At 37.9% G+C, this 408,924-nt stretch overlaps 6 protein-coding genes and 4 long non-coding RNA genes across 12 annotated transcripts; 7 read left to right on the top strand and 3 right to left on the bottom strand.

Annotated features, from left to right (window-relative positions):
* Positions 1–1,304: 1,304 nt before the first annotated feature.
* LOC105388078 lies at positions 1,305–12,302 on the bottom strand. The gene is made up of 10 exons (XM_048632202.1): positions 11,968–12,302; positions 11,515–11,662; positions 8,483–9,588; positions 8,056–8,224; positions 7,333–7,508; positions 6,745–6,947; positions 6,230–6,394; positions 5,654–5,780; positions 4,487–4,570; positions 1,305–2,626 (listed from the first exon to the last, which is right to left on the bottom strand). Exons 1-10 carry the CDS (start codon positions 12,043–12,045, stop codon positions 2,093–2,095), a joined length of 2,790 nt encoding a protein of 929 aa, XP_048488159.1. The 5' UTR covers positions 12,046–12,302; the 3' UTR covers positions 1,305–2,092.
* Positions 12,303–20,111: 7,809 nt separating this feature from the next.
* On the top strand, positions 20,112–22,694 carry LOC105388064. Its single transcript, XM_048632201.1, has 3 exons — positions 20,112–20,375; positions 21,253–21,357; positions 22,129–22,694. Exons 1-3 carry the CDS (start codon positions 20,208–20,210, stop codon positions 22,546–22,548), a joined length of 693 nt encoding a protein of 230 aa, XP_048488158.1. The 5' UTR covers positions 20,112–20,207; the 3' UTR covers positions 22,549–22,694.
* Positions 22,695–33,411: 10,717 nt separating this feature from the next.
* LOC105388062 (proton-coupled amino acid transporter-like protein pathetic) lies at positions 33,412–52,095 on the top strand. Of its 2 annotated transcripts, XM_011558902.3 has the most exons (12): positions 33,413–33,565; positions 34,134–34,187; positions 34,610–34,710; positions 35,028–35,172; positions 35,495–35,625; positions 36,109–36,215; positions 38,225–38,341; positions 38,868–38,985; positions 40,112–40,191; positions 41,103–41,208; positions 50,994–51,219; positions 51,774–52,095. In XM_011558902.3, the coding sequence occupies exons 1-12, from the start codon at positions 33,563–33,565 to the stop codon at positions 52,014–52,016; spliced, it is 1,431 nt and encodes a 476-aa protein (XP_011557204.3). In that variant the 5' UTR covers positions 33,413–33,562; the 3' UTR covers positions 52,017–52,095. The 2 variants fall into 2 exon arrangements, with proteins under 2 accessions (XP_037970564.2, XP_011557204.3); XM_038114636.2 differs by lacking the exons at positions 41,103–41,208; positions 50,994–51,219 and having other exon boundaries at positions 33,412–33,565; positions 51,774–51,964.
* Positions 52,096–67,001: 14,906 nt separating this feature from the next.
* On the top strand, positions 67,002–352,369 carry LOC105385572 (irregular chiasm C-roughest protein). The gene is made up of 23 exons (XM_048632241.1): positions 67,002–67,401; positions 112,617–113,082; positions 146,676–146,826; positions 185,106–185,186; positions 230,455–230,606; positions 245,950–246,041; positions 249,678–249,786; positions 282,058–282,142; positions 283,477–283,565; positions 287,482–287,584; positions 292,342–292,475; positions 306,695–306,818; positions 320,712–320,857; positions 321,831–321,984; positions 326,118–326,356; positions 326,795–326,962; positions 328,030–328,142; positions 331,321–331,478; positions 333,822–333,914; positions 334,290–334,379; positions 335,781–335,884; positions 351,699–351,813; positions 352,335–352,369. Exons 2-23 carry the CDS (start codon positions 112,918–112,920, stop codon positions 352,367–352,369), a joined length of 2,700 nt encoding a protein of 899 aa, XP_048488198.1. The 5' UTR covers positions 67,002–67,401; positions 112,617–112,917.
* On the bottom strand, positions 138,203–139,615 carry LOC125491108. The gene is made up of 2 exons (XR_007268118.1): positions 139,559–139,615; positions 138,203–139,523 (listed from the first exon to the last, which is right to left on the bottom strand). It is a non-coding gene; the product is annotated as an uncharacterized LOC125491108 (long non-coding RNA).
* LOC125491107 lies at positions 162,479–162,756 on the bottom strand. The gene is made up of 2 exons (XR_007268117.1): positions 162,694–162,756; positions 162,479–162,546 (listed from the first exon to the last, which is right to left on the bottom strand). It is a non-coding gene; the product is annotated as an uncharacterized LOC125491107 (long non-coding RNA).
* LOC125491106 lies at positions 293,270–302,013 on the top strand. The gene is made up of 2 exons (XR_007268116.1): positions 293,270–293,394; positions 301,973–302,013. It is a non-coding gene; the product is annotated as an uncharacterized LOC125491106 (long non-coding RNA).
* LOC125491105 lies at positions 341,836–347,579 on the top strand. The gene is made up of 3 exons (XR_007268115.1): positions 341,836–342,179; positions 345,121–345,122; positions 347,237–347,579. It is a non-coding gene; the product is annotated as an uncharacterized LOC125491105 (long non-coding RNA).
* Positions 352,370–355,129: 2,760 nt separating the features above from the next.
* LOC105385541 lies at positions 355,130–362,196 on the top strand. Of its 2 annotated transcripts, none has more exons than XM_048632322.1 (3): positions 355,130–355,497; positions 359,998–360,887; positions 361,447–362,196. In XM_048632322.1, exons 2-3 carry the CDS (start codon positions 359,998–360,000, stop codon positions 361,730–361,732), a joined length of 1,176 nt encoding a protein of 391 aa, XP_048488279.1. In that variant the 5' UTR covers positions 355,130–355,497; the 3' UTR covers positions 361,733–362,196. The 2 variants fall into 2 exon arrangements, with proteins under 2 accessions (XP_048488279.1, XP_011554234.3); XM_011555932.3 differs by lacking the exon at positions 355,130–355,497 and adding an exon at positions 359,096–359,257.
* Positions 362,197–386,082: 23,886 nt separating this feature from the next.
* LOC105385571 lies at positions 386,083–408,492 on the top strand. The gene is made up of 3 exons (XM_038114526.2): positions 386,083–386,237; positions 386,683–386,790; positions 408,007–408,492. Exons 2-3 carry the CDS (start codon positions 386,689–386,691, stop codon positions 408,196–408,198), a joined length of 294 nt encoding a protein of 97 aa, XP_037970454.2. The 5' UTR covers positions 386,083–386,237; positions 386,683–386,688; the 3' UTR covers positions 408,199–408,492.
* Positions 408,493–408,924: the final 432 nt, after the last annotated feature.

Below are 408,924 nucleotides of genomic sequence, written 5' to 3'. Positions count from 1 at the left end.
AAAATGCTCCCTATAGCTATAGGAATAAAGGCGGCGACATTACAACAGGTGTTTAAATGTCAAACATTCGCGTATATGAAATATATTATCGTATGACTGAAGTTTTTTGCAGTCTCAATCACTTCAGTTACCATTCAGTAATATAATTTTATGTGAATATAGTTTTGTAATAGAGAATCACCAATAGTTCGAGTTTTGAACAGCAGATTTGAAAATTAAACGAACTTTATTTATAGGTAAACTCAGTTTATTTTATTATCTAAAAACAAGTACCTATAAATAGGGAAAGTTAAAAGTTATAAGCCTAGTCCCTTCGGGCATCAAGTGAACATCTGACAGTCGGGTTGCCCACTTACTCGACAACTCTCCCAGCATAAGCTTGCTTGTGTTGGGGTCCACCAACCCGCACTAGGCCAGCGTGGTGGACTAGGCTTGAACCCTTCCTTCATTGGAAGTAGACCCGTGCCCCAGCAGTGGGGATGTGATGGGTCGTGATGATGAAAGATTAGGAAATGAATTTCGCTAATGATGTCCTCTATCACCCTGTTTCATATGCACCATGGCTTACAGGATCACACTGTGTATGTACCTAGACCTAGAGGATGAAATTCAGTCAGTCAGCTCGGTTTTTTTAACAGGTTATACTATGAAAAAGTATAAGCGCCTGAAATATTTATGTAGGCACAAAAAATAGATTACCCGCAATACTGAACAACTTTCATAATGTAAGTAAAATCTTAACCGTCTCGCGATTAAAGCAGCTACTCCATAAATGTTGATGGTATTTTAACTTTCGCTTGATAAATTATGAAACAGGTGGTTGGTCTTTCGCGAAAGTTGTTTTCGGGAAGATCACTTGATGAAATACTTATGAATGTAACTGTAGTCTATACGGTATGTTGTTTTTTGGACCCGACAAACTTTAAGAGTGGATTCTACGAGTAATTTCATCGAGAAAAAACCCCCATATGTAAACCCACAACAAACTGTATAGATAGAGGAATCAATTGCGTCTCTTTTTTACATGCAGCACTTCTCCCTTTAATCTCTACGATTAAAGAAAGAAAGAAAATACATTTATTTTTTAGATAAGTAGCTAAGCCGGTTGTTCTTAGCATCGAAGTATATAATTATTGATGTAACAAGTATTGTGTAGTAGGTCAATGATTTTGACCGATAATAGCAGAGTTTTTCTTTTCTATTCAGCTTGTTGTTGTTTTTTAGCCACTATTTACTGCATTCTTCTAACGAGCTGCTTTATATAATATTATGTATTTTTTAGAAATAGAATTAAAAGGCACATAAAAGCCAAAACATATTTATTGTATCATAAACATTATTATAAGTAGTAGAAACAAAATTGAATTACATCAAGTAACCATTATAACCTTGATTAAACCATAATTTACTTATTTGATTATTTACACAATCTTAATGTCATTTTGACGAGTAGCTAAATAAATATCGTTGTTTTAATTAACTACTAATTAATTACGAATTTTACAAAATAAATTACTTGTCTCACTAAACTTGTGACCCGAATTTCTTAATTTATTTTATACATTACAAATAATATACTATACATTTAAAGTATTTATATTTAGAATATTAACCCCATATTTATAAATATAATTTACAAACAGATATCGCAGCATCTTAAATTATCTAAAAAAAACAGTTTGACATCTGTCAAAAAGGTGTTGCGTGATTGGTCAATGAAACTTCATCAGTTTTTTCATGGCCAATCAGATATATTTTTAGATCGCAATGGCTTCAGAATCAACCAATCATAACAGAGCTTTGAGATACTTGCGCTGGTGGTGCCATCTACATTCCCATCCGTTTCAAACTGATGTAGTACCCATTTTATCAGAGTAAGCAGAGGTGTATTAATGCACTCACTTACCAGTAGCTATTATTATACTTACTTAAAATGCAATAGAGGGAAGGCCTATATCATTGTATGTTGTTCATGAATATTCGACAACAACGACCAAACATAAATATCTTCGCTAGGAATCGAACCAAGAACCTCCGATTACACCAATATACCTCTGCAAAATCCATCTCCCTCAAACGTTTCACTTGCGAATCAATTCTGACCCCTATCACCTTCACTTAAAGCATATTCCGGACTTAACACCGCCTCTGCACTCGGTATAACGATCAATTCCTCTACAGCATTTTTGGCACACATCTCATCCTCACACAAATCTGTATCATTCTCCTCACACGCATCACACATTTTAACATTTTCTTCCAAACTATTGCTCCTACTCTCCATATATTTCACTATATCTATATGCTCTTCTATAGGAATATCTTTAGGATCTCCCAAACTGGTACAATAGTTTTCTATCTCTGAGCATATAATTTTGACATTGTCATCAAGACATTTCGTATCCCCATCATCATTATTGGACGATATCCTGACAAGTTTGCTTTCAGCATCTGTGTCGTCGCCCAAAGTGAAAATGACTTTATCACCGAAGCCCGAGAGTTCGTTTTCGGAGTTTTGTTTCGTTGTAGGCGTGTGGTTTGAGCTAGGAGGTGTCATTTTGACGTTGTAAATGTTGGGTTCACTGCCCATTATCGATGTTGAAGAGGCGGCGAACACTGATAAATCCTGAAACAAAAGTAATTTTATGGAATGTTATTGAATCTGTTATCCAATAAATTGAGTGAGTTTCAGCTGCAATAATGTTTTAATTGGATGAGATTACGTTATCATAATAATTATTAGCTCGTAATTTGACTCTGCTAGACAAAGGCCTCTCCCAAGGAGAAACTATTTTTGTCGCATTTCAGTGCATCAATTCCAGGATAAAAAGGCACATCTGCCTATCTTGAAGTTGAAAATTCATAATTATAAGTCAATCGCTTTAAGGCAAAATTAAGTTAGTTAGAAACAAACACACTTTTACATTTATGTGTAGGCTAATAACGATGATAATAATTATGGATAAGGATTCATGAGTTCGTCAGTGTTGCAATTGTAGATGGTTATGTTATGATAGAAAGAAAAACACACAAAAAAACATGCACAAAATTAGCAAGCACGCATGCATTGTTAGATCAAATTCAAGCAAAAGCAAGCTTTCATAGTATTCAAATTAAGTGTTATGTTAGAAAATACTTACCACCTGCTTAAAATCACGTGCGTATTGTTATGCATAAATAATGTAATGTTAGTAATGTATGGTGCGATGAAAACGTGCGAAATTAAGCAAATCGACACAAAATATACGCAACTCTTACAGAAAACATGGTTCTACCTTTTTCGGCCTAAGATTTATTTGCCTAATCTCGTATTGCATAGTAACGTTTAGTCAATGTCTCGTTTCGCCGAAAACCGTATGGCATAAATCTCGTTTAGTCAAAATTTATTTCGCATAATCTTGTTTTGCCTGGTATGGCCAAATCTTGAGTAGTCTAATAATGCTATGGCATAGGTTATAAAGTTATTATATTCGTTTGGCTTTAACTTTGACGGAGCGTCTCCCTAAATAGCGCATCTTCAGTTTGCATGTATTGTTTCCGCTATGTGGGAAACGCTCCGCTCCGCTTCGCTGCGCTCCGCTTTGCTTTAGACGAACATGTGCACCTAACACGCTCCTCCTCGCTTTGCTCGTCGTCGCACCTATCTTTAGGTTTCGATCCCATGGGGTTTAATGGCGTTTGTCATAATTATAATGGTCATTCAATTTCGATATTTTGATCATTCAATATCGTGATTTTCGGGATGTAGAAGAAAAATATCTCAATTTGTACATTTACTACATACCTACTTAATATATTATTTATTAACATAATATATTACGAAAAACAAGATTATATCTATACGGACATAAATTTGAGCAAACGCGACTTAGGTGTTTCAAGATTGTGCCAAAAGAGTTTTATGCAAAACGAGACTTATGCCACATAAGTCTTGGCAAAGCGATGATTCGACCAAAAAAGTTTAGACCATACGAGTTATGCCAAACGAGTTTTGGGCAATAAATATTAGGCCAGATGAGGGGAACCCAGAAAACATACATAGACAACGAAAATTTGGTGAACGAAAAGTTCATGAAACCTTTTTCTCAGCGCAATTTTGAAGATTAGCACGCAATAGAATAAGGCAGTGAAGAGAACTATTAAACGTAATAATATAAACACTCAAAACAAAACACACACACCAAGCTTTTGAAACAAAACGATGCAACCAATAACAAGTAAATTTCAAGGTGCAATGTTAGTTAACTTTTCCAAAAAACAGTGCTATAAGATTTTACATTGCAAGCGATTCCTGCCAAGTAAGTCAATTTACCAACGATACATAGGTTCGAGTGCTGTGATACGTGATAATATATCTTTTATGGGTATATAGTATAGTTTTTAGTATATAGAGCTTTCGTAGTAGGTAGATAGGTACCCAGATATCCCCTTGCGTAACCTACCGAAACCAACACTCAACTCACATGAAATAAAGAAAAACACTCACATTATCGTCTTGATAACTGCCGACACTTCTAGAATGCTTCCGAAGAGATGAGAGCGCCTGTGGAGACGTGGCATCGCCTCCGTGCTGCAATAATTATAAGTATTATAATTTACTCAATTTTGCTCCTTCACTAACTTTGTAAGTGATGTGACTTTTAACTTTGGCAGATTTTATATAATTTATATCAGTGACTACTGTTATCTAGCGATCATTTTTTGAACTAAATGTAAAGTCCAAACGCTTTTCTTGTGCCAACACACGTCACTACTACTGCCATCTAGCGGCATTACCTTGAACCGGTTGAACTGCCTCCCTTGCCTCTCTCAGGCGCGAAGGGAATCTAAAAAGTGTCTTGTTGGCCTTGGTTTCGTGGTTTGGTTAGTGTACCATACTTTAGCATGTTTTAGCTACAACCTGCAGCATTATCTCTAGATACCGCTATCTATCGGACAATCTAGATATCTCCTTGCATAACAACTAGTGCCACCTAGCGGCATTACCTTGAACCGGTTGAACTGCCTGCCCTGCTTCCCTCTCTCGGACGCGACGGGTATCTAATAAGTGTCTTCTTGATCTTGGTTATGTGTACCGTATTTTCGTCACTTTGTAGTAATATATATATATTGATGAATACCGCCATCTACCGGACAATCTACATATCTCCTAATGTCACAACTAGTGCCATATAGCGATATTACGTGTACCAAACTTTCTTCACTTTAGCTACAAACTCTATCTCTATCTAATTCTATAGATACCGCCATCTAGCGGACAATCTACAGGGTGAATGCCCCCTGCTTCTGTAGATATTATAACAACTACTGACATCTAGCGGCATTACCTTGAACCTGTTGAACTGCCTGCCCTGCTTTCCTCTCTCGGAGGCGACGGGAATTTAAAAAGTGTCTTATTTCTTTATTGGCCTTGATACCGTACTTCCTACACTTTAGCTACAAAATCTATCTTTATCTCTAGATACCGCCATCTAGCGGCATTACCTTGAACCTGTTGAACTGCCTGCCCTGCTTGCCTCTCTCGGACGCGACGGGGATCTAATAAGTGTCTTCTTACGTGGTGCTTTAGTTAGTGTACCGTGTAAAGTTTGTCTAGTTACTTTATCTAGAACCTTCTAGTATATCTCTGAATACTGCCATCTAGCGGTATTACCTTGAACCGGTTGAACTGCCGGCCCTGCTTGCCCCTCTCTGACGCGACGAGGCTGCGCAGACTCTGCGTCCTGCAGCAGTCGTCGTCTAGGTGCTTGTGTGAGCCGAACAGCTTTGCGCTTTCGGAACTGGGGATGAGGGGGGTTTGGTTAGTTTTAGGTTAAGCGAGTGAAAATATAATGATACGTCATGAGTTGAAGGATGGAGATTAAAATATTTGGGGATTTATCAATATAAGATTTACATTGCGTTTTGTATTGTATTATTATACCTGAAAAGCGTGTATATGGCGGTCTGTAAAGGCGCAAATTAAAGTGGTAAAAATACAAGGAGGCATTTTATCAGTGACATTCTCGTTGCCATGTCGAGTTGTCGACGTATCCAACGCACAGAACTAATTTAATTATGAAACCAACACTGAATACATTAAAAAATACCCTCGGTTACATAGAGCAATAACTACTCAACAGAAACCAAAGGACCAGCAGATATTTCTCCTAACCATATCCAATAATAACCAAACTTTCTTCCTCCCACAGATATATCACTGATAAAACCCCACCCCACACACACTCACACATCGCTCGGCGTGATCAACAGCCTCTTCAGATTGGCCAGTGTAGGCCGCATGTCCGTCACTGGTATTCCTCTAGCGAACATCAGTTGAGCTATGCACTTGTTCAGCAGAAACATTGCGTAGCGGAATAGGGTCACGTCGCCTCCCTTCACGTGTAGGGGTATTCTGCAAGGAGATTTTTTCAGTATCAATAAAAGTAAAAAAGATAATGTATTTTTATGAAAGTAGGGGCATTACGAAGACTTTTTCATAGTCACACGACATAAATATGCCCTTATTACAGGCTCTGCCTAGTGTGTCTTAGCTGTGCGTATGTTTGTTACCTCTTCACGTCAAAACGGCTGAACCGATCTTAATTAAATTTAGTATGGAGTTAGCTGACACCCTGGATTAACACATTAGCTACTTGTTATCGCGGAAATCCCACGGGATTTTTTAAGACGAAGCGTTTTAACAATACAACGTTTTGGTGACCCCGACATGATAAATCATTAAAAAACTATTGCAAAACTTACATGGCGGAACTGACGTCCACAATATACCGATGCGGCGCGGTACTGTATCTCAGCGGCTGCTGCAGTACACCCGCCGCCACGGCCGCCGCCTGCGACACCAGGCACAGCGAGGTACACTCGTGGGGTCTTAGTGCAGTTCGTGAGTCGTCCCCGCTGACAGGAAGAGGTATGGAGCAGATTGTCCAGTCGGATGACGGGGTTTTCTGGTTGGGGAGAGTGAAATTGTTTGTTTATAGAACAGTTTTATAAGGGAACAGGGTATTAAACAAATTGTATGGTAAGCGGTAGGAGTTCAGCTATTTATATTTAAGAAAATGACTTGATTATATTGCCTCACTCACTTTTGCATTCTCAATTAAATCTACAGGTTGTTGCAAAAGTGGCCGAAAAGAAGTAAGTCAGGGAGGCATTCGGAATGACTTTTGATAAATTCCTTATAGGATTGCAGAGAAAACCCTTTTTTGTAACCAACCACATTCTTCATACAAATACAACTTATTAGAATCTAATTACATTTAAAAGCATTCAATTATTGATGTTCAGTAACCAATAGAAAACTTATATAAAAGTTAAAAGCATGTATATTACCTGTTCAATAGGAAAAATCCACGTCTCCAATTGCTCCAAAAGCTGAGACCGTTTAGCCAACAGCTCAGCGTGAGATCTAGCCGCTAGACCCTTCAGTGCTGACGCGGACTGCCTAGACTCACGTAGTAACTCAGTCTGGCGCGAGAGGGCGTGGTAGTCGCGCATTAACTCCGTGCCTGGAATTTGAGCTGTGTTATTAAGGGGTTAAGGGTGGGTTTTGAATGGTAAGTTTGTTTTAGTGTTGGGATATACATAGATGGTCGTAAAGTTGTTTTAGTAGTGGAATATAGGTTGTAGAATGTAGATAAATAGGTTTTATCTTCCTCTACAGAGGCATAAATAAATACAAGTGATAGTTATTGTTAACTAAGTATTATTATTATTGTGCCTCTATGTAGCTCTAAGGTTTTTCTTTTTAACTGTAATGCTATGTAGTGTGATGATAAATAGATAAATAAATAATTGTTCTAAAAAAACTACGATGGTGGCGTAATTTTATTATTCTCATCCTTTCTCATTTAGGTAAGTACTCTAAATTTTATAGCTGTCGATAGCATTGTATTGTGAATATTTTGATGTCGTAGTGATTTTATAAGCATGTTAGGCTTGGTCACCGTGGTAAAAGGATTAGCCAGTCTGATTAGCGTCAGTAAACGGAAATTAAAGTGCGGAAAAAGTTTATAATTATGATAAATCAAAGTTTAGATTATTTGAAAAACTTACCAACATCCTGATTCTCTTCTAAAATCTTATTGTATATCTCTTTCAGTCTTCTTATGTTCGCCAGCTTTCTATCTCTCTCGTCCGCTAGAATTATCCTCTTGAACCTGAGTATTTCCAGCTGTTTCGTCAACCTTATGTGTTCGGACCGTTGGAACGGCGACGGTTTTGACTGAAATGTATATAGTTCACTGATAAAATTTCACCCTTTATGCCAAATTGGGGAAAAATACATTGTATAATGAATTATAGAAGTACTGTTTGTGAAGAAACTATTATAATGTTCCAAGTTAGCATAATTTAAGGCGGTAACTAGGGCTAACTAGCGGCGCCAATTAAGGGTTATGATGTTTTTTTAATTGGCGCTTGCAAGTATAACTTACAAAAAAGCCTTAAGAAAAAAAAATATGAAAAATATACATTAAATTACCTTAAAAGATAGGAGATCATTCAATTTCAACGTAAGTCTAGGTCCATTATTTACAGGTACTTTCTCTTCAGCTTTTATCCTTCCATTCTTGCTCAGATCCGTTTGAGAGGCAGACTTATCACTTAAAGCATCTTCCTCATCATCTTCTAGCGAGAACAAATTCCTTTGCGATTTACTTTTAAACTTCACTCTATCACATTTTTCGTTCAACTGATCAAGGTTGGACAACGCAGACTTTTTGTAAATTCTCTCTTTTATCTCTTGCACCGCTTCCTGTCTTTTCTTTATCGAGTATTGGAGTAAATGCAGCTTTTGCAGCTTAGTTACGTTGTAAGCTGGCCGTATTTCTGACTTCAAGAAGTTTATAGCTAAATACCGATATTTTGGAACCCAATCGGATTCGTTCCGTAAATCGTAGTTCTCTGCTGTCTCACTCAAGTCTACTTTACTCCCTGACAGGTCTTCTTTAGACGAGTTCTTCGATCTATCACAGTGTTTATCAGTCATCGTGAATTCTTTGACATGCAAATTATCAGGTGAGTGCACGTATATTTGGCTCGAATCGCTTGTTCTACATTCACGGTCCTCTTTTCTTCTGTCTCGAGTATTTTGAGTGGCACTCAAATTGTTGAGGGATCTCATTTTGGGCAACATTTGTTGGAATCCTCTATCGCTCGGACTTTGGCTTTTAGAATACTCATCTTTCCTTGAATACTTGCTAGGTGATACCGATCTAGACTGCATCCGTTGACTCTGAATAAACTTTGACTCTATCGTAATTTTGTTAGATTTATTTGTCTCATTTGAGGAGTTTGATGAGAACGAGCCGTGTTCCAGCTCGTTCTCCGGTGGAATGATATCTAGTTTCAGACTTTTGTATGAACAAAAATAGCCTCCGTGCATTTGGAATACCAAAGTGTTAGATTTAAAGCAGTCTGAAGTGAAATTCAGGGCTAGGTTTGGACCGATGTAGCGTAGACCACTGAAATAGGTCCCCCATGTCTCAATGATGGTGTCTTGGGGTTTGTCTTTCACTTCTGAAGGTTGCAGAATGTGGCACCAGATTCGAATGACCACATTTGATGATGACATGCATTGGGTTATTTCTGTAAAAAAGAAATGAGTTCTAATAAAATTAAGAATTACCTTTTGTGCACAGCTTTTATTCTTTGACTTTTGGAAACTATAATTATATGATATAATTCTGCCGAGTTAAGTCATCAAACCCAGGTACAACTCAAAAGAAGTTATGGGAGATTCTTCTACTCTGCCAAACTGGATTTTTATATTTCTGTAGGCCCAACCTACATTTTCAAGAGATTATATTTATCAAGCCATTACCATTCCAGTCTTAAACTAGAACTGAATGAGTCAGTAAAAGGATGAAATCATCTAAGTAATAATATCTATTATCATTCATTTCTCACCACTGTGACCTATATTCAGTTTTCAATGACATATAGGTATTATATTAAGTAACTAAAGTAGGTACTATAACTATGAATCATAAAATTTATAAGTATCTATTCATATTACAGTGAAAATTCTCAATCCTCAGCCTTCCTCATCCAACTATGGCCAAGGCCTAAACCATTTGAAGCATGGTTCATAGATAGTATCTTTATTCTTATTTAATGCAACTGCAACCACTCTCTGCCCTAATATAACTTATTTTTAGTTTGGTACAAAAAAACACTTTCTTAAGTCATCTATGAATTAAGTTGGTATCTGATTAACAGCACTAAATTGTTAACATTAGTAAGTACTTTTTTCTTTTTTGGACACAATCTTTCAACACAACATCCATCATCATCATCAGGTCCTGGGATCCCTAATTAGGGACATAGGGCTCGAAGTGTAGATTTCCACTCTGACCGGTCCTGTGCCATGCCTACGACTTCGTGCCAGCTCATGCCGAGGGCGGCTGCCTCCTGCACGACAGTGCGACGCCACGTGGTTTTTGGCCGTCCCCTCTTTCGCTTGCCAGATGCAGCCCACTTTGTCAGGGCGATTTTGGGTGGATGGTCTTCGGATCTCCGCAGCGTATGGCCAATCCAGCTCCACTTCTTAAGCCGGATTTCCGAGTCAATTCTCCTCTGGTTGGTCAGTCTCCATAACTCCGTATTCGAGATGGTTCGTGGCCAGAATACCTTTAGTATCTGTCTAAGGCATTTGTTGACAAATACTTGTAGCCTTCTTGTTAGGTCATCTCTTACGAACCACGTTTCGCAACCATATAAGAGTACTGACTTGACGTTTGACTCGAAAATCCGAACTTTAGTGCGGCGAGCGATGACGGAGGAGTCCCAGACGGGCTTGAGTTGCGCAAAGGCTGACCGGGCCTTGTTGATGCGGGCGTCGATGTCGGCCTCGGTTCCGCCGTGAGGGTCCACGACGCTGCCGAGGTACGTGAATTTGTTCACTCTCTCCACAGCCTCCCCGTTTACATGCACGGCGCCATCATCCGACGTGTTGAGACGCATCTCTTTAGTTTTGGAGCAGTTTATGCGTAGTCCATCCTTTTCTGCTTCTCTGGCGAGGTCGTCAATTTTGGACTGCAGGTGTTGGCGTTTAGTTGACAGCAGACAAAGATCGTCTGCAAAGTCGATGTCCTCTAATTGCTGTTCCTGTGTCCATGGCAGACCTCTCTGCGATTCGCATGTGGCTCTACGCATTACGTCGTCTAGAACCGTTATAAAGAGGAGGGGTGATAGTAAACAGCCTTGTTTGACGCCCGCGGTAACATGTATAGGTTCAGTGAGCTCGCCACAGTGCAGAACTCTGCATGAGGAACCTGTGTATAGGCATCGTATCATCGATATGATTTTCTCCGGGATACCTTTCTTCCTTAAGATTTTCCAGATGCTAGACCACTTCACTCTGTCGAACGCTTTTTCGAAGTCTACAAAGAGAGTAAACACTTCGCACTGCATTTCGCTGCACTGTTCCAGAACTGTGCGTAACAGGTTTATTTGGTCAGTACACGATCGACCCGACACAACATCCACACCACTTAAATAAACAATAAGTACCAGAATCAATTTCCTTCCACTTGGGGTGTGGTGATGAGATCTTCTCGCTGGTGAAGAACGGTGCCGACATGGTGGTGTGATGCAGCGTCAGATAGAAGCTGCATGGCGAGGAACACTGCTCCGGCGGACGGATGTTGTAGCCCACAATCTGGAAGTAGACAATATACACCATTAGGTAACTTAAACAGACTGAATTAAAGTTTTTGGTGATAGTAAAAGTTAAGTTAAATTGAAATTGTGCAATCTAACTTTTAGCAATACTATCTATAAAGTATGTTAAGTTTTGTATTGTATTGGTGGTGCTAGTTAGACATTGTTTACTAAACACTAGACATAAGCTCGAGCCAAATTATGCAGACTTACGTCTATTGAGATAAGTAATCCTTTGTTAGAATAGAGAACCTCCCCCAAATAAGATAAACAGTTTATGAATCAGCATTTTTTTATGTTTACCTGGATCAAACTCCTCAACCGCAGCTGCTGTGTCGCCAAAGGGGTCCATTCACGGCATCTAGGCCTTCCAAACATCATTATTAAGTAATTATTTAGAATGTAATTGATATCGGATTTGCTCTTGTCCAGAGGTTTTTTATTCGTCAGAATAAAAGTATTCCACAATGCTGGTAGTTAGCACTGGAATTATACATGCGTTTACATCACAATTGTTCTCCAATCAATCTAATTAGCACATCAGATGCCCTATTTTGTGAAATAACTGCAAAATTCCAAATATTTTGCATTTTTCCAAATTTTTTGACAATCTTTCATGAATGACTGACATTACAAATGTCAGTTGAATGTGACAGTGACGTTTGGTACAGATTATCAAAGAAAGATCACAGATTAAATTTGGTGACATTAATCCTCGAAACACGGTTTTTCTGAAGCCTATGAGGCCCAAGAGCAAGAGGCCTTTAAGGTCTCCGTCGTTTATGTGAGTGGGGAGAGGGTTAGTGCTACTACAGATAAATAGTTTTTAGTTGCTTTGGGCATACCATACCTACACTAGTTACCGCCGGGTTTATGCCGCAGTGACGGCAAGTGCCCGGACGGTCTCACTTTGATTCCGTGGGAGCGGGGCCGGTCCGTGCTATGGGATACGACGTGCGTTTGCAAATTTGCCCCATCCCATCTAGGCCTAACCGCAGTAACCGCTGGTTCCGCTGTAGAGGCGGCTGCAAGGCAGAGATGCAATAATAACGTCGCAGTCGTAGAACAATGACGGATCTGCAAAACAGCAACTTTACAGGAGAGCCAGTTAAAGTTTTTAAACAACGTTTTGTTCGATAAAATGAAAACGGCTGAAGCAATTCATTTGAAATTTGGTCACATTATTATACAAATGGACTTTTGCAATATAGCCTGTATAATTAGTCTGTAAATGTAAAAGTAATAAGTCTAGGTTTCCTGAAAAATCAGATAGGTCATTGTTCTATGTATCCTACTATGACGCATTATATGATACGTCGTTATTTTACGGACTTTTATTGCGTATCTAATGGCGTATTATACTTTTTGTCGTTGTTTTAGGGAATATATGGAAAAATTCAAAGACGGATCTTTAAATAACCTATTTAGGAGGGTGCTGATTGCGCTATATTATTTTTTGTTTAGGTCCTAATTTTTTTTTTACAAAATACAATTATTTTATAAAATGTTTTTTGAAGACCCCATTGTGTCCAAGCATCAGTCAATAATCATCCAATGCTAAACATAGGCCTCTCCCAAGGAGCTCCATAAAACTCGGTCCTTGGGCTTCCTCATCCAGCCACTACTGGCTACCAGCCTACGGTTGTCCTTATTTGTGACTCGAGAATTCGTCGACCCCAACGGTTATCGATTCTTCGGCAGATATAGCCGGCCCACTGTCACTTCAGCTTGCACATTTTGACAGCTATATCGGTAACCTTAGTCCTCTGACGGATACCCTCATTTCTGATACGATCCATCAGAGAAACCCCAAGCATAGCACGCTGAGCGACTTTAAATCGGTGGACCAGTACTACCGTCAGTGCCCACCTATCTGCCCCATTACGTCATCACTAGCAAGATGCCCTGGTTGAAGAAGACTTTTGTCTTCAGGCTCTAATGATTAAAGTCTTCTTCTCTGATCAGGGATGGCCGAGGAGAATATGTGACGGAGTTTCCCAACTCAATTGTGACATTTGTGACCCTTTGCTGGGCAAAGGTCTCTTCCTGGATCTTCCAGCTATCCCTGTTTATGGCCTCCTCATTCCAGTTCCTTCTAAACACGTCTAGGTCATCCCGTTATCTTCTTCTGGGTCTGCCCCTGTGCCGGCGGCCGTTATCGGCTACCCATTTGGTAGCATTTTTACCCTTCCTATCCGGCTGCATACGACAGACGTGCGCCGCCCAGTCTCACTTCAGTTTGGCGGTCTTAGCACCCACGACGAAGGACGCTATCTCGCCCAAATAAATTACTCATTGACATATTGTATTTCCTGCCTATCTACCTCAACCCTACGTTTCGTGCTATTGGTCATGTCTGTTGTCTTCGAACGGTTCACCTTTAGTCCAACTTCAAGGCTTTCCGTGGATAGCTCTCGCAACATTTGTTGGAGCTCGGGCGTTGAGTGGGAGAATAGGGCAATATCGTCCGCAAAACCGAGGTTTGACTATTTTTTACTTCCGAAATTGATGTCCTTGTCCTCCCAGGACTGTGTCAACTTCTTGAAGACCTCTTTGAGGAAAATGGTAAAGCGTGTACAGCGAGGGTCGCCTTGTTTGACACCCTTTTTAATCGGAAACGTTGGACCAGTACCAGGTTTTTCCAATTTCGCGTTGGCTGAGCTGTTTATGTAGATAGTACCAACGAGTTCGATGTAGGTTGGATGAATTTTGTGGTGTTAAGGGCGGAAAGTATTGCTTGATGGTAGATACTGTCGAAACCTTTTGTATAGTCAATAAATACATGGTAAAGTGGTGTGTTAAGCTCTATGAACTTTTCAATAATCTGATTGAGCGTGTATAGAGGGTTCGCGGTAGAATAACTAGGTCGGAAACCGGCTTGTTCTGATGGTTGATGTTAGTTCAGCAGAAAACGGATGCGATTGTGAATTATTTATACATGTGTGATGTCAAGCTAACGGGTCTATAGTTTCCGAGGTCGGATTTCTCACCATTTTTATGGAGAAGTAAGTATAATGTGAGAATTACAAAATTTACGGGGAATTTTTACTGAAATTAATACGTGAAAAAAGTGGGCTCACCTATTTTTAAGAGGAAAAGCCCCAGTATCAATCGAATGCTGGTGATTGTGAAACAGCTGAGGAAAATTATCATCCCCAAGCAGTTCAAGATGATCCTTACATAGCTACGGATAAGATGATACCGATTTCCTTAATTATTTACTGCCCGCAAACAGTAAATTCACTGCTGTCCGATCACGTTGACTCCCCCGCGATGCCATTCACCCCCAGAACTAGAGAATTTACTGATTGTGGTCAGTCAATGAAGGAAATTGCTGACATCTTATCCGCAGCCATGTAAGAATCCTCTCAAACTGCTTCAGCTGCTTGCTCAGCTGTTTGACAATCACCAGCATTCGGTTGATGCTAAGACTTTCCCTTTGCAGTTGATGTAACGGTAGCTGTTAATACAGAAATTTAATGTTTGATGTGGATTCTACGGCTGACTTGGTTTGTATGTTTGGTAACTCATGCAAATGGCTGGAAAAACATAATTCCAAACCTACCCGCATGGTACCGTGCTCCCATCGTCACCTGCCTCTGGCAGTAGAGTTGATCAACAAAAAAAGTACTTAAGTACATAATTTTACATTGTTTTTAGCACATTGTTTTAAAAACATAATAAATTAGCAAAAATATACTGAAAAATCATAAATTTATTTATTTTCCATTGAAAATACGTAATATTATGAAAGAACAACGACGTATCCTAAAATAATTCCAAAGAATAACGACGGTTATCTACACACGTCTACCACTTATCCATAGAACAATGACGGTATATACAAAACACCAATAGTTAGGACAAAGAACATAGTCGCATTTGAAATACCGTCACTAAATTTAACAAACAAACAATATTGTTTTTTTAATAACCCGTACCTAATTATAACTAACTTCTCAATGATTTTAGCGAAAACTAGGGCTTTTATTTTTTTGAAACAAAGTTCCAAGAATAACGACGGATTTAAGAGACCGTCTTTGTTCTATGGGAGAAGTAGGTATTAAAAAAATATTTACTTGGAAAACAGAACTTTTTAAATAATAATTATGGCAATAAATCATTTTAAGTACTCATTACGTGTTCCATGTGCTCCTACAGAGAACACTGACAGAACAAACAAACCGTCGCGCGGGAGCGGGTCGCGGGGGGCGAGGGTCACCGCGGAACATGGACGGGACGGCACAATCACCCATGTTCTACGCGAAAATATTAAAACCGTCAGTGTTCGACTCTGTATTTCGCTTATTATAAAAGATTTAAAAAAAAAAACTTTTGTTGTATAGGTAAATAATGAAATTTTAAAGAAGAATGTGCAATAATCCGAAAATCGAAAAAAATCAGATCCGTCACTGTTCTACGACTGCGACGATAAGTAATTGTACGGGCAGTTGATGCCCACCTACATCTTTGTCCCGTTGGCGTTGTAAACTTCGGGGGTCTGGGGTGAACAAGGAACGGACTTCGTTAGAGCGATCGGTCGTCGCTTGAGGAGTCGAGGCTATGACAACCGCTCTGGGGCATAGGTATGTACCTGATGCAGAGAATCTCCCTGGCTGTGCAGCGATGTAATGCCGCTTTTACTTAGTAGGTAAGTATCTAAGCTTAGTAAGTTTTATTTTGTCTGTTAGTTTTGGTTTTGTTATGTATTTATTAATTGCAACTCCGCTAGTTTCATACCTACTAAAGTAAATGATAAGTACCTGCATCCTACACTACATACCACATCTACTTACCTACCTACTTTCTGGGCTTCATAGTAGTAAACAGTGCGGCTGTCCCATTTTAAAACACAGTAACAGCCATGAGACAAAATGTTCAGGAGAGCCAAAAAACATTTTTGTCCCTTCATTTCAATGCCCTGGTAAAACTATGACAGAGATATCTGAACAAATGTAAGCTTAAAAGAAGCGGCAGAACCTAGGCTTTACATACAATACTATTTCATTTAAATATAACTAAAATTGTTGCTGTAATGCACAAAAGAAAACACTTACTAGGTTTTATATGGTTTTCTCACCCTAAAACCGCCCTCACTGACCATTTCAAAACCTAGTAAGAGCCATTATTGTGTAATTTAAGACAAGTTAAGTATATTGAAATTGCAATAATTACGTAATAATTTCATTTTTTATATGTTTGGGATCCTTCACATATTATAAATCCAATTTTGCAGCACTTTTACACGACGGCACTATAAGTAATAGCTGAAATACGGGCATATTTTTAAGTTTTTTTTTTGTTTTATGTAAATGAATTAAATAGCCATATTAAGAAGGCTCTAACATGAAAATTATTTATGGCTGCCTTCAATTAGACAATTACACAAGTAAAGTATATTGAAATTGCAATAATAACGTAATAATTTATATGTTTTTTATTTTTTTATATGTTTTGGATCCTTCACATAATATAAATCAAATTTTTCAGCACTTTTACACGACCGCACTAAGTAATAGCTGAAATACCGGCATATTTTTAAGTTTTATCTAAATGAACCAAATCGCCATATTAAGAAGGCATGTCTGACACGAACATTATTTATGGCTGCCTTAAATTAGACAATATTTCCTAAATTTTGAGCTAAAATTAGTTTACAATGTCTGAGTTTTTTTTGGTTTATGCAAAATAGGGCTAGTAGAAAGGTTCTGACGAGAAAGGTCCCTATGGCTTTTATAAAGAAGACAAAATTTACTTATGTTCTACTTTTAATTCAACTCTCTAGGTCTCATTGGTGCAAAGATACAGGTTCTGAAATGTCTGATATTTTGTTCGAAAAAAGTGTTAGTAATAATGTATGCCATTTGTGACTTACTAAAATTAACGGACGAAAATTGTCCTTTGCTGATCATTTCAAAACCTAGTAAGCGCCATTGACCATTTTAAAACCTAGTAAGTCATTTTCACTTACTGTGTTTTAAAATGGTTGGTGGCTCTTACTATGTTTTGAAATGGTTTTCGTGGCATTTTTGATTTCGCAGGGTGGAGTTACTAGGTTTTTAGAAATTTTATTTTCGTTTCTAAGCGGTTTTTTGATATTCTGACAATGCAGTTTTGTGCGGAATCGCCTAAAATAATATATAAATCAAAGACCCGTTTTTTTTAAATGGGACAGCCGAGTGGTTGCCTAGAGGGACCCTAGAGGGCTTGGTCTTGGCACCTACAGTTCGTTTTCTTCTTCTTTCTCCTGCCCTCTTCCCAGTTCAGCTGGGGTCTGGCCTCCTCGTACTTCGCTGCCAGGATATTCTAACCCGGGTTGTCGATGTGGTCAGGTTTTGGGCTTTCATCTCCTTCTCTATATTGGACCACCATGTTTCTGGTGGTCATCCTCTTCCTCTCGATTGTCTTGGGATGTGCATGGCTTTCTTTACCGCGTAGTCATCTTCTCGCCTCCCCGAGGAAACCCGACTGAGGTGGTTTGGGCATGTTATGACATGCCCAAACCACCTCAGTCGGGTTTCCTTTAGCTTCTCTGCGATTGGTGCGACTTAGAAGAACCCTCTGATGTGCTAATTTTGCACTTTATCACCAGCTCAGCGCAGCATCTTCATTTCGGCATCTACAATTCGTTTAATTATCATAATTTAATAATGTTGGTCTAAGTCCAGCATTGGTTGACGATGATAGAGACCGGAGAAAGAGTCGTTACTATGCTTAAGAATATAAATAAGTACCTACTTACTTAAATACTTAGTCGTTAGTTTACTTAGGGTATTAGGGTATAGGCTTTAGGCAGGTAGGTAGGTATAGGATAGGATAAAAGAACCAGAGGGGCAGGGCACCTAAGTGCATTGGATGTGGATGAGATACCTACTGATGTTGCAGAAGTTGTTCAGAATGACGAGTTATGAGGCCAATATGTTCGGTTGATGACGAATGATGATGATGATGATAAGATGATGAAAAATTTTGATTAAGGATATATCTTGTACCTATGAATAACTAGGTAGGTATACATAGTTATAGGTAGGTATGATGACTGAATGTACCTAACTTAAATTTCAATTAATATTTTTATGTTCATTTGAAAGTCAAAGCATTAAAAAACTCTAGGTAGGCATAGGTACTAACGTAACTACCTATTTTTATTATGAATTTGCTTTGGCGGCTTTAGTGAGCAGTTATATTGTGTTCCATATTATTATGAAATTGATTCAACTATGCTCTCTTGTAAATATTGTTTTTTTATTGGAGGTAAGGAAGAGTTTTCAAGGATTTTCATGAGTTTCAATAATATCAAGAATATTAGGCGAGGTTTTTTGTTTGGGTAGAGTAATGAGGTATAATTAATAGGCTATCAGTACCTAATCAAAAATCTAGAATCGCATTTGACTATACATGGTGCTCAATCATTAGTGATCATCCCGTTGGCAGGTGCTTCTAGTCGTCATACTGTATAACTTAATTATGGGACCTACTCTGAAATCGGGAAAAATAAAACAGCTGTTCCATACATTCTGACTGAGTAGGTACTGCCAACAAGATGATAACTAATAAATAAGCACCCTGTATACATAACTACTTATCAGCCATATATATCATGCTCAAATACGTAGTAATAATACCAGTCTAAGTGCCAATTTCTCCATTGTCGGTTATCTAACCGACAGGGATTGATTTATAAATTAAACGTCATTTCGCCGTGAAGCCTGCCTCAACCGTGAGATGGTTAAGATCCTGGGAAACCCTACCCTGCCAATCGACGAGGATCTTGAGCCCTTAAAAAAGACACGGCTAAGTCACGTGACCCTCCTGCCAAAAGCTTCCACGCATACAACCCTTCGTGGAAAGCTGGCGATGCGTGGAGAAGTGAATGGAGCGAAAACCCACCATCTCGCAAACTATTTGTACCAACCACAACCCAACGCCCAGCTGGCTTCTGTGAACCGCGGAGTGTCTGGTGCCGACTTAACCGCCTGCGAACAGGAGTAGGCAACTGTGCATACCTCTGGCATAAGTGGGGGCGGAGCGAGTCAGCAGCTTGCGAATGCGGACACCCACAGCAGACCATAGACCACATCGTCTTCGAGTGTCCTATCACAAAATATGCCGGACCTGCCGATGACTTCATCAACCTCACCAGCAGCGCTACTGCATATTTTAATAATTGTAGTTTTTAGTGACCTGTATAAATTCTTATTTTAATATTATTTTATGTAACCAGTAAAGCCATACGATAAATAAATAACGTCATCTCCATATAAAATTCATGACTGATGTGTCAAAAGTTAACCACTACCTCCTGGTTATGCTCGAACCGAGAATGGAGAAATTGGCACTAAAGAATCCTTAAAAAATAATAATCAAACTACAATAGGCTAAGTAAAACGAACCGATATGCCGATACCGATTTCAATAGGTACAGTACTTATACTTTTTACACCCGGATACTTACTAAATATTCACAATTTCAGCTAGTTAATGCAGAACATCCTAAATCAGATGAATTAATTGTCACGGTGAATGTACCACAAAATGATCCAATGTTTGAACCCAAAGAAGAGATTCCAGAGTATAAACACCCACACTATGACAAAGAAGTTTTAGCTGGAAACATGGCTGACTTGTTCACTTCCAACCGACATTACGAATATCCCAATAAATATGACGATTTGAGCAGAAGAGCTGATAATATAATTGTACCAATAGAGGTTGGTAAAGATGAATTTAATAAATATAAGTAGGTACTTACAGACAACAAAAATGGAATAGTAAGCTGTAACGGGATGACTCAGGAGGACATCCTAAACAATTCTATTTTACTTATTCTCTGTAGGGTTGTCAGTTCCTACATCTTGATCTATCGAATGGAAATTTTGTGCATATAGAATAAAATATAATAGAATGTTGCTTTATTGAACACCACATGACGACCGAATGGCTTAGTGGTTAGTGACCCTGACTACTGAGCCGATGGTCCCAGGTTCGATTCCCGGCTGGGGTAGATATTTGTTTAAACACAGATATTTGTTCTCGGGTCTTGGATGTGCCCGTAAAATGGCAATAGCCCGCCCCCTATTACATTGGGACTAACATAACACTCTGGTGAAAAGTGGGTGGGTGTTGGCAGCAATGCACCTCTGCCTACCCCGCAAGGGAGTACATTAGTACAAGGCGTGAGTGCGTGTTTTTTTTTTGTTTTTTTTTGAACACCACATAAATATCAGACATACAAATAACATACGTATAGACTAGAACTAATGTACAATAGGCGGCCTTATCGCATATCCCCTAGATCTAAACTGCCTTCCTAAGCTTGGACCACTTCCCACCACGCTGGTCCACTGCGGGTTGGTGGGTTCACGTGATATCTAGATGTGCTAAATGTTGATGTGCAGGTTTCCCCAAGAGGTTTTCCTTCACTGTATGAGTGATGGCACATTTAGGTACTTAAATTCAGAAAAACTGATGGTAAGTACATGTCAGCACCGGGATTCGAACCCGCATCTGTGGCGTGAGAAGCGGACACTTACCCTACTGAGCTACCACCGCTCCTGCTCCGAACAATTAAAATCGGTTTGTTTTCAGGCTCCTTTGGACGTAGTTCTTCAAGTGGCTGAGCAGGCAGCATTAATGCCACCAGCTGTCAATCCCGATGAGTTTGTGGTCGATAAGAAAGCTCTTAGAAGCGGTGTAAGTATCATAATATATTAGTAAACATTGTAGATACCTTCATCATCTCCCGCTAAACGAGGCCGAGGCTTATGCTTAGCCTGTCTTTATGAACTTGCTCTGGGTTATTTCTACTTGGTCTAAGATCCGAAGACCGGTGGGGTATGGACGAGATCTCTAGCATGAACAGAAGGCCTAGCAAAGTCGCAAGACAGTCAACGTCAAGTCGTAACAAAAGTTTTGCAACGCGCTCAGTCAAGAGCGAACGCGGCGCAAAACTTTTGTGTGCGTCCGACTTTGCGTGTGCGTCCTGCACTCTGTGCTAGGCCTTCAGACCAGTGTAGCATGTCCCGCCGTCGTGCTGGACCGACGACCTTAGACCAGTAGCCGGTAGAGGCTGGATGAGGAATGACGAGGACAGAGTTATGTCCTTGAGAGAGGCTTATGTCCAGCAACGGATGATTACCGGCTGATATCAATGATAGCTGGTAGACTTTTGGTAGGTATTAATGTACTTACCTATAGAAAGATAACACTCTAATTCGTTGCTCAACTTTTTTTCAAATATCCTCGTGCCTATTTTATTACTGCTGTGCTAACTACAGTCTGTTTTTTTTATCTCAGATACATAATTTGATAGATAATAAGTCCTGCGATTAAGTGACGTATCGTTATATTTTCGGGACAATCGACTGTTGATGAACTGTTCAGAATCTGTCAATTTAGTATCTGAGATAAAAAAAAACGGACTTTAGGTATTCAGAGATGTTTGTGAGTGTATATTGTTTATAGAATTACTGGGACAGTTACTACAAGGAAGACGGAATTATTGATGTTCTAAATCCCGCTTCGTATCCTTCACGTTCAGGAATTAAACGAAACGTCGATGAAAATAGTGAAGATTCTGGTTCTGATACTGTATATGAAGATTTGAGTGATAATCATAATCCTCATGTGCTGGCAAGTACCAAAAAAAGCAAAGTATATAAATTAGTAGCTAGTATTTTATTTAACCATTATTTACACTATTCGGCTGACTATTCGGCTAGGCAGAAGCAACTTCGACAAGGAGGCTGCAAGGCGCATCCAACTGGGTTGGGCTGCATTCGGGAAAATTCGTCGATGTTCTCCTCGGCCATTCCTCAGAGCCTGAAGACAAAAGTCTTCAACCAGTACGTCTTGCCAGTGATGAAGTATGATGCAGAGACGTAGACACTGACGGTAGGACTGGTCCGCCGATTTAAAGTCGCTCAGCGTGCTATGGAGAGAGCTATGCTTGGGGTTTCTCTGATGGATCGTATCAGAAATGAGGTTTTCCGTCAGAGTTCCGGCAGTCGATAGGCTTTCATTTACTAACCAAATAGTAGGTACATGTGTTCCGGTATTCCCTTACTTCTAACGTTTCCTGAAACACAATAATACACCCCAAAACTCGTAGTAGTACCTACTACCTATAGGTAGGTAGGTATATAGCGAATTTCATTGTAGCACTATTTTGAAGAACTATTTGTTCTCACACACCACACCGATATCATCCTAATCCTAACTATATTTATACTATTTATATTTATTAATATTATAAATGCGAAAGTAACTGTGTCTGTCTGTCTGTTACTCTTTCAAGCCAAAACTACTGAACGGATTTGAATGAAATTTGGTATACATACGGTCTAGACACTGTGAAAGAACATAGGCTACTTTTTATCCCGGAATTCCCACGGGAAAACATTTTAAGGCGAAGCGCAGCGCGCGGGAACAGCTAGTAAACAATAACTCTTAACTCTTACCTTTTTCAGGAAGCGTCCCAAGCCAAAAATAGAGTTGGGTCAAAACTTCACAGCTTGCTGAATACTTTGCTTAAACGCTCTAAAACCCTGTTGTTTGTCGTACTATAATATTATTTAAATAATATTTCGTGGCAATAATAAACAATTAAACAGACTCTTCCACGTTATAAACAGTGTTTTAATTTGATTTCAATCTTCGACAGTTTTAATGAACTTGTGTACTTCTCATTATGTTTATTATTTAAACCTATGCTTACCTACATAGTACATTATACACACCACGTAATATACATACATAAAAAATAGGTATATAATATATTTAAGACCGTCTACATACACTTCCACTCAACTAAACTGTACTATGAGATTAAAAAAAGAAGGGTACCTACTTACAGGAACAGAAAGAGCAGAGCTGATTGTTATAGGTATATGTATATTGTATATTACAAGTTTTAAGTATAATTAAATTACCAGTAGTGATTAATGTAAAGTGCCGTAATGTATTCCCAAAGTTTTGTGTACCGGAATGTAATTTTGAAATTCTGATTTCAGTTTCGGGCTTAGATATAACATGCTGCACATGTAGGTTTCGGCTTAGTATACCTAGTAATGTACTCCCAAAGTTTTGTGTACCTATCGCGAACTTGTCAACGATTTTCGGATTCAAAATGTGTTGAATTTGACACTAATTACTTCGTTTTGACTTCGCGATAGGGCCCCCGTTTCCGACCGATAGTAGACCTACACTAAAAAACAAGCTCGTCAGATTTCGTTTGAAACTATTTGTAACAGGTTTCGTAAGACATCTCTTTTTATAGGATACGGCAAGTTTTGAAGAAACGGTAATTTACTTTGCGTCTGGTAAAGAGTATCTCCAATGCTTTGATATGGCATTTGAGCATTTGGCTGATATGGCATTGCATTGGGAAGATAATTAGGTGCTCTAACTGACTGCATGTTAGCAGGCTGTAATGTGGGTGGACCAAAATTGGGATGGATTGGACGATAATAATTGTTGACCCCGTTCCTTGAAAAAGACGGAAATCTGTTGTTACCAAATGGCAAACTTTTGATTACAGGAATGTTAACGTTAGGTGGTTTTTGACTTGTTAGATTTTGAAGAAAGCCCGGGACATAGTTCAGTGGTAGCTGGGAAAGCCCTGGGCCTATCGCTGATGTTTTATTGGTTTGGGCTGATGGATCTTCAAAAGTAGGATATAATTCAACATTAGGTTTTGTTTCCACCGACTTGTTTCCTTTGATGGTTGTTTCCGGAAATAGATCCAACGATGGTTGTTGCTTGTTTCTTCTTGCACAACCATGTGTAATGTTTGAAACTGGTCGCGGGCTGGTTGTATTATTTTTCTTTTTATTCTCTGAAATCAGGAGTTGTATAAAATTAAAGTCGCTGGACACTACCGACTTAACCTTATGCGCGCTATAAGGCAAACACTACAAAAAATAGGCAAGCACATCTTATTATTAAGTAAAGGAATAGCATTCGCTTATACACTTAAGTGTAAATCAAAACTATTTATGTAAATCGACTAATCTAAAATTAATGAATAATAAACTAAATTATACCTATAAGTAACTACTTATTTAAGTGAGTACTTCAATCTTTTAACACGGATCACGATTGCACAAAAGCCCTCGACACACATAAAAAGAGAGCATTTCATCTATGCCCACCTTATACCATCCCATTTTTTCTGTGCGCATGTTTAAAAATTGATGTAGGTAAGTAGATACAAAACCAGGCCTTTTTACATTCTAGATTTGATTAACTACAATCCCTAAATGGACTTCAAACGCCGTAAGTTCTAACGCTATTACTCCATCCGTCTTCCCGCGAACTCGTAATTTCAGATTCGCCACTCCCAACGACAGTTTCGGTTAAGTTGGGGCATTAGTCCGAAACCGCAGGACTCAAAAGTTAACCATTTAGCCCGCGCTGGTGACAAGTTTACGTACTGTAATTGTGTCTGCTAGTGGTTTCAGGGCATTTTCTGTGAGCGTTTTCAGCGAACGCAAAGATGTGGAACTTCTGGTCTGAACATACGTTTACAGAAGTCTTTAAAAATAAGCGTCTAGCTATCGGTATCGTACGTATAGGATCAAACAGATTTTCATAAATTTATGGAGAAACGGGGTAGGCAATGCCAATGAAGTGGACGCGTTTGTGTGAATTTCAATACTGAATACAAATAATACTGAATGCGATGCGTCCACTGCGAACGATGTCGAAAGGTGGACGCTTACCTTAACGGTATTTTAATTTCTTAAACTTAATCCTAATCTAAATCCTAACCTATTTACGTACGAATTTACAGGTCGCCGTGTAAATCATGATGCAATCGGGATGATTCAGCATACTATTGCAGCAATTAACTTTTATGCTATCTATCTTACTTAAAGGTAAACAAATTGGGAAACCTTATAGTTCGCTGGAAAATTTATGTAATCCTTGTATGTGTAAATTATTTACCTTTAATATTAACTGGGGGGCTTTCCTGAGGTTGCTTTGGGTTCTTTTCAAGTATTTTCAGATCCAATAGTTTTTCCAATTCCAAAAGTTTTTTCAAACCCAGAAACGTTCTCCTGCTTTGAGGAAAGTCATCCAGTACCTTGTTAATTTTAAAATCTTTACTAAATGCATCGGAACTATTTATATTTTCATTTGTTGAGGCCGAGACTTCTTGTTCAATATTATTGGACTCATCGTTTGGCTTTGCTATCGTTTGTAATAGATCTTTTTTTACAGTACTTGACTTTTCTTCTTCAATAATACTTTTATTCTTTAAATTGTCATCATCTTTTATTTTGAAGATCCTTATCAATTTTGTTTCTTTTTCATGACTTGGTTCATCAGTCAGAATTTTTGAAGTATTTTTTGGTACATTAATGATACTTGAATTTTTCAGATTAGGTATAGATTCAGTACTCACTTTTTTTTCGACTGTGTTGTTTGTCAATAATTCTAGGTCGTTCGAAATACTTCTTCTTCTCTCATTTTTTGTCTTTAAACTCGTTATTCTGTATATTTTACCAGTTTTGTTAACGTTGTCATATTCATGGTTATTTTTAAAGGTCCTTTTGTTTTTATCAGTGCTTGTATAATAACTTAGATGTTTATTCTTCTTTTTAAATACACTTTGCTCAGAATTTAGTCTGAATTGACCATTTCTATATATTAAAAAGTTATGGTCTTGAGTTTTTGAGGGCTGTAGAAAGTTTAAAGTCGAGTCTTTAATTCATTACCTAGATGTTACCGGTTTGACTCCCGAGTGGGTCCATCCAGGTGCGACATAATTAAATGCTGAGCTAATCGTTCGTGAGCTTATGTTCAAAATAAATAGTAAAATGATCCTTGATTTTATCAACTAACTCAATGAATGTAACTCAATAAACATTGGGGTCCACCAACCCGAACTAGGCCAGTGTGGTGGACTAGGCCTAAAACACTTCCTTCATTGGAAGGAGACCCGTGCCCCAGCAGTAAGGATGTGATGGGTCGTGATGATGATGAACTCAATAAATTTGCCTACTAAAGAAAAAAAAATATGGTGGCTTATGGGATAATTGACCCCTGCGACTCTTGGGTTGATATCACTGATATTAGAAGCTTATTTTCTTTTAGCAGGAAATTTACGATATATTTATGAAATATTTTGGAGTGGAGACTAGGCAAACGTAGTGTAGGAGGCCGTCTGGCTAGATGGAGTGACGATTTGTGAAAGTTAATCATTGGATGCGGAATGCTATAGAACGCACCCAGTGGCGTGGCATGCTTTGGGAGATGCCCACGTCCAGCAGTGGACTGCTATATGTATGCTGATGATAATAATGAACTATTCTAGAAATTGTATCCTAAATTGTATCCACACCTTTACACTAAAAAGCAAACCAGATGTTGAAGACGGTTTTTCAAATAAGTTAAAAAATAACAGTATGCTTACCGATTCATCATCCAAAGATAATCCTGAGATTAAAGTTAAACATGAAAATAAATATAAACCGAAGCTCAGGGCCCTCATACTCGCCATAAATACTGAATTAATGCAACATTTATATAATGTAAGTAGGTATATGAAATAAGTAGAATGCATACATAAAAACAAAGATTGACTGACTGGCTGATTTTAATATTCATTTTATTCAATACGAACAAGACGACCTTTGAATTGTAGCTAGTAGTTATGTAAGTTACAGTTTTAATAAAATATTATACAGTTACCAATGATTTCAAAAGGAAGGATAGGCCCTTCAGAACATTTTACTCAAACCTTCTTCATACAAGCAAAATAACTGTTATCTGTCATAATTTGTTTGAACTATGTCAGTGCCTAGCAACTATCTTGACGACGTAACCTTGTACGTGCGTTAATAATTTACCATCCCGGACATTGTTTTATTATTTGCAGGCGCCATATCAATAATTTAAGACAAATCCAACTACTAAAATTAAAACTGTAGACCTGTAGAGCGTCCCGTACAAATGGACTAAAAATCACGCTCCAAAAAGTAAGTGTGTGCAACAAGAAAATGTTCTCGGAGGATAGTCAACAAAAAATGACGTCCGCATAAGGTTATAGCGCGCGGCCATTGTTGACTTTGGTAGTAAAATAATTATCACTTTATAATGTGTTTATTACTTAATTTAATGGTAATTACCGACGATACGATATTCGATGTTTCTTTTTGACCTTCGTATAATGGTTTTTGCAGCCTTTCACAACACAACTACATATTTATCACAAGATTCACAAGACCATCTCTCGGCCACAGACAACTGTCGACTGAGGAGCGTTGGCCCTAAAATTACGATTTTAGGGCCAACGCGCGGGTGCCATTTTTTTGAGTGGGAGGCCCTGTCCTTACGCTAGTAATATATATGTCAATGACAGTTACACAAATGAGCTTTAAGCTTATGTCGACCTTAAATGTATTGCTGCCTTGCTTTGACAGTATATAGACAGAAAGAGACAGGCATAGATTTACCCCCGAATTCATAGAGCTTTTTGACACTTTACAATAGGTTTAAAACTGACGTTGTGATATACGAATTTAAAGTTTTTGACTGACGTAAAGAGTCGAAACTCGTATGTTTCGAAGTTATTTTTGATCTATATGAATTTGAGGTTTAGTTTAAAGTTCCTTGCAACACTCTACAACATTTTTTAATAAACTCACATGCGAAGTTCGCGGGAAAAGCTAGTTTAAAACATGTTACACTACACAGGAGTGTTAATACACCGGAGCCAATTAATTCTTACGCTAAAATGGGAGAACTGCCTTAATTGGATAAGATTGGTCAAGTGAGAACTGGAACGCATTACCGATACTTAGGCATTAGTTAATAATACGTGTAGGTATATTAATTAATCAGTTATGGCTACCTACGCAGAGTATGGATATGCAGAGGTGTAAGTATATGGCTCCTTTTCTGTTTTTTTTATTGAAAATACTATGGAAACTTCTCATTAGGGCAGAACAGTTAGGCAGAATAGTAATACTAAAGTCTGCAAACCGAGGCAAAAGCACTGTCTTGCCAGTAATCAAGGTCTGTTCGTTAGACAGCTCATGGCATAACTGTTCTGGCCTTCTCGTTAGAGAAATATACTCTATTCTATTCTATTCTCTGTGGGGGTGTAGGTACCTGCACCTGGCTCTCTCGAATGGAATCTTTGTGATATCCCCAAGGTCTAAACTGCCTTCCTATGTTTGGACCATTCCCCACCACGCTGGTCCACTGCGGGTTGGTGGGTTCACATATCTAGACGTGCTAAACCTATATATGTAGGTTTCCTGAGCTTCCTGAGCTTGAAAAATTAACACTAGAGTTGAATGTTGCAAATAACGAAATCGATAATCTCAACAGCGAAAACGTTGCTCTTAAACAGAAACTAATAGATTGTGAAACTACTATAAAAAGGTATAAAACAGTGTGCCATTCTCCAGGACCATCCTCTAAATGCTCCACACCTTTAAAGTTTTGCTCCCCGCAATTTAGGAAACAAATTGCAACTACCACAAAAATGGGAATACCAAAAACATCACCAAATCAACTTAGTAACAATGCACTTATGGAATTGTATCGCAAAAGTACAGAATCCCAACTACCAGCTTTCATCAACGAGAACAAAAAATCTCGAACATACCATTGCAGCAAAAAGTATCCAGACGTCGCTAGTATCGTAGACATAACGAGCCCAAACACATCGGAGCATATCCCGGCAAATATTTTACAAAACCAAACATATCACAGTGGTGACAAGACAAAACAGTCTCCCAATTCGCTAGATAAGCGAAAAATATTTTTGTTCGCTGACGAAAAAGGGAGACATATGCGACAAATCTTACAACAGCTAGTAGGGAATAATTATATAGTATGTTCTATGATAAAACAAAATGCTAACATGGAACAGGTTTTGATGTCTTGTGTATCACAATGTAAAAATTTAACTAAATCTGACTATGTAATTATTCTAGCAGGATCACACGACTCCAACATCAGATCCCTAGAGTCAAATCTAAAGCATTCATTATCCTTACTTACACATACTAACGTGATAGTGGGTAATGTATGCAGGAATATGTGCATAGATGAATACAGTCTCAATACAGTACTTCACCAAATATGTTGTCTGTTTGATAATGTTATGTATGCTGATCTGATTGATTATCACAGCGAAAACCCAAAAATGTTTCACCGTATTCACGCATGTAGGCTTCTCCTTCGACAAACGTTAAAAATAGAATATATGAACAAATTTATAATGTATAAGAAAAAACAGGAGAGTTTATATTCTAGCAGTGTATGTACACAAACAAATATTGTAAACTATCATTCGGCCAGTACTCAAACAAGTGAAGAATTTTTTCGCTGTTGAAAATAATGTAAAGCCTAACATAAAAAATGTTCACATATTTTATCAAAATGTCTGTAGTATTAATAATAAAAAGGATGAATTTGAATTATATATTAACTGTCTGAAGGACCAACCTATGTACGTTTGCATGACAGAGCACTTTCTAAATAAATTTTCAGCTCCACTTTTTAATATTAACAATTACCATATGGCCTCATATAATCACAGAGTGATTAAGTCTAGAGGTGGTTCTCTTATATTAGGTCACCAAAGTTGTAAATTTGAAGAACTCGAAATTTGAAAAAAGTTTTATAAAATGGATTGCTTTGAAATCTGTGGCATAAAGGATAATGATACGAACTTACATATCCTATGCTTGTACCGTACACCTTCTGACAAGAACTTCGACTGTTTTATGAATAAGTTGGAATCACTAATGGAACACTTTTTCAACAAGAGGGTCATCCTCGTGGGCGATTTTAACGTAGATCTTTTAGCGGATAGTAACCATAAGAATGACTTTTTGAATCTCTTGACTTGTTTTAATTTTAGACCGCTCATTGATGATGTAACTTTTATTCGTAACAACTCACAATCGTGCATTGACAACGTATTGACAAACCTTCCTAATGATGACATACTGAATATTAAAATTGACCATAACAATATGGCAGATGGCCACGCAGGTATCACAGCCACATACAAGACTTCAGCTTCTTCCGCCAGCCGCAATGGTAACAGTCAATATATTTACAAAGAGCAAAGAGTTTTCAGTACTAAAAATAATAATACTTTCAGGAGTAAAATTCAGAACCAAAACTGGAATTCGCTTGGCATAAACGGATTTTTACACAGATTCTCAGAAATATTCAATTGCAGCTTTGTTAAGCGGACGAAGAAAATTCACCTGAATAAGGAAAACAAGATTCAGTGGATATCAAAAGGTTTAAGGGTTTCCAGCAAAATGAAGCGTTTCTTAGGTTCCGGAAACCGAACCAATGATGAATCGGTATTACAATACAAGCACAGATACATTTCACTTTATCGTAAGGTTATACGGGCACTAAAAAAGAACACTGTCACGAAAGAACTTTCCAAATCAGAATTTTCATCAAAATCAATATGGAAAGTAATCAACAAACATCGGAACAAAGAAATACAAAAAGCAAAAGAAAAAATAATACTTAAAGAAGAAAATAGGATTATAGATGACCCTAAAATAATTGTAGACTTATTTAGTAAAGTTTTTGACAATAGTGAACAAGTAGTTACAGAAAATTTTAATACATCACATTCCATACTTATAGACAGCACAGATAGAGTAGAACAAAACATGCATCTTAAAACTGTCACGTCAGAGGAGCTTATAAAATTAGTAGCCAAAATGAAAAACAAGTGGTCATGTGGTTACGATGATATACCTATAAGCGTCATAAAGGAAAATATCGATATCTTGGCTGAACCATTGGCTATCTTCTTTAACAACTGTATGGAACATATTATATTTCCAGAACAGTTAAAAATTGCTAAAATACTACCGATTTTTAAAAAAGGCTCTAGAACTGACCCAAAAAAGTATAGACCGATCTCATTGCTACCAACCTTATCCAAACTGTATGAAAAACTACTCAAACACAGACTGATAGTACACTTAAATACCAACAAGGTATTAAACTATAGACAGTTTGGCTATCAGAAGGGAGTTGGTACAATAGATGCCATTGAGTCTCTTGTCGACGACACTATAAAAAAGCTGAACGATCGTAAGAAGGTGCTTGGTTTATTTCTAGATTTAAGTGCAGCTTTTGACACAGTCGACCACTCAATATTACTAACTAAATTAGAACACTACGGAGTAAGAGGACAAGCGTTTGACATATTTAAAAATTATTTACAAAATAGACATCAATTTGTTGAATTAAAATGTGACGACAACGGCACAGAAAGGGTTGTTAAGTCTAAAATGGTTAAGGTGACGAGAGGTGTTCCTCAGGGATCAATTCTGGGCCCAATCTTCTTCATCACCTTCACAAATGATCTCATCAGCTATATGTACCGAAATATCCCAAATATTGAATTAGTTTTATACGCAGATGATACAAACGCGGTACTGTATGCTGACGACCTTAACACACTGAATCAAAACGTTAGAGCAGCTCTCAGAGCTTTCGATACATGGTTCAGTAGCAACAATCTCCACTTGAACCCAAATAAAACTAGTGCTATTATCTTCAGAAACACAGCCAGAAATCATGATACGCTGGATATTGAGTTCAATGGAGATAAGATCGGTTTGGTTGAAGAAGTCAAGTTCTTAGGTGTTACCATTGACACATTCCTGAACTGGAAGCAGGAGCTTATATCAATAGAGGGTTCAATTAGTTCAGCATGCTTTGCTATCAGAAGCTTAAGAGATGAGCTTAGCCTCGAACGTCTCAAAATGGTATACTTTGCATTAGTGGAGTCGAGGTTAAGATACAGCATACTGTTCTGGGGTCAAAGTCATTACTACAATATGAGGAAAGCGTTCGTAAGTCAAAAACGGGCCATACGAACAATGGTACGAATTGCACCCTGGGTCTCCTGTAGAGAATTTTTTGTTAGGTTGGGCATCTTAACCGTCCCTTCCTTATACATTTTAGTACTTTTAACTAACCTCGCTAAAAACTTGCCTAGGTATGAGTCAGCTAACGAGAGAACGACAAGAAACAAGTCGAGACGGAAAGAAATTCGTATTGAAATGTTGACGGCTAGACTGAAAATTGCGAAACACTGTGCGCGATACCAGGCAGTTTTCCTATATAACAAGCTTCCAATCGACTTAAAACAAATTGACAATGTCACAAGGTTTGAAAACGGTTTGCGTGCCTTCTTGTTGGAAAAGTGCTTCTACACATTAGATGAATATATCAATATGCATGATTGATTTTGACATTTTAATTGTATTAACTTCATAATTATTATAATTTTTTTTTTATTTATTATTAATTTACTCTAATTTATAACTACAATTTATTTATTCAATACTATTAAGTGTAAATATGTACTGCATGCAACAATTTATATTTTAATTTTTCTTGATTTAGTTTTTAGTTGTAAGTATTTTTAAGTGACATTCAGATACAATTTATTATTGTGAATTGAATAAATGATTGATTGATTGATTGATTGATTCCTCACGATGTTTTTCTTCACCGTAATAGCGATGGTATACATTGTACTTAAGTTTAAAGAACTCATTGGTACATGGTCAGCGCCGGGATTCGAACCCGCATCTCTAGCGTGAGAAGTGGGCGCTTACCCGACTGAGCTACCACCGCTCTTGCACCGATTATAGCTAACCGTACCGTCCCGCTTTTATCCTCTTTCTTTGCTGGCTGATAGATAATTTGTGGTTTATTATGACAACTTTATTTTCAAAGACAGCTGTTAACCTTCTTGACTCTTGTTCAATCAATAATATTCTGTTTCTGTCAAGGCTTTTTTCAAAATAGAAAATAAAGTTTAAAATGATCATAGTAGGTATTTTAGTTTTTGATTCGGATATTTAACTTTTACGAGTCGGCCATGGTAAGTCACCCCTGTTTATTGGTCTTAATCTACTGCAGGTTGACTGGAAGATAATCTTTCTTCGTTTGCTTTAAATGTTTGTAGTTTTCTGATAGGTTAATAAGTTTTCAGTCCTGATATGCCACCAAGCGCAGGGGCTGTACATGCAGCTGCAATAAATACATGTTGTATGATTATCTATTAATATGTTGTATAATAAGCTGTTTTGATACTTTGCGTAGATTTTGTGTACAGTCAGGAAAATAAATATATGTGCTTACCCCAGCGAAATGATATTTTGTGGATGAGTACCTACCTACATACAAATAATTCCTCCTTATAAGTTTAAGAATAGTTCATGTCACGTATTTCCCTCAGTGGATCTTAAAGTTAAAGTGTTTGCGCTGGGGTGGCCCACACTTTTGCTGATTGTACAATTTCTTGACTACTAGTACTTGAAAGTCCATACTAAACAGAGTTGCAAGATAGTGTGTTGTACCTAAGGTAGGCTTTAATATAAGTAAGTACTGAAATAACATTATTATAACTAATTATGATTATGATATTATTAAATTTAATTTATTTGCAGGATTACTTCTACCAATTTTATAACTGGCTGTTCAAGAGGGAACATACGGGAAAGGTAATTTTATTTTTATTTTAAGGTTTACCCATAACTGTATATTATACACTCACGGGCAATGAAAAACGACTCCAATTTTTAAAACTTTTAATTTACCTAAATAAAAAAAAACTAGGTATTTTGTTTGGTAATATCCTGATGCTCTGTTACAGGCACTTTAATGTTGTAGAAGGCGTCTTAAAGCTATCCATTTCCGTTTTGGAGTAATTTAGTGCTTTTTTCAGTGGAATCTTTTCAATGTCCGTGAGTGTATTATGAACTCTGCGACTATAAGACAGTGTAAATGGGTCGCCTTACAGCCAGGCATTCAAAGAACTCATTGGTACATATCAGCGCCGGCTTTCCAACCCGCATCTCTAGCGTGTGAACCGGGCGCTATTAGCCCGACTTAGCTACCACCGCTCTTTTTTTTCTTTTTTTAGTCCACTGCTGAAGCCAGGCAGTACAGAGTGGTCGCCACAACTCAGGCTCAGGAGGATGCCTTCGATATAGTCGCTGCCAAGGGACCAGGGAAGTACTCAGGGTATGTCATTTCATTTTATAGACCCCAGAAGGCCTTGAAAGGGGTTGACGTGACAAATGTTTTACGTCGCGCTCACTCACATCGCGCGCCTTCACAGAAAACTTTTGTCATGTGCTAGCGAACCCGTGCTAGGCCAGTAGTGCATAAGTCGCATGAGCTACAGTCACCCCATCGGCTTACCACTTTTCCAACACCCTGTATTCTATGCCCCAGGTTCGTGGGCACAATAGCCCACCTAGTAAAGGTGCTCTGTATGACCTACACCCTACCCACCTACTACATACCACTTTCCCAACACTCTGTGTCCTCTCCCCCAGGTTCCTCGGCACAATAGCTCATCTGGTAAAGGGAGCTCTAGGCGCGGGCATCATGAGCGGACATGTGGGCTTCATGAAGGGCGGCCTGTACCCCTCACTCGTCACCTCCTTCATAGCCGGCTCCTACATCGGGTACTGTCTTTATGTGAGCACCTGGTTTGTTTATTTTCGTTTGTTTTGTATTACACTACAGAGGAGTTACCCGGATTACGCCGTGCCAACCAGGAAACACATATTTTTTGAGGGAGCGGAATACACGCTTAAGGATAGGATGGGAAAGTGAGTACAATCGACATAAATATGTTGTACTTACTGGGGTCTTGGGTGTAAATATTTATCTATCTACATATATATCTGTGTAGATATATCAGCTGTCCTGCATCACAGATTCTGCAGAGCTTGGAGTCGGAGGGCCGTGTGTGAGATGTCCCCACATATTATTATCATGTTACCTATTTCACTTTCAGAAACTGATGTCTTCCGCCCAGATTATCTACAAGAGGACAAACATACCGGAAATGAACTATCCCGACATAGCCGAAGCGGCCACGGCAATCTTTCCTAATCCTAAGGTTCAGAGGTTTTCAGTGTTTTTTAGGTAAGACATTTATGGTTTTTGTTATTTATCTGTATTATATTCATTTATTATACCTAGGTACCAATATTTTCTTTTCTTCTTTTCTTTTTTCTTTCTTCCGAAAAGAAAATAATGGGTACCATATAATAATATTATGATTTTGTCAAACTCAAAAACTGCCAAGCATACTGTTTAACACATAGGCTAGTAGTCCAGTCAATGAATGACCCAAAATACCTGCTCACGCACTCTACACCTCATTCCTTGACTGGACTATAGATACTTTTTATCCTGAAAGCCTAGCACGGGGCTCAAGACGCGCCGAAAAGACGTGACAAAAGTTTTGCGTCGCGCTAACTCACATCGCCTGGCTTTAAGAGCAAGCGCCACTGAAAACTTTTGACACTTTTTCCTTGACTTATCGTCCTTTGCTAGGCCGTCTGATTTTTAAATTTTTTCTTAAGCCTTGAATATATGATTAAAAGTGAATGTATCCCACACCAGGCATTATCTGGACGTGATAATTTGCATGGAGCTGTTTGGAGCATGTGCGTGCTACCAACTCATCATCGCCAGGACCATGAAACAGTTGATAGAGGACACTGCTTCTTGTTAGTGTTTTCAATCGTTTTTATGTAGATTTACTGTAAAAAAACACACGTTTGGGAAGCTAGAATAATCAAAATTTTATGTAAATCGGAACTGTGTAAACTGCAAAACGACGGACGACGGTTGCATAAACCTAGGTACAGTAAGGTGCAGAGAAACCTGACCCCCCTCAGGGGAAAACTTTGTTACTATGAGAGGGGGGTCAGGTTTTTCTGCACCTGACCGTACCTGGTGTTGCAAAAGTGGTATACTAAGCCGAAAGGGGTGACTCGTGAAGTTGATCACAAAAGTTCTCCGTCGCGCTCGCTACTTTTGTCATATTATCTTTATTGCGCCCTGTGCTAGCCCTTCAGAATGAGATCCAGGGTCACCACTTTTCGGCTAAGGACAACAGCACCTTTACCGTCCGCATTTTGCAACTAACCTCAAGTAATTTTCAATAACTCGTAAATTACCCTACTGGGGCAGGAGCACGGGGCTCATTTAAGACGTGACATAAGTTTTGCATCGCGCTCAGTCACGTCACGCAGCCTCAAGAGCGAGCGCGATGGAGAACTTTTGTCACGTCTTAAATGAGCCCCGTACTAGCCCTTCTGATTCGTGTACAGTACCCGTATCACGAAAATTCGAGTTAACGAACGAATAGAATCGAATGCGAGTGCGACTATTGTCAACTTGACAGCACTTTCGAACACTTTTTACCTTTCGAATGAGTTTCGAAAAGAATGACCACAGAGTACATAGGTAATATTATTCTGACAATGACCTATGGAATGATAGCTGTCAAACTTTCGCAAATCTATATGTCGCAGGCAACTGGTTTAATCTCCTGTTTGATTGAACCACTAGCCCGTTCATTGGATGGCGCTATTCAGTTGTATGACTAAAGGACAACTCGTCAAGTCGTTGATTGTAACGTTCGACGTCTTGACTGAACGTCATTCAGCGAAGTCGTTGAATGGGATATAGTATAGCAACTTTGTAATGTCTGGTTAGGGTGAACATCACCAGACAAGAGTCAACAAAAAGACTATGTTACAAAGCTCTTATCTCACAAATTAACCAAACAATAACAATAAACGTTCCTTCATATTGTTGTTCATAATTATCCAGTTTCGCCACTTTTTTTCTTTGAAACTATCCGCCCGCGGCGTAATAGTAGGTAAATCCATGTTGTCACACTATTTTAACACAAATAACGCACTTTAAAGCTAATTTATTTGCAAAAAACTAACAATATAGGTAGGTACTTTTTGTGTCAGCTGTTAGCTGTTAGACGCCATATTTGTTTTATTCACCACCTGACTGATTTTAAGTCAGCTAACTAGTTGGACGTTTTGTGACGCTTGTACAATCAACGTTCGGCCTAGTCATACAACTGAACAGCGCCATCCAATGAACGGGCTAGTGGTTCAATCAAACAGGAGATTAAACCAGTTGCCTGCGACATATACACCGCCATTTTGTTGTTGACAGGTTGACAGCACTTTCGAATAGACTATCGAATAGAATGTGCTGCGTTTTTTCCGGATCGCTCAACAGTGCTCCAAAATTGATAATGCGCATAGAAATCTTTGACAGATCGGTTGTTTTCGATTATGTGACACATGATATTGACCCCTATTCATTTCGAACAAGGTGCAAAATGCAAGTGTTTTTTTTAAGGCTCTTACGATTTTATGATTCGGGTGTGAAGTTCTGCATGTGCATTATTAATTTTGGACAAGTGTACTTATATACCTATTGCATTGCGAACATGGGTCATGATATCCGTCAATAGTGGACGAGAAAGGCTGATGATCAAAAAGACTTTCACTAAGGGTCACTTATACCAAACGCTAAACGTATTTTAATCTAATTTTAAATACATTTTAAAAACAAAAAAAAACTTTATTTCAGGCAATAAACCCATAGTTACATTTATAATACATTTGAACTGACAGACGTTGGACAGGCTACTAAATACGTTGAGCGTTTTGTGAAATTTCACTAAAAAAGATTTTCGTTTCAGTTACGATGGATATACGGCTATATTTGGTGATTATAATTATACCGATCTTGCTCATTTGCATGGTGACAAATTTGAAGTCTCTGGCGCCGCTGTCGATTGTTGGGAACCTTTTCGTATGTAAGTAAAAAAAGTTATTATTAAGTATACTTTAATCAAAATATCCTTCCACCCCAAGGTTGTCTTGAAGCAATCGCTTTAAGCGATAAGACCGCCATTTTTGTACATATTTGTTAGTATTTAAGTTATGTAAGTTTCTTTTATGTGTGTGTACAAATATAATATTCTAAATATAATATATTCTATCTATCCATCTATCTATATGTATAGGTTGACGTATGATATGTATTTGACGGCAGGCCAGTGTAGTGGTTAGTGACCCTGACTGCTATGCCAAAGGTCCCGGGTTAGATTCCCGGCTGGGGCAGATATTTGTTTAAAGTCTATTTGTACTCGGGTCTTGGGTGTTGATATTTATATTTAATATGTATCTATCTACAGTATTCGTGTAGATATATCAGCTGTCCGATATCTATATTACATACAGGCTCTGCCTAGTTTTGTATCGGATGGCCGTGTGTGAGGTGTTCCCACATATTTTTATATGTGCTGTGATCTCTAACACCTTCCATTTACCCCCTTCCAGTGGCCTGCCTAGCGCTGACCATCCGCTACGCGGTCCAGCTCAACCCCTCGTTTACCGGGATGCGGGCTACAACGAGCCTGTGGAGCTACCTGGAGTTCCTCGGCATGAGTATCTTCAGGTATGTATATACAATTATACAGGGTGTTGCAAAAAGGGTAACCTAAGCCGAAACCTGCATTTGTAGCATGTTATATCTAAGCTCGAAAATGAAGTCAGAATTTTAAAATTCGCAAAATAATATTATCATTTTCCATAGAAACTTCGTTGGTCACCTGACTTTTTTCTATAGAGAATGACTTTTTTTTCTCGAATTTTGAAATTATGATGTCATTTTCGGGCTTAGATATAACATGCTGCACATGTAGGTTTCGGCTTAGTATACCCTTTTTGCAACACCTGTAGACTACAACATTTACTTATAAAGATGGGTACTGACCAACGTTACGGACTGTAATGTAACATTCCCAGCGAGCATGTTACGCAACGCTGTGTTCTAAAATCGGCTCGTAGCTCGCTGGTTTCCCCGTAACACTACGTACTGACAGCACGAATGCTCGCAGTGTAACATGCTACATTACACCTCTTAACGTTGGTCAGTAACCACCTTTACAGAACAGCGAGCCAGCTTGTGATATTATTATGTTCTAGTGTATCACTCAGATTACGAACTTTTTATCATGCTTTTGCCTGTATTGACCATTCGTAAGAACGTTTCATTACACAGAAATGATCGACGAAATGTTGTAATGTATACTATCCTAACTAATATTATAAATGTGAAAGTAACTGTGTCTGTCTGTTACTCGTTCACGCCAAAACTACTGAACGGATTTGAATGAAATTTGGTATACATACGATCTAGACCCTGAGAAAGAACATAGACTACTTTTTATGCCGGAATTCCCACGGAAAAAAACATTTTAAGGCGAAGCGAAGCACGCGGGAACAGCTAGTATTGTATATAATTATGTCGGCACCGTAGCTCAGGTGGTAGTGAAGCTGCTTCCGACGCTTGGGGCCGCGGATTCGAATCCCGCCCAGGGCAAACATTCGTGTGATGAGCACTTGTGTTTGCCTTGTGTCAGGTTGTCGTTTATCTATTTAATAAGTTTCTGTGTAGATATATCAGCTGTCCGACACCCACAGACATAACACAGGTTCTGCCTAGCTTGGGGTTGGATGGCCGTGTGTGAGATGTCCCCACATATATTTATTTATTTTATTTATGTATACTCAATTTTCAGTATGTCCTGTGCCGGCGTCGTGGTCCCCGTCAGTAATAATATGAAACAGCCTGAGAAGTTCGGCTTTGTCATGGTTATTGGTGAGAGAGAGTTGTTTTGTATCATTGTCATAGGGTGCTTACATAGAAAAACGGGTTCCCTGTATCTACTTGTACCGGTAACCTGATTATGCGAAAGCGCTCACTCACGGAGCATTTCCCGGATTTTTTAATGTCATGTGCGCTTTCGCTTAATCAGGTAACCGGGTACAGGTAGATACAGGGAACCCGATTCTCTATGTAAGCACCCATAATCACGATTCGACCCATGACGTCCCCAATGATGGGGCACAGGTATCTTTACAATAAAGGACGGTTTTTAGGCCTAGTCCACCACGCTGACCTAGTGCGGGTTGGTGGACCCCAACACAAGCTTACTTTGTATGGTTAGCGGAGTTTTACTGAAATTACAGAGCATTTATAACACTCGTGAAATAACGCTTCAACTCGCTTGCGAGTCACCTCTGACCACCCCTTCGGGGATTACAGTCGTGAGCATATGTATGTATGTATGTATGAAATAACGAATGCGAAACCTAAGCATACACCTATCGTTATCGTGCGTATGGCATCAAACGGATTGTCATAAATGCATGGAGAGACGGCGTCTGAAATCTGATGGAAGTGGACGCACTTGTACGAATTTCTATACAAAGAATACTGAATGCGATGCGTCCGTTGCGTACGATGCCAATAGATGGACGCTTATATGTATACATTTAGGGCAGATTTTTCAATGGTCAAATAAACGCTATTTGAGCAATAGAATTGTCTAATACAAACATTCAGGGCTGATTTTTCAATGTTCTGATTTATAAACGTTATCTGAGGAATAATTCTGATGCTGCCACATCTGTATTAGACAGTGACAGCAACAATTTTATTCCTTAGATAACGTTTATCTGACCATTCAAAAATCAGCCCTAAAACATACAGTTTACGTTTTTTTTCAGGAATGGGAACTATAACGGCTCTTTACATATTGATATCGTTTTTCGGCTACGCGGCCTACAAGGATGGCTGCGTGACGCCTATTACATTGAACTTCCCTTTGGAAATGTGAGTTTAATGCTTAGATTAACAATATACGAACAAGACGGAGTGCAACATACGAAAATAAATAAAAAAAACTGTTGGCATTTTGTATACTGTCAAACCGTTTGGTTGAACCTATAGAGCTTCCACTATGTTATTGTATTCTTGACGTTTCCTTATGTCTGGTAAGTAAAGTTGGTTTTCCGTTGAAGTCATCAAATATGTATGGGATTTCGACTGTCAAGAAACCAATAATATAATGGACAGAGTATAATGACAACCATTGTTTGCAGTTGCACCAAAGAATAAGGTTATAAAATAATCTAACTGCAATTATTAAATATAAGAGCTCAGTGGTATAAGTGGGGTGTAATTCTTCGAGATGTTTCTTTTGCATTGACATTCCATCTAGTTCGTATTACAATATCGTTTGTTAGGTTTTAGGCTATTTCACACTTTGTTTTTCATTTAAGCATCTGTATTTGTTCACAAAATAAAGTTTTTACCGGTAACACCAATATCGCACGGCGAAGAGTTTGCTATATAAAGGCTGAAAGATTGGCCGGCAGCTCACTTTGTTTGGAGCACGCAACGAGAACAGACGTCTGAGTTCTGGTAAAAGTATTTGAATAATAACGGATTACCTATACTTGTGCGTTTTACTGGTTTCACGGTAGCAGTGTCCTGGGATTTCCCAATACTTCAGAAGTGGTAAGTACACACGTTTATTTTATGATGTTTTTACACTTTTTACAAAATACAGTTCTATTAGTTTTGACAATTCAATATACCGAAATTAAACACGTGGTTGAGCAAAGCTGAGAAAGGTCCATTCTTTGAAGTTAATAGACAGTTTATTTGACATTTGACAGTTTTTATGACATATTATATGGTTTATGACGAAAGGGATTGTAAAAGGTGGACAAAAATTTCATTATTTTTTAGCTACGACGCACCATTTTCGAGATACCCGCACTTTTGTTAAATATTTGACATTTGACAGTTTTTATGACAGATTCTATGGTAACGATTGCTATATGGGGGGTTACAAAAGGGGGGCAAAAATTTGATTATTTTTGAGCTACGACGCACCGTTTTCGAGATACCCACACTTTTGCTAATTTGCGTGATTAACCTATTTTTTTTACTCAATATCGTTTGTTTTTCTTTGTTTCGAGTGCCGAATACGATGCCTGAAGGCGACGAAGCTTCGCGGAGGCGCCTAACAACGCCCGACCGAAGAGAAGCGGGTCCCAGCCGGGAGTCCCAGAGGCGCAGTCGCAGCCGCACCCGTCGGAGAAGCCAAGACTACCGAAGTCGCAGCCGGCTGCGTACCCCTGAGCTAAGGCGACTGCAAGAGCTGGAGTTGCAGCGCGAACGAGTACGCACACTCGAGGATGAGCTGCGTCGAGAGCGCAGTTACCGCCGGGAAAGCGTGACGCAAAGAGAGTCACGCAGCCGTCACCGATGTGAAGAAGTGCTTCATCGTGAGCGTGATGCAGGGCATGTCAACAGCGTCCGCGAGAGAAGCAACCTCCGCGAGCGTGAACCGGAAGATCAGCGCGACGAGCATCGCACACCAAGACTGAAGGGCTGCGGCAGGTCAGATAGTCCAACGTTTACCTCCAAGGACCTTATGTCCATTATTAATTCATTCAGGCAGTCCCAGCCATTGACCGTGCCGACTTCATCACATTCAAATAATATCAATCACCAAAATATCCTTCCTGATTTTGACCCTTCGTCAAAGGGTCAAAGAATCGATATTTGGATTAAAAAAGTAAATGAGTGTGCCACTGTCTATGGCTGGGATGAGAAAACGACCATACATTTCTCTATGCAGAAGCTCCAAGGATTGGCTAAGTTGTGGTATGAAAGCCTCAATTCTATACTATTCAGCTGGGCCGAATGGCAACAAAAATTACTTAACGCTTTCCCGTTTGAGCAGAATTATGGCCAATCCTTGGAGGACATGCTTAAGAGAAGAAGTAAATTCAATGAACCCCTAGAGATTTATTACTACGAAAAGTTGGCCTTGTTAAATCGGTGTGATATTGAAGGCAAGCGCGCTGTGGAATGTATTATCCACGGGTTAAACGATAAAACTATGCGATCTAGTGCTAACGCTCTATGTTGTACTCAACCTGATCAACTTCTTCACTTTCTGATGACAAACAAGGAGACTCCTGCGCCACAAAATTTTGATCGTTCTAATTTTAAATCCAAAAATGTCGAATCGTTCACTAATAACCAAACAAATCAAAGACATATAGGAGCGCACCTTATTCAAATCGAGAACTCTTCTGCTTTAATTGTAAAGAAAAAGGGCACCCATATTTAAAGTGTCCAAAACCCTTGAATATGTGCACCAAGTGCCGCCGGATTGGCCATAACGTAGATACTTGTACATACAAGCAGGAGAGTGACGGTAAAGGTAATGCTCCTAAAACCATGCGTATAATGACATCCGAATCTAATTCCAAATTTGTTAAGGAGAGCCTGATTAATGAAGTAGGGTAACGTAACGTACCTAGGGACATTTTCGACTACCCCAACTTTGAATGAAGCTATCGCAGCGTACAACTAAGATATTAATGTGAAATTTTCTTTATTCGGTAGGATATATAATCTACTATCACTAGTATGTGTGCTAAAGCTTTAGTGTGGCCAGATTTTATTAAATTAAGATAAAAGTAAAAATGCTTGTTTTGACCCAAGGTACGTTACACGTTTGTACCTTGGGACACTGTTTCCTATAGCTTTGTACTATGGAAAATGCAAACTTCTAAATAACGCCTTATACTCTGTTCTTATTGATTTACTGCATCTCTCTTCTGTCTAGTTTCACTCTGGCACTAATAAGAACAGAGATATAAGGCGTTATTTAGATGTTTGCATTTTCCATAGCACAAAGCCATAGGAAACAGTGTCCCAAGGTACAAATTTAATCGTGTCCCAAGGTACAAAAAAGCAATATTTAACCAAAATTTAAATATCTTTATTTTTAATTAATAGGAATCCTTCAGATAATTGCAATGTCATAAAATTAAATAACTGAAAAGTTATACGTGACATCCATGTCTTTATTTTGAGCATGCCTCAATGAGATAAAGCAACACAAAAAAACTATACAAAAGCTACTTTTGACTCCAAAAAACTTCATATTGTCTTCACCACACACTCGATGCTGGTATGATCAGGAAACTCACTAGTTTTGCCAAGCGAGTAAAATACTATGCCTAGGGTAGAATTTTAATGTGTTTATTTAGCCGGTTTTTAAAATACAATCAATGTCCCGAGGTACAAGCGTCCCAAGGTACGTTACGTTACCCTACCGACAAAAGCCTTCGTAGATTTTGGAAGTGAGGTTTCACTTATCCAGAATACTACCGCTAAGTCTCTAGGGCTTGTCTGTGATCAACCGCCAACTCCATTAAAGGGTTTTGGCAATACCGTTGTCAGCTCTTTTGGCGGTGTAAAAGTGACTGTGGGCGTTGATGGCGTAAATGCGGATATAATATGTCACGTTGTGGAAGATAAATTTCTGGACTGTCCCTTACTAATTGGACAAACGTTCACCGAGCAACCCCATATACTTGTCATAAAGAACGCCGACAATCTTAAATTCTATTGCGTTAACAATGACTTACCATTTGCACGGTGTGAAGATTTAGATAGCCCTGACGTGAGCATTTCAAGTATATCAACAACCAAGATATACGGACCCGCTATGGTTAAAGCATCTGCCAGCACCACCATTGACGGACACATACTGTTAAGTGGCAGGGTAGTGGGAAAACCCAATCATGAGTTCGCCCTTACTGGTGGAGTATACCAGGTTAAGCTAGGGCAGTTGTATGTTCATCTCACTCCCTTAACTGAGTCCTGTGTCATTGGCGAAGGCGATGTATTGAGTAGAGGAACGAGAATTCAAGTTGTTAAACGAATTTGCTCGGATCCTACAGATTTAACGGGGCATGAAGGGTCTACCATAGACTCCAGTAAGGTACATGTAGGTGACGGGGTTGATGGTAACCAAAAGCAACGGCTTCTTGAGTTGTTGTCGAAATACAAGCATTGTTTTGCAGAGTCCCTGAAAGATTTGGGCTGTACAAGTCTAACCGAAATGAATATAGAGTTAAATAGCAAGCGCCCCGTTGTCTACCGCCCATATAGGCTATCGCACCAGGAGCGAGATCAAGTTAGGACAATGGTGGCCGACATGCTTGACGCGGGGATAGTCCGAGAGTCAGTCTCAGAGTACGCCAGTCCTATAATTTTGGTACGTAAAAAGGACGGAAAACAGAGACTTTGTGTAGACTACCGGCTTTTGAATTCTGTAACCGTTAAAGAACGTTACCCTATGCCAGTGATCGAGGATGAGCTTGCACGCCTCTCAGGACAAGCCTACTTTATAACTCTTGATCTGGCATCGGGATATTACCAAGTCCCTATTGCTGAAGAATCAAAGCCTCTTACATCGTTCGTCACTCCGGACGGTCAATATGAGTTCAACCGTATGCCGTTCGGATTGGCAAACGCACCGGCCGTGTTCCAGCGGTTAATGAACAAAGTGCTCGGATCTTCCAGGTTCACCGAGGCGACTGCGTACATAGACGATGTCCTCATATACGGGAAAAGCGTTGAGGAGTGCCTGGAAAGATCGGAGAATGTCTTGAAATTAATAGAGCGGGCAAATCTCACTCTAAATCTAGCCAAGTGCGATTTTCTCCAAAGCCAAATAAATTATTTAGGCTATGAAATTAGTGTCGCTGGTGTTCGCCCTGGAGACAAAAAGATTGAGTCCGTTGTGAATTTCCCTCGCCCAACTAACCCACATTCAGTGCGTCAATTTTTAGGATTGGTCGGATATTTTAGAAAATTTATTAGAAATTTTGCTGCATTGTCTTTTCCACTAAACAAACTTTTAAAGAAAGATGTTGATTGGTCATGGACGGATGAGCAAGAGACATCGTTCATGACACTGAAGGACCAGCTAGTTGGTCGGCCAATATTGGCAATATATGATCCCGAAGCCGAGACTGAGTTGCACACCGACGCCAGCAAAGTTGGCGTTGGTGGTATACTGATGCAACGACGTAATGGTGACGATACGTTTCGACCCGTCGCCTATTACAGCCGACAAACATCGCCTGAAGAAAATAACTTCCACGCGTATGAACTTGAGACTCTCGCCGTGGTGAGTTCTCTGAAGAAATTCAGAGTGTATCTCCTCGGCAAGAGTTTCAAAGTTGTAACGGACTGTAGCGCGCTGCGCTCAACGTTTTCCAAACGTGACCTGATACCACGGATTGCACGATGGTGGTTACTCCTCCAGGAATATCAGTGCACGATAGAATATCGGGCGGGTGCCAAAATGTCCCATGTGGACGCTCTGTCACGAAATCCTGCTGTTGACGATTCCACCACTGATGCGGTTAGCGACACGTACCCCAGCGTAATGACCATTAGTGGCGATGACTGGCTACAAACATTACAATTGGGAGATTCGGAACTGAGCCGAATCCGTGACATTCTAAGCCATGATATGGATGCAGAAGGTCTCAAGTATATAAGGGACAATTATCTTATTAAAGATGATAAATTATACAGATACTTGGATGGTGACAAAAATAATATACGCTGGGTTGTACCAAAGGGTGCAAGGTGGCAGATTTGTCGCATGAATCATGACGAAATTGGACATTTTAGCGTGGAGAAAACCCTAGAACGCATAAAAAAGACATACTGGTTTGCAAAAATGTCCAAGTTCGTCAAAAAGTACGTTCAAGCTTGTCTTGAGTGCGCTTACTCTAAAAAGTGTAGTACTAACGAAGGTCTTTTGCACTCAATTAACAAAGTGGAAGTACCATTCAATACTTTACATATCGACCACCTTGGGCCCTTCGTACGCTCAAAGAGAGGAAACTGTTATTTGTTGGTCATAGTAGACTCGTTTACAAAGTTCACCTTCATTAAGCCAGTCCGAAATACGAAAAGCCAAACGACAATAAGAGTACTGGATGACATACTTTATACTTTCCGGAATCCTGATAGAATTATCAGTGACCGCGGTACAAGTTTCACTTCGTACACCTTCAAGCACTTTTGCTCGGAGAAGGGTATACGACATGTCCTAAACGCGGTCGCCTGTCCACGGGCTAACGGACAGGTGGAGAGATATAACCGTACAATTTTAAGCTCTTTAACGGCGCAAAACCTAAATTTTGATGAAAAAGACTGGGATGATAAAGTAGGCAGGGTGCAATGGGGTATTAATAATACTTGCCACAAAGCTACGGGAAGGACGCCGGCTGAAGTCATGTTTGGGCCACAAATGAATTCAGAAATAAGACCGATACTTAATGAAGTTGTTCGTGAGGCTCAGGAAGACGAAAAATTAACAACTATTCGTGAAAACGTTAAGGATAAAATTGACGATGACCAACACAAACAAAAACAAAGGTATGACAAAAACCGGCGCCCTGCTCGCGTTTACAGCGAAGGAGAGCTCGTGAAGATTACTAGAACTTCGTTCAGTAACGATGGAAAGAGCAAAAAGCTCATTCCATCATACATAGGGCCGTATAGGGTAGTGTCAGCGTTAGGTAACGACCGGTATAGGGTTGCTGCTATACCCGGCTTAAACAGCACCAAAAACAAGCGCAAGACTACAGTAGCCTCCGATCGAATGATGCCCTGGGTACATGTGGCTGCTTTGAATGTCAATGAGAGTGGCGAGGAAAGTGATCAGGATGATAACTTAAGTGATAAGTAAATGATTTTTATATGTAGTAACCTAGTAAAAATAACCACGATAAGATAGGAGAAATAAGATTGATTGTAAATGTAATAGGTATGTAACAGATGATTTACTTATTATTTATACTAATGTACTGATGTTTGTATTAGACTAATCTATATATACTTAACTCAGATTACCTACTTACAATAACTTAAACGATAATTTGTGATTTTGATTCTTGGCTAAATATTGATTATTGTAGGCAAGTGAGAAGGAGGGTTCACTGCCTGCAGTCGTTGATATGTGTGAAATCTTGTGAGAAGGAGGGTTCACAAGATTGTTTTGTTGTTACCCGTGAGAAGGAGGGTTCATGGGTGTCAGCAGGACGATTTTTAGTAGTTCGGTTGATTCATCATGAGTATTGTGTAGTAATCCTGTGAGAAGGAGGGTTCACAGGATATGTTTTGACTGTTACCTGTGAGAAGGAAGGTTCATGGGTATCAGCAAAGCAGGCTCACTGACTGTGGTGAATCAATTGATTTATTATATTATGATAATTTTAATCTTGTGAGAAGGAGGGTTCACAAGATTGTTTCGTTGTTGCCTGTGAGAAGGAGGGTTCGCAGGCATCAGCGGAGCAAATGATTGAATTGTGATATACCTATATTGTATCTAATGTATTAATGGTGTTATAATCTTGTAAGAATGAAGTTTTTATAATGTAGAGGAGTTAGAGAGGTTTAATAGAGGTTGTTCTATATTTTGTTAGTAATTTAAAGAATCAATTTATTTTTATTTGTTTTACTCTCTTCTATTATTTTATTGAGATTGGAAGTTACCATAAGTTTGTGATTATTTTTTTTACATACAATTTTGTTAGTCTTGTTGCGTGCATCCAACTAATTGAGTGACCGAATGTTAGGTTGACAAGGCCTGTCAGCATGCTTGGGGACAAGCATGTCGTCAGGATGGTCGAATGTTAGGTTTTAGGCTATTTCACACTTTGTTTTTCATTTAAGCATCTGTATTTGTTCACAAAATAAAGTTTTTACCGGTAACACCAATATCGCACGGCGAAGAGTTTGCTATACAGGGTGTTAACTTGATTGCGTTGGAGAGGGAAATGGTAGATACAGCTGATGATACTGAACACGATAAGACATTAAAAAACGTATTTTATTTGCTTTAAGCTGACCAACATAAAACAGTTTTATTTAGTACATTTTAAAATTTCATAGTCACCCTATTCATGTTTAGGTACGTTTGACAGAATGACCATGAACTTGAAAGCCAAGGTCAAGGCCAAAAAAATCAAAGCCAAGGTCAATAAAAAAGTATGCGTGCATCAGCACCACACTTGGAGCCACATCGTCAAGGTACCTACCGAGATTTTGGGTACTCAAAGTACCCAATCCATTGTAGACATTTCATTTTACTCCATAAGTATCACTTTATTGATACACAATTATCTTTTATGAATACAGTACAGTTTCATTTTATGCTTCATAACATAGGTCACACGTATTCACAGCCCAGCACAACATAAAACGAGATGAGGAACAAGGCTTGGTAATCAAAAGATAGAATTGTAGGTACCTTTTCCCTTTTAGGTAATAATTGTAAAAAATGATTGTAAACAAGTAAACAACAATGACTGACTGACAGACTAGATCCACAGAGAAGGTAATGACTATCATAAATACTCGATGGTTATGATACGCGAGATTGTTATTATTCTACTGGTATTCAAAGTGAGGCCATACTTATTACGAGGATTTCCGTACTATTCGTCATCAAAGACGTCTCAATCGCAAGTACACAACACAAATCGAGATGAGCGAGTGTAAGTAAACCAATTCGTCATTGAAGTAGACCCTGTTATCATCCTTTTATGCATTGTGGTCTTTTATCTTTAGCTGCGTACAGACCGGCCAAACGAACGCCAACGAACGGGTTTTGTTGACCTTCGTTGCTCAATCTGCCCCTGTATTATGTATGATAAATGTCCATTGGTGGGCGTTCGTTGGGCCGGTCTGTACGCATCTTTAGGTAATAAAAGAAAAATAAAACGTGGTGAGTATCAAGGGTGAATACTAAACGCTTACCTTATTCTCAGTAAAAAGGTTTAATTGTTCTGAGCTCCTAGAAAGTCATAAATTATATTCTGTACGATCTATGAAACTTTATGCACATCAGCTGTTTAATTGTTGATTAGTATGTCATTAATCACCATGAATAATTTCAATTTTATTTAATAATTGTTATTACCTACTGTGTAATTAATTACAATCATAGTTACATCAAATAAATTATGAAAAGTGAAGTTGATAACAAATTTACAGTGTGTGTTCTTTTGCAATCGAATGTCTCATTGGTTATGTGTTTGTGTAGGGTGACTATGTTTTTGATTAAGGTAAAACTTTCCACTTTACTTTAGACTTTAAACATAAATATTCCAGATTCTGATGTTTTTTTTCTTAGAAACGTGCTTGGTTAGACTAATACTAACCCCCATTTCCCGCTCAAACGCATTCTAGTTAACACCCTGTATAAAGGCTGAAAGATTGGCCGGCAGCTCACTTTGTTTGGAGCACGCAACGAGAACAGACGTCTGAGTTCTGGTCAAAGTATTTGAATAATAACGGATTACCTATACTTGTGCGTTTTACTGGTTTCACGGTAGCAGTGTCCTGGGATTTCCCAATACGTTGGTGGAATTATATAGTTACTCCTTTTATTGACACATAGCTGTTCCCGCGTGCTTCGCTTCGCCTTAAAAAGTTTTCCCGTGGGAATTCCGGGATAAAAAGTAGCCTATGTTCTTTCCCAGGGTCTAGACCGTATGTATACCAAATTTCATTCAAATCCGTTCAGTAGTTTTGGCGTGAAAGAGTAACAGACAGACAGACAGACAGACACAGTTATGTACTTTCGCATTTATAATATTAGTAAGGATAGTAAGGATAAGGATATAAACAGGGTGAGATGCCATAGTCCCAACCCCCATTTTCATAATAATCCTGTAACTACGGAGGTTACGTTATGTTTTTTATGTTTTTTTCAGCGGTCCAAATATTCTGAAAGGTTTAATAGCTGTAATGGTCTACATAACCCACGGGCTGAATTTCTATCAACCATTCCACATTGTCTGGTTCTACATAAAGCCAAGAGTTGCGAACAAGTGTAAACTGTCTATTTATAAGTGGGAGTTGATATTCAGATGTGTGTTTGCACTGCTGGTGTCCGTCATTGCTATAGTTTTTCCGCAAATCAACAATTTGATGGGTTTTGTGAGTATTTTTTATAATTATAGTAGTATTGCAATTGTGTATATTTAAGCGTTCACCTTTCGGTATGATATGCAAGTACGCAACGGTTGCATCGCATTCAGTATTCGTTGTATAGAAATATCGTTTGGTGCGATACGTACGATACCTATATAGGCGGACGCTTAATTTTAATGTATCCCTTAGGACGAGGCCCCGTTGCTACAGTGCCTTGCCGCGCTGCGTTGTTTTTCATATATTTTTCAACGCCATGTCTGTCAAAATGTATGGAAAGCACTGCGTTGCACCTCATCATCATTAGCCAATAATCATCCACTGCTGGACATAGGCCTCTCCAAAGGAGCGCCACAACACTCGGTCCTCGGCCTTCCTCATCCAGCCACTACCGGCTACCCGCCTAAGGTCGTCAGTCCAGCGGGCAGGAGGGCGTCCCACGCTGCGTTTGCCTGTTCGTGGTCTCCACTCTAGAACTCGTCACAACGTCGTTGCACCTCAGCACAGCAATAATTCCCTCACGGTAATAATGATGACTTCCTAAACGCATTCCTTCATTGCAGTTGGGTGCGTTTTGCCTGTCAAACATGGCGCTGATATGTCCTTCCATCATTGAACTGCTCGTCATCTGGCATCGGCCAGGCTTGGGCCGGTTTAAGTGGAGACTTTGGAAGTGCGCCACCCTAATAGTGGTGGGCTTCGCGGTCTTGTTTGTGTCTTCCGGTGTCAATTTATACTCGCTGGTCGTACCAGCGAAAGCGAAAGAGACTGCGACCACTGCCGCCCCGCCGCCACCTGCTAGTTAAATAATATCTAAATAGTAAATATTCTTGCTTAGAATGTTTTACGTTTGTTACGAGAAAATTAAACGATCTGGAAGTATAATTTTGTTTTATTAGATTTTACGCTGAAACGCCTCTGAAGGGCCTCGCCACAAAAAATAGACAGTGTTTAACAGTTGTTTAGTGCTGTCAAACACCTACAAAGTCTGTCAAATTTTGTTTTAAACACTTGTTTAACAATGTTTAAAGTTTTTTGTGGTAGCACAGATAATTTTAGCCTGACTAGCGGATCCACATTTTATTTTATTTGATAACTCTACCATACTCTGTCCATCTTATTATTGGTTTTTTGACATTCGAAATCCCATACATATTAATTGATTACTGCAAACAGAAACCAACTTTACTTAGAGTGCCACAAACTTATCTGTTCCGGTGAGAGCTCACGTAAACGTCTAATATTTCTTAATTCTTTAAGATGTTAAGTTTTCCCGTAATGGTAATTAATTAACCCTTGCGGTTAGAATAAACCCATCTAATATATATCAATATATAATTTATTAGTAAATAATGAGATATGGACCAATTTAGTTAACTCTCACCGGAACAGATAAGTTTGTCGCACTGTACCACTTACATAAGCAAACGTCAAAAAACCATTAATAAGATGGACAGAGTACAATTACTATACTTTGTAAAAAATATAGCATGAGATTTAAACACTATGGGATTTTGTTAATTTTCAAGGGAAAAAACACATTTTGTTTACCAGGCATATACGCATCTATCGATCGTCATAGGACTAATGCTATATTTTACTAAGGGCGTCTTGCACAACAAAGTTAAATAAAATTAAATAGTAGGTATAATTAATAATGTCAGAGCAAGAGGTCATAGATTTAATTTTATTAACTTTGTTGTGCCGGCCGAATGGCGTAGTGGTTAGTGACCCTGACTACTGAGCCGATGGTCCCGGGTTCGATTCCCGGCTGGGGCAGATATTTGTTTAAACACAGATACTTGTTCTCGGGTCTTGGATGTGCCCGTAAAATGGCAATAGGCCCGCCCCCTATTACATTGGGACTAACATAACGCTCTGGCGAAATGTGGGTGCAGCAATGCACCTCTGCCTACCCCGCAAGGGAGTACATTAGTTAGTACAAGGCGTGAGTGTGTGTGTTTGTTTTTTGTTGTGCAAGACGCCCTTAGTATTGAATCATCAATATATTTGGCTATAATCTTTACATAATTATATACAGAATGATTCTGAGTTTTCTTGGGGACGAACCACAACATCGAAGAGAACTAATACCTAAAGCTAGAGTAATAAATCTACACATGTTTGTCTTCCTATATCCTTTTTGTTTTCAAACACCCTCAGGGCTGATTTTTCAATAGCCAGATAAAAGTTATCTGGGTAATAATTCTGATACTGTCGCCTCTGAATGTTTGTATTAGACAGTGACAGCAACAATTTTATTCTAAAATTACATTTAGGTATCTATTGAAACTATTGAAAAATCAGCCCCAAGGATCATTATTCGGTCACAGAAACACGCATAATGCGCCATTCTAAAAAAAAACAACGATAAGGTTCTTGGGAGGGGACATTACTCTTGCCATCCCACGGGATGCATTGCACGATATAATCGTACGTTACCTCGTACAATATTTAAAATTACACCATTAAGTGCCAAGGTTTTGTCCAACTTGGAATCTTTTCAGTGTGTTTTTTTGCAATCAAGGTGGCTATTCAGGGTGGCTATTGTGGTGAAATAAGTTTTGCGTCAATGGGATTATGGCGCATGTGGCGAAACGACACCGTAGTTACATAGCTCCTGTTGCTGCTACACGGGTTCGTTATCGACGTATATAAACGTCACGTGTGATTGGTGGAAGGCGCAGGAAGTGTTTATCGACGTCGATAAGAGACATGTGCTGCGGCCGCATGGTGGTTACTCCAGTAAGACCTGGAAACCTGTAATGTAATTGGTACGTTTATTATAACGAGACAGACATGATTTTTACTTTACTTTAATCATAAACAATATCTATTGAAATACATTTATAAAAGCACACGTTAAACTATTTAGAGTGGATTCGTCCAAACATCACGTTACACGAGAATAACTATACCGGAATTAAAATTATACGCGAGTAAATATCTAGGATAAGTACATTTGCATTCTACCAAGTTATACCATGATTAAATTGAATGAACGAGGAACGAAACTGTAATGCAACTAAAATAAAAATAGCTGCGTTTCAAAGCATGCAATAGAAATGACATGCCAACTTAGTTTGAATGGATTATAAAAGTATGAAATTGTTTATGTTTTAATATTTTATTCGCTGTTGTTATTCTGAGACTTTGCCTTTTAACGTACTTTTGTTTATGTTTTGACAGATGTGTTTATATGTCATTATGACGGTTTTCTAATCAGCTGATGTGCTGCCGCCATTACAAAATTACTCTCGGATAAGCTCGTTACACGGTCAATTTTGGCGGTATAACATTTTATTCTTGGGATAAGCTAGTTATCTTGGTTTCAGGTTTGGTAGAATGCAAAATCCTGCTTACTCGCGAGTAACTGGTACTTTACTCGAGAGTAAAATTTACTCGACGTTGGCCGAATCCGCCCTTAGAGTGAATTCGTCCAAACATCACGTTACACGAGAATAACTATACCGGGATTAAAATTATACGCGAGTAAATATCTAGGATAAGTACATTTGCATTCCACCAAGTTATACCATGATTAAATTGAATGAACGAGGAACGAAACTGTAATGCAACTAAAATAAAAATAGCTGCGTTTCAAAGCATGCAATAGAAATGACATGCCAACTTAGTTTGAATGGATTATAAAAGTATGAAATTGTTTATGTTTTAAAATTTTATTCGCTGTTGTTATTCTGAGACTTTGCCTTTTAACGTACTTTTGTTTATGTTTTGACAGATGTGTTTATATGTCATTATGACGGTTTTCTAATCAGCTGATGTGCTGCCGCCATTACAAAATTACTCTCGGATAAGCTCGTTACACGGTCAATTTTGGCGGTATAACATTTTATTCTTGGGATAAGCTAGTTATCTTGGTTTCAGGTTTGGTAGAATGCAAAATCTGCTTACTCGCGAGTAACTGGTACTTTACTCGTGAGTAAATAGTTACTCGACGTTGGCCGAATCCGCCCTTAGGGTGAATTCGTCCAAACATCATCTTACACGAGAATAACTATACCGGAATAAAATTTATACGCGAGTAAATATCTAGGATAAGTACATTTGCATTCTACCAAGTTATACCATGATTAATTGAATGAACGAGGAACGAAACTGTAATGCAACTAAAATAAAAATAGTTGCGTTTCAAAGCATGCAATAGAAATGACATGCCAACTTAGTTTGAATGGATTATAATATTATGAAATTGTTTATGTTTTAATATTTTATTCGCTGTTGTTATTTTGAGAATTTGCCTATTAACTTACTTTTGTTTATGTTTTGACAGATGTGCTTATATGTCATTATGACGGTTTTCTAATCAGCTGATGTGCCGCCGCCATTACAAAATTACTCTCGGATAAGCTCGTTACACGGTCAATTTTGGCGGTATAACATTTTATTCTTGGGATAAGCTACTTATCTTGGTTTCAGGTTTGGTAGAATGCAAAATTGGCTTACTCGCGAGTAACTGGCAGTTTACTCGTGAGTAAAAAGTTACTCGACGTTGGTCGAATCCGCCCTTAGAAATGAAACTATTTATACGTGTACGTTTTTGGTGACAGGTACATAAATAGGCCCATAGGATACCGCCGACTCCTTTTACCGTTTTAGTACCTATGACGTCAGTATAACTACTGAGTACGGTGTACTCACAATACCCCGCAACCCCTGTAGTTGCTAGAACGTGTCTCAAGAGCGTAATAAGAGACATATTTCCCTTCTAAATGTCACCAAATGTGGGGAGAGGCGGACGAATACTGAACTAAAATTATTATTGTTACTCAAGGCACGTATAAAGGTGGATACACACTGCTGTAACGTAATATAAGTAGGTATTATGTAACACGCAATGAAATAAATTCCCGAATTTAAAAAATCTCTGCTAATTACTAATTATATGGGAATTCTTTCATTGCATGTTACATTCCATGATGCGTTAAAGCAGTGTGTATCCGCCTTAAGAAATGACTTCTAAGGCTTGTATCCCAAAAGATATAACACATTTCCACGGTCCAAAGATAGCATTAAGAAATATGATTAAAGACTATTTGTTAAGCAACGAAATTATTATTTAAGTTCGTTTATTTGTAAATTAGATACTTTTTAAATAATAGTAAACTCATGATGGTCCTGCCGACCAAACGTACATCAAGTTGTGCGCGCGAGTGCGACCGGTCTCGGGCCGTATTCGCCGCGCTAGCGAACTAGTTTTTATTATGTACCCACCATTTTGTTAAAATTTTCATTATGTTAGTTTAATGTTTGTCACTATCCTAAGTACCTATATTTAAGTATGAGAGCATGGTCTGCCACTAAACTGTTATAACAGTTTGGCAGAATATTTATATTTCTTGTAATAGAATAAGTTTTAGAGAAATAAATGTTTTAAAAACAAACAAACAAAGGCTAGATAGACTAGACGATGAATTAGGCGCACCCTAGACGATCAATTTATATTGCGCAATATTGACAATTGTGCAATATAATTCATCGTCTAGGAGTCTAGGGTTAATATTGAACATTGCGCAAACGTCATTCGGATTAAAAACTGATCAAATTCAAATTCAAATGGTTTAATCCACGTAAAATTTTACAATTATTTGTCGATAGTCATCTACCACCATTTCACAAAGGCCCCGTCATTGAGAAGGAAAGAAATGGCGAATGAAACTCCTCGAGCATCTTTTCAACTTTTTCCTTATATATCTATTACAATTTTTACTTATATCTAGTACCTACAATTTTACTTAAGTACCTATATCCATTTCATTTTTTCAATAGCCTTAGCTGAGGTGGACAAGACCACGCGTTTTTGTCGTTTAAATAATCATTTATACTATAGTAAGCTTTACTACATAATGTAGCTTTAACATAATTCTTAAATTTTTGCTCAGTAAGGTTTATTGCTTCATTTGATAATTTATTATAAAAACGTATACAGTTCCCCATGAATGATGTGTTTGTTTTCGAAAGTCTGAGTGTGGGGAAAAGCAACTTATTTTTGTTTCTGGTCTCAATACCGTGAGTGGCTCCTACTTTACTAAATGAATTTAAGTTTTTACGAACATACATAATATTTTCATAGATATATTGGCATGGAACAGTTAGTTTACCTATTTCCTTAAACGTATCTCTTAATGAAATTCTAGACCCTAATACATATATGGCTCGAATTGCTCGTTTTTGCAGAACAAAGATTTGATTAATGTCAGCCGCTCGTCCCCACAATAGAATTCCGTAAGACATAACACTATGAAAATAACTAAAATACACAAGCCTGGCTGTATCTACATCTGTTAACTGTCTAATGGTTCTAACCGCATAAGCTGCAGAACTCAATCTACCGGCTATCCTCTCAATATGGGGTCCCCATTGCAACTTTGAGTCAATTGTAATACCCAGGAATACCGTTTCATTTACTAACTCTAGCTTATCGTTATTCAATGTCAAATATGTCTCTACTTGTCTTACATTAGGCAAAGTGAATTTAATACATTTTGTTTTCTTGGAGTTAAGAGCTAAATTATTTACAGTGAACCAATTAGCAACTATGGAAAGAGTACTGTTTGCATTGTCAAAATTGACTTCTTGTCGCTTCAACTTAAATATAAGTGAAGTATCATCAGCAAACAGTACTATCTCACATAATTTATCTACCAAAAACGGTAAATCGTTAACATATACAAGAAACAAGAATGGTCCTAAAATCGAGCCTTGGGGAACACCCATACTGACAGGACAGCCAGCCGAACGCACTCCATTTATGTCAACTAGCTGAGTTCTGTTGCTCAAGTATGATTCCAATAATGTAAAAGCTTTGCCAGTTAGCCCATAATATTTAAGTTTCATAAGTAGAGTGGCATGATCCACACAATCAAATGCTTTCGATAGATCGCAAAATACACCCACAGCATCAAGACGTTCCTCCCAAGCACTAAATATGTGTTTGACCAACGCGACACCAGCGTCAGTTGTAGATCGACCTTTGGTGAAACCGAACTGTTGGTTATGGAGAAGGCCGTGAATACTAAAGTGCGAAAGCATTTGATGCAGCATAATTTTTTCAAATATTTTATTCAGTACTGGCAAAACTGATACAGGCCAAAAATTATTGGGATCATTTTTCTCACCAGATTTAAAATTGATTGCACAATAAATATATTGAACAATATTATTGTAGGTATAGGATCCGCCTAAGGATTTTTTTGGTAATGGCAGGATTCAAACCACGGCCTCACGAATGGAAGCCGATATCTTATCCTTTATGCCACCACGAGTCATAGCACATAAATATATTATAAAGGCATAAGATGCTACGGCGCGTTCTGCGTAGCAGTTTCGTAGCAACCGTAGCATTGCTACGACAGCTCGTAGCGCCGTAGCAGACCTTGCTACGGCCGCGCCGTAGCATAGGCAGGTAAGAATGATAACTTTTCTTTAACCCTTAATAAGGCATGGCATTACAATTTTTTTCATTGGTTTTTGCCCGTTACTAATTTCTTTAATGCACGGTGGCCTGCGCCTAAACGTATACAGGCGGAGTTTTTAAAATAGCGATCTCAAGCTTACATAAACACCACTGCTACACATATCACACACAACACGTCCCCGGATTTATAACAGATGTAGCTGGTCCCTTCATCATCAGGGATCGCTATTTTAAAAACTCCGCCTGTATACTTTTAGGCGCAGGCCACCGTACTAGAGTTCAAAATAAGGTAAGAATTATTTTCCCTTTGCCTTATTAGGGGTTAAATATGAAATAGGCAGCAAAGTGGAGTCCGCGCCACCACTGAAGTATAACGACAAAATCTGAAACTAAAGTACTTATTCATACGATCTGACACTGACACTCTTTTAGTCCTATGAGAGCAGCGTCGCATCTATCGGACTTCAGTGAAAACTCAGTAATAATAATAACAACGCCATCTATTCACAAATTACTTTTCTTAGTCAACCTGTAATCGTATAGTTCCCCTAACTACATGGAGAGTATGAACCAAGTATGAACTAGTTAAAGCATACTTGAGTCTAGTGCACTTTGTATATAGCCTACAATACAATGGATAAGTAGGGACCATAGCCCCTTTACCTAATATGATTGGGAGCGAGTCAACGCAAAAATAATTGGAATATGTTGGTACGAGTATTTGGAATCGAGTTTTTAGTGCCGATACAAATTTATGCCGTGAATATAGAGTACAATTTTATCAGTGAGCTTGTCTAATGGAGGTTAATACAGGGTGTAGATTTTATCGCATGGTCCACACATTAAACTGAACTCTTTCCCAAAGAAACATCCCTGCAAAGTTTATTTTTAACCCCCGGCAAAAGAGGGGTGTTATAAGTGTATCGTATATGTATTTCTGTCTGTGGTAGCATAGCTCCCAAATGGCTGAACCGATATTCGTTTTGTATTCTTTGGGTCAGAGTTAAATGTTACTCCGAGTGTACTTAGCCATATTAAGTAAAAAAATAAATAAAAAAAACTTTTATTCGAAAAACCAACAAATTAAGACACATAAAATTAGTTAAAACCTTGGTCCTCAAACTAGGATTCCCTGTGCTATGAGAACCAGGACCCGTCGTTGGTCAGTATCTAATTTAAAAGTGCCTATTAGAAGCAGATAATTTTACAAAAGTTGAATGCTTACTTGCTAATTACATATTTAAGTATGTAATAAACTCAGCTTAAAGGAATGAGTGTCCAGTGTATCAGTCTATGCCAATGTCGAGGTTTTTTAACATGGGTTAGGTGAGGTTATGTACTTACGTAAGTAAATATAAGCATTTACTTACATGACTGTACTATCTACTAGAGAAGTTCAGTAAATAATGCTCCCGCTAGTCGCACAATTCCTATTTCACGGCAGTGACTTCCGAAGATTAGTTTTTTTATTGGATATTTTTTTTGTGCGTGAGTGTTTGTTTTTCCCTGTGACATAAATATATGAGCTGTGTAGAAATATAGATTTATTATTTATTTATAAACACGTTATTGTATACTTAGAGAACACAGTAAAAAAAATGGGACTTAAAAGTGGTGTATACAAAGGCGGGCTTATTGCCAAAAAGCAATAGATTGATTGTAATAATATTCGAAATGGATTCTCAATCTTAAACTTTATGACAGTCTTAAGCGTGGGTCGCCCTCCGGCCCGTTGGACAATCCTGTAGTAGCTGACAGAGGCTGTATGAGGAAAGCCGAGGAAGGTGTGATGTGGTATTTTTAGAGGGGCCTATGTCCAGCAGTGGAAAAACACGGGCTGTTAATGATGTTGAAGTTTTTCAGCCGTAGTTCGTTATATGCCTGTTATGCCTACGGTGGATCTTAAGTCTTTTTTAAATCTCAGATACGAAACTGTCAGATTCTGAACGGTTCATCAACCTTGTCCTGCGATTAAGTGACTTATCGTTCTACAATCGACTGTTGATGAACGGTTCAGAAACTGACAATTTAGTATCTTTTTTTTATTAAACGTTTATTACGGATCAACGATCCGAAAAAGTATTAGTATTACATTACATGTATCTTAACTTATTTATTTATTTATTTAATACTTTATTGCACAAACATAACATAAGTGTACAAAAGGTGGACTTAATGCTAAAAGCATTTTCTACCAGCCAACTTATGTTAGTTATAAGTACACAAAAAAATACAGTATACATACACTCTATTTTAAATTTGGTAGGAGTGACAACTGCACCCAGTGGTTAAGGAAACAGTTGTCCCACCTATCCACAGCCGTGCTCAGGACGGTGTTAGTGCTGCCGCCGACGCGGTGAGTTCTGAGATTAAAAAAACAGACTTTAGGTCGGCTACGACTGCTACGCGCAGGTCTTGCTACGGTTGCTACGCGTCGTAGCATCAGCTCCTTTCTATACCATTGTTACTTGGCATAAAAAAGGTAAACATTGATGTGGATTCTGAAGGCAGATATTCTAATTTTAGACCTGTCAAAACCTTAACTTCTTTGTTTAAAATTCGACTCTATGAGTGTCCCGTAAATGTCATTTTATGCTAGCAAATTTTATAGTTTGACAGCGTTAAAATTAGAATTTCTGCCTTCAGAATCGACATCATTGTGTATTTCTATATTTTTTTTAAAGTAGGCATTAAAATTTTCTGGGCAAGAGAATCCTGTTTTCTCCCAGGTAGCATTGTTAGCTCCAATTTCTCCATATTCGGTTATCTAACCGACCGGGATTAGTTAATCAATTATACGCCATCTCCATATAAAATTCTTGACAGATGTGTCAAAAGTCAACCGTAACCTAAACCTAATACCTGGTTATGCTCTAACCGACTATGGAGAAATTGGCACTTACTTTGGTAGAGGTCCGGTGACTTTGAACCAGACTATACTAATATGCTTGATATAATGTTAATTGTAAACAGCATTAGGTATGTAGTAGTAGATATTAATCTCTTCAAGCACGATAACTAGATATGCGTAAACTAATATGCGGTTAGTTAGTGTCTGCCTAGCAATGTACTTATGTGCCTATATGTGTCTAGTATACTTACTGTACAGATATAACCTCCTGATCCCGAGAGGTATAAATGTATACATAGTTAATACATTTTTAAAAAATTAAAAAAAAATACTACTGAACTGTTTTGTCACTTTGTCAAAGAACAAATTGTTTAAGGGATAGGTACTATATAAAACTTTAAAGGAATAACAGGGATACTCCATAAAACTTTTAATATAGGTATTTTTAAACTATATATTTTTATTTTTTTCAATGTCCCACTCATAGCACGCCAGGTGTCAGGAGGATAATATATGAAAGCAAGAAATAGTACTCTATAATCTATAAAATTCACTACATTACATAAGACAAGATGTTTCAAAAGTGGTGTAGTAAACCAAAACAGGTTAAAAATTTGTAGTAAAATATACTTCGTGATAAACAAAATTTAGATAATGTTTTTTTGTGCATTTTAAAGTCATAGAACTAAGTTTATTTAGTACCAATTTTTCCATTCTCGGTTAGAGCATAACCAGGGAATAGTGGTTAACTTTTGACACATCTGTCATGAATTTTACATGGAGATGACGTTTAATTTATAAAACAATCCCTGTCGGTTAGATAACCGATAATGGAGAAATTGGCACTTAGAATGACACTTCCATTCAGCTTACCTTTTTAACATCCTGTATAGCTAAAAAGCAGCTTCTAAAAGTACGAAAAGAGATGAACCAGACTAACTCTTCACTAGTTCACGTGTGGCCTACGCTAAGTTGGTGCATTTACTAAATTCACCATGTCAAAGTTTAAGCTTGTTAGCAGGAGTTGTGCCAACCACGACGTTCTCTGCTTGTGGCTGAAATTAGCTTCTTGATCGTGATCACTATGTTTATTTCATTGACACTGAAGGGTTATAAAAAAAGTCTTCTTCAGTAAATATACCTATAGGTAAGCTTTCGATATCGTACGCAACGGATGCATCGCATTCAGTATTCTTTTTATAGTAAAAATTCAGTATGTACAGTCAGCTGCATAAGTAGCTGTACATTTTTTGACCTTGTCAAACTCACAAACTGCCAATTCAAACATTGACGGTTCGTTATGTAGTCAGTGTGACAAGGTACAAAAGTGCATAGCTACTATGCAGCTGACCGTACACTTCATCGGCATTGCCGACGCCGTTTCTCTATACATTTATGACAATCCGTTTGGTACAATGTAAAACTTACATAGTTGCAATAAACATATTACTATTACTATTATGATATGTATGATATAGATAGGTGGACGCTAAGCACCCTGTAGATAACGTTAGTACATACGTAGCTTGAAGCATGCATATTTTATGAACATATGTCTGTTTTGTTATTAATGAAACTATTCATTTCAAACAATTAACCCACTTATTTTAGTGACTATCATAAATAATAAACCACCTTTTATAGTGTAAGTTAATTATTAAACACGACCTTGAAAAGTAATAGAGTAAAATTTCAGGTAACTATTGGATACGTTTTTCAGTCATGTTTACAATCTGTTATTTCTGAAAATAGCTTACCTTGATTGCAGTTTATTTGCTTTTACATTTTTTCCTCACTGCATTTGATACACAGGTACGTTTAACTTATAACATCCCTCTTTTCGTCGGGGGGGTAAAATTAGAACCTACTTATATAAGTTAATTATGTTAAAATTGTCTCTTCCATCCAAAGGTTGTCTGGTAGAGATTGCTTTAAGCAATAAGGCCGCCTTTTTTGTGCTATTTTATATATATATAAGTTGTGAATTGTAATATTGTCTTTAATGGTGCAAAATAAAGAGTATTCTATTCTATTCTATAAGTAAGTCACTTGGCTAGCTACAAAACTTTTTTGTCACCGACACGGTAAGAAGGTGAAATCTAAAGTTTAAGAACAATCTGTCCTCATCCTTCCTCATCCATTCACTACCGGATCCCCGTCCAAGGTAAAGAAACATTATACGAACACCCTTTAACGAAGCCAATTAACCAAGATGCTCAACGCGATTTCTGAACACCCTATGTTTTACATATAGTCATAGGAGGCAAGTAAGTTTGTCCTTTCTCGTAAAAAAATATAGATATCTGTAGTTATGTTGTATTAGAAAAAAACCCTATTATATACACTTATGAGCACCGATAAAGTTCTTCTCACAAAATTCGCGTTTCATTTAAAATTTGAACATAATATTTACGTTTTTTGTTGGTAATATTCTGATGCCTTGCACTTCAATATTGCAGACGGCCTCATTAAGCTAGCATTTTCCGTTTTTGGGTAATTTGGTGCTACTGTCACTGGAACTTTCTCATTTCTCATTAGTATATAAGGGCAAAGACACCTGCCTGGCCCCTCTGTAAACATTGCGTCGACTGTACCTACTTATTGAAGACGAAGCCGAGCCCGCGAGCAACAGCTTGCGAACTATACGATAATTGATGGCAGTGTGCGCCACCAGAACGTTGATTCTCATGCCACAGACACAGGTTTGCGACCATTACACAACCGTTAAACTGCATTCATTCCTTCGAAGGACTCAGTCAGGAACGTTTTTAGAAAGCGATGCTCACGCCATTTTGTCGCAAATATAATGGTTTAGTTCTCAACATCGGAAATTTCACAAAGATTATTAAAAAGGAGTATTGTATTGTATTAAACATGGAGCCGAAACATGGACGCTCACTAAAGCCAACATGCACAAAATAAAAGTCGCACAAAGGGCTATGGAGCGCGCCATGCTCGGCATCTCTCTTGTGGATCGTGTGCCCAATGTCGAAATTCGACGTAAAACTCGTGTGGATGACGTGGGTAGCCGAATCACAAGATTAAAGTGGAGATGGGCAGGACACTTGGTTAGGAGGGACGACGGCAGGTGGACTGGGGCAGTCACAGAGTGGTGGCCAAGAACTGGCAAACGAGGAATAGGCAGACCGCCGGCCCGATGGTCTGATGACATTGTTAAGGTGGCCGGTAGACACTGGACTAGACTCGCACAGGACCGGAAGAGGTGGCGTGATAGGGAAGAGGCTTATACCCAGCAGTGGGCAGATACGGGCTGATAATGATGATGATGATGATTGTATTAATAGCGTTTACTTTCGAACATCAACTATGGAACTAGCGAAAAACGGGACTTCGGGGCTCACAGTCGTGAGCATATGTTTTTTACGGACACTGGATAACATGGCGTAGGTTTGAGGTCTAAATGGAAAATGACAATTTGCGATTGTCTTTTCAGGAGGAAAATAGAATTTCAGGCTGTGCAAGTTTCAATTGATAGCGGTGTTATGAACAGCCTACATTAATATGCCGGAGGAGTAACCTTATGCCTGAATTTTGATTAAGTGTCTAAACAGGCTTATTCCTAATTGGTATCTCATGTTTTACGTTAAATACTCAGCTAGAGAGAAGCAGAAAGCTTTAGCTCTTCCATCCAAAGGTTATCTGGTAGAGATTGCTATGAGCAATCCGCTTTTATACCTACCTACTGTTTTTGTAAGTACTATATTTATGTTAGTTTTATATCTGGCGAAAAGTGGGTGCAGCAATGCACCTCTGCCTACCCCGCAAGGGAGTAGGTACATTAGTACAAGGTGTAATTGTTTGTTGTTGTGTTGTTTTTATGTTTTGGTGCCAATAAAGAGGATTTTAATTGTCATTGTACGTCTACCTATCGGTATCGTAAGTATCGCACCAGACGGATTGTCATCATAAATAAAGAGGACGCACTTGTGTTAATTTCTATTACAAAGAATGCGATGCGTCCGTTGCGTACGATGCTGAAAAATGGACGCATACCTTTATGCTCCTAAATATAAGGATCACGGGGCCACTTAGTTAATTGCTACTAAGTTTTACATGTCATGAGCTAGAGCTACGCACATTTGGAACATCGCATTTAAATCAGCCCATCCGTAGTGCTACATAAATACACGAGGTACAGTCTGAGGCACTGAAAACTGACCCCTCAGTGTCAATGCTACCTGAGAAAGGTCAGGTTTGTTGGCACTGTACTGTACATACATGAAGACAGATGGAAAAGCATTTCCAAATAAATAGCCTCTTTTGAGTTCACGTAACGTGCAAATGTACAGTGGCGATAATTTTTTACATTGTATAATTATAATTGAGTCAGGTACAAAATTTTAAAAGAATATAAAATACCAAATGATCAAACAGGAACCGCCTACTAATGTTACCGAATCAGCAAGAAATCGTTACAAAATTCGGCCTCGACCACTTGTGATCAGAACGCATGATCAAAACGGACGCATACCCGGTGTGTGATCATTTGGGAATATTTTGTACATATTAAAGGAAGTGTGATCAATCGCGAATGATTCACTGGAACCAGCCCGCTCTGCAGTGGTGAGGGAAAGAGATAGACGCATACGAACATCGTGGGCTGAAGCGAGAGGGAGCTACTATTGCACTGGTAGTTAGAGTGAAAGAGATCTAATGAGAGGCGAGACGAGTTGAAAAGGTCGTTTTCGATGCAAAGAGTAAGAGAAGGGGAAATTTCAGAAGAGACATTTTCCCGAACACCTGTGTTTTGTATTGTGCAGTTAATAAGGTTTAAAAACGCAGTGTGGATAATGAAGTTTTATGTTGCGTTTGTCTTTGTTGGGTTTAGATGATTTGAATAAATGTAGTCTCGTAGTGATAATTTGTTGGTGTAAGTTGGTGTAGCAGGAATACAATTTCTTGTAAGAAATGAGTAAAATTGTGCAATGGTGAAAAATCTCTTATATACATATTTTTAATTTACATATTTATGTCAAGTATTAATTTATGTACTAATTCATATATTATATGAATTCCATTTGTTGTTTGAAGTTTTGAAATTAATTGGTGAATGGTGAAGTGTTCTTAGTTATTTAAATTAGTTGCCTACATTATTTTACAAGACTGCAGTATGTCGCGAGTTCCATTGCACTCGTATGGCGATATGCCTCTACATAATTTAAGGAAAACTATCATCCATCATAATTATATTCATATACCAAATCGTATAAAGTACCTATGTGTAATGTTTTTGTAAATTTTAATATTAAGTATTTCCAATTGAATACAATAATCAATGCAACACTCTGGGCACCCGCACTCAGATCAATTATAAAAAGCTGTTAAACCTGCTTATCGTTGTTTGTTACTCAATTAAATATTTAATAAACAAAGGTTAAATACAACCTCGCAGCTAGAGTCGAAAACAAATAGGCATAGATATAAAAATTGTCTCTTCTACAGCCGATACTCTTTGACTTCGAGCCCGGCCGGGTCCGCAAAGGCTAGCCCTCGACAGTCACTCGCTAACAGCCAATCAGAGCTGGCGTATCTCGCGCCAAAACGGCCATCTTTCCGCGGTATTTTCCAAAAATAATTCAAAAATCGAACACCGAAACCGTAAACCGACCGCCCCGCCGCCACCACCGCATTAAAAAACATAAAATCGTATGCGAACTTTTTAGTGCAGACGTAAAGTGTGTGGGATGTAAACACAGGTGAAATAGGGTAGCGAGCGGTTGCATGTCCGTAAATTTTGTAGTGCCTGCTTTGTTCCTTTTTCAAAGTGGAAATTAAAAAACGTCTAGGCGTTTGTTAATCTGTGTTTTTTTTTCTAATGTGACGGATAACTGACACGACAAAGGATTCAGTGTAAGGGTTGCGACCTCCTTACAGTTTTCAGGTAAGTGGAAATCTTATCAAGATCTTTTTGTTGAGTGCCGTCGTCGTGACGAAATGATTGGTCGGATAGATTTGTTAACTGACTGTTATTAATGAATTGTACTGGCACTGTGAATAGTTTCATTTATAATCAAACCAAAGCCTAGAGGCTGAAAAAAACAAATAAAGTTCTATGTTTACCTACATTATTGTATGGCTTTCGAGGTCTATTACTAGAAAAATCTTTCAGTTTATTTAATACATTATTACAGTGTGTCCTAGACACCAATGTTTACGATAGTAGAGTGAGGGTCTGTTTCACAATGTCTGGATAATGGCTACCTGTGCTGTGGGCTACATACATGCTATCTTTCTATGTAATTATGTTTTAGTTACTATTCAGACATTGTGAAACAGGCCTCTAACATAACAAAATATCTATAGGTAAGTATACAATTAGTATACATTATATTTTGTAATAATTCAAAGGAACAAACTTCAAGAATTTTCTGTAAGAGCTTCCACTATGTTATTGTAATTTTGACGTTTCCTTTGCAGTCGTCTAATATGTATGGGATTTAGAATGTCTAAAAACCAATAATATAATGGACAGAGTTATAGATTGTAGGTATAAATTCTATGATTTTTTTGAAAGATTCTATACCTAAGTTCCAAAGATCTGCTAAAGACCGAGGTCGAACTTGTTTTCAGTTGCAAAGTCAGCTTTGTCTGACTCTATCCCTTTTATTTATAAATGAGGCCTAAAGATAGTTCTGGTTTAAACTCGGTTTTAGACTACTGATTTTTATGAAAGCTCTGGGCCTTAACCGGTTTTAAACCAGTACTACCTTTAGTCTTTGTTTTATAATGGGGTATGAGGTATGAGTGATGTTGATGTGGTAACAAGGCATATACTCGTCGTTTGACGACTATAATATTTTATTTTTATAAAGAAAGAAGAAAGAAAGAAAGAAAGAAAACATTTATTTCACACATTGAACCACAAAAACAGAAAAAAAAGAATACAAAAAAAAATTACAATACAGAAAATAATACAAGTAATCAAACAAACTAACAATTTCATACGAGTATCTCAAGGGTTTCTTTCTTTATTTATTATAATAAAGTACAAAAACTAAATGCGTCAGGCCAGTAAGTATCAATATCCGTCAAAGGCCACAAAGAACAACATTTATAGGTTGTCTTGAAAAAATCGCTTTTAGTAATAAGACCGCCTTTTTGTATATAAGCTTTATGAAATCTGTTCTTGTGTACAAATAAAGAATATTCTATCTATCTATATATTATTATAGAAAAAAAAAACAAATCCATGTATTTTTCTAGCCAACAAGTTAGAAAGTTATTAATCAAAGAAATAGGAATAGATTCTCCTACCCTCATCACCTACAATCCAATATGCCGGATGAGGATGTTAGCCCTATTCTTTAGAAATAGCATGTATGTATATACAGGGTGTTAGAAAAGAGTATGCTGAAAGAGCGTATAACCACTTATGCTCTACTTATGAATTGTTAATTGTTTCTGAATAAAGGCAATAAGTCTACCTTCCGGTATCGTACGCAACGGACGCATAGCATTCAGTGTTCTTTGTATAGAAATTCACACAAACGCGTCCACTTCATGGGCATCGCCGACGCCGTTTCTTCATACATCAAAGGCAATCGGTTTGGTCCGATACTGATACCGATAAGTGGATGCTTAAAGATAGATAGATATAAATATAATATTCTTTATTTGTACACATAAAATAAACTTAACTACCTACTTAAATTAATACTAACACATATGTGTGTAAAATGACGGTCCTATCGCTTAAAGCGATTTTTTCAAGACAACCTTAGCAGCTGTAACATATACGGACAGACTGTCAGATGTCATTATCACTATTTATTATCCATTTTTGATGGAAAAATAAATGGTGCTACTTTACGTGTAAACACTAAAATTATAAAATATGTACGTTAATTAGTGAAAGCAGTGAAATGACTGGAAAATCTCATAATTGAATCATGCTATAATTAAAAATAGGCCAACCAAACCTTTTTTAATAAAGAAATAATTATAGGTAGTCTGCAAACAGCACGTCTACTGGCCAATAAAAAAACAGACTTGACTTGATAAAAAACCCTGCTAATTTTACGCCACCCTGTATAAAAACCAATTTCTTATTGACGATTGCATTTCCTCCCTCCCCAGTGTTGTCTGCGTACTTCCTTTACTCCCCCTTGTGAAATATAAGAATAATTTATCACCCTGTATATGAGAGCTTGTATAAGACGGTATAGGAAGGGTGATGTGAGGAGAAAGCGAATGATGAAAATTGTACACAGGGGCGCATCGTGCTAATTTAATTTGAGAAGAATGAACTAGGAAATCACCCTGTATGTAAATACAAACGCGATTTGGTGACTTATCTCAACTCTATCCCCGATCCCCGATACACAGGATTTTAAACAAGCTAACCAACCTTAACACTAAATGTAGCTTTGAACGGCTACGTAAATTTTCATAAAATATTTTTAAAGAACAAACGGGATAAGATTACCTTTTAAAGAAAAAAAAAACAAATCTTAAACTTCCAAAAACAGATATACACAGAGATACACACACATTGTAACATAACAGGTACACAAAACCCAAATCGTTACAATAATAATTTAACATATTATAGCACTCACTTTCATACTTCTTTCTAACATTCCCTAACGTTAAACTTATAACACACTTCTTTTTCGTCGGGGGTTAAAAAAACACTATAATATAGTTAGTAATCTACCTATTGTAAGTTTTGCTTCACCACTTCCGTCCATTTCAATTTGCTTACGACTCCAACTGACACACACGTGTGGCAGTGACGGATAAGCAAATTGTTTTAAAAGTTACTTCAATTTAAAATACAATACAATACAATACACTTTATTTGCACAAAGAACAAAAAAAAACAGTACGAAAAGGCGGCCTTATTGCTTATAGCAATCTCTACCAGAAAACCTTTGGATGGAAGAAAATACTTTATTGCATTTTCTGTTGAATCCGTGAAGTTGACAATCCTATATTTTTTCGAATCTTAAATAACTGAATCTTTTGAATGTGTACCCGAAAGAAACCTGACAGCCTCAGTATTACTGTTTATGTTGTTGTTTTTGTGTCGAATAAAGTTTTTCTTTTCTATTCTATTGTCACTATCAGAGGGGTCAGATTTCTATGACTCAGACTGTAAATATTGAGGATTGCCTATAAATTTTTTATTATTGGTATGTGAAAAAATGACAAGGTACCATAATTTATTTATTGAATACTTTATTGCACAAATATGAGATACTAGCTGTGCCCGCGCGCTTCGCTTCGCCTTAAAAGTTTTCCCGTGGGAATTCCGGGTCAAAAAGTAGCCTATGTTCTTTCCCAGGGTCTAGACCGTATGTATACCAAAATTCATTCAAATCCGTTCAGTAGTTTTGGCGTGAAAGAGTAACAGACAGACAGACAGACAGACAGACAGACACAGTTACTTTCGCATTTATAATATTAGTAAGGATAAGTGTACAAAAGGTGGATTACAGGAGGTAGGTACAAGAAAAAAAGTAGAAAGGAAAGTAGGTATAGGTACTAAATATAGTATAGGTATTCTATCAAAGTTAGTTTTTTAATATCTCACAAAGGAAAAGCTTCAGTGAAAAACCGTTGTTTTGCCAACTTGTTATAATGTTCTCTGGAAACTTCTGTTAAACTACTACGTAAAGCCATGTTCTTTAAGAATTTAGAATTAATTGCTTTATGATGGAAAAAAAAAAACTGTAATACGTATATAATGTGGCTATGAGCTCGAGCCTTTACCCAAGGGTTGACTGGTTGAAATAAGCCAGCATTGTATGTAATTTTCACTGTATACATATACGATATTGCTGTTTTATGTATTGTTCAATGTTCAATAAATAAATTAATGTGCTATTCTAAAAAAGTCATCAATTTTACTATGTTTGCACAATATTTATATATTATTTACCTTTGGTGAATAATATAAATATTGTGCAAACATAGTAAAATTTAAGGTGGTTAATGTCACTTTTGGAACTAACTTTGCCTTACATTTTGACAGTGACAGTTGACGATACGCAACACGCAACGTTAACGGAGGATCGAAACTTGTGCTCACGACTCTGGTCTCTCATGTCACGGCGGGTTTCAACTTTCAAGTGAAAGAAAAGAGATGTTCTCGAAATTTTTAAATTTATATTTTAAACGTTTAATGATTTTATTTTGTATTCTTTCAATATTATATATGTGATTTTGGTATTGAGGGTTCCATACCGTCGATGCATATTCAAGTTAGCTTTATAGAATCGCAATGCAGGTTGCCTGAAATTTATCAGTATGGAAAATTAAACCAAGTCTATAATTTTATTATGTTTTACTTGTGTTATAGCTAATTAAGTAAGTTTGAATTTCATGTTTATTAGAAAATCACAATTTACTGGAAACAGGAACATCATTACAGAGCGGGAACGCAAAATTGAAATACTTATTTGGAATGAATCTATTTTTAAATTGGAAAACAATACCGGTACGGCAAACGTTATTATTATGAGGAATACCTAACAAAAATACTTCCGTCCGTCCGTTTTTATATTAAATAAAACTCTTGGAATATGAAATTTCATCAGATTGCTAACGGAAATTTTAGGTTGAGTGGAATTTAATAAAGGCTCGTATATACATAGAAGGTAGGTCAATGTATAAACTGAACAATATATTATATAGGGTTTTAAAAAGGGTATACAGGGTGTTGCAAAAAGGGTATACTAAGCCGAAACCTACATGTGCAGCATGTTATATCCAAGCCCAAAACTGAAGTCAGAATTAAAAAATTCGCGAAATATTATTAATTTTCCATAGAAACTTTGTTGGTCACGTTATTTTTTACTATGAAAAATGATTTTTTTCTTTCGCGAACTTCCAAATTCTGATTTCAGTTTCGGGCTTAGATATACCATGCTGCACATGTAGATTTCGGCTTAGTATACCCTTTTTGCAACACCCTGTATATAGTAAGGTGGTAAGTGAAGGGATCATGATCTCTACGACTGGTATACAACTATTATTAATCGATAAAAATATTTTTGGTCACGCACGATGCAGTATGCAGGATGCTCACGTAACAATCGACTAGATAAGTCCTGAGAAATATTGCAACTTTTAATGTAAATAGTAAAAATACACCTGTGCCAGTGCATATTCTAATAAATTGGTCCTACAGGTTTGAAAACCTTTCCACTTCCACACAAGGCTGAAACGTAAACTGCTGTAATATAAAACTAATGATCCTACCCCTTTAGATAGTTTGAATTTTGCAGAGTACAGGATTAGGGGGCCGTTCTAGGGATTACTTACCCTACCCGCGCCTATTTATGTTACATGTCTGATTAGGATTGCGCCGGTTTTAATGGAACCCCTTTTAAATGGATTTTGAGTGCGGACGAGGATAGATTGAGTATGGAAATAAGATTTCAAAATCTTATCAGAGATGTGGATGGCTAAAACTTTATGACGTCACGAGTTAATTTATCCAGCTACCCCAGCACAAACACTTTATTTTATGATACCCACTGACTGAAATTCAGTATCTATTCTATTCTATTCTCTGTGGGGGTGTAAGTACCTGCACCTTTGTGCATATCCCCAAGGTCTAAACTGCCTTCCTAAGCTTGGACCATTTCCCACCACGCTGGTCCACTGCGGGTTGGTGGGTTCACATAATCTAGATGTGCTAAATAGATCTGCAGGTTTCCTCACGATGTTTTCCTTCACCGTAAGAGCGATGGTATAAATTGTACACTTGTCCAAAATTAATAATGCAGATGCAGATCTTCACACCCGAATCATTAAATCGTAAGAGCCTTAAAAAAAACACTTGCATTTTGCACCTTGTTCGAAAGAAATAGGAGTCAATATCATGTGTCACATAATCGAAAACAACCGATCTGTCAAGGATTTCTATGCGCATTATCAATTTTGGAGCACTGTACTTAAGTTAAAAGAACTCATTGGTACATGTCAGCGCCGGGATTCGAATCCGCATCTCTTGCGTGAGAAGCGGGCGCTTACCCGACTGAGCTACCACCGCTCTATTCAGTATCTTTGTTGCTATAGTTACATAGGTACCGCTATCACTCGGCAGCCATTATAGTGAGTAGATATATTTACATATAGTGTTTATATCAAGCAATTAGTATAATTTCATTCCATTTTCCAAATGAGGAATAATCATTGCAACCAATTTTATTTTATGTAAAATAAAGTTAAGTAATTAATTACTTAAAAAGCCCGTGAGTTGGTGAAACGTGCGTTCGTTCGCTTATTAATGATATTACCCCCTAGCCAGGGATTTCCAATCTTTTCAGTTCGTGGCCCGGTTATAAGTTTATGTTTTTACAGACTTTTTACTTCCGTGCTTCGGACGGCGCGTTTTTTAAGCCGTGCGTCACGGTTGCTGTTTCGGCAGCAGTCTTAAAGCTTCTTTAGAGGCCTTCGGGCAGATTGTAATCATCTGACAGTCGGGTTGCCCACTTACACGATAACTCTCTCAGCACAAGCAGGCTTGTGTTGGGGTCCACCAACCCGCACTAGGCCAGCGTGGTGGACTAGGCCTGAAAACTCTTTCTTCATGGGATGAATATCCGTGCCCCAGCAGATGAGACGTGATGGGTTGTGGTGATTTTTACTGGCCTCATTACACTTTAGCTCCACCACTTTTGAAAATTCGCGAAAAAAAGGTTAAGTCTCCATAAAAACTTTATTTGTCACGCGATTTTTTACTTTGATTTTGCTATGGAGAATGACATTTTTTTTATGAGTTTTAAATAGTTGTAAAGAAAGGATGACGCGACGCACTGAATTACCTTTTTACTCTTTTTGCAACAACGTGTTCCGAATGTACCTAAGTATCCGATAGTTTTTTGAAGCTACTATGACTGTAATATACCATTAATTGCCTAACCGAGGTCTAGCAATAAAAAGGGCATAACTCAATATCCTGAAACGCTTGAAAATATTCGCCAACGAGAAATATCTTCGGCAAAGTTGGAGAAAAAAGCGCTTTCATTAAATCTTGTTTTATGTCGACAAGGAAATAGACTAGCTGGCAACATTCAACAGGAAATAGGAGGATGTAAAGTAGTGATGTACCTATAGTGAAACAAACTTTCAGGACGTTTTAGAAAATTTTACTATTAAAATACACTCACAAGCAATGAAAAAGTTCCACTTACAAAATGTTGATAAAAGAGCAAAGAAAGAAAGAAAGAAAATGGTTTTTATTGCCAAACACAATAAGTACTTAATCCTAATCATTTTACACATAGAAACCATAAATTTTTAAACAATAATATTATTATAGTTATATAAAACAACATCAAAAATTACTTACTTACTACTTATTCATAGGTGTACACTGGTTTGTTCCGGCAATTGGAAATACGCTCAGCAAATGCTGCCGGATTCACATATATATATATATATATATATATTTGTGCCTTATATATATATAAATAAGAAACAGTTCCACTTAGAAAATTCACTCACTAAATGGCCTCAATTTTTAAATAATTTAATAGGAACTTTGAACTTTGTTTACGTTTTTAGTTGGTAGTATTCGGGTGCGCTTTTAAATGTAGGTTAATATTGCAGAAGGCTTCATTAAACGAGTCTTTTCCGTTAAGGAGTAATTTGGTACTTTCTTTCATTGGAATATTTTCATTGCCCGTGTCTATTTGGGAAGCACGAAATTGATGTCATTCTTTCAATAATAATACAATACAATACAATACAATACACTTTATTTACACCAAGAACAAAAATTACAAAAAACAAAACTTAAAAATAAAATAGTAGGTACAAAGATGCGGCCTTATTGCTTATAGCAATCTCTACCAGACAACCTTTGACTTCAATATAGCAGACACGACGCCGTCATTAAGTGACGTGTGCCATGACCTTAGGGTGGAGGGATGTTTTTTTAAACTTAGTACCTACTCAGTCAAATAAAACTATCCGTTATGGATGGGCATTTGGCAGTTAATCTCTAAGCTTTAATCTCACGGAATTCTGACAGTTATCAATTTTTGACATGTCAGAGATCACAAACCTTTTTTGGCTGGGTACTTTTTTCAATACGAGTCTGAACATCAGTTGTATCCGGACAATTTTCTATATTATATTTTTAAATATTCAGAATGATGGTCTTTACGTTAGGCGCAAAAGAACCACGAGGACGCTTCTTTCTGGGAGAGAGAAAGTCTGACTCTTGTGCTCTGTAAGATGGGGCCGCTTCCTGGGAAGGGCCAGGTTGTGGCTCCATAACGTTTATAAAAATCAACAAACAATCACAACGCTAAAGGTCAACAATAAAAAAACCGGCCAAGTGCCAGTTGGACTCGCGCACTGAGGGTTCCGTACAAGTTTACTTACCTGAGATATTTTTCCTTTTAATTTCATCATTATGTACATCTATATGAAATATTAGCTTGATATCTTTAACCGTTTCTGAGAAAAAGGGTGGTGACAGGCATACGGACAACAATAAGGGTTCTTTTTTTCCTTTTCAGGTACGGAACTCTAAAAAAGAATAGTAACAATCGGATCAATCGTTTCCGAGATATTCGTGGACAAACATACATACCAACAAACATATAAACATACTTATACAATAAAAAATGACATATTTGTTTATTAGGCTTAATGGATTGTCATATGTTAATATGGTGCAGTTCCAATAATCTTACATAGGTACCTACCGAACATATTATGTACCTACTTACCGAATTGAGAATCTTTTATTTAAAATCGATTAAAAAGGTTTGTTATCCCTGAATTTAGTAGCAAGTGATGCCATGCTAAAGAATAAAATAAAGTAATTAAAATTAATTCGATACAATGGTCGTGAGTCGTGATTTTACTTAATATTATAAATGCGAAAGTTTGTGAGTATGTGTGTATGTATGTATGTGTGTACATTGTTACTTCTTCACGTCAAAACAACTGAGCCGATTTTAATGAAATTTGGAATGGAGTTGGCTGACACCCTGGATTAACACAACATAATAGCTTATGTGTTAATCCAGAGAATTCCGCGATAAAAAGTAGCCTTTTTTTATCGCGGAATTCGGGGGCAGTGGTAGCTCAGTCGGGTAAGCGCCCGCTTCTCACGCAAGAGATGCGGGTTCGAATCCCGGCGCTGACATCTACCAATGAGTTCTTTTAACTTAAGTACAATGTATACCATCGCTCTTACGGTGAAGGAAAACATCGTGAGGAAACCTGCATATCTAGATTTAGTACATCTAGATATGTGAACCCACCAACCCGCAGTGGACCAGCGTGGTGGGAAATGGTCCAAGCTTAGGAAGGCCTTGAAGATGAATAGTTTAGACCTTGGGGTTATGCACAAAGGTTCCACTCGAGAGAGCCAGGTGCAGGTACTTACACTACCACAGATAATAGAATAGAATAGAATCGCGGAATTCCCACGGGAAAACTAATTAAGGTGAAGCGAAGCTCGTGGCAACAGCTAGTATTGAAATATTTGATATTTTTGTATTACCTACTTCACTTTACCACTAAAATATTTAGATTTATGTTTTTCTATGAAAACATAAAAAAAATATTGCCCTTAAATGGATCCAAATTTTACCTTTTTTCGGTGAAGAGCTTTTTTAGTGGTATCACTAATGAAATGTCAGAATTCCGCGGAATTAAAAATTAGAGTATAGATATATCTATAAGAAATAATAATAGAACAACATAATTTACGTGCATGTATTCGTAACATCCCTATTTCGGAACTCGACACTCTGTGCCTCTTGTACCTCTAGTCAGTTCATTCGATATTCGACACAAACGATGTTGCCAGGTTATTGTTCGCAATTTCGCTGAGCGATACATAGATAGGTACAAAACTTACGCAGACACTTTAACAATATAAAAATATTGTAAGTAAGTAGTACTTTGTAGTGTATGGTGTACTATGTATACTATACCTATACCGTATACCCTGTAACCCTACTATACGTAAGTATTATTAGGGTAAATTTATACTAGTACAGAGTCGAAGCGCATCGAAGCGTCTATTCAATACTGAACATTACAAATACAACATTAACTCCACATCATAACGCACACATTGCTACTGAGATTTTAAAAAGTCGCGTGCATTCTTCGCGATTCGCGCGTCTACGCGTGACCAACGCAACCAACCATTCGTGCGGCTTTGCTTTAGTTGTGAAGAATTTGAGGCTTCGCTGCGCTTCGACTCTGCCCCAGTATAAACTCTCCTGTCCCCTGTGCCCTTCCACCTGCACTCGGCAAAACTTACTCCAGGCCAACCAGAATGCTCAAAGTTGCTTCTTTTTGGTCTGGACTAAAAATTCGCATGTTCACTGACACGAAAGAAGAATTATTAGCAACTAGCTGTCCCCGCGCGCTTCGCTTCGCCTTTAAAAGTTTTCCCGTGGGAATTCTGGGATAAAAAGTAGCCTATGTTCTTTCTCAGGGTCTAGACCATATGTATACCAAATTTCATTCAAATCCGTTCAGTAGTTTTGGCGTGAAAGAGTAACAGACAGACAGACAGACAGACAGACAGACAGACAGACACAGTTACTTTCGCATTTATAATATTAGTTAGGATTTCCTTTTCGTGCAAATAAACAGTATTGTATTTTATTGTTATTGATATTGTAAACGCGAAAATATTGATGGATGGATGTTTGTTGGAAGTGTTGAAACTAAATGCGTTCACTCACTACTTAGTTGATGTTTGCAAATAAATGTACGCCCTTTTGTTAAGCTTTATCAAATTATCGATATTCATAATTAGACAATCTGAGCCTCTAGTACCTACAGGTAAAAACGTTTTGGTTTTGTTCTCTCATTTGCACCTGTCAAAAGTTTCATGATAGTGACTGCCAGAAGCGCCACATTGTATGCTAGAAAACGTAAACTTTTATAGTTTTCGACAAACTATCAAACCTGTACTGAGCGATAAACATATTATTTTTCCTTATATACTCGTACCTAACATGTAATGTTTCGATTAATTTCTTGCTTATGAATGCAAAATGGGCGCGTAAAACTTAGTTGTTGTCTTCACCGCAGGTATAAAAGAGGGTGGGTCATCGCCCAAGTCGGCTATAAACAGTCCATCCAGCCAATACGGTTAATATTTAATAGTATTTCCACCAATCAATACGCTATAGCTACACAACACGTGTATTGGTTAGCTGAAACACAAGTTCAAACGTCTGCGGGTGTTTAGTAAAATCGTAAGCAATTGACAACATTTCAAATAAAATGCTCACCGATTTTATTTTATTTTCGACGAGATATCACAAATTTAGATGACCCGTATTTTTTTATTTCTTAATATTTCTATGTTTTAATATATTTTTAAAATTTCAAAGTTCAAAATATTTTTAATATGAGTGACGTCACGTCGAGGCTTGGGATAAAAATATTTTCGTGGCCTGTCTAACCTAAAAAAAAAGTTGGATGACATTATTGACATTAACTTGACATGAACAAGGACCAATCAACTTCAACTTCAACTTTATTTTGTGGCAAGAACCAATCACGAACTTTGTCATTGACAAGGACACATAAAAGTGACAGACATTTGAGTGATGTTTGTCATTGTCATTGTCAAAGTGACATAACATGTTTTTTTGTTGTTCATGTTTTAGAAGTAAAAGCGCGTTTAATTATTATGCCACATCGTGATGTGACGAATGATAATTTAGATTTTTATGTTTTTCTCTGAAATAAATCAATAGAAAAATCGGAAACATTTTTTTTTGTGAATATTAGAGCCATATCTCATAAAATTTTGAAATGTTGTCAATTGTTGTGTGGAATTTATCTTCCGAAACTATTTTCCGCCGGGGAATAAACAGGGTGTTGTAAAAAGAGTATACTAAAAAACTACACCGTATGCAGTACTTATGTTATATCTAAGCCCGGAAATGAAAATAAAATCAAAATGACAAATTTCGCGAAAAATAACATTTTCCATAGAAATTTTATATTGTATGAACTAACCCATAATATTTTGTCTTGTAACATTGCAAATAGATGATAAATTAAATGTTAAAATTACCACTTTTAAAACACAGAAATACTTTTTTTAAGCCGCCACGAGAAGTATTAACGGAGAAGCTAAAATCTCAGGAAATTTTCATACTTAACTAAGTATCTATATAGTAAAAAAAACCCACATGCGTTGATAATTTACCACAAAGCAAATAAAAGTAAAAACTTTTCCCTCATTTAATAAATATTTATTTACTATTACGCGTTACCCATAAAACATGGCGCTAAGAAACTTTGCCAGTAAAACCAAAGCGCGGCTCATAAATAAATGCCAGGTACGTAAGTATTAAGTTTTTTTATTTTATTATTTATTAAAAGGGCTCGTTCCTTACTCCCGTTTTGCAACTACACTCACGGGCAATGAAAAGGTTCCACTTACAAAAGCACCAAATTATTTCCAAACGGAAAAGGCTAGCTTATTTATGACTTAAGTATGTAACATTCAAGTACACCCACGTGCACAGGCCCTGTAGCACGGGGCGCTATTAAGACGTGACAAAAGTTCTCCGTCGCGCTCGCTCTTGAGGCTGCGCGATGTGAGTGAGCGCGATGCAAAACTTTTGTCACGTCTTAAATACGCCCTGTGCTAGCCCTACAGAAACTGTTCCACTTGCAAAATGCAGACTCCAAATGGCCCTAGTTTTTACAAACTTTTTAATATGAAATTTGTACAAAATATTTACGTTTTTAGTTTGTAATATTTCGGTGCACCGTAAAATGTAGGTGCGTTTATATTGCAGAAGGCATCAGTAACTTTTTTTCCGTTTAGAAGTAATTTGGTGATTTTCTCAATGGAACTTTTTCATCGCCCGTGAGTGTGTACATGTAACAGAGCATTAGGATATTACCAACTATAGATAGTAATATTTTGTTCCAATTTTAAATTAAAACTATTGAAAAATTTGCGGTCGTTTGGTGTCGGCATTTTATGATTGGAACTTTTTCATTGCCCGGAAGTGTAATATAAGGACACGAATGAAGGATGGTTCACTATCAACCTTATTGCGAATCAATAGAGATATTATTGGATTAGCAGCGTGGTCTTTAGAACTTTTAGAAGAGGTTAAAAACCATAGGTACTGAAAAAATATTCCATCTTTCTACATAGGTACATAGAAATATGTATGTTTGTATGAGTGTACTTCGCAAAAAATATATTATGTTTATTTGTGCACTTTAATAATTTAATGGGGATATATTATTTTTCATATCTAGAGCGGTATATTTTGATATCAGCTCACGGCGTATTATTATACCTAAATGTTATCTATTCAAAGGTTTTTTTTTTAATCATCGCAATTCATCCTTTCTTATTGAATGGTTATAAGTTACACGTTATGCCTATCTGTAGTTAGTTAAAATTTAGTATCGTTAATTCACACAATAGTTAACACTTTGAATACCATTGGAAAAAAAATCAAACAGAGCTTTACAATATTTCATTTTCTTATAATATTATTCGCAAAGTCAAAGTGACCCGTCTTTTCGTACACGGGCGGTCGGGCATGCAAAATGACCGTTCGTATATCCACGAAGAAGGTCAGACGGGTCACTTTAGCTTACAATAGCCTGACCAACGGCAACGTTAAAAACCCGCGATTTCAACACTTAGTGCCAATTTCTCCATAGTCGGTTAGAGCATAACCAAGTATTAGTGGTTGACTTTTGACACATCTGTCAAGAATTTTATATGGAGATGACGTATAATTGATCAAACTATCCCTGGTTACAATCTAACCGACTATGGAGAAATTGGAGCTTAAAGTCGCATAATTTTTGAACTGCTGATACTGAACCAATTTTCAAGAAACATGGCTAAGACGACTCGAGGTAACATTAGGTACATTAAAAACACGAAACGAAAATCGGTTCATCCGTTTGAGAGATACGTTTCCACAGACAGATATATTTATTTATTTAATACTTTATTGCACAAATATGAGATATAAGTGTACAAAAGGTGGACTTAAGATATACGGATATGTTAAACTTATAACACCCCTCTTTTGCCATCGGAAGTAAAAACCTTAAGTTTCGGAGCGCTGCTGAGCTAAACCGTTATGGGTAATATATATATCCTAATCCTAACTAATATTATAAATGTGAAAGTAACTGTGTCTGTCTGTCTGTCTGTCTGTCTGTTACTCTTTCACGCCAAAACTACTGAACGGATTTGAATGAAATTTGGTATACATATAGTATAGATTCTGGGAAAGAACATAGGCTACTTTTTATCCCGGAATTCCCACGGGAAAACATTTTAAGGCGAAGCGAAGCTCGCGGGAACAGCTAGTAATATTATAAATGCGAAAGTAACTGTGTCTGTCTGTCTGTCTGTTACTCTTTCACGCCAAAACTACTGAACGGATTTCAATGAAATTTGGTATATATATGATCTAGACCCTGAGAAAGAACATAGGCTACTTTTTATCCCGGAATTCCCGCGGGAAAACTTTTTAAGGCGAAGCAAAGCTGGCAAGAACAGATAGTAACTTATAACGTAGCGTATTAGGTACTTGTGTGACAGCTCCTGTTCGTTAGTTTTTTTGTTTATCTGGAGTAACCCTCGAGATAGGAGTACAGTGCTCCAAAATTGATAATGCGCATAGAAATCTTTGACAGATCGGTTGTTTTCGATTATGTGACACATGATATTGACTCCTATTTCTTTCGAACAAGGTGCAAAATGCAAGTGTTTTTTTAAGGCTCTTACGATTTAATGATTCGGGTGTGAAGATCTGCATGTGCATTATTAATTTTGGACAAGTGTACCCTTTTTAGAGTGCTATATGTGAACTAAATAAGTGAATTGATATCAACCCTATGCGGTGTTATATTAATGAATTCCCAGTTTTGATTAAATAGGTTTGGGTTACTGACCGCATGTTGCATTGTAAATTACGAGGGTCCTTGTAAAGTCAGACCCACCAAATAATTATTAAAATTTACTTTTATAGGCTGAGCTTGAGCGGTGGTAGCTCAGTCGGGTCTCATTCTTCGAATCCCGGCGCTAACATGCACCAATGAGTTCTTTTAACTTAAGTACAATGTATACCATCGCTCTTACGGTGAAGGAAAACATCGTGAGGAAACCTGCATATCTAGATTTAGCACATCTAGATATGTGAACCCACCAATTCGCAGTGGAGGGGAAATGGTCCAAGCTTAGGAAGGCAGTTTAGACCTTGGGGATATGCACAAAGGTTCCACTCGAGAGAGCCGGTGCAGGTTCTTACACCCCCACAAGGAATAGAATAGAATATATCGAGTCATCTTTAGACTTTAATTTTAGCCTAGCAACAGCTGAATAAAATCAAAATATCCGATCATTATTTTCCACTATATTTAATACTTAGGAATCACATTATTCCTGGAACAGAAATTGGCAAAAAGTAAAAGAAACTTCGTGGTTAAATATATTATTAGCTTATCCTTAGATAATTTAATGTACTGGACATTTTCTATTCACAGTCCTCAATACCTGGTCTTTATTATCTGAAGAATAATGTGAGGAATTTAATTAAGTATAAAAACGGGTAGGCCGTTTTTAATCAACTTGTCCTGAAAGGATTGTATGTCTTTTATTCCTGAAATACGATTTTTGTACCGTAAAATGAAACATGCCATCCTACTTTTTGATTTGGATATGCGTATAAACGGCAATGTTTAATATTTTGCTGATATGGGTACCGACCTACACAAAAGAAACGAGTTCAATTATACCTACCTTGTTAGGGTTCCGTAGCCAAAATGGCAAAAACGGAACCCTTATAGTTTCGTCATGTCCGTCTGTCCGTCTGTCCGTCTGTCACAGCCGATTTACTCGGAAACTATAAGTACTACAGTGATGAAATTTGATGGGAATATGTGTTGTATGAACCGCTACAAAAATATGACACTAAATAGTAAAAAAAAGAATTGGGGGTGGGGCCCCCCATACATGTAACTGAGGGATGAAATTTTTTTTTTCGATGTACATACCCGTGTGGGGTATCAATGGAAAGGTCTTTTAAAATGATATAAAGTTTTCTAAAAAACATTTTTCTTAAAGTGAACGGTTTTTGAGATATCAGCTCTCAAAGTCGTAAAAAGTATGTCCCCCCCCTCTATTTTTATAACTACGGGGTATAAAATTCTAAAAAAAATAGAGGTGATGCATGCTAATTAACTCTTTCAACGATTTTTGGTTTGATCAAAGTATCTCTTATAGTTTTTGAGATAGGTTGATTTAACTGTAATTTTGCTGCTACGGAACCCTTTGTGCGCGAGCCCGACTCGCACTTGGCCGGTTTTTTTTGTTTAAATTCACAATTTATTTGAATCTTTTCTCAGAAAAATAATTTATTTATACCTTAAATAAATAACAATATACTTAATTATAATGTATATGTAACTCACTTGTCTCACAACACTCTTAACTGCTTTACTTTAGAGGTAAAAATTTGCCGGTGAACCACGCTAAAAAAAATTATTTGTAAAATATAGTTTTCCTTCGAAAACCAACAAAAGACAAATACAGTGCTCCAAAATTGATAATGCGCATAGAAATCTTTGACAGATCGGTTGTTTTCGATTATTTGACATGATATTGACTCCTATTTCTTTCGTACAAGGTGCAAAATGCAAGTGTTTTTTTAAGGCTCTTACGATTTAATGATTCGGATGTGCATTATTAATTTTGGACAAGTGTAAATTGTATGGAATTGCAACTGTCATAAGACTCATGTCACTATATTTTTACAAACTATCGAGTGATTAAGGGCTTGTACACATAACGTAGGACAGTAAGCAAGCATTTGCCCTGAAAAAATGACAAAACAGTCGCAGTCTTGTGTACACTGTACACTGAACAAGCCCTAAGACACCAATACTTATATATTTTTTTTTTCTCATTATTAGATTTATATACTTATATATATTTAGATTGATTAGATTAAGTACCTATATTTATATTTCATTCCATCTTTCTTTGTAAATTAATATTGCTGTCTAAGCCAAATAAAGTTTTTCTTTCTTTCTTTCTTTCTTTCTTTCTAAGACATAGTATTTTTTAGCAACAACGGCACAAAACCACCGCACAAAACTCTACCACTAGTGCGCAGTTTTCCGTGTCCTAATGACGTCTAAAACGGATACGCGACCGTTATACAGGGTGGAATTAAGACTACAGTCCGGATGCCCTTTGTTTGGACAGTGGCAGTTGCAGACAAAATTAAAGTTACAATGTTATATTGCTGTATTGCTTTCTACGTGTTGGCTTTGTAGAGGCCATGCGTTTACATTAGGTAGTTAGGTATTTTGCTAGTCTTGTTTGTTTCTTGAGCTTTGAAATCTCTCATTTATGAAAGAAAGGGCTGTTATAAGTTTTTGATTGCATATGAAAAACTGGTTAACTTACAAATAAATTCGGATGAATTGTTATTTGTTAATTTATTATCCTAATTGTAAAATATTATTAGTACCTACTTACTATGAAATTTATAAAGTTAATTTTAATATAATTTACTAAAACTTTTTTCATTCAACACTCACCTGCAAAAAAAAACTTTATATCGTCTACTCGTATGTCATAAAATATTTGATTTCCATGGTGAAATGTTTATATTGCCGGGCGATAAAAGAGCTGTATAAATGCAACGATTGTCCACTTCTAGGTATTGCTTGGTTAAGTGCTAACAATAAAATGCCAACGAACCAACTTATTAAAAACGTGTATAAAGCATAAACCTTACGTTTGCAGTGTGGGCAGCTATTAAATAAAAGTAAATTGATTTTATTATGAAAAAAAAAAGAAATATGTATTTAACGCAAACAATTTAATAACCAATAAGACATTTATTTAACGTTGATGTTTGAATAAAAAACTTGGTGTGTTTTTTTTATAGTTTCGGATAACTTTTTTGTGAGTAGAGTTAGCTTGGATGCAATTTTTTACGATTTTCATGTTTAATCTTTTATTTATTTATACTTTATTGCACAATTTACTACAGTAATAATGTACAATCAGGTGGACTTCATGGTAAAAGCATTATATGCCTGTCAACCTGCAGGATGTACAATGAGTAAAAAGTATGGGTGTGCAAATAAAAAAAAATATTTTTAATCAAAACATAATTATGATTGTAATAATAATACCTAAACACTAAAACTATGTAAATACATATTTTTTGAATATTGAATTAAATTTACGTTACGTTACGGAACTAGCACTCTATCACCGTGGTTCACTGATTGGAAACCGTTGCGCATTGTAAAATACTGGTGCATGGTATTCCAGTCGAATCATCGAAAATCACATCACTACAAAGTGTATATTTTGTGTATATGCAAGGGAGCGGTGGTAGCTCAGTCGTGTAAGCGCCCGCTTCTCACGCAAGATGCGGGTTCGAATCCCGGCGCTGACCACATCCCGACATGTACGGTGGCCTGCGCCTAAAAGTATACAGGCGGAGTTTTTAAAATAGCGATCTTAAGCTCACATGGTGTTCAAGCACATCCACATAAACACCACCGCTACACACATCACACACAACACGTCCCCGAATTTATAACAGATGTAGCTGTTCCCTTCATCATCAGGGATCGATTTTAAAAACCCCGCCTGTATACTTTTAGGCGCAGGCCACCGTACCAATGAGTTCTTTGAATTTAAGTACAAGCTATACCATCGCTCTTACGGTGAAGGAAAACATCGTGACCTGCATATCTAGATTTAGCACATCTAGATATGTGAACCCACCAACCCGCAGTGGATCATCGTGGTGGGTAATGGTCCAAGCTTAGGAAGGCAGTTTAGACCTTGGGGATGTGCACAAAGGTTCCACTCGAAAGAGCCAGGTGCAGGTACTGAAACCCTGACAGAGAATAGAATAGAAGGTATGTGTGTGTGTGTATGTGTCGACGGTTGCATAATGGTTGCACAACTATGTTGGTGACATGAGAATCTAAGCTCGTTCTAAGTAAATACAGTAGTCGACTGAGATCTCTAGAATCATACATTCAAAGCGCTTTTACAAATAGGAGGCCATACGAGGAAGCTTCGGCTAATCGTATATGAACCAAATCGATACAGGTTACTTTAGCTTGAAAAAAAAATAATATTGGGAGCTGTCATACAATCGGCCTGTTTAAAGTTTTAAAAATAAAACATAAGAACCAATTAAATACTTACTAGCAAAAATGGTTAAGATAGGTAGTTTACTTAATAATATATTATTTTGATACACCAGGACGTCCCACACTACGTTTCCAGTGTACGGCCTATTAGAACAAATTCAGGTATAGTTTTGAAATCCTGTGCAAAAACAACAACTTTGTATTTAATCCGTAACAATTTATCGGTTCACTCTAAGCTGATATAGGGACTAACGTTACATCGAGGGTACAGAAGTAAGGCTCTGCTGGACAAAGCAATCTACAGTGCGACAAACTTATCTGTTCCGGTGAGAGCGAACTAAATTGATCCATATCCCATTACTCACTAATGAATTTAATATACAATACAAATCATTTATTCATTATTTATTATTTATTTTATTTATTTAATTACAAAAGTTAACAATATATTTTACGCTTTACCTAGTGATTCTGAAACTTGTTACAGTTTGTACGACCACTAGTCATTCCTCTAGATTACAATTAATAGAAAAAATAACTTATTATTAGCAGGGGCGTATTTACCCTAGGGCTAAAAGGGCTACAGCCCGGGGCGGCAGGCGGCGAAGGGCGGCCCAGGGGCGGCCGGTAGGCCGCCCTTGGACTTTAGGTTGGAGGATTAAAAATGTACAGAACAATATTTTAGGACGTAAGCCTAGAACAGCCCTGAGCCATCTTTCCAAATGTTGATTTCATGTCTTAAGAAATATGATTTAAAGTATGATAGCCGCCTTCGTTCTTTTCTGAACCGGTGGAATAGTCTAATTTTTTTCCGCCTTAATAGGTATTTTTTTTAAGGAAATCTAAAGTTTTTTTTTTCCTAACTCAGTCGCCCGCCCTGCACAAGTTTATTACTAAACGTTCTAAAATGTACTCGTCTCACACAGAAAAATATTTTTTTTCTTCGGAAGATATCATTATGTATGCAAATCTATAACCACAATGTTCCTATACATATGTAGGTCGGTAGGTACTCTACACTTCTTCTTCTTTCGACTTCGTGTCAGTGAACATGCGAATTTTTAAATTTGTCCAGACCAAAACGAAGCAACTTGGATAGCATTCTGGTTGGCCTGGAGTAAGTCTTCTCGAGTGCAGGTGGAAGGGCACAGGGGGCAGGAGAGTACATGCTCCATGGTCAGGGGGGCGGTACCACAGTCGCATGGGTAGGTTGGTACCAACCCACTTGCAAAGATTATCCTTGCAGCAGCCTACCTCTGCTCGCAACCGATTTAGAGTCTTCCAAATGTGCCAGGGGAGACTGATACCGGGAGCAAGTTTTTCCTCAAGAGGTAGGAAAGGATCATGGGGCTGCTTTTCCTACCAGAGCCTTAGCCTTGCGTTTTGTGGGTTTTCATCCGTTAAGGACACCTCACTATTTAGAAACGCTTTCCTGCTCTTAAGGCGGGAAAGTGCGGCAGTATGTGAGTAAAGTGTATGTCTGGAGTCGCATTCTTGTTTGCCTTTCTCAACAGAACATGCCACTTTTCGCCGTATGCTAAGGGGTGCTATCCCAGCCAGAGAGTAGACCTTGTAGAGCGGTGTCGGTTTGAGGCATCCCGTTACTATACGAACTGTGTCGTTAAGAGCAAAATCTACTTCTCTAGCATGCGTGGACCTTGCCCATATCATCATCAGCCAATAATCATCCACTGCTGGACATAGGCCTCAAAGCAAGGAGCGCCACAACACTCGGTCCTCGGCCTTCCTCATCCAACCACTACCGGCTCTACCCGCCTAAGGTCGTCAGTCCAGCGGGCAGGAGGGCGTCCCACGCTGCGTTTGCCTGTTCGTGGTCTCCACTCGAGAACTCGTCTACCCCAACGGTCATCGGCAGATATGACCAGCCCACTACCACTTCAGCTTGCATATTTTGACAGCTATGTCGGTAACCTTAGTCTTCTGACAGATAACCTCATTTCTGATATGATCCATCAGAGAAACCCCAAGCATAGCTCTCTCCATAGCACGCTGAGCGACTTTAAATCGGTGGACCAGTCCTACCGTCATTGTCGACGTCTCTGCACCATACGTCATCACTGGCAGGATACACTGGTTGAAGACTTTTGTCTTCTGGCTCTGAGGAATGGGAATCTTTCCCATATGGGGCAGGCAATTTCGGCTGAGAAGCAGAGTGCTAATTAAGCTGGTAGAAGAAAACCGTCGCAGAAGTTTGTTTCGGGACCTGACTTTCTTCTTAGTGTTTTGGCAGTGGGTTTTGTACGTGAGGGATCTATCCAGGGTCACTCCGAGGTATTTCGGTGACGAGCAGTGCTGGATTTTTTAATGATGAAAGCCGGCCTATGTTCTTTTTTGAACCGGTGGAGTAGTCTATTTTTTTCCGCCCCTGAATTTTTTTAAAGAAATCTAAAAAAAAAAAAACCGGCCAAGTGCGAGTCGGGCTCGCGCACAAAGGGTTCCGTAGCAGCAAATCAAAATTACAGTTAAATCAACCTATCTCAAAAACTATAAGAGATACTTTGATCAAACCAAAAATCGTTGAAAGAGTTAATTAGCATGCATCACCTCTATTTTTTTTAGAATTTTATACCCCGTAGTTATAAAAATAGAGGGGGGGGGACATACTTTTTACGACTTTGAGAGCTGATATCTCAAAAACCGTTCACTTTAAGAAAAATGTTTTTTAGAAAACTTTATATCATTTTAAAAGACCTTTCCATTGATACCCCACACGGGTATGTACATCGAAAAAAAAATTTCATCCCTCAGTTACATGTATGGGGGGCCCCACCCCCAATTCTTTTTTTTACTATTTAGTGTCATATTTTTGTAGCGGTTCATACAACACATATTCCCATCAAATTTCATCACTGTAGTACTTATAGTTTCCGAGTAAATCGGCTGTGACAGACGGACAGACGGACAGACGGACAGACGGACATGACGAAACTATAAGGGTTCCGTTTTTGCCATTTTGGCTACGGAACCCTAAAAATTGCCTCACTCAGTCGCCAAGTTTATTTCTAAAAGTTCTAAAATGTACTCGTCTATCCAGATTTAGGTCGGAAGATATCATTATCTATGCAAATCTATCACCACAATGTTCTTATACATACATATGTAGGTCGATAGGCTGACTGCTCTTTTTGTTCTCTTTCATTCCTTGATGGGGCGGAAAACTACAGGAGCCCAGGGCGCACAATCTTTAAATACGCCCCTGATTATTAGGTAGGTATAGGTATACAAATCAATTCATAACGACATAAGGTACAGTCAGCTGATTCAGCAGCCATACACTTCTGCACCCTGTAAAAACACCTACTAAACAAAACGTAAATGTTTGAATGAATGAATAGGCAGTTAGTGAGTTTGACAAGGTTATTTATAAGTTTAGGAATGATATATTGTGTAGTTTGTTTCCCATAGAAGGTTGATATTTTAGGTATTTTCAGCATACCTCTTGTTTGTTTTCTTGTTTTGACAGGATGTGATACAATGTGTTGTAATTCTTCGTTAAAGAAGTTATCTTTAAGTAGTGTGTATTTTACATTGAGATGGACTGGTAAAACACCACAGTATTTGAAAATTCCATACTGGTCATTTTTGTAGGTCTCTAAAATTTTTTGTGGAATAAGCATTTTTAAAATACGTAGCTGTAACGAATATATTCTATCAAGATAGGTATTAAAAGTTCGGCCGTAGCTAGATAGACCGTACGATATAATAGATTCTACAAGTGACTTATACAGGTTAATCCTTATTGTGAACGGGATCCTATGCCTTATCACTCCCAGCTTACCCATCACACATCGTAGTTTATCGCAGACTGAATCTATGTGGTAACGCCAGGTTAGTCGGTCATCAATGACTACACCAAGGTAAGTTTGCCTATCCTTTTTACCTATCTGTGGACATGTGCAGTAATTGGGTTTTTTATGTAGGCAGTCGTGGCTATGGGCTATAAGTTTAACTTCAACTGCTGGATCCGGGACGTTGTGACTAGAGCGTATATGAAGCAAAACAGTTTTTTCAGCATTAAGCACAAGCCCTGCATCATGAGACCATTCACATAGGGTAAACTACCCTATTGTTGACACCCCTCCATTTATTGACACAGCGCGGAATAATTAAAGAAAACAAGACAACGCTTCGTTCTATTTAGTTATATTTATCTTTGAATGCAGCAGTAATAGTTATTCTGTAATGGTAACACTCGGCAGTCATTTTTACAGCAATGGCTGACCAATAAAACATAGACAATTCGTGCCTCTCCGTTGCTTCTTTAAATTCCGCCATCTTGGATCGCTTTTTGCAAAGGACAGTGGCTACTTTAGGAATAAATTTGCTAGTATTTCTTAAAAAAAATTGTTAAATTTGTTATTTGGACTGAAAAGGGAACAAAATTCCTTTTCCATTTCTTACCTCAAAAACCACTTATTTTCGGTTTTAACTTCGAATTTAGGTGGTGTCAATTATAGGTAGCACTTTTGGTATATTTTCCTAATATTGACATATTGGGTCAATAATTGGAAGGAATGTTTTTTGATTTCATGCTAATATTTTAGCTTTTTCCGGTAGTATATCCTATAATGATCACGTTGACACTATTTAATCATTTATCCCACACGAATTTCCAATTCATGACACAGTGTCAATACAGTGAAATCCAATTATCGACATAGTGTCAGTAATCTATTTCCCTATTATTGACATGTCTATATATAGGCAAAGTGTCAATAATTACGCTCATAAACGATAAATATTTTTATGGGAGCTTATTTATTTTATTTATTTATTTATTCTTCATTGCACAAGGAGCTTACCATTTTTATGGTGAAAAAATTTTTTCTGCTTCACTTCTCATTGCCTTTCTGCAACCTATATGAAGTCGTCTGACTATCAGGTGGCCTGCCAACTGCTCTACGTCCACCTGTCATCATTTTGCCTGGCCAAAAGTGTCCTGCACACTTCCCACCCAGCTGAATCCACCTCGTAATCTGTTTAAACTGGGATTCTGACCCGGCGGGTAAACAATTATCAAGATAGGTGTTAAGATTCACAAAATTTAATGATATCCAGCTGTATCGTTCGTTTCGATTGGGACACTGGACATTACCTTAGTTTTGAACATGTTTATCTACAGGCCAACCCTCAAGGATGCTACGTGTAGTTCTGCGAGCATAAACTGGAGATATCAGAGGCATATTCATGATTCTTCATCAAAATAAAGATGCGACACAGCTACACCACACTTTTTCTTTGGCCTTTCTCTTTCAGCAAGTACTTACCAGGTCTAAGATCAGCCTCGGTCCTGACGGCCAAAAAGCATGCTATGTCACGCTTGCCTGTTCGTTACCTCCACTCGAGAACTCGATTACTCCAACTGTCTTTCTTCTTGGGTGGCAGGCCTATTGGCATCTCACATTGGATCTCTGATGGATTGATTACACCAGTTCAGTCCGCATTATGACTTTATATCGGTGGACCTGTTAGCCCAGCTGTGACCACGTTTCTGAACCATATGGCACCAGCAGCAGGACGCACTAGCTGGAACCTTTGAGAAATGCCCAGGAGATCATGAGGCGAAGCAGCCTAACTCAGTGGGACTAGTCTGCTAGCATAAGCATTAGATGCAGTATATATGGTATGTCAGATAACTAGCTGATGACTTATGGTATGTGACACTTATGGTGTTTCAATATATCACCGTGATATACCAAATAGAGAACCGGACCCATGGTACCCTCCCAAAGGTTTAATTCCTGTTTAAAACGGTTTTTATTACCTAATATCAAGCATGTCAATAATTGGTACAGGAGGTGTCATAAATTGGAAAACCCGTGTCAATAATTGGGAAATAGGGGTTCTTTCAAATTTATAGCTGATAATAAAAAACTAAGACTATAGGGTCTTTGTTTTGTCAAAAATATTATAAATGAATATACACCTGAGACCGCTACGGAAAAAATACCACAATACTAATATTTTATGCGTATTTATGGCCAGTTTTGCAGACGACTCGTCTTAAAGTGTCAATAATTGGGTAGTTTACCCTATGTTGGTGAAGTCAGCCTGGAGATTTTGTTCTGCGGTATTAATGTCGTTATGAGCGGATATAAGGCAGGTATCGTCGGCAAATTGAAATATGGTGCACTTCTTTACTACATTAGGAGCATCATTTACGTACGTCAGGTAATGAAGAGGTCCAAGTACTGATCCTTGGGCGGTGCCTACAGTTACTTTATGTTTGCTACTGTAAGTATCAGCTATCTTGACATAGTACGCTCTGTCGTGCAGGTATTCCTTACACCAATTCAGTACAGGACCGCGAATACCACAGTTGTCCAGCTTCTTTAGTAAGGTTTCGTGCTTAAGGGTGTCGAAGGCCTTGCTGTAGTCTATGAACACAACCAGTACGTGACGTTTGTTATCCAGATGTGAATTTACAAGGTCAGTGAATTGGGAGAGTAAGCTCGACGTGCTTTTATTGGCTAGGAACCCAAACTGTGATTGTGTGATTATATTGTTACAGCTGAAAAAGACATGCATTTCGTCGCTGATAATTCTTTCTACTATTTTGTCAACTGTAGGTAATAGTGTTATGGGTCTATATTTGTCATAATCATTCATCTTTCCTTTTTTATGTACAGGTCTTACTACACCGGTTTTTAGTTGGGGTGGATATACAGATTTCTCAATACATTTGTTTATTAGGTTGGCTATCACCTCCGAAACTTTATCACATACCAGTTTTATATCTATAGTTCGAATGTTGTCAATACCGGGGGCTTTATTATTTTTAAGTTTTAGAATGACCTTCTTTACGTCCTTAGGAGTGACTTTTTTCAGGCGCATTGATAGGTTTACAAGAGTTTCATAGTCCCTAGAATCAAGTAGTCGGTTGTCACAATTTGGTAGCACATTCTCGATATTTTTCTCAAAGTTTTTTGCAAAATTATTAGCTATATCCAGGCTGGTGTCATTATTAAACGCTTTAATTACGACGTTATCTAATGACGTTTTTATTTTTCCGGAGATATTGTTCAGCACCTGCCACATTTTTCTGGGATTATTGCGTGATTTATCAATTTCTTTCATGTAGTATAAGTTTTTGGCCCTTTGTATTAGTTTATTTGTATAGTTTCTAACTTTATTGTATTCTTGTCTCAATGTTTTATTTGTAAAATCGTTTTTCCAATCTGTAAATAATTTGTCCCGTTTTAAGCATGCATTAATTATGTAATTATTTATCCAGCCTTCCTGTTTTCTATCTCGTTTTAATAATTTAATTGTTTTTGTGCACTTTTCGTAGCATTTTTTAAAATTACTATCTATGAAATTTAATATTTTACTAGGGCATGTTAAAGTTTTTGCTTCTTCCCATTTTATTGACTGTAGAAAATTATAAACTTGCTTATTATCCAAAACTGTTCTAGTGACCGCTGGCGGCGGAGCATCCTGTATCTGAGACGGGCCGATCATGGAGCACACTACCATGCGGTGGTCGGCCAGTACAGTCCCAAGCACAGCCGAGTACGGATCATGACTGCGGGTTCTTATAAATATGTGATCTATACAGCTTCGAGTGATAATATTCTCTCGTTTTTCAATCCTAGTATAATCAGAAATACCGCACTCAAGACCGCACTCGGATAACATGTTTAAATATTTGTTTTTTAGCTCACAATCGGATTTTAGATCGATGTTTATATCTCCCAGCATCAAGAAGTCAGTGTTATATCTAGTACTTTGTATTATAGTCTTTAATTCGGAAATAAACAAGTGTGGGCTATTCTTTGGAGGTCGATACAGTGCACACAAGTTATAGTGGTGTTTGGTTTTTGTTGTTATGTTAAGTAAAAGGCATTCACAGTGGTATTTAGTATTTAGAATAATGTCTGACGTGTGTATGTTTTTAATGTATACTATAATACCGCCACCCTTACGGTTCTTCCTTAGGCTTGTGTGCATTGTATACCCCTCCAGATGGTACAGGGAGCATAGGCTTTCAGGTATATTAGCTTCAGTTAGTATTATTGCGTCTAGGTATTTTGTACAATTATGTATAGACTCTTCAAGTTTATGGAAGTTTTTTATGGTGGACCTAATGTTAATATGAATACAGGTAAATTGGTTATTACTTATGGGGATACATTTTAAATAGTTGTTCAGGTTTAAGCAATCAAATAATTCACTTATATCTATTTTAATATTATTAAAGTTAGCCATTGTTAGTTAACTAAATAAAAAATAAATTATAGGTAGGTATATCTTGACTTTGAAGGTTAGGTTTTATAGGAAGTTATGTTTGTAGTTTTTTTATGTCTTCGGCAGATCTTATTGAAAATAAGAACATAATTCATAAAAACATATAAGTCACAAACATGCATTATATCCACTAGAAGTTTCGTCAAAAAATTAATAATAATTATAATATACCTACAAATATACTTACTACTTACTTATAACTAACTAATCAAAAATACCCCTCCGAGCCACACCCGACCCAAAGGTACCCATGACACTGGCAGCGTTACCACGCTGCACAGCCAGGGATAGCCTCTGCATCAGGTGTGCCCCGGAAGAAGATCCCAGACCACGACTCCTCAAGCGTCTGCTGATTTCCCTTAAGAAGGCCCTGCCCTCATCTCCCCACACCCCCATCGTCTCCACAGCCAAGGGCACAAACAGATACCGCTGCATTAGCTGGCTATATTTAAGTTTTTTAAGCCGAGCCGCGGCTTCAGCAGCGGCACCCGCATTGGCCGCTGTAGACTGCACGTGAGACGGCGCGAGGGTGCAGACGCACGTCGCGTCCCAGAGTAAACTGCGGCCCTTCTCCCACGGCACCATGGTGAGTCCATCCGGACGCTTGCCATCAGCCCGGGACAACCCTGGTGGCTCCAGGACCGCCGGGACATCCGCAGAAACCAGAGCTCTCCGGACGATGTCATTGATAGCATGGTGCCGTGAGAACCTACCCGCACTACGCACACAGTGTAACCCGTGACGTCCCGATTGATCCACCCGCGCGCCGCAGACACAAACATGGGGTTCCACCACAGTGCAGCCGAGACGCAGAGCCACCGCCACCCGCAAGGAATCGTTGTCTAACAACGTTCCCAACTGCGGCGATGGCAAAGCATGCAGCCACAACCCTGACTATGGCTGAGAGACCGCCCGCAAACGCGCCAACTCAGGCCCGGCATTGCGCAGCATCAGCATGTTCAACTGCAAGCGACACTGCTCCTCGTCCCAAACACGCTGACGCTCAGGCTGCACCGGCACAGCACTCTCAGGACACACAGACTGCCATAACTCCAGGGCCTCTGCCGCGTGGGGAATACTGAACTCATCACCATTAACATGTACTGTTGATGTGCCTTATATAAATAAATAAATAAATAAAAATAAATAAATAAACATGTAAAATGCGAGTGACAAGCCGCAGCACCCCACACGACGACGCCAGAAAAGCCGGCAGTTGAGTGTCCTCCAAGCGCCTTAAACCCAGCCCACCATACCTCACAGGAAGCGCCGCTTGAGACCACTGCTCATTGGACATGCTGATGTTGACAATAGCCTCCAGGAGGTCCTTCAACACCGCATCGTACTGCTTGGACTCCTCTCTATGCAGCCAAACTGGGGCTGTACGCAGCGAATATGTCAGCCTCGGTATGGACAAACAGCCCCGCAAGATGGAAAGCGCCACGTGTGCTGAAAGCTGGCAGAGGTGCGACTTGGTTTCAAACAACGTACGCATCTTGGACAGAACCAGAGCTGGCACTCCTTCGGGAAAAATTGGCGCACCCAAAAGCATGAATGTTGTCCTGTCCAAAAACTTAGCACCTGGCACCAACACGTCCAGCCGTTCCTGATGGGTAGCTGGCGACAACTGACCAGCACACGCAAACACCTCTGACTTCCGTGGATTAATTCGCAAGCCCAATGCAGCCAAGCCCTGAACCAGAGATTCAATGTCGCTCAAAACCTCATCTGCGTCACCCCCCACGGTGCCATCGTCTAAGTACCATAGGTTCAACGGCGACCGGAGGGAAGACACCACGTCATGTATGGCCAGGCTAAAAATTAGGGGGCCTAAAGGGTCACCCTGCTGCGCCCCTACTTGAGACTCGACAGGGATAGTTCCAAAGAATAAGTTTGAGGGCCTTGCGTAACATTGGTGGAGAAACGGGAAGAGAGACGGAACGCGCTCTAAAACCCTTTTTAAAAATACGTCCCGCTCCACCATGTTAAACGCATTTTCTAAATCAACCTTGAAAATGATGCTATCCGATCCATCCCTTAAATAGGCAAAAGACCGAGCGGCGTGAATGGCCGCCTCGCACCCTAAAGGCACACCAAACCCCAACTGCAAAGGCTGCAGGTATTCAGACATTTCTTCTCTGACAGCGCTGCAGCCGAGCTTGGCCACGAGACGGCGAAACACACTACCTACGGCGATGGGTCGGATACCACCATCCTTTTTATTTAAGGCGCATAGCGAGGCTCCATATAAAAAAGGGCATACCTCTCTATTGACCATTCCCTTCAGCATAAAATTCGCCAATGAGCATAACGAGCGTAAAAGAGTCGCACCAGCATCACCAGCCGCAGATGAAGTCAATTCCTTGGGATGACCGGGGCGAATACCGTCCAAGCCGCCTGCCGAACCACTATTGAACGATTCAATCGCCTGCGCAACGTCCTTCACCTCCACAGTCAGAAATACACTAGAAAGGTTCGGTTCAGGTGGAAACTGTAAGTCCCTACTCGGTATCGGGTGCTTAAGCCGAAGTGCCTCTACCGTAGCATCGCTATCATCCGCCAAAGAAGAGTCAGACAGTAAAATACGTACCGCACCACTAACATCACCATCGAAAACTTTGGTCTCAACTAGCTTATACAGAGCCCTTCCGCTCGCCGATACACACCGCGATGTGACGTCAGTGGGCAAAGGCACACCCAAGCCACCAGCCGTGAGGTTTTCTTTTACCTTGGACGTCAGAGACCTGCCCCTGTCTGCGGAAGAGGGGACTCTCAGGCATGTGTAAGCAAATGACTGCAATTCAAACCAATCCTGGGTGGTGTTTGACTGAATACACTTCTCAATAGCCTGAGACAACTTTTCTGCAGCCAAACATCTCGCGCCTTTCGGGATATGTTTAAGGATACGGAAACTTTTTTCCACATAGGCAAATCCTCAAACAAGGAACGCGAATTACTGGCATCATCACCCTGAACATCCACTGAAGGCTGGGAAGCAACATCCCTATGCACTCGGCTTATATGAACATTCAACCCTCTGGGAATCACAAACTGTCTTGAGGAGCCGGGGCAGTGGGGACAAACCGCCCTAGAAACATTCATAATATTCGATAAATAACAAAAAAGTATATTTGTACTATTTGTTTTTAACAAAAATGTCACATTAATTAATTGTCAAACTTGACCGAACACAAACATAAAAAAAATAAATAAAAAAATAAATAAAAATAATAATAATAATATATACTTATATGAATTTCAGTACCTTTTGCTCAAACCAAAAAAGTCTGAATACAGATTACTAATATAATTATTATTCATTCATCATTATAAAAAGTCAAAATATACTATTTAGAACTTAAGGCATATTAAAGTCTTTAAGTAAATACATAAAAATTCATTAAATTAAACAATAAAATTCTAAAATAATATTTAAATGTCAATTCACAATGGAAAACAAAAGCATAGCCATTTAAGCAAGAGGCGGTACAATATAGATTAATAAATAAAACCAAAAATCAGAGTCTAACTAAGATCAAAGCATTGTCCATGAAGCAAACAAGCATTGACCGCATAAGAAAGCATTGTCTATGCATAGCAACGGAAAGCACTGGTAACCCACCGGCACTGGGTGAATTCGCCGCGAGACATCTCTGGGTATCACATCACACGGACCGAGGCACCAACAGAATGTATATTTGACTGCGTGGAATGGAGCGTCATCCGTCACAAACGTCAATTTTGACAAGTGACAAGTGACACTGACAGTGCGCGAAGAGATTTGATTGGCCGCTTGGTTTGACAGCGTCACTCAACAAGGCCGTCGGTGAGATGCAAATATCGCTGTCCCTTTCTGGTTCTTGACCGTTACTGTCTTAGCTCACTCTCACAGTGTTCAATAAATGAGCTGTTTACTCACTAAAACGTACTGCTTCTTCCCATCTTCCAATTGATTGGCAACAAATATACATGTCACTGTATTTTTAATTGCTTTCCCGTAACATCACAGCGGTAATTACTTGTATATCAGTAATAAATCTCGGACGAACAAACAAGGTAATGTTTTCAATAACACGGCACGTTCCGTTCCGTATTGTATATTGTAAAAGATTAGATGGGTTTATTAACACCGCAAGAGCGAATTAACAATACGAGCAAACATAAAATAAAATCGTATAGAATTAAGAAATATTAGACATTTATGTGAGCTTTCACCGGTACAGATAAGTTTGTGGCACTCTACTGCAAATTCTATTCTAATAAGATTAATATACTTTTATAATAGTTATAGAGCGGAAACTTGTTCATCTGAAAAATCTCTGTAAAATGTAACTGCTCTTCGCCGTAGGTATAGCAACGATTATAATATTATCAAGTCAAAATATTATAGTTTAAATTTTAGTTCTTTCTTAAATCCTAAAATCCTGTACATTCTATAGGTTGGCTGGTAGAAAATGCTTTAAGGGCTACGTCCAATTTGTGGAGTATAAAATAAGTAAATATTGGAAGCTTTACTTCTGTAAAGTGGCTGTGTGTCTCAGCCGCTCTCTGTTTCACTGTAAGCTTGTAATACCGTTGGCTTCTATTCCCTGATATATACGGAATTCAACTGAATTTCTATGAATTCCTACATAACTACTAAAGAATGTCTATATTAATATAAACACTAACACATAGTGTATACAGGATGTTGCAAAAAGGGCATACTAATCCGAAACCTACATGTGCAACATGGCATAGGTATCCAAGCCCGAAACTGAAATCAGAATTTCAAAATTCGCGAAAAAAAAATTCATTTTCCATAGAAACTTTGTTGGTTACGTGACTTTTTACTATTATTATTTTTATTAATTCATTTATTTCGAGTAACCACGGACTCATAATATAAAACATCAAAATTACATTTACACATTAAAAATACAATTTACACATAGAACACAAACAAAAACGGAGGAACAAATTAACAGAAAAATTACTATGGATAATGTTTTATTTTTTTCGCCAATTTTGAAATTCTGATTTCAGTTTCGGGCTTAGATATACCATGCTGCACATGTAGATTTCGGCTTAGTATACCCTTTTTGCAACACTCTGTATATTACGCCGTCTACAATATTGAAGTACATTTAACAGCACATCATAATTATGTACCTATTACCAACTAAAATCGAAAAAAACTTAATTAAATTTTATATTACCTAAGTATTATAAGTATTTGCCCTATGTACCTAATTATTTAGTTAGTGGTTGCTATTTCGGTAACTTATAATTATAATACCTTGTTAAAGTACCGGAAGCAAGAAAAAACCGGAAACAAATTAATTCGTTATTGGAAAATGGCGCCCATTGTTTCAAATTCGATAGGAAACCGCTCATTAATCAGCATTACAAAGCCTTAAGTCAAAGTAAAAAAAAGTGTGTTACGGTCGGGTCAAACCGGTAGGGTCCGACCGCGCCAACTTTGCAACCGAAACAAGTGCCAACGACAAAAAAAGTTTATTAGGGTTGCCCTATAATTATTGTTCTACGTTATTTCTGACACTGATTTAGGGCCAGTAGTTAGAAAATAACTGCCTCTGTTAACCCTCTGTAATCTTTTACCCGTTGTCAAGTTAGTGTTGTAGGATTCTAGTAGGTTACAAGAAAGAAAGATACATTTATTTGACACACTGAGACAGAATAATAAGACAAAAAAAAGAAAAAGAAACAACAACAAAATAAAGATAATACTTAATACAGAACAAACAAAACAAATAAAGGTTGCTGTCCAGAGTGTCAAAACGGCACCAGCTCAGCATATGCTATGGATAGTAAGGCCACAGCGCTACAAGGGGAATTATAAGCCACAAAAAGGGAGGAAATAAAACTGTTGGGCCTCATCATAGACCGCAGGTTAACTTTCAAAGCTCACATAACCGCTCAGTGTAAAAAGGCAGCAGACATTCACAAACAGCTAGCGCGCGCAGCGAAGGTAACCTGGGGACTAAACGGTGAAATTGTGAGGACAATCTACATCGCAGTAGTGGAGCCCATCATGACATACGCCGCAAGCGTCTGGTCACAAGCCGTTGAACTGGAAAGTAACAAAAAACAACTTTTCTCGCTACAAAGAGGTTTCGCACAAAAAATATGTAAAGCCTACCGAACAGTGTCGCTCACATCTGCACTGGCACTGTCGGGCTTGCTGCCTCTCGATCTCAGAATACAGGAGGCAGCAAATCTGTACAAATCAAAAAAACTCTTGTCAGCTGACTACCTCCCACCTGGCAAAGATCTCGAACGGAATGTAGGGTACTTGGACTTACCACATCCGTCCACACTTACCTCTACCAAGTACGAGATCCTTGAAAACACCACCCTGCTGGACACCGGCTCCCAAATCTTCACGGATGGAAGCAAGATAGAGGGAAAAGTCGGCGCCGCCCTAAGTTGGTGGGAGGATGGCAAAGAAAAACTGTCCGAGACTTTTGGTCTCCACCCATCGTGCACGGTCTTCCAATCGGAACTTTATGCACTTCACAGGGCAACAAAACTGGTGAGCTCTAGCACGGATAAAAAAGTGAACATCTTGAGCGACTCGAGATCATCACTCGATCTGCTCCAAAATCCGAAACTCAGCCACCCCCTGGCAAGAAGCATAAAGGAAAACATTGCGAGGGCTGTGAGCGATGGCGGAGAGATACAAATGTTCTGGTTGAGGGCGCACGTAGGAACTGCCGGGAACGAAAGAGCTGATGAGCTCGCCAAAACAGCAGCACTACACAGCACCTCCCACGACTATGACAAAGTCCCCCTGTCCTATGTCAGAAAAAAGATCAGAGAGGAATCGGTCCGAAAATGGCAAGATCGATACGCGACCTCGAGTACAGGAGCAGTCACGCGTAAATTTCTACCGGATGTCAACCAAGCATACCGAATTACGCGAACTTCTAAATTGACCCCCGCTCACGTACAAATGCTGACCGGACACGGGGGGATAGGAGAATATTTGTACAGATTCAAACTTAAAGGAAGCCCTGGATGTGATTGCGACCCCAACATCAGTGAATCGGTATGGCACATCATTCTGGACTGCCCGCGTTTTCTTGCTGCAAGACATGATCTGGAGACACTGATAGACAGGAACTTGGTGGAGTCGGAATTAAAAGATATTCTGGCAGACACCAATCACAGACCTCATTTCCTATCATACGCAGATCGAATCTTCCGAGTAGCAGCAAGGAGAAACAGCACAATTTCTCGCCCTGAAGCCCAATCAACATCAACAATATCAACATCAGTAGTCCAATCATCAAACCCGACCATCTCAGCACCACAACAAGTGACTCCAAAAGCAACAGCGACAAACCAGCTGTTGTCTTGTGGCGAAAAAGGAGAAGCCGGACTAAGACGCCGAAGTGTGGCTCTGTTCATGGACAGTAGCAGCGAAAGACTCGGCATCAGCTTCTGCGTCTCGGGGGTGCGAAAGCGTGTAGCCATATCACCCGGCCTAGCCTCTCTCCTAAATGGAAGCACATCCAAAGCTACCATGAAACGTAAAGCCTATGACGCACTGCCGGTAACACTAGTGGGAGATCAGTCCTGCAGACTAGTACGATGCCGTAACAAGACCATCGCACTATTAGAATGGGCCGATGACACCCCGTTTGTCCAGGCATGCTCATGGCTCACTATGCTTGGAGAGAGAGCACAAGATAGTAACGTCCCCAAGATAATAAGCGTAGACGCAATGGTGATCGAGCACAAGAAAGGTGAAATTGTTGACCAGCTGGGCTGTCTAAAAGCCTCAAAACAACACGAAATAGTTGTGTATGAGGACAGAGGTGAAGACCTAAGCTTTCTCAGTGGACACATACCCGTGAGGAACAACAACCACCAACAAACTGAAGCGGTCACCGGATCAGAACGCCTACAGGAGAGGATGGCTTCCGAGTCCGCCGCTGCTGCTGAACAGCAGGAAATAAATATGAGGATGCAGAGCAGAATCTCGCAGGGGCGCGCACAAGGGTTCCTTCAGGCATTCAAATCAGCTGCCCAAAGCCTTATGGGGAAACCACAGAGGACACCTGAGTGGCGCCAAATCCCCAAAGGCCCCATCCGAAAAAGAACGGCCCAAAGAACCATAACAAGAGCCGACATGGGTCAGGTGGTCCCACCGAAGCTAAAAACAGCAACCTCCCCTAAAGAGCATTTGGAGAATGCCGTCATAGAATTTGTGGCAATAACAACCGCCACAAAGCAGGTAAACCTCTTGTCATGCAAAACCATCATGCAGACCTACAGGCAAGAAAACGAAGGCCGGCTAAAAATTCTACTCGAGGAGGCCGAAGCCTGCATATACGATAACAGTAGTTGCCAAGTCCTCAGAGGCAAAATGACTGGAGCGTATATGGCGGCTTACAGCGAGGAAAGCGGATTTGTACCCTGGGAATGCAACTCCTCAAAATTTACTGTCCCACACAACAACCAAATAGTGGTCGTCGCCCAGTGCACCAGGATTATGCTAGAGGATAAAATCCTAGCAAAAGTGGAAACCATCAACGCCAACTGGAATCACTGGACGATGCCCACTATCACTTGGGTGAACGGGGTACCTGGATGTGGGAAGACAACCTGGGTGATAAATAACTTCGATGTGAGCAAAGACACCATTATCACAACAACAACTGAGGCGGCCATCGACATAAGAAACAGGCTAGCGCATCGTATTGGTGACATGGTCAGAACTAGGGTGCGTACGATGGCATCAGTCCTGGTAAACGGCTTTAGAGAACATGTCGGATGCCAACGCCTGATAATTGACGAAGCCCTGATGAACCATTTCGGGGCAATCGTAATGGCCGCCCACCTGTCTCGTGCCTGTGATATTGCTCTGATCGGAGACATCAATCAGCTACCATATATCGACAGAGAGAACCTATTCGAGCTTAGGTACAATCGCCCAACACTGGTAGCAAACATCACCCAGGAGCTGTTGTGCTCATACAGAAACCCCATGGATGTTGCATACGCCCTAAAGGAAGTATACTCAGGCATATACGCAGCCACAGCGCGCATCCAATCCCTGCAGCTGAAAAGGTTAACAGACGCAGTAATTCCCAAATCCCAAACCAACACTCTGTTCCTGGTGCATACACAGGAAGAAAAAGAGACCTTGACCAGCCAAGGGTATGGTGAAGGAATGGGCTCACGCGTCCTAACCATACACGAAGCACAGGGATTGACGTACGAATCCGTTATTATCATTAGAACCAAAGATAAAATAAAGCTGCATGATAGCGTACCTCACGCAGTAGTGGCGCTGTCGAGGCACACCACCACCTGCACCTACTATGCGGATGACACCGAGGACGCTATCGGCAACCTCGCTAAAACGGCAATAACAGCGCCAAAGAAACGCATCCTCGAGTACAATCTAAAAATGGCAGTTAAGAATCGAGACGAAGAGGTCATTGTACTTTCTGGGGAAATGTTAAGAAGGCATAACGGGGCGGAATAAAACATAAAATATAATTTTCGTTAAGAGCGCAAAATATAGGCCAAATTGATTATTATATAATTATTATAAAAACTAACAATTAAAATAAGTTATCTTTAAGAACAGAGTCACACACTAACATCAGGCAAAACATGACCTATAACGACTGAGGGGCCGAGCCATTGCCAGGTGTCTACTAAGTTCTCCGAAGAAAGCTGGCATTGGCCCTGTCCTTCTTAAGTTTGTTGCCATTACTAATGTAAGTGTGACTCTGAAAACCATTAATAAAAAAAAAAGGAAAAAAAAAAAAAAGAAAAAAAAAAAAAAAAAAGACATTTCTTGTATAATGAGATACACGGCTGGGGGTTTTTAGTCGGTTAACGCCCGACACTACCTGGGTCCTCTTCCCAGGTGTCCATGTGGATTTTCCCCCAGCAGTGGAAAAAAAAAAAGAGAAAAAGAACAATATATATATAAAAGAAAGAATATATAAACTAAAGACAAAATAAATATATATAAAAGATAATATATATAAACTAAACTTCCTTACCGAGTAGAAAGTAGATAAAAGAATTAAAAACTATCTCATAAAAATTACCACTCTTCAAAAGGCACGGACATAAAGTCTGTGGAGTGATAATCATTTATTAAAAAAAAAAAAAAAAAAAAAAAAAAAAAAAAAAAAAAAAAAAAAGCCACAAAAAGGGTCATAAGTTTAAATATTATATGATTTTCATACATACTCGTAAAAAGATGTGAAACATATTATAAGGGCCACTTGCACAAACATATTAAATCTAGATTTAGTGCTAAGAAACGTCAATCCATAAAAAATTACGGCTTAAATCGATATTTAACACTAAATCACTTAATATGTTTGTGCAAGTCGCCCTAAGTATTGTTCCGAACTTCAAATACCGTTCAATAATATGACATGTAATATTGACCTGCGTTTGAACATATTACAGATAAAGTGCCACCCTATACAGCCCAATACATCACGCAAAATTCCCAATGACAAAGGAATAAAGAGAGGACCTGGCATAAAAACCGGTACTTAAAAATATATCGTCGTCTCTTTTTAACTTATTGGTGTTATCCTACGTAAAAAAGGACAACAGTAGTTTTGTCTTTGCGTAAAATTACAACATTGCGACCGGTCGCCATGTTGATTGACATCCAAACACAAGGTACTTCAGCTGTCAAACAATTTGTTTACATTTTTCAAGAAAAAAGCCGCCATTTTAATTGAAACCAAAGTTTAGGTAGGCGCATTTTTTTCGTGGATATGCCATGTCCTCTCTTTATTCCTTTGTCAATGAAAATTCCGCACAGCCACTTTATTAACCTAAAAGTCACGGTTACACAGGATGTTTCAACAAAAGAGCGAACCGTTTAGAGGGGAGTCACAGGTGAGAATGCACTGTCATTATTGGCGCAAAGTCGCGTCATTTCGCACATAAAGAAGCGTTCCGCAAGCTTTACAAAAATGAACGAACGAGAGCTTTAAAAGTTATCTGATTTAAAAAAAACGAAAGTTTTTTAAGTTTTTTTTTACTTTTGAAAGCATATTATTATTATCTTGAAAACTATAGTAGTTATCGACAAATGTACTGCATATAAGTTGTAGATAAGTAAATCAGCTTTCGATTTATAGAAAGCTCTCATTTCGCTTAAACGCATGGTTCCAGTGATACCTATATGCAAACAACCAAATAATTGGATCTTCAAACCCCATCTGTCATTGGTGAGAATTTCATATTATCTTTTTATTTGAATTCAAACTTTTTAACACCTGACCCAGTAAAAGAGATTTTTCAATTCAAAACATCCATGGGGAAAATTCTTACACGCTTTTAAATCAGTCGACATTTAAAAAAAAAATTCTCCAACTCAAAATGAAGAAAAAAAGCTCTCTAACTTCCTCTATTTCCCCAAAGCTCGGATAACTTTTGCTACCTCATTAGCCCGGAGTTGTGCCTTATTGCGAATTAAAAATGTGGTCGACTAACGGTATAAATCATTAAAAACAAGACCTTATCTCCATGGCATAGAGCACTAACATGGAGGCTGAGCTTTCGCTATTCGTTTTCTAATAAGCTGTGTGAAGCTTTCGACGAAAGTAGATTTTCGTATTAGGGGAGGCGAATGCTTCGTGTTTTTAAATTTTCAGTTGATTTTCAGTCTTGTGCCGACGTAAATAAACTGCCAAAAGTATTGCAGAGGGAAAACACTTACATGTAATGTTTTTATTGCAGTTTTGAAGTATTCACGGCAAATTTGACTATTAATGTGAAGATAAAGATAAAGATAAAAATTCTTTATTCGGTGTCCAGCACCAGCACACACCAAAAATACACAAGAAAAAAAAATACACAAAAACAAAAAAAAAGAAAGTAAAATAACAAATAGCTAAAACAAAGCAAACAGAAAAAAAATGAAAACCCTTATATAGGTAATATAAACTTATTAGTAATGTGATTAATCGGAATTCACAATCATTTAGAAATGTAAGTTCGTAAGTTCACTACTTACTCTAAATCATAATGAAACATAGTTTATTTGTTTCAAAACTATTTCCCATAGACATACTTTAACTGATAACCTTTTTTTTGCTATATATGAAAAATTATTAACAAATAATGTATAAATTTATTAAATAAAACAGAATAAAATGTGATCTAGGACTAATAAACCTAAACTAAAATAGTACCTATAAATATTAATATATTATAAAACTACCTACCTAACTACCTACCTTAATAGATAAAAAATATTGTCTAGATAGTAACAAAATAATTATAATTATCTCTACAAATTAAATAAAAAATATCGCGGTGACAATAACGATAAAACAGTCGATACAAAAGCTACAACACATGTTTTTATTTTGTGTTGGAACTTGAAAAAAGAGTCACGTATACCGTTCCACTGACAATATTGGTAACATCTGCTGAAAGCGTCCCACAAGAAAAACAAATCCGTTTATTGAAAATAAAGCTTATTTGTGACATATTAAGAACCATTTCTCATGTCACTGTGTCGCAAGGAACGAGAGGCGATAGATGTTCATAAGTTCACAGGTATTACCACGGTATTACTAACCTATAACTTGAGTTTGGCAGTCGACACTTTTTTATTTTTGGGAATCCCCTGTGAAAATTATACCGAATCATCTAACCAACGTTAAAAAAACCCGATATTTATCACTAATAGTCGCATTATTTTTGAACGGCTAAGCGTTTTTAATAAGAGCTAGGAACATACGGGACAAAATTACCTTAGACTCAAAAGAAAAAAATCGAATATAGGTTCAGCCTTTTGGAAGCTATGCTACCACAGACAGATACATAGACACGTTAAACTTATTACACCCCTCTTTTTAGCCTGGAGGTTAAAAACAAAGAGGAACTAAAGTTCCGTCTGTCTAAAGCGAATCCGCTAGAATTGTATTAACGGGGTATTGTGTAAATCCAGTAAATATATCTCGAGTGGGATACAAGTGACAGACAGGGAGACAGCACGGGAACTAGCAATAAATCCGTTCCGCAGAATATACCGAAAGCCAGGTAAAGTGCTATGGGGGACTCGTTCAAAGTCTTAGATTAACAATATACGAACAAGATGGAGTTTGAGTGAAAAAAGAAATGTCTCGACAAAGTATCAAATACTTATTACTCAAGATTTAGTGTAGCTGAATGTACATAGGTTCGTACATATTTCCGAAATGACGAATTTTATTTTTTTGCTTAAACACTTTATTGTATGTATATACAATTACAAAGACAGACTTCCACAACTCCCATAACACACAGCAAACTTATAAAGTTTAAAACTTTCCGACCAAGGGTGGATAGTGGAACGCGTTTTTCCAAAATCAAAACTCACGCTTGTCGCGTTCAGATTGATAAATAGCCTTCCTGTCAGCGTCCCCAGCCGGCAATCCAGGCATTGTTACAGCCCCCTAACGATGTGTTTCAGCTGAAAGACTCATGAACTACCATGTTTTACGTCCTCTTTCACTTATTTTAGCACTGGTTTCTCCCCGCGATTTATGACGGAAGTACATAGGTAGCTTTTCCCGCAAGCCTTAATAGGTTTTTCCGTGGGAATCTAGGGATATAACCTAAAATCCTACACTATCTGTGAATAAGCCTTAATAAATAAATTAAATAAATGAAAACCTAACCAACGTTAAAACCCTCCGACGTAAAATTACACATAATTGTAAAGTTTAACGTCGAATAAAATGATATTCTATTCTAGCACCGCTCTACCAGCCTTAAAATACTTGTAAAATACATACCCTGGCAGTTTCCTATTTATCGACATTCTTTACCCGTAGAGCTTCGCCCATAAAGCCCTGGGGGGTCTTAAAAACTAATTATCTACTTAAATATTCTACAGTAAACCAGCTTATTGTAGCCCGCACTTTAGTTAGGGAGTTAAGTCGAGTTTATTGGATAGTTTTTGTTCGCTATTATTGTTAGTGAAGTCAACTTAATAGAGTTTATAGCCATAATTACCAGTACTACAATTATGGTTAATTTTACTTTGTACAAATGTGCGTGTTATTCTAGATATTGGTTGCTTTCTAGTCTACCTAAATGACACAATCGTACAGCTGTATTGTATATTGAATAAATAATAATATCAGCCAGAATAGCTTTAATTTTCTATCCGTTAGCTAAACTAAAATTATTTTAAAAAACTACCTGTTTCCCAAAACATCGTACCTACACGTAGATTTTAATAAAAAATAAATATATTTAACACAAAACTTTATGCCTATTTTAGGTGAATTTTCAATAATACCCTTCTCATAGAAACACTATGAAAACCTCATTAAGTAATTATATCCAGAAACCCACACCAAGAACTAAAAATCACACAAACCGGCAATTAAATTAAAAATGCACACAAGACGCAAAAGCCATTAACTGCCGATGCGAACCAATCGCAACGCTGGCTGAGCAAAGTTTCGCAGAGAGAGCTTTAAAATCATATCGCGAAAGCTCTGAAGCGCTTAAATTCACTGAAACGCTTAATTAAGCGAGTACGTATCCTCGATTTGTGGGAAGTGAACTCGTCAGCGAGTTGCCAAGAATTCGAGTGAGCTTTTGACTTCTCGACACGTGAAATGTAATGTACTGTGCGTCCAGTAAGGGTTTTGCAATTTATTTATTTATTTATTTGATACTTTATTGCACAAATATGAAATATAAGTGTACAAAAGGTGGACTTAATGCTAAAAGCATTTTCTACCAGCCAACCTACAGGAGGTATAGAAAAACTAGTAGAAAGGTGCAACAAAAAAAAAGTAGTTACTAAATTGAAAAAGCAAAAACAAAATAAAGTCACTTGATAATTAACTTAATAGATATACATAAAATTATTTACGTTAACTTAAAAAGGTTGCTTTTTTTCTGTCATTCTTACGTCTATAGTACAGATTTGATAGTTTGAAGATAACTATAAGTTTTCGTTTTCTCGCATACAAAGTGGCGCCTCTAGCGGAAACTATCATGAAACTTTTGACGGATAATTGGCGTAAGTGGCAGGAGAAAACGTAAACTTTTTTAGATTTCGTAACTTGCAAAACGCGTAGGTAGATACTGTAAATTTAGTATAGTGTTAGGCGTTTTTGTCTGGCAGAAAATTATTTTAGAATTAAGTCGATGTTTTGTAGGTACTTTTAGGTATTTTATTTATGTATGCAATAAAGTATTAAATAAATAAATAATCACTAAAGTCTTCACTTGTACCAACTTCGTGCTAGACGCATGTAAGAATGAATTGCTTACGTTGAATTTTCACATTTGATACGAAACCTAAGTGACACTGCAGAATAAGCTGAAATAAAAGATTATCTTGTGTAAGATAACAGTGATATTAAGAAAGAAAGAAAGAAACATTTTTTGACACACTGAGACAGACAAATGAATACAGAAAAAGAAACAACAACAAAATAAAGACAATAACACATATTTTATATAGAATATTTATGGTAAAAGCTGAGTCCACATTTGTGTAATTTCCCCGTTTCAGACCCCTTAGCATGAATTTTCATCGTGAACGTGAAGTAGAGTTCATCGAGTAATTTTGTATGAAAATATGAACAGCGCCCCTGGCGGTCGGTAGCAGATCTCAAATTTCCCTACATAATTCATCGAGTAATTTCGCGTCACGTTCACGATGAAAATTTATGCTAAATTTTCATCGTGTAAACTCAATTGCATACATTATTTTACTGTGACGACTTTATCGTATAGATAATTAGATAGATGAGATCTGACCCCTAAATGAATTTTCATCGTGAACGTGACGTGAAATTACTCGATGAATTTTGTAGGGAAATTTGAGTTCTGCTACCGACCGCCAGGGGCGCTGTTCATATTTTAATACAAAATTACTCGATGAATTATACTTCACGTTCACGATGAAAATTCATGCTAAGGGGTCAGATCTCATCTATCTACTTAGACATTGATACGATAAAGTCGTCACAGTAAAATAATGTATGCAATTGAGTACAAATACATTATTATCTTAACTACGAGCAAACTTCCGGGCTATGAAAAAACTTTTTAGTAATAAAAATATACTTAACTTACTATTTATTTTCATGATTCATTAAATAATAATGCCAGAGTACATGTGTGAATTTATGTATTTTCTATTTTCTTTCATCGTCGTCTACACGTCTATAGTAATCTATACCTCAGAATAATAACGGTATCTATAATCAACATCTACATCGATGACATAGCCAACAAAAACTAGGCTATAAGTTAACCTACCCTATCTACCTACCCGCCGATAGCTTTGTGAGGTTTTGAACAAAAGGCAAGCTTCAAGCATCCGCTTCACAACAAAGGTACTCAACTCTGAGTGTGCTCAGAACCGTCCGCGGATATACAGGGTGCACTTTTGACAGTGATCCACCCGAAGTTAGTTGCTCTAGCTTGACGGATTGCGAAGTAAGAAGTTCCTCCAGGTGCTTAAAATGCAGAATACATAAGCTAATATAAAATTATTTATCGAACACTTTGTGATTTAAAAAAAACTAAACAGTGAAGCAACCAAAGTAAGTCAGTTTCATTGTTACGACGAGCCCGCCCCTCACACATTCACACTCAAAGTAAGTCAGTTTGCCGCCGCGCGCCAATCACGTAGCACCTTCGCACCCACACACTCTCATGTCGCCGCCATTGCTGTGCGTCATTTTTTAGTTAACGAGATTTTTTTTTCTTCTTCCATGATTAAACAATAATTTTCCTGACATTGTTTACCTTTGGCACGAGCACTGATAAAATCCATCCCAGTAAACTGCGTAGAACGTAACCTCAACGTTACGTTAAACGTAATGAAGGTTGAATTTATTACGCATTGGTCCGCCATTACGGCGACTACCATTTCCGTTTAAAAAGCGACTACCTACCATGGGTAGGCTACCCGTCTAAAATGATCTACAGGGTGTTGCAAAATTGGTATACTAAGCCGAAACCAGCATGTGCAGTATGTTATATCTTAGCCCGAAACTGAAATCAGAATTTCAAAATTCGCGAAAAAAAATCTTAATTTTTCATAGAAACTTAGTTGGTCACGTGACATTTTACTATGGAGAATGAATATTTTTTTTCACGAATTTTGAAATTCTGATTTCAGTTTCGGGCTTAGATATACCATGCTGCACATGCTGGTTTCGGCTTAGTATACCCTTTTTGCAACACCCTGTATAGGTCTTTTGAAACACCCTGTATAATGCAGGGTGTTGCAAAAGACGTAGACTAAGCCGAAAGGGCAGATGACTCAGCTTAATTTACCCAACATTATTTTAATCATACTTAATTATATTATTTTGTCGGTACTTGATTATCGTGTGATACTGTAAATAAATAAATACAATTATATTTATCTTCAGACCACGTCCAATTAAAAAACCTATGTGTTTGTAAAAATATGGAAAGCTCAAGCTTTTACTGAAGTACGAAAAAATATTGAAAAGTCAAACACAAAAAAGACTTACAACTGCTAAACTATAATGAAACTCTGTTAAAACCCTTAAATTAACCGTTTTTCAAACCACTGTAAACAAAGAGATACCAACTACCCACTCAAAAGTTACTTTGACATTTATAAAGTATTTTAACATTTATACAGCTTTGCAGTTGAGCCTACAGATGGAAATTAACAAATTTTTCCTTTTGTTTCAGATACCAGCGCTCTCAAAACCGAAGCAGAGGCCATTTAAATACTAAAACCAGTAAATAAATCACCGATCGGCGGCCATTAGCATTACAAAATAGAACATCCCGAAAACAATGGCGTCCAAATCCGAATGTTTAAATTTAGAACGCTCCAAAACCGGAGGGAAGTCACACTTCCGCTTTTAACATGTGAATTCGGAATTCAAAAATAGTTCGGTCACAATTTTAAGGGTGCGTTCGAGATATGCTCGTTATGTGATTATGTCGCGTTCACGATAATCGATACCGGGTTTTTTCGCAGTGTAAAATGTGCAGTGATAAAAATAGATTCGTGTGCGCTAGTAATGTGTTTAAAAAGCCGTTGTTTTTGTTGCTGCGGACTAAAATGTTAGTGGTTTTAGTGCTAGTTTCTCTGTGCGGCTGCTCGAGTGGACATCAGGAGCAGAAGTTTGCGATGGAACCTCAAGATCAGGTGGGTTTTACTTTTAAAGTTCAGCTTTGTTGTTGGATGGGCGGTTTCAAAAGAAAACCGCTATAAGTTTAGACATAAAATCGAACGGAGTAGCTAAGTAAAAGTATCTGGTATCTGCCAATACTTAGTTGGATCAAGTATCGGGGTAATATAGAAAGGTATAGACGACCGAATGGCGTAGTGGTTAGTGACCCTGACTACTGAGCCGATGGTCCCGGGTTCGATTCCCGGCTGGGGCAGATATTTGTTTAAACACAGATATTTGTTGTCAGGTCTTGGATGTGTCCGTAAAATGGCAATAGGCCCGCCCCCTATTACATTGGGACTAACATAACACTCTGGCGAAAAGTGGGTGCAGCAATGCACCTCTGCCTACCCCGCAAGGGAGTACATTAGTACAAGGCTTGAGTGCGTGTTTTTTTTTTAGAAAGGTATTTAATAAATGTACGTACCTATTCCATGATAATACCTAAATGAAGTCCTATTTGTAATAACACAAATCAAGTAGGTACCTACCTACGACAGGATTAGGTAGATGATAGATAGCACCTACATAGCTATTTAGTTTAGTTTAACAATGTATTTACATTATATAGTATTATGTTGCACAAATTTCAATGGTAGGTAGGTATAGTTAGTCGAGGTTAGAGGCTGATCCAGGGGGTCATTCTGCATATATTAAGTACATATTATACATACAGGTGAGTCTTTCATAGGTGCATATCCGGAATTATGTTACAGAGCTCTTCATTCTGAACAACTTTTGTTATAATGACCTTGGGATATAACAAAAAAAAAGATGCTTCCCCATACAAAAATTGGTTGTTTACGTGACACTGTGAATGGGGAGTAGATATTTTTTTTCGGGAATATCTCAAAGTCATCATAACAAAAGTTGTTCAGAATGAAAAGCTCTGTGACATACTTCTGGATGTGAACCTATGGAACTCACCCTGTATCCTGTATTATGATTACGACTGTATAATTATAGTCACCGCCGGTGGGTCGCGAGATAGGTCGCGACCCGTATCGCCGTTTTCATTTTGACTGAATAAAAAATCAACTTAATCGACTCACTCATGATTTTATTAATGTTGGGTAAAACCCTGCATAAAATCACAGTCCATTATTTTATACCTGAAAGTCTATAGTTGGTCCCCTCTTCTCGTGATATTAAAGTATGTCTTTTTATAGACAAACAAAATCCCGCACAACCCCAGCTTTTAACTACTATCCAACAATAAACATCGTCCCCACACCCTAAATAAGGGCCGCAATACACGGCAGGGATCCAGATCCGATTAAAATAGTTCAAGAAAACAGATGGGTGGATTTCAACAAGTCCTAAAAAATCTTCATTTCCGTGGACTTTTTTAATTTAAGGTTTTTTATATTAGAAAAACGCTTTTATTAAAGTTTTTGTTAATGTTAGTGTTCTTACTAAATGGGTAGCAGATAAGTTTAAAACTTAACGAGATACGGGTGATTAAAAATTTCGTGCCACGGCGATGAAACATGCGTTCACGGCAATGAAACAAGCGTCCACGGCAATGAAACAAAGGCCCACGGCAATGAAACAAACTTCCACGGCAATGAAAGAACTGTATACAATGTAAATAAAAGAATCAATCCACTGCAATTTTTTAAAAAGACTGTGAGGGAAACGCAAACTTAGACAGGTATGTATCGCAGAAATATTTGGATAGATATTGGAACGAAAGAAAGAACGACAGTATGTATAAAAAATAAGAATATAGTATGGAATTCTCTAAGTAGCATTGTGGGGTCCGTATTGCGACGTATAAAACAAAATGTTTCATTTCACACTAATAACGTTCACAAACCTTGATCATAAACCTTACCTATAACATCTATATTTTCATAAGATATAATATCAAATTTGTATACTGTTAATTTTATGTAAAATTCACAAAATATACTATAATATGACATAATCTGTGCAGAATAACACAACACCGGCTAAACACCTAGCACCAAAATATAAAGATAGGTGCGGTTAGGTGCACATGTTGGTCAGCTAAGCGTCCCCCTACATAGCGCCAATAATAATAACGCAGTTAAAACTCCTTGCACGAAAACCTAAACATAGAGCGTCTGTAATGAACATGTATATGTAGCCCCGCTTCGCTTTTGATGAACATGTGCACTTAACCGCTCCTCCTCGCTTTTCTCGTCATCGCACCTATCTTTAGGTTGTGGTGCTAGAAGTTTTGATGGTGTTGTGTAATTTAACACAGATTATGTGATATGATAGAATATTTTATCAACTTTATGCTAAATCATAGTTACTTAATCATACCTATATTTTAATTGGTATAGTAATATGAAATGTACATGTTATCATCATCAGCCTATAATCATCCAATGCTGGACATAGGCCTCTCCCAAGGAGCGCCACAACACTCGGTCCTCGGTCTTCCGAATCCAGCCACTACCGGCTACCTGCCTAAGCTTGCATATTTTGACAGCTATGTTGGTAACCTTGGTCCTCTGACGTATAACCTCTTTTCTGATAGGTACCATCTATTAGAGAAACCCCAAGCATAGCTCTCTTCATAGCACGCTGACTGACTTTAAATCGGTGGACCAGTCCCACCATCATTGTCCACGTCTCTGCACCATATTTCATAACTGGCAGGGCGCAATGGTTGAAGACTGTTGGATGCGCCTTTCAGCCTCCTTGTCGAAGTTGCTTCTGCCATAGAATAACAGATACCTACAAGTGCTAGTCTCGTTATTCTATGCTTCTGCCTAGCCGAATAGTCTGCCTCCGGTAGTCATATTATTGCACAACTTCGATAGTTGTTTCACGAACGATCACCGGCTTCGGTTTTATGTGAACATTCTACATGACTTTTATCTTGCCAAAGTTCATACGGAGGCCTACACGTTACAAAGAGCATTAAGGCCACTTAGCATCCAGCTGAGTTCCTGCAGAGATGTATGTTCTATTATATTCTATTCTACTATCTGTGGGAGGTGTAAGTACCTGCACCTGGCTCTCTCGAATGGGACCTTTGTGCAATGTGAATATTCTATTCCAAGGTCTAAGCTGCCTCTCTAAGCTTGGACCATTTCCCACCACGCTGGTCCACAGGGGTTTGGTGGGTTCACATATTATCTAGATGTGCTAAATCAATAGGTAGATATGCAGGATTCAACACGATGTTTTCCTTCACCGTAAGAGCGATGGTATACATTGTATTTAAATTCCAAGGAACACATTGGTACCTACATGTCAGCGCCGGAATTCGCACCCGCATCACTGGCGTGGGAAGCGGGCGCTTACCCGACTGAGCTACCACCGATCTTATTTATACATAACGTTCATTATAATTTATGTTGTGATTGTTATTATTAATGTAATATTATATATTTCGTTTTTATACATCGCGATACGCACCCGTTTTAACGCACTGCAAAAATAGGTAATTTGACTAGTCTTGTAGGTAATATGTCAGTGATCGGTATTACCTGTATTACAGGTAAAAGATGGTAAAGATATGTTACTTTGCCTAATCATCCATACCACGGCGATGAAAACATAAGTCACGGAAATGAATAACCTGGCCACGGAAATGAATAACCTAACCACGGCAATGAATACAAATTATTTTACAAGACATGGCAATGAAATTTTTTTCATTGCCGTGGCTTTTTTTTCATTTTCATAGCAAATATTGGCCACGGAAGCCACGGAAATGAAAGCATGGCGATGAAAACCAAGGCATTAAATATAAATAACTAAAAAAGTATTAACTATTCGAAGAAATAAACACTTTATAAGGTAAATATTTTCAAAATGCTTTCTTTTGAATGCTTACTCTAGAAGACAAACTTAATTTTAGAGAAGTTATATCTATCCACGGCAATGAAAGAAAAAATGTCCAGTCCCCAAAATTTTTACTGATTTTCCCTATAGCGCAAAAACGCGGGCACCGATATACCTCCTTCCACGTCGAGCAGTTAGGCGACACTTGTAAGAAACGATTAGCGCACTGAGGGGGGCACCCAAGTTCATAGGTAAAACAATATCCTTGATCATGTTTAGGACACGGCGATGAACAGAAGTTCTGGGACACATGAATTTTCACTTACCGTTCGTTATATTCTTTATATATTTCAATAAATGTATTCCGTGACAATACTTTATCTATTAATGTATCAAATGAAACTAAGTTTAACTATCAATACTCAATATTTTTTCATCAATGAAGATTAATACAAAACGTGCTGACGTGGGGACAGACACGGCAATGAAAGATTTGGAGGTTTAATATTTTTTTTTAAATATCAATTAATCCTTTTAATACAATATTTAGTGCTACACATAGATAACTATTTCACGTAACCGGAAAAAAATATTAGAAAATTATAACTTGGTTTTTTAGTACCGATTTCATTGATGCCACGCAATTTTTGGCTGCGGGAAATTCACCCTTTGGGCCTTACATCAAAACTTAGACTAATGCACTGTCAGTTGGACGTTAGTGCCTTATAAATGTGTTTAGGTACATGATGATTTAAACACCTATCAAACAAGGTTATATTTTTGATAGTAACACAGTTTATATCGTTACTTTTAGACAAACTTTCTAAATATTGTAGTGTATATACAATTATAAACGTTTTTCTTTCTTTCTTTCTTGAAATAAGAAATTTAAAAAATGATCCCTTGTAACTAATTGAATCGTATACATATTTACTATCTTAAATCACTTCGACAACAGTAACTGCTGTTTGGTGTTCCGATTAGAAAAACACTCAGGTCGATCGTATTTTTTTCTGACCTGAAAATCAAATCGGATCCCTAGACATGTACGGTCAGCTCCATAAGTAGCTATACACTTTTGTACCTTGTCAAACTACCTACATAACCAACTGTTAATGTTTGGATGGACAGTCTGTGAGTTTAACAAGGCACAAATGTATACAGCTACTTATGCAGCTGACTGTACGCACGTGTATGGGGGCCCTAAAGCACAGTCCTATCCTAACATTCTCCATCTCTATATTTAGATGATATTCAGTCGGGGACATTGCATTTCTGCTTCGAAACGACACCATGTTTATATTTAGATTCAAAGTTGGTTTAGTAATACTGGAATACGTCAGTATACGCTTTTTTTTCTCGAGTGAAGACTACGAACAGGCAAACGCAGCGTGGGATGCCCTCCTGCTCGCTGGACTGACGACCTTAGGCGGGTAGCCGGTAGTGGTTGGATGAGGAAGGCCGAGGACCGAGTGTTGTGGCGCTCCTTGGGAGAGGCCTATGTCCAGCAGTGGATGATTATTGGCTGATGATGAGTCTTTTTTTAAACAAACAAGTACTTACTGAATGTGTCAGTCGCACATTTCCGATATTGATTTACGTCGATTAAGGGGACCAACAGGAACGCTCGTTCTTAAAAAAATAGACTCGGTACCTATACTAGCTTGACGCCTTCTGCAACAATGATGCACATTCAACAGAGCATCAGGATATTACCAACTAAAAACGGTAATAATATGTAATAATAATAATAAATTTGTGAGTGGAACTTTTTCATTGCCCGTGAGTGTAATATGAACGCAGCGTAGATTTTTTTCACGAATTACCAAAAGTCATTGAAAAAAAGTTGTTCAGAATGACTCTATGCGACACCTCTTTCCAGCTTACTTCCTTTTAACACCCTGTATAATACATGGGTACACGATGTTTATTTGTCTAGTAAGATCTAAAACCCCGAGTAGAGAGGAGTAAAATTAACTGATAGAATTGCATAAGCCCGCGCTTCCCTTAAGCCGCGGGCACGCTCGGTTCAAACGGGGTGGGGCCAGGAAATTGGCGATACTTTTAATAATAATAATATGTGGGGACATCTCACACACGGTCATCCCACCCCAAACTATGCAGAGCCTGTAGGTAATATGGGTATCGGAGAGCTTCTTTATCTAGGTACACATATACATAGATGGATACCTACATTATTATACATAAATTTATACATATTACACATCCAATACCAGAGACCGAATAATGTGTGTCTAAACAAATATTATCTGCCCGGCTGGGAATCAAACCCGGGACCTTCGGCATAGCAGTAAGGGACACTGCACACTACACCAATGGCCAGTGGTCACAGGAGCCTTTAAAAGAAAGAAATATATATAGATAGACTATTATTTATTAGAACACACGCAAGAAAAATACTGTTACAAAGCGTATATAAACACAGAGGTATAAAAATGGCGGTCTTAACACTAAAATCGATTTTTTAAGACTACCATTACCACTCTAGAAACACCTAGTATATCCATCAATATACTTTCCAATCTCCAAAATTGTAACTCTCCGCTCACCTCGTGGCCCCAACCGCACCCCCGTAAGACCCGCATTTGGCTACGTTGCAAATTACATTCTTAGAAAATCTGAAACGTACACTTAAATGCACCGAATTATTCATACTGAGGAATGAATTGAGTAATAAAACGTAATCTCTCGTCTTCCAAACGGTTGGGATTCATTTATTTTGCGCTTATAATCCGCACGCTCTGTTAGGGATGGCGAGCAGACAATCATTTAGGACTGAAAAATAGGGTGGTGCTGATGACAGACGAAAAAGAAGAGTGAGTATATTTATTTATAATATATATTATTAATTGTGTAAATATATATTTATTATAGATAATATGTATATATGATTCTAAAATATGTACCTACTTTATGTGTAAATATTAGAAAATAGGTTTTGTTAGGTACTTTTGTATACAACAATAAATTTAGTTATTAAGAGTTTAGCCACTTGTGTCCTTACCTCCAGGGTTGACTGGAAGAGATCGCGTTGAGGCGATAAGTCCGCCCTTGTATACTAGTCTAGTTTAATTCTCTCCATTTTTTTACTGTTATACCTATGTATATTGTATACAATAAAGTGTTTAAATAAATAAATAAATTACTAGGTGTTCCCGTGGGTTCGCTTCGCCTTAAAAAGTTTTCCCCTGGGAATTCCGGAATAAAAAGTAGCCTATGTTCTTTCTCAGGATCTAGACCATATGTATATCAAATTTTATTGAAATCCGTTCAGTAGTTTTGGCGTGAAAGAGTAACAGACAGACAGACAGACACACTTTAGAATTTATAATATTAGTTAGGATGTTTAACGTGACTGTGTATCTGTCTGTGGTAGCTAAGCTACCGAACGGCTGAACCAATCTTCGATTTCTTTTTTTTTGTCATAGTTAGTATTTTGGCTTAGCCGTTCAAAAGTTATGCCCCTCCCGTTTATCCCTTTTGTTAACATTTCGAAACATATCAATCTACAATGCATTATATTTATATAGGTATGTAGGTATATAATTTGTATATATAATAATATATTATGTATAAGTAAGTATATCTCTGTGTCTCGATTTAAGTAGATAAACTTCTCTCCTCTCAGCTTATCGCACTACCAACCACTTTCTCGACATCACCAAAGGTTAACTGGTAGAGAATGCTACTAGCATTAAGTTCGCCTTTGTACACTATTTTTTTATGTGCAATAAAGAATTTATAATAATAATTATTATAATATAATTCTCCTCTTACCACTTACCACGGTAAATGGGCGTTTTTAATAATATTTAACGATATTAGCCGTGTGGCTAATGGACCATTTATTGTTCGTATAAATCGCGTTGCGAAAAGTATTTCCCACGAATTTTTGTGGATAATTTTCAAGTTTTATTGCAGTTAATGGAGATGAATGATGTAGTGGTTAGTGACCCTGACTGCTGTGCCGAAGGTCCAGGGTTCGATCCCCGGCTGAGTTAGATATTTGTTTAAATAAACACTTAGGTTTTGTTTATTAAAAGTATATTTTATCTTACCAAATTTAGTAAGCGGTGGCGGGTACTACACCAACAAGACCAAGGTTAAGAACCTTATGAAGAAGACCTACTCTTTTAACTTAAAAGTTTATTTATTTATTTATTTATTTATTTCCCACTTATAACTATCATTACAGGCTTAACCTAATGCAATAGAAAAGCATACTTAACCAATTAACTTACATACCTATTTAGACTTTGACATATTATCACTGCTTACATAACATACCGTGTACAATGCTGTTCTTGTGAATTCACTGAGAGAACAGGAAAACAGGTCAATGTGTTCCGCTATAATGTTGAGCGTGTGCAGAGCGCGCGTGAGGGGCGCCCGGCCCAGCAGGTGGGTGCGCGCGGCCGGCGCCGCCAGCAGCCGCGGCCGCCGCCGTCGCTCCACGTACCTGTCCGGTACATTCATACCTATCCTGCTTAACACTTCAGAATTACTCAATTTGCCATTCATAATTTTAAAAATGTAACAAAGTAACGTTACTTCCCTTCTAACTCTCAATTCGTTATACCCCACCATACCCAGTATGAATTGAGTCGGATACATTAATGGGTAGAATGGATATACCCCATATTGCCTCAAGTATAAAAATCTAATGAATTTATTTTGAATGCGCTCCAGCATGAGATGATATTTCATTTCATGTGGAGCCCAGATGACTGCATTAAATTCTAAATTACTCCTCACCAAAGCGTTGTACAAGGCTACTATCGCGTTAATATTTATAAATCCTTGGACTTGGCGAAGCACAAAACCTAGGTTCCTAAAAGCTTTTTTACAAATATTTGTGATGTGATCACGAAACGTAAGCTCTGCTGTAAGGTGTACTCCTAGGTCCCTTACCTCCGTAACTCTCTTCATCGGTACATTCTCCACGGCGTACCCATGATGGAGCGGCGGGCGAGCTCGGCTGAACGTAATGATCAGGCACTTGGCCGTGTTGAACTGAAGCTTATTTTCTAAACTCCACTCTACCACTCGATCTATGTCCTGCTGTAATCTTATGCAGTCGGTTGCGTCTCGAATCGGAAGGAACAGTTTAAGGTCATCGGCAAACAGTAGACAGCTCGCATTCCTGACAACACTGGGTAAGTCATTTATCATTAAAATGAACTCCAGGGGACCGAGATTACTTCCCTGACTCACTCCAGACCGGGTAAAATATGGTTCAGACTGGTGACTTCCGTACTCCACATATTGCCGCCTGTTCCGCATATAGCTGGCAAAAAACTGTAGTAAGTGCGGAGTGCAGCCGACACTCGCCAACTTGCTCAGCAGAACATCATTATCTACCAAGTCAAACGCTTTCCGGAAGTCAAAATAGGCAGCGTCAACCTGACCTCCGCCGTCGACTTCCGGTAACACCTGACACATGTAGTTGAGCAGGTTGCTGGTGGTGCTGTGGCCTGGCCGGAATCCGTGTTGCACGTCCGATAGCTGTGACTGAACTTGAACTAACAAGCTCTTCTGCACAGCTGATTCGAAGACTTTAGCAGGAGTCGAAAGTACCGCCACGGGCCTGTAGCCATCTACACTTGAGCTGGCAGCCCCCTTTGGCACCGGGATCACCCTAGATAGTTTCCATTTTTCAGGATACTCCATCCTCTGCAAACAAACATTGTAAATGTGAAGGAGCGGATCTGAAAGCGCGTATCTACAATCCTTGAAGAGAAAAGCTGGTATCCCGTCGGGCCCAGCGGAGCGCTTGGGCGGCAGGCGCGCGAGTACGGCGCACACGTCGCGCCGCTGCAGGCGCTGCAGCTGCACCCGCGCCGCCGCGTTGCCGCCGCCCGATGCTGCTACCGCCGCCTCCACGTCTAGATTAGGATTCTCCGTTTTATATACCGAGTGAAAGTATCTAGCAAACTCATCAGCACATTGTTCCTCCGCCAATACGATACCATCCTTAACTATTTTTGTCCGATTTCGTGACCCTCTTTTAGATTTCACATAGTTCCAAAAAGCTTTAGGATCCTCGGTGAGGTGTTTTTCTACCCTATGTCGGTATTCATTGTATGCAGACTCGATCATTTCCTTAACCTTTGCCCTACACCGAGCGAACGCCTCGTAATCACATGTCGACTTACTAGTCTTATAACGCTTATGAAGCTTCGCCTTCAATTTAATGTCGCGGATAATGTCCGGCGTGTACCACTCGGGATAACTGTATCTCGAGTTTACAAGCGGCCGCTTTTTTCTTGGTACACAGTCATCTAAAATATTATTAATGGTCTCGTAAAAGCAATCTAACAATAAATCTACGCTTCCCAACTCATACAGTGTAGTCCAATCGATGGATGCAATAGACGAGTATAATAATGGATAATTGGCTTTTCTGAAGTTCCACTGGTCGGTCGAATGACACCCAGGTCGCTGGGTTAGCTGTAACCAATGAAATTGGTATCGATGAAGAAACATTAGGTTATGACCTATGGGGCTGAAACGTGGACACTTACAGTGGGACTGGTTCACAAACTGAAGATCACTCAGCGAGCTATGGAAAGAGCTATGCTTGGAGTCTCTCTGAAAGATCGCATCCGGAACGAAGTAATCCGACAGAGAACTAAACTCACCGACATAGCTCACCGAGTTAGTAAGCTTCAGTGGCAGTGGGCTGGTCATATCTGTCGAAGAACCGATGACCGATGGGGTAAACGTGTTCTGGAGTGGAGGCCGCGACTAGGCAAACGTTGTGTGGGACGCCCTCCGGCTAGATGGGGTGACGACTTGCGAAAGATGGCTGGTTATGATTGGATGCGGAAAGCTAAAGATCGCATCCAGTGGCGTGCTTTGGGAGAGGCCTACGTCCAGCAGTGGACTGCTATAGGCTGATGATGATGATGATGATGAAGAAACATTTACTAAAGTATCAGTCCCCTCGTTTTATAATAACATACTGTAGAATACAAACATCAATTTATCAAATAACACACCTTGTAGGTACGATATCATTTATGTAAGCTGATTGACATCCGATTCGATCTATGCCCTAACTATTCACTTTCCCCCGGATCTGGGTTATCCGTTCATCTAGTCTAGCTAGCAGCTAGTGCCCAACTTGAGCACCAAAGTCAATGTCAACAACACATCTTAGTCAAGAACTAGTTAGAAACTACATATTACGCCCTCCTAACTAGGTTTCGATCTGGGGGTTGATTCTGGCGTTTCCAGAGATGTAAAAAAGTTTAGTGGGGCTACCACCACTGAACATAGGCAATTAACATAAAATCTTAAACGGCGTCGCTGGCTTGTCAAATCTGACGTAACTTGTATAGATCTGACAGATGTTTGATAGGCGAGCAACGCAGCTTATGGACTGTTAAATTGAAAATTAATTAATTTTAATTTATTTATATAACAGACAACTAGCGGTCTAGGTATATTATACTCGTCGAAATATAATAGGCCTGTTTGGACAGCTCCAAAATGTATGGGATGACAGCTGGTCTCAAACCTAAATCATAAAAAATCTAAACAATAAGTAACTTTTGGTGCTTTAAAAGTTCTTTTTTTCTATCGGCCGTTAAATAATAAATTAAGCCAGATTATGTGTCTTTTTATGTATTTCATCAAGTAAATAATGAGTAAATAGCAAATTTGTGTAGCTGTCCATACGGGCCTATTATATTTCGACGAGTATAGTAACAATGTCCTTAGCCTATGTTAGTATCTATATTCTAAACAAAAACACACAGTAAACAATTAAAACATACAAGAGCTACCTTACATTTGTGAGATGTACCTGCCTGTAGTCCACTAAAATCCCAGCCAGATGACACATGATGGGCGAGTCGTACCTCCCACCTATTGTCCTCCACGTAATGTTTCGGTGGTGGTACGGATCAGCTTCGCCAGAATAAGGGCCCTAAAGCTCTTAGGATATTAGGTTAAAACTTTATCTTGTAGTTTCGGACAAACCTCCACATAGATTGATCATCATCAGTCAAATCCAGAACCCATTTATTTATTTATACACTTTATTGTAAGTATACACAATGGTTTTCTTCTTGGTCTTGAAGACCAAGGTTTTCAACCAGTGTGAGCTGCCTACCCTCACTTATAGTGCGGAAACATGGACGCTCACAAAGACATGCATGCATAAAATTAAAGTAGCACAACGAGCCATGGAGCGCACCATGCTAGGCATCTCGCTAGTGGACCGTATCCCGAACGTAGAAATTCGACGCAGGACAAAGGTTGAAGACGTTGAGAGACGGATCACGAAGCTGAAGTGGAGATGGGCAGGGCATCTGGCAAGGCGGGAACACGGCACATGGACCAAGGCAGTGTCGGAGTGGTGGCCAAGGGAGGGACGGCGATCAGTCGGTAGACCGCCGACCCGTTGGTCCGATGACATTAGGAGAGTGACTGGACCAAACTGGATGAGAGTAGGGTAAACATTGGTGAAATTGGCCACCCCCAATAACTGGCCACACAGCTTTTTATTCGCCTAAAATAAGAAACACGATGACAGCACGCCATCTGTTACAGCTTGACACTAACCATTAGTAAGTTGTCGTTCATTTTAGTTCACACTCATTCCGCTTGAAGGATTGGTCTTCAAAATACCCGCAATTTTCTGACAGTCGGCGACAGTGCATCTGATAAAATGGTTGTGCGCTAAGAAAACGTTAAGCGAAGACATTATTTCGAGAGGCGATATTTTTTGTCCCCAGCTTCTGTGAGTGACTTTAAATAGTGACAACGATAGATTTTGAGCTAAGCAATCATAATTTGTACTGATTTAATCCTTAATTTGATTTTTTATTGCATTTTTCGACTTGGCCAGTTACTGGTTCCAGTTTTATAGTATTTTTAGTAACTGGCCAGTTACCCCAATTTGCTACTTGCAAGTGAATTAACTTAAAATACAGCTTATTACCTTGGTTTTAAATAGCATTTTCTGTGGTATAAATTTTGTAAAAATCGTTCAATATTTAGTAGTAACTGGCATAGGTATTCTAGTGGCCAGTTACTACATGGCCAGTTACTGAGAACTATTTTATGTTTCAGGATATATGCTAAAATCTCTTCAAGATAATGGTGGCCCAGCCCACAAACAGTCTTCACTATTTGGACTGTATCCTCGTCAATATCCGTAGTGGTTAGCAGCGATTCGAATCGGCTCTGTTGTTCTCTTTGGAAGCTGGTGTTGCCATGCCAACTTCAATTTGGTGCAGCGTGGGACGAAGGGCCTGCTTCATCAGTCGTCTTCTCTCCAGAAGTTGATATTCAGAGTGCCTCCAAAAAGTCGGTGATCACTCCCAGTTTAAAATCTATTGATCACTGAGGCATCTCTGAATATGTGCCGCTTGTCAGTCATAATTAAGTCGATTTCATTTTTCGTCCTACACCATCGGGGCTTGACCATGTTCACTTCCTCCGGGGATGTTTGTCATAGAAAGAATTCATCAAGTATAGCCCATTCTGGTCTGTCTCATTCGAGGAAGTCAACAAGAATTTGTCCTCTCCGATTTCTGCTACTAAAACCATGGGGTCCTACCCTCAATTCTTTGCATTCTTGTACTCCCACTTTGGCGTTGAAGTCCCCCATCACAATGGTGTATTGGGTCTTTGCAGTACACTTGATAGCCCTAGAGATATCTTCGTAACTATACTGCTTCGACTTCTGTGTCAGAGTGTGTCGAGGTTGGTGCATATACCTGTACGACCTTCAAGGAATCCCTCTCGGTTAGTTTAAGTACAAGGTACGCTACCAGATTCGACACACTACTGATCTCCACTACGTTGCTGACAAGGGTCTTGTTGACAAGAAATCCTACGCCATCTTGGGACAGTTGGTTACCCTCCCGATGGTAGAGCATGTGGTCAGACTTCAGGGTTATCGTGTCCCTCTCTAAGGATTTCCGATAGCCCTATTCTATTCTATTCTGTGTGGGGGTGTCAGTGCCTGCACCTGGCTCCCTCGAATGGAACCTTTGTGCATATCCCCAAGGTCTAAACTGCCTTTCTAAGCTTGGACCATTTCCCACCATGCTGGCATTTCACTGCAGGTTGGTGGGATCACATATCTAGATGTGCAAAATCTAGACATGCAGGTTTCCTCACGATGTTTTCCTTCACCGTAAGAGTGATGGTATACATTGTACTTAAGTCAAAAGAACTAATTGGTACATGTTAGCACCGGGATTCGAACCCGCATCTCTGGCGTGAGAAGCGGGCGCTTACCCGACTGAGCTACCATCGCTCTCCGATAGCTTTAAGATGTCCTTATTTTTTTGCCCAGCTCTACCTCGTGCTACACCATATTCTCGTCCTCTCTCAGTGTCCGTGCGTTGTATGTAGCAAGTTGTATTTTATACTATCTTAAAATTAGTTCAAGAAGAAGCTAAGATTTAAGGATTTGACTTAATATAAACTTGAAATAATTCAATTTGATTGTTAATAAAGATTTGCGATGATTTAAAGATAAGAAACTTATTTTTGTCATAATAATATGTGAATTGTGACGTTGTTACACTAATTACATTGAAAGGGTATTGAATTGTAGAAGTTTTTTTGTTTTTATATTAAATTTTGTTAGAAAATCCTTCCTTCATTGGAAGGAAACCCGTGCCCCGGCAGGTGGGGACGTAATGATGACGATGAACTGTTTATTTCTTAAGAAATATAAGGTATTTCTCATTATTAAGTGTTAACACATACACTACGTCATAACACATTAATTATAATAGGTTTTTTATAATGTTTGCAGTAGTTATAAGGTTAAAACTTGTCATTTTAGTTAATTATATTAGGTGGCCAGTTACTGCAAAATAAGGGTGCCAGTTACTAAAATTTGTGGCCAGTTACTACACAAAAGTGATAGTTTTCATTTAAATAAAGATATTTAAATAAATTTATAGTTCTTATTGATTATTAAATTGATCATAAAAACAATCAACAGGATCTAGTGAATCATTAGATATATAAATTACCTAAATCAGATCATGCATTTAGACGGAGCACACACGTAAAGTGGCCAAGGTGCTTAAGTGGCCAGTTACTACCCCTTTTCCCCTAGCACAGGACCGTGGGACTTGGCATAACATGGAGGAGGCCTATACCCTGCAGTGGGTTGACATAGGCTGATTATGATGATTATGATACACAATATACGAAAACAATAAAAATTTACAAATTGTGTTGGCCGGGTGATTTTTTAGTTTGCATGGCACGAATGAGTCGCCACCTAGCGGTACACGCGCTGTACTAGGTCATTTTGCGTTAGGTTTCACTGCTCGATCGTTAAGGCTCGGTCAGTCGGCTAAGTGTAGGTTATGAAAAACCTACACTTAGCCCTCAGAATAAGTACGGTTCCACTGTACGACTAGCCGAGTATAAAACGTACTAGCACCAAGAAAAAAACATAATAACTTCCGTTTGAAAGCGTATAATATGTAGAATTAAGAAGTAGAAGTTAATGTAAAAAAACGCTGAAAACTGGAGTTTCTGGTGGAAACGATATTAGCTTCTTCATTCTAGGTATTGGAATCTGGTACTAGGTATTGGGAGATAAGTTCTAAAAATATGAATTAGCAGTAAGAGGGCGTGAAACGTGGCAGTTCTTATTTTTATTTTGGCTATCAAACGTAATTTGTTTCTTTTATTCAATATGGCGACACTTCACCTTAAGTAATCAATTTACTATTCACCCAGCACATCCATCCCTCCTAACGTTGACCTACCAAATGGAAACCCATTCATAAGCGAGTAGATTAAGGCCCTAACCATAAAAACCATTCACAAACACAAACTATGTCCTCCATTTTGCTAAATTCCTTTCAAAACACCATTTCTATGCGAGCCAGCCCTGTAGAGGCCATTGGACCTCTTTTGGCACCACCCGGAAACGGAAATAAAAAGTTATTGTACATTTTAGCGTCGCGTTTGGCGGGAACGCTGTGGATTGGCGGCGAATGAAACAATTGTCTATGGAAGCGGACATGAGGCTGGCCGGTTGGAGAATCGAGACGATTTATTTTACGTCAAGTTCTAATTTTAAAATACATAATGTTTACAGTCTAACGACCATATTCGACTCACATGTAATAATACAACTCGCAAACTATCAGATCCCTTAGCGTGAATTTTCATCGTGAACGTGAAGTAGAATTCATCGAATAATTTTGTATGAAAATATGAACAGCGCCCCTGGAGGTCAGTAGCAGAACTAAAATTTTCCTACAAAATCCAGTAATTTTACTTCACGTTCACGATTAAAATTCATACTAAGGGGTCTGATGAGTACAAAAAAGCGGGTGACTCGCTTGCCACTCTTGTGAGTCACCTCTGACTACCCCTTCGGGGTTAACAGTCGTGAGCGTTATGTATCTATGTAAACCGTATTATTACATTGTTTTAGATTCACAATGCAAATTTTCGTTGATTCTCACGACTCAAACGGATAAGAAAAACCTACACATAGGCCCTCTGAATATTATATCGTATTGTCAACTATCAAAAACCTGTTTGAGGGTAGAATATGACCGTACTATGGTTGCTAATTTAGATTACCTTCGTACAAATAGTTGTCATAGTTTGATATAATTATTATAGAGGTAAAGTCGTAGTAGCCATCTTAATTTAATCGTTATGTAGGTGAGGTATATTGGATTCCAAAATTTACTGTCTAATGAAAATCACCCTGTGTATACGTGGGGATCCTTAATATTATGTACCTCAATTACAATCCCTCGACCCAATTTACGTTGAAGTCGAAAGTTTCAGTAGTTGGGTTCGCCCAGGCCCATTTCTACTAATTATATTGTTCTCGCATTATTTCGTACATAAAACGTAGGCAATTTTCTACCGTGGGGATAATCCGAGTATAAAAACTTAATTAGGCTTATCCTATTTTATCTCGGGGCTGCGCAGAGGTAAATAAAACTATTTTGTTAGCAATGTAGGTGTATATTTGGGAATTATGTCCTTTTTAACTTCGTATAATGACGTCCTCTATGTGAAGGTTTTACCAATGTTTACTGATATAAATTAAAGAAACTAAAAATCATAATTACCTATGACAAAACTGGAGAACACGGGTTCTTCAAATCAATAATTCAAATACTGGCATGTACCAATACCAATGTATTCTCTAAATTTATACCACGTGCTCTTACGGTGCAGGAAAACATCGTGAGGAAACCTTCACTAAGTATACACTAACTGCAATAGCTTCTTACTCATTCCGGGGATTACAGTGTGTTCAAAATATGTGAATAATCCATTTATTTACTTTTTACGCTAAGTACCTACTACTAAACTTAAAATAAACTATTTACCTTATTTCTACCAGAACCTAGTATCTATGCATCAAATTGCGAATGCATTTTACTGGCCCCACGTCCATTGGACTATACAATGCAATGTAGCAATCTGATTGGCTAATTCAGGTCACCGAATCGCCACCGCACGCAAACAGTGAATGCCCATTGGTGGAATAAATTTTCATTACGGACTATTTCGGCTAGGGACGTTTTGTTTCAGAATTAGATAGGTATTTATTTAGGTTTCATCATTATTTAATATTCCATTTTCTTTGAGGGTATTAGGTACTTTGGTATTACCTAATCTCATCACAAATAATAAGTACAATGTTAAACATAATTTTACGGAAGGGGCCGTCCATTAATCACGTGAGGTCGTTTTTCTCATTTTTTGACCCCCCCCTCCCCCCTGGTGATATTTGGTGAGGTTTGGGATCAACCCCCCCTCCCCCCCTGGATCACGTGTATTTTTTTGCAAGTCTATGTAAAGGCTATTTTTATTATTTGACTACAAAAAATATAACTAAAATTGCGTTTTGAATTGAAAAACATTTCTGTATTTGCAATAAATCCTATCTACCGTTCAAATTTTTGCGCCGTTCAAAATTTCGGTTCAGAAATTAGGTATTTCTTTAGTTTTGCGCTTTTTGACAAAAAATTAATACACGTGATGTCTAACGAGACCCCCCCCTCCCCCCTCGTGATGTTTCGTGAGGTTTTCCGTACCCCCTCCCCCCCCCCCTTTGAGCCTCACGTGATTAATGGACGGCCCCGAACCACATTCTTAAAGGTCCTTTTTAGTCCCATTTCACTCCATAGTAATAATTATAGATATACAATAATACATACCTAGCTAATTAAAAGATCCATAGAATAATATTATTACCTATTATGAGAAGCCCGCGGAATGTCTTGTATAACTAATAATATGGGGTGACATAAGGTTGAATTAATAGACCTGTTTTGCATTACAACAAAACAGATATTATGTGTATGAAGAAACACACAGCGTTGAGTGAAGAAGCAATTATTTGATTTCTTAGTATAAATAGGAAAAAATGGGTTTTTACATACCAATCTGCTGTATTTTCCTCTCTTTCACTTTAGCCAGTGGACAGTGCAGTCTAGAATCTGGATTCTACTCTGTGACGCGCTGTCAAATTTCTGACATAGTAGTCTTCAAAACTCACCTGCAAGCCGTTGCTGCAACGCTGTGTGTTTCTTCATACACATAATATCTGTTTTGTTGTAATGCAAAACAGGTCTATTATGTGTTCTTTCGAAACACACAGCGTTGAGTGAAGACTTGTTTGTTATCTGCTGGTGAAAGAGATTAGAAAATCTAAACGCTATGTGATCTCCTTTTTAGGTAAAATATACCTAAAATATAATAAAGATTCCTGTTAGACAACATCATAGTTGTAAAGGAAACATACTTAAAATGTACCTTCATCATAAAGGTACTTGCACCTAAAAGAAAGAAAATTAATTAAAAACAAAATTTATAAGTACATAGGTACTCTAGTTAATGATCAATAGGTGTGTATCCACTACATACCTAGTGTGATACACAACATGTCACATACTTACCTACACTTATGATCTGTAAGTATGTTGCTAATGGGATCATAAATCATACCATTATTAATTTAAGTAAGTATAACATAAATAAGCCAATTTCTTATCAAATTAAAGTTAGAACTAGTAAAGGACCAATCCAGGTGTGAGGAATACCTAATAGCATAGAAACAGACAATAGAAAATATAAAATTTTACATCATTGTCTTTATATAAGTACCTATCAATTTGTATTACATAGGCCCTCTAGGTAATACATAACCATAGGTAATTTGTACATATTAGGTAGTCAAACATATTATTAGGTAGTATTCCTTTTTAGTTGAAGTAAAATTGATCTTTATAAAGCACAGAAATATGGATTGTATTAGACTTATGTCACTGCACCACCCTTGCTAGGTAGTTGAATAGCCTACTGCAATAGGATTACATGACAGCTGTCTATGTGTACACTATCATCATTTTCCTTTTGAGATATACATGGGTGATGACTAGTCTCTAGGTACACGAAAAAATTTATAGATGTAACTACCAATTTCAATCAAACATGACTAATTTTACCAAGATTTTACAGGACCAACAGTCTTTAAAAAGTCAAGCCTGCATGTAGGTAGCAACCTACTTAAGTAAAGGGCCAGTTAGAATAGAAACAGCTTTTGTACAGCTATTAGGCTTACACCCTTCTCTCAGGTTGAAATATAAAGTTTCAGAACCGCACATGATCTCTATCTATACTTGATAAACAATTTACTACTGTAATATAATCCACCATAAATGCAAGTAAACACTTTATAGGGACTATTCAATAGCCTAACCAATATGGATAATTGGATAGGTATTTTCACAGCCATCAGTCATAGGCTCCACATGATGTAGGTATATGGTATACATATAAAAATCAATATAATATAGGCACCTTACCAGATAGATCCTTAGAAAGGCTCATAAAGGCCAAATATTAACACAACTTGGTGAACAAAAGTCCAGGACAATAATAGGCACTTAGACTTGTAGCTATCTCATGTTTGTACTCTCCAGAGACTACAAACTTGTGCAATGTGGGTATTAGAAAGATACCTGGGCAAAATCATTTGACAACCACCTGCCATGTGGGTACACTAGGTCAGGAGTACTCAAATTCGGGCTCAAACAATATCAGCCAACATAGTGGTAAAATATGTGCTGTGGCATACACCTTGTATAGGTGATATTAATGCCAATGTCTACTGAATAAACATTCATTCTGAAGTCAACTTTACTGTTGTAATCACTGAGCTCTTCCTTATGGCAAGCCTGTGTTAGCTATTAAGACCAAATTAAATTCAGAAAAAATATGTATTGTATGCAATATTAAGTATAGGCACAATACAAGAGCTCACCTGTAAGATAGAAGATATGAGATCTCAGGTTATGTCTTTCAAGAAAAGATCCCTGAAAAAGTAAGCAAGTTACAACACAATATATTAGATTGAAAATGTGTAACTCTAGCTGCCAAGGTGCAGACGCTTCAACATCAACCATCACGTCCCTACTGCTGGGGAACGGGTCTCCTTCCAATGAAGGTAGGGCTTGGGCCTAGAAAGCTGCTTTATCAGCTTTCATTATGTTTGGCCACTGCATATCAATAATCATATGTCCCAATAGCACATGGCCTCCGCGGCAACAATCTTGTCATTATGGGTTTAGCCAGAAACCGTTAAGTGGTGTTATTTGTAAAAATTAATAGGGATGTGATGGTGGTCCCATGCTATCCCCACTGGAAAGGGAGGATCTCCCAACCTGTTTGGACTGTGCTTTGTTCTGGCGGGCAGCTGCTTTGGTAAACAGGAGAAAAAATTGGCAATTCACCTTTTTATGAGTGGATTATGCCTATTATCAGTTTTAAACTGTAAGACTTATGGATGCAATCATTGATTGAGTATTAAGTATTGAAACTCCCATAAATTCTTGCTTAAAAACCCCAAATAGCTACAAAGTCAAGGGTATGACATGAACAACTTTGAAAAAGTTATAATCATGAAAAAATATTACAGATAGAAAGTAAACAGTTAATTATCTTTATGTAATAATAAAATAAGTACAGTTAAGTTCACCAGAGCCCATGGCTTTTCGACTGGTTAAAAGCTATACAAATGGTTGTTAAACATCATAATATTTGCATATATAATTGCAAAAACTTGGTGGCAATGCATTTTAGTTTACCAGAGCCCATGGCTTTTCGACTGGTTAAATGCTATATAAAGCGGTTGTGAACCATCATAAACTTCGCATATATAGGTATCCCATGAACAATGTGTGTGAATAATTGCAGATACCATATAAGATTTTACCTCTCCGCGAGGAAGGTTCCAGCAATTATGCAAATATAATATAATACATTTTACTTCACCAGTGCCATAAACAGCATTTCGACTGGTCAATGTATTACAATGAACTTATAAGTTCAAACCTTCATAAACTTTGCATAAAATCCCCAATAATTAGGTACTTGAAGATGGGTCCGACACCACCAATGTGTGTGTCATCAATAATATTGCAGTTAGTAACTGCTACATTTAACTTTCCGAAAGTTTAATGAAATTATGCAAAGTTAAAATACATTATGAGATGATCCATGAGTTCATCATAGCCAGTGCCTATCAGCATTTAGACTGGCAATGTATTTTGTTGCTCCGTCCATTACACCCGCATGTAAAAGGACATAATATGTATACCTAGGTAATAGGTAAATAGGAATAAAAAGGCCACGAGCCAGTTTAAATCCTGTGGGTGAGCAAAAAACAACATATTTATATGTATACATACATGTTGTAAGAAGTTATTATGGTTAATAACTAAGTCAATATGGTAAATAGGGGCCCCGAGCCAGTTTTAAATGCTATGTGAGCATAAAACAACATGTATACATATAAGTTGTAAGAAGGTATTATGGTAAAAAACCTATAAGACAACAAAAGTTGTAAATATAGGGATAAATATTAGCCAAGAGATTTTATAAATTATAATCTCATCAACCCATCCGCTAGGTCAAACTATGCTACTGGCTTAAGCCATTGGTTGCAAGTCAATATTGTCAACCACAGCACTGCATGTCATATTTAATTTATTTTAAGATGACAGTCTCAATAGTGAAACTGCTAATATAAGTGTAAAGTTCTCTGTATAATATACACACGACTGCAAATCCCCGAAGGGGTAGTCAGAGGTGACCCACATAAGGGCATAAATAGTGACTTATTTTCATTGTGTCACCCTTCATAAACACTTGGTAAATAAATAATGTAATCAACAAATTACAAATATTTTGCGACAACACATCTATGCATGCAGCAATCAAAAGGTTGGTATATTATATAGATAGGTAGGTACATGTTAACTAATTAATACCAGATATGAAACTATTTTCAAACTTTTGAAACCAAGTATCAATACCATGTTTACAATTGAAACATTTAAATTCAAAGTAAGCAGTGTAAAGGTTATAAACCCAACAACCAAAGGTCTAACAAGCATCTGTAGCCCATCTGGGAGGCTTCCTAATGCTAGATAACATGGCATTAAATGAATAGGAACAAACTTAAATGTTCTCATATAAGTAAGCATTCTCTTATGAGAATTTTTAGCTTTACCAAATGGAGTTAAACTATGTAAATACAGTATGTAACAACGTAAATACTATTTGAATAAAGAAACACCATTGAACAGAGCTGGTTTCTGGTTTAAAGGTATAAGCACAAAGATAAAATATCATTTGTAAATTGCAATGTTTTTGTACCGAAAGATTCATGCGTGAAATAGTTTTCTGACTTACTCAGTTCAGACTTCGAAGGTAGGTATGAATCCAATTTGCTGGAGAGCATATTTCACACTATCACAGAGATTTATCATAATATCTTCATGTAATCTTGTGATCTTCTCGGTTTTCTGAAAAAAATATTAATACCGGCCCGCGGGCGGGGCGTCGGTAGCGGCGCGAAACTATTTTTTGTACATTGACGAAAAGTACGATGTCTCATACAGAAATTTTAATACATTAAGTGAATTAACACTTTTATTGATTGTTTTATTCCACAAACACGAATATTATCATGGATTATTAGTAAAAAATCCATTTTCAAAAATATATAAACGCGTTTGATTCAAGAAATCAAAAAGCTATGTCAGAAATTTGACAGCGCGTCACAGAGTAGAATCCAGATTCTAGACTGCACTGTCCACTGGCTAAAGTGAAAGAGAGGAAAATACAGCAGATTGGTATGTAAAAACCCATTTTTTCCTATTTATACTAAGAAATCAAATAATTGCTTCTTCACTCAACGCTGTGTGTTTCGAAAGAACACATAATACTTACTATGGTTTCAACAAAGGGTAAAAAATTATGAGGGGAATTCACAAAACTGCGTTTAGTTCTGAAAAATAATTACAGATGGCGCTGCTGAACCATTTCTACATCGCGGTATGGTTGTGTTTACGGACGTACTACATATCGACGGTGGAAAGGCAAAATGTATTATCCGCCACTTTTGGCGAATATGAGTTATATATACCGTTGGAATCGCCTGATTTTTCTCTTTCGAATGGTGCGGGTCTCGTTTCGATCTGAGCACTTTTTGGCGCTTAAGACAACGGTGATTTTGGAAATCTTAATACTTTTTTCTTGTATTAAGAGCCACTTTTTTAGTCATTTGTATGTTCAAACATACTTGATCAAAACTAAAGTTATATAAAACATTGTACCCTCACTAAAACAGTAAAACATTGTGACTTAATTCATTTTGAACTAATGTGAATTTGTATCATTAGTTACTTAAGCGACCTACCTGATTGCGTAATTGATATAAAACAAAATGCCTTCTGGTCAAAAATAACATAAAATCACTTAATACATTTTACAATTTTGTAATTTGAAGCCATACTGGCACTTAAACCATTTTACCAGTCAGCCTTACTCGCGGCGTTTGGCGGTTAATACAACTTTACCTAAATCTGTTTAGTGGTACAATTGGCACTTAAACAGCTTTTTGCGATTTGTAGATAATTGATATAAGTGATATAAAACAATTCAAAAGAATCGCAATGAAGCGGTCTATGGTGTTTAAGCTGTTATATCCAGAAGGATATTGTGTGAAAACGCCAATAATATAAATAGGACCGGTTGGAAAGGTGTCGCTTCAGCACCCCGCCGGGACGTTCATTGGGAGAGGACGTGCGTCTATGCGACAGTTGGCGCCGCGTGCGCAGCGTAATTACGTAGGTACAAACTCAGATTCGTTCGCCAGTATAAAACTGTAAATATTTTTTGATTATATCACCGATAACTACATTAAATTATGATATCTATTATATTACTCTTTACACAGGTTCTAAATAATAGTGTTGCTATAATTAATATTTATTGAGTTATAAATATGCACTTGGATCCTTTCGCCTAAATTGCTGTCTCTATGCAAGTAGGGAATTTTAACGTTTCTCTAAAATGATCCAACCAAATATTTATTTTTTATAAAATATTTTTTCTATGACAATATGGGTCTTAATGTAAAATATTTGTATTGTATTAACATGACATTACTTTTTATACAAAATAATAATTATATATCATAAATAAACTTATTCATAAATAATTTATATCGAAATCTAGTCAGAAACAGGATTTCTTATCTATATAGAAATCTAACCGAAAATGTGTTCCCAAGCGCAAATCTCTGGATCAACTTAACCGATTTTGATAATTGTTAGGTAATTATACGAAATAGAAGACCAGTGACCACGAGTACCACGACCTGTTTGTATCCCATAATTTTCAGAATAAAGTATTTCAACGAAAAGCAAACCTTATAGGAAAAAGTTGGACATGAATTAAATTAACTTTTCTCTAACTTCACTTCATCATCCTCCATCGCTGAAGAGTGCAATATCTGGTATATTCCATCTATCCTGCTTTTTATGCCACCGTAGGAAATCCATCGTTCCCTGGTACTTTGCCACTCTTCAGCGATCGTATGGTCCGTATCAATATCAATTCGTCTTATTCGGGGGTTGGATATTTAAATTTCTGTCAAGATGCAGGATAGTCATAAATCTCATCACGAACCATTACGTCCCCACTCCTGGGGCACGGGTCTCCTTCCAATGAAGGAATGGTTTAGGCCTAGTCTACCACGTTGGCCTAGCGCGGGTTATTGGGCCCCAACACAAGCAATCTTGTGCTGAGAGAGTTTTCGGGTAAGTGGGCTACCCAACTGTCAGACGTTTTCCAGCCACCCGAAGGCCTCTGACTAGCCTGTAAGACCTGCCGATTTTATTAATCATAATGATTACGATTATGCATCAAGATACAAGATGCTCCTGGTATATTTGCATCTGCATCCAACTCCCCAGGTGGTGGTTAGGATCATTAAAAACTTCGGCAATGTGGCCATACCATCTTGAAAGTCAATCTTTCATAGTAACAAGGAGATATCCTGGGTTTTGTTGCAATGTTCTTCAAGATGCTTTGTATAGATCCTTCATGTTTCCTATGGCAGCCGATGAGACCATCGCTGGATATAGGGTTACCCCTAGCAGCGTTTGTCCTTTTATAAATTTCGTTTGATATTAAGTTCACAAAGAAAATACTCGTACGCAAGTGCTTCTTTAGAATGGTCGTCTAGTTCGACGTTAAGTCTTCCTTGATGGTTAATCATATCCCATGTTTCTTTAGACATCCATTCATTCTTTAAGTGTTCCTTGTGCCTTATTATTTCTTCGCAAATTTTTAACAACACGTCTTTGATGCCAGTTGTTGCCGATCTGGATACTAAGTTTTCTTCTAACTTGTGGGTCCTGCAGCTTATTTACACGACACCTTTGGCAGATCTTGTGGCCTGCTCCTAAACTCCCGCTATCTTCAAGCACATTTTTCCATCGACTAAGTGGTGATCACTATTGACATCAGCAACCCTCTTATTCCTAACATCCAGAAGTGTCTCCATTTTCGACTAATCGTCGGTCGATTTGGTTCTCGGTCCGGCTGTCGGGTGAGACCCAACTCACATTGTGATAGTCCTTTGGGGTTACCACCACTAAAACTTAGCCATTAACAATCCTAAAGCATCGTCGCTTGCTTATCAAATCTAGCGTATCTTGTATGAATCTGACAGATAGTTTAAAGCGAGCGACGCTGCTTATGGATTGATAATTGCTTATGTGTCTTGCCCACACTAACATACGGTGCCGATACATGGACGCTGACCAAGGAAACTGTGCACCGAATCAGAGTTGCACAGAGAGCTATGGAGCGATCCATGTTAAGAATTTCGCTTACAGACCGTATTCCCAGCGTGGTAAATCACCAAAAGACAAAAGTCTTCGACGTCGGTATGCAGGTCACGGAACTGAAATGGGAGTCGGCAGGAAACTTGGCTCGAAGGCAGGACGGAAGGTGGATAAAGGCGGTGACAGAATGGTGGCATAGAGACGGACGAAGAAATGTCGGTTGGATTATGATTATTAATTAATGAATAAGTAAACCTGCTGATCACTTGGATCTCAATCTCAAAGTGATTTCGCGGTGAACAATATGTTAATAAAGTTTATAATAAAATAATGCTTCGAGAAAAGGTACGGCCATGCCGCTTCTTTGCTCGACTTGGTGAGATATTATGAATTTTTTGTTTTCAATCTAGCTGGCCCGCAGGTACCGCTTCTTACCCTACCCTACCCTACCCTACCTTACCCTACCCTACCCTACCCTACCCTACCCTACCCTACCCTACCCTTCTTACCTTTTATACCTTCCCTGGACTTCCACAAATGTTTCTAGACCAAAATCAGTTCAACCGTTCTCGAGTTCTGAGGTCCAATTATAAGTTCATTTATTCTTTAAGTCATTCATCTTAGATATAAATTGCCTTAGTCTGGCGGTTAATTCATTCTTATGGAATGTTTAAAGTAACATAAATTATTATAAAACATTATCCTGGTGTGATGGTTAAATCTCCTTGGTGTTTAAATTGTTTTTACTTGTATTTAATTAAAATGTTAATGTCGTTTAAGCCAATTTTACCTGACTGAGATTTCAGATGCCTATGTCTTATGTCCCTTATTTCAGTAAATAGAATATGTACATTCATTTTATATACAGAATAACATAGAAAACTATTTCAATTTAACGTATTTTAATTTTCAAAGCCATAGCTAGAATAATTACAGAGATATAATTTTTTTTCGAAAATTTCAAACTTTAAATCGCTCTGGTGAACATTTTATGTCATGGCGCTTAAACCATTTTGCCTTTCCACCGTCGATATTCTGCTTCCACAACTTTTTAACTTTATCATCCAGCCATATCCACTGCAAAATGGACATAGGCCTCTCCTATAAAATATTTTTGAAGGTGACTTTATCCGTAGGATAAATAGCCTTGACAAACAAATTTCGAACTTCTTATTCTTAATAATAATCCTAACTTATAAATATAAGCCTGTACATATTATGACTCTTTCAATTTCAAACTGGTCGAAAAGTTTTAAAATAAGGTTTATTAAGTTCTTTCCAGTATATTATTATATCCAACTTTGACTTATCTAAGGGCAAATTTTTCAATGGTCAGATAAATGTTATCTGAGGAAAAAAATTGTTGTTGTCACTGTCCAATACTAACATGCAGTCGCGACAGCATCTGAATTATTCGTCAGATAACTTTTATCTGACTTGAAAAATCGGCCCTAAGGGCGGAGATTTTGCAATAGCCAGATAAAAGTTATCTGGGCAATAATTGTAATAAAAAAGAACAGCTCTAATAATAATACTTATCTACTGTAATGTAAGTGACTAAGGGCTGATCAATGGTCAGATAAATGTTATCTGAGGAATAAAAATGTTGTCACTGATACAAACAAGAAGGTGGTAAGTGGTAAGTACCTATTATGGGCCGAAAGGGCGGGGGGGTCTAGTTATTCTGAATAACTTTTGTACAATGAAATCAATAAATGAATGAAACCTTAATGTCTGTGAAAAAAAAACTATGAAATTCCCGTATTGAACTTTTTACGGAAATGTAAATGTTTGAATATGGTTATTTTGTAAGAAAGAAGTTCTCCTTTATTTTGTTCCTTAACTTTTTATGAGCAGTGTAATTTTACCAATATCTTTAATATACCTACATGGTTGGTCGGATGGATAGATCACTACAAGACGTAGGTATTTTTTTACAATGCTCCTAAAATTTGTCTCACTGGATCTATTAGTAAAATAAAATATTTTTAAAAATTCTATCTCCCTGTCTGTATTGCGTATAACTACTTATTTATTTCTTTAAATAATGTATTGGATATATACACAAATTACACAGTTTAAAGAAGAAGTTACAAAAAAAACAATACAAGTATGTATATACAGGGTGTTGCAAAATTGGTATATTAAGCCGAAAAGGGTCCACACAACTTATCCCGGAGATAACGTTTTCGATGTTGGAATCGGGCGCACGACATTTTTATCGTCCCATACAAAATTTAATCCATATTTTAGTCTGTATCGTTTTTGGCAACCCTACGTTCTAATATCATTACGTCAAAAGCTGACGTGTTTATTGTAAACAAAAACATAACCTCAAAAGCATATGATAAATCGGAGGCCGCAAATTAGAAATATTACTGATTAGAAACACAAGAGTATGTTTGGAATTTGTACGTTATACCTCCCTAGTTTTGAAACATTGCAACAAGAACATTCTTGGGATACAATCAAAGAAAAACATACCTAGTTAATTCCAAAGTTCAATCCATTTTCCCAACAATCCTTTTCCACAACAAACACAACACTACATCTTCACAGACATCTGATGAACCACCGCAGCCTCAAATAATCACATTAATCACATTCCACTTTCACAATACTAACTGTTTTGAAGTAATACTTAACACGAAAAACAACAAAACACTTGAACCACGAGAAAAAGGTTAAATCGGTCAGACTTGTGTAAGTTCCAAGTGTTTCTGTTTAATTATGCTAAAGTTTAAATCCGCACTGAATCTCGATTATAATTATTCCTATGATCTTCCAAATTAGTTACTAGTAATATTATTTAGTAAACATAAAAAAGCAGAAAGCAATTTTTCCACCCGTTGCCATATTGTTGCCTTGTTGCCAATAGAGAAAATAAACTACGATGTTGCCATTGCCAGTAAGTCGAAGACCCGTTCCCGTTTCCGGCATTTTTATTTCGTCGGATTTCATAACCCAATTAAATAAACAGAAAAAATAGTTTTACTAAGTCTTTTTTTTCACTGTCTATTATTTACGTAAAATTAGAGACAAGTAAAAATAAATACCGGCGTGAACTCGCATTTTACGCTTTCGCAGCGCGAGTGTAGCGCGGGCTTAAAGAATAAAATATTTAAAAATGAACGGATCGGTTTCCATAGGTACGTGATTTTATAAGGTCGTTGACACTCGTTGATATGTAGGTCACTGTGTCACGATAGGGTTGTTGGTACCCAGTTTTCGAGTAAAACTTTGGACGTTAATTACTCAAAAACGGTAACGTATTTTGAGATTCTGACTTCTTTCCCGGGCTTAGATATAACATGCTGCACATGCTGGTTTCGGCTTGATATACCCTTTTTGCAACACCCTGTATATATACAAATGCGGACTTATCTTACTTGCCTAAACGCAATTTCTTCCAGTCAACCTTTACTACTGTTAGGTACTTACCTACTACTATTATTTTAATAATAGTACATAAGGTAGTCCTCTAGGGTTAAGTTGAGTAAAGTTATTATACACAGTTCCCGCCACAAATCCCTAGGTATTCATTAAGCGCTTTTAGTAAAACTGAATAAATTAGTGCTTACAATTACTTACTTACTACTCAACTCACACTAATCTCTTTTATACTTAGGTAGGTACGGTCAGCTGCATTTATAAGTAACTATACACTTTTGTACCTAGTCAAACTGCCTACATTATCAAACCGTCAATGTCTGAATGAATGGATAGGCAGAGTATGATGTTGACAAGGTACAAAAGTGTATAGCTACTTATGCAACTGACTGTACCTACTGTTATTTTAAATGCCGCGACTAATTTATTCTCCATACGAAGTGTGAGTTTTAACACCGTTCGAGTAGCGGCGAGTAAACGTGAATTTGTATGGAAAGGAAGAAAGAAATAAAGAAAAAATTATTTGACACACTGAACAATAAACTCTGATGTTGAATAGTGATGCTATCTCATTTGTCCAATTATGATTAACTTGTTTTAGCTTAGAAGTTATGAGGGATCATTATACAGGCTGTTTCAAAAAAGGTATACTAAGCTGAAACCTATATCGTCGCAGTCGTAGAACAACGACGGATCTGCAAAACAGCAACTTTACAGGAGAGCCAGTTAAAGTTTTTAAACAACGTTTTGTTCGATAAAATGAAAACGGCTGAAGCAATTCATTTGAAATTTGGTCAGATTATTATACGAATGGACTTTTGCAATATAGCCTGTATAATTAATCTGTAATAAGTCTAAGTTTCCTGAAAAATCAGATAGGTCATTGTTCTATGCATCCTACTATGTCGCATTATATGATACGTCGTTTTTTTACGGACTTTTATTGCGTATCTAATGGCGTATTACACTTTTCGTCGTTGTTTTAGGGAATTCATGGAAATTTGAAAGACGGATCTTTAAAGAACCTATTTAGAAAGGTGCTGATTGCGCTATATTATTTTTTGTTTAGGTCCTAATTTTTTTAAAAAATTACAATTATTTTATAAAATATTTTTTGAAGACCCCATTGTGTCCCAGCATCAGTCAATAATCATCCAATGCTAAAACATAGGCCTCTCCCAAGGAGCGCCACAACACTCGGTCCTCGGCCTTCCTCATCCAGCCACTACTGGCTACCAGCCTACGGTTGTCCCTGTTTGTGACTCGAGAATTCGTCGACCCCAACGGTTATCGGTTCTTCGGCAGATATAGCCAGCCCACTGCCACTTCAGCTTGCATATTTTGACAGCTAAGTCGGTAACCTAAGTCCTCTGACGGATATCGTCATTTCTGATACGATCCATCAGAGAAACCCCAAGCATAGCACGCTGAGCGACTTTACATCGGTGGACCAGTACTACCGTCAGTGCCCACCTATCTGCCCCATACGTCATCACTAGCAAGATGCACTGGTTGAAGAAGACTTTTGTCTTCAGGCTCTGGTGATAAAAGTCTTCTTCTGTGATCAGGGATGGCCGAGGAGAATATGTGACGGAGTTTCCCAACTCAATTGTGACCCATTGCTGGGCAAAGGTCTCTTCCTGGGTCTTCCAGCTATCCCTGTCCATGGCCTCCTCATTCCAGTTCCTACTTAACAGTCTAGGTTATCCCGTCATCTTCTTCTGGGTCTGCCCCTGTGCCGGCGGCCATTATCGACTACCCATTTGGTGGCATTTTTACCCTACCTATCCGGCTGCATACGACAGACGTGCGCCGCCCAGTCTCACTTCAGTTTGGCGGTCTTAGCACCCACGACGAAGGACGCTATCTCGCCCAAATAAATTACTCATTGACATATTGTATTTCCTGCCTATCTACCTCAACCCTACGTTTCGTGCTGTTGGTCATGTCTGTTGTCGTCGAACGGTTCATCTTTAGTCCAACTTCAAGGCTTGCCGTGGATAGCTCTCGCAACATTTGTTGTAGCTCGGGCGTTGAGTGGGAGAATAGGGCAATATCGTCCGCAAAACCGAGTTTGACTATTTTTTACTTCCGACAATGATGTCCTTGTCCTCCGAGGACTGTGTCAACTTCTTGAAGACCTCTTTGAGGAAAATTGTAAAGCGTGTACAGCGTGGGTCGCCTTGCATGACACCCTTTTCAATCGGAAACGTTGGACCAGTACCAGGTTTTTCCAATTTCACGTTGGCTGAGCTGTTTATGTAGATAGTACCAACGAGTTTGACTATGTAGTTTGGATGAATTTTGTGGTTTTAAGGGTGGAAAGTATTGCTTGGTGGTAGTTACTGTCGAAACCTTTGGTATAATCAATAAATGCAAGGTTAACTGGTGTGTTAAGCTCAATGAACTTTTCAATAATCTGAATGAGCGTGTGTAGATGGTTCGCGGTAGAATAACTAGGTCGGAAACTGGCTTGTTCTGGTGGTTGATGTTAGTTCAGCAGAGAACGGATGCGATTGTGAATTATTTATACATGTGTGATGTCAAGCTAACGGGTCTATAGTTTCCGAGGTCGGATTTCTCACCCTTTTTATGGAGAAGTAAGTATAATGCGAGAATTACAGAATTTACGGGGAATTTTTCCTGAAATTAATACATGCATAAAGTGGGCTCACCTATTTTTAAGAGGGAAAGCCCCAGTATCAATCGAATGCTGGTGATTGTGAAACAGCTGAGGAAAATGATCATCGCCAAGAAGTTCGAGATGATCCATAAATAGCTACGGACAAGATGATACCAATTTTCTTAATTATTTACTGCCCGCAATCAGTAAATTCACTGCTGCCCGATCACGTTGACTCCCCGGCGATGCCATTCACCCCTAGAAACAGAGAGTTTACTGATTGTAAGCAGTCAATGAAGGAAATTGCTGTCATCTTAACAGGTAGGGATCCTCTAAAACTGCTTCGCGATGGTCATTATTCTCAGCTGTTTGACAATCACCAGCATTCGGTTGATGCTAGGCCTTTCCCTTTGCAGTTGATGTAACGGTAGCTGTTAATACAGAAATTTCATGTTTGATGTGGATTCTGCGACTGACTTGGTTTGTATGTTTGGTAACTCATGCGAATGGCTGGAAAAACATAATTCCAAACCTACCCGCATGGTACCGTGCTCCCATCGTCACTGCCTCTGGCGGTAGAGGTGATGAAAAAAAAAAAACTTACATAATTTTACATTGTTTTTTAGCACATAGTTTTAAAAACATAATAAATTAGCAAAAACATACTTAAAAATCATAAATTTATTTATTTTCCATTGAAAATACGTAATATTATGAAAGAACAACGACGTATCCTAAAATAATCCCGAAGAATAACGACGGTTATCTACACACGTCTACCACTTATCCATAGAACAATGACGGTTTATACAAAACACCAATAGTTAGGTCATAGAACATAGTCGCATTTGAAATACTGTCACTAAATTTAACAAACAAACAAAATTGCTTTTTTAAAACACCATACCTAATTAAAACTAACTTCTCAATGATTTTAGCGAAAACTAGGGCTTTTATTTTTTTAAACAAAGTCCCAAGAATAACGACGGATTTAAGAGTCCTTCTTTGTTCTATGAGAGAAGTATAAAAATAATATTTACTTGGAAAACAGAACTTTTTAAATAATAATTATAGGAAACAAACATTTTAAGTACTCATTACGTGTTCCATGTGCTCCTACATAGAACACTGACAGAACAAACAAACCGTCGCGCGGGAGCGGGTCGCGGGGGGTGAGGTTCACCGCAGAACATCGACGGGACGTCACAAGCGCCCATGTTCTACGCGAAAAAATCAAAACCGCCAGTGTTCGACTCTGTATTTCACTTATTATAAACAATTTTTAATTTTTTTTTTGCTGTATTGGTAAATTATGAAATTTTAAAGACGAATCTGCAATAATCCGAAAATCGAAAAAAATCAGATCCGTCACTGTTCTACGACTGCGACGATATGTATATTATACATTATTATAGGTACATACATACATACATACCTGTCAAAACCATAACCCTCCTTTTTGCTTCGTCCAGTTCGCCGTAATCGGGTATAACATTCCACCGACGGATAAACCAAACCACACCGCGATGTAGAACACCGACGCCAGCGCCATCTAGTTACCCCACATACAACTAAACCTTCTCCCTTCTTCCAGACGGCAGTGGTGGGATCCCGAGTCACTCTACCCTGTAGGGTCGAACACAAGTCTGGACAGCTGCAGTGGACGAAGGATGACTTCGGGCTGGGGCTCCAACGGGACCTGAGCGGCTACGAGCGGTATCGCATGATCGGGAGCGATGAGGAGGGTGAGTTATGAGATTAGATTAGAAATGTATGGAGTACATGGAGTGTTGGTGCGAAATAAATGTTTTGATAAAAATAACCACTTCTACAGTCCATCTATGAAAACATGAAAATATACGTGAAAAGCGAGTGCAGCCATTGCTCCTTAGCACAACATACGAACTAGATGGAGTGTCAGTGCAAACGAAACGTCTTGATAAATAACACCCCACTTGTACCACTGAGCTTTTGTTTTGAATTAGTTCGGTTAAAAGATGTGTGACTTTATTCATTGATACAATGGATGTCATTAGGTTGAACTTAACACGTTTGACAGTGAGCAAAATGCAGACAGTTTTTAGTTTTTGTATGTGATACTACTGATGCTGTATCTAGTTCGTACGTCGTTAATCTAACGTTGAGTAAGATAAGATACCTACTGATGTCGATTCTGAAGGCACAATTTTGCAACGGAAAATAAGATTTACGTAAACTCATGCAGAGTTGATTTTCAAACAAAAAATGTAGGGTTTCGTTAGCACAAATTTTTTAATTTTGTGTCTTCAGAATCGACATCAGATACCAATAAACCTATAAGCTATAAGTAGTAATAAGTACCATTTAGAAGGACAAAAGGCGTCCCACGCTAACCTTCTAAATCTTAGATTAATTCTAATTATAACATAAAGCCTAATTTTAATATTATCATGCGTTTATTACCGTTTATAACCCGCTACTTAATCCGAATTTCTTTCACACAAAGCTAGGGTTGCCCCAGAGAAATTAACTTTTTAAAATTGTCCCTCTCTGCTAGCCAGGGGTGTACAAAGTTAACCTAACATGTCAAATGCAGAAAGGCACAAACAGGCGAGCCTTTGAATATGTAATACCCCTGTGCCTTCTTTGTTTTTACGGAACCCTCTAACGTGAACGGGGAAATAAAGAGTTTTCTTTTGTATCTTCTTATTTATACGGTTTTTTTTAAAGTGCAATTGCAATTGCTGAAGTGATGTAAACGTTTAAAGAACCACTGAAAGTGATACCTCTTAAATTATTGCAAAAAAAATCTATTTAGTTAACAAGTAAACTTTAATAACCTAACTATGATACACAATGTTTTTATATAAATGAAATAAAATAAATAAGTACTTTTTCAGAATGCATAAGTAGGTGCTTATGTGTACAATTATACAGTGTGTTGCTAAATTGGTAGGTATAAGTAGTAAGGGGCTGACTCAGGGGGTCATTCGAAACTTAACTTACAAATTTATGTGTCATTTTAAAATTGGCTCATAGTAGAAGAATGAAGCACTTCTCCTTTACATAATATTATAAATTATGTAGGTACCTATATAGGCTTTATATTTATATTTATTTCGAGGCGTTTAACACTCAGAGAATATCACATCTGAAGTGAGATTAACTGAGACATATTCTGCCTTTGAGGGTTCCTTTCGCTTTGAAGTCACAAATGCGTATCATTTGATAAAAGGAAAAAACCTCGGATAAATTTCATTTCCTAAAGTATAAATAATAAATATTTATTGGTGTTTCATTTCAATACAGAGACGGATTGACTGTACAGGATGTCCCATAAGTTAACGTGTACACATCGTCATTCTAAGCAACTGAAAAAAAAAACGAAATTTGCAAAGAAAATATTGCACTTTTTAAACTTATTAAAAAGGAACACAACCAACTCAATTTGTAAGGTAAACCGAAAAATAATCGCAAATATCGCTTTTTTTTAATAAAACTTGTTCAGAATGACGATTTATATCCACCCTAACGTATACTTATGGGACATCCTGTATATAACAGTTTAAATACGGACCAGTTTATGTACGGAGAATCCCGTGCATGCATTTTGATCAACGATATTTAATACGAACTAGATGGAGTGTCAGTGCAAAAGAAACGTCTCGACAAAACACCCCACTTCTACCACTGAGCTCTTATTTTGAATCAGTTCGGTTATAAGATTAGTGACCTTTATTCATTGACGACAAATGGTGTAATGGTTAGTGACCCTGACTGCTATGCCGAAGGTCCCGGGTTCGATTCCCGGCTGGGGCAGATATTTATTTATATTAAGTATGTATCTATCTATGTATTTGTGTAGATATATCAGCTGTCCGACACCCATAACACAGTTTCTGCCTAGCTTGGGGTCGGATGGCCGTGTGTGAGATTTCCCCACATATTTATTTATTTCATTTTATTCATAAGGTTGAATTTAAAACGCGGACAGTCTTTACTTTGTATTGGTATGTGAGTTAAGTGACGCTCCATCTAGTTCGTAAATTATTAATCTAAGATTTCGGTAGACAGTCGGTTGTTTGTTCACAGAATTACTAAGTTGGTTGGGTCTCGGCCATGATATAGATCTGCTCTGTGCCCTCGGAGGCACGTAACGATCAATAGAATCCAATTGGCTAGAGTATTAATACGCATAAATGTTGGACGACCGAATGGCGTAGTGGTTAGTGACCCTGACTACTGAGCTGAAGGTCCCGGGTTCTATTCCCGGCTGGGGCATATATTTGTTTAAACACAGATATTTGTTATCGGGTCTTGGATGTGCCCGTAAAATGGCAATATGCCCGCCCCCTATTACATTGGGACTAACATAACACTGGCGGAAAATGGGTGCAGCAATGCACCTCTGCCTACCCCGCAAGGGACTACATTAGTACAAAGTGTGAGTGTTTGTTATGTATTATTATCATTATTATAAATGTTGGGTTGTGTTGTGTTGCTCAAATAATCTGACCAACGTTAAAAAACCCCCGACATTCAACTCTTAAAGTCGCATAACTTTTGAACGGCTAAACCGATTTTGATAACATATAGCTTAGAACACTCAAGGTAAAATTAGATACCTATGACACAAAAAAGATCACAAATCAGTTTAACCGTTTGTGAGCTACGCTTACGCTACTGCAGACCGAGATACATAGACGCGTTAAACTTATAACCCTCCCTATTTTCTGTGGAGGGCTAAAACCTTAGTATTGCAAAAGCTTTTTGATTTAAAAACATAAACACAATCATAATTTATTAGCTTTGAATCAAACTTTTCCAGTAAATTAACGCGCTATTTCGATTCCCCACTTTAGTCTTCATCCAAAGTGATTCTGAACTGCAATACACGTCTCGTTTCCTACTGCATCTGCCGCCACTCGAATGTCCTTAGAATAACAATATACGAATTAGATGGATTGTCAGTGCTTACTGCTTAACAAACGTCTCGAAAAGTAACACCCGACTGCTACCACCGAGCTCCTATTTTGAATCAGATCCGATAGAACATTTGAATTCAAATTAATTTAATTTATTCACACTAAATCACAACATACACGTTCTACTTAAGAAATTCTACAAGACATTAATTAAATTAGTACTGAACTAAACTACATAACATAAACACAGTTGATAAATCGATGATGAAACATCGTTAAAATTATAATATAAAGAAATAATAAAAGAATTTATTACTTTATTCATTGGTACAATGTTTATCATTGGATTCAACTTAAAATGGTTTGACAGTAAAAAAAATGCGGACAGTTTTTTTGTTTTGTTATTGTGTGTGAGATACCATAATTATTGATTGTATATTGATAATCTGAGCTTTAAGGCCAAGCGCGCAGGCGAAGCTACTTCTATCATACATTGCGGGATTCATCATCTGGTTCGCATATTGTTAATCTAACCGAGTATCCGAGAACATTCTCCATGAATACTCGCAGTATTCTCGAATATTCTCGTCCGTACACACAAGTTGCAGGATGCTATTATGAGATGCGCGATGTCGCTGTGCCTATTCTCGGTGTGTGAATAACGATCGACACTAAAAGTTATATGCAAATGGGATAGCGCTATAAAGGTGTTATTATTATACAGGGTGTTGCAAAAAGGGTATACTAAGCCGAAACCTACATGTGCAGCATGTTATATCTAAGCCCGAAACTGAAAAACTTTGAAAATTCGCGAAAAAAAAATATTTTTCCATAGTAAACCGACGTGACCAACAAAGTTCCTATGGAAAATGAATTTTTTTTTTCGCGAATTTTCAAATTCTGATTTTAGTTTCAGGCTTAGATAGGTATACCATGCTGCACATGTAGGTTTCGGCTTAGTATACCCTTTTTGCAACACCCTGTATAAGGCCGCAAGTCTTTTAAATGAAATACACTCACGGGCAAAGACACAGTTCCATTTTTAAAATGCAGACACCAAATTGGCGCATTTTGTAAAAACATTGAAAAGGAATCTGAACAAATTATTTACGTTTTAAGTTGGTAATATTCTTATGCACCGTTAAATATACTTAAATATTGCAGAATGCTTCATTAAGTTACTTTTTTCTGTTTAGGAGTAATTTGATTTTCTCAGTGGAACTTTTTCATTGCCCGTGAGTGTATATTACTTATGTCATAGCAATATACAAAAGCGGTTTAAGAAAGAGAATGCTTTGGGCTCATCATCTCATCAAATAAATATAAATAGAAAATATATAAAAAAAAAACGGATTGTACAGGGTATTGAAAAGTGGTATAATACGTAAACCAAAAATCTCTCAGGAAGTCATTCTGACTTTTGTAGGTTTATAATTTTGTTAATTAAAGTATAAAGTTAACAAAAGTCGTAGAAATGAAATAGGTAGGTAATAATAAGTCATTTTTGCAACAGCCTGCAGAATGCCTTCATCACTGAAAGCATCCAAATTATTCCAAATATAAATTTAGAGCTGTAAATATTCCGTCTTTCTTTCTTTAAAAAAACTGAAAATGAAACAGTTAAATTTCATTATTCAGTAAATAAAATTATGTTTTTAACATCATCAATCATAGGTCGTCCACTATAAATAGCGTTCCGTACTAAATACTGAACTCCATCGTTTATTGCATCCATAAAATATATTATTTTACCTGTTGCCAAGTTAGCGTTGTCGGTAGCTACAGCCTGAAAATCTGAAGTTTTCATATTCTTTTTCTTCAAATAATATGACAATACATTTCCTTTATGCTTCAGAGAGGACTTTGAACATATTGAAGTTTCTTACAGTATGACAAATACACGATGCATTGGAAAATATTCCCTAAGTCTTTGTAGCTGAGATGGAATTTATTAGTGATCAAGGCAAGCCAGGTTAATGTATCCAACGACGTATCTTCTATGCATTTATAAACATGTATTTACCTAATACTAACTTATATAGATACATTTTCAAATAGAGTTGGTAATACATTTAGTTAGACTAACGGTTATTCCAAGTATCATTTAACTCGTACACTGAAAAAATATTACCCCATTTATGTAGGTATAAAAAGCCCTGAAGAAAGCCCAGATATTAAGAAATGTGTGTAATTTGTAATTTCAGATCATGTACAAAAGGAATTTTTAATAAAACCCTTCATCGCCATTTTTTACTCGTGGATTTTTTTTTAGTAAAACGGCTAGCATAATCCGAATTTCTTTCCTGTTAGTTTTTAAGCCGTTCTTTTTTACTTTATGAAAAGAAAACGGTTCTACCTTTTTTGGCATAAGATTTTTTTGCCTAATCTCGTATTGCATAGTAACGTTTGGTCAAAGTCTCGTTACGCCGAAAATCGTATGGCATAAATCTCGTTTAGTAAAAAGTTATTTCGCATAACATTGTTTAGCCTAATAATGGTATGGCCAAATCTTGAATTGCCTAATAATGCTATGGCATAGGTTTATACAAAGTAATAATATTCGTTTGGCTTTAACTTTGACGGAGCGTCTCCCTACATAGCGCAAACTGGTGCCTTGTATTGTTTCCGCTGTTTGGAAAACGCTCCGCTCCGCTTCGCTGCACTCCGCTTTGGTTTTGATGAAAATGTGCACCTAACACGCTCCTCCTCGCTTTGTTCGTCGTCGCACCTATTTTTAGGTTTCGATCTCATGGGGTCTCATGTCTCTATATTGGTCGTTAACTTTCGATTTTTTGATCATACAATATCGTGATTTTCGGGATGTAGGAGAAAAATACCACAATTTGTACATTTACTACATACTTAATATATTATTTATTAAGATAACATTAGGAGAAACAAGATTATACATAGGTATAGACGAACATAAATTTGAGCAAACGAAACTTAGGTGTTTAAAGATTGTGCCTAAAGAGTTTTAGACGAAACGAGCCTTATGCCACATTAGTCTTGGCAAAGTGATGGTTCGGCCAAAAAAGTTTAGACCATACGAGTTATGCGAAATGAGTTTTGGTCAATAAAGATTATGCCAGATGAGCGGAACCCAAAGAAAACGGATTAACTTTCCCACGGAAAATTGTTATCTATTGTATAATTGAAAGTAAACATCCTCCGCTTATCGACTGAGGGCCGACGTAGCGTGGGACGCCCTACACACAAATCTTTCCTATTCATTAGCTTAAGAAGATTAGGAAATAGGGTGAAATTTTTTAAGTGATGCTCCCGTTGCATACATCCGTTGCGTCCGGTATATTAGTACCCGATTTACTGAGCAATGTTCATTAAAAAACAACATTTAAATTATGAAAAATAAATAAATAGGTGTTTTATACATTGTGGTGGAATCGCCATTTATTTATGTATGTTTATTGAGTACGGAATAGTTGGCTTTAAACCGCGATTATATTAGGATGTACAGACAAGGCAGCAACATCACATCATTTCGCCGCATCATCGTTTTATCATTTATCAACAATCTATCATCATCGGCTAGTACCCGAACATAGGTAAATTGACCTTTCTGTATTCAAAGCTTATTAAATTCTACCCTGTAGATAAATTTGTAACAATCTTACAAACGTATTTACATCCCGCGGTGCTGTTGGAATGCGCATTAAGCAAGTTTATATAAAAAAAAACGCACTCACGCCTAGTACTAATGTACTCCCTTGCGGGGTAGGCAGAGGTGCATTGCTGCACCCACTTTTCGCCAGAGTGTTGTGTTAGTCCCAATGTAATAGGGGGCGGGCCTATTGCCATTTTACGGGCACATCCAAGACCCGAGAACAAATATCTGTGTTTAAACAAATATCTGCCCCAGCCGGGAATCGAACCCGGGACCATCGGCTCAGTAGTCAGTCACTAACCACTACGCCATTCGGTCGTCTAAGCGAGTTTATCTACATCGATAACGAAGCCGTGTAGCGGCAGCTAGCTGTAACAGTCTACTGCAAGACATTGTCCTCCTCCAAAACTGGAGGTTTATTGCCGTAATCTCCACGCTTGGCAGGCCGGGTAGATACTAGAGATATAGTACACAAAATAACCTAACCAACGTAAAAAAACCCCGACATTCATCACTAAAAGAGGCATTACTTTTAAATAGTAAAACCGATTTTGATAAAATATGGCTAAAACACTCGGAGTAACATTACCAATCACCCTAAAAAACTACTCGGAAATCAGTTCAGCCTTTTTGGAGCTACGCTATCACAGATAGATACACAAACACGTTAAACTTATAACACGCCTCTTTATCCGTTAGGGTATCAAATACCTTTGCCATTTTACCCCAAAGGTATTCAAATAATCATTTATGTACTTCGGCCATGTAATATCATACATGGGACCAGTTTTCATTTCCGTTGCATATAAATCATGCTACGGTTGGTCGGTGGGTACACATACTGATTTCTAGCCAATCCGGTTGGAGCTTTTGGTGACACTTCGGATAATTGAATTCGTAATAGCAATGATAGAATTGGCGTAGAATAATCTACACTAGGTATATACACATTACATATCGACGCATCGACGGTCGAATGGCGTAGTGGTTAGTGGCCCTTACTGCTATGCCGAAGGTCCCGGGTTCGATTCCAGGCTGGGACAGATATTTGTTTAAAGACAAATATTTGTACTCGGGTCTTGGTTGTTGATATTTATATTTAATATGTATCTATCTATCTATATATTTGTGTAGATAATATATCAGCTGTCCGATACCCATAACAAATGCTCTGCCTAGCTTGGGGTCGGATGGCCGTGTGTGAGATGTCCCCACATATATTATATTATTATAATAATTATATTAGTAATATTCCAGAAAGAAGTTTCTCTCATTTTGTTTTGTTTGTTCTGTATTAAGTATTCTCTTTATTTTGTTGTTGTTGTTTCTTTTTCTTTTTCTGTCTTATTATTCTGTCTCAGTGTGTCAAATAAATGTATGTTTCTTTCTTTCTTTCTTTCTTTCATTCGAAATATGTCCAGAAAATGTTCCTAACACCTCACGCATTATAAGAGTGACACTAATTATTACCAACCAGAGTTAAGTAGATACACGAGTCGGTTTATACAGGGTGTTAATAAAAGGGTAAGCTGAAATGGGTAACTCAATAAGGGGTCTATCTGAATAACTTTTGTTTAACGTCTTTTGAAAATGCATGAAACAAAAATTTGCTTCATAGATCATAAACTTTGATGGTTACGTTTTTAGGGTAGTCAAGCAATACACTTGTGTATTTGTTTTGCTAATTAAATTATTTATTTAAAATTGTTTATCTACTATATTTATCACATAAATAACAATTTGCAGTATACTTACTTGTAAGTGTACCCAAGTACATAAGAAATCTGCATATATGAGCTAGTTTAAAAATAACACAAATCATCCACTGCCACCACTTCACCAAACACACTCAAGATGAAGAAAAGGACCAGCAGCAAGCCCACACTGTCTTCACCTGACCCCGTGGCTGCCATCAACAAGCTGGAAGCCAAGTTGAGCCAGGGTCTAGCCACCTTTGATGCTCGCTTAGCAGCCGCCAACACTTCTACACCAACCTTGGAACAGCTGGCAGCTGACTTCAGGACCTTCAAGGAGTGCATACTGCAGACACTGAACCTCCTGAAGACACAGATAGCTGCGGTCACCCAGGTGTCGGATGACCTGGACAACCAGGGGCGGCGCAAGTTCCTGCTATTCCGTGGTGTCTGTGAGTCCACTGATGAAGATGTCTCCAAGGTCGTATCATCAATGTGTGTGCAGAAACTTGGTCTTAGTGACTTCACAGCAAGTGACATTAAAAAGTGTTTCCGGTTGAACTCTGCTTCATCGGCCTCTAAGACTGACCGACCACGTCCCATTCTGGTTAGGTTCAGAGATGCATCAACAAGGGCACAAGTGTGGGGAAAGAAGAAGTCTCTGAAAGCCACACCGGTTTCCATCTGTGAGTTTCTGACTGCTAGACGGCGAGATATGTTCCTGGAAGCTCGCCGCCGGTTCGGGATGAAGAATTGCTGGACGCAGGATGGCAATGTCTTTGTCAAGCCCCCGGACGGTGGCAACAAGATCCGCATAAACTCCAGGCAGGACCTCGATGCGATACCGGCGCCCATGCAGGCCCCAGCAGACATGGCATCTCGGCCTACTCTGGACCGGGCTGCAAAAAAGAACAAACTGGTTAAGTAAAAGTGCCTGAAATAACCTAGGATATTCTTAGGTATTGCCTTTAGACTACTTACCATATTTGTTTCCCAGTTCTCAGTGCCCAATTGATTGCCATGATGCTCATTGGCCCAATTCATAGCAACTTTTGTAGTAATATAAGTACAGTAGCAAACAAGTATCACTCATCAGTAATTTCATTGTTTAAATCTTTGCCACAGCACTCTAGTTCCTATTCACATTGTTAAATCTAATGTTTTCTATTCGCCTATCACTTCATTTTCGTTTGGCTAATTAGATTTTTGTCTAATGCTTTACTTTTTTCCTACATTTTACATTAGTCTCACGTTACCCTCATTTGAAATTATTTGAATTTGTTGGAATTCGAATTCCGCTTAACAGCTGACAGGTGACTTTGACATATTTTTTTAATGTTGCCATTTTACAAAATATTATTATTGGTCTGGTCATGTAACGTTCCGTTCTATGCAATTTAATTTCGATGAATGTTCTGAGTGATAAATGTGTAACCATTTTGTGAATTTAGGTACTTTTCTATTTATTTAATATAGTTTTTTTTTTTTTTTTTATTTATTTTTACAGTGGGCCGGCAGTGGATGTAGATAAATTGATTGGATTTTTACTTGATTAATACAGAACAAAATTAACTAGTGTATTAGTCTATTAGATTGTATTAGTTCATATTTATTTTCTTATTATATAATATATTATATTTAATATTTATTTTATTTATTATCTATACTATTATCATCATACCGTCAATTTATTTACATAGGTGTTGTAATTTATGGATCTGTCGATAAATTCTGACTTGTTTTACTCGTTAGACTCTCTCTCTGATGTATCTAGTGATGATTGTGTTCATCTAAGTGATCTGCTTCACAACGCTTTCTCACCATTCCCCAAGAATCTGAATCTCTGTCACATTAACGCTCAAAGCATTCCTTCACATTATTCTGAACTTCTTTCAACATTTACCAGCAATTGCATTCACGCGTGTCTAGTGTCCGAATCCTTCCTCAAGCCCTCTCTACCAACAACTTCTTTCTCTCTGCCTGGGTATATTCTCATCAGAAATGACCGACTTGAGAAGGGTTGTGGTGGGGTCGCCATATATCTTCGTGCCGATATTAAGTACCGAATATTGGCCACCTCTCCCCCGAAGTACCACAAAGGCATGGAGTTTATTCTTCTGGAACTTGACTTCAATACGGTGAAGTTTATGTTGGGTGTTGTGTATGCTCCTCCCAACTCCGACTACTTTGACGCGCTTGAACAATTGCTGGACACACATCTGCCTGAATACGAACATGCAGTGCTGATGGGTGATTTTAACACCTGCCTTCTGCAACATAATGTCCGTTCCCGTAAGCTCCTCTCATTGACTACTTCTTTCAATCTCCATATCCCTAAATTAGATCCCACTCACCATGTCAATGACTCCCATACCCTCATAGATCACATAATCACCACAAACAAGGAACGAATTGCATCCCACGGTCAGTTTACTGCCTCTGGATTTTCTCACCATGATCTGATCTTTGCTTCATATAAGCTTAAAGTCCCCAAACCCAAACCTAAAATTATATTTCAGCGTAGCTTTGCGAGAATGGACCAGGATAAGTTGGCTATCGACGCTGCTAATACGGACTGGTCACAAATAGAGGGCATGGATAGTATCGATGATATGGTCAAGTGCTTTAATAGCCTCGTCACCGACCTACTCGATCGTCATGCGCCTCTCCATCCAGTCCGCATGAAGCGGCCTCCAGCCCCTTGGCTGACAGCTGATATACGCAGACAGATGGCACATCGAGATGCTCTGCGCCGCAAACATAAAAAAGATCCATCGGAGACTAACTGGAACCACTTCAAACGTGCACGTAACCGATGCAATCAAATGATACGCAATGCAAAGCGTCGTCATATACACTCGTGTGTCGAAAATTGTTCTTCTAAAAACCTTTGGCAATTTCTCCATTCTTTGGGTTTCGGTAAGTGCAGGAGTGACGTACCACTATCTGTAGACAAGGATGGCCTAAATCACCATTTCTCATCCCCTCCCCATACCCTTGATCCTAGCACCAAAGCCCTGACGATAAACCGCATTCAAGCTCTTCCTATAGCAGCATCAAGTGCATTCTACTTCTCACCGGCTACTGAATCAGATATAAAAAGGATTATTCTCTCCATCCCAAGCAAGGCGGTAGGTAATGACGGCATTGGTCGTGATATGCTGCTCCCCATTCTCCAATCCATCCTATCTCCTATTACCTACATCATTAACTTCTCCTTATCCTCAGGCACGTTTCCTGTCCTTTGGAAATATGCCTTCATGGTTCCCGTTCCCAAAATCTCAAAACCTGTAGAGTTCAAGCACTACCGGCCTATTTCCATCCTACCATTTCTTTCTAAGGTCCTTGAACGGGTGGTGATGAGACAGTTCTCAAATTTCCTTTCACGTAATAATCTCCTAAATCCTTATCAGTCGGGATTTCGTCCATCCCATAGTACCTGCTCTGCCCTAATTAAAATAACAGACGACTTTCGTAAGGCCCTGGACGAACGCCAATTAACTCTCCTGACACTCCTTGATTTTAGCAACGCGTTCAACTGCGTGGATCATGACATCCTCTTGTCCATACTCCGATCTCTCAATATATCTGGTTTAGTAGCCGAGTGGTTCACTTCGTATCTGTGTGGTCGCCGACAACGCATCCGCACGGATAACGTTGAATCGGATTGGTGTGATGTAACAGCCGGCGTTCCGCAGGGTGGTGTCCTTTCCCCTATCCTATTTTCTGTATTCATCAACACCCTTGTATCCGTCCTTAAATATAGCTCTTACCACCTGTACGCTGACGACCTTCAGTTATATGTTTCATGTGGTCCCGATGATGTCCTAGAGGCTATTAACAAGATGAGTGCCGATCTCGAAGCAGTCAAAACTTGGACAGCTCATTATGGTCTACTTGTTAATCCCTCAAAGACGCAAGTTATGTTTGTGGGCAGCAGGTTTCACCTGGCCAGACTTGGTCCATTACCACCTGTCGTGTTCGACGGAATTAGCTTGTCATATTGTGACAATGTGAAAAATCTTGGTCTCCACATACAGAGCAATTTGTCTTGGGAGCTGCAGGTTTCTGAGGTCAGCCGTAAGATCTATGCATCCATGCATGGACTTAAACGCCTACAGAACTTCCTGCCGTACTCGACCAAAGTTACGCTAGTCAACTCATTGTTGCTCCCAATTATTGATTATGCAGATGTGTGCTACCCTGATCTCACCGAAGAGCTACTTGATAAACTCGACCGTCTGCTCAACTTATGCATTCGCTATATTTTTGGCCTGCGTAAGTATGATCATGTCTCTGATTTTCGTAACAAACTCAAGTGGCTCAATATCCGTCACCGAAGGAATGCTCATATTTTATCCCTCGTTCATAGTATAGTCTATAATTCTTGTGCCCCATCCTACCTAACAGAACGCTTCACGTTCTTCGACTTTTCTGACCGTCCTCAACGGTCAAGTCGCAATCTTCTCTTTCGTACCCCAGAGCATAATGCGGCAGGGTATTCTGATTCTTTCACTGTGACAGCGGTTCGCTTGTGGAACAAGTTACCACTGGATATAAGGCAAACTAAGTCTATAGATCTTTTTAAATCTAAAGTTCGTCTCCACTACCTCCAAGAGCAGAACATTCAGCTTAACTGATCCCTATCTATATGATGATGATGATAGTAATTTTAAGTTTATGTATGTATATGTGTATGTATGTAATATATGTATGTATGTATCATGTATATAATTATTTACTTATATTGTATTGGTATAGTTATATTAATATTTTGGTTCGGCATTCAATTTAGACCATCTTCTATCGTAAGCACTACCAATCACTTTTTCAACATCACCAAAGGTTAACTGGTAGAAAATGCTGCTAGCATTAAGTTCGCCTTTGTAACAATTTATTTTGTTCAATAAAGAGTTTAATAATAATAATAATACGTTTATACAATGGTACTTGAATTTTGACTTTTCACGAATTTCCAAAAGTCGAAGTACAAAAGTTGTTAGGCCTGGGTCTCCTATTTACGCCGTAGGTTGCTTCCAGCGTCACGCCGTAGGCCGCGTCATGATGCTCACTATAGAAATGTACTGATGCGGTCTCCCTCACACGCCGACGTTGGCGCGTAGACGTAGTGAGCATCGTGATGCGGCCTACGGCGGTGACACTTGACGCGACCTACGGAGTAAATAGGAGACCCGGGCCTTAGTTGATGATCCCCTGAATCACCACCTTTCGGCTTAGTATACCACTTTTAAAACATCCTGTAAATTCAGAAAACTGCTCGTTCAATATTTACTTTTCTTGCTGACAGTAGCTGAAAGGTAATGTTCTCCAGACTTGAAGGCTTAAATTCTTCAGCTGACTTTTCAATTATAAACCTTATCCCGATTTCATTAAAACTTGAAAACGTTTACAACACAAGTTAATTAACGCCCTAATTAAATGAAAGAGTTTCGATTAAGCATGATGAATGGCTGTTAACCCCTTTTCCTGAATTTCAGCATATTATTAAAGATTTCGTTGTACTTCGTCGAAGACCGGATGGCGTAGTGGTTAGTGACCCTGACTACTGAGCCGAAGGTCCCGGGTTCGATTCCCGGCTGGGGCAGATATTTTGTTTGATATTTTTGGCCCACCCCCTATTAAATTGGTACTAACATAAACACTGGCGAAAAGTGGGTGCGACAATGCACCTCTGCCTACCCCGCAAGGGAGTAAATTAGTACAAGGTGTGAGTGTTTATATTTATATTATATATACTCGTATCGTTGTACTTATAATTAATTGCGATTTTAATATTTTATTTATTTAATTACTTACGGGTTGGGCTCGCCCACACATGACAAAACAGTCCACTATTGGTAGGTATGAAGGTAGGCATCGGTAGACGCAACGCACGCATCGCATTCAGTATTCTTTGTATAGAAATTCACGCAAGTGCGTCCACTTCATCGGCATTGCCGACGCCGTTTTTTCATGCATTTTTTAAAATCCGTTTATTCTGATATCTACCTTACCGATAGGTGGCGTTTACCTAATGCGCGCAGACTTGTAAGTCTGAATACTACCATGTGCCTGTCTACGATTGTCTCGCGAGCGAGTTGGAGGGTGTCCCACGCTCAAAGAGACCAGAAACTGGCCAGCAATAAATATTATTTATTCATTGAAGTTAAAACGTAGTTTTGTTGCTCTTGCAGTTTACTCACAACAACAAACTTTAGCTATATTTTCTCATTTTCGTTACAAGAACGAACATATACTTCGTAACTAAGAAAAATAACCTATATCCGCTCTGCAAATAGACGGTACATGTGTGTGTCTGAAATATTGTATCGAGTAATACATAAATATATCCCGTACGATATTCCCTTTACAAGTACACACGGTGAAATTTGTATCAGTGATCTAGCTACGGAGATTAATTTGTAATCATTGACTACGCTGAGTATAGCTAAGGCACCACCACCGTATAGTGCCACAATCTTATCTGTTCCGGTGGCGACGTCGCTGTGATTGAAGCCAGTGATGCCATCGATTAAATTTTGCCTATTTCTGGTTTAAACGACAATGCATTTCTGCTATTACCTACTACCTACATTCATAAGTATAGATAAATCAAAATATAGGGTCGATACTAAATGAAAGAGGATATAATATATCAAACGACATTTGTTGTATAAAAAATTTGTCCACGGCGAACAGAAACAAAATTAGTTCTGATTATGTTCTGATACACTTAAGACATTAAATCTAGATTTTACAATGATATAGGTAATATCTGTGGGTAGTGGGAATAACGAGATAGATAGACTTAAAAGAAACTATTAAGTACTTAATTATTATTTATTCATTTATGAACACTTTATTATTTTCATTTTCTAAAGTAACAAGAAACAAGAGCATAAAATTAAAATAAATTCAGACAATGTACCTAAAATAGCGATCCTTGATTATGAAGGGACCAGCTACATCTGTTATAAATCCGGGGACGTGATGTGTGTGATTTGTGTAGCAGTGGTGTTTATGTGGATGTGCTTGAGCAGCATGTGAGCTTGAGATCGCTATTTATCGCAGGCCACCGTACAAAGGCTAATTGCCAAAAATCAATTTCTTCCAGCCAACCCTTGATACTCGTAGTGGAAGAAGAAGATGATAATCATCATTATTTCGTCTAAAATCACTGCAGGTGCGAGAAATTATTCTTGGTATACTGCCTAAGGTATAGGTTCGCAGCTTCACTCACACCTGTAATCAAAGAAAAATAAAGATTATATACTTTCATCACGACCCATCCCGTCTCCACTGCTGGGGTACGGGTCTCTCGGGAAAATATTAATAAAATTATATGTGAGTATATGGGTAAAATTATTCGTCATATTTGGCAACACTAACCTGTAACCGCTGCAACTCGTTCTTCCAATTTTTCAAACGGAATTAAAGGCGCCTGAATACGTTATTCTTCTTGCATACAAGCCAATATATCTAGTATTACTTTTCTTGCATCACTTTTCAGCGCTTTTGGCATTATTACACCCAGAAAATCACAAAACAAATTAAATAACAAATTGACAACTCAAATAACGCACAGAGTATGAAATGACGTTTGACAATGACGTCTCGTTAGTACACATTTTGACCACCGGAACAGATAAGATTGTGGCACTATACATTTGCAAGCAATAATCATACTTCATCACGACCTTGACGGTCGAATGGCGTAGTGGTTAGTGGCCCTGACTGCTATGCCGAAGGTCCCGGGTTCGATTCCCGGCTGGGGCAGATATTTGTTTAAAGACAGATATTTGTACTCGGGTCTTGGGTGTTGATATTTATATTTAATATCTATCTATCTATGTATTTGTGTAGATATATCAGCTGTCCGATACCCATAACACAGACTCTGCCTAGCTTGGGGTCGGACGGCCATGTGTGAGATGTTCCCACATATTACCTATCAGGTCACCACTGCTGGGGCACGGGTCTCCTTCCAATGAGGAAGGGTTTAGGCCTAGTCCACCACGCTGGCCTAGTGCGGGTTGGTGGACCCCAACACAAGCAAGCTTGTACTGAGAGAGCTGTCGGGTAAGTGTGCAACCCGACTGTCAGATGTTTTCAAGCTGCCTAAACTGAAGGCCTCTGACTAAGGTTACTGACTGCTTTCAATTATGCTTATTTACGTTTGTAAATCTTGTTAAAAACGGGATTCTATTCTATTCTATCCTATTCTATTCTCTGTGGGGGTGTAAGTACCTGCACCTGGCTCTCTCGAATGGAACCTTTGTGCATATCCCCAAGGTCTAAACTGCCTTCCTAAGCTTGGACCATTTCCCACCACGCTGGTCCAATGCGGGTTGGTGGGTTCACATATCTAGATTGATGTGCTAAATCTAGATATGCAGGTTTCCTCACGATGTTTTCCTTCACCGTAAGAGCGATGGTATACATTGTACTTAAATTCAGAAAAGAACTCATTGGTACATGTCAGCGCCGGGATTCGAACCCGCATCTCTTGATTGAGAAGCGGGCGCTCACCCGACTGAGCTACCACCGCTCAAAAACGGGATTATAAGTATACTAAGTTTGGATGAATGGCGTAGTGGTTAGTGACCCTGACTACTGAGCCGATGGTCCCGGGTTCGATTCCCGGCTGGGGCAGATATTTGTTTAAACACAGATATTTGTTCTCAGGTCTTGTATGTGCCCGTAAAATGGCAATAGGCCCGCCCCCTATTACATTGGGACTAACATAACACTCTGGCGAAAAGTGGGTGCAGCAATGCACCTCTGCCTACCCCGCAAGGGAGTACATTAGTACAAGGCGTGAGTGCGTGTTATTATATATATATATATATAATATAAGTTTGGATAATTTTGCACTACATTTGAAAATTACATGAAATTAGCTCTGTTCATCGGTTACAATGACCTGCCTTCGAGACGTTAACTGAAAAAACATCACCCTGTATAAGAAATACATATTTCTGCGAAGCTCTCATAATCTACAATGGGTCGTCACGCAGGCAGTGCGTGTTTCCGGTTCGCATGACGAGCACTTCCGGTTTCTGCAAACTATGTGTTCTGAGAGCTTTCATAAGCTCTGTGTAAAGAGCTTTGTTATCTCCTCACGCCTAAGGTTGACTGGAAGAAAGCATGTTTGAGAGATTCTGATAAGGTCCGAAGTTATACTCTACAGATTGATGCAAAAAGGTTACCTATATGGTTGTGAGTTGGTGAATCCATGGATTTTATTACTATTTTTGGATATTCTGAAAAAAAAAGTTCTTGTCCATATAAAAAATATTGGTCACGTGACTTTACTACGGAGTACATTATTTATAGTGTTGCAAAAGTAGTAAGAATAGTAAGTTGAAAGTAGTAAGAATAGTAATTTGAAACGGGTACTGCCTTGAACAAATTTAGTTTGGTATACATATAATATAAATGTATGACTCGAAATTAAATGTTGTCAAAAAAACGTCGTCAAATCGTCAAAAATTATGAATTAAACCTGTGCCTATACCTGTCTCTGGTACAGAAAGCAGGTCATTGGTATTTTTTTTATTCAATCAAACCTATTGTCCGTCCATGAACTGAAAAACCTGTATATTATTATTATTCCGCACAATAAAGTGTTAAAGTGAATTTATAAGCTTCGTATAAATGTGGCTCACCACAAAATAAAGCCTTGTTTACATTCAGCACGCATACACACATACACACATACACCATGCAACGGGGAAGTGGATTGGGACCTTTTTATTATATGTTTGTTTGAGTTTTCCTGGTTAAAATGTGTGTTAGTATTTTAATATTGTAGGTAACTTGAGAGTATAACGTAGGTAAAACTTTCAACAACAAAACATCAATCACAAATTAATATAATAATAACAGTACTCGTAACAATAGAAATGGATAATAAGCTCCAATTTCACAAAAGTCGGTTAAATCGTAACCAGGGAAAGGTTGGTCAATTATACGTCAAATCTCCATATTAAATTCTTGACAGATGTGTCAAAAGTCAAGCAATAATCCCAGGTTATGCTCTAACCCACTATGCAGAAATTGGCACTTAATATAATAAACAAAACAATGCCTAAAATTAACGGTTAAACTTGGAGAGGGAAATAAAACAACAAAGTAAGTAGTAACATAACTATTTCAGGAAACAAAGTACCTACTTACATAACTATTTCGTGAAAGTCGTGCTTACAAACAACGGTTAACTCAGTACGTGAGCGCTGGCTAATCGTGAAAATATTCACATGAAATTCTCTCACTTGTACTGTATACAGGGTGTTAAAAAAGGTAGTATAAGTCATAAGCTGAAAGGGGTCATTTAGGGGGTCAATCTGATAAACTGTTTTCTATAGTTAAAAACGCGTGACTAACGAAGTCTCTGTGGAGAAAGTACATATGTCATTGTTATGTCAAATTTAGTGCCAATTTCTCCATAGTCGGTTAGAGCATAATGAGGGAGTAGTGGTTGACTTTCGACACATCTGTCATGAATTTTATATGGAGATGACGTTTAATTTATAAATCAATCCCTGTCGGTTAGATAACTGAGTATGGAAAAATTGGCACTTAACCTAGTTAATGTCTATTACAAAACATATACCTATATTTTTTTTTAAAGTAGGAAGAATCCGTATAACGCAATAAATTTTCACATAAAAACATTTTTCAGAGAAAATATAACTAGGGTACTTACAAAATTACAAACTTAGTTTTCTTAGTTAATGTTATTTTGTATAATCTGTATTATTTTAGTCGACAAATGCGCGATAACCTCAATGAACCCGACATTGTATGTCCTCTTGATGTAGGTTTAAATTGTGTGTATTCTAATAATGAGAAATCCATGTATATACTTTGACAAAGTACCCCTTTGCCGATGTAATGTACAACAGCCTTATTCTGCGACACAGTAGCGGTTTTGAAGAGATTGTGCTTATTTCATTGTATTCTTTGAGGTGGGTGATGTTAGTACCTGCAACTGGCTCTCTCGGATGGAACCTTTGTACATATAGTCAAGGTAACTGCCTGTCCACTGCGGATTGGTGGGTTCACATGGTCACATGTACCAATAAACAAATTTAGCAATTAAAAATCCATGAGCAGCGTCGCTCGCCTGTCAAACATTTTTGTCAGTACCAAACAAGTTACATTAGATTTGGCAAACAAGCGACGCTGCTTAAGGATTTTTAATGTTCCGTGGTGGTTACCCCACAGCTCGCCAGAATATTGGAAGAGAAAGAAAGAGAATAATATCGCGGGCTTCATGGCAAAGGGGCGTATGCGCATCGACCCTACTTTTCAGGAGAGCAAAAAAACATCATAACTTTTTAAATAAGTAATCTAGCTTGCTATAATTTTGCATATACCTTAGTTAATTATTTTTTGTTTTAATTAAAACTAAATTTTTATAATATCTATGCTTTAAGTACACTTTATGGCGTATACGTCTATCTGCCTTGACGGAAATTATTGTATTGCTATCCTTTTTTTATCATATTATGTATAGGAATAATGGGCGTATAAACAAACTTTTTTATTTGTTATTCAATAATATTATATATATTTTATTTGTTTTACACTTAAATCATTTAATATACTGATAGCAAAATATAACCAAAAATGTAACTGCTTCTATTTTTTTCGAATTTCATACGCCCCTTTGCCATGGCGTAATTTAACGGATGTTCTCAATTTAAGAGAGATGATACGCCTATAAAAAAATAACAATCTATTTAAGTAACTATTATGTAGTCTGAGCCTATCTGAAACCTAGTTAAACATTGTGAGATATGGCGTTTCGACTTTCTCCGTGTTCGGCATCATAAGGGTCACAGTGACAGTTAAATAAAGTCAATTTTTCTCTCCACCTTTAATTTGCAAGGCGCGGGTGCCTATATAAATAGAGTGAGTCGCCCGCGCGCCTCAGTTGGTTTTTGATTTTTGAAGTGAACACTTCGGCAAAATGGCTTAATGTAGCCACGGTTCTCGTCGGCTTCGCTCCGACGGGGAAAAATATAATATTGAATTTGCGGAGTCCTCGCTGCCGGGAGCTGTAGCGTGATGCGGACCAGGCGGCGCGGGGCCTGCCGGCTGCTGCGCACGCAGCCATTGCTGAGGATTTCGCAACGAAGGTTTGAGTTGATAAGCCGTGAGTAAAATGCTATTATTTACTGCTTTTAAAAGCTCAGCCACTGGTCATAATGCTCCGGCGCTTGGGGTTTTTATCCCACGCAGTAGGGTCCGATTCAATAGTCGTGGTGATGATTGATCACATATTCCGGTCCTACTAGTGGCGCTTGAGCTAGATACTTACATTAATGACCGCTTTAAGTAAAGCATATGTTAATTTTATACAGGAAAAAATATATTTTTCTACCCTCAATTTCTAATATTTTTAGAAAACAGTTGATAAAAACTTTGCTATTACAATAATGCACTTGATTATAGCTTATGTAGGGCTTTACAAACAGGAGCTTTCCAGGACCGTCATAGGATTTTTTACAGGAAGCACGTGGCTCCGAGTTTCAGTATGTTGGGACATTGTGGCATGTGCGGCGAGTAATGTGATCCGCCGGTACCTACCCGCTGAGGGTAGGCAGGCCGATTCGGTGAAATTGAAGTTCGTGTAACCTGCACCCGGCCCTGTGCTCCCGCGCTGGCCGCCGTCTCGTGGCACCTGCATCGCAGTGTGCACCCGGCCCTGCGCTCCTGCCCTGGCCACCGGTTCGTGCCACCTACATCGCAGCGTACTCCCGGTCCTGGCCCTGGCCACCGGTTTGTGGTACCTGCATCGCTGCATAGACCCAGCCATGCACTCCTGCCCTGGCGGCTGTACACCCGGTCCTGGCCCTGGCCACCGTTTTGTGCCACCTGCATCGCAGCGTACACCCGGTCTTGGCCCTGGCCACCGGTTTGTGCTACCTGCATCGTTGCATAGACCCAGCCATGCACTCCTGCCCTGGCGGCTGTGTTGTCCCACCTGCATCGCTGCGCACACCTGGCACTCCTGTTCTGGTTGCCAGATCCAAACGCCCCTTGTCTGGGAAGAGATTTTATGCTCAGCGGAACCGCCTGCACTATTGCTAGCACGGTCATCATCATCATCAGCCATCATTATGAGTGACTTATTTAGAAGGTATCGAGTAACGTGCGCTATTCATCAGTGATTTTGGCATATGCAGACGAACGTTTACTGCCAAGGTTGGTCATGTTAGCCATACAAGGGCACACCAACGAAGCCTGAGTAACCACCTGCAGTCGCCGTAGCCGCATCGGCATGGATGACGACAAATCGGGTAACGTGCACCGCTTCTAAAAGTGTTATAGCACTTCAATTTGATGCCTCCGCTGAGGTAGGGTATTCTATTAAAGCAGCTTTCTTCTGAACTGCCCAAAGTGACCTGTAGACTGCTCCTGGGGATAGTTGTGCAATCAATTTTTTATTTCGATGTCTCTACTGAAGAAACTGTCTAATGCAGCTTTTGTTCTAAACTGCCTAAAGATCATTGGACTGCTCATGGGAATGGTGACGCACGGTAAGTACAGGAGCGTTACTCTATACTGATGAGAAACGAACGAACGAGAGCTGTCGTGCAATCGGCACGTTTAATACATACAAACAGATAGCTCGCGCTGCAGTGCACTGAAAGTTCGTTTTTCGTCATATAAAGTGACCCCCCAGACACTATCTTAAGGGTCATGACACATCGGCAGATTCCAGCTTTGAGTCTTTTCTTTTCTCGGCTGTGAGCAAAGTGAATCCCACCGGCGAGTGTTCAACCTAAAAGCACTGAGCTAATTCCTGATTTCGTGAAAGTCGCTGTTGCTATACCATACCGCTTCACAAGTTACCGAATTTATTATGATCCTACTGTCGGGTGATCATGATCGGTGTGTCCTCGTGGTTTCTGAGTGGCACCATATTAGCTGTCTTCCTTATGTCCCAGTGGATTCTGAGTGTGTATCCGAGCTCTTTGTTGAAAAATGCGTGAACCTCCTACGTAGCAGCTGTCTACTAGTTGTGTATCGAATAAATCAAGTAACGGTGCTCTTGCACGAGACGACTACCTTTTGGTAAAATTATAACTTCCACTATTCTGGGAACATGCATATACCTACTGTGTATCACATCACGTGTAGCCGCAGCCCTACTCAATGTACGGGGCTAGATAATAAACAATGGCAGTCGTCATTAAATTTCTATGAATTTCGAAGGTCATCATTTGGAGCACAATCCAAAAGGTGAAAGTACCTATTCATGCCTAAACGGCTTCTCTAATGAAGATGTATTTTTAATTCGATTCTGGCGCAAACGTTTCATAACTATTTTTCAACACTGTATCTGCTGAAACTACTTAGACTGACTGGTTAAGATGCAGACGTGCCGTTTTCACAATTCCATTTTGAGTAATCCTCAACTGTTTTATGGATCTTTCAGTTAGTTACGTCACTAGTTACCAAGTAAAAAATTACTTGTGTCATGCTCGTACTCGCATCTCATTTAGGAGCTCTCTGGCCTCTAGCTGAAGGCTAGAACTGGTATATATATATATATATATATATATATATATATATAGATATATATATATATATATATGTACTAGTTTAGTAGAGATATATATATATATATATATATATATATATATCTCTACTAAACTAGTACAGAGTTATAACCGGGCAGCGGTGACGTGGTAGCTGCTTGATTTTTTAGAGTTTGCTGAAAACTTTCTAAATAAGTAATAATTATTAGTCATAATATTAACTCTTCGCAGTTCTTTCAAAATGCAATACCAGGTCGCTGAAGTAGGTAACCTTCCTTAGCTGGACAACAACAACAACAAGCCTTTTTGTTTTAAAGAATGTCACAGTTATTCGCCGTTCTACTGTCATATCGATGTCCAAGGACTTTTTCTTGGGTATAGCTAACTACCTAAGTTTACCTATAGATAGCCGCAAGCTATCTGCTGTTGGCGAACTGTCAATTAATAGTCTGATTGATAAGTCAGGCTCGAGGTGGCTCGTCCAACTGTCCATGTTCCCGCCACCATGATTGTTGCTTCCACAGATTAGAGAGTCTATGTTGGCTGTCGTTGCATCAGGTCTGATCAGGTACAACTAACATCTTTACGTACCATCTTTATTTAATCGAGCTATTTTATTTTGTTTTATTTAGGTTGACTTAATGGTTTCAGAATCGAACCTACAACAATGTAAGTAGGTACCTACCTACGTACCTTTGAAGTTGCAACAAGGCGAAGCCTTAAGGTTTTGGCCGAGACCTGCCCTTAGTGTTGACGAACATACCTAAAGATGACCTTGTTAATGTTTTTCATATGAAGTACTGAACATTTTACTTATCCTGGTGGCATGACTGATCATTTACTTACCCAGTTAAAACATGTTAGCCGGGTTTCATTTATCAACTATTATAAATGTTATTGTTGTGTTAATCAATCTTTATTAATTGATGTCATCTACCAAGGAATGCTGCCAGAGCTCATAATATTCACACATGATGATACAGAATGATAGTAGCCCACAAAATCGGTGCAAAGGCTTATAAAATAACTTTCCTTCCTAGTAGGACTGCACAGGAACTCGTTAACCACCGAGTTAGTTAGAATACAAAATTAGACTGTGTGTTACTTGTCAATCTAGAATATGAATATAGTGACCTGCATCATGTTTTGAAAAACTGAATACTTAGTTATCCGCCAGTGTCACAGCCTTCATCTAATCTTTTCCAGTAGCTGATGAGGCTGAGATATTTAGTAAAATTATCTTCCCTTCAAGCACCACTCCTCGTTCCAAGGACTAGATGCCGCGCCAGGTGTTGCAGGCCGTGTCGTCGTACAGGGCTGACTGAGCAGGTCCTCGAGGCTCCAGGGTCGGCTGCTGCATTTCTGAGGTCAGTCCAGAATTACATACCCTAGTCAGCATGTGCTGACCTGAGGCCCAGCGGCCTGGATCGATATTCTACATTTTACAGCTTTTAAATATTGTTGCAAAGTATTTCACTGGTTCCATCCATTCGGCTAGTGTATGTTAAAAATATTGCCTTGACAATAACAAGATTTTGATCAATAATTACTTATAAGTATTGCTTTCGAAGAGGCACTGTGTGTATCCATATGTATAAATACCTACCTATATGTATAGGTACATACCTTCCATAACTTTCTGACAAGTCAGGAATAATAAGGAAGTACTTAAGTCTTATGTATACTTATACCTTTCTTTTTAGTATATCTATTACCTAGAAATCTATGCATTATAAATTTATAGATTCAAATATTTATCTGCTGATATACTCATCAGTAGCTTATGGGTCACAGTTGGTTTTCTCTCCACCATGCGATAATAAACACATCTCACAATGTTTAACTAGGTTTCAGATAGGCTCAGACTACATAATAGACGCATTTTTCCTGAAATAAAAATGACATATTATGTATCTAGCCTATCTGAAACCTAGTCATTTCTGCATGGTGATATTACAACTGAGGCGCGCGGGCGACTCACTCTATTTATATAGGCACCCGCACCTTGCAAATTAAAGGTGGAGAGAAAAATGGACTTTATTTAACTGTCACTGTGACCCTTATGATGCCGAACACGGAGAAAGTCGAAACGCCATATCTCCCACAATGTTTAACTAGGTTTCAGATAGGCTAGATACATAATATGTCATTTTTATTTCAGGAAAAATGCGTCTATTTAAAAATCATTTATTAAATAAAATACAAAATTCATTAAACATAAAATCCACCCTAGCTTCGTCAAAAATAAAATACAAAAAAAAAAACAAACAAACAAACAAAACACAACTTACTTAGCTAAATAAACCACCCCAGGACGCACCCGACCCAAAAGTCCCCATAACGCTAGCTGCGTTGCCGCGCTGCACGGCAAGGGAGATCCTCTGTGCCAGGTACGCCCCAGAGCGGTAGTCAAAACCGCGGCTCCTCAAGCGTCGCCCAATCTCCCTGACGAACTGCCTCCCCTGTTCCCCCCAAACCCCAGTGGTCTCAATGGCAAGAGGCACAAAAATATAGCCACCCGCAATCAACTGGCCGTATTTGACGCACTTCTGTCGTGCAGCCGTCTCGGCAGCCGCACCCACCGTGCCAGCAGTGGACCCCACGTGGGACGGGGCAAATGTGCAGACGCATGTGGCGTCCCAGAGCAGGCACCGACCTTTCTCCCACGGTATCAAGGTGAGACCGTCCGGACGCCTCCCACCACTGCGACTCAACCCCGGCGGCTCAAGAACCACCGGAATGTCAGCAGAAATGAGAGCCCTCCGAACGATATCATTTATTGCGTGATGCCGTGAGATTCTGCCTGCACTTCGGACACAATGAAGCCCATGGCGCCCCTGCACGTCAACGTTTGCACCACAAACACAGCGATGCGGCTGACATACGTCACAGCCCAGACGAAGTGCCACCGCCACACGCAAGGAATTGTCATCTAACAAAGTCCCTAAGTGCGGCGATGGCAAAGCGTGAAGCCACAGCCCGGACTCAGGGCGGGATACAGCCAGCAGACGCGCACGCTCAGCCCCCGAGCTATGCCCTAGGAGGCCATCGAGGGATACTCGGCAGATCTCCTCATCCCAAGCGCGCTGTCGCTCGGGAAAGTCGGGATCATCACAGGCAGGACAACGAGCACGCCAGAGACTCAAGGCCTCTTCAGCGAACGGAATGCTAAAGTCATCACCATTGACTTGTAAGATACGAGTGACTAACTCCAACACCCCGCTCGCCGAGGCCAGAAAAGCCGGCAGCTCGATGTCCTGAAGGCGACGAATGCCCAAACCCCCATGCCTGATGGGTAGTGCCGCCTGAGACCACTGGAGGTCTGACATCCCCACGTTGAGAACACTCTCAAGCAACTCTCTGAGCATGTTATCATACCTCAAGGACTCCTCTCCGCACAGCCAGACCGGCGCAGTACGAAGAGTATATGTCAGCCTTGGGATGGACAAACAGCTGCGCAAAATGGTTAGAGCCACATGCGCAGAGAGCTGCTTGAGGTGGGGCTTAGTGTCTGTCAAATTCCTGAGTTTGGAAATGATGACCCCAGGAACACCCTCAGCAAAGATGGGAGCACCCAGAAGAGTGAAGTCCGATTTGACTAACAAATTCACCCCCGGGACCGCGGCTTCCACTCACATGCGGGTATCGCTAGGCAGCTGCCCCGAACATGGAAACAGCTCGCATTTCTGTGTGTTCAAGCACAGTCCCAAGTTACTGAGACCCTGTTTCAGGGTCTCAATTCAATTCAATTCAATTTATTTATTTCAGATTAACAAGATCCATAGTTGTTAGTATGTACAATTTATTCTTAAGAGCTAGTGTTAGTATACATGGCGAATATAATAATAATATTGGAATAATTAAATTTGTACTACTTTAATAATAATACCTTTATCAGATAGGGCCAACCTCTGTATGGAGTTTCATCCACCTCTGCATCAGTCAATGTCAGCCAAAACTACCTCTGGGCTGCCCCCCAAGGTACCATCATCTAGATACCACACGTTGAGAGGAGAGCGCAAGTGAGCCACCACATCTTGGGTGGCCAGGCTAAAGATCAAAGGGCCTAAAGGATCGCCCTGTTGAACACCCACCCTTGACTCCACCAGGCTATCACCATAGAATAAATTACTTGGTTTCGAATAGCACTGATGGAGAAAAGGGTACAGCGCTGGGGTATGATCTCTAACCCGCGCCAAAATTATGTCCCTCTCAACCGTGTTAAAGGCGTTCCTGAGGTCGACCTTGATGATCACGTCATCCGAACCATCGCGGGAAAACGCGAAAGACCGCGTCGCGTGTATAGCAGCCTCACAGCCCAAGGGTACGCCAAAACCCAACTGATGAGGCTGCAAACGCTGGGACATAACGTCTCTCACTGCGGCACACCCCAGCTTGGCGACTAAACGCCGGAGTACACTGCCCACCGCGATGGGTCGGATGCCGCCGTCCTTCTTTTTTAAAGCACACAGGGAAGCGCCATATAAAAACGGGCAAACTTCCCTGTTGACCAAACCTCTGAGCAGGAAATTTGACAGATTGCAAATAGATTGCAGCAGAGTGGCACCGTTGTCTCCAGCGCCTGACGACGTCAACTCCTTCAGCAGTTCGGGCCGAATACCGTCTAGCCCCGCCGCAGAGCCATTATTAAATGAGCCAATAGCACGCGCAACATCACCCACCTCCACAACCAGGTATTCATCAGACGAGGCAGGCTCAGGCGGGAAATTCAAAGGACGTCCAGGCGCCGGGTGCTTGAGGCGTAAAGCCTCTAATGTCTCCTCGTTGTTCTCCGCAATGGAGCAGTCAGACAAGAGGATTCTTACCGCGCCGCTTAGATCCCCATCATGGACCTTGGTTTCCACAGCTCTGTAAAGTGCGCGGCGGCCAACCACTACATTCGACGGTGCCACATTTTGTGAAAGCGAGTCGCCCAAATCGCTAGCCAAAATATTGGCCTTTACTTTTGAGGTCAGGGATCGACTTTTATCGCCAGGGCATGGGACTCTCAAGCAGGTATAAGAGAAACTAAGCAGGGCGTACCAATCACCGGTATCATTCGACTGCACACATCTCTCAATTAATTGAGATAATTTACTCGCCGCCAAACTTCTCGCACCTTTCGGGACATGTTTCAACACGCGAACATTTCTGCGTAATTGAGAAAGATTGCCCAGCGCTGATTGTGGACTTTGTGGCAAGGACTAGGCATCAATATCAACAGTGAAAGCATATTGTCATTTTATTTTGATAAAAAAATGCACATACGTCTATATGACATGGCGATAATTATTTGAATGCGCCCCACTGATTCTTATACGCCGTCTATACGCCTCTCTGACATGGCGAAATTATTGAAATGCGTCCTACTGATGTTTATACGCCGTCTATACGCCTTTTTGACACGACACAAAATTATTGATACATCGTATACGCCTTTATGTTATTTATGAATATCTCAAAATCTAGTTTACTGAAAATTTCAAAAAAATTACAGAACGTGTATTACTAGTATAGGAATCGATTGGCATGAAAAACGCAAAATCGATTTTTTGCGCTTACGCGCCCCTTTGCCATGAAGCCCGCGATATATAGAATTATACCTACATTGACTCCTACTAGGAATCGTTCTCATTACTAATGACAAACCTATCTGGTTTAATGGCATTTTCATAGCTAACCAATAAAAGTATAGTATTATAAATAAATATGAAAAAATGTCCACCAACCCGCACTAGGCCAGCGTGGTGGACTAGGCCTAAACCCTTCCTTGGAAGGAGACCCGTGCCCCAGCAGTGGGGACGTGATGGGTCGTGATGATAAATAACTATAATTAAACAAATCGCAACAGCAATCCAGAATACGTCGGTGGCGCCGCGCGGTCTCCGAAACCGAATCAATTATCGTCTCGTGTTGGTAAACAACCAGCACGAGTCACGTGGCATGTGCGGGGCTGAGGGCTACACCAGCTTGACAAGAAACAAATGAAATAAAACCGGGAAATACACTCCCGGGCAATGAAAAAGTTCCATTCAGAAAATAAACAAAATGCGGAAAAATCTAACTAAATGACGCCTTCTGCAATGTTTAAGTACATGTAATGGGGCATCAGAATATTAGCAATTAAAAACGTAAGCATTTTGTTCAAATATCCGATTAAATGTTTTAAAAAAATTTGGCTATTTCGTGTCTGCATTTTGTAAGTGGAACTGTTTCTTTGCTCGTGAGTGTAATTAGCCCTTCTCCCACTACGCGACTCTCAAGCGACGCAACTGCGACGTTTGTTTATTCGAAACCAACATCTCCTCTCCTCTCCGCTTTGGTGGAAACCGGGCCTTAAGTTAACCACTCTGAGGTCATTTCGTAATCACTCCGCATCCGTCTCGACCAATCAACTTTAGACCCGACAGGTACCAAAAATTACAAAGAATCAAAATTATCCAAGTTTTAAAATGTGACCTGGACCGTAGCAGAGGAAGAATGGGAAAAGTCTTGTAGAGAGTCACATTAATTTTAATTGTGCTTTATATTCTTATTCTGTAACATCCTATACTTAACTTGAAAAATGTTTTAAACCCCCTGTATATAGGTTGTGTGTTTTCAGTGAATGTGTCCGCGCAGACTCGACGCCCGCGGCGAGGGTAGCTAGTTCGATTCCCAACGGAGGCATCTATTACTCACTGAGAATTTTCACTAAGAAATATGACCATGGGTTGTTTACTTGTAATTCCTTATAGAGTATGGCAGTAGGGAAGCCTATACAGAAAACTATTGTTGATATTTTTGTTGTTCTTCTTGATACTTCCCTATAAAATAACTTGTTTCTGACTCATGAACTTCAAATCCAAGATAAACAGTTTTTTCATATCTTGAAGTGCGCGTCTTGCGCCCCGTGCTAGCCCTGCAGGACGGCTGAATATAGATTGACTGACTTTATTTTGAGTACCTACTTCTTAAAATATTTTCCATGGGCAGGACCGAAGTTCATGCTTATAGGTGCCTTAACTCAAGTAGGAAAATTGGCGTAACATTGTACTTTTTTCTCCCCAACCTTACAGAGTTCCTTAGCGACTACACAACCATAACCTAACCAAAATATGTACCGAGAGCTGTCAGAGCAAGCCTGCTCTGACCAGGAGCTGGCATTTCCTACAAAACCTCCCCAGTTTGTAGCAAGTTGCCCAGTAAATCAGTTTTATTTACAGTACGCTTGGGACGCGTCTGAATGGCGGGGGCGGTTCCGCTAATAGATTTCTGGCTGTTTTGTGCCGTTGGGTAATGAACAGGGTGTCAGGGTGGTATTGTAATCCGCAAAGTATTCGGAAAAACTTTTGTAAATCGCAATAAAATATAAAAGTTTTCAATAGAACACTGTGTCAATGTTGCAATAGGTAAGTATAAACGAATAGCGAATCATCATCAACCCTTATTGATCAGCTTTTACCACTTCCACTCAGTCATGAATCAGGACACATTCATCATCGCATCACCTCACATTCCCAGTAGGTAACGTCTAAAAATAGCCTTTGAACAGTGGTCCTGGTCAACTTAATAAAATGGAACTGTACGCATAAGTTACTTGGAAAGTCACTTACCAATGTCAATCAATACTCGACTTCCGCATTCTATTCAGCCATCCGACTCTCTAGAAATCAAGATACCTACCTAATTAATCTATAATCGAATCCCGATCCCCAATATCAATCCACCTAGATCAACGACAGACACTGAACCCCTCATAATGCTCTGACTCATTCCCCATTTACCCACATTTACCCTTTCAAATGTTACCCATTTACCCGGGGTAAAACGATTAGCGGAATTGTCCCTTCGGTGTTTGCTATAAATTAAGTCCCCTGACAGTTTTATCTGGTATTGCGGGGAGACAGGGGCTTTTGATCGCAATCTTTTTCATCTGTCCAAATAGTCATCAGGCGTCGCCGGACCGCGCTTAACGGTTACCGGTTTCCGACGACTACCGGAAAAATTAAAAAACAAACTTGGTTATAAAAAACAAATAACGAGAGAAATTAAAAAGCTAAATATCCTTGCAGCCGAAGGTTGTAATAAAAAAAAAACGCTTTACCGGATAAGGCCGCCAATTTTGTACCTATGTGTTTATTCATAAGTTAGATAGGTACATAACTAACTTATTTTCTTGTTAACAAGTGGAAAATGCATAACTTGATGTAAATTCTTACTTTTTTATTATTTTTTGCGAGTTGGTGATACTAAACAGCTCAAGAAACATGCTATACTTCTGGCTGGAGTATATAATAAATATTATATACCTATCTAGTCCCTTTACCTATCTACCTAAAACGATACGATAACATCATCAGAAAACTCCCCATTGAAATAAAGTGAAACACATTTATTGCAATATACCTAATTGTTTCTGTGTGTGTGTGTGTGTGTAATAAATTTATTTTCTATAATACAAACCTTAAATACCAAAAAAAACATAACCAGTTTTGTGTGCAATTAAAATGGAATCTATCTATATTACATCTATCTTTACCAATACCTTACTATGTATTTTCAAAAAAACGCGCAAAAACAACAACGTTAATTAAAGCAAGCATCTCAAAGAAACAAATAAATCTTGAAAACCGAAATCGGAAACCGTAATCCGAGTAACCCATTGTGAGAAACGTTGGACTCGCCACAACGGCTTTTAAACCGTTAAAATGCCTTCTCATTTCAAACTGTCCGGCAAGATCTGATAGCTCACAACTTTGAAATTGGAACCATTTAAGATCATTCAGAGATATTGAAATGAAATACCGGCCGCTTTTCAACCGAAATAATTCGAATTTAGAAACGGTTTCGTTTTAGCGGTAATGGTGGCTCTTTCTTTTGAGTCTTTTAGGGTACGGTGTTTAGGTTATCTCTGGGAATCTCAAAATTGAAAGTTTACAAGATTATTTCTGCGTAATGAAAGTTTAATTTCAGGGGATGGCTGCCAAAGAATCACCGGTCAAATTTTGATGAAACACACAAAAAATTCTACATTTACCTGTCCAATACAATACAATACTCTTTATTTACACTAAAAAACATAGAAAATATGCACAGTACAAAAAATAAAAACAGTACAAAAAGGAGGCCTTATAGCTTACATCAATCTCTACCAGACTACCTTTGGATGGAAGAGAGAGTTTAAAAATAGTTAGGAGGTTATAAACAAAAAAATGATAACCCTCCTTTTCGCTTCGCCGTAGTCGGGTAATTAAACACTGTGTTTCAGGATCACACATTCAAAACAAAACCATTAACTCTGAAACGTACAACCCATGCTTCATTTTCATTTGTTTTTCAATCGGCGGAATCCGAAACAATATTCTCCAACCTCTCTTGACGGAATTCTTTAATATTCCACGTTGGTCTCAGTGATTTTTCAGCATCTGTTCCGTAGATGCAGTTTTTCAGTCTCGGCACGTACCTCCTGGCTGCATGCCGGATCCGTTACTTCCGTTTCCGTAAGGTGTAGGCAGTTATAGTAAAACCAACGATAACGACCTAACGATGTAAGAGAGTCGAGATGCGCGTAGGTCGTTAGGCTTTGAAGCGTATCTTGTGTCTGTTTCTTGTATTCTTTTTGGCTGCTGAAAAGGTTTAGGGGTGTTATTGTGAACAGATTAGCAAATCATGGTAACTTGCTGGTTTTACGCACACTAATATGTATTGTGTCAGGAATTTAAAATATACAAAAAGGAAATAACGAGAAAATTTACTTCAGTCATATGAATAACTAGCTTTTCCCATGAGCTTCTTCGCTTCGCCTTAAAAAGTTTTCCCGGAGGAATACCGGGATAAAAAGTAGCCTATGTTCTTTCTCAGGTCAATCAATCATTTATTCAATTCACAATAATAAATTGTATCTGAATGTCACTTAAAAATACTTACAACTAAAAACTAAATCAAGAAAAATTAAAATATAAATTGTTGCATGCAGTACATATTTACACTTAATAGTATTGAATAAATAAATTGTAGTTATAAATTAGAGTAAATTAATAATAAATAAAAAAAAAAATTATAATAATTATGAAGTTAATACAATTAAAATGTCAAAATCAATCATGCATATTGATATATTCATCTAATGTGTAGAAGCACTTTTCCAACAAGAAGGCACGCAAACCGTTTTCAAACCTTGTGACATTGTCAATTTGTTTTAAGTCGATTGGAAGCTTGTTATATATCTAGAACATTTATGTACCTATACCAAATTTCATTCAAATCCGTTCAGTAGTTTTGGCGTGAAAGAGTAACAAACAGACACAGTTACTTTCGCATTTATAATATTTGTTAGGATTAGGATGCCATAAGGCTCAAGGTCATGTAGCTATCTTATATACCTCGTTTCAGTTTAGACGAATCCTGTGACGTTATGGACACGTTTTGAGTACCTATTTCATTTTTTCTATCACGATACATACCTACTACTTTTTGAAATATTTGTTTTCGAAATAAATACATATGTGGGGACATCTCACACACGGCCATCCGACCCCAAGCTAGGTAGAACCTGTGTTATGGCTGTAGGACAGCTGATATATCTACACAAATACATAGATAGATACATATTTAATAATATAAACGACAAGCAGACACAAGGCAACACACACATGCTCATCTCACAAATGTTTGCCCTGGGCGGGATTCGAACCCGCGGCCCTCAGCTTCGGAAGCAGCTTCACTACCGCCTTAGCAACGGTGCCGTCCGAAAATTACTGACTTATCTCGTTCCAGCTAGGATAATTCCTGTGAGAGTTCACAATTATTATTTTCCGAATGACGCACAAATAATATTGCGAAATCTGTGTGAATTGCTTTTTATTGAATACGACTCATACAATCTGGATTCTGGATATCTCTAAAACAGCAAAACTCAAACGTCTCCATAACGTCACAAGAATCATCTTAACTGAATCGAGGTATAGGAGTGTGAGTCTGAGTACCCTATAGTATATATCGCACCTAACTCAAAATTTTGGGATTTTGACTTTTTGAGCTGGACCGACTTAAAACTCACTGCTCAACAAAATGGCTGTCTATCAGCCAAATTCCATAAACATGAATTATAAAAGTTAGACACCAGATGCAAAAAAGTGAAAAATCACTCACCCATTTTAGTTTCCCCATAAAGTCGGTTTTTTAAGTTACGTCATTATTGCACTAAAGGTGCGATATATACTATAGTAACATGTAAAACCTAACCCTAGAGAGTGTAACTCCACACAAAACAAATTCACGTTTATTTACTAACAGAAACTAGTCGACAGATTGCAAGTTGCTTAGACTCGCTCCGTGCTGGACGGAGCAAGCCCTAGCTTAGATTGGATTAGCACTAGATTCCGCACAGACGTCTAGGTCTTGTACTCGGGACTGTTCGACATGGTATGTACTCTGTGTACCTACCTAGGAAGTCTTGGTGATTGAGATGTTATAAATGAATTCCTTCTTTATGATTAAGAAGGAATAAAAAAAAATAGTCGTAAAAAATCTTAAATAATAGACCCATAAGTTTAAACCAGTATCAAATATCTGCCCGAGCCGGGGATCGAACCCGGGACCTTCAGTATAGGAGTCAGGGGCACTAATCAATACACCATACGGTGTCATAAGGTAGGCAGTAGGTATATGTATTAAACCCCAAATGAGGGCTCTCGGGCTTAGAGTTCAGAAAGTAAAAGGTCAAACTTTCTTATGTCGCCCCGGGAGACCTACTCTCAATCTACGGTTATTGAAGTCACACAAAAGTTTGGTATCTTAGTAAAGATATTGTATTGAAATATTGATTGAAATTTTATACATTATTGTAGTTGATTCCGGCTCCGCCAGTTTAAATTTAGGCAACAATGATGTCGATTCTGAAGGTAGAAATTCTAAATTTAGAGCTGTCAAAACCTTAATTTCTTTGTTTAAAATTCGACTCTATGATTGTTTTCGTAAATGTCATTTTATGCTAGCAAATTTTTTAGTTTGACAGCGTTAAAATTAGAATTTCTGCCCTCAGAATCGACATAATTATTTGATTATTTAAATTTTTAAAGGAGAATGGCCATTTCTCTAAGGCTCCATGACCTGCCAGAGCAGCCATTGATGAAACATAATATACTGATGTGTAGCCCATGACTACAGTATATTCTGGTGTAAATTTTATTATTATGAGGCATGGAAGAACGAAGATATAGGTGCTGAAAGATCAAGTCCTTGTAGTGACTAAATGTTTCCCTATACTAAGTTTTTTTAAACGTGGTTTAGATTTTTTAAATATTTTTCCCTCATTTCGTCATTTGAATAAAAATAGGTGTGGTTCGTGGCTGCAAAGCGGGTCAGATTTGGCCATTCTCATTTATCGAACATCTTACTCTTTTCGAGTTAGGTATTTTTGTGATTACAGTACCTGGTCCTTACATGTTAATGTCGTAATCTTAATTAAAAAGTATACACAATTAAATTTAATATTAAAAACCTAAACATTTCGAGAAAACTACGAATACAAAATTAAATGTTAAAGGTATTCATGGTTATTTTAAGCTTATTAGCCAAAAATATATTTATGTGGGTAAACTAAGATAAATAATAAAACCTGATTTAAATTTAATTTAAATGTGGGCGTCGAATCACGAATTCTAAATTAATTAATTATAACTTTTATAACACTCGCCTACGCTACGCAAAACAAAACAAAATGTGTTTGACATTTAACTGCTAATTTGTTTGGTTTTTAGAGTCTAGATTAAGGAGGAGTTCAACGGAAAATTACTTATTGGCATATATACATATGCACTCACGACTGTAATCCCCGAAGGGGTAGTCAGAGGTGGCTCACAATCGAGCCACCCACTTTTCGCAGCACATTTGTACTCACGTGATAGGTTGCGAACCATATCTCCGTTTTGGGACAAGTACAATGCACTTAGGATACACATCTAGAATCTAGATGTGCAGGTTTCCTCACGATGTTTTCCATTCAATTTCAATTCAATTCAAAAATATTTTATTCATGTGAAGCTTACGACTAAGGTACATACATGCTTATGAGCCCCAAGCTAGAATGTAGCTTATGTGGGCAAACGCTCATATCAAGTTTCAATGTTATAGGTAATTTTAACAGTTAAATTATGTTATGTAGGTTTTAACTAAGATGTAGTTTAACACAGGTAAGTATGCATATGCCATGATATACAATCACATAGGTACTCTAAAAATAACACGGTATTCAGAAAAGTAATAAATTATAACGACTGAACAAAAAAATGTTTAAGTACTTTTTTTTTCTTATTGTTATTGAAAGGTTTAACATTTGAGACATCTGTTGGTAATTGGTTAAATAATTTAGGCACAAGATAATTTTTGGTTCTAGACCCATACACATTGTTGACGCGGGGTACCGAGAGCCGTCCCGCACGTCTTGCACTACGCTTACAGGTGAATTTTATTTTATATTTGTCCGACCAATATTCTTCTTTAATTATCTCTAAGTTAGCTTTTTTATCTGCTGGTATTATTTTAAATTTTCTATATAGGTGATCGTACTGTCCGTTACATTGTTTTCGTGTATTTTTATCCAATAATAGTTTTAAGAATCTAGTTTGTAAGTTAGTTAATACCATCACCTGGTATTACTGAGCACGTGGTATTATTGTACTTAAACTCCTAAATTGAAAACACAATTCACAATTCATTGGTACAGTCCAGGATTTGAACCCAAGATTGAGAGCACGAGGCCTTAGCCATTACGCCACCACCACTCTTCTTATTTAGTAAAGTAATTTACTTTGCTAATTGTACCAACTTATAAAAAGTTATACTTAGATGGTTTTTTTTAAAGACCGTACATTACCGACAAGCTTTGAAAGACTGATTCACTTAAGCGCCTCTATTCTTCCCTACAACAAAGGAGTTTTTATTGTATTCTACTTTACGCCCGTTTTTCAGGCGAGTGGCCTGAAATAATATTGAGGTCGCATTTATTTGCTAGTGTGTGAAAAGACTGAAAAGTAAGTTATAAAGTTACTTAACATTAGTTTTACACGGTGATGGAGTTTCTGAAACTGGGAACAGTTTTATGTTACTTTTCGGATTAGAACTGAATTTTGCAATACTTTTACATAGAATTTTGAAATTCAAATTACATTTCGGAATTTTCCACTTTATATGTTTCATCTATGGAGTATAAAGAGTGGTATAGTAAGCCAAAATAAATAAATAAATAAAGTAAGCGACTTGTTTCTTGTGAAAAAAAAATGAGGACAGAAATTGCGTATTTATAGTGACGTTTATTTACGTCGATAACGAACACGGAAGACGTAAGACAGCAGTGTCAGAAAGTTCATATACATCTTCAGTTTTTTTACTTTGCCATCACACTAGTTACTATTGCAAAGTTAGCTTTGTTCGACTCTGTATTAGAAGTGAACACCCTGTATTTCAGATTGTGGTAGGTCACACTAAAACATTGACTGCCTATCATTAAGATTTCAGCGATTGTCTACAATCGACTGAGCTCATAAATTATTCTTGTGCAATCGCCGACTGATGTATTATGAAAATGGTTAGTTTGACTGCTAACCAGCTAGGTTTATAGCCATTCAGTAATTTATGGTGAAAATAATTTAATTCGTATCGTGATAAAAAGCATAGGTGAGCATGCTTTTAGCATTAAGTCCACCTAATTGTACATAATTACTTTTGTATATTGTGCAATGAAGAATAAATAAATAAAAATAAATAAATAAATAGGGACTTTGAATGGTAACCCCATTAAAAGTCAAAAGCGGGTCGCTTGCAAGTCACCTCTGAGAGTATTACAGCAGGTCTAGTACAGGTTTGATAGTATGTCGAAAACTATAAAAGTTTACGTTTTCTCACATACTAAGTGTCGCCTCTAATGGAAACTATCATGAAACTTTTGACAGGTACTGTATGCAGATGACAGGAAAAAACGTAAACTTTTTTTCATTTTCATAAATAGCAAGCCCGTACTAGAGGGTCAGTAGTCGTGAGCATTATAAAAAAAGTTTCGTCATCATCATCATCAGCCAATAAAATCATCCACTGCTGGACATAGGCCTCTTCCAAGGAGCGCCACAACACTCAGTCCTCGGCCTTCCTCACCCAACCACCGGCTACCCGCCAAGGTCGTCAGTCTAGCGGGCAGGAGGGCGTCCCACGCTGCGTTTGCCTGTTCGTTAAAAAAAAGTTTACTTACAATTTTTTCTTTTGTTTCAGGCGATTACTCGTTGGACATCAGAGATGTGACTCTGGACGATGATGCCAAGTATCAGTGCCAAGTCAGCTCCGGACCAAGAGGTAAGCATTTGCCACTCTGAGTGTGTTTCATGCAAATCGGTTCAGCCGTTTGAAAAATATTAGCAAGTTTTTATACTTGAAAACTTCCACTCGGTTCCTCTTTTTGCAATTAATGTGAAGAAGAAGAGAAGTGTATAAGCGTTGTAATATAAATATATTACACTCACGAGAAATGGAAAGGTTCCAGTGATTATAGGACCAAAATACTCCTAAACTGAAAAGCCAGCTTAATGACGCCGTCTACAACATTCATCATCATCATCATCACGACCTATCAGGTCCTTACTGCTAAGGCACGGGTCTCCTTACAATGATGGAAGGTTTTTAGGCCTAGTCACCCATACTGGCCTAGTGAACCCGACACTTGTGCTGAAAGTGTTGGCATTTTGAAAGGTGGAATTTTGTCATTGCTAGCGAGTGTATCTGTCGCAGGCATCTGGTTAAATCTCCTTTTTGGTTGAATCACTAGCGCGTTCATTGGATGGCGCTACTCAATTGTATGACTAGGCCGAACGTTGATTGTACAAGCGTCACAAAACGTCCAACTAGTTGGCGGACTTAAAATCAGTCAGGTGGTGAATAAAACAAATGCTCCACCAGATATGGCGTCTAAAAGGTAACAGCTGACACAAAAAGCACCTGTATTGTTATTTTTTGCAAATAAGTTAGCTTTAAAGTGCGTTATTTGTGTTAAAATAATGTGACAACATGGATTTACCTATTATAGTATTATTACGCCGCCGGCGGATAGTTTCAAAGAAAAAATCGTGGCGAAACTGGACAATTATGAACAACAATATCAAGGTACGTTTATTGTTATTGTTTACTTAATTTGTGAGATCAGAGCTTTACATTCAACGACATGACGTGTTGTCCTTTAGCCATACAATTGAGTAGCGCCACCCAATGAACACGCTAGTGATTCAACCAAAAAGGAGATTCAACCAGGTGTCTGCGACATATCTATAATATCTCTAAATGTCCTTTTCATTTCGCCCACATCTGGTAAAATAACGTTTAAATTAAAACCCAAGACGGCGGTTTCCTTCCAAAAACCAATTATGAATTAAACATATCTGTAACTTTTCTTTCGGTTAAAATAAACAACAAAAATCTGGGCTTGAATAAAACATAAAATGTTTCATTTGAGGTTAATTCTATTGTAATGAGAGACGACGTCAAAGTCAATGTCGAATATGTTATTTTGCTAAAACGAACGTTCGGAAGAATGAATGCCACTGAATATACACTCACGAGCAATGAAAAAGAGTAATAGTTATAATTTCTAGTTTATACAGTGCGAGCTAGCGTACGAGTCAGCCTTCCGAGTAGCTGCACTGCAGTAACTCGCACTGTTTGGACGTAACTTACGAGTAACTCGTTCGTACGAGTTGGTCAGTAGCTCGCATCCGAGTTACTTCAACATTTTTTGTTTTTACTCGCCTGCTCGCCCGGCAGCAACTCGCCCATGACAGCGGCCGTCGCTCGCATCGTTTGGACGCGTTCGGCAGTAGCTCGCCAGAGCCAGCTGGACAGTTGTGAGTGGAACCCGTGTTTTTTGTGTACTACGCCGCGACTCGACTCAGCCTGGGACTGGGTGTCGTGTAGACAGCAAAGGCGAGCCGAGCTACTGGCGTACGAGTACAAAAACCGAGTAGCTGTCTACTGGCCAGGCAGCAGCTCGCACTGTGTAAACGAGCCTTAAGAAATGTCGTGTCGACACCAAATAAACCCAAAAATTTGAACAGAATATTTAGGTGTTGTATTGTACTGTATTTATTTATTTAACCAAAATAATGCTTAAAAACTAATATTTACAATATCAGCCAAACAACTGAGCTGTTTATCGGCTGGTAATAGTTGATAATATATTATTCAGATGCGCTGTTAAACAGTACTTCAGTATTGCAGACAGCGTCATGAAGCTAGCCTTTTCCATATAGATAATTAGGTGCTATTGGTGCACTGGACAAATAATTGTAAAATTTTACGTCGATTAAACCATTTGAATTTGAATTTGAATCTGGAACTTTTTCATTGCTCGTGAGTGTTAACATAAGATAAGATATTCTTTATTTGTACACAAAAATATGGACAACATTACAAAACTTAATCTAACACATATGTATCTTATCGCCTAAAGTGATTTCTTCGATTAAAGTGTTTTTTTTTATTTCACAACAAACATGTTGATGAGAAAATTGTGTTGTTATTTTTTACCGCCAGGAGGTAAAAAATTACTCTACATTGGAAGCGGTGGTAGCTCAGTGGAGCGGTGGTAGCTCAGTCGGGTAAGCGCCCGCTTCTCACGCCAGAGGTGCGGGTTCGAATCCTTGCGCTGACATTGTACCAATGGATTCTTTGAATTTAAGTACAATGTATAGCATCGCTCTTACGGTGAAGGAAAACATCGTGTGGAAACCGGCATACCTAGATTTAGCACATCTAGGTATGTGAACATACCAACCCGCAGTGGACCAGCGTGGTGGGAAATGGTCCAAGCTTAGGAAGGCAGTTTAGGCCTTGGGGATATGCACAAAGGTTCCACTCGAGAGAGCCAGGTGCAGGTACTTATACCACCACATAGAATAGAATAGACTCTACATTGGAATTGCCCTAAATAGTTTATATAGCTTGGCAGCTTAGCTTAAATGGAAGCGAACGGGCAAGAAATAGCTAAAATTCCACCTTCACATACATATATGTTTGAGCTCGTTAAAAATTTCGGATAATCTGCTTTACGGGTTCTGGGAATAAGCTGGTTTTTCTTTTAGTTCGTTTGCCGTTCGAACGAAATCCAATTTTGAGACGTACCACGCTGTCTATTTGAAAATGTTTCTGCTAGACTTTAGTTTTTGTGTGTTTTTTGTCCTAAACGCAAGCTAAATATGGTTTAGATAATGTGCTTAATGAAAATTGGATTAAGGGCCACTTGTACAAACATATACTGTGATACCACAAAATACTTTAACACTGTTTAACTAGTGTTTAAAATGAAATTTGCCAGATTTTGTAGGCGTTTGACAGCGCTAAACACCTGTTAAATATTGTCTTAGTTTTTGTGGTAAGGCCCATTAAATCTAGATTTAGGGCCACTTGCAGAAACATATTAAATCTAGATTTAGTGTCAAATGTCGATTTAAGAAACGACAGTCCATATAAAATTTGACACTAAATCAAGATTTTACACTAAATCTAGATTTTATATGTTTCTGCAAGTGGCCCTTAGTGTCAATTCTCGATTTAAGAAACGTCAATCCATACAAATTTATCGCTTAAATCGATTTAATATGTTTGTGCAAGTTGCCCTAAAACATGAGAAAAGTACATATTGCCTACCAAATAACTGTCGAATATGACAGAAATATAATGCAGTGTTTCATGTATACGACACGATATCTCCAAAGTCGGTTAGAGCATAACCAGGGAGTAGTGGTTGACTTTTGACACATCTGTCATGAATTTTATATGGAGATGACGTTTAATTTATAAATCAATCCCTGTCGGTTAGATAACCGACTATGGAGAAATTGAAACTAAGGCCTTGTTTCACAATGTCTGGTTAGTGGCTACCTGTGAGATAAAATACATGCTGTCACTGTCAAAAAAATAATAACAGAAAGTGACAGCATGTACTTTATCTCACAGGTAGCCACTAACCAGACATTGTGGAACAGGGCCTAAGAATAAGATCATATTTTCAAAGTAGGCAATAAATACTATTCCAAAATTTAAAATTACGAAACCGGCACATCGCTATACGCCCAACAATAAAGTAGGTACGAAGCTAAAATTCCGCGAATGTCCTTTGTGAATAAGCCACGTAGAAACGATGGGATTCTGGAGTTAAATAGTATTTTCTTAAATATCACAAATACACGGACAAAAGGCGTTTGGATAGCCATCTGCTAAAAAGCTAATTTAATTTAATATTAGCGAGGCATTATGGAAAGTTTGGTGCGCTGTGCTACTCGACCAGACGAAATTGTGTCTCTCGTGTTTTTGATTATGAATTTGCATATGACCAAAATAATTAACTATAACAATATATTTAGTTAATCTTTATGCGCATGAACGCATCAAGTACGACGTCCAGCAGTGAACTGCTATAGGCTGATGATGATGATGATGATGTGAATGATTTGAAACCGTGGCATCTCCAATGAAATTACGCCAACTTACATACGTTACACTACCACAGCTGAAAAAAAATATTTTGAATGATGAAGTGTATTTCTAGTTTGGTCGAGTAACACTTTTGTGTTTTGATACAGGGTGCTTTGAAAAGGTGAAATGGAGTGAAAATTATTTGCGTAACAGATCAAATATAAAAAGGTTCTTAAGATTAAGTGGCTGTAGTTGAGATAATGTTTAAGCCAACCTGGCTTATGGCGGGTTGGGAGATATTTTTTATTCATAAAAATACAAAGACGAAGAAGAAATCTTTGTCTATGGAAACGGATCCTATCCCTTATTAACATGTAGGCACCTTATTATGCACCAAAACATAACATAGGTATTTAATATCATGTAAGTACCTAAGTATTTACCTAATACATACTTGATACATTAAATATGTAACTAAACTATATAAAGTGACTTACATGCGGTCAGTGAGATATTTTTGCATGCTTATTTTAAATACAAGTTGCAAAATTTAATTATTTAGGTAGTCTAGTAACTTTGAGAACGCACGTATACTTAATCAAAATTCACAGAAGACCACAAAAAAGTTGTCGCCACAAAAAATCTCCAATAATTTGTAGACGCCACACACTCATTACAAATTCATAGCCACGCCACACATGGATCATCTTACCCACTTGCTTTTTTACTTTTTCTTTCGCAAACAGAAGTTCCCGCCGCAGATTATCATAGACTTCATTATGGTTTTTTTCTCCGCTCGCAGAATCCGATCGTGTGTATCCAGGCTCGACAAATATGGCGATATCGCTGCGCCAATTTATTAAAATGCAAATTGCGATGTTCGTCGTAAATTGACCTGTTAGCGCGGGAACGCCTTACGCGGCCGCCATTTTGTTTCGCCTTGCTCATTATTTCTGCCCTGTCACCCTGTGACGTCATCGACGTTCCGTTCCACTCTACGATTGAGATGCAAATTACTGCCGAAGCGTTCTGTTGTAAAACACGACTCAGTGTTGCCACTTTAGTTTTAGTAAAGCGGGCAGTTGAAGAACTTTAAAGGGCTAGATTCGCCTTCTTCTTCTTCAATCCCGCTACTCCTTCAAGGAGTCTGGGGCTGAAACCAGGCGCTTCCATCCTTCTCTGTCGGTGGCCAGCAAGTTGAGCTCTGGCCACAACTTCCCTTTCTCTTGGGCCTCGCTGAATATGGACCGCTTCCAGGTATGAGCTGGTCGACCAGGTCGCCTTGAACCGCCCTGGGGTTTCTAGATTGGTCCAAGAAAAAAAAAATGGTTACGTGAAGCAACAACTACCAAGAGAAGACTCGCTGTGAAATAATACATTATTTATTGATTTTAATTTCGATGTAGGTGATTTTTAGTTTGAATTGCAATCGAATAATTAACGATATAAATCAAAATCTTTAGGACACAACACTTGAAAGTTTTAGCATGGCGCAAATTAAACAACGATTTCATCTACAGTAAAAAGGGCTAGCTCTAGCCTCAATAAGGCTAAGCTGGCAACACTACCGAAGCGTTCGGATTTAAAACGCGACTTTCTATGCCATAGACTCGGCAGAGTTTGTGTTTTCTGAGCGCGCTAAAAAGTAAAACTTCGTTGTCTATGAACGCGCAAGAAGTTGAGCGGAAACGGAAAGAGTCTAGTGCAAAGGGGGTACTTCTAGAATTTAAAGCAACCAAAGTTTGTTGCTGGGTGCAAATTGTTTTGTTGTGCTTTTGGAAGTGCAAAGCTTATTAACGCTGCAACATTTTACAACTACATGATAAGGTCTTCTTCTTTTTAGGGCCTGTTTCACAATAGTAATGTAACCTGTTGGGTAAAATTTATGCTGTCACCGTCTGTAATTATTATTATTATCTCTGTTTTAGACAATGAAAGCATGCCTTTTATCCCACAGGTGGCCATTATCCAGATCTTTTAAAACAGGTTCTTAGGCTTTTCCTTATTCATAAACATAACATAAACATAAACATATCTTTATTGTAATAAGTAAAAACATACAAAGTGGGGTAGCCCTGGTTCCTAAACTAGGGTGACCTGTGTGTCAGGAACCAGTTCCTTCCAAACAGTGAACAATTCTAGTTAAGTATTACAATTATTGACATACAAAATTAATGTGTTTTGGCAGAGTTTAAGTGGGTTAGTAATTTTATAAGTAAAATATCTAAGTATGTATATTAATTAAAGTTAATGTAGATAATGTGTACTGAGTAAAGTTACAAATGATTCAATACGAGCACTGGTAATGTTAGCTAATATGGTAGTGGTAGGTATAAAGCATACTTACGCTTCGTGCAGATTATAGGTACTTAAGTATATAATACGCACTTTTTAAAAACAAGTATTTAGTTACATTCGTAGTTAAATAATATTTAACTAAATTTGAGGGTAGAAATGCCTTTATTTATTTTATTTGTTGAAGAAGTCGTTCGGTACTGTCGTAGTCAAAAGTGTTCAACCAATCAATTATTTTGTTTTTAATTAGATAGTTATTTATTTTTTTTGTTTTGTATTTTAAATTTAGTTTATTGTATATATGAGGAGCAGTATAGTTGTAATGTCGCCTTGCGAAGACACTCTTGAAGTTAGGCACTGGGCATTTGTCAATTCTTTTATTGTTTAGAGGTAGTGTCGGTACGCTGACTCGATGGTATCTCCTTAAGGCTTGATAGATAAATAGTTTGCGCACGCTGAGTACTTTGCTGTCTTAGTACACCTTGGTGGTGGGATACCTGTATGGAAGGTATAATAAGACCTTCAGGACTGCTCTCTGAGCTCTTTCCACTTCCAATATATGGGTCTTGCACGCCCCCCCCCAAGAACAGATACAGTAAGTTATAATAGACTGTCCTAATGCCTTATATGTCTCAAGAAGAAGTGTTTTTGAGGCAACAAATCGTAGAGTTTTAAAGACGAAAATGAGTTTACGCAATCTTTTAGCCACTGATTTTATGTGAGGGACCCATTGAAGTCTATCATCTATCAATACGCCTAGATATCTGACTACATTGACACGGTCAAGCACAGAACAGTGGCACTCATCGGGATTATGAGAGTTAGAAGCGTTACAGGGGTACGAGTGTATTGTTATGCTGAAGTCGTTGGTTGGCTTAGATGCATTCGTTTTGCTAAAGCATAGGTACTTAGTCTTAGCAGTATTTAACGAAAGGAGACTGTCTTCCAACCACGCTGTGACCCTGCGCAATCCATTTTCAGTTGTTAGTTGGAGCTTTTCCCAGGAAACGTCATTAAATAACAGCACTGTATCATCTGCGAACATTGTCATTTCCGCATCGGGAATATCTAGTTCAGCTAGCTGGTTAATATATGTTAAAAAGAGAGTTGGTCCTAACGTGCTACCTTGAGGTACACCGTAGGTACAGATCGCTTCATCACTGGAAAACCCTCCCAATTGAACAAACTGTCTACGATGACTGAGATAACTCTCAAACCAGTCAAGTACTGAGCCCCTTATACCTAGGATTTCTAAGCGTTTGAGCAGAATAGGTATTGATACAGTGTCAAATGCTTTTTGAAGATCAAGAAATACACCGACGCATTTCTTCCCATCATCTAGGTGCTTTATTTATTCAGAGGCAGGGTTGGCTTATAATGTTTTTTCTCCGTTACCAAATACAAATTACACATAGGTATCAACTCCGAATTGAATAACTATCCACCATATATCCAATAAAATTGCTACGGAACCATTTTAAACATGAAAGTAACATAATTTCTGCTTCTTTTCCCTAGTATGCATTATTTCCATTGTTCGGACAAACATCGGAGTAACGGCTTTATAGACATGACAGCGCGTTCAGAACTCTTTGTTAGGAAAAAAACCTTTTACATTACAAACGCCAGTTTCATCATAGTCGGTTAGAGCATAACCAGGTAATAGTGGTTGACTTTTACACTTCTGTCAAGAGTTTTATATGGATATGACGTATAATTGATGAACCATACCTTGTCAGTTAGATAATCGACTATGGAGAAATTGGCACTTAGTCTGGGATGTTAATCGGTAAAAATGCGAAAGTATTCAAGTAATTTTGAATTAAACGTAAAATGCTTACAATGTACAATGCTTAGTGCCAATTTCTCCATAGTCGGTAAGAGCATAAACAGGTATTAATTGTTGACTTTTGACACATCTGATTCTGTAACGAGTTTTATAGGGAGATGACGTATAAAAAAAAAGGTAAAAATGCGAAAGTTTCCAAGTAAGTAATTTTAAATAATTAAACGTAAAATGCTTAAACCTTCTATGGTGCAATGCAATGCTTAGAATTAGATTATATGTGTGACATAAAAAAAAGCTAAAAACTGAAACTGTTTTAATTTCAACCTAATGACAACCATTGTACCAACGAATAAGTCAAAAATCTTCTAACCGAAAAAAAAAACAAAATAATAGCTCAGTGATTAAGAGTCAAGACGTTACTTTGGCACTGATGTTGATTCTGAAGGCAGAAATTCTAATTTTAACGCTGTCAAACTAAAAAAAATGCTAGCATAAAATGACATTTACGGAAACAATCATAGAGTCGAATTTTAAACAAAGAAATTAACGTTTTGACGTCTCTAAATTTAAAATTTCCGCCTTCAGAATCGATATCAATGACTCACCATCTTGTTCGTATATTGTAAACCTAAGGAGCTGCACTCGCCAGGGTTGCACATATTTCCATGACTTCACAGGTCATCCTACTTAGGCCCGGGTCTCCTATTTACGCCGCAGGTCACGTCCAGCATCACGCCGTAGGCCGCGTCACGATGCTCACTATAGAAATATACTGATGCGGTCTCCCTCACAGCCGACGTTTGGCGCGTAGATGTAGTGAGCATCGTGACGCGGCCTACGGCGTGACGCTGGACGCGACCTACGGCGTAAATAGGAGACCCGGGCCTTACATATATACCTACCTACATACATACAGGCTTAGGTAAACTACTCTCGCAATTCTGCGAGCTAACATAGATAAATGCTCCCCCATAATCCACATACAGACAGACAGTATCTCCGGCTATTGCATATTAATCGTGTTGCTAAACATTGCTCGAACTGCGCACAGTTTCAATCAAACCTGTTAAGGCGAAGCTTGATTAGACTATACAGGGTGGGATGTAATCAAACGCATACAGGGTATGGTTAAAGAAGAGAGAAAGAGTGTCATAGATAAAAAGTTGTACAAGATTGAATCCCTAAGCCGAGTCGCTAGTCGCCACCTTTATGTTCCTCCACTTTTTTACACTCTGTATACAACGTGAAAACGCTAATTTCCACATCCTAACTAATTTTATAAATGCGAAAGTAACTGTGTCTGTCTGTCTGTCTGTCTGTCTGTTACCCTTTACGCCAAACCTACAGAACCAATTTGTATGAAATTTGGTATAGATATGGTCTAGACCCTGAGAAAGAACATAGGCTACTTTTTATCCCGGAATTCCCACTAAAAAACTTTTTGCGGCGAAGTGAAGGTCGCGGGAACATTTAGTATTACGTAATTATGTAACCATGTTTTATTTGGGCAACAGTTTTGGCACGCTTCGCTTTAACAAAACATGATCTGATAAAATATTGAGGCCTGATTTTAGATTTGTATGATATATGGGGCTGTTTCGAAGCTAGATACATAGCTAGTTTGTCAATATCGGTTTACTAATATTACATACATACATATGCACTCACGACTATAATCCCCGAAAGGGTAGTCAGAGGTGGCTCACAAGCGAGCCACCCACTTTTCGCAGCACATTTGTACTCACGTGATAGGAAATGTATCATGTAGAAAAGATTCGCAAGATAAAATAAGTACTTATAAATTCCTTACGGCTATGGTAGTACCTAAGGACTATTTTTTTCAGGAAATCGACAGTTTAATGAAGTTTCTCTCTGATTGCAACAACATAAGAATAGTATTTCTCAAAAAACAATTGAGTATAATTGAGTACATAACGGAATTACTTCACGATAACAGAAACGACCGAGGTTGCGTGAATTCAATTAATTTCCACTTAACATAGATAGAGGGCGACATCGTGCTTATGTACAGGGTGTACAGAACAGGTATTCTAAAAAAAATATGAAAATAAGTTTGATTTACACCAAAACAGCATAAAAAACACCTTTACCTATAATAGAATTTTGGTTTAGCTTCATAGTGCCGAAAAATATATACCTAGGTAGGTACTTACTTAAATAGCAAAAAGTGTTAAACAGAATGATCCAAAAATAAATATCGTTAATTGTATACCTAATTAATGCGTTACGTTACATTGACTTTGTAAACTACGGATAATTTCTATATTTTATTGCTAATGGTTCCTTTTATGATAGAAATTCTATTAATTAGCTCTTTGTCCTCGGCCTTCCTCACCAATCCACTATACTTAAGGTAGGTAGATAGATACATAGAATATTCTTTATTTGTTTTATTACAACACACATATGAAATAAAGTAACATAGCTTAAATACTAACACATATGTACAAAAATGGCGGCCTTATCTCTTAAAGCGATTTTTTCAAAACAACCTTAGGGTGGAAGGATATTTTTGATCAAAGAGGGGTCAAGTGTACTAAAGAATTCTAAAGGAATAATTAAAAGCTTTCCTCCTATACCTTTATTTACTACTAGCTGTTCCCGCGCGCTTCGCTTCGCCTTAAAAAGCTTTCCCGTGGGAATTCCGGGATAAAAAGTAGCCTATGTTCTTTCCCAGGGTCTAGACCGTATGTATACCAAATTTCATTCAAATCTGTTCAGTACTTCTGGCGATGGCGTGAAAGTGTAACAGACAGACAGACAGACACAGTTACTTTCGCATTTATAATATTAGTAAGGATATTATTATTAACCTGAAGCAGTACCGTAGAGGATTACTGTAATCACGTTCGTACTCAACATCGTTTTATTTCATGTTTCAAAGTACGTGTTACGTGTGACGTGAAGAAATAATTTTATTATTTAATATTCATGCCTCGAGGTTTGGAGTTGAGGATTCGGGGATGGTATTAGTTAGCTTACATACACGTGGTGTGGGACGCCCTTCGGCTAGATGGGGTGACGACTTGCGAAAGGTTGGATATGATTGAATGCGGAAAGCTAAAGATTGCATCCAGTGACGTGCTTTGGGAGAGGCCTACGTCCAGCAGTGGACTGCTATAGGCTGATGACTATGATTATTAGTTAGGTACCCATATGTATGTACAGTCATCGCTATAAACATAGCGAGCACAAACATTTACACTCGTAAATTTTATTACTTATGATAAAAAAACTACAGCAGGTATTAAAATTGTCTTGCCACGAAAACTAGATTTATTTTTGTGTCTGAGTCAGTTTTTTTAAATTTATTTATTAATAATGCTTATGCATATTGCTTTTCTGAAATATAAACTGTATATTTTGGGGGTAAACTCCTAACCTAATCCTCTTTCATGTTCACGAGTTAAAACGCAAATAAAAATATCAGCTACCTACAGCGTTGAAAAATCCAATTAGAAAAAAAACTGTGACGAAAAACACAAAGGAAAATAAGGTGAGGAAAATGGCTATTTATCATTGCACACCATTAAACGTAGACGGGGATTTCTTCACTTGATTGGAAAAAAACAGGTAAACAAAACATTGCTTTCAAGATTTATTTTGTAGCGACCGGCGTTGGCCATTTTGTAATTGGAAAATAAAAACACATACGTTTACCTACGTATGCCTGTCAAAACCCTTATTACACTGGAGTAAGGTTAGGTTTTGTTTGTTTTACCTAGATGTTTTATTTCATGAAACGTGAAATCTTTAAATAAGGTATGTTTTTTAGGGTGACTTGCATAACAAAGTTAAATAAAAATAAATAGTTTGTCTCTTGCTCTGACAGTATAATGTCAGAGCAAGAGGTCAAAGATTTAATTTTGATTAACTTTGTTATGCAAGACGCCCTTAATCTCAGATAGGTAAGTACTATCTATCTATCTATCAATTTATATAGTATTTGAGATTAAAAAACAGACTGTATACGATTACGGACTGTTTCACATAGTAGCTGTAAGTACATTTTTGTAAGTAGGCACTCAAACTAACAAATCTTAATATTTTCAATGAGACACAAAAGTTTAAAGCTAATAATTATGAGGCTGACTGTACTTACCATGTATCAGCTTATGAAAGCGCTAAGGGGTTACCCAAGTACCTTATTATTATTTATAATAAGTCTAGCACACCCTGGGTTACACACCAGTGGCATTTTCAAATCAAATCTAAATATATTTATTGTGACACATAGGTTTAGGAAGTTATTAACAAAGTCCTCTTACTTTTATTGCTACTATGGCCTGCTCTTGGGCGTACAAAGTTTTATAATTATAAAATACCTAAATCATGCATTCTAATAATTAATAATGATTATGTCAATCGATTCTTGCTGAATTATAACGTCATAGTACGAATGAGAGCTTTCATGCTATATTTACAAACATTTATAATATCGAGAGGGACTCGTAATTAGCGCTCTAAACTTGGGTTTTCGTTGAATTTCTCTCAGACATCATCACCAATGAACCCAATGAAGCTACTTCAGTGAATTCGAAACGTAAACACATTTTGAAACGCCGAGAGATATCAAATTGACAGCCGCCAAATGCTGACGTAGCCACAGGTTGTAAAGTTTCTTGGAAATCGTTGGTTGAGGGAGCATTGAATAAGAGAGCGGTCGGTGGTAGCTCAGTCGGGTAAGCGCCCGCTTCTCACGCCAGAGATGCGGGTTCGAATCCTGGCGCTGACATGTATCAATGAGTTCTTTTAACTTAAGTACAATGTATACCATCGCTCTTACGGTGACGGAAAACATCGTGAGGAAACCTACATTATCTAGATCTAGGACATCTAGATAATGTGAACCCACCAACCCGCAGTGGACCAGCGTGGTGGGAAATGGTCATGCACAAAGGTTCCACTCGAGAGAGCCAGGTGCAAGTACTTACACCCCCACAGAGAATAGAATAGAATAGACATACTGTAAATAAAAGAAGCACAGAAGTACTGAATAAGCCACCACGACTCATTCAATTATACTAATTCTACTAATACTTTAAAGGCGAAAGTTAGTGAGTTTGTGTGTGTGTGTGTATGTTTGTTACTTCTTCACGTCCAAACCACTGATAAAAATTTAATGAAACTTGGTTTGGAGTTAGCTGACACCTTAGATTAACACATCGCGTACTTTTTATCGCGGTATTGTCACGGAGAAACTTGTTTATGGTGAAGCAAAGCTCGCAGGAATAACTAAATAAAAATGCATACTAAAATGGCCGACAACTCTATCTTTACCATCCTGTACCACTTATAGTTAGGTACCTACACTTCACATAGTTGCCATATCATGTACACAATATCTGGGATGCCTTCATAGCGCAAACAGTACAGGGGGTCATTCTACTAACGAGAATTGTCACGCAATCGGCACGATTAATACAACGAGATACACACATTTGGAACATTTGGAAGACTCTAAATCGGTTGCGAGCAGAGGTAGAATGCTGCAAGGAAAATCTCTGCAAGTGGGGCTATACCGTCGGTACCAACCTATGCGACTGTGGTATCGCCACCCAGTCTATGGAGCATTTACCCTCCTGTCCCCTGCACTCTGGAAGACTTAGGCCTTACTCCAGGCCAACCAGAATGCTATCAACGGTGCTTCTTTTTGGTCCGGACAAATTTTAAAATTTGCATGTTCTCTGACACGAAAGAAGAAAAATACACGAGATAGAGCCGTGGTTCACACAGCGCTCCGAACAAAACTGCAGCACTAAGCACGATTCAATCTCGTTGTATTAAGCGTGCCGATTGCGTGACAATTCTCGTTCGTTCGTTCGTCAATTTAGAGAGTGACGCCATGCAACACATTTCCAAATCATACCTATGAAGTGGATGAAATTTTATCAGTGTGCGAGGACAAATAAGCAATGAACGAGAGAGCCGAACATTTATTACGCTTATTATACAGGGGGTTGCAAAAGTTTTGTCATCTAGAATAGAATACTCTTTATTTTACACCATTAGAGAAAACATTTCACATAGTAGCTGTAAGTAAAAACTAACCAATCTTTATATTTTCAATGAGACACAAAAGTTTAAAGCTAATAATTATGAGGCTGATTGTACTTACCATGTATCAGCTTATGAAAGCGCTAAAAAGGGGTTACCCAAGTACCTTATTATTGATGATGATGATGATGATTGGTCCGACCGATTTCGGCCATGGCGACCACTTTGACCCCTAGTTCTGTTGGCGCGCGTGCGCCCTAAGATGGCTTATATAGCGTGAAGCTCTGTGGATAGTGCTTGAGAAACTGGGATGTACGGAGAAGTTTGTAAGACTTCTAAGACTCTTGCATGACGATATGCAGTGCTGTGTCGCAGTAGATGGTGAGCAATCAGATTTCTTCCCCGTTACCTGTGGGGTGAAACAAGGGTGTGTCCTTGCACCAACATTGTTCGCCTTATACTTTGCAGTAGTAGTCAAAGAAGTCTTACAAACGGTCTCCGAGGGAGTCCGGATCCGCTTTCGCACAGGCAACCTTTTCAACTTAGACAGACTTAAAGCACGTACTAAAGTGTCGCACGCATTGATCACAGAGATCATGTATGCAGACGACTTGTGCTTTTTAGCAGAATCCCCAGATGGGTTACAACAGCTAATGTCCTCATTCCATCAAGCTTGCTGCAAGTTCGGCCTAAAGATTAGTGTCAAAAAGACTGAGGTCATGACCTTAGACACACACGGTCACGAGACACTATCGATAAAGCTTGGGGAAGATGAGCTGAAGCAGGTGCACCTTATTATTATTTATAATAAGTCTAGCACACCCTGGGTTACAATCCAGTGGCATTTTCAAATCAAATCTAAATATATTTATTGTGACACATAGATTTAGGAAGTTATTAACAAAGTCCTCTTAATTTTATTGCTACTATGGCCTGCCCTTGGGCGTACAAAGTTATATAATTACAAAATACCTAAATCATGCATTCTAATAATTAATAATGATTATGTCAATCGATTCTTGCTGAATTATAACTTCATAGTACGAATGAGAGCTTTCATGCTACGAGTATATTTACAAACATTTATAATATCGAGAGGGACTCGTAATTAGCGCTCTAAACTTGGGTTTTCGTTGAATTTCTCTCAGACATCATCACCAATGAACCCAATGAAGCTACTTCAGTGAATTCGAAACGTAAACACATTTTGAAACGCCGAGAGATATGAAATTGACAGCCGCCAAATGCTGACGTAGCCACAGGTTGTAAAGTTTCTTGGAAATCGTTGGTTGAGGGAGCATTGAATAAGAGAGCGGTCGGTGGTAGCTCAGTCGGGTAAGCGCCCGCTTCTCACGCCAGAGATGCGGGTTCGAATCCCGGCGCTGACATGTATCAATGAGTTCTTTTAACTTAAGTACAATGTACTCGTATACCATCGCTCTTACGGTGACGGAAAACATCGTGAGGAAACCTACATATCTAGATCTAGCACATCTAGATAATGTGAACCCACCAACCCGCAGTGGACCAGCGTGGTGGGAAATGGTCATGCACAAAGGTTCCACTCGAGAGAGCAAGTACTTATACCCCCACAGAGAATAGAATAGAATAGAATAGACATACTGTAAATAAAAGAAGCACAGAAGTACTGAATAAGCCACCACGACTCATTCAATTATACTAATACTTTAAAGGCGAAAGTTAGTGAGTGTGTGTGTGTATGTTTGTTACTTTTTCACGTCCAAACCACTGATAAAAAATTAATGAAACTTGGTTTGGAGTTAGCTGACACCTTAGATTAACACATAGCGTACTTTTTATAGCGGTATTGTCACGGAGAAACTTTTTTATGGTGAAGCAAAGCTCGCAGGAATAACTAAATAAAAATGCATACTAAAATGGCCGACAACTCTATCTTTACCATCCTGTACCATAGGTATACACTGATAGTTATGTACCTACACTTCACATAGTTGCCATATCATGTACACAATATCTGGGATGCCTTCATAGCGCAAACAGTACAGGGGGTCATTCTACGAACGAGAATTGTCACGCAATCGGCACGATTAATACAACGATACTCGTAGATACACACATTTGGAACATTTGGAAGACTCTAAATCGGTTGCGAGCAGAGGTAGAATGCTGCAAGGAAAATCTCTGCAAGTGGGGCTACACCGTTGGTACCAACCTATGCGACTGTGGTATCGCCACCCAGTCTATGGAGCATTTACCCTCCTGTCCCCTGCACTCTGGAAGACTTAGGCCTTACTCCAGGCCAACCAGAATGCTATCAACGGTGCTTCTTTTTGGTTCGGACAAATTTTAAAATTTGCATGTTCACTGACACGAAAGAAGAAAAATACACGAGATAGAGCCGTGGTTCACACAGCGCTCCGAACAAAACTGCATCACTCAGCACGATTCAATCTCGTTGTATTATAGTGCCACAAACTTATCTGTTCCGGTGACAGCTCACGTAAATGTGTAATATTTCTTCATTCTATAAGATTTTAAGTTTGCCAGTAGTGGTAATTCGCTCTTGTGGTTTTAATTAACCCATCTAATCTATATTAATATACAATTCATTAGTAAATAATGAGATATGGATCAATTTAGTTCGCTCTCACCGGAACAGATAAGTTTGTGGCACTGTAAGCGTGCCGATTGCGTGACAATTCTCGTTCGTTCGTTCGTCAATTCAGAGAGTGACCCCATGCAACACATTTCCAAATCTGACACACATACCTATGAAGTGGGGTGTGGACGGGATGAAATTTTATCAGTGTGCGAGGACAAATAAGCAATGAACGAGAGAGCCGAACATTTATTACGCTTATTATACAGGAGGTTGCAAAAGTTTTGTCATCTAGAATAGAATACTCTTTATTTTGCACCATTAGAGAAAACATTACAATTTCACAACGTAGGTATATATAAAATAGTACAAAAAAGGCGGTCTTATTGCTTAAAGCAATCTCTACCAGACAACCTTTACTATATATAAAGAAATCAATCTAAAAAAATAGCAGACATGCGGCCCTGACTTTTTAGTCTACACTACAACCCCTTATACCATTTTTGTAACATTCTGCGTACTCATATTTTTAGCGTGTCGACGACAACTCCACAATGTCGCTAAATAGTATGTTCCTAGAATGCCACGTTGATTATACGATTATAATATTATTATACTCGTATATTAAAGAGTACAGTATTCTTATTTATTTATTTATTTATTTATTTATTTATTAAGGAACACCAACAGCATACATATAGAACAATACAAAGGTATTTCTTATTATAAAATACTGATATGTATGCCTCATTATAGGTATCCACATCATTCTTAAACGATACTACAACACGATAAGTTAAGTACTTAATTTAAACTAAAGACTAACCTAAACTAAAGATTAACCTAAAAATGTGAAAGGTAACAGTAAAACATTAATATTAATACATTAATCTAACATAACAATGTGGGCAAAAAAGTAGAACAGAGATGTAGGTATGAACCCAATAAATAAGATTTAACTTTTATTTTTATTTTGAAAAGAATTGTAGTAGTTTGGTTTTGAAACAGTTAAGGCTGTCGTGGAAGATGTCGAGACCATTCACTTGTGTATTCAAGCTGTTGTACTCTCTACACATTCTACAAACAGGAGAGGTCATACCCATATTCGTTTTACAAAAAGGAAGGTCCAATATTTTAGTTATAGGATACCTAGGGTAACGCGAGGGTACATTTAACGATATGGGTGTAAGATTCGAGACCGAGTCTATGTTATGGTTAAGAATTTTGTGCAATAGGCAGACATCCTGAATTATTCTTCGATCCCGCAGGGTACACATTTTAAAAAACTGCAAGCGAACATTGTACGGACTCCTATGTGATATATTTGGGGCAGAGAACGCTAATGACCGGGTGAACGCCCTTTGAATACCTTCAATCCTTTGGGATTGATTACTATAAAAGGGGCTCCAAGCAGTAGACGCATATTCGAGTTGACTGCGTACCAAAGAGTTGTAGAGTAAGATCTTACACGTAGGCGATTTGAATTTTTTCGTGTTTCTCCTGATAAAGCCAAGCATTTTTGCCGCTTTATTAACCACCGCATTGATATGCGAATCGAACTTCAGACTACTATCAATAAGCACGCCCAAATCTCGGATTTCGCTTACTTCCTCCAGCTGTCTGCCATTAAGGGTATATGTGGACGGTATGACATTTTTCTTTTTCGTGTATTTGATATGATAACATTTATCAGCATTCAAAACCATTGCATTGTCATTGCACCAACGTTTTATTCTATCCAAATCATGTTGGATGAGCATAACATCATTGTTGGAATTAACTTGGGCATATATTTTAAGGTCGTCAGCAAACAAAGAGAATTTACAATGACGAATTTCATTACAGATATCATTGATAAAGATTAAAAATAGTATAGGGCCCAGATGGGACCCCTGGGGCACACCAGACGTTGCAATGTATATCTGGCTTTCGTAACCATTGACTGACACAGTTTGGAGTCTTTCATCGAGATATGACCTAAACCAATCCAACAGAGTCCCATGTATCGAGTAGTGTTCCAATTTTTTTATTAGTAGCTTATGACTGACTTTATCAAAGGCGCTACTGAAGTCAGTATAGACTGCATCAACTTGTGCACCTTTATCAATACAAGAGGATAAGTCAGTCACAAAAGAGACCAAGTTGGTGTGCACAGATCTTCCCTTTATAAAACCATGTTGATAAATCGACAGTGAGTGGTGAACATAGCGTGATAGAATCGGGCATACAAGTGATTCAAAAATCTTAGAAAAGCATGATAGAATAGACACTGGACGATAGTTTGAAACCTTAGTTACATCATTTTTTTTGTATATTGGTATTATTCTAGCCCTTTTGAATTCGTTTGGATATAATCCATCACTCAAAGATTTGTTAAAAATCATCATCAAGGGAAAAGCCAAAACCGTAGCACATCTTTTAATAAACAATGGTGGAATTCCATCTGGCCCACTTCCTTTATATATGTCAAGTTGTTTAATTTTTTTTAATACCTCTAATTCAGTAAAAGCCAAACTACTGAGACCCGTACAGCTTGTCTTTCCTGAAAGGCTCTGAGCAGAATCCAACACAGTGTCTGAGCTGTACACCTTTGAAAAATTTTCAGCAAATAGGTTCGCTATAGCTGAACCTGTATTGGCTGCTTTATCATTCAACGTCATTTCAGCAGGTATAGAGGAACGATGATCTTTTGTATTTTTTATGTACTGCCAGAATTTTTTTGGATTACGACATATTTCGGATTCAATACCTAGTATATATTTGGAGTGAAGGTCGTTACTCATTTTATCACAACGATCTCTTACCAACTCGAACTCAAATCTATCCCTAGGGTTATTATATTTTTTAAGTTTCTTGCGTATCTTTCTCTTTTCTCGTAACAATCTGACCAAGGATTTGTTAAACCACGGCGGAAAATTCTGTTTTTTTGGTACCCTTTTAGGCGTGAACTTATGAATTGTATTGTTTACTTCAGTGTAGAAAATTTTCGTGATATCATCTATGTTATCATGACCTGAAAAAGTTTTAATCCAGTCGACTTGCTTCAACTCTGTAATTATCGCATTATAATCTGCTTTATAAAAGTTGAGTTGAGGTATTGAGTTTGGGGTTAAATAATCAACTGATGAAGATGTTAGTTTAAAAAATAACGCAGGATGTCTACGATCTAGCTTACTTATTGGGTCCAATGACCTAAATACTTCGATATTTTGTTGCGTTGAGATAACAAGATCCAGTATTCTATCATCGTCATTGGGAATATTGTTGTATTGATAAAGGTTATTTAGAGAGATAAAATCAACCAGACTTAAACCAAGATTATTGCTGTAGTTAGATGGCACACAGAAAATACTGTCAACAGGTTTTGTCCATTTAATGAACGGCAGATTAAAGTCACCTACTATTATAACGTTCTCCACATGGTTCATTACATCATTAACATTATCTAAAAAGCAATTAAGTGTATCTAGTTTGACTGGGGGAGGCAAGTATACTACGCATATAGCGGTTTTAATTATAATATTATTATTGAGTCGCAATTGCAGTGATACCCACATATCTTCACATTTGCTTTCCCAAATTTGAACACGATGTGATACTATTTTGCGAAGAACAGCTATAAGCACACCGCCCCCGTCTCTCTTGGATTCACTTGAGCATAACCTGTCTCTACGATATACAATGTAGCGAGAGTCTATAAATTCGCCATTGTAGACACCAACATTCAACCAAGTCTCCGTCAAAACGATGACATCATAATCATTTTGTAGAATTTTCTGATAAATTATGTTAGTTTTAGTTCTCATGCCACACATATTCTGGTAGTATAACAAGAGCATTGCAAAATATAAACTAGGGGTAACATTCACAGGTTATTGAAAAAATATTATACTATTAATTTGAGACTATCTAAACTACGAATCTGGATAGCTTGGCTGGATTCCGTTTTTCTTGCAAGAATTCTGCCTCCGCGGACCCATACAAATTTATAACCCATCTCTTTAGCTTTGTGCCGTGCTGCCGCATGTAGTGATTTATTGGCTGGGCTCAAATGTTCTGAGACATAGATGGGTACACGATTCCCGCCAATACCAAGATGTTGTGAGCCGAGTTTATCTGTAGGGTTCTTCCTATTGAATGTCTGAACTGCAGCCAGGAGAGCGTCACGTACACCAGTGTCACGCAACTTGACGACCACAGAACGAGGCCTGTCTGCATTCTTATTCATCTTAGGTACGCGTGTGGCGGTCACGACGTCGCCGTCTTTTAGTTGGACGTTCACAGATTTCGCCAGCTGTAGAACCATATTCGGTAGTATTTCAGCGTTGTTCTCTGGTAGTCCATTCACTTCGACGTTGTCCTCCCTCATGTGCTGTTCCATTGAGTTTAATCGGTCAGACAGGTCCTTTACAGTGATTTGCAAGTCTGAGTTGTCTTTCTGTAGGTTTTTGATCTGTGTACATTTTTCATCAAGGCTTGACTTCATTTCCTCGTACATACTGTTATAGAAGGCAAGAGAGGCTTCAAAATGTGATACCTTTTCGCTGATGTGGTCCACTTTATTTACTAATGAAGCTCCTTCCCCTAGGGTAGATTTCAAAGCGCTTCGTATCTCTTCGCGTATGACCTCACGCAGATCCTTAGTAGACAGACTAGATGATGGGTTCACCGCACCTCCAGATGTAGGAGCAACAGCGGTAGGACGCGCGCGTTGAGTTACATTATTCACATCCTGTGAGACCGTAGTAGGCGGGCGAAGAGGGGTATTTGAGTTGTCGGTTTTTGGTTGTGAGGAGCGGCATTGATCACACTTCCAATTAGCCTTGTGTTCGCGGGTCATTATACGGTAACGCTGGATCGATACATTGGCACAGGTTAGGTCGTATGCTAGTTTGCAAGTGCTGCACTTTATGTGCTCACTTTTACCGATGCTCGCGCGACATCCCGCACAAGGATCCTCCACGGGTGCCATAGTTAATTAGTAATCACTCACCCTTTCACAACCTTCGCACAGTACTCTTTAATTTGGTCGGATTATTCGCCGCTATCACACAGTGGCCGCGATCAGTCAATGACCTACGCACGGCGATGTATGATTCACCCGCTAACAGCTACCGCTTGCACTGAGTTTAATTTAGCCGTTACGGCTTATTATAAAACTGTTTTTACTTATTGTGAGATAACGCGGCACTCAATTCCAAAACGAGTTTCAGTACTGTGTAGTCTTTACAATAGACTTGAAAACAAGTATAGTCGCAATTATGATTATAAACTATTTACACCACTTTTCAATAAACTAACGTGACGCAAAAAAATACGTGTTGTTGTAGCAATGACCAGTTGGAGATTTTTTTTTTTTTTTTTTTTTCTTATTATTATACGAGTTTCGTAATTATCATTAAAGAACATGATACTCAAAATAAATATAATAATTAACTAAGAACCTGTATACGTTATTAATTTTATCTGTGTTAGATAAAAATAAAAATATCGTATCTGTTCATTTGTCATAATTCGTCGTATTTTTTTCTCTAAAAGGCAATTTTTTATTATTCTGATTAACAATATCATAGCAGTTAGTTGTAGTCTTATGTAAGCTGTAAGTAATTAAAACACATCTTTCGAAGAACCGATAACCGATGGATTAAACGTGTTCTGGAGTGGAGGCCGCGACTAGGCAAACGTAGTGTGGGACGCCCTCCGGCTAGATGGGGTGACGACTTGCGAAAGGTGGCTGGTTATGATTGGATGCGGAAAGCCAAAGATCGCATCCAGTGGCGTGCTTTGGGAGAGGCCTACATCCAGCAGTGGACTGCTATCGGCTAATGATGAATGATGAAGTAATTAAAATAACTAATGTAAGTACACTTGTCCAAAATTAATAATGCACATGCAGATCTTCACACCCGAATCATTAAATCGTAAGAGCCTTAAAAAACACTTGCATTTTGCACCTTGTTTGAAAGAAATAAGAGTCAATATCATGTGTCACATAATCGAAAACAACCGATCTGTCAAAGATTTCTATGCGCATTATAAATTTTGGAGCACTGTACCTACATTTATTCTTTTCACCTTTTCTAATGTACCTATCTGCAATCGAAGACCTTGAAAAACATTAATCAGGGAGCCAAGTACAAAAAACGTATAAATCACTCCAATATTTTACCGTCACTTTGAAATATACGTCATTTTGAGTCGACAAAGGGCGAAGGTAAATTAATTCCTTCGCTCCTATTCGTTAGCATTTGAATAGGGTTTTATCGAAGCAAAAGTTGTGGCCTTATTAATTCCCATAAATATCTGACGCTGTGGACTTAGGCTGAAATTAATAGGTCACAATTTATGATTATTACGAATAAACTTAAGCTTAAACTTCGGTAATGTAAGGATTTGTTGTAAGAGGTTATTTCAATTTAAGGGTTGGGCCACTACCTCCTGTATAAACATTTACTTAAGTATATAATAAGATTTTTTAAATCTTTTGAATGACAGTCTAGGCCTCTGAAATTATACTGTAATTTCAGTATAATTTCACATTACATATTAATATGTCGTTATCTCCCATCTTTTTCGTTGCAAATGTTATATTCTGACTCCTTTAGTTTCCCGTGCCAGCAACATTTTGCAGGAATAAAGTCTCTCCAATTTTTTGATTTCAAAATCCCAATAATTGGCCAGGCCAGGCACCAAGACAGGTATTGGCTTTGACAGTGGACTTGTGACGAGTGGGATGTCTAAAAGTGGAAAAACGAAATAGCGCACAAAATTTTTAGACAACTTTTCTGATAGTTGGGAAAGATGCGACTTTTGGTATTATGGTTAACGTTGTTTTCGGTTTTTTGGTTACAATCTTTGTAGATTAGAAACTTCTATTTGGTCGCATCACTTTTTGTGCGCTGCGGCAAAAAAAAAACAATTTACCCAAATTCTAACACAGATTCGTTGCTACGTCCTTCAAAAAGGTTGCGACTTTCACAAATAAATATATATAATATTTTAACAAGTCAAAAACACATTAATTTGAAGGAAAATATTACGGAACTTTTGATGAAGTTTCGCAATCTCGAGTTTCAATATTTGAGTTTACAAGCTCGGACTTTCAAAGAAATGTTTTGATTAAGAACCCATCTACCATAGAAATTTAATGCCGAGGTAATAATAATGTCGCAGAAATTATTTTTTTTGCCTGCAAAAACAGCGGAGTGCTATAATATATTTGTAGTATGTTTTTAGTCTATATTTTTTGTATCGGTGACCCACTACAATTATATAAGTAGAGAGGAAACTTGTACGGTCATGTGCAGAGAAACCTGACCCCCCCTCATAGTAACAATGCTTCTGAGAGGGGTCATATTTATCTGCCTTATACTGTATATCTTTATTCTAGATGTTTGCCCTAAGTGAATTGAACTCATTCAATAGCGGCGATATGGCTCGTGACCTAACACGTGAGTAAAGAATAGATGTAAAGCGAACAGCGGGTGGCTCGCTTGCGAGTCATCTCTAATTACCCCTTCGGGTATTACAATCGGCTGTAGTGTAGGCATAATTTCGTATGTATGAACAAATCTTATGAATAACCAATGGCGTTGACTAAATTTCTCTTCCTCTCTATAAAGACTGGCTTATGTAAAAAAAACCCAGACAGTCTCTTGAAAAGGAGAAGATCATGATCGCATAACACCCTTCTTTTTTGCTTAATGGCTAACACAGCTAAGAGATTACAGCGTCTACTTTTTTTTGCTTACTTAAGGCTACGTTTGCGAAAGCGGCAAGCAAGGCGTTAAGGCGCCGACATCCTTGAGTCAGCTTTAATGATATTTTTACGAGCCCCCTTGACTTAATGTCCTAGTCTTCCTTTTCAATTTTGCCTTATCGCTGCAAGCGATTTCATCCGAGTAAATTAATGGCCGGTTTATAACCAACTGGCTGGTTAACTTATAATCCCTGATTAAGAAGGATTTAGTTAAGGATCTAGCTTGTGGTGACAAACATTTCCAAATAGAGCAGCAACAAGGGTTTGTTACCATGGTGTCTTCTTCATGGTGACAAGAACTATAGAGCTGTGTTCCTATCGCAAACTTGTTTTGATTCAAAATGTATTGAATTTTGACACATAATTACTTCGTCATTTCGTTATGGTCAGCATGCGTATTATATATTATTTATAATTAACGGATATACACGTTTAAAGAAAACATGAGAAAACCTTCACAGTTAAACCATATAACATGTATTTGATAACAATAGTAAACTTAATTCTTGAAATGTACAGCGAAAAGCGAGTCACCTCTGACTACCCTTTCGGGGATTACAGTCGTGAGCATAGGTATGTATGTATGAAGAAAGCTTCATTCTAAACAACAACAAAAAAACTATTACTTAAACCAAAAACACGGTATGGGTACACGAAAACTGTTTTATAACAGACATTAAAGTACATTGACTTGGGAACGGAAATATATTATTAGTTTCGTAATAATGGTTTTTTTATGGTAAATCAATGTTTACAATGAAACCCATCTATCTAGGTGGGTAGTGGACACACCCCATGCTACACCTTCCCGGTTTTACCCAAATTACTTTTAGAGTTTTATTTTGAAATTACTTAATTCACTTTGGTTCAGTTGACTCATTCCATACGAAGGGTCATCACGAAGTCCAACGAAGTCAAAACGAAATAACATAATTTACGAAGTAATTGGTGTCAAATTTAAATATTTTGAATCGAAAAATCTTTGTCAAAACTAGTTCGCCATAGGTTTGCTAGTTCCTAATAAAGAGTTATACAATTTAGTCCGAATTCTTAGACAAATTAAAAACCAAAGCAAAGTTAAAAACCATCAAAAACAGCTGTCAAACTTTGAGCAAACGATATACATTTTTAAACCAACCGCAGCTATGCAAAAAATATTCATCCATTTTACTCACATAAAATATAATTATAACAGGCAGGACGTTTAGCAAACGTTTGCGTTGCAGCTAAAAAAATAAAAAACTGCACTGACTAAGGTCTACGTACCTATATTTGTCATAGCTACATTGACACCTCAACAAAACAAAACTTTTCCCTTACCACCCTATTACCCTCTCAGGTTCAGCGTTGTTGAAATAATGCGACCCTATTTAGAGGCTAAGCTGGGGTTTAAAAAAAATGACGAGTGAAAAAAGGCCACGGTCAACATTTGTGGACCTTTCGGAAGTGACAAACTGGAAATAATGAGCTGGACGGAACTGATTCTATGGGAAAAATTAGGTCACGTTTTTTTCCACGTACAGTGTGTTAATAAAACGCTTCCGAATAACATTCCATCGATATTTTTTTTGTTTTGTTTTGTTATTTTATAAAATGTTGCTGTAATTAAAGTTTGCTAGATAATGACAAAGATAATACTTTATGGATGCAGATGGTGGGTGACCGTTTGGGGTGGCGATCGTTAGGAGAGGCCTATGTCCAACAGTGGACTACAGAAGGCTGAGAGAGAGAGAGAGAGAGATACTTTATTGCACACAAACACAGACATTTTCAAAAGAAAACCCACAATACAGACGGTACAATACGGCGGCCTTATTATTATGGGTAATTTCTTCCAGTCCTACCCCAAAGGAGAGATCCGATAAAACAATTGACAACATTTCCAATAAAATGCTCACCGATTTTATTTTATTTTCGACGAGATATCACAAATTTAGATGACCCGTATTTTTTTATTTCTTAATATTTCTATGTTTTAATATATTTTTTTGATTTCAAAGTTCAAAATATTTTTAGTATGAGTGACGTCACGTCGAGGCTTGGGATAAAAATATTTTCGTTGCCTGCCTAACCTAAAAAAAAAAAGTTGGATGACATTAACTTGACATGAACAAGGACCAATCAGCTTCAACTTCAACTTTATTTTGTGGCAAGGACCAATCACGTACTTCCGTCATTGACAAGGACACATAAAAGTGACAGACATTTGAGTGATGTTTGTCATTGTCATTGTCAAAGTGACATAACATGTTTTTTTGTTGTTTATGTTTTAGAGGTAAAAGCCCGTTTAATTATTATGCCACATCGTGGTGTCACGAATGATAATTTAGATTTTTATGTTTTTCTCTGAAATAAATCAAAAGAAAAATCGGAAACATTTTTTTTTGTGAATATTAGAGCCATATCTCTAAAAATGGTTTTCGAATTTCAACTGTATAAAATTTTGAAATGTTGTCAATTATTTGTGACGGTATGTTTACTATAGTTGTTCATTTAGTAGCCAAACGCTAACCGTAAACTGAAATACGAGAATCAACAAGGCTTTTATGCTACTTGGGCCTTATAATTTTATTATTAGTATGGCGATATAAATAGCTGGCTTGGCGCCTTGGGCTCAGGGAGCAATTGGCAATTTGGAAAATTGGTTCCCCATTGAAAATAGGTTTTAAGATGCAAAGTCAAATTGGAATTTGCAATAGCTTGCGTTATCGTTCTTGCACAGAAGTGGGATCAACGGATCACGGTGGGCTGTTGTTTAGGGCTTACGGTGTGGGATGGTCTGCTGGTTTTGAAAGGTGGCGTGGGACGCCCCCGGCTACGGAGCTTAGCTCAGGTGCTCTGTCTAGGTGATGAAAGCCCAGGATGTAAATAGTGAGAATGTGTTTATAAGATATTTGAGGAGCAAAGTTTTACGTAATAACTGATAATGATTTTATGTTAAAATCGTTTTTTAAGTAGTACTTTATAATATTTAAGCAGCGTTTTTTTTTTCAATTTCGTAACTTGTACTTAAATAACATAAATATATATGTATAACAATGTTATTCTATTATCGTGTTATTATATTAATGTAACCAAATTATAACTATCAACCTACGAACCAATGTTGTTCGTATCTATCAACTTATAATAACAATTATTATTATTATTATCGAAAAACATGTCCCTGCCATCAATTAATTTGACATTAATGGTAACTTTGACTGCGACATGTTAAAATAACCATTACTGTCTACTTAATTATTATGATAACCATAAAAGTCTTTACAGTAGGTACTAGATATTATATATTTAATGGGTACCTACAAGGTATAGAGTATACGTCATTTTAATTTTAACCTAAACCTTTTCGCAAAAAGGGTATACGAACTAGTATGGCGAAAATCTAACCAAACCAACGGTTAAACTGTTTTTAAAACCCCGACAATCAACACTAAGAGTAAAAACATTACCCTATGACCCTAAAAAAACGAAGATATACGATGCTACTCTACCATATACCACTTACTTAAGGAAATTTAAATTATAGTAGTGTTGTTTATAGTTTATAATAAGAAACTAATGAAGTGATGCAGTTCGGCAGAATGCCGCTAATTATGTGATTTACTATTTTATTATGGATAATAATATTAATAATAACATGTAATACAGAACCTACCTCTTTTTACGCCGAGGATTAAAAACGTCTTGTCGTGTGCATCTTGCGCCCCGTGCTAGGTATACTGGTCATGATTAGAACTCGTAACCCGGATCTATAAACATAAGCCGCCTCCCCACTGAGCCAGCTTATTTCTATTAGGGAAAACTTTAAAGTACGCAATATCTGTTTCTCTAGAAGAAAAACCGTAACTTTTATTATACAAAAGTTTTAAAATAAAAAAAAACAAAACACCAAGTGATAAAAACGAAATGTCTTAGCTTGATTTTTAACGTTAGATCCTCTTTTACGACTGACTGTGTAATTGTGTATACAGGTGTTGCAAAAAGAGTATATACTAAGCCGAAAGCGGGTGACTCAGGGGGTCATTCTGAACAACTTTTGTTCTACGAGTTTTGGAAATTCGCGAAAAAAAAATCGTTATCCATAGTAAAACGTCACGTAACCAACAAAGTTTCTATGAAAAAGGATTTTTTCCCTGAATTTTCAAAACTCGTACAATACCTTACAACCAACCTTACCCTACCCAATACTCTTTTTGCAACATCCTGTATACGTAAAATACTCGTGGACCCAGGTATTTCAGGTTTTTATTTGGACTGGAAATGAGTTTCCTTTACCGGTTTTTTTTAAGTCCAGGTAGGTTGATAGTTAGATAGATAGATAGATAATTCTTTATTACACACAAACACAGAAATTACAATAGAATATGCACAACATAGACAGTACAAATGGCGGCCTTATTACTAAGAGTAATTTCTTCCAGACTACCTCGTAGTTAGGTATTTATTTAATTTGGTACATGTTCAATTTGCAAATTAATTTAGATAAGTATTTTATTCCTTTCTGATGTCAAACGGGTGGAACAAATCTTTAATTAGGTAGTTACCTATCTTGTTAACTCGACAAAGCTTGCATTTTCACTTGAGTGGGTAAGTTAAAGAAGAAGATAAAAGGAAACTTGTTTATATAAAAAAACAGTTTTTTTTTAATTAAAAAAAATAAATAATTATGTGGGGACATCTCACACACGGCCACCCGACCCCAAGCTAGGCAGAACCTGTGTTATGGGTGTCGGACAGCTGATATATCTACACAAATACATAGATAAATAGATACTAAATATAAATATCAACACCCAAGGCCCGAGTACAAATATCTGTCTTTAAACAAATATCTGCCCCAGCCGGGAATCGAACCCGGGACCTTCGGCATAGCAGTCAGGGCCACTAATCACTACGCCATTCGACCGTCCTACACAAATACATAGATAAATTAAATTCCTATTGAGTGAAACATTACAACAACAATTATTTTGTACATTTCGGTATTTGTTAGGGTTGTACTAGACTGAACAGATTTTGGATGGAAGGAAATAATTAAAGTGGAACAGGGCATTAGGTAGGTATTTGAAATCACATAAATATTATTATTGATATCCTTAGTATTAAGTTTATGATTATCCTACAGGCCATCGGTCATACGATAAAAATACGATTATTATACATAATATGTAGGTATTTACAATATTTACATATTGTTTATAATAATAATTTATTTATTTATTTATTTATTATGTATTTTATAACTAAGTATCTCTTGTTTTCACACTTACCCTTTTTCATACTTTCGATTTCCTTTCTATGTGGTTGTCTGGAAGAGATTACTTTTAGTAATAAGGCCGCTGATTGTGCTGATCATTTTCATTTTTATGTTTTTGAAAGTGTTTCTGTTTGTGTGCATTAAATAGTATAATATAATATATAATAATTTATTTAATGAATTAAAAAACACAGATTTTAAGCCTAGTTACAGTCACTTAAAACTAAGTTTTAATATCTAGGTAATTAAAGTAATTATCTTACTTATACAAGTTATCATTTGTATGTTAACAGGACTTAAAATTTATAATAATAACTACTCACCCCTGATACCTGAACTAGGTGTTAACCTGTATCCCAGGCACCAGGTTTCTTCCAACAGGTGCATAAACAGAAGCTACCAATTGCAAATTTATAAATGATAATATGTTTTTGTAATTAAGTTGACAAGGAAAAGGACAGCAAGTAATCATAAAAGCATAGTAGGTGCAAATTATAGTATAGGTATAAGTATAATTATCTTATCTTATCCTATACACCTTGTATACAGGTCGTTTCAAAAACGGTTTAGTAAGCCGAAAGGGGGTCGCTGATTGACTGGTTTCAGTCCGAACTACGTTTGCTTTACGACTTTTGTAAATTTTCGAAAAATCATTTTTTATCTCTTTAAAAGTTTATCATAAGTTACTTGTTACTATGGCTAGTATATATTACACACTATGGCTAGTGGTTTTTTACCATTTTGGCTTATTTTTTGCAACACCCTGTACAAACACAGTGTTCGGATGAGTATTAGTGGACCTTCCCATAAAATTTCCTCCATCTCCGTTTCAATACGTCCTTGGAGAGTCTGAGAAAAACGATATTTGGCACCAAATAGTAAAGGCATTTTTTGTGAAAAGTCGACTCGAATCGTATCATATTACTTACTTTTATTTGCCAAAGAAATGTAGACGATCTGTGTTTGCAAACATTCCAGTTTTGAACAAATATTTTACCTGTTTACGTTGCCAGTTTGTTTATGCTTTCGAATTTAAATGAAAATAATGTTTTTTAGAATAAATGTTGACTAAAACGTACAATGGGCTGCAAAGAAACCTGGCGCCCTATCCATTGCAATATCACTCTAATGCCAAATTGTAGAAAAGAACATTAAGCTAATGACGCCATTTTTTTTTTAACTTTGTTTATTTAATAAATATAAATAATTACTTACATAATATTAAACACAGTACCATTAAATTCATGTGTTTCTCTTTCTATCCGTATACTGTCAAAGCTAGGCAGCAATGGATTTAATATCAACATTAGCTAAAGTTCCTTTGTGCGACTCAGTGTAAGAGGGGTCAAACACTTCTGGCAGACAAACTAAACACACAAACAAACGTATAACCCTCCTTATTTTCTCTCAACCACCGTTAAGAGGCGGAAGCACAGATTGTGTGGCATGACTTGACATATTTCATTTTTCCTCGCATCATAGTTTTACGAGGACTCTGCTGAACATATTTTAATGGGGTTCTTCCAAATTTATAGCATATTCTCTGGGGGACGGCTTGGACATAAAACATTTCCTGGGTAACAATATATGACGGGTAGGTAGTGTTACGTACAAGGGATGTGTTTGCCCAATATTGGGGCATTTTTGGCAATATTGGTAGCAATGTTGTGGCAAAGGCGGTAGTGAAGCTGCTTCCGAAGCTGGGGGCCGCGGGTTGAATCCGCCCAGGGCAAACATTCGTGTGATGAGCACTTGTGTTTGCCTTGTGTCTGGTTATCGTTTATCTATTTAATAAGTATCTATCTATGTAAGTATCTGTGTAGATATATCAGCTGTAAGACACCCATAACACAGGTTCTGCCTAGCTTGGGGTCGGATGGCCGTGTGTGAGATGTCGCCACATATTTATTTAGTATCCACCGCTTTATAGATGAATATTTTTCCGAGCTTCCGAAGCTGGGGGCCGCGGGTTCGAATCCGCCCAGGGCAAACATTCGTGTGATGAGCACTTGTGTTTGCCTTGTGTCTGGTTATCGTTTATCTATTTAATAAGTATCTATCTATGTAAGTATCTGTGTAGATATATCAGCTGTAAGACACCCATAACACAGGTTCTGCCTAGCTTGGGGTCGGATGGCCGTGTGTGAGATGTCGCCACATATTTATTTAGTATCCACCGCTTTATAGATGAATATTTTTCCGAGCTTCCGAAGCTGGGGGCCGCGGGTTCGAATCCGCCCAGGGCAAACATTCGTGTGATGAGCACTTGTGTTTGCCTTGTGTCTGGTTATCGTTTATCTATTTAATAAGTATCTATCTATGTAAGTATCTGTGTAGATATATCAGCTGTGAGACACCCATAACACAGGTTCTGCCTAGCTTGGGGTCGAATGGCCGTGAGTGAGATGTCCCCACATATTTATTTAGTATCCACCGCTTCATAGATGAATATTTTTCAACTATACTTAAACCTTCCTTTCTCTTCTATCTGTGGAGTTGTTACTACCTGCACCTGGCTCTCGAACAGACTGTGTGCGTATTGCAAGGCTTAAACTGTATTCATACATACATATGCACTCACGACTGTAATCCCCGAAGGCGTAGTCAGAGGTGGCTCACAAGCGAGCCCCCCACTTTTCGCAGCACATTTGTACTCACGTGATATACCTATTGCGAACCATATCGCCGTTTTGGCATAAGTACTATACACTTAGGATGCACATCTAGGATCTAATCGTTTCCTCTCGATGTTTTCCATCACCGTAAGAGCACGTGGTAGTATTGTACTTAAACTTCTTTATTGAAAACCACAGGATTTGAACCCACGGCCTCTCGATTGAGAGGACGAGGCCTTATCCATCACGCCACCACTGCTCTAAACTGTATTCCTAAGGTTATATTTCTCACCACTGCAGGATGCAGGTCCACTATTTATAAACTTACTTATAAATAAGTAAGTAGCACTATTATCTATGTTAGGGTTAGTGTCGTTTCGTTAAGGATTAAAACAAAATCAAAATATTTAAGCTGACTATGCAAACACAACATCTTTACATAACTACAGCAATCGTTTGATCAAACATTTGTATCACATATCTACACTTATGTATTTAACCTATACACATAGATTTGGGGTAAGGAGGGGTAACCGTTAAAGATTCCCCTTAAACGTCGTAAAAACCTTAATAGATGAGTTATATCGGCCACAAAGCATTTATTGTGAGGACGTCGGTGTTCACTGCCCAATTTATGATATTATGTTGTAGATATTTTGTACGAAGATTAAATATTGTGAGGTATAACTTACCTCTAGAAGAATTTATTTTTAAAAAGGTTTTTGGTATGATTTAAGCGAACACTTTTACAGAGGTATTTTTGTAAGTATTACACTGAAATATGTAAGCATGTGCATATGAGTAAACGGCTGAACAAAATATGATAAAATTAGGTATGCTGGAAGCATATATACCCTGGGTAAGCACGTGCTTTATTTACTCCTTAATTCCCACGGGAATTCGAAGCGAATGGAAATAAACCTAGTAGTAGTCATATCCATTATAACTACATGTACTTAAACATACCTTTAGATAAAATCATTACCTATTAAAACAAATGAATATACTTGATTGGAAATTAATGCAATTATCAGTAATATGTATTTTCTATTCCTGAAACACTGAAAATGTATTGCCTCTCGAAAACCATTCTACAGACTCAATTGCTCACCTGTGGTAACAGTTAAATCCTCAGATTAATATAATTATCCGACAATGAATTCAAATTTGTGCAATTTCCAGTCTAAAATCCAATAATTACAGTTGAAATTCCATTAAGTCCGGTCCGGCACACTGGCTCTTAACCTGAATCCAGGGGATAGTGGAGGAAGTAAGAAATATTACATCCTACATACATATGCTCGAAGAATACATAATTATATAATATACACATAGAATACATATTATAGAAGAAGAAGAAGAAGAAGAAGAAGACATTTGTACTCACGTGATAGGTCGCGAGCCGTATCGCCGTTTTTAGAATCTAGATGTGCAGGTTTCCTCACGATGTTTTCCTTCACTGTAAGCAGAAAGTGCGATGGTATAATTGGACCTACTTAAATTATTCGAATTCGAACCCGCATCTCTGGCGTGAGAAGCAGGCGCTTACCTGACTGAGCTACCACCGCTCCAAGAAACATTATGTTATAGAAAAGGGGAGGGCAACCAGTGCCCATTCGCCACTGCGACCTAAAAGATCTATTGTGACTCCTCTTGCCGAGTCAAATCCCACTCTCCATAAACCAGAAGGGCTAGCATGGGGCACATTGAAGAACTGACAAAAGTTCTCCGTCGCACTCGTTCTTGAGGCTGCGTGATGTGAGTGAGCGCGATGAAAAACTTTTGTTACTTCTTAATTGCGACCCGTGCTAACCGATCTTACGACCTTACCGAGAGGGAGATACGTGACACCTATGGGGGCTAATTTGAATAAAAATACATAGGTACCTACATACTGTTAGAAGGAATTATTCACAACAGCTTTGTGGCCGCACTCTTATCTCGAGGAATAACACAGAATAGAAGAAAGTTGTCTATGACATGTCTTGTCTATGGACTGAGCGTTTTCTGACGTTTCCGGCACTTGATTCGCGAGCGAGCATGAGTTACGCATGGTTCATTAAAAACTAATCCTATTGAATACCATAAATAAAAGTAATGTGAGTTAATATTTCTATCTTTATTAGATTCAGAAGTGAGATTGGGCCTTCCGCCACTTAAATTTTCAAGTTTAAAAGTAAAGTTCATCATTTTCCATATTTCTGTTAAAACCGCAAAATAATTTATTGTTTTGGTAAAATAAAGACTAATTTCAGTAATAAAACGCTTACATTGTGCATTTTGGTGTGTAATACGAATTTAAAAACCAATCCTGTGTGCGGGAATAGACGCTTTGTTGTTTTATAAAAATAAAATATCTTACGATCACGACGAACTAACCTCTAAAGTTACTAACCTATTTTGTGTTGTGCATTGTGAATTGTGCTTTTAACCTGCTGGTGGTGAAACAGTAAGACTGTTGGATTGTTGCTATTATTGCATTGGGTTGCCCATGCAAGTTTGGTGAGCTGTAAATAACCTATTAACTATTCTACTGTGAATCCCTACTGTCTCCTGAAAGGCTGGCTATTTTATTATCATTGATAATTATTTCGTGTGCTTATTTTAAATACTGATTGACCGTGTTCTTATTTTGTGTGTGCCTAATTGCAAATACTGTGCATTAGCTATTTTTAAATAACTACTGGGTGTGTGCATATTAATTATAATTGCTATACTTGATAAACTTAATAAGTGCTTATAACTGGTACACTTGAAGTAAAGTTTTATGTTATTGTGCTTAACATAAGTTTAATTAACATTACTGAGTGAGAATATCTAATAATAATAATGGGACGGCATAAAAATAAGAAAAGATCTCATAGTAGTAGTTCAAGTGCATCCTCTTCAAGCAATAATAATAAGAAGAGATATAAATCTAAGTTAAGGGAGAAAGACAGACGTATTGATGCATTGGAAGATGTAATCAAGGTGCTAAGGAATAGTGACCATATTAGAAATGATAATAATGACCGTGACACTGAGTCTATATCATTTGTGCCACCTGTACCTGGACCTAGTAGTGGTGGTATTGCTAGTAGTGGTGGTAATGCTAATCTACCAATAGTGAGATATGTTGGACGGAACGATTTCATCCCTGAATTTGATCCTCAAACCACAAATGTCCCTGTCGAACACTGGATCAGGAATTTAGAAAGCACTGCTAGGATGCATGGCTGGGATGAGCGTACCCTTATTTGCAACTGCACTTGTAAACTACGTGGATATGCAAAGGGATGGTATGAACGGCAGGCATCATTTGAAATGAGCTGGGATGAGTGGAAAGATAAAATTATAAAAGCTTTTCCATTTACTAAGAATAAATTATCTCAGATCCGGGAGCTAGTAAATAGGATGCGTCTACCTAATGAAGATCCAATAGAATTCTATTACATTAAATTGGGAATTGGCATGTCATGCCAGATGAGTGATGAAGTTATTACTGAAGCAATCATAGGAACACTTGGAAATCAGCTGCTAGAAGTAGGTGCAAAGTCTGCTGGCTGTCAAAACACAACTACATTACTGAAGTACTTAGCCAGCATGAATACATCGAACTTTGGCGACATTAAGTATTCTGTGAGTAATAGTGAAGGAAAGACAAATACACCTTTGATATGTTTTAAATGTGAGAAAGTCGGACACAAGGCTGCCAGGTGTCGGCAGAATAAAGAGAATACAAAAGAAAATATAAATAAAGAAAACAATAAATGTGGCTTTTGTGGTAGATTGGGCCATGCAGAGATTAATTGTTTTAAGAAGAAGAAGCGCTGTTCATTCTGTAACATGAATGGTCACACTTTAGAAGAATGCAGAAAATCAAAGTCAACATAAAATTTAATACCTAATATAATTAACTGTCAGTTCTGGATATACATAACTGTGCCTACCCATTTGTCACAGCTATATTAATGGTGGATGAGATTTAATTGATGACTGACTTTTTGAAGTATACCAGGCAGTGGCCCAGTACCTTGATGTGTTGGTTGGTGACCATTTTGAGGTCACAGTACAACATAATAATATATTGGTGGGTAAAATAGTTGAGTTTCTCCACAATAGAAATGGCACTTAAATTGGCAAAGTTATAGTGAGGCTATTGGATAAGTGTAGTATACCAAGAAGTAAGTTAGAAAATTGGTTAATCTGTCACATTGAATTTGATTGGGAATTAAACTAAGAAAAGACAGTCATAAAGTACAAGCAATATTGTATGTTATTTTATGAAGCAGAAGTTTTAATTAATACTAATGTTTATATTAAATATTGTTACCAAATTGGTAAAGTCTCCAACGTCCAGTAATTTAAGTCAAGTAATAATAATAATGGAAATAAAATAGCTTAAATTAAGTTATGATTGATATGATAAATACACAACAGAACTGCTGAGGTAACTTATTGAACAGTAATGCCTGAGGGAAGCTTTTCATCAGAGGAATACTTGACTGAGCAATGAGTCCTATACAGAATACTTAATTAAGTGTGCTTGCCTTCAGGGCCTCATCACACCAAAATCATATCATTATTATTGTGCTTGCCTTCGGGGCCTACATAGCATAAGTGTGCTTGCCTTCGGGGCCTACATAGCATAAGTGTGCTTGCCTTCGGGGCCTACATAGCATAAGTGTGCTTGCCTTCGGGGCCTACATAGCATAAGTGTGCTTGCCTTCGGGGCCTACATAGCATAAGTGTGCTTGCCTTCGGGGCCTACATAGCATAAGTGTGCTTGCCTTCGGGGCCTACACAGCATAAGCGTGCTTGCCTTCGGGGCCTACACAGCATAAGTGTGCTTGCCTTTGGGGCCTACATAGCATAATCGTGCTTGCCTTCGGGGCCTACACAGCATAAGTGTGCTTGCCTTTGGGGCCTACATAGCATAATCGTGCTTGCCTTCGGGGCCTACACAGCATAAGTGTGCTTGCCTTTGGGGCCTACACAGCACAAATGTGTTGCCTACGGGGCCTAGACACTATGCCTATGGGGCCTGAACATGTTGCCTGTGGGGCCTAGACATAATGCCTATGGGGCCTGGACATAATGCCTACGGGGCCTACACATAATGCCTTCGGGGCCTAGACATAATGCCTACGGGGCCCATACAATGCCTGCGGGGCCTAGACATAATGCCTACGGGGCCTAGACATAATGCCTTCGGGGCCTAGACTCAATGCCTACGGGGCCTATGCTCATTACCTTCGGCGCCTACTAACATTTCTTCTGGTTGCCTGCAGAACTTTTCAGAGCTATGAAGAATCTCATTGTAAGCATGAGCATCAACTACTCCTACGAGGACGCAGGAGAATCAGGATGGCCGAACTGTTAGAAGGAATTATTCACAACAGCTTTGTGGCCGCACTCTTATCTCGAGGAATAACACAGAATAGAAGAAAGTTGTCTATGACATGTCTTGTCTATGGACTGAGCGTTTTCTGACGTTTCCGGCACTTGATTCGCGAGCATGAGTTACGCATGGTTCATTAAAAACTAATCTTATTGAATACCATAAATAAAAGAAATGTGAGTTAATATTTCTATCTTTATTAATACCTACCTGATATATGCTTACGATTGTTATCCCTGAATTCAGAGGTGACTCGCAAGTGAGCCACCCGCTTTTCGCTGTGCATTTGTACCCAAGTGATAGGTCGCGTGCCGTATCACCGTTTTTTTATAGACAATTATTTATTAGATTAAAATATATGTAATCGTTTATACTTTACAGGGTAGTAATTTGTGAGGCGAAGAAATTCAATATTCATTTCAACAATGTTTGTTTCAAAGTGATATTCCATACCAGATAGTTATATGAATTTGACAGCAGCATTGTAAGTTTGACGTGCCATAAGAATGCTCTAGGTCAAATCATATTAAGGCTGTCACTAAAGCTGGAAGAAAATCAGAATCTGTCAAATCTAGTGAGGGGGGGTTGAGGTTTGCGGGGCGTTCTACGGACAATGACATGAAATTTTAACATAGTACTCGAAAACATAAAAGTGAAGACATGCCACTTTGTTAAAAATATACTAAGTAAGTAATATTGTTTTGTGATACGAAAATATTTATTTTTATTTGAAAGTATTTTTAATATTTAATAATTAATTATATATAAAGTCGTACTCGTGCCGATATTTATACAGGTTGTTGCAAAAAGGGTTTAATACTATGCCGAAACCTACGTGTGCAGCATGTTATTGATGTTATTTCTAAGCCAGGAAATGAAATCAGAATGTAAAAAAATCGCGAAAATATTATCAGAGTTTAATAGTTCAGGGTGTTGTATTAAACTCTGCCCCAGTGTAATAAAAAAAGTATAGTTAGCCGAAAGGGCGTTACTCAGGCGTCACTCTGAAAAACTTTTATCCTACGTAATTTTTTATATTCATGAAAAAAACGCTTCTTCATATAATTTTTTTTGGTCACGTGACCTTTTAGTTTGACGACCTGTTTTTTTTTGGTGTTTCAAAAGCAGAACAGTAGTTTGCAGAACTCTGCATATACAGGGTGTCACAAAAGGTTACGTAGCTGGCAAAGGGATATGGGGAGGTCACCAGAAAAATAATAACATGTAAGTACCCCCGCAAGGGAGTACATTAGTACAAGGCGAGAGTGTGTATTTTTTTTTTAAGTACTTATGTGTATTTGGGATATGAGAGAAATAATATTTTTGTTTCTTAAAAACCAAAAAATTTACACCTTGCTGCGCTCTTTTGCTCACTGTAAGTACACCTACAAATATTGCTGTATTAAAAAAAACGGTTTTGTTATAACGATTATAAAAAAAAAGTTATTTTCATGTCAAGGAGTCATTTACCTAATTACGATTTCACTCAACAGCAGGTGAACTGAAAAAATAAGTTCTAGTTCTATCATCACTTTAGATCGCAAACATTGTAACTCCACTTTTCTCGGCGAAAAGTACTCTTTGGTGTCAATAGAAACGTTTTTTGAATTCACATGTTTTCCTCTTTATTCGAAAAAAAAAACTGTATTCCGCATTTTACCATTTGTTTTCCTCTAAACCCCAAACCGTGATTTTTAAACAAGAAAACTTAGTAATTATACCCTTTATTCTCATATACAACGTGCGATGTAGGCGAACGTGAACGAAAACTATGCAATAAGCCTTTGTTTTTATTACTACTTTGGTAAATTACAATAACATACTCAACAATGTTATTTTTTTTTTGCAATGTTATGTTGTTAAATTAAGATCTAATATTTTATTAACATGAAGTTACTTTCAACTTTTTTTGCATCTATGCGTCGAATCACAGCATGACAGCTGCTGCAGCTTCCTGCTGTCCTGTCCTCCAACCAATCCCACCAGTACTGCAGGTTGCGTCGAATACGAGCCATTCTCTTCGACTTGACAAGACAGGTGCTCCCGGAAGGATCATAGATCGCACGGAACCCGTACCGTATAGAGGCAACGGACTCCTTTGCAACAGCCCCCCAGATTCGGAAGTAGCCCATGCACTGCATGGCGAGCACAGCTGCAGCAATTTTTTCGTAATGAATCATTGGGATGTCATCCCCGAAGGAGGCTCTCAGCCTACCTCACGACCTGTGTGACATTAGAAAAATGCACTGTGCTAACGCCGTTTGCGAGCTTGATTTGCAGGACCGCGTTGTATGCCAAGTTCCACAGCAGAGGGGTCCAAGACCTACCGCTGTGGAACTCCGCAACTGAACTTCTTCAGTGAAAACAAACCCTCTCTTTTCGCATCCTTAATGTACTTGTTAGACACGTATGACCTCTGTCAATTTTCTGCAGATAAGAAGACAAGTGATGGTATACAAGAGCCGCCCTAAAGGTTCGCCCTCTAGGGGATAGAGTTGAACGCGGTTACTATTTTTAAGCAAACAGCCAGCGCAACAACTCGCCCGTGGTTCTTATCCTGCTCCGACAGTGAACGAACGCAAAGTATTGTACCCACTATTCGAATCCGCATTTCGGGTGCCAAACTGACTGTCCGAAAGGTCGAAACCGTACCACCACAGAGGTATGACTCGTTCGAAGAGCTTATCAGGCTCTTACAGCAATCAGATGTGTCGGTTCACTGAAAGATAATCTACAGGCCTGCTTTATTTATTTAGGAGCACTAATGGCCTCCTTTCAGTCATTGAGTCACTGGCACTCAGGCTGCGGTTGAACAGGAAGATAGACTGTCTAAACAAATCATTTTTAGGCTAGTTAAAAAAAACTTTAGGTGGGTAGTATGCCAACTAGAACTACAAATAAAACAGTATTTTTGTCTCCTCTAAAATTTGGTCACGAGGAGTTACGATGATTACGATCTAAGGTGACGCTGACGATATTTTATACAAGGTATTGAAAAAAGGGTATAAAGCTTAGCCAAAAGTGGATTTAGGTGCCATTCTGATCCACTTTTCTTCTACAATTTTGAAAATTCACGTAACAAAACCTTTTACATAGAAACTTATTCGATCACGTGACTTTTTACTATAGAGACCGAATTTATTTTTCGAGAATTTCCAAAACTTGGAGAACAAAAGTTGTTCAGAATAACCCCTGAGTCAAACCCTTTCGGCACAGTATACCCTTTTTGCAACATCATGTATAGGTAATATCAGGTTTATAAAAGACCTGGGCCTGTAGAGTGAGACTCGGCATGGGGAGTCATAATTTATAGATCTTTTAGGTTGCAGTGGCGAATGGGCACTGGTAGCCCTGCCCTTTTCTATAACTATAACTATAGGTAATTTTATGGCAATTTAAAAATGGTATAACATTTATCTATTTGAAAAAATCATTAAAAATATACATTACCTATCACCCTAATTTAAAAAAAAAATTCAGCCCTTACTTTAAACTTATAACACCCCTCTATTTCCTTCAGGGGTTAAAAAACCTGTGTATTTAATATTTTCTTATGAGTTTTTTTTTTAAAAACTACGCTCTTACATAGTTGTACATAATATTATGCGGTATTTTATTCAACTTGTAACGCATAAAATTCATAGCTACAGTAAACATTTCATTTTTTTCATGGCGAGATACAGTCGCACTTAACCGCTTTTTTGCAAAGCTTGTTAAATAGATTTAAAAAATTATGTAAATTTTAGATCTTCAATTTTTTAAAATACTTACTTATTTTTAACAACCTGTAGTGTACAGACTACCACATCTTAAAATATATATATTTTTAATTAACTACGGTTTTTGGTTTCAAATAAAACAAATTATGAACTTACTTTTCAACACCCTGTATATTGTGTAGCTTACCTACCATACACAACCGTTAAAATAAAATAAATTACCCCTCAGAATATAAACAGGCTCGCGCTTTGGCATACTGCATTGACCGTATAGTTCTTATTCGGAGAATCTAATAAGTGTCATTATGTGCAATGTTTACCTTTATCTATGCATCTGTAACTCTATAGTAAAAAATGTAAACAAATCGAAAAGGCGAAATGTTTTCTAAGAATTTTCGGCTTTTCTGCATCTAAAATGATTAGAAAATTAACTTTCCATAGCAAATGCATATGTATTATAATACTTGTAGTCATAATTTGTTGATTTAATCAGTTTTTGTGAAATATTTGATAAAAAATAAAATGGCGTGGGTATCGCTCCTAACAGGCCGCCACCAGGGCGACGACTGAAGAAATCTGAAATCTGTCACGGTGTCATCATTTTTAAACCGGAATTTATTAGTTTTTTGCAAAAAAAGTTGACTTCTGGTCCATTAAATCCAACTCTTTAAGGTAACTTTGTTAAGAATTTAATTACCTACACATACATATAAGATTCCATGAAAATGGGCCCTCTGATTTCGAGGGTTTTTTCATAATAAGTCAAAAAATGGCAAAAGACATGGTGTGTTTGCAATTTTTTTTAACATACTTATTATAATCCTGCACCAATTTATAAGCAACTAACATGTTCAGTATACCCTCTGCTACAAAATATATTTTTATCAATGTGATAGAAGCCACCGTTTTTCCAATCTAATCAAGTATATCAAGCCGACTTTAGCATTTTAGCTTTAGGGATCCCCTTAATATCGATAAATAGTAAATATTCACACATAAAAACATATAGTTGAACCTACTTTGGGAAAAGTTATTTTTGCACCTCTCCTCGACAGTACAGTTCAGATTGCAAGCTTGTTTACCGTCCGAATAAGTTGCCGGATCTAGATTCTAGAATCTAGACTGAAACTGTAATCTGCGCTGGTCTTGTCGGTTAGGCCACGAGCATAGTTCTAGACACGGAACTTACTTAGTAAAATGTTAGATAAACCTTTTAGTGATTAACACTGAGCACAATGGAACTTAAGCGAATGTCTATGTATTGCTGTCTTGCTTTAACAGTTTAGGGGCAGAAGAGACAGACATATATTTAATGTTAAATTTAGCTTTAAGTTCTTTTATGCGTTTTTATCGGCGTAAAGCTGGTTTGCACCTAAAAAAAACCGGTGTTATTATAAATTACTAGCTGTGCCCGCGAGCTTCGCTTCGCCTTAAAAAGTTTTCCCGTGGGAATTCCGGGATAAAAAGTAGCCTATGTTCTTTCTCAGGGTTTAGACCATATGTATACCAAATTTCATTCAAATCCGTTCAGTAGTTTTGGCGTGAAAGAGTAACAGACAGACAGACAGACAGACAGACAGAAAGACAGACAGACACAGTTACTTTCACATTTATAATATTAGTTAGGATAATACTTATAAGATATTATATCCTAATTCCCAACCAACATTAAAACCCCCGACATTCAACACTATCATACATAACAGTAAGTATATCTCTGTGTCTCGTTTTAAGTAGATCTGGGGGCACGGCAGTGCCCCTACCAAGTCGAGCAAAAAAGCAGCACAGCCATACCATCCTTTTCTCGAAGCAATTCAGGCCATTTTCAATAAACTTAATTCCTCTCATCCTATCGCACTACCAACCACTTTCTCGACATCACCAAAGGTTAACTGGTAGAGAATGCTACTAGTATTAAGTTCGCCTATGTACAATGTTTTTATGTGCAATAAAGCATTTATAATAATAATAATAACACTAAAAGTAATATAACGCATAATTTTTGAATACAATAATGTGCTGAGTTTGGCCCCATACAAACACGTAATAATCCATCTATTTTTTATTTATTTATTTATTCTTCATTGCACAATATACAAAAGTAATTATGTATCTATCTTATCTGTATAACATCAAACTATGCGTAGGTACCTAGATAGTATTCTAGCTTAACTCGAAGCTACAATCCTAATCCAATCATTGCATCCAGAACACAAATCTGGCATCTCACTCACATGGCAGCGCACTAAAATTTAATTAGATCATCCTGTATATGCAACTGCAATGAGGTCAGTATACCTCCTGACGATAACGCTCTATGCACAGGGTGTTTCTGTTTAGATACGTCATTGTCGAACTATGTAAACGTTTATACAGGTAGGAAAATTTAGGGAAATAGGGTACTGTGTACAGGGTGATGTTTTATTAGCAGAGTTTTCGTGGCCAGTTCAACGTACAAGCCATAGTGAGCAATATTTATTAGGGATTAATCTGAAATTGAGAAAATAAATTATGCGATAAATTATTAAACTGCTGATTATTTTTCTACGATTCGTAGTTAGCCCTATGAAATATATTTTTCGCAGTCTGTCAGGTCATTGACCTGGCAACGGTATGTTCGCTGATAAAAGCCCACCCTGTACATAACGGCTGTAATATAAACGGTGGGTCTGAATTTATGAATATTCTAATTTGTTATTCCGTTAATGGAGGATTGTTGTTTTGGGGACACTTTGAATAAAATGTTGATCAAGAATTTGATTGTATCAATATGCTTACAAAGTGTCGGAAAACATTGCTATTATATTAATAAATTATAATAAGGGCCTGTTTCACAATGTCTGGATAATGGCTACCTGTGGGATAAAAGACATTCTATAAATAAAAGGCTCGCTGTATTAGACAGTAGCATTTATTTTCATTTAGCCACTATCCAGACATTGTTAAACAGACCCTAACAATAATTATAATTAGTGACAATTTCTCCATAGTAGGTTAGAGGATAACCAAGTATTAGTGGTTGACATTTGACACATCTGTCAAGAATTTTATATGGAGATGACGTATAATTGACAAACTAATCCTGGTTGGTTAGATAACCGGCTATGGAGAAATTGACACTTAGACTGTCAATTTTTCCTACCGGTTATACTTAACTGTTTTTTTAACTAGTCCGCCGATTTAAGCGTCCATCTATCGGCATCCTAAGTATCGCACCAAATGAAGGTATTGTCATAAATGTATGGAGAAACGGCGTCGGCAATGCCGATGAAGTAGACGCACTTGTGTGAATTTCTACACAAAGAATACTTACTGAAAGCGATTCATCCGTTGCATACGATGCCGAAAAGTAGAAGCTTACCTTTAAACGACCGAATGGCGTAGTGGTTAGTGACCCTGACTACTGAGCCGATGGTCCCGGTTCGATTCCCGGCTGGGGCAGATATTTGTTTAAACACAGATATTTGTTCTCAGGTCTTGGATGTGCCCGTAAAATGGCAATAGGCCCGCCCCCTATTACATTGGGACTAACATAACACTCTGGCGAAAAGTGGGTGCAGCAATGCACCTCTGCCTACCCCGCAAGGGAGTACATTAGTACAAGGCTTGAGTGCGTGTGTTTTTTACCTTTAAAGTCGCTCAACGCAGAGTAAAGACACAAAAAACCCCCAATAACTAACCCTACCCAATAACCCGTAAATTCCTAACCTCAAAATTGAATTAAAAACATTCTGTTTGGTTCCAGGCGACACTGCCATCAGGTCAAGATACGCCCGACTCACCGTGCTAGTACCGCCGGAACCTCCTCGCATCCTGCAGGGGAAATACCACTCTACGACTGAGGACAGTGAGGTGAAATTGGAGTGCGTCGCTGTTGGGGGAAAACCGCCCGCTGAGGTAAGAATTTTAAGGTTAAGGTGAGGGTAGACTTGTGCGGTAACTTTTTTTTTCGACTGCCTATCGATTATTATTAGTAACAAAAAAAGATTTGCCAGATTTTTATGGAATTAATTACTTAAGTATTAGAACCAGTTTTACAGCAAAATAGATTTGATGATCTGTACATCTATCTATTTTATTACTTAGTGTTATTTTAATTAGTAATTTACTGTGTAAAATTTTATTTTTATTTTGTTTCGTGTCGCCCTTATGTTTTGATTTTTATCGGAAAATTTTTGGGTGATTCGGTACGTTTTTATTTGGTTTATTTGACATAGATATTGGGTGTTAATTTGCCTGTTTTGTTATTTTGGCAATTGTTGATACTTAATAGGTAAATAAATTCTATACACTATTATAAACACTATGTTAGTATAATTTAATAAAACACAAAAAGTATAAGGACTAAGTACTTAGATGTACTTCGGTATTAAAATTTTAATTTAATTCAGCAAATTACAAAGACTTAAACTTAAATTTCATTTTCACTAATGATCTGTCAGCGTAATTGTTAAAATATTACTCCATTTCAATCTCTCCCTTTTAAATTATCTAATTAGGTTACCTGAGTCAGTTTATTTAAAAAAATTGTACCCAATTTAAAAGGCCGAGACGACACCCATCTTCGCTTTGATGACATTTTTGCCGTTGAGATTTTGGTGTTCCACGGTTGTGGCTCCGAAGGAAAATGCCAAGATTATGAGGTGAAATTTAATCAGTGTTCAACTTGCATACCTTCTATTCTTTTCTATTCTAATCTCTGTGGGGGTTCCAGTACCTGCACCTGGCTCTCTCGAGTGGAACCTTTGTGCATATCCCCAAGGTCTAAACTGCCGGTTTCCTAACGATGTTTTCCTTCAACGAGCGATGGTATACATTGTACTTAAGTTAAAAGAACTCATTGGTACATGTCAGCGCCGGGATTCGAACCCGCATCTCTGGCGTGAGAAGCGGGCGCTTACCCGACTGAGCTACCACCGCTCCCTGCATACCTTTCTTTGAGCGCAAGACGGGACGTGAGTGAGTGCGACGCAAAGCTTTTGACACGTGTTTTCATGCGTCATGCGCGTCTATAGACCCATGCTAGGTATGCTGAAAGCAGCTGTTTATATACACGGCATATATATTTTCCTACCGTAAGCTCACTGAAAAATGACTACCCTATGTAAGAGAAAAGCAAAGAAAAATGAGCCCTTACACCGTCAACCACATACACCGTTTTACTTCAGCGCCCAAAACCCTGCCAAAGCAAAAAGCCACAACTGACCCAAGTCCCTAAAACCTACTTTCCCTTGCGCAGGCAAAGAATACTCCCTAGATTTATACAGTCTTTGTACGCTTGGAGGAAAAAGGCATTTTCATTCTTGTAGACATATTGTGCGGTAATTGCGTTTCCCTGTTCGCCTTATTATAAACTGCGCCCAATTCCGTGGGATTCGCGCATTAAGAAGTTAGGCGTTGCGAATTTGAGGCCCAATTTAGGACATGTCACCTTGTTGGCAACAAGAGGTCGTTTGTACCTAAAGTTTTTGTTTTTTTTATGTCAGACACTAAATTGACAGATTCTGAACGGTTCATCAACAGTCGATTGTCCCGCCAGTAGAATGATATGAGATTAAAAAACAAACTGAATAGGGCGTACGTGGGTCACTATTACACTCACGAGAAATGACAATAGCACCAAATTACTTACTCCTAAACGGAAAAAGTAACTTAACGACGACGTCTTCTACAATATTGAAATACATTTAACAGCGTTGCAGAGTACTGCTAAATAAATAAGCAATATTTTTTTTCAAAATTAAATGTTCGAAAAAAATGGGTCGTATGCAAAAAATTTGTGATTGGAACTTTTTCATGCGAGTGTATTTCTATTCTATTCTATGCGGGGTGTTAGTGGCTTAGAGCCTGAATCTAGCTCTTTAGAATGGAATCTTGGCACATAATCTCTTGCTGTACTACCACAAAAACTTTAAACACTGTTTAACAAGTGTTTAAAACGAAAATTGTCAGATTTTGTAGGCGTTTGACAGCGCTAAACACCCGTTAAATACTGTCTAAGTTTTTGTGGTAAGACCCTTGATGTCTAAACTGCATTTTTTAAGCTTGGAACTAAGTACTCAAACAACTTGCTGACAAGCTACGTTTTTTTGGTATGATGATTAATTCGATCATTTGTAATGTTTTTGTATCAATAAATAAATCAAAGTTATACCAGAAAAGTTGTCAGCTATCAAAAGAATCATATTTTTATACCCTACTTAAATGTAAATATTTATTATAATGAACCCGTAAAAAGTAATAATTTAAGAGTCTTCATTATAAACTTGAAATGTGTCACTTAAAGTAAAAAGCTTCAGGTAAGTATAAATTTTTTCGTTTGTTTTGTCTAACGAACGTTTTTTTGTGACAAAAAGCACATTTCAATGTCGCTTAATTGTCTTTTTTATTTTTCCAAATGTTTAATCTTTGTAATGGACTGGCTGGGATGAATTTATTCTAAATTCATTTTTGTTCCCTCTCTTAATGGGAATTTAGTTTTGGGCGACGTAAAAGAGTGGTCTTATAAGTTTGCCAATAATGGACAACATTTCATTTTCTTTACCCTATATTTTTATTAATTATTCGGAAAGTTTATACAAAATTAGTGGACCCGTATTTTTTTATTTTGTATATACATAAATTTTTGCATGTTATTTTTAACTTTAAAGTTAATTATTTTAAAACCGGAAGTGACGTCACATATTAGGCTCAATTTTTATTTTTGTCTATTGCCTGAGTCTCGAAAAAAAACATAAATGACACTGACAAGTGACATTTAAACTTTGTTTACATGCCAACCAACAAATGGGTCATTTTCAAATGACCTTGATATTTCTGATGATGGAAAGTAGATACTTATCATGTAAAAAAATAAGCAGAAGCATTTTTTCAGCTGTGTAGGCGGTGGCATGCTCTGGGACATATTAAATAGAGGTCATCTCTTAATAATAAATAAAAAAAAATAGTCAGAAAGTGTCAGAACAGAATTAATGAAAATGACCCAAATAAACAACAACGTCACGATAAAACGTCAACGTCAATCAAAAATGAAAGTGACAGTTACTTTGTTTTTAAATCTATAGGCTATGATCATCAAAATGCATCGCACCTGATGCATGACGTCATCAGCACTTTTTTACTATTTTATGATTTTCTCGAAAATGATACATCCAAAAAATACAAAAACATTTTTTTTTGTGGCCTTTAGAGCTAAATCTCGAAATGGTTTTCGATTTATAGCAGCTTTAGTTTTTTGAAATGTTGTCCATTGTTGGTCATGTGATTTAAAATTTAAAAACGTAACTTGTATGGATGTGACAGATGTTTGACAGGTGAGCGACGCTACATAAGGATTGTTAATTGCTAATGTGTCGGTGGTGGTTCGGTAGCTTTTATCCTTATTTATACGTATCACTGAAGCTAATCTGTCTTTCACCAGCTAAGAAATCCAATAGTTACAACACTACACTAGTTATCGTCGGAAGTTTTTAACTACGATTAGTTTCCCAGCATAACTAGCTGTAATTGTATAAAGGGTGTTGCAAAAAGGGTATACTAAGCCGAAACCTACATGTGCAGCATGGTATATCTAAGCCTGAATCAGAAATCAGAATTTGAAAATTCGCGAAAAAATATTTTCATTTTCCATAGAAACTTTGTTGGTCACGTGACTTTTTACTATGGAAAAATAATTATTTTTTTCGCGAATTTCCAAATTCTGATTTCAGATTCGGGCTTAGATATACCATGCTGCACATGTAGGTTTCGGCTTAGTATACCCTATTTGACCTGTTTTTCATTGAAATATGGGGGTCACTCTCTAAATCAACGAACGAAGGAACAAAAATTGTCATGCAATCGGGACGCTCAATATTTGTTTACGTAACTCTGCTTTTTCTTCTATTTAAAACTAGCTGTTCCCGCGAGCTTCGCTTCGCCTTAAAAAGTTTTCCCGTGGGAATTCCGCGATAAAAAGTAGTCTATGTTCTTTCTCAGGGTCTAGACCATATGTATACCAAATTTCATTCAAATCCGTTTAGTAGTTTTGGCGTGAAAGAGTAACAGACAGACAGACAGACAGACAGACAGACAGGCAGACAGACACAGTTACTTTCGCATTTATAATATTAGTTAGGATTAGTTAGGATTAGGATTAGTTAGGATTGTACAAATATTACAAATAAAAGTACAAAGGGTAGACTTAATGCTAAAAGCATTTGGTGCTAGTCAACCCGCAATACAACGAGATAGAGCCGTGGTTAGCTCAGCGCTCTGAAGCTTCGGAAAAACAAAACTGCAGCTCTACCCACGACTCTATCCCGTTGTATTAAGCGTGCCGATTGCGTGACAATTCTCGTTCGTTCATCGATGTAGAGTGACCCCATGGACTTCTCCCGAGCGATATTAACGTAAGTCCAGATCACTTGACCCACAATACAACAATGGGAAGTTTTCCAGGACGCAATATTGGTCCCGGTAGGCCACCAGCTACACTACAATTGATATTAGTGATGCCGGGAAATCGATAGGTTTACAGTCTAATAACTAATATTATAAATGCGAAAGCAACTGTGTCTGTCTGTCTGTCTGATACTCTTTCACGCCAAAACTACTGAACAGATTTGAATGAAATCCTAATCCTAACTAATATTATAAATGCGAAAGTAACTGTGTCTGTCTGTCTGTCTGTCTGTCTGTCTGTTACTCTTTCACGCCAAAACTACTGAACGGATTTGAATTAAATTTGGTATATATACGGTGTAGACCCTAGGAAAGAACATAGGCTACTTTTTATCCCGGAATTCCCGCGGGAAAACTTTTTAAGGCGAAGCGAAGCGCGCGGGAACAGCTAGTTTGGTATAATATTGTCTACAACCTGAGAAAGAACATAGGCTACTTTTTAACCCCGGAATTCCCACGGGAAACTTTTAAGGCGAAGCGAAGCGCGCGGGAACAGCTAGTATAAAATAAAGATATGGATACTACGCAATAAAAAAGTTCCACTGAGAAAATACCGACACCAAATGGCCTCATTTACTAATAGATAGATAGATAGATAGAATATTCTTTATTTGTACACATAAAAGAAACTTACAAAAACTTAAATACTAACAAATATGTACAAAAATGGCGGTCTTATCGCTTAAAGCGATTTTTTCAAGACAACCTTAGGGTGGAAAGGATATTTTGTTTAAAGAGGGGTCAAGTGTACTAAAGAAATGTAAAGGAAAAATTAAAATAATGATTTAGTTATTATATTATAAGTCTAATAAATTTTTTTAAACTTGGTATATTTTTTACTTTTAAATTCGTAATTATTCTGATGCGGTTTTAAATTGTACTTCAATATTGCAGACGGTGTAAGTTATTAAGCTAGCCTTTTCCGTTAAGGAGTAATTCGGTGCTATTGTCACTGGAACTTTTTCATAGCTCCCGAATAAATTATCCACACCCACTTTTCGCCAGAGTGTTATGTTAGTCCCAATGTAATAGGGGGCGGGCCTATTGCCATTTTACGGGCACATCCAAGACCCGAGAACAAATATCTGTGTTTAAACATATATCTGCCCCAGCCGGGAATCGAACCCGAGACCATCGGCTCAGTAGTCAGGTCACTAACCACTACGCCATTCGGTCGTCACTACGCTATTAAATACGCTATTAGTATAACATTGAGCAGCACTTTTTGCGTGCACTATAATTTATATTTATCTTTCTTTCTTTCTTTATTTTTGCAAACTCCCAGCAGCACAGAATAGGCGGCCAATAAAGGGCAGTTTATTTCAGTTAGCCGGCTCTCCCCGTGAATTTCATGTAATTGGTTTAGTAACACCCTGTAGGTGCGAGCTTATGTACAGGATGCTCACTGAGCTAACAGGAAAGTAGAGCAAAAAGCATTTGTTAGCAAATTTTTAACAGGAATTTTGTGCGTGCATTTTTGAACTTTGTAATGTTACTTACGTATATATGGATTTCTCGATTTATAGTATTTTGTATGCCTCTGTAAAGAGTGTTTGAGATATTATATTGTTATAATGTTATCCTTATAAGTTTTTTATGGGTAACATTAAATCATGTTATCTTAATGCCTCGAATTCACTAGGGCACAAGTTCTGAGACTGTTACAGAACATCTGTTATCACAGAGGTTGTCGTGGCAGTTAGTGCTGCGTGCTAGAAGTCGCGCACGCGTCCACACTCTGCAACAGCGGTCGCTAGACAGATGTCGCAGGAAGTTCTGTCTCGCGAGCCAAAACACGGAACCTGTTCTGCGACACGTAGATGTCGCTGTATAGTCGCGTGCGACGTCGCAGAACAGAGCGCGACGTCGCGGCGACACGTAGACGACATGTGCCTAGACAGGTTCTGCGACAATTTGTCGCATAGTGAATACGAGGCTTAACTCTCTACGACTGAAGTGCCTTAATTCTCATAAACACTACGTGGTGGTGTACCAGACAGCATTACAATGTATTTTTGTGTTATACGTTAGTAACTATTCTACTTCTTCTTCTACAACTTCTGTAACTAGTCACAGTATGGTGTTAATAATGGACATAATAGGACCGTTAAAATCATAATTATTTCAAACTAGCTGTTCCCGCGAGCTTCCGGGAATTCCGGGATAAAAAGTAGCCTATGTTCTTTCTCAGGGTCTAAACCATATATATAGCAAATTTTATTTAAATCAGTTCAGTAGTTTTGGCGTGATAGAGTAACAGACAGACAGACACAGTTACTTTCGCATTTATAATATTAGTTAGGAATTAGGAATTAGGAATAATATTAGTTAGGATGAAACCTTTGTGCATTTCCCCAAACAGCCTTCCGGAGCTAGGACAATTTCAAGTTGGTGCACCGTAAGAGCGATGGTATACATTGTATACTTAAATTCCAAAGAACTCGTTGGTGCATGTCAGCGCCGGGATTCAAACCCGCATCGCTGGCGTGGGAAGCGGGCGCTTACCCGACTGAGTTAGAGTTAATTTTTATGGCACAGTCACACAACTCATGAAGACATTGTACTTAAATTCCAAAGAACTCATTGGTACATGTTAGCGCCGGGATTCGAACCCGCATCTCTGGTGTACATAATAGCGGGCGCTTACCGACTGAGTTAGAGGCATGGAAATAATAAGTCCTTAGTACTTATTACTTCCATGGTTAGAGGTTAATTTTTATGACATTGGTACGTGGCCAATAATTTGTCTCGGATCAGATAATACCGGTATATAATAATACTTCCATTCCATTTGCCCACTGTAAATAACTTTGAGAGCATCTCACACAGTTATTGTTCATGGGGACCCTTTGTAGCGGTTATCATCATTATCTTAAACGGTTTTGAGTTTAGCGCCTGAGGGCTTTAGGGGTCACCCTAGCATACGAAAAAAATAGATGAAGATAAGGGTACATTTATTTGACACACGGATAAAAACATAAAATACAGGAAATAGAAATACAGACATAACAAAGAATAACATAGAAGGTCGCTGTACAGAGCGTAAAATAGGCACCAGCACAGCATGTGCTTTAGACAATAAGGCGCTGCTTATCAGCTGGCCCTTAGGTGTTTTCATTAAGTTTAAGTACCTATATATTTATCGTTGTATAAGTAGATGTGCTCTCCTTCGTTCGTCTTTTATCAAGGTAGAATAGCCCTCCTGGGACACGACGTTTTAAAATGTTTTATCGCTATTTAAACGCACATTTAAAACTTTTTTATGTGATACCCTTTTCATTTTTGTGCTAAAATTAAAGTACTACGTTTATACAGGTTTATCTTAGGAATAATTAGGTGAACAGTGTAATTAGGATACATACTCCTGAAAAGTTTAAAAGCACGCATGATCAAGTGGTAAAACTAATAAATTTTCCATGAAATTTGATACCTACCCTTGGTTACTTCTTTTGAAATTTCCATACAAAAAGTAATATGTGGGATGAAAATAAAACCGCCGATGCACTTAAACAATCTGGATTTAATTTATTTACACCCAAGAAGCAGAGAACAATCTTTCGTGCTAGACGCCATATTTACCAGCGAGCCTTCACAAAAAAGTTAATATCATAGACAAGTAATAATTCTATAATTCGTTCTGAAACATCATTGAAATATTATAAATCCTACATATATAACACACCTAAGCTATTCCCACATATTATGTTGAAAAATTATCTTTACAAATTATACTTAGTTGGCAGAAACCGCGATGGTACAATTACAGGTAGGTACCAAAATATAATTAAGTAGGATATACGTATTCATGTTCAATATTTCTAAAATGCAATCAAATGATTTGCATGAAATGCAATTAGGTATTATACTGTGCTCACTTGATGGGTAAATAGTTAAATAGTTATTCACTTTCAATAACTATTTGAAATTGAAATATCGGGCTTATTATACAGTGTGTTGTTTTTCGGACCCGACAAACTTTAAGGGTGGATTCTACGAGTAATTTCATCGAGAAAAAACCCCCATATGTGGGGTCAAATCTCAATATTCTAGAAATGGCGGTCATTTTAAAGTTGCTTTGAACTTTTTTTATGTAACTTTTAAGCAGTTGTGGACATTTTTATTGGATTGAGACGACTTTTTGCGGATAAACGCATTTTATTTCATGTCCGTAAGGCGTTTAAATCTTGAGATATGATTTTCTAAAAGAAGAAGAAATCTAATTTAAGTCACTTACTACACCCCCACATATGTATGAACTGTTTCTGTTTGTGTGCAATAAAGACAATTTTATCTTTATATTCATCTTTATGAGGGTTTTTTCTCGATGAAATTACTCGTAGAATCCACCCTTAAAATTTGTCGGGTCCGAAAAACAACACACTGTATATTATTCATATTGAAATAGGCATCCAGGTGAAGTTGGTATTATCGTTATCGTTTCAGAGTTGCGTTCGAATTTCATTTAAACAAAGCTGGAGTTTGTTTAAAATTTTGCCTTTAAACGGGAGAGGAAACTTTAGAGTCTGTGCTTCGTTTGCATTCAGTAGGTTACTGGACAGTTATAGGACAGACAGGATAGTTCATTTAAATAGTACACTCACGGGCAATGAAAAATTTCCATTGAGAAAATCACCAAATTACTTCTAAACGGAAAAAGCTTACTTAATGACGCCTTCTCCAATGTTGAAGTACATTTTGCGGTGCATCAGAATATTACCAACTGAACACGTACTTTGTAAAAAATCCTATTCAATGTTTAAAAAAAATGGGGCTATTTGGTGTCTGCATTTTGTAAGTGAGTGTATAAAGGATTAAAAAAGGGTATAGAAAGCTTAAAGGGATGTGACTCAGAGTTGAGTAATTGTTATTGGAAATTCCCGAAAAAACAATGTTTATACGAAGAAAGTTATGAGTTACGTGACAAAATTTATTCTTAATTGCCTCCTATAGCCCCCTATTTTTGGCTTACTACTAATACCTTTGTATTACTTCCTGTATAATAGCGTGTCGATGACAGTCACTTCATCTGTTGATCATTGACAAATTTTTCAAGGAAAGGCCCTTTTTACCTACCAATTTTTATTTTATTTAACTTGAAGTACCAACAACATGCACATAAAATCGCTTTATAGTTGTCGAGACGTTTCTTTTGACTGATACTCTATCTTGTTCGTATATTGTTAATGTTAGTTTCCGGACGATGCTCCGCTAAACACGACTCTATCTACTTATTTAAAAAATCGAACGCCTACAAAATCTGTCAAATTAAACACTTGGTAATCAGTGCTTAAAGTTTTTTGTGGCAGCACTTCAAAACTAACTTAGCATTAAAATATTAAAAAAATATATTAAATTTCAAGTAACTGGCCAGTTGCGAAGGAAGCATCACTTTGAAAGCGGAAGAATTCCCGCTATCCACTTTTGTATTTGTTCTTGTAGGCTTTGCGAAATTTTCTAATTGGTTCAATGGCCTGTTTTTCTTCCCAAATAAGCCAAGTTTCCAACTGAGCGATTCAAATAAAAGAATTTGGAGGGAAACGTTTTTTTTGTTATAAATTAGGTAGGTACAGTCAGGTGCAGAAAAACCTGACCCCCTGCATTTCAAATAGAAATTCAAACTACGCAAAGCCAATTTGTCGGTGTGACGTATGTTGCTGTAGTGCTCGTGTCTATAGACAGACACAGAACTATTTTACTATTCTCCTATTTATATCCATCATTTAGATTTTAGATAATATCCATCATTTACACAAACTAACGAATTCATAGAACAATAATATTATGAAATACAAAATTTAAATTATTTTTGTTTTTCATCTGGGCTCGAACCCGCGGCCCAATTATTCGCAAACCAACCATTTGCCCGCTACGCCACGAAGCTTATTGAACTCGTTTGCAAAATAGTGAATATGTTGCGGTTCATTAGCAAAAGTATAGTCTATGTAGTGAATAGTGATAATTGTTTACAATATGAAATATTATAAGCGCAGAGGGTATTTTGAATTTATTTCTCATTTGAAATTGTAGACTTGAAGAGAATGTTTTGTTGCATTGAGATGGGTTTTGTTAATTCCATCTGATTGATCTGATTTATACCTATAGGTAATATAATCAAAATTATTGATTTGTAACGATGACAAACGAATTTATTAACAAGGTCATCATTATTAATTGAGTTAAGTGCCAGGACAACATTGGGTTCGTATTTTCTCTTTATAATTTTATTGGTTACTTTATATATTATTGGCTTTCATTTATTTTACTTATAGATTATCATAATATACTTTTTACGCTATAGTAATAATGTCACAATTATTATATTCATTAAGGCATGATCAAATTATTGTTTTTAAAGGTTACCGAAGATGGATGTCCTATAATGGGCCCTGAAGAACTGTTATAAAATAGCTAACGCATGACAAGATTTAATTTGAGAATTTTAAGGATGATATTATGGTTGCCGTTTGCATTGCGTGAGAAATATCTTCTACACGATAACAGCACAACTCGCAAAAAAGAAATGGAACATTATAACTATGTTATTATACGTTTAGTATGTATTTAACGGGTCCCCAGTTTAAAAATGAGTAAAATTTATTTAGTAGTAAGATAATTATTTGTTCATACTGTTAAGATAATTGATTACATATTATTTTATAAGTAACTACTTAGTAATAAAATTGTTGCTTATTTATAATTTAATTGTAGAAAACAACAAGAGATGTAAATTGTGAAATTTAGTAACATGTTGGTTCTCATTGTTGTAATTCTACAGTTTTTGAATTTGTTTACTTTTGTTCATAATTATTCTGCTTACAGACTAATAATATTTACTTGTTTAGTGAAATAAAGTTCTTTTTCTTATATATTATGTTTTTATTTTATTTCCAGTTCATATTGATAAAGATAGTCTAAAATAACCTATCTATAATGATTAACAAAGTAAAACATAAAAATAAATTTTAAAAGTCACACCTCCCAGAGATTTGAACTCTGAACCTCCATATTGAAAGCCGAATACCTTAACGATTACACCACACCGCACAGTGTTTTATGAACCCTATTTTTGTGTCATCTCGTTTTTTTTGCAAAATCTTATAGTTTTCGTCATTTTAAACACTTTAGTAAAACTCCGAAGTTTCTATGACTTCTAGTTTATTTTTAAAAAAATCCTAAAGTTTCACTTTATCTGAGTTCCGAAAATCACAAAAAATATTATTAAAATATAACTATGCGAAACAATTAAATTTCAATAGCATGCATGGAATACACATATTAAGACAAACATTATAGCAAAATTTCATACATCAAATCTAAATAGGTACTGAAATATTCGTATTATTCTCTCTTTTCATTTTTGTGTTTTAAAACCCGAATAACCGCGTATTAGATCGAGATTTTCGGTACATAGGTAGTCCCGGTATGCTTCTATGATCATTATTAATACCAGCATCTAATACCGCGTTATTCAGAAGTTATCGTTAAACTAAGTTTTAACCGGATTTTTCGGATGTAGGGTTGTCACTCCTCATAAACTAATATTTTACATCCGGGTTTAATTTTTTCTGACAGAGATAAGAAATCTGTTATTTAGAAATTTAGCTTTACTATTTTATCGATTAAATTTAATGTCGTTTGCCTTTTCCTTTTTTAAATAGATTACAAGTCACTATAATTATAATATAATGAAAACTATTGATAAAATTACTAAATGTTTATTTATAACTACAAAATAATTTGAATAGGACTGGCTTGGCTTCTATGGGACTCATAACTTTTTACGATGAAAAGACTGCATCGAGAGACTTGGCACTTTTTTAGATTTAATGTTTTTGGTGGAATCTCATTTATTTTTTGTAAGTGTTGAAAGTATGTACTACCTACTTAGACTGCGCTCTGTAACGAAACCATGCCGCGATGTAGAATGCATCCGGCAATGCCATCTAGTTTCAGGTTTATTCATGTAATAAATTATTATAAATTATGAACTGTATTAGGTAATTTGTATTAATTATGGCCTATGTTCCCCATAGGCCCCATGACCTATGGGGCTGAAACGTGGACACTTACAGTGGGACTGGTTCACAAACTGAAGGTCACTCAGCGAGCTATGGAAAAAGCTATGCTTGTAGTCTCTCAGAAATATCGCATCCGGAACGAAGTAATCCGACAGAGAACTAAAGTCACCGAGTTAGTAAGCTTAAGTGGCAGTGGGCTGGTCACATCTGTCGAAGAACCGATGACCGATGGGGTAAACGTGTTCTGGAGTGGAGGCCGAGACTAGGCAAACGTAGTGTGGGACGCCCTCCGGCTAGATGGGGTGACGACTTGCGAAAGGTGGCTGGTTATGATTGGATGCGGAAAGCTAAAGATCGCATCCAGTGGCGTGCTTTGGGAGAGGCCTACGTCCAGCAGTAGACTGCTATAGGCTGATGATGATGGCCTGTGTTGGCTGATGATGATGATGATAATATATGTATTACATTTATTATATATATTCTATTATTATGTATTCATCCAATTGAATACTTAAACAACGAACAAAGTTATGCAGTCAAAATCCATACACAATCTTCTTGCCAAACCGCAAATATAAAATTGTTTTCTATAGTGCAAAATTTTAAGTCTACTAGAAGTACCTTAAACTTTTTAATGATCTGTCAGTTAGTCAGTGAGTGACAAAATGGTGTAACTTTGATCGACCGTAACTCCTAAACTATTAATTCAGTTGGCATAATTTCGAAATTAAGCTTTTTATAATGCCTACTACACTCACGGGCAATGAAAAGGTTCCACTGAGAAAAACACCAAATTACTCTTAAACATAAAAGGCTAGCTTAATGACGTCTTCTGCAACTTTGATTTAAGAGAGCATCAGGATATTACCAATTAATAACAATAATATTTTGTTTAAACTTCAAATTAAATGTTTGAAAAAATTGGGTTCGTCTGGTGATGGAGTTTTGTGAGTGGAACTTTTTCATTGGCAGTGTATTATTCACCGAAAACAACTCCTAGCTACATCGAAGATATAGGGTGTGTGAAACTGCCGCGAATCGCTTCGAGAAAAGATGGTACGGCCCTGCCCGTTTTTCTCGAGACTATCGTGCCCCCAGACTAGTTTTACCCGACTGCATGGAAGGTTATATTTTTCAACCATATGTATACAGGGTTATTGGTAAGTAGAGCTGATCCTTTTACGAGGTTATATAGAAAATAATTTTCATACGATTAAACCCTATATGTATGATCCAAAACTTAACAATTTCTGAGTTTAGAGATTAAAAAAACTAGCCAAATAACTTTTTTAGTTGTTTTGCATTAAATATGACCTATACAATTCAATTATAATCATTTACAAGTACGCATTTTATTTACCGCATATTTTTTATATCCGGATAACTCTTTGTCTTTATCCGGTTTGTGAGTGACAACCCTAAAAAAAATAAACAAATAATAATAACTTCTGAATAACGCGGTATTAGATTCTGGTATTAATAATGATAATAGAGGCATACCGGGACTACCTATGTACTGAAAATCTCGATCTAATACGCGGTTATTCGGGTTTTAAAACACAAAAATGAAAAGAGAGAATAATACGAATATTTCAGTAACTATTTAGATTTGATGTATGAAATTTTGTTATAATGTATGTCTTAATATGTGTATTCCATGAATGCTATTGAAATTTAATTGTATCGCATAGTTATATTTTAATAATATTTTTTGTGATTTTCGGAACCCGGATAAAGTGAAACTTTAAGATTTTTTTAAAAATAAACTAGAAGTCATAGAAACTTCGGAGTTTTACTTAAGTGTTTAAAATGACGAAAACTATAAGATTATGCAAAAAAACCGAGATGACACAAAAATAGGGTTCATAAAACACTGTGCACCGTCAAGTAGTTAAACTGGTGAAAAATGCAATCACTTCGTATCACACTGAGCTGGCTTGCAATAGTTAAAAGTGAACAACACAGGTTTTAACATTCTGGCATGAACTTTATGAAGCTAGTTCCAATATTTGATTTAAGATGGCGCTTAAATTAATAAAAGTCTATATTTAGCGCCATATTTTAACACACATACAGAAGTCTTAGTAACGAAACAAGGTGTATGTAGTTCAAGGTTATTTTACATAGGTGGCGCCTATGTGGGAGGGTTGTAGTTATAGCTATATAGGGGATCAGGATTAATTGCACTTGACTGTACTTACATGTTATTTGAATTCTATTTGATGATACAATGTGATGTATGTGTAAATAATTGCTCATCTTAAATTAGAGTAGAATTTGTTTTATTTTATTTTAGCACAATAAATTATCTTACCTTCTGCCCGTCTGTCTTTAAACGATGTTTATTTTGTTAAAAAAAAGTTGACCTGAACCCCGAAGTCTAGTCGTCCTTGCTATATGCCTTCTTACAGTTTTTTAACACCCTGTATTGTGGATAGTTGATACTTCTTTTGTGGACATTAAACTATGCAATGTCTACAGCGTGTTGTATACTTATAGTAATTATTTGCCAAGTTTAATATCATAAATTCCCAGGCAACAGCTTGTCATAACTCGTTACACACAGGATCACCTAAGCCACTTACAACGACAGCCGCGTTATAACTTAATATAACGTTATAACGAACTTTCTATGCAGGGTATGGACTTTATCAGGGCATAACTCAAAATCAGGTCAAATTCAAATCACCTAGAACTAAACTAAAAATTATGCGCTAAAAGTATTTTTCAAAGATATTTCTTCCAGACAACTCATGATTGTTTTTTTACCTTTGTTTCAGATAACGTGGGTGGACAGCAACGCCGGTGTCCTTACACAGGGTGTTAATTACACCGTGGAGGCTCTATCAGACGGACAGCGGTACACCGCAAGGTGAGTGGGAGAAGCTTCTTTTAGCTATAAGACCCTAATTCTGGGTGATGACGCGTGGGTAGGTAGAATGAATGACGACCGAATGGCGTAGTGGTTAGTGACCCTGACTACTGAGCCGAAGGTCCCGGGTTCGATTCCCGGCTGGGGCAGATATTTGTTTAAACACAGATATTTGTTCTCGGGTCTTGGGTGTTGATATTTATATTTAGTATCTATCTATCTATGTATTTGTGTAGATATATCAGCTGTCCGACACCCATAACACAGGTTCTGCCTAGCTTGGGGTCGGATGGCCGTGTGTGAGATGTCCCCACATATTTATTTATATTTATTTATTTATTTAATGGAAGTTTACCTAATTTATCTTTGGTTTGTATGCATTTTTTCGTTTCTTCTATATTTATTGCATTACAAGGTGGCCCTGTAGGCTATGTCATTTTTTTGCTGACGCTGCAAGGGCATGCCGTATTAAATAGTAAGAATGTTTAAAAATAGGCATATACCTAATCGGTAAGTCTTTTTAACCGTCCTGTATATTCTAGATCAGATCTTCCTGTTGCAATCATAATAACACCTCTAAAACCAATAAAATGAACGACTATTGGATATAATACAAAATGGACCGTTTTCCTTTAGAGGGTACGACAAAGCAAAACCGCGACAGTATTAAAGCTTCGTAGGGCCATTTCAACTATCATTTACACACTGTCCGTTATTAGACATAGGCATTTTCCATGATTAAAAATTTTCTTCTTGATTGTTCAGTTCATTCAGTGTTTAAACCTAATCTAGTTAATATATAAAAATGCTTGTTTGTAGGAGTAGACACTTTTTATCAAACACCTCATGTAACTCTAACTAATCAAATATCTATTTTGCAGAGAAAAAGAATCGAACCCAATACATTCATAGAATAATCAACATAAACCTCTATGCATACCACACTATACCCTCTTATTTCAGCAGTGGTATATTGGTAGGTAGTTTAGCCGCGTAGCTATTATCACGTGCTACGCGGCTACGAGGCTACGACGCTACGACGCTACGCGGCTACGCCGCGCCGTAGTAAAATACTGCTACGAGAAATGTAGGCTTATAATCTTATAAACATGTTTATAGAATGTTTGCGTGGCCGGAATATATCATCGAGTGAAAGGTGAGGGCGGGCGGCGGTTTTTCGAGCTTAGGCATTTTGTGTTATTGTTTCAGGGAAAATGCGGTTGGTTTTTTTTGGTCAGTATTATTATATTATATATGTATAATATATATATTACTTGGCGAAAGCGGCTGGCTATTTATGTAGGTTTGTAATGCCTTTTCTCGGGAACCCGTCAGATCGATTTGATAGTTATTTATATTTCCTTTTTTTTACATATAAGGATAGGGTGTTTCGAATCTTATAGATAAAATTTATTTTACATACTTCAGTTTTTCAGTTAGGGTAAGCGTTATTCTATGTATGTACTTATTTTTTTTATTGACCTATGACTTACAGAATTGATAATTGTTAATGGTACTAGTACTATCATACAACATATTAAATATAATCACGTACATTACACAATTACAAGCCTACATGTTATAATGTACATATTTTAATGTTTGTAATTTATAAATATCAGCTAAGAACAGATACATTTCCTGAAATGCTTTTAACGTACTTACTTTTCCATCTGCCACATTCTTACAACCAAAACCCAAAAAAATCCATTTCGTTTTTTTTTCAAGTCTCTTTTACCATTATTATTACAAACGGGTTTGTAAGTAAGCTGTAAGCAGCATTCCTCGTGTTTATTACATTCTGTAACAGCGAGGCTTGCACGCAACTTGAATTTTCATCTAAAGCTTTGTTCAGATTAAGAAATATGTTGTATTAAGTACAGTGCGCGCGAATACTCTGAGTCTTTCAAGAAGAGTTCAGAAAGATTTTAAAATAATATATGTATTTTGTACCTATTAATGATACGATGAACTGCAAGATTTGACAGATTATGGGCTTTTCCTGTACGCTTTGTTCATATTACAGATATTTATTTATAGAATATACCTACTCATATATTTTTGGGTATGCGGGCATATAGAGTATAGCTGTTCCCCCGCGCTTCGCTTCGCCTTAAAAAGTTTTCCCGTGGGAATTCCGGGATAAAAAGTAGCCTATGTTCGCAAATCCGTTCAGTAGTTTTGGCGTGAAAGAGTAACAGACAGACACAGTTACTTTCGCATTTATAATATTAGTTAGGATTTGTGTAAACATGTAATATTTTTTTTAGGTTATTGTTGAATGTTGAAGTTGTTTTCACAACCGATAACCTCACTTAGAAATACCTATATAAAAAAATTGCTCCGTACATTTGGTGCCATTTCATTATTTAATTAATAAAATACAATGAGTACTTGCGCTAAGTACACCTAACCATTGTGTTTTGAGATCGTGCTAAGACCCAGTGAGATCTTATTGGATTGAGATTATCTTGCCACTAGTTGTTCAGTTGAAGCTAACGATCTTACAGGAATTTCAGGATATTAGTTTGTGATAGGTTTGATCCTCAGATAGTAAGATAGAGGTTAGGTTTCGAAGGTCGAGGACAGATAATTGTAGCGCTCTTGGGCAGATATTGGCATATGTCTAACCTTTGGGGGATTATTATAGCCATATTGACACGACGATAATCACGATGTGGCAGTGAGAGTGACTTGCAGCGCAAGAATAGTCTAGCCTAGTGTAGGATGCTCTTCGGCTGGATAGGGTGACGACTTGCGAAAGGAGGCTGGTAATAAATACTAACCTTAGTGGTTATGCTAGTAAAATGTATTAGAAAACTAAGATTAATTATCATAAATAAAAAAAAATGATTGGACGCGGAAAGCAATAGTTCGCATGTGAATGGTCTTTTGAGGGGCCTACGTCATAGGCTGGAGATGATGATGAATACTGAGTTAGTCGTATTCTTTACATTTTATTCATATTTCTTTACCTCACGGCTTAAGACTGTAGCTCGCGGCTGACCGCTGACGAGAGAATAGAATTCCCAAGCCATAAACAACCTTCACCCATATCCACCACAGGCGCACTAAAGTCTGTTTTTAATCCCAGATATACTAAATTGACAGACTCTGAACGGTTCATCAACAGTCGATTGACCTGCGATTAAGTGACGTATCGTTCTGTTGGCGGGACAATCGACTGTTGATGAACCGTTCACAATCAGTCAATTTAGTATCTGAGATTAAAAAAACAGACTTTAGTTTTATTCCTTACATCACGGCTTAAGACTGCAGCTCACGGCTGATGGCTGAAGACTATAAAAATACTAATAAAAATAAACAACCTTCATCCACCCCACCAAAGCCACACTACATACCACATCAACACTATTGCTACACCGTCCACCAACCCCCACTAGCGTGGTGGACGAGGCCTAAAACCCTTCCTTCATTGGAAGGAGACCCGTGCCCCAGCAGTGGGGACGTCATGGGTCGTGATGATGATGATGACTACAAGGTTTCTATTCCCTTTATTCATAGAAAAATTATAGGATGTTTAAGCTATTGAACTGTCCTGTCCCTCTCTGTCAAGGAACAAATTGTGCTATGACAGAGAGGGACAAAACCTCTAACCTCTCTTTCCTCCCCCAGATCCGTGATCACGATGACTCCGAAGCAAGAGCACCACAACCAGACGTTCACGTGCCAGGCCCAGAACACGGCCGACCGGGCTTACCGCTCCGCCAGCATACTCATAGAGGTAAGTGAATACTATTGATTGGTATGCCGAAGGTCCCGGGTTCGATTCCCGGCAGTTTTTTTTTGAGACAGATATTTGTAATCGGGTTTTTTGATAATATATAATATCAATCTATGTATCTGTATACAGGGTGCTGTAAAAAAGTATACTAAGCCGAAACCTACATGTGTAGCATGTTATATGTAAGCCCGAAAATAAATTCTGAATTTAATTTTGCTATAACATGCTGCACATGTAGGTTTCGGCTTAGTATACCCTTTTTTAACACCCTGTAGATGATGTATCAGATGTCATAGGCTCAGCCTAGTTCAGGGTGGGGTGGCCGTGTGTGAAATGTATCTACATATTATTATTTCATTCACTCAAAAGTTCCGTGAAAATGTTTGCTTTAAGCGATTAGGCCGCCTATTGTGCTTACTCTTACTTGTAACGTAATTTATGTTGTGTTTTTTAATAAAGTTATATATTTTTAGCATTTCTAGGAATTCTAGGAGCGAGGCAAAATTTCAGCTCGTTACAATCTCCTTTTTTGATTGATTCAAGTTTGCTTCGTCATAATTTCTGGTGTTTGTATAGCTAAATACGATATTTCAGTCTTGTACAAATATTACTAAAGCTATTATTGATACAAAAAATAGCTTTACTTTTAAGTTAATTATTTTATTCCTACAACTTTTCCATTCCTGCCACGGTGATAAAAGTTATAGAGTATAAAAATAATTTTCCGATAACAATAGGTACAGTACCTATATCGTTTAGCATTATTAAAAGTTAAATAAGGCTTTGTGACCTTTATTTATAAAAATATAGGCATGAAAAGAAAAGCCATTAGTAAATTAAAAGTGGAAAAAATCAAACAAAAACATTCTTAAATAAAAATAACGTTTCGTCTCTATCAATGGCAATTCATAAAAAAATAATCGACGATTCATTTAGCGAATTTTTATTGTAAAGGTTTTACTCTTCGCAAACGCTGAAACTTTTTAATCGTGGATTATATCTCGTCTGCAAAATAAGATGGGGAATAAGAATTTAGCGTTTATAACAATTCGGCAATTGTGTTAAGTGCTCGTTTCAAAATTAAGGCTCTCTTTAAATTGGGAATGCTTCATTAGAGTGAAGAATTTATGAATAAATTATTTTGTGAAGGCGACCGAATGGCGTAGTGGTTAGTGACCCTGACTACTGAGCCGATGGTCCCGGGTTCGATTCCCGGCTGGGGCAGATATTTGTTTAAACACAGATATTTGTTCTCAGGTCTTGGATGTGCCCGTAAAATGGCAATAGGCCCGCCCCCTATTACATTGGGACTAACATAACACTCTGGCGAAAAGTGGGTGCAGCAATGCACCTCTGCCTACCCCGCAAGGGAGTACATTAGTACAAGGCGTGAGTGCGTGTGTGTGCGCTTTTTAAAGTAACACAATATAGCTTGAGCTAACGGCTTTCTCTCTAGACTTTTATTAAATGAATAGCTAAATATATCATTTGCTAAAATATTTATACAGGACGTTGCATAATTGGTATAGTAAGCTGAAATATATAGGGTGACTCGAATACTCGTTCTAAACAACTCTTGATAATGAGCGGTTTTTTTACTATACCTAAACTACATTAATATAAAGTATAAACGGTATTTACAAATCGTTTATACTTTATATTAATGTAGTTTATAAATATCTCCTGTTTTTACACGATACCCATTTTATATCTTTCTATTTCCTATCAATTTGGTTGTCTGGAAGAGATTACTTTTAGTAATAAGGCCGCCGATTGTGCTATTTATTTTCTTTTCATGTTTGTAATACTGTTTCTGTTTGTGTGCAATAAAGATTATTTTATCTTTTAACTTATCTTAAACTTACTAATATACTTTGTTAGACATGTGATATAAAAATACTATGGAATTTATTCGATCGATTATATCACGAATTTTGAAAAGTCTTAAGACAAAGGTTGTTCAGAATGACTATCTGAGTAACATTCTTTGGGCTTACGTCTTATGGAATATTCTCTTATAATATCTAAATACCTAATTCGTGTACTGTAATCTCAATTTTTAATAAGAACGTTAATATTCTCAAAACTCTGTACAGTTAATAAACGGAGGAATATTTTGATAAAACCTATTTCAACTTTTTCAATATAAAACAATCTAATAAGTCTAATTACTTGTATGTAATATTTCTTCGTATCAAAAAAAATAAATATAAGTAAGCATTGTCAAAGTTCTATAAAAAGTCATTTTAAAATGGAATCGTATTCGTAGTTATTTTAATGGAACTTTAAAATTCATTTATATCGTATCTGTCCGATCTTAATATGGTTAATAACGATTCGATTCGGTTATTTACGTTTGTTCGCTGTAAAGAATAATACCTGTATTCATTATGGCGTATAAATAGAATACAATAACAATTAATTTAATCATAAATATATTGTATAATATGATACTAGCTATTCACGCGAGCTTCGCTTTGCCTTTTAAGGTTTTCCCTTAAAATGCCTGAGTAAAATGTAGGCTTTGTATTATCGAGGGTGGCACTTACTACATGCCAAATGTCACTTACTATAATATACCATGAAAGAGAACCAAACATCCATTCATACTTACAAAGTTTCCTGTGTATAATAAATATGTTCTTGTGTACAAATAAAGAATATTCTATCTCCCTATCTGTTTGTAGGATTGAAGTAAATAATCTGAATCGGAGATAAGGTTTGTGTGAAAAAGTGTTTTTTATACGTAGGTATCTATAATTATATTTTAAACGATATTTAAGCTAAGACATTATAATTAAGCTTAAACTTTTCGGCATCGAATGCAAAGTATTATTTTTATAGAAATTCACAAAAGTTGTGCGTCTACTTCATCGGCATTGCCGACCCCGTGTCTCTATACATTTATGAAAATCTGTACAATTTATTGCAATACGTACGATTCCAATACAATACAATACAATACAATACAAAACACTTTATTTGCACCAAGAACAAAAATTACAAAAAACAAAACTTAATTAAAACAGTACAAAAAGGCGGCCTTATTGCTTATAGCAATCTCTACCAGACAACCTTTGGATGGAAGAGAGTAAGTTTATATGATTGTGAGGTCAACGCTTAAGTACCTTAAGCTTTCCTAGTAGCGTCCGTTATCATGACGAACAGATTCACCTCTAGCAGTCAACAACAGTATTCAATTAACGGCGTTAGTTACCCCTAGTAACGCCCCTAAGTGCCGAATAAAAGAATACAGATTTCAGATTGGGAAAAATGCTTATTATCATCACAAAAGCACGCTTGGCTTAAGAAATACAAAGACGTGTCTTGAGAATAACTCACGGGACAAATAAAAACATCATACGTAGTGTCACAATCGCTGAATGACACAGTCTGTGACATACGTTTGTGTATGAACAGAGACGTACTCAGGTTAAAGAAAAAATATTAGTTTTAGGTATAGATTTTTAGCCGGTCATTTTTATTTTCACTTTTTTAGTAAAGAGGTAAATTTTGATTTGATGGTTGATCTGAAGATTTTTTCACCGTAGAATCTTGTGGCACTAAAGTGAAAAAAAATACAGTAGCCACTTTTACATTTAAAAAAAATCTGATACTGATAAAGTTTAGTCTGTATCTCCTCAGAGAGGTCATTTAAAATTGATAATTTGTATTGGTGTTGGTGGTGACTTAGGGTGATTTACACCAAACATTTAAACAAATTCACATCTATTGCTGTCTTGCTCTGACACTGTTCTATCGATCTTTTTTTTACGCACTTTCTATGAAAGCTCTTCTTTTTACCGTTACGGGGCCGCTACATTGAAAGAAAAAAATATATACTTAAAGTTTTTTTTTATCTGTATTTTTTGTTTGTGTTGTTGTTACAGGCTATGTGTCAAACAAACATTTCTTTACTTCTTTAATTAACTTTAAAATATATATTTATTTCACACAAACGGCAAAACTCGAAAATTAGTTTAAAAATAATAAACCCTGAATACGTCTATACACACCTGACAATATTTTCCCCGATGTCTGAGCGCCATTGTTCGCGGGCGCTTTCTTGTGAAACGCTCTTTGTGCTCGACTGTACCGATGTACAGTCGGCGACAGGTAACTAGCTACAGCTTACACTTTGAACTGGTGCCCCCTTATTATAGAATGGTTTTCATCCGGTTAGAGCAGAATGCAAAAATTAAATTGCCAAAAAGTCGAACTTACCCTACCGGCTAGGCTAAGAAAGGTTATAAAAGATTGTCTATATCGAGAAACTGAAATACTAACTTATTTATTTATTTAATCCTTTATTGCACAAATATAAAAATAAGTGTACAAAGGGTGGACTTAATGCTACAAGCATTTTCTACCAGTCAACCCACAGGAGGTGCAAGAAAATTTTATTATAAGGTGTGCAAAAACAAAACAACACTATTACCTACTACAAAATTAAAAACAAGTACAACTTATACCTACATAATAAAATTATACACATTACCTACCAAAGTTTATACGGTGGAGAAAATATTTTACGCGATTTTTTAAAGGCTGCGAGCAAAAGTTGATAAGAATGATCCCCTGGGTCACTTTCTTCTAGCTTAGTTCACCACTTTTAGAACACCCTGTATAGAATGGCGCTGCCCTGTGTTGATATATTTCAACATGTGGGAGCTATTATACCAGAAACACATACACCTAACCAATCAACGGTTGGCTGGAGAAAATTGTTTTTCAGCAATAAGCCCGTGTTTGTAAATTCATGTTCTATTCATTTTTTTTTACTTTTTAATTGTAAAGTGTTATGTTTGTGTGTGTTATAAATAAATAAAATACACAGACTCGTGGTAAACTTGCTTACAACCCTTGTTTCGGTCGGTTAAGCCGTAAGTCCGCCATTGTACCTGCGTTTAGTTGAAAGACGCAGCGCAGCTTCTTTAAGAAAGTCCATTTTACGCGCTTCAAATCTCGCACACTCTTGTTCGGTACACACACACAAATTCCAAATATCACTTACGGGCAATGAAAAAGTTCAATTGAGAAAATCACCAAATTACTCCTAAACAGAGAAAAAATACTTGGTGACGCCTTCTGCAATATTTAAGCACATTTAACGGTGCATCAGAATATAACCAACTAAAATCATAAATATTTGATTAAAAAAAAAAAAAAAACACGCACTCACGCCTTGTACTAATGTACTCCCTTGCGGGGTAGGCAGAGGTGCATTGCTGCACCCACATGATTTTGATTCAAGTTTCCTATAAAATGTTTAAAAAAATTGGCCCCATTTGGTGCCTGCATTTTGTAAGTGGAACTGTTTCTTTCACGTAAGTGTATATTAGGCGTAAAAAACTTTAAATATAACGTTATCTTTGGCATTATTTAATATAATAAAGACATATTCGCACGGCGGTGTTGTAACACCATTTTGTTTTCATCGGCTAATATAACCTTCTTTAATAACTAAGGCGGGAGTTTCCTCGGCGAAATTTCCACATCAAAGCGAATATAATATTTGATGTAATTCCTTACCTACTTTACTTTGTAGGGTTATACGGTATACCGAAGACAGGGAGTCACTACATATGAGGAAAAACTAGGTTTCGGAAAGCTGCTGCGCGAGCCACGACTTTATCTCGTTGTATTAAGCGTGCCGATTGCACGACAGCTCTCGTTCGTTCGTTTTTCGTCAGTATAAAGAAACCCTCCAGGTGTGGATGTAGAAATATTATATGAAATTGTTTATTACACCGAAAGGGCGTTACGTGATAACTTTCTTATACCTTGTGATATTTATAGCGTTAACAATATTTGTTAAAGTATCAGAGAAAGTAATAAAAGAAAGTCATAAATATTAGTAACTGGCCGTTGCTCGTAATCTTTGGTAAGTTATAGGTCCAAGAGTGGCCATAGATCCGACAGAATTTCAAAGCAAGTACCTACCTCGTATATCTAAATAATCCTAACTTATATATTATAATTATATTAATATTCCAAATGCGAAAGTAACTGTGTCTGTCTGTTACTCTTTCACGCTAAAACTACTGAACGGATTTGAATGAAATTTGGTATACATACGTTTCGACCCTGGGACAGAACATAGGCTACTTTTTATCCCGGAATTCCGACGGGAAAACTTTTTACGGCGAAGCGAAGCGCGCGGGAACAGCTAGTATAGAATATTTTGCCCTGAATGTCATGTCTGAGTCAACCGCTGGATCTAAAAATTCCAGATTTGGCATATAGGTTCCTTGTATACATTTAAAATCGCACAATGTATAATGTATAGCTTTTTACTTATGAAAGTGGCTGTATCTATTTGTAGGTACCTAGCTAAACTACCTAAATGAAGTTTAGTACGAGTTTACCTTATTACCTTTGATCCGATAGTCCAAGATCATTTGCAATGCAAATCCGTATTTCAGTATAAAGTAAAGGTTAAAGGTTTTGGACACAACTATAATCCCTTTATACACTATTATCATACATTACATCTTGGGGATTAGGATCCCAACGCAAGATAGTAATGAAGTTGTGATGTAGTTTTGTTATTATTCATTGGTGTACAAATAAAGAGTACGAGTATCTATGTATCTATAATCTGCACTCTCGTGAATACCCTTTGTACCACTAGGGTACCTTAGGGCGACAATAACAACATGTATCTGTCGCAGGCATCTGCTTTAATCTCCTTTTTGATTGAACCACTAGCCCGTTCATTGGATGACGCTACTCAGTTAAAGAACAACTCGTCAAGTCAAGTGGTTGACTGTAACGTTTAACGTCTTGACTGAACGTCATAATAGCGAAGTCGTTGAATGGGATATAGCAATTTTGTAATGTCTGGTTAGGATGAACATGACCAGACAAGAGTCAACAAAAAGACTATGTTACAAAGCTCTCATCTCACAAATTAACTAAACAATAACAATAAACGTACCTTGATATTGTTGTTCATAATTATCCAGTTTCGCCACATTTTTTTCTTTGAAACTATCCGCCAGCGGCGTAATAGTAGGTAAATCATACCATATAACACAAATAACGCACTTTAAAGCTAACTTATTTCAAAAAATAACAATATAGGTGCTTTTTGTGTCAGCTGTTAGCTGTTAGACGCCATATTTGTTTTATTCACCACCTGACTGATTTTAAGTCCGCTAACTAGTTGGACGTTTTGTGACGCATGTACAATCAACGTTTGGCCTAGACATACAATTGGATAGGGCCATCCAATGAACGCGCTAGTGATTCAACCAAAAAGGAGATTGAACCAGTTGCCTGCGACATATCTATAAGTACATAATCGATATTTAAATTAATGGAAATTTCTTTCTTTCTTTATCTTTCAAAATGGTATTTAATATTTCGTCTTATCCACGTTAAATTTGGGTTTTAAAGGTAATATTCGGGTTCTGAAAGATTCTGGAAAGGATATAGATTTGAGATCCATAGAGTTAAGTACTTACTTCATTTTTCAAAAATCATAGTAGGTACAATAAGGATTCTAAGGCCCTGTTCCACAATGTCTGGTTAGTGGCTACTTGTCAGATAAAACACATGCTGTCACCCTCTGTTATTATTTTTTTGACAGTGACAGCATGTATTTTATCTGACAAGTAGCCACTAACCAGACATTGTGGAACAGGGCCTAAATGTTACATTTGCAATATATGTAACAAATACTTGCATGTATTATAACTACTTACCTCTAAACACAAACGGAAGAAAATCCCTCGTATTTTTTGCTTTCTTACATTTTGTGTTCTTACATAAATATTATATTACTTTTTTTTTCCTGCTTATGTACTTAATATTTGTATTAGGTAGGTACTTTACCTATTTTTTGTATTGTTGCTATGTGTCCGAAATAAATGTATTTTCTTCCTTTATTTTTATTGGTGGGTTCTATACAATACCAAATGTTGCAAAAGTGGTTTAGTAAGTCGAAATAGGATGACAATTACGAAGTCATATTTTTAACCCCCGATGGAAAAGGAGGGGTGTTATAAGTTTACGTGTATGTGTATCTGTCTGTGGTAGCGTAGCTCCGAAACGGCTGAACCAATTTCGGTTTTGTTTTTTAGGGTTGTAAGTAATGTTGCCCTCAGTGTATGTTTATAGCCACGTTTCATGGAAACCGGTTCAGCAGTTCATAAGTTACGCGTCTTGTAGTGTTGAATGTTAGGGTTTTTACCGTTGGTTAGGTTATTTTAAAATTTATAGAACAAAAGTTTGTACCTACCTACCTAATGTTTATCTTACTTCACTTAAAAGGGCCAGCTGAAAATCAGCGCTGTGGCCTTACTGTCCACAGCTAATGCTGAGCTGGTGCCGTTTCCACACTCCGGACAGCAACCCGTTGTGTTATTGTTTTGTATCTTGTCTTTTTTTTTTGTTTTTGTCTCATGTTCTATTTTTTGTTGTTCCTTGTTGTTTTGTATATGTATTTATTTTCTTTAAATCAGTATTTTTCTTTTTGTTGTTGTTGCTGACTATGTGTCGAATATATATGTATCTTTATCTTTATCTAACACCCTATATATTTACTACATCAGTATTTTTATAAGATCCTCTACTTGCCCGTCAAAGCAGTGTATGTTAATCCACAGCTCTGAATGTTTGTCCAATTCTGCGACAAATATTTGTCCTGAAATGGGATATTATTTGCCAATCTGGCGAGCTCGCATCATTTTCAAAGGAAGTTTTTTTCGTGGTAAATACTGCCTTAAGATACTTGATAGGTATACGTACATAGGGTATATACATAATATTATGCGTTTAAGTCTATAAACTACATATATGATACACATTGACTTTGAATACCGACTAAACAATATTGCGAAGATACTTAACAATTTCTGAAGCAACTACCTTTTCTATCATAACTGGCATAACTTGTATGGATTTGACTGATTTTTGACAGCTAAGCGACGCTACAGTGCCACAAACTTATCTGTTCCGGTGACAGCTCACATGAATGTGTAATATTTCTTAATTCTATAAGATTTTAAGTTTGCTCGTATTGTTAATTCGCTCCCATCTAATCTTTTACAATATAGGTACAATTCGTTAGTAAGTAATGAGATATGGATTAATTTAGTTCGCTCTCACCGGAACAGATAAGTTTGTCGCACTGTACTTAAGGATTGTTGATTTCTAATGTGACGTTAGTGGTAACTCTGCTGATTAAGTTAGGAGTTGATATTTTAGTGCTTCCACTTCATCGGCATTGCCGACGCCGTTTCTCCATACATTTGTGACAATCCGTTTGGTGCGATACATACGATACCGATAGGCGAAGTCTTGCCTTAATATTTCAGTTCATAGCTTTTACAGAACTAGCTGTTCCCGCGCGCTTCGCTTCGCCTTAAAAAGTTTTCCCGTGGGAATTCCGGGATAAAAAGTAGCCTATGTTCTTTCCCAGGGTCTTAACCGTATGTGTACCAAATTTCATTAAAATCCGTTCAGTAGTTTTGGCGTGAAAGAGTAACAGACAGACAGACACAGTTACTTTCGCATTTATAATATTAGTAAGGATGTTGCAAAAAGGGTATAGTAAGCCGAAACCTACATGTGCAGCATAGTATATTTAAGCCCGAAAATGAAATCAAAATTTCAAAATTCGCGAAACAATAAATTCATTTTCCATAGAAACTATGTTGGTCACGTGACGTTTTTACTATGAAGAATGACTTTTTTATTCGCGAATTTTCAAATTCTATACCCTTTTTGCAACACTTTGTATTATGACTATCAAGACTAGAACCCAAGGCATTTAGAAACCAAGCCACTACTACAAATATGTATACCTACAACGGACAAACTTTGTAGACAGCAAGAATTTTCTTTCAAAAACTTTCATTATTTGAACCGACTGAAAAAATGTTGTTAATTAGTTTACTTAATCAAGTTTAATCCTGAAGGATTTGCGACAGAATATTAAACTTAAGCCCTCGGCGTACTAACTGGGGCAATTCTGCTAATTTTTTTATTTTTTTTTACTTTTTCTTCCATCGAAAAGGCTTATGGCTCTAAGAGTTTCCTCGTTTTTTTAAAGGAATTGCTTGTGTGTACCTTTAAGGATAGTGAATTATTTATTGAAAAATATGTTTAGAAAATGGGTTCTAAATTTTCATGGTGTTTCCAGTGTAGGAAAAAAATAAAGATACTGTTTTTTAGTTTTTACTATCAATTTATCTGTATTAAAATAGCTATATATATGCCAACTATTAGGTACTAGGAGGTAGGAGTTTTTGTTTTTATTATAATAATTAATAGACCTTGTACTTAAACCTTAATGTAGAGATGCACAAATGAAGTTTACTAGAATGGAACTTCATTCAGTTTTCTCTTACACAGTAGGTACTAGGTACCCTAACTTGTCTGGCGCAGTAGCTTAGCACTTTAGTGCTTACAATGGATCTAAACTAAAAGCTCTATTACATTTTAAAATAGGATTAAGCAGCTATTAAATATTATTTTAACTATCTAACCAGACTTCAGAAGTCCTTGAAACATAATTAGGTACATAATAGTTACCTACATGTTCAACAGGTATTATTATTAGGTACCTAAACACAGTATTAAACTCATAGTATAGCGTGACGTCACTCATAAAGTCTTCTCATTTGAGAATGTGCTGCGAGAAGTGGGTGGCTCGCTTGTGAGCCACCTCGGACCACCCCTTCGGGGGTTACAGTCGTGAGTGCATATACATATACAATTTATACATATACATTTGAGAGACCGAGGTCCAAACCCTTACCACAAAAACTTAGACAGTATTTAACAGGTGTTTAGCGCTGTGAATCGCCTACGAAATCAGTCAAATTTAGTTTTAAATACTTGTTAAACAGTGTTTAAAGTTTTTTGTTGTAGTACAGCTAATGTTTAAATCCTGACATGTACCAATCCAATGGCGTACTGAACGTCGGGGAACGGTTGCAGATTCATAAAGGAATTTTAAGTACAATAATACCAAGTCATCTTACGGTAATGGAAAACATTGTGAGAAAACCTGCACATCTACATAGACTGTTGTGTGTCATTTTACTCAATTCTAAACGGCGATATGGCTGGAGGAGCTTTTACTTGACTACTTATATAATATTAACCTAACCTAACCAACGTTAAAAACCCCAACATTGAACACTAAAAGTCGAATAACATTTGAACGGCTCAGCCGGTATTGATAAAATATGCCTTAAAAGTATTTCAAAATAATATTTGGAGTAACGTTACCTACCACCCTAAAAAACAAAACGTAAATCGGTTTAGCCGTTTTGAAGCTACACTACCACAGGCAGATATTTATTTATTTTATAATTGTCGGATATACACACACATATAAACAAACTTATAACGCCCATCTTTTTCGTCTGCGTTTAAGTGGGTTGATTAGGTATTAAACTCTTTCCAATATACACTACCGTCTTCCCAAAACCCATTCTTAGAAAGAATCTACACAGTAATACCTCACTCAAAAGAGTCGGATAAACGGGGCATTATTATTCCGCCCTTGATGACAAAGGGGCCGTTTGTTTATCATATTTTTTTCTCGATGGCCGTAAAATAAAAACCCTTTTTACTGGCAACCCAATTACTTTTTATGACCAACGGGCGATCTCGTCTGATAGGCACCTCCCGATATTTTGGACGTAAATTTCGTATTTATTCGTATCGTTTAATATAAATAAAAATATGGATTATATTAGAATACTGTACGCTTGGTAATGTATTTCTGTTCATTTCATTGCCTTGTGAATATTGGGATTAGGGATGTTTGGAAATGTCATGGCCAGAAGTTGATATGATAATTTGGGGGAAAAATTAACGGAGGGTGAAATTTTATCAATGTTTCAGCTAAATATACCTAATTAATGTACCTAATTACGGGTCATGTATTGTAATTTCAACAAATACAAATTATAGACTGTGAAAATAGGTCACAGAGAAAAAAAAAACATTTTCATCGTCGTAAAAAGAAACACTTCCGCGTTCCAAATATTTAAAAAAATAATACATACAGAATCGAGGACCTCCTCCTTTTTTCGAATTCGGTTAAAAAGCGAGACAATCTTTTGCCTTCCTCATTCAGTCACTACCGGCTAGCTATCTATGGTTGTAGTTCAGAAGGGCTAGCACGGGGCGTAATTAAGACGTGACAAAAAATTTGCATCACGCCCACTCACATCGCGCAGCCACAAGAGCGAGCGCGACGGAGAACTTTTGTCACGTCTTAAATGCGCCCCGTGCTAGCCCTTCAGTATAAAAGGCTTCCGTCTTTAGGTATTTCACTGATAAATTCCCACCCTACAGAATCACATTTACCATGATTGTTTCAGCAACATTACAATGTAGAAGTAACGTAGCCATTCCCAGTGACTATGAATAGATTTATTACATTCCGAGCTATTTGGAGACGCAGAATAATGGCAAAGCATTTCACTGTGAAAGGGTATCGTTGGCGTTTAATAACCTTTTAGCTGCCGAATACAATAATACGTTTAGTGGTGTCTTGCTTGTAGAGCAGTGGTAGCCGGGTAAGCGCCCGCTTCTCACGCCAGAGATGCAGGTTCGAATCCCGGCGCTGACATGTACCAATGTTTTAACTTGATTACAATGTATACCATCGCTCTTACGGTGAAGGAAAACATCGCGAGGAAACCTGCATATCTAGATTTAGCACATCTAGATATGTGAACCCACCAACCCGCAGTGGACCAGCGTGGTGGGAAATGGTCCAAGCTTAGGAAGGCAGTTTAGACCTTGGGGATATGCACAAAGGTTGGACTCGAGAGAGCCAGGTGCAGGTACTTACACCCCCACAGAGAATAGAATAGAATAAAATAGGTGTCTTGCTTGCTTGAACTATAGGATTCTTGTGTCCTATCGCAAAACTAATCCTTTGGTAGGTATCTAGGAAGCAGACACCTGGGATAATATCCATGTTTATGTAGACTTCTTTTTACTTCGAAATTCCCACGGAAAACCTTTTAAAAGCAAAGCGGTGTTCGCGTCAGCAGCTAATCATACTAAAATTTATAATAAATATCTGCCCAGCCCGGGTATCGAACCCGGGACTCTCGGCACAGCCATCTGTGTCAAAAACCACCAATGATCCGGTGGCTTACCATCCGATACCTTTGCAGCGATACTATTTTCGAATCTACACATACATATGCAAAAAAACAAAAGTCACTTTTGGAACTGACAAATTTGTCTTACATTTTGACAGTGACAGTTGACGATAGTGTTCTTTTTAAATAATATATGTTTGTGTAGATTCGAAAATAGAATCGAATCCTGTGATAGCGCCTCTTATCAGTGAACCCAAATATGCTCCCAACTACCAAAAAATGTAGCTAAGAATTAGTAGGATAGCCCATCAGATGGTCCAACGAGCAGTAAAATGAACGTTTTATGCGAATAGCCCACGTTACCTCGTATTATCCGTCTTTATTAAGAAAGAGGAAAGCTTTATTTGAAGGATGTTTTAAGACTTTTTTGTTTTTTTAACGTTCCTTTTGTAACGTTTTGCTTACAGTCTGTTAGATGGAGGTAAGGAATGTTAATTTAATTTGAACACTTTATTTTTATAAATGTTTGAATGAAGCTCTGTAACGTTATAACGTTAAACTTAGTACAGTCATCAAAAGAGATTATTGTCCACCTCTAGCAGCTTTTGATAAACAATACTAACCTCTTAGATTCAGTTAAAAGATTATGACTTTATTCATTAGTATAATGGTTAAATCATTGGGTTGAACTTAAAACGTTTATCTCGGTTTGAATGTTGACCCTGAAGGTGGATATCTATTTCGTCAAATATACTTAACGTTATGTGTGTAGTTGAAAGACTAGCGACTATAGAGTTTAGATAGATAGGTTTCTTTCTATCCAAAAATTCTCCCGAAAAAAAAACTTTTAATGAGATAAACTTAGACTTAAGTAGAATGTATTTATAAGCCATAAAGTCGAAGCTAATTCCACGAAATCCAACGCAATAAACCAGTTTAATACCCTCCCAAGGGACATAGACAATTTTATAGACGCACCAAAGCCATAAGTGGAGAGAAACATAAAAATTGGCAGAATGCCCTCCGAAAGAATACAATAAAATGAGTTTTTACAACACATAAACGGAGCTATGTGCTTTTGTTTTAGTATTGTACATAAACAAACGAGTAATACCTGTTTCTACTTCCAAATTTGTTAGGATTCTGGGTAAAACGGAACGCTAAAGGTTTAAGCTCTTTCAGGTACTAACTTGGAACAAATAGGTATATAGGTTAGCAGATTGGAGCATTCGTTTAGATACGAGTAGACAGATAATTAATCGCATACACACAGATAAACTTCAAAAGGTAAATAAAACACATCATACTTAGACGGTTTAGTTTTAATTAATTGTAAATTATAGATTTAAAATTCCTATTCAACATTAGCTTAAAATTCCTGTCTGTAACTCAGCGTATTTCATCTAGGTATGTCATTTTAAACATTTAACTATAAGTAAAAAACTGAAAATGATTAAAAAAGCCTTTGCGAAATCGCACTGTTTATTTTCAAGACTTTTAAAGATGGACTGTACAAGTGTACAAACCACGCACTTATTGTAACACGACACTCTACTCACAAAGACACTTTTATCGGTAAAATGACGTCCATATTTTTGGTCACATTCAACAGGCGAGCGACTTGGTATGGCCGCCACGCTTCTAGCAATTGTTTTAACTTATGCAACGGTCGGACCGGAACGAACGGAATTTTGATAGGAAAAGTGGGGCCATACATCTTGGGCAGATGGGAACAGCTTTCTGTTCGGACGTCCGAATTTCGGATGTTATTTTAGGGAGCTTTTTTCTTTGCCTTTTGAGAGGTTTTTCGCTTGTTATTAACTAATGGATTACGTTCTATGGACTTTGGAGGCTGTAGGAAGGGTAGATGAGGATTTTAGGTAGGCAGATGTAGTATGTGACTGTGATGGCTTAGCTGGCGATAAGTAATGTTAAGTCCTCCAAGGCTAAGTTTTCTTAACCATGTTTCTAGAAAACCTGTTCAGCCGTTCTAAAGTAAATGCGACGTTTAGTGGCAATTTCTCCATAATCGGTTAGATCATGGTATTAGTGGTTGACTTTTGACAAATCTGTCAAGAATTTTATGTGGAGATGACGTATAATTGATGAACCAATCCCAGTCGGTTAGATAACCGACTATGGAGAAATTGACACTTAGTGTTTACTGTCAAGGGGTTTTAACGTTGGTTAGGTTATTCCAAAACTTAATGATGTATACAATTTATAGTTATGTAGGTTCCTAGTTTCGTACTTATGTGTTATGTATTTTCAAGTGCTTCCCCTGAAACGCCCACTGAAAAGCTGAAGTTGTAGAAACTCCCACGTGAATGTAGATACTTAGATATTACTTCCGTTTGAAATAACAATTGTATTTCGAAACATTTATTTTGCTTACAAATTTTCTCAGATTCGTTCCTAAGTACTTGCCTATAGAGAGTGCTCCTGTTGAGTGGGATGGGAAATTCTTACAAGGAATAAAATTAAAAGCCTTGAATACATTTAATAATAGGATACATAATGATATCGATTCTAAAGGCACGGAATTTAATTTTAGTCATAATTAGCTATAAATGTTGCCTCTTCAAAATTAGATGTACTTAAACAATATTAGAGTCGAATTTTACACAAAGCATGTTTTGAAATTATTAAAATTTGATTTAGTGCCTTCAAAAAGGACACCATACTTAACCGGTTTTTAATCGACTTCGAAAAAAGGAAGAGGTTCTCAATTGGTCTGTATGTATGTTTTTTTTTATGTATGTTCACCGAATACTCCGCCATTTATGGACCGATTTTGAAAATTATTTTTTTGATGTATTGGATTGAGCTCAGGGGTGGTCCCATTTTTTTCAGAATTTTATTCCACCTCCAAGGGTGGGTAAAGGGGTAAAAACAGGGTATGAATTTCCATTTTGGGCACCTGTTAACCGATTCTAATGAAATTTGGAACTTAAATATAGACGTTTTTATAACAAAAAAATATGATGGTGACCTTGAGCTGATCTGATGATGGAAACGGAAGGCAGTCAAGGGAACTCCTCAACGGTATATAGTAACTACCTCGTGTTTAGGCTTGAATGATTCGTATTGACTAGTAGGACTTATTGGTATCACTTGCATCTTACTTTTGATTCAAAATTATTGCAAATAAACTAAAAAAAAATAAAAAACCAACTTCAAAAAACCACTAAAATAACCAGTAAAGTAAAAGTTGGTGCCATATTTGTTCAGATTACTTTGCCACCGCACCAACATCAAAAACGAACAGTTCCTTCTTAGGTATATTTGTACTGTCACATAGAATTGGTGTAAACCTTAAATTATTTCTTACTTTTTAGTGATTTTTTGAAGTCGGTTTCTTAATTTTTTTAATTGTGACATATTAACATTCTATTATCTAGTTAATAAAATGTTTCTTTATCTTGTACGTACCAATGTGTTCTATGATAATGATATTTGTAATGCCAACATTGATACGGTGGCCGTTAGATGCAATTTTTTTGCCGTTAGGCCAATTCTTTTTAATTCAAGAATTGAAGGACTATTATACCACGCGCGCCATACTGCTTATAAATATAGCCAGATTATTGATAATGGCACTTTACTGAAATAATTTCATTTGCTGCCAACACATTTGTGTTTCTCTTTTAAATATTTTATAATAATTAGCTTTACAAATGACAAACGCACAGTCTCCAGGGCACTATAGGAGCTCGAATGCGAAATTGTATTTCCATTTTATAATTGAGTTTTGTTATTTTTTATTACAATACAGATTTTTATTCGTAAGGCAATATACAGCTTCTACAATATGCCTATAGGTACTGTCTTTCTTCGCTCACTTACTTACCACATTATAATAATAATAATTTATTTATTTCAGATATAACAATCCATAAAATGTGTTAGTAACAATGTATCCTTAGTGTATCCTTATAATGACGAATCTGATGACACAAAATTTAATTTTAACAATGATGTCAATTCTGAAGGCTCAAATTCTAAATTAAGACTACGACTCAAGACACGATAAGCTGTCATAAACTATAACTTTATAGTACGATTTCTGCCATCAGAATCAATATCAATGTCCAACTATAATTTTTTCTACTGAAAAATACGATTAACGGATACTCTCATAGAGCCGAATCACAAAGAATTCGCAACGCATCGCAACGCCCCAATGGAGCCTCACCCTAACACTCATTAATCAAAATGTACTCGCCAACATTGCCACTATATCACACATAAATATAAAAACTCGAATTACCGTATATTTCTTCGTTTCCGCAATCACCACTTCCCTTGTTCTCGTGAATTTCCACAAAAGTGGGAACCTATACTGCATTCATTCTTTCTTGGCAGAAAAGGTTAACAATCTTTGTGTATCTTTTTATTTTCGATAATTTTTTTGTAATACAAACATTAAAAATAAAAAATTCAGTCACTAAACTTATTTACACGGATTTATTTATTTGTTTTTTTTGGCAAAAATGATTAATTTTGTTTTCTGAAAGCATACTTTGAAGGTGATAAAATACTCTGGAAACGGCGTTTAAAAAAATGTTGTGATGATTGGATAATTCATTGGCGTATTTTGTAATTAAACCATTTATTTTACCTGTGGGTAGATTATTTGTTTAATAACATTCTTATTATAAAGACACACATATAGATTGTTTACCCTTTGTGCCAAGTAAGAATGAATGCAGTATACCTACGAGTTGTGCCTTGAAATTCGGTGTCATATATTTCCGTTTTTTTATCATTTCAACTATTAAAAAGTTGAGAGAGCCCGTCTCTCGACAGCGTTGGTAAAGGGGAAAGTTCTTGCTCACTTTTTGGCCTCTTGTCGCCCGGATATTTTGTCAGACGGAGTAAACTGGGAAGGTTTCGCGAAAATTTGTAGAGAATTATAAGTTTTTATTTTATTGACGGTACTATGGTGTATGAATTATAATGTATTTCTTCATAGGTTTTATAAAAAAAGAGTTTGTGATGTCTAATAGTGACCAACACAATTTGAATATTATTAGTGGCTCTGCTTTAACTCTGTCAAAACTGAAATTTGAAACATGGAAAATAAGATTTTCATAGCCAATCAAATAAAGTGTAATTTCAAACAAAGAGTTTTGATGTTGATGAGTCATCATCACCGTCATCACTACCTAATCTACCTATATATACTTTACGCGTAAAAAAACACGCGCAGGCCCTCAACTCGTAGGAAAATGCCTTAAAAAGCTAGTAATACGTATTTAGGTAAGTACTTAAGAACTTACCATAAAACATGATCGGTATAATATGTCTGAAACCACAATCTTTGTAGTTATGAAATATTTCCACGTTATTATTCCGAGCACCGTTAGCATTTCATCTACGAAAATGGGGTTATGTCTCGAGGGAAATAAAAATATAAATATAATACACACATACATACCTTGGTGTGTGGGTACCTACTTAGATGCCATGCGGTACGTTTGAGATTTCAGTGGATCTACAAATCTACACTCTGACACTTAGCTATTGCAACACGATTTATTTATTTTATTTTAGGAAAACTCACTGCACAGTTTTATGGATTTACTATAGAATGAGCAGTAAAAGGCCTTTTACAAGTTTCCACTGATAGAAACAATTTAATTAATATTTACGCTAATACAAAGTAGCTGACTAAAGTAGGTTGTACAATAATAACAACATATTATCCACGCCTAACGATAGTGATTATTTATTTAAGATTATGTATTTAACATAGGCGGTCAAGAGCTTGAAGATGTAAACTCTATACGAGACTTAGGAGTCATTCTTGATAACTAATTAAATTTCAGAAAGCATTACGAGTACCTTATCTCGTCATGCAACAAGCTTCTTGGTTTTTTATCTCGTTTCTGTACTGATTTCAGAGATCCCCGGTCCTTGATCACTCTATTTAATAGTTTTATTCGCAGTAAGTTAGAATATTGCTCTGTAGTTTGGAATCCGTATTATAGTATCCATACTAAATCATTAGAAAATATTCAGGCTAGATTTTTAAGAATTATATCTTACCGATTTAAACAAAAGTACATTTGTAACTCATACCAATCAAGACTTCAACACTTTAAATTAACCTTGTACGAGTAGATACCTATCGTACATTTATTATTCTTATATACATAGTAATAAGATCATAATTACATTAACATTAGCAATAACATTATTGAGTAGAAGTAAGCAAATTATATACGTCATTATTACGGAGCGCCAGTTGCCACGTAACCTTTACCGTGTGAACATATAAATAAAGTTATAGTCCAGTGATTCATCTTTCTACTGAGAACAACCCTTATAACATCTACAACATCTACTACAGTGTGGGATATTAACCCCACATTTTTGGTCCTTCGAAGAAGTTGTGTCGGGATTTTTGCTGTTTTTCTGCGTTAGCGAATCGGTTTAGTCGGCCTTCCACCAGCGGACCTCCCCGGCTAGATTGAGAGTGCGCACATAACGTGGCTGAATAGTGAATTCCTGGTACGACCAGTGCCTGCGGCAACACAGAACAGAACATCAACAGTCTGATCAGAACCTGGACCGTGAGCAACTCATAACATTAACAGAAACATTTAACAACAGTCAATATACAACAACATTTCAACAACATGTCGAGCTACGCCGATATTCTACAACAACAAAGTGAGATTGTGGAGAAAATCAAGAAAATTAACATTAACTTCAAGAAAGATCCGAAAGCGAGAAAAACTGCTGACTACCATGAAGAGCGTCTTCATCAGCTGGAAAGCTATTGGAAATTATTCGAAACAAACAATACGCGTCTGGAACTAACAGGGCAGGAGAAAACAGGCCAGTATTATGAGGGCCGAGTGTTTGAAAAAGTGCAAGTGCTGTACAACGAAACAAGAGACTTGATGCTGTCATCCAGGCGACAGCTGGAACAAAGTGTACGCATGGAAAAACCCAAGCTACAGGTTGATGTGGAGCAAGCATTGGCGAGTGTTTCCGGAGTACAGGAACAAAACAAAAGTGACCCAAAGGAGCAGACTTATGGAACACCTGAGGTACAGTTTGATAAATATAACAATTTTGGAGGGTTGATTTCGGAAACATACGATAACAACACGCAAAACATGCTAAACGAACACCGATCTTATATAAAGGCATTTGAGAGGTCTATTCGCAACATGAACATCGAACAAATAACAGAAAAATGGCAGCTGGAAGACAAAATAAGAACAATTTCCCAGCGATGGGAGAACGTTGACAGGATGTATTGGAAATTGGACAATATAATCGAGAACATGACGACCTACGAAGAGGAGTATAACAGCTTAGAAATTCAATACGAACAAACAAAAACAGCCATCAATCAAAAAATATGGGCTCACCATCATCAAGAAAAATCGGCACCAAAAATTGAATTACTTAATTTTTTGTGGTCACTATTCTCAATGGACCACTTTTAAAGACCTTTTTATGGAAACAGTACACTGCAATTCTTTTATTTCGAGTGCCCAGAAGATGCAGCATCTCAAGTCCAAGTTAAGAGGTGAAGCAGAGCGACTAGTGCAGCATCTACCAATCAGTGCGAGTAACTATGAGACCTGCTGGAGTATCCTGCAGCAGCGATATGATAACAACAGGATGCTATTCTCCTACCATGCTAATGAGCTGCTCAATCAACCTTCCATCCAACAAGCATCGTCATTTCAAATAAAACGAATGCATGATACAACTCTCGAAAACCTGAATGCAATAACAAATTTGAACATTGAGACCTCAAGCTGGGATCCTCTTCTAGTACATATACTACTGCAGAAACTCGACTGTGAAACAGCTCAAGATTTTATCGAGTCCCTAAACAACCCCCGAGAAATACCTAAATTAAGCGAGTTTTTGGGATATCTGGAAAATAAATTTGCAGCAATGGAATCGAGCGTAAAACAAGGCCGAAACTATCAACAGAAGCATAATAAATCTCCTCCTTCAATTAGAAAATATTCCACTGATAACAAAAATAACTCTAACACTCAACATTCAAGCTACGGAAGCGGTCAAAGAGCATTCCATTACGCTGTGGCTGCGATAACTTGCCCGCGGTGCAACAAACAACACGGACTGTACAATTGCTCAGAATTCTTGAATATGACACCAAACGAACGCCGCCGAACAGTTGTGCAATTAGGTATTTGTAACAACTGTTTATTCAGTCACCATGGAAAAGAGTGCACATCAAAGCAAAAATGCAAGCAGTGCAACAGGCCACATAACACCCTTTTACACGAAGCAATGGATAGCAGGAATGCGGTGTCGAGTCGAGGTCAACGCGTTAGTACACATCTGTGGAATGATGAACAAAATGAAGTTTTGTTAGCAACAGCCAGAATCGAAGTTAAATCATCCACTGGTTCTTACTATACACTGCGAGCTCTAATTGACCAAGGCTCCCAAATCTCCCTAATAACAGAGGATGCCGCCCAGCGACTTCAGCTTAAGAGAGAGAAGTTGGAGGCTGTCATATCGGGCATCGGAGCCTCAACATCAAACAAAAGCAAGGGTATGGTCAACTTATCCTGCAAGGCAATCAACAGCGAATATACATTTAAAACAGAAGCCTTAATAATGAATACGCTAACGAAAAAGCTACCAAACAAAACAATTGACCGACAAATATTCAAACATTTAGAACACATTCAGCTGGCGGACCCCAAATTCAACATATCTGACAACATTGATATGCTGTTGGGAGCAGATATTTACTCTGAAATTGTAATGGAAGGTCTGCTGAAAACAAACAAGTCCAACATAATTGCCCAACAGACACATCTTGGGTGGATCATCTGTGGGCAACATAAATCCTATCAATGCCATGTAACAATCACCAATATCGAGGAGTTGGCTAAATTTTGGGAGCAGGAAGAGATTCACGATGACTCACAACAAGAAACAGAAAATTCCTGCGAAACTTTCTATAACAAAACAACGACAAGGCTAACAGACGGCCGATACCAAGTACGGCTGCCCATGAAAGCTGGATATGAGGAGAACATTGGAACATCAAAGCCTCAGGCGGTAGCCCAGTTTAAACAGCTTGAACGTAGACTGCGGTTAAACGCCAATTTTTCACAACAATACAAGGAGTTCATGAAAGAATACCAGGCCATGGGTCACATGATACCATCTAACAGAAACAATTTAGAATACTTCATGCCCCATCATGGAGTAACACGAGAGAATGCCGTAACAACCAAGCTGAGGGTAGTTTTTAATGGTTCAGCCAAAACCAGCTCTAAGCAGAGTCTCAACGATCTAATGGAAGGGGGGCCTAATCTACAAGCAGACATGCAGACCATCTTATTGCAATGGAGACAGTACCGTTTTGTCTTCACAGCCGACATAGAGAAGATGTATAGATTCATAGCCATGCATCCAGAAGACCAACCATTACAGAAGATCGTATGGAGAGACTCCCCCAACGAACCACTCCAGGAGTTCCAACTTACCAGTGTTGCCTATGGAACAAGAGCAGCCCCATATTTAGCACTTAGAACCCTGAAACAGCTGGCGGAAGACGACGGAGATGACTTCCCAAAGGCAAAACCTGTACTTCTGAACAATTTCTTTATGGATGACGCAATATTTGGAGAGCATTCCGTTTCAGAAGCTCGCCAGACGAGAAACGAACTCATACAACTACTAGAACGAGGAGGATTCAACCTTAGAAAATGGGCTAGCAATGAGCCCAGCCTCGTAAATGACCTTCCTGACAGCCAGAGAAACCCTCGAAACTTCAACTTTACGGAGGCACAAACATCAAAAACATTGGGCCTTGGATGGGACCCGAACAGTGATGAATTTATTTTCTCACCAACAATTACAAATAAACCAACAAAAACAACAACAAAACGACAAGTTCTCAGCGAGATATCGACCTTGTACGACCCATTAGGCTGGCTGTCGCCTATAACGATTAAATCCAAAATACTATTTCAAAAACTCTGGAAGCTCCAACTGGGATGGGACAGTGAACTACCCGACGAAACGCAAAGAGAATGGTCTACTCTAAGAACAGAACTAGCAAACATGCATCAATTTGCGATAAAGAGATGGCTGGGATACACCGAAAACTCGGAGATGGAACTGTTCGCATTCTGCGACTCATCAGAGAAGGCCTACGCCTGCGTGGTCTACAGCGTGACACGCGATAAGCCAGGAGAGCCGCAACTTAACATAGTGGCCGCCAAAACAAAGGTCACTCCATGCAAAAAACCACAAACATTGCCTAGATTAGAGTTATGCAGTGCTCATCTATTGGCTAAACTGATAAACAAAATTGAACAGTCCCTGAAACAACAAGTCAAAGTAACAGCCTGGACGGATTCAATGGTTGTACTTGGATGGCTCAACGGTGACGTACATCGCTGGAATAGCTACGTATCAAACAGAGTTCAACAAATCCTAACCGTCGTGTCAGCAGAAAAATGGAAACATATCAAGTCCGAGTACAACCCGGCCGATTGCGCGAGTCGTGGGCTGCTTCCGAGTCAATTAAAAGGATTCACATTATGGTGGAAGGGGCCCCAGTGCATATTTAACACCGAAACAACCCCTAATAAACAGCCCGAAACATACAAAACAAACATAGAAGCGAGAGTGAACATCGTCGCAGTTCAAAAACAAGACATAAATATAATAACAAAGCTATTAAACGATAGCGGAACACTCACAAAGGCGGTGAGAACACTAGCGCAGGTATTGCGTTTCATAACAATCGCCCGAGGACAGCAACCGCGCAGCAAACCGCTGACGCTAGAACAGATAAGAGCTGCGCGCGCGACGATACTTAAACAAACTCAACACGAACATTATAGTCAAGAAATAAATGACTTAAAGAACAAAAATAGGGTGAGTCAAAAAAGTGCTCTATTAAAAATGAATCCATACCTCGACAAAGATCAAATTCTACGGGTTGGAGGGAGATTAAACAACTCATACCTGTCGGAAGAGGCAAAACATCCTGCAATTATACCCCCAACAAGCCGATTAACAAGCCTCTTAATTGACGAGGCTCATATAACAACATTACACGGAGGGGCGAGACTCACCTTAACAACACTTCGCCAAAAATACTGGATCATTGGCGGAGTTAACAAAGTCAAACAGAACCTGCAAAAATGTGTCAAGTGTATCAGATACAAAAATCGAACACAGGAACAGTTGATGGGAGATTTACCCCGCGCAAGAACAACTCCATCGCCACCCTTCTATCATACGGGGGTAGACTATACCGGCCACGTTGATGTGAAAGTAAACAAGGGAAGGGGAGTGAAGACCAGCAAGGGCTATATTGTTATATTCGTGTGTATGGCCACCAAAGCTGTCCACCTAGAATTAGCATCGGACCTGTCGACCCCCACCTTCCTGCTGGCCTTGAGACGCCTAATTAATAGAAGAGGCAACGTCGGCCATTTATACAGTGATTGTGGAAGTAACTTCCTCGGAAGTGACAGAATTCTACGGAAAGAATTAAAACAAACCGGAACAATGTACAATGACACATGCCAAGAACATTACACCCAAATGGGAATACAATGGCATTTTAACGCGCCCAGTTGGCCAAATGCGGGTGGAATCTGGGAGTCTGCAGTCCGGATGATGAAATACCACCTAAAGCGAGTCCTCGGGGAGCAAAAATTAACATATGAAGAGTTCCTGACCTTACTCACTCAGATTGAAGCGTGCCTGAACTCACGCCCCCTCTGTCCGCTCACTGAAGATATTGAGAACATTGAGTGTCTAACACCTGGTCATTTCTTAATCGGAAGACCCATAGTTTCACTACCAGAGGAAAATATGCAAGATGAACAAATAAGCCTACGCAACAGATGGAAATTACTGCAACAAATGCACCAACAGTTTTGGAAGAAATGGTCACTTGACTATCTACAAGAATTACAACAGAGAAGTAAATGGCATAGAAAAACAGAAAACATATCCGTTGGAGATGTTGTCCTAATCAAGGACGACTTACAACCACCAACAAGATGGGCTCTAGGGAGAGTAGAGGAAGTGCATCCAGGAAGGGACCACCTAGTTAGAGTGGTTACACTGAGAACAAAGGGGAATCGACTAATACAAAGACCTATAAATAAGTTAGTGTTTCTCCCAAAAACACAACAAGAAGAAAAAGTAAATGAAGAAACAGAAACTAGTAGGCAACAAAAACCACAAAAGAAAATCTCCAGCCTACTGTGTGTCCTCATCACCTTGCTGACACTATTTCAACCAGCCACTCAGGCCAACGACTTCATCAGCGTGTCTCAATTCAAAGACAACAAACCAATATACTTTGACAACCTCGGGCAACTACAAAGTATACAAGACACGTGGAAAATTATTACATACTACAACATGACGTCATACTGGCTAGGCGTCACAAACATAAAATTGCTCGTCGATCACGTCGATAACAGATGCCAAGAATTCGCCTACAACAAAATATGTGATGCTATAACCACGGAACTGAAACAAGAAATCGAGGAGATAGAGCGGAATAACTATGTGCTGCATTCACAACATTCAATGGCGCCGAGAAGAGTGCCCAGGGGTCTGATTGACGGAGTGGGGTACGTGGCTAACACCCTGTTCGGTGTCCTCGACCAGAGATTCGCAGTCCAGTACAAACAGGACATCGAAATATTACAGAACAACGAGCATCATTTACTTAAATTAATCCAAAACCAAACATCAATCATAGAAGCTCACAACAATATCTTACAACGTAATGAAGAAACCATGAATAAGCAATTTCAACTGATACAAGAACACCTAAACATAACAAATCATTACATAGATGAATTACAAAACAGAATAAACCAGGAAGAAAACATGAGCTATTTCAATATAGTAGCCTTGTCAGCGAATATCATCATAACAAAAATTAAAAATATTCAGCAAATGCTCCTAGAAACAGCTACAAATATTCATCACGGGCGAATCGACGCGAGACTGATACCACAAGAACAACTACTTCAGCAACTGAATACCATCTCTACAAGGATTCCCAAACATTTATCATTGCCAGTTAACGATATTCAAGAGCAACTTGTAAACATATACAAGCTACTGAAGGTACGATGGAGTATAGAGGAGAACTACTTCATAATTGAGCTGAGTTTACCCTTAACCAGTGATAACCAATTCAACATATATAAACCGATACCAATACCGCTCATTCATAATAACAAAACGTTTACAGTACAATCAGAGATCGATTACATCGCAATAAACATGAGGAAAGAAATCTACATGGTACTATCAGACACGGATTTATCTATGTGTATCAAAATGGACCCACTCAGCTTAATTTGCAATTTAAACAAACCAACACTAAACATGAGAAACAACGATGCCCCGTGCGAGATAAGCCTCGTCACTAATGTATCGACGACGAGCTGCTCATACACCGAGGAAGCGTGCACTAACAAATGGATCGGGTTGCACAGAGATAACACATGGCTCTACTTTTGCTGCACAGAATGCTTACTCAGAGTAATTTGTCAAGACCATATGATTTCACGGTCAACGCACTCGGCAGGCATTATAAAGGCCGATCAAGGATGCGTCATAAAACACGGTCAAGCAACATTTTATACAAAGATGTTTTATCAAGGTCGAATCAATATAAACCCAAACATAGATGTACCAACTATCGAGGGAGATATCAATAATATAACCATAAAACAAGACCCGAAGCACTCACCCCTAAAAATCGAGCAGAAATCAAATATAAATGACCTTATCAAAATCAAGAATCAGATTGAAAAGCTAAAAGAGAGCAGTGAGACTATTGGAGAGATATCAACACATGACATCCATCAGTACGCAGTGTCGTACTTAGCCCTGGCGGGGGCAGCGGCGCTGGCGGCGGCGGGAGCGTGCGCGCTCGCGCACAGACGGCGGCGACGGGCGGTGGCGCCGCGACCCGCGCGCCCGCCCACCACCAACACCGACATCGAGATGACTACCTTCTCTTCGGGAACTACGCGTCAGAAACAAACATATTCAATACCTAATATTAATTTTAACATATAATATCTTAAGTGCTTATATTTTCTTATGTCAATCGCTTCTTACATTATTTACTTGATTGTTTAAATTTTGTGGCCCTTCGCAGCATGTACGAGTAGATACCTATCGTACATTTATTATTCTTATAATAATAATAATCATTTATTTCAGGCAATATTACAACCCATATAAAGTCAAAGTAATTACAAATATAGAATAGTTAAAATACACAATTATATATAATAATAAAATGCTAAAATATTGCTAAAATATTAAAATATTAAAATGCTGTAAAGGGGCACATAGTCAAACACATTGTAAAAAATATCATTATTCTACTTCTTATTGGCAGACTGGTGCAGGCACGACCAATGTATCATAAACCTATTTCCATAGATATCCTGGTTTATAGCAGCAATGAGCTCGTTACTGGAGCTGCGCACTCTGTCCCAGCACCCCGCGGCGCGCTGCCGCATCACGGCGAAGAAGTCGGGCACCCTGGCGTCGGCGAACATGGCCTTCGCACTGCAGTACCGCGGCAGCCTCAACAGGATTCGCAACGCATCGTTATACTGCACTCTAAGGATGCTATATGCTCTTCTTGTGTAGTTAGTCCACAGTTGGCATGTATAAAAACTTTGACAATACGCCTTGAAGAGCACAATCTTGACATCCCTAGAGCACTTACTAAACCTACGCGCGAGCATGTTGCACCGAACTGCCAGGGCGCGCCGCTCGCGTTCCATGTCCGCGTCGTCACTGAGACTCTCCGTTAGGATGTGCCCCAGGTACTTGAACTGCTTGACAACCCGAATTGCTGAGCCGTACATATAAACCGGGGGTACCCTCTCCGGACCTCCCCTAAACCGGAACACCATCATTTCGCATTTCTTTACATTGTACATCATGCCGTTCCTATGTGCAAAGTTCTCACAGATGTACAACAGCTTTCGTAATCCGCCAATCGAGGGACTGAGCAGCACCATGTCATCTGCATAACTCAGGTTGTTAAAACACACGTTACCTACGTGGCATCCGATGCCGGTGCTCCTCAGCTCCTCGATCAGGTCGTTCACATAATTGTTGAAGAGGTCCGGAGAGGTCAGCCCTCCCTGACGAACGCCACACTCTAGTCTATATTCACTAGAATGTGCGTCGCCCCATCTAACCGTGTTGGTTTGATTCTCGTACCAGTATCTCAACAGACCCACCAAGCTGGGTGGTACTGAGTTCAGCATTTTTGACCACATTATGTTGTAGTTGACTAAGTCGAAGGCACGACTTAGGTCCAAAAAACATGCATACACGGATGTTTCTCTGCCTTTATAATAGTTAATTGCATGTTTAAGAGATAGTATTGCTGAGTCTGTTGAGAGGCCGGGACGAAAACCAAACTGCGCGTCACTAATTTTGACATTTTTCATCAATTCAGGCTGAAGAAGCCGCTCAAGTACCTTACCAGCTATAGTACCTAGGGAAATAGGTCTATAATTCGCGGCGCTAGAAAGATCGCCAGTTTTGTTCTTAACCACTGGAACCACCACAGTCTTCATCATGGCTGGAGGCAAATAATTTAGCTCTAGACATATGTTAAATAATTTTGCTAAGACACTAAAAACCTGATCACTGCCGTAGTGTATATGTTCGACGCTGAGTGAGTCATGTCCAGGGGACTTGCCCCTGGTCATCCCCCGCACGATCCTCGCTACGTCCGCCGGCGTGACCCGCAGGGCCGCTGTGCACTGCGGGGCAGCGGCGGGGGGCGCGGGGGGTGGCCGGGGTGCGTCAGCAGCCTCAACGTCTCCCATACCCACCACAGGCAGAGGCTCAGCTCTAAAGTGTCCGGCAAACATATTCGCAATGTCTTTTTCATTTTTTAAATTTTGCACAGTGACAGGTAAGCCCGGTTTAAAAGTCATGGATTTTGTGTTTTTCCAAAATTTACTAAAATTCTTATTTTGGTTATGTGTAGCCAATATATTCATTTTAATTAGTTCCTCATTGTGTTGGCACCATCTTAATTTACTTTTAAATACTTTTCGACTGTCGTGCATATCTTGGTATATCCTACCTGTACTAGGTTTGCCATGTTGAAGCCATATCATGAAGTGCAGCCTTGCCTGCTCATGATGGGTTTTGACGTGGTAGTTCCAGCCAGTCACCTGACGTTTACGTTTGCCTGCACCAGCCTTAGGTTTAGATGATAAAATTGATGCAGTCTGTAAAATACTTATAAAATTATCATAAAAATTATTTACACAGTCAAAAATATCACAGTTGTCCTTCTTAGAGTTCAAAATATTACTATCATTTACACACAGACTAGATTTCATTAGATTTCGCAAATGTTCAGAACAATATTGACCATATACATTAATTTGGTCTAGATCACGACTTCCCCACTTCACCCCACTCATACCGACATCTGGCGCGGTGCCACCGCAGTGTCTAGCGCAGTTGGTAGCGACGCTGCAGTCGACGACCAGCGGGAAGTGGTCGGAGGCGAGCACATCAAGCGCCACGCGCACGCCACGCACGGAGGCGCGCGCCGCGCACGTCGTCACGCAGTGGTCCAGCCAGCGCCGGGAGCCGTTCGCCTCGCTCACGAAAGTGAACGTACCCGAGTCTACTCCTAAGATCTCTATGTCTGAACAATTCCATAATTGCTCGCCACAGAATGCCAGAAGCTCCTCTCCAAAACGAGTTCCCGGGTGTGCGTTGTAATCGCCTAGCATGTAGACAGACTCGACGTCGCACTCCTCCACAATCGCACTCATACTGGCCAAAGTGTCCGTAAACTCTATGAGATTCTCCTCTTTATCACATGGCATATACACATTTATCACTAGGTATTGACTACCATTAAACTCAATTTGAATGGCCGCCAATCGGTCACTCGCACACTTCACAACACGCACATTCGGACACTTCGACTTACGCCACAGTATGGAGAGGCCGCCGTAGGGCCGCCCGCGCAGGATCCCCGCCGCGGTGTCCACCGAAGTCTTCGAGAAGGAGCTGAACTGGCTGTCGATCTGCTCCGTGAAGCCGAGGTCGTGCTGCAGCAGCCACGTCTCCTGCAGCAGCACTACATCCGCGTACTGGCAGAGGTCACGAATATGATGTACTGATCGTTTCACATTCTTACAATTGAAAGTAACAATAGTAATTTTAGATTGTATATCCATTATTGATTATGTTTGTTACGGTTACTCTCAATATATTTACGGTACACCAGATGAATTGGCCAGAAGCTCTCATTCAGAAATACGTTCATTTTAGCAGTAGGTATTACTTATATACATAGTAATAAGATCATAATTACATTAACATTAGCAATAACATTATTGAGTAGAAGTAAGCAAATTATATACGTCATTATTACGGAGCGCCAGTTGCCACGTAACCTTTACCGTGTGAACATATAAATAAAGTTATAGTCCAGTGATTCATCTTTCTACTGAGAACAACCCTTATAACATCTACAACATCTACTACAGTGTGGGATATTAACCCCACAAACCTCCCTCGAATATCGCCGAATCTCAACTTGCCTATTTACTCTACATAAGATATTACATGGACAAATAAACACGACTCTTTTAGAACAAATAAAAATCAGTATTCCTCGCAGTACACAACGCAGACAAGTAAAAAAACTCAAAACCTTCGAATTACCGGTTTGTCGAACCCAGAGGGCATTTCATGAACCTTTCCTTAATATGTGTCGTCTATATAATGAGAAAATAAATCATGGGCCACTAGATATATTTGCAAACCTCCACACCTTTAAAAAACAACTATTTACATTAAATTTAAAAGATAAGTAAGTAACGTATTTATTTATAATTGTTTTCTTTACAACTTAAAGTATAGACTGTTTATAATATATATTAATATTTATAAGATAGCTTTAAATCTCCTTCCAATAAATATATAGGTATTTAGAAAAAACATATTAGCTAGGACTTAGACTTTAATATAAATAACGTATAGCATGCTGTCATCATATCCTTAAGGGTTAGTCACTAGATTGTTTGTTAAATAACATATTTACTTAGAAATGTATTGTGTCTGACCTGTTTTATGATGCTTTAAAATAAAATAAAATAAAATAAATATTGTATTTTATATGGATTTACCGCCACCGAACATTACCAATTTTTACAAATCGTAGCAGTGGCAGCGTCGCTTGCTTCTCAAATCCGACGTTACTTGTATAGCTTTGACAGATGTTCGACAGGCGTGCTACGCAGCTTATGCAATTGCGAATGTATCTATTCTATTCTCTGTGGGGGTGTAAGTACCTGCACCTGGCTCTCTCGAATGGAACCTTTGTGCATATCCCCAAGGTCTAAACTGCCTTCCTAAGCTGGACCATTTCCACACCACGCTGGTCCACTGCGGGTTGGTGGGTTCACATATCTAGATGTGCTAGATCTAGATATGCAGGTTTCCTCACGATGTTTTCCTTCACCGTAAGAGCGATGGTATACATTGTACTTAAGTTAAAAGAACTCATTGGTACATGTCAGCGCCGGGATCGAACCCGCATCTCTGGCGTGAGAAGCGGGCGCTTACCCGACTGAGCTACCACCGCTCTCTTTGCGAATGTATCGGTGGTGGTAATGGTAGCTGGGCTGACTATTTGATTTTTTTATTTCAACTAAAGTTAAAAACAAGGTGGGTACATTTCCATAGCCTGATTAAGGGATAACCTGCAACTTCGGTTACGTTCAAGGTTATTATTAAATAGAATACCAATTTGAAGATAAAAGGATTTTGCCGAATATAAAGGATGCAATATACCTACGTTATTTTCTATATCTAAACGCCCATTGCATAGAATATTAGATAGGTAATGGTCGTATGTTATGATTGTTATTTTTTCTGTCTGTGAAGATAGAAAATCGTTTATGTATTATAATACAAAGGTATATAAGTACCTATATTAAATCTTATAGTACGTGTTATTGAAGAACATATGTAGGAACTTACATTTTTATCAACTCAGTCGACAGAAACAGTTTGCATACTGGGAAGGCAGTCTAATAAATGTTTCAAAATTATTTATTATATTGACTGCATTTAATTATCAAATACTATTTATTGTCCGCAGGTCAAATACGCACCAAAAGTCAAGTTGGTGATCAACAAGAAAAATTCTAAGGGAAAAATCCCGGAAGGCTCCGATGTCACTATTTGTAAGTACTTATTTCGTAGTTTTTCTGAATTCTCTTTTAAAATAAGCGTCCACCTATCCTACCTAATCTACTACCTATCTACCTAACCTATTGGTATCGTAGGTACGTAACGGAACGTATCGAGAAACGGCGTCGGCAATGCCGATGAAGTGGACGCACTTGTGTGAATTTCTATACAAAGAATACTGAATGGGATGCGTTTGTTGCGTACTATGCCGAAAGATGGACCGCTATTTTTTATTTATTTTTTTATTATTAAAACGTCAAAGTACTAATATAATAAAGCCCGCCAGCGCAATCTACGGCCAAAAATAAATGGCGTCCCACGTTTACAAGCTGACAAACTTTAGCATTTTCTTATCCGCATCCTTTCGCGGCGAAGTTTCAGCAAAAATAGTAAAGTATTTCCCCAACTTGTACAAGTTCGCTCGCCCGTAGATGTCTTTGTGACAAATAGAGGCAAGTTTGCGAAGCCATTCGCACAAGCTGCGGCGAGGGGCGTTCGCGCGTGGAAGTTTACTTGCCCAAGTCATAGTGGGTCTTCTACTGGCAGACGTCTAATTACTAAAAATTATCAACTCCTTTGACTTAAGCCACTTCTAAAATTTATATATTTTTCTTGAAAAAAATACTGAAATGGTTGAGATGAAACTTTATAGTAATAGGTACATAACACATTAATGTATTTAGAGTGTGTTTTCTCAAACACATAAAGATATAATTACTTGCAATGTCTGCTTGCTTGTTTCTGTAAAAAAACAGTGGAAATTCCTTGAAAAAAGCCAATCTACATAAATTATGTCTGTGTTGTGTAACTTGATATAAGCTTAATTACTGTCACGAATTAAAAAAAAATCCTTTATGGTCTTTTTTTTCTTGGACATAGTATGATGCGAAATACAAGTATTTTCGTTCCAGTATCGAGAGCAAGTATAAAACGTTGTCTGAAGGCGCCACGGAAGCAAAAATGAAATTCTTCGGCGAAAATTTCATATTTTTCGTTTAATTATGAGTAGGTAAATAGGCACTTAGCCGTGTAATATTACAATATTGAAGGAGTGCTATATAAGCTTAACGTATCTGTGTGTGTATCTGTTTCTGTTGTAGCGTAGCTCCAAAACGAGTGTTCTTAGCTATATTTTGTCAAAATCGGATGAGCAGTTCAAAAGTTATGCGACTTCTACTGTTGAATGTCGGGGGTATTTAATGTCGGCTAGGTTATTTTAAAGGTACGTTTGTACACGAAGCTAAACTGCCTCTCCTTTTGTTCGCCCCAATTTTTTTTCTATTGTGTAATGGCAAGGATGACTGATGAACCGTTTTTGACGTTGCAGCGTGCGTAGCGGACGCGAACCCCTCCAACCTGACGTACCGCTGGTTCCTGGACGAGCAGCAGGTCGTCGGCAACAACACCACGCAACTGGTGAGTTGCTATTATACAGGGTGTTGCAAAAAGTGCTATTATACAGGGTGTCCCAAGTTAAAGTGCACACCCAAATCATAGTGACACAACTCATTATACTAAACAACTTTTGTACTACGACCTTTAGAAATTCGTTAAAAAAAATCAGCTCTCTACAGGGTGTTGCAAAAAGGGTAAGTATACTAAGCCGAAACCTACGTGTGCAGCATGTTATATCTAAGCCCATAAATTAATTATAATGTTTCGGCTTAGTATAAACTTTTTGCAACACCTCCATAACCATTGTAGTGGTAAGTGACCCTGACGGCTATGTCGAAAGTCCCGGGTTCGATTCCCGCCCGGGGCAGATATTTGCTTAAAGACGCATATTTGAACACTGGTCTTAGGTATTAATATGTGTATAATAATTGTGTATATCTAATGTGTATATATGTGTAGGTAAAATCTGAAAGCTAAAAAAATAAAAATGTCCAATCAGGTACCCATATTACAGGTGGTGGCTAGCTTGGGGTCGGATGGTCGTGTGTGAAATGTCCCCACATATTATATTATTATTAGTGCATCTTTCTCGCATAACTACATATCGTTGCGAGTTTTCCACAGTTCCGCAGCATATAATTAATTAGCTTCATAACATAACATCTATGATGGAATGGCACTCACCTTTTCACTGGAAAATTCCAATAATTCAAAGTTGTTATGTCAAAAATAAACATGATAGCTACATTCAGTATTTCCGAAATCTGGGTCATGTTGAAATTGGTGATGATGTTTTTTCTAAACAAATCAAATCAAATTTCTACATAAATTCATTTCCCCCAAACTATTCCCCGAAATGCGCGGCACGGTCGCCATTTTGTTCATTTAAAGTTTACAGCTTTATGATGTTAATTACTAAACCGAAAACACAAAACTGTTAAATGAAATTTGATGTTAATAAGGCACAAATGTTACCAGTGAAAGAACCTATAAATATTATTTACTTACATACATATGCACTCACGAATGTAATCCCCGAAGGTGTAGTCAGAGGTGGCTCACAACCGAGCCACCCACTTTTCGCAGCACATTTGTACTCACTTATTATTTACTTATTCATACAAAAAAGTTCTAGTGAGTAGGTATAACACCATATTAAACCTAAACGGAAAGGGCAAGCTTTACACCTAATGCATTAGATTTAACACACAACAAACTAAAAATATAAATAAATAACAAATTCTAAATTACCTTAAATGTTAAAAAAAAATGGGGTCATATTTATTGGGGTCGACATTTGGTCCAAAAGGGTGAGAGGTTACTCAATCTGTCTATTTATTAAAGATACACCAAGTCTTGTCTATCCACAATTCGGAACAACGTTTCTCTCTAGAAACTTTGTGGGTCACGTGACTTTTTCTATAGGGAAAAAAGTTTTTTTGACGAATTTTCAAAAGTACAGAATTAGTATACAATGACCTCCTGTCCTCCCCTTTCGGCTTACTATACTTTCGCAACACCCTGTATATAACGAGAACAACTTCACATCCGATCCAATTATTAACTACTAGCTGTTCCCGCGAGCTTCGCTTCGCCTTAAAAAGTTTTCCTGTGGGAATTCCGGGATAAAAAGTAGCCTATGTTCTTTCCCAGGGTCTAGACCGTATGTATACCAAATTTCATTCAAATCCGTTCAGTAGTTTTGGCGTGAAAGAGTAACAGACAGACAGACAGACAGACACAGTTACTTTCGCATTTATAATATTAGTTAGGATAATGCGGCGCTGGCGGTCAGGTGCAACATGCTGGCTCGCCGGTTTGCACGCTGTACTCGACAAGTCAAGCTGACCTTGTTCCGAGCGTACTGTCAGTCCTTCTACACGTGCAGCCTGTGGGTCAACTACACGCGCCGGGCCTACAGCGCGCTGCGCGTCCAGTACAATAACGCACTGAGGATCGTGTTGGGGCTGCCGAGATTCTGCTCCGCATCAGGTATGTTCGCTGAAGCCAGAGTGGATGACTTCTTTGCCGTCATGCGTAAGCGAGCAGCCTCCTTACTATCACGTACGCGGAGCAGCTCGAATGCTATCCTCAGTGTGTTGGCGGATAGGATGGATAGTCCAATTGTGAGGCATTGCGTAGGTGTACACCTTGACCGAAATAAGAAATGAATGTACTTAACTATTTATTTGTTAATTCAATTAATTTATTCAATTTATTATTTTATATTATTTAATCCAATTTATTTCACATTTAAAATGACATTGAAGTATATTTATTTATTATTTCTGATTTAATTTAATTTTTGCATGTACCTACTTATGATTTTTATATTTTGACTAACAATTTTTTTGACATGTTTTACTAATTTACTATGGATGATATATCTGGAAATAAATGTTTAATATAATTTTAATATAATATAATGTTTCGATGGCTCTCATATTCAGTAATTTGTTTTAAAATAGCCCCGGAATATTTTGAGCACGTTAAAGAGTATCTTTTAAGCTCTCTGATTGGCGGAACGGTGCTGAAATGACAGGTCGAATCGGTTATTTTAAGATTGGAATACGTTATTGATTCTGGATTTCAACTGAAAACTAGCTTTTATTTTGAGTACAATCAGCCTGACTGCTGAATGGTGTAGTGGTTAGTGACCCTGACTGCTATGCCGAAAGTCCCGGGTTCGACAGATATTAAATTTGTACTCGGGTCTTGGGTGTTGATATTTATATTTAGTATGTATATGTAGTTGTGTAGATATATCAGCTGTCCGACACCCATAACACATGTTGTGCCTAGTTTGGGGTCGGATGGCCGTGTGTGAGATGTCCCCACATATTTATTTACTTATTTACGTGTTTTCTGCCTTAGTTCTTACTCTGTAATAACGAAATTTCCGCCCACGAATTACAATGAATTAGTATTAAATACCTACAAACTAACTGACATTATTTTACAATATAAATCTAAACGGGCGCTTACACTAAATCCATTATTAAATTTTATTCAAACGAGACACCTTTAATATTGCAACTTTGGAATAATTAAATTAATTTTATGGACGAAACGCCGTTTTAGGTTACTTTGTAGTCAATCTGCGCGGTCTAGTTAAAGGTAGGTAAGTAATATAGTGTGTGTTTGAAGTTCTACAATTTCAATATTACTTAATTCTCTTTCTGTGTTTTGTGAATTAATACGTGAATGTCTGTTAGATTCCGAAGACCTTAGATCCTAACTAATATTATAAATGCGAAAGTAACTGTGTCTGTCTGTCTGTCTGTTACTCTTTCACGCCAAACTACTGAACGGATTTAAATGAAATTTGGTATACATACGAGTATGGTCTATACCTCCCTATGGAATTCCCACGGGTTTTTTTTAAGGCAAAGCGAAGCTCGAAGGAACAGCTAGTTAACAATATTGGAACATGATGGTGTATCGCATACAACAACAATGCTAAAAACTGCAGGGCGATCACAAAAATATAGAATCGAATCCGAGTATTGTCAACTTGACAGCACTTTCGAACACTTTTTACCTATAGAATTGACAGTTGTCGCACTCGCATTCGATTCTATACGTTAGCTCTGTTTTTCGTGATCGCCCTGCTGAACGCATTTTGTTAACTGTCAAACGTTTTATGTTCTACTTCATGACTACCATTGAACCAATGAATAAAGTCACAAATCTTCTAATTCAAAATAAGAGCCCAGTGGTTTGTCGAAACGTTTCTTTTGCACTGACACTACATCTTAAGGAAAGAAAGAAGAAAGAAAACGTTTATTCAGTTCACTGCACAGCTGCACACACACAACAAATACAAACAGAAAGAAAATTAAATAATAATAAAATAAATAATATCGTTAGTATATTGTTAATCTAAGGGCAGAGACGTATTGTTTCCCTACATTAAACTCTGTTTCCGTTTCGGCAGGTGATTCGCAACATCACTCGGGACTACAACGAGGTGATACTGAAGTGCGTGGTCTACAACGCTGTAGGCAAAAGCGAGGAGACGGAAACATTGGAAGTTACATGTAAGTACTCAATTATAATAATGATATTAAAGGTTGCCTGGAAGAAATCGCTTCAAGCGATAAGGCCGCCATTTGTACATATGTGTTAGATTAAGTTTTTCTGTAATTTTTGTCCATGTTTTTGTGTACAACTAAAGAATATCTATTCTATTCTATTCTATTAGCTATATTTATTGGAGCCATGGTAGCTTAGGTGGGTAAGCGCCCGCTTCTCACGCCAGAGATGTGGGTACGAATCCGACGCTGACATTTACCAATGAGTTCTTTGGAGTTTAAGTACAATGTATACCATCTCTCTTATGGTAAAGGAAAGCATCGTGAGGAAACCTGCATATCCAGATATAGTACATATATACATATATGTGAATCCACCAACCAGCAGTGGACCAGCGTGGTGGGAAATGGTCTAAGTTTAGGTAGGCAGTTTTGACCTTGCGAATTTGCACAAAGGTTTCATTCGAGAGAGCAAGGTGCAGGTTCTTACACCCCCACTAAGAATAGAATAGAATAGAATAGAATAGACCTCCTGAGTAACCCTGCACAACACACCAGACAATCTACATAGACAGCTATATAGACAGCACTATAGCGGTTCTAATTTAGTGTAACAGTAGTAAGTATATCGTACTACTAAGTATGTTTGCCTAGTGCCCATTAAGTTGTTTCGTTAGCAAGATATTACATTCAATGGCGGTGCAGGCACGGTGGCGTGCGAAAACTTTCGCTTCAGTGTTGCCAGTGCCAAATGTTAATTACTGAAAGTAACTGAAATTAAAATACTATGTACTTACCAGAACAGACAGTATACAGAAAGAGTCCCTTATCCGAACGGTAATAGAGAAGTTTGTAAAAAATTACGTTCATCAGAAAATGTTATACTTATACGATGAATAAAAACATTTCACTTTGACATTTTGACTTTACTAGTATAAAACGCAAGAGCTGTGTAGACTAGGGCTTTTCACTGGGTTGCAAGAAAGATTTAGTCGTGATGCACCACGTGGGAATGCGGGTGCCCCAACACAAGTTCTGAGAGAGTTGTCGGGTAAGTGGGCAACCCGACTGTCAGATGTTTTCTACTAGGCTTAACGACTGCTGCCGAAACAGCGACCGGGAACCACGGCTTAACGTGCCGTCCGAAGCACGGAAGCAAAGCAAATCAACCTCTTAAAATCGGCCACCCATCCAATCAGTGTTGCTTAATAACAATGATTACTTACTATCATTGAAGCTAGCTCGACTACGGAAGCTTCTGATAAATATAGTTTATATATGCAGTGTATATTGAAACACAACTAAGTCGTATCAAAGGCTGCTTTCGCAACTAGAACAATAATAATTTCGCCCAAACTTCACCTGTAAACGAACCTGGCAACACCGGGAGACAACCATCGCATGCAAATTCGTGTTTTATCAAAGTTATAATTGGCCCGCAGGATGTTGCCATATCAAAACAAATGACTTTCCCTAAGCCCCATTAGTGGGTATAATTTTAGTAGCAATTTTACTCGCGTTACGTGCTATTGTTATTTTCAGGTGTTTCGTTTACAGCTGTGGGCGTCATTTGTTTTTTTTTTTTTAATACTATTATCACAATCATGATTTAAATTACATTTTCTTGAAAGAATTAAGCGCACATACCTAAATTATGAGCTGTACCCGTATCACGAAAATTCGAGCTAACGTATAGAATCGAATGCGAGTGCGACAACTGTCAATTATATAGGTAAAAAGTGTTCGAAAGTGCTGTCAAGTTGCACTCGCATTCGATTCTATATTGTTCGTGATCGCCCTGCTGATGTAGCTCAGTCGGGTAAGCGCCCGCTTCTCACGACAGAGATACGGTTTCAAATTCTGCGCTGGCATGTACCTATGAGTTCTTTGGAATTTAAGTAAAATGTATGCCATCGCTCTTACTGTGAAAAAAACATCATTAGATAACCTGCATATGTAGCTTCATCACTTCTATATAATATGGGAACACACCAACCCGCAATGGACCAGCGTGGTTGGAAATGGTCCTAGCTTAGGAAGGTGGTTTAGAAGTTCGAGATATATATGCACAAAGGTTCCACTCAAGAGAGCCAGGTGCAGATACTAACACCTCCACATAGAACGAAGATCGATAAAAACTATGTAATTAGTGTCAAATTCAATACAATCTTAATCCGAAAATCGTGTTCAAAACAAGTTTGCGATCAGGAGCCTGACTGTAGCGAAGATTAGTGAGATAAGATCAGAGTCTTTGATAAACAATATACGAACAAGATGGTCTATCATAATAATATACAAAAACAAAACAAAGCAAAAAAACTGTCAACATTTCGTTTAATGTGAAACCGTATTAAGTTCAACCTAGTACCAATGAATAAATTCACAATTAATCTTCTAACCGAACTTACTGAAAACACTAGCAAAAGAAACGTCTCTACCAACACTCAACCCCTACAACTGGACCACTGGGTATCAGTAAGGTCAAAGGTGTTTGTTGAGTAGCTTCTTTTGCACTGACACTCCATCTAGTTAGTATTAAAACATCGTTGGTAGCGAAGATTTGTGAGATAAGTCAACAAAGCGGACAATCGTGACAAACTGGTGACGTGACGTTGGCGGAAGTGAACATGTCACAGCAACAAGTGGCCCGGGACTCCCGGGGTCACCTCTAGAGTGCGACAACGCTAACTTAGCAATATAAAACAAGTGACGACAGCGAAATTAGTTTGTAGCAAGAGTAATGTTCTTTGAAATTTCTTGACTTTTTCTTAATCCCGGGCCCAGACGAGTGTAACGTGTAATGTAACATTGCGAGCGCTTTTGGGTTCGTGCGAGAAACCGACAGCCGATGGATCAACCGCGAGCGTTACATGTAATGCTCGTTGTGACGTCCACACGTAGAATTCGAGTTACATTCGACGGAAAATTACATTACACGTTACACTGGTCTGGACCTGACTTTACATACATGTAGTGCATTGCATGTAATCCCCGAAGGGCTACGGTGAGGAGACTGGAAAGCGAGCCACCCACTTTTCGTAGAACATTTGTAGTCACGTGACACGGCGACCCATAAACCTACGAGTGCTGCAACTACCATCTCCAACAGGATGCTGTGGCCAATGATGATGACTGTAGTCACGTGATAAGTCCAAGGACAATAAGTGCAACACCGATTTTTTTTTCAGTTCAACAAATTGTTCTTTGTAACTTCTGACACTGACATGAAGTGACTTTCTTCTCCATTGACTGCCAAGCAATTAAAGAAAATAATAATCTCCCATTTTTTCTCGTTGCAAAGTTGGCGTGGTCGAACTATAGCTAGTATTTTATCAGTAGACAGCTTTTTAGGAGCATTTTGTCTCCGTAAAAAGTAAGTTCTTGCATTGGTAACAATATGGTGACATGAAACTATACTTATAGTAAATCCTAAAAATAATAATAATAATAAATCATTTATTTCGGATTAATCTATATTTTGTTAGTAACAGTGAATATACTTAGTACAATTACCCAAAAATTTTAGTAATATTATGTTTCGGTGGACATGTAATAAAAAACAAAAATGTTTCCAAACTAATTGGTCATACCTAACTAGGTCTAGCTCGTCTGAAATATGCCGGGAAAAAGTTACCTACACCTTTTTTCCGCCCCCTAACTAACTATCTCTAACCAAAAAATCATATGTAATACTTTTTTTTCAAGCCTTGTTCAGTTTTTATTTATTCCTACCTGTCCTTTTGTGTTATTCAGTTGAATACGAATGATGGATACGATACATGACGTAGCTTTCAGGCTAGTTTCGTGGAAAAGTCTATTCAGTTATCGCGAATTTGATTTCAAAAATGTGAAATATGAAAACTAAAAAATGCAACCGCACAGCTTTTAGGACCGCTGAAGTATCTATGTATTTAATAACGTGTGTTTTTTCATGGATTTCATGAATGCCACTGCAAAATTGAAATCTGAGGAATGAAATGTACGAGCTATTGATAAAGGAATAGTTTTTTTTTAGTTGGTTCGGTATGAGGGGCATCAAATTGAATTTTGATTAGTGTACTGGCATCAACATTGCAACCGAAACTAGATATAGCACCTTTAGTACATCAACGACTCAAAAAAGAATTTTGGACTAGACCGACTTAAACTCATTTTAGTATTACTTGCGAGTCCACTCTCATTTTTGTTAACGATTTCCTATAAAACCGATTATTTGAGTTAGGTTGTTACTGTAATGTCCAATATACCTTAGAGTTCTGTAGCACAAGGCGTAAGTGTGTACGCTACAGCCGAACAGGCAGGTGGCTTGCTTATACCCTGATTACACCTACCGAATAGAGTGGTGAGACAGTATCCTCGGCCGATCCTCAACAAATGAACAGCTTGCAATTGACCGAGTGGTCGACCGAGAACACTGTCTCGGCCACTCTACTCGGTAGGTGTAATCAGGATATTAGCGAGTCACTTGGCGAGAGGCATAGTAAAACTAACATTTGGGAATATTCGCAGCCGTCCGCACTGCACTTAGGCCCACAGGCCCACTTACGTACACAGCATGCATGCAGGTTCCTCGCGATGTTTTCCATCACTATAAGAGTATGTGGTATAATAGTACGTAAATTCCTTATTTATTTCTGAAGAATTAATTGGTACAGGGCAGGATTCAAACCTACGCCCCCAAGAATGAGAACCGAGATCTCATCCGTTACGTACATGTAAATTCCAAAGAATTCACTGACACTAACGAAACCCTTCACTTCCAGACCCGCCATCCTTCCGCAGCCTACCCCGAGACGCGGAGGGCGAGCTGGACTCCGCCGTGGCGCTGGCCTGTGGGGTGGACGGACACCCGCCGCCCGAGGTCATCTGGCTGCACCATGAGGAGGATCAGAACATCGTGAGTGCCAACTATAATACACCATGTAGGGGGTTTCTTCTAGCATGGTGTCCAGAGCTGAATAATGGCACATTTCGTTAGCGCTGCTCCATACTACATCGTGAAAGTTTGTTATTTTTGGTTCACCACCGAACATTAGCAATCAATCCATAAGCAGCGCGGCAGTGTCGCTCGCCTTTCAATCTAACGTAACTTGTATATTTGATAATGTTTGACAAGAGAGTGACGCTGCTTAAGGATTGTCAGTTTCTAATTTGTCGGTTTGGTCTGAGTTTGGGTGGTAGTATGACAGTTGGTGTCCGACAAACAGAATACTCGTACTACGTTGTATGACGACAGCATCGGCGTCGTTCTAAAAATTCACTGGATCGATGTAGCGACAGGCATTGTTTGTGATCTGGTAAGGGTGATGCCCCATTGGCGCCACAGCCATAAAAATATACCTCTTATAAAAAATATACCGACAACTCAACGCATCAATGGAGCCTCTATGGCCACCGTTGACTAGAAAATGGACAGCATTTCTAAATTTCTATATTTTTCATTCTTATACATATAGGTATTATGGATAAGCCACAGTGGAAAACATAAAAGTACATAAATATTTGGTTTTGTAAACCAGAATGAAAGATTACATATTTCCCTGAATCAATTATCATTATCATACATTAAAAGTTGATTCCAAGTTGAAATGGCAGAATTCTACGTACTGAATATACAAGATGCTGAAATGTTCTCACATTTAATCCCGTCAAGGCTACGAAATGAATATTCTCAGAAATTATAAATATACTGCTATTGGATAAATATATTTAATAAAATAAATATTATATAGGTTTTTGCTCACGTGATGGTTCAAGGTCCAAAGCTCGGCGTGGAGGGCCCTCCCGATGCTTGAGTAATCCGTTTTAATCTTGAGGTTCTCACACACTTTTTTTATTTATTTATTTAATTATAGGTAAAATACATAAGAAAAAACAAGCTTAAAGATACTACAATAATCCTCGCAGGATTGTGCGCAGCACCTTCATTCTGCGTTATAATGTATATACAATTAACAACTTGTGTCTTTTAGTAGGTATCTATTTGAAAGTTTGTATAACATGATTCAATTAGGTAGGTACTTAACATTCATAGCAAGCAACAAATGTAGATATCGTAAGTAGGTAGGTATGTATAAGTAAAATATAATTTATACTACGTTTTACTTTGAGGCAGCAATATAGGTACTTAAGTAATAATTTATCACTCGAGCGTCGACATAAAGTATTTTTTAAGTTTAATTCTAATATTTGAGTGGGTCAGTGATTGTCTTGTGTCGGTGGGTAGGTTGTTGATGAGTCGCGGAACAAGATAAGAGCTGGTGCGCTCGCCGTACGAGTTATTTGCTCGCGTTGTAACCAGTTTCTTTTGTGTGACGCGTCGAGTTTGTACAGGATGATTAATTTCTTGTTGAATGTTTGTATTGAAAAACTGTTCTTTAAGAAGCATGAAGTTAACGTTAGTGTATACCGGAAGGGTTTGACAATACTTGAAAAGTTTGGTTTCATCATTTTTGGAAGAGTTTTTAATTTTAGTTGGTACTATTAATTTTAGAAGTCGTACTTGTAGTTTAAAAATGGAGTCAAGATACGTTTTAAATGTGCGACCATAGCTAGTTAAACCATAGTTTATGGTAGATTCACAGAATGATTTCTGCAAAATTGAGAACACAAAATCACATGTCCACTTATAATCGTATACACAAATATAATGCCTAATAGCAGCTGGTAATATTTAACCGAAAATACAAATATTGCGAATATCGAGACCGCGCCGAAATACAATAAGAGCCGATAACCCGACGAGAGGCTGCCAACGACTCAGTAGACTGTCAAAAATAAAAGAACCTACCCACATACAAATATAAGAACCTACCCACATACAATTATTAAAGTGTTCGTCGGTACCGAACATTCTCCCGCCTAAGCAGTAACCGCTGCTTAAAAATAAATAAGTTTACAAGTATATACGTACAACCGATTTTTTTTTGTAATTAGTCTAAAGGCAGTCTAGATAGCCTACCTATTGCCCGCTTGAGCGTTGCTCCATTTGCAACCCGAATATCCGCTAATCTGACCACACCATCCGATCCTGGGTAGAGTTTAATTATCCGACCGCGATTCCACTGAAGAGGAGGGACGTTGTCCTCTTTCAGCAGAACTAAATCACCTTCCTTAGGAGGAGAGGTGGAGTCCGTCCATTTGACCCGCTGTTGCAAAGTGTGAAGATATTCTAAGTGCCACCGATGCCAAAAACTTTGTGAAATTTGCTGTAACAGCTGAAACCGACTTAATCTATTCATCTTCACATCTTGCAACGGATACTCCGGTAGAGCATCCAGCGGATGACCGATAAGAAAATGACCAGGGGTCAATACCTCCAGATCATGAGGGCTTGAGGAGATGGGACACAAAGGTCTAGAGTTCAGTACGGCCTCAATTTTGCAGAAAACCGTGCTAAGTTCCTCAAAAGTTAATTTTGTTTCCCCTATGCACCGTTTTAAATGAGTTTTCGCCGATTTAACCGCAGCCTCAAACAAACCACCCCATGATGGACAAGCTGGAGGATCAAAAATCCAAGTAATACCGCACTTGGACATATTATGACCGATATAATTTTGATTTTGTTCCAAAAAACGATAAACTTCCCTTAAATAATTATCAGCACCCTTATAATTAGTGCCACAGTCCGACCGAATAAGGGAGGGCAAGCCGCGCCTTGACACAAGCCGAGACAAGGCGGCAATAAAAGTTATAATAGTTCCGAAACCAACTCCAGGTGAACCGATTTTGTAGCCAGACACACGAACACGCATAAGTATGCTTTGGTGATTTTCGGATTCCGTAACTTATGTGTTTTGACCTGGAAAGGTCCAGCAAAATCCGTACCGATACCTTGAAAAGGTCTAGCCGAAGTAACGCGATCATGAGGCAAATTACCCATCAATGGCTGAGTCGTCAGGCCTTTCAATTTGTAACATTGAATGCACTTAAAAGTGACATTCCCGACAGCTCTCCTAGCTGAAAGTACCCAAAAATTCCGTTGTAATATAGCCGTAAGAGCATTTGGTCCCGCATGACAATTTTTCAAATGCAAATCCAAAATTAAAAGTTTTACGAAATGTCCCGATTTTGGCAGAAGCAAGGGATGTTTTGCTTCTAATCCGATCTCCGCATTTTGGAGCCGACCGCCAACGCGCAACAGTTCACGAGAGTCTACGAATGGAGTAAGACTCCTTAAATTGCCTCTGATCTGCTCGCCGTTACCTAGAGCTTCAATTTCCGAACCGAAATGTTTCTTTTGAATCAAACTGACCCAACAAAGTAAGGATTCTTTCCTTTCTGTCACCGTTAAATATTGCTTTGAAATCCGATTATTTTTATTTTTACAATTATGAATAAATCTCCGAATCCAACCTGTAGCCGATATTAATTTATCAAGTGAACTATATCTATCTAAAATCCACTCAAATTCCGAATCCGATTCCGTTTTAGTAACTGCACAACATCTAATACCAGGCAGTTCCGAAGGCCTCTCCACCTCGCGAGAGGGCCAGGCGGACTCATGTTGAGTAAGCCAGGCAGGTTCCCACCACAATGGATGAGAAAGTAACGTTGAAGCCGTTGACCCGCGTGAAGCGACGTCTGCCGGATTCAAATTGCCAGGTACATGTCGCCAGGTGATAGTAACCGCAGAATTTTGAATTTGTGAAACTCTGTTAGCCTCGTATACTTGAAGAGTATGAGGTGATGTATTAATCCATGCCAAAGAAATCATACTGTCGGTCCATCCAACTATCTCCTCAAATTCAACGGATCTTTGAAGACAAAGACTCACATGATTGAGAAGCTTAACCAGTAGCACGGCTCCACACAACTCCAATTTAGGAATGGTGGGACGTGTCCTGAGAGGGGCGACCTTGCTCTTAGCCATGAGCAAGTGTACCGACACCGAGCCGTCTTGGTTACTTGATCGCAAATAAACCACTGCCGCAAAACCTAACTCCGAAGCATCACAGAACCCATGTAATGAGTAGCTGCTTGCAGGCTTAGTCATAGTACATCGAGGAATAGCCAACCTTTTAAGGTTAACCAAGTCTTCCCGAAACGCTTGCCACTCACGCAACAAATCCGAAGGTAAAGGATCATTCCAATCGAGCTTGTTTAGCCAAAAACGCTGCAGTAAACATTTAACCCAATACACTACTGGGCAAATCCAACCCTTAGGGTCAAATATCCGGGCAACTACAGATAAAATAGATCGTTTAGTGTCCGAACTCGATGCACCAAGATTTAGTTTATAAGAAAAGACATCTCGAACCGGATCATACAAAACGCCGAGAACCGTATGGGGATTTTCCGAATTTTCAAATAAGAGAGGTAATTGTTTATGATCATCAGGTAAACCTTGTAGAATTGCTGAGCTATTTGAAATCCATTTACGGAGCTCATAACCACCCGATTTCATTAAAGTAATGAGTTCTTGCTGAAGGCTCAACGCATCAGATTCCGAATCCGTACCAGTGATTATGTCATCTACGTACACATCTGTTCTTAAAACCGCTGCCGCACGAGGAAGGCTTTCACGCTCTTGCTCGGCGAGCTCCAAGATTGTTCGATTAGCAATGTACGGGCTACACCGCAACCCGTAAGTGTTAGTACACAACTCATATGTGAGGAGAGGCTGATCAGGAGACTCCCGCCATAATATAAGTTGGTACTTCCGATCCGATTCGTCTATTACCGTTTGCCGAAACATTTGTTTGACGTCACAAATGAAAATAATTTTATGTCTCCGAAAATTTAATAAAATGTCCGTTATGTCCCTTTGTAATTTGGGACCAGTGTGAAGACACTGATTCAATGATACGCCCGTAGATGTGACGCAACTGCCATTAAAAACCACCCGAATTTTGGGCACGTCACCCGAATATTTAAAAACCGCATGATGTGGGATAAAAAAGTGTTCCTCGCCCGATTTATAATTAAATTTTGAAACCGACATATGTCCCAGTTCTTCATACTCCCGCATAAAACTGATATACTCCTTTCTTAAGACCGAATTTTTCATAAGCCGTCTTTCTACCGCATGAAATTGTTTCTCGGCTATGTAACGAGACTCACCTAACACTGGACGCGAGGAAACAAATAAAAGTCGAGTAGAGAACCGACCGTCTGATAGCCGATGTGTATTTTGCTTATAAAGCTGTTCACACGGTTCTACCTTTTTTGGCATAAGATTTTTTTGCCTAATCTCGTATTGCATAGTAACGTTTGGTCAAAGTCTCGTTACGCCGAAAATCGTATGGCATAAATCTCGTTTAGTAAAAAGTTATTTCGCATAACATTGTTTAGCCTAATAATGGTATGGCCAAATCTTGAATAGCCTAATAATGCTATGGCATAGGTTTATACAAAGTAATAATATTCGTTTGGCTTTAACTTTGACGGAGCGTCTCCCTACATAGCGCAAACTGGTGCCTTGTATTGTTTCCGCTGTTTGGAAAACGCTCCGCTCCGCTCCGCTTCGCTGCGCTCCGCTTTGGTTTTGATGAACATGTGCACCTAACACGCTCCTCCTCGCTTTGCTCGTCGTCGCACCTATTTTTAGGTTTCGATCTCATGGGGTTTGTAATAATTATATTGGTCGTTAACTTTCGATTTTTTGATCATACAATATCGTGATTTTCGGGATGTAGGAGAAAAATACCACAATTTGTACATTTACTACATACTTAATATATTATTTATTAAGATAACATTAGGAGAAACAAGATTATACATAGGTATAGACGAACATAAATTTGAGCAAACGAAACTTAGGTGTTTAAAGATTGTGCCTAAAGAGTTTTAGACGAAACGAGCCTTATGCCACATAAGTCTTGGCAAAGTGATGGTTCGGCCAAAAAAGTTTAGACCATACGAGTTATGCGAAATGAGTTTTGGTCAATAAAGATTATGCCAGATGAGCGGAACCCTGTTCACACTCCTCATCAGCTGGGGTGATCTGTGAAACCGATGGAGGCTCCTCAACCTCCCAAAACTTTTGTAAAGCATCCGAAAGTGATAAAGCAAAAACATCACCTGCTGGCTCCGAAGTTACGTCAAACGAATGATCAATAGGTCCCAATAAAATGTAACCAAATACCGAATTATACGCCGTTAAACCGTTTGTACCTAAAGTAATTTTATCACCGCCGACTAGTGAACCGTAAACATCCGAACCGAGTAATAACTCAACTGGTTTGGACTTATAAAACTCTGGATCAGCTAAGAACAGTCCTTCACATAAATTTAATACCGATTCATTTAAATTAAATGTTGGCTGATTACCGACAAGATTCCGTAAACAAGTAACCGGAGTGGAAATAACCGGAAACCGCTTTCCCGAAGGTGAAAATGTAACACAAGACCGACCGAAAATATTACCGAGTTCTAATCCTCCTACTCCTCTCACCAGCTCATCCGTAGGTTCTAACATTAATCCTAACTTCCTAGCTAAATTTAAGGTTATAAGAGAGCCTTGGGATCCTGCATCTAATAAAGCCCGAATTTCAACAAAATCATCCAAGTTATCACCATGTACTCTTACAATAGCCGTAGGAAGTAAAATAGTTTTATGTTGAACAGGTGATTGCAATGGGTAGGTAGGAGCCGTATCCTATTGTCGATCATTACAAGATCGCTGCGGCGCCTCACGTTCGCACCGCTGATCCCTTCGACCATCACCGTCACGCTGAGGGTGATGAGAATAACCGTTGCCGCCCACTTGAGCCGCACGACGCGGGCTCCACTGGTCGTTCCTCCGACGCTCCGGGGAGGCGGCGCGAGCCGGTGACATCCGAGGTGAACGGGTTCGATTCCCGCCGCCGCCGCGACGATAAAACTCCGCGCTCCCGCCCGCACGCGGCGGCGAGCGTCTGTCCGATGTACCATTATTCACACGAGGCTGTGCAGTGCCTACCCGATTGAAACACAGCAATGGATGGTGCTTCTGGCTACCACATCCATCGCATTGCGGCACCTGGCGGCAGTCACGGTAGTGATGACTAGCCAAACAGAAATAACATAGCCGCTTCCGAGTAACAAATTCCTTCCGAGCTACGGGTGTAAGTTCCCTGAACCGTGAACATCTATTCAACACCGAGTGTGACGACTCACCACAGTAAGCGCAGCACGGGACTTGCGCTGCCGCAACCGCATAATTTTGGTGGCGCCGTGGAGGGCGCTGGTCCTCGCGATTATTATAAGAAACAAATTCTCTCTTGGTACTCTCCAATAACCGACATTCTGTTTCTAAAAATTCTACCAACTCCGAGAATGTTGGTATAACATCTGTTTCCGTACCGTATTTTTGTTCGAACCGAGTTTTAATTGATGGCGGCAATTTAGTACTAGCAATATACAGTAGCAAAAAGGACCATTCAGCTACAGGGAATCCCAAACGTTCCAGCGAGTTTGTTGCCATAATTAATGGATTTAAAAATTGCGATCGCAATCCGATTAAATTTGACGAAATAATTGGCAAGTTCATAATTTGACCGACATGAACGTCCGCTAGATGGCGGGAATTTTGGTATCTCCGCATCAAAAGGTCACGAGCTGTTTTATAACCAGCATCCGATATTTTAATATGTTGAATTAGCCCGCGAGCCTCACCAGAAATGCATGACATTAAATAAGCTAGTTTCTGTGAGGGTGACAAATCCGTACGATTATCTACCAAGCTGTCAAATAAATTATTAAATCCGACCCATTGATCCAAATCACCCGTAAAAATAGGTAACTGCAGGGTAGGTAATCTCGACACCAAAGCCTCTGAGTCGAACCTGTGTCCGTCTGACCGCGGCTCCGACTCGTCCGTGGAACCGCTCGTGCTCCGGCGTTGTTTTAATTTTTCATACATTAATTTGTCAAAAGCTTCTAATGCCCTCACATACTCCTTACGTGCCGCTTCTAAAATTTGATTTTCCGAATTATTTTCCGGGTCCGCGAGTTCAATTATTCGTTGATATGAAGCTTCTAAACTCGTAAATTCCGTATTAACCGTTAACAGTCGAACAGAGACACGGTTGACATGTTCAGGTCGATCCAGCAAGTCAGCACTGTCAATAAGCCATTGAAGTTTTACTTTAAATACCGAAAACGATGCTCTCAAAGCCATATTACAATCTTAAACAATAAACAACGCAACAATACCGAACTCGATGGTCGGTTATGAATATCACCTCACTTTATAACGTCAATATTTACTAACTCCTGAAATTTATTCAAATAAAACTTTATCCCGTATTATAAGTATAATATTTACTATGAAATTAACCAGTTATCTTTAATCAAAAAGCTATAGTTACTAAGAAATCGAAGTTACAAAGTGACTAAACCAACCGCCATTTAAATTCACAATAATATTAACTACACTTCAATATTACAGCCGTAAATTATTCAACATAAAGTAACTAGGTACTTTCTCAGGTCGAATCACCAAATCACCGACCAAATCTCACCACAGCAATACTGCACGATTAGTTAATAAATAGGTAAGTATGTGTAACTTAAAAGATAAATGATTCAACGCCCATAGCGAGCTGAGACAATATGGTAATTACTAACGTGAGACGTAATTGTACCTACCGAATATCTGAGTTACAATAATAATCAAATTATAGCCGTAAAGTTAAGTAGTTAGCTACCGTAGCTACCGTAGTACCTACCGTACGAAAACCAACACAAATATAAGTATTGACCGAACCGAAATAAATATACCTATACTTAGTACAATAGAAACTGTATTCCGAAAGTAAAATTATTACGTAAACAATATGCAATGAAGCTAACCGAATTGATAACGCCACCCTGAGCTAACCTCAAAAACTTACGTAACACGAAAACCTAATAATATAGCCGTATTAAAACCACGCTCTGCTACCAAAATGTTGGATAAATATTTTAAGTGTTGTCTATCTAATGCAATATGTGTACTGTTTTTGTTACTGAGATTTGTGTACTTTTAGTTTTGTTTATTTCAATGTACCTATAGCGATTTCTACGGTTTATTTGATGGACAGTGTGTCCATGGCGGGCGGTATGTTCAATCGCTATCAGAGGCGCTGGCAACGACCTCTATTAGGCTTATTTGTAACTAATTGGTATTGATATCTATCGTCTGTGTTATCTATTTAGTAGCATATCTATGGCATATTTAGGGCTATAAACCTCTACAGAGGGTGTAATTTATATTTGGAATAGTCAGGTTTCTAATAAGCTATGTCAATGAAATATATGATTCATTCATAACTGGGACACCGTTGTTTCTATACCGCCGGACGACCTTGCGATTTTACATGGTTTAATAAAATAAATATTATATAGGTTTTTGCTCACGTGATGGTTCAAGGTCCAAAGCTCGGCGTGGAGGGCCCTCCCGATGCTTGAGTAATCCGTTTTAATCTTGAGGTTCTCACACACAAAATCACATGTCCACTTATAATCGTATACACAAATATAATGCCTAATAGCAGCTGGTAATATTTAACCGAAAATACAAATATTGCGAATATCGAGACCGCGCCGAAATACAATAAGAGCCGATAACCCGACGAGAGGCTGCCAACGACTCAGTAGACTGTCAAAAATAAAAGAACCTACCCACATACAAATATAAGAACCTACCCACATACAATTATTAAAGTGTTCGTCGGTACCACACACATACATACATACACGCTCACGCCTATCTCCCAGAGGGGTAGGCAAAGATTACAGATTTCCACTGGGCACGCTGAAATTATATATATCATATCATTTAAGCTTTCCTGAACATATACCTATCAATAGAGTAGGTATTAGGCGATTCTATTGTTCTACGGGAGTGTCAATTCCTGCAAGAATATACAGGATGTTGTTGCTAAAACTCAGGGGGTCATTCTAAAAGAATTCTGTTCTACGACAATATCAAATTCCAATATTGCAACACCCTGGTTTTATACGTACACATTACAAAACTTCAAAAGCCGCATTCAAATCAACCCATTAAATCCGTTACAGATCTACCTGACCAGACAGACACAACCAAACACACAACACCTTGTTTCCCCGCCGCGGTCTAACGAACCCCCGCTTATGCCTGTTTCTTAATTAGCTTATCCGGCGGAATCTGGAGCCAGTAATACGCCATTTTCCACTTTTCCACTTACCCCGGGAGGTGCAGTCAGAATTATATCTGCATAATGTGGTAGAAAATGCTTTTAGCGTTAAGTTCGCATTTACTGTTACCGTCCGTTCAAATTTACTTGGCAAATGTGGCCGCTATTACACAAGCGGGTGGTATGCAAAAGGTGGGAAAGTAAATGCGTTTTTGAGGCCCGTTGGAAAGAGGGGTGTTATAAGTTTGTAGAGTTTATGTGTTTGTCAGGCTTCGAAACATATCTACCGGTTTGAGAAGGGTGAATTTGTAGGGAAAGGCTGTGTGAAAATACACTTTGGTATGCCTATCATGAGATATCGAGAAGTGTATAAAATAGTATATAAATATTAAATATTGTACCATTCAGTCCAAAATATAATAAATATTTATTTTCTGAATACGGGTATTAAATATATGTTGTTATAATTATACAAAATTGAGCCCAACACATTGAAATGTTATAATTAAAACAATGGCAATGATAAAGAATGCCCAATACGTGCTGACTACATTAATTTGTATTTAAAATTACAAATTAAATTGAGTAATAATAAATTGACGACCGAATGGCGTAGTGCTTAGTGACCCTGACTACTGAGCCGATGGTCCCGGGTTCGATTCCCGGCTGGGGCAGATATTTGTTTAAACACAGATATTTGTTCTCGGGTCTTGGATGTGCCCGTAAAATGGCAATAGGCCCGCCCCCTATTACGTTGGGACTAACATAACACTCTGGCGAAAAGTGGGTGCAGCAATGCACCTCTGCCTACCCCGCAAGGGAGTACATTAGTACAAGGCGTGAGTGCGTGTTTTTTTATTTTTTTATTTTATTATTAATTAAATAAAACTTGATCGATGCCTTCTGAGGGTCTAGTACAGGTTTGATAGTTTATCGAAAACTATAAAAGTTTACGTTTTCTCGCATACTAAGTGGCGCCTCTAATGGAAACTATCATGAAACTTTTGACAGATAGTGTATGCATATGACAGGAGAAAACGTAAACTTTTATCGTTTTCATAAATAAAAAAACCCGTACTAGAGGCTCAGGAGTCGTGTTATAAGGACCCACTGGTTTTTAAAACATATTTTCATGTTAAGTTCCTTACACCTAACAATCTAACCACTGCTAACCACATAATATTCTACAGTGCCACAAACTTATCTGTTCCGGTAAGAGCTCACGTAAATGTCTAATATTTCTTCATTCTTTAAGATATTAAGTTTTCCCGTAATAGTAATTTACCCTTGCGGTTTGAATAAACCCATTTAATCTATATCAATATATAATTTATTAGTAAATAATTAGATACTGACCAATTTCGTTAACTGTCACCGGAACAGATAAGTTTGTCGCACTGTACATGCTCTTATTTATTTAGTAAATTAATCTGTTACCAGTACAGACGACGCGCAAACAATTTATTCAAAAGGTTTTACATTGTCAAAACATGACCATGCATCTTGGACCCAAAGCTGTACTAACAGAAGTCTAAAACCTACTATTGAAATTACTAAAATTATTTTTCAAGTATCATTGTCAAGGTATAGGTATACTCGTGTATTATTAGGTCCACCAACCCGCACTAGGCCAGCGTGGTGGACTAGGCCTAGAACCCTTCCTTCATTGGAAGGAGAACCGTGCCCCAGCAGTGGGGCCGTGATGGGTCGTGATGATGATGAAGAGGTAGGTGTATATTTTGTTAGCTATAACCGATATTCGTATAACAAAACGCAGCGTGGGACGCCCTCCTGCCCGCTGGACTAACGACCTTAGGCGGGTAGCCGGTAGTGGTTGGATGAGGAAGGCTGAGGACCGAGTGTTGTGGCGCTCCTTGGGAGAGGCCTATGTCCAGCAGTGGATGATTATTGGCTGATGATGATGATGATGAACAGATATTCGTCGACATATTATCTTATCAGTCATTCATAAATTACCTAACATGCGCTGTTGGCAGCCATTTTGATCCCTCATTTTGCAATGTTTACGCAAAACGGTTGTGCGAAAAGCCACTTAGGTATCTAGTTATTGAAGGATTTCGATCCAGTTCCCTGAATCTAGGTTCAAGAGTAAACGCGTAGTTTTCACAAATTGCTAAAATAAACTAAATAAATGGGGCAGTTCTGCGAACGTGAGATGGGTACAAATACCCTGAAGGCTATCCCACACGGATTAAATTAGGACTTTGTTGGTACCTAGATAGTACTTAGGATTAGATACTGAGTTAGGTGTATTACTCAAATTGTAATAAAATTTAAATATTACCAAAAAGTATTGGCTATTTGCTGTGCCCCTCGATCAGCGCTCTCATGAAACTGCTGAGCATTTGTGAGTCGTATGCGGAAGCTCATGGCCTCAGGTACAATGCGAAAAAGTGTATCTTTTATGGAACTCCAGGTCTATTTACAAAAATGTTTGTTAAATTATTAGTAAGTGACTGTTTGTTTCCTGAATAAAATAAATAAAAATAAAAATAAAAGAGTGAGTTGCTTGTTTTCAAGGCTGGTACTAAATATTACCCTGATATACCTGAAGTCACTCTGAGCGGCACTCCTCTTAAAGTCGTACCGCGATTTAAGTACCTGGGGCACTGTGTATCCGAGTCGCAATCAGATGATTGGGACATTGAGAGGGAGCGTAGGGCGTTGGCAGTCAGAAGTAACATGCTGATCCATAGGTTTGCAAGATGTACAAAGAGTATAAAAGTCACATTATTTAGGGCCTATTGCCAATCCTTTTACACTTGCGCCCGGTGAAAAAAGGCTTACAACGCCCTACGCGTTCAATATAATAATGCGTTCAGGATGCTGTTGGGGCTGCCGCAGTACTGCAGCGCGTCAGGGATGTTCGCCGAGGCACACACTGATGGATTTCATGCCATCATGGGGAAGCGAGTAGCCTCCCTGATGCGGCGGGTGCGCGCCAGCACCAACAGCCTCCTGACCACTATAGCAGAGAGAGTAGACAGTCCGCTGATATGATCCTTGATGTGTGCACACGTTATGCCGTGTAAATGGGCGGCTAAATAATGTACCTACGAGTATTTAATTATATTTCATTTTAATTTAATTTAAAACCATTACTAACATAATTTTTTAAGCTCATTGTTACTAACAAAATATGGATTCATCTTAAATAAATGATTTATTATTATTATTTGGTGACCTCCAAAAAGTATATCTGGACATAGCCATTTAGTCATCCCTAAAAAAAATATTAACAAAATACGTTTTAACTATTTAGAACAATAGAAAGACACACACACTAAAATCACCTTGTGTTTCAACCGTGTAAGTAAAAAATAGATTCAGTCTGCAATCTATTATTTTTGCTACGCGAGCTACGCCGTAGCCATACTATTACAAGGGTGAGCTACGGAGAAAATTCGTAGCATATAAAAGGCTCTATAAAAAGCCTAGTTTGTGGTCGATTGGGCGTGTGTGAGACGTCCACACATATTTATTATTATTATTTTTGATTATTGCTGTCTTAAGGCTACCCCGGTTATACAAGGGGCATTACAAGAGTACTCCTTCCTGTCCTCACCAATTGTCCAGGCATCCGACCAGCTCAGCCCTTGCGCCGTCAGCCATACGCCTAGGGTAACCTCCAAGTGGTTTCCACTCGACCACTATCCATGTGTAACCCAGGTTCTATTCTCCCCACAGCGGGTTTCCCACTCGACAGCTCGTCTTCTTCTCCACATCTAACCTCCTGTTATCTCCACACGGTCGAATGGCGTAGTGGTTAGTGGCCCTGACTGCTATGCCGAAGGTCCTGGGTTCGATTCCCGGCTGGGGCAGATATTTGTTAAATGACAGATATTTGTACTCGGGTCTTGGGTGTTGATATTTATATTTAGTATCTATCTATCTATGTATTTGTGTAGATATATCAGCTGTCCGACACCCATAACACAGGTTCTGCCTAGCTTGGGGTCGGATGGCCGTGTGTGAGATGTCCCCACATATTTATTTATTTATTTATTTACAGCGGGTAGGCAGGACTGCGAACCTGACGCTACACGTGGACACCCACACGGCCGGCCGCTACGTGTGTCAGGCCACCGTGGAGGGGTACCCGCCGATCGAGGCGGAGGCTAATGTGTTTATTAAAGGTACGTAATCTATCTATAATATTATTATGTTATAACGTGGCCTTACCTCCCTCAAATTACCTACATTACGCTCAAATTCATAGAACGTATTGTAAATTTACAATAATTTTGAAATCGACTTTGAACCACACAAGTTTCGACTCTTTACGTCAGTGAAAAGGTTAAAATTCGTATATCACAACGTCGATTTTAAACTTATTGTAAAGTGCCAATAAGCTCTATGAATGTGGGGGTAACAATATACGAACATAAGGAAAAAAAAACTCGTCAAATAACACCCCATTTCTACGACTTATCTCTTACTGCCAGTTTCAATAACTCTACTACAGGTACTAGTTATGACGGTCGAATGGCGTAGTGGTTAGTGGCCCTGACTGCTGAGCCGAAGGTCCCGGGTTCGATTCCCGGCTGGGGCAGATATTTGTTTAAACACAGATATTTGTACTCGGGTCTTGGGTGTTGATATTTATATTTAGTATCTATCTATCTATGTATTTGTGTAGATATATCAGCTGTCCGACACCCATAACACAGGTTCTGCCTAGCTTGGGGTCGGATGGCCGTGTGTGAGATGTCCCCACATATTTATTTATTTATTTATTAGTTATTATTCCGTGACTCTGCCTACCGATGACTGGTAGTTACTTTCATACCATTTTGATACATTGTTACAACCCGTCAAAATCGTATAAAAAGTAACTACCGGTCATCGGTAGGTAGAGTTGTTGAAACTGGCAGTTATTTGTAGTAGGTGTATGTACTTGTGTGTATTTTTTATTTATTTTTTTCTTATATTTAGTGTGTAGTTAGGTAATAATAACTTAAATTATACTATATTCCTTGAGTAAGTACACTGTACCCCTTTTATATCTCTAGTCCATCCATCCAAAGGTTGTCTGGAAGAGATCGCTATAAGCGATAAGACCGCCTTTTGTACCCTATAGTTAAGTGTCTTTGTAAAATTGTTAATCATTTCTTGGTGTACAAATAAAGAGTACTCTATCTATCTATTTGAACGTTGAACTTACAATTTAACAGTAAACAAAATGAGGAAAGTTTGCTTTTTGTTTTTGTATGTGACACACCATCTTGTCGTATATTGTTAATCTAAAATCATGGCGATTAGATTGACCGCATTTAGTGCCGATTTCTCCATAGTCGGTTATCTAACCGACCAGGGATGGTTAATCAATTATACGTCATCTCCATATATTTTTTTTACAGATGTGTCAAGAGTCAACCACTAATAACTGGTTATGCTCTAACCGACTATGGATAAATTGGCACTTAGTCTGTAGAATGCCGAGTATTCATGGTTTCCTAGTTAACTATTAGCAGTGTTATCCACGCCTATGAAAGCTTTGTTTTTGTCTTTCAGTTTACATTAATAAACCACTTTCACAACAACTGTACATACATATCTGTGTCATTAGTACGAGTAGTCATGACTTGTAATATTCTTTTAAAAACACACACACACGTTTCCAAATCTCCAAGTCACCTTCAAATCTAATAAGAACCGGTAATAACGGGGAAAAACCAAAATAAAAGAAACACAAAAAGAAAGTAATAAAAAAGGAATATACCTGTACAACTACAGAGATCTTAGATTAACAATATACTAGACAGATGGAGTTTCAGTGCAAAAATAAACGTTTCGACTCTTATTTGGAATTAGTTCGGTTAGAAAATTTGTGACTTTATTCAATGGTACAATAGTTGTCATTAGGTTGAACTTTATTTAACGACTAGCTGTGAGAATTCCGGGATAAAAAGTAGCCTATGTTCTTTCTCAGTTTCTAGACCATATATATTATGTACCAAATTTCATTTAAATCCGTTCAGTAGTTTAGGCGTGAAAGAGTAACAGACAAACAGACACAGTTACTTTCGCATTTATAATATTTGTTAGGATTAGGATTTAACAATAAACAAAATGCGGTCAGTTTCTTCCTTTGTTTTAGTTCGGTACACCACCATCTTGTCCATATATCGTTAATCTAAGACTACAGAGATACCGTAACAAAGCCCAGTTATTTAGCTTCTTTCAGAACCTTAGGAATTAAAACTAAATAAAAACCTTCGTGACTCTTGCTTTTATACGACTTAAAGGACTTACCGACTGGATCCTGAAATAATTTAAAGACCTAAGAAAAAAGTTCGTTAAAAGTATTAACGTAAGAAAAACAACGAAAGGAGAGCCACTATCTAAATTGAAGTTTATACTGTAATGGTGGACGGTTTTTATGTGTGTTTTAAGAGTTTGTGATTGGTGGACTCCGAGCTTAATGTGATTTGTTTTTGTGTAGTCTAAGTTCTAGTTTTTCCCGTCTGACCTAAGCACGAACTTAAGCCCTAAATAATATGAGACACTCGCGAATAATGAAAAAAAAAAACAGTAACAATAGCACTAAATTTCTCCTAAACGGAAAATTGAAGTAGGTACATTAAACAGCGCATCAGGATATTACATACTAGCTGTTCCCGCGCGCTTCGCTTCGCCTTAAAAAGTTTTCCCGTGGGAATTCCGGGATAAAAAGTAGCCTGTGTTCTTTCCCAGGGTCTAGACAGTGTGTATACCAATTTTCATTCAAATCCGTTCAGTAGTTTTGGCGTGAAAGAGTAACAGACAGACAGACAGACAGACAGATAGACAGACAAAGACAGTTACTTTCGCATTTATAATATTAGTTAGGATAGGATTAGGATAGTTAGGATTAGTTAGGATTAGGATTACCAACTAAAGATGTAAACATTTTTATCATAAGTATTCTTACTGTTTTAAAATTAGGGTAGTTTAGAAAAACATTACTGCTATTAGTATGTGGTAGTAAAGTAGACAAACTATCTACTGGCTACTAATGTTAGTAAAGTAACAGAGACAAAGTAACTGTAGAATTTAGCGCACTCACCCTCTAACCTCCTCTGGCCCAGACAAGTGGATTGTCCCCGAAATAAATCCGTTAAGATCTAATCTGAGCCGTGCATCCGAATTGCAATTTCGTTTATCTTTTCCTCGGAATAAGGAATTAGGACAGAAGAGCCGTTTAAAGGTGAGCGTCCTTCTTTCGGCATCCTACGCAACGGACGCATTATATTCAGTATTCTTTGTATAGAGAATCACACAAGTGCGTCCACACATTTATGACAAGTTTCTCCACACATTTATCACAATTCATTTGGTGCGATGCGATTGGTATAGTACATACTGATGGGTGGACGCTTAGGTACATAAGTACCTTTAGTGGATAATAGGCAACAAGTGTGATCAAATTCTTAAATATTGCACGCTGACGCTGGTTGTAATAACACGGGGTGTGATTGAAAATAAATCGATTGATCCGATACCTAATTAATGACGAGTGTGAATCTAAGCTATGTATAATGTATTTTTTCTTACTTGTCGTAAATTTTGAGAAATCTTGGAGTGTCTTTTTATTTAAATTAATTTAAAAACTAAGTTATAAAATAAAACATAACGACAAATGAAATACTTACAAGCAAAAACGTAATTAAACCATTTATTTTGGCAGTAGTTTATTTGTTTAATCAAAAAAAAAAAAAAAAATCAAAAATATTTATTGCAGTACCATAAATTTCAAAAATATGAGTTGGCTGGGGCCTTCTTTTAAGTAAGAAATACCTGTACCAGAAGACCCCGCTCCTTAACATCCATCGCGTAATGGTAAAATAATAAAATATTTAACTTATGGATAATACTAACGATCTAATTTTTTACAAAATTACCTTAGTACCTTATATTAATGAATTACTTATAAATGAATAGGTTGATTTATATTGTTGTTAACATAATTATATAATTTTATTAGCATGCAAAATTAATTAACTAATTACCTAACGTAGATTAAAAAATATAAAATGTTGGTTGTTTATGGTATGTATCCAATGCATGCATGCATGCGTATGTGTGTGTGTGTGTGTGTGTGTGTGTGTGTGTGTGTGTGTGTGTGTGTGTATGTGTGTGTGTGTGTGTGGGTGTTTGTGTGTATGTGTGTATGCGAATGAATGTGTGAGTGTTTGGAGACATGAGTAAAACCTGTTTTTTATTGTATTAGTGATTCCGTTTCGTCATATGTTTTGGGTTGTAACCAGAATTTAACAAGTTTTTTACAGTCTGAATAAAGTGTTTTATAAATATTTTGACTTTTATTTGCTAAATTATAAAGATGAGCAGATTGACTTGTATATTGTCTCTGGGCATAAGCGGATTTGGTTGTTTTTATCTCAATAGCTTTATCTGTTCTGCGTTTTTTGTAAAAGTCCGAGTCGTATGCAGTATGTTTGTGTCTTCTTATGATTGCCTGAAGCACATAATAGTTTTCTAACCGTTAATAAATTACTTAAGGTATAGAGTTCATGTGTACCAAATCGGTACGGTTTGAAAAACATCACTTTAATGAGAGCTCTTTGTGATCTTTCTATTTGTAGGAATTTGGTTTTTGTTGCTCCACCCCAGACGGATAAACAATAGGTTAATATAGATTGGGCTAGAGCAAAGTATATGTTTTTTAGTAGTATTGGCGGAGCCACATGTCTCAAATTCTTAAATATCCATATCAATTTCCTTGTTCTGGAGCTGATCAGGTCAATTTGTGCAAACCATGTCAATCTCTGGTCTATCATGACTCCCAAATATTTAACGGTGGAAACTTTATTGATTATAACACAATTGCAGATAGGATCTTCCTTAGACATGCTACAACTGTGTATTTTCACAACGAAGTCGTTTTTAGGTTGTGTTCGATTGTACATAGTGAAGCATATGTAATATGTTTTTAGTGCATTTAAAGTTAGTAGGGATGAATTTAGCCATTTCAATATTTTACTTAAACATTTTTCAGCATCTTGCCGTGTTTCCTCCCAGTTTGTGCCAGAAAGTACCACCGCGGTGTCATCAGCATAAGAGAATATTTTCCCGTTTTTTATATTAAGGTTACACAAATCATTTATGTAAACTAGAAACAGTGTTGGCCAGTTCGAAACCCATATTGTGAATCTGATAGTATGTTGTATTTGTTCAGATACATCATGAGTCTATTATTAATTAATTTTTCTACAATTTTGGAGATAGATGGAAGAACTGATATGGGTCTATAATTACCGACATCGCCTGTATCCCCACCCTTATGCACTGGTGTAATAATTGACTGTTTGAGAGCACAAGGGAAGACACCGAGAGTAAAGCACAAGTTGGCAAGATGAGAAATAACAGGCACAACATGGCACTTGGCTAACTTCAGAAACTTTACTGGGATGTTATCCCAACCTGGGGAACTGTCTGACCTAAGACTCATAAGTATATTGTGTACTTCTTGGACGTCAGTTTCTAAGAGAACAAAGGAGTTAGGCTGCTTATTTGATGTTTCTCGGTAAGTTGGTGGTGTATTCTCCTTACAAGTAGAAACAATATCTTCGGCTAGTTTTTTTCCAATGTTTGCGAAATAATCATTTACGTAGTTGACTGACTCAGACGGAGTTGATTTTATGTTTAGTAACTTTTTACTTTCTGTTTTAACTTTATTTAAATTTGAAATTGATTTAATGCTTTTCCAGAGTAATTTATTGTTTTTGGTTGAATTTTGTAGTTGGTTCCTGTCATAGTTTCGTTTTAATTTTTTTATTAAATTGTTGCAATAGTTGCGATATCTTTTATAACTTATTTTTAGGATTTCGTTGTGTGGTTCTTTATGTAGGTTTTTTTGTAAAGTATTCCTATGTCTGATGCATCTCAATATGCCTGGTGTGATCCATGGTTTTATTATTCTGTTCTTTTTAGAAACTTTAAGAGTTGTGGTGCTTTCACGCAAAGATTGAGTAAGTTTAGCTACTAGTTGTTCTATAACAGAGTTTGGGTCGTTACAGTATAGTAGTTCTGGTAAGTTTTTTTCAGCGAGAATATTAAGTGCCTTGTTAAAATCTGTTACAGTTTTAATTTTATTACATCTGTTTTTTAAAATATTTTGAGATAAGTTAAGAAATATCATTGAATGGTCGGTTATTGTAGTATTTAAAATAGCTATATGTGCAGACATGATTCTCTTTTCAATTCTTAGCATAAAGTGATCTAAGCAGTTTCCATATCTTGTTGGGTAGTTGTGACCTGCCATTATACCGTGAAAAGAGAGCATGTCAAGATAACTATCTCTATTTTTACTGTCATAGGTTTGTTCGTTTTCTTTTGGAATTAGATTAATATTTATGTCACCTGTAATAATTATGTTTTTGTTGAACTTAAGAGATTTTAGATGTGAATCCAGAGAATGTATGAAATTATCAGCATTTTTGTTTGATGGGGAGCGGTAAATTCCAAGAATGACAGAGTTATATGTATCAATCTGAATACATGATGCATGTTCCAAGTTGATTTCTTTTATATTTATTACAATAATATTATTTTTTATATATACGACAACACCGTCATTTTGATTAAGGTGGCGGGTGGTTTCATAAGTAATATAACCTTTCAAAGATGGAGTAGGTTTGTCAGAGTCCAGACGGCATTCGGTTAGAATGATTAAGTCTGGTGTATCGCTTAGAATATTTAAACTTAAACTTATTTCATCGATGTTTGCATAAATACTTCTTATATTCTGACATAGTATATTTAGATCATTCTCTTTGATAGATATTCTTTGCGTAAGATCCTCTATGTTGCACTGAATACTCCGAGCTATTTCAATTTGGTCTATTTCATTTAAATTAAGTAGCGAGCTAGCCATGGACAATAGTAGTTTTTAGTTTGTTGCTGTTTATAGGGGAAATCATTTCCGTATTTTTTTGTGTTTTCTTGATCAACTGACACTTTATGTACTGTGAGTGTAAAAGGTGGTGTGTTATTGTGTGTGAGTATACGACGGAGTGTTTTGACTGTAAGTTTGTGTGTAATTTTGGTGTGTGTGTTACATTGTATGTTTGTGTTTTGACATAGTTGATAGAGGCAAGTTGTAAGATAGTCAGTAGCAAACATTTTCTTAATATGTCTAGTCATTTAGGGTACAGTTTTTGAATCTGGGCTTCACTAACGATAGGAATAACGGGCGTTTTTTCATCTTTTCTGACAAAAACTTTGCCGAAGGATGTCCAGCAAAACTTGTAGGATTGCGTTCTTGAGAGATCCCGAGCTAGAAAGTACAGACGAGCCGCCTTGGGCGTCAGCTGCTCTGAGACGTAGATCGGCGTCTCACCCTTTTCTTTAAAACCCAGATGTTTGGCACATAATTTATCAGACTTGTTTTTGTAGTTATAGCTCTTACAGGCAGCAATCAGATCTGTCTTTATCATTGTTGAGGTGAGTTCTACGATTATGTTTTTTGACTTTTCTTTTGTTTTTATTCTGTAAATGTCCTTGACGGCATTTTTTGAGAAGTCTTCACACTTTACAGTTTTTGACAGTTCTGACGTTAGTTGAAGAAGATCCTCTTTCGTCTCATTTTCTTTGTTAGGTACATTTTTTATTTCAATGCATGTTTTTCGATTTTGTCTTAACGAGTCCTCAAGCCTATCCTCCAAAATTGAGATATAGTCCCGATCCTTTCTTCTCTCTATCTCTAAAGTATCGAGTTTCTTTTTTAAATCTTCATTTTGGGCACTCAGAAATGTCAATGAGCTTTCTATATTTATCACCGTCTGACGAATATCCTTGATCGATGAACTGACGGTCTTTGATTCGCTTTCTTGCTTCACCATAAAAGATTTAATAATTTCTTTCATCTCCTCTTTGAAGTTCTCAAAGTCTAGAGATTTGTCTTCGCTGCGTTTTCTTTTAATGATCCTATTAGTAACATATCCAGTAGGAGTTGTATCTCCTTCACCGATCAAATTTATATTTGAAGTAGAGAGTGATTTACTTGCAGAGTGTTCCATTTTAATGTAAGCGTAGTACAAGGAAATTAAATTGATATAGTGTACCTCTTCACCTTCCGTAGGTAGATAACTCGTAGAAGTTGATTCGGCGCAGTGCTCTAGACACCAAGTGTAGGTATGCGCGCGAGTCGCACAAATCAGTTTCGTTGCAGTGCTCTCGGTGCGCGTAACTCGTTTGTCCGGTGAGGAGGGGCGCGGGCGCGGGTCTGCCGGCCGCTGGTCGCCGTGCACAGAAGTGATCAGGCCGATGCGCCTTTTTGTTTGTTGATAGAAATTAAGCTTTACACTGTTTAATTTAGGGGTTGAATTAACGTGGCGTTAAATTTGATTTTTGTAAGTTAAACTGGCCGCACGTCTGCTCCCGAGCAGCGATGGACGAAAGAGGAGAAGTAATAGTATTTTAATTAAAAAGACACACAAAGATTGTTTTCCTTTTTCGCCAAATAAGAATGAATACAGTATATGTTATACTACTTACTTATAATATGATGAAAACATGATGAAAAAACATCATTTATTTTCACGACTAATTTAATTAAACTGCACATAGTTTTATTTTTAGAAACAGCAGCATTGCAACAGATGTTATCGAACAAATTTCCTACTCCCGATGTAGTAGTTTTTGTGTAAGCGCTAAGCGCCCTTTCTGCAACTATTTTTCATTCTAAGATCTTTATCTAGACACATAGGTCGGGGGCTCTCGGCCTATCGTAGATAAAACTGTTATGTTCCGTTGTATTTTGTTGATGTTGTGATAGGCTGGGAGCCTTTTAAAAACATAGCTACAACACGAATGCTTGAAAAATGCTGACATGGGGAGAATGAGTGGTGTTTTAGTTGTTCATGTGTCGCACCCTCAGGATAATAGAGGCGTAATTCAAAAAACTAAATTGTTGGCAAATCTACTGATGCATTTTATGTACTGTGAGTGTAAAAGGTGGTGTGTTATTGTGTGTGAGTATACGACGGAGTGTTTTGACTGTAAGTTTGTGTGTAATTTTGGTGTGTGTGTTACATTGTATGTTTGTGTTTTGACATAGTTGATAGAGGCAAGTTGTAAGATAGTCAGTAGCAAACATTTTCTTAATAGGTCTAGTCATTTAGGGTACAGTTTTTGAATCTGGGCTTCACTAACGATAGGAATAACGGGCGTTTTTTCATCTTTTCTGACAAAAACTTTGCCGAAGGATGTCCAGCAAAACTTGTAGGATTGCGTTCTTGAGAGATCCCGAGCTAGAAAGTACAGACGAGCCGCCTTGGGCGTCAGCTGCTCTGAGACGTAGATCGGCGTCTCACCCTTTTCTTTAAAACCCAGATGTTTGGCACATAATTTATCAGACTTGTTTTTGTAGTTATAGCTCTTACAGGCAGCAATCAGATCTGTCTTTATCATTGTTGAGGTGAGTTCTACGATTATGTTTTTTGACTTTTCTTTTGTTTTTATTCTGTAAATGTCCTTGACGGCATTTTTTGAGAAGTCTTCACACTTTACAGTTTTTGACAGTTCTGACGTTAGTTGAAGAAGATCCTCTTTCGTCTCATTTTCTTTGTTAGGTACATTTTTTATTTCAATGCATGTTTTTCGATTTTGTCTTAACGAGTCCTCAAGCCTATCCTCCAAAATTGAGATATAGTCCCGATCCTTTCTTCTCTCTATCTCTAAAGTATCGAGTTTCTTTTTTAAATCTTCATTTTGGGCACTCAGAAATGTCAATGAGCTTTCTATATTTATCACCGTCTGACGAATATCCTTGATCGATGAACTGACGGTCTTTGATTCGCTTTCTTGCTTCACCATAAAAGATTTAATAATTTCTTTCATCTCCTCTTTGAAGTTCTCAAAGTCTAGAGATTTGTCTTCGCTGCGTTTTCTTTTAATGATCCTATTAGTAACATATCCAGTAGGAGTTGTATCTCCTTCACCGATCAAATTTATATTTGAAGTAGAGAGTGATTTACTTGCAGAGTGTTCCATTTTAATGTAAGCGTAGTACAAGGAAATTAAATTGATATAGTGTACCTCTTCACCTTCCGTAGGTAGATAACTCGTAGAAGTTGATTCGGCGCAGTGCTCTAGACACCAAGTGTAGGTATGCGCGCGAGTCGCACAAATCAGTTTCGTTGCAGTGCTCTCGGTGCGCGTAACTCGTTTGTCCGGTGAGGAGGGGCGCGGGCGCGGGTCTGCCGGCCGCTGGTCGCCGTGCACAGAAGTGATCAGGCCGATGCGCCTTTTTGTTTGTTGATAGAAATTAAGCTTTACACTGTTTAATTTAGGGGTTGAATTAACGTGGCGTTAAATTTGATTTTTGTAAGTTAAACTGGCCGCACGTCTGCTCCCGAGCAGCGATGGACGAAAGAGGAGAAGTAATAGTATTTTAATTAAAAAGACACACAAAGATTGTTTTCCTTTTTCGCCAAATAAGAATGAATACAGTATATGTTATACTACTTACTTATAATATGATGAAAACATGATGAAAAAACATCATTTATTTTCACGACTAATTTAATTAAACTGCACATAGTTTTATTTTTAGAAACAGCAGCATTGCAACAGATGTTATCGAACAAATTTCCTACTCCCGATGTAGTAGTTTTTGTGTAAGCGCTAAGCGCCCTTTCTGCAACTATTTTTCATTCTAAGATCTTTATCTAGACACATAGGTCGGGGGCTCTCGGCCTATCGTAGATAAAACTGTTATGTTCCGTTGTATTTTGTTGATGTTGTGATAGGCTGGGAGCCTTTTAAAAACATAGCTACAACACGAATGCTTGAAAAATGCTGACATGGGGAGAATGAGTGGTGTTTTAGTTGTTCATGTGTCGCACCCTCAGGATAATAGAGGCGTAATTCAAAAAACTAAATTGTTGGCAAATCGCAAAAAATGATCCGGAAATTTTCATTTTCAACTTTGACAGTATTGATTTAACTAATATGGGTGAAAATGGGACTATGTTATATTTTATTCATGAAGCCTGGGATGTCTTTTTTTTGTTAATATAATAGACGTAAAGCCTAGTGCTTTAATTATTATTTTATATTTTTTTAAAAAAAAACCTAGTATTACTTAAGCTTTTATTGTTCTGAACTCAATACTTTTAGAAGGACTATTTTATACTTAGGCCTTTTTAATTCTGTTTTTGTTTTAAATAATATTGCTTTAAGTCTCGAAAGGTCTATTTAACACTAAAATAATTTAATGATTGAAGGATGTTTTACGATATAATAGAGCCGGAAGTATCGAATTTCTCATTCTATCATAAAAATGCCTCTGTTTTCGTGGTCATCGGATAGAGCATACCTTTTTCGGTCTTTCTATGACAGTAACTCAGTATCGTGAAATTTAGAGATAAGCCCCTTTTATACTGAGAGTGCGGTGTGTCTATGTGTGAAGAGATAGGTTGTTAAGAGTTGGGTCAGTTCAGGTTGTTTTAATCAAAACATTGATGACGATGACGATTCTGAAGGCTCATTTTTTTAAATTGCTACAAACACTTAGTGCCAATTTCTCCATTGTCGGTTAGAGCATAAACGGGGAGTAGTGGTTGACTTTTGACACATCTGTCATGAATTTTATATGGAGAAGACGTTTAATTTATAAATCAATCCCTGTCGGTTAGATAAGCGACTATGGAGAAATTGGCACTTAATCTTATTTTTAATTTTTAGTCTAAGGGCCTTACCACAAAAACTTAGACAGTATTTATCAGGTGCTTAGCGCTGTCAAATGCCTACAAAATCTGTAAAAATTCGTTTTAAAAACTTGTTAAACAGTGTTTAAAGTTTTTTGTGGTAGTACAGTACTTACGAGTATATGTGTTTTTTTGTAAATATTTTTAATTGTGATTAATTTATTTTAATAACAATTACCATTTGTATTTTACCCTTTAGTCATATTTTTACCACACGCCTTTACCGATAAGTAAGGTAAACATAAGACCATTTAAAAGGCCCATCTTAAAACCCCAGCCAAATGAATAAGTGAAACCCTATAAATAGAATTTATAATATCTTAGTAAAAGGGGACTTACTCAAAGTGAGCTTTCAGTATCGATCCGCACTTTCGGAGCTTCCAGACTTTGTGAACGAATTCTTTGAACAGTAACTAGTAATTGAAGCTTTTCCCGAGAAATAATTTAAGGAGATACAAAGTCAAAATATTTTTTAGTCGTCAATTGAAGAAAATAACATAACTTCTGTATTTAAAAGCTTTTTTGAGAAACTGATTGGTTACTTTGTTCGTCGTGCTAATTGCAATTTTTAGAACCATTCGGTACCTAGAATCTAAGACTTAATTTAATTTCAATAAGAAACCTAACAGTTACCTAGCAATTTAGGAAAAAAAAATTTTTACAGAACTAATGGAGACTAATTTTAACAACCAGTTTGTTCGTTTTAAAAATGTTTGTGAAATGGTGGTAGAGTAATATTATGACTTTTGACAAGTAATTGTAATATTCTACGTCGAAAAAATAAACGATTTTATTTCATTTCATTCAAAAAATTAAATCTAATACGTTAACCTAATCATTAAATTAAAGATTGTTATAAAAAAAAATAAGACTCAATACACACGCCAAACCTACAACCCTCCACTTTGACACTCCCTGTCCAAAACTGCAGTGCATTTTCGCGTATATTTTATGCAATCTCATTTCATTACAACTCGCCAAAGCTTAAACTCAGACTGTACGAAGCCCAACTATTCCTGACTGTAAAATTCAGCAATAATTAACATTTTCACGCTGAGCTCCTAACATTAGCATACAAAGGTTGACATGTGACCTTTGACCAGTGATGTACGGTCGTGGGTCATATATCTAAAGGTTTTGTTGCCACTTGTTAACCTGCGATATGAACAAAGACGACGGGGTGAGATTTTGTCTATGTACAAGCCGTACAGGAATGTACTTTTTGAATTATTTTTTTTGGGTGAAGTGCCTTTTTATATGAAACATTTTATGCCTGCATATTCTTGCATACAATTATTTAAGTACTACGCTAAGGAAGTAAGAAGGTTATATTATGAAACTTGATAGTTTTTCCTTTATTCAATCAAACTTTTTATTTTTAAGAGATACATTTCCATCATTCTTCATATGTTGTATTCTTATAATGTGTAGCTTAGTCATCTTACAAACACTACGTTAGATATTTAAAAAAAATATCAAAAAGTACGCTTCTTACGAATTTCAAATAGCGGAGTATCACATAATTCACTATCTTGAGTTACACTTTCAGCTAGCGCACTGACAAAATTCTACCCCATGGTTTTGGGTGAAAAAGGTTTTACTCACAGTCTAGTAAGGGCCCTAAACTAAAATGATAAATCTGTATTTTAAACACTTTTGGGCATAACCTTTGGACGGCAAAAACGGTCAACCTTATGTCAGCCCCTTTATTATATATAGAGTGGTCTATAAAGGTTATGTGCGTGTTGTGTTTAATGATAATACCTACTTACAAATAACATAAGAGTATCTGAGATTTTAGTAGTAATTTTTAGATATTTAAAAATAAATCACGGTATTTTGTGAGTTTCGGAGTCAGGGTTTTCATAATTTGTGTTTACTCTGCTTGTTTTCAATAAAGATTTATTATTATTATTTGGCGGTACGAAAACATGTAAAATCCCACAGGTCCTCCAAAGATCCTGTCGAACCACATAAAAAATATAAGTTTTTTCATAAAAACTTTTATCAAGTGACTTTTAACTAACAATAGCAATTTTTTCATGACGATCTACTGCCGCTTTACGATTTCATTATTTACGTAGATAAATGTCACTATATATATCACGCTGTGATTGGTGAAACATGCATTAAACGATATTATCGATGGAACACGCATTAAACGAGATTATAGGTGGAGCAAGTCTCCACTTCGAGGATGCAACTATGTATGCCTAAATGGATACGCAGCTTTAGAAGACCATTTTTTTTTTCATGACGATCTGATTCTGTGTCAGCCCCTTTCACACTCTTTTCAACACCCTGTATACCCCACAGGTCCGCCAAAGATCCTGTCCAACCGCACCCAGTTCGGGTCCCCCGGCGCCGCGGTTCGCCTGGAATGCGCTGCGCTCGCCGTGCCCCGCGTCGACAGCATCGTGTGGACCTTCCGGGGACAGGAAATTGATACTATACATGATCAGGTATAATTGATACACAATAGTAATTAGTCTCATACAGTGAAATGAAAAGTCAAATAATATATGGTGGATGGATAAACCAAACCATACCGCGATGTAGAATGCAGACGACACCGCCATCTAGTGGAACGCATCGTGTGGACCTTCAGGGGACAGGAGATCGACACTATACATGATCAGGTATGATGATGATTATTAATGATGTACGAACTAGATGGTGGAGCATCAGAGGAAAAGAAGCGTTTTGCCAGAGAGCGTCGTGTAGACCTTTGAGTATAAGGAGACAGGAGATCGTTCCTATACAATGATCTATGATGACTCTTTACAACCATACCGCGATGTAGAATGCAGACGACACCGCCATCTAGTAACACCTATAGGTAAACAGTCCCGGCGCTGTGCCTGGAGTGCGCCGCGCTCGCCGTCTCCCGGGTAGACAGCATTGTGTGGACTTTCCGGGGCCAGGAGATTGATACTATACATGATCAGGTAAGATGATGATGTTAGTATGAAAGTTAGTGAAGATCTGGCTTGCCTTCACCCGAACGTGAGCCTGCTCGTATAAGTACATGGCGCGGCGACTCGTGGGATCAACTGAACGCGCTAACTTTGACCAGCCGCAGCGAGCGCAGGACGCCCTCAATCTCAGTTTAACCGAACCTTCATATTCATGTAGCATACCTACTTTAACGTTTACTTACCTCGCTGGCTCAGCGACCCGAAGTGGATCTTAGCCTCCAACATTAAAGTGCGCCAATCTTTTATATCCTGTGCCAATTCTGACCAGTCACACTTCCAGCTCTTTCAGGTCTTTGACGACTTCGTCCTTCCAGCGGTATCTCGGACGCCGACGCCCAGAATTTTGATCAAGACAGGCTTTTCTTGCGGCTCGGTTCTCTCCCATCCTCACTTTAACGTTTTTTGTCCATTGTCTTATTCCAATAACCAACACATTTAACCTCTATCCTACCCTCAGGAATACACCTTCCAAGAGGACCTTCAGCCCGGCGGCGTCGTCAACTCCTCCCTCATCATCAGGGACAGCCAGGCGCGCCACTTCGGGGTGTACCGATGCAACGTGTCCAACGAGTACGGCAGCGATTGCGTGGACATCGTGCTGACGCCGCATAGTAAGTGGATTGTTACATAAGTTGACTTGTTCTTATTCTTAAGATGACTATGACTAATTCTATTTTCCTATTTTTTTATTTTTTTTATTATGCGTGAAATACCTATGAGGTGACTAGCTATAAAGCCACCCAAGCTCACGCCAGAAAGCCAGTAGACGACCTAGGTTGCTCATGACTTCCCGCTGTTATTAGCATATCGACGACAAACTACTTGCTAAAAAGGAGTAACCCATTTCGGCTTAGGGGTCTATTCTATTCTCTGTGGTAGTGTAAGTATCTGGACCTAGCTCTCTAGAATGGAACCTTTGTGCATCCCTAAGGTCCAACCTGTCTTCCTAAGCGTGGACCATTTTCCACCACACTGGTGCACTGCTGATTAGTGGGTTCACATAAATATCTAGAGGTGCTAAATCTAGATATGCAGGTATCCTAACGATGTTTTCCTTCACCGTAAGAACGATGGTAAAGGTACATTTGTACATAAATTCAATCCATTGGCAAATGTCAGCGTCGTCGTGATTCGAACCCGCATCTCTGGCGTGAGAATCGAACGCTTACCTGACTAAACTACTTACCACCGCTCCGAATAGTACTTATATGCATACCTACCTACTCATATGTACAGTAAATAAACAAAATTTGTTACTTTGTCCCTCCCCAACTTGATTTCGCAGAAACAAAAACAAATTAACCTCTACCCACATTGTACCTTTACAATACAATTTCCACCTTTGCAATTTTAATAAGTAAAGTAGCCATCCAAATGGCACACCTGTAAGACTGAAATACCCTCCTCTAATTATTGTGTAAATTATTATAACCCGGTACGGTCGGCAAAACAAGTAGTCAACACTTTGATACTACAGCAGGTACTTACACTACTTACTATAGTTATTATTCTGCTTCTTGGTGCTAATTTTACTTACAGTGATAGAGAAGAATGTTGAGACTTCGTGTTTTCTGGCCGTACCTTTCACTACTAAAGGGGGTTTTAAATATAGGTATCATCTCTACTTATACTAAACTACGTATATACATATTTTACAAATAAAACAATAATATGAAATACGTATTATAACATTCTGGACTGGAAAGTATGTTTTTTAATCTCATAAATTTTATCACTTTTACTTTATATCAGTTTAAAGTGTAAGTTGCAAACATAAGTAAAAACTATAAAACAGTGCACAAGGGGCGGCCTTGCCGATAAAAGCGATTAAATCTATTATCGGATTACTTCAGAACCAAAGAGCCTGTTATCCAAGTTTGGTTTAATTTATACCTGATTCTTTTTTCTTGTTGCCAAGTTATTAAAATTTGTTCGTTTTGTTAGCTGTACCTTGTCAGTTTACAACGGGTGGTTATTTAAAATTAATAGTATTATCCCGGGATAAAGATGAATTTGCTATCTACTTTCGTATTTCAGTTGGAATTGTTTAGAATATCATTTAGTTTGTCCAATAATATTATTTATTATTACCTATTATGATTTTACTTTTGCAATTTTACGCACATCGGTCGGCTGGATTGACGGCCTTAGACTGGTAGCTGGTAGTGGCTGGATGAGGAAGGCCGAGAACCGAGTGTTGTGGCGCTCTTTCGGAGAGGCCTATGTCCAGCAGTCGATGATTCAGGACCGATAATGATGACGATGTTGAATTTATACAAGGTGTTGCTAAATAGGTAGGTACTTATATCAATTCTTTTGATCTACGAGTTTTGAAAATTCACGTTTTTTTTTTAACTTTTCCAAAGAAACTTTGTTGGTCACGTGACTTTTTTACTATTATACCCTTTTTGCAACAACCTGTCCACTGCCTTCCTCATTCATTCGCTTGTGATTTTCTGTCAAAAAAAAGTTGCGTCGGTCCGAAGGGCGTCCCACGCTTCACTTGCTAGTTATGTACCATATTCAGCCGCAATTTTATTAGGGTTCTCTCTAAGTCCTGCCTTATCTTTGGACAAATATACTTATTATTTTACATAAGTACGTTATTTTCCTCGTCATATTCCCTTTTAAACGTTGTAAAGTCAAACGAATTATTCAAGTTGTTACTCAGAATAATAAATACGGTGGCCTAAAGCTTATGAGTGTGAGCTTTTTGTTGGTATAAAAAGCGCAAAACATAAGCTGCGTATAGGGCTGAATTTTGTCATTGATCAGCGGACAGTTTATTATCAGTACGAACTTTTGGTAAGTACCAAAAGCACAAAAAATAAGTTGAGTGTAGGGGGGAATTTTGTCATTGATCAGCAGACCGTTTAGTGTTTACACGGCAGGATTCAAATCTATGATCTCTCGAATAACAAGAATCAGCTTTTTTATAGTAGAGTTACATAATTTAAAAAAAATAAATATTGGGGTAGTCACTACAACACAAAAGTCAAAGTCAAAGTCAAAAATTTTTATTCATCGTACAAATATAAAATTTTCTGATGAACGTCAATTTTTACAAATTACTCTCCGTTCGGATAAGGGGGGGCTCTTTCTGTCACAGGATTCGAACCCGCATATCTGAAAGTATCAACATACACCCAGACTCGTCGTTAGCCGACTGAGCTTGAGCTATAGTCCGACACAGATAACTCTGACACTGACGTCTTAGCTCCAATTTCACAATCGTCGGTTAAATCGTAACCAGGTTGGTTGATTGATCAATTATACGTCATCTCCATATAAATTTTCTTCATTTCCCATATTTACCCGTTGCAGAATTAGCTTTGTCAGACCCTACCACCACCCCGCTTTAGGGGATTTTTGTCCATTGTTTTTTCAACTAACTAAACCATAAAATGGACGACCAGAGGTCACGTAAAACGGCCCCCTTTTTCTTGGAACGCTCAAAGAGACTTCATAAATGGCGAGTTTCAAAGGATTCACCTAACATCTCTCAAAAGTATATACCCGGCTTTTCCAGAAAATCTCTTTTTTCTCCCCGGAATAGTTAGTTGGGACTTCACGGGAAATTTCTTTTGTATAATATTTCAAGTTCTTTATTGAAATAAGAATTAGGTACAATGTTTTTTTGCTAACATCGGATAAGAGATGTTGCTGTGGCGACTTCGGTCTAAAAATAATTCCCATACTTATTTCTTCAAACATAATTTATCTAACTGGATTAAACAGTTAACTTAAATTTTATCATGTGACTTTCTACAATACATTGGTGTTATGCGCTTGTTATAAAATTTAATGTGCGTGTATCTGTCTAGCTCTGTTATCTTCGATGTAAGGTACAGTAAGACATGAGTTAACATGACTGACCATCTTCGCCTTTTGTTTATATTTTACCTTTCAATGTATATATTGTTACGGCGATGATAGGTACATTTATACTCCACACACAGAAGACCACCAAACGAACCTTCAAGATATGTCTGACTATACCAAGAGTACTCCGCTAGAATACTAAGCAGAATACTTACACGTTATAGTCAATCCAGATTATATTACCTGAGTTTTATCTGTCACGGCATTCGCTTGGGGAATTCTCACGATCGAGACACCAAAATCATCCGCAATCAGAGGTGACGGGTACATTTCTGTACGTGAATAGCGGATTGGAAAGATACAAAGATAACTATGAAAACAATGTGAACTAAAAACACATTTCTGTTAAATTGCATTATATCTTCATTCACATATTATTATTAGCCCGTAATCGACCACTGCTATACATAGCCTAATCTGTCAACATCCTTCCTCATCCAGCCACTGCTGAAGACTTACTTCAGTAGTCCAGACGACCTCCCACACTACGCTTGCTTGTTCGAAGTGTCCACTCGCCAACTTCTTTACCTTGGCAGACTACTGACGTTCGGCGCCTTGACATGCTGTATTATATAGGGTTGATCCGAGATAGGTATCCGATTTATGAATTAAAAATCGATTCACCACGGCTTTAACTACTAGACTAGAGGACCAAGCACGGATCGCGCACGCCAAGACGTGACAAAAGTTTTGCTTCGCGCTCACTCACATCACGTGGCTTCGAGAGCGAGTGCGGCGTTTTTTTTTTGTCATGTCTTGATATGCGCTTCATTATCCCCCTGTTAGGCTAGCAGCTCTGGTGTCCACCGCCACAAAAGCAGAAGAACAAAACAAAACACTAACCAAACCCCTCCATCCGCAGAAACGTTCCCGCTCCTCCTAGTCTCATTCGCCACCGTCTCCGCCGCGGTGATGCTGCTCATAACCCTGGCGCTACTCCTGGTGCTATGCCAGAGGAAACAAAGGAAGAACAAGCTAGCGCAGACGGTGAAGAAGCCAGATGTCACGGTGACAGCTGAAGAGTTCTTCAAGGAAGATAGGAACTCTAATATCAGTGATCTGAAGTTGGAGCTGGCTCATGGCAATGGACATTGCGAAGTGGTGAGTTTGGGGTTTGATTACACTGTTGTAGAGTTAGGTTATCAAATGAGTCTTGCTGAGTGATCTTTTAAATGTATCTTATACGCCGTGTACCCTGAGCAAGCAGAGATTGGGGTTAATAGAAACATTCATATTTTAATTAATTAAAACCATGAGTCACCATCATAATTAGCCGTAATCGTTCACTGCTGAACATAAGCCACACCACAAAGAGCACCACAACACTTTGTCCATGGCCTTCCTCATCCTGCCATGACTTTCTAATGGCAGTTACTTTAGTTCTCTTAAGAATTACCTCATATCCTAACCTAAGCGATCTTTCTGACGAATGTCAAACGTACTTACATCTTTTCATAGCGCGCTCAGCGACCAGTTTTACCCAGCGACCATACGTCATCGTCAAAAACCGCTAACCAATCACCACTTTCTCCCTCTCAGGATTACTCCAACACCGGGTCAGACAGCACTCTCTGCTCCAACGCCAAGCTCGGGGGCGGGGTCCCCTTGGCCGGCACGGTGCCGCTGCCGTCGCTCCAGAGCAAGACTTACCAGTCGTACCGGTTCAGCAATGATTACAGTGATCCGGCTTATGCTGATTGCTATAAGGTTAGTTTTTGGTTAAGTATGCTAACTGAAAATACTATAAAAGAGCCATCTACAGTAATAAAATAATACCATAAAGTGGGAGCACTAGAATATAATGTGAACTAAAACCCAGTGTCCCATAAGTAAAAGTAAGTCCGAAATTCGTAACCGAACGTTATTTGTAATAAGAACACAAATTTCGCAATTTTTCCAAGAATAAAAGTTGCTTTAATGACGATTTGTATTACCTCCTAACGGGATTACGTTAACTTATTGGAGACCCTGTATGTACTATGGATCAGCTTGGAAATTAAACGTCGCCAAATACTCTTATTGCCAGTAATTTGCCAGAGTTAAACATGTGTTTAATTGTTCATGCTATGTGTCAAGGCCGTAAGATATTATGATCCTCATGATCACCTCATCGGTTTGCAGATATATAAAATCAAATTATTTACTAGCGGAAAATTCTACCTACTCTCTTACTACCTACAAACTAGTCAATCAACTCTTTGATTATCGTAGAAATCATAATATTACTGCATTTAAGTGTTGATTTCCGACCACAGGCATAACAGAATGGTCCATCAATACCAGTTTCCTAGAGTTAACCTGTCCCAATGCTAATCCTCCTTGTCGTTCTATCATAACGTCCAATAGTCTATGATTACCATACTGCCATAACAATAACGCTTAGATTATACACCAAGATGGCTAGTATTGTTAGATCTATGGAGCAATGTTATGGCTATCGATGGCTAATATAATCAATTAGAGATAACTGATGGGCTGCCTTAAGGTAAGCGTACATCTATTGGTATTGTACGTCTTTGACCAAACGGATTTTCTTAAATGTATGGAGAAACGGCATCGGCAATGCCAATGAAGTGGACGCACTTGTGTGAATTTCTACAATAAGAATACTGAATGCGATGCGTCCATTGCGTAAGATGCCGAAAGGTAGATGATTACCTTCATAGAACTAAATGTCAGAAAGGCGTCAGATCTTATAAATAATTAGTTTAGTTCCCGCTTCTGCCGTAAGACTTCAATGGCGGCGTAGACTTACAAACTTTTTTTTTCAACAGCCCAATGGATACGGGAACGGATATCAAACATTCGGCCATTTCGGCCACGACTACACGCCCGGCTCCCTGCGGGTCACATCTCCCACCGCTGGAGATAAACTCACGCCGAACAGGTATGGAGATTCACTGTTTACCTCCAACACATAACCAAGTTAAAAACTCCCGAGATTTTACACTAATGGTGACTTGCACCAATCATTTAAGTTTCAGAGAAAGACAGCAATAGATTTAAATATGTTTACATATTTGGTACAAGTAACCCTAAGAGTGCCATAACTTTTGAACTGAATAACCGATTTTGATGAAACATTGCTAAGAACACTCGGGGTACCATTATTTACGATTCTAAGAAAACAAAACGAAAATCGGCTTAGCCGTTTGAATGCTGTGCTACCACAGACACATACACACACACACATATACACAGATACACACACAAGTTAAACTTGTAACACCCCTCTTTTTCAATTGGGGGTTAAAAAGGAGATCTCCGTTCGACCTATACATTTGTATTTAAAATTCAAAGAACTCATTATATTTTACGTAATTCCTCTTAAAAATCTTTTTTGCTCAAACATCAATGCAGACAGATAATTTAATAAAATGAAGACCCTGCCTCCAGATATTTAGACCTTGAGGGGCTTGAGGTTAGCAAGTCTAGACTTTAGACGTAACGGCTAGCCAGTACCTAAACTACGTAACCTAAAAGGTACACTTGCCCTAACTTGTGGCATTAGGCCTAAGGTCGAAGTCAGATTGGCTATTTCTAAAACTTAGATAATTAAATTATACAAAGTTTGTTCGAGCAATGTATTGGAAGCAACTTGTCCAGTTCAAGTTTCAAAAATTGGTCCTACCAAACGCCAGTAATCGCATAGACATACCTACATACAAACAAACATTCATACAGGTCAACCTCCTTTTTTGAATCCGGTTGTGAGGGTATGTTTCAGGAAAAAAACCTGAACGGAATTTGATAAAACTTTGCAGTAATAAGTATAAGTAGGTACTGCTTATACATCAGAATGATATTTCTAAATAGGTTTATATTTATTATGTAATTCCCATGGGACAATCTTTTAAGGCGAAGCAAACCTGGCGGGAAAAGCTAGGCTGTAATGCGAAAACGCTCTTAAAAGTGGGCTTTAATGTCTACAGCACATGCTGAGCTGATGCCATTTTGACGCACTGGCCCGCAACCATTTATGTTGCTCCTTGTTCGACTGTCTTGTACTGTCTTTGTTATTGTGAGTCAAATAAATGTTTCTTTAAATGTATCTTAGTATATTTCAATGAAAATCTTAGCAAAACACCTAAAGGCCCCAGTAAAGCAAGGGCTTTACCGACTCAAGGTACGAGTACAATACTCTGAATACCTGATCCCAGACAAAGTTTCAAGGTTCAGCTATTAACACAGTTTATGCCATAAGTCCCTGGGGACTGGCAAATATAGCGCAGACTGTTGTTTGGTTACATTCGGAGTTCACAGAGTAATATTAATAAGGCTTATGCAGCATCTGTGTTGGATATTCGCGGGGGAATGTGTGTGTTCATCTTTGTATGAGGAAATTGAGGAAGCTCTAGAAACGGCGGTATAAGGTCTTACATATCTTACACTGAGTTGCAGAAAGGATCTTTAAGTTAATGTCGGCATTAAATGTATTGTTGCCTTGCTTTGACAGTATACGGACAGAAAGAGACAGACATAGATTTAATGTCGACATTAGCTTAAAGTCCCTTTCTGCAACTCGGCATTAACTAGGTTTTTCGTTTGAGGAATATAGGTCACAAAACTAAAAACAAAAGTATCCGATATACTAACCGTTGGTTTAGACCAGCTGTTAAATGGAGACCACGAACAAACGTAAAGTGGTTATAAAATTGACACAAGACAAAATAATGTGTTTTTTATAAAAATGTAATGATCAAGAACACTTTTCTATATGCTCACACTTAAGTATCCAAGACCCGAGAACAAAATATAGTACTTAGGTAATATTTTCGAGAATTTTTCGCACTTTCACCCATAATTTTTGATTAAACGGCTCTTCTGTTATGTACTAATTTTACATTCTGAGGTTTGAATCTTCCCCAGTTTAGTGCATGTTGAGATCTGGGGCTGCGATATTTAGTCTAGTTCTAAGTAGTGTGTATCTTTCATCTCTTAGACCAGTAACTTCGACCTTCGGTGTACAAACGGTAGTGGGATTTAGGGGCAGATATCCAATGATAAATTTCCTTATTTCTAACAACTTTTTGACCTAACGGCTGATGGTTGGGGATAATTATTTCACCGGTTTCTCACAAAAAAATACGGGTGTTGATCTAAATATATTTTCAACCATTTATCAATCAATTATTTCTAATGATCTTTGTAAGTAGGTACTTGTGCAATTGCAATAACTAGGCAAAAAGCGTTATGACTGAAAATTAAGCTACTCAATCGAAACTGAGTTCTGGCTAAAGCAGCTATTATTGGAAACAGTCATCGCAAGAAATGTTTAAATAAGGTTTTTAACTCATAAACTCACCCAAAGTAGTGGTAAAAAAACCCATCTAACCTAAATAGGTATTTTCAAAATGTTATTTTCCCCAATCCTCTTCCCCCATTATGATTTTAATAATATTCCATTCTCCAGCCTTATTTAATTAAGCACAGACTAAAGGTTTTCGGGTCTTATGTTATCAAGATTGCGCGAAAGGGACGCGAATAGGTTTAACGAATTAAACAGAGTAAGATGGGAAATTATCGAGAAAAATACTCTTTTGCGAAAACATGTCAATCATTCGCACAGTTATAAATTATACTTAATAAAGCGTGATATTACAGTTTTCAGTATTTTACTTGTTTTTCCGAACTTTCGTAAAGGAAATTTAATAGTAAAAGTTAAAGATGATATTAATTTGTAGATAAAGTTAAAGATGATATTTATTACAGATAATGTGACCCTGACTGCTATGTTGAAGGTCCCGGGTTCGATTCCCGGCCAGGGCAGATATTTGTTTAAACACTGATATTTGTACTCCAATATGAATCTTTCTATGTTTAGACATCAGCGGTCCGATACCCATACTACAGGCTCTGCCTAGCTTGGGGTCGGATAGCCGTGTGTTAGATGTCCCCATCATCATCATCAGCCTATATCAGTCTACTGCTGGGCCTAAACCACTCCAAAAGCACGCCACTGGATGCGATCTATAGCTTTCCGCATCCAATCATAACCAGCCACCATCACCACCATCTAGCCGGAGGGCGTCCCACACTAGTCATTATTATTATTACCTTTCCAGGTCCGTCAACGGCAGTCTACCCAGGAGTATGGACTCTGGTTCTGTGGTTCAGTTCACACAGGGCAACAACTCACAGACCAACTCGTTGAAGAGAGCCCTAGGGGTGAAAGCACTCGATAGCAGCCACGATTTGAACAGCGTGTCTTCTAATGGTGACGGTGAGTACTTTGTCATCATCATCATCACAACACAGTAACACACCCACACACATCGACCCTACTGCTGGGGCACGGGTCTCCTTCCAATGAAGGAAGGGTTTTAGGCGTCCACCACGCTGGCCTAGTGCGGGTTGGCGGACCCCAACAGTCCCAACACAAGTATATGTATTGAAAAAATATAATAATATGTAGGTAGATATACATAATTATATACAGCGTATTTCAAAAGTGGTATACTAAACTGAAAGCATTTCCGAATTTCCAAAAGTCGTAAGACAAAAGTTGTTCAGAATGACGCTCTGAGTTCACCCTTTTTCGGCTTATTTTACCACTTTTGCAAAAATCTGTATAGGTAATTATTTTATTTGTTTTTGTATTTAATCGTTCGGTTACGTAACCGCAACCTTTGTGGTAACGAAAGTGATGTTTTAATCATTAACTGATTAATAAAATGATGTGTGACTATAGGAACAAAGATTTAATTTTGTTTATTTAATGGTTGGTTCGGTAACCAAAGTTTTGTGGTAACGAGTAAATCGGATATACACTGAACGAAATCAACCGATTAATAGTCAAAAATTGGTATTTGGCCGATTATAACCTATTTTTACTGTATAAGGTTGAATGTTTCGGACGGCACGTTAAGCCGTGGGTCCCGGCTGGAGACCTAACCTTAACCCTAGTAAGAGGCATTCGGACAACATCTGACAGTGGGGTTGAATGTCCTCTAACATTATTGTATTATGGAATACAGAATACCTACTTTATACAAATATTCTTATTCACAGCAGACTCAACTTACAACAACTTTCACAGTTTATAAAAAGTTAATACCATCATATTATCTCGAATAATCTTTAAAAACGAGTTCGTCAATTTATAATAGTTTGATGTTTCTCTTCACTATTGCCGATTCAATTAATTAGTCTTTACTACTTATTTACTCATAGCGAGATCTTGATGAAACAACGAATAATCATACTCCAGAATTAACGGCTGAAAATACTGTAAGCTCAGCTTTCTAATTTACATATTATCAAAACTTACGGAATCATCAATAAAATTGATAGATATTGCAAACTCACTTCAATATCTTGCAGACAAGCGTTTTCCGTCTTTTGTCATGACATAATTCATCTTATAGGTAATTTGTGTCTCAACATCCATCATTTCATGACAGGCTATAAGACATGATGTATAATAATTTATGACTTTACCTATAAAAGTGTGTGCGTCTCAGTTTTATGGCTACACCGGTGTGAGTTAGAAAGGGATGGATATATTTTTGTGATGTTCGTCTTCGTATAATTAGTTAGGGGCTTTTAGTGTAATGTTCTGTGGTACATTTAATATCGTTACAACAGCTTTTCTACATGAGAATTGTAATTTATTCGATTCTCAAATGGGTTTTGTTTAACAAAGTGTGAAGTTTATCGATGTAGCTTTTGATGGATTATGGGTGTGCTTCAGCAATTGAAAATAGAACTTTTAAGGAGCTTATGGCCTTATATACGGTTATTAGTTATATATTATGGTACTTAGCTGCCTCTGTGGTCTAGTGGTAGAAGCTTCGCTTCATGACCCTGAGGTCCCGGGTTCGATTCCCGGGTGGGACCATCAATTTGTGTTTCTAAATTGTGGTTCTAAGTTTGGTTAGGACATAGAAGGCTGATCACCTGTTGTCCGAAACAGTGAAACGATCCATGCTGTCGGATGAGCATGTAAAGCAGTCGGTCCTGCGCCTAGCTCTCTCCAGTCGTGTCGGTCAATCCGTCCCATTGGGTTATGAGAGTGATGGAACAGAGAGTGCTCCTGTGTACTGCGCACACACTTGGGCACTATAATCTACTCCTGCGTAGTTGGCTGATCTCAATTGAGATTGGCCGCCGTAGTCGAAATTCGGCTAGGAGGACATTATGGTACTTAGTGATTCAGATACCTCTACATTCAGATTTTTAATGTCAAATAATATTTTAAATAGATACAAAATAAAATTCAATGAATGCGTACTTCAGGAAATTTACAATCCAGTGCCGAATAGTATCAAAAATAATGCACGTCTTTGCAACGTACCTACAGGTTTGTCATTTTGGCGAAAACTATAAAATATACGTTTTTCGCATACAAAGTGGGGCCTCTAGCGTAAACTATCATGAAACTTTTGACAGATAATGTGTGAAGGTGACAGAAGAAAACGTAAACTTTTTTCGCTTCATTAATTGCATAGCCCGTACTAAAGGCTTTGATTATCCCAAATGTCCTAGCTAAACTATCTATATGTATAAGTGTACCTAGACCCTAAACTATTAAACTAAACTAAGTATATAATTATTATTTTTTCAGTGCCCCGGCTAGGCAACGGCGCCTTGTCCCGGATAGACGTGCGGTACGCGGCCACGTACGGGAACCCGCATCTGAGGAGCGGCACGGCACTCGGTGAGTCATCTTCATCATCATCAGCCGGTTATCATCCCCTGCTAGTGCTAGACATAGGCCACTTCCACGGTGCGCCACAACACTCTGTCCTTGGTCTTGCTTATCCAGCCACTACCGGCTACTTGTGGAACACAAGCTGTGGTTTTTGGTCCTAAAGAAATACCTAAATTAAATAATTATTATCATTTTAATGATCCTTTCTTTACTCTACTTAATTTTAATTTTTAAAACAATACAAACTGCATTGTAATTATTATTATTCCTTTCGACGACGGCTGCCAAAAACAATTGAGTTAATCGCAAGTTTACCTAGTATTTCAGTCTGTTTTATCTTTTACTATCCATATTTGAATGATATATTTCCCCCCTCCCCAGGTTTCTCGCAAGTGAACACGGCCAAGCCAGCCTCCACGCCGGCACCGCCGCCCTACTCCTCCATTCGGAGTTCTGTGGTGCTGCCGTCAGGTAAGACGCAACTCTACTTCTCCGGCCGGGTTTTTGATCCGTAGTTAACTTTAACATTCTTTATTTAAATAGAAGCATAAAATTTTTACACCTTAATAACTACGACATTTTGCAAATTTTTCAGATTTTGGTAAAGTAAGTAGCATCTGCTGCCGAACTAGGTAAAACCTGTATTTCAGCTCGCAGCGCCCAGACCCTAAATACCCCATTATACCTCATCTCCATATTAAATTCTTGACAAATATGTCTAAAATCAAGCAATAATCCCTGGTTATGCTCTAACCCACTATGGAGAAATTGGCACAGTCACGTACCAAGCGTGACAACTGCTTATTATTTTTGTTGGTTTTTAACTAATGGTTGTGATTGTTCACCAATGGCCTGAACTACGGATCAAAATATTGGCCCTAAATCTATTTCTACCAGCCGAAGTTGCACTATGGAACTTTAAACAAACTTAGGGTGTACTTAAATCTGTTTCTTCTCTATAACACGTAGAAGTGACACAACAGAGGAGCTCAATTTAATCGCATTTCTTTCTTATCTAAAAAATAGAATCCGTAAAATAATTTCAAGACGGGTTTACAACGATTGATACAGGTTACAGACACCGGTTTAAATAATCAGTTGGGTTGGGATGCATTCCATTTTCCTCTCTTTTATGACGGGCCTCAGACTGTAAACTGTAGCTAGGATACTTATAAATTTGACGGTTTGTTACTACCCACAATAGATCCTCGATTATTGCTAGTTGCCACATTGCTATTTTCATTGAGGAGTCACACAATAGCAGTGCCTTTGCCAGCCCCAATATCCAAAGAGCCTTTTCACCTAAATCGTCACTTATGTATAAACTGTTGTGTATCCTATTATATACTGTGAGCTATTGTAAATTGGCTCAGCAAAGCCAATTGTCTATCTGTTATTTATTGCCTAGTTACTCCGACTAGTTATTGTTCTGAGCTCTGAGAGCTCTAGTGTGTCTATGATTTAGCTATTCATTAGTTTTGATCTACATCGCAATGTGGTGAAGACGGAATGTTGAGAGCACTGTCTACTAGTAGAGTTAATAGTAGAGTCAACTAGTGTATGAAGTACTCTAGCATTTTAAGATAGTTCTTCATACCCTGCATTTTTTTATATTAAGTCATGATGGCTTTTGTTCTACGACTTTTTTAAATTTGAGAAAAAAATATATTTTCTTTATCAAAAAAAATACGATCAAGAAAGTTTCAATGAGGAAAAAAAAATATTGACAAAAGTCGTATAATTACAAAAGATGCTTAGAATGAATACTGGGACAATAAAACCAGATTTAGCAGCTAATTAAAGGCAGATTTCCTAAACCCCATGTGAAACAAACTACTCCATGTTCAACAGAACCTTTCTTTCAACTTCCAGGCACATCATCCCACTCGATCACGTCTAGAACGAGTGTCTCCACCCCGCAGTGTGCCACCAGCCCACTCACCACCTCCGTTTCTACTGATAGCACGGCTCCACAGGTAGGTTTTACTTCTTTATCATTATTGTCTTCATCGATGTTGTCATCTTCATCATTATCTACATCTTTGACTTCATTCTTTACTCTTTCATCTACCACCTCCGTGTCTACTGATAGTTAGGCTCATCAAGTAGGTGTTTCTTTATCATCATTAGGCATTATGTTAATTGTTGACATCATCTTCATCATTATCTATATCGCTCACCTCATGTTCAGGGTTACTATTAGCATTAAAATCAACCGGTCCGCTCACTACCTCCGTCTCTACTGATAGTACTGCTCCACAGGTAGGTTTTACTTCTTCATCATCATCATAACCATCTTAATTTTTTGTGGTTACGTTACCTACATCATCTATACCTCTATCATTTACCACCTTTGTGTCTACTAATTGTACGGCTCCACAGGTAGGTGTTTCTTTATCATCATTATTGTCTTCATCGTTGATGTCATCTTCATAATTATCTACATCGATAACATCAACTTCAGGGTTCCCATTAACACTATCATTGCCTGCTCACTGCCTCCGTGTCTACTAACAGCACGTCTCCACAGGTAGGTTTTACTTCTTCATCATTATAATGTTAGATATATAGAATATTCTTTATTTGTATACAAGAATAGATTATACAAAGCTTAAATACAAACACAAACCTAACAAAAAAGGCGGTCTTATCACTAAAAGCGATTTTTTCAAGACAACCTTTGGGTGGAAGAATATTTATGTTCAGATATGGCCAAGTGTACTAAATAATTTATTAATTAACTATAAATACCTACAAACTAAACAATATACTTAGGTGAAATTATACTTATATACCCATAACAATCATAATATAGATATATCATATAATAAACTACATATACCTACATAACACACACATAACACACACACAACGGACGGTAGATCGAAACAGTTAAGACGTGTTATTCCCTCTCCTCGTTAATTAAATAAAAAAGTGTGTTTATATCAACAGTTTAAACCCTAAACCTATTATAAAGTGCATAATAGTGACGAATGTTTAAACTCATAAAGTTATTTCGAAGTTTCTAAGCGTAATTAGTGAATATTAGCATAAAAACAGTGAACAGTTCAATCGTACGGTCATTGAACCGACCTTGATCGTCGTAAAGTCATTCATCAATAACACAAGAGTGAAATATATACAAGATATTCGCACTACAATATAACGACAACTTAGCCTAAACGGTAACGAGCCGTGTCTTCTAAGTCAAGCGTCGTTCTAGTGCAGGTTCGATTCCCATCAACGGCAAGATTGCTTTTTGTTTTTTATTTTATTTTTCCTCGAGTACACAATGTCAGCCGATAATTGTTGCATCAAGTGTAAGGATCCCGTATTCGAAGGGCCAAAATGTTCCATTTGCACTGGCAGCTTCCACTACGACTGTTCTGGGATTCGGGAAACTAAGTATCGCAATCTAAGTTCTGATAAAAAGGATACATGGCAATGCAGCAGCTGCCAACAAAAGCCCACGCCTACGAGGATGCCTGCTGCTACGACAACATCAAAGACTAAAGATGTTCCCGCGGGCACTAAAATGCCTGCCACTGCATCGACATTAGCAACTAAGAGCAAGGACGTATCTTCTTCGCCCAATATCGCAGCGGATTTGAAACGCATAGAAGTGCAGTTGCTAAAGTTGTCTTCTTTGCCTACGGATATTAACGAGTTTCGTAATGAGCTTAGATCATTTAAGCAATCAATGGAATTTTCAAATAGTAAGATGGAGGACCTGGTCAGGAAGGTAGATACGTTTGAGAGCCAGTTTAAATTGGTTGACGAACTGCAGAAACAGGTAGTTTCCCTAAGTAACAAGGTTGATGCAATGGAGGCGGAGTCGGAACAAAGAGAGCAATGGAGTCGACGTTCGAACATTGAACTAGTAAATATTCCAGAGAAAAAGGGAGAAGACCTTTTCCGTATTGTTTTCAACATAGCCAAAACCTGTGATTTCGACTTGCAAAACGCAGACATTGACTTTGTTACACGTGTAGCTGCTAAAAAACCGATCCAAGGAAAATCCAAACCCATTGTGGTGAAGTTTCTCTCACGTTACCGGAAGGACAATTTCTTAGCATGCTTTCGTAAAAAAAAGTTTGTGCAATCATCCGAACTTGGTTTTGACGGCAAATCTGTGAAGATATTTGCTAACGATCACCTAACATTGCGCAACAAGGATCTTCTTCGCGAAACAAAGAGACTTGCTTCTGAATGCAATTACGAGTATGTCTGGGTCCGTAATTGTACAATACTGGTTCGCAAGAATGCAACATCCCCGATTTTGTCAATTTCTAAGGACAAGGATTTAAAAAAAATTACTGTATAGGCAATTCACTTCTCCTTATAATCTTTGTTTTAAATTTGTCTGTCTGTATTCGGAATTTCATTGAATCATGTTATGAGGTGTATTGTTTGATGATGAGTTTTATTGATAATGTGAATAGTCTGAGAATAGCAATTGTGAATTTAATTTTTGTAATTATATCATTGTGCATATTCGACACGAAGTTTTATAAGGTTATGATATATTATATACAAGATGTTTTGATTCTGAGGATCCCGCTGACCCCATCAAATACATTAACTAACTGTATTTATTTGCTGTGTGTTTTGGTTTTCTTTTTAAAATGACTCTGGAACTACTGTACCAAAATGTACGCGGCCTACGTACGAAAACTCGTGAATTCAAATGTAGTATATTGAGTTCCAATTATGATTTAATATGCATTACAGAAACCTGGCTTTTGCCTGGTATTTATAACGAAGAACTTTTCGATAGTAGATATGTAGTTTACCGTACTGATAGGCCATACGAGCGGTTGTCGGTGGGCCGCGGCGGCGGCGTGCTGCTGGCGGCGCGGAGCTCGCTCCGCACGCGCGCGGCGCCGCTGCCCGACCCCCGCTCTCTACCCGACATCGAGCTCACGGAACTTGTTTTAGAGTACTCTGACATTGGTAACTGCCTTAAGAGTATACGTATTTATTGTTGTTATATACTTCAGAGTAATAAACAATTAACATCCTTAAGCAAGTATTTAGATTTTATCGATGAACAAAGAAACTTATTTCCTGATGATGATTTTTTGTTAGTGGGTGATTTTAATATTGCACACGCGATCTGGGAACCGTCTCCAGATGGTGCTTGTTAATTAATTTTCGGTAATTTATCACCCCCCTTGGTCACAGAACTGAATCGTTTTATGAATTATACCAATTTATTACAATATAATACAATACCCAATAACAATTCCAGAATGTTAGATCTGATCTTGTCCTCTGTCAAGTGCACAGTATCTAGATGCCCTATGCCAGTAGTAAAGGAGGATGGACATCATCCATCTCTGGATATTTTAATTGATATCAATGTCAAACCCTCATTAAAATGCCCTAATAAAACTGTGAAACTATTTCACAAGGCTGATTACACTTCTGTAAGGTCCTGGCTGGCAGAAACAGACTGGCCCGACGCATTAGCCTGTCTTGACCCGGACTCCGCCTGCACATATTTCTATAATAAGTTGTATGATGCTGTTGATCTCCACGTACCCACTAAAGTTATCAAAAAACCACACAAATACCCTACCTGGTTTAACGAATCATTAAAAAAAATTATAAAAGAAAAACTAAAATATCATAAAAAATGGAAAAAATATAAGAACTTAAATGACTATCGCACCTTCTCCTTACTTCGTGAGCGTCAAAAGGCTATGCAGAATAAATGTTACTCAGAATATATTGCCCACTGTGAAGAAAATATTAAATGTGACCCTAATTTTTTCTGGAAGTTTATTAAGAATAAAAAGAGCAGCAATGGACTACCTAATAGTATGGTATATGGTGATCAATCAGCCGCCAATGTTCAAGGTATTTGTGATTTGTTTAACAATTTCTTTCAATCGGTTTATGAGAAACCTCCTCCATCGTCGATAGAACCGGACCTCACTCACATTGATTCAAAGTTAGATATATCGAAAGTCATCCTAAATGAGGATAAGGTTCTAATATATCTTAAAAACATTAATATTAACAAGGGTATGGGCCCTGATGGCATTCATCCCCTTTTTCTGGTCAACTGCGCTAGTGTTTTATACATACCTATAACTATTATATTCAATAAATCACTTTCACAAGGTATATTTCCCGCTATTTGGAAGAGGACGAACATAATTCCAATTTTTAAAACAGGTAGTAGGCATAAAGTCACTGATTATCGCCCAATTTCAAAATTATGTGTCCTTGGAAAATTGTTCGAAAAAATTATTTACGACATTATTTATCCCCTTATTCGTCCAACCATAATCAACAACCAGCACGGCTTCGTGTCTGGTCGATCAGTGGAAACTAATCTCTGCGAGTTGACCCATACTGTACTGAAGGCTATGGAGGATGGTCATCAAGTGGACGTTCTCTATACTGACTATTCCAAAGCGTTCGACAAACTATCACATTTTCATTTGTTGCGTAAACTGGAAGCAGTCGGTATACATGGGGACCTTCTACGTTGGCTCGAATCTTACCTAAGTAATAGATGTCAGGCTGTAGCTATAAATGGATTTACTTCTGCGTTTGTGCCAGTCCACTCCGGTGTACCCCAGGGCTCACATTTGGGTCCTCTGTTATTTAATATATTTATTAACGATATATTATATTATCTACATCATTCAGATTGCTTGCTCTATGCAGATGATAAAAAGATATTTAAAATAATCAGGGAGCCTCAGGATTGTACCAATTTGCAGAGTGATCTCAATAATTTATGTGTCTTTTGCTCGGTGAACCATTTGTCTCTGAATGTCTCCAAATGCAATGTTATATCCTTTTCTCGCAAAACTAACACCACGTTTACTACTTATTATCTCAATGGCCAAAATATACAAAGGGTAGATAGGGTTCGGGATTTGGGTGTCATTCTGGATGAGAAGATGTCTTTTGTTCCCCACATTGAGCATATAACCAACAAGGCTTATAGTATGCTGGGCTTTGTGCTCCGATCATGTAGGGACTTCAGAAATCCAGCAACTTACAAAATTTTATTTTTTGCGTACGTAAGGAGTGTGCTGGAATTTGCCTCTGTTATTTGGAGTCCTCAGTATCACATCTATATTAATATGATTGAAAAATTTCAAAATAAATTTATTAAATATGTTAACTTTAGATTATGTGGTGATGAAAAATTTAAGCTCACTTCACTTCAAACTCGAAGAATGCACAGTGATATTATGTTCTTGCATAAGATTATTAACAATTTGTTGGATACACCTTTTCTATTGAGTAAGATTAACTTTAATTGTCCGGCTAAGTTAACTAGATCATGTTTAACGTTTTCAATACCAAATGCTAAAACGAATTATTCTCAGAATTCTTTTCTTATCAGAGCTAGTAAATTATGTAATAAAGTTTGTAAAGATTTAGATTTATTTATGCTATCAAGCAATGTTCTCAAAAATAGATTAAATAACTTACGTACTGACTGACATACCTTATTTAAAAATAGATAAAATAACTTACATACTGACTGACATACCTAATTTAAGTTATTCTTAATGTTTTTTTTTTGTATATCGGTAGGTTAATTAAAATTTAAATATACTTATATATATATATGTTTTAAACTGTCTTAACTATCTAAGTTATATTATAAGTGGAAACTGTTTTTGGTTTAAGTTATAATTTTCTGTCTAAATTATTTTTTTATATGTAACTGTTGGTTTTCCATAAATAAATAATAAATAAATAAATAAATAATATATTTCTCATTATCAGTAAACAAAATGCGTATACAAACATAAAATAAATTTAACTACTTAACTTATACTAAACTATCTATATATTTTACAAATAAAAAAGATAATAATATAAAATACTTATAATAACATCCTGGCCTGGAAATATTCTACCCTTAATAAACCACGCTCTGCTACCACCTATTGGGTTTTTATTAAAAGCCACTAGTTTATCAAGATTAGCCTCGATTTAATAGTCTCATATAAATCGATACACAGTGATACACAGGAAGTTAGAGATGACGGCCAACACATAGAGTACGTGGTATTTTCCTTTTTCTTGACTATGGCTTTTCGTTTACAATTCCAACACTAGGCCTTAAACAAAAATCATATCAATAGGCAAAAGAAAATTAGCACAATTCTAGGCCTCAAACAAAATATCATAACTTATATAGGTATATAAAACTAAAACATAACTTTAACACTGACTAACGGAGTATAAATAAACAATATCACAAAAAAAACATATATGAAAACAAGTTAATCAGTTTTAAGTAGTTTAGACACAAACCTATAATGCTTCTCTGAAGTTAATGGCTTCGTTAACACGTCCGCCAACATTTCCTCAGTAGGAAGGTAACTTAAATCAATAACCTTCTTACCTATCAACTCTTTAACATAATGGTGCCTTATATCTATATGTTTGGTACGCGAGTGTGTTACAACATTCTTACAGATTTTCTGTGCTGATTGATTATCGTTAAACAAATCTATTTTGTACACAATACCAGTACATTCTTTAAGAAATGTTTGCAAGAACAGAGCCTCCTTGCAGGAGTCAGAGACCGCCATGTACTCAGCTTCAGTACTAGAAAGCGCTACAGTCCGTTGTTTTCGGCTTTCCCACGAAATAACTGAACTACCAAGACTAAAAACATACCCAGTATATGACCGACGATCCATCTGATCTCCTCCCCAATCAGCATCTGTAAAACCAGTAATTTTCAAAACGTCACCCTTTTGAAATAGTAGACTGTAATGTATTGTTCCTTTTAAATATCTCAGCACCCTTTTCGCTGCTTTCCAGTGAGTTTCACCAAAACAGTTATTGAACTGGCTTAGATAGCTGGGTGAATTTCCCGCGGCCAAAAATTGCGTGGCATCAATGAAATCGGTACTAAAAAACCAAGTTATCATTTTCTAATATTTTTTTCCGGTTAAGTGAAATAGTTATCTATGTGTAGCACTAAATATTTTATTAATAGGATTAATGGATATTTTTAAAAAAAATATTAAACCCCCAAATCTTTCATTGCCGTGTCTGTCCCCACGTTACCACGTTTTGTATTATTCTTCATTGATGAAAAAATATTGAGTATTGATAGTTAAACTTAGTTTCATTTGATACATTAATAGTTAAAGTATTGTCACGGAATACATTTATTGAAATATATAAAGAATATAACGAACGGTAAGTGAAAATTCATGTGTCCCAGAACTTCTGTTCATTGCCGTGTCCTAAACATGATCAAGGCTATTGTTTTACCTATGAACTTGGGTGCCCCTCTCAGTGCGCTAATCGTTTCTTACAAGTGTCGCCTAACTGCTCGACGTGGAAGGAGGTACATCGGTGCCCGCGTTTTTGCGCTATAGTGAAAATCAGTAAAAATTTTGGGGACTGGACATTTTTTCTTTCATTGCCGTGGATAGATATAACTTCTATAAAATTAAGTTTGTCTTCTAGAGTAAGCATTCAAAAGAAAGCTTTTTGAAAATATTTACCTTATAAAGTGTTTATTTCTTCGAATAGTTAATACTTTTTTAGTTATTTATATTTAATGCCTTGATTTTCATCGCCATGCTTTCATTTCCGTGGCTTCCGTGGCCAATATTTGCTATGGCAATGAAAAAAAAGCCACGGCAATGAAAAAAATTTCATTGCCATGTCTTGTAAAATAATTTGTATTCATTGCCGTGGTTATGTTATTCATTTCCGTGGCCAGGTTATTCATTTCCGTGACTCATGTTTTCATCGCCGTGGTATGTATGATTAGGCAAAGTAACATATCTTTTACCTGTAATACAGGTAATACCGATCACTGACATTACCTACAGAACTAGTCAAATTACCTCTTTTTGCAGTGCGTTAAAACGGGTGCGTATCGCGATGTATAAAAACGAAATATATTACATTAATAATAACAATTACAACATAATTATAATGAACGTTATGTATAAATAAGACCGAAGGTAGCTCAGTCGGGTAAGCGCCCGCTTCCCACTCCAATAATGCGGGTGCGAATTCCGGCGCTGACATGTACCAATGTGTTCCTTTTAATTTAAATACAATGTATACCATCGCTCTTACGGTGAAGGAAAACATCGTGAAGAACCCTGCATATCTACCTATAGATTTAGCACATCTAGATAATATATGAACCCACCAACTCGCTGTGGACCAGCGTGGTGGGAAATGGTCCAAGCTTAGAAAGGCAGCAGCTTAGACCTTGGGCATATGCACATTGCACAAAGGTCCCATTCGAGAGAGCCAGGTGCAGGTACTTACACCTCCCACAGATAGTAGAATAGAATATAATAGAACATACATCTCTGCAGGAACTCATCTGGATGCTAAGTGTCCTTAATGCTGCTTGCAACGTGTAGACCTCCGTATGAACTTGGGCAAGACAAAAGTCATGTAGAATGTTCACATAAAACCGGAGCCGGTGATCGTTCGTGAGACAACTATCGAAGTTGTGCAATAATATGACTGATGACCTGAGGCAGACTTCGGCTAGGCAGAAGCAACTTCGACAAGGAGGCTGAAAGGCGCATCCAACAGTCTTCAACCATTGCGCCCTGCCAGTTATGACATATGGTGCAGAGGGTTCTACCTTTTTTGGCCTAAGATTTATTTGCCTAATCTCGTATTACATAGTAACGTTTGGTCAAAGTCTCGTTTCGCCGAAAATTGTATGGCATAAATCTCGATAAGTAAAAAGTTATTTCGCATAATCTTATTTAGCCTAATAACGGTATGGTCAAATCTCAAATAGCCTAACAATACTATGGCATAGCTTATAAAAACTACTAATATTCATTTGGCTTTAACTTTGACGAAGCGTCTCCCTATATAGTGCAAACTGGTGCCTTGCATTAGGTATTTAATTTTCCGCTATGTGGGTAACGTTTCGCTGCGCTCCGCTTTGCTTTCGACGAACATGTGCACCTAACATGCTCCTCCTCGCTTTGCTCGTCGTCGCACCTACCTTTAGGTTTCGATCCCATGGGGTTTAATGGCGATTGTAATAATTATAATGGTCATTCACTTTCGATATTTTGATCATTCAATATCGTGATTTTCGGGATGTAGGAGAAAAATACCACAATTTGTACATTTAAAACATACTGAATATAGTATTTATTAAGATAATATTAGGAGAAACAAGATTATACCAATACGAACAATTTGAGCAAACGAGACTTAGATGTTTCAAGTTTGTGCCAAAAGAGTTTTAGACGAAACGAGTCTTATGCCACATAAGTCTTGGCAAAGTGATGATTCTACCAAAAAACTTTAGACCTTACGAGTTATGCGAAATGAGTTTAGGATAATAAAGATTAGGCGAGATGAGGGGAACCCGGTGCGGAGACCTGGACACTGATGGTGGGACTGGTCCACCGATTTAAAGTCACTCAGCGTGCTATGGAGAGAGCTATGCTTGGGGTTTATCTAATGGATGGTATCAGAAAAGAAGTTATACGTCAGAGGACTAAGGTTACCAACATAGCTGTCAAAATATGCAAGTATAGGCAGGTAGCCGGTAGTGGCTGGGTTCGGAAGACCGAGGACCGAGTGTTGTGGCGCTTTTTGGGAGAGGCCTATGTCCTGCATTGGATGATTATAGGCTGATGATGACAACATGTACATTTCATTTTATTATACCAATTAAAATATACTATGATTTAGCATAAAGTTCATAAAATATTCTATCATATCACATAATGTGTGTTAAATTACACAACACCATCAAAACCTCTAGCACCACAACCTAAAGATAGGTGCGATGACGAGAAAAGCGAGGAGGAGCGGTTAAGTGCACATGTTCAGCAAAAGCGAAGCAGGGCTACATGGGGAGACGCTCTATGTTTAGGTTTTGGTGCAAGGAGTTTTGACTGCGTTATTTTTATTAGCGCTATGTAGGGAGACGCTTAGCTGACCAACATGTGCACCTAACCGCACACGCCTATGTTTATATTTTGGTGCTAGGTGTTTTGCCGGTGTTGTGTAATTCAGCACAGAGAATATATGTCATATTATAGTATATTTTATGAATTTTACATAAAATGAACAGTATACATATTGGGTATTATACCTTATAAAAATATAGATGTTCTAGGTAAGGTTTATTATATGTTATGAACGTTATTAGTGTGAAATGAAACATTTTGTTTTATACGTCGCAATACGGGCCCCACAATGCTACTTAGAGAATTCCATACTATATTCTTATTTTTTTATACATACTGTCTTTCTTTCGTTCCAATATCTATCCAAATATTTCTGCCATACATGCCTGTCTAAGTTTGCGTTTCCCTCACAGTCTTTTTTAAAAATTGCAGTGGATTGATTCTTTCATTTCCATTGTATACAGTTCTTTCATTGCCGTGGAAGTTTGTTTCATTGCCGTGGGCCTTTGTTTCATTGCCGTGGACGCTTGTTTCATTGCCGTGAACGCATGTTTCATCGCCGTGGCACGAAATTTTTAATCATCCGTATCTTGTTAAGTTTTTAACTTATCTGCTACCCATTTAGTAAGAACACTAACATTAACAAAAACTTTAATAAAAGCGTTTTTCTAATATAAAAAACCTTAAGATAAAAAAGTCCACGGAAATGAAGATTTTTTAGGACTTGTTGAAATCCACCCAGCTGATGCTATGAGTAATATCCGGCCTGGAACATACTGACAGGTACATTAAACACCCAATAAGGCTCCTATAATCATATTTACATGCCGAATTCTCTTCCTTTTTAAGTTGAATTCCAACTTCCATAGGAGTCTTAGCTGGTTTGCATTCTCCCATATGCAGTTTATCTAAAACTTTCTTTATGTAGCTGGACTGATCCAAAGTATAGCTTCCATCAGGTAATCTAGCAATTTTCATACCTAGAACCTGATGAGCCGGTCCCAAATCATGCATCACGAACTCTTTCATCAGCCCTTCTTTAATAACTTTCTTTTTCTCAGAATTTTCGGAGCTAAAGATCATGATGTCATCCACATACAGCGCTACGATTATTACTTCATCATCAGTATTATGAATATACACCGATTGCTCAGAAGATAGTCTACTAAATTGCAATTTATTGATGAAAACATCATTAATGCGTTCATACCATGCTTTCGCCGCCTGTTTTAAGCCATAAATTGCTTTGTTCAGCTTATATACTTTCCTGACCTTTTCATCTTGACCTCCACCTTGGATGAAACCTTCAGGTTGCTCCATATATACAGTTTCGGTTAGTAACCCGTGCAAAAATGCAGTTTTTACATCTAGGTGCTCTATAACTAAATCATATTGAGCAGCTAATGCTAACAGTATTCTAACTGTTGAGTAGCGAACCACAGGTGCAAATGTTTCATTGTAGTCAATTCCGTATCTTTGTGTATAACCCTTCGCCACCAGACGAGCTTTATACTTTAACAATTTTCCATTTAGGTCTCTCTTTTTGCTGAATATCCATTTACATTTTACTGGTTTTTGCCCTGAAGGCAGATCAACCAGTGTCCAGCATTCATTAACTATGAAAGAGTTATACTCATCTTGTATAGCTTCCTTCCAATGTTTAGACTCGCAGCCACCCAGAGCCTCTTCTATTGTCTTCGGTATATCTTCGTCTTCTGTAACCGCTGTAAACCCAGCATACCCATCCGTATCAGCATCTTCAAGCGAGTCCTCCGAATCCATGCTTGAAAATCCTGGAATATATGTAGGGTCCGAAGAGTGGTTATCCGAATTTACAGATTCTACTGATGAATCCAGACTGAACATGGTTTGTCTCCGAGGATTCACTGTGTCATCAGGTAACAACTGATCCATCTCGACGACGTCTGGCTGACATAATGATGTCTCAGAAGCTTCCGTCGACGACTGTGCTGGATCAGGTTGTGTAGTACTATCTAAGTTATCAGATGAATCTATAATTAACAAATCATCATGCTCTTTACTGTTATCATCATTGGACACTACTTTATCCAAAAACATACTTTCCATGAATGTGACGTGCCTGGCTTTAATACATTTCTTTGGAAAAGCAGGATCTACCAGTCTATACCCTTTACTATTCTCACAGTACCCTACAAAAATATACCTTTTGCATCTAGGGTCCAATTTCCTTGCATTCTCATCAATGGCATATGCTACACAACCAAATACACGTAAGTGTGCTACATTCACCTTTTTGGATGTCCATTTTTCTTCAGGTGTTGTTCCCATGACCGCTCTGGTTGGTGTATAGTTCTTGAGTACGGCAGCCGTGTTCGCCGCCTCCGCCCAGTACTTTTTCTCCAACCCAGCCTCCTGGAGCATGCAGCGGGCTTTATCCATTATGGTGCGATTAGCCCGCTCTGCCACACCATTCTGTTGACTACAATGTGGGACAGTAGTTTGATGTCTTATCCCATTGCTCTTCAGATACTCCTGAAATTGATTAGACATGTACTCGCCACCATTGTCACTTCTCAAGGTTTTGATTTTTCTATCTGTTTCATTTTCTACAAGCGCTCTGAATAGTTTAAATTTCTCAAAGACCTCGCTCTTTCTATCCATGAAGTAGATGAATGTTTTCCTCGAGAAATCATCAATGAAAGTAACAAAGTACCTTTTCCCACTAAAAGATGGTACCTGCATAGGTCCACATACGTCTGTATGTACCAACCCTAGTTTGACATTAGACCTACTATGACTTTTCTTAGGGAATGGAAGTCTGGCCTGTTTACCTTCTATACAAGCTACACATGGATTAAAAGTAGTATTTAGATAATCCATACCTGTGACCAGCCCATTTTTCATTAGCTTCATACTCCTGGCATTCAGGTGCCCAAGTCGCTTATGCCATAACTCATGATCAATGCCCTGCGCAGACACCAGCGCAGACACCTCCGGAACCTCGCTAGACTCTCCAGTCACCAACTCCTTCTTAATGCCCTGCTCAGAAACTAGTGCAGGCATCTCCAGAACCTCGCTAGACTGTTCAGTCGCCAACCCCTCACATGCTGAGTTCATGGCAATCCCTGACTTAACTACATCAAGCTCATAAACCCCATTTACACCAGTACCAGTGGCAATAACTTCACCTTCATCAATTATTTTACATAAATTCTTATCAAAAACTACACTAAACCCTTTTCTATTTAACTCACTAACAGAAAGTAGATTTGCTGATAGTTTAGGAATATAGTGGACTTCACTTACAGTCTTCAAACCAGTCTTTAATAATACTTTTACTTTGCCGATACCCTCAGTTAGTAACTTCTCTCCATTGGCAACATTTACTTCCAGCTTCTTGCTGCATTGCAGTTCTTGCATAATTTGCTTGTTATTGCACATGTGATGAGTCGCCCCTGAGTCGATGTACCATACGTCGTTCTGAACTTTCACCGACAAGGCCGTCAGTAGCGAGTTTTCCTTTCCACTACTTCGTCTTCCTCCCGCCTTAGGCTCGATGACTTCATCATTGGGGCAGTCCTTCTTCACGTGACCGGGCTTCTTACAACGAAAGCACCTCACTGTCCAAGGTCTCTTTACCGCCAGTGCATTCATTTCACCTTCCTTGACATCGCGCCGATGCTGCTCCTGCAGAAGTTTACTCCTGACTGTCTCGCTTGTCAGCTTCGTATTGGAGTTCTCCAGCGCCATAATTAGTGGGTCGAAGTCCGTAGATAGCCCGCTCAGCATGATTATTCCAAGGAACTCATCCTCTATTGCTGAGCCTATATCCAACAGCTGCTGCCCGAGCTCCGTAATATATGATAGGTAGCTCTGCATACCATCTCTGTCCTGTAACTTCACACCAAACAGCGACCTCAATAGCCCGAGTCTTCTACACAGCCCCTTGTCCTCATATGCACGCTGGAGGTTGCTCCAGGCCTCATAAGGCGTCTTTGCATTGCGTACATGTTGCAACGCAGACGGACCTACCGACAGACATATTTTTGCCATCGCCTTTTGCTTCTTCCTCTCATCCTTACAACTGTCCTCACCTTCGATACAGTCATGAAGATCCTCGTGCATGAGGAGCATTTTCAGCATAAATTTCCACTGGTTGTAGTCTTCCATCCCTTTTAGTTTCTCTACAGGGAGACCAATTGAACTAGAACTCGCCATTATTGCTGTTTGTATTTGTAAAACTGTTTGACAACCGGCCTTTTAATTAGAATTTTTCGTGGTAGTATTTTCCAAAAATATTTATTGTAGGACACGCGCCAAGCTGTCCTGGGCCCATAACCTATTGGGTTTTTATTAAAAGCCACTAGTTTATCAAGATTAGCCTCGATTAAATAGTCTCATATAAATCGATACACAGTGATACACAGGAAGTTAGAGATGACGGCCAACACATAGAGTACGTGGTATTTTCCTTTTTCTTGACTATGGCTTTTCGTTTACAATTCCAACATATCAAAGGTAGAATATTTCTTTTAGTTCGCTGCCGTCGCCCGGGATGGTTCCGAGGAGGCTGGCAGCGTTCCCTACATAAATATAATTATCAGATTTTATAGGATATATATTCATTCTTGTCTGAGCTCTGACTAAGAAAATGATCCTTTACCATTCTTTTGAAAGAAGCCAATGACGGCGCTTTACGTATGTGTAGTGGGAGATCATTCCATAAGGTGATGGCTTGTATGGTAAAGGAATCACCGTAAAATTTTGTTGAATGGGGAGGGATATTAAGGCGAAGATTATGTGATGAGTGAAGTGTCCGAGTATGAGATTCGTACCGAAAGTTAAAGCGCTCTTTAAGGTACGCAGGGTATGCTGGATTAAACAGTATAGAATGCAATAGTGAAAGGATGTGGGTATTCCGGCGGAGGCGAATAGGGAGCCACTTGAGCTTGGAGCGAAATTCAGAAACATGGTAATATTTGCGTAAACCAAATATGAACCTTATACAGACATTTTGGAGGCGCTCAAGTTTGATAAGTTACTCGTCGGTAAGATCGGTGTAACAAGAGTCGGCATAATCTAGAATAGGAAGAAGTAAGGATTGAGAAAGAACAATTTTGGTGGCCGTTGGTAGGAAATTCCGCAATCTCCGGAGTGAGCCTGCAGAAGCGAACACCTTCCGGCTCACCTCGTCGAGCTTATTCTTCCAAGTCATAGCGCTGTTAATGTTCATTCATTGACTTCATCTTCAGTGGTATCATTACCTAAATCACCAATATTAGTATCATCAGTAGAGACGGGAGCCACTGATAGTACGGATCCACAGGTAGTTCTTTTAAATGTTAGTCAATGTCTTTGTCTTCATCTTCGTTTGCATCATTATCGATATTATTTTTAGTGTTACCATTATCATCTTCATTATTATCATCATCTATATTATATCAGAGGTCGCTTGCCAGGCGAGCTGGATGTTTCTCTATTATCACCATATTCATCGCTGACATAACCTTCATCGTTATCTTCATTGTTGCCATGATCTTCATTATTATCACGATCAAGATCGTTGACTTAATCGATATTACTATACGATAGACTATCATCTGGGCGGGTTTTCAACATCATCTTCGCCTTTATGTTCCGCCAAAAAAAAACGTACGTACGATTCATCGTGGATCAATCTGAAATACTTTTGTGTCTTCATCTATTAATATTTTTTCTTTAGACTAAAGTGTATATTAAAAAAACAAGTGCTTAGACCCTCTTTGGAAGAATACAATTTTACCTAATCATTAAAATGTTTTTTTTTGTTTCGGAAACAATAATTAGCTTAGAATTGATAGAATATCATGTATTCAAAGTAAAATTTAATCATCTATTTCTCGCACAATTCCAGCCATCAGCAGCGACATCTATCGCGACGCCGGCGTCCCCTAGCGGCGGGAGCGCGCACTACGTGCTGGCGCCCTCTACAAGGATCACGAGCAACAACACCATTGTCACTAAAAAAGGTTTGTGCAAATTTTGATGTTAAGATAGAGGCAAAATTATTTATTCAGTTTCGAACACCACACTGGATCGTGTCAGAAATAAGGTCATCTGTCAGAGGACTAAGATTACCGACATATCTGGCGAAGAACCCATGACCGTTGTGGTAGACGAGTTCCTGAGTGGAAACCACGAACAGGCAAACGCAGCGTGGGACGCACTTTTGCCCGCTGGACCGACGACCTTAGACGGGTCGCCGGTAGTAGCGGGATGAGGAAGGCCGAGGACCGAGTGTTGTGGCGCTTCTTTTGAGAGGCCTATGACCAGTAGTGTATATTTATCGGCTGATGATGAACACACATTACGAACACGAATCATAAGGAGTTTCAATTTATTCGATATTTTAAATCTTCATATACTTAATCTCCCTCACAGAGTGTCATTGCTACTGATAGGGGGTTAGGTTTCTATGCCGCTTACTGTACATTATTGATACCTACCTTTTATACGTTTTCATATTTAATTTTATTACTTCTGTTTTCAGGAAATCTTCAATCACCAATGGCAACGCACGTATAACCAGGAGTAAATTTAATTAAAAACTTTAAATAGTTATAAAAAAAAACTTTTGTACGAATTTTTAGCAAATTTTACTCTTGAATGACTCCGCTTAAAACTGAACTAATAATGAGTAATTTTACTAGTTTGTTTTTCATTTATGTATTAATTACTTATATAAAAAAATGTATAATTACACGCGAGGGATAATAATACCTAAGTGAAAAAAGTAAATAAACGAAGTACCTGTATTTACTTAAAATGTTATAAATTGCATTTACAAAGCAGTTAGAATGGCTACCTATCTCTTTTTCCTAGTCAAAATGCAAAAAAGTAGTTTTCCCTTGCGTGTTATTGACTTTATAACTAAACTGATCAATTAAACGATAGCTGTAGATTGTGCAGGTATTTTTTTCAAATAACATAGTTTAGTGTGAGTGAATAAGTATAAATAGAGATTGTTGTATAATTTTTGCATAACTATGGAATCTACCATCCATACTGAGCAATGTACCTTCTACTAATCACTGAAAATTAAAACGTTATTTTGCCATAATTGGTTTACACTTTGATTTCCTGTCTCCCAAACTAGGATACCCTAAACTCACTTTCACTAAACAATGTAAAAACTGGCTTCAGTCATACAAAAAATCTTAACTATCGCACCAGAAACCACAATCTTGCACAATTTACAACTTTACATCAGTCAATTTCGTGAAATAAATTCAATTAAAAATATAGATACTTAAATTAATTTTTTATTGTAAAAATTTCGTCAATTTCAAACGTTCCAACTGAGACTGGTAATTTGTAAGTAGTCAATGTTTAGCGATATTATACTATAGTTTAATTATTACACTGAGTTGTGCGGTATCCAACGTGCTATGATGGCCTCGAATGGTAGGCCACCAAGTAGGCCATAGGCCACTGCTAAAGAGTCTGCACGGCCCAGTGAACTATTATATTAAATGTCAGTGGCTTTGTAAAATGACTGGTTGTGAAATAGTGTCTGGTTTTATCATTAGAAAATACAGTGAAACCTGGTTAAGTGAGACTTCAAGGGTCCTGCAATATCTCAGTGTCCAGTGTCTCAGATATACAGGTATAAATAATATCTGTCTCATTTACAGAGAGTTCCATTAATAGAGGTGAGAATACAGGTTATTTCAGTTATACAGGTGCGATCATGAAATAAAATTAATTTAATATATAATTTTTATTAATTAATTAAAATTCTGCAAAAACATCTTTGCGTGTCTTCTCACTATCATAAACGGATATTAACTTCAGTTTTTCACGTAATGATAACGATTGTAGCTTTCGTTTTGGCATTTTTCAAATTTAAACATATGTATCATATTAAAGCGAAACTAAAACTGAAGGTAGGTGATTGATTAATAAATACATTGAACTAAACTGAACTATAGCCTAAAATTTGTACTTACGTAGGTACTTGGAATTACGTGTGGAATTTGTGGGTAGAATAAGAATGAGTAAAACAAACAATGTTATCTCAGTTACAGAGGTTTATGCATATAAAATTTACTCGCTGTCTCAGTTATAGAGGTAACTATGATGATAAATCGAAAGAACTAATCCCAGTTATAGAGGCTTACTTCGTCCCACTAACAGAGGTAATTCAGTGCCAAAGTGTTGGGACCTCAGCATGAGTTCCAGCTATGGAGGTTTCTTACTTATCCAGGTCCCACTTAACCAGGTTTCACTGTATGTATTTTTCTTATTTCCATTAGTTATTTAGGTACACTTTTTTTTCAGAATGTATTCTTCTGTTATTAGAAAAAAGTATAGACTCCGACTCTTGTTTTTTGACACGTAAGTAGGTGTGGTGTTAATTAGAATTAATTATAGCACAGTCATTTCTTTTTTGTACTATGATTAAAATAGGTAGGTGCAGGAATGTGTGTAGAGTCAGTCATAGTTCTATCAGTAAGTTGATTTTAAGTATACAACTATACATACTATAAATTATTTGTACTAAGTAATTATAAATTAACCTAGACTCTTTATTTTTTTTATAACTAAAAAAAAAATCATTTTACAATGCCACATACAAGAAATGTAAAAAAGAGACTTACTTTCTTCGTGAAATGTGATTTGCTTCTTTCATGTCCGCTAGTCTGTTTTTGAGTATAATATAAACTTTAAATTACTTATACAAAATAGCTAGGAAAATAGTAATAAACTGTTAAAAAATAAGGGCCGTTCGGAAATTCAAAGTGGTTCTAAATCTTTCATTTAGTTTTGTTATAAGTACCGAATGAATAAAAAAACTATTATTTTTATATTATGAAAAGGTAATAAAAACTGGGCCTAAACTTTTCTAGAGGTGCTTACAATATTTAACGACATTAGACCGATGTATTTGAATTCCGGTACTTAACAAAGCTAATTTAGTAAATATTTTAAATTATAAATGGTTATGACTTCAGATATTTATTTTAATCTATAACCACATCATCAAAATATGTATTTTTTTGTTGTTTCTTATCCAGCTCTGTCTTATTAAATGTCCAACTCCTACAAACTTGCAATTTTATCTGCGACTACTACACGGGTTCGTTATTATCCTAATCCTAACTAATACTCGTATTATAAATGCGAAAGTAACTGTGTCTGTCTCTTTCACGCCAAAACTACGGAACGGATTTGAATGAAATTTGATACACTCGTACATATAGTCTACTCGTAGACCCTGAGAAAGAACATAGGCTACTTTTTAACCCAAAATTCTCACGGCAAACTTTTTAAATCGAAGTTCGAGCTGCTCGCGGGAACAGCTAGTAGGTATAAAATAAAAAATGTTTAGTAAGCGTTCCACCAATCACAGCCAAGTATTTACGGCGAATCACGATATTGCTAGGAATTCTGAAGGCAGAAATTCTAATTATAATGCTGTCAGACTATTATTTTTGCTAGTGAAAAATGAGATTTACAAATCATTCATAGAGTCAAATTTTAAACAAAAAAAAGTAAGGTTTTGACAGCTCTAAAATTAGAATTTCTGCCTTTATCTACGTTTATCTAATTCGATAACAAACCCGTGTAGCATCTGGCGTTAAAATGATTAGATACTGTAGTTTATTTCAAATAGAATTACACAAAAAATATTATTGGTTGTCATAATAGGGGTACCTCTTACCTTAATTGGACCTTTTGTCTATTGCTGTTTGGAATGAAGTATAGTGACATACAGTGCCACAAACTTATCTGTTCCGGTAAGAGTTCACTTAAATGTCTAATATTTCTTCATTCTCTAGGATGTAAAGTTCTCCCGTAATGGTAATTTACCCTTGCGGTTTAAATAAATCCATCTAATCTATATCAATATATAATTTATTAGTGAGTAACGAGATATGGACCAATTTAATTCGTTCTCACCGGAACAGATAAGTTTGTGGCACTATAATGCAAATGGCAATATGGATTTGGACCCACGTTTTTTTTTGTCAATAAACAATATTTTATATCTACCAACCTATAGACTTCCTTTCCTACATATCTTGTTATATCAAAGTTTACGTAGGTATACCTGACTTTTTATTTGTATTTTGTGACTTTTAGACCTTTTGTATAAATATAGGATAAAAACTGTGTTTTAGATAATAAAATACTATTTTCTTTTACTATAAGTAATTAAGATTGTATTTACAGTTACCATTTTGTGGACAATTCTACAATTGTTTGCCCGAATTTGTGTGATGATAATGAGATTATACACTGACGGACAATGAAAAGGTTCCACTGAGAAAAGCACCAAATTACTCCTAAACGGAAAAGGCTAGCTTAGTGACGCCTTCTGCAACATTTAGGCACATTTAACAGAGCATCAGGATACTACCAACTAAAAACGGTAAGTACTATTTTGTCCAAATTTTTAATTAAATGTTTTAAAAAAAATGTGAGTGGAACTTTATCATTGCCCGTTAATGTATATGACATAATTAAAGTAAACTCCACTCTTTTCGGCATCGGACTTATTCGGATCGTATTCAGTGTTCTTTGTACTTTTAGAAATTCACACAAGTGCGTCCACTTCATCTGCATATCCCCACATATTTTTCTATTCTATTCTGAGAGGGGGCGAAGTTCCTGTACGTGGCTCTCTCGAGTGGAACCTTTGTACACATCCCCTTGATTTCAGCTCAGCCAGCCTCGCTCCCGAGTAAACTGGAGTAGCAAGCCTGGGTGTTCCAATAGCTGAGACAGGCGCTGTTATTCCCCACATATTATTATTATTATTATTGCCGACGATGTCGTTTCTCCATAGGTACGTTTATATGAAAATAGGTTTGGTCCGATACGTAAGATACCGATAAGTGGACGCTTACCTAACCTACAGTGCCACAAACTTATCTGTTCCGGTGACAGCTCAAATAAATGTCTAATCCTAACTAATATTATAAATGCGAAAGTAACTGTGTCTGTCTGTCTGTCTGTCTGTCTGTTACTCTTTCACGCCAAAACTACTGAACGGATTTGAATGAAATTTGGTATACATACGGTTTAGACCCTGGGAAAGAACATAAGCTACTTTTTATCCCGGAATTCCCACGGGAAAACTTTTTAAGGCGAAGCGAAGCGCGCGGGAACAGCTATATTTCATAATTCTATAAGATTTTATGTTTGCTCGTATTGTTAATTCGCTCTTGCGTTGTTAATAAACCCATCTAATCTTTTATAATATACAATTCATTAGTAAGTAATGAGATATGGATCAATTTAGTTCGCTCTCACCGGAACAGATAAGTTTGTCACACTATACCTACCTATAAATCATAGTGGTTCTAGTGAAAGTCCTGTCAAAAAGATAGTCAATTAATTTTGACACATGTATAGTGAATTAAAATAAACGTTTCTTACGGTTTTTCCGCTCTGTTACCCTAGAAAATTTACCCTAGGGTGGATTCTTGGAAACATAGCCATAATTTTATACCTTGGATAAATTATCTTATTTGTTGTTGGCTAGCAACATTAGTTGTCTATGGATCATCTATATTTTATATTATTGTCTATGTACAACTTCCTCTTCCGTTTCTGCTCTTCACACGAAAATACACGGATCAATCCACAATTCCCGTTTATTATTACTTCCACAAGCCACAAGCACCCCCAGGGCCTACGAACCATACAGTCCACTCCGCTCCAATTTTCTAGGGGAACAGATCGAAATATCCTGATATTTATGTATACTTATGTTAAAATATTATTATTTTTGTTAGAATGTGTAGAATTGTCCCTTCTAGGTCAACCCCATCAGCCTTCTTGGCTAGCCTTGGCTGCCGTCTAGATAAAGTATTTGCCTAACTTTTAAGTCCTAGGTTTAGTCTTAGCCACTACTTAGCTAGTTAGGTAATGTAAGCGATTTGTAATTTATGAAAATTCTGTAAATAAAACTGACATCTTGTTTGTGTTATGATTAAAATATTGAAACTTTACAAATATTTTTGTATTTTTTTAAACATGCCTCTTTTTTGCTGCTATACTTTAGTGTTTGGGAAATTACCTATAGAAAAAACACACTAGAGTCCGACAATGCAAACTTAGCAACAGAAGAAAGTTCAACGAACAAAACCTTTAACATAGTTTCTCCTGTACTTCCTGTGGGTTGACTGGTAGAAAATGCTTTTAGCATTAAGTCCACCCTTTGTACACTGATTTATATATTTGTGCATAAAAGTACTAAATAAATAAATACAAATAAAATAAGTTTATTAGATCAACAATCATTATTCTATGTAATTTCTGAAAATGGCATAGTTCGTTTAACTCTTCATCACTCATTTAGGTGTCTCCTCTTTTATTTACCCATTGCAAAGTTAGCACTATCCGACACTACCTACCTATGTTTCATACACATATCAGGGAAGTTTTACTCGAATTCGCAAGAAACATACAATATTGTCAGTAACTAACAGATAACATTATAAACTGGAACATTGTGAAGACAACACACTATCGTTGAAACATTAGCTAGTGCTCGTTCACGGGTTTGCCTGTAGTAATTTGGAATTTAGAGTAAGTGGAGGGTGTTAACAATTTTTATTTTTACCTAAATACTGATATCACAATTCAAAGAGCTTTTTGTCACTTTAAAATAGGTTTAAAAATTACATTTTGATATAGGTTAATTTTTACTTTTTAACTGACACAAAAAGTATAAACTCTTGTGTTTCATAGTGTTTTTTGTTTTTATTATATTACCTAGGTTTGTTTTTATTATATTACCCTACAGACTTTATGTCCGTGCCTTTTTGAGAGATCAATATATTGTGAGAGTTTGGTTGTTTTTTGTTTCTTCATCTTTTAACTACTTACTCACTACTTTCTCGAAGTCATTTGTACCTAAACATTCTCTAAATTTAAAGTACGGTCTTTCCATACGGGCGTTAGTATTTCAAGAACTAAAAACGCTCTGGCTACCGTAACTTATGCAAACGAAAAAGCTGACTTTGGTTAATATAAAGTCCTATTGGATACTTACCCTAGATTCCCTGAATACTTACCCTACAAAATCCACTTCTGGTGGATTCTGGGAAACTTAAATGTCTGTGTTTTTATACAACAAGTTGAATTTCTTGTTTTATTTATTGGTATAAAGATTATTTAATAACAAAGAGTTTAAAAAGTTGAACTTTGCGTAGAACCAATCGGAATAAAACATGACAAACATCCAGACAAGATAATATTTTGTAAACATTAACACCAAGTGGTCATTAAAATTGTCAATTACAGTTGATAAGCAGTATTATTCTTACTTCAATGGAGAGCAGCGTCTATTTGGGTTGCCTTTGAGATCCGAAATTGCTGTGTTTTTATTAGAAATTAATCTTGCGATAGTAAAGTATTTGTTTTTAAAGTGGGACAGACTTCACGTGTGTTTTTTTGCCGGTAAGTAGGTAGTACTAGGTAATACTAACAAGACGTGAAGTAACTCTTATTACTTACTTAATGAATAATTGTAGGTAAGACGATGAACTAATTAAGGAAGGAAAGTTATAGATGACCTAATTAAATCGACGGCCGAATGGCGTAGCGGTTAGTGACCCTGACTACTGAGCCGAAGGTCCCGGGTTCGATTCCCGGCTGGGGCAGATATTTGTTTAAAGACAGATATTTGTACTCGGGTCTTGGGTGTTGATATTTATATTTCATATGTATCTATCTATGTATTTGTGTAGATATATCAGCTGTCCGACACCCATAACACAGGTTCTGCCTAGCTTGGGGTCGGATGGCCGTGTGTGAGATGTCCCCACATATTTTTATTTTTTTTAAATACCTACGTACCTAATAATTAAGTAGTATTTCCTAAGACAAGACTTGGTTAGCCCTCAAGGCTCTATATGTATACTTGTGTACCTAATCAAAAGACTAATCAGTAATTAAATTAACTATTCCAATAACGTTAATATTTGGTCAATTAACATTTTACTAAAACTACACTGGGTTACACGGAAGGAGCTTTTTTGTAACACCCCGTTTAGGCACGACGTCCGGTGCATCCTAGGGTGACCGCGACTGACGCTATTGTAATTGGCTAATCCTTTCACCATGGCGACAAACCTCAGACCCCCCAATGTTTGCTATCGACACGATAAGAAGAAGACTACACCATGTAAACCTTGCAGATGCCTCCAAAAACCTTGGCCGTTCTCCTCTGCTTGGCCGTAACTCTGGTCCAATGCGCCAACTATCCAAAACCATGCCCTGGCTTCCTCAAGTTCAAAAACAACTTCTACATATTCGAGAGAAACATCACCATCGACGGAATCCCAGCTGATATCAACGTGCACTTCAAAACTGGAGACATTTACTATACCATTGTGAAACCTGACATGACAATGAATGTAGAAAGATGGCACGGTGATGGCAGTGAAACGATTGAAGAGTTTTCCGTCCAAGGTTTAGGAGTCGTCAGAGCCTTCCAAACTGTGAACATCGATAATAAAAACGACAGAATCTACACGGGAACCAACAACGGATATTACCAAGTTATAATCATAAAGGACGGTACCGTAGACTACAAGTATCTAGGCGGTGATGACCATGACATAATGTACTTGACTCCTATTTTCAAAGACAGTATGCTTCTTGGCACGCATCCAGGTGACCGAATGTTCATATCCACAGGCCCAAAAGCAACAGTTAAATTCGACGTCATAACGAAGGGACGAGACTTGAAAACGGATGTGAGAAACAACATATACTTTTCAATAGATCGAACGCCGTACGTGCTCAGGTTTATGAACAGGACACAGAATTACAGCAGTGTACCGATAACAATACGGAAATTGCCACGCGGGAAGCTGGCGTTCTTTATCATTGATAAAGATGGTGAGGTATATATCTTGGATGAGGATGCTAAGCTGTTTTTTCTGGTCAATGGAGAGTTCCCGACGTTCCTGGGCACATTTAACCAGAAAGAGGTGAATGGGTTCGCGATGGATCAGCATAAGAATGTTTATATTGGTGTGTTGAATGCCATTATGAAGTTTGCGGCCTACGAGAAATGCCCAGAGTGAGTTACATTTTGCATTATACCTACTACTTAATACCTTTATACTTGACTCGTGTCACTCATAATATCACATAATATACAGGGTGTAAATGATTTATGCTCCAGGAAAATTAATTTTCCTGGAGCATAAATCATTGCTCCAGGAAAATTAATTTTCCTGGAGCATAAATCATTTACACCCTGTATATTATGTGCTTGTAATTTATCTGCTTATCTTAAGCAGATAAATTACTGCTTAAGTTTAAGTTTGGGTCACATCCAAAATAAGAAAGAGAGAAGAAATTAATCTGACAGCAGGGTCAAAAAACGGTCACCGCTGCAGAGATGAATGATCATCCTCATCATCTGCATCAGCTTGACAAAGGCTCCTCATCCAGCCGCTACCGGCTAAATTCTAAATTAGGTCCAGGGCGTTCCACGCTATCCTTAACTGTTTGTTGTCTCCACTCGAGTAGGTACTTGTTTACCCCACCGGTCATACATATATTATTTAAACATAGAATATTTAGTTTTTAATCACATTAATCCCATCCTAATATTTATATTATAACTATTACAGAGGAGGAAAAACCACCACATCCACAACGACCACAACGCATGCGCCAATCACAACCACAACAAATTCAACATGGCGGCCAGCTGTCAAAGATCCAAGATGGCGGGCACCTGTCAAAGATAAAAAGCGGGATGCGTTTCTACACAAACGTAAGCTGGCCTTGGAAAAGAAGAGGAAAGAGAAAAGAGATCAGCAAACAGAAGGAGTAAGAAGGAAGGGTTTGAGACTGAGAAGCGAGTTTTTGACGTCCACTCCGTCTAAAGATAACTTGGATACTGATGAGGAATAGGAAATTAAGATGTGATGACAGGGAAAGAGACGTTAAAATCTCCTAACTATGAACGACCTTCTATCTCAAATTCGGGTTCAGGCCCCATTGATGCGTTGTGTCTCGTCGTTCCAAAGGAACGGTCGTCCAAATGTCCCATTTTTATGGCATTGACGATGACGTCGCTAAGCTAGTGCCGATGCAACGCACCAATGGGGCCTCGCCCTTACAGAGCAAAGTTCACGTCTAGTTATTCCGATCTGTTACAATAAATATTATAAAGTTTAAGTGGACGATTATTTATAATGATGTTATGCTAACTTTACGAATTCATGATACAATGATAAAAATATTGTTTTGTATCCAAAATATAGACTAGATCCGATACCTACTGTACCTATTAGAATGGGCAATCTTTGTCGAGTCGAACATCCTGTATAATGTGTAATGAAACACTACTGTAAATAAACATCAATTAAAATTTGTTTGGTGATTTCAATAATTATATTATAATATACATAATGTACACCAATACATACATACAATCAAACTTTTTTTTAGACAAAAACTTTACCGCCGCTAGGTACTTATAAAATATGGAAAAATTAATAATTACATATTTTAATTAACTACAGACTTTAATCTCGATGCCTTTATGTGTACATGGTGTGCTGTAATTAGATTTCAGATTTACTCCCTTTGGCTTGGTTAACTACTATTTTTTTAATTTCCTGTATATTTTTGTTATGTACTTACATACATACAGTAGGTAAAACTCACCCGTTGGATTAAGCCCTTTCGCAAGGGGAGCCACATCTGTCTGTCTATCACAGTAGAGAAAACTATTAACTATATCTAAATTGTGTTAATTTATCAGAGATACTCCCGTCGACATGTCAATGAATCCTACAATAACAAATATGTGTCATGTTTAAGAATGGGAAACTACTTTTTACGATTTCAGGGTTGAATCAAAAATAAATTTAATGTTGTCACGATATCAGCACATTGATCTAACAGGTCACTAATAAGCTTTCATCCTGTAGGCTTTATCCCTATGACCATTTATAACCAACTTTTTAGTAACACCCTGTAGAGCACCACACACCAAATTGATTAAGTACCTAAACAACTAAGAAATCAATTTCTCCTACTACATTTTTATAGCCGTTAAGCAAAAGAATATGGTAAAACAAGAATGATGTTAGAAGTGTACCTTTTAACTTTGACAACAATAATAATTTCTTTTGTTGAAAGTGCTCCGGCTCCGGTTCCTGAATATGTGAGTACCTACTAATAAGCGTCTACCTTTCGGCATAGACACTAGTGTATTAGTCTATGCTTTCGGCATCGTCTGGTCTTGGATGTGCCCGTAAAATGGCAATAGGCCCGCCCCCTATTACATTGGGACTAACATAACACTGGCGAAAAGTGGGTGCAGCTATGCACCTCTGCCTACCCCGCAAGGGAGTACAGTACAAGGTGTGAGTGTTTTTTTTTGCTTTCGGTATATGCAACGGACACGTCTCATGAAGTATTCCTTGTTTAGAATTTCACTAAAATTTAGTGCATCTTTATCGGCATTGCCGCCGCCGTTTTTCCATACATTTATGACAATCCCTTTGATCCGATACGTACGATACCGATTGGTCATTCTGATCAATTTTGGTCAACAACTTTTAGAAAATCCCGGTAGGTAGGTACTTACAGAATACTTTATGATAAAAATTACAACCCTATTTTAACTATAATAATGAATTTTCAGGATGCACCTGTGACACCCTATGTAAGTTCATCATCATCATCAGCCAAGACAATCGACTGTTGATGAACCGTTCAGATTCTGTCCATTAAGTATCTGAGATTAAAAAACAGACTTTAACCAATGCACAATTGGCCATGCTACCAATCTATGATATGTATTTTTAAAAAATAGACCATTTTAAGGAACTAATTTCGTTATTCTTGTATTTATTCATTACAACTATTTATTTATAAATAATAATAAATAAATAGGTATAATAAATATATGGGGACATCTCACACACCGCTATCCGACCCCAAGCTAGGCAGAACCTGTGTTATGGGTATCGGACAGCTGATATATCTACACAAATACATAGATAGATAGATACTAAATATAAATATCAACACCCAAGACCCGAGAACAAATATCTGTGTTTAAACAAATATCTGCCCCAGCCGGGAATCGAACCCGGGACCTTCGGCTCAGTAGTCAGGGTCACTAACCACTACGCCATTCGGTCGCCAAATTATTTAAAACTAGCTGACTTAGAATGTTTTCCTTTCCATGAAAGAAGTTCTCTCGTCCCTAAGGATTTTTTTCCCGTCCCTGTCCCAAGGATTTTTTATATAAGTATATAGTTATTATGTTATAGTAGTAAAATTCCCCATCTTCAGTATTTAAGGTACTTCCCATCCCATTCATGTAGCTCGCCGTGTACATATATTTGCCGCAAAATGGGAAATAAAACGACTAATGCACACTTATCCTGCTAGCTTAGCACGGGGTTCAAGACGTGCACGTCAACAATCATCCACTGCTGGACATAGGCCTCTCCCAAGGAGCGCCACAACACTCGGTCCTCGGCCTTCCTCATCCAACCACTACCCGCCACCCGCCTAAGGTCGTCAGTCCAGCGGGCAGGAGGGCGTCCCACGCTGCATTTGCCTGTTCGTGGTCTCCACTCGAGAACTCGTCTACCCCAAAGGTTATCGATTCTTCGGCAGATATGACCAGCCCACTGCCACTTCAGCTTGCATATTTTGACAGCTATGTCGGTAACCTTAGTCCTCGGATAACCTCATTTCTGATACGATCCATCAGAGAAACCCCAAGCATAGCTCTCTCCATAGCACGCTGAGCGACTTTAAATCGGTGGACCAGTCTTACCGCCAGTGTCCACGTCTCTGCACCATACGTTATCACTGGCAGGACGCACTGGTTGAAGACTTTTGTCTTCAGGCTCTGAGGAATGGCCGAGAAGAATATGTGACGAAGTTTCCCGAATGCAGCCCAACCCAGTTGGATGCGCTTTGCAGCCTCCTTGTCGAAGTTGCTTCTGCCTAGCCGAATAGTCTGCCCGAGGTAGACATATTCTTGCACAACTTCGATTGTTGCCTCACCAACGGCGACGGGCTCCGGTTTGATGTGAGCATTGTACATGACTTTCGTCTTGTCCAAGGTCATACCGAGGCCTACACGTCGGGAAGCAGCATTTAGGCCACTTAGCATCCAGCTGAGTTCCTGCAGAGATTCTGCCATAATAACGATGTCGTCCGCGAAGCGGAGGTGTGACATGTACTCGCCATTTATACATATGCCATGTCCTTTCCAGTCCAACGTCTTAAAGACATCTTCCAATGCATTGGTGAACAGTTTCGGAGATATCACATCCCCCTGTCTCACTCCACGTTGCAGTTGGATAGGTCTTGTCTTGTGGTCCTGTACTTGGACAGTCATAGTAGCGGCATTGTACAGACATCTCAACACCTCGATATAGCGCCAATTGATTTGGCATCTCTGCAAGGATTCCAAAACTGCCCAGGTCTCGATGGAGTCGAAGGCTTTTTCATAGTCCACAAAGGCTAGACACAGAGGCTGACTATACTCTTCGGTCTTCTGTATAATCTGCCTTACTGTGTGGATGTGGTCTATTGTACTAAAGCCTTTTCGAAACCCAGCCTGCTCTGGGGGCTGAAACTCGTCTAACTTTTGGGCAAGACGGTTCGTGATAACCCTTGAGAACAGCTTGTATACATGGCTTAAAAGCGAGATCGGTCTATAGTTCTTAAGAAGGGTTTTGTCACCCTTCTTAAAGAACAATACCACGACGCTCTCAGACCATGCCTCCGGTGTAATGCCATTGTGAAGAACCGAAATGAAGAGCCTCTGGAGCTGTTCGAGGATTGCAATACATCCAGCTTTCCGAAGCTCTGTAGTAATTCCGTCTTCACCCGGAGCCTTGTTGTTTTTGAGCTGCTCAAGGGCTATCCTAATCTCGCCTCTAACGCACATAGAATAGCCATGCTGTCTGTGTAGAAGCATATCTTGCAATTTTTTGTGTCTTATTTGTGTAGCTCCGTCAAGTAGGCTGGCAGCTTCTGCCTGAAAAACAGTAGCATTATTCCCAAAGCTGACAGAGTATTCCAGGTTAAATTCCGGGCAGAATACACCTCCACCGCTGCCCTTTTTGTTTTTAGCTCCATCGATGTAGATATTGACGTCGTAGTTATTGTCATCCAATGTGCACGGATCTCGTTTGATAGTGTAGCTTCTATTGAACATAAAAGTTGTTATCATGGCGTCGCTGCATTCAGTGGACCCGGGCGCCGACATCTTGGCAGTGTCAAGTATCTGGCTGTGGCCCTGTGCAGAATTCTTTGTTGACCAAAGTCCAAGGTTACTTAGTCTTATCGCCGCCGCTTTGACTTCCTGCTTGATGATCATATCAAGCGGCGGAAGTCCAAGAATTATCTCTAGGGCGGCTGTTGGAGTTGACTTCATACAGCCGGTAATTGAAACACAGGCAAGTCTTTGAAACTGTCGTATGTAGTTTGTTTTTCACAGTGGTGAGGTTTGATCTTTGCCACCACACTACTGCTCCATAGGTTATTATAGGTCTGACCACCGCTGTGTACAGCCATTTGCATAGCTTCGGTTTTAATCCCCATTTAGATCCTACAAGTTTACTAGTTTGATAAAGATATTATTATATTGTAGCTTTACTCAGGGTCTTTTCAATATGCTTAGACCAGCTTAAACGGTGGTCTAGCCATACGCCAAGATATTTTACCTCATTTGTCAACTTTAAGGTTGTATTAAATAGTTTAGGTAGTTTTAAATTGCCTATTTTAGTCTTTTTAGTAAATAGCACCATTTCTGTTTTGGTCGGGTTCACCGACAGTTCATGTTTATGGCACCATTCCTCTATAATGTTTAGTGCAAGTTGCATTCTTTCACATAAGGTGTTACAAACAAGCCCCGGATGAGAATAGTGATGTCATCGGCGTAGGCTATTGTGGTAAATCCTTTATTATTTAGATCGCAAAGTAAACCATTCACTACTATAACCCATAACAAGGGTGATAACACTCCACCCTGCGGGCAGCCTTTTGATACTTTGCATCTTATAGTATTTGTTGAAGTAAAAGATACTGTTCTTGATTTAAGCATATTTGTTATCCAGGTACTGTTGACTGGATGAACATCATGATTTTTGAGATTGTTTTTTATGCTGGTAAACATAGTTTTATCAAAAGCTCCTTCGATATCAATAAATACAGCAAGGCAAGATTGTTGCAGCAATATTGAGTTTTCAATTTTGCTTACTACTGTGTGTAAAGACTGTAAAGCCGACTCTGTCGACTTACCTGGTTGGTACACATGTTGATTAGGATGAACAGGTTTCACAGAAAGTGCACCGTCACGTATATATCTATCGAAAAGTCGTTCTAAAGTTTTTAGAAGAAATGATGACAGACTGATGGGTCTATAGGCTTTCGGAGAAGTGTAGTCATCTTTACCTGGTTTAGGTAAAAATACTACCTTCACCTCTCTCCATCCCTTTGGTATATATCCCAGGGCCAGACAGGCCCGGTAGATAACTACCATCCTTGGTACAATAATGTCGACCTCCCACTGTAGAAGAGCCGGCACTATGCCGTCTGCTCCCGGCGATTTAAAGGGAAGGAAATTATACGGTTACACCGGTTCACTCTTTGATATTGCACAGCTACGTCATTTTCCTCCTTCCAGACCTTCTGGATAAACTGTACATTAATAGCTACAGATTTGGGCTTTCGTGATTTTTTGATAGATAGTTGATGTTATAAGACAGCTTCATGCGAAGTTTCAACTTGCGGAGCTTCTTAGTTTTTTAGTAATTAATTATCAAAGATGGATATCACATAGTAAATTTTCGATATCGCTTTGGGGACACTTGTCAAAGTGACAAGTCGTGATTTTGACGAAAAAACATAACCTTAAAAACGCGGAAGCGGAGCGCAGCGAAGCGGAGCGGAGCGTTTCAGATATAGAGTAAAACAAACCTAACCTCAAATTCAATCACGAATATCTTGGAAACCAAGGGTCTCCGTGGGTGACGGAGGGTACGAGAGGATGCCCTCTGCCCCCCTCCCTCACCCCCCCACCCCCACACCCTTCAAATCGACGGCTATTAATGTACAGTTTTTCCGACCTTCTCTTTCCTTCTACTTTGCTCATTTATAAATTAAAACAATTTTTCTACTTCTAACCTCTCTGCATCCTCTCTGTAACAAATGGCAAAGATAAATAAACACACGCTTTGACGTTTGAGTTTGACGTTAACTGTTTTTTTGTAGGCAAATGCCACAGATTACTTTGTTAATTGGCAAATGAATGCATTTTGTGCATAAATCCTAATTTACAAAAAATAGAAAGGGCAAATGAAAGTTTTTATTGAATAATTAAAAAAATAGAGACTTAATTTAAAATCTGATAACTAGAAATTGTACAAAAAGCATAGTCCTCGAAACGGTTTTTAACCGACTTCAAAAAAAGGAGGAGGTTCTCAATTCGTTGGGATCTTTTTTTTTATATATTTTTTATGTATGTTCACCGATTACTCCGCCGTTTATAAGCAGATTTTGAAAATTCTTTTTTTGTTGTATTGGGTTGAGCTCCCAGGTGGTCCCATTTTTTCAGAATTTTATCTCACCCCCAAGGGTGTTTAAAGGGGTAAAAACAGGGTATGAATTTCCATTTTGGGCACATATTAACCGATTCTAATGAAATTAAGAACGTAAATATAGTTCTTATAACAACAAAATATGATGATGACCTTGAACGGTATTATAGCATATAGGCTTGAATGATTCGTATTGATTAGTAGGACTTTTTGGTATCATTTGCACCTTACTTTTGATTAAAAATTATTGGAAATAAACTAAAAACTATAAAATAAAATAATAATTAAAAAATTAAAAAACCGACTTCAAAAAACCACTAAAATGTAAGAAATAATTTAAGGTTTACACAAATTCTACTCGTATGTGACAGTACAAATATACCTAAGCAGGAACTGTTCTTTTTTGAAGTTAATTTGTTGTTCAGAAAGTTAGCATGGCCAATTCGGTAGTCGTATAATAACAGGTAATTATAAAATAAATTATTGTTCTCAAATCTTTCACGCCAAAACTACTGAACGGATTTTAATGAAATTTGGTAGATATGTCGCAGGCATTTTGTAAGATCTCGCCGTTTACATACGGCGTCGTCAGTTTACAAACGCTCGCTGTTTTGTAATATGCCGAAGGCAAAATGTATATTGCCGTGTCATTTTATAATATGCCAGAACATTTCATTGACAATCCATACGCCGTTTACATAATGCCGCGGCAAATTGAAGAATTTAGTTCTGGTTTTTACCACGCGCGGCGCTGAAAATGGCGTCAAGTAGTGGCTCTGTGACTCAATAAATACTCAAAACAGTGCAAATATTACGAGTGTAGAAGCATTTTAACCAAATAATTGTGACTTTAAAGTCATTTATTACAGTGCAGGAGCAGTAAAAAGGCCGTAAACAAACGACAAAGTTTTTGAGGTTATCCCGCACCCAAAAACTACTACGTTATCCATAGATTCCGGTGTATGGAGGACACATGCAGGATATTATTTTAGAGCTTCATAAATGTTTTAGTAAAGGGTTTAGCGTTTTCCTAAGTTTAGTGCATTCGGGCACCAGTGTTTGTTTTTATTTAAGTGTATCTTTTTATTAAATATTTTAAGTTATGTAGTACCTGCTTAGGTACCTACTTTAAAAACAAAAGTAAAAAGTCTTACATGAAATCCTGAAATAAAGTCAGATTTTCCATTTGTTCTAAGTTCAAACTGTGTTTTATCATGGTCACCCTAAAACTTCAATTATCGTCGAAATCAGAACGAGTTATCAATATGCCTTCGGCAAATTACAAAACAGCGAGCGTTTGTAAACTGACGACGCCGTATATAAACGGCGAGATCATACAAAATGCCTGCGACAGATATACGGTCAAGACCCTAGGAAAAAACATAGGCTACTTTTTATCCCGGAATTCCCACGGGAAAACTATTTAGGGCGAAGCGAAGCGCGCGGGAACAGCAAGTTTTAATAAATATATTGTATTCCAGAATTACGATAATTTTAACATGGTAAGTTTTTTTTAATGACAATGATTTTGTTAATGCGAAATAGGGAAAAGATTGCAATGAGAATAATGTAAGTGAATTAGTATTTTTAGTGAACTTTTTAAGTTTACTTAATTTATAAATGATTAGGATTATTAAGTATGAATGAAGTAAGTAATATTTTTACCCACATCTAACCAACTATCTACTTATGTTTGAAGGATGCAGCATTGAAAGATGAGGTAAGAATTACTGTTTCCTATTTCGGTAAATCTAAAGTTTTAGGTCTTGTTCAGAATCGCATCATAGAACTTTGCAATTTTTTTATGTACAGACGTTCCTGAAGATGATACGGTCTATGTCAGAGCAAAATGGAGGGGTGAGTTTTATGTTATTAAGTACCTCTATTTATTCTATTCTATTCTATTCTATTCTATTCTATTCTCCCAACTGCTGACCAATTGACCCTGACGGATGTCTCTCTCTTTTCATGACTATCATTTTGTTATTATGGGATTGTCTTAATTCCTTGTTCATCATCATCATCATCATCATCATCATCATCATCATCATCAGCCTTCTATCGCCCACTTTTGGGTATAGGCATAAGGATGGATTTGTACGATATTCTTCCGGTCCTGTGCCGCTGTGGTCCACTGCTTCCCTGCAACCTTGCAGATGTCATCGGACCATCTAGCAGGTGGTCTGCCAACCCTTTTTGTCCACCTTCCGTCCTCCCGACGGACCAAGTGTCCCGCCCACTCCCATTTCAGTTCGGCGACCCGCATATTCATCAATTCGTTGTTAGGAAAATGTTATGCCTTGCCTATACTGGCCTTGAGTTTTATGACGCCACATACTAACTAATGCTTGGCTTTGTGGCGGACTCTAGCGACTAATCCTACATCGCGTGATCGAAGTTTCTCAGCTACACTGCATTAAATACAACCCCGACGCTAACCGTTGGGCAGCTGCCCGCCAGGCCACACCACCCGGCCTGGTCGGAGGATCCCCCCTTTGCATGGGGACACGCCACCATCCTTATCTCCATAACTTATGTAGTTATATGTCGCAGGCATCTGGTTGAATCCCCTTTTTGATTGAATCACTAGCTCTTTCATTGAATGATGCTATTAATTGTATGAGTAGGCCGAACTTTGATTGAACAAACGCCACTAGACGTCCAACTAGTTAGAGGATTGTTAATAGCCAGTCGGGTGATTCAAAATTTTATTCAATGTTTTGCCACTGCTGCGCTAGTAGTCACCAAAATAAATATGGCGTCAAACAGCTGGCACAGATAGCACCTGCATTGATATATTTTGGTGAAATAGTGTGACAGCATGGATTTACCTATTATTACGGCTACTTTTAAAGAAAAAATTGAGGCGAAACTCGCTAATAGAAGCATTTTTCCTGAAATAAAAATAACATATTATGTATCTAGCCTGTCTGAAAACTATGTAAACATTGTTGCTAAGCAACGACTCCCCGAGTCCCCGCGCAACAACGTTACATAGACTTCCAAAAAAATACACGTGATCCATGGGGGGGAGGGGGGGTTTAGTCCCAAACCTCACCAAATATCACCAGGGGGGAGGGAGTTGTCAAAAAATTAGAAAAACGACCTCACGTGATTAATGGACGGCCCCTTTTGTACTTTTCGACAATAAAGTATTTACTCGGTCAAAAATAAATTATAATCAAAAATATTGATGGAGGCATAATTTTGAAATTACTAAGTTTATTAAAAATAATATTTGACCTTTATTTGAATCACATGCATATTCCCTATTATGAACTACAAAATCAAGGTACGTTGATTGTCGTTGTTTAGTTATTTTTTGTGAGATTAGAGCTTTGCAACATAGTATTATGTAGTCTGAGCCTATCTGAAACCTAGTTAAACATTGTGAGATATGGCGTTTCGACTTTCTCCGTGTTCGGCATCATAAGGGTCACAGTGACAGTTAAATAAAGTCCATTTTTCTCTCCACCTTTAGTTTGCAAGGTGCGGGTGCCTATATAAATAGAGTGAGTCGCCCGCGCGCCTCAGTTGGTTTTTGACTTTTGAAGTGAACACTTGGGCAAAATGGCTCAATGTAGCCACGGTTCTCGTCGGCTTCGCTCCGACGGGGAAAAATATAATATTGAATTTGCGGAGTCCTCGCTGCCGGGAGCTGTAGCGTGATGCGGACCAGGCGGCGTGGGGCCTGCCGGCTGCTGCGCACGCAGCCATTGCTGAGGATTTCGCAACGAAGGTTTGAGTTGATAAGCCGTGAGTAAAATGCTATTATTTACTGCTTTTAAAAGCTCAGCCACTGGTCATAATGCTCCGGCGCTTGGGGTTTTTATCCCACGCAGTAGGGTCCGATTCAATTGTCGTGGTGATGATTGATCACATATTCCGGTCCTACTAGTGGCGTTTGAGCTAGATACTTACATTAATGACCGCTTTTAGTAAAGCATATGTTAATTTTATACAGGAAAAAAATATAAAAATATATTTTTCTACCCTCAATTTCTAATATTTTTAGAAAACAGTTGATAAAAACTTTGCTATTACAATAATGCACTTGATTATAGCTTATGTAAGGCTTTACAAACAGGAGCTTTCCAGGACCATCATAGGATTTTTTTACAGGAAGCACGTGGCTCCGAGTTTCAGTATGTTGGGACATTGTGGCATGTGCGGCGAGTAATGTGATCCGCCGGTACCTACCCGCTGAGGGTAGGCAGGCCGATTCGGTGAAATTGAAGTTTCGTGTAACCTGCACCCGGCCCTGTGCTCCCGCGCTGGCCGCCGTCTCGTGGCACCTGCACTGCAGCGTACACCCGGCCCTGCGCTCCTGCCCTGGCCACCGGTTCGTGCCACCTGCATCGCAGCATACACCCGGCCCTGTGCTCCTGCGCTGGCCGCCGTCTCGTGCCACCTGCATCGCAGCGTACACCCGGTCCTGGCCCTGGCCACCGGTTTGTGGTACCTGCATCGCTGCATAGACCCAGCCATGCACTCCTGCCCTGGCGGCTGTACACCCGGTCCTGGCCCTGGCCACTGTTTTGTGCCACCTGCATCGCAGTGTACACCCGGTCCTGGCCCTGGCCACCGGTTTGTGCTACCTGCATCGCTGCATAGACCCAACCATGCACTCCTGCCCTGGCGGCTGTGTTGTTCCACCTGCATCGCTGCGCACACCTGGCACTCCTGTTCTGGTTGCCAGATCCAAACGCCCCCTGTCTGGGAAGAGATTTTATGCTCAGCGGAAACGCCTGCACTATTGCTAGCACGGTCATCATCGTCATCAGCCATCATTATGAGTGACTTATCTAGAAGGTATCGAGTAACGTGCGCTATTCATCAGTGATTTTGGCATATGCAGGCGAAAGTTTACTGCCAAGGTTTGTCATGTTGGTCATGTTAGCCATACAAGGGCACACCAACGAAGCCTGAGTAACCACCTGCAGTCGCCGTAGCCACATCGGCATGGAGGACGACAAATCGGGTAACGTGCACCGCTTCTAAAAGTGTTATAGCACTTCAATTTGATGCCTCCGCTGAGGTATCCTGTTAAAGCAGCTTTCTTCTGAACTGCCCAAAGTGACCTGTAGACTGCTCCTGGGGATAGTTGTGCAATCAATTTTTTTTTTTTTATTTCGATGTTTCTTCTGAAGAAACTGTCTAATGCAGCTTTTGTTCTAAACTGCCTAAAGATCATTGGACTGCTCATGGGAATGGTGACGCACGGTAAGTACAGGAGCGTTACTCTATACTGATGAGAAACGAACGAACGAGAGCTGTCGTTCAATCGGCACGTTTAATACATACAAACAGATAGAGCGGCTCGCGCCGCAGTGCACTGAAAGTTCGTTTTTCGTCATATAAAGTGACCCCACAGACACTATCTTTAAGTGTCATGACACATCGGCAGATTCCAGCTTTGAGTCTTTTCTTTTCTCGGCTGTGAGCAAAGTGAATCCCACCGGCGAGTGTTCAACCTAAAAGCACTGAGCTAATTCCTGATTTCGTGAAAGTCGCTGTTGCTATACCATACCGCTTCTCAAGTTACCGAACTTATTATGATCCTACTGTCGGGTGATCATGATCAGAGTGTCATCGCGGTTTCTGAGTGGCACCACATTAGCTGTCTTCCTTATGTCCCAGTGGATTGTGAGTGTGTATCCGAGCTCTTTGTTGAAAAATGCGTGAACCTCCTACGCAGCAGCTGTCTACTATATAGTTGTGTATCGAATAAATCGAGTAACGGTGCTCTTGCACGAGACGACTACCTTTTGGTAAAATTATAACTTCCACTATTCTGGGAACATGCATATACCTACTGTGTACTGTGTATCACATCACGTGTAGCCGCAGCCTTACTCAAATTACTGGGCTAGATAATAAACAATGGCAGTCGTCATTAAATTTCTATGAATTCATCATTTGGAGCACAATTCAAAGGATGAAAGTACCTATTCATGCCTAAACGGCTTCTCAATGAAAATGTATTTTTAATTCGATTCTGGCGCAAACGTTTCATAACTATTTTTCAACACTGTATCCGCTGAAACTTCTTAGACTGACTGGTGCAGACGTGCCGTTTTCACAATTCCATTTTGAGTAATCCTCAACTTTTTTATGGATCTTTCAGTTAGTTACGTAACTAGTTACCAAGTAAAATGTTTGTACTCGCATCTGATTGGAGCTCTCTGGTATATATATCTACTAAGCTAGTACAGAGTTATAACCGGGCAGTGGTGACGTGGCGTCGTGGTAGCTGCTTGATTTATTAGAGTTTGCTGAAAACTTTCAAAATAAGTAATAATTATTAGTCATAACTCTTCGCAGTTCTTTCAGAATGCAATATCAGGTCGCTGAAGTAGGTAACCTTCCTTAGCTGGGTATCAACAACAAGCCTTTTTAACCGACTTCAAAAAAAGGAGGAGGTTCTCAATTCGTCGGGATCTTTTTTTTTTTTTATATATTTTTTTTTATGTATGTTCACCGATTACTCCGCCGTTTATGAACCGATTTTGAAAATTCTTTTTTTGTTGTATTGGGTTGAGCTTTCAGGTGGTCCCATTTTTTTTTCAGAATTTTATCTCACCCGCAAGGGTGGGTAAAGGGGTAAAAACAGGGTATGAATTTCCATTTTGGGCACATATTAACCGATTCTAATGAAATTAAGAACGTAAATATAGTTCTTATAACAAAAAAATATGATGGTGACCTTGAGCTGATCTGATGATGGAAACGGAAGGCAGTCAGGGGAACTCCTCAACGGTATATAGCAACTACTTCGTGTTTAGGCTTGAATGATTCGTATTGATTAGTAGGACTTTTTGGTATCATTTGCACCTTACTTTTGATTGAAAATTATTACAAATAAACTAAAAACTATTAAATAAAATAATAATTAAAAAAATTAAAAAACCGACTTCAAAAAACCACTAAAATGTAAGAAATAATTTAAGGTTTACACAAATTCTACTCGTATGAGACAGTACAAATATACCTAAACAGGAACTGTTCTTTTTTGAAGTTGGTGCCATATTTCTTCAGATTACTTTGTCACCGCACCAACATCAAAAAAGAACAGTTCCTGTTTAGGTATATTTGTACTGTCTCATACGAGTAGAATTTGTGTAAACCTTAAATTATTTCTTACATTTTAGTGGTTTTTTGAAGTCGGTTTTTTTGTTTTGAAGAATGTCATAGTTATTCACCGTTCCACTGTCATATCGATGTCCAAGGACTTTTTCTTTGGTATAGCTTACTACCTAAGTTTACCTATAGATAGCCGCAAGCTATCTGCTGTTGGCGAACTGTCAGTTCTGATTGATAAGTCAGGCTCGAGGTGGCTCATCCAACTGTCCATGTTCCCGCCACCATGATTGTTGCTTCCACAGATTAGAGAGTCTATGTTGGCTGTCGTTGCATCAGGTCTGATCAGGTACAACTAACATCTTTACGTACCATCTTTATTTAATCGAGCTATTTTATTTTGTGTTGTCTTGGTTGACTTAATGGTTTTAAAATTTAACCTACAACAATGTAAGTAGGTACATAGTGTACCTACTTACGTACCTTTGAAGTTGCAACAAGGCGAAGCCTAAATTAAGGTTTTGGCCGGGACCTACCCTTAGTGTTGACGAACATACCTAAAGGTGACCTTGTTAATGTTTTTCATATGAAGTACTGAACATTTTACTTATCCTGGTGGCATGACTGATCATTTACTTACCCAGTTAAGACATGTTAGCCGGGTTTCATTTATCAACTATTATAATTGTTATTGTTGTGTTAATCAATCTTTATTAATTGATGTCATCTACCAAGGAATGCTGCCAGAGCTCATAATATTCACACCATGATGATACAGAATGGTAGTAGCCTACAAAATCGGTGCAAAGGCTTATAAAATAACTTTCCTTCCTAGTAGGACTGCACAGGAACTCGTTAACCGCCGAGTTAGTTAGAATACAAAATTAGACTGTGTGTTACTTGTCAATCTAGAATATGAATGTGGTGACCTGCATCGTGTTTTGAAAAACTGAATACTTAGTTATCCGCCAGTGTCACAGCCTTCATCTAATCTTTTCCAGTAGCTGATGAGGCTGAGATATTTAGTAAAATTATCTTCCCTTCAAGCACCACTCCTCGTTCCAAGGACTAGATGCCGCGCCAGGTGTTGCAGGTCGTGTCGTCGTACGGGGCTGACTGAGCAGGTCCACGAGGCTCCAGGGTCGGCTGCTGCATTTCTGAGGTCAGTCCAGAATTACATACCCTAGTCAGCATGTGCTGGCCTGAGCCCCAGCGGGCTGGATCGATATTCTACACTTTACAGCTTTTAAATATTGTTGCAAAGTATTTCACTGGTTCCATCCATTCGGCTAGTGTATGTTAAAAATATTGCCTTGACAATAACAAGATTTTGATTAATAATTACTTATAAGTATTGCTTTCGAAGAGGCACTGTGTGTATCCATATGTATAATACCTACCTATATGAATAGGTACATACCTTCCATAACTTTCTGACAAGTCAGGAATAATAAGGAAGTACTTAAGTCTTATGTATACTTATACCTTTCTTTTTAGTATATCTACTACCTAGAAATCTATGCATTATAAATTTATAGATTCAAATATTTATCTACTAATATACTCATCAGTAGCTTATGGATCACAGTTGGTTTTCTCTCCACCATGCGATAATAAACACATCTCACAATGTTTAACTAGGTTTCAGATAGGCTCAGACTACATAATAGACGCATTTTTCCTGAAATAAAAATGACATATTATGTATCTAGCCTATCTGAAACCTAGTCATTTCTGCATGGTGATATTACAACTGAGGCGCGCGGGCGACTCACTCTATTTATATAGGCACCCGCACCTTGCAAACTAAAGGTGGAGAGAAAAATGGACTTTATTTAACTGTCACTGTGACCCTTATGATGCCGAACACGGAGAAAGTCGAAACGCCATATCTCACAATGTTTAACTAGGTTTCAGATAGGCTAGATACATAATATGTCATTTTTATTTCAGGAAAAATGCGTCTATTTTTGTTGCCTTTTGTCTGGTCATGTTCATTGTTCACCCTAACCAAAAATTACAAAGTCGGCTATATCCCATATTCAACGCCTTCGCTGAATGACGTTCAGTGAAGACGGCGAATATTACATTCAAAGACTTGACGAGTTGTCGTTTAGTCATTCAATTGAATAGTGTCATTTATAGATCGAGCTAGTGATTCAATCAAATAGGATATTCAATTAGATATACAAGGATATACAAGATAAACTTGGTTTGCACTTGACACTTCATTATAGTGACTCCTATTATTTTAGTAAACCGATAATTACTTATAACATTTTAACTTAATTAAGGAACTACTTATAAGATTTTACCTACAATGAATTGGGACTGGCCCTCATAATAACAAATTACTTATATGACTGAAAAGAGGCTTTCTAATGACAGGACCCCAATTCTCGACCACTAGTCTTTAATGTCTACTGTCAGTGGCGCGACGTAACGCCTTGTAAATAGTAACGATTTTACAATGAATTCTAACACTAGACATTAAAGACTTAGTGGTCGAGAATTGGGGTCCTGCTCGTTATTGGTCGGTGCGTACTACTGTACATTCAGCCCCTCATCGTTTATGCATTGTCTGTGTTGAACTGTGAGTGATTTTTATACAAACTGGGATAGGGTGCTGAGAATCGGGTTCCCTGTATCTACCTGTACCGGTAATCTGATTATGCGAAAGCGCTCATGACATTTAAAAATCTGGGAAATGCTCCGGATTCTCTATGTAAGCACCCATACTTACAACAAGTACATGACGTTATGACACCCATTCACGCACATGCATACATGTAAGATGCTATCGTACATAATATAAGGCAGATAAATCTGACCCCTCTCAGAAGCATTATTACTATGAGAGCGGGGTCAGGTTTTTCTGCACATGACCGTACCACCACCAAACATGAGCCATCACCATTCTTTCAGCAGCAGCTCTCATACTTACACCCAGTTTCAACCATACTCTGTTAGATCATAACATAAGGGAGTTCTTGGCTTTTGACACATCTTTCAATAATTTAATATGGAGATGACGAGGACATGGCATATCCACGAAAAAAACGCGCTTATAGTGCCACAAACTTATCTGTTCCGGTGAGGGCTTACGTAAATGTCTAATATTTCTTGATTTGGTAAGATTTTAAGTTTTCTGTAGTGGTAATTCACCCTTGCGGTTTTAATAAACCTAGGCATCTAATCTATATGAATATATAATTCATTGGTAAGTTATGAGATTAGGATCAATTTAGTTCGGTCTCACCGGAACAGATAAGTTTGTCGCACTATACCTAAATTTGGTGCCAACCAAAATGGCGGCCTGCCGTAGTGCTGCGCAACATTAACAACTATATTATCATATCGACAGATCGGTATTCTAAAGAAGAATGGCGAAACCTGACCCGCTTTGCATAAGTTAGCAGCCACTCACCAAACCTATTTTAAGTTATTGATAAAAATGTCTATTATCAGGGAAAAATATTTAAAAAAATCTAAACCATGGGGTTCTTGTGATATTAGGGTTCAAAATTAAATAAATTAAATATATTTTTTTCGTTAAATAAGATTTTGCTGAATGGTACACGCAAAAATAAGTTTTATAATCTAAATCATGGGATTCCCAATTCATAGTGCATCACAAAATGTATTTACATGATTTTATTTATGCAAATAATATCATAATTATTTTTGCACATTTCACACTCAGAAACCTATTTTTATAAAGAGACCAATTTTTCAAAAATTATTTCATTCTATTCAAGTTTCCGTTATCCCGAAGTAACATAAAATACTTTTTAGCCAGGAATTCCCACGGAAACACTTTAAAAATCAATTTTTAGCTCGAGGGTAACATCTAGTACAGTAGAAAGACTTGATCTTTCAGCATCTATATCTTCGTTCTCCCATGTCTCATAATAATAAAATTAATACCAGTATATGCTGTAGTCACGGACTACACATCAGTGTATGTTTCATCAATGGCCGCTCTGGGTCATGGCGCCATAGAGAAATGGCCATTCTCCTTTTAGAAAATATTTTTTCGGCTTCACTATAATTATAACAATAGGACAATAGAAGATTTAAAGAAAAAGAAAAGTAGGTACTGAATAATTTTGTTTTATTTTACTTTTCACCATATTCAAAGGTCAGAATATAATTATTTACAATTTAATTGCTTAAGAATTAAATTGAGAAATTTAGTAACATGCTGGTTCCTATTGTTGTTATTCTACAATGTCTAAATTTGTTCACTTTTGTTTCATATTCTGTATATTTACTAATACTTCTTAGTATGTAGACTAATACGTAATACCTCTTGGTTAGTAAAATAAAGTTTATTTTATTCCCATTTATGTTTTGATTTTATTTTCTGCTCATAATATGATGAAGCGACTTTAAATCGGTAGACTAGTCCCACCGTCAGTGTCCACGTCTCTGCACCAAATGTGATCACTAGCAGGACGCACTGGTTGAAGACTTTTGTCTTCAGGCTCTGAGGAATGGCCGAGGAGAATGTGTGACGAAGTTTCCCGAATGCAGCCCAACCCAGTTGGATGCGCCTTGCAGCCTCCGAAGTTGTTTCTGCCTAGCTTTCTTGAAGTTCTTTCTGTCAGCTCGAGGTAGACATTTCTTGCACAACTTCGATTTGCACTTTGTTGTCTCACCGGATGACCGGCTCCGTAGTAAAAGTAAAACAGTAGATGATTGTAGAAAAGCAATAGTATCTTATGGTATCTTCATAAACTTTTGCACAAATAACAAAATCATTCAAAATAATGGAAAATCCATGATATTTTTAAGGAATTGGGTAACTTACTTGTGCAGCGATATATTTGGATGTTTTTTGTTACGTTTCAAGGGGCAGCCTAACATACTGCATCTACCCATGATAAAGGCAGTATTATTCAAGTTTTCACAGTATACACAGGCACAATTTCACATAAAAAACACAAAATTTTCTTGTAATTGTAAACAAACAAATTGTTTGACAGCTGCAGTACCTTGTGTTTGGATGTCAATCAACATGGCGACCGGTCGCAATGTTGTAATTTTAGGCAAAGACAAAACTACTGTTGTCCTTTTTTACGTACGATAACACCAATAGTATAGTATTAGTATTAAAAAAAAAATGTTCGTATGTTTGCATATGTTGCAGGCATTGTTCTTTTCTCTATGGCAGGCATTTTGTAAGATCTCGCCGTTTACATACGGCGTCGTCAGTTTACAAACGCTCGCTGTTTTGTAATATGCCGAAGGCAAAATGTATATTGCCGTGTCATTTTATAGTATGCCACAACATTTCATTGACAATCCATACGCCGTTTACATAATGCCGCGGCAAATTGAAAATTTAGTTGTGGTTCTTACCACGCCCGGCGCTGTTCATCACAACAACAAAAATGGCGTCAAGTAGTGGTTCTGTGACTCAATAAATACTCAAAAGAGTGGAAATATTACAAGTGTAGAAGCATTTTCACCAAATCGGCTGTGCCATTTCAAAACACAGTAACAGCCAAGAGACAAAATTTTCAGGAGAGCCAAAAAACGTTTTTGTCCCTTCATTTCAAAGCCCTGGCAAAACTATGATGCATATCTCAACGAATGTAAGCTTAAATCAAATTTTGCAGCACTTTTACACGACCGCACTATAAGTAATAGCTGAAATACCGGCCATATTTTTAAGTTTGTTTTTTGGTTTTATCTAAATTAACTAAATCGCCATATTAAGAAGGCATGTCTGACACGAACATTATTTATGGCCTTAAATTAGACATTATTTCCTAAATTTTGAGCTAAAATTAGTTTAGGTACTATGTTTGAGTTTTTTTTTGTTTATGCAAAATAGGGCTAGTAGAAAGGTTCTGACGAGAAAGGTTTATATGGCTTTTATAAAGAAGACAAAATTTCCTTATGTTCTATTTTTAATTCAACTCTCTAGGTCTCATTGGTTCAAAGATACAGGTTCTGAAATATCTGATATTTTTTTCGAAAAAAGTGTTAGTATTAATGTATGCCATTTGTGACTTACTAAAATTAACGGGCAAAAATTGACCTTTGCTGACCATTGACCATTTTAAAACACAGTAAGTCATTTTCACTTACTATGTTTTAAAATGGTTGGTGGCTCTTACTATGTTTTAAAATGGTTTTCGTGGCATTTTTGATATCGCAGGGTGGAGTTACTAGGTTTTTAGAATTTTTATTTTCGTTTCTGAGCGGTTTTTTGATATTCTGACAATGAAGTTTTGTGCGCAATCGCCTAAAATAATGTATAAATCAAAGACCCGTTTTTTTTAAGTTGGCGCTTACTGTGTTTTGAAATGGCACAGCCGAAATAATTGTGACTTTAAAGTCATTTATTACAGTGCAGGAGCAGTAAAAAGGCCGTAGACAAACGACAAAGTTTTTGAGGTTATCCCGCACCTAAAAACTACTACGTTATCCATAGATTCCGGTGTACGGAGGACACATGCAGGATATTAATTTTATTTAGAGCTTCATAAATTGTTTAGTAAAGGGTTTATAGCGTTTTCCTAAGTTTAGTGCATTCGGGCACCAGTGTTTGTTTTTATCTGGAAATGCCTAGTTTTATTGTTCTGTATAAATGATTACGTTTTTTATTTAAATGTATCTTTTTATTAAATATTTAAACTTATGTAGTACCTGCTTAGGTACCTACTTTAGAAAACAAAAGTAAAATGTCTTTTATTTAGTTTATTTATAAACACTTTATTGTACATTATAAAGTTACAATTGATAAAAGGTGAAGAACATTAAAAGAAAACTAACAATGTACAAAGGCGGGCAATAATGCCAAAAAGCAATTTCTTCCAGCCAACCCTTGTTAGGTTGGGAGAAGAGGACATTAACGCTTTCAATCAATTAATAGCACAATAAAATATTAACAAATTAGCCTATCGGTATTTCTTAATCTTACTTAAACCTACCTTTAAAATATGCATAACTATAGTACAATAGTATATACAGGGTGATTGGTACGTCGATGTATTCCTTTAAATGGGTTGTAGTTGAAGGCATTTCCAGTCGATTGAACCCCATAATGCATTATCTGAAAGTCAACCATTTCTGAGTTATTTAAGTTTTAAGTTTTTTAAGAATTTTGCCAAAATTTATGTTTAAAAACAAAATATTTTAAAAACTAACGATTTTTAATACTTTTTTTATTGTTTTGCATTGATAACACCTTAGTCAACTAATCATAATCATTAAATGCGCAATATTTAACTTAATTTAGACACAGTGCTTCAAAATAGTTGAAACGTTAAGAAAATGTTAAGAAAGGTGAAAACAAAAAGCTAAAATAAAAAAGAATTTTATCTGACCATTTTTTCAGGCACTACAGCTTAAAAACATAATCAATGTATAAGCTTTAAAATGACATATTCCAATCTAAAATCGATTAAGGTATGACCAAGATATAGCCAAAACAACCGCATAGGCGGACAAATCTCAGTAGGGAAACAACCAAGATTTTGTTCCAATTTTAAGGTAAAAAGTATTGTTACTGGACTTATCCGAACCGTTTACTAATTATTGTGTTTCAATAGTGCGGTTCCTCAAATGCACAGATCTAGGACAAGGTTGCTTCACCGAAATAATGTTTGTCCAAATCATAATTGAAAATTACAATCGGCTAACCGATAACACGGTTGGTAAAAGAAAATAATTCTTCACAACCCGGTTTCACAAAACTACTGTTCGTCGACGGTTAATTCGCCGAAACCATGATTGGCCTACTGGCTGGATACTACACGTGAAAAGTGACTGTTTGACAATGATTGTTTTAAATTCAACGTGTTCAAACACTGTGCCAAATATTTCAGCTGAAAAGTTTCACCGAATAGTCTTATAGGAGATGCAATTTGGTAGTCAAACAATTTGACAAACTGGGCAGTCGAAAAAGCATTCTATCGTTGAACCTATCGTCATCGAAAAGTACCTTCGGCTAACCGTGTTATCGGACAAGCATTATTTCGGTGAAGCAACCTTGTAGTCGATCTGTGCCATTTAGGAACCGCGCTATCGGATAACAATAGTTAGCAAACGGTTTGGAGCTCTACAAAGTCCAGTTTTATGACATTTCTCCTTAAAATTTAAACAAAATCTTGTTCGTTTCCCTACTGAGATTTGTCCGCCTATGCGGTTGTTTTGGCTATATCTTGGTCATACCTTAATCGATTTTAGATTGGAATATGTCATTTTGTCATTACAAAACCTAATATATTAAATCTTTTCTATAGTAGGAGTGTCAGACAGTGACTTTCGCATTTATAATATTAGTTAGGATAGTTAGGATATTCTGCCATTGCTATACAAGTCTGCTCAATGAAGTCATGAAAATCATTTTTAGTCAAGTATCTTCGTACTTATTTGTCAACTTTCATCTAATTAAATACCACCATGGCATGTTATTGGGTAGGTAATTCGGGAGTCGTCCACGGCAAAATAATTTTAAGGCGAAGCGAAGCTCGCGGGCAACAGCTAGTATATAAATACTACTAACATAAATATTATAAAAACCTACACAAATATATCAGACAACTGTGAAAACATAATACTGAACTATTTCTGCCAACCCAGGGTTTTAAAATAGTGTTCTTTCAAATTTTTCTTAAAGGTTGCTAACGATATGACTGTCGCACGAAGTCTTACTTGAAATCCTGAAATAAAGTCATAATTTTCCATTTGTTCCAAGTTCAAACTGTGTTTTATCATGGTCCCCCTAAAACTGCAATTAACATCGAAATCAGAACGATTGAACGAGTTATCAATATGCCTTCGGCAAATTACAAAACAGCGAGCGTTTGTAAACTGACGACGCCGTATGTAAACGGCGAGATCTTACAAAATGCCTGCGAAACATACATAGGAATCATTTGTGTTATACTCTGTTACCAATTAGTGAAAACTAGTAATTGGCTTTCAACTGTTTATTTTTAGTGTAATACTTACTGTTAAATTTTAGCTGTAAGTTTTCATAAAAAAAAAAAAAAAAAAGTTAAAAAGAGACGACGATATATTTTTAAGTACCGATTTTTATGCCAGGTCCTCTTTTTTAACCGACTTCAAAAAAAGGAGGATGTTCTCAATTCGTCGGGATCTTTTTTTTTTTATATATTTTTTTATGTATGTTCACCGATTACTCCGCCGTTTATGGACCGATTTTGAAAATCCTTTTTTTGTTGTATTGCATTGAGCTCCCAGGTGGTCCCATTTTTTTTTCAGAATTTTAGTTCACCCCCAAAGGTGGGTAAAGGGGTAAAAACAGGGTATGAATTTCCATTTTGGGCACATATTAACCGATTCTAATGAAATTAAGAATGTAAATATAGTTCTTATAACAAAAAAATATGATGGTGACCTTGAGCTGATCTGATGATGGAAACGGAAGGCAGTCAGGGGAACTCCTCAACGGTATATAGCAACTACTTTGTGTTTAGGCTTGAATGATTCGTATTGATTAGTAGGACTTTTTGGTATCAATTGCACGTTACTTTTGATTGAAAAATATTGCAAATAAACTAAAAACTATAAAATAAAATAATAATTAAAAAAATAAAAAAACCGACTTCAAAAAACCACTAAAATGTAAGAAATAATTTAAGGTTTACACAAATTCTACTCGTATGTGACAGTACAAATATACCTAAGCAGGAACTGTTCTTTTTTGAAGTTGGTGCCATATTTCTTCAGATTACCTACTTTGTCACCGCACCAACATCAAAAGAGAACAGTTCCTGCTTAGGTATATTTGTACTGTCACATACGAGTAGAATTTGTGTAAACCTTAAATTATTTCTTACATTTTAGTGGTTTTTTGAAGTCGGTTTTTTAATTTTTTTAATTATGATTTCCTTCGTCATTAGAGATGACTAACAGACTATGGTGAAACTAGGCAATAACAACAACAAACACTCACACCTTGTACTAATGTACTCCCTTGCGGGGTAGGCAGAGGTGCATTGCTGCACCCACTTTTCGCCAGTGTTATGTTAGACCCAATGTACTAGGGGACGGGTCTATTGCCATTTTACGGGCACATCCAAGACCCGAGAACAAATATCTGTGTTTAAACAAATATCTGCCCCAGCCGGGAATTACGCCATTCGGTCGTCATCTTCGGTGAAACTAGGCATTAACCTTATTTTAACAGACTTTATCGACTAACACTGACGCTGCATCACATCACATCACATCACATCACATCACATCACATCGCATCACATCACATCACATCACGTCACGTCACGTCACGTCACGTCACGTCACGTCACGTCACGTCACGTCACGTCACGTCACGTCACGTCACATCACGTCACGTCACGACACGTCACGTCACGTCACGTCACGTCACGTCACGTCACGTCACGTCACGTCACGTCACGTCACGTCACATCACATCACATCACATCACATCACATCAAATCACATCACATCACATCACGTCACGTCACGTCACGTCACGTCACGTCACGTCACGTCACGTCACGTCACGTCACGTCACGTCACGTCACGTCACGTCACGTCATGTCACGTCACGTCACGTCACGTCACGTCACGTCACATCACATCACAGCACATCACATCACATCACATTAAATTATACATTACAGAAATCTGGCGGCGGAAGAAGAAAAGAAGGCGAGGGCGGGGGCAAGGGCGAGGGCGGGGCCAAGGGCGAGGGCGGGGGCGGGGGCGGTGAAGACGAAGATGACCCAAACGATTTGTGGGATCCGGTAAGTTACCTTAACTTCCTGTATGAATTCGTAAGTCCTAAGTAAAGTCTGTTTTTTATCTTAGATACTAAATTCACAGATTCCGAACGGTTCATCAACAGTCGAGTGTAGCCAGTAGAACAATTCGTCACTGTCGCAGGCCAATCGACTGTTGATGAACCGTTCGGAATCAATGTCAATTTAGTATCTGAGATGACAAACAGACATCGTGAGGAAACCTGTACATCTAGATTCTAGATGTGTATCCTAAGTGCATTGTACTTACTTATCCCAAAACAGCGATACGGTTCGCAACCTATCACGTGAGTGAGTACAAATGTGCTGGGAAAAGTAGGTGGCTCGCTTGTGAGCCACTGACTACCCCTTCGGGGATTACAGTCGTGAGTGCATTCTATGTATATGTATATAATAAGTACTGATTACTTAATTTATTCGTCATTCACAGTCAGCAATGAAAACCAACCGGTACAGGCAGCTACAGAGGTTAAATGTAGTTCTTCAGAGACAAGGCCTCGAAAAGATCACTCTGAAGAATATGCTCGCCGTGTTATTTGTAAGTATTTCGCTGATCTTATAATTATGTAGGTAGTATAGCAGCTGTTCCCACGAGCTTCGCTTCGCCTTAAAAAGTTTTTCCGTGGGAATTCCAGGATAAAAAGTAGCCTATGTTCTTTCTCAGGGTCTAGATAGGGCATGCAATACCGGTAATATTTTCAATACCGGTATTGAGTTCCGGTATTAGAACTCAATACCGGGATCCCAGTATTAATACCGGTATTATACTTCCTTGTTATAAATGGCATATATTTAGTTTAAAGGTCGTATAGGGCAAAATACAACAAGAAAAGGCGATCAAATTCTGTATTATGTACCTAATATTTTTTACGAGAATTGAGTATTAGAGTTAAAATTTTTGAACGCATGGACAACAAGTAGGTTTTTAAAGGCCCCATGTAACGGTTGAAAACAAGTGCACTTTCATAGTATATGTATATATCCTCTTTCGTCCATCGCTGCTCGGGAGCAGACGTGCGGCCAGTTTAACTTACAAAAATCAAATTTAACGCCACGTGAATTCAACCCCTAAATTAAACAGTGTAAAGCTTAATTTCTATCAACAAACAAAAAGGCGCATCGGCCTGATCACTTCTGTGCACGGCGACCAGCGGCCGGCAGACCCGCGCCCGCGCCCCTCCTCACCGGACAAACGAGTTACGCGCACCGAGAGCACTGCAACGAAACTGATTTGTGCGACTCGCGCGCATACCTACACTTGGTGTCTAGAGCACTGCGCCGAATCAACTTCTACGAGTTATCTACCTACGGAAGGTGAAGAGGTACACTATATCAATTTAATTTCCTTGTACTACGCTTACATTAAAATGGAACACTCTGCAAGTAAATCACTCTCTACTTCAAATATAAATTTGATCGGTGAAGGAGATACAACTCCTACTGGATATGTTACTAATAGGATCATTAAAAGAAAACGCAGCGAAGACAAATCTCTAGACTTTGAGAACTTCAAAGAGGAGATGAAAGAAATTATTAAATCTTTTATGGTGAAGCAAGAAAGCGAATCAAAGACCGTCAGTTCATCGATCAAGGATATTCGTCAGACGGTGATAAATATAGAAAGCTCATTGACATTTCTGAGTGCCCAAAATGAAGATTTAAAAAAGAAACTCGATACTTTAGAGATAGAGAGAAGAAAGGATCGGGACTATATCTCAATTTTGGAGGATAGGCTTGAGGACTCGTTAAGACAAAATCGAAAAACATGCATTGAAATAAAAAATGTACCTAACAAAGAAAATGAGACGAAAGAGGATCTTCTTCAACTAACGTCAGAACTGTCAAAAACTGTAAAGTGTGAAGACTTCTCAAAAAATGCCGTCAAGGACATTTACAGAATAAAAACAAAAGAAAAGTCAAAAAACATAATCGTAGAACTCACCTCAACAATGATAAAGACAGATCTGATTGCTGCCTGTAAGAGCTATAACTACAAAAACAAGTCTGATAAATTATGTGCCAAACATCTGGGTTTTAAAGAAAAGGGTGAGACGCCGATCTACGTCTCAGAGCAGCTGACGCCCAAGGCGGCTCGTCTGTACTTTCTAGCTCGGGATCTCTCAAGAACGCAATCCTACAAGTTTTGCTGGACATCCTTCGGCAAAGTTTTTGTCAGAAAAGATGAAAAAACGCCCGTTATTCCTATCGTTAGTGAAGCCCAGATTCAAAAACTGTACCCTAAATGACTAGACCTATTAAGAAAATGTTTGCTACTGACTATCTTACAACTTGCCTCTATCAACTATGTCAAAACACAAACATACAATGTAACACACACACCAAAATTACACACAAACTTACAGTCAAAACACTCCGTCGTATACTCACACACAATAACACACCACCTTTTACACTCACAGTACATAAAATGCATCAGTAAATTGCCTGTTTACTTTCCCACCAACATATACCATATTTACATACTCATAAATAACTCAATAAAGTGTCAGTTGATCAAGAAAACACAAAAAAATACGGAAATGATTTCCCCTATAAACAGCAACAAACTAAAAACTACTATTGTCCATGGCTAGCCCGCTACTTAATTTAAATGAAATAGACCAAATTGAAATAGCTCGGAGTATTCAGTGCAACATAGAGGATCTTACGCAAAGAATATCTATCAAAGAGAATGATCTAAATATACTATGTCAGAATATAAGAAGTATTTATGCAAACATCGATGAAATAAGTTTAAGTTTAAATATTCTAAGCGATACACCAGACTTAATCATTCTAACCGAATGCCGTCTGGACTCTGACAAACCTACTCCATCTTTGAAAGGTTATATTACTTATGAAACCACCCGCCACCTTAATCAAAATGACGGTGTTGTCGTATATATAAAAAATAATATTATTGTAATAAATATAAAAGAAATCAACTTGGAACATGCATCATGTATTCAGATTGATACATATAACTCTGTCATTCTTGGAATTTACCGCTCCCCATCAAACAAAAATGCTGATAATTTCATACATTCTCTGGATTCACATCTAAAATCTCTTAAGTTCAACAAAAACATAATTATTACAGGTGACATAAATATTAATCTAATTCCAAAAGAAAACGAACAAACCTATGACAGTAAAAATAGAGATAGTTATCTTGACATGCTCTCTTTTCACGGTATAATGGAAGGTCACAACTACCCAACAAGATATGGAAACTGCTTAGATCACTTTATGCTAAGAATTGAAAAGAGAATCATGTCTGCACATATAGCTATTTTAAATACTACAATAACCGACCATTCAATGATATTTCTTAACTTATCTCAAAATATTTTAAAAAACAGATGTAATAAAATTAAAACTGTAACAGATTTTAACAATGCACTTAATATTCTCGCTGAAAAAAACTTACCAGAACTACTATACTGTAACGACCCAAACTCTGTTATAGAACAACTAGTAGCTAAACTTACTCAATCTTTGCGTGAAAGCACCACAACTCTTAAAGTTTCTAAAAAGAACAGAATAATAAAACCATGGATCACACCAGGCATATTGAGATGCATCAGACATAGGAATACTTTACAAAAAAACCTACATAAAGAACCACACAACGAAATCCTAAAAATAAGTTATAAAAGATATCGCAACTATTGCAACAATTTAATAAAAAAATTAAAACGAAACTATGACAGGAACCAACTACAAAATTCAACCAAAAACAATAAATTACTCTGGAAAAGCATTAAATCAATTTCAAATTTAAATAAAGTTAAAACAGAAAGTAAAAAGTTACTAAACATAAAATCAACTCCGTCTGAGTCAGTCAACTACGTGAATGATTATTTCGCAAACATTGGAAAAAAACTAGCCGAAGATATTGTTTCTACTTGTAAGGAGAATACACCACCAACTTACCGAGAAACATCAAATAAGCAGCCTAACTCCTTTGTTCTCTTAGAAACTGACGTCCAAGAAGTACACAATATACTTATGAGTCTTAGGTCAGACAGTGCCCCAGGTTGGGATAACATCCCAGTAAAGTTTCTGAAGCTAGCCAAGTGCCATGTTGTGCCTGTTATTTCTCATCTTGCCAACTTGTGCTTTACTCTCGGTGTCTTCCCTTGTGCTCTCAAACAGTCAATTATTACACCAGTGCATAAGGGTGGGGATACAGGCGATGTCGGTAATTATAGACCCATATCAGTTCTTCCATCTATCTCCAAAATTGTAGAAAAATTAATTAATAATAGACTCATGATGTATCTGAACAAATACAACATACTATCAGATTCACAATATGGGTTTCGAACTGGTATGTCCACAGAAGACGCAGTAACAGCTTTGACCGCCCATGTTACTGATCAGGTTGATAGCGGTAAAAAATGTATGGCTGTGTTTTTGGACCTGAAAAAGGCCTTCGACACCGTCTGTGTACCCATCCTTGTAAACAAACTGGAAAACATGGGCATCAGAGATACAGCTCTCGCACTCCTCAGAGACTACTTAAGCCAAAGAAAGCAGAGAACTAAGGTTGGACAAATCATTAGTGAAGACTCCAGCATCGAATTTGGTGTCCCTCAGGGGAGCGTCCTAGGGCCAACACTGTTTCTAGTTTACATAAATGATTTGTGTAACCTTAATATAAAAAACGGGAAAATATTCTCTTATGCTGATGACACCGCGGTGGTACTTTCTGGCACAAACTGGGAGGAAACACGGCAAGATGCTGAAAAATGTTTAAGTAAAATATTGAAATGGCTAAATTCATCCCTACTAACTTTAAATGCACTAAAAACATATTACATATGCTTCACTATGTACAATCGAACACAACCTAAAAACGACTTCGTTGTGAAAATACACAGTTGTAGCATGTCTAAGGAAGATCCTATCTGCAATTGTGTTATAATCAATAAAGTTTCCACCGTTAAATATTTGGGAGTCATGATAGACCAGAGATTGACATGGTTTGCACAAATTGACCTGATCAGCTCCAGAACAAGGAAATTGATATGGATATTTAAGAATTTGAGACATGTGGCTCCGCCAATACTACTAAAAAACATATACTTTGCTCTAGCCCAATCTATATTAACCTATTGTTTATCCGTCTGGGGTGGAGCAACAAAAACCAAATTCCTACAAATAGAAAGATCACAAAGAGCTCTCATTAAAGTGATGTTTTTCAAACCGTACCGATTTGGTACACATGAACTCTATACCTTAAGTAATTTATTAACGGTTAGAAAACTATATGTACTTCAGGCAATCATAAGAAGACACAAACATACTGCATACGACTCGGACTTTTACAAAAAACGCAGAACAGATAAAGCTATTGAGATAAAAACAACCAAATCCGCTTATGCCCAGAGACAATATACAAGTCAATCTGCTCATCTTTATAATTTAGCAAATAAAAGTCAAAATATTTATAAAACACTTTATTCAGACTGTAAAAAACTTGTTAAATTCTGGTTACAACCCAAAACATATGACGAAACGGAATCACTAATACAATAAAAAACAGGTTTTACTCATGTCTCCAAACACTCACACATTCATACACACAAACACCCACACACACACACACACACACACACACACACACACACACACACACACACACACACACACACACACACACACACACACACATGCATGCATGCATTGGATACATACCATAAACAACCAACATTTTATATTTTTTAATCTACGTTAGGTAATTAGTTAATTAATTTTGCATGCTAATAAAATTATATAATTATGTTAACAACAATATAAATCAACCTATTCATTTATAAGTAATTCATTAATATAAGGTACTAAGGTAATTTTGTAAAAAATTAGATCGTTAGTATTATCCATAAGTTAAATATTTTATTATTTTACCATTACGCGATGGATGTTAAGGAGCGGGGTCTTCTGGTACAGGTATTTCTTACTTAAAAGAAGGCCCCAGCCAACTCATATTTTTGAAATTTATGGTACTGCAATAAATATTTTAGATTTAGATTTAGATTTAGATTTAGATAGGAGCACAAGGCTAACTATATCTTAATCGCTTGATTTATAGCCTAATAATGACCGATCCCAGTATTACGCAATACCGGTATTGCGGTATTGCATGCCCTAGGTCTAGCTAGACCATAATATATGTACTTATTCCAAATTTCATTCAAATCCATTCAATAGTTTTGGCGTGAAAGAGTAACAGACAGACAGACAGACACAGATATTTTCACATTTATAATATGTGAAATTAGTTAGGATTAGGATTAGGATGATGACCGTCATTCGACTATGAACAGACAGGCGAAAGTTTAAAGTAGGCAAGTATCCTTATTTCTAGGAATCATCGTCAACTACCGAATGACTATTAGAATAGTAAAAAGTAAAGTAAAATATTTATTTATTTGCACATAAAACACATAATAAGTAAAATTAAAATCTTAATTTACAGAACAAAAAGTATTTTTGCGCACATCTTACATTTTAAATCACAAAATGACCAAGGGTCCCCAAACTATGTAGGCTTTGCCCGTATCTCGGGGTACCATTAAAAAATCAAAATCTTATTGAAAGTAACATCAGTAGGTAATATAACATAAAATAAAATAGGGAATATGCGTAATTTTTTTTAATACTTTTATTGGATAGTTTTACATCACTTTATTATAGTAAAAAAAAATTCAACGCCAAAATAAGTAATTTAAGGTATTTTAAAGAAAGTTAAAAAATTACAACCATCACGACCACTTTGAAATTCCCGTCAGGATGGCGGGCTGTCGTGACGTCATAATCGTTTAATTTCACGGCTCAGAATAATGAGTCCCGTCAGTCGGCATAGATTTTTTACCTAATCAAGTAATCACAGAGTTCTTTTGTATTTTCAACAAACCAATGTTGTCATGGTAACAAACGAAAAAGGAAGTGTATAAAGTGTGATCAGTGGCTGTTTTGTAATGGTAATAAAGTGTGACCAGTGGCTGTTTTGTAATGGGAGTTCATAAATAGCTGCTAGTAGCTCTTTTGAAATGGGAGCGCGCAAACCAGAGGACCCTTGTACACAATATTACGCTATTAAGGCAATATGAATATAAAGTAATATTTGTATTGTATGTAAGTACTTACTGTAACTTTGGTTCTCAGTAAGAGAGACTAGGGTTAGTGTGTCATTCTATTCTATTATCTGTGGGGGTGTAAGAACCTGCACCTGGCTCTCTTGAATGGAACCATTGTGCATATCTCAAAGGTCTAAACCCCCTTATCTAAACTATCGAATAAGAGTATAAAAATATATGCATATTCCCTAATATTTGAGCACACGGCTCTCGACTTTTCAATAGTCTTTGCTGTCCTTTTCCGCAGCTGGCCACAGTTTACTCGTTCATACTGCGTAATAAATTTAATGTGTCCAGTTCTTCTGATTACGAGAATTCTTCCATAACTTAATTTAGAAAAAAATAACAACTTTTGAAATATACTAACGACTGCCATTATAATCTAAAAGTAGAAAGAGCAACTTGTGTCATATTCATGTCATATTACTTTTTAATTTAATTTAATTGTGTTGCAATATGGAGCATATTTGAGTGGCTCGTTGACTAGCGAATGGCTGTTTAGGCCTCATTACAATAGAACAACTAGTGGCAGCCCATACACTACCAAAAAAAATTATAAAAAGTCCTAAACTTTGCAAACAAACAAGCCTATCAAACAAGAAGTGGAGAGGTTATAGGAGGCTAGGATCTACTCGTATTGGAAGAATTTTTATGTGATCCATCGTATCCAATCGTATCTGATCACAACGAGCATCACAAATACTCGGTGACATTAACATTTCTTTGTTTACACTTGACATTTATTTAACTATACGCAAACGCAAAGAAGTTATTATTCTGAGGTTGATATATAAAGAATTATGACGTCACATCCGCCCTAAGAAAATGGGTGACGTTTCTCGGAAGTTAGAATTTACCGAAGTTTTTTTGTACTTTTCAACTTCATTTACTTGCTCAAAAATAAATTATAATAAAAAATAATGATGGAGTCGTAGTTAAGAAACAAGAAAGTTTATTATAAATAATATTTGACCTTTATTTGAACCACTTGCATATTCCCTATTATTCTAAAAAATATATTTAATCAGTATTTTAACAATGTAACACATAATAAAAAAATAAATAGAACTTAATCGCTGGGAGTAAGGCTGCAGAAGAGAAAAAAATAATAACTTATTGTAATGGACTAACTTCAAAATGCACATCTTATTGTATATCTCTCTCTCTCAGTAGAGGCATAATCTAATTTAAGTAATAATAATAATAATTCTTTATTTCGGATATCAAGATCCATATAAAAAAAACACACACACTATACAAAAAATAATAAAATAGTAATTTAAGGCCTAATTTCACACCATTCGGTTAGTTTAAAAATATGGTTTGACAGTATATAATAATAATAATATCCATTTATTTCAGGCATCAATGGCCCATAGCATAAAATACACAAATACATTTTAAAATAAATCAAACAATATTAATATATACTCTAGAAACTTATAAAAACTAAAACTAACTAAACTCGGCGCGGATGCAACCTCCTGCTGGCTCCTGGTGGTGGAGGGTGCAGCAGAGGGGCGCGGCGGCTCGCAGCGGGCACGCGGCGTCACGTGTTCGCTCGGCGAAGGTCGCAGGCGGCGGGTCATTTGCCTGCCGCGAATCGGTGTCAGTTGCAGTTACTCGATCCCGCTGCGCTTGCACTTGACGCGCAGGCGGCGACGCGGTGATCGCAGAGTCAGCATTACGCGGCGACGGAGACTCACGTTGCATCGCGCTGGCACGTTCTGAGGCTTCCAACTTGCCTCTAATTTCAGCTATTTCGGCCTTTAACAAGATGATGTCCTTTAGCAGCCGGGTTACATCCACATGATCGAATGTCACCGGCGGCAGCTTGTAAAGGTCACGAGCCACGAACGTAGGGATATTATCCGGATCCGTTTCCTGAAAGACCCGGATGATATCCTGAAGATCCTTCTTGCCACATCCGTCGCCGCGGCGCGGCACGAGGCGCACGGCGGTGGTGGCGGTGTCGGCGAGCAGCTTCTTGGCGGCGGCAAACTCAGCCTCCTTGAAGCTGGTGACGCAGATCTGCTCGAGGCTGACCACGTCCATCGTGTCCAGCTTGCTCTGCACGAAGGCGAGCAGCTCGCTCACCATGAGGGTGTCGGAGACTTTAGTGGCGGTGGCCATGTTGCGGTTGCACTCTGGAAATGAGTCACTACGTGTCGGCTACAGACGGCGCCGCTAGAAAGCGACCGTCCTAGCCGGTGTCGGAATTGCAACTGTATTGCAACCCAGACAGTATTTCGCTTAATTTTTTATGTCACACAACGTCTAGTTCGTATATTGTTTATCAAAGGCTCTGTTCATTTTTCCATCTTGAATCTTGACAGAATGTGTCAAAAGTCAACAACCCGTTGCGCCTGGTTACCGGTCTTAACCAAGTCTTAGCGGAACCCCACAGCAGCAATCAAGTTTATCACCCGATCAAGGGAGGTAACCCCGTGATTTAGCATGGTGGGACACTCACTAACCTTAACGGTCCAACATGTAACCAAACCGAGGTATTTTTAACCTAACCGAATGGTGTGAAATTAGGCCTTATCTTGCTCTGCTCTTGTATCGATATGGGTTTCGTTAAATTAACATTGAATGAGCTGAAATGTGGTCTAGTAGTCCAGTCAATGAATGACCCAAAATGAGGTGTAGAGTGTGTGAGCAGGTAACTAAACGATTCCTTCAGAAACTTGTTCAAGGGGCTTAGGTTGTTAACATACCAAAAGTCCTGACTCCTAGGTGAAGAGCGGGAGGGAGGAGGGGGGGTTAAAGGTACAATTTTTTGGTTTTTCGCTTATATCTTGAAAACGGTGCTTCGGAGAGAAATATCTTTAACTAATAAAATAGAGTTCCTAAAATTATCTAAAACTTTTATATTATATGTTTTTTTCTAATTCCTAACCGTTTTCGAGCTATGCCCTCGGCAAAAGTTGAAAATTTACAAGAAAATTCAGTTCATGTCAAAACATTCATAAACATTGCATCATATTGTCTAAACCGATTGATAAATGAAAAAAATTAATAGGAAAGAAGTTGTAGATTTTTAAATGCCCTATCAGAATATATATGCATATGCTGGTTAATGTCGAACCCGCCTAAGGTTACAGCTATTTTAAACTTGCATTTTGCTAAAGCCACTGACACAGCTCACCGAGTTAGTAAGCTTAAGTGTAAGTAAAATAGCTGTAACTTTAGGCGGGTTGGACATTAACCAGCACATCTATATATATTCTAAAAAAAAATTTAAAAATCTACAACTTCTTTCCTATTCATTTTTTTCATTTATCAATCGGTTTAGACAATATGATGCAATGTTTATGAATGTTTTGACATGAACTGAATTTTCTTGTAAATTTTCAACTTTTGCCGAGGGCATAGCTCGAAAACGGTTAGGAATTAGAAAAAAACATATAATATAAAAGTTTTAGATAATTTTAGGAACTCTATTTTATTAGTTAAAAATATTTCTCTCCGAAGCACCGTTTTCAAGATATAAGCGAAAAACCAAAAATTCGTACCTTTAACCCCCCCTCCTCCCTCCCGCTCTTCACCTAGGAGTCAGGACTTTTGGTATGTTAACAACCTAAGCCCCCTGAACAAGTTTCTGAAGGAATCGTTTAGTTACCTGCTCACGCACTCTACACCTCATTCCTTGACTGGACTATAGGAGGAACTACTGAGTCAGGGGTTAAATTTCTTATCATTGCATTTGCTCTATCCTCACTGATATGCACCCTTTGCGATTTGTATCCCTTTAACCAGCGCATCTTCTTCCACATCTCACTCGCACTAGTATTACTATCCACACTGTCACAGAATTCACCCCACGCTTTGTTTTTCGCTGACCGGATAGTTTTTTGAGCTTGCGCGACTTTGAGGTTGAGTAGGTCTAAGTTTTCCGGTGTCGGGTTTCTTCTGAAAACCGCCAGTGCACGTCTTCTTTCAGCCACAGCACGGGATAACTCCTGGTTCCAGTACGGTTTAGGGGTAAACTTATCTACTTACTCGTAGTGGGTCTTCACACATTTTTATAAAAGGTATGGAAGAATCAGCAGACTGTCTTATAATATCAAAAAAATTATCATAGGATTCCTGTGGATTTTCTTTTATTAACTGGAAGTAGTCTGGGTTATTAAGGAGAGTCTCTTGTATACTATCTTTGTATTCTTTCCAGTTTGCTTTCTTATAGTTCCTTTTTCTTTTGATTTCGGGCGGGCTATCTAATGTGCTACAGTTTTATCATAAGGTGATCGCTATTGAGTGATTCATTCGTGAATTTCCAGTAAAACTTCATTGCTATATCAGCCGTCGTGAATGTCACATCGGGTGCAGATTTCTGGAGCACACCATTTACTAGCCGAAGTCTTGTTGGGGTCCCATCATTCAAGGAAACTAAACCCTTGTCTATTGAAGCATCGAATAAGTGGTTGCCTCGTGTGTCTGACTTGACTGACCAACTAGTGTGGTGTCCATTAAAGTCCCCGGCCACAATGGTTTTCTTGTCATAATAAGAAAAGACTACATCCCAATCGTTTTGTTCCGTCCGTACTGAAGATGGACAATATAAGGAAATGATATTCTCTATATGCTGGCAATTTAATATTCTTATCCCAATGATCTCCATTCCGGTATTAGGGTGCTGTACTTGATTTATATGAGCTTTTACTGTGTTGTGCGTTAAGATGGCGGTGCCTCCATATCCATCGTGTCTGTCCTTGCGGTATACGTTATATCCTGCTATACGAAGGGGGCTCTCCGGTTCCAACCATATCTCGCTCAAAATAGCAATGTGGATCTTCTCTTGTGATAAAATTGTCTCAAATGGTAATAGTTTAGGCTTCAAGCTCTGGCAGTTCCATTGTAAAATATTCAACTTACGAAGATTACTTCTATCCATTATGAGTAAATAAACTTAATAGCGGCCATTCTGATACATAACTCACAACAAAATTATAAACCCATTCTAAAATAACTATCCCACCAGTCTTAAATTTCTCAGCCCATGAAATTCTCTTCTCCAAAATAATATTATTGATTTTCTGAAACAGTTCTTGAAATCTAGGTCTGTCTTTTCCTTCACCGCACTTCGATTCCTGATCACTATGATCATTACTTTCCGTCTCAGAAAATACTAGAAACTCGCCTTCTATATGGTTGTTATTTTTCTTTTTGTTTCTCTGTTTATTTTTATTTCTAGGTGTCTCAGCGGGTATTTCTGTTGATGTTTTATCTTTGGTAATTGTCGGCTTTTTTTTATGGCGGCTACATGTGCGTATGACGTTGTTAAGGTGGGGGGCAAAGGACTGTAATCTTGGCTGTGAATAGTTGCTGGAAAATTTTCTTGGAGCAACGGCGGTGCAGACTGGGGTGCAGGTGGTACGTATAATGTCTGAGCTCTTTTGTAGGTACAGTTGAACTCAGACATTAGTTCACGTACCTTCCTTTCTTTAATATATATATTATGTGGGACATATTCTAGCGAGTGTCATGTGGGCTCCTTTACAATTAGCACATTTATATACTGTAGTATCACAATTAGGACATTTCGGACATATTACTTTCACTGATGTACATGTTCTTTGTTTATGACCGAACCGCCAACATCTGGAGCACTGTGTCACAGGGTAAACGTAAGGATCTACTTGTACTCTCATTCCATGTGAACGAACGTAAGAGGGTAAATGAGAACCTTGAAAGGCAATACGTACCACTTCACTGTCAACCCACTCGGCAGAATCGGCGCTTCGTTGTTTGAGCCTCTTAACATTAATTATTTGGGTGTCATTCTCAAGATTTTCTAATATTTGTTCACCAGAGAGCTCTAATTCAACATCCCTAATCATTCCATAGGAAATACTAGTTTCTAGAGTTCTTTGTATTCGCCAGCCTTTGTCAGTAAAATTTTTACAGGTTATAATCTCATCAACACTTGATCTCGAACTAAACCTTATAAGTACCTTATAAGAGTTAACATACCTTACTCTCGCAACATCTTTTATATTTTCTGACTTTAAAAGCCGTGCTAAACCAATTCGTTTCGGTAACTTTTCTTTTGAGGTTATGCTGACTTCAATTATTTCCTCCGGTATAGTTGTATTCCCTGCTTCACTAATACTACGTGCTAATCGTTTTTTACTACGTTGCACAGTCGTCCAAACCTCCTCCTGATCTAATGCCCGACTTCGCTTTTCGGCACGCGTGCCGTTCTCCAAATCTTCCAACTCCATATTCACACTTTGTACTGACTCACTTTCGTTATAGTCGTGGTCTAATAAAACATGATCATGATTGTAGTCTTCCACTAAATCACTGTCCGTATTCACGTTATCCATTCGAAATAGTTAAATAACAGTTCATATTTATAAACGTAGGTAACTATCGAAATATATTAGGTACGCCCGAAAACAAGACAAGAAATCAGTCCTGCCGCAACGAGCGCTCGAGCGCGAATGAACTATGTAAATTGGCACAGAAAAAGGCCCGAAATCGCGCTAATTGTTAGGAACACGTGGTTATAGTGCCACAAACGGGTTCCCCTCATCTGGCCTAATCTTTATTGTCCTAAACTCGTTTCGCATAACTCGTAAGGTCTAAACTTTTTTGGTAGAATCATCACTTCGTCAAGACTTATGTGGCATAAGACTCGTTTGGTCTAAAACTCTTTTGGCACAAACTTGAAACACCTAAGTCTCGTTTGCTCTAATTGTTCGTATTGGTATAATCTTGTTTCTCCTAATATTATCTTTACAAATACTATATTAAGTATGTTTTAAATGTAGAAATTGTGGTATTTTTCTCCTACATCCCGAAAATCACGATATTAAATGATCAAAATATCGAAAGTGAATGACCATTATAATTATTACAAACGCCATTAAACTCCATGGGATCGAAACCTAAAGATAGGTGCGACGGCGAGCAAAGCGAGGAGGAGCGTGTTAGGTGCACATTTTCGTCAAAAGCAAAGCGGAGCGCAGCGAAGCGGAGCGGAGCGTTTCCAACTTAGCGGCCACAATACAAGGCACCAGTTTGCGCTATGTAGGGAGACGCTCCATCAAAGTTAAAGCCAATCGAATATTATTACTTTATATAACCTATGCCATAGCATTATTAGGCTATTCAAGATTTGGCTATACCATTATTAGGCTAAACAAGATTATGCGAAATAACTTTTTATTAAAAGAGGTTTATGCCATACGATTTTCGGCGAAGCGAGATTTTGACCAAACGTTATTACTATGCAATACGAGATTAGCCAAATAAATCTTAGGCCAAAAAAGGTAGAACCGCCACAAACTTATCTGTTCCGGTGAGAACTCACGTAAATGCCTAATATTTCTTGATTCTGTAAGATTTTACGTTTGCCTATAGTGGTAATTCACCCTTGTAGTTTTAATAAACCCATCTAATCTATATGAATATATAATTCTTTGGTAAGTTATGAGATATGGATCAATTTAGTTCGTTCTCACCGGAACAGATAAGTTTGTCGCACTATACTATTTCTATCGAGGTTGTTTTTTGACATCCGTCATTGAAAATAATATCATTACGCCATGCCCTTTGAAAAACAATACAACGAACTAGATGGAGTGTCAGTGCAGAAGAAAGGACTCAACAAATAACACCTCAATGATGTCTATTCTGAAGGCAGAAATTTTAAATTTAGAGCTGTCATAACCTTAATTGTTTCTTTGTTTAAAATTCGACTCTATCGTTGTTTACGTAAATGTCATTTTATGCTAGCAAATTTTTTAGTTTGACAGCGTTAAAATTAAAATTTCTGCCTTCAGAATCGACATCAATTTCTAAGTAAGGTCTTATTTTAAAATATTTTGTTAGGAGATTTTTCACTTAATTCAATAGTTCTCATTAAGTCATTAGGTTCAACTTCTTATATAGGTAGAAGCTCAGCTTCATCACCCAGGGATCCCGGGTTCGATTTCCAGGTAGGGCTATCAATTTATGTCAATGACTAAAATCATGTAAATTATTAACAAATGGACTTCCACATACACAAAATATGAAAGTAAACAACAGCATTGGCATTATTTTATATTTAATACATGATAAAAGAGAAATTTTAACCAAAAATAAACGCGTCATGGCAGTGATTACGATTTTGGTATTTACCTGTGAAATGTGCAATTTTCAGGATTATTTCTATGATTAACGCCACAATCACTCGCAGAAGATGTTACCATTGAAAATGAAAATGAAAATGAAAAAATGTTTATCAAACCAAAAAATTTACATTTAATAAATATTATGAATATAAAACAGTTATAAATTATTTGGACCAGATTAAAAAAAAACTATGGTAGCTGGGGTTCTCACACTAGGCTAAGCCTGTGCCGGTGAGTAACCAGTAGGCAGACTGTAACATTTGAGAACAGGTGGCTTGTTGTCAACATTTTGAGTAAGATTAGGGTGAAAGTAGTATATTTGGTTAGCATTTAAGATACAAATCATACGGTAGAAAATGAATAGTAAGTTAAAACCAAACTAAAATAACTTAAATAACTAAGTAAAATAAAATTTAAACATAACATAAAATCCGTCAATGGTTAACAAAAACAATGTAATTTTATATAATAGTATAAAATACCTATACTTATGTAGATCCTATGAAATAAAATATAAAGTTCTTTGTATAATAGTGTAGTGTTGAAACATATACTAAGAAGAAAAATGAAAATATATATAAATATCAGTAGGTATATTTATAATAAATAAGTTGAAAATGTACAAATACTTAAATATAATAATATATTCTTATGTAGGTAACTATTTAGGGATGCATATAATGTTTTCTGTTTCTTCGTAATCTAGAGTAAGTAGCCAGTTAAAAATAGTTATTTTTGCTTCTATCTTATTGAGGTCTTTCAGGTTGCACTGTTTATATATTTTGTTGTATATAGGGATGTAGGAAAGGTGCGAATCTTTGAGCGAAGGCTGTTCTAGCGGTGATAGGAACTAATCTAAATACTCTTTGGCTTGTCATCTGGCTGTAGGTTGGCAAGTTCATAATTTGTTGGTGTTGGGAAAGTGATACTTGGAAGATAAATAGTTTTCTGATAGTTAGGACATTGATTTGTTTGTAAAGGGCTGTGGTAGGGTATCGAAAAGGTTTCTTAAGCATTACTTTTAAAATTGATCTTTGCGCTCTTTCTAGCGCAATCATGTTAGTTTTATGTGAACCTCCCCAGCATCTAATGCAATATGAGAGTATTGATTGGCATAAACTGGTATATACTAGCTGCAAGGTATCTTTAGTCGCCGAATTCCGAAGTAAGCGCATGATGTTTATAAGTCTGCGTCCTCTGCCAGAGAGACTTTGAATGTGTTTTTGAAATGAAAGTCTGTCATCAATCATGATTCCTAAATATTTAATGGATTCAGCTTTATCTATGGTTGGACAAGAACAAGAGGTTGAGAGAGGTGAGACGTGATCACAGTTATGAATATGGATTGGGATGTTAAGGTCAAGTTGAGAAGCAGCAGTTTTATGAAAGCAAAGATATTTGGTTTTGTCTGTGTTGAGGGTAAGCAAATTTTTAGAGAGCCATTTAGAGACATCAATTTCTAAGTAAGGTCTTATTTTAAAATATTTTGTTAGGAGATTTTTCACTTAATTCAATAGTTCTCATTAAGTCATTAGGTTCAACTTCTTATATAGGTAGAAGCTCAGCTTCATCACCCAGGGATCCCGGGTTCGATTTCCAGGTAGGGCTATCAATTTATGTCAATGACTAAAATCATGTAAATTATTAACAAATGGACTTCCACATACACAAAATATGAAAGTAAACAACAGCATTGGCATTATTTTATATTTAATACATGATAAAAGAGAAATTTTAACCAAAAATAAACGCGTCATGGCAGTGATTACGATTTTGGTATTTACCTGAGAAATGTGCAATTTTCAGGATTATTTCTATGATTAACGCCACAATCACTCGCAGAAGATGTTACCATTGAAAATGAAAATGAAAATGAAAAAATGTTTATCAAACCAAAAAATTTACATTTAATAAATATTATGAATATAAAACAGTTATAAATTATTTGGACCAGATTAAAAAAAAACTATGGTAGCTGGGGTTCTCACACTAGGCTAAGCCTGTGCCGGTGAGTAACCAGTAGGCAGACTGTAACATTTGAGAACAGGTGGCTTGTTGTCAACATTTTGAGTAAGATTAGGGTGAAAGTAGTATATTTGGTTAGCATTTAAGATACAAATCATACGGTAGAAAATGAATAGTAAGTTAAAACCAAACTAAAATAACTTAAATAACTAAGTAAAATAAAATTTAAACATAACATAAAATCCGTCAATGGTTAACAAAAACAATGTAATTTTATATAATAGTATAAAATACCTATACTTATGTAGATCCTATGAAATAAAATATAAAGTTCTTTGTATAATAGTGTAGTGTTGAAACATATACTAAGAAGAAAAATGAAAATATATATAAATATCAGTAGGTATATTTATAATAAATAAGTTGAAAATGTACAAATACTTAAATATAATAATATATTCTTATGTAGGTAACTATTTAGGGATGCATATAATGTTTTCTGTTTCTTCGTAATCTAGAGTAAGTAGCCAGTTAAAAATAGTTATTTTTGCTTCTATCTTATTGAGGTCTTTCAGGTTGCACTGTTTATATATTTTGTTGTATATAGGGATGTAGGAAAGGTGCGAATCTTTGAGCGAAGGCTGTTCTAGCGGTGATAGGAACTAATCTAAATACTCTTTGGCTTGTCATCTGGCTGTAGGTTGGCAAGTTCATAATTTGTTGGTGTTGGGAAAGTGATACTTGGAAGATAAATAGTTTTCTGATAGTTAGGACATTGATTTCTTTGTAAAGGGCTGTGGTAGGGTATCGAAAAGGTTTCTTAAGCATTACTTTTAAAATTGATCTTTGCGCTCTTTCTAGCGCAATCATGTTAGTTTTATGTGAACCTCCCCAGCATCTAATGCAATATGAGAGTATTGATTGGCATAAACTGGTATATACTAGCTGCAAGGTATCTTTAGTCGCCGAATTCCGAAGTAAGCGCATTATGTTTATAAGTCTGCGTCCTCTGCCAGAGAGACTTTGAATGTGTTTTTGAAATGAAAGTCTGTCATCAATCATGATTCCTAAATATTTAATGGATTCAGCTTTATCTATGGTTGGACAAGAACAAGAGGTTGAGAGAGGTGAGACGTGATCACAGTTATGAATATGGATTGGGATGTTAAGGTCAAGTTGAGAAGCAGCAGTTTTATGAAAGCAAAGATATTTGGTTTTGTCTGTGTTGAGGGTAAGCAAATTTTTAGAGAGCCATTTAGATATTTCGGATAATCCTGTTGAAGTTCGTGTTAAAGCAGACTTCCAAGAAACACCGTTAAATATGATTGCAGTATCGTCTGCATAGCAGATGATGTCGGCCTCAACATTTGAAGGAAGAGCTGTCGAAATATCATTGAGATAGACTAGAAAGAGTGTAGGACCCAGTATACTGCCCTGTGGTACTCCGTATTTAATTTCCATGGGATTGCTGACAACTTCACCAATTTTCGTGACTTGTTCTCTATCTATCTCTATCGATAAATAGCTCGAAAACCAGTCTAAGGCCACGCCTCTGATACCAACATTTTGAAGTTTTTGTAGAAGAATTTTACTAGAAACGGTATCAAAAGCTTTGGCCAAGTCAAGGAAGGCTCCTACGCAGCAGTTTCCTTTATCTAGATGTTGGGAGACAGAATTAATTAGGAGAGATACCGCATCTTCGGTTGATTTTCCATGACGGAAACCAAACTGAGTGTGAGAGAGAATATTGTGGGATTCCAAATATTTTACAAGTCTAAAGTTAACGATTTTTTCGAGTAGTTTTGATAGAACAGAGAGCAAAGAAATAGGCCTATAGTTAGAAGGGTTCTCTTTATTACCAGCTTTATGTATTGGTGTAACAGCTGCCATTTTCCAGATCTTTGGGAATATTCCAGTTGAAAGGCTGAGATTGCATATGTGTGCAAAGGGTTTCAATATGTAAGGGGCTAAATGTTTTATTAATGTGTTTTTGTGACCGTCATGACCAGGTGCACTGTCATTTTTAAGTTGTCTTATGTAGTCTAAGATTTCAGTTTCATCAGTAGGGAGCATGAAGAAGAAATGTGATGGTGTTATGTGTGATTTGGCTAAATTAGCAAGGTTAATTTCGGTTTCATTTTGTTTTTCTAGGATATCGTTTGTTAACTTAGCCCCTATAGTAGTGAAGTACTCATTACATTTATTAGCCGACTCTGGGCATGTATTATTTAGCGACTTTGTTGGTTTGTCGTCGACACGATAAGAAGAAGAAGCCGACTCTTTAGGGGTTGGGCAAGAGTTAAGTAGTTCGGTTGAAGAGGTGGCTTTGGATTTCGAGAAGTCACAAACTTCACGAATAGCATTCCAGAGTTTCTTTGTATCGTTCTTGCCTTCTGATAATATTTTGTTTTCGTATTCTGATTTAACTTTGTGTAAAATGTTAATTCAAAAATTCCGGTATCTATTATAAACGAGGAGCGTTTCAGTATCTTTCGGATACCGTCGACATTTAAGATGTAGTTTATCCCTATGCTTCATGCATCTTATTAAGCCAGGTGTGATCCAGGGTTTCATGGTGTGTTTTGATTTAGCGATTGTTATTTTTTGTGTGTGTTTAGTGATGGAATCGTTAAGTGTTGTTGTAAATATGTTGAGAGCTGCAGTTACATCTGTTTGTGATATCACTTCAGACCAATCAGTTTTTTTAAGATCGGCTGCAACTTCAGAATAATTTACTTTACTTATTTGCCTTTGTTGTGGTTTGGTACGGGACAGGGTCTTAAGAGCTACTAAACAAAGATCATGATCTGTTACAGATGTTTTACAGTCAATTCCTACATATGATCCAATATGATCAAGACATGACTTTTGTCTAGTAGGTAGTGTTGTTGAATACAATTAGATTTACTGAAAATAAACCACGATGTCCGCAAAAAATCTAAAATAAGTACTAAGGGGTTGTTTTCCCGCGTGCCGATTTGTGACGCCCTGTCATTCAATACCAGTCACAGTGTCATTGGATTCGCTATCCTTTTCTATCTTGCCAAATTTCCGTAAGGGATTTTCTTCTCCCTCGCTCGCTTTGTTGGTCTATACGCCACTATATACTAAGTCTATGTCAGGCCCTGTAGCACAGGGCGCTATTAAGGGCCAAATTCACGGGTTGCACAGAAATCTAAGTTTTATTAAACTACGATTTCATTAATCACGATTGCCGATTTCGTCTAACTGCGTTTAGAGTAACCTGAAATTCATCGGTGCTATTTTAATCTCGTTTACATCACCGGTGTTTCAGCTACAGACGAGCCAGCAACACTGAAATGCGTTTAGTTATTGCGTCGCGCCGTACATACTTTTTGCGTATTTTGATTTCGAGCAATGGAGTAACAAAACGTTTTGACACATTATAAAACAAAAAAATAATATATGTCGTTGTCAAAGCGTTGTTATTTGCTCAGTGGTTTGTTTATGACGTTTGACAATGACAGCTTTCTATAACTGCGTTTAGCAACGCTAACTGGCCAATTTATAGCAGTTACAGTGAAGGAAGTAAAAGGGGAGGTGTAGTGTGGTAGTATCTGCAAATTGGCTAGTTGTTAGAATGAACTGCAACATAAGCATGTAGTGCTGCGCTAGCATTAATATAGGTATATAAGCACCGCACATATTTAATAAAAGACTTCTTTTACAACCAACATCAATCGATATTTTAATACGTTCCTGCGCACAACTTCTCACAACAGCTGTAACTGCGTTTTGCTCTAATCTTGGTTAATATTGGTCGGTGAAAATCGAAATGAGCGTATAAGCTCGTTTAGAGCATAAACAGCGTTTTCGATCTTTCTAACGACGTTTAATTACTTCGGTGAATTTGGCCCTAAGACGTGACAAAAGTTTTCCGTCGCGCTCGCTCTTGAGGCTGCGCGATGTGAGTGAGTGCGATGCAAAACTCTTGTCACGTCTTAAATGCGCCCCGTACTAGCCCTGCTGATACAATTTAGAAGTAAAAGAAAAATAAACATGAATGAATTAATTAACATGATGGAAGATACAATTTAGAAGTAAAAAAATAAACTTGAATTAATATGACACGAGAGAGCCGCCATCTATCGGTGCTGCACATGCTGCACTACCACAATAATTAAAAAAACAAACCGAATACAGCGCCATTTATAAAATTAAACATAAAACTATTGGTTTACTGCAAATTACTATAGATGGCACTGATTCAGAAAAGTATTATGTTTCTCATAAATTTTATAGATGGCGTTGTAATCATCATGTTTTATTATAAGGTAGGTCCTGTATTATTTTTAATCTATGATTTAAAGTAAATAAAAGAAAGTTAAAAAAGATATAGGTTGCAGTATTGGTAACAATTTAAAGGTGGTGCTATAACAAGGGCTACCACCATAGAATACTACTGTACTTGTTATGCTACCACACCAGACTAGGCCTGTCTAATGGACATCCAGAGATTAACGATAACATTATAAAAAAACATAGTTTTTGTTTCAGATGTACGGAAAATTCACGTCTTATATCTGGTTAGACACCACTACCAAATGCTATGGACGCTGGTTTTCTAGTACTCTGTCCTGCTACGGAGATGATGGTAACTTTATCGGCTATTTCCCCAACACTTCCACAACCCTTGTTCCACCTGAAAAGCCTACCACCCCCAAATCCAAGGATAAAAATCCTGTCTAGTTGTAATCGTCCGCCCCGCTTATGGTCGCATTATGAGTGTCTACCTATCTATACATACAGTCCACTTACCAGAGTTTAAAATTTCTTATTAGATTGCCTCTAATAAGAAATTTTAAACTCTGGTAAGTGGACTGTAATAAAAGATTCATAAAAAACGCACGTTGTTTGAGTTTAAATAATCCCAGCAAGCGAAAGGCGACCCTATCACCCTATCACCTCCGAAATAGTATATTAGAAATATTCGATAACTATATATATTATATAACTCAGCACAGGAGTGCATGCATGTTTCATTTGTTTTTGTTAATCAGATCATTAAAGTGTAATGAATAATGGGTGCAGACTAGGGATGCCCGATCGATCTTCTGGTAAATCGATTCACGGCAATAACTACCTACGATCTATACATGTACCGTTTTTTGAATCGATTCAAAGGAATGCGATCTTTTGGCAGATCGAGTCTTATCGTATGCAGAAAAGATCGTATGAATAAATCGTATCATCAGAAAACGAAACCTTCCAGTTATTATTCATTGGATCAATCGCCAAAGATTCACTTGGTTTTTACCCCATTAACCGACTGTCATAATATAGGCTAAAGTCTAATTAGTTATCCGACGGAATTCTGACAGTTATAAATTTTTGACATGTCAAAGATCTCAAACCTTTTTTGGCCGGGTACTTTTTTCAATACGAATCTGAACATCAGGTTGTATCCAAACAATT

This window comes from Plutella xylostella, chromosome 31, assembly GCF_932276165.1.
Source record: "Plutella xylostella chromosome 31, ilPluXylo3.1, whole genome shotgun sequence".
In the NCBI taxonomy this organism is placed as follows: domain Eukaryota; kingdom Metazoa; phylum Arthropoda; class Insecta; order Lepidoptera; family Plutellidae; genus Plutella; species Plutella xylostella.
This window is presented reverse-complemented; position numbering and strand designations above follow the sequence as displayed.

Coding starts and splice junctions, on each gene's coding strand:
- LOC105388062 (XM_011558902.3), top strand. Junction 34,188..34,609: donor AGAGGGAACATACGGGAAAG/GTAATTTTATTT, acceptor TTCTTTTTTTAG/TCCACTGCTGAAGCCAGGCA. Junction 41,209..50,993: donor TTGAACTTCCCTTTGGAAAT/GTGAGTTTAATG, acceptor TGTTTTTTTCAG/CGGTCCAAATATTCTGAAAG.
- LOC105388078 (XM_048632202.1), bottom strand. CDS start 12,045: ATGATGTTTGGAAGGCCTAGATGCCGTGAATGGACCCCTTTGGCGACA. Junction 7,509..8,055: donor AGAAGAGAATCAGGATGTTG/GTAAGTTTTTCA, acceptor CTCAAATTCCAG/GCACGGAGTTAATGCGCGAC. Junction 5,781..6,229: donor TTGATCACGCCGAGCGATGT/GTGAGTGTGTGT, acceptor CCTCATCCCCAG/TTCCGAAAGCGCAAAGCTGT.
- LOC105385571 (XM_038114526.2), top strand. CDS start 386,689: ATGAAAACCAACCGGTACAGGCAGCTACAGAGGTTAAATGTAGTTCTT. Junction 386,791..408,006: donor ATATGCTCGCCGTGTTATTT/GTAAGTATTTCG, acceptor TTTTTGTTTCAG/ATGTACGGAAAATTCACGTC.
- LOC105385541 (XM_048632322.1), top strand. CDS start 359,998: ATGCCTCCAAAAACCTTGGCCGTTCTCCTCTGCTTGGCCGTAACTCTG. Junction 360,888..361,446: donor GCCTACGAGAAATGCCCAGA/GTGAGTTACATT, acceptor TAACTATTACAG/AGGAGGAAAAACCACCACAT.
- LOC105385572 (XM_048632241.1), top strand. CDS start 112,918: ATGTGCAGTGATAAAAATAGATTCGTGTGCGCTAGTAATGTGTTTAAA. Junction 282,143..283,476: donor AGGCTCCGATGTCACTATTT/GTAAGTACTTAT, acceptor TTGACGTTGCAG/CGTGCGTAGCGGACGCGAAC. Junction 306,819..320,711: donor GGCTAATGTGTTTATTAAAG/GTACGTAATCTA, acceptor TATACCCCACAG/GTCCGCCAAAGATCCTGTCC.
- LOC105388064 (XM_048632201.1), top strand. CDS start 20,208: ATGTTTGAACCCAAAGAAGAGATTCCAGAGTATAAACACCCACACTAT. Junction 20,376..21,252: donor ATATAATTGTACCAATAGAG/GTTGGTAAAGAT, acceptor GTTTGTTTTCAG/GCTCCTTTGGACGTAGTTCT. Junction 21,358..22,128: donor AGAAAGCTCTTAGAAGCGGT/GTAAGTATCATA, acceptor TATTGTTTATAG/AATTACTGGGACAGTTACTA.